This window comes from Cygnus atratus, chromosome 4 (assembly GCF_013377495.2).
Source record: "Cygnus atratus isolate AKBS03 ecotype Queensland, Australia chromosome 4, CAtr_DNAZoo_HiC_assembly, whole genome shotgun sequence".
Lineage (NCBI taxonomy): Eukaryota > Metazoa > Chordata > Aves > Anseriformes > Anatidae > Cygnus > Cygnus atratus.
The window spans coordinates 4,261,861-4,838,576 of record NC_066365.1 but is presented as its reverse complement, the minus strand read 5'-3'; the positions used below and the strand labels follow the sequence as shown (position 1 = coordinate 4,838,576).

General features: G+C 40.2%; 5 protein-coding genes across 11 annotated transcripts in view; 2 read left to right on the top strand and 3 right to left on the bottom strand.

Moving 5' to 3' along the window:
• LEF1 (lymphoid enhancer binding factor 1) overlaps positions 1–6,346 on the bottom strand; it is a 63,926-nt gene extending 57,580 nt beyond the window's left edge. For all 4 annotated transcript variants that reach the window (XM_035543121.2, XM_035543112.1, XM_035543137.1 and 1 more), the window contains exons 1-3: positions 6,137–6,346; positions 5,217–5,280; positions 3,588–3,721 (exon numbers count right to left, since the gene is read on the bottom strand). In XM_035543121.2, the coding sequence (XP_035399014.1) occupies positions 3,588–3,721; positions 5,217–5,280; positions 6,137–6,346 (408 nt within the window). The remainder of the gene's footprint in view (positions 1–3,587; positions 3,722–5,216; positions 5,281–6,136) is intronic.
• A 165,602-nt stretch (positions 6,347–171,948) lies between these two features.
• RPL34 (ribosomal protein L34) lies at positions 171,949–175,307 on the top strand. Of its 4 annotated transcripts, none has more exons than XM_035543354.2 (5): positions 171,949–172,031; positions 172,452–172,525; positions 172,624–172,723; positions 173,477–173,580; positions 175,181–175,307. In XM_035543354.2, the coding sequence occupies exons 2-5, from the start codon at positions 172,461–172,463 to the stop codon at positions 175,263–175,265; spliced, it is 354 nt and encodes a 117-aa protein (XP_035399247.1). In that variant the 5' UTR covers positions 171,949–172,031; positions 172,452–172,460; the 3' UTR covers positions 175,266–175,307. The 4 variants fall into 4 exon arrangements, with proteins under 4 accessions (XP_035399247.1, XP_050566517.1, XP_035399258.1 ...); XM_050710560.1 differs by lacking the exon at positions 171,949–172,031 and adding an exon at positions 172,032–172,089; XM_035543365.2 differs by lacking the exon at positions 171,949–172,031 and adding an exon at positions 172,170–172,314.
• Positions 175,308–176,380: 1,073 nt separating this feature from the next.
• OSTC (oligosaccharyltransferase complex non-catalytic subunit) lies at positions 176,381–181,018 on the top strand. The gene is made up of 4 exons (XM_035539668.2): positions 176,381–176,845; positions 177,079–177,172; positions 178,827–179,024; positions 180,376–181,018. Exons 1-4 carry the CDS (start codon positions 176,560–176,562, stop codon positions 180,392–180,394), a joined length of 597 nt encoding a protein of 198 aa, XP_035395561.1. The 5' UTR covers positions 176,381–176,559; the 3' UTR covers positions 180,395–181,018.
• Positions 181,019–211,630: 30,612 nt separating this feature from the next.
• Positions 211,631–225,860, bottom strand: ETNPPL (ethanolamine-phosphate phospho-lyase). Its single transcript, XM_035539659.2, has 13 exons — positions 225,784–225,860; positions 224,469–224,587; positions 224,157–224,316; positions 223,407–223,481; positions 221,485–221,578; positions 220,371–220,487; positions 218,561–218,643; positions 217,360–217,585; positions 216,314–216,468; positions 215,519–215,608; positions 215,175–215,305; positions 214,081–214,148; positions 211,631–213,209 (listed from the first exon to the last, which is right to left on the bottom strand). The coding sequence occupies exons 1-13, from the start codon at positions 225,849–225,851 to the stop codon at positions 213,078–213,080; spliced, it is 1,518 nt and encodes a 505-aa protein (XP_035395552.2). The 5' UTR covers positions 225,852–225,860; the 3' UTR covers positions 211,631–213,077.
• Positions 225,861–237,141: 11,281 nt separating this feature from the next.
• Positions 237,142–538,405, bottom strand: COL25A1 (collagen type XXV alpha 1 chain). The gene is made up of 35 exons (XM_035543627.1): positions 538,106–538,405; positions 537,449–537,518; positions 385,119–385,163; positions 382,992–382,999; positions 355,671–355,688; positions 334,056–334,082; positions 333,864–333,890; positions 323,356–323,415; positions 321,403–321,510; positions 317,983–318,018; positions 306,952–306,978; positions 304,115–304,159; positions 294,145–294,198; positions 291,271–291,315; positions 286,328–286,360; positions 286,127–286,162; positions 271,880–271,942; positions 271,013–271,081; positions 270,067–270,111; positions 267,999–268,043; positions 267,376–267,453; positions 264,881–264,904; positions 263,396–263,440; positions 261,656–261,700; positions 261,307–261,387; positions 260,466–260,528; positions 258,560–258,610; positions 258,170–258,196; positions 254,178–254,213; positions 253,250–253,303; positions 248,126–248,179; positions 246,121–246,174; positions 240,895–240,972; positions 238,542–238,580; positions 237,142–237,177 (listed from the first exon to the last, which is right to left on the bottom strand). The coding sequence occupies exons 1-35, from the start codon at positions 538,403–538,405 to the stop codon at positions 237,142–237,144; spliced, it is 1,926 nt and encodes a 641-aa protein (XP_035399520.1).
• Positions 538,406–576,716: the final 38,311 nt, after the last annotated feature.

Sequence of the window (576,716 nt, the reverse complement as noted above, 5' to 3'; positions counted from 1 at the left end):
ACCTGCACATTTCTCCTGGGATGCTAGCTCTTCAGGACAGGGGCCACCTCCGTGCTCATCACCTTGCAGATGCACACCAGGAATACCCAAAATTTGGGCAGGGAGGGGGGCCCTGTATATAAGTGTTGCTCTTTGCATTCAAACTCTTCTAGCAGAATTCCTCTTCACTGTCAAACGGATGTGCTATGTTTTGCAAGTCACTGTAAGGTGTTTATAGATTGTATCCTCCAACCTATTTAACACCTCCAGCTGCTAACATAGACACAGTTTAGCCACAAAGTAATAAACCCGGAGCCCAATAACAGATGAGAAGGGACAAAAGGGAGGCTGCAGAAATCCTGCAGCTTCCAGAACAAAGTTTAATTCACTAGGAAAGGGGGGGGGAACAAAGACAAAACAATTTTCTGTGTGATTTTAAGAAACAGCAATGGCTCTTTTGCAGCCTCCTCCTTTGTCTCCACATTCCCATCACACAGATGAGAAAGGTTTGCTGCCCCAAAACTAACGAAAAAGTAAGAGAAACCCACACATGCTAGAAAACAAACAGCTGTCTCCGTCTCCCATCTTCAGCACGCCCGTGATGTTGAGAAACCACCGAAAGATATCTCAAGCAGACAGGATGCACATTCACCAGGTGTTACTGCGGTTTTAGCGTCATCACGTGCCCCCTCTCCTGCAGCTACCTAAACGGACTGCTTTGCCTTTCCACTTACCCAGCTATAAGTGATTTTAGCTGATAAGAGTATGTACTGCTACAGCCGGCTTGTGCGTGAACTTGCAGCTAACTCTCCTGCAAATCCCACTTGAAAAGGGCAAAGCAGTTGCAAGTAAGATGGAAATAAAAATACATACAAATACAGAAACGAGGTGGAGAAGGGAAAGTGAGACCACTCTGACCACAGTGGATTTATCAAAATTTGAAATCCTCCTCATACACCCTCTTCCCTCCAAAAGCTGCCCTGAAATTAGACCTCAGTTTTCTTCTTTTAAGGTTTATTAGACATAGTATGTCTGACTATTGTACTAAGTACAATTAAAATTGTACTGTTAATTTTACAGAGCAAGGGTGTAAAGCCTTTCCCTGTTCTTTATGAAAAAGGACATTTTTTTTCTCTGCATACATTGTTCAAAGTAACTTTTTCCCATTCCAGCAAAGCTGACCCACCACCTTGATTACAGGTCTGGCTCAAGCAGGGCAGCATGAAGCCTGATGAGCAAACAACAACTTACTCCTCCTGGCTCACGCTCCCAACAAACCAGCACAGATTTACCCACACAGTCACCATTTACCGGGGGATGCATTTTTTTTCACACCCCTGCGCCAACCCTCGGAAGGACACGAGGTGTCCCAGAGGGGTGGGAAAAAAATAAATAAAATTCAGGGCCCTGGGGCTGCTTTTTCATCCTGCCCCACACCTCCAGGCCACAGATGCAGCAAGCAAGCGGCGGCTTTGTCATGCAAATGGTAGGGCGCAGGTACACAGGGCAGGGGGGACCCCTGCCCCAGCCCCAGCAAAGGATGCCCCGCTGAGGTGGGACTGGGGGTGCTGGGGTGAAAGGCAGAGCGTGGAGACCCCAGTTTGGACGTAATGCCCGTCAAGAGCCAGCTGTCAGCTCCGGGACCGGCGGAGATTAGAGTTCAATTAAACAAAAAATATTATTTAATAACTCAAGCGTGTAGGCTTGCGGTTAGACTGAAGGCGCTCCAGACTTATGTCAACATTGCAGCGTTCCCCGAGCGCAGTTTTACAGAACTAGTGGTGCTGCTCCAACATGTACGAGCAGTGCTGAGCAGAATTAGCCCCTTAGATGCCAGGCAGGAGTCTTTACAACCAGGGAGCAGATGCGTGCCCCCCTTCCCTCCAATGTAGCCCTTTATGTGGGCTCCCCCAGTACCTGAGCTACCTGAGCAGGCTACATCTGCAAGAAGCTCTTCTGAAAATCAATGCCAGAGCAGTAAGAAGCAGCAGCCCTCCTACATGCATACATGCAGAAAATCCTAAGTGAATAATTAAACGAGATTTTGTGACTCCAAGCCTCGCACCAGCACCGGGTTCTTTCTTGGGAGCATAGCAGGGGAAAGAGGCCTTCAGCTTCCCCGTCTCTGCAGGGACAGGTTTGGGGCTCGGTGCCCACTCACGACGCTGCATCCTTTCCCCCTCGATGCATCGGAGCTAAAGTTTTCCACGGAGCAGTGCTTACAACAGTGAATATCAACAATCATGGTCACTGCACAGGGGGACTGCCAGTGCTACAGCTTGTGTGTGCCCCGTCCTAAACAAATGCAGGCCCCTGAGCAGCAACTCCTGCGCAAGCACCGTCTCTTTTAAATGCAGAGCTATGGAAAGCAAGACGTGGTGCATGTTTCTGCATCTTTCAGACGTGAGCAGCGACATGTCATGACAGCAGAATTGGGAATTTTGGTCTGCCAGACTGCTCGGTCCTTCCCAAGTCAAACACCCAGTATTTTACCACCCTTTGCTACCATTAAATCGCCGACACTAATTGGGCCCTGTCCTTTTGCTTTTGAAGTCAAAAGCCACAGCCCTGAAGAAAAAATCAAGAACATAGGGGACCAAAATAATGCCAGTCATTTGACAAAGGCTGCCGAATAAAAATCTAAGAGCTGGTAAGAGGGAAAACCGCTTTATCATGAGGAAATAGCAGCATCCAGCTACTCGTACTGCAGCACATATGACTGCAGCGACATTCCTTCAGTAGGATGCCTACGAGCAAATTTTTTTCTCACTCTGCTCTCATTCTACTAATATAGTTTCCACAGCTCGTTTTAATATTGTCTCCCCATCATCTCTCTCTCTGCATACCCAGTGGCCAGAGGAATTTACTGTGCCAAATTAAAAATACATTAAAATCCGTCCGTCCAGGTACATCTTCAGCAACGAAATCAGAGGGACTGACCTGGAGGAATCAGTGCCCACCACAATGTAATGGGAAGCCGTACCTCCGGCTCTGCACTAGGGCTGACATGAATTCCTACAGCACCATTTCACTTCACAGTGTGTGGAGGAAGTTACACCGCGTGTTTCAGAGCACAACTCCCAGAGATGCATAAAGCCTTTGCATGGAGCAACCGATGGCAGGAATAAATGTCAATCAGCAAAGAGCAATGCCATATCTGACGGCAAAAGAAAAAAGAACCAAGCCTTTTCATCTCACTGACAAGCAACTCGAGCAGTTCTGCTTCCAGTCCTCGCTACTCCTCACCAAACAAAGAGTTAAAGCCAGAAAATTCACATCTGTCCTAGTGACTACAAAGACAGCATTTACATCATTCCGCCATACATTATCCTACAGTCGTAAACCAGGGCTCCCCCCCTGGCCCCCGGCCCTGTTCAAAGGACGTCAGACGCTGGCTGCGCTTAATCGCCGATTTCAGCTTTTTCCAGCAGGCTCACGACCGACACCTCCATGAGCTCTGAAACCCCGCTGGCTGCAGGCTCCGTGCACCAGAAGTGCAGCCTTCACCTTAGCTGAAGCTACCCGAAACCACAGCGTGCTCACGCGCTGCAGGACGAGCAGGAGGAAACCCTGCTCGCCAAAACCCGTCTTTGGAAGAGATAACTCACTGTTCTGGGGATGGGTGGCGACAGAGATCCATTAGGCATGTACGGGTCGTTATTCATATTTGGCATCATGATATACCCAGAATAACCAGAGTAGGATGGTCCCTTGCTGTATAAGCCACTGTCTGGATGTTTTCCTATGGAAGAGGAAACAATGATTACATTATTCCCCACACATGCATTTCTTTAAGTTAGAGCACTTAAACAGGTACAGTGCATTCACAGAAATGTTCTGCATGCAAACATTTCCTTGCTTACGGCAATTACTTTGAGCAGAAAGTAGTCTGCAGCAATTCACAATAACATTTTTTTTGAAGAAGAGTTAATTCATAAAGGACTACGTGCATTCAGCGAGGAGTTTACACTTAGTATATGACAAACCCTCAGAGTAACCCATTTATTTTGCCAAGCCCCCATTCAAATAGGCAGAAACATCAGCAGGGACATGACATTTCTCAAGTAGCAGTTTTCCCCCATTTTACACATCCCTCTAGGATTTGTGGATTCAGAAGTATTGTCAGTATGGGTTTTCAACATCATTGTTAGGAAAGGGAGGAACAGGGCAGTGATAACTAGATATAATTGTTTCCTTCTCTTGCTGAGACACTGTGTGCAGCGAACAATTCATGCTGGCCATGCTAACCGGGAACAATTCGAGAGCAGGGGTTGGCTTCTAAGGAGACCCTAGTGAATTATTGTTTGGGGGAGAGTGGGGGAGAAGCTGTGTAACGGGCATGACACTATAGTTGAGGGGAAAGCCAAGTGAGAAAGGTGATTTTGTATGTAAATAAAGAACTTGGCCCTGGACCCTGCAAAGGGATGGGCACTGGAGGGGGCAAACAGGTCTCCCACCTGACAGTCGTTGGCATTGGCACCACTTGCAGCTGAGCTTTTAGGAGGACGCAAGGCGGAAGGGAAAACTGTGCAGAGCTGATCTCCTCCCCCTAACTGCCAAAATGCCAGCAGCATGGGCATTATTGCTTGTAGGCTGTTTAACGACCAGTTTTGTGACAGATCACCGCAGAGTCCCGGGAAGCACCAGGACTGAACGGTGCCTGTCTCTACATGGCATTTATGATCTGGCTTAGCTCACGATCATAAGCATTTCATTTTAAACACAGCCTTCCGTCATTCACAGCACTCATTCTTTGTACACATGTCCAGCTTCCTAAGCGATATTTGACAAACTTTGTTATTTCCTCTGTCCTCCTCAACCCAAATTAACCGGCTGGTACATTAGAAAAGGCAAGAGGTCTGTTCATGTTTAGATTTGAAGAGAGGCTTTAAGGTACAGACTTTAGCTAAGGGGAAAAAAGCACACAGTTTCTGAATACAACTCAGCTGCACTGTCTGAGTGGGGAGATAGATGTGTTTAAGCTGATATCCTAAAAATAGTTATTTCTTCAGCGAGGATCCATTTGGCCTACTTATCAGTTTCTAGACAACTGCAATACCATTTGGTCACTCGAGATAAATGTGCTGTACATCCATCTCCTTTCCAAACGTGCTTTGAAAGCGCCCTGGCGTCCCCCTTCCCCAAAAGGTACTAAATTTACACCTCCCCAGAGAAACCAAATTCCAGTCTGCGGGGGCTCGGGACAATATTGCAAGATGGGACCGTGCGGTTCTCACCTTCCTCGGGGTGCTCTCTGCCTTTGTCATGGTAGGAATCCTGCGCCTGAGTTTGCCTGGAAACCTGACCACGGGGAATCCACCGCCGGCGAGGAAGAAGGAAAAGAAGAAAAGTCATTGTGTGGATGCTCACGTACTGGCCACGGGGCTTACATCTTCTTGGGGACAGAAGAAAGTTACGGCAAGAGATAAGCATCTTTGCTTTTCCTCCTAAGCCCTTTGGAAGGCAACTGCACCAGGATCGTTTGTGTAAGTGATTGTTTTACGACAACTGTGTGGCTTTGCGAAGCCACAGAGCCAAAGCGCCCTGCGTTTAACGAAAGGGGCTTATTTCTGGAAAACACACCGAGCTTCGGCGGGCGAAACCCCCTCGCTACACAGAGTTACCAAAAATAATAGTGAGAATCGGGTTGCCAGGTCTTTAGGAAAAAAAAAGAGAAGGAAGAAAAGAAATTAAAAAAGAAATTAAAAAGAAGAAAAAAGAAATTAATAGAAGAAATTAATAGAAGAAATGAAGAAGAAATGAAAAAGAAGGAATACAAAAGAAGGAAAAAGAAGGAAAAAGAAGGAATGAAAGAAGAAGGAATGAAGAAAGAAGGAATGAAAAAAAAAAGAAATAGAAAAATAAAAAAACAACAACCACAAACGGGTCCCCGGCTCGCCCCACGTTGTTTTAGCGTCGGGAATTTCTTCCCAAGCAGTTTTTGGGCAAATCCCTCGGAGAGTTTGCGGCTGCCCCCGCCGGTGCTGCCGGGCTCGTTTCGGGGTGCCCCAGGTGCCGTCGGGGGTTTGGGGGGACCTCCTCGCCCCGGGCGGGAACGGGAGCGGCGGTGAGGGGCCGGGGCTGTTTTTTTTTGGGGGGGGAAAGAGGGGAAAAAAGGGGGCAGCTCCGTCCCTCCCTGCCTCCCTCTTCCCCGCACCTCGTGCCCGTTGGCGCCGGGGGCGATCTCGGACTCGTTGACCAGCGAGGACTTGATGTCGGCCAGGTCGCCCTCCTCCTCGGGGTGGCTGATCTCGGCGAAGATCTTCTCCTTCTGGGGGTCCCCCTCGTCCTTGAAGGGGATCATCTCGTCGGTGGCGCACAGCTCCGGGTCCCCCCCGCCGCCCCCGGCCCCCGGCAGCTGCGGCATCCTCCCGGCAGCGCGGCGTCTGCTGCGGCCGCCGGCCCGCCGCGGGAAGGGGAGCGGGAGGAGCAGCGGGGGGAGGAGGCGAAGGAGGAGGAGGAGGAGGAGGAAAGAAGGAAAAAAAAAAAAAAGCCCCGTCAAGCCCTCGGGGTGGTGGCTCTCGCCAGCCGGAGCCCCCCCGCCCGCCCCCTCGGGGCCGAGCGAGCCCCGCTCCCTCCCGGTCCTGACCCCGGGGGGGGGGGGGCTCGCCCCGGTTTTGCTGGCTTTAATAAGGCCAAAAACCCCGAGGGACCCCTTTGGGGTCCCCCCCACAACCTCCCCCCCCGAGTCCCCGGCTCCCTCTGAGGGGTCGCGGAGGGGAGCGGAGCTGCCCGAGCCGTTCCCCCGCCCGAAGTTTGCAGCCACCCGGGCGGGCCCGGGTTAAAATGGCTGGGGGGGGGGGACGGGACAAAAAGGGGGGGTGACAAAAGGCGAGGCGGGGGCACAACGCTGCACCCCCCCAGGTCTTTGTCCGCCGCCTCGCCAGCGGCTCCCGGCTCGGCACGGCTCGGCTCGGCCCGGGAGGGGGGGAGAAACAGCCCCGGGGGGGGGGGAGAAAGGGAGGGGAAAAAGAGGGGGAAAGGGAAAAAAGCGGCCACCCCCCCCCCGCCGCCCTCCCTCGCTGCCTCCGCCGTCGGGGCGGGGATGAAAGGAGCCGCCGGGGGGAGCCGCACCGGGACCGGGGGGGCGAGGGGGGGCCGGCGTTTTGGGGAGCCGTGGGTGGGTGTCCCCGTGTGTCCCCCCCTCTCTCCGCCCCGTCCCGTCCCTTCGGAAGCTGCGCTGCCCCGTTAGCTCCCCGGTGGCGCAGGGTACGGACGCGTTACAAAAAAAATACTAATAATTAACAATATATGTATCTATCAAAATTTAAGAAAATATAAGCAAGCAAATCCGTGCATTTCGCTGCAAACCACTTCCCGTGATTTCGGCGTCGGGGCGGTCCGGTTCGCCTCCCGCACGCCTCCCACCAAATTGTCCCAGCAGGGGCGCGGGGACCCTGGGGGTGGCTGTCCCCTTTGGCCCCCCCCGTGGGGACACTCCGAAATGTCCCGGCCCGCGGCTTTTTGGTGCAAAACCCGCGTTTCCCACGAGCGAGTAGTTAAAAACCGGCTGCGGAATAGGGAGCCGCAACCCCCGGGACGGGGAGCAGGTAGTGGGAAACCTTGGGGGGGGGGGGAAACGGGGGGGCCACGACTTGTCCAGCCGGACAAACCAAAAATAAATAATGGAGAAAGGGAAAAGGGGGAAACGGAAACCCCAAAAAGGGCCGAGGAGAGGCGACAAGCGGGGAGCAAGCGGCACCTCGGGGATGCTGCGTTTCGTACCGGAGCCGGGCAGCACCCCCGGACCCCCCCCGGCACCCCCGTCCCGGGCTCTGGGGCCGGTCCCGGAGCAGGTTTCGGTGGCCGGGCTTCGCAGGAGGAGAAGGGGGCGGCGGGGGTGGAGACCGGCAAGATTTATGTCGAGAGGATAAACTCAGGAAACCTCAGCTCCGACGCCAGATTTCACTGGAGACGACGCAGAGCTGGCGGCTGCCGGGGGGGGGGCTGGCCGCCTGCTCTCGGTGCACTTTGGGCATCTTTTGGGGCGGGGGGTGGCTTTGGGGTTTTTATTTTTTAAATCATTATTTTTTTCCCCGTTTTGGGCGTTTTAACGTTTCAGCTCGTTTTGGTTATTTTCGCCGGTTTAGTGATGTTGGGTGATTTTTTTTTTGTTCTTTTTTTATTTTATTTTTTTAATTTTTTTATTTCAGCCCCGACCCCTCTGGTCTGGGATGGGAAGGAGGGGGGGATTAGGGGGGGACACGACCGACGGGGACGGGACCCCCGATGCCAACCCCGGTTACGACCCCCGGAGCGGGGTCAGGGCCCGCCTAGCGGGGTGGGGGTGGCGCACAGGCTCCCCAAATCCCAAATCCCCCCCCCCCCGGGTGCCCCAAGCCCGGCCAGGAGAGGAGAGGGGGGGGGGGACACCCTTTGCGTGCGAAGCCGCCGGCGCCCGGTATATAGGGGAGGGCGGGAGCGGGGCGGGGCGGCGGAGCCTTTGATGTCCCGCCGGCGGCCCCTTTCATCCCCCCCCCGAACCCCCCCCGGGCCCTTTGTGCGACTAAATTTGGCAGGAGCATGGAGGCGCGCCAGGGCGCCCACGTGTGCGCCGAGCTCCCAGCTGAGCCGGGCGAGGGTTTTCTTCCGGGTAAGGAGACAGCAAGGGGAGATCAAAGAGTTTGGGGAGCTGGAGCCGAAACGTGCGTGGAAATAAGGGGAGGGGGGGGGGGGAAGAAAAAAAAAAAAGTAATAATAATAATTAAAGGAATGATAATAAAAAAGAAAATCCAGCCCGGAGACGCGGGGGAGAAAAGGAGGGGGAGCGCTGCGCACATGGTGGGGAGGGAGCGGAGGGATGGAACTCGTTTTCTCCGGGAAAAAAGCAAAACAAAACATATATTTCTGCAAATGTACGTTTGGAGTTCTTCTCTTGAAGGGAAAAAAAAAAAAAAAAAAAAAAAAGCCTTTTGTTTCAAAGCGCCGGGCTGTGGAGCCGAGCGGCTCCGCCTGCAGCTGCCGCCCGACGGCGCGTCCCTGCGGCCCGCCCGGCCGGGGCTGAGCCCCCCGGGGGGGCTGCGCCCCCTCCGTGCCCTCCCCGGCAGGGCAAGGAGAGGCAGGAAAGCCCCCCCGTGTTCCTCAGGGCGGTGGGGGAGTTTGGAGGGAGGTTTTCCAGGGAAACACCACCCCCCGTCATGTCCGTGGCCCCCCCCCCCGGGTTTATTTCCCCACCAGATGTGGGTGCTACTGGGCTGACCCCAAAACTGGCAGCTCCGCCTTTGGGTCTGGGTTTGGGGAGGTGAAGCAGAGGGATGCTGCTGAGCGGGGGGAACTGTGCTGTACTTGCCACAGATCTGTGCTTTGGGGAGAGGAAGAGACAACACGGGCTTAATCTGTGCCAAAACTCGGTGATCCCGACTCTTTCAGAAATGCGGATGCGATTTCAAAATTGTAACAAAGGGCATCCCGGCTGTGTTTCTAGCAGCTATAGCAAAGAATAACCGTGCTTCTCACTGAAAGCTACTTTGAAAGAGATCGCGTGTAATAGGTATTAGGATATTAAGAGTGTGTATGTGATTTTTTGCTTTTTAATTTACACATCCAGCTTTCCAGTTCTGGGATGCCATTAATGTTCTTAGCCCAGAATTACCTCGTTTAAAAAGCCAGGTTTTCTTAGCCCGCGCAGCAACACAGGCTTTATGAGATTTGAATGGGCAAATCCCAGCGGCATGCTTTTTGCTGTAAGAACTTTTGTTTAGACGAAGGCACTGGTGGCTCAGCTCTCGTGAATACCTCAGGTTATCTTATTTTGAGATTAAACGGTTAGCAGTTCAGGGGCTGCTTTCCTCCACGGTGCATCGTGAAAGAGAGGGGGAAACGGCATGGTTTCTTCCCAGAAATGGTGACACAAAACAGCTTGCTAAGTAACCCTTGCATTGCGCCGTGCCACCGCAGGATTGTTTCTGATGATTCATCAGATGGGATAATCCGCAGCGTGCGGATAAAAGGGAAGGCAGGGCTGGGAGGCACAGCGTCGAGCACCCAACGCACGCCGAGTGGTGGAGGGAAGGTGAGACCTGGGAAGAGCACAGCAACTCGCTGCCCCCCAAGCTGGGATTTTGAGGCGAGGGTTTTTAAAAGGACTGAGCGGATGTTCAAAGGGAGCGCAGTACCGCATCCCTGAGGGGGCCTTCGAAAACCCAAACTTTAGGAGTTGTGTTGGACGCAGCATCTCTCTTAGGAGAGATCCCAGCCGAAGGAAAGCCTTTTAATTGCAGAGTAGCACTTTTGCCCACTAACGTCAACATGTCCTCCTTCCTCAGAGGCGGAAATTCTGCTCCCAAATAAATAAATGCTATACGTGGCCCATATGTGGCAATTTTCCCTATCCTGGAGAGGCAGGATACCATAGCCGGGGGGTGACATCTAGAGACCCCTCCAGTGAGGTCGGCACCTCCAGCTCCTGGGGCCCTGACCAGAAACGTCAGTGAACACCTCACGCTGTGGCTTCTTGCATGCAGCAGGGAAAAGGCACGGAAGGGCTTTTGCTGGTGGTTTTGTGCACACATTCTTGGGAGCCTGGGGCTGAAAAGGTTTCTTCCTACCGGTGCTTGCTGATATGGCGCATAATTAGTATTTATAGTCCCAGAAGTATGCAAGGCGCTTTGTAGAGAAGTCATCCTTCTGCAAAAGCCCTCGGCCTGGCTGTAGCTAGGCCTACTTTGGAACTCAACCTAACCCATTTTATGTATCCTGCCAAACACAGAATTAAGACACAGAGCTGACCGCACCAGCGCTTTTTTTTCTTTTTTTTTCCTGGCATTGGAAACACTGACCTGCACTCCCAAGGCACTCGGAGCACCTTGTGGACCCTGCCTCACTTTTAGGCAACAGGATTCCTGCGTGCCCAGCCACCCGTGGCCAGCAGAAGCCTTGTGGTTCCAGAGAAGGTCCCTTGAGAGAGGTGGGAGGGCGGCGGATCTGCGGGCAGCTCTCCAGCAGCAGCTGTGCACCGGCGGCACGGGCATGTGGGAGGCTGCTCCCGGGCTGGTGAGACAGTTCAGCAATGCGGTGAATGTGCTCCCTGCGTGCGTGACTCCTGTTTGATTTTTTTTTTCTTTTTCCAACGCCCTGACCTCTGCCTGACCATGTCCTCCGTGCACACGCAGCTGGATGGAGAAGGAGAGGACCAGGGAAACGCTCCCACGTGGGAAGTGTCGGGAGCTGGCAGTGAGGCGGCGAGTTTCCCTGAGTGCTGGGGAAGCTGCTTGGAGCTGGGATTTGTTGTCGAGCGTTGGCTCTCGCCGCCCAGAGAAGCAGCAGAGGTCGGTTTGCCTGGCTGAGGTGCTGAACGGCAGTGAGTGAAGGGCAGTCGGCCCTTCAGTGTTTGCTAGGCGAGTGACAGAAAAACGCAGCGAGGAGTTTGCAGGAGCCTGTGGTGCTATCAAGAGCCTTCTTATCTCAGCACCATAGCCCCATGGTTCAGGCTCTGGTAGCAGTCCGAGGATGTGCACCTTCAGGGGGATGGGAGCGCAGAGGGCTACATCCAGCTCCTGCAGGCTGCTGCCTCCGTGGCCTGGGCAGTTTCAGTCAAATATTTCGGAAACTGTACCAAAGGCTCGGGGGAATATAGGGATGGATGTGGGCAAAAGCCACTTGCAGTATCTCTTGAGTCCAGCCAGAGCTGCAGGTGCTGGCCCTGCTAGGGATAAGCCCTGTGTGAGGGGTGAGGCCCTGCTGAGGCAGGCCAGGCGGCCTACGGAGGTGGGAAGCCAGGCAGGCCAGGGTCTGTGGTTGATCAGTCGTCTGTCCCCGGCTGCTCATATCCCAGCAGAAAGCCCTGCTTTCTCTCATGCCTTTGCTTTACCTCCTCTCCTCCATGCTCCCGGCCGAAAGCAAGAGTAACTTGCATGCCTGGGTAAACCACCAGCAGCAGGAGCAGCCTTTCCTTCCCACCCAGCAAGGCTTTTCAACAAAACAAGGGGCTCCAGCTAATAATGCTCTTCTTGGCTAAGAGACCGTAATAACTTTTACTAATTTCACTACCTTTTCATGCAATGTGTAATTAAATTATGAAGCTCCTTGCCATAGGATGTTATGGAGGCCTGAATTATAAATGGATTCTGAAAAGGATTAGGCAAATTCATTTTGGCTATGAAACACGACCGTTTGGATACAACCTCCGGCTTAAAAAGTCCCTAAACCTCCAACCGCAGGAAGCCCGTCCCGGCACAAGGAATGTAATGCAGCAGAAGAAAGTGGCCTGGAAAAACCAAAACAGCGGAAACCAACCCAAACACTTGCTGTGACGTGAAAGTCAGATGTCTGCAATCTGATCCAACTTAAAATGAGTTTTAATATATTAATCAGGAGGATCACCTTTTTTTTTTTTTTTTTTCCTTGCAAATTTGAATTTACAGCATGCCGTCAGTCACTAGCCTCAAGCTATAACCAAGATTAATACCAGCTGATGTGTGCATGCCACTACCACATTGATAATGAAATAAAACTTTCCCTGGTTTATTTGCTTCTCCCTCGAGGAATTCAGTCTTTCAGACCTCTCTCAGTCAAGACTACTTTTAATAACATTTATTTATGTTTGCTGGCCATGAAGCATCTAAATAGTGTTTCATAAAAAAATGATCTTTATATAAGAAAGATCAGAAGTGTTGCACGGTATTTATATTTCTTTAAAGAGGGTAACACTGGCATGCAGACAAGTTGTGGCTCACTATTATATGTTAACAAAAGATTATCCATGAAACGTTGACCACAACAAAAACAATATTCAATAACCATAAAAATTAGCTTTTAGTGGCATTTAATTTCATTTTCAATGCATTATTTTGACTTGCAGTAAACCTTTCTGTTTTCCCTCGAACTCAAGCAAACACCTTGTTGTGCTGAGCTGTCTTCTTTTTGTCTAACAAACCCTGCATTTAGCCCTGATACGGGCATAGGATTCACCAGATTATTTTGCGTTAGAGGAGCAGTATCTTTAGCGAGAGCAATTAAAACAAAGGGGCTGCAGGCCAAAGTGCTAGAGCTGTGTAAGGATAGCAGAACTCATAGATTAAGCTGTATGTTAATTACCGGATTCCCTACCAGGAGCTGTGAACAGTTAATTCTTTAATTTTATGTTGCGTTTTTAAGGTAGTTCATGGTCCTCTAAAACCTGACACGTCAGGAGGTTTTGTACGTAGATGTTGAAATGATGCTTTAGGAGCTATTACGGATGCATTGGAAAACATCCTCTAGCAGACCACAGAGGCGGATCCACAGAAAAGGTGCGAAGCAGCTTTTAGGGGCCGTTAGCTCAGTTGCTTTGCACAGAGCCCTTGCACAGAGTTGTGATGAGCTCTTCTTATGTCATCTGCACCCCTGACCTGTGCTTGAAGTTGTGGGTCCGAAGGAAAGTCTCCCCACCTTCCCTGCTTACAGAGATGCCTGCACAGCCTGTGTTGTCCACAGGACCTTCTCTGAATGCTTGCTTGGGGCTTAATCCTAGGTCTGACCACAAGAGTGACACTGCTTTTGCAATTGCCCTCTGGGGTGCCTTTCCCTCTGTGCTGGATGCAGTGGGGGCACGGCCCTTCTGCCTGCGAGGTTATGTGCAACAGCAGGATGGGCTGAAAATTGCCCCAAGGTCCCTTACTGTCCCTTGGTCTTATTTTTATGGGACTTGGACATGACACCAGCAAAGAAGACAACAATATTGATGAAGACCTGCAAGTGTTTAATGCCAATTGTTCCGTGGTAAAGCAGAGAAAACACTGCCAAAGGAGGCCGGTTGCTAATTACTAATCTCAAGGCCTCCAACACAAGGGACAATGAAAGGATTTTCAGGCACATACTTCCAGCAGTCTTGGCAGCAGTTGCTTAAAATTAATCCTTGCTTGTGGTTTCAGAGACTTGGGTCTTGGAACTGGCCCATGGTGTCCTCTGTGTTTGCACAGCGAGGAACACAATGGAACTCCGATCCCGGTGTCTGAATACATGTATGTGCACGTGTGTGTACGTGTATGTGGACGTGTAGCACACTTAACCATCCTGAGAGGTATCAGTGTGAACATCTCTGTGGCCAAGGCAGTGGCTTAGGCAAGCAGACCTCACTGTGGTCAGGTCCAGCCCTCCTCTTACTGACCCAGGAGCACAGCTCCCCTGCATTTCCGCAGCATAAACCTATCTCACCTCCTCTCTTTGCTCAGGTAAAGTGTTCTTGGCACGTCTTTCTCTTCCTATTGTCGTCAGAACCAGATGTGCCAGGGCTCCAGTACCAGCTAGTGAGTGTGCCTCCCACCTGAAAATAGCATGAATTCAGTAAGGGGAAAGAAAATGTCACCTCCCCATACTTTATTGTGGTGTTGCTGCCAGCTCAGGGAAAATGCGAGGTTGGTTCTTTGTGCAATGTGCATGACTTGCTCTCTGCTCTCGCCAGCATGAAGCCACCGCTGTCCTCCCTCACCCTGCTCCGTGCTGTGAGAGGGCAGGCACAAGCTGGCTGGGTGGGGAGTTTTCCCATATGACCCAAAGGCCAGATTCTGCCACCTCTCCTGAAGATGGAGAGCTGTCACTCGTGCCTGTGTCGGTGCAGGGGTGCAGAGCACTTGTCTGAAGGGCTCTTGAGGTGAGGTGCACAACTGGTGTTGAAGTATGCACCGATTTCGGTATCTCTTAGTCATTATTCAGGTTCTGAGCCCTCAAATACTGAAGTTTTCTGCCTTCTCCTTGGGAACGGAGGGAAGCTGCTGACCCAAGGCATTTTACTTGTTTTTATCTCCTTGTCCTGTAGGAGTTTAGTTCACGCAGCTGTGGGGCGATGCAGTTTAGCTGGACTTCTTGGCTATACTTTTCCCTTCAATTTAAGAGTTTTCTTCTGCACAAGTTGCTGTTTGGGTAAATAACCTGTTGTGTTGCATGCTGGGGCTATACAATTAATCATCCTTACTTAACTTAGGAGGGTTTCTGTAAGTGGTCCATCATTGGTTTAATAACAGTGAGTAAATCTGGCCATTCAGACACGTTGATATAACGGGAAAGTTTAATTGGCAGGAATTTTGCAGGAATACTAATTTATTTCACTTATACACACACAAAAACTATAAGGACAACTCCCTAAGTTTGTAGGGCTCCTTGACGTAAGTGCCTAAACCAAATGAAACCATTAGAAGAACACAAAGCTGCTCACTCAGCTTCGAGCACCTGTCTCAGAAACCCACCTCTGCAGACTGCTGTCTGTATATATATTCTCTGCAGTACGTCAGGAGGGACAGGAGGCTTTGCTGATATTCCCATGGGAAGACCGGGATGATGTCTCCAAAAAGGTGAAGGAGCCTCACTACAAATGCTGTACCCTGAAGCCCTTCATCCTTCAAACAGCGCAAGATCTGGCTCCAGCACCTCCACCGGCCATGATGGTTATGGAGTAGCACAAGCAGGAAAGCTGCAAGTCATTTGGAGATCAAAATAAGACAACTGGCAGTAAGGTGTTATGTAGAGGTGTGTGAAACACTCCATGCACCACTGTGTTATTGACCAGCCTCACTTTTGGGGTGGTGGTGGGCATTTCCCCAATGCATGGGAAGATCTACCCCACTTCTATACTGCTAGCAAGTTTGGAAATCTTTTAATAGGGGAGCTGGCCGAATGTACCATCTCATCATGTTCATGTGCTTTCTTGTGTGTTGTAACCTAAAAATATTGTTTCAGCCAGATTTTGGAGCAAGATTTATTTTTAGTTTCTTTTAAGGCAATTTGGAGCCAGAAATGAACAAAAAAAGCCTCCAAACCCCAAATGAAATGGCACCACTGAACAAAGGGGCTCTTGATTGTAAACTTCCATTTTAAGGGCTTGTTGCACATTCTACTGGAACAGTTTTTCATCTTTCACTTACGCAGTCCAATTTTTTAAACACAAACCTATTCAAGAATCAAGTACTTTCTACTGCCTTTTTGAGCGTCTTTTCAGTGCCATGTCTTGGTTTCCCAGAAAGCTGAACATGCTTCTCTCGCATGTATTGATCCTCTTAGATAATGTCTCCAAAGAGAAAAATAAAACAGTGTTTCAGTTCGCAGGGGAGCAAAGTTAAAGAGGCTGAGCCAAATCTGTCCTGTAATCTGTCAGCTTCAGAGCCTTCATCGCTTAATGATCCTCACCTCATGTTTCTGCCACTTGCAGCACAAGAACAGGACTCTGTTTCAGAAAAAAAAACAACAACCCAGAAACAACAACAACAAAGTCCCTCTCCCCCCTCAATTTCCCTTTGAATCTAGTCATGGTCTAGCCAGGAGAAATTTTTTCTATGCACTTCTACCTTAATATTTGTGTCTACATCGCTTTGCTGTTCTCTGCCGCCAAAGCTAAGTGTTTGCTGAATTAAATAAACCATGCAGCGTTGACAGAGCTTGTGAATGCTGCCATTGTCATGAGAATCCTTTCGCCGAACCGACCCCAAATCCTATTGCCAACTTTGTTCTTACTGGTGCGGTAGCAAGCAAACATGAATCGATCATGCTTGCGAGGGTAAGGCATTCTCCAAAAAGGACAGGCTGATTACAGGCTGATTTTGTCACCAAGCAGCAAAGCTTCAGGTACATTACGTTTGGTCTGGTTTGGAAGCAGTCCTGTCTGTCTGGAAAGGTTTTGAAATTAGTAAATGCTCAGTGAATTAGCCACACGTTAGAGAAAAGCTTTTCATCCTATAGCTGACAAAAAAAAAAAAAAACACAAAACAAAACAACAACAAAAAAACTAGTTGGTTTCAGTTGCAAATTAGTTAAAAATCTTGGATTTAATGGATTTCCAGTGTTTGCATAATGCAACAGGGGATGGTGCAAGGAAATTGATTGTTCTTATCTGTGCTATCTGGAGGAACTGTAGGGGTGATACAGTGTAAAGTCACTAAATGAAAAATGAGAGCTATTTCTGACAAGATCGTTTTTTAAGGACCTTAAGAGGAGAGGTCTGAATCCTCATCACAAAACCATAATAGATGTCCCCTGTAATTTTCCGTGCCTTAAATGCCCACGCCTTGTTATATAGTCCAGAACCAGATGATCTTTGTGCCCTGCTGAGTTCACATAACAAAATCAGGGCTACTGGTCTTATATGAGGTCTACAAAGAGATGTGCCCACCTTAGACTCCAGTTGCTGTTTGTAAAACTACCCAAGAACATCCTGTCTCACAGACCACGCTGTTATTTCCTCTAACACCTTGTCTTTCCTCCCTTTTCGAGCCTGCTGAACAGTAGCAGCAGCTGCAGAGACCTTTTGAGGGGCTGTGACTTGGAGCTGATGGCTCAGACCAGTATTTGAGATCCACGAGTGTCACTGGCTTCAGGTTTTTGGTTTTTCAGTGAACGTAATTGTGTGCGACAGTACAACCCTTTTTGGCAATGTTTTCCTTCTTGCTTTGCTCTCCTTTCTGACAATGCAGTGCACAAAAACTGAACAGGGTCGCTCAGAGAGCTGCTGCACGGATGACTCACGTTGTCTCCAGACCTGGTGTTTCACTCAAGCGTGTCTCACGCGAGAACCACGCTCTCACCCGGTGGTTTAGGTGAGTCACGCTCGGCTCAGCTCATAGCAAGAGGTGAAAAGCTCCTTTCGTTGACTTCTTCCAGTGACACAACGTCAGGGCATACTTACTGCTTGGTTCCCTGTGATCTCTTGCGAGCGCTCAGCCTGCTGCATTGACCTCTGGGGCAAGGTGTCCTGGCTTTATTGGTGCTTTGGTATCCATGAAGGGTGTATGGTGCCTGGTTTCTCCAAAAATGGGCCTTTTCTATGAGCTTTCTTGGAAATAAGGGAAACTGTGTTCTTCCTCCTTAAGGTACAAGGAGAAAGGTGTCTTGCTTTATGCTTTCAGATTCGTAAGTGGGAGCTCCAGGCAATGCAGGCTTGCTCGACAGTGGGCTCCCAGCCTCACCACGGCAGTGGCCGGCAGAGGCCTGGCTGCTGTCTGGTTCTTGCTGCACAAACAGAGGCTGGTGCAAGCCAACAGGATAATTCATGTCCACCGGAATTCAGACTGTAGCTCAGAAGTGACTCTTCAAAAGCCCCAGAATAATTATTTCACCTGGAGTTGGAATTTTTTCTTCAGGCTTGACTTACAGTTTATAAATATGTGAGATAGGAGATTGGTAATTCAGTTTATAGTTTGTATGAACCCTGAAGCTTATGTCAATGCTGTTATCTATTATAGAAATGCAAACATGCTCTTTGATGTGTTATTCTCAGTGACTTGGGAGGATAAAGACGGAATACTCTATGGGCATTTGTAAAAGAAATTCAGAAATTGCAAGTCTACTAGGACCTAATAACATATTTTCATATATTTTTTTTCCTCTTTTGCAATATGCTTGATTACAATAACTTAAAAACAAGAAAAATATTGCATCTGTCTAGGCTCCTGCTGTAGGATAGCTCAAACCAGTTTCCCTGCCATACTGAACCCCCCTTTTTGAGTATGCCAAAGGCTTCCTATATTGTAATAGCAAGGAAATTTGGTGCCACATAGCTATGATTTAGTCTGTTGGGCAGATTTTCTTGCTATAGGAGCACCTCCTGCTGGCTCAGCACAGCACTGCTCTAGGACTGTGCATGTTTCTCAGATTTGGGAATAACAAGGAAGCCAAGGGAGGTTTCTTGACATAAAGAGAAATAATCCGAGTGGGACCAGCTCTGGTGCTGTGCGTTGTGATAGAGATGGCTCTGGTGATGGACGCTACCCAATCTGCTACGGACACATACGTACATAAGCCATAATGGCATATTGTTACTCCTCTAGCTCCGTTCAAGAGGGTCTTAAGAGTTTCCATTTGTGCTTTTCCACAGTGAACTGGCCTGACGCAGATGAAGACCACAGAATGGGTGGCAGCAAAATTGCAAAATCAGGAGTGAGAAACAGCAAGAAGACGTTGTGCTAGTCCCTGGTAGCTTCCACTAGTCAATGAAAAATCAGTCTGAATGTTCTTTCCACCAAAAATGCCATTTTTATTAAGAATGTGAATGTTTAGTGGGTTTGTAAACTTTTCAGTGAGTTTCATTTGAAAATAAGAAAGCAAAATATGAATATGTCCTGTTTGACTCCTGCTACAACAAGAAGCTTCAGTGTTTCATTTCCAAACAATTTTTTCTTGAAGGTTTGTTTTTATTTTTTTTGGAAGCAGTTAAAAAGTAGTTTCAAAAAATAAAAGAAGAAAAAGTATAAATGATATTTTAAACTTAATCTAAATAAGTTATCCTGACCGGAGTGCTTTTTTTTTTTTTTTTTCTTCTTCTTGGAGGACTAAAACAATTGCAAACGCTTGCTGTCATTCAGCCACACAACAAAAATAACTTGGAAATATCAATGTTTCCCCTCAAATGAGAACACTGCCAGCACTGGCATGTTCCCTTTGGTGATCAAAGCTCTTGGGATGGATGGAGATGACATAAAGAAAACCTGGTTTGTTAGTTTAAATGTAGTGGGTGGGGAGAATGAGAGAGCAGAGCATCTTAGGGAGTAGGACTCAAACAGAAAAGGAGCAGTAAAGATCTGCTCATTGACGCCTATTACTAGTAGTAAATATTAGCACTGTGGAAACACTTAAAGGCTCCTGTTATTTATTGCTATTCCAATACAGTATATAAGGAGGCCAACGAGATAGACACAAGACAACACACCTAATAAAACACAGTCCTTGCCCCCTACAGCAATTAAACTTTTCCCTTAAAAAAGGACAACCCAGGGTTTATTACAAAAATATTTTCCTTCTTTATTGTCCCATTTTAAAATTTTGACACATCCTAATGAAAACACAGCATGCCACCACAATGCCACGCTTTACTATGCTGTCATTTCTTTTACGGCTGTGCTTCGGCATATGGCCACAGGCTCCTCTGCTGGCTAATCGTCCACTTTGTCTGGCTTGCTGCTCTTGGTGAGGGTGCCCCTAGGGTTATTGCTGTGCTCCCAAACAGTCGAGCTTCAGCCCAGGCAAATGCTCAGCCGGGACTCCTCGCTCAGTCCTACCTGCCTGCCTGTGTTGCACTCAATGTGCAGAAAGAAAAACTAGAAAATTATTTGGAAGTGTTTTAGAAGGTGGTTTCAAACTTCTCTGAGGCTACTTTGGTAAATCTTGCTGCTTGTAAAGACAGGCTCCTTTTATCTCATAGGGACTGAAAGGCTGGAGAAAGTTATAACTAAGACATTTTTAAGATTTAGAAAAAAAATTACCTAACCTCACATAGTCAGGATATCAGAATATTACCTTTTAAGGCTGTGCTTTTCAAAAGAGCTTATGGGAGTGTGGCACCCGGACCTAGTCCTACCCCCACTGAAATGCATATTAATTTCCTGTCAACTTTCATGTGGGGGATCAAAACTCTCAGCTCTCACCGAATTTCCCTGGGAGTTTGGTGACTGTTGCAAAAATCCCAGCTCAAACCTCCTAACTGTCACTCTCATTTCAGGGAGAATTGGGTGCCTATTGCGAAAATCCCAGGCTGAGCAGCCTGATAACTCCTGGCTTTCTGGGCCGGGCAGCAAGCACTGTGCATCCTACCAGAAAGCCGGCAGGAATTTCTGCTTTCCTGTGTGGAGGGTTTGGACGTTTGGGCCATGGCTATATCCCTCAAGCTGGACTCAGGATTACCTGTCGGAGGTTTGGGGTGAGTTTACTTTATTTAGGTATCAAGGAGAATCTACATCTGGGCAAGAGAAAGCAACATCTGATCTGGCCACAGCAATCCGCTTCTATTAAATTGGTGCTGGATGAAAGTTGCCCCCAAATTTGCGATGACAACAAGTAGCTCTCGTGAGATGGATGAATGGGTGGAGGTGACTGGGTCAGTCACAAACATACATTCCCACTCCCTTCTGTGCCAGTGTCACACGGTGCCTTCCTCTTTCTGAGACGAAAAGTAATGTGTGCGTTGTTTCATCCTAAATTGCTGCAACCGGATCTGTGCGGTGGCTTTGCAAGTCGGTGCAGAGCACAACCAACTGCAGCCAGTGGGATGCTGCAGGGGCAGAAGTAGTCACCAGTACAAATCTAATTACAAGATTAAGGCTACCGTGTGGGTGTGTGCTCGCACGTGTGTCGGGGGGGTGCGCGCCCTGCCGCGTGGGCGCGTGCAGATGGATAGCAATAAGGAGAGTGACAGCAGTAATGAGTTATTCGCCGAATAAACAAATCTGCCTCAGAGCAACAGCTCCGGATCTATGATCTCTAGCTGGTTTTTATTTAGAAGAAATAATATTTGTGTATCGAACAAATAAAACAGCCCTGCTTGCCACTGCTCTCAGAGCATTGGTAATTACATGGATTTCTGGTCAGTCCTGTCATAGTTACTCCACTAAGTTGATTAACCTATATAATGAGAACAGGACTGTGACCAATACTGACCCCACATCAAAGGATGGTATTGCTGCTGTGTGCTGACCTGAATTTTAATTGTTCGCTGAGTTTTGTAATTAAACCACAGATGTGCTAAAGAAGAGATTAGGCATTTTAGCTGGCAGTGCATGCATTTTCACAGATGTGTCAATTGTGTATACTATAAAACGTCAGATGCCCGCCTCAATACGCAAATGTCTAACGACATGCCACTTCACAGATACCTAAAGCCTCTTCTTTTTTTGTAACTTGATGTCTTAAAATTTCATTTATATGCTAAAACTTTTCTATATACATTGCTGTGTACCACCAAGGCTCTTGCATAAAGGTATATAAATAAATCAACAATGAATAAATTGAGACTTCAAGTGCCTGTGAAGTTCCCATAGGCTTATACACTCGGTCCTCAGAGTCCAAAAAAGCTACCGCAGACAGATGTTCTTCCCTTCTTCAGGATCATCAGAGTGGTACATCTGTTGCTTCAGCCAGTGGCTATGCCAGACTCAAGAGAAAACGCATTGCTCCTTAAATGAATACAACTATTAGAAATAAATTAGAATATCCAGAAAGCTTTCTGTGCCTCCCTTTGGCTGCAACACGCTCCTCTGGAAGCCCTCGTCACATGAAAGAGTGGAACTGCACTGCCCCGTTCCTTGCATTCCCTCCCTCTGCCTTTTTGCTGGAGAAGAGCACGTGTCGACTTCTGAGCCTTCCAGCACATCCTGCTGTCTACCTCATGTGCCCGTCCCCTTAGCGAGGAGGAGCGCAGCGTCTTTGCTGGCACGGCTCCCTGGCCTGCCTCGACCAAGCAGACGAGACGGAGCTAGAACCAAGCGGGTTGATCCAGAGTTGGATGGGTTGCGCTAGAAGGGAACAAAGTGGGACGGGTAGCTATGCTTCATTCATAACGTTTTGTCTGAGGCATATGGAAAGAATTAGGAGCTGCATTTTCATCTCGATGAGCTGGAACTTGGGAGTGTGTATTGGGATTTATGCAAGAGTGTAAATTTGGTCTGAAACTATTTTGCTTTACTTTTACTTTGCTTGTACTTCTTCCTGTAATTTAGTCTTCCCATGATCTACCAGCAATGGGTGTCATGAGAACTCACAAAAAGTAATTGACTCTGTGGGTTTCATTTTGAACAGAGAAATGACTAAAGAGTGAGCAAAACCCGGTTTTCTTTCATATGGGAAGACTATTGTGTATGCAGAATAATGAGGGAAAGGTGACAAAATGTGGCAGGTTTAGTGTGGAGCAATCTCTGAGGTACTGACTGCCTCACACCTTAGATAGCCAGAGTTCTTTGAACATGGACAATTTGCAGTTGTCTACCGATAATTGGAAAAAAAATACTTTTGTATGTGGCTCTGTAACATAGGGATGTTGAGATAGTCCCAGTATTTATTTAGTTTTGAAAACTGCAGGCTATGGGGGTATCTATTTGGCACTGAACAGCGTCCTGTATACATTGTGCTTAACGTTACGTTCACAACCTACTATACAGAGACAGTCTCTGCTTTGTTTTTCTTTCCCATGGGCTGCCCAGGAATCCCAAAAGCATATCTGAGAAGATTTTCCTTTTAATGGGGGAATTGTTTGTTCAGCCAAGTAGTTGAGTTCACCAACTGGGTGCATTTTGTTTCTTTGCCATGTGCTCCAGTTCTGCTTGACTCTTGGAGCCCAAGAGGCAAACTCAACATCACTTGGGCATGAACTTCTCTGCCTCTGTCCCACCTCAGGTCCTTGTCAGGTGCAGGTCATTGCCACCTATTTTGGTTGGTCCTGCCATGAGGGTAATTGCCATGTGCTAGAGTTTGAAGAGCATTGCTATATATAATACTAAAATTGGCATGCTGGCTTTTTTCTACCATTTTGCAGTAGTTACTCGCTCATTTAAGCATGTGACCAGCCTTGAAAAAACAGTGAGTACTCCTAAATGCTGGCTGTTGAACACTATTAAGAACGATGCCTTTATTACCAGACAGGAACTTTGCTTTCTTTAATACACACAGGAACTTTGCTTTCTTTATCCAGAAGCACCCTCACCTTTAGAGACTCACCTTTACAGAAAAGAGTGCATCTGCAGTAGATGCCGTGTCTACCCTTCTTGAATGCATTTGCAAGGATAGAGCGTTAAGTAATATATCTGCTAGCTAAAGAAAATAATATAGCCCCACCAGAAATACTGATATGCATATTCTTTACAAGTGCTGTACACACCTGCAAAAGCCGCTTTTAGATGGTAAATATGACTTCAAATTTTCCTCCTGTGTCTTAAGCTTGTGATGACAGAAGCCCATGCAGTGCATAGAGATGCCTCCAAACTAAAGTATATAACTATGCTAACAAAACAAAATACCTGTTTTCTAGAAATCTCAAGCTCTGTGAAATAGATTTAGGCTCTTAAATTGAGACAGCAGTATTCAAATAAAATTAAATGGGGTATCCCAAGGTTGAAATCCTAATATAAGAATTAATAGGGAAGAAAAGTCATAAACAAATTACTAAAATATAATTTTAAGGTAAATATGTTAATTTAAAATAACTTTCCATACTCATTTGAAATATGTAATTTTGAGAGAGAATAACCAGTTTAAAATTAATATAATTTATTAACAATTAAAAATTATAACACAAGCAGAGGGAGGTTGGAGGTGAAATATTGAGTTTCCTTTGATAGGTAGAGTAATTATGAAGTACGCTTTTGAAGTTCAAGAAGAGAGCCTTAGGACACAACATTTTTTAAAGTAAAAATTGGCTTGCACTCTGTTCAAGTGATTTATTTTGCACTAAGAAATGGGTGTGAGACATGATGTGATTTAAAATGTCATCCCTTGATGGAACTGCTTGAGGGTGACATCATTTTTTTTTTCTCTCTCTTTTTATTTATATATTTGGCTGCTTGATTTCTAAACTTTTCTATCTTAGGGAATCTACTGAAATTCAGTACCATTACAAAAATACTACACAACAACAAGAACAACAACAACAACCCATCAACACCCCTGTGCTCCTCCAAGTAAAACTTTCCCCTAAAGTTTAGGAAGCTAAAATCTAGACTCTGGAGGGAGCCACTGGGAAGGCAGAAATTTTTCTGCTGCATCTTTGTCATCTGTGTCATTTACCTGATGGAATAGCACTTTTTCATACCCCCAAACAAATATACATAACACATTGCAGGAGCATTGTTTCTCCTAAAAGCAGGCTGTCCCACATATCTCTGGATAGGAAGGACCGCTCCCCTTCTGTTCTCTGCATGTGTCTTTTGGCAGGAGCATTTTTAGAATTTGGGACTGGACCTACAGATTTTCTTACAAATGACAAGCTTAGACCTCCCTTGCTCGAGTAAGTGGACTTGTGCTTGTCCAGCCTCATCTTCTATGATCGTGTGACCAGACTGGTAGATGAGGGAAGGACTATTGATGTAGTCTACTTAGACTTCAGCAAAGCCTTTGACATGGTCTCCCACAGTATTCTCCTGGGGAAACTGGCTGCCCATGGCCTGGACAGATACACTCTTCTCTGGGTAAAGAACTGGCTGGAGGGTCATGCCCAGTGGGTTGTGGTTAATGGAGTTAAGTCCAGCTGGTGTCCCGTTACAAGTGGCATCCCCCAGAGGTCGGTACTAGGGCCTGTCTTGTTTAATATCTTTATTGATGACCTGGATGAGGGGACTGAGTGTACCCTGAGTCAGTAAGTTTGCAGACGACACCAAGTTGGGAGGTAGTGTCGATCTGCCTGAGGGTAGGGTGGCCCTTCAGAGGGATCTGGATAGCCTGGACTGCTGGGCTGAGGTGAATGGGATGAGGTTTAATAAGGCCAAGTGCTGGGTCCTGCACTTTGGCCACAGTAACCCCGTGCAGTGCTATAGGCCTGGGGCAGGGTGGCTAGAAGACTGTGAAGAGGAAAGGGACCTGGGAGTGTTGATCGATGCTCAGCTGAACATGAGCTGGCAGTATGCTCAGGTGGCCAAGAAGGCCAATGGCATCCTGGCCTGTATTAGAAATAGAGTAGCCAGCAGGAGCAGGGAGGTGATCATACCCCTGTACTCAGCTTTGGTGAGGCTGCACCTTGAGTACTGTGTTCAGTTTTGGGCCCCTCACTACAAGAAGGACATCGAGGCCCTGGAGCGTGTCCAGAGAAGGGCTACAAAGCTGGTGAAAGGCCTGGAACACAAGTCCTGTGAGGAGCGGCTGAGGGAGCTGGGGTTGTTTAGTCTGGAGAAGAGGAGGCTCAGGGGAGACCTTATTGCACTCTACAACTTCCTGAAGGGAGGTTGTGATGAGGAGGCGGTTGGCCTCTTCTCTCAGATAACTAATGATAGGACTCGAGGAAATGGCCACAAGTTGTGCCTGGGGAGATTTAGATTATATATCAGGAAAAACTTTTTCTCTCAAAGAGTGGTCAGGGGCTGGAATGGCCTGCCCAGGGAGGTAATGGAGTCACCATCCCTCGCAGTGTTCAAGAAGCTGCTGGACAAGGTGCTACGAGATAGAATTTAGTAGCTTAGTGGGTAGTATTGGTGATAGGAGGATGGTTGGACTATATGATCTTGTAGGTCCTTTTCAACCTTGTGTTTCTATGATTCTATGACTTTCTCCCGTGACGTAACAGATGGAGGAACTGACCTATACTGTGTGAAATGAGGGAGGCCTAAGCATTACACGATATACATGGTAACTGGTTGAAATTGTGACTTCCATGACAGGTTTGCTTGCACTGGGCTTTCCAAGCAGGAAGAGGCAGAGCTGACTGTTGTGGCAAAGGGCTGAATGGCAGAGGTGGTTCTATGGCCAAAATGTAGCCTTGCTTACTTTGCAGACCTACGTCTTGTAAAGCTTTTGCTTAACCTCAACAGCATTTTTATATGCCTTGCTGACAGCCCTGGTGCTTTTTGTCATAAATCTCACAACTTTTGTTCAAAGCCCTTGCTTTTGGAGACAAGAGATTTATGTCAGAATCTCATAGATTTTTCTTCATGGCGAATCTCATAGTGCGTTACATACTGCTAGTTGAATAGGTCTTCCTTAAAAGTAAATTTCTAGCCTCCAGGTTTGCATACAGAAGAGGCTTGGCAAGATAACTGGCATACATCCTAAGGGTCAGAAATGAGAACACCTCCAATGCATTACTATTATTTTCAAAATCACCTGGTAGAAACCAGGTCTTGCGGCTTTCAGGGTGAAAAGTCTGAGCCACGAATTTTTCACCACTTTGTACTACAAGCAATTCTGCTGTTACTTGAGGAAATCAGACCAAAGAACATCAAAGCTTCCATGTTTTTTTTTTCTTTCTTTTTTTTTTTAATGTGATTTCCTGGATAGCACTACACACGCATGCAGCCTACAGAGCCTGTGCAGTGGGGCCACCCTTCTGAGGGACACCAGACTGATGACAGCCACATCACTGTGCCTTGACGGTGGTGCACAATGCTCTGCCAAGTTGATATGTACCCACTCAGCTGCTCTGCCTGGTACCTCCCAGGAACTAGGGGGCTCGGGGATTTGTGTGGAGCCTGTCACAGTCCTGGGATGTGCCACACCTGCAGGACTTGATGGCACAAACATCTGGATGCACATTACCTCTGTTGGGTTGATGTAGGGGACATCCACCTGTACTTTCTACCTACAGAAATCACAACCAAATTAGAAACAAACGAACAAATAAATAAATAAAAAACATTCAAGTTTCACACAGATATGTTCTGGGAAGCCCTTAAACGCGGTTGCTCTTCTCTCTCTGAGTTCCACCAGCTCTGCAGGGTTGAGTGACTAAAAACCAGGGGAATGTATTTCATCACCAGCATGAATAAATTATAACTGAATACGCACAGGGCACAGATCTGCCAAGCTAGAGAAGCCACTTTTTTCTTTGTCACTTTTCAAATAAAATTGCCATCTAATCTAAAATACAGCAGTCTTGCTGAAAGTCTATGAATTCTCTTTGTATGAGGAACTGTAGCAAAGTTCATAGCCAGACTTGTTATAAAAACACAGAAGTTAAAAATAACTGTGCAATCAAGGAGCAGAATCCATCTCTAAATGGGTGGCCCAGTTTGCTCTCATATTCAAGTATTGTAAACAAAAATCAACCCCTGTCTTTTTAGGCTGATGATGATAGCTTTTTTTCCTTGCCATGGGGAAATGTTTGCTCTTCCCTATCATCTGACAACTCTTGACTGTTTTCATGATCTTTGTTTGTTCACGAAAAATCTGTGTCATCAAAGTACCAACATCATTTTGACTGCAAGCAGCACTTAATTGGGAAGGTGTTTCCAATGGAGGAGAGGGAGCTGCTTTTTTTTTTTTTTTTTTGCGGAAGATTGGAAGGGTTTCTACAGGTGCCTTGCAACGAGCTTGCTACAGTTCTCTTTTAGGCCTTCTGCAAAACTTTACTGCTCTATTTAGCAGGCAAAACTGCTGCTGCATTGGAAGATTGATTGCCTCTTTGGTCCCACCCTGACAGTCATTAGGCCTACATCAATTATTCAGCCTAGTTTTTTTGGGTGGAGCAATTCTGGAAGGTTCATCCCAGCTGTCTCTCACATCAGGTGGCAAAAGAAACTTTAAAAGAGTGGCTGGGAAACTGGATATCTTCCCTGCTGTGCTGTGTATGGTTGCTGCCTCCTTGCTAAGGGAGAAGATATTGCACCATGGAGGAAAGTTGGGGCTATGATGGAAGAGAGGTTAGGAAACGACTGAGCTGTTTAAGTATCTTTTGAATAGAAATAGTATTTTTTAATTAAATGCTTAGTTGAAAAACTGAGGCAAACTCTCCATATTTTTTTTTTTACTCTAATCCCCAGTCTTGCTAGAGCTTTTACTTTTTAACTTTGCAGGCCTTGTCTATGCCTGTTTAAAAAGGCACAGAGAAGTCTATCTGTCTATGAAGTGAGAGCATAATATTTACTGATCCTGCAAGATTTCTTTGAGAAATATATATATATATATATATATTTATTTTTAAATGCAAGGCTTTTAAGATATGGTTCTTGACTCTTATGACTGTTTGGTGCCAAGTAGAGGTGCTGTTAGAGACAGGCTGTCATGTTGAATGGATGTTATTATTTTAACTTAATCAAAATATCGGTGGTCTACAACAAGCTTGTGTTTTTCATAGCCATCTCATATTTCAATGTGTGGTTTTGTGAGAGTAATAATATATGTCACTTTGCTGAAGCTGATATTCCTACCAGCTTATACACCTTAGATGCAGTGTGGGGGAATAAAGCCAAAATATATCTGCATATATTAATATTATTAATATATTGCAAAATGCTATTCAAATACTTACACCAACTTAATAGCCTAGAAACAGTTCCACCAACCCAGCAGCCTTCAGAAGTATCTGATCTTTTGGAAGAGTGGGAGCAAGGAGTGTCTCTCACCCTGTGGCTGCTGCCTTTTTGGTAAAACTTTTGGTGAAAAGGTCTGGGAAGAGACAAAGGGATGCAGTGTGTGTTTTCAAGTTTGGGGGTGATGATTTTGGGGGGCAATGGTCAGGTTTTGGTGTGTAGCAGAGTTCTCATGCTGCTGACTGAACCAGCTGTGACCGGCCTAGAGCAGATAATGACTGCCTGGTGTTGGCCTGAGGTGTGCTGCTGAGGGAGTGAGGGAGCTGCGTGGGCACAGCAAAAAACAGCAGAAAATGTCTGAAATCCTCCTTGCCCCCCCCAGCTTTGCTGTCCTGGGGTGGGATGTTATTCCTTCCTTGTGGCAGACTCTGGAGGAGGGTGGTTGGTAGGTGTCTGGTGAGGGCAGGTAAAACATGGCTGCTGTGAATCTCCTCATGAGAGGTGGGGACTGAATTGAGGTGCTGGTGCGCAGGCATTTGAGGAAAACACGTTCATAGTTGCACTGTTAGCAAACAAAAATACTCTCTGGGCTTTCAGATGTCTTTGAGATAAACTTCTGAAGGTCCTCAGACTGCCTTTTTTTTTTTCTTCTCCTGCAGACACTTGTTTTTCTTGGGCTGTTGCTAATCAGTAACTACATTTCCCTGACTTTAGGGTCATTACACTGTTTCTTCTGCTGTGAGGATTTAAAAGGGCTTTCCTATCATTGATAAATATCAAAGCAGGTGAGACTGCTGCTTGTGGGTGAGTGTTTGCAACAGGAGAGCCTTAAACACTGATACCATGCCTGACAGTGTAACAATTTGAGCTATTTTAGCAAAAAATATCCAGGAAAGATCTCTAGTGCTTTCCAGTGGGGAGGAGGCCTATTAAAATTAATATGATCCTGCCATGTTGCAGTAATGTATAAGCCATCTGCATGTTTAAGCAGTGAAAATCTACTTGTTTTAATTTCAGTGAAGAATTTCCTGCTGTTCTGCTACCCCACAAGCTGTGTGTCTCCCTTCACAGTTTAGGGACTGCGGGCACCAAAGTACAGGGGAACTCCTTCCCTGTGTCCAAGGAAAATGGTTGCTCTGGAAATCAGGGTTGTGACCTATGGTGTTGCAGGTGTAAGTTTGCCTCTTTGCTCCCTCACTGACTGACTTTGTAGCATTAGGTTCAAAGCATCTCATCCCCCTGCTGAAATGCAGGCATATAGTGAGGACATGGTGGTATTGCGAGGCTGCTAAAAGTTGCCTTTTGATAGTACAGCAGTGATACGTTCTAAGGTGTACATGCAGGTGAATATAATCTAATTTCTATATATTAATATTTGGAAAGTGTTGCACAAAAGCTGATCCTATCAATCTGAAGGAAAATGTAATGAGAATGTCACACTTCTTTATGTTAAGGACTTCTAGGTGCTGCAATTGCAACTAAATTAACTGAATTCTTCTTATGGTGGGTCTCTTTCAGTGAGTATCAGGAGGTCACCTGCTGAGCTTTATGCTGCCTTGTCTGGGCTGCTTCTGGTATGGGTGGGAATTTTTTCACTAAAAGCTTCACTACATTGCAGGGTGCAGTAAAGACATACCTTCAGTGTATGCTTTCTGAAGCACTGCTCTTTCAAAGACAGTGGGTATGGGTATTCTTTACTGACTATTCTTGCTTCATGCTGGTTGTTTACATCAGAAGTGGTTTCTCACTTCCTTATTTTTCAGCTGCAGAATGGATCAGTATTGAAATTGTCTGAGAAGTAAATTTAAAGAATGCACAGCTCATGTTGGTGAGTACAACGTAGTTGTTTGGCTGCCTGTTCCAGATTATATGCAGAAGACCTTTCTGTAGTAAAGAGAACAAAACTCTTTAGAATGAGATTTCAATTTTGGTGTATTTAATTATGTACAAACTGTTGTTCAGGTTACATGCATGTAATCTATACATCTCGTGTCCAGTTCTGTACAAGACTTGTATAGTGTCTTTGGAATTTCATGCTTATAAGCACTGTGAAAAAGGCTATGAGGGCTGTACAGATTCAGAAGAAAATTGTATGTTCCTTATGCATTTGTTCCATTAGTGTAGCCAATGCTCAGCATCTCTAAGGACCAGGCCTGTCTTTCTGAAATAATAGCTAAGTTGAAAACTTTTTAGGCTGAAAAAGTGATTAACTATTTGACCTTGTTATTTGCTGGAGAAGACTGTCAAATCCTAAAAAGAAAATAACCCATATTATGCCTGTTACAAGTGGAAGAACTCCATAATGTATATAACCTGGCTGCTGAGCTATTGGCTCTGCTTCTCTCAAGGAAAGCTCCTAAGCCACATGGTGTCTCAGGGTACTGGATTTTGTACTTGGACCTCTGTATTAAAACTCATGCAGAGTGATAGCTCCCTATTGGATATACATCTGAAGAGCCGCAAGAGTGCAAGTCATTCCAGCACGGGTCTGGTATAAATTACATTCAGTAAATTGGCTCCAGATAAGTCTATTTTGGACTGTGGAACATGAAGAACTTGTGTGGTGTACGAAATCCTCCTACTTCTTGCACAAACCATGTCCCCTTATGGGGAGCTGCCTTCACAGTCATAGAAATACAGATCTAGAGGCTGGCAGATTTTGGATGGCAAAATCCCATGGGATCAGACCTTGCACAGACTGCTATTAGTCTACTGGGCATATTGTTTAGCAACTGAGAAATGCAGTGGGATCTAAAAGCTGTATCAGATGCTTCATTTAGCTATAGTGAGATGTCTTTGCCAGTGTGCATCTTGATTCTGATATATGCAGTCTGAGACTACGGAAGAGGTAATCATGGTGTAGTTGTTTAAACCTCAAAATATGTTTTAAATCATTGATTTCCATGCATCTGAAGTAAAGATCAGTTATTCAAAACATACTTATATTTGGGGGGGGGGGAAAAAGTGTGACTAAATACTTAACAATAATTTAGAACATTTGGAGGCTTTTAATGTTGCAAAAAATGTGTATTTGTAATGGTGGTAAAAACGCAGTATGATTTAATAATTCTTTGTATATTTAACACATAAATGTGCTATTGAGTTGAAAAATCAGATTTAATTAAGAGTTCAGCAATGAAGGAATGAGTTCACAAAGCCAGCTTGTAAGTTTACACCTGTTTTGTGAAAGGCTTGCATGATTATGCAACTATGAGAAGAAACTGGTGTTTATGTTAAGAATCCTTAATTATTGATCTAGTGCAGATGTAAGCCAGTGCTTCATAATCTGGTTCTCTTTTGTTATATCAAGCAAGAAATGTTTGGTGAAGTTCTCTAACTGCCAAGATGTGCAAAGAACATTTTAAAATGGATGGAGGTAGCTAAAGGAGAATTTCTCTAGACTGGTAGAGTTTTGACTGGTGATGCTATATCTGCCAATGTTCTGCATGTTTTCTGAAAGCTAAGGGAAATGTTTTTAGGGGTATGTCAGGGTGTAAGTTGTGAAAAGAAATATTGCTCAGTTCAATTGTCCATTAGAGTAAGGACTAGATCACCTCATAGGAGCAGAAATTAGGGCAGGACTTCTTTAGTTCTACGCTTCTCAGAAGCTGGGCCCAGTGCCTCTGGCTCCTGCTGCTCTGTGCTCCTGAAAGCAACACCCACTCCTGACAGGGAGTTTTAATTCCATGTGCATCCTAGCTACTGATACATACAAAAGGTGAGGTATAAATCTTGCTTTACTATGAAAGAGGCAAGCTGGATGCTTGTTTGGAATAAGGACAGCAGAACTCACAGCAGAAGAGCATTTAGACTTTACACATTTGGTGTCACTTGTAGTCTCACTCGTAATGTAATTAAGTTGCCTGTATGTAAAATGTTCTTTTCCTGCAGTAAAATGGCTGTCATTCAAACTGCACTTCAGATATTGAAGTTCCTGTCCTACAGTGAGATCAATCCTGGCAAAAGTAAATAGAGATGGATGTAATTGTTTTGCAGTTTGTAGTCTATAGGCCTGATTTTGACTGTATGCCTGTTATATACTGTCATAATGCCATTGGTTTCCTTGGAAATAATTGCTGATTACAGTAATTTGAAGGCTTGTCTACATGAAGTACATTTAAGAACTGAATTGGGGTGTGACTGTAAATCATATTAGCTCTTCAAGCCTCTGTGGATCCTCTTGCTCTGAGTGCCTTCATGGAGTTTGGGCTAATCCACTTCCAAAGTTAATTAGTATCCTAATTTGTTCTGTGCTAAGTTTTTAATGGCCAGCAGGCTAAATTGATATTGCTCCCAATACCTGTGAGCTCCCAAATCACCTCTCTCCTTTCTGTTTCATTCATATGGTCCTATTACATAGCAGTGTGATTATAAACTCAATGTTTCTGAAATATTCTCAGCCCCAGAGTTCCCCAGTCAGAAGCTAAATGTGTCATGTTGTGCTTTCTCTCCCTCTCTGTGGTGATGAGGGAACTTACATATGTGTGAAACTCCTGGGTCCCTATGGTGAAGAAGTTTAGGTGAGCACCTATCTTCCATACTATCAAATGCTATTTTGCGTGCTTTTATGCAGAGGGTAATGCAACACAGAATGCTGTACATGGGTTCTTCCAGCTCTGAATTAGTCTCTTTTATCTGTCTCTGACCACAACAGATGTTGGCAGCCTTTCTATTCCATATCCTTAAGTCAGACTAAGAATATCAGTTCCGCTTAGAGAAGCTGTAGGGAAAAAGTTTAACCCTTTCAGGCAGCTTTCCCTAATTTTTCTTTAAAGCTCTTGACTTTTTATTTTAAAGGAAAAGAGTCAGCAAATGTCAAAAGTGACAAATATATCTTGGGGGGGGGGGGGGGGTGGTCCTCAGTTTAAATTTCATAGATGTGCTCATTGGTCTCTTTACGTTTTTCAGTCAGCTTCCCTCTCATTGGGGACACAGAGGTTAAAAAGATCACTGCAAATGCTTCTGATATAAAATTAGCAAAGGAATTTGCATGGAATGGCAGCAGTGCTCTAAAAGGCTTGAGTGTAATCTTCAGCATTTAGAAGGTACCCTATTGCACCACAGACAGCACTAGCAATCTCTGGAAAATTAGCCCCTCTTGCACTTCCCAAACAATCAGTTCATTATATTGCATTGGTAGTAGTATGAAACCTTATTTTGAAGGTTTGGAAAAAAGTAGGCTATTTTTCCTATAGGTAAAATTAACAAAAGTTTCATATACCTAGATTCTCCTCAGAATAACCCCAGGCTGTTTGCTTTCATCTTAAAACTCAAAAGCAAGCAAGAAAAACAAAGCCATGGATATATACTTAAAAATAATTACAAATGCAGGTATTTTGTTGCTATGTTTTATTTAAAGCTCACCAGAGGTCATAAAAAGAAAATACTATATATTAGAATTAATAATTTGAGAAGTGCCTATTATATCTCCACACAATCCTTGTACTCTGTTCACTGCTGCTGGTTGAGATTACCAGCTATCAGAAAGATCCTGGCAATGCCAGAAACCAGTCCAGCTTTCTTATTGTTCTGCTGCTGTACTCATGCCTCAAATACAGCCCTGCACTGCCTGATGTTTAGCTAGCTACATGTCTTCAAGCGAGAGGGCTGTAAGGATCTAATTTTACTGACTGACAAGGGCTGCAGAAGCATACACAGTTTGCTCATATCCTTTGTGGAGTTGGAAGCGGAGCCACCTTTTTTCTTTTTTTTTTTCCACCACACAGAGACGCCATCACATATGTTCAGAGGCTGATGAACTGAAAAGATCTGGGAGCCACATGTGACCAGTAGAATGAGCATCAGCCTAGCGTAGAGTTTCAGTGGGAGATGACTTTTGGGAAAGTTCCCACAGAAATGCCATTGTAGCATTTCTGTCCTTACCGGGCCTGATTTCATTTATTCTGAGGCTTCCTCACATGTTCCTGGCACTGCAACGGGACCTTAAAGTGGGTATAAAGCACATTTGTGATCACATCGGGGCCCTCTGGCATTGCCAGAAGGGTGTGAAAGGGCTGCTCTTGTCAAGAAGAATCTGGTCCACTATGTTTATCCGTACAGTAGCTTCTGCTGAGTCAGAGTCTGCCTCACAGCCAGGAAAAAGGAAGGGCTTGTTTTCATTAGGGGACATCAATGCTATCTGGTGGTTGCAGATCACCGGAGCTTAGAGCATACTGAGGGAGGATCACAGAAGACTTTCTGGAACTCCAAAGCAGGAATACTTCGGTGTGATGAGTGACACAGTTGGAAAGATATTTTTAATAATACAGCAGCCTATCCTTAGGGCTTAATCTCCCAAAAGTGGAGAGCAGGAACTGATCCCTCTCCTATGAGAACAGAAGGAAAAGACCTCAGGAGGCTTTGACAACCATGCAAGTAGGCAAGTCTTCAGCCAGCTTGCTCATGGAAGTGTGGGCAGCACCTTTTCTGAGGGCAGATGTGTGGTGTTGATCCTGTGGGAGGAGTTAGCCTATGAATTGCTTGTCTCCTCACAGAAGGGACCAACAGGAGTAGGCTGAGAAAATGTAGAGAAGAGTATTTTCCTCAAGTTATGTTTTTTTCCATGTATTAGGTTAAGTTATAGGGCTTGTAATAAGCTTTTTGGGTAGATGGGTTGGGGGTGGAGGGAGGGGAGGGTAGTGAGGGTAGGTGGAAAGTGGAGGCCTGCTCTCAGAAAGTCGTGGTCTTGGTGCCTGTTCAGACAAAATAGCTGATCCTACTATTGCTTTCTCAACTGTTATCTAAGCACTTGATAGGAGAGACTAGTAATTTGGTGAAAGCCAAGCATTTCAGAGGCAGTCACCACCCCTGCTGAACCCTGCAAGCCTGTTTATAGGACACAGCGGGGTTATTCTGGCTTCTGCCTCTGAGTGGTTCCTCGTTGGTATCAGACCATGTGGTGCCCACCAGCACCATCTTCCTGGGTCCCTGTCTCCTGTAGCACCAGGTACCATTATGCCAGCTTGCTCTTGTGAGAGGTATGTAGTAAGGATTCATTGTCCCTCAGACAGAGAAGAGGTTTGAGACAGGTGAGTGCTCTGTCCACTTCTAAGTGGGATACGGCTGCAGCTGCTGCCGGCCTTCTGCGGTTTTGTGGGTTTGTCCCTTTGCTTCATTTGCTTTCCCTCTGAGCACTCACAAATTTTCATACAAAAAAAGTTAAGTGCCCAGCAAAATGTTTTTTTTTCCCGCTACTGTGAGAAAATTAAGTCTTTCGAATGGATGCAGTCAGAATCCTATCCTGTCCTTCCCTTTTTGTTGCCAACCTGAAAAATCACTCATTGCCGTAGTCCAACTTCAGGCATAATGTCAATGTGTAAGGGACAGATTGTGAAACTTCTTGCTGTGGTGAGTGAGGGTTTTAGAGTACATACCCAAGAGATTTTCCTTACTGGGAACTGATCTATCATGTTCAGTGTGTGATTTAAACAGTAGCATGTCCTGCAATTACCATAAGATAATGCTAACTCATTTTTTAGAGTTTGCCAGGCCTGTTGGTTAATGTTGTCTACTAATTGATAGTCAGAGGGTTTCTTAGTCACTTGTGGTAATGTGGTCTTCCTCTTTGCTGGATTATCAGTCTTTTAAGTGGGATCCAGCAACTTTCCTCAAAAGAGCGGAATACTAGATTCAGCCAAGAAACACTTTGAAATGATATTTGACCTAAGGCTTCCAGTGTACAGAACATGAAGGGATAATATTCTCTCTCCTCCAAACTCATATGCACATGATTAATTGCATTATTTATCCCCAGCAAAATACTGTATAAAGGTCTATCTTTATTCATCTCCATTGCAACTCAGCAGTGAGATATTTTAGATTCTATGTACTGTACCTGCTTAGTGTTAGCTTCTCTTTCATTCATCTGTAGTTTTGCATATATATTATCCTAATAATTATACCAGAATTCTAATGATTCTCCATTTTATCATTGATAAACATCTAGTAGCTTATTGAAAAGTATTAAGAAAAATAAAATTGAAGGTGGGCCAAATGGCATAACAGAGCAACAGTCATGATTTCCTGTAGTTGAACAAGAGCATTTGTGGAATGGTTTTCCTGAACAGATTCCGAAGTGCATCCGAAGTTGCTTTTGCATTCCTGAGAATGTGAAAGCCCCATTGTCCCCAGGTTTTTCATACTGAAGCATGGTATAGATGTGCTAGAGACAACTCTGTTAGATTAATTTCCAGAAGTGCTGGAGACATAACCTAGGATATTTAATACTGGTATAGAAATAACACCCAAAGAATAAGAAATGCGTGAAGGAATAAATCAGATACTCAGAAGGTTTTCTTTTGTCTGTTTCATGAGCGATGCTCTCCTCCCAGTTGCCCAGTTCATTGTAAGACTGGAGCTGACCTAACTCCTTCAAGTTTTTGTTGTTTTTTGACTAGGGACATTCTATTTTTGCAAAGTAGGCTACTGTCAGGTAAACAGGCCGCCACATGTGCTCTGCTCCACCAGCTGAGAATGCATGTGGATATTCAGAGGTCTGTGACTCTGATGAAAGACTGACCTGCTCTACCAACAGGTAGAGATCCAAATCATGTTAAGCTTCTTGAGTACTTGGCATAGTGTTTGAAGAATACAAGGCTCAAGCTGCTGGACACTTGGTTATCTTCTTGCCAGTTCATTTTGGGGCTGAAGAGTTCTGTTAATACTGATATGTGTTCAATGACTCTGGTCACACCCCAATCACAAATCATATTGCTTCCACTCAGGCTGTGGATTAAATACACAGTCTTGGAGTTTTTTAACTTTTTTTCTGTTCTCTGGGTCTTTTGGAAGAAGTTTGTTTGAAATAGTCCCAAGCTTAAACTCTGTTATTAACCCTGTAAGGTAATTGCCCAATTTCATGAATGGGCTACAGAGATCCTTAAGAAAAACATCTGCATTTGTTGGGCTAGATTTTTGAGCAGATGAGCAGATTTTTGTTTTTAATGTTTGTTCATCGTGATCATCAATGATATAGGATTTGGAAATGGTGTTTCAGTTTGGGCTACTAGTTTCATTCTTTTCTGTGTAATGTTGTTTTCTTGCCTGCAGACTTTTTTATTCTGGGATTTGGCTAGTATGAAAGGTATTTTGCATCAACCAGTGACTTCTGTCATAGACAAACATAACTTCATCTAATGCTTGGTTCTCAAGGTGTGTTTAAGAACAGGCTCTAGCTGGAACCCTGCTAGGGACAGGCCATCTATGAGCTATTGGATGCGTTTGGCCACCTGACTCTGTAGACTGAAGTTTCACTCTAACCCAGTTATCTTTTCTTTCACTTCATGTCTCAAAAGTCACCTCAGTCTTGTTGAAAAAATAGGGTTGGAAGAGATTAGCAACTCCCCTCTCCTATTTTTTTGCCATCTGATGTTTTAGCTACAGATGGTGGCTGACTGTAATGATGAACAGCCTGTTCCCTTCTGCTGCAGGAAGTCCGCATAAGGAACAAGAGCATGGATTCACCAGAAGCCTGCTGGCCTCCCCACCAGTGCAGTGCAGAGTTCAGGGGCTGCCTGCCTCCCCACCTCTGAGGGGCTGTAAGTGGTGGCACTGCTGAGCTCCAGAAACTGGGAATGGCACAAGAGGCTGCTAGGAAACTACTGATGCCTCTCAGGTACTTGCAATGGTGATACATCTGACTGTTCTCAGCTAAGCCTTGTTGTTGTCTGAGGTTGGCCATTTTAATCTATGGTTAAAGCTTTTCTGTGTTTTTTTTTTTCTGAGTGGAGATATCTATCCCTTTTGGCCATATCTCTGCTCAAATGTGCTACTTCTAATGAGCAAGTGTTAGTAAAAATGGAATAGATCTTCAGAGCAACAAAACTGTTCAGCTCTGAGAAGCAATCCTTGCAGATTTTAACTCCCAGTACTCGTGTCCTGCCTGAAGAGTGAGTAAAGAAATAAGGAAGATCTGAATTGTTAAGGTCAGTTGCAGCAAATTCACCAGCTTTTGCCAGACAAGATATTACTACTTGAGCCATTCAGTCCCCCTTTGAGACAGAAAAACTCTGAACTATCCGAACAGATCCAAAACTTAATCCAGTCACATATTTTTTGAAAGGATCCTGAGCAGAACATGAAGTTGCCTTGATCAGATAGGCTGAATTATTCTCTATTTCTACTTCTGGCAATCCAGAAACATGCCTGTCTAGTTCCAGGAATACTGATCCTCAGAAGTGAGAGTACTTTAATGCATAGATCACTTCAGAAAAAGCATACAAAGATTATGTTCATCCCAGCATGAGGGAGTTGCTAGTTAATATTATTCAGTGATAACAGTAAATTTGTAGGCTAGGGGTTTCTGTTTTAATAGTCCATTCCAGTGTTTGGCATGGTAAGTTTCATGTGACAAATTACAATATTTTTTCCCCACCTTATTAATAAATTCACCAGAATTTACTTGAAAAATCTTCAGAAAATAACTTAGGCTACAGTTTAGCTGGCCACCTATTTCCTTCTTTCTTCCCTACTTGCCTTCAAAAATTATAAATGCCTGATGTGCAGAAAATGTTTAGGGATAAACTAAAACTAGATCTAAAGTATCTCAAGTATGTAGATCTAAAATAGGATATTTCTGCTATTAGTGACAGATATTCCAAGTTTCTCAAAGGATTACACAAGAAGTCCTTAGGGCTAGGCAGGAGTACGATGATGGATGTTAAAGTAGTGTCATTTTTAGGCATTTTTCAAAAAAGTGGTTATTTTCCTCCCCATTTGGGAGCTGCACAGCAGGATTAATGGTAACTAATGCAGTGTAGGTTTAGACACACAAAAAAAATAGTCACAGCAAGCAATTCAAAGTCTCTCAAACATCTAATATTGTGAATAAATAGGAATACATAAACACATGACCCGATTTGTTGGCATGAGTATGGGATACTATCTTTACCTTAAAGTAGCATACCACTCAAAATAATGTCAGGAAAGAAAAGTTTTCCTGTGCATGTTCTCAAGCATTCCATATGTACTGCATTTCACAGTATGCTGCTGTGTTTTGTGCTTCTTACATGTGCTGTCTCTGGCAAAGTTTACCAACATTTTACAAGTGTCTGGCTGCACACGCATTACTGTTGGTGATCCATGCGTTATATTCATTTTACTTGAGGTCATGGGGAAAGCACTGTTTCTGTCTTGGGAAAAAGTTGTAAACCTCATAGAGTTGCTTTATAAAGCAGCTGCAAATACTTTTTCTCCAGCTGCCTTTCTTCTGCTTTTTGACACTTTCTGGAAAAGATTAGTAACTTTTGAAAATGAGAACATCATAATCCTATAATATACCTAAGCTCCGAAGTTAAGTTTGACTTTAAGTTTGATTTTAATCAAGTAATTGAGCATCTTTCCTTCCCCAACAGAAACATGAAAATAGGGGAGAAGTGATTGAAAAAAGTGTCCTAGGCAGGCGAAAATTTGCCAATAATTAAGAGAGTTGAGAACAGTAGATTTAGTTTAGAAAATACAGTGATTAAAACAAGCAAGGAATGGACTAATTATAGTTGCAGGACACCTATTCTACATGAGTTGCAAAAATGAGGATAATGGTCCACACTCAGGGGAGAGAAGGGGAGTGGAGACCGAGGACGCTCTGCTGTGAATCAGGCAGATAATACTTCAGCATGTCTAATTGTCTAATGCTGCAGTGTGTATAAATTAGGGCAAGCTGTATATTATACAAATTAAAAGCAACCGAAGCCTGTCTTGTATGAGCTCTGGTCTGCTGCAGAAGAGTTGGCTTTGGTGTTTCCTGCATTGCTCACCATGTGGCTCTAGTGATATGAAAGTGGAGGCATCACTCAGTTTTGGAAGACGTGGTTGCATCAGCACCATGTTACCGTGAAAGACTTCTCCTATAATTTTGTCTTTGAATGATCTCCAGCAGTCTCTCTGCCTTGCCTTCAGAGATTGAAGTTGGCAAGTGCTCAATGTTGCTTTAAATCATGTCCTTGGATGTGAACTGAAGGTCTTCCCCGTGACCTCCAAATCAGAGCACTGCATGCAGGATGCTCTAAGGGGAACAAGAGTGGTATCACAGCAGGAAGGCTTTGCATCAGCTGGCTTCAGGCATTGAAAGTGCTGTGAATTAGGGGCTTAATCTCCCTATAGTGAATGCAGAGATGGGCTATTCGGAGGAGATCTTTCGAGTACCTAGACTGTAAGCCTACCTCTTCTGAAAAAAACTTCTGAGTTATGGGCATTGCAGCATCTGTAACATCCATTCTAAAGATATTAAGACAAAACTTGTTTGTGAAACTGCTGGAAGAGAGGGCCTTGCACTTTGAGGAGAAGAGAGAAATAATGGAACTAAAAAAGCATAAGTTGTGAATAGTAAGAAAAGGTTTGGGATTTTCTAGTTTTCCTATGCCACAACATGCTTCCTCCCAAGTTATTTAACAAAAATGTAAGGTGGCTAGCTCTGCTCCTCAGTTGCATCTGTGGATATTTGTCTACTAAGCATCATTGTCTGCCTCTTCCTCCCCACATCCCTTGAATCTGTCTTTTAATCTTAATTCAGTTCCAGGGCTTTGGTAATGTTTAACTATCTTGTTAAGGATCTTAATTTAATCAATATATTGCCTTTGAGTGGTAGTAAAAGCTGGCTAATAGAGAAGTTAAACTGTGAACTAATTTTTCTGCAGCAGGAAGGGCTTGAGGCTCATGTCTGATCACATTTTCCTGTATTGGGTCATTGTGAGTCCAGCTCTTGTCCTGGGAGCGATCTGCTCCAAGCTTTTCTTAGCACAGGGTGATGTCAGCTGCTCAGGTAGGATGCTAACAAGTCTTCTGTGTCTCAGAGGCTGAAATCACTTTGTCTCCAGCCTTAGCAAACACTATTTTGTTTCCTTCTGTAGTAAGTACAAAAATTAATGAAAGTAGCCACTGTCCATGTGTCACTGCAAAACTACTCCACCTTGAAAAGATGGGAACATAGGCCCTGTAGAGAGATTTGCAAAATCCTTGTGCTTGGACAAGGTTAAAGCCTTCCCTCTGCTTCCCCTGAAACAGAGCTGAGCTTATCCATAGTTTTGATCTTTAGAGTGTCAGGCTCTTTTTGGTTGTGTTTGAGACCAGGGGCAGGAATGGGAAAATGCTGAGAGGGCCTGGACCTGGGGGTTTTCCTGGTTCAGGCTGAAGGCTTACCAGACAGGTTATTAAGCAATCAAAGTGGAGTGTTTAGCAGAAGTAACCAGGCTTCAGAGCTGCTTGAAGTTATCCTGTTCTGAGTTGAAGGTCACAGGTCAGATGCTCTGTCAGGTTTCCCTGCAACAAGTTTTCAAAGGCAAGAGCCAGCACTTTGCAAACTCCCAGTGTTAACATCTTTCATATCAAGCTGGCAAATGTCTGCATATTCAGATATATGCATACGTATCTAATTATCAAGCTCCTAGGGTCAGAGTAAAAAAAAAAAAAGCCACAAAACCAAATGTTTAAACAGCCTGATATAAAGCCATAGATCTCTGCACACCCAAACTTTGGGGAGTTTAAAAACCTTATTCCGATTTGGATTTTGTCTGTAACACACATCTCTTCTATAGCCACAAGTTAAGTACACTTGTGCCTTTTAGTAGTTATGCTAGAAAAATACCCAGAGACAGATCTGTGTAATTAAAATCCTGATTACTGAAGGGATCAGCATGTGATGAGGCAAGAAATGGTGGCTAATATCTGATGATATCTCACAAAAGAAGAGCCCTAAAGCTTGAATTTGTTTAATGCTCATTTGGTTTCCCATACATGAATGATACTGATCATCTTTTGACAAGCGCTGCTGATAATGGGTGCGAGTAGGAGCGTTACTTGTTTTGGTTTGCATTGCTGAGCATGACATTTAAAAGAAAAGAGAGGCATCTGTGTCTAACCTTTCAAGGAGTGTTTCCAGAGTCAAGCTTCTCAAGCTTCAGCTGCTTGCTTTTGTAGGACTAGGTGTTTACAGAAGCTGACCCTGTGACCCACCACCTACCAGCACATGTCTCCTCCAGTACTGCTGGAGGACACCACTGCAGCCAGCACTGGATTGGGTATGTGTTTATAAAAAAGGTTATATGATGTGTCTCCTTTGTGGAACAAGGGACTGGATTTGATGACCTAAAAATCCCTCTGAGAACTAGATATGCTTGTATATTATCTTTTCTCATGAGTTGGTAACTTAGCAAAGAAAAAGACCAAAATTACTTTTTTCCCTCTGGAATTACAGCGTTTCTGAAAATCACATCCATTAAGAGCTCTAGTTAGACACTGACAAAGAATCCTTGCCTTTAATTAAATTGTAAGTATATCTTGGTAGTGATTACAGTTATCATTTTAATTATTTTCATGAAGTACAATACCACTGGCTCACACTGGAGCTTTTCAAAACGCATCTCTTTACTTAGAAGGACAAATAGCATGCTCTGATCAGTGAACTCACGTGATTTGCAGATACTGTAGTTAACAGAGATTAGTGTTTCTATGATTTTAAAGATTTAGCTGTCATCTTTCATTTATGTTTAAACCTCACTTTTCTTCTTTTTTCTCCTGAGGGCATTACGGAAGGAGTTCCTTGTTAAATTTGTCTTGGAGTTATCCAAACTGAGAAAAGAAAATGCCTACTCTGAAGGAAAAAAAAAAAGGAAAATTAAAAAATATCCACAGTTTCCACGAGTAGTGTGGAAAGCATGGATATTATTCAAGCTTTATGGGGGGGCAGAAGGGCAAGAAAAGAATGAAGATGATAAACAGTTCTGCCATGTAGGTCACAAGGGCATCCCACCTTGCACAGGATATTGTGCAGACTGAAGATAGTGTCCCAGTGCTTGTGATGTGGGTATGACTTGCTAGAATTCCCTGTCCAGCAGTCCCCTGGTCCTGCTAATCTACTTCCTGTTACTCCAGCCTTAAAAATCATGCAAATCCTCTCCCATCCCAGGACGCAAGCAAGGGAACCCAGTCCTGCTGTGTGACCCAAATGGCAGCATCGCTGTGTGAGGAGCACTTGTGGTGCCATTTGATGGAGGGTGTGCATCCATGTAGGTTGCCTGATGGGAGTTGCATGACGTTCCTTCCAGTCTCTGGCTAGGGAATGATTTAGGTGGGACCCACTGACTATCTTTAATTGAGAGTAGTACACATCTGGGCAGGTGATGAGTCCCCTGAAGGGCTAGTTCAGCCAGAAACTAGAGGTTACTTGTATTGGCCAGGGCTCACTGGATTAAGCACAGTAACTGGACAGCTTCTGCTCCAAACCACTACCAAACGAAAAGGAGAACAATATTTTAATATCCATTTGGTAGTTTAAATGATATGAGCTCTCTGAAACTGGTTGCAGGTAAAAGATACAAAAGATGCTGTGAAACTAAGTAGATTGAACAAAATTTCCCAGATAGGGAAGGGGAAGTTTCTTCAGTGAAGAGATTAGTTCTTGTGTAAGTATCCTATTTCAGTCTGTTAGCCTCTGTAGTGTCCTCCTCTGAAGTACTGATTCAGAGGGTATGATGCAGCCTCTGACAGCTGGCCCCAGACTGAATGCCACAAGTATACACAGAAGTCTTTCAAATAACAGATTTCACCTTTAACACGAGGGACTCAGTACTAATTCCTCTGATTTCCTTGGTGTCTGAAATTACCAAGTAATTTTTAAGTGGTCTGCCGGGTGACAATTGCTGCAATCACTCACTCTTTGCTTGAGACTCAGTGTATCTGTTTTTTCTCCTTGTATTTTCTCACTTCCCAACCACCTTTAAAGTCTTTCTGAGAAGTTGTTCAATTGTCTATGTGTCATAATTCCCCACACCCATTAAGATACCATCCCAGCCTGTAGCATTCCCATATATAACCTTACCTGTAAAAGAAAGGAGCAGAAATCAAATACCACATCCTACTTTTTGAAAGTTTCTGCTTATTAGGCAATTTCAAAAATACATCTATTATATTTTCGTATCAACTCTCCTTGCTCTCAAAATTTGTGCTCTACCCTTCAAATGTTTGTATAAACCTTTAATTCTTCCAACCCTCCTCCAGCTCTGATCATCTTATTTTTCCTTTTTCTCCTTTTGATTATTTTATAGCCTTTTATAATTTCTTTCTTGCAAATCTTAACTGGCTCTGCCTTCTCATTTAGTTTCTTCCTCCTTCTCCATTTCCAGTAGAGATAATTCTTTGTCCTTAGAGCTTTGAGTGGTCCCGTGTGAACACTCATCAGTTGCTGGTGCTGTTTTGCTGACAGAGGTGTTGTAGTGTGCAGAACGGGAGAGTCAGCAATGCTTGAACCTTGATTATGAGAAGACCCTCCCCTTGCTGCTTCAACCTCCCTTCCAAACACTGGAGGAGAGGGGAAACGCCTGGTGGAGCTGATATATTAATACACATGCAATAGTACCAATTGCCTGCAGGAGTAAAAATAAAACCTGAACACCTAACAAAATTAATTTTTAAAATGTAGGTCATACGTTAATACAGCTCCAGAAGTAACCTGTATAGCACCACCAAGCACATCGTAGGAGTGTATTGTGCTTTTTTTTCTGTCTTTACCACTGTTTGTGCATATACAACTAACTGAGCCATCGGACTCGATGGCCATGTTGATGAGATGATTCCTTCATTTGAAATTTGGTAACGAGACGGTTTGTGTGCTCTTGTGATGGGGGAGTGTCGAGAGCTCAGGCCTACTGGTGGAAACAGGCTGTGCTCTGTGGCCCTGTTCTGGATGGTGTGAGCAGACTCTATCCATGTTCATGGTACGATTTGGTTTGGATATGTGTAATGAGAACTTTGTTAGTGGCCTGGTAGTGACAACCTGTTGTCGTCTTCTGTTTTTCTTGCAAAGCATACAGGCAGGCAGCAGTTTGGCATGTGCAGGGCAGGATGTGCCCTGTGAGCCAAATGTGCTGCGAAGCCAACTGGGGAAAAACGTGCCAGCACCTTTGTCTGCATCAAAAAAATTCTTCTGGTGGTCCATAATGCCTTCCTCCTGCTGGTTTGGGAGTAAGGATGTCCTAGGGGCAGGCTTTGGGACAGGTGCATTGGCCCAGCAGCAACGTTCATATTGTCTGCTGTGCTCTGAGCGCTCCTGTTTGAAAGCACCAGGATCGACCACTGTGAAGGCCAGGCCAGTGATTTTTGGACCTTTGTTTCGCTCTGGGAGGGTGGTTTTTCTGCTGCGGTTGAAGTCGTATCTTTGCTGCACAGCCCAGGGTACTTAACGGGGGCTGTGACAGATTTAGAGCTGCACAGTAACAGCTTATGAATACCATATGCTGACTTGGGTTATTGTTTACTGCATAATGATATTGTTTAATTTAATACAGAGGGATGGAGAGAAATAAGCAAATAAGAGAAATAAGCAAGAAAGAAAGATGCAAGATAAGCTACTTCTCAAAGTTTGTGTAATAAGGGGCAATGCCAAAACAAGAAAGAGGGGAGAGCTCATCAAGAAGAAATAAGTAGTGGCATTCTAAAAAAAAAAAAAAAAAAACACACAATGTCTTAAGACAGGTTAGGTGTTTGAGACCCTAGAGCACACCTATCTGGTAAAAGGCTGAATGCGTGTGAAGAGAGTGAGTTTGATTATATTTGGAGAAAGCAAGAACAGAGACATGTAGCAAGCATATGGGTTTCCACCTGCAGAGGTAGATGAAGTGTGCACGTCTTAAAAAGAGAATTCAGTGATGCCAGTGTCTTAGGAGTTTATTTTTGTATCAGCTGTTTCACAAAGTTTAAGGATTTGTATTTTCCTCTGAGATAGACCATTTTAAATATTGTCCTTCAGTTCTTGTATCAAAAAGCTTAAGAAATTTCAAGTCAGAAAAGATATTGGCTCTGGACAGTAAATTGTTTTTCCTGCCTCAGCTTTTACTTCCTTAAGGAAAATAAGGGGATTTATGCAAAGCAAGGTCTCAGCAAACCCTAAGAAAGTCAGTCCATGCAGCTCTGTTTATAGGTGGTTCAGTACTTTCAAACCTCCCTCCTTCCCCCAGATTTTAAGACAACTCTCTGAAACTGGACCTGGTAAACAAGAGCAAAGGCTGCTTGGAGTACTTCCAGTACAGCAAGTGCATCAGAAGAACATGTTGCTTGCAGGCAGCACTAGCTGGTGAGCTGCCTGGGTACCTTATATGTCACAACTAGCAAAGGGAGCACAGCTGAGCTGGCATGGGTGGAAGCACCAGAATCAAGAAATGCTGCCTTAAGAAGGTATAAGCAGGTCCCTTGGAGAAAGAGCAGAAAACAGATGAAGGTGCAGCTTCCCAGAGCTGCAACAGGTTGTCATTAGAGGAAGGACTCACTAAATTTCATGATTCTAGTGCCAAGAACAGACAGCCATTTTGTTGGGCTGCTTCTAGTAGCTTGGCATGTGGCTCCTGGCATGAAGCAAGTGAGGATGACATAACACCAGCATTTCCTTTGCTACTGCAAAAAGCAGTTCCTGTGGTCATTAACATTTGGTGAAAGCTGGCTGGATAAGGTGGTAGCAGGAGGTGTTGAGAAATGACCTACACACCTTGTATTCAAATGGTCATGCTACTGAACAAGCAACTGCCCATTTAAATATCTACTTAATTACAGAGGCGCCAGCTTGTCCAATGTTCATAACAGTTGTGCCAGCACTTTTACAATGAACCTTCATTATCTAAGTTTTATATCTGTCCATAAAATGTTGCTCTAGGCAGGTATGTGGTATATACGATAGGGAGGAAAAACTTGAACACCCATTACAACTTAACCTATAGGTGGGCATCGTGCTTTTGATGAAAATATCTAGTAGACTCGTGGTGAAGGTATGCCTGCTGTGGAGGAGAACTGGGACCCTCATTCTGCTGAGTGGCAAGCTGAGAGCCTCTCACCTTGCTGATGACTGACTGCCTGGTGGGATCGTGTGATGCTCCCGTTAGCAGCCCTGGACAACATGAAGCTAGCTGTGGCACTGCATTCATCGGTCTGACAGCCCTCAGTTGAACTGGTGGTTGCCACATCTGCCATGCTACAACCCTCTGACCAACCATTTCATGTCTCTGCTAATCCATATCCTCAACTCTTGCATGAAAAGACATGATACATTTTCCATCCCCCTTAGCCTCTTTTGTCTTTCTCTTTGGCTTATCTTTGGGGTTTTTCTTTCAGAGTAGGAGCAGCAATGATTTCTTTTATGTTGTTTTCTTTTATGTTGTTTCCCATCAGAAGAACCCACAAACAAAAAAAATTAGCAAACCAATGTTACTGATTCCCACACAACTACGCATTTTTCTGTGGCTCTATGCTCCTTTTCTTAGAGGCCTAGATTTCAATGCTACCTCTCAGGATAGATAAGTTATGAAGAACAAGTTATTTTCTGCTTGTCTTTTCTAATCTGTTTGCATCTCTTGCTTCTAGTTCAGTTGTCCAGCTGTCCAGGCACTTCTGTAGTTAAATCATCACAGCTCTGCTGACTGGCTCAAAACTGTTCAAGGGCCTACTCCTTTACAGCACTCTGGTGACATAGGGAAGTGCTGTTTACCCCCATTTAGTTGAGAAAATATAGCCCAAATGAGGTTTAATGACTTCTCCAGAGGAGAGCAGCACAGACAACAAATGACTGAGTCCGATATGTCATAAGTAAAAGGCATCTTTCCTCCTTTTCTAGGTAACTCTGTTTTTAAAGAAAAAATCAGGCAAGGTATTTTTAAAAAGCTCTAAATAAAGTGTTTAGTGAGACTATGTCATACCTTAGTTTATAATCCCCCAAGTTGTATTTTCAGAGTTGCAGTTTAAATGTGCATTGTCAGTTTTGCTCATCCATTTTTTATGTCTGCAGGTGTTCACTTTTGATATGTTTGTGCAAATCAGGTATTTAAATGTCAACCCCCTGATACGATCATGTCTTTGGTTTATGTTCCCTGTGTCGAGGTAACTGCAGGGGCCTCTGATTATTAGGTAAAGGGAATTAACAAGACAAATGTAAACATTTGTTCAAAAGGATTGTACTTGGAAAACTTAATTAGAGGGCATGAAGCCATTAAAGAATAAAAGTCTGTCGGCCTGGGGCTGACAGGGAGTGCTGGCCTTCACAGCTACAAGCCTGGCCAGTTTCTCTACTCTCTGCAGCTTTTTGTTTTTACACAAACAGCTGGAATAGTCCTCTTTTTCTTTTCTTCACAGTTAGGACACGTCCTTTCCCCACACTCAACTGGAATACTTTATACAGTGTCTATTTTTGACAGTGTCTTAAATATATCCATGTACTCCTTTCTGATGCCTAGTCTGGTTGGTGTTGAGCTTTATAGAAATGCTCATTTAGTGTAAAAAAAGGAAAAAATCTTGATTTTTCTTTGCTAAAGCACATGTAAATATAAACAAAGCTTAATCTGCAAAAGATATAGAAGTTGCTAACTGCATAGGAAGAGCACCAAACCTCAGTGTGTGGCGATTTCTCTATTCTAAAACACATTCGGCTTCCCAGTTGCTGGCAAGTATCTTGCAGGCCTTTTTGTGGCTTTCAAAGAGCATGTCACCCAAGGGAGGAGGAAAAAATAATTTTGCATTTTTCTAGGTCTGAAAAATAATAAAAGGAAAAAAAACTAATGGAATAAAGAGAAGTGGTGTGTTTGCTGTTGGTGTAATGCCAAACCTAGCATTAGTTATACCACTAAAAGGGCAGAAGCGTGTCAAATGAAGAGTAGGTGTTGGGTACTTGGGCTGGCTGTCTGACTAATGTGAAGTTTGTCAGTGGGGGGGCTCTGAAGTCAAATTTCACACCTCACCTAGATTTTGGGAGGCTGCTTCTTTAGGATAGCTGGAGGATGTGCAGAAGGTGAGCTAGGAATGTAAGGGAAGGAAGGAAGCTGAGGATGAGAGACTGCTGAGTACAGTTGTAGGGGAATTGTCCCTGGAGCCAAAGGAACTCATCTTTGAGTCCTTAGGGTATTCTTCAAAGAGGTTCAGCAGGAATGTCCTGACAGTCCTCCCCTTGCCAAAGCAAAGAAAAATTCAAGGCATTGCGAATGGGTGGCCTTCCCTTGTGTATTGTCAGTAATCCACAGGGATTTTGGAAGTCATCCTTGTTCTTTGAGAGCTGAGTGTTAATGTGTGTGATCAGCTGGTGAGCTCTTGGTGGTCTTATCAATTCCTTACACCTTGTGTCTTCCTGTGCTGCCCTGTTCCAAGAATTACATGCGACATATCCAAGGGCTCTGCCATTGCTCTGGTAATTTCATTTAAGTAACTCCTGAGGATCACAAGTTGCTCCTCTTGAAGGTTGCTTTGGGGTTAAGATTGGGCACTTCATACTTCATTAGGGCTTGACCAATGAAGCTATTAGCCTGGTCCAAGAAATGTAGTGGCTGTTACACAGGTGCTGCATAAGGAGGGCTGCGGGGTTAGTGTTGTTACTAACGCTGAGGGAATGCAGTCCCACGGTGACACTTTCTAAAATGCATGGCGGAATGAATTACAGCCCATGATTGAAAGGAATGAATTGGGTAAACCTACTTTGGCAGAATGGCTTTAGACAGGTGCCTTTTTCCTGCTCCAGAAGGCTTCACTGCAGTCTGGTGTCTGGGCCATGGTCTGCACTCGTACCCCTTAGGGTCACTTTGCTGCATGGTGCCTTGTGGCTTGCTGAGCTATCCCCCCTAGAGTCACCACCAAGGTGCCCTCATGCTACTGGGCATTAGAGTTTTATGGAGAAAAATCCAGCAAGTGCTGCCTGAGGTTTTCAAATGACAGGCAGATACCTATTAGCATTAATCCTCTTTCTGTATTCTCCGAAGAGCCCTTTGACAAGGGTGTGTGCAGGACAGGAAGCGCTTGACAGGATTCAGCTCCTGCTCAAATCCCTCCGTTACAAATGAAGGAAACAGAGACCCTTCATTTCCAACCCAAGCTGTGCCACGGATGATCCCTCCACTGGGGTATGTGGTGGGGAACAGCCTCCAGTGTCTGTCAAAAAGGCCACCCAGGAGCTATGTAGGTTCGGTGAGGGGTATGTACTGAAATTTATGGTCAAAGCATGAACCTGCAGCCAAGAGCCTCTGAAACAGAACTGAGATGTGTGCTGCATGGGATTGCATGGGCTTTGTGATCCCCAGCGAGGCCATCCATCTTTCCTTTCCTGTGTGCAATGGATGGATGGCCACGAGATAGCTGCTGCTGCTAAAAGAAGGATAATCCTCTCGGTCAGCTGGTTGCCTTATAGTCCTGTTGGGCATATCTAGAGCTGGAGGAAAAGGGCAAGGGGGGCTGCAGGGGAAAGGGCATCTTTGCTGCAGAGGCTCCACACCTTTGACTTGAAGGCCGTATGGGTCAATAGTTAGAGGACTCAGAACGGGTTATCCAGCTGAGGTTGTGTAAATGGGACTGACAGTGGCATCAGGCCTAGGAAAAAAGGGATGTTAAGCTTTCCTGTCTGGAGAGACTGGCGTGTCCATGTCTGGCCATCAAAACGCGTCACTTCCAAAGCTCCTGTGACTTGTGCTGCTCCTCACGGCTGCAGTGAGGATTCCCTTATTGCTTAAATGTGGCTCCTCAAAGTTGATGTGTTGAGTGAGAATTTGCCCTGTTCTGATTTTTGTGTATAATGAACTTCACAACACTTCTTAAAGATTTAAAAAATCGAAATTGTAACTTATAGGTTATTTGATGTATATGGCTTATGATCAGTACATTTAATGGACACGAAAGGGAGCAATTTGGCCAAGCGGATTGGCTGTGGTGAAAAGAAAGTTTCTGTGAGGGATATGTATAACTTGGCGTACTGTGGGCCTGAGAATTTGAAGAAGTTGGAGCTAAATTTCACTAACTTGGAGTAGTTCAGCTGATGTCAATGAAGTTACAGATTATGAACAAAGTCAGGATTTGTCTCACTATGGTCTTCTTTGAATCCGCACTTCCTTGATCCGTGGTTGTAGCTGATTTACAGTTAGTCAGTGACTCTATAATTCCAGACTTTTCTGCCAAAACCCATCAGCCTTCCCCATGAAGATCTAAGCTTTTCTTTGGGAAGGAAATAATTTAGTTAATTTGCTGAATAAGTATGTGGTAGAGTTTTGTGGGTAAGCCTAAGGGAGAAGATTGAAATCACAAAACACATTTGAACATCAGCTGGCTGTATGAAATTCAACACAATGAAAGTCAAGACAATGACAACAGCAATTTAAGAGTTTATTTAAAAATCTGTAGCATTTTTCTACAGAACCGTGTAGTGAACTAGGCTTTGAGAAGCTTGTTGAGTAAGATGGGATACTATAGCTTGCGTTATGTGAAGATTTGGAACTAATCAGATAGTAACTGGAAGATCATTACTTCGTAGAAAGTCTGAGGACACTCGTCCCTTGTTTGCTATCCAACAATCGGTCTAGCTATCTCTGCATGTAAACTTGTAATCCTACAAATATCCTCAAGGAAATCTGCAGCCAACATTTGCATTAAAGGATCAGTTTTAAATGAATGCTGGCAATGACTGTGATAAATCCGGGCTCTCCAAGAAGTTGAGTACTGTGTGATCAACTCCTGAGCGCCCTGCTGGCCTCGTATCTATTTCATGATACTTAAAGCTTTGACCATAGCTTGATTGTTTCAGACATGAAAATTTGTCTGCGGAAGTTCATCAGACCAAGTAGCTGATTTGAGCAACCAGCGGGTTTCACCGTTCCTTGCAGGAAATCCCAATCTGAGAAGCAAGGCAGGCAGAGGCAAGAGGATTTAGTGTCTTCACAGGGTATGAGTGTTATAGGACCATCCTGTTCTCCACACTGGGACAGTTATTAAAAGAAATAAAGGAAAAAAAAAAGATTTGTGTCCGTCCTGACTTGGACAGGTGGCTCTGTACCAAACTGGAGGCATTCTTGAATTATCCTGGTAGCTTAAGATTTGGGTTAGCAACTCTTTAGGCCTGTTAAAAGATGAATTGAGGTCAGGACCGAGACATTTATTGAAATCACTAGTGATGATAGTGCCTCCATTTCTGTGGAGTCTGCTTAAACGACTATGATGAAAGGAAAAAAAAAACCCAAACAACAAAAAACCACTCAGCAGCTGCCCCTCATGGCAGTTTGGGATATGGAGAGTTCAACACAAAGAAATCACAAACAGACAAAAAAAAATCTGAAAGACCTGGTTCTGTAGCGTTTCATTTAGGTATCTCAAAACTACTTTTCCTGTATGGGGTATTGCAATCTTCATGTTCAAAGCAAGGCAAGCTCTTAAATAAGATTAAGTTATTGATAACGCGGCTACCTCTCTGTCGCCTTCCTGAAAACTCAAGGCTTGTGGCATCACACTTCATAATGAAGAAAGGCTGAAACCTATTTTAAGCAAAGGAAGACTTTTACAGAATCCTGTAACTCCAGAGAAGGCAATAAGAAACTTTAAGGACTTGAGGTAAACTAAGATTGCAGTATTATGTTTTAAATCCTGCCCCATCTCTGACCACAGGGTAGGTTAAGTTTCATCTCCTTGTGATGGGGAAGCTGGGACGAGGCGCAGGGACGTTATTCACCCAAGGATCCCAGAGTGGGGACAAACGCCAATATTCTTCACACTGACCCCACTGCATCGGCCACTGAACTAAAGGGCTCTGTTGTCCTTAGCTTAATGATGCTAACATTTAACTGCTATGAATTTCTCTGGGGTTTCATCTTGGTTCTTACGGTGCTTATTGTGGCTTAAGCTATCAGGATTCAGAGTGCATGCGAGTGGCATTTTGTAACTGAAAGGTGTTTTCCATTCCCATTTTGTTCATAGCCCTTGAATTAAGTCACCATGGAAAAATGCCAAATAATACACCCTTTTTTTTGGCAAATAAATGCTAAAAACTTGATGCCTCAAGCATATTACATGCTTTGCAGGAAATTCCCAGACTCTTACAACAAAGACAGCCAGGCACCATATCAGCTCTTCAGAGCAGATCAAAATTGCAGTTTCTTGCAGGAGCTGTGGAGCTAAAGGAGGTGTGGTGCTCGCCTCTGTGAGCACCATTCGCGTGCATCTCTTACTGAGTATGTCCTGGTACCTGAGACTTGTCCTGTGTCCACTGTCATTAAGGGGGCATTGTTATACAAACCAGATATCCATGGCAACTTCAAAGTGCTAAGAAAAATAACATTCACATCTATGTTTCCCAGTTATCTAATACTGGGAGAGCCTGTACAACATGCTACTGATGTACTATGACTTATTTCCTTTAGAAGGAATGCTTTTTATATGGGAATACTTGAATGTGTTTGGGGTGAGTAGGTAATTTAACCTCACAGCCTGGAGTTTAGGAGTTGTTCTAATAGACGGGAGCTGGGCACCCTGTTATGCAAAGACCAAGTGTTTGATGTGTATCTGTGCAGCAAGTGCTGATAACCCTAACTGCATTTTAATGAAGTGTTTTATGTGGGATAAGACTGGATAAAGCAGAGCTGCGCTAGACAAAGTGCTGAACCTGGAAGACACGTTATTAATAAGTTGCTTGCTCCCTAACAGAAGGGCGTAAATTACCTGTTCCCTATTCCCATTCTGTTGCATCAGCTTTCAGTGTCTAGCATGTCAGTAAAAAGTCACATGAAAACAGACTTCTGTGCTGAAGTGGTACAGCACACAGTGCAGACTGAACGGTTTGCACGTGTGCAACCCCCTAAGGCAAAATGAGGGGGATTTGGCCATGCATGTCTCCATTCTCTTCCCCTTGTTTCCTGTGCACTGCAATTTGAAGGGTGGGATTCTCCTCTGCGGAGGGCAGGAGGCCTTTGTGGTGTACCAGGACCAACCTCTCTTACATAAGCATCAAACCAAACTAAGCTCTGCATCTGAAAAGCTCTGATCTGGGGGGGAGGGGGGAAATCCAGAGCCAAATCTGGACTTTGCAATCCACATCCCTAGGACAGTTTGAAACAATGGCTGTTTGCTGCTAGTACATGTATGTGACTCATGCTTTGGGTGTGTGTTGCTGACTCTCTTACTCTATGACTGGAGAGAGGGGAAAAAAACAACACACACACACAAAAAGCAAAAGAACTAGGAGCAAGACTCCTAACCTCATCCTTACATTTCGTTCATGGATAGCAAAAATTGGATGTGAAGCTGACAGAACAGGATCAGGAGGCTTTGGTTCACACCGCAGCTGCAGGCAACCACTGCATCCTGACATGGACCAGTGAGACATCCCTGAATGCCTTCTTTATTTCATGCCAGGGAGTTTCTTTGGATAAAGCTGATCAAAGGGAAGCGTTATTCCACACACTGCAGCATGAGTCTGCCTGAAAACTAACTTCTGTAGTTTCTTTCATGGCTCTTATGCCCTCAGGAGTTCCTACAGCGAGTTTTCCTTGCCTTTTGGTTAAGAGAGGTGCCTGTGCGACCCAGAAAGTTTTTTCCCAGACATGTTTTGCTCAAGATGGAATGAGCTTTTATTCTTCCTCTTTACCTGTACCTTTTCTTGTGATTGGGCACTGGGATATCACATGGTGAAGTGGGGGTTTAAGTAATTTCCTTTCTCCTTAAGATCTCAACACTTTTATTGTATGCTTGAATTACACATTCCTTGCTTCAGGCTGCTTTTCCTTGCCACAGCTTTTTGAAGACACTGGCAAAATTCAGACTTTCGGCACTTCTTGCAATGTAATATAAATTTTATCAGATAAGTGTGGACCTCCTGCAGACCCTAATACTGTAAAGGAAGGCGACTGCCCAAAGGATGCCAAGTTCATTGTGTGAGCACTGTTAATTTTGATGGCAAAGTCCCCAATGGTAAACATTTGTGAGAGTACCACGTGTCTTAGATGCAAAGCCTGCCTGATAATACTAAAGTATCTTAGACTTAAACAGAACCAGGATTTAAAGTTTTGGTTTCAAAAAAAAGTTAGGAATTGAGTTACTGATACAAACCTGTGTGATCAGGAACCTGAATTTGTAGCTTGAAGACTCATGCAATGGAGTGAAAATGCTCAGGAAGGCTCTGGAAAAATTTCCCTTTTCCCTCACCTTCTCTTCTCACTTATTTGATTGACTGTGGAGTAGTGTGTTTGTCACCCACCTTGGAATGCCTGGAAGTCTGAGATGACTTCTAGGATTTCGAGTCTGGAAAGCATTTTATGGCTCCAAAGTCAGGCTCTGCTGTTAATATTTGTGTGGAGCCACAGGTGATTTACGTGGCCTCTGGCCCAAAGACATCGCAATCTAAATTGAACTCTACAAGACAAGATGCTGAGAAAGATAACAGCAAAGCAAGGAAATGAAGGAGGAATCCTCTGGACAGGTTTATGGGCTGTTTGGGAAGTACCATTATGCAGCATGTCAAAAATATTTTGCATTTTTAAAAGTAGGGCAGTGATTAGCCTGTTATTATGTGGAACAGAGTTGTGGATTATGGAGCTATAGGAAATAGTCTTAAGGAAGGGGTTGCATGAAGCCTGTGGGAGCAGATTCATAATAATCAGACTGTTGCAGAAATAAATAGCCTATCTGACTAGAAAGCCTGGGATTTTTTTGCTGCACTGAAATGGAACAGCGTACTGCTCGGGAGCATTTCAGTCTAAGATGAACATGTGAAACACCCAACACACTTGGGCTTTCTCTTGCAGTTGCTTTTGAATTCAACCATAAGCTAAATAAAAGAAGGATCCTGCCTCTTCTTGCTCCATAAACATCAAAATAAGTCTTTCTATATGTTAAAAAAAAAAAAAGAAAAAAAATGGTCTTTTTATGGTTTACTATTATTTGTTTCCTTTCTGCTTTGGGTTTCTGAAACTCTTCTGACTTTTGAAGTACTTAATTTTCTTTTCCTGGACCCTCTGCTTCTTTTTATCATATTCCCAAAACCAACAGAGACTTTCTGTAGCTATTGCAGGCTTTTGTTTTCCCAAGCTCTTGGACCGATGTCCTTAAGAACTCCAAGCCCTCTAAGTGGCATTTCTTGAGCAAAGTGCTAGTTTTATGTCCCTTACTCAGTAGGAATACAAAGTTATCTGCACTGTGCTGATGCTCTTAGCTACAAGGCAAGACCAGTCTTTTAAACACACAGAGTTATGTTTTAATGTTGTTTTGTGACTATCTGGAATTCTTTTCATCTCCATCTTTCTGTTTTCTCAAGTGTGTATCATGATTTGTAATCCTGCATGCTTGCATAGTATCAGTCTTTATCCAGAGAAATAAATTGGATATAATTAAATAAAAAGGTGACCTTTTAAATCCAAAAAAGATGATGCATGTAGACAAAACCCAAAATAATTAACATTAAAAGATGTCTCCTCAGCCTGCGATCAACAACAATGTACTGGCCAAATTACACCTATAAGCAGAGCCAAAGAGGTTTCCTAAAGCACTCAGCATTTTCTTTCTTTAACATGACTGGGTTAACTCTTTCTCTGCTAGAACCCTTGTTAGTTCTGACGTCTTATAACACGTCTCTTACTTCAGAGCTCTTGCACTCTGCGTGGCTTGTGATTTTCCCAATGGTCCTACCTCACAGCAAATGCATAATGCTCCAGAAGTCAAATGGGAAGCTAGGGTAGTTTATCTACCTCGTTCTTACAGCTAACCAAGGCTTTGATTTTAACAGGAAATTCCACTGGAGAGGAATATCTTATCAAACAGGCAATTTTAAAATTCAAAATGTGAGAATCTTCCTAATTCTAGGAGTTTGTGGTGAAATGCCCAGGTCTGTTGAGCTGCAAAGGATGCCTGGGTGCTGCAGGCAGCGAGGTTGGTGAGCTCTGCAGTGGGCTGCAGGCCAGAGCACGGGCACGGCATGACTCCATCACTGCCCTGATGCCTAAGTTTTCATCCAAAGGAAATCAGGGGGTATCAGAACGACTGTGTGCACCCAAGGCCCATCAGCATCCAAGAGAAAATGTGTGGCTGTAGCTGGGAAGTGTTCTCAGCATCCCCAGTTCAGACAGACCCACCCAGACCAGAGTTTGACTGATTTTATTATACCATCCTTGGCAGAGCCTTCTGGATGTAGGAAGGAACCACTCACTGATCCTGGAGCATGAAATACGAGCACAGTTGGGGGTTTTTCTCTTCCTACTGCTTCTGCTTGGAGCCAAAGCAGCATTGTCCTAACTCATAATTTATGGCTGTTCTTTTTAAGCAATAAATAAAAAAAGAAAAACATGGTAAGAAGCTTTCTGGCATCATTTCCTCAAGTTTTCTTTCTCTTAATGCAGTCAAATGATTCATAATTAGAAAGAGTGGCATACTTTGCTCACTCTGTTCTGGTTATACAGAAACTCATTAAGCACCATGCATCCAAGTGCACTGTTTTATGTAAACAAGACCTCTGAGAGAGAGATAGATGTCTGATAAAGATGAAAAGAAAAACAGACTAATACCAGGCCACATTAATAATGACCATGTCATGCTCTTAAAAAAAAAGTCAAAAAAAAAGAAAGTAATCTGCTGTGCAATTATTGCACGTTTCACAGCAGGATGGAGGCAAGGTAAAGAGCAGAGATGTAGACAGAAGGGCCAGCCACAGATTTTAGATCCAAATGATTTAATTGCAGCTGGATTTGAAACCTTGCATGATTTTTCTTCTGTGGTGAAACAGGATGGTCTCTGTTGTGCTCCCAAATGCTTAGGACTGGTATCTAATAAATGTTCTTTACTGATACCTTCAGGATGTGGTTGTGTTTAACACTGAACACTTCTAAGCTTCAGCTAATGAAATTGACAGAATTTGTCTTGCTACATGTAGGTAGGATTTAGATTATCAATGTATTTAGCTGTAGGTTCTGATATTATAATGTAATTAAACCAAATGGATAGTTCAAGTTTAAAACTCTTCTTCTGGTTGTATCTCCTGGCTACTTAAAGTAGCCAGGACTCACGACCTTAAACACCTCTACATTTTATAGTTATGCATAGATAGTTTTATAGTATATACAATTAAATATTATAAATATGTACTTGCATATATACATATGCATATACATATAGATTTAGTATGTGTATACCTTTTTCCCAGTGCAAAGCAGAGTTTTGGGCTTGACCAGTTTGAGATTTGAGATAGGGGAAATAATATGTGACTTCCACGATACGACTTCCAAAGTCAGCAAATTTAACCTAAATGTCACTAACAGCAGTTTGTATTACCCACATAAAGCAATGCAAAGGTCAGGCACTTCCACTGTGACGAGATAAACATGCCAGCAGTATGTTAGCTTGAATTTTAACTGGGATGATTTACAAGTGCAGTTTCCATAAATATTTTAACTAATGTACGTATATGAACTGTGCCATCTTAACTTTTTCCATAGATAATCTTACAGACTTAGTGAAGTATAGGCTGTAGGCACTTATGCCATGACTTTCACTGACAGCAGCTCTTCTGCATAACGTAATAGGCCTGATTACCACCAGCACTGCAGCAAATGGCTCAGCCTCTTTACAACCAAACACTTCAAGATGTTTTCTGAATAAACTGTTAGTTTCTTCTCTGCTGCATTTCCTACGGAGTTAGTGCCTGTTGCTGATGCTGTGTGTTCATAATTAAGACTTGCTAGAGCTCAGTCTTTAAATATGTATCTCGTACTCCTCAAAATGATAGTTTTGAGAGCAAATGGGCTGTTAAAATAAAGGCATGCTGAGTATGACCATAATTGAACATATGATAGATTTTGGCCATTCCCTTTCAGTGCCAAGTGGCTCTGTGAATTTGGTTGAGCTTTCTCTCTTCAGGTTGTAGTTAGGCTCTTTTCTATTCATTAAGTTTTTGACAGTACCTGTAGAAGTGGCTACAATGCTCTTGTCTATTGAAATATTTTCAGCTGGAACTCTATCCACTCTTTCTGCATTTCTGTGGTCAGAGATGAATTGGTTACAGCAGTGACAAATTTTTTTCACGGAAAAAGTGTCTGCTTAACCCCTGGAGACAGAAGGGTCCAAACCCCCAAAAGATTCAGTTTCAAGGGTCCTCTGCCCTTTCAGGGCTCCACTGTTTTCAGTTTGGTTCTTGGAACAGGTATTTAAAAACTGCCCTGTAATCCAATTGTGGATGGGAATCATAGCAGCAGAAGGCTTACCTGTAGCCCATGCATTTTCTGCTATTGAAGATGCATAAGCAATAGATTCAGCTGCTATGGAAATGTACCAATAAAACAAACAAACAAATACAGAAGCTCTCCACTGCTGCCTCTGAAGGACACTCAAGCAGAGCATGAGCTATTGCTGGAGTGTTACCTTGAATGGGTTGAGCAGAGATAAGATAAAATTTGCTTAGTAGAAAAGTATTGTGCTGGTGGTAAATGGCTAGTGGACAGTTCTGCTTTGCAGATAAAGAGTTTCTTGGTTTGCACTTGCTAAGCTTATACATAAAACTATGTATTTTCTAGCAGCTGGCCTGCAAAATCAGATGTCAAACAAGGTTCTTCCTGTCACTTCCAAGAAGTCTGACTCAACTGAGATATGCACCAGGTGAGCACACTGAGTGACGGTAAGCCACTTCCCTCTCCCAGTGAGCCATATGCCAAATTCCTCAAGTGGCTGGAAGCCATGAGAGTTGTATCTTGGAGAGCCAAGGATGGGGAAGCAGTGGGTGCAGTTCACCAAAGGATGATTGTCGTCTCTCATTGCAAAAGCAGGGATGGAGATCATAAAACCGCACACCAGAGAAACTTAGCAATAGTGGCCTCTGTGCTCCCTGCTAACTCACCTCCTTCTACAGCCACAGATTTGGATTTGGATTGGCACGGAAGTTACAGGACTACTTAGCTTTGTTCCTGGCCATATGACTGATTGTCAGCCTGAGAGTGCTCTTGAGCTGCTTGCAAACTACATGTACCTCAAAAGGCAGAGCTTGACTATCCCTGCACTAATCTACGTCTGCACTTATGAGACTCATAATGGAGGAGTCACCTCAAAGGAGACAGATTAAGCCAATGCTCAGTGTGTTTGAAAATCCACCTTAGTCCCTGGTGTATTCACTTCTCACTGCTCTAAAATATAACTGACCTCAGAGATTTTTCCATGCCTTCCTTTTTTTTTTTTTCCTTTCTATTTTTGTTCTTCTCTTGTCCCATGTTTCTACCTTTATGCTGATTTTTGTATCAATGATGTACAGCTTTTGGCCTAAGCTTTATATGTTGGATCATGAGGAATCTTATTATTTTTTAATTGACTATCCATGACCTAGATGTTTTGGAGGGAAATCTGCTGACAAATTAGACATAACAAAGGTATTATACAGAGATGATGGGTGGTTGTTATCTCACTGCAATGCTATTATGGAACATAATAGTGAGATCATAAATTTCTCCTGCAGATATAGTCAAGTGGGTTGCTAGAAAGGTAGTGAATTAAGTATCCAACTCCTGGTTGAAACTGAAAAGACATCAAGTTTTTTATTACTATTATTTTATTTTTATTATTATTGTTATTTGTAAAGATTGAAACAACTTGAAGTAAGCAAAGTGCTAGTGCTCTTTAATGGAAGAATTTTAGTGGACCGTGTGTCTTTCTTAAGCCTCACAGAGGGTTTACTTCAATGAGAAGTAAACTAAAAGTAAGAAATGCTGCATGCCCACAAGATCCAACCACTATGGAGTTAACAATGAATTGATTTTATGTTAAACTGTGTTACATCCCAAACCAGCAGCAGAATTCAAAACCACTTCTACAATGGGAAGCATTAATGCAGCTGCTGAATAGGATTTTTCCTCTCTCCATGGTTGGAGTGTGGTGTACGTTTCAAAAGACAGGGGCTCTACTTTCACCAAACAAATTGTCATTTTGTTTGCAAGTTTGAAGGCCAGAAAAATCAATTAAGAAAGAAAGGCAAACAGGTCATGCCGAGGCAGCAGAATGGCTCTCCATATGTACTGGAAAGCACTTGCACAAATTGCGTGGCAGCAGAAATGCACTAGTGACAGCTTTTATAGCAGCCTTCTTCCCTTATCCCAGCCCCTCTCCGCTCCCCACTCTGCTGAGCGCTGTATTGTGAAACAACTGACTTCTTCCATCCAGCACGCTAAAATCCAAAGACCGGTGTACGCCTACCAGGTCTGTTGCCGATAATCTTAGATTTTAAACTCAAAATGGGAGAGCGGAGGATAATTGGTCAATTTGTAGCCAGGAGGTGGTACTTGTTTGAGATACATGCAGATTGCGCTTCTCTCTACCAGTGCAAAAATCCCAACAAATGATCTGAAAGAGCAACCGGCACTGGGGCGAGTGTGCGTGCGTGCTTGTGTGCATGTGGTGTGCCTGGTAGGGTTTTCTACCCCCTCTTGCAAAGCACAGGCCTTAATGAGTTCCAGGGGGACAGTGGCTTGTCAATCACAATATACTTTTCAAGTAATAGTCATCTCTGCCCCATCACAGAACCACAAGGCATGAAATAATTAGAAAGCCTGCTCTGTTTTACAAGAGTAAAATCCTTGTGTGGATCATTTACATAAACTTGTCACTTCCCATTACAGTTCTAATGCAAGCTGGGTAATAATCATGGGACCAGAGGAGGGGAGGTCAAGGTATGATGCTCCTCCATGTTTGAAGCACAAGGTGCGCATGTGCCCAGCTTTCCATCCCCCACTGAATTAATGTAAAGTATCTTTTATTTCCCATTAAATAAGAACTATTCATGCTGCTATGGTAGCAGACCATGTGCAGCCTCCTCTTCTTAAGAGAGAAAAAAGGCTTTTGCGTCAAGCCATTGTTAGGGGAGAATTCACTTTGAGGAGCATTTCAAAGCTGATCGGATTGGGGAAGGAATAATGTTAAATATTTGGTATGAAATATTTATAAGACGCACACACGAACATCTGACAAAGTAGCTTGGAAAATTTCACATTCTCGTCTTTAACAATATTAGCTCTTTCTCTCCGAATGAGGGGGTGAAGAGAAGGTGTGCGCACAGTGAGCACTGTGGATGTGGATAAATGCACCCAAACACATGCACACGTACACGCAGAGGCAGACACACTTGCGTACAAACGCTTGAATGGGTTGATGGGATTTAAGGCAATCTGCATCTGAATGCTGCTCTCCAAACATGGCAGCAATAAGGGCTTGCTGAAGTCTGTTTTAATAATTGTGAACGAGAAAGCTCTGCACTAATGCCTATGGCAAGGGGCATCCATGGAGTAACAGAGGTGATTGCTGCTATTTTCCAGCAACCATTTTGTTGGCGTTCTTCACAACTGTCAGAGGGCATCATCTGCATTTCTGCCACAAGAAAACAAGCCTTTGCCTTTTGCACGGATTGACTTTCCGCGCATGCATCCCTTCTTTCATTTGCTTTTATTTGAAAAAATGAAATCAATTAGAAATAAGCAAAGAGCGGATATGCTTATAGGCAACCAGAACTGCATTTTTTTAACCTTTTCATCTCTTTCAGATGAAACAAGGCAAAATCTTTTTTTTTTTTCTTTTTTTTTTTTTTTTTCCCTCCAAGGGTCTGAGAGAGGTTTCAGAAAAATGGGTTATCACCTCATTCTCAGTCTTTGTGACAAGAGATAAAGAGAGAATGTAATGGCTCAATCCTTATGGCAGTCACACTGAAATGCACAGGATGGCATATATTAAATAACCAGAATAAAGGAAACCATGTGATTTTCTTTCCTTGTAAGGGGATCTAATAGCTCTCTCTCTTAGAAATCTGATTTCCTTCGCCTTTGTTTTTTGCCATGTCTCTTCTTTGTCCGCCCCACTTCTACCTCTGCCTACCCCACACAAGAGCTGTAGGCTGTCGTTATTCTCTGGTGTAATGTCTTTCTGGTTTAGACTGTAAACAAGTTGGAGCAAGACCTTTCTGTCTGTCTCTAAAGATTCTTTTTACACATGCAGTGCTATATATCCACAGCACCACATAATTAATAGCAATGTTCTTGGTGAACTAAAAGGCCTTATATTTCTCTTCCTATGGGCTGGGGATTCACTCTCACTTTAAAAATTGCTAGATCAAATACCCCAGGCAGGCTCCATGCATTGTACAACATGTTTTTAAGTGAGCAGGCTGCTCAATAGCAAGACAGCATCCTTTACCCTCATCTGCCAGCTTTTGTCTTTGAGTGGAAGTGTGGGGCCTGGTGAGAGGTAGGATATGAACTGTGTCCAGACTCTGTTCCTTATCTCTGAGATCACCAAGAGGGAGAGCATTGTTGATGGATTTAAATCAGCTTTTTCCCCCCTTGCGCACAACAAAAGTCTAAATCCCTTTTCAGGCCAGATTGCTCCATTTCGCTGCATGGGCTAGGCAGATTGGAAACATGTTTGTCACTCAGCTTTTCTCCCAACCTAATCAGTAGACACTGGGGTGGTGGTGCTCAGTGTATCACCCTTTAATCTATGGAGTCGGCCTTTAAAAGCTGCTGATGCTGTTGCTGCTATGTGTGAGCTGCTTCTGTCTTTCATTTCTGAAGACAGATATAAAAATAATGTTAACCACGAGCGTAAGCAGAGGGTTTAGCAGGGATTTGAATCTAAAATGTGGTACTTAACACAGGCCAACTTGATTTGGTCCAACAGAGCTGAACCCCTTATTCTCCTATAATAAAGTGTGTCATATATGGAGGAGCTTTCAGCGGGATTTACTGCCTCTGTGTTTTAGTCCTGCTGCTGAATAGGCCTAAATGGTGAATAACCACAGGCCACAGCAAGCTGTGGTTAGAAAAAAAGTGGCTCAGCAGACCTGCCTGCAGGTTTCAAAGGTCTCTCTGGTAACACCACAAGCTCACCGATGCCTTTGGATTTGCCGAAGCTTAGTCCGTAGCATGCAAACTTCATCTGTGCCTGATACGGCAGCCCTAAAGGGACGAATGGCTACAGCAAGTAGGTGTAAAGAAGCGGGTTAGTGCTTGTGAGTTTGCAGAGGTCAGCAGGATGCTAAGAGGGTGAGTTATGTGATAGATGTGTTGAAAGATTGTAAAAGCTTTAAAAGAGTATAGACTCTTCAGGGCAGCGTTGCCGCTCTGTTTACCCACAAGTAGGTCTGTATCTGCATGCATGCATACACACAGATACCTACCCTCTGTGCTAGGCATAGTGTGAACCAGGTATTGACTGGGTGCCTGAATGAATAAAAAGTAATTCCTTCCAGGAAAGATGTATTCCACTGACTAGACGTGTCATAAGATTTCTATCTACCACCAAAATGTACTGTGACAAACGATCTGACATCCTTCAAAGGGATCTGAACTGTTTCGTGCTATTAAAAGGTACTAGTAACACGTAGAACTGCATCTACCAGTCCCAGTTACTTTATGTTGTGTATGGCCCATGCAAAATGGTAGTACAAAAGGAATGCAGAAAAAGGGTACTTGGGAAGCAAGGGTTGTTCAAAAATTCAGCCCAAATGTTCAAACTCAACACTTTGCTGTGGGGAAGGGCTGGCTGGGTGAAATCAAATTATTTTCCAGGAACCCATTGAGTTCATTGACACATGGGATGGCAGGCATGCTGGCTGTCCTGCTGGTCTGCCTTCCCAGTGTCCCACCAACCTGCCTCTGGGGATGTCAGCTCCTGCCTGGAGCTCCGACTTTCCTGAAAGGACAGAGCACTTTCATTTTTCTCCTCTTTTCATCATTTAAAATACAAAAGAATTTTGACTGAAAAGTTCAATTTTCAGCAAGCTCAATTTCAGTCTTTATAGTCTTTGTAAACTACGCCCAGTTGTTTTATTCACATGCCAAGAAACTCCTTTTGGTTTTAGCTAAAAAGGACAGTGAGGATAATACCAGTCATCTTTCAGAAACCTTCCTTTGTTTTCAGGAAAGGACACATACTTCAAGACTCTCCATATTCTCTCCCCTTCTAGAGAGATGGAGGACTATAAAACAGAGCATAAAAAGGCAATTTTTCCTATGGATGTCCTGGTAGGGATTGTACCAACCCTATTCCTGTCAGGATTAATAAGTGAGCGTGTTTTCAGCACCTTTCATTATCCAAGTATAAAACTTCTAATTAAATGAGATGGACATTGTCAGTATCTATGGCAAGAACCTTTTGTCCAGTTATGAATAAGGAATGCTTTTTAATTTTTTTTGAAGATGCCATTCAGGTGGGTGAATCTAGATGTGGGGGATGAGGATTTCGCTGTCTTGCCAAATTGGTCAACAGCAGAGAATCACCGAGACAGATCCTAGGTAGGGACTCTGAAAAGCAGGAGCAGATGTGAGAGGGCATGATGAAGATGTCAAAAATAAGAGACAAAACATGAAGAGGTAGTCCATAGCTCCTGAAAAAATTAAGAACATTCCTTTTTTTCCCAACATTACAGGTGAAATCCTGGACACAGTGTACCAGCCTGTCTGTCTGAGGGACAGAGGCTTAACCCAGTGCCCTGGTGAACCACTTGCAGGCAATACATATGAGGACTGCATAACTCTGAGAACCTGGTGGCAGTAGTGGGAAACAGGTGATTTCCTAGCTGATCTCTCTCTTTCAAAGCAAAATACAAACATACACACACACATATACGCACATATCTTTATATATTTGTAGCCAATTTAATTAAATGAAATTCCTTACAAGTTGAGACTGAACAAGACAAGATTGAATCAATAACTGCTTTTTTTTTTTTTTCGATTCCCATGTTCAAACATAAGTCCCTAAGAAAGAAGGGCTGGATATTCCAACACAGGAAAGTGTTGGCTTTTCAAACAGATTGTTTACAAAAGGTTCTAGTTAAATCACCTCATTGATTAACAAAGACTTGGGCTATGCCTGTGTGAACCACTGTTATTACATGTTGGTTGGTAGCTAAATGGGAAAAATTAGAGAAGAGATTCAGTTGAGTTTAACTAAAAGTTAATTTCAGTGGTGTAGTATTTTTTTTTCCACTGGATTTTTCTCATTCAGCACGGAATAGCATCAAATGTATGTTTTGTTTTATGTCACTTTCAAGGAGAGGAAATGACAAAATAGATGTAAATGCTTTCATGCAAGAACCCAGTGATTATGGCATTTATTTTGTATGTGGGAGGCCACAGTTGAATTCCTTCCTCAGCTTGAGGACATTTAAATCATTACCACTCAGATATTAGGGCTTTTATTTAGGTGAAGGAGAGAGAAGTTCTTAATTCCTCTTGTTCTGCTTTTATTGGGATAATACTTGAAATATTTTGGAGGCCATGGGGGGAATCATTTTGTGTCTTAGTGCACTCACCTAGGACAAATGAGATCTGTGTTACACTGACTACTTAATTTGAGCGTAAGCTTCTCCTGAAGCAGGGACCGCAATCCTTGCCTGCATCCCCCATGACTCGTCTAACCATTTAGTGATGAAGTTGTTTTGCGCACTGTCTGAGCCCTAATGAATGATTTATTCTATGTAAAATAGAGCAGCTTCAGCAGGAGAGACTGAGACAGCCTGACCCTAGGCCCCAGGCTGACAGCCTGGCAGATAGGTTAATACCCCAGTGTGCACTGGCTCATACGCTGCTCAGGCAAAGGAGGAGATGGGTCCCAGATCTGCCACAGCCCAGCTGAGTGCCTGAGTGACATCTCTCCAGTTACTCTGGAAGACTTTTAAATCTAGCAACAAATTTCTTTCTTTTTTTTTTTTTTTTCCTTCTCCAGACAAAGCTAAAAACATTGGCCTGATGTTTAAAATAGCTGTGGGAAGATAAGAAACCACATTTAGCTGAAAACCCTTTTGCCCAGTTCTTTTCTTGACATCCTAGTTGCAGCTACAACTTGAAAAAAGTGATACATAACTGATGGTTACCTTGATTACTCTGTTGGTTTCGTGCTTTAGAAAAGGAAACGGAACTTTAGTAAGACCTTAAGACTGCTTGCCAGATCAAACAGTATTTTAAAAAACACTGGAACCATAAAATGAGTATAGAAGACAAAAGGTAAATGAGCTTTCCAACTACAGGAGCACTTTTTTTCTTTATTTCCTTTGTTGCTTGTTCCTTGGGCTGAATCCTGGGGTAGAGCTACAAGAGGCAGTGCTAGTAGCCTGAAATTATTGATGGAAACATTTTTATTCAAAGAAAGACATCTCAAAACCAATACCAATAGATTGGTATAGTTTCCTTCGGTCTGGAGACTGAAGTGGATGCTGGACAAAGCACCTAAACTGTGATAAGTGCAATCCTGTGTAGTCAGAAGGATTACCTCGATGATAAGAAGGACTTTCTCACTTTTTTGTCTCATTTTTTTTGACTGGAACTTTGAACTGTGTTTTACTCCTTTTCTTTCCTTCTTATTGTCCTTGAATGAAAAGCAGTGGAAGTCAGATGAATTTTATCACTTTTTCTCTGCTTTTGCAGTATAAGACTTCCCTCTGCTCTTCCATTAATGCTTACCCCACTTTATTCTCAAAGCATCGGTCCATTCCAGAGTCACTGTTATCAAAAGATTCCCTAGCTGAGAACGATGCCAAAATAAACTGCTTCAGGTCCCACCTCCCAAGACTCTCAGGAATCCCAGCAGAGACTGATGAGTTAGATTTGGCACCCATTGTGTATTTTAAATATATTCTTTTTTCCCTCCGGGTCATGGATATTTAGACAGATGTGTTTAGAGACTTGTTAAAATTAAGGGAACGACAAGGTTAGCTCACTTTGTGTTATCTAAGTGACCAAAAAAGTGTCCTTGCCACAGCAAGCAAGCAAGACATCAGGGCCCAGCTGTTCTAGAGTGTGATGGAGTTTGTTTTGTTCTTTCTGTTATTAACAGGAACCATTCAGTGAAGGCATTAGGACTCCTATTGCCTCAATTTTTGTATCATCATTCCCTTCTGACAATACTTTGTACCTTTATATTGCCTGAAATACAAAAGCCTGAGACTGAATTGGGCACCTGATACCATCAAACACCTGTGAAAATCCCACCCTTAATGACTACACCTTCATCTTTAGTGCTTCTGCTGGAAGCAAAGCTTTTTTCCTAAGCAGAGGTGTGACTCTCACTGCTGTGACTGCCAGAGAAGGAAAGCCTTTTAATTGAAGCGTTACACCTGAATGACTGTTATCCCTGCAGGAAAAAAAGGAAAAATTAAAAACCCCCACAACTTATGGGACCAACAAAAAACTAATGAGTCTGTCTACTAAGGAGCAGCAAGAAAAGCATGTCACCTTGTCTTGTTTGGTTTGGCAGAGCTGGAACGCTCTTAAGAGATGAAGCTGCTACAACTTGCCTCACCTTCTTCCAGAGCCATGCAGCCTCTGCTGCCAAAAGCACTCTTCCATCGCAGCACATGCGGCAGGTGTCTGCCAAATGACAAAATGCAAACCTCCTAACAAGCAGCTGAGGGTAGGGTGGAGATTCCAGATAGAGACAAATCTATGTCCCTCAGGAGATCTGGAGCAAACTGATCAGTATAAGAAGTATTTCACTGCTAATTAAGTCTTGATCCTTTGGCTTCACTTAAAACAGTTTGAGAGTATATCAAGTTTGAGAGCAGGTGCTGACTAGTTTGAAAGCACTGGTCCATCAAATCAGGTAAGGGTTTTATATACAGAGATTCCCTTAAAAGGGAGACTGTAACTTGCTAAGTGATAGATATACCCAGGCCCTTTCAAGTATAATGCATTATTGACAGAGTTATAATGCTTCTGACTTACTTTTATTCCCCTAAACACTTGCAAAATTCCCCTCTGCTCTGAAAGAGCCTCCTCTGTCTCAAATTCTGTCCTCTTTGCTTGTGTGTATGGAATGAATGCCAAAGGAGGCATAGCCAGGTGCAGCTCAGAACTTCCTGCCTTGGTTTGGAATCCAAATCTGAACATGGAAATCTGATTTTAGAGGAGATGACACCTCCATTCTGTCTTCAGACCTTTCAAAGGTTAGGAGCAGAAGAATGCTTCACAGGTTGAACATGTAGTACACCCTCTCCCCAGGTGCCAGAATCTTTAGAGGACTGGTCACTTTTTGTTAGTAGCTCTTAGTTTCCATGGCTGATCAGAATGAAGAAAGGCCTAGGAAATGTGCAAGTGAAAAATAATTAGCTGCATATGCAGTGGGAAACTGAACTAGAGAGGTCATTAAAAATTTGGGTTATGTTTTTCTGTATCTGAAAAACTTCTTTCTTAATGATCTCTGTGCTGCAGAAAACAACAAAGCAGGTTAGAATAAATAAAAAGCTGTAACATGCCTCCTAACTGATATGGCTGCCTGAGGACAGAATGCAGAATGGTACAGACTTACAACAGCTTGCAGTGTGACCAACTCCAATTGTTTCCAGTCATAAGTTGCCTGAAAAAATCATAGTTGAAAGATATATCTTTCTCATAATTTGCCTTCTGAAATTTGGGTCTCTAAGGTTCACTTTTGAAAAGACTCTTTCTAGTGTCATAACACTGCATTCACGTGGCCAAAAGGATTCTGCACCTAACTCATCAGCTGAAGATAGAAAAATATTTGCAAGTATACCAGTTATTCTTTTATTATTCCTTGTTGCATTGTTAGTGTTCTGGAAGTTAGTAGGCACTCTTTAAAATTTCTAGTATGCCTTCAAATTTCTGCTGCTCGTACTGATATTAGAACCTGTTAATGTACTGGAGACCAATACTGGTAGATGGATTTTCATTGTAGCAAGGTTTTAAGTCAGATCTTCCTTCAACTGCAGTCGTGGTGGTATGATTTCCAGCTTGCTTCCAGCCTCCTGGAACTTGGCAGACAGCTGACAGGTGGAATGTTCCTTGCTCTGGAAAGACAAAAGAAGCGCAGGGATGTTTTCTCCCATTATTATGCCTTGACACGAGAAATCTTTGCATGGATTTCTCTGTCCCTTGTACTGCTGTGGAGACACCCTTCTGTGGCTCTAGGTATGTGGTACTCTCAACACTTCACGAGTTTTTTTTACACTACAGACTCCTGAACAGTTAACATGAGGCTAGTGGGCCAAGTTTGTGTCTAAAATAATAGTGCTGTATGGATCTAACTGGAGGCAAAATTTCACCCTGCAAGAGATAAACAAACTTAGTCCAATATGCCTTGTACCGGTCAGCATATCTGTGTTCTTCAAGCTCCACTAGTAATGTGTCATTCACCCTAACCGCTTGTGTTGATTTTGGAATGAGATCTCTTGGTGCCTGTGCTTGTAGTCATAGTTCCTTACTACCTGAATAAAGAAGAATCTTCCTAATTGGGCAGAAATAGTAAAAGGAGTTCATTTTCTATCGGCAAATCTGCTATAAGCTATCCATTAATGAGTTATGACAACTATACCTGCTGACAAGCATTCTACTGAGCTTAAGCATCAGAATTAAACAGAATTGCCCAGTATGTTGTGGGAACAAGAAGTGGTTCAAGTGTACTGTGCCAGAAATTACAATGTATCTCCAGAACATCCCTGTTTAGATCACAGAAAAACATGGCATCCATAGAGGTCCATTGTTGGACAGTATCTCTGATACAAAACCGTATGGATTCCTGAAGGAATTGGTCCAAAATAGTTTACCGGGTGAAGAACCTGTGGAAGACTCCTGAGAACCAATTTCATCTGGACCACAACTCTGCAGGCCTTATGTGACTGAGTGAATTAACACACTGTTTTCAGCAGGGAAAAAGAAAAGGGGGTAGGGGGGCTAGTAAATTATGCAAAACATCCAACAACACTAGGCCACCAGTTGTGGTTGTTATACCTTTCATTTGCTCTTAATTTGGAACATTGACAGATTGTTAATGACATGATCCCAGAAGCAGAACTTGGGAAGGAAATAAGAACATAGGGCTGTTGTTGTGGCTCTGCAGTTAAATAACGTGTTTGTGATGTTTGTTTTTAATCCTGCTGTAGTTCCTTCATTCTCCAGCAGTGAGAAGGGAAGCTGCTCAACTTTTTTGTCTGTGGGTTTGGTTTTGGGATGGAAGTAAATGAGGTGAGGCTGCAGCCAGGGAAAGTGCACCTTCCAACCCAGCTGCTTTGAGGGAGGGCCCAACTAAATAGACTATTTCTAGCTGTAGAGCAGCCTTGCGTCTTTCCCCGAAGCCCCTTTTTGCCAAGGGAAACTAGTATGAGAGGTCACAGAGCAAGAGAGAGGCTTGATGCCAACCTGTAGAAACATAAAATGTATGTGGGTGAGGAGGTCTGAATCTCATATGTAATGACGGAAATGTGGAAAGCGATTTGGCAAGCCCCATGAAGGCATTTTCTAAGCATGGTAAGTAAGGTACCATTTCAGCACTATTACCATACACCCAGTAATCTGTGTTGCCTGTGTTGCCCTGTAGAGTCTAGAATCTCCATGTGTATGAAAATAAATTATACATCCAAATTAGTGTTAGAGGTCAATATGCCTTTCTCAGCCAATAGTGCCTGAGGTTTTTGATGTTGATCAGGACGTGGATAATTTTCCTGTGAAGGCAGAATAATTGTGAGCTACTCTTCAGGTGCCAAGAAATAATATTTAAACTGTGGTTATTCTTATTCCTCAAAAGTTTCAACATATCTTTTGAAGCTGATGTGTTGGAGGAAGCAAGCAAAAATCAGGTCAGTTCTTCTGCAGTTCCTTTCTCAAAAGAGAAGAATCCCCACGTTGGTGTACATCAGGTTTTGGAGGAACCAAACAAGGCCAATAGAAAAGTTAAAGCAGTCAGCACTGTACCCACCTCTGCCTTCCGGCCTCTCTCTGGGATAGATATATGGCACCTCCAAGACGTGGCAAATGTCCAATTGCTTGTGAGGCCACGGCCCCACATCTGAGCTTGGAGCTACCAACTGGCAGTGGCAGCAGCCCTGTGCTGTCCGGGTGGTTACAACCAGCGTCTTTGAAGTTCTGCCCTTCAGCTATCTCTTATTGCACGCAGCTTGTGATACATGAGTCTGTGTCCTGCAGCTGTCACCATTTAAGTCAGCAGGCATTTGAAGCAATGCTGACCACCCCAGGGAAAAGGACAAGAGTTGAACAAAGTGTTCGTCTTCAATTAAACCATTGGGATGCCAGTGCAGAGTGTGATTCCCTGCAACTTTCTCCTCTGAGCCTTGTAATAGGAAAGAACAGAGGCAGCTGTCAAGGTCTGCTAGTTAGTACAGGTTTGAACCAAAGGGGAATATTAGTAATTGTGTCAACTGGTTTGTACGTGGGGCAAGCTGACTTTTTAGGCAGTGGTTTCAGGAAGCTCCAACTCCCCTTTACACTGGTGTCTGCAGTTTGAAACTGTGCTGCTGACTATGTTAGAGCAAGCCAGCAAGATAATGCCCAGGCAGAAAAACCAGCAAAGGGGTCTTAAAAAGTTTCCTTGCGGTGAGTCTAATTCAGCTCTAGTTTAAGGACAGTTCTTACTGAAGCCAGATCTGAAACTGCTGCTGAAGTTGGGTTGAAACCAGTGGTCCAGATCTTCATCTTGCATGACAGTATCTGGGTTGCTTTCAGCAGGAAAGACTTAATCACACAAAGAATAAGCAAGAGGAAAATATGACCCACCTGGCTGCTGAACCCATTAATCCGGGGCTGACTTAGACCAAGCATCTACTTTTTTTTTTTTTTGTCTTTCTTGCATATCAAAATGCCTGCCTGTTTAGAGCCACAACAAAAGCAGTAACAACAGACTTTGACACCTGTGTTTCCTCCAGCTGTGAGTCTCATCTTTTTTCTGCAAACCACTTTATCTGCTTCAGAATGAGGGGAGAGTTCTCAGAATTACAAATGCCGCTCTGCAACAAATGGTCTCATCGTTTGCTTTATCTGTATAAGTGTGTGCTTCTGGCTCTTATTTGTCTGTTTCCATGAACTTTACATGCTGCAGGGTATACCCCTGACTTACAGAGTGAGTTTGATACAAATTGCATAACAAAATAATTTACGGTGCAGGCTCACATGTTTTAATCCATGGTTATGTTCTTAAGGATCTGACTTTTTCTCTCCCTTGCCAGCTGTCCTCCCTTAGTGACTAGTGCTGATAACAGCCCTGCTGAGAAACCAAATGGCAGAAAGCAAATTGCTTTTTTTTTTTTTTAAAAAAAAAAAAAAAGGGAGGAGAGGGGGGTTGTTGAGCAAAGAAACAAAAAGGAAAAGAGGGTCAGAAAAAGTTATTCTAAAATTCAAACTACTTTAAGCATGAGTAACTAAACTGGCAATCTGTGATAAGACTGGAATTGTTGCCATTGAAATGAGTGGAAAATATTGTTGTCATTCACAGCAGAAGAGCAGCAAAGGAATTTATGGTATGAAACTTGTCTGTCTTCTAGTGCATCTGCATACACCATGTGCTGGGCCACTTGGCAGGCCAGGAGATTACATAAAAAAATCTTGGAAAGTCTGCTGTCTTTGTTTAATATATCAGAAACTCTGTTCTTCCATAACCCGAACAGCAGCTCTGTATTACAATTTTTAATACAGGGTAGGGACTAAACCCAGCAGAAACAAAAGCTGTCTTGCTTCCATTTCATGAACTTTCAAAAGGACACTGAGCACAGAATCAAAAAAATATGGTAGGCAGTAGCATAAGAGTAACTTCTGACCCGCACCTTACTTGATATAATGTCGTTAACAAGTGGACAACCCAAATAAAATCATAGCATATGGACTTCACGTGCTGTACCACAGCAGGAAAAATAGTATAGGTAGAAGAAAAGTCATTACAAGGCTCCAGGGATCATAGCCAGGGAGTCAGAACATGGGATATAGTTGAAATCTCTTGGACAGCGTTGAAAATCTTACCCTTAGTTTCAGTGAACCAAATTTAGGTCAGCCTGATCCACCTCCTTTCCCTCAGTGGGTCTAAGAGAGGAATTCTGTCTGGGTAGATGCGTCTCCCAACCTAGATAATTAATTATATTCATTTATTTTAATTTAATTAAAACAGGAATAATTTTACATCACAAATTAGTTGTCACTGTTTTATTTTTTTTTAGTGTTCACATTTAAGTCAGCTGGAAAGATCAGATAGACTTGTTCATTTCCCTTTTTGCTTGTAATTGTTTTTCAGTCCACTTCCTGTTCGAGTTCTTATGCAACGCTATGTTTTGCTTTATATTTAAACTTTACTGTACGTTTTCAACAAGGTTATTTAAACTGCCTGATCCTGCAAGTTTCTCTTCTGTAGTTTGTGGTCTCCTGGACTTTCCCTATTTTTTTGTTTTCGTAATTTTTCAGTAACTTCAAATGTGGAAAAGGGTTCATGGTTCTGGTTAGCATTTTTCATTTGGGAGATGTCTGACCTACAGTACACCATTTTATAGCCCCAACCACCCCCAAAAATAAATATGAACAGAGAGCAGGTGATTAAATATGGAGAACTGCTATATCATCGTTTTGGGGATTAATAGGCAGCTTGTTACTCATTTAAGCCAGTCCTTAACAGCCTTTGTTCAAGTGTACAAAAAGGGTAACCCTCTATTCTGTAGTTTGACCAAAAAAAAACCCAGACTTCACAAATATACTTAGTTTACCCTGGCATGTTTGTGCATAAGTAATAAAAATCTCATTCCTGACCTGGCTTTATCTTCTAGTCCCTTTATACTTTGCTATATAGAGTACAGAATAAATACCAGGCTCAAAAATATGTTTGTAGAGGCTTCATCATCTTTACATGACTGTTTATTAGATGGTTCTTCTCACAACTAACAGTAAGAATTAACTCATCAAAAGATATCAAGAGAAAGTTATTTGCATAAAGGATACTGGATGCATTAGAGCATCAGATAAGCTAATATTTTTAGAAAAAACATTAGCTCATGTATATTGAAAAACATGGTAAAATTTTTTGTCATCCCCTTACTACACCCAGTCCCAGAGAACCTACCTGATTTCATGTACTCTGTGATGGAATTGCATATACATTTATAAGCTATACAGAGTGAGTTTAATTCCTCTTTAATCACATTTTTTTCACAATCTGAAAAATACTACTGTCTTCATATAGAATCCTCTGGAACAGGATCTGGAAAATATTTCCTATTCTGTATATTTATTTTTTTTTACCATTTGAATCAAAACGTTATTGTCTTTTTATAGACCTCTGCATCGACATAATAAAAACACATACAAAAATCTTTGCTTTATAGGTGATGAAAGCGACTTTTTACAGAAGCATATGAGCTTTCATCTCATTTGAATTTTGTAGCACTTTTCTATAGGGATAGAGTCTTTGTGAAATATGTTACGAAAAAAGGGGATTTTCTGCCTGAGCTGTTTTCTGTCGGAGCTAGCTCAGATATATTGGTCTGTGAAGATATTTATTGCAAAATACTGGTTTAGCATATATTTCTGGCTTCTCAGCTGGTCTGGCCATCTCTAATGGGCAGTTGGATTGAGAGTTGTGCCTCTGGGTCTGCCATGAGGCTTGGCTGGTGCTGGACGTTCTGAGAATTGGCACAACGTACTTTCACACGCTGCAAAAATAATATCTTGTGCTAATCCCTTATGGCATTTACATATTACACAAGACTCTCTTTACAGAAGAAAAACCCAACACTTTCCCATGACCATAGCTAATATACTGTAAATCTGTGAACTGTTGGATCTGTGAGCCACATCTCAGGATACTTTGTCCACCAGAAAAAGACTTGATGCACCAGGATGCTTTGTATCAGAGAGAAAAGCTCTGGTCTGGTTAAAACATTAGTTCTAGGTTTGAGAAGTCTGAGTTAAAATCTATGCTCATCTATTGACTGATGTGTTTTTAATTGTTAGGGCTCTACATAAATACAAACCTCAGACAGATCCTCTTGTGATAGACAGACAGTTCCTGAATTTTAGAACATCTGTCCTGTCTCAGTCTAGGGGTTCATTGAGTCCGCTATCCATGTGTCTATAAGCAGATGCACAGGGAAGACTAAAGACAAAGAAACAAGGAAAGGAACATAATTCCTGCAAGTACTCCCCAACATTTTTGGCTCAGGAGATTTCACAAATGTGATTTTTTTTTTTTTCCCTTTTCTGTTTCGTAACCCTAAATGCCTCTCTCTTCAAGGTCTTGTACAGGTTCTTTGTCAGCCCATGTAAACTTTTGCCACTCAGTATCCTTTCTCAAGAGTTCTGTAGCACACACAGCATTTATTTCTCTTTTATTTTTCTTGAGCCTCGCTCTTGCAAATTTCATTTGGTGCCCCTCAGCTCTCATACGGGAAGAAAATGGCAGTCAATTTTTATCTACTTTTTTGAAGACACTCTTTAATTTACTGCCCTCTGCCATGTGTCGCCTGCCCAGACTGTCTCTTTTCTAGGCTGACAAGTCCCTGCCTGCTCAGCTGTCCCTTTAGTGGAAACTCTTGCATAAGATGGTGGCTCTAATGCTTTTTCACTAGTGGGGATCTTGACAGAAGATTTTCCAGTAGACTTGTGTCTCTGTGTGTGCATGTGCACATATTTATATTTACAAGTAAAATATATATATATTTACATTTATATATATATAATACACCGAAGGTTTAAGAGAACAGTATGCAAAACAAGAATAATATAGGATATTTATTCTAGGATAAATATAAATAGGATATTTATTCTTTAACTTGTAATTCAAGCAGGAGAACAGGAAAAATAGCCATTACCTTGTAAAGGATCTTGTATCGTTCTCCCTTGTGCCCTCTTTTTGCAGCTCAGCCTGACTGGCCACATGCCCATTTCTGTGGGAGTGTGAGAGCCATCAAAATGCCCTCCGAGGGCAACTGCGCAGCCAAGCGAACACTCAAGAACCCTGTCATGCATTTGTTGAACTTGTCTTTCAACATAGTCTACTTTGTTCAATCCTTTTGAAGAGAAGGAAGGCTGAATCTCACAGTAAAGGAATAACTTCTTACCATGCACCTCACAAATGAAATCACAGGTCAGGCACGGTGTCAGGGTCTTCTAGCTTTCTCCTGCATGCTGATTGTGCACTCACACTGAGTGCATCGTATCAGTCTCTGTGACTTTGGGGACAACTGGAGAAATCCCCGCTGAAGGCTAGGGTGCAAGACACAATATACTTGTGATGCTGGTCTTAGTGCTAGTACATGCATGTCCATGCTTCATGTCCAAGGAAAATAAAACTCAGGAAGAATTTACAGGAGCTCTGGAGTTGTACAGTGGTAATGCTGTCCTCATGGTGGAAGCCACCATAATTCCTCACTTGGGCTCATCCTTGTTACCCTTGTCTGAGCATTGAACCTATCATTTTTGCAATGAAGTGGTAACAATGCACAGGGTATAAGAAGCGTGAGCAAACCATGGATTTATCCAGTGGCATAATGGTGTTCTTTGCTATGAACTGTGGCAGTTCCTAATATATGATTTATTTATTTTTCTGACTGCTCCTGAGTGTTGAATTGATGTTTAGAAAACTAGGCAATCCACAGTATTTGCAACCCAAGCAGAAGAAGCTAGACCCAGCGTGGGCAATAGTATAGAACATAACTTAGTGCACTTCAATGGAGCAAATGGATACCTGTTCTTTAATATGTAAATTATATTTTGACAGATAATTTTGCTTGGATCTCTGTTGAATTCACGTAAATTAATAAAGCATTTATGTAGCTGGATTTTGCTAGGAAGAGGTTATGTACATGGAAAGATCTATTAAGAGAAGAAGTAACAGCATGGTGATGAAGCACATAGAAATGGGGCTGATGTAGAATTATGGGAAGAATAAAGCTCATGTGGGGATTAGAGTAAGTCCTTGGTCAGCAGCTAATAGAGAAAGTCCTGTCACAGCTTGAGAAAGTCTTCTGAATATCCAGTGCCTCAGCTGCTTATGCCATTGCTACCACAGGCTCAAAGAATTTCTTTTTGGGCTTGCTTCTCCAACTTATGTTGCACCAACACTGAGGAGGGGCTGAGAGCTGGAGTTCAACAGCTCACTGCAGGACTGGGGGATAGCAGGGAACAGAGTTCTGTTTTTGCCTCCTTCCACATGTATTTATACAGCCATCTCTGCATGGCTGGCTCTGAAGCTGAAATTGCAAAAGGTATCCTGTCTTTGTTGCATCAGCGTTGCTTGTTTACAACGTGCCAAGTTTTCCTCTGCTAAAAAAAAAGATGGAAATAAGAAGAAAAGGGTTGCTGTGGTCTGTAACTGCCCCTGTCCAAGGACTTCTCTCATTTTCTTTTTTTTTATTCTTTCTCAAAACCAAATTACCAATATCGTAGTTTCTGATTCAGGAGTGCAGCCATGCTGAGATGCTGTCCCTTTTCCACTTTTTCACAGACAGAATGAATAACAGTGTGTACTTCCTTCAAAGAACGATAAATACATAAATTACTGGGTGCTTAAATATTTTGGTAACAGGGCACTAGATGAACGTAAGTGCTAGTGAGATTATTTGATTATTTTGTCTCTTTTCTTCTTAAGTTCTCATTTTTATCTTAGTTCTCACTCCTGCACCAAGACTGGTATGTCTGTGGGCTGCCTAAACCTGATGTGGCCATCAGTGGAAATGAGGCCCTATCCTTCAAGAGTATGAAGTTCCTTAAGCTCAGGTTAAACTCAAGAAAGATCTAAGGAAAATTGTCGGTCTGAAATTGTACACCGTTCCCCCAACAGTACAGTGATTTCCCAACCTATAACCTGAACCTTCGAGATAAAGAATCACAAGCTGACTTTATAATCCTTCTGAAGCACCGTGTTGACCAGATTTAGGTTACAGGCAGAGTAGAAATAACCGTCGCAGATGCAACTGCTCCACAGCTCTTTGCACTCCTTCATAGCAGAACAGATTGGGGGAGCAGATCACATGAATTCTTCTCATCTACTTTGGTGAAAAGTTTCTGAGCTTAGCTCAAACCAACTGCTTTGCTTTAGACAGAGACGGGGAACATTCGTACGGTCCGCTCTTACGGCTCTGATGGAAAGGCAATAAATCTCCCACCGAGGAGCACTAGCAAATTAGAGGGCTAACTAATGATACGTGTGTTTGCCCGTGGCCTTGGTCAGCGTGTATGGTTCATCTACACACAGAGTTGCTGTGGAAGTAACCCAGGCTTTCACAGCAATGTTTCTGTGCTCTCTGGTCATGGCAGTCCTCTTCTTAAGAGCCTTGAGCAGAAAAGCATCAAGACAGTGAGATACTGACTTTGACTGATGCTTCTGAGCTGTTTTTTTGTCAAACACAACCTTAAGCCCAAAGCCAGGAGAGTTTTTCAAACCACAGAGATCTCTCTGAGAAGTAAAGTTCCTCTATACTAAACTAGAGATCTATTTTCTAGTAAAAAATACATTCTGGAAATGCAGAATGGCAATTTTACCTCTCCCTTGAAATCTTGTCCTTAGTCAGGGTAGGAATGATTTCAGCTAAGGAACACGTCCTCTCGCAATGCTCAACTAAAAGTATGTAAAAATACACGTCTGTATGTTTTTTATCTCCTTCTGGTTTAGTTTAACAATAACCCAGCATACGACTCCCTTAGTTGGCAGACTGCTTACATGAAGTCTGCCATTTCTATTGCTAACACATCTCTTACTTTTTACTCCTCCAGACTGGAGCATATTTAATTAAACTTTGCAACTTCAGTATGAAGTTTAGGAAAAAATAAAGATAGTGTTCATGGGGGGAAAAAGGAATTCTTTTAAAGTCAGATTCATTAACTACTAGGCTATTAGAGTGAGGGTCACTTTGCCCAGACTGAAATAACTGGATCTCCCTAATTGCATTTTTTGGAATTATTTCTTTATTTCAAACATGTTATGCTTGTTAGTGATTTAATATGGCTGGAAGCACAAATTAATTATACCTGGCAGCTAATTGTAGGAAAGTTAAGGTGATCGATGTTTATGCTGTTTTTTTAATGTCTACCTTTAGTTTACGTACTTGGATCGGTTCCCTACCAATCATGAATAAATATTTACTGCTTACATGTTCCCATGCAAATTGGATTAATTTTAGCATATTCATGGAAAAAGAAGATCACTGCCTATCCTCAATATTAAGTCAGCTGAACAAGCAAAGTTATTTTATTTTTTCCCCCTGCTTAAGTAGTGAATGAACTGGAAAAAAAATTCAGCCCATGTTTGCTGATCTCAAATGGTTTGGGGGCATCCAGCATATTTGGATGGATGGAGGTAAAGGTAATCAAAGAACTGCCCAGGAAAGCGACTCTTCCTGGGGCCCTAACCTTGAAGAATTTCAGTTAAGTACTGCTCAGCTAAATGGGATGGTAATTGGATAAACAGGGTGGTAAATGTTTGATTTTGGATATGGACAGAACTCAGCACATTCCTATAGGTTTTTCTCTTTATAGCATGTCATGCAGCCTTCAGATCCTCTCTGTCACCACTGAACTTTGCATCCTGTGGTGTAAATGTGCCACAACTTTCATGCCACAGACTCTCCTTTCTCCCCATTTCACTAGCTGCCATTTCAGATGTGATGCAAGGAAACGGTCCTGAGGACCTCTAATAGGAGAGGGGAAGTAACTTTTCATATATTCCCAGCATTTTGTGTCATGTTCCACTCCCTACGTGCTGACTCTAGGCATATGGACAACTGATCCCATGTGATATTGATTATTTTCTCCTAGCCAGGAGGGAAATCATTCGCAGTGCTGCATCCTGATGCCCTCTGAATGCGAAGTTGTATCGCTTTCAGGGGATTGCTTCTCTTTTTCCAGTTCTCCTAACAATATGGGTGGGTCATCCCTTACTGAAAACTGCATAGTTGAGAAATCCTCATCTGTGCATTTGTCAGCTGAACTGAATTGTGGAATAAGCCTTGAAGTGAAAGGCCTTTTTAGTCAGAGATGTGACCCTTTCAGCTTTTTTGGCAGATTAATCGGTTGTAGGAATGCTATTCCTTTTGAGACAGCAAGTTGCTGAGGGCTTGTGCATTGTTCTTGTGCCATAATACAGTATCAGGAACAAGCTGAAAACAAAGGCACAGGATTCAGGCAATGCTATAGCGTGAGAGCCATCAACCAGTGCTGTAAGCTCTGCAGTGTAGAGGCTCTAGAAGTTTTTTATACAGAAGTCTGTTCAGACTGGGAAAGACGCCATCTTGTAACAACTTTTGGATGTTAAGCACTTTGAGACACTATGCACAGGAGCTTTATGGGCCTAATTCTGGGCATCAGGACTTGAAAATCTTAGCCAGAATGCTGAAACCACCTCAGAAAATAGCAGGATTTTATATCATCAGTCAGACTTACCTTTTCAATGACTACAACAGTTGGATATAAACTGTATTTAGTTCCTTCCTGACGTCTTAGAGGATAGATCTCTGGGCCAGTGGGAGAAAGAAAAGAAACAGATTGAGGTTTTTGTTTTGAGCTCCTTAGACTTGATCTTGGACACCACCAGATTAATAGCAACACACAGCAAAAGTTCAGCTCTCTTCCTCCAACTGGGGGACATACTGTCGCAGTCTTAGAGATTAGGAAGATAAGATATAGCCTGAATGATGTTGTGCAACTCAGCAATGAAATGGTCACTGTATCATCACTTCCAGCCTCCTCAAGCCCCAGAATAGTAAATCTGGCCACTCTCTGAGTGCACATGAGTAACCTGTGCATACGTACGTGATCAACACCTGTTCAGCTACTCCAGTGTGTCCTGGACACGCCAGATTCACCATGCATGCACTCCAGGAGGCTCAAATACCTCCTGTGATGTCTATGCCTCTGAACTCCTGGGATGCATCAGACACTTCTGTGATATGGAGTCGATTTTTGCATGGTTGGTGGCCGTTTGTCTGGGATTTCCAGATGTTCCAGCTGCTAATTGTCTGGAAATCTGGTGGAATACTGCCCAAAGCAGTTGAGTTGGCAGGCATGAGATGTCTTTTACATGTCTAATTAATGTAGTGTGCATGTAAAATGTCTTCCTGTGCAAAGATGACCAGGAAAGAAAAGTATGAGTTATTAACAAAGGCAACTAAAGTAGAACCTCGGTTCTTTGTGAGTCTCGCAGGCCTTTATTGGCCTTTATTTTCACATTTCTTATACAAATTCTATTATTCTACCAATATGCAATGACAAATATCCAGCAAGTGTGTGTACTTGTGTTTACATGATATGCTTCATGTTTTTAATTTTTATTGTGTGCATTTCAAATGCGGTTGCTGCCTTGGCACCATCACGATCCTTGTCCTTTTGGAGACATGTAAACTTTGTCTTGTGAGGCCTTGTGGCCACTCATTACCTCAGGCTGAACAGACTGAGAAAATCTATCACAAACATGCCAGAGAAGAGTCTACACATTTTTTCTGAGGCTGCTTCTCCTAGGAGAAGTTTTTAGATCACATGCTAAGGATACAGCATTATGTCTGTGTGCTGTTTACAAAGGGTGATTGGAAGCTGCTGCTCAGTAGTTTTTTGCAGTTTTCTGCCTTTTTTTTTTTTTTTTTTCAACTTTGAATTTTGAGGCCTATGGTGACTAGAGTAGTTACTCTGTCTGTTTCTCTTCTGCTGTATACTAGGTGACAGCTTAGTGATAACCTGAAAGAACACAGAAGATCCTCACTGATTACCTTTGCAAGTGACACAAGACTGGAAGAACTAAAGATTATGAAGAGGCAGGCGATAGAGAGCTTTCTGCCTGAATTGATAAGGTAGGGGAAATTTAATGATTTGAATGTATATACAATCAGGACAGGAAGAAGCATGAGGGGACAAGTATTAAGACTATGATGACAGAATAGGAGACTATTCTGGGAAACTGTAAGTACAGAACTTGGTTGAAATTTTCTAGATAGACAGTAGAAAACAACTTCCTTGTGTAACACCATCCATTTAACTTAATGTCCTTTTAAGATGTTAACCATTGTTGGAGTTATGAACAAGGAAACGTGAAGTACAAACAGGGAATGTCATAGCAAATATAATTGGGAATTCTCTGCAGCAAGGACTGGGATGGTTATTGCTGATGTCTTTTGTTTGTAGGCCATTATGAGATTCTGACGTTTAGAAAAGAAAAAAGGTGAATCAACCCTACATACCAAAACTCTCAAAGTGGCACTGCAAGGTGGTGATTAGTCTGCCATTACAGATCTATTTTTTCCATTATTTGTAGTAGCAAAGAATTTAATTTAGGATTTCAAGTTTAAAAAAAGTAAATGGAGTGAAATTCCTCTAAATGCCAATCTTATCACAATTTTCAGGATGTTTGCCAATTTTATTATATTACCACATGCTCAGCATGTCTTATTTTGGAGTCTAGAATAAAAGTCTCTTTTGAAAAATCTAGAATTTCAGACAATTTCCATAGCTGCAAGAATGCAGGCCCAGAACAGGACAGAAACTCTGCAGTAAAACATGACCAATACATGCTCAGTACAGAGAAAGCTTGGTGTAGAATTTTTCTTTAAAAAGTATTTCTGAATTATTCCAAATGCCGGAATGTTGGTTCTTTGAAAAAAAATGCAGGGCAAGTAATACTGGGATCATGATCTTTCTGAAAATTCTAGTTGAAATGTATTGCAATTAAAAAGAGAAAACAGAAGACTGCATTTTCATGGCAAGCTCTGTTTTTTTCATGGCTCCCATTAAAGTCAACAGTGCCTTATCACTGACTGAAAACAAAAGAAGTGGGCTATATGAAAGTGCAACTGAAAGTCCTATCCTACATTATTCTGGAAGTGCTTCTTTGTGTTCCAAAGCTGCTGTATTCATGGGGTGTGTTTCGTAAGGGCACATTCATAATTTTGTTGTGGGAGGTCAAGAAGGGGTAATCTAATACATGAGCAGCAAAATTTTGAAGAAATGGGATCTTTCTCAAGTGCAGTTAAAATGGTTTGCATGACAGAGATGCTAAACTAAAGAAATAGAGAATTTAGAATCTTCTGGTACAAGGTAAAAATTTCATTTTATGAATAAACTTTGCAAAAATCTCTGTCTTTAAAGTTACCATCTGTAAATTGAGCTGAAATGTGCATTTTCAACCACAGCTTTTCCTAGTGCACAGTCATGAACTACTTCTTCAGCAGTCTACAGAAATGAACAAAAATTGCACACTGTCTTCTAGGTGACTATATAAATGCATTGGAAAGGAGCTGTGAACATTAGCACATACTTTCTGTGCTTTAATCTATTGCACTTTGAGAGTTTGTAAGCAAACAAATGCTTTTTCTAGTATGCTGGCTTTGAAAATTCATTCTGTATCTGTAGGTGAAGCCGTCTTTTTTTCTTACTTTATTCTCTTGTTGCTCTTTTGTCCACATGGGGAAAGAAGAGGTAAAAACATTTGATTTCGTTAATTTATTTTAAAGTAATTAAAAGCTATTCTCCATAAAAGCAGTTGTAATAGAGAAAAGTCAGCCAGGTTTTTCTGTACTTTTGCAATGGAAAGGTTGGGCTGAATTTAGACCCTGTAGTCCCTGGCACAGATCACCCGGAGCTCGCTGGCGATGATGGCTGGTATTAGATGCTGGCATCCCCTGCTGGTGCAGCTGGCAGTTATCAGCATTCCCTGCCTGGTGAACTCTTGCTGTGGGCAGTCTGCTTTCATCTAAGCCTGCTCTAGTCTTGGGTCTGGAGGGCTGCGGGGTGAGCACCCACAGCGGGAAGCTTATTGTCCCCCTGGGAGCTGTTCTTGAGGTCGCTTTTGCAGCCACGAGGGTTAGAAAGGTGTCACAGCTCTTCTGGAGCAGAGAAGAGAGGGTCTTGTAATGAAGGGACTCTAAGGAGTGGGGGCTGAAAGAAGACATCAGGTATCACAACATTCATAACGAAATCAGGCAGGTTGGCAGTGCTGTTTGCTCTCATCGCAGTGGTTGGCTGAAGCTGGGAAAGCCTGTGGTTTCTGTTACATGAAAAAAAGAGGCTGCTCAGCCTTACTCAGGCTGAGGTAAAAATGGTATCTTTTTCCACTTGCTGTCTTTTGTCTTTGTGTATGGGTGATGGCTTTCCTTGTAGGAATTCTTGTTCCACCCCCATTTTGGCACGCTGCTGAGCGTGATTTACTCCCCACTAACGATGCGTGTGCTCCTGGAGCTGGCTGTGCATTAGCCCTCATCAAGGAGGAGGGAATTGGTTTAATTCCACCAGCAAGGGAGGTATAGTGCGCATCTGACTGCAGTTTGGTATTTTTCTTAAAATGAGTGCCTGCTTTCCTATTGCTTTACCTGCCCATCAGATAGGATCTGCCAGGCCTGGACTTGATGCATTGTTCTCCTGACAATATAGTCAATTCAGTAGCTAATGCACGCGTAAGATGAAAGCTGAACATAAACACCTCTGCCAGATACAGTATACATTTTAGTGCTCTGCCAGCTACCAAGGGACCATACTTTAGAGTATTCAAGTCAGGAGTTGTAGGAGTTGCCACAATATTTCTCTGTGCCAAGGGTCAGGTCTTTTAATCTTCCACAATAATAAAACTACATTTGCCCTCATGAAAACAAAGGGACGTAGTTTTGCTCCAGTAAACATGCTTTTAAACAGTGGAGTTCAACTCATTGTTGGCACCTGAATGCGCAGCAAGAGAAGAAATTAAATTTTTAATATATATTGTTAAATCAACATGAATGAAGAAGAAAACAAAAGCAGGCAAAAATGAAGTAACTATCAAATGGGAAGTACTTAAGGCTAGACTTATGTTTCAAAGCATGAAATGTAATATGTGTTTAAAATAGGACTGTTCCTTTATTCTCAGCATGTGGGTTACACTTTGAATATGGAACAAGAATTTAGCCTTTTTCAGAAGCTGCATTCTTAACAAATTATTCTTAAAATGAAGCTGTTTAATGAAACTGCTTTTTAAGTGCCATGTAAAACCATGCATTATTAACAGGACACCATACATAATACAATATAACCCTCTGCAAGGTAACAATAGTTCCTCTAACTCATTCATACTCAGTTTTGAACTTTACCACTTTTACTTTGGAATATAACGGGCTGGGCATTGTCTTTGCTGGAGATCAGTGACAAGTATAAAGTACAATTATACTGGCACAGCCTCAGCTCTGGGAAGTTCATGGCGTTTTGCAGAAAGCAGGTGGGCGAGCAAGGCGTACACTGCAGGGCAGATTGCACAGCTGTAAGATCCGGAATTCCCCTCAAAAGGATCGGCATGTCTTTGAAAATGAATTCATCACTGAAATAAAAGAGATTTCTGATGCAGAGGGTGAAAATGGGGTTTGATCAGTTTCAAATGAACTTTTTTTGTGTTTGTTTTGCCTTCATCTCCCTCTTTTTTCCCCCTTTCTCATTCTCTTTTCCCCCAAAATTCATTTTCAAGATCTAATACAGGGGATGTTTTCACCTTTAAAAGGTTGTATGAGACTGTTGCAAGAAATTCTTCTGTGCAACCTGCTTTTCTATAAAAAACACTGGGAGCTGAATGCATCTGGAACATTAGATTCAGGAAACACCATTTTTTCTCAGTATCTATGAAGTGCATTCATTGATTATTTTTTCATTAGAATGCTTGCAATAGATTTCTGTGACTATTTTTCACTATATATTTTTGTGGATGGTGACAACATGCTGCACAAATTAGGAAGAATGGCTGCATGGCATTTAATGCTCAAGCAGTTTGTAAGGGACTTGCAGGTTTGCAATCCCTATCAGGATTTGTCACTATGTAAGTGCTATGTAGTATTCTGAACTGCTAATTCACTAGCTACATGAATGAATATACTGAGATTTTAATGCCAGATTTCTCCCCTTATATTCTTGAACTTATCAACAGTTAGAACCTGAGTAGATTCCCTTTCCAACAGAAGTGCTATAGCTTTCTGCACTCAGAAGCTACTGTAAATGGTACGTAGTGATGTTAGGCTATGTGCAAACCAATGAGCTGCCAAATGCTTCCAGAAGTTCTTGTTTTATTTTGTGATATCAGTGCCTTCTCTGCTCTTGCTGATCAATGTGAATAGTTTCTAGCAGTGAAAGTCAGCCAGAAAAAAATATTTCACTTTTGCATCTGATAAAAATTTTATTGCCATATCTAGCTCCAAATAAAACTCCTACTCTTTCAGCAATTCCTGGAAAACACAAATTAATTTGGGTTTGAATAATACCCCTAAACTATTAAAGCTGCCAACTGAACAGGGAACAGATAATTAGGAGATGACAACAGACAGCACAAAGGCAAGAGAGGAAAAACTGGAACACAGCTAGAGAGCAACACTGGCCATCTAATCCATTAACGGCCTCCTATAATTATGTTTTGCTTTTGCATTAAACTGGTATAAACACAGAAGGACGTTACTGATGTTTTAATCTCCAGGAAAAGAAATCTCCTCTTGCCTAACAGCACGCAGCACACACAGAAATATGACTTCAATTAGCACTACCGTAAATTTTAATTTAGCACTTGGTAGGAGCATTCAGCAATGTATATCTGAAATAGGGGCTGATGCTCCACTAAGGATGTTCCACACTGTTATCCCATTGATCCCTCAATTCATATTTGTGGGGTGAGCAGGAGGGGGAGGATGTACGAATTTAGAGCTTGTGAAAAATGCCAGAGGATTTGTTTCCCCAGGTCTTCTGCACCCATTTCTTGAGCTGTTTTTTGACCATTACCAAGGTGTCACTGTCAGCCAAGGTGTCCTGTGTGGCTGCTGTGTAGGCTGGGTGATGCTGCTGGCAGCGGTGCAGGCTCCCTCCTGCTGCCCACCCAGGCACATTGTCCCTGGCAAGTGGAAAGCGCCTACGAGCAACCCAGCGTCCGATTTCCAGTGGCTGCCATATACTGCCCTTGAAGTTAGATTTTGTCCTGTGGACACCCATCTGCTCCAAGCATGCCGGCTGTCCACTGTGATTGGTGCTGTTCAACGGTGATTTGCAAGTTCTCCAGCTAAGCTTTGGTATTCAGCTCCACCATGGTGCACTGGGTCCTTTTTTTCGTATGGGAATGTCTCATGAGTGGCACACAGGTTTAGTTCTACTAGTCAGCTACAACACTGGAGCTTGGGTTAGCACATTAGAGCACCAAGAATTTATGTTTGTTGCTGTTTAAAGTTATTCCCTGGTGGCAGTGCTTATTTGTGTTTAAACTGCAGATGCCCGTGTTTATACAGTTTACATTGTTTAAAATGTATTTAAAATAATAATTTGTTTTTAAAAAAATTCTGCTAGGTTTGGCATAGTGTATCCTGTAATTTATCGTATAGCCCTGTGCTATGCCATTTTAGTGAGAATCTTGAAACAGGGCCCTATGTGTTTTTTCCTCTTTTGCTGTTTGTTCTGCTCTTTAATTACATTCATATCAGCTACTTTGAAGTTAATGAGACTGTTGGGATATGCAAAAGAGAATCCTGTATTGATTTCAGTCCTAATATCTTATCTTTGCATCTTTCCCTTCCTGCATGTAATGTGTTCTGACTGAGTCACATTTGCTCACATGTTGTGATGGGTTTAATAGCTTTGGCCTGACATAGGGCTTTATCATACAATCCAAAAGTAAAAGGAAATAAATAAACACAAAATGCAGTTCCGCCTTCTCATTTTCTCATTAAGCCTGTTACATAAGGATTATAATTTATTAAAGTTGATGGGTTCCATACACATTCTAGGTTATCAAAAATATTTTTTATTATTTCTGTGTAAACAACCCTTATCCTGACTTCTTGTCTTCCTCCCCTACTCAGAAAAATGTGAAGAGAGTAGTATAGGATATGGCAAGCAACAGGCATGAGGTTGGGATGTACATCAGTCTATGCTAAGATTCAAGGCCAAGTTAGAACTTGAGTTTAGGTACAATACAAATGAAATATTTAATTGTTTTTGAACCCATTGGCTAGAACCAAGTTCTTAGATACTGTCAGAAGATAACAGAAGATGATTTGCTAATTTTAAGGGTATAAGTCTTCTAACGCCAACTGTTCACATAAATGTTTTGGTATCTGGAAAGGAATTTTGTAAGTGTAGCTAAGCCATCAAATTTCATATGTATATATTTCTTTTCCTTTTTCTTCTTTTCCTTTTTCTTCTTTTCCTTTTTCTTCTTTTCCTTTTTCTTCTTTTCCTTTTTCTTCTTTTCCTTTTTCTTCTTTTCCTTTTTCTTCTTTTCCTTTTTCTTCTTTTCCTTTTTCTTTCTTTTCCTTTTTCTTTCTTTTCCTTTTTCTTTCTTTTCCTTTTTCTTTCTTTTCCTTTTTCTTTCTTTTCCTTTTTCTTTCTTTTCCTTTTTCTTTCTTTTCCTTTTTCTTTCTTTTCCTTTTTCCAGCCCAACTCAGTAAATAATTGCTTTGTGGTTTTGGAGCAGTTTCTGAACTTGAACCCTCTGTGTAAGCTCAAGTTCCAGTGTTCAACTGCCAGGTGGAAATCCCAGTAGAAACGTTACCGAGTAACTAAGTTTTTGCTCTGTTCCAAGTGCTTTTTCTTGGTTTTGTTTGGCAGCCCAGAACTGCCAGGGACCAGGAGCTCAGCAGACATCTGTTCTGCTCCACAATTTGATTGACCAACTGGAGTCAGTAAGAACTAGTCGCATATTTTTAAATGGAAGTCTTAGTATGTTGTCCTTCAGTTTTACAAGGTTATTACCTCCACACACACCTTCAAAAAAACTATCCACTTACATTCTAATTTTGTCCCATTTATAATAAAAACTGTGATACCAGACTGTTTGGACCTATGTAAGAAATCTGTTCTGGCAGCAAAGCACCATGGTGTTCAGCTTGGTTTGAGTTTGCATGGCATTGCCAAATTCATCCAAAATTCTGATTAGAACATAACTCAGGCAACAAAATTTCATACTGTTTCCTACCAGAAGGTTGAATTTGTCTTGGATATGATATCAGGTCATTTGCTTTTTTTATTAGTGCTGAGCATGAAGTGTGTAATGATACTGGAGGCCACATTTTCCTTCTAATATTTTGTACAAAGTTGACCACAAGGCTTACTGTGCCTTCATAAATGATTTACTTACATTATCTGTGTTAGATAACTCTTGATCTCCTGTAATTTTGGTTTTTTTTGCACAAATAGGTAGAAGTTCTTTGCAATATTGACATCTAAAAAAGCTAAACCACAACAGATATGTTATACCCAAAGTTTGAAAGAACTAAGTGTTAAGTTCCTTTCTTTAATCTTCCAGTGGCATCTTCAGCTTAACTTTTGTCTCTGCTGCCTTGAAAATCTTTGTTGTAGTTCAGAAAAGTACCTCAAAATGTCCTCAGTGAAAGAGGACAACCTGCTTAAAAGTGAATGAGAGAGGCAATAGTTCACAACTGGATTTAAAATTATGTGCAAGTCTCACCTGATCTTAATATGAATGTGCAGTTGGACTTCTGATTACATCTGGGAGAAGCTACCGAGGAAGAACTATTGCAGTAGTTAGACCACTGCCTTGCAACTGTGGAGACGTGTGATGTGTTCCCTGTTTGTAGCCTAGCCAGCTCCAGAAGTGATTCTAACAGTAAATCATATCCAAACTTCTTCATCTCACGTCAGGTTGCTGCACCTACCAGCCTCGGATGTCTGAATTTCTGGGCTGCAGCTGGAAGGAGGAACCTGCTGTCTTGCAGCTGAGTGTGGTATTGGGTGAAAATTTCCATTGCTGCTGATCGACCATGCACAGTGTGGCTTCTGCCTTTGTTTCATAGAAACATGCCTTTGGATTAGTTAGGATATGACACAGGTGCATCTTCTAGTGAGAAAGGGAAGGAAATAAGAGTGGGATGGCAAAAAGGGAAAGGGAGAAGCAGGAAAAGAGAAACATCCTGTTTCTTGACCACACATAAGGGATTTGGAAGAAGGCTACAGATTTCAAAGTGAAGGATGTTTTGGGTGTATAAAGGTAACCCTCAGGTGTCTGCAGGTTCTTTACCATGTGATCCCTTCAAAGCTGCCATTCAGAAGAAAGTCAAAGGCTTCCTTTCTAAATCCCCCCCAACATGTTTCCATGCATTGTCCATCTGCATTGAGGTCTGTCCACAAAAACAGCACTTTCAGGTCTTGATTCTAACACTTCAACCCCAAGCAATGCCAACCTTGCTGTGATCCTGTAACATTTTGAGAAATATTGTCAGAAGGGCTGTCCAGAGGTTGGCTAAAGCAAACTCATTCATTGTCCATTCATCACCATTCATTAGTCACTTCCTTTTCCCCGTGAACATGACGCCTTCCTCCAGCAAAATGAGGAAGTTTCAAATCCCAGAATAAAACCAATATCCATTGGAAACCAGGGTAAGGGGCACTATATTGCTATCTACTAGTGTTTTGAGCCAAAAAATTCCACACAGTATTTCTACAGAACCATACTGTGTCTTCAGTGGAAGCTATGTGGTAAGTCCGGTGTATAAAACCAGACTGGAAGAGAGGAGAACTCTTTTCGACTCTTTGTTCTTTGACCAAGCAGATCCCTTGAAAAGTGACTTTGCTGCTCTATGCCTCCCTTGCTCCCTTGTGAAATGGTATTTTCCACGTTAGGAAAGCTCTTTGAGATGTCTGGCTAAAAATTTCTACAGCAAGACTTAAATGTTATTTTATTATACATACACACACTCACTGAACATGTATTTGGCTGATACAATGTTTTAATGCCTTCCCTTACTGCAGATTTCTGTGAATTCATTGTAATTGCTAAAACTCGTTATTCTCCTATTCACCAAAAATCTGCTCTTCATATTCCTGTGGAAAAATAAACTCTATTCATTCATTTATTTATTTTTATTTAAAATAAGATTATGCCTACTACAATTCCATCTGTAAAAAGTGCCTTGGCATATCCTTTTAAGAAAGCGCTTATCTAATCTATTAATCTTCTCCTAAATTCAGGCCTTTCCTACACCATTTTATAGTAAAAATATTTTTTAACACAGAAATGAAATTCCCTAAGTACAAAGCCTTGTTTTATTCTGTAGAATTATGTTGTCAAGCAATGACAGAATAAAATTTCCCCAGATAAATAGAAATACTGCAATGGCCCAATTTATTTCTATCCTAAAATATGGATTTTACGTACCATTAATCATATTTTTGTTATGAAGTGGCAGGAAGCTGGCCTAAGAGTCTAACATAAAATATACTTCATCGTCACAGGGAAATTACTCACCACCTGAACTGCTTAGAATTTTGATTCCTATATAACGAATACAAGGCACTTCAGGCAATAAAAATTATGACATAATTGGCAAAAGTCCCATCTCCAGATGGAGGATCTTCTAAGACCGACAAATAGCCTCACATAATTTATGTTATGGGAGAAATAAAATAACCGAACCCCCTCTGATTACTCCATCCAGAAGCAAGGTTTAAGCAGGCTTGTTCTCTGAATTAAAACCAAATTCTTCCCCGAAGTCTTCAATGAATTCAGAAAACCATGTTATGAAAGGTACACAAAGGGCAACTGCTGCAGTTAAGTCTAAACTGTAGGACCCAAGAGCACTTTGCAGAGTCATTTCAGATTTGCTTTTGCTACTCCAGCTGCATCGTAGAGATTTACATGTCTCCTGTTCTTCTAATAGGAGTGCCAACAAGACTTTATTTACACTTGCAACTCTTTATGTAGTAGAAGTGGATTATTTTTCAGATAGAGAATAGCAGGACAGAGTAATGAAGGAGTTTATTATGTAGAGGGAATTGAACCTGTACCTCAAATACTAGACACTACTCTCCTTGTTAGGGAACTGCTGCTCCGGCTTATGCAGAGCTTTGGATGTCTAAGACCTGCCTGTGAATGCGCAGTCATGCAGAGCACTTGTGAGCTGAGCCAGCTGGATGTGTATGTGCAAAGTGATCTGCTTACCAACGCTGGATGTGACATGAGGGAGATATACTTGAACTGACTAGGAGTTGTAACAACTGTATAATGGAAATGTTCCATTCTCATACACCGTTTTGGGGGGATCATTTGAAAAATGTCAATGCTCACTTTACTTCCCATCTTTGATTCTCCTTGGTTACAGATGCTACAAACTAAAGAGGAAGAAATGAGAGTATGATGCCATTGAGGGTTGGGAAACAAGTTCCAATAAGTGAGTTTAATCCTATGTCCTCAGTAAAGGCAGCTCTCGTTTTTTGTTCAAGACACAGTCAGTGGAGAAGACTGTTAAACATTTCCCACCTGCCCTCCATATCCCCAAATAAAGATTCTGATGTCCCGCATGCTTAGGTAATAGGACACATTCCTATGGTGATCATGGAATAAGGGCTTAGCTAATTTGTTAGCTAATTTAAAATAGCATTAATCTAATAGCTTGCTTTGAGAGCAACACGTGCACACCCATGCAGATATAAAAAGAGATCATTCTTTCAAAATGAGCTTACAGCAGGCACTAATACTGGGGGGGAAGTCACAAAAGGTCCCCCAAAACCTACTATATTCCTACTGCCAACATTGCAGTCTTGTTGTTGGTTGTAGTCATTGGAGTTTAATAAGAAATCACCTTGTTCCTGCTCGCTGGCCTCTGAAGTATCAACAGTTTTAATCTATTTATGAACTTCCAAACTAAAGGTGTGACATGCTTTGTCTGCAAAGTGGCAGGAAGCTGGCACTCTGCCCAACTTTCTCTCTATTCCCAGCTTTTATGTGGTAAAGAGATTTATGGGTTTTTGTGTTGCTGTTATTTTTCCTTTAATTTGTGCTCTTACCTGAAGTGTGACGCTTTGGATTGGAGGGTAGGAGGAGTTAATGAGATGGCTTTGGTGTGCCCCACTCTGGTAACCTTCACACCAGCCGTAAATTAGCCGCCTGTCTGCAGCCATCCTAGCATGATCGTGTCCCTGCAGCACGGGAGCTGCAGCGCTCAGCCACCCCTCATCCCTGTATCCTCTCGCTGACATTGACCATGACATGAAATTCAGATGTTTCAGATTCTGGGGGTGTTCTGCCACACCATCGGCTAGTCCCAGTACTGGGATGAGTAGTGTAGGATGAAGGTAGAGCCAAGGTCTTCCTGGTCTGAGCCTGGTGGGAGGATGAGGAAAGGAGGAGAAGAATGGACGCAACTAGAAGGGCACTCTTCTACTAATGGGGGTTTTAACAACTGCGTTGGGAAACATATGGGATTTTAACAGCCAGTTCCACTCAACTGTACTGAACTGCCTCCAGTAATCTTCGGCAAACATCTTTAAAGTGACATTTGTAAGATAAATCAATGGCAGATTTTTTTTTCCTAATCCCACAATTTAGAATATTTCTTATGCCCTAAAAATTGGAAGTTTTGCACTCCCTCCAAGTCTGTTTTTTTTATAATATATTTTAAATAATAATGATAGTTAATTTTTAACTCTTGCTATAGTAGCTATTGTTAGCCATACAGCTCTCCAGTCTATTTAGAAATGGCATTTAGTTCTTGATGTATAGGATAATAATGTTGGAAGATAGGAAATTATGTTCTTTTAGGGATCCTGTTGATGCAGAAGTTTCTAAAAATATGTTTTTTTGTTTGTTTGTTTTTTTCACTTTAGCTATTGACTGGCCAATGTAAGCATTGCTTACATCTTCTCTCATCTCCTTTCACCTCTTATCAGTAATTTTATTTTCATAGCATAATGCAGAAAGAAGGGCTGTGAAAAGTATGAGGTAATGACCTGGCTGCTCAGGTCTTCTGAACATTGGATCGGTGTTGTCATATAATGCTGGCCTGGATAACATAGTAACACCTAGGGGTACTACCATCCAATCCAGTCCAGTCCATATTCCAATAAAGACTAACTGAAAGGTTCTACACTGTTGGAGAAGGACTAATTCAATGTGGATTCTATGAATATACTCCCTGTTTGTAGAATTAAACTGTGGTGTGAAAGAGGGATTATCGTTATTTAATTCTGAAGCTCAAATATCTATAAATCCTGCCTTCAAATTATAAAGTACATTTTTACCTGGGAATAATGATGAGAAATGTGAGCGTGATAGAAATCTAAAGAGCACACATGTTTATATTGCATGACAGAGACTGGAGATCCAGCAGTTATCCACGTGCAATGTGAATCAGCTCACTGCTGACCTGAATGAGATGTAAGCAGAGTAGGCTTTTCTCCATGGTGTGAACAGAAGGGCAGGAGAACTTTCCAAGATCATATATACCTCATTCTGGTGCTGAGCAAAGAGTAATAAAATATAACAAGGCCAGGTGATACACATGAAGATCTTAGTTGGAGCCTGGAGAGGTAGCCCTCATTTGGTGTATTTGATACCAAGGCAAATTTGTCTTTGAAAGGTGTGCCAGGCATGGTCAGAGAGTGCATGTGCGCTCTGGTGGTGGCTTTCTGCAGCATCTGTAACATGGAGAATGTTATTGCATGTTGCTCTTTTATTCTCAATGCTAATCAGGTCAGCTCTGTGCAATCCCCAAAAGATACTGTGACTCATGCGTTTGTGTTTTCACTGTAGCTCAATTTAAGACGGGTTGGAGTCTAATTCTTCTAATTGTTAGCCTCTTTGGAGACATTAAAGCCCGGATGGGATTAGCACCCAGTGCAAGTATCACCGCTGCCTACAGGAACCTTCATACTGACTCCTTGAATGGAAGCTCCTTGAGGTTTTACTATCTGTCTTCCTGCAGTGCCTTTTTCTTCCTCTTTTTTCTGCTTATAATGTTAAGCTGGTAATGCATACACTGAAAACTACCAAGGGACCTCTTGTGAGCCTCATTAAGACAAGACGTAAAACTTCTTTGAGATTAGTTGAAAGTCTGATCAACTGAATTGTAAACATCCCCCACGCCCCCAGAAAACAGCAGGAATTTTTAAGAAATCATTTTGCACTCAGGCAATTGGCCTGTTCTTTATTCTTGTTACCGTCTACCATTTGCTTTTCTTTTAAAGAGTGAACTATTTTACTTTGCCTAAAATTGATAAAAGCAGTTTTAGGTATGGTAAAAGTATAGAATTTTTATGTACAGTAACCAGTAGACGTATGCACAGCAGAGAAATAGAGAGACTCAGAGGGCAAGAAGTGCAGAAAGTCAGCTCCTTATGTGAACTTGTTTGTCGGGTTTTGGAGGACAAAGCTGCAACCTGCTCCTTCAGAAAAAGGGTCAAACCTATTTCACTCAAAAGTTCAAAATGAGTCATACTTCTCTACTCATATGTCTGTGCTTCCCTGCATGCAAAAGGCCTGGGAGGAGGCAAATCTACATATAGTGTTCTTGGTGCTTCTACAACATGTTATTTCTTCAGAAGCTTTGTGCAAACATTAATTCATTAGGATGATTGCTTTGCCAAAGTCACTTGACTCTTTGCTTTCAGTAGTAGATCTGATGCAGTTATTGAATTCAACTGCCAGATTCTCAGATTAAAAAACAAACAAAACACGAAATTAACACTCAGTCAACCATCAACCTGTTGGAGGAAAATGGAGATTGGGTAAGATTTATGGGGTCACTAGAACCACTGGAAATTGTGCACAGATACTCTAACAACAAGTGAGAGGAATTAAGAAGAGAGAATGCAAAATGATTTTCTGTTTGCTCTCTGGGATGATGCTAATAACCTCTTTTATATTCATGAGTCCAGTTTTGTTAGGGATTCTGTTCAAAGGACACAGCTGGCAACAGCTGTCGTTAGTATGAAGTGTCTATTTTAGTGTGTTTAATGCTTCAGTGTCTTAAGTTAAACACATTACACATTGAATGTGTATTTTTTGTAAGCAGGCTATGAAGAGTAGTTAGCATCTCAAGGAAGGACTGTTTTTATGTTATGTTATTGTTGTCATCCTCTTCCATGCTGGACAGAATGTGTTGCACTAGATGTGTCCAACATGAGAGCAAAACCATCGTTTGTGCACAATAAGCACTCATATTATAAACACAGAGCAAAACACCAGTAGGCAGAGAAAAGGCATAGCTGGGAGTACAAGTGAACAATAAAGCTGATGGGCAGAGATCTCAGTGCGGGAGCAGCCAAGCTGTTACCGCTTTGCTTAGTGTGCCATGATAACCTCGTGGCAGTTGTATCAGCTCTTTCCACAAAGACTTGCATTGTTACTTGTCAAATCACTGCAGGTTTCTGTAAGAGTTTTAAACGTGAGTGCTCATACCCTAAAAGCACACGCTGTGCCGAAGATCTTTGTCTCTGCACTAACTCCAAAGTCCTTGCAGTGCAGGAAGCAATAGGGGCTCCTTCATGCGTTGGCTGGGCTTACAAATAAGAACAGGACCCTAGTGCTGGCCTGTGTGGTCGGGCTGATTTGCTGATTAGTGACTTTTTAACAGCCTTGCCAGTGCTCTGGGCTGGGCTCTCCCTCTTCCTGGGGTCGGGAGGAGAAACGCTCTGATCTCGCAGCAACCCTCAGGAAACGGCTCAGCGAAGGCACAGAGGCCTCCATGAATTTCCATGTTAGAGAAGATGCTGAAATCAATACCTCAGTCCAGATGAATGGAGCTATTCATTGCAGGCAGGGTGTGGGTGGGGAGAGGCTGGGATCTGAAGACCTGCCAGATTTCATGAAGGCCCTGCGGTATTCCTGCAGTGTGTCTGACAGCCCTGAGCAGCCTCTGCTGAGGTAGGGAGGTGCGCGCAGCGCATCCTTGTTTCCTGCCTCGCTCACTCACAGCTACTCTCTCTGTGCCCTCTTTTTATAAGGATACCTGCTTTTCTTCGTCATCTCATCCCAGCTGACTTTGCCTTCACCACCGACACCCTACCTGACCTTTTAGCCTCTTGTCTCCTTTCCCTTGCCCCCTCACTTGACTTACAAGCCCAGAGCAGCACTCCCACTCACTGAAAGAGCCTTGCTCCTGTTTTCCCAAAACACTGGTCCTTCTCTGATCCATTTGAGCACCGCTTTCTCTCTTGCCTCTCCATTTCTTTCAACAAAGCATATTTACCCTCTGCCCCTTGCCTCACCCTGCCCTCTTGAGACCTCCAATCCATTAATGTCTATCACTTTTTTGTCACTCTCAGCATCTTCTCTCTGCTGTCTGCTCTCTTAAGTGACCTTAGCTATTGCTTCCCTTTCCTTCACTCCTTCCTTGATCTTCAGCTCTTTCTTCACTGACTCCTCAGAAAACCAGCACCGTGAACCCATTCAACTCAGCTTCATGACAATGGCTATCACCATATTGCACTTGTCACCTTTCCTATTTGTTTTGCTTCGTCCTCTCTGTATGTACCCTGGCCAACACTTACATTCAAGGAACACTTTCCTTGAATTGCCCTGTTGCCTATCTCTCCTTCAGATTCTTTTCTGAAATCTTCTTTGTTTGATACAAGAGACACTTAGGATAGAAAATGTACACTATTCTTCCAAATGTTTTTCTATGTTTTATTCTTCCTTGTCGTTTATCTGTCAATTATTTTGGAGTGTTTTCTTTGTATTTGAGTAACAGATTCTTGTTGGTGATACAAAAAAAAAAAAAAGTAGCAGTGCATGGATGCACCCAGGCAAGACAGCTGAACTCTTTTCAGCTTTTCTTACTGTCAGACCAGGAGGAAGAAGCTGTATTTCACTCTCCTTTTGGGAAAAGCAGTTTCCCCCATTTGTGGGTTTGTCTGTCAGCCTGACCCTGTACATATGCTGTTGGTGGGGACTGCACATTGCCGGTCTTCCTATAAACTCACCCCAAACTGTAATTTCCATAAACACTTTCTGTGCTCTTCATAGTTGTGATCAAAAATCAGTTTAAAAGACTCAATGCACTTTGTCTTTTCCACATTGTCTTAACAGTAGAAAATCTTCTGCTTAAGTTTGGATGAGTTTAGAGGTATCTCATTTACTTCTACCAGGCACTCACAGTGTCTACATCTTGCTCCCTTGTCTGGGGTTTGTACCAATTCAATTTTATTTACCCTAAAGCGAATGTATGTAGAATTTATATACCTTTTAGATTTGTTTGGAACCTTGAGGTTTTTTGACTGCTAGTTCCCAAAGGGAGCTGTCATTAAATTTCAACCTGGAGCTAGTTCAGGATTTATTTTTTTTTCCCTTAAAAAAACAACAACAACAACAACAACAACAACAAAAAAACACAAAAAACAAAACTGCCCACAAATCTTTACAACAGAGAGACTAGAATTGCATTCCTCACAGAAAGAGTCTTCCTAGCTGAACAGTTGTTACAGTATTTGGCAGGATCATTTATGTGAGCTGGCATGAAAAAAAATAAATAATGTGAAAATAAATAAATGTGAAATTAAATGATACTTTTGACACAATCATGAATTTGAAAATAATTCTTGATTTGCTACTACTGAGTCTGGAAAAATGAACGGCTAGAAATAATGCTGATTACAAGGACTGTAGAATAAGCTGTAGAGCTCCAGGAGGAAGTCTTGATTAAAGACAGCATTAAGCTCCAAGGAAAATGGAGACTTGGAAAAATCTTTCAAAACTTGTAACTTGAGAATGTTTGCCTTTATGGAAGGGAAGGAAGATGGATGATGCTTGAACTGTGCCTGAAATTAAAATGCCTTTACCCTTTCCTTCTGACCAAAGCTTTTACAATTTTCCTGAAATACTGTGATTGTGCTTAAACATATATTTTCTTTTGAACCCTGACTAGTTTCAGGAGAATCCCTGCCTTAATTATAGAAGATTTGTGCTCGTTTTCCCATATCACACACCTGTATTATAAAAAAAAAAAAAAAAGAAAGAAAACTGGAGCAAATGTTGCTAAACTGTCAATCCAGGAATTGAGGAATCTCTCAAACTAGCAAAATCTTTCAAACTAACCAAGTAAAACTAGTTTCAAAGCAATATATTTTCCCTTTCATAATCACTCCTGGTGATTATGCTGATGCTGGTCTAGCTCTTCCCTGTATGAGGCTCTCTTCTTGTTGTGGCTCTGGCTGTCACTTTGTTGTACCTGCCCAATTTTTTGATGTGGAATAATTTGAAGTAACTATGAGAGTACAGAACAGCCTGGAAAGGTAGAGTCCCTGTACCCACTTGATGTTTTTTATAAAGAAATCTTTCTGAACAACCTGGCCTTCTTGCACCTGATTATGTGGTCCAGTTGTTTCTCCAAGTCCTGCTGTGGACTCTACGTAGGCTTGAGCCTCATGTCTCGTACTTAAACTGCGCCCATCTGTACATTAGCATCATTTTGTTCCTGTCTCTGTTCTATACTTCATGTTGTTTGCCTGTGTGTTCACTTCACTAAAGAAAAATAGCTGCAGCCAGTAAATGTGTGATATCGCCTTCCTGGTAGCCCTTGCTCCTTCTTGTTTGAGTAATCGAAGGGTTTGCCCTCCCTCTCCTACTTGTAGACCTCTCTGCTATCACTGCTGCCAACCAGAAAGGCCAGTGGCAGTCTCCTGTAGGATATGTCCGGACCCAAAATGTGGTGTTTTTTCTTTGAGTGAGCCAAGACTCCACACTGCCCTGAAGGCAGAGCACCTCCCACTCCCTCCAGCCTGCCAAACAAGAGCACGGACCTAAGACTGCATGGCAGTGAAGAATAAGCCACTCTGCATTAACTGTAAAATATATGCAGTGTAGCTCTCCACTTTCTGAATTAGTATTTTTACAAAAAGTAAACCAAAAGCCCCTGTGGCCTAGTACAAGTTCTGCTTTTAGCATATTGTATAAAGCAGACACGTTTGGAGAGAGAAACAAAAGGAGGTATATTTAGGTGCCAGTGAGTGGCAGCTTAAATGAAATAATCGTAGTGGTCCAGACAATGACGATATTACTACCACTTTGATCAGCACCTCTTAATCTCTCCCATGATAAATTGAAAAGATTTATCATCTTCATTTCCAGCTACTGGAGTTGGATCCAGTCTGGTGCCCAGATGACTGCTAAGTCTGGTGTCCTGTCAACTTTAAGGAAGTTTGGCTCCAAGACTACTTTGCTGTAACAGTCTAGGGTGTAGAAAAACAGCACAGACTTTGGATGCATTTCATTTTGATCTCTGGAGATCCAACAGACTAGTCATGACTGCGAATGTGGCCAGTTTGTAGGGAAATTGTCCCACATGCTGATTGTATATCTGATGTCCAAATCTACTCACTGGCATCAAAGGGATATCTGCAAGGAAACAAGAAAGGAAGTAAATCTGAAAACAGCTCTGAAACTTGTATGCAACATCTGAAGGGGTTTGGACCCCTTATGAACTGCTGACAGTTTTGTCACTGCAGTCTGTGTGAGAGCCATCAGAAAAAGTGGAGGAAAGCAAAAAACCCTAAGACCAAAGCAGAAAATGGTTTGCTTAGGTCTAATGAACCGAAAATAGAAAGATTTCATTTCCACAAGTGCATCTGCACTATGTGCATCGAGCATACCAGAGACTGACCAGAACGGGACATACTTAAGGAATATATAGAAGCTTAGTGGGCAGATTATCAGCGTTCCCTCACAGTAATTTCAGTGACATTGGTGCATCTACACTTGAGTGACTTTTTTTTTTTTTTTTCCCCAAATACTAAAATGACAGTAGTTACACAGGATCTCTTTCATGAGGTTATTGTAAATACTGAATGGAGAATAGCAAAGTCTTAGCAATCCTGAAAGGCAGGTATTAGCTGGATTGTAGGGTATAAAGGAATTAAGGCCTGGGAAAAATAAATTATTTGTCTGTGGCTGAACTAAAAGAGAAATTGTATTTATTTGGTCATTGCTCAACAAGTGACAGGAGAAAGCAGCAACATGAATATTCTTCAGGAACTTTTTTTTTTATTATTTCTAGGAGGGGACGGGCTAGTTGGACTCGTTAGACATTGACTCACATTCTTATTATTTTATACTTGCTGTATTACCTTTTTCTGGTCCTCACACTCTCAAAATCATGTCAAATCTATCTGATTTCCTTTTAGGGCAGCCTTGTAAGAGGAGCAACCATTTGACTTTAAGTCGACTTTAGCAAGGTGTTCAACATTCTCAGGGGCATACATTTCATTGCCTTAAGATGACATTGTGAAGGAATAGGGCAAAAGCATTCTCAGAGAATGATGATCAGTTCCCTGTCAAATGGAAGAATATGTAAAGCATAGCTGAGATTTGAGATGAGTCGTGTTCTGCTTGATGGTTTTCATTACTAACAGCAGGCAGTTAGGCAACGGAATAGAGCACAATGACAGCAAGGCAGAGAGGGAGAGCAGTACTTTGGGGGTGAGCTTTGGAGTCCAAATGATCTTGATGAAGGTCTGAAGGAAGCAAGATGCTCTTCAGCAGCAGCAAGGAAGAAAAGCAGCACAGCATCAGGAGTAATCAGCTGCAGGAATATGAGGTGCAGAACTGGGTAGGGAGCAGTTAGGTTAGGGACCTGAATTACATGCTCGGCACTGCATCTGGGTGGCTGGGCTCAGAGGGTGCTAGGCCTCTGACCTCATGGTTACTCATGCATGCTGTAGCTGCTTTGGTCTGTATTCTCAAAACACATAGGAACCCAACTTCAGCTGAAATCAGTGAGAGTTTGACTCCTAAAGGCTTTTTAAGAATCTGAATCCCTGTTCCCCATTCGTAGAATGCAGAAAATAATACTTCCCTCTTTGCAAGTGTGCTGTTAGCATAAATATGTTAGAGATTGTAAAGAATTAAGATGCTCCAGTAACGGGGATCATATAAATGCTTCAGATAAAGCTGTTCCTCTTTCCTTCTTGCATCTCTCTACATTTCAAATTAGACTAAAATTAATCCAATATAGCTTTCTCATCCTTATAGTATTTTTATTAAGGCATTTAAATGCTTTACAGTGCTGTTTTTGGCACTTTTCTCCTTTAGGGCATGGCACGGAGTAGCACTGTCTGAGAAATGTGGATAAAATGCGACAGAAATGCTGAACATGTGGATACCAAGAAGGTTTCCTAGCAACAACAATCATTTGAAAATTCCCAGAACTTTCTCTTCTTACATTCGACAGTCTGCTTTTCTTAGTTCTTAGGACTTGTGGTACATAATCCAAATGTGGGATTCCCCTTTCCCAATTATTTCCAATTAAGTCTTTAATAGCCACCATTTGGGAGTATGTGTATAAGCTTTTAAACATTGTTGGTTAAATCCTTGCCAGTTGCAAGTCTCATCTTGGGCTGCAAGAAATACAGGTGCATTACAGAAATATACAGGTGTAAATTTCTCCTTGCATTATACAGCAAAAGGTTCAAGTAGCTCCATGTGTGGCTCTTCAGGAGAGTTTGAACCATCAGAGGCCACTCTGTTTTCTGGTGAGATCTACTGAAGAGACAAAATGGATGGAAATACCACAAGCATTTCCAGAACAGGACACTGTATGAAAGAATGTGTGCAAAGAAAAGAGAAAATAGTAGAAGAGAAGCCCAAATGCATCTCCTTATCTTTCGATCTCAGAAATATTGTGAGCTGGATGTGAGCATTTTGAAGTATATTTTGGATAATGGTAAAGTTCAAGTTCCAATCCCATTCTCATTTCCTCAGCTGCTGTGGAGGGATGTAGGATTGTGATAGAGCTTGCTATAGAGCAGCGGGATCAATTTTTGGTAAGGACTGGGACAGTAATAAGACAAAATGATTTTACTACTTTTGTGTCTTCACAGTGGTTAAAGTCAGAAGTGAGGTGACCAGTGGTGACTGATAGTAGCGCTACTAAAGCCCTGGCCTCAGTGGCCCTTTGGAACTTGCTATCCCCTTCAGGACAAGCAGACCAGTCTGAGCAAGAGAGGAATCTTATGTACAGTTTTTGGCATCGGGAGAACAAGTGGATATGCTTGAATCTGGAGCCAGAGGGACCAAGGGAAGAGCAAGAGGGAGGGAGCAAAAAGGAAGTCGTGTCTGTTTGCTGCATGACTGAAGTGGTGTTGCCTGCAATACTCAAGCAGGAAACGAGGTGTGTGTTGGACAGAAAAGTAAATATTTGTGGTGTTTTGGTTTTCAGGAGGGATAAGAATTGAGACTTTATAAATCTGGTGAAAGAATTGGGTTGCTTTGATGTGGAAGTGGTTCTGGTCTGTAGTGGGACTGCCATGTTTTATTGTTTCCAAAATCAACTTTAATAAATATATGTTTTGGGGTGGCCTACGGAGAAAAATATCTTCAAGATTTTAGTATTCAAGTAGAGGCATGCCTGTAAGGACTCTTCAAATGGACTTGAGCTGCTCGGGCAGTATTGTGCCTGTGACTCACTGTAATACAGCAACAGGCAGAAATCCAAACAGAGCATTTGTGGGCTTTGTGTTGTTGCTGTACCACACTCCTGATCCTGTTCATCTGAAATCTCTTCGAGTTTGGTAGTGGCTGATTGAGCCACAAGTGAGCAAGCAGCAGACTGACGGACAGAAGAAGCTACTCTCAGATACTAGGTCTTGTTCAGGCTGGTGGGATAAATGGGGAGCAAATCTTTGCTTATGCACTGCTCTAAGTTGTTTGTGACCAGATGTGCTCCAGTGCTGTTTGGCTGCATAGGGCAGATCAGGCTGCAGACTTCTGGGAAAGTATTCAAATCTGTTGTTATTTTAAGTCCAAGCCCATTTACCCTGACCTGAGGCTGTATTCTGCTCACTGCCCTGAATATACAAGAAATATAAGCAGGATTTTGCAAGAAGCACCTGTATGGCTTTCCGAAGTGAATGTTGGTGTTTTAGCAGAATATGCAAGGGTCATCAGCAGATCAGGCAGATAGGGGTTGGGATGGATTTTGACTTCTTTGTAACTTTAAATAGGTTTTAAAAGCAAAAATATGTTCTTTCAACATGTGGGCCCACTGATCGTTAGTGTCAGGAGTGGTCAGAGTACTGCAAAGCAATGTATTAGTTTGCATTTTCTTTACAAAGTATGTACAAGGAACAGAAGATAAGAGAGCTAGAAAAAAATGGAAACATCTCAGGAGCTCACGTGTTTTCTGAAGGAAGCTGAGGGAACTTCCCTCACAGAAGTTTCCACATAACTCCTCATTTCATAAATGTTTCTTCCTTAAGAGCAATTTTTGTGTCATCTCTGATTTTGAGGTTTGGACACGTCTGATGGCTGTGCCTGGGTGTTTGTGAATGCTCTTTATGCTTTCTTACTATACAATTGTGAAATGTCTGAATGTGCTTTGATTTGCATTATTTCTTTTCTGTCTTTCTTCCCATCCCAATTTTCAGCTCCCTTTTGTCCTGAGAAATTAAGTAATTTTCTTTTTTTGGCAGCAGAGCAACTGCCTTGTTGGAGTAAGACATCTTTTTTCAGCTGTGCCTTCTTGCTGCGTCCCCGAGGCCAGACTCCCTGACAGGTCACCCAGCGATGGCACCGAGGCCAGCTGGGGAGCAGCAGGAGTGCTGTTATTAATTGCAGTGCCAGGGAGGGGATGCTGGGGCCCAGCCAGCCCCCCTCAGCGCCCCCAAGGCGGTCTGGGCCACGCCACACGCAGAGCGCCTGCGTCAGGAGACACAAGCCAGCCAGCAAAGAGCCCGCAAAGCAAAGGAGCAGGCTCCTGCTGCCAAATACCATGTCCTTATGCTCTGCGTGCCTCTTCGCAAACCCTGCAGCACAGGCTCGGCATTCAGCCTTTTCATTCAAGGCTGCGCTACCACATCAGCAGGAGGTTTTCTGCCAGGAAAGGTAGCATTCTGTGCCACAGTGGGATGCGATACCCAGCCCCAGATGAGGTGAGGGCTTGCTCTGCCCCTCTGTAGTGAGCAGGGAGCTACCTGGCTGTACCGCCTGGCTGCGTGCCCCTGTATGTTTTGGGATGAGGTAGCAGCCTTTGGTGGGAGCAGAGCAGCAAGAAGGGGGCCAGGAGGCAGCTCAGCAGAGCAAACCTGGGCCCTGCCTGAGTTACGCGGGTCATCCCCAGTCCAACAGACTCACTGTCGTGTTGGTTGGTTGGTTGTAGCCTTGTGTTAAGCTGTGCATCTTACAGATGAGTCAGGGCTAGAAGTTCCTGTGCTGTCTTGCCCCCCAAAATGGTCTGGTGAGCAGCAACAAAGCACCTGGAGCGGTCTGAAAAGTGCCCTGCAGGCCTGAAGCATGGATGCAGATCAGGGCATTCCAGCATGAGACTCATTTATTGAGACTGTGCTTGGGGAGAGCCTAATGGACAGTAATAGAGGAAACATGGCTCATATTTTTCATAGCGTGTGGGAGCTGGACTGAAACAAAGTCAGTGCAAGGCAGAGGCCAGACAGTGTTCGTCCCTGAGCACTGCCAGACTCCTCAAACCCACTGTGTGCAGCCTGTTAGCTGCCCCGGTGGCTAGCAGTCCTCTACAGGTGAGAATAAATCGTGGTTTTTGAAGGATGTAGCAGATTTCCCCAGTTCTTGTATTGAAACCTAACCCTCGTGTTAATTCCCAGTAAGGACTCTCCCACTACTGAGGCAGTTGCCTGGTTTAAGGATAATGTCTTATTGCCATGGTAAAAGCCACATTCCAGAGCACCTGAATCACTGCACTAATAACACACCTGTCAACGTGACTCACGGCATGTGCTCACCCCTCATTCAAGACAAACTCACAGCAGGATGATTGTTGGATCCATCTGTCCTTATGCTTATAACACCGTGCCAGAAGAAGCTGCCACGTTCATGCGCACCGCATGCAATCCGTGCTTCATCAGCAACGTCTTTTCAAGGAAAGGGCATGACTCACGGAATGCCATTTGCCAGATCAGGCATTAGGTAGTGCCTTATTGATCGTTCAGCCCGCAGGGCAAAAAGCAGAGGGTGAATCAGTAGTCCCGGGAGCAGCAGATATTTGTAAAACTCCATGAAATATTCACATGAACTGTCTACTGATAGCCCAAGCTGGGGGGGCAGATTCTTAGCTCATTCAAAATGATTCAGTGGAATTACATCAGAGCATCAGCAGGGCAGAGCTGGGCCCTAACTGTTGTTTTAAGACAAGAGGAGCCTGCAAAGAGTAAATGTATAGAAAATATTAATCTATATCACTTTTCTATGTAAGCAGCTCTGCTGTGCCCCTATATCAAAGGTGCATGGGAGCAGCAACAAACATTTAGCTGGATGGGGCTGAGGACCTATCCCATCGGCTATGGGAGGTTGGGACCATCCAATCCCATGGTGAACAGGTAGGACAGAAATTCACAAAAATCTTGCTTTTAAAATAAGTCCCAGTGCACAGACGGCAGAAGAACATGTCATATGCAGTGCAGTTTCTCTCTGTTAGTTATCCCAAGACTACTGCTTCTTGATTCTTCCAGTCCCTGCCAGTCCACATGCAGAACAAACGTGGTGTGGGGATGGGATGCCACTGCTGAGATTGGATTGCTGTCACCATATAGTCAGGCTGCATCTGTGAAAAGGGAGCCCTGCCTGCTCCTTACACTGTAAGACCAAAGAATATATTTCCCCGTTGATGCAAATCCTGACTCTGACAAGCTGGGTGGTCTGAGTGGAGACTTTTAACCTCTCTGCGCTTCTGCTTCCCCCGTGTATGAAATGGGGATAGTAATAATTAACTGTTTCACAGAGGTACCATGTTTTCATGTCCATAGAGTGCTTTGAAGGGGTAATGTAGTTAGTGCTATTGAAGCTCTTCAAATGCAGCTGTATTTCATTGCGTACATAACAGAGTGATATATTAGCTTAAAAAACATATTTGAAACTCTTGATAATTAGGAAGTCGGGCAATGGCAATTAATGCTTTCAGACATGGTGTTACTGCTCTTCTCCAAACTATAGCTCATTTAAAATGCTAGCCCTATAATTTATTAGCAATATTTAATACCTCAGTGACCATAAAACTTAGTGTTTTATTACCACTGATTAACATACGTTTGATGTGCTGCCCAGTGTTACACAATCCAAAACAAATTACTTTCAGGAAGCTGGATATTATATAAATACAGAAAAGCAATAAATAATGCATTGGAGAAACATTTTTCTGTGGGTTCTAACATGTCACAATCTCTTCAAATGACTTAGACTTCTTAGGCAATTTCTCAGTCCTCCAAGGGTGTTTGCACCAAATAACACACTTCACACCACGCTGGCTGCCCCTGTTGCTGCCAATTTGCTGGTGATTCCTGGCATCCTGTCAGCCTCAGATACCATGGGCTACTCATGCTGTACCAGAGGAAACCTGAAGTTGTTTGGTCAGAGTGTCTTCAGTTATGACAGTCTCCTTAATAAGCTACAGATGTGTAAGAAACAGAAAGGCTCTTTCATTTTTCAGGATGCCTTTTTTCCCTCCTCTTAATCTGGCATGAAGAAAAAGAGAAAAAACTTTACAAATGCATTTATTATTGGTTCTCTTGAGCACAGCTTTAAGGCACAGCTGGTACAAGAGTGAGGGCTTCAGGAGAAAGAGGGAAAGCTGATTGACTTACGAATTACCAACTGCTCACAATCAGATTTTTCTGTTAGATTTGATGGTGCAGCTGTGTTATGTACCTTTTGAAAATTGTAGCCTCTCTGGGTAGATTTCATTGACCATGTCCAAAATGTCTCTGCAAATATTAATTGTTTCAGAGAATTCAGCTAAGACTAAGAAATCCAAATGAGATGGGTCCAATTGTATAGCTAATTTATACCTTGTCAACTCTAAAGTTTATTTTTAAGATGACCTGTGGTCGGCTTTGAATTTTCCTTCAGAGAGGCTTTCATGGAACGGTTATGACCCAGGGAGTATGACTATGCAACTTGAATCTGTGTATTAAGAAAGAAGGCAAAAACTGAACCCTGCAGCACGTGCGATGGAACCTCAATTCGTGATAGAGCTGACAAGCAGTAGGCACCCTGTTGTGAAACTCCCCCAGCCTGCTCAGCCTAGGAGGCCACTTTCTTGCTGGGGCCTTTGTTCCCCCTCTTCTAAGACCAGAATCCACATCAAAACCCAGAAGGTGCGTCCAGCACTGGCCCAGGCTCTGGTTAATAGCATCTGTCTTCAGAAGTGCAGGCTGGGGCTTCCTCTCCCGTTTTAGAGGGCTAAAATCTTCAACTGGTAGAAAATGAGGATTTTGTTTCTGTTTAAAGTTGTATTTCCACTGGGGGCAGGGCGATAAAATTGTTTCAACCAGCTTTATTATCAAAGAGAAAGAGGTGAGCGTTTTGGGAAAACAAGAAAACAAGCCTTGCATTTGAGAAGAGAGTTAAAACGATTGTTGCTGCTGTAGTGGTACTGATTAGTACCAACGAGCCTTTTCTATGCACTGGAGAGATACTGCCCATACAGAAAATAAAATGTTGTTAGCCATCCTGGGGAATTTACTGTTTGACTCTGTGATGTAGAAGTGGGAAACAGGGAAAAAGAAACAGTGAGATGATGAGCTGAGTTTCTAGCTGCCATAATCCAGCCCTGGCTCAAGCCAGGTGAACTGCTTAATGGCTCCTTTCACACTTCTGCTCAAGCTATACAGTGTTTGGAAAAACCATTGACCTCAAAAATGTACTAACTGAACACCATCTTTTTTCTTTTTTTTTTCACTTGTACCCAACATATTCTTGTAACAGGAGGTTTAGTCATTAGCAGAGTTAGGTCAATAATGGATGCTTTGTTTCAGTGGCTGACTTAAAACTGGGTTTAGTCAATCAAAACCATATATTTTCTTTCTATTGGTTAAACAGCAAAATGAGAAAATTCCTGTTGAGTCAACCTGGACAATTTCATTCAGCTGCAGAAAAAAGGTTTTATTTCAATTTTGCCCCATTTGGCTTTCTTTCCTAGGCTTACATAGATCCACCGCTAAATGAAAATGGCATTGCACAGTGACAGTGGAAAATGTAGTTTTAAAAACGTTGAAAAAAACACTTTTAGCATTTCTGCCATGAAAGTACACAACCTGTCAAGTTTTGTTCCTTGGCTTTTGAACAAAACCCATCTTTGGAAGGATTTACTAACAGAAGTGTTGCCTATCTATTCATAAGCCATCTGATTAACCATTTCCAAGAGCAGACCTAACTACCTCCCCCTTCAAGGAGCTTTCTGACAGATCAGTATGCTAGATCAGAAAATGTAGTTTTTGGAACCACGTTACGGACTATTTACTACACATCTTAAAGTTTTCACTTCTTCCTTCATACTGTAGCAATATAAAACAGAGTTTTGTGTTGGCACCAGGGAAAAGGGTTGAACTTCTGTCTTGCTGTGACCTTGTTGTGTGCTAACTGGAGACCAGATGCTGCTAACCCAGTCTTGCAGGCTTGGTATGTAAAACCTAATGCTCACACAAATATAGGCAATTGCAGCCTACATTTTCCAGTCATGGAGACTATATTCTGAAGCTGACGACAGCTAGGAGGTTTTGTAGCAGCCAGTGCTAGTGTAGTGGACATTCAGCTCTTTTTCAGACTCATTCCCTGCCTATCTGAGACGTTTCTCTCCGTAAAACTCTTCTTGTGAACATCTGGTAATGCCTCTTTAATAAGAATAAGGTTGTGAAAACACCAATTAAAAATTCACAAAGAGTTGCTAGTGACTTGTTTAGCATTCACTAAGGCAGATGAGAGATTTGGGCGCCAAAAGATAAAAGGATTTTGACACTGTGATTTATATGTTAAAAAGCCTCTCCCCCTCCCCCATTCTCCTTTTTATTTTTTAAACTCCCCTTAGTCCTACTGCCCTGCAGCAGTGCTTTCTGAGAGAGGCTAAAGCACCTTTGTGTTTTCTCATGAGTACATGTCAGTGCCTGTTCCTTAATTCTACATCTGGCTTAAGTGAATTCAGGTGACTCATAACTTTGTCTCTGTGCTTAGTTTTTTCTATTTCTTCATTTATCAACAAAAACAATATTATGTGGGAAGCTTTTTTCTTTTTTCTTTTTTTTCCCCCTAGTGTATTAACCTGGTAGGCCACATGAATAGCCCTGAATGGGCAAATAAAGAAAAATTAGAAAAGATGGTTAGAGGAAATGGTATTGCCCTTTCACAACAGTTTGGTGATGAGTTAAGACCCCTGCTGCTGTTATCTGGATTTATATTCATCCATATAGACTAAGGATACTGCCAGTTTATACTGAAATGGTTTATTGTTCTTCCATGTCTCTACCACGGCACGTATCTTTTTGTTCTTCTCATTCCTGGTGCCTCAGACGAGGGCGCCCAAATTACAGTCCTTGGGCCATAAGAAATTGACCGTGAAAATTCATTCAACCGCAGCTGTAAACTGGGACTCTTGTGAAACAGAGTGTCAGGAGCAAACTGCAGGAACTGTGCTAGTCCTGGCAGCCCACTCTGGCCTCTCTTTCCTGCAGGAGTTACTGCAACTTATCTGTGACAACTGTGGGTGCAACAACTTAGGAGAAGCATGTGCGGGGGAGATCCCATGGTATGTGCTCTTTCCCTGTCCCTAGAGTAAGCACAACTAGAGAGGCTGGATCTTACCAAGATGTTTGTGGCAGGTAGGAATTGTCATTTATTCTTTCTCTCCATGGTATTTAGCTCAAAGGGTCCATCTGGGGCCAGAATACACTACCATAGCATGAGAAGTCTATAATGCAAAACCATAATCATCTGCTAAGACAGTGCTCCCTGGTTTTGTGGCACTTGAAAGAAGTCACCTTTGCAAGGAAAAATACGTGTCTAAATTCACAAGAAACATTGTTCTCACTGTTACAGGAGGGGTCCATTATCACAAATGTGTTCAAACAACAAAGCCAAACTGAGCCTTTGTCAAAATTTGAACAGAACATTTCTTGACAATTCAGAAAACAACGTTTTTTTTCCTTGGCTCTCTTTCATATCTCTACCTTTGTTTGCTTACATAAACACAGCTGTCCCAGAGCTCAGTAGCAGACATTTACCAGGGGCATCTAAGCTACTGAAATAAATTTCTATTCAACCTATGGGGAAATAAACGCTTAATAAATATCTATGCTTGTTTCAGCCAGTTACACTTAATGTAGGATGTTTGTGTTTGTGTTTGGAAAGGAAATGGAAAATTGTGAGCTTTATCCTGTATCTTCTTTTCCCTTTCTAATCTCAAAGCTACTTTGTGCCCAGCTGCACTAACCTTGAAGGTACCTTTTGCTTGTACTCCCTGTTATCCTGGTCGCTTCAACTTTCTGGTATTCTGTGTAACGTGTCCTAGGCTGTAGGAGCAAATAAGAAATGTGTCAAATAAAATGTGATAGGCCCTGAAGTAACAGTCAGTAATGGGGGTTATCCCAGAGGCTAGAGGTTAGAAACCTCTCCAGAAAATTGTCAGTCCATGTTGGGTGGCTGTATTGTTAAATTTTTAGGTATCCGATGTTGGCTACTGCCAAGGTCAGGCCACTAGTCAGTTGTGGTATGGCTGTTCTTATGCATATATATATGAGTACGTAGCAGATAGAGGTAAGGTGACTTGTTATAGGCTCTTTCTAAAAGTCCACCCAGAACTAGGCATGGAGTCTGGCTTCTGATCCAGAGCTGCCTGCTCCACACACTCCAGGGCCCTCTCCCAGACGTGTTTTTTACTCTGTGACCCAATGTTTAGATTTGCCCAGGTACTCTACTTGCTTAGGATGCTACTGCCTCCATGAGATCTCAAGAGGGCCCCAGTCCTGTCCTTAGCTGGGAGGCAAATCCTCTTTGCCTGTGACAGGATAAACAAAGTCAGATGTCTTCCTGTTTCAGTTATTCAAGGTAAATGTTTTATGTGGGTCGCCTTTTATGCACAAGAGCAAAAAGGCTGCTGTTTGTTTTTGTACCTACCTATAAGAATTTTACCGATGGTTTGCTTGCCATCCTCCACCCAAACGAATTATGTGGGAAGTCACTTGGGATGAGTCAGGAGCAAACCAGGTGCTGACATTATCTGTTCTTGATATCTCTTATGTACAAATATAAACAGAAGGAGGTTCTCCTCGAGTGATGCTGGCGAGCAAATTAACTTTGAACTGTCTGCCCATTTGGGAGAAAACATGACTGTTCATTCCAAATATGTCTTGGCAGTATTGTTAAGGATGCATTTTATGTGTGAACCTTATGCCATATTCTATACATAACACAGACAAGGCTTTCTAGAAGTCTATTCTTATAGGCAATGGGCTTCAGGCTATGTCATCTCCCAGGTGCATTGCTTAATGCTAATCTTATGAAATGCAATGTTCACACATGCTTGACACATCCCAGTGTGAAAAAAAATCACCCCCTAAATCCAAACAAATACCTGTAAACAGTGGCAAAAATGCTAATTTGTCATCTGCAGCCCCAGTGCAATTACAGTGTACGAGTCAGAATGAAAATAACCCCAAAGTCCCAACCACCAGAGAATTTAGAGCTCAGGCCAAGTCTCCTTCCTGTGCCCGCCTTCATTGTGTGTGTTCGAGTATAAGACTGAGCATTGTTAAAAGACCTTCTGAGAGACAAACATGTTTTTTTCAAAACCCAGCCATGCTCTTGCAAAATGTCATACTTCAGGGAGCTTGAACCACTAGTCCGAATTGCCATCCTTCATGGGATTTTTTAAGGAAAGCGTTTTGATCCCATTTTGTAGAGCAGATAAGCAGCTATTCCATCTCATCTGGCTTACAGCGCCATACAGACCACTATTTTGCAGCCATTCTAGGCAGCACATTTTAAACTAGGTCTCGGAGTATGAAATACAGGAAGACAGAGCATTGTAGTCCCATTTTTGCAGTAACTGCCAATATTTTTAATAAGAGGCATCCACAAAAGAGTCTGGGATAAACCTTGTGGGCAGAGTGTATGTATTCCCAGGGAGAGGGAGGGGTTTGGGCAATGTACTAATTTGTTTTCTCATTCAAATCAAAATGCTGTCTCATAACACAAGCAAAGAAAGAAACAGCACCACCCAGCAAATAACCTTTGCTGAAAATGTTTCAGCTCTTCTTTTAGAGGTAGATTGAATACATTGGTGCTAGAGTGCTCAGCTGTAAGTAAAGCTTTAAATAAATATGGTGGCCAGAAAGACACCAGGAAAGAAGAGGTGGCTTCTTTTATTGAAAGCCAACTGGTCTATTGCAAAAGGAGATACTTTAGTAGCACTTCTGTCATTCCCTGGGCTAAATCTTCTCTGACACTTGCGACTAAGCAACTTCAGGATGGGGGTGAGCATCAGAATTGGAGAGGAAGTTCCCCACTGATTTTTGGGTAAATTATACCAGTATATTTCATTTATCATGTAGTAATTCAGATGGAGCTGAGTTCTTCCTCACAGTAGTATGTTTCCAACACAAGGAACCATTTTTGGTCCATTTGATCACTCTTTTCTTTTCCTGAGCACACATATCCATAAGTGCCTACTTCCCTTGTAAGAGCACAAAATGGATCTGAGTGGGGATTTTGCCCACCAAGTCAAAATGGTCATATTATCCCTACTCATTAGCAAGGTAAGCCATTGTTAATGTCTGCGGAAGCTTTCCAAGCTCAATTAAGTTGCACCACTGTAAAACAAATGTTTGCAGTAGGGCAAACTTCTTCAGCTCACATCCGGACAAAACCGACAGTGAGTAGTCGGCAAGCTGCCCATATTTAATTACATTATCCTCTGCCTGCAGTGTACCACAGGCCTCTGGAGGCAATCCAGGGCCATATTTATCTTGTTTATATTTGCTTGTAATTTTTCATGATTGATTGAAGTTTGGGGAAATCATTATGTTTAAAATGCCATAGCCTTGGAAATAGATGCTTTAGACTCTTTGTCTTGGATTTAAGGAGTTTCACTTTGGTAAAGTTGCCATGGAGGAAGAGGTAGACTATGTTCCTGTCATTTACACCAACACAGATGCAATAGATTTTGCCCCCTTAGTCTTCAAGTCCTGTTTTTATGTGGCCTCAATGGATCTTGTTCAAAGTTAGCTGATGTGAGAATAGGATCACGCTAGATGGGCATAGGCTTGAGGGAAGGATGGCTTAAGGATCCAAGTGGAATGATGGGGAAAATTCAGATGGGGAAGCATGTGTTGCTACTGGCCTCAGCTCTCTGCCTTTCTCAGGCCTGGGCTGCTCCTGAATCAGCCCAAGAACTGTTAAAATCCAGAACACTGATCAGGGATTTCCAGTGACCGCTATGTTCAGATCACTACGCTTCCCTCATGGTGACAACTGCAGGAGTTTGGAAAGTGACTGTGAGCTGAGTTACCTGTGTGGACAGGATGGGACCAGCAACTGGGGGAGGAAACCTAGAAGGGCACTTCAGGCTAACTTGTCAGGGAGACCTCTAATGAAGGTGGAAAGAGAAGAAAGAATGATTGCTTTGCATTGTAACTCAGCCACAAAGGTCGGGAGTCTGCTTCCCAATTGTCATCTATTGGTCCTTCATGGTTGACTCAGCAGAAAGATTCAAGACTAGACTTGCATACATGATGAAGAGTCTTTTTTTGCTGCCCCCAAAGGCAAAGCAACATTGGCTCTGAGTAAGTGGCCATTGTACATCTAGTTAGCAATACAGCCTTCTGCTGGACAGCAATCACGTGCAGTTAAGCATTGTGGAGGAGGTAGCTTCCATGTCTGAGCTGCATTATCATTGATTATTCTGATGATACAATTTTAAAAACAAAAGTTGGAAAAATGTTAGTTTTTATTTTCCTCTCTAGCCATTTCAAGGCTAAACTTTCTGGTATGGGCTCAGTGGATTTACCTACAAAAACGTCTTCCTTCTGTGTATGTAAGCCCGTGACAGAGTGCAGGTACTCAGATGCAGAATTACCCAAATTGCATGCACTGATGAGCTGTTCTGTGGTCATAGCCACCTGTCTGCATGAACTGCAAACTCCCTTAAAGATGTGTCCTTCTTCTGCTACTTAGGATAGTCTTACTCTATTTCTGTCCTCTCATAGGTTAAATTGCCAAAAGCCAGGTAAAGGATCAAGAGGCAGTTCCTGGCAGATTGCTGTATATCTGGATAGGTTAAGCCGTGGTCGAAAGAAGAGCTTCTGAAACAAAGTTTGCCAAAAAGAAGGCTTCTAAATTTTCAGCTGGAATTTGCCTCTGAACAGCTCTTAAAAATTCAGGTCTATAATGACTCTAAAATAAAGTTTCCAAAGTTGTACATCATTTTGTTTATGAGTAGCCTGAGGGAGAGAAATTCAAGAATCCCTTTCTGGGTTTCTCAGATTACCTGAATTTCATCATACGTAATAAGAAAATTATTTTGCATTAAATATAAAAGGGAGTTTTCAACAGTTAGGACTTGCTATAACTTTACTATGCTATAACTTTAAAATTTTATTGCGTGCTTATGAGTAAGAATTCCATACTTGTTTTTTCTTAGACAAAGGATTTTGATGTTGTTAGTAATATGTATTATAGTGCTGTAGCACCATGTGGTCCTTGCCAGGATCAGGGCATTGTATTTTGTTGCAAAAGAAACAGAAAAACCCATTGCCAGCCCCAGAGACCTTAGTTGATATCTGCCTTCCAGTTTGTTTTTATCTGTCTTTGTTACGGGTAGTGCTGTTGATACACTCTCTTGTGCAGGGCATCAGCTTAGGCTGAATTTCCATGACAGCCTTCTGGGTAGGCTTCCAGAGGAATCTGAATGACACTCGGGCCGTGCACTGATCCATTGCACTGAGATGGGTTTTACTTCCTGAGCATTAGCAAGTGTTCGGTTGTAAGCAGTGCCAATGCATCGTCGACTCCTGAGATCCTGAGGTCAATGAGACCTAAGTTTATTTAGAGTTAACTGTGATGACATGTCCCAGTAATGGTTACACAGAATATTTGTTTAAGTCCTGCTATTTATTTATGTATTTATGTATTTGTGTATTTTAATTCATCCGACTGCTCTGAGCAAAAGGAAAACCCCAGGACAGGCTGCTGGGACGTGCATGTCCTTGCTGTAGAAGGCTTGCAAACTTTATAAAGGCTATCGGGCTTCTGGAGTTTTCAGTCACTGCTGGGTACTACTGCAATACTACACGCAGAGAGACAGGTGGGTGGGTGTGCTGGCCAAACATGGAGATAGCAGGCAAACAAAAAAATGAGGGTAAACTCACCTTCTTGTGTACATGAAAAGTGCATACAGGCTGCATCACACAAATTACTCTAAACCTCCTTTACATCATTGGCTCTTGCTTCTGAGTGGAGTTTTTCTGGCTGTCCTACTACTTCAGTACATTTGTGTATCGTTTGTGATCTTACACTGTTCATGCTCATCAGCTGATAAAACTTTCCAGATTTCAAAACAAATCTCTTAACGTTTCTGCAGAGGAAGCCAACTGTCTAGAAAGGACTTGGGATATTATTTTGGTTATCCAAAGGTCAGCAGTCAGCGGAGAGAAATTTCTACAGCTTTGAAGTAACTCTTGCAAATGTGACTTTGTCCTCAGGCAGACACGTGCATCTTAGGTGTAGAATACTCCAGCTGACTGGATACGAGCTAAGTGGAAGCAGGACAGTGCATAGCACAGTGAGACCACATCTGGCTCTGGAGGTCATATTTTACCATAGCTATGTCTACTGAGTCTGAGCTAATAAGCCTCAAGTTCTCACGACTGAAGAGTCTCTGGCTGTGGCTCACATACGTCACAGCTGAAGTACATGGAGGAGTGCACACATGATAAACCAGATGTAGCCAAATTTGCTAAGCAAGGCATGGGTCCCCCTTGTTCACAGTAAACCCAGTTAGATCCAGAAACAGCTTTGGCAGTGGCTCTGTGGGAACGGTACCTGTATGCAAAAGGTACCAGAGGAGGTCTGTTGCCCTGAGGGGGCTGTTGGAAATCTAGACGAATCTCCAAAAGTTCTCAAATTCCACCTTGGTCAAATTTCCAGGATCAAAAAAGTGGATATATCTGGCAAAGCTGGACATTTAACCCTAGCTTCTCAGGCTCTGGTGCACCTGGACCTGCATTAACAAGGTTGGGATTCGGGTTTGAATGCAGCATAAGCCAGGAAGCTAGGGTGGAATATCCAGTACCTCCGCGTGTCATTGCCTTGTGTATGTTGGTCTGGTATCTGCAGTAACCCTGTGGCTTGAGAAACTGCATCCTAAGTCAGAGAGACATTTTTAAAACTCTACCTGCATCCCACAGCTGTTATGCTGATGAAAATGTTGTGGGATGCATTTTGTTCTTCCTCTTAGTGCGCTCTGTTTTCCCTCCTTTAATCTGCTATAGATTTGCGGCAAGGGTCTGTTTTTATGCCCAGTTCTCCAGCTGGGATGAATAAAACAAACAGAGGTCAAGTGACTAATTCAAACCCAAACAGCGCACCAGCCCTTCAGCTAGGGTTTTAGAATGAGCTTAATGATTTTTAACTCCTTGCTGTAGCTGCTGCTCTAAACTGCTCTCCGTAGGCTGTCTGTCAGATCCACAAGGCTGCTGGGGAGAACAACTCTTCTGCTTCTTGGCTTTGAAGCCGTCGTGCTACAAATTACCACAAGCCCAGGGAAAAGTGTTTGCATCGGTGTATGGACAAGTATCGTGCACAGTTCTGTGTGTGTTTCCAGTTTAAGGTACATAAATTATATGTTAGTAAGTGTTTAGGGGGCACACGGCCTGCGATTAGTCATCGGAAAAGCAAAGTCTGTGTACATGGTGAATGCATGATTGATCCTTGAAACTGAGGTGGTTAATTTAAGGAGATTATGACACATTCAGAAAGAAAATAGATGCTGCCTGATAAGCTGTCTTTGAAACTGCAAAAGCCAGTAATAGGAGAAAAGAGGCAGAACTAAAGCCAAAAGTGTTAGAATGCTAGACAGCTGGCTGAAGCTCGTGTTTTCTGACTTAGCGCTGGGAAAACAAGTGCTCTGCACATCACCCAGCCTCCGTGCCTTCTGCAGGAGCACAGGACGGACTTTTTTTTTTTTTTTAATAGGGCTCACTTCTCCCTCTCTTATACATGGTTATCTGGAAAGGATAGGAATGAACCAGAAACATCTTCCCCTTGCAGAGCTCCTTGGTCCTTCTGTGTGGAGCTATTCCCTGCCTGCTCCACACAATAAGCACCGTGCTCCAAGAGGGGTGAGAAGCAGCAAGAAGACTGTCTTCCTCCAACTGCACAAGGGGACAAGGACAATGCGTTTATCATTTTAAGGGGTGGATTAGTAAATGTGACGTCTTGGAAGGGAAAATGCCTCTAGCAGGAGGGACTTCTACATGATTCCCACCAGAGGGTTGTGTCTAAATGGCGTGGTCTTGTCCGTAGCAACTTGTCTGTTCTAGTTTTATGTGATTCAACAATAGAGTTTCCACTGTTTCCCTTGCAAGACTCAAATGAAAGCAGGTCTTACAGACCAGATAACCCTTCCTTATTCATGTGGAATAATCCCACTAAGAAGTCATTCATGGGTAAAGCAAAGAGAAGCTGTCCCTAAAACAGCTTTCTGCATGTGTACGAGCCAGTGGATTCCTTCATGCACTCTGTTGTGTTTGAGGGGCAGAACACACAAACTAGGAGCAGCCTGGGGTATGTGAATGTAGCTGCTCAGCAATATGAGCAAAACAGTATCACAAACAACACCCCCACCCCTTGGATCTTTCTGGTTGAATGGAGAAGTAGTGGAACAGGTCAGGGCATGAATTCTCTTTGCACAAACAAGGAACAGCATCCCCCACATATAACACTACCTCTAGTAGGTGGGTGTTTGGACTGCATGAAACCCTCTTGTGCGTGTTTTAAATGATATAATTATCCATCTAAAGGAAACAAGTTTAACTCCTCTGTGGTCCCCTCTCTTTCCTCTTAGGAGTGGTGAGGTCTGGGCAAGAAAGGAATATCACACCCTTGGGTAAAGACTTTGCTAAGCTTGGGCTGTCAGGTTGTGAATGCAGTAGTAGTCCTGTGCTCTGGGGAGAGGCCTCTGAAGAGCTGAAAGACAAGTGTCTTCTTGTCTGGTTGACACAGCAGTTCCAGCTTGTCCTTTGGCAATCTGGACTTCCAACAAGTCAAGTGTGGTGGCCCTGATAACAAAGGGGGCTGCCTTTGGCACAGCTCCGTAGCTTTGAGCAAATACTCTCTCAGAGCGCAAAGGAATGCCAGGTAGATGATGTCAGAGATGAAGCCAAAACCTGTTCCTGCTTGTATTGCAATCCTTCGGATAGATTGGGGTTGCAACGAGTAAGGCATGGTTTGATAACTTGTCCCATGGGACAGCTTCAGGGGGCTGTCTTCAGTAGTCAGATGAGGAGTGACATGCAGAACAATGAGGAACCCCGCAAGCCTCATCAGCCAGTCTCCCTTAATAACAGCTTGAAAGGATTAAATCTTTGGCTGGTTGCACCTTACATTCAACCAGACCAAGTGCTTGGAGACAGCACAGCATGATAGTGACAGCTCAAATTAGTGTGCTTTTGGTGAAGCTCTTAAAATCACCAGAGTTAAAAGGAGATCCTAGGGTCAGATGTGACAGTATCCAAAAATCTGTTAAGTTTCAGAGTTGAGAAAGAGCAGAAGCAGTTACACTAGCTGTTAGTGAGGAGAGCAAAATCACCTCAAGCCTTGCCTAGATAAATCTTTAAAGCAATTTCCATAAATGAATCAGTGAAGTCGGAATAGGATTTAGATCAGGGTTTCCTGGACACTTTATTAAAAAAAAATATAAATATATATATATATAGGAGCTTTTGGTTATGTCAAGGAGCTTGGCAAGCTGTAAGCTCCTTTAGAACTTTCTCATCTGATGTTAGTTCTGGGCCATCAGATATAATATCATACCTGCACTTCCATGCATGTTTCTTGGACAAGATATATTAGGATAGCAAAAGTGTCAACAAGTTCTTTTGAGAATAACAGGATGGTGTCCTCATGCCATATGAGTAGGCAGCTCATTTTGTCATGTTAAACATGGATTGAACTTCTTGGACGATTTCTTGGCTGGTTATCCTCCTCTATCTTCGTTTGGAAGCTCAGGGCAGCGTTGACTTGTCAGTCTGCCTTGCTACCCAGTCCATGTGAATGGACAAACGTAGGAAATATTCCAGCAGCAAAGGTTGCAATGAGGATGAAGTAGCACAGTCTGGACTCACATCTACAGTGGCAATTTGCTCAGTACTGGATGTTTTTACTGGCTTGCAAAAATTATAAGATTTAGTAAAATATTTCACTTCTGCATTCATATGGATGTAACAAGGCACATTATAAGATAATCACAGAAGTGACTTGTGACCTATGCAAATCTCACGTGGACAACACCAGAGTTTATTAATGACATAAAATTACTGTGGGATTTGAGGAAAGGTTCATTTACAAACCTAAAGTTGATTAAGGGTTAGCAAAAAAAGAGTCACTTATTGGCTACTTTTTTTGATGGAAAAAAGTTGTCAGTAGCCTCTGTTTTGGTTCAGTACTTGGACCAGTTTGATTCCTAATCTTCATCAGTGACAGAGCAGAGACTGAAATCTCTTAATTTTGGAATAAGAAGTTCTGGGAAATCAGATGCTACACCAATAGCAAGCAGCATCCAAAGAACCTGGTAAAACTGAATGAACAAAAAGGTGGCAGATGAGCTTCAGCTTAGGTAAATGTGAGGTAATGTATCTAGGAGAATGTGGTCTTAACCAGCGCTACTGTGTGCTGAACTCTGAAATGGAAGTTATCACTCAAAAAGGAAATCCTGAATTCATCACCAGTGATTCCTTGAAATTCTTGGTTCATGTGCTGAAGAAGACAAAAAGCCAGCAAAATGGTGGACATCAGCTCACCATCAGCCCACCATGACTGGAGATGTTGTGTTGCCCATATGTAAAACTGGTGCATCCTCAACCTGAGAGCTAGGCACAGCTCTGGTCTCTGCATCTGAAGAAACATACAGCAGAGTTAGAGAATGCCCAGAAAAGGATAAATAAAAGGATCAAGGCAAGAGAGCTGTTGTAATACAAGGAGAGATTAAAAATGCTGAGACTCTTCAGTTTGGAAACAAAAAGACTAAAAGGAGACATAAATGCAGTATGTATCACATGAAGGTGATAAATAAACTGAATAATGAACTGGTATTCAGCAAAAGCTGTAATTCTAGAACTAGGAGGCACTTTGTATAACTAGTAGGAGGTCATTTAAAACACATAAAATAATCCTTGATAAGGCAAGTAATTACCTTTTGGCCTTTCTGACCCAGAATGTTTTGGAGGCAGACAGTGTCAGCAGGTTCAAAAAGTGATTAGACAAATTCACAGACAAGAGGTTTGTAAACAGATATTAAAAGGAACAGGCAAGGATACATCCTCTAGCACTGAGACAACTGCAGTTCCTGGAGGGGTAAGAAGGGACCACAGAAAGTGGTTAGCATTACCTGTTCTCCCTAAATAACATCACCTGATGTCCTTATCAATGATCAGCTATTTATATGATTGGGTAATGTCTAATTTCATGAAAGGTTTTCCTTCAGCAGTAACACTGCACTGCATGGTTGATTCTCAGCAAGTATTGATATGAGGTATGCTCAGGATTGGTACCAGTGCACTTATGATCACCACATGTTGCATGACACCATTTGGCTTTTATCCTGGTACAACTGGTGGAACATGTTCTTTGTGAGGCCTGCCCTGGGGCTTCTTTGCCAGTGAGATGCTCGAGTTCTTTGTCAATGTTTGGCTGAAGGGGAAGAGATGTTATTTATTGACTAGCTCAGACAAGATATCCCAGTGGAACAATGCTAGTCCTCCTTGCTAAAGTCCCCGTTTTCAAAAAGTGCTTCAGGGAATTAATGTTCTTTCTCAGGGGCTCTTGACTGTGAGGAGGCTCTTGCTGGAGGAATTTGCCTTTGAACAGAGCCATAGTGAAAGCTTTTTCATTGTATGTCACTGCTGTGGACATCTCTCCTCATCTTCTTGTTGAAGAAAATAAGAATGATTGCTGCCCTTGGCTCAGCAGACTTCTGTGTTTCCCTAGGTTCTTTTTCTTTCCAGAAGAGATTCTGACTGTCCTGGAATGAGTGTCTAGCTAAATAAAGACTATCACAGATGTCCTTCCCAGCCTGAGCAGAGAGTTGGGTGATCGGTCTTGGCTGATGATATGGATGTGGCTGTGTTCCCAAAGTTCCAGCAAGATTCTCAGTGACAACTATCATGACAAAGTGTGCTCATAGAGGTTTCCAAAATATGAATTTCCTTTATATGTGTTTGCCCTCATTCAGTGCAAAAGGCCTTTTCTTGGGTGACTCCAAAGTAAGTTCTCCTCAGGAAGGAGATGCACAAAAGGTTCACCTTTCCATCTCCAGAAGAGGCAAATTCTCAGCACGCTGCTGAAGTTGCATTGTTCAGATATGTGGTGCAGTCCAACAGTCAACACAGGTGACAACCACCTTGTTAGCTTGCTGAATTTGCTTGTAAAATTGAATTTTGTGGACAATGACTAATGGTGTAGTAAAGAAATGTGCCTTCAGCAAGCCTACAATTTCACAATTTCTGAATGTGAGGCAAAGCAGGAAATATGAGCAATGCTATGATGACAAATTTCTTAGTCCCACAGAACTACAAAGGGCATAGTTTGTTTCTGATTGGGACAGTCTATCTAGTTGGCTTCAAGATAATATAAAAGTCATGCATAAGAATCCCACAATAAGGCTTGAATTCCTCAGTCAGTCCCAGAGTTGTCATCTCATCGTGCAGGAGACTATGTTCATTTGTATCCTGCAGCAGCAGAGGTTTTATTGCAAGTGCTTGCTGGTTGAACACTCTCTTCACCTCTCAGTGGCTCGAGAAGTCTTGCTGCTTTTCTGTATTCGCCAGCAGGATCCAGTGCTGATTAGCAGAAACTTGATGGCACATTGTGAAAAAGATTGCACAGACTTGAAGCAGCAAGCAAATATAAGTTCTTTGTTGTCATTACAATGAATTACCACAGTGGTCAAATGGCTCTCCTGCATTCCACTGGCTAGTTGAAGAAAGAGGGGAAGGAACAGGAAACAATATGATTTTTTTTTCCCTTTGGAATAAACAAGAAAAATGGCATCTCAGACAGATAGGGATTAATGCCACACAAAGCTTAGGTGCTCTTATGATGCATACAAAGCATATATCTTCACCTGAGGGGACTGTGCACCAAAGAATTGATTATTGCTTCTTTGAAACTAGAGCAATTCAAGTGTGAGCCTGTTGGAAACCTCTTTCTGAGTAGAAACATTTAGAGATAATTTGTCACATCAATCTTTGCCAACAAGAGCCAAAGGCTAGGAGGATAGATTTTAACCTCTCACCTTCCAAAGGGAGACCCAAAGGAGAGGAGAGACCTCCCATGTTCAGCATTTCCATGAATTAATAATGGACCTAATGTGGACTTCTCTCACTTCCTTTCAGTCACAAAACTGGGATGGAGTAAAAGCAGGAAAACCTCTGTATGGAAGTGTGAGATGAAGTGGATTGGTCCTTGCCTGGCACAGGACAACTCTCCAGCAAACTTGTGACCACCAATCTAGTTAACAGTGAAAGAAGATCCATTAACAGAAGAAAAAGCTAGTGTGAAAACACAGCTGGAGTGCAGCACCTCCCAGGTATATATTTCTTTGGGAAAAACACAGGACTGACTACTTACTGTCTAGACTGTCTAACCATCTCTCCATATTGATAAGTAGGAAAAAAAAAAAAAGTGTGGGCAATGACAGAGGAAATAGGAGCAAAAAAATCACACATTATTTATGCAGAAAGAGTAGGCCCTCAAAGCTACAAAACAGGCTAATTGTTTAATGTAATGGAAAATTGTGGGAGAAAATGCTTATTGAGGTAAATTACCACTGGGAGAAAAAAATTAGAAGTTTCTTTACTTAAGTGCCTTGCAAATCTGGCTGATGCTGAAATACTGCTTCGGAGTCGAATTTGAAGATATCAATTTATCTTGACCTGAAAGGGGAGTCACCAGACAATACCTAAAGCACCTGAAGAAAAGTCTTGGGGAAGCTTGCCTGCAGTAGTTTTGGGTAGTGTGGTTTTACTTCTTTTTACAACAGGATGTGAAAGCCCGTTCCAGCCTGCAACTGACGGCTGTCAGGTGCTCTCCTCCCAAATACCCACAAAGCCATTTCTTAAGTTTTTGTCCCTGATGCATTTCCCAAGCGGTAGGATGAAGCTGTGATTAGGTGGGGTAAAAGTTTCTGTTTCCCACACTCCTTTGAGATTTTTTTTTTTAAAGGAAAACATGTCATGAAAGTTCTCAGCAGCTCACTATAATGATTTTTAGCCAGCGTCTATTGGCGTTTGTTTATTCTAAGTGGTATTATTTTCATCGGCTTAAAGGATGTAATAAAACCCCTTGAAATTATTAGGGGATCTCAGCATCTACCTTGGTTAGCTCTTGGCAGGTAGGACTACCCATTGTCACCCCCCTCAACCATACTCCTCATAAGCAATACAATATTTAATCATTAAAGCCACAAGAAAAATCTCACATTACTCAAATACGACGGTACTTTCCATTTTAGTTTACCTCAGGCAAATTAAACAGGCCCCCTTGAAACAGTGACAAGAAGAGTTATAGGAGCTTAGCACCAGACACCAATTACAATTTGAGAACTAAATGCCATAATTAACAAGACATATACTTTAATCTAAAGCAACTCAAATATGTGGCTGGATAAAGAAAAAAGGTAAGGGTAAACTCTGTAATTATAATAAATCGGTGTGCTGAGGAAGCATGTACCTTTGAGGGATATTCTTTTATTTTGCAATTAACTTTCAAGTGTTTTGCTAAATACCACCCCACTCCACACACAAACATGCAAAATCTTCCTTGCACTTTCATTTTTCCCCAGCCCTCTGAATAAACATTTCCGTGGACACTTTCCATTCCATGTGTGGAAGGTAGGTGTGCCAGTAGATGTGCATAGCCGTTATCTCACCAGCTACAGACTTTTCACAAATACTCCAAAATGGCCCAATTCTGCCTTCAGGAAAGGCAACGGTGACAGTATTCACTCTGAGCAGAGCCAGAGCAGCAGTGCTGTACTTTTGAAAATGTCATCGCAAACTTCTATAGCATAAAGGAAGCTTCGAAGAAATAGCATTTCTCACAAATATATAAGTAATGTGTTTGCATACTTGGCTTTACATTGCAATTTAACAATAAAACCACACTTCTGTTTTTGCATGAATATATTTAAAGGACAACCTAATGCATTATTTCAAGAGCCTTATTTATACAAACCTCTCTTTTTACCATATTTTTTGCCATCTGCAATAGACTTCTAGGATGCATTAATAATAAACCATCTTGATTTTCTCCATGTTCTGGCTAACAAAGATAAGTCAGAATTCCTTTTCTTTTTAAGAGAGAACACTACCCTCTTCTAATTTAGAAAATTATGTGCCAGAACCAGACAAATGAAAAAGAAAGGAGAAGGGACGGTTAAAAGTGGATCTTTGTGAGTGTAAGTACATAATGTGTCAGGGTTAAAGTATTCCTCTAATCCCAGAGTCAGGAAGGAAAGCTGCAGCTAATAAAGTCCATCCATGCAGTTTTATTCACTTGCATGCACTTTACTAGAGGAAGAGGTACAGTCTGGAGACCAATTACAAATCACTTGTCTGATTCTTTTAATCCCTTTAGTTCCATATCTGATCAAAAATAAAGATTTATTTATGCCTATGTCTAAGGAAAAAAAAAATCCTAAATTTATGTGCAATGCATTGCTTTCTGTTATTGATAGGCAACCTTGTATTTTATTTTGGAGCTTTTCAGTTCCTCTGGCTACCAGTTTGTTGTGGATACGCATGGGTCTAGACTGGTGTTTGGTTCCCAGAACTGCAGGCAGGCTGCAAATGTTATCTCAGGAGTGCATTATCTTATCTTAAGTTTAGCTTTGTTTTTCAGTGGTTTGTCACGCTTTTGAAAAATCAGGGCCACAAAGCTCAGTTCTATTAGAGAGCCCTTGGTTTAGGTTGCCCCTTGGCAATCCCCTCTGCAACCAGTGCCTGGAAACTGAAAGAGAAGCATATGTATAGCAGCAGGTAGGCCTGGTCCCTTAGTGTTGTCTGCTTATGCAAAATGTTTCTGTTTTTAAACTACTGTAGTATTTCTAAAAATGTGTTTCTAAAAATGTTTTCTAAAAATGTGTGAGGTGTTGTACAACTGCACCCACAGTTTCAGTTACAGCCAATCAGAGACAGCACAAAGGATTTGCATTAGGGTATTACTTTGTTTTTTATTAGTTTTATTACTCTAAAATAATAATACTTTAGAGTAGTAGTGGGAAGGAATGTGGGATTTCTAAGGATCCACCTTAGATGGGCCACGTGCCTGGAGATAGTATGTGGCAATGGTGTGGGGCAAGACGAGGGGGCTCCCTCTGTTCACCTAGGGGCAGTTCAGCTATTGCTGGCCATCAGTGAGCACAGTGAATGATTCAGAAGCCCAGAGTAGTCCCTATTCATTTTCTCAACACCGTGACAAAGGACAAAGAACTTTATAACAACCACAACCAAAGAGAGTTTGAGTGCCAAAGGCTGTGAAAGCCTCAGTGTACACGTTCATGTTTGGACATAGATACAGACTTGGTCAAGAAGCTCCTGTCTCAATTTTAAAAAGATGGAGCTTTTAACTGATCCTCTCACAGTATCAATAAGGATATATAATAACACTCTCCATTTCATAAATTTGCTCTCTGCCTTTCATTGATGCTTTGCGTGATCTCTGCAAACACGTTTTGTCCTTCCCAAGCCTAATTAATAGCCCGTATTATCTTCTCAGTAGTGTAGCGTGAGTGAACATGACAGTTACTCCTGGCATTCAGTGTGGTAGAACATGCACTTTATGCTCTTAATCATTACACTCCAGATGCAAGAAATGCTCCACATCAATGAAGTGAGCTTCGGCGTAAGTCTGCTGTGCAGGTGCTAACTCGGCAAGCTCTTTCTACTCCTTATCGCTCGTTCCCTCCCTGTTGTTCTTTCACTTGAAGGCTGTGTGTCTAATGCTGCTACCCAGCCATGAGAATAAAGTGGGTACCTGCGAGACAAGTGCTGAAGTCTGACTGTTGCGCTACTGGTGATAAGATAGAAGCTAAGATTGCATAACTCTGCCAGCAAAGAAGTCTAGCTGTGAGTGAGATACTCTGAGCAAAGCTCACAGGGTTTGATCCTGTCCTCAGATAGGCAGAGCCCCAGCGATGGGGAGTACCTTATCAGATCAACCACCTGATTTTACAAGATGTGCAGAATGCTGTGCCCTTAAGCTAAGGCAGATGCTGAGCACTGGATATGCATTGCACTTTCATTCAATTATAGAGTAATTTCTCAATACCCTGCGCTGTCACTTAGATACACGGCCTCGTGTTACAGTGACTCACTGTAGTGCTACACCAGTCTCCCTCACCGGCTGGGCTCTGCTGAGAATCCTCCCCTGAGAATTACCCAAATATTGTGAATTACTACCAAAAAGGCAGAGTGGTCCTCTTTGGATGGCCAAGAAGATATCCAGAGTGCAAGGAGGTTCCTACCCACCTTGCAGTCCTGCCTAGTGGCCAGCTTTCTGCTCCGGCCTCATGTATTTAGCATGACATGCTTTACGTGGCCAGGAACAGAATAAATGAGTATTTAATTGATTTATGTATGGAAATAATGAGAAGCACTGAATGCCTCTTAAAGCTCTTGCACCATGGTTTGCCCAGATGTCTAGAGAATCACCTTCTGCTGATATTTATCTGCTTTTTTTTTTTTTTTTCCCCCATTTCTCTCTGCATTATCATATTAACCCAAATGTACCATGGTCCAATGGCTGAAACAGGCTTGCAGGAATTGTCAGAATTACTGAGCTCACCTGGTTATGTGTGAATATTGAATATCTTCCTTAAGTTCTGACAGGATTTTCACTCTTTACTGTTCCCTGAATTTTCACACTTCTGTGACAAATACAAACTGTTCCCTGATTTGGCATCACTAGGCTAGAATGATGTTACTGAAACCTGTGGAATGGTGCCCTTCGTGCCCTTCAATTTCTAATGTGTGTTTTGGATTTAGAGAGGGAAGTAAAATTTACAAGGAAAAAAAAAAAGAAAAAAGCAAACATGCATGGCGGGTTATGTTTGAATTTCTAGCCTGCCCCGTTACTTACCGGAATAAGTCCTGTATGATGGTGGATGAGAGTTTCAAAGCCACGTGGTGGATCTGTTACTTTTGGAAGGTACATACCTAAATCTGCATGACTGGCTTGGCATTCTCGGTCCACATCTTGAAGCATTTACAGAAGGTGGCAGAGTAGGACCTCCTGGTCACTCCTTCAGCTCTAGGCCATCTGTTGACAAAGGTTTCTAGGAACCTAAGTCACTTTTGAAAGTGGGGTGAGGATCTAAAGCTATTTAGATGTCTTTACTCCCTGTCAAGTAACCAGGCATCCAGGTCTGAGCTGTCCAGACCAGTTTGAACCTGGGGCAATGATTCTCTGCAAATTTTTATGTGTAACTGCATTCTCTCTCTTTCTGCCTTTGCTCTTAAGCATCTGGGTTGCTTCTCTGTGCTGGACCATGTCAAGATCCTTTCCTAGCACCTCAGACACTTACGGGAGACCTTGGGAAAGGGCATTAGGTGTGCTCATGTGATTTTTGTCTGCATTGCAGAGGTTGGGATTTTAGAGCAGTGAAGCTAAAAGTGTCTCCAAGTTGCAGTTTTTGGAACATGGTTTAGCTGTATAAATCATTATATACACTTAAATTTTTTTTGGTCTTGTCAGAATTTCCAGCATGTTTTTGAGTTTGGCATCATTTCTTTCCTTTGCATGCATGAAATACTTGCCCATATCTCTTCATGTATCTGTATTTATACACATGCTACAAATAAAGGCAGATTTGAGGGCAAACACTGTAAAATATTGCCCGAGGATTTAAGCTGAGCTTGTAATATGTTGCTTGAAGGCTCTGGACAATATTGCTTGAACAAAGGAGCCCTTTTAATCCCCAAAGGTTTGTTTACTGTAATGACTCTCAAACCCAATCAATATTTGTTTTATTAACCTGTTGGGTGGATTCAGTTTAAAGTCTTGCTGTAGTTTGTTTGAAGTGGTTTGTACTTGGAAGCTCTGTGAGAGGTAAACAATGCTGAGAGTCACAGCAACAGTGGCCTATTGTATTGAGCTATTCCCTTTTGTGCAGAGACTGTTGACCACTTGTGTTGTTTTTGAGGATATCAGCATATACTTCTTTCCTGACACAACCTCAAGCGTTCAAAAATCCCAAAGGTTAGTAAATATTTATCAAGAGACGCTTTAAAAATATTTTTCTCGCAAGTGTTTGCTGGCTCTGCTGCGCAGTTTTCTTCCCTTTTAATACTACGGTACAGATGCACAAGGAGGTGAACAATATCATTGTTAAAGAACTTCAAGAGCAATGCAGCTGCAACTAATTATATTAAATCATATGATGACGTACCATTTTTGACATACGCAGCTTCTCTTTATTGTAAATTAATCACCCTAAGAATCTATTTTCATTAGTTAGAACATTAGTGTTTTGTCTCTTTATGTTTTGCATTATTTAGAATCATCATGGGTTGAGTTGTTTATTTATGTAATTAGCTCCATATGCCTTAACTGCATTCAACATATGTTTGCAAGTACGAGGGACTTGTGTCCCTTTAAGGAGCTGTGCCAGCCCTGAAGGCAAGCCTGGGAGATCTTCTGTTGGCATTTGCATGAGCCTACAGTATTCACCACCTTCACAGGCGATGTGGCAGCCACTTTGGACTTAAAATACATCCTTCCTCTTTAATCAGGAGGAAAAGAGAAAATATCTGGGCCAGAGATGGCCAGGGATAGCAATGCTCCCCAGTGGAAGGGTACATGGGGAGCACCCGACTGTTCTGCATAACCCTGGTATTGTCTCAGTTGAAAGAGAGCAGCCTTCTCAAAAGCTGAATGTGGCCTCAATTCGTTATGATTTTGAGGCATCTGTAGTCCTGCCAGACTTTCATCCTCAAAAATTTTGAGCTACCCTCCAACATAATGTGAGTTTGATGGCAAGATCATGAGATTTAAAAAAATAAAAAATAAATCAGTTCTGGATTCTTTTATTTGCCCTTTGATGTTCAAGCCCTTGGTAGTTCCCATTTCCAAGCTTTTGTCTGAGAATAAGAACACTAGAAACTTCACTTTAGACGAGAGCGGAGAGTAATCCAGAATTACAAGATCCCCAGGACCTATGGCTTTGACCTTCCCCTGTATCCCAGCTTTGAATATTGCAGCATTTGAAATCCCAGTTTGCGGCCACCCTTTGGTCGGCTCCATCAGTGCTGCTGTGGGTATGGCTCGTAAAGCAGCCGTCTCACTCCTCTGATCCTCCATCTGCTCCTCAGCTGATCGGCAAGGGGATGGAGCCGACGTGCTCCAAGCCGGGGCAGGGACGCGCAGAGCGGGGGAATAAAGCAGCAGCGGGTTTGCAGCTCAGCAGGAAGGAAAACTGCAGACCTGCACGCAGAAAACGTGTGAAAGGGACATATTGGAAAGGAGGCAGACAAAGCTTACAGAGAAGGAACAGGCAACCCACATGCAGTTAGGTGAAAAAAGGACCCTCTGTCTGTATTAACTTTCTTTCTGGAAGTGCCGCTAAAGCAGCTTTGCTCTGGTATTGGCATTTTCTACATCTTTATCAGAGTTTCCACGTGTGCTTGCGGAGTGAATGATAGTACCCGAGCGCTAGCAGCGCCTGAGCTATCAGAGTGAGTTTAGACATTAAATGTAATTTGGGAGCACAGTTCCCCAGTGAATGCTTCACAACAGTGAGTGATGCTTAAAGGTGTGTTAGTCGGGGGGCATAAAATTCCCCTGTAGATGCTGCTTCCCTCTGATTTTATATTCTGTTTTATGAAAATACTGACTGTGAATGCCCCAGATCTGCATGATTTATGCCTGGTTGTTAGACAAGGAGCTCGGTGCAGCCAGGAGAGTGTGCTGGCGATATTGCTGGGCATCCCAACAGAGCGCTGCCCTGTTATTTACCAGTTTTATTCCCCAAACCCTTAGGGATTAGGGCAGAACTACCACCCTTTTCCAAAGGATACCAAGGCTCAAGCAGATTAAAGACCTCGCTTAAGGTTGCATGCGGAGCCTGTACTTAACCTGACAAATGAGCGTAAACCTCCTGGGTCCTAATCCAGAGCCCTTTCCCCTAGGGCAAAGAAAACTCATCTGAGCTCCTGAACTGTGCGTGGCTTGCAAGCACTTTGGGCAGGGCTGGCATGCACAGGCTGCAGCACGTGGCCCTTGATGGCACGATGCTGGCCTGTGCTGCCACAGCAGCTTGCCAGCTGCAGGCTGAGCTGAGCTTGCTGAGCAGCTGCCTTCTCATCTCACCTCACAGCGAGAGTTGAGCGTAATGCCTGCAGATGGGAGACCCAGCAGTGGGGGCCAGAAAGGAGCCGGGGGTGAGTTTAGGTGCAGTCTCTGTGCCTCGTAGCTCTGCCCTACAAAGAGTTCAACATGCAGTAAACACAGGGCATTTTGCCACATGGCTTTAAAGAAGTTTTTCCACCCTGAACTTAGCTAACACAGGCACACTGGGCAGATTTACCCCATCTGTGGCTACCGCTGAAGTTAGATAGGTGTACATATCTTCTACTCCACCTCCTACAACTTGTGCTTCATCCTTGAGCTCCCTTACCCGGTTTCCCTCTGCTCCCCAGGATTTACCCGCTCCCCAGCTGCAGTGGCTTTACAGGCTTGACTGATACCCTGCTCCAACACTGGCAGAGAAGCGCACTGAGTATGAGATACGATTCACATTGCGCAAGAAGGCCCACTCTAACAGCTTTAAGCAATTTCTAATTGCCCTCAGCCTCTGCCCATCCCAATATTTGCCACCCCAATGGCTGCAATCAGGCATACCAAGCATGATCTATGGTACACACTGGCCAGAAGATGTTGTCCTGGGCTGAGTATTGCTGTCGGTTGTGGGCCGTCCCACATCCACTCAGAGAGAGAACACCACGGTGGACTGTGGCATTAAATCCTCTCTGCAATTACACTGAATGCCATTCATTTTGGACAATGCGCAAGAGCAGTTTTTGTTATTCATTACCAAGTCCTCTGAGGGTTTGCCTTTTTTTTTCCTCTTTCTTCTGGTGATTGTTCTAAAACCCTTGAATCTTTAATTAGAATGAAAATTTGCTTTATTGCTCAAGAGTCTCAACAATATAGCAGTTTGGAAGAAATGCTCAGAGCCCAGACACAGCTCAGCGTGCTCCCTTCTGCACTCTCCTCATCCCACCACTCTCCCATGTGTTATGCATACGTGTCCACTTTTCTTGCCCCCTGTAAATGAATTCGGTCCCAAGATTTCCACACAGAGAAATGCCATATAAAGCCCATTGAATGTCCATCTACTTTCCTCATCTCTAGCTTGCTCCTTTTTCTAGTTGCTCCATGTAGTCTCCCTGTCTCTCTTCTTACCCCTCCTCTCTCCGATGTCTCCCACAGTGATGTCTTGACACTAAGGTCCTGACACTGTGGCTACCACTGAGGAAAAATCGCATAGCGCTTATTTCGCAACATCTGGGTTGTTGGTTTGTTGGTTAATTTTTATTTATTTATTTATTTTTCTTGCTGGAGCAGTAAGAAAAGCATCTTTTGAATGCTGACTTCTTTGGACTTTCAGAAGGAAAGACACTTTCAATGGCTTTGAGCTTTGTATCCTGAACCTCTGTGAAGCTCTACATAAATTAGTGATTTAACAAAATAATGATATTTACTGAAAGCATATAAAATCTTCTCCTTTTTCACAAACTTAATTCAGTAGTATCACTTCATCATCCAGACTTTAGAAGAGCTCTAAATCAGTCAGTGGCCCCCGAGCCTGTAGATCACTTAGCTGTTCTCCTGTGACACATAAGGATTGCTCATTCATTAGATACTTTTTTTCCCCTCTAGTAAAAAGGGACAGGAAAAGTTGAAACAAAGATGACTTTATTCCTGTTTTCTGCTTTCTCAATATTTTTTTTTGTCCAGAGCTGAAATGGGAATAGCATTCCAAAAAAAAAAAAAAAAAGTGTGATTGAGTACAAGCTCCTGTTTAAACAGGATACATTTCAGGCTGCCAAGAGGATTTTTACAGAACTAAATATAAGAACCTTAATTGAAAAGGAAAATTGATTAAATACCTTGATGTAGCCTTTTTTAGGATTTATTTTTACAAGGGACTCTTCATGTGTGTGCATCATTTCCCAGTGTTACATAAATGACACGCTTTTTTGCACCTATAAATATTCGGGTTAGCTCACGCAGGGCATTGATTATGTGGGTAGTGCCTAGTCGATCATTTGTTGTAAAAGGGCAAGTCAGATGCCTGGTTCATATATATATGTATATATTAATGTGTAATCCATGTGTTTCAAAAGCTGCTTTATTGTTGAAGAGCTGGACAGAAAAAGCTCAGCAGCCTGTATTTCATGCAACCGGGCATTTACCATCTCGGCATCCAGCGAAAAGATGGGCTGGCTTACGTGTTTACCCACCTTGGCTCGTGTTTGCCTAATATATGAAAGGGATGCTGTTATCATCAGGCAGACATTCCTGAGGAAACACTTTCAGAGGCACAGCCGGAGGAGGGGAATAGCGAGGGGAGAGGGAAAGGCAGTCGATGCTCTCCCCGTCTCCGGGATGTCTCCATTTGCTCAGCCCCATCTAGCGGGGGATGCGGCCAGGACCTCGGCACGGGGCTGGGGCACAGGGCTAAGGGAACCTGGAGTTTTCTCACCAAAAACACACGCATGATCCTCGTCGATCACATTGCTTCCAGTGTGTGTAGGGATCTGCCCTGCTGATCAAAGAAAGCTAGGTAGCAGGGCTCGTGGACACTTCGTCTCTACTTTTACTGCTGTCCCGCATGAGCTGGGAAAACCACTCACCTTACTTTTGCTTTGGCTTTCCCATCTGTGTAACATGTGCCATGGTTTAGCAAGACTAATATAAGGCATAAATAATCTCTAAATAAGGGCAAATGACCAAGAAATCCTGAACTCAGATTTTCTGATAAAGTTTTGCTACTTAACATCTGAATTGCTCGCAGCTTTCAGTACGGCTCTGCCGGGATGCCCCAGCACAGCAAGCTGGAGGCGTGTGCGCATCCCAAGGCTGCTGGGCTGCCTGCTCCCTGGCCAGAGACTTCGTTTGGAGTTAAAAAATAACATTTGGCGGCTGGGAAGGGGCGATGAGGGAAGCAGATTGGGGCAGGATGCTGCTGTAGCAGAGCAGGCAGGTCGTTTAAAGACGTGAGGGAGCGGCTCGGCTGGTTTGTGACAAGACAGGACAGAGGTGCTAGGAATATGCCCAGGGCAATGACTCCAGAAGTAGAGGTGCTTCAAAGCAGCAACTATCTCAAAGCTGAAGTAGGATTTCCCCCTACAGTAACTGAAGGGCAGTAATACCTGAAATTCTTCGTAGAATAAAACCTAGCTGACAGATTTACACTGGAGCTGCTTTAGCGTTTCTCGTACTGGGCAGGAGCCCAGACTGCCCTGTAGACTCCACGGGGTGTTTGAGATGGGCTGTGTGCCCAGCATCCCCCAGCAGGAGTGCATGAAATTGTCACACCAATGTGAAGGTGCTGCTTTCAGAGAAAAATCATAGTCACACATAGTGTGTTTATGTAAGTGAGAGCTCAGAGACCTTCTGGTGAGCAAAAGTAGAAAAGTCTTCTAAATGCAAGCAATGCTTGCTAATCAACTAGTGTGCTGAATTTCTAGTTGTAGCAGAAAAACCTTACCAGCGAACCATGTCAGTCAGTTAATAACATGATGTCTTCTAATAGCCAGGTAATCACTGGGTCCTGGGTTAAGTATAGGCCCTCAGGATACGACTATAGTCTTGTAAAAATGCACCGCCTTAAGCTGCAATTCTGGTTTTCCAGTCCTCCATCTCCTAAGAAAGAAACAATTCAGAATTTTTTTCCAAGTCTCATAAAACTTCATTTTTTTCAGCTTCTATGATTATTCACAAAAAAAAAAAAAAAAAAAAAAAAAAAAAAAGCAGGCTTGTGCTAGCACCAGGTAGTACCCTGTGAGATGCACACCTGAGCTGATATTTTGGAGGGCACCAGGCAGACATGAGAAATTAATACTGTTTGATCTTATTTCCATCTCTGGATTGGATTTGAAATAGTTCTCAAATTTGTGCGCTGGTTTAACAGGGCACCCCAGCAGGCAATACCTTCTTGAGCAGACTCTTGTGTTTGTTACAGAGTCAGGTAAATAACACTAATATTTCAATAGATTATGGAGGCAACAATCCCTCTGATTTCATTAAGGTTTCTCATATGTTTAGGGACCTTGCCCAATTCAGGCCCACAGCCGTTATCAGTTATAACATGATCTGTTATTTCTTTGTAAATTCATTAGTAGTTTTGGGAGTTGTAACTTGTCATCCAGAATTTCTACCAAATCACATCTATCGTGGATTACTGATCTGTGTTTTTGCAGATCTGGCTGAGGGTGAAATTTGAATCTGAGCAGCTGCCAAACAGGGCATCTGTCAAGAAATTTACATACTGTTATATTTCTGTAGTTCTGCACTCTATGTAAATAATATTTGCCTCCTGGCATCTTCCGCACAGAACTGATTTCCTCCCTGTGGTTTCTTGCCAGAATCTTGGCCATTTCAATAATTGAGACTCACACTGAGACCTCAGAAATGTTAATATCCACAAGCGCTAAAATCACAGAATACAGCATGATTTTGACTATTCTAAAAATGTATGAAGAATCAAACATGCCATATCTAGAGAAACATCATGCTTCCTTGCCCCACTGCTGCACCCCTTTGTAGGGCAACAGATGGAAACTGGAATCTGTCCACGTCGTGTGGTTGGTATCTGTGCTCTGGAGGCAGGTGGAGCTCCTTAGCCAGTACAACTGTTCCAGCTCCCTTTCACCCAGCACCAAGACAAGGGGATCAGGGGATGCCTCACAGTGGTGAGAAGGTAGGCTCATCACCAGCTTCACCAACCTACACACAATGCTAAATATCCTATAACCCACAGCCAGCTAGTATAATGCTCCTCCAGCTTAGTTCAGGAAATAGCAGCAACCTGAGAGTCAGGAATTTATAACCAGCTCCCTAAGGGTCTCTTTAATCTCGATCCAGGAGAGAATGCGTCTCCAGCCTTTATCAGCAGAATCTTCCCAGGCAGAGTCTGATCCTTGTCTCTGTGAATGCTGTATCAACGAAATCATATGTACATCTAGCCTGCTAAGTAAAACAGGGCCAGGGAGCAAGCTGGACCACAGATTGTCTTTACAGCCTAATTATTAGCACACTCCTGACACGAGCCAAGGAAAAGTGTACACGAGGACTGTTCCCAGCTGTAAGTATGGGGAACACTGCACCATTTGGCTCCTTCCAGCTTCTGTGGTTTGCTTACCTCCATCCACACGACTGTCCTTCCAGGCTTTGCACCCTCAGGGGGCCCCCTCATGCCTACCCCAGGGCATGCAACACATAACCTCAGCATCTTGCTGTGAAATCTGGTAAGCTGCAACACATTACTGCACACACTTTGAACTGAAATAAACACATGAAAAATAGTAATTATATATTAGACTGCAGGGCATCTGTGGAGCCTACGAAAGACCCAGGCAAGTGCTACGCAGAGTGGTTAGGCTGTAAAAGGTTCCTGGCCCTGTTTTATTAGCTTTATAGGCAAAGATGCTGGCATTAAAAATGGTGTTACTATGTTTAGCATGCTACAGACAAAGTCAAAATTCAATGAACTGTGTAATCCATAAAAAAAATAAACCCATCACCATGCCCCAAACCAAGCAGGGTTTGTGCAATATCTGTTGCTCTCTTTAGCACGCTACTTCATATTCTTTCCCATGTTAGCTACACTGGTTAGGGCACATTCTGTTTTAAAAGGAGGAAATTTTATGGCTTAAATGCATATATTAAACACATATTATCTCTCTATCTTGATGAACTATGTTTTCTAATGAACACATGGCATGTCCGCATTAGTTGACACTCATTGAAGGGGAATCCAGTCCTCATATTTCTGAAGCTGAACAGAAAGGCATTCATAATTCATTCTCATTATCAATTTAGCTTTGCAGGGAAAAAAAAAAGTATAAGAGATAGGAACTTCTTTGCTTTTTTTTCATGCCTTTTGGGGAAAGTCACTGTTTATATGTGATATGCAACGAGATACAGTGAGTAAGTGTTTAGACAGTGAAAATATACTGAATACCTAGACGGACTTGAACTGGATTGAATTGTAGCTCTACAAAACTAAACCTATCCCCCTGGCTCTTAGTGAGGCTGCTTTAGTTTTACAGGGATGCTGTTTTTTTTTTTCCTTTTTTTTTTTTCAGGGCTGTTAAAGCACAGACCGTAGGGTGATGAAACCCACCCTCCCTATGTCCTGTCATATCTTAGCAATGTCTGTCTGAAAGGGAGGATTTACTCACTTAAAATACTCTTCTAAAAATGAAGTCATGGGCAGCCTTTTTGAGGGAGGGGCTGAAGTAACAGACACTTTGAGGTTTGTGATTTTCAAGGCACAGTTTGCAGCCAGCAGAGTGAAGGGCCCTGTGCCCAGGTCCTGCCACAAGTGAGCGGGATGGGGAGGCCCCACCGGAGCAGGAACATCGCGGGCCGCGGTTCCTTTCCATGTGTTGAGCTGCCACAGGGTCAGTCAGCAGCCGACCTGCGCAGGATCTGCGTCATTTGCAAAGCGTCTACAGGGGACTGACAGTAGAAAGACTTTTATGGAGGCCTCCTTCCCTCCCACTTTGAAATCATCCGGAGCTGCTGAGCTCTGGGGGGTGGCAGATGCTGTGGCTCTTTGCGTGACTTCCAAGAGAGCGTGAGTCTCGCTGGGGTTCCCTGGATGAGGGCTGAGAAGCGTGCTCTCCTGCTAGTTACACGGCTATATATATTTTTTTTTCCAGCAGTTGTTTGTGGTAGATTCACATAAAGCAGCGAACAACTGGCCCTCGTTATTTTTGTACAAAATCTCTGCTTGATCAGATCACGCCAGCAGAATTGCTACAGTTTTCTCTTCCTGTTAATTGGTCTATTGCTTCATAAGGGAGTTTATTTTCCTCCGCAGTTCCACTGTATTTTCTTCATATCTTTTAGAGCAAAAAGAAATCAATTCTTTGAACAAGTTGCTTCTTTCAAGAGCTCTTTCCTTGTTGAAGTGGGCTCCAGTGTATTAAGAACTGAGCTGGATGCAGCTAAGTTAACAACATTTCCAAACATATTCCTTGGGTATTTCTCCACATTAGCTAGGTTTAAGGAGTTGCCATGGAGGTGTATTTGCCTCCAGATGAGTCAGAATTATTTAAAGATGTCTGTCTGGATCAGAAGGTTTTATTCCAAATTATAAAAGGTGTGCAAGCCTTCATCTTTAAGCAGCCCCTTCCCCTGCAGCTCCCTTCCCGTGGACCTGCTGCCGCTTTGTTCTCAGAGCACTTTTCCCTTTCAGGTCTTCTGCTCTGCTGTCTTTATAGGGGTGTCTTCTCTATTTCCTGCTACCACAATCGAAGGCAAGGAGACTTTTAACAAAAGACCTAACGCAAACCTTTGAAATCAAGGCAAATCTTCCATTCTCTTGGCTCTGCTAGGTATTTTATCACCCACTCCCCGCCTGCTGCCCTCCAAAGGAGTCAAAAGTACCCTTCCAGGTTTCTCCCTTCCAACTCCTCAGAAAATACGAATGACTGGGACTTCCCCTCTCTGCGCTTTTGGCCTGGCCAATATATGGCCTAATTCTCCAAAGCTAGGTCTCCTTATCCAAAGAAACACAACAAAGGTAAACAACAGAAGCAGTGACTGAGGGTAAGATTCCCTTCGGTGGGCATTGCATCCATGGTTATCCTAAAAATATCTCCAGTAAATCCCAGGCCTGGATGGAATAAAGAAATATTAAGGGAAGAGCGAGGGAAAGGGATGTGCTGAGAGGCCTCTTTCGTCTCTCTGCTTCCTGAGGGCTGTGAACTGGAACGCCCTGGAAATTCTTCAGTAGCTTGTCGACAGCAGAAGTCAGTGCTCAGGCCTGACGCCGATGGAGCCCCACGCTGCTGTGGGCCTGCAGCTGCAGCAGCCCTCGTTTGTCTGAGGTGGGCCTCCCTCAGTCTACATGAATGTTACATCTCCCTGAGCATCAAGCTTTTAAGTACACAATCGTTACCTAATTTCTTTAGACTTTTTTCCCCCCAGCCTCTGCACTCATGCTATCAGAAAAGATCCTCTCGGTTACCCCTTTAAACACACCCACATTTGTTCATCTCTGGGCCGTGTAGCATAATTGCTAATGTCTGCAGAGATGCACATACAGATATGAAGACCAAAATAGTAAACAGATGTCAAGCATAATTATGATATACATGTCTTCATCTGTACAGAAAAAAGAACTTCAAAAATATTTTGGTTGTGGTCTTAATCCAAATTCACTTCACCACCCTCGGGTTTTTGCACAGCCACTTATCTCTAATTCTGCATTACCTCAAAACAGGGATTTCCCATGTTACTTTTAGAATGCCAGGAGCACTCGTCAAATGGAAATAGGTCTGATACAGCCATATGGAGCAGCATGACCTGGAATTGCTTGCTTTTGGCTGTGGGCAACCTTGCTTTGCCTTTGTGAGAAAGTCTAAAGGAAGGCAAAATTGCTGAGAGTGTTAGTCTGTAGGTACAGCAAGGTGAATCCTGTGGTACTGAAGGCACAGGAGGGCAGACTCTCAGCCGATGTAACTATTCCTGAAGTTTTTCAACCAGGTTTTGTTAAATGACTCTCATTTCCCAAATGTACAGTGTTTCAGATTGCAGACAACACAGTATGCACAGAAGTGTTACCTGACCAGATCAGACAGATACTCAGTTCTATTTCATGAGCATAGATTTTGACATAGTATTTCTACTGGTTAATTACTTCACAATAAAAGGCTAAACACAATTTTTAGTTTTCATTCTCAGCAAACTGATGGGGTGAGGTTTGGTAGGAACATGAAGGAGGAAAGCTGCCAAGCTTTCCTCAGAGATTTTCCTAGGCATGTGCATCTTGTACACCTTCTACACTATCTGTTGTCAGTGATGCATGTTTCTTTTCTGACATAATCATGATGTCAAAATCAGTACTAACCAGGTTCTTACCTCTTTTTTTGGTCTCACTGATCTGTACTGTGGGGGACTCTCACTGTTCATGCAGAGTCAGGCATACTAGTGCACAGCAGATCAGAAAATTAGTGACAAATGGATGTATCATCAATGTGCAGAGCTGGAACTGAAATATTTCTAGATGTGTGCTACTTTTTGACCATGCAAAAATATTGTAAAATTGAAAGGAATTGAGTGACAAAAATGTCACTCAGGAAATCTAGGAAGAAAACACATCAACATGATAGTCCTGTAATTATTTCAATTTGCAGGAAAGTAAACTAAATAGTTAATCGTCTACCAAATAGGTAATGGTCCACCAAATGTCTTCCTTCCTTGGGAGCAAAGCACTCACTGTGCCACGCCACCATTTGCAGTTTCCTCAAACGTGATCTCATGCCAGTGTACGAGTTCAAAGTGGTAATAAGGAGAGAGGCAGATGAGGCATTCATCTTTCACCGTATCCCATGAGGTTTGCAGCATTTGGTCCTGTAACACTTGCAGCCTATATGGTCTTGGGGGCTGGGATCCTCTGCTTGTTTGGGAACGTGGCTGCCCCATTTGGCCTTCCCCAGCAGCATGCGACGGCTGTGCAGCTTGTACAGATCCTGCCGATTATCACGCAGCACAGGTCTCCTCTAGCAGAGCTGTCCATGAAGATCCGGAGTGCCAGAACCTGAGGTGTTTTCCACCATGATGCTCCTTCTGTTGGTGTCCTCCAGAAATTGCTTCCTGCACATGCAAAGTATTGTCCAGATTCTCCTGGAAACTGTAAGCTTGGAGAAAACTAAACAGGGAAAATTTAGTAACTGCCTCCACAGATAAACACAGATTTACCACTTTCCTAGATTTGCAATCAAAAATCATCCTTAAATGATACCTGTACTGCTTTCAATTTATGATTTTCACTCTGCTTGGTGCTGCGGCTAACTATATTAGTATATCGCCTTTTCTATTGCTATTTGTTGGGTATATAGGAAAAGTACACAAACTTCTGAGCTGAAAATGTTCAGAAGAGAAACAGACTAGCTGAAGACCTCGCTTCCACCCAGAAAGGCTATGTCACCAAAATCATTGTGAAATTGAAGGGAATTAGGTTTTCAGTTTGCTTATGCTCTTCACATTAGATATTGTAGAAGGATTTAAGCTGCAAAAGTTCAGGAACTTACCTGAGTTCTCCAATTTAGGAAACTTGGCTCCCTCTGTAGTCAGTGAAGAGAAAGAGAGAATAATCTCCAGATAGGAGTCCCAGCCCTATAGAAAGAGATGAAAACTGGCATAAAATTTTTTCCATAAACAGTTAGAGGTCTCATGGCATAAATAAACATTAGAGGTTTTCCAGTTTGCTAATGCTTTCATTTATCTTTTTCACTTACTTAGTTTCTCACTCATTGAAAAAAAACCTTTACAAAACTACTCAGGAACCAGAGAAACTTGCATGCAGGATTTTTCATGTGTTCTAATTTGAGGTTATATATAAAGTTTCCTCTTCTAAGCATTTGGATTAATTATTCTTACTTTTAGAGGAGTCTACACTGATCTCTGAAACAGCCTTATATCTAGTGTTACAGCCAATTAATGCAAAAACCTCACAAAGTCAGATCATCCATTCTATTTTATCTATATAAACGGGATTTCTCATAATGGTTTCACACATAGTTCTTTAGCTTTTTCCACCTCTTCTGCTTATTTGGCATATAAATATCAGCCTGTTTACAGTACATACAGACAAAATTTTGAATATTGATGAGGTTTTCCTCAGATTTAAATGTAAAGGGCTTTGTGCTACATGAAAGCCTGCTTTTCCTCTCTTTTTCTAGCATGTTTCTTTACACTGATGTTAAATGACTTTTTTTTTAAGTGATGAATGTGACCAAAAGGTTTGAGACCCTATAAATCAAGCAAGCATGCTTTTAAGTTGTTGTCTACCTTTTGCAATACGAGTTAGGAAAAAGTATCATATTATCCTCCATGACAATGTAGATACAGCTGGTAGGACTGGAAATATGTAATGAAAATGTGTAACACCTTGTCTGCCTCGCTTTGGGGCCAAGCACAAGTCTTCTCAGTTTGCACTTATGTTAGTGGGGCATGGGAATTACTCGCCCCCTGAGTAATTGTCATGGCTCTTAGGTGGTTCTTCCTTCCTTTTCTGAGGTACATGCTCATGCACACACATAAGCAAACTGTTTTTTTTTTTTTTTTTTAAACTATTAGGATTTCTTTTGAGATTAGAAGATATTTTCACTTTAGCACTTAGCAAGAAATGGAAACAAAAATTCTCAGAATTTCTTTGGAAAATGTCAAGATTTTAAAAAAATAGTAAAAGTAAGTTTGGCACTCTTGAATTTTCATATTTACAATGAAAATGAAAAATACATATATAAAGCTGTATTTTTTATAAAAAGTATCTGTCACTATCCATAGATCTTTTTTGTTTGTTTGTTTGTTTCTTTGATTATTGTCTTTACTTTCAAGTTTGACTTTATTTCAGGATGTTCATTGTAGAATAGACTACAAAACTAAATGGAACCAGTTCTGCCATTCTTGTCATATTTTTCTCTGTAATATTATTGACTTCAGCACAGCTATTTGACAGTATGGTTAAAAAGAGTGGAGATGGCATATCCTTCTTTCACCAGATGTATTGTCAAAGTCACATCTAAAAACTATTGCTTTTTGCTGAATTAAATTAACATTGTTGATTTATAAATTTTTGGCCAAGTCCAAACAAATGTCCCTTTGATCTTATCAGAAATTTTACCCTGCTTTAGGATTTTAAGATAATTATTCATGAGAAGGAACACAACATTAGTAAAATAGTTTTACTGACTAGTGCTTTTGGAAGGTTTGTTTTAATGGAGTTAATAATTTACAAACTAAATGTGTGCATCTTCTAATGTATCTTAAACTTTGCTTTATAAATTTCTACAAACTCACTGAGAATAAAGAAGGAGCATCAGGAGCTAATATCAGTGTTGACAAGGACAAAACCAGAAACCCAGCAGCAAATACTCTGTCAGCCTGTTTGAGACAGAGATTTGAAACTTTCTCCAGCGTATGGGTAATATCACATTCCCCCCTCCTCTGTCCCCACCCTCCTGCTGAGATCAAAAGACAATATTCCTGCCTCTTTGTAAGCACTGTGCCATCTGTACAGCTCCATTTGTAGAAGCAAAGTCCAACTCGTCCTCTGTTTCCTCACTTAGATGTATGATCCAGACTGTGCTGGAGATCTGATGTGGTACGAGAAGTTTTCTTACGTATGAGGCTAAAAAAATTGAAACTGGCCCTTTGTGTTCAGTCTTAGTGGAAACAACTTCACACAAAGTCGAGAATCAAGATCACAGTTAGTGTTTTGAGGCAAAATATGAGCAATGCATATATATTTTTTTTTTAATGCCACAATTAGCCAACAAAAATGCTGTTTAATTGATATTGATGTCCTGATACAGTTGTCCACTTTTACTACACTGAGGAAAGGTAAGGTGTTTGGAAAGCCACAAGCAATGTTCTTCAGATGGTCTGAAGACTCCACCACCATCCAAACACACAGTTGAAACTCCAGCTGACTAGAGGCCCAGTTGACGCTGGTGGCTGGGACACCACGGCTTATTTTTGTGTGGCATGAAAATGCCAAGCTTCCCTTGGGAAGTTCCAGGCCCATCAGTAGTGCTGGCAGAGGGTCGAGGATGCCTCTCTTGAGTCCTATGGGACAAATCAGCTGGAGGAAGAGTTTTGAAAAGGAAGTACACATTGTAATCGAGAACTGGGTTAGAAACATTTTCAGAGATGGCCAAAAGCCAGACTTGCACATTTGTATTCTATTGGTTTTAGAGAAAATACCTGCAAGTAAAAATAATGATTATTCAAACGACATAAAGAACCTAAAAGCAGTTATAAGAGATGGGAAACAAACAAACAAACAAAAAACTAGGAAGTTCATAGCAATTGGCTTAAGTTAAAAGATAGAAGTTTAAGAAACAGAGAGCAAAGGGGATTATTTCTAGAAGAAAAAATATGTCTTGAAGGAATAATCCAGGAATTATGTAGTCTCTTTGGTATCAAATGAATGTGAGTATATTGAAGGTATTGCTAATAATGTAGTAAAGATGAGAATGCTCAGAAAACATTTCACTTTCACATTGGGAGTATCTAGACAATATTTCACTTTGGTGGTGGAAAGATCCAGGTGATGTCAACAGCTGAGGGTGAAACACTTCTCATTCCAACAGCAGCTCAGGACAATTTAGCATTAAGCATGGAGCCTGATGCGGACATTTTCAATCTGCTGGTCCTGTCGTCCTGCTCTGCTGTTGAGTCCAGGGCATCCCCCCACGCTTTCAAATGCCATGGGTCGGCATTTGTTTATCCACGATCCCTTCCTGGTGTTGTCGTTTGGGCTCTCAGAGCACTTGCCATGGCTCTGCATGTTCTCAGATCAGCCATTCTCTTTACCTCAGTGGTTTCTTGTCTTTTAGTTGTCTTGATAAATCGATGCTGTTTCAGACTTCAAGTTCTGTTTTGCCCTTTGCTGCTTCTCATATGAAAGCTCAAAACCTTGAAAACTCCCTATGCTGCATTTCTTCTTGTGAACTCAATATCATGCCACAGGTCTTGTATCTGCTTGAATTACTGGGAAAAATATTTCCAACCCTCAGAAAGTATCCCAAAAGCATGGATGTCAATAAAGCCAAGGCATCCAGACCACAGCAGTGTGATCCTGTCTGAGAGCTCACAGTGCAGCCCCCAGGCTGGCTATGGCAGAACGAGTTGCATTCACTATCACTGCATATCAGAAATGCGTGGCCTTTCAAACACTGGAGAGCCAGACCACAAATTGTCAGGAAATGCCTCTAGCCAGCAACAGCACCAGCTCCTGGGGGGTCAGGAGATGGGCTGTAGGGAAGTGCCATCCACCCACAGAGCCCCGAAGAGCTCCGAAGAGCCAGGCTGTCTGCCCCAAGTCAGCCATCCGGAGTCAGATCCCAAGCTCTGCCAGCCCAAGGGCGCTTCCCAGCTGCAGAGGTGTGAATGGGGAGAGAATAAGTGCATGCCTGCACTTCAGATGAGCTGTCCATATGTCCTAATCCTAGACAATTGTGTGTGCAGGTGGCCATGTAGTAGATGCACTTTCCATGCGCACAAGAAAACTGCCCTGAGGTCTCCACAACAGACGTGAGAAAAAATAATCCAAGCTGTGGAGTATTGTTTTACTTCTCTGCTTCACACACCTGTCTGAAGCCAGAGATACTGGAGCCACTGTGGAGTAACTGATTTCTTGGTCAGAAGCTGTTGCTGTACAACAATGCTTCATATAAAGCTTGGATGGCCTCTTGCTGAGTAGCTGAGGATGCCTGCAATGAAAATCTCAAAGAGGCCTCACCTTTACGGCCTGCTGTTGGACGCACAGAATAATAACTGGTTAAGGGAATGAGATGAGCAAGCAGTCACCTAAAATATGCCGCTCTGGCACATGAAACATATCCTTGTTTACCTATGTAGAGCGAGAGGTGTTCACGTAGCAGTGCGGTAAGATGATTTATTAAAGAGTACAGACCCTGCTCACTGTGCAGTGGCAAGAGGCAGTGTGCCGTGCTGCAGCGCTCTCCCAGGGGCATGTAGAGGTCCACATCATGCAGGACCCAGAGTCCTGCCCTATCCTGGCCCATATTTTTAGCTCATGGTCCCCTCTGTGACCAACTCTTTCTTGATTTTCCATGTTTTACCCTGGTTTAACTCCACTGACATCACCAGGGTCCTCTGTGTTTGCCCAGAGGAAGGCTGAACGGGATCCAGCCTATCCTTCCCAAAAAGCAGGGCAGGGAGACAGCAAGTGTACTAAGGCTCTGGCTATTTCTCTGCCTCTGTATGTTTCCTAAGAGAGCTGGAAACAAAATCATACGTGTGTGGAGGTGAATTATGAAGCTGAAAGAAAAAAGAAAAGGAAAGAAAACAAAAAGTTGTGGAGGGAAGGAAAGAAGATAGCAGGTGGTGGCTTTATTAACAGCAGCCCATGAAATCCTACTATCTTTTAGGATACCTCTAGATGTATATTACAATCAGAAAACAAGTTGCTCTGCTCTAGGCTTATCTAGTTGCTGTGAAAGAGTGTTTGGTAGCTTTGCCTCAGTGAACGGCATCACCTGGCACTGGGCAGGGCTCAGCAGAGCAGTTGTAGTACTGTCCCAATACACCATGCAAGCTGTTCTGATACAGCCGCAGAGGGGCATTTGTGGGAGTGCAAGCCATGCACCTCTGTGCTGCTAGTCCTACCAATTGCTCTGTGTGCATGTGAATCCTTCAGACGAGTTACAGCTGAAAGGGCTCAGTTCTCTTCCCATTAAAAATAAATGGCAAAAATTGTATTGATTTCAGTACAGAGGGATTGGACTCTTAGCCTCCAAGAGGATATTTAATTTATTCTGTTACTAGCTTCTTAATGGGATACAGCTATACTATGCTACACACGGAGCTGCATATGATCCAGCTCCCTCGGGCTGCTTGGACAATATGCTCTCCACTTCAGAGACTAGTACATAAATACAATTCATATGCTCTGTCTTTAGTCATGCCACAGTTTTGTCAACCACATCACATTTTTCTGTCTCAGGCTGCGGTGTGCGCTGTTAACACACGTCTCCGGACTCAGGTCAGTGAGCGCAGGGACAGCTTAGCATTGCTTCTGTTTTCCTGAGACTTTCCTGTCTTTTCTTGTCATGCAATTAACTTGCCTCATTCCTCTTGTAGCTTTTTTTTTTTTTTTTTTTTTTTTTGGCTACTATACCACGTATATAGTCACTCCACCTTTTATCTCAAGTATGTACCAAAAAGAGAAATAGTGCACTCTGTCAAGGCCTCATCTACAGTGCTGAATTCTGCTAAGCAATCTGCTGAAGATTTAACCCATGATAATTAGTCTCCTTGGCTTGGTATTATTACCCTGAATTGAAGTGTAAGAGGAAAATCAAGAAGGGCAAAATCCTTTTCTCATAGAAGGTCCTATAGTTAAATTTAATGTAAATATGATGTAATTTGTACAATTAATCCCATTTTTTTTTCAAGTAGAGCTAACAAATGTTTAAATTTAGGAAAATAAATACCTCCTTAGTGTATGACTGTTCTGAATATCTGAGATTACTCACTCTCTCAAATTGCCACCAAATCTACTCATCTTTCTTAAATTACCATATTCTTTCAGAAGATTTTAAACCATTGCTTCCTTAGAATAGTTAGAAATTCATCATTTGTTGAAGGTTTGACTAAAATTTGAACCCTTGAAAATTAAATTTTGTAAAAATGGGGGGAGGCCGGGACACCCCATCAATATGTCCTTGGTGTTTACCGAACACCCAACACGCTGCAGCTGGAGGGGCTGGGTGGTGAGTCGGGGCAGTGGGGGCTTTGCTGTTCCCTATCTTCATGGCAAGGTTGCTCCCAGGATGCCAGCATTATTCTGAGATTTCCTTCCCTCTCTCTTTGGACTGATCTCACCATAGCCTAATGTATACAGCAGTGAAATAGATGAAAGCTGACCAAGGGCACGCAGAAGGCAGTACATCTGTAACTGAAAATCCCTTTTCCTCCGTTCTTGTTGACTGACCCCACCCCTTAGAAAGGCTTTTGTCTAAGAAAAGCAAAATCAACATAAAACTATGTAGATTCATGACTTGCTTTGTCTCCAGCAGTAGTATTAGCTGAATGAACAAAGGGACTGCTCAGCTTCCTGTACTTTCTGGATTCAAAATGGAGAGTGCTTTGCAATAACAGTGACTTCTTTCATCTTAGAAACACTCCTTCATAGAGAAAGCATAGCTAAATACAAATCACAACAATGGATGTCTCTTTCTCATTTCTTTTGTAAGAATTTAGTGGCATCACTTGTTCCTAATGCATGAGTGTTCATTGCCATCATTGTAAATCTTTTAAATCAAAAGTAAATGAGAAATGTTAATGGGAGAAGGAAGAAAGGGCTTATCGCTGAAAAGTTTGTCTCTTCACTACACATCACATCAAAATCTAAGCGACAAATCTGCCTTCAAAACACGGTTGCAGCTAAAAGGAGCTGCAGGCATACACTCACAGCCACATTCTGGCTTCCAAATGCAGCTTGTGCTGTACCTTACTGATCAAGATGCCCACCTATATCCCTCTCTGTTATTCCATAGTGTTTCTGCCTGGGACAGGGGAGTCAGACTGGCTCCATTTGTGAGGCTCATAAAGGATGATGAGACTACTGCTGGGACTTCGTGCTGAGCCTCTAGGAACGTGTTCTTGGTAGGGAGGGAACGGGTGGCTGACACCGCGGCAAGCAGCTACTCCTAATCCCATCCCAGGCTTTTCTGCAGTTCCCAGCCTAGTCTGGAAGGTTGGCTGGGGAGATCTCTGTCCCGTTTTCTTTCTGCACAGATAGCTCAGCATAAAGCATAAGCCCCTCTTTCTCCTCTAGGCACTATGTGGTCTGGTTGTAGCCATGCAATACCACCTCCCACTCCCAGGGGACAGCTGATGGTACTAGAGCTGTTACTTCATACTCTGAAAGCTTCAGCGTTGGACATGGCACACACAGACTTGCAAGAAACAAAGGGAGAAAATGCCACAAAATATTGTGGAATAAACAAGGTCTGGTTTGCAGAGGCTGACTAGAGACAGCTCGGCACAGGCACTTCCTAAAGTCACAAATTTACTTCGCTGCCTCCGTGCATGCTTCCTGGAGGACCAAAGTGTTTTCATGGAGTCCAGATGTAAAAAGACAATAGGTCACTCTAATTAAAAACCCAAAGCAAAAGCATATCACAGCTGCTAAATAGTGTAAACACCAAAAGTTAGGTTTCCAACGTCAAAAGTGTCACATTTAGGTGTCTTAATTATTGAGGTCCTCATGTAAAGTAGACATCATGTGTGAGAAAGATAAAAGGGGTTATTTTGCTCTTGGTAGAGTATGTTTGCATTGGCATATTTTTATTGACGAGATATCCCTGGTGGGAACACTGCATTCTTGGTTTGGTCTCAGTAATACAATAGTCATAAAACACAGCAAAAAAGAGTACCCTAATATACTGTAAACATTACATAGGATGTGGCGTTTGGGGTAAAGCAGCCGAATGGGGTAGAAGTCTCAGTGCTACTCCTGAAAGGAGAGCACTCGCTCACTTGAGATGCCCTGCTGAATCAGTGGAGTTTTTTTGCATCAACAGCTGCTCACTGACATGTGCAAAGTTTGCAGAATTTGGCTAGTTGGTACCAACCAAGCATCGATAAAAGAAAGGCCCAGGTATAATTTTTAATATATCCTATGTGCACCCTTTCTCATATCTTTATTTATGCATAATTGAAAGGAAACTCATCGAGAAAGAGAGAGACTGACGTGTCACATCATGACATTACTGCGGTGTTGCATTTTGTGGGCCATGTTCAATGCAACCCTCGAGTGATCTGTTCCAATAATACAGATAACAGCTAGCAGGATGATTCACCCATCAAGCAATAATGAGCAGCCATTGCATCACCTGTTGTTTATTGTACCCCGAGGCTTTTCAGAATACAGTTGCCTTGATAAAAAGATAAAAGAGGAGAACATAAAACTTGGGTGAAAGAAAAGTCTTATTAAACTGAATCTACTTCTTGTCTCCTCTTTCTCTGTTCCCTTTAAAGTTATTATTAATAGGGCCAGACTGTTTGATAGTGAGCACGCATTTGTGTGAGAACCTTTATTGGTGGAGCAACACCTCTGAATGACTGTTCAGTTCAATGAATAAATGAGGCATGAAGAATGTAGGATGGTTTAGAGTGAAATCCAGCCCAGGAGTGAGAGACAGCTACATTATGGGCCAAATTCTGAAGACTTTCTTCCATCTACTTGGATTTTCCAGAGGTCAGTAAGAACTCTGCCAGCATAAGAGGGCTGAGTAAAACTTGAGTGATCCCCTAGGCTTTGAAGCTATAATAATGTTTATGTCTCAAGCTCCTCTTAGAGTTCATAATGAGCATTAATTAAATATACCTCAGGGCTCCCTATGCAAGAGCAAAGTACTCTTACTCCCATTAAAGAGATAGAGGAAACTAGTCGTTGTACGGGAGCAGTTCCTCAAACAGGATTTGGAGCTTTCCCCGGCTCTCGGTACTATTTCAAAGGACCTTGAGTTGCCAGCTGGCCACCCAGGGAAATGTTGATGAGATTTAGCAGTGACATTGAAGATACTGATGCTGTGGCTTGTTTTTCAGGGGTCCTAACCTCCTCCAGCTCCCTGTGCCCTCAGACAGAGATGTTGCTGCTTGGAGGTCCATGTGCCTATATTCTGTTTAGCTTTAAGAATACCAGGTAGAGCATTTAGGGTATTTGGTAGCTAGTCAGTGCAAGGAGATGTTGAAGGCAGGTTAATCTATGTGAAGTAGCATTAAGTGCTAACTTCCTAACAAATATACCTGAATCATTAACCTCAGAGATCACAAATAGCATGTCCCCTCTAGTCAACAAAGAAATACGTTTAAGTAATTCAACAAATACATTGTTCTGAGTGCAAAACGAGGCGCCAGATTTTACTCCGGGGTGCAGTGTCAAACCTTCACAACTCAGGCTTCACAGTGGAAGTGCTGACAAGCGCACTGTTGCAGAGTGCGCCACTTGATGTGTCATCGTGACCCAGAGCATGCAAAGAGATGATGCAGTTTATTATCCATGAGCTTGCACTGAAATCCTGACAGAGGCAAAACTCACCAGTTGCCATCATAGTGCCATTTGCCTAGATAAGTTATTCTGATCCAACGACATTTTGTTTGCTTATCCACTGTTTCAGAACCAGCATCCACAGGAACAGTGATGTTGATGAAAACTTGGGGGGTGGGAGGTTGGGGGACAGACTTATTGTACAATAACAAGTGATCATGATTGATACTTTCTTTTGCTGCTGCTGAGCAGACTCTGCATGTGACCAGAAGCTGCTCATAAGCAGAACTTCTGCTACTGTGTGTGATGTGATGGCACTAGCAGTGCTCTCTATAAGCTCACTGTTTGAGTTTCGGGCGACCACCAGCACTGATCTCAGTGAGGGGTGAAGGAAGGAGGCAGTAATGGCAGGTTCTTTAAAAGAACAAGACAGAAAAAGCACGACGTTATTTTCCGGAACAGGCTCACCATGGGCTGTCAGTCCTGGAATACCAGGCAAGTGTTTACACACAGACAGGTCCCCCAGCGTCATGTGCCTTTGAGACTATCCTACCAAAGGAAGGAGGAAATTTCAAGCAAATCATCAGCACTTCGTGTGCACGTTCCCTGCATCCTACCACGTAGCTCTTAAGAGTGTACACTCATAAGAATTTCATGCTAATATTCTCATTCCTTTATTTGTATTCCTTCCAAAAGCTTGCAGAGAGAAATTGCTCTCCCATTTTCCCCAGATTCAATCCAATTTTTGGCATTCCTGCTTTGCTGAAATACCTACAGAGTCTCCAAGTTTTCTGTGGTACACTTGAAAGCAGAGTTTGGTTCATAATTCATGAGATGCTCACTTTAGTTTTTATATCCACATTATGCCATAAAATCTCACATTTTCACTTTGTCAGCTGCCTAAAGTAAGGGAAAAGTTATAGACTTTTGCCCCACGTCTAATACAGGACTTTCCTTGCAGCAAAGTGACCGGCAGGAGGAAACTAGCCAGACAGTCTGAGTGACGACCTGGGGGGGTGATAGAAGCCCCTCTGGGACAATGCTTTTTCCTGCTTCTGGAAGTCCCTCCTATTTCCACATTGGCTTCTGCATCCGGTACTTTACCAGGATTCTCTTTCACATCAAAGCATCTCTCCCCGGGCTACACATGTAGGGGCACAGCCTTAGTTTCTATGGGAAATAGTTTTATCCCAAAGGAAAGGGAAAGAAATGTTTGGTTTAAATATGCTTAACACTCCCCCTTCTGTATAAGGCGCTCTGTTGTTGCACTTTCTCTATTCCCTTCGGACATCAACATGCTCTTTACCATACTCAAGATTATTTTCTTAGCTGAGGTGTTTAAAAGGAGCTTTGGGGGAATTTTACTCTCATCCACATTGGTTAAACAAACATTAGGCTGACAGCCTGCTAAATTAATTGGACCCAATTATTTTTTTTTTGCTGGTCTCACCCTTAGGATGAGTTGGTCCCAGTTCTACCATTTAAGAGAACTCCATCACGCAGACAATGCAGAGTTTCTGCTTCTCTCCTAAAGTTATTAGAAACACAGACAGAGCCAATGTATGGGCGATGGAAGTGTTGCTTAGCTTACTGAACAGCTGGGGAATCCATGAATTCGTGTGGAAGTTGAAGCCAAGGAGGCTGGGTATTCAATAAGAGCTCTAGCCAGATGTGAGGATGAGTAGCAGACTCTATATTTTGCTGAGTATTTTGTGCAACCTCATGATAGCATTATCATGGCTTAAGGGCATTGATGTGTTGAGGTTTGTAGGGACCAGCTGACACTGGTGTATAAAACAGATGAAAATTTCAGTGTACAAACCCATTTTCAAGATTAATGAGAAGATGAGAGAGTGTTCCTGGTTTGACTGTGAATGTGGGGCCATTCCAAACTACACTGATACTTGCTGGCAGCCATGACTGATACCGAGAAGGAAACTCCCACTGACTTCCTTGATGGGGAATTAAACCAAGCCTGGGCACCCCAACCACATAGACTTCTTCTTAGCCCAAACGCTTATAGAACATATATAATTTGGTAGCCCAATTATTCACTTTTTGAAGTCTCCTGAATTTGTTTGTTATTCCACTGTTGATGCCATTAGTTCCTCCCCCATTTCGCTCAGTTGGCATTTAATCTCTTTGGGTTGGTTGCTCATGCCTTCAGGGTCACTGAGTTTCTTTCTGCACCAGACTCTTTGATTCTGCCTATATTTGGGGGCTGGCTAGTCTGTTGATTATTTGAAATGCTTTGAATGCTGACTTTAATTACACTAACTTGTAATAGGCTCTTCTACAAGGGTTGCTAGCTGCAACACCCCGATTGCCTCAACAGTCATGCTGCTACACAGAGACAGTGTGAAGGAACGTACGTAAACATTTTACAAAGACAACAGCCACTGAAGTGCAATATTGACATGTCACCTTCAAGAATGCTAGATTTTGTTGTGTTTTGCTTGATTTATTTCATATATTTATTGGTATTAACAAAAGCTAAAATGCTTATTTATAAGTAAAATGCTTACCATGGAAAAATGTTGAATCTGGAAACAGATCTCTAACATCTCAGCCAGAAGTGTGACATTTTTCTTGGGGACAGATTGTCAGCCATGACCAAGAATGGCCCAGCAGAATTGAGGGTGTATACAAATTGGAGACTGTCCAGAAGAAAGCAACAGGAATGATAAAAGGTTTATAAAACATGAGTGATGAGGAAATGTTGAAGGAACCAAGTTTGTTTAGTCTAGAGAAAAAGGACTATGGGGGAAAAGTATGAGTTTTTCAATATGTAAACAGCTGCTTTAAAGAGGACTGTCATCATTTGTACTCCATGGCCACTGCAAGGAGGACAAAAATAAATCAATGTAATCTGTGGCAAAGACATTTTAAGTTACACTTTGAGCTATGAAGGTTAGTTTTTTTTTCTCCTATTTTTTTTCTTTTTTTCTTTTCTCTGGATGTTTTGCTGATGTTGGAATTGTTTCTTGGTCTCCCTCTTGCAGTACTTGGAGGAGCCCCACTCAGCTTTTGTGAGTAGTTTGGTAGAAATCCCCAACCCTTAATCACACCTAATTCTGGTCTTTCCAGCACTGAAAACAGCTCGTGGTGTCATGATGGGATAACAGTCGCACATTTTAAAAGCCATCACGTTAGGCCATTTGTTCTGGGCCCTCACTGCCACCTTGAGGAAGTTTTCAATGCACGTTCATCTCGCGCCATGGTATCAGGCTCCTCAGTGCGTGCCAAGAGCCGTTGCATGGTCTGATTTGCAGTTCCGTTGGCAGCAGCAGAAAGAGGAAGGTATTGGCTGTGCCTGTATAACAGCAGTTGTGTTCGAGCTGGGGAAAGGTGCCTTCTGGCACAGGGAGGTGGTGGGTCAAAGACAAAGTGGGAAAAAACCTGAATCTTTGAGTAAGGTTTTTAAAAGCACTAGAAAATTGCAAGGCTAAAACGTTTAGGCAATAAGGGAGGTAGAGAGCAAGCCTTCAGAAAATGTCCTTCCATTATGTTTTTACCTTACAAGCACTTTCCAGGGAATTCAGATTTATTTATATTTAATTGCTGATGTATTTATTATCATCAATATTGATTTCAGTCGAGAAGGTCAGACACAAAGATAACAAGTATGAGACATTGTGTTCAAAACCTGAAGTACTCCCAGGTTCGTTGCCGTGCCAAGCTGGTAAGAGCCAATGTCACATGTGGCATCAGGGGACACTTTAGTGCCAGTCTGCCCAGGAGGACAAGAGTCCTGGAGGCAGAAGTGCCTTCAGAAGAGGAAGCATACCCAGGCAGCCCCGAGCAGGCCATGGGGGAGGTAGTAGACTTCTGAGATTAAATCCTATCTGTGTCTTAATAGAGACAACTCCTCTCTACAGTATCTTTCAGCATCCTGTTAATTAAAAAGAAGACTGGGATAAATTTACAAAAATAAATAAATAAAAGAGAAAGCAACTTCTGCCAAAAAATGAACTTTCATGTTCAGTTTCTGCTTGAAACTAACTTCCCAGGAGCCAACTTTCTTGGGGAATAGCCTGTTATCAGATAAAGGAAGGACTGAACAAAAAAGATATTACTTTGTTATGAAAGCCACCCCCTTTTATCAAGACTTTCTTCCCCAGCTTTTAATGCTCGCTGACTTACTTCTGATCTCTTGGCATCTTTGTATTTTCCCACCTGTCTGTCAACCTCCTCTGAGGGTATTTTCCTTCTTGAAGCTAAACTTCGCAACACAACTAAAAGAAAGCAAACAGAAATGGCTTCAATCATTCTCATTGCTTAAAAATTCATAATCGTTTCTATAGCCAAAGGCAGAAAAGCTAATTATTTACTGTCCCAACCAGTCTTATTACCTCCCGGGAAAATGTGCTATTGAGCTGGCTGCGCTGATACATCTGCAGAAGGCGGCTCTCATCGCTGGGACCCAAGTGTGCTAGCATCACCAGTGGGAGTTTTTTAGCTTTGAACAGGGCTGCTGCAGTAGGTTAGCCATAAGGCAGAGGAGCTCAGCCACCGGGGAGTGGGAAGACAGCAATGTCTTGCTTCTCTCCCTAGTGAACCTTCTGGCCATCTTGACTCTGCCATTTACAGAAGAGTGAGCTATTTAGGGGAGGATTGTGATTATTATATTTTTAAGTGCAGCCCTTGTAAGCTTGACACATAGGATTTTATGCAAGAGAAGGACCAGAAGGATTCTGGCTGATGCAGGCAGATACCTGTCCAGGAATCTTTACTAAGTGGTGGTTTGTTTGCTTGTTTGCTTTTTACGGAAAAATGCCCATCTGCGGTGACTGCTGTGAGTTTGGGGATTAGGACTCATTCTCATCCTACCCCATCTTATGTTGCTGGCAGATCCCACTGGAAACTCTTCTGTATGGACATCCTGTTCCTTATCCCTGTGAACCAACTTTTTCCTTCGCCTTCTTATCTATCTTCCAAGGGCCTTTTGTTATCTGCCTCTAAACTGAGTTGAGACCCAGCATTTGTGACTTCTGCAAAATATGTTCTGGACCAAAAAGACCTTCCCCTTGAAACCTCAAATTATTTGAACTTCCCCATCCAAATTCACAACAGACTTTTCCTCCTGGTCCTTTTCTTTGAGCAGATTTTGCTTTTGTTGTCAACTTGAGTAGACTTGCTGCATTTCGCAGCCAATATTAGCGAGATAAGCTTGAATACACAGCCTATACTGAGGTAGCAATGTGGGCTAGTAGAGGAGCTGTTTGCTATTCTGTATGAGAATAAGAAGAAGCAGAAAACTAAAATATGTACCTCATTCCTATAGCTGCCATCTCCTAAGCCAGCAGGAGCATTTTAGTAGTTGTATTCAAATTCTCATACATTTTGCTCATAGGAGTGTTGTACTGTGCATAGTACATAACAATTCTGAGAAATAAGGCTTCACCATTACCAAAACTCAGGGATGAATCAAAATTGAACAGAAATTAGGTTTAAGCAAGATAAAGAGCAGAAAGTTTTACTTTGTATGGATAAATGAAGTATTGGTGGTTTCTAGCAGGGTTTAATTGCTACAGATGATTAAAAAACCTAAAGACCTAGTTCTGTCATGGTGGCTGACTGTGAGAGGTGGGGATCTAACTGAAGATGGTGTGGGCGGCTTCATGGCAGAACTGAGAGGAGCAGCAGATCAGGGACAGTGGCACCTGCAATGGGGAAATGAAGCTGTGGGAGCAAGCTGGGAGGCAAAGGAGAGGACACCGAGATGCCAAACATATCCATGCTTGGCAGGTAGAAAAATGTAGACTTGTGTCATATGTTACAAGTGTGTTTACAGCCTGTCATTGCTTCCCCTGTGAAATGCTATTTCTGTAATACTTGAATTGTGCTTTTGTTATATGCATCATAAAGCAGCCAAGCGTGTACACAGGCCTGGCCTCATACCCAAGAGCATAACTTGTGTCAATGGCCCTCCTGCAGTTTCAAGCAACAAGTAGGGTCTCCAGCATGGTATTTAGGTCTGGATCTAGGCTTCAGTACATTCAGATGGCTGCTCACAGTTTTGCTCTGCCTTGTCCTTTCCCATCCTGGCTGTGTCCCAACCCCTTGACGCCCCGGCTCTTCCCTCAGCCAGCTTTGGCTTCCTTTCCCAGCCTTGTCTCAACTCCTTGCTCCCTCTCCCTGCCCGTAGTACAGCAGTCATCCTGCCTCGCCAAAGGCTAGCCCTGCCAAAACTCCCATGTGCTTGCGAGGGGCAGCACGGCCTCTTCCCAGTGCCCAGCTGGAGTACTTGGCTTTTACTCTGTGTTAGTGCCAGCAGAGCGTACGAGCTTTACGTGAAACCTCTAGATAGCTGAAGTTTGCTGTGGTTTTTGGTAGAAGGCTTACACTGGCACACGCATGGCGAAGTTTCTACCTGTTCTTCTGTTTTCACTGAGAGAATTTAGTGCTTTTTCCCAGAGCTGCTACAAGATAATAAACAATGAAAACTCTACAGTGATATTAAGGTAGGCTCCACTGCAAGTAGCAGCAGTGAAGAAGCAATGCCAAGACCTTTCCCTTGTGAAGGCAGGGGACTAGTGGCTTTCACCTTCCAGAAAAAACATCATGTCCCCTCTTCCCAAGCTTTCACTCTCCAACCCAGCACAATTTGACGTTGTGTTGATTGAGTGAGTGGTACAGAAGGATGCTGACATGTGGGTGTTGGCAGTGTGTCTCCCAGATGGCCAATGCTCTTTCTTCCTCCTTTCTCAAGATAAAAGGGTACGTTTTAAAGCCTGTTAAAATAATATTAAAGAATTGGTCTGAGCACAACAAAGTGAATAGATCAACAGTTACATTATCATCCTCTACTGCCCTCTATTGAGGATGGATCCATCTGCAGAAGAAAATCTAAACTGCAGTTATTCCCAACACAATACAATTCATCTGATTTTGAGGTTTACCCCATGGATATCATAACCTTTTTAGCCCATATGTGCAGTTCAGAAAGCGTTTTCATTTGCGGAGCTTGACAGTGTGCTTTTTGACGTATTTACTTTATCCATTATTTGCAGGTTGTGCAGATGAAGGCAAAATTGCCACGGGTTAAATATCCAATCCCCTGAAAATACTTAGGGAGAACCTGTTATATTAATAACCCAATTAATAACCAACCTTTTACAACAGCCCAGAATACTTCTGGGACAGGGTAATGTCATGTGGAACCTGCACAGTACATATAACATGGCAAAGGCCCTTTACATTCAGCCCTCACCTAATCATCTCAAATTTCAGTGGATGAAAGAGCAATTAGTCGTACTAGTCATGCCTGGGAACTGGAATGACAATGCACTTATCTCATAAAAAAGAACTCAGAGGAAAATCTGCCTCTTGACTTCAAAAACATTCTCTGGCGATGTGATTCCTTGGCAATGTCATTCCTCCTTTGGCGATATCTGTGGAAAAACATAGAGGAATGCCACAAGTTATAGTGATACTAAGAGAAAAAAAGATAGAAGAGATGACCATATCCTGTATTTTTTCTACCATTTATCATCTGAAGATCTCTAAAGGCTTTCCAAGTAATTATTTGCAAAGTAATTTTTTGCAAAGTAATTATTTGCAGGCAATTATCTCAAAAATCACAATGGACAAGCAAAGTTTGTTTTTATTTTATAGGCAGGAAAATTTGAGAAAAAAAAATGACGTCTAAAATGTTTAAATCCAAGGTGTATAAAACTAGGATTGTCCAGGCTCCCCTTGTCCTTTCAGAATAAAATTTTTGATATTCAAAGGTGTGTAGCACTTTAATCTCGACAGGAACAGCAGGGGATTCACACCGGTAAACTGCATGACCACACATTTTTTTAAATGAAAGTTTCCCACTGTAACATCATCTTCATCATGGAGTTTAAGGATGAAAAACTGATGCGTTCTGGTTAAAGCCGTGAGGATTTGAAAGTGAATTTGCAAGAAAACTCCGCCTATTCTGGGTGCTGATTCAAAATGAGAGAGAAGGAGCAATTTTCTGGTCCTTCCTCATATCCCTATTACTTTGCTGGATGCCCACTGCTGTTTCTAAGTTCTCTCCTCCCTGTGACAGCTGAACTGTGACAGGCTCCCTCTGCAAAAGTTAATTTTCAATCCCTTGGATATAAAATTAGGTAATTTTTACAAAAGTAGGATCTTCGTGAGTATCTTCTGCATCATGATCTCCATGAAACGTCAGGTTTACATTCCAGCAACATTCACCCGTCAGTTCAAATCAGAGCTCCCAGAATGGGGAGTTGGGATTTTAAAAAAGACACACTGCGATTAGAGCTCTTATGGCATTTCATGAAAGCAATAACCTACCCTTTGCCAAGAAAGGATTCTCTCCCACAGACCGTCTACGTGGTTTCCATCTGCACATTAACTGGGAACTGCTTGGGGTAAAAAAAAAGGTATTCTGTGTTTCAAATTACAGCTGCTCCAGTACCCTGGAAAGGTGCAGGGAGCTCTCTTCCCACAGTCCAGCCCTGCAAGGAGAAACCACAAGCTGGCTGCAGCCCCTGAGCAATGAAAATCTGGGGCATTTGGGTGGTATCACCTGTACCGAGGTGGAGCCTCACTACAAGGAGCAGTGTGCATAGTTCGTTCTGAGTGGCAAAGGGCTCCTGGTGGGTGCACTCATGCTTTGGTCTTCGGCAGAGAAATGAGAGCAATCAACTGACTTTCTCTCCATGACAAATAAGTAATACACAAGGAGAAAGAGCCATACAGAATGTTGTCACTGTGAGTAAAATAGTTGGCAGGTTAATTTTAATTCCTTGAAAATGCAAATTTTACAGAAGGGAGAGTACAGCCAAGTGCTATGTAGCAGTTTTCCATTGCTACAGGGACTTCACTGCAATACAGTTAAAGCCCCATCCTCTGTTTCAGCAGGGCTGAAAGCCTGTTAGTGCTCTGAAATGATGAAAGCAAGTGAAATTGAATAGCAAACAAAAAAAGTTCTGACTTGATCAGTGATGATGAGAGAACTCCAACTGGGTTCTCTTGGGAGCAATGATCAAGAATTAAAGTCTTGATTTTTTTTTAAGCTAACAAATGAAGCTTCTTTATTCTACTTAAATGGGATAAGAAAAGCCCTATTAAAGGGAGCTAAAAGCAGTACTAATCTGCAAGCCACATCCCTGTTGGCCCCAGAAGAAAAAAAAAAAGAAAAAAAAAGAAAGAAAAAAAAAAGAAAGGATTCTAAAAGTGTTTAACAAAACCCACACAAAATGAGAGAGAACTGAAAGCCGTGCAACTTTGAGAAGTACGAGGAGTCTGTTTTCATACATGAGGAGAGGCAGGAGCACGGGGAGTAGCTCACATCCCTCGTGCTCCAGCCCCCGGAGTGTGGAGTCTGCAGGTTAACAGCTGAGGGGCTCTTGCCAGGTGGTTTTGGGTGTTTGTTTTTTTTTTTGTTTTGACTAAGGACTTGATCCCCCCCATCACCCTGCCTTCCTGGGATTACTTGCATTTCTGGCGTGAATGATCTTAGCAGGTGGCAATGTGGGGCAGTGTGCCCGTCCTTGGGCAAGCCTCAATATTGGCCCACTTTACTGCCACATTGGCAGCCTGCAATATATGCTCATCTCCATATAAATATTGCTCAGGCTCCGGGTTTGGCCAGTGCTGAGATTATTGCACCATCTGTAATCTGTGTGCTCTGAACCACCGGCTGGCTTGCTGGCCGAGGGATATTTCTGCAGTCCTGCTCCATCTCCTCCTCCCGTGCCCACGTGCGCCTGGTGGCACCATGCACCCTCGCGGACTCAACTGTAGCTGGCAGGGAGAGCGATAGCTGTGAAGATGTGTCAACACCTCCGGGTGCCAACATCAGGAGGAAACCTGAATGCATGCCCGGGGCTCCTTAGGAATTAAGCAGTGGTTGCTAAACCTTGTGGCTGTTTCTGCACAACCATCGTGATCTGTGCTGGCTGGATTAGAGACTGAGTAGTGCCATGAGGACACCTTCATAGTGTCTTGTGGACTAATCCCACAGCGAGGGAGGAGGGAGAGAGAGACAGCACAAGGGAGATGAGGCAAAAGATCTCTTGGCGTGTGTAGCACTAAGTTAGGAAGGAACCACTGATAAGAGAACTCAGGACAAAATACCCTCGCTAGTCTAAGGCATAGAAAAGACAGTGGTGGAAAAATAAAACGTGCCCCAGCAATAGTTGTACCAGAATCTTATATTACTCCTTTTTCACATGGACCAAGCCTACCTGTGAATCACAACCAAAATGCAGTTTCCTCCTCATCTCAGATCAATGTTTAAATGCTAGTGAACAGGAAGAGCTTGAAGAAGTATGAAGATTAGGACTCTGAGCTTCTTTAGCCTCAAGAGGAGAAGGCTCAAAGGGAATCTTATCAATCTGTATAAATCTGGGTGAGGGGGAGTAAAGAACACGGAGCCAGATATACAGGAAATACTGAAATACAGGAAATTCAATTAAAACATACTATAAAATTTATTGTGAGGGTGGTCAAACACTGGAACGGGTTGCTCAGAGAGGCTGTGCAGTCTCCATCCTTGGAGATACTCAAAACCCAACTGGACGTGGTTCTGGGAAGCCTGCTCCAGCTGACCCTGCGTGGAAAAGGGGAGTTGGACTGGATGATTTCCAGAAGTCCCTTCCAGCCATTTTTCCCTTCTCACCCAAATTCATCATGGACTCAAACTGCCACCTCTTGAGGAGATCAGTACATTTCTCAAAACAATTCTCTCAAAAGACTGAAAAGTGCTGAAGATACATGCTCTTAGAGAAAACTCGCAAATTCTCCAAGACTTCACACTTTTAGGTAAAAATTTGCCCCTAAAAAAAATCAGGCTATAAAGTTCTCCCTGATTTGCTGTTAATGATTGCATCAAACGGAGCAGTGATGAATTCAAAGCCAAGATCAGACCCTTTGGGTAACTCTCAGAACTTCTAGCTGCTACAAGCAAAAATTATTTTGACAGAAGCATGCCACAGAATAATCATGTCATTTATCCAAGCTGTAAAGGGTCAGGGGTTTGACAGTGAGGCTGTCAAATGATTTCAGTGAGAGCACAACGAGGTCCTCTGGGTTGGGCTGTATTTTGCAAAGAACCAAACCTGACTCCTAGTACTAGGAAGTATGCTCAAAGTACAGGGCTATATATTTTAAATAGAAGCTCCTTTTAATAACCTGGATTTAATGCATTTTACAATGTATTTATTATCTCACACTGTGATATTTTGTAACTTAGATTTTCAGCTAACGAGTAGCTCATCTAATGAAAATAATGATTTTTTCATGCTGTACTACATGGAAATGTAAAGTATTTCAATTAAACAAACCACCTCATTAGTGTGCCTTGATAATATAGTTGAGTTTTCTTTGATATGGTCAGAAATATCTAGCATGCTTTTGGGATGCAATCAAACTCTCCAATAAACTTGTTGCTGAAGACAGCTGCCTAGCACCATGTATTTCTTGAGCAGTCAAATGACCTAGTTTAGAAGTGTTTGAAGCCATTTTACACTCTGGAAGAAGAACAAATTAACCATGTTTAACAAGTAGTTTTCAATTTGTGTTCCAGCGCTCTTCTGCACTCCATCATCTCCGGTGCAGTAGCACGGCTTTATTTCATTCTTCCTGTTACATATAATACATACTTAACACTACAGCTCTGACAAGCACCTCTCACCTGCTGCACAGACCCTGGGAGGGGGTGTCGGCATCACACCCAAATGTACTTGAAGCTGCAGGGCTGGCTATCTGAGGTCTGCTTTGCTCCTCTGTGCTCTGGGAACAACAAAAAGAAAATCAAGGCTCTTGTTGCTTTTCACTTTGATTTCTTCGCCCTGTTCCCTTGAAAGACTAGTTCGAATGAATACTGCAGAGGTAGTAGAGAAACCTGCTGCAGAAACCCAGTTTTTGGCATAGCCAAGACATAACTGAGCTACAGTTTTGTAGCAGAAGATTTCTGGGGCTGCAGTTTGTGTTTGTTTGGATGTGGGGTCAGACCTTTGGCTATTATAAATCAGCATAGCTCTGTTCAGGGAGCTGGTCTTTATCAGTAAGATCTGGGTTCACATTCCCATCATTTCTCTGAGAATGAACTTCTCTGTGTAATACCTTCTGTGTAGGACTAGTGTACATTAAAATTACAGTGAGGTGCTGTAGTTCAGGCCCTCCCCTCGGAAAATTTGGTTTTGATCTGGCTCCTGTCATGGGCAAAATGAGTTGCAGGAAATCTCCATGAGCATTGAAAGCAATTAGTGACTCCCCAGTCAGCTGCTGTGGACCATATGTCAAATGCAAGATAGCTTGGTGTATTCCTGTAAAGGAAAAGCGGATGCAAAGGCATTTCCTAGGTGTAGCTTACTCCTTTGGCAACCTTTCACTCTAGTACCTAGCCAGTTTTCTGAAACAGGACTTTGGTATGGCTCTATATCATTTCTAAAGACGCATTCACAAGCAAACAAACACACAAAAGAATTTCTCACGCACCAGACTTAGCTGATGAGCTGTAATAAATTTGGGAAATGATATGGTATCTCCCGTCTGCATTTCTTTCTCCTTTAGCAGGAAAACTAGACTGGACCATGTTACTTTTGTTTGTAATCAAGTTAATTTTTGATGGCTTCTCTTCCCAGCTCAAAGCTTTTCCCCATTGCAAAGCAGTATTTACACCCAAAATACAAGCTCCCTGCCACCTACACCTGCCTGTTACAAAACCCTAAGTTCTAAGCTTAATATAAGTTGGCAGTGTCCCTTTAATCAAAATTTAATGCTTGTCTTCAATCTCCTCAAAGCACATAAAGTCTAGAGGCTTTAAAAGGGAAGGGATCATTAGTCCTGCAGTCTGCTGCCGCTTTCCAGTGAGTGGCAAGTTGACCATGAGGTGTTACACAAATGCAGGTATTGTGCTGCTCTGCTCAAAGCCCTATTTCAGGATCAACCTGTGAGACCTTTGCTCATTTTGTTGCTTACAGGGAAGAGGGTGCAGAATGATCTAAAATCTCCTTGAGAGCAAGATGCAGCCAACACATTTTTTCGCAAGTGGCAGTGCTGTACAGACAGGTACTAAAATTCACATCCGAGTATGTCAGAAACGCTGCACTCGGTTGTCTGAACTTCTGTCACAGGCATAGCAGCTGAGAGGGAAATCAGCCAGTTAGTCTGGGATGTTTAGAAGAGCTCAGCTCCCGTTCAGTCATTCTGCTTTCTGGACCTGTGGAAAGCCTGGCTTGGAGCTTGGAAGCTGAGCACTTGGAAATCTGCCTGGGAGCTGCTCTGGAAATTTGGCCTTGAATCTGTGAACATGCTGCTCAGAAGCCCATGTAAGAAGCAGCCCGTCTGATTCCAGGCATAAGCCAAGTTCACCACAGCTTCATGAAAAAATAACACCTTCTGGGCTTTTGCCATGCACAGCAAAGTACAATGTTGCAGAAATATTTTGTAGGGTGCTTTCTGTACGCTAGATAACCTGCTGCTCTGCAGGCACAGCTACCAAGCATCGATCCAGGCATTTCTTTTAGCACAGCGTCACATTTTGTGTTGCTATCAAGCAGTGTAACATGCTTTATGTTTTAATATGCTCTGCTGTTTTCTCCTCAAATCACTTCCTTCCAAATTCCTTTCAACCATGAAGATCTTGTGCTGTATGGCATTATTTCCTCGTTGCAAAACTTCATAAATACAGATCTATAAGGTACCAATAGACCTTAGTTGTTTCTGGTAACTGCCAGTAAAAGGGCATCCAGACATAGCTAGATATTTTAACGTGCCCCTAATTTCTAAGGTACAATTTCGGTTGTACCCAACTAAGAATATCTGCAGCCTCAGGCACACATATGGTCTATTTCTTTCTCCCCGTCACTCCTTTTTGCATTTGCAGTGTGCAGCAACGTGCTCGGCTTTTACCTTTAGAGTGTTTAGTTCAAATCTGACTCAAATTGGACGCAAAATTGAGTTGCAGAAGATCATTCTAATCATTGAAAGAATTTGCCTAATTTTTAGCGTTACAGCATGGTCATTGCCATTTACAGTACGTTAGATTTATAGCCTTTATGACATGTTCATTGCCACAGCAGGGCGCAACCTTGGAAGGTCCTGTAGTGAAAACCAGCATGATGGGACCGCACGCTGTATGCAACACAGCATTACAGCTTAAAGGACGGTAACCTTGGTCCAGTGGATTAGCAGTAGATCGTTGTCACAGGGAGAAGAATTCACCATTCTAAGGTGTACTCATCTATACAGAAAACACGTCCAGAGGGATTCTGTTACCTTCCATCTTCTGGAAGGAAGTATTTATGGAGAAGTAGGGTACGGAGCAATGGGGTGAAGGCAGTAGATGGCTTCTTTCGCAGGCTTAGTGCCATAACATTTATATGCCTAACGGAAGGGGGAAGGGAGGATGCTTTCTTCTTTCTTCATATGATGAAAATAAAAAGTGATCAGGAGAGATTTTTGTTATCCTCTGGGCATTAGAAGCTTAAATGCAAAATGCATGACTTATTATATCTAGCCAACTCTTAGGGGTAAATATGCAGTATGGGGAATTAGTTGTTGTTAATTGGACTTATGAGCTGAATTCCCAGGGTGCTGCACTGAAAGCATACCCCTTTTGTTTTAATATTGAAACAGGGAGAAGCCAGCTCTGTGATGGATTCATTCCAATATACAACAGCAGAGCATGTTAAATCATCTTCATCCAAATACTTAGTTATGTTTGTTGAATGTAAATATTTTTGAGCTAATTTCTACACGTTCTATAGAAGGTATTAGAGTTTTGATGGACTGTTTTAAAACTGTGGCAGTTTTTCAAGTAGCATGAAATGTCTAATTGTCCTGTACCATCTGAAGATATGACTCACTGTTTCTTAATTCAACACTTAAATAAATAAAACTTTTTTTTTAATTAAATTTGGGAGGCTCAGTTCTACCATCAGTGAATTGGAGTCTTCAGGATTGCATAGCAGTGAGAGTAGTTTCAGTGATACAATTTTATTACAAACAGAAAAGGCTGTTTCAAAAGGTATATTTTGGGCTGTTTTATCAATAACCAAATATTTTGGTTTTAACAATAACCAAAAATACAAACATTTCTCAGATTCAGGAGAGCCAGAGAAAAGCAGTTTTTGATTCAGGCTTTTGTTCTAGGAGCTAGTCCAGACTGCACACACTAAAAAAAAAAAAAAAAGATCAAGTAGCAATCCCTGGAGCAGAGGCCACAGGTCATACACCTCCCTTAACACCCTGGTTTAGATGATCCTCCTTTCCTCCTTGCATGGTTAATTGCCACTGGTATAATCCAAAAGGTTACAGAAAAACCCAGGCTAGCCTTGCACGGTCCTGTCAGTGAAACATCTCAAAGAAATGTTCCCAGTGTCTGAAGTGCTCAGAAAAATAACCTAGGGAGATGTTCAAATGAATTATAAACCCCTTAGAAAACCTAAGCAGCAAAATCTTCCTGTACATCTTCATCTATCTTTAAATTACAAACACAGATATGTATTTCAAAGATACACTGATGCATGATTGACTTGTTATTCTTTACCTCTCCCCTCACCCCAGTACGGTCAACATTTGCAATGATAGCGAGTCCTTCCAATTTTAAGAAACAGAGACACAGCAAAATGTCCAAAATGCCATATCCTTTTGATGCTTAACCTCTCACTCAATAGTTTGGTCCCAGTGAATTCGGAGGAGTTTTATTGTTCATTGGACTAGAAGTGGGGTCTAGCACACTTCTTCCTCACACATTCATGGGGTCCATTTCAATTTATGGCAGACAGTTTTGAGTTGTTTCTTGGGGTAAACGGCGCCATGAAACATAGCAACTACTCCTTGTATTTGGTGTTTACGACTTTCCCAATACTTCTGCAAATAAAACATGAGGTATTAATTCTCTCCACAAAAGTCTTGGGATTTTCTTAGGTAGTAACATAAATTACTCTCACTTTAAAGTGGGGAAAATTAGTCTTAGGCCATTTAGAGCTAACACTTAGGTAAATAGTTTTATGTGTTTGGGAGGTTTTGAAGAGCCACAAAATGACACTTCATTCTGGACACCCAAAATTAAGGTAACCAGAATCAGCGTGCACATGGCTGATTACGCTGCCAATTAAGTGGTTTACCCAAGTCCACCAATGTCTATTAGGAAGCTGTGTCAGGGAGGGCACTTTGCCACTCTGACCCCCCATTTCAGACCCCAGAAAGCCTGCTGTTTCCACAGGAGACAAGCGGTTGTACGCCTCACTTCGAGCAGCTGCCGTCTGCGGGAAGGAGCACAGATGTGCTCATCTTGAGCAACTCAGGAGACATTTCCAGCAGGAATCTTTCTGGAGATGTGAGCTGCCTGTAGCACTGTACGCATCGCTGGGAAAAGACTGCCTCTGTGCCCTGGATGCCTGGATGGCCAGAAGGCTTTGACGTGAGCAGCAGACAGGATTTAGCTTGTGTTTGACACCGGGGATGAAGTGCAGCCTGGAAGAGCTACACAGAGCTCCTTTATTTTACCACTGCTCCGTACAATGGACAGGTGGACCAGCATAAAACTGCTGCACCAGAAGGACCTACAGGGGAAATGTCGTAGGCCAGGGACCGCTACCTCGTCTCAGGGACTAGATGAAGTGCACCTACGAAAAGCCACTGCGGAGAACCCACGTCTCAGCCATGCGCTCTGCTCACAGGCTCAGTGCTGTGATACCTCTACCTCTTAAACAGCTTCTGCAGGGGGAGGGGGAGCGTGCACAAAGCCTATTTAATTAGGCTTTGTGTGGGAAGGACGAGCTCCATCCCAAGTGAAATGGAGGATTACACGTCTCCTCCAGATGGCAAAGAGAAAGTAAGCAGGTGTGAGCATGGGGCCTACCTGTATTGGTTTTAATCAGCAACTTTAAGCAAACTCAGTGTTCTCATCAGAAAAGGGGAAAAATAAACAGCTGAGCACTGTGATTCATTTACACTTCAAATATACTTTGAGTTGGTTATTCCTCAATTAATCAAATAGCTGGTGTATCCCTAAAGTAGTGTAAAGTGACACGCTGTGTGAAATCAATTTTCCCTTCCAAAATCATTAAATTCAGTAGCCTGTGACTACATCCCTGCTAATTCTAGTACCGGTCCTTTCATCCTCCATTAACTTTGGCACGCCTAACAGGCTGTCAAAAATAATTTCCCAGAACGTAAATAATTCAGAAATTAAAAATTAATAAATAATAACAGAGAGCTACTGGGAGATAGACTGGGTCAATTAGTCAGCTCTGCATTCTGTTTCTTCGCAGCAGGGGGGCAGCCACATTCGTTACTGGAATCTTTCCTCCGATTCCTAGGTCTGATTTACGGCTCTTCATTACTGGATCCAGTCAGACACAATTACCTCCATCACTATCTCAGTTCCTAACTTCAAAGAAACACACATTTTCTTGTCTGCTTTTTTTCTCCTTGCAGCAGCCTCAGCTTGACGTCCCTGGAATTTCTTCCACGCGGACTAATTAATAAGACTTTGACTTATCATATTCACTTCTCTTCTTTGATGTCCTACCTTAGTCAATCATCCTATTTAATTAGAATTTCAATGATAACTTTACTTATCTCGTGGCTAGATGTAAATTAAAATAACGGGATTTTAATTCTCTTTCTTACGGGGTTATGACATTTCTGACAGAAAAAGTTTCAACCCAAATACGATGTTATGTACTTCCTATGCGAGGAGTGCATTCCACTAAATTGTTTTTCCCTTTGCTACAAAATAATTTTGCTTGTTTAACAAGCTCCACTGAAATGGAAATGAACTACAGTCTCTTGTAATGTAATTTGCATGGGTCCGTGTTGTGAAAGGTTACATTGATGTAAATGAATATAATCAGATTGCGACACGTGCCACATAGTTAACAAGGAAAAGGAACGTGATTTTTAGGGAAAGAAAAAGGCTCCAGAGAGACAATGGACCATGGGACATCTTCCTCTTTGTGCCCTTTCAGTCAGTTCCTAGTACGTTTGCAAGGTTTCTTGCTCTCTTTTCTCATTTAAGGACCTAATCCTGCTGTTTGTATTTGAGAGCACATGAGGTTGGATTTTGATTTAAATGAGGCATTTCTGAAAGACATACCTACTGCTGTTCATAGAAATGTATTGTGGCTGAGGCTTAACAGGAGCAGTACCTCCCTCAGCCACCACTTTTTTTCTCTCTCTTTGGTACCCAGTATGTGCTTGCACACCGGCTTGCTTTCCTTCCCGTATCTTTTAGAACTTGCTGGTCTAGGTCAGTACGACATAGACTGGACACAGACAGGACAGAAGTGAATAAAAGTGAAAACAATCACTCATTTTTTAATTGAAGCTTATGTGGCTGCACACCCTAGGACTGCAGAGGCTACTGCAGTGTAGGGATCAACGGGGAGAGGCTGGTGGAGCAGCCGAGTCCTAGTGGGGCTTGGGAGATCCCTGGAAGTGAGGCAGGAGGGCTGGGAAAGTGAAGGACGAGGCTTTCCAGGGGTCCAGCCAGGCTCATCAAGCCTTACCCATTTTGGCACTAGTGCTTTTACTGAAATGGATTTTTCCATGACTGTAAGAGAATTGTTGTGTACATAGGTAGGGATTTTCAGAAGAAAGAAAGGTAAGGAGAGGACTGTGTGAAAAAGAAAGTAAGAATGGTCAACATACCAAGAAATGGTCTTAAACTATGAACAAAGCAATCTTCTGGTACTAGAAACAGAACACGGTGACAACTGGCTGGCCCATGCAAAATGCCACACATCGCTCATCTGCCACCAGAGATAGTTATCTTTCTAGTCATCTATGGCTAGAAAAAAAGAGGTTTACAGTTTTATGCTGACTATAAGCAAATACACCCTGGAAACCAACCTCAAGTCTTCTTAAGGAAAAAGACCACATCCTCAGGCCCTATGCTTCCACTGATATCCTAGCAGGGAAAAAATGCTTTTTATCGGCTGCCACTGATGCTTTTCCAAGTTGGCAGGTTGTGCATTTGCTACTCCATCCCCTTTGTTGTATTCATAGAAAGAAGGAAGTACAGGAAGAGTTAGTGAGATGTGTTGGACATGGAAAAAACCTACTCCCCAAAGAAATGGTTCAGTCCTATGGAGAGCTAGGAATAGCAGAGAATATGAGACTCACTTGCCTACCGCTAATCCATTCAAAACGGGCTTAGCAAGCTCTTGCTTCAAATATTATCCCTACATTAGACCACACTAAACCATTTGTCATAAAGCTAGCATTTCTAGATGCTCTCGCAAGCCATTTGCCTGACAGCTCTGTTCTTACAAAATAAACTGAGAATGTTTGAAAAACTAGGCCAGAGCATCAGCAGCAGCGAGCCACTGAATTTAACTGGCAGCTCCTACAATTCATACCAGTTGAGTTTAGGGCCCAAACTGGGTAAGCTCAAAAAATATCGATACTGTTGTTCAGTAATAAAATAGTAACCTGTTGCGCTTGCAACAGCTAAACTAAACTGTTTCATCATAACTTAATAGTGTTGTTCTTTTAACAATTGGATTCCGTTACACTTTTATATTTAGGCACAATTATTTAATCTAGTTTAATTGGCTTTCTTATTCCCCTCAGGGTCTGGGGCCTAGAAAGTTCATATTAAATACTCTAATTGCTCTGAAATTTTCTTGTTGTCTGAAATATGCTCCTATTTTAAGTATACCCTAAAATCTAGTTCATAGACATTTTCTCCTCTTTCACAAATTAGAAAAAGTCTGATGTCCATAATTTGCACTTTAAAAGAGTCAATAATTAACCAAAATAATAATTATAGATGGAAAACAAGGAGGACGCTGCACAATGAACTGCAAGTCACAAATGCGTAAATAAGGCCAGGAGCGCACATCAAAGGTTTCTAAGTGCACGCTGCTCTCCGAAAGCAAAGCTGAGGCAGCTAACGAGGGTGTCCATAGCCTACATATTTTACATGTGGGTCCCTGACGTGGTACAGCCCTGCAGGGTACACCTGGTGGAGACCCCGACAGCTGCCCGGTTTGCTTGGCTGGCACAGCGGTGGTGCTGGTGGTCCCCGAACAGGAAAGTGACTGCATGTGAGGGCTGGGTGTGGGTACTGCTGTGCTTCAGACACCACTCTGGGGCAAAAAGAGGCAAGGTGCGAGTCCTGTCCTGTGCTGCCTGGGGCCGGTGGGCGAGCGGGTATGGTTTGTACTGGGAGCAGGGCCTTGCACGTGCGAGCTTTGTGTGAGAGCACCGCTCCCAAAGCCACGTTACGGAGACTACATGCTGATGTTTTAGAAAAACAACATTTAATAAATGAATTGATAGATGGATGCGTAGACAGATAGATGGATTAGATGGATAGACAGTCGTGCCGACTCCCCCTGCTCGCCCTACAACATGGCCGCACCTCCGCCGTACAACATGGCGGCGCCCAGCCACCTCCACCTCCGTACAACATGGCGGCCTAGAGGCGGGCGCTTCCGTGTCCCTCAGCGCCACTATTTCAACCCCGCCGAGCGCGCTTCCGCTTCCTCTTCCGGCTCGGGCGGTGTCAGGTATGGCGGCAGGGGCTCCGCGGCCTCCATCCGCCGCCTTCATCCGCCGCCATCCGCGGTGCGGCGACACCTGGGGGGTGCGGGGGGGCCGGGGCCCGGGCCCGGGGCCGGGGCCGGGGTGTCGGTGCCGCAGCGGTCGCCAGGCCCTCAGGGAGGGGAGGCCTCGGGCCGCGGCAGCGCAGGGTGAGGCCTTGCCTCATCTTGAGTCTTCGTCACAAGCCTCGTTCTGCTCTCAGCCCCGTCCCGTTGTTTATTATTTAGCGGTGTTGGCTGTCGCGAGGAGGTATTTCGGTTCTCTCCATCCTGACACAGAATCGGTAGCTGCTGGGTCTGTTTTAGCTCGGTGCTTCCGTGCAGGTGATGCTGTCAGCCTCTGGGTGGAAGCTGAACTCTTAAACCAATCTGCTTTCCTTAATTAAGGTGTGAAAAATGGTTCAGCGCCTGACCTACCGCCGTAGGTTGTCCTACAACACAGCTTCCAACAAGACCAGGCTGTAAGTAAGATGTAGCTTCTAAGGAAATCCTAATTTAAGAAAAACAACGTTTAAGTTTTGATCGTTTCCTTAACAGAATGTTTTTCTGCTGTGTTTAGGTCCCGAACACCTGGGAACAGGATTGTTTACCTTTACACCAAGAAAGTAGGGAAGGCACCAAAGTCAGCATGTGGTGTATGCCCAGGGAGACTTCGTGGTGTAAGTCTTGGGATTACCAGCACAAAACTTTGACAGCTTTTATTATTTTAAATGCAAACAACTTTATCAAGTAAGGTGTCTGTTTCTTGATGGATTCAAGAATATCCTTCTTTAAAATATGGTCATCTGAATGTTGTAAAGTGTAGCTGGTAAAACAAGCTTTGAAAGCTTAAGGAACAAGTGCTTTTCTTTTTAATGCTTGTGATTCTCACTGGTATTATCTAAACTTGTTTTACAAGTTAACTCGTAATTGACTGAAATTTTTCAAGCTAGACCTAGATGAATCTGTAACAGGTTTAAAAGTTAGAATTGGACCTATTAGATAGGCTTTCAAAAACATAGGTCAAGTTGACTATAATTTTTAGAAAAAATGAGTGACTTTTTCCTAACAGGCTGTTATCTTCCAAAATATATTCCTGATTTAATGTTGCTTTTAACAGTGATCAGAGTGCTCAAGTCTTGTTGTCAGTCAGTTTCTACACTTGGGAAGATGATCCTTTTTAATAAGCGGATTTTAATTATAAGTATATTGGGAAACCTGTTTGGTGGAATGAAAAAGTTCAGTTCTGGAATGCTGAGGATGGCATGTCAAACACCCTGTGGCTTCAGTCACTTTTTGCATGTTGAATAGTTAACTGTAGGTGTTGCTGCTTTTTAAAGACAAACTACACAAGTGAATTTTCTCAATGCAACTGTTAATCAAAATTGGGGCCTGCTATCTTATGATATGCTTCTAATTTTTGCTTTCTGTAGGTTCGTGCTGTGCGTCCTAAAGTTCTTATGAGGCTGTCGAAAACAAAGAAGCATGTCAGCAGAGCCTATGGTGGTTCAATGTGTGCTAAGTGTGTCCGCGACAGGTGAGCTCACAATGGGATAACTTTGTTCTTGAGGTGACTTCATACGAGTTCTGCATCTTACCGTGTCTTCCTAGTGTAAGTCAAAATGCTAGAGACTCTTTTCTGATGTCAGTGTAGAAAAATGGAGAGGGTAAGCACGGGACACATTAGCAGTGAGGTGTGCAATTTTCCCCCAGGATTTGAGCTGGTTAATTAATGTGTTTGGAACTCCTCTGTGGATGGTTTGTTCTTTGTGGTTTCAAACTGTACTGGTGTGTAGGTGCTAAACATTCTGTTCCTTCTGCATTTTTGTATTCCCTCAAGAGTAAGGGTTTTTTTTCTTTTGCTTCCTGTTTTGTCTTGTGCAAAGATAGTAGTGAAAAATCAACTTTGGACTTCTGTGGTGTTTTGGGATTTAGTGGTACTAATTGTTAGCATATTAAGCATCTTCTATGTGATTAAGCTTAAAGATGACCTTTGGTAGGTCTCCTTGAACTGAGTTTTATTCTGTAACAACTGCATATCTGCATAATTTCTTGACAAGTATGAGCATTAATGTGTATTGCAAAGAATGTGTCATCTTTGTGAATGGTAATCAAACCAGATCTCCAGAGTCAGCAGTCTAGTGCCAGTTTTTCATCTGTAGTGCACATCTTTCCAGCATCTTGGTTTTTTTTTTTTTTTTGGCTTCTGTGATCTAAACTAAACCACATCAGGTGGCACTGAAGACTGATTGTTACAGCTGCAGATCTTGGGCAAAACTTTTTTCTGTTAAAAGATATTTTTACCTTAGTGTTTTCACAAACACTGAGCTTGGTAGGTCATTTTTTGTACATGAGTGTATCTTTTATGCCTAAACACAAATGAAAGTGCAGTCACCTCCTTCCCCGTAATTGGCAGGTCTTTCTCCTGCGTCTAAGCATTGTTGGTAGGCTTTGTGTGCTGTAGAAATAGCCATAGGTATCATACATACGGAGTAGCGTTTTCCCGTTTTGAGATAGGACGGTCTATATGGTATACGTGTGTGGTATAACTCACTCATCAAACAGGCTGTTGACGTGTGAGTACTGTCATGTGTATCTATCTGCGTAGTGGCCCCATATCTGTTCAAGAAGTAATTGTATTTAGATATGATTTGACCTGCCAGAGTTTTTTTTGTTGATGTACAAAGAAGCAATAATCCTGAGAGGGCAGCTCTCGTTTTGATAACTGAACTCACATAAATTTTTCTGTAGTTATAAGAAAGAGCTGGTGTGAACAGCTGGTCAGTTCCCTTACTTTAAGAACTGTAAAATTAGTTTGCCGGTGAGGAGTTTTGCTTTTTACCTTAAGTTAGTCAAGTCACTTACTTTCCTACTGTTTAGCCATTGGGTTGATACCCTTATCTGCCTACAAGCCGCTAACCCTAAATTTGTGAGCACTTGAAGCCTTCTTCCCAAACCTCTACATTTATTGGTGCCACTGCCCCTGTCTTTTGATGCTGGCAAGAACACAGACAGCTCCTTTATGTGAAGTGGAGTACCACAGAGTGCTGCAGTCTGCAAAACAACTGCAACTTTCTTATTTTTGTGTTCTCGCTTAACTGTATACATGTCCTCATGGTGTTGATTTTCCTTTCCAGGATCAAGCGAGCTTTTCTTATTGAGGAGCAGAAGATCGTCGTGAAAGTGTTGAAGGCACAAGCACAGAGCCAAAAGTCCAAGTGAATCTATTTGTATTTTCTGCCCAATAAATGAAAGTTCCACTTTCCTGGTGTCCTGTCAGTCCACGTGCTCGTGAGGGCTTGTAGGAGCTTCTCACAGCTTGTTAAATGCAGAACTGGGGTGTGATGTGGCACACTGTCAGTGAGGGTGCTGCCTACAGATGGGAGTGAAGCATGTGGGATGAAGTCCACTTAAACAGGACTCCCAGCTCTGTCTCACGGTCCTGGAAACAGACTGGAGTAACTGTGAGCAATGCAGGTTATTTTACGGCACCAGCTGTGTGTGAGGTGATCAGAGGATGTCTGAGATAGAAAAGTGAACAAAGATGGGCTAAAGACTGGAAGGCAGTGTCAGATGAAGAGGAAGAGAGCTAGAACAAGCCTAAGGTAGATTTTTTTTTTTTTGATAGCGTGTGCCTGTGGTTTACTGCTGCTTGAATCTGAGGGGCAGGGGAAGGGAATTGGCTTCTCAGAGCAAGTGCTTCAGCAGCCATACCACACACAGCTCCCTCTGGATTTGGGAGGAAGTTCCAGCAGCTGTTTCGTTGTCCTGTGAGGTGCTTCCTGGGTCAGCAGCTGCTGGCACAGTACAAGCAGAGCTCCGGATGTGACAAACTAGCTCCAGGACCTGGATTTTGGAGTGGCAATTCAGGCTCAGGCATTGCAAGTTGCACAGAGTTATTTTGGATCTGTTGCGCTATCGCTGATGATGTCGTGTCAGGAGCAATTGTGGAAGGTGGAAATGGTTTTTTCTCTGCTTCGTGCTGTTTAAACGTGGCCGTAGCTACCCGGGAACGCTTCGGCACCCCCAGGGGTAACCCTGACCTGTAGGCGCGGTGTCCTTGACCCCAGTCCTGGGAGTTTTCCCTGCGAAAAACAACCCTCAGGTTTCTTAATGGCTGTATTCCCACACTGCCCCTGGTGGGAGGAGGAGGGGAGCGGCAGGGAGCACGCGGCGTTCCCTGCCAGGTAACGAACACCTGCTTCAGGTTCATTCATCCGCCCCTGCGCCGGCCCCGCCCACCGCTCCGGGGGCGTGGCCTCCCATTCACCCGCCCCCGCCAGGGGGCGTGGCCTCATGTAGCCCCGCCTCCCCAAGCGCCCCCTCCGTTACCCAGCACCGACACGTCGACGCTGGTAGGCCCTGGCAGGCGTGTAAAACGCGCGGCTACACCCTGAGGAGACACCCTGAGGAGACACCCTGAGGAGCATTGTGCTTCCGACTAGAGGAAAAAAATCCCATTATTATTTTTAATTATTTTGCGTAAACTCTGTGGTGACTTCGCTTTAAGGTTTAGATGCGATTTTTTTTTTTTTTTTTTCCAATTCCCCTCTCTTTTTTGTTGCCCTGCCAGGACGCAGCCGCGCGCCCGGTTCCGCCCGGCCGCCAGCCCCGCTCCGCTCCGCTCCGCTCCGCTCCGCGCCGCCATTTGGTGCCCGCCGGCATGGAGGCGCTGTTCCGGCTGCCCTTCGCCGTGCTCGAGTGCCCCAACATCAAGCTGAAGCGGCCGGGCTGGGTGCACATGCCCTCGGCCATGACGGTGTACGCGCTGGTGGTGGTCTCCTACTTCCTCATCACCGGAGGTGGGAAAATGCCCCGTTGGCCCCGCTGCCAGCCCCCTAAACCCCCATAAAATCCCCCCTTCCTGGCAGGTACAGGCGGGTCGCCCTGCGTGTAGCCGCTCCTCAGGCTTTTCCCCGAGTTATATCCGTTCCTGGGGTGCTTCGCCCCGGCTATAAGCGTTCTTGTGGTGTTTCGCCAATTCTCCCCCGTTTTGTACGATTTGGACCCAATTCCGTGCCTTGTTTCCTCGCAGGGATCATCTATGATGTGATCGTGGAGCCTCCCAGCGTGGGGTCGATGACGGACGAGCACGGGCACCAGAGGCCAATGGCCTTCCTGGCCTACAGGTAGGAGAAGGGCAGGGCTCCGCACCCCTCCTGGGGAGCAGACGGGGCGCACACATTTGGGTCAGCCCGCTCCGAGCCCCCAGGAACCACCTGGGGATTGCAGGATCCACCCCGTAACTGCCCTCAGTCTCCAAATTAAAAAATAAAAGTACCTGGAATTAATGGAAGTAAATAACTAAGTCCTTCCAAAGCCTTTGAGAGTGAACGCTTTGGTAAGAAACAGGCTTTGATCTGGCAGTGCTTTTCTTTATTTGAATCCCTTTGCTGTTAAAGTTGAGGTTTGTAATGGGTGCAGATGTATTTGGGCGCATTTCATAGGATATTTCATAGCAACATAAGTAATGTTTGGGAAAATTTAAGGTCTGGCCTTTCAACTTCTAGTGTAATCGGGACTCCTGTAGCTGAGGGTGGGGAAAATAGTTACAAATACACAATGGTGTCTTCTCTGGGTCTATTTGCATCTGCTACTGAAAATAAGCTGGAGACTGCGTAGTCAAGAATTGCTCTGACAAGCATTAAATCTATAGTTGTAACTTTTGTTTGATTTGTTTTTGTGTCTGTATGTGGAAGCAATGGCATGTGGATTTTTTTCTTACAGAACGTTTTTGGTATTTTATAAGTCCTCAGAACGTAGATACCACATGTATAAATTTATAAATGCCTCACGTATAAACTTTGACTTCGACTGGATGCGATATGTGACTCAGGCAGGGTGGGGCTGCTGCAGGGTGCGTGGATCACTCTGCTGCGGGGAGCTGGATAGCACTTCAGTGCAATTCTGTGAAAGCAGCATGAAAAAAGATGGAATTGGTTGTTTTCAGGATTTGAGACAATAATGATTATCTTCATTTCCGTTTTAGCATACATTGCAGTTTCAGTCGTACCAGTGTTAAAAAGCTGACAGTATTGCTGATGACAGTGATAGAAAAAGGCTCAGTGACTGTTGCACGCAGAAGACTCCTCATCCAGGTGCAATATTTTTTCAGCTGCTCGGCTTCCCCTCTCTGCCTGAGCTCTGTAAGAAGGGAACCTAGCTGTGAGGACTGACAGAGAGCCGAGGCGCTTTCAGGCCAGTCCCCACAATCTGTGTGCAGGCCCAGTGAGCGAGGAGCGAAACGTGCTGCAGGCAAGAACCACTTCTGCTGTGTGCTAGAACCTGCTGAGGTGCTTCATGAGGTGACACAGTGCTTGGAGTGGGATTTGAGAATTTGGGTGCTGCTGCCTCAATGTCAGGGTAGAAATAAGACTTGGAAAACCCAGTGGCCCCAGGGTCACGGTTCCATGCTTTGAATCATCTGTGAAAACTGGTGCTACTTTTAGGGTAGGTCTTTCTGAAAACTGATGAGTTTGTGTTGTATCCATTAATATACCCTGTTGCATATAAAACCACTAGTATGCTTGTCTGGTCACCTTGCAGACTGTCAGTCCAGGAGATAAATTACAATTTAAAGCTTTAATGTAATTGCATAACATAAGTTCCTAACATAAAATAAATTTGGAAGGTCAGCCATCAAAGTTAATCATTTTGTGCATTTGTACAGTAAAGAAGGTTGAGTAGCTGAATTTTGAAACGTAAATAGTTTTCTTTGAATAACCTCTAACTCTTTCTTCCCCCCCTTTCCTCCCCCATCCCCCTTGTTTGTTGGTCTTGTAGAGTAAATGGACAATATATTATGGAAGGGCTTGCATCTAGCTTCCTCTTCACAATGGGTGGCTTAGGATTCATAATTCTGGATCGATCCAATGCACCAAATATCCCCAAGCTGAACAGGTTTCTCCTGCTCTTCATTGGATTTGTCAGTGTGCTTTTGAGCTTCTTCATGGCTAGAGTTTTCATGAGGATGAAATTACCGTAAGTGACTTAAAACTCTTTCTGCTTTTCTTCCTTTTTATGGTTTACGTGTGCCTATATTAAATTTAAGCGTAGCAGAAAATAAAACCAGGTATGCTGAACATCTCTAGCTTGGCTATAAGTTACTTTTCTTCAGTGCTTTTGTGGAACAAGCTATCTTGAATGAGGTGGGGAAACTTTTGGAGCTGACTGCTCTGAGATTGTGCTGTGGTTCAGAAAGATGACAGATTTATTAAGTCAGACAGTAACGATTAGTGAGTCTGAGTCGTAATAAATTTTAAGGTAGGCTGAATACGTGCTGGATAGGTAAAAGTAATTACAAGGCAGGGCTTTGGAGAAAAAGGATTTATCAAGGAACTTCAAGGAAGACAAATGAATCATTTATACCGGCAATATATGGCAAAGGTCATAACTAGAAGAACCGATGGCAGGAGTAATGGGTGTTTAGAAACATCCAAAACTGTCCTAAAGTAAAGATGATGTGTCTTTTATTTTGTCGTTGCTGGAAGACTCAACATAACATTGAAGCATACAATGTGTGTGACGTTTCAATACACCTAACTCACAGACAAAAAGTAGGAAAAATAACACAGCTTTGAGGCTGTGTTATAACAAAACATGGGATTTTCAATTTTTGTTTTTTCTTTCTTTCTCCATCTGTTTCATTTAGAATAGCTGAAGCCAGCAGTTTGGAGGTACCGACAGTTAATTTTTGGAGTAGCTCTTTGGGGTGTTGACTTAGTTATGTCAGTCATTGCTCCTTTCTCAAATGTTTGTTTAACTTTTGCAGTGCAGTAGAAATGTTGTTTCATAATGCACCGGGGATTCCCTGGCAGTAGGCAGCTGGATAGGGACTTGCTATATGTTTTCTCATTTCATTGTGCATGTATGTCTTAACAGTTTTCTTTCTTAAATTCTTTAAAGAAACAAGGCTTCAGGTAAGTCGAAAAGAAAAAGAGACCAGAGTTGTGTTCAGAGACAGAGAATGTCAGATTATACTGAATATCTTGACGCTGGTAGTTTGCGTAAAGGGTACAAAGAAGGAAGCTTTCATAAGGTGCAAGCTGGGCTTCAAAAATTCTAAATAAGTGCTGAAGTTGGATTGAGAGTAAGTTAGTCCATTTTCAGTGTTCATTAAAGAAAATCAGCTGAGGAAGGAGAGTGTAGTTAAGCAGGTCTGTTTGTACCTGAATGGGATTTAAATATGGGATTTAAATGGGTTTTAAATAGCCTTGATGTGAAGAGTGTTTTGGCACTGAGGTTTTTGTTTTAAGACTGTAAGTCTCTTGCTTTTTGAGGAGGTTCTGCCTGTGTTTGCTAACTTTTTTCCTAATTTAATTTTATTCTGCAGGGGCTACTTGATGGGTTAGTACCTCTTGCAACGTGTGAAAGCCCAAGCTGAATTTAATCCTCTTTATGAAGTGTTTAAGAAGCAGCAAGAAACAAATTCCATTGTCACTATCAAGAGGAAAGAGACCTAAACGTGAGAAGCAAGTGAGGAAAGTGTGCTCTGTCTGCAAACAAACTTTTACTACCAATGGCTGATTTATAGTTTTAAAACAGCGTTTTATCATTGCTGTTCTAGAGCTTTTGAAAAGAGAAAGTGACCTATATATTTTTTTTTAATCTGACTTGGCATGAAATAGAGAACCTGTCTTTAGCTGTACCCTGAAATGAGAATTAGCCATTGGTTTGACAGTTCGTTATTGCAAGGTGTGTCCCCTCTTCCCTGTGCAGGAGGATTATGTGTGAATTGGAGAAGAAACACCTGAAACATTTCTTTCCAAGTTATAAGTAGAAAGTAAATAAGTTTGGATACTTTACAGTCCGAATTAATGTGTCTGAAATGATTTCAGAGACACCTTTTGCCTTGTTATTAATGGCTCTATATGAGCAAATCCATATGTGCACCAGGAGAGGCAAACTGTATGAATGTGCATTTGTTTTTGAAAAAATGTATGAAAAGAGCCAAATAAAACTTATTTTCTACAAAATTGTTTGAATTTCATGCATTTTCTGAAGCTTTTTCTTGAGTATGCATGGCCTATTCTGCATCCATGTTTTGAGGTACCATACTATACAATGAGCACATCATTTTCTGCTTAGTTTTTCACTGTTGGGTAATGATTTTTTTTTTTTTTAGTATCAGGGACAAGAGACCTCATTTTCTGTGAACTTGTACTGTATCTACATGATATGCTGTTATCAGTAATCAAGTGAGCTGTTGCTTTTTTGTTTGAGAGACAAGGCTCCAACTTTTTTTTGGTCTTCATTTAAAAGATGGAATGTTACCATCGTACTTCATTAAAATGTATTGTGTGCTGAAGGTGGAAAAGATCCTTCTAAATCTCCATAAATGTCTTGTCTGCAAGCCACGTGTTTGAAGCACTATTTTTGTCTGTATAATAATTGTCAGTGAGATTTTTTTTATTCCCTTAATTGTGTGTAAGTATTACTGTTCATATACTAATCAATCTACTAAAAGAGCTAGTTGTTAATCATCTGTCTTCAGGATATGTCACTTCCAGTCCCTCATTCTTACATTGTGTGACTTCTGCGTTTGTTCATTTTACATCTTTTTCTTTAAAATTTAAGGTATATTAAGCTGTTCTGTTAGGCTCATAACTGCAATATTTCCTGTCTTTTCAAAGTGGTTATCCTGTGGTCATTCTGGTTTTGGTGAGACATATGCTTACTTTCAAGGGTGAGTACTGATATTATGTGAGTAAATAATAGGGTACCTACGTCAATTTCAATGTATCTAAGGAAAGTCAAAACAGAAAGGCATGTCGCAGTATAACTGTACTGAGCACCTTCCGGCTCAGTACATGTCCCATTGCTGTTCAACGTCAGCCTCCAGGCTTGCAGCTGATTCTAAACGAGCATACTCTTAAGCAGTAGTTTTATAGACCACAGACATTCATCTGTGTCATTGAAATGCGAGGGTGCCCTGCCCTTGCAAACTGCTGCGCCATGCCCTGACTGAGGCGCCAGGCCCTGGCTGCCTGGCCTGGTCGCTCGCGCTCCCCAGGGGCTGCCTTTGTACGGCCGGGGAGGGGGCAGTGCTGGCTCTGTCCACATCTCGTCAGCCTCCCTCACGAGGGCTGCCAGGCCCTGGCGGCTCCCTCAGCTGCCTCGAGTAGCCTTGATGCTGGAGAAAAAGCCCTGCCTGCCTTGATTCCACTGCTCCACTGCACCATGTGTCTGCCCCGGAGCCGATCGCACAGAGATCTGCTATGATCCTCTGCCAAAGCAGAGGTACAGAGGAAACCAGGAAGCAGAATGCAGAGCAGAAGAAAGATACACCAACACCACACAGAAGTTAGGAACACGCTAGGCAGGAAAACTTTAAAAATTCTTGACTGAAGTTTGGTTCGTTTTTGATGTTGGTTGGGAGCTTAATGGTCACCCATGGAAAAATTTCTACCTGTCACTGTCACATCAACTGAACAGAGAGGTATGGCTGTGCCATACCATGTATGATGGGAGTCCCAGTAACAGATGAAAGAAAGGCTGGTATTTTCTGTGAGTGTCTGCTGTTCTCTACAGGCAACAGCAGGTGGCATCTCTTGCGTCAAAGACAGAAAGAAAAGTTTAGTGATATCCGTCTGTGTTTCGTGCTCTCATCCAGAGTGAACTGAACTTGTCTGGGGGGTGGGAAGTTAAAGTTGAAGCACTGTGATAAAGGTAAAGCAGAGCTTATAGGAACGTCTCTCTCCATGATTAAAAACAGAAGTTTGGCTTATGTCCAAATGTAACAGAAAAGTCAGACAGGTCTTGATTTTCTGGCTCTCTTGTTGGAGAAAATACCGAATCCACGGCTCTTCCAGAAGGTTCAGTGTAATCTTGGAGTGCTGCTGCCTGGTCAATACAGTTAAGAAGAATATATATAACCTGTGTAGCTTTTGAAAGTTAACATGTGAACTCTAAATAATTTAAGTGATCTTATACTTAATTGAGTTAAGCCAAAAAATTCATCTAAATAAAAAAGGCCAGACGTTCTGGCTTCCTTTTTTTCCCCCAGTACATTTTCCAGACTCCTGCAGATCGTGTAACAGTAGCATGTTTTGAAGACCTGTGCCACTGAAACAATTTTTGTCAGCAGGGTGACATTTCATCTGTTTTGAGGAGATGCTGATAAATACCTCTGCTGGTAAAGCTGTGTGGCATTTAGATAAGTCCAGATACGAATTTTAAAAAAATGTATAATTGTTAATTAAAACCTAAAATACTTTTATAGGTCAAGTTTAGTTACCAGTATGAAATAGTACACAGTGATGTCTGAAATAAAACTGACATCTTTATTAGACTAATGTGGAATATTTTAATTTCCAGCATTCTAATTCTGAATCTGTTGTGTTTAATGGAATCTGGCTTAGGCAGCTGAAGGTGCCTCAGTTAACTTCTTATAAAGCTGGACACTTGTTTAGAAAATAGTGCTTAATAAGGTTACTATAATACACCCATGTCTAGTTCCAGTTGCATATTTTATATGCATATTTTCTTAATATACTAATTAGGAAGCACTAGGTATTAGGTTACTTAAAAGTTACAGTCTTAGCAACTGAGACGATTGTAAATTTCTGCTGCTGCTCCCAGTAAAGGCAGTAAATGTGGGTATAAGGAAGACAGCAAATCTCAATTTTCTGACATGCTTGGAAATGCTGTATACAATAGAAACTTTTTTTCCTGCAGCATTGCAGTGGCTGTGAAAACATGACTTGATATCACCCATTTGTGAATATGATTGTATTTTGCCTTTGGTGTGACAGTTCCTTCATAAAAAGAGTTGCAGCAATATGTCTGGCCTCCTATTACAATTTCTAGTTGCTGCTTCTCAATTTTACAGTTGCTTTAGTATGTTTTTCTTCCAGAACATGCTTAAAGAGGGTTGAAACCATTACAAGAACTGAAGTGGAACAATTGTAAGAATCTCAGAAGAGGGCCATTTTATAACCCTTTACAGTCACACTGAGGCATTTCAGCTATACTGACTGGAGAGTCAAAATCTGGATTTCGCTGACAGGAAAATGCACAAATAATGCATCAAACTCTTCTTCAAGGGTGGCGTTTCGTGAGAAGTGGCTACTAGAATCATTAGAGTTTCTACATGATTTGGTTTCTCCAGTGACAACTGATTGTGCTGTGTTTTGTTGTGGTTTGACATGGATACCCATCTGCTAAGAGCTGTGCTGAGACCATAAGCTCATTTTAGAGCAACAGCTGTGGCACTGTAATGGGAGGCAAGCACGCCTGACTTGCACCGTGTTTTAAGTGGTGGTATGGATGCGAGGCGCTGCATCCTGATATCTGGTATCTTGAATCTATAAAGCAGCTTGCCGAGCTCCAGTTTAACGGTATCAGCTTAATTCCTGATGTTCTTTGGGTGTAAGATGAAGTTTCACTTCATCACATAACTATCCCATGTGGGTTCTGTAAATGTCAAAGCTCTTAGACTGTTACACCTGCAGGCTGCAAGAGAGAGTATTTAGCTGTAAGGAAATCAGGTTAATTTGGTATTGTCTGCTGACTTATGCATGCAAAAAGACCAACATTTGTAATTTCCTCCTCTTTTTGTATCAGTTTTCATTACAAAGCTCAATGTTGAGGTGGGGACTAGGATCCCTTTGTTGGGGATGGTAATTGTATGTGCTCAGCTGCAAATTGGGAAAGAAAAATTTCGAAAGGATTCAGGCTGGCTGGCATATTCTAGGGTAAAACTTGAATGTTAAACTTATTTCTATGTCATTTAGTAAACGGATTGAAACAATTTCATAACTTTTAACTATTCGTGACTGCTCCTGGATGATAGCTAATATGTTCTCTATAGTCATCGCATGTGGATGGAGGGTGTGAGGGATGCAACATAATAAACCTAACTTCAGTCTGAAGAAAAAGCTTTGGGGGGTGAGGGGTGTATCTTAAGCACCTGGAAGAAAATGGCAAAAAGATTAGTAGCCAGCTTGGATTTTTAGAGAATAAGTAATATGAAGAATAAGCCATACATGAGAGTTATGGGCACTGTGGATAGAAGAAAAGCAGATGTTTTTGAGGCTGTAGCTTTTGATGCTTTCTTGCATGTTATGGAAACTTGGCCTAGCTGAAACAACTGTAAGCTGGATGCAAAAAATGTTTTCAGAGAGTGTTCACTGATTAGTTGGTATCCTTTTGTCAGAGTGGAAAGAGATTTTTTTTTTTTTTTTTGAGGTCTGTCCTTTGGCTAGTTGCATTCAACACCCAGTGACCTGGACAGAATAGGGAGTACTTACTAAATCAGCACAAATCGTAAAACTTAGAGACTGCCGAAGGGAGGAGTAAGGATTTGCAGTGATCCTGACAAATCAGAAAGAGCTCCCTAAAAAAAAAGTAGGCTGGTTTATTCTTTCTGGGAACAAGTGCCAGGTAGTAAAGCTGCACCAGCAGAATAACTGACAAAATGCAGGATTCCTCAGAGTGGGTCCTTGGGTTCTCCTGGACCATGAGCTGAACAGGAGCATCTGCTTTTGGGGAGCCATACCACATCCTGCTGAGAAACACACAGAAGTTTTAACTACAAAGTATACAAGGCATGCAAGTTAGTGTGGAACGGAAAGGAGTCATTTGTTCTGCTTGTCAGTAGTAGTTGAGGCTTAAATAACAGCAAGGAGGAGTTGGGTTACTATTAGGAAAATATTTTGAGGATAAAATAGTTGACTCCTTGACTAGATTGGCTAGGGCGGTGTTGGTATTTCTGCTGTGTGACGCTTTGAGAACAGGCTAGACAAGTGCCTGCCAAAATTTGCAGATAAGGCTGACCATGCCTTGGGGTGAATGATTTTTTTGAGGTGTCTTCCAGCAGCTGCCCATTTTTATTATTCCCTAGGTGAGAACAAAACCTCTGACCTTCCAAACGCTGACACTGTCTTTAAAAACAATTATGGAAAGGTCTTTGTAAATGACTAAATCTGTCCTTTGAATACATCCCTGCAGGGCATTCATAAGGCAGAATCCCGCTGGCCTCTCAGTCTGAAAAAAAGTGAGTAGCTTTGTGACCTAGACATGGCAGCAGAAAGCAGTTTCATTAACTGCCTACTGCCAGGCCAGAATTAAATGAATTAGTTGTTGGTGTAAGGAAAATAAAAATGTACGGACAATTGTTTAACGCCTTTTCCTTTCCTGGTTGATGCCCATGTTTGTCTGCCACCAAAATTATGCTGCTCTTACACTAAATGGCTGTCAGGGTAGCTACCCTACTAGAACAGGACCATTAGTTGGTGGGGGGCGTCTGTGATATTTCTAGGAGGTGTTTTGCGGCTTCTCAGCGCATCTGTCTGCTCTGAGCTGGAGCCAATGAACTTTTCAATTGCACTGTTTTCTCCAGATCCCTCCTTTCAGGAGCCTTGCTTCATTGATGGGTGGAATTTATCCTATTTCACGTTTTACCCCAGTGTATCTGTCCGTCCCTGCTACCGTTAGCCATTACACCAGCCCAGAACCACTGTGTTTCAGCCCCTTTTGCTGGTCTACTCCTGGCCTGAGCTTTTATTTCTGGGGATTTATGCTATTGTCTTTCAGTAGCTGCTGTCTTCTTTTTTTTTTTTTCCTTTTTTTTTCTTTTTTTTTTTCTTTTCTTTTTTCCTGTCATTCTAGTCTTCCAAGTTTCAGGACACCACTGCTGGTTTTGATTGCTCTCTTTCTAACTGCTGCGGTATTTCTGCCTTTAAGGGATATTATTTATCAGTCTCTTCCATTTCCTCATTCCTCCTCATCTAGTACTTTCTCTTTTATCACACTGAAATCCATCACTTACTTCCACCAACCACTTGGCTATCCATCGGCTGTGCTACTCTGGGCTTTCCTTCTTCTGTTCCTTCTACTCTGACTGCAAGTCCTCTAATTTTCCCTGCTGACCACTGTCTGAGCTACTTCACCCTGCAGTGACTCCACACTTCATTAGCCCCTGCTCTCCGTGGCAAAGCTCAACCTCCTGGCTTCTCTCATCCTTTCAGCCTCTCTCATCCTCTGGTTGTTCCTTTGGCTGTTCCAGTTTTCTTTTAGCTGTCTCATGTCTTTGTCTTTATTGTTCTACACTCCACACCATCTGTTGTGCTGCTGCGAGCATGACTCACCCTGAAAACAATAAAAATCCTACTACATCCCCAAGCACTACACTGGGGAGCCGACGAAGGCACTCCTGTATCCAAAATCTACATCAACAGCAGACAAGCCAAGATCCTCATGGAATTCAGGTACATAATTTTTGTTTAAATCAATAGAATTCAAGTGCCAAATACATCTGAGAACCCTGCCAAAGTTTCGTCACAACTCTGAAAAAAGGAGGAGATTGTTTCCTGTGGCTGGATTTAAAAACACCTCTGTAGGGATAACCTGAAAGTTCTTGGGTTTCTTAGCAAATAGCCTTTTTTTTTTTTTTTTTTTTTTTTATATACATTTGCCATTACTGAGTGTTTTATGAGTGTAGACAACATATGGTCTGTACACAGTGGAACGCGGACCAAGGAAAACCTGTCACAAGGACCAAGATTCATACACACGGTAGACAAGGCAATAAATATGAGAGCTCATAAAAACAGGGAAAGGGAATGTTCCATCAGACCTTTTTTTTTGTGGGTACAGAAGATGCACAATGCTTAAAACCACTGCCACTTAACAAAATGATTAACAAATTTAATTAAACAATTTTAAATTAAACAAAATTAAAAATAAATCACCATTTGGTTTCCTAACCTAAGCAGGAATAGTTTTAGCTATATCAAGAAGTTCTTTTCCTCTGATATTCTAACAGGCAGCAAAAACACACGGTGACTTTAATTATTTTCTTGTTTCATCTAAGAGCTGGTTAAACCAAAGGTATACATCACTGAAGTCAATGGAGGCAGACAAGTGCAAAAAGGGAAATTTTACTTACAATATTACAAAACTTATAATATTTCAGCTGTATTCACAAGTAGCATTTAACTGCAGCTTCTGTATTAGGCTGTGACTGAACAAGCCTCGTTTTACTAATTTGGATGGTCAATACAAAGTATTTCCTTTGTGCAACTACCTTTGAAAAACAAATGTCTTTTACTTAAACATTGTAAATAATTTCTGAAGCTGACTACAAAGTTCTTTCTACCGTTAGTAGCTCCAGCATCGTTATTAGCTACTACTCTTAAGTTTTTTCAGTCTTGACACATTTTACGTATCTGGTTTCAATTATCTGTTCAGGCTTTGGTTCACCACTGGATGGCAGTCACTGCAATGCTATTCACTCTGGGAAGGAAAGTCTCGTTTTAAAAGTACAGTACTGAAAGTACATGCTGCTTTGTACGTGAATATGAAATATTACAGAGGTGAGTACATTTAGAACCATTTTTTTCTTATTGCTAAAGTATATGTGGAAGCCTTTTCTGTAGATTTCTTTCACTTAAATTCATTTTTACAATCCAAACTTTGTGATTGAATACGATAAAAATTTGCACTTCTGTTGCACCGTACAGCCAAAGATTTCAAACCAATTTATACTGACTAGGTCAATAAAGAAGTCAGCATGTGTGCATATATATATATATATATATGTATGTATACACACATATATGCATATATCTATATACATATATGCTGACTTTATACATAGCTCATAAAGGGAAAAATGTGCAGTATTATAATGTAGAATGGATTACTCAAAATTACAGCCTTTAGGTAGATAAAGAATAAAGCCTCAGTCTTCTGATCCCAAATCCACTGTATGTCTGATGGTGGGGAATGAAATAAATGGCTATAAGGAACTGACTATTTAAATGGTTAAAATACAGTAACTGTAAAGATAAAAACAAATTAATATTGAAATTGTGACTGATATCCATACATTAAAATCAGAAGTCAGAACACGGGTAGATAGCAGAGGTAGAGAAAGCTGTGTGGACTTGACCAAGATTTCTGTGTGTATGGTTGTAAGTATGGTGAGTTTACTACCACAAGGTTTTGGAAAAGCTTGTGATGAACCCTGGAGTGTAACGTGAAAAAATGTTGATACAGTCCCCATAAAATACTGCAATCTATAGGTGCCTTTGCTTAAACTAACAGGGATTTCACCTGACTATATTTTAAGGCAATCAGATTCTCGTTTCATTTGAATAGAAATTTAAATGACAGCTTTATTACAAATAAATCCTGTAGATGTCTCCTTAGTAGGGAAAGGGAGATAAAATGGAAATAGGAGGAAGAAAGTGTGGTGCAGCACTTGTAGAAAAGACCCCTTTCAAAACCCTTTACAGATGCCTGCATCTGAGCATATCGAAGCATTAATGTCAGCCACACCGATGGCTGTTTTTAGGTGGGTGGGATGTTGAAACAGTAAAGCGAGTGGCTTAAAGCTATGTAGCAGCTCAATAGCAGAGAGAGAAATAAAATTTAGATCTAATTGCCAGTTTTGCATCCTACTGACCATGTCGGACACTCAATTCAGCATCAAGCATTCACTAGAGTTTTTACAATGTATATATTTTTTATTCTAGATATTTTCATATTTTCAGGACAAACAAAACAAAACAAACAAAAAAGACTTCTAAACTGCTTTTGTTAAAAGGCAGGATAAAATCAGGATAAAAACATTTTTGCAGCAACATTTTTTTGAAACTTGAAGCGTATTACTTTCCCTCTTGCTTACTGGTTTGTTGGCAAATTCTGTTTCTTCTGTTCTTGAGATGATGTGTTTCACTGTGAGATCAATCCTGGTGTCTCCTTCGCCCTCCTTTACATCTCATTTGTTATTGAAATGGCTACTTACTCCTAGCTCCCTCCAATTAGTCCATAGTGCTAAAAACTTCCTCTCTTGATCAATTTTCAAACAAGCCCAAAAAATTCCTTTTTTGTATTTCTACTCGTTAGCCCTTTGCTTGTGCTCAATAACCATCTGCTGAAATATATCATTATTCTTTTCAAAGCACACCCTCCTGAAGGTCATCTCTGTAGTGCCTCCAAAACTAGAGGACCAAAGTCCAGCTCTCACTCTCAGATCGGGCCGACGGTGCCTCCATCTCCTTGTGTTACCCATCTGTAGCTCTGTGTTGTGTCTTGCCCAGGTATAATTTGTGTGCTCCTTTGGGTCAAGAAGCCTTTGTTTCTGCTGCACGGTGTCCATGTAAAGGACTCCTCAGCACTTCAGCAACATGCATAATAGATTCCACATTAATTAAATTTTACCAAGGGAAACCCTACCACCAGATTCCCGATCAACTGTGCTGTTTATCTCAGTCAGCTTGAGGTTTCAGATTACTTTCTAAAGCCGTCTTTGAAAAATCTTCCAGAGTTTTCTGTGTTTGGCTTTCCTTTCACCCTCCTCCCATCCTTCTGCCTGCTGGGAAGTGCCGGTGCCGTCATTACAGCAGCCCAGTTCTCTGCGTTTCCAAGGCCTCCATCCAAACCCCCGGCCGCTGACTTTCTCCATGTTTATTCTGAGCTTTTCTCTGCCTGGGAACATGCCACAACACACCCTCCGCTCCTGCCCAATCCCTTCCCGTGCTGACGCAACGTGTTTTTCGGTCTGCCACGTGTCCCAGGATAACCTCTCCCTGTGTCTGTGTGCCCTCACGTTCGGCTACTCAGTGAGTGAGGGAGTTGTCGCTGCCGCTGCGCGCTGCGGGTCGGGCAGGCCGCTGTGGTAACACCCAAACACGGGGCGAGAGTCTGTGGGACAAAGCGTTTTGTTTCCCATTGTGCTTTCGGCTAACACCACATGCAGAGGCAAATTCTGCCCAGAGGAAGGCAGACAGCAGCCCAATGAGGCAGCAGCCCAACGAGACAGCAGGCCAAGATCCTGTCCCAACAGAAGCACCGAGGGCAAGGGGAAACTACAAGGATTTAATGATTTAGCACCTAACTGCAAGGGAAGCAGGGTGTTCAATTATTGTCAATGATTCACTGGCTGAGGAAAAAAGACCCCTAAAGAAGAAATATACCACAGACTGACAAAGAGCAGGCACTTACTAAGGATTAATTTCAGATACACGTGTTCAAGCTGCAAAGCTTTGTTCCTTACTGAGGTACAAGTGTATTTATGATGTGAATGTACCTGAGTCTAGGGCTTTGTTTTGGCCCACTGTACGTGGCCCAGCTGTGCCCGGCACACAGAAATAGGGCAGATTTGCCCAAAGTTTGGAGATTCGGGTTGCAGTTTCTCCTCTTGTGTGGTGGGTGTTTATAGACCTCTCTGGTGCACACAGTAGTGTATAGTAGAGTATTTGTGCTCTGCAATGCAGGTGATGATCTGTAAGTTGCTGAGTTGCCCTAATAAGTTCAGAACAAATGATATCCTCCCGGAAAGTCGCCTCTTGGTTGGTTTCAGGAGTGGAATGCACTTTGAATAACTCAGTGGAGGTTGCTGCAACTCATACCTACTCGTCCATGATGTGATGTGGCTGGAAAACATTTTATGAAATTATTTTCGTAACTGAGACTTTCTTACCCTATGCATGTTTATCTGCCTTGTAGCAGAGGCTTGGAAGGGACTGGTGATAGTCAGCTTTGTGCTATGTCTGCCCTGAAGGAGCCATCCTTCGGTCCTAAGGAGCACACAGTGGGTTTGTGTAACACATCTGCTCTAGCACAAGTAGGGAACAAGCTTTAAGGGAGCTCCATGCTCATTGCCCTCCACATAACCTCTGACACTAGTGGCCTTTGATGATTCCCATTTCAGACTTGTATTTCCTTGTTAATTACAGAGTGTGCTTTTAGTAGCTGCTATTATTAAAAATACGTGGTCATTGCTTGTTCAGTGTTAATGCTTGGTGGAGCACTCCCACACTGTTTTTCACTGTGTTGGTTGTGCAAAAACACATGTGGCACTGCCAGGCTGGAAGAGCTCACAGTGTGTTGGGAAAGAAGGGAAGGGGAGACTGGTGAGAGAGCTCTTCTGCCAGAGAGTGCTTCCCCTCCAACCCTCCAGCCTCAAGTTTCAGGCGCACTTGCCTACCTGGTGGAACCGAAGCTTTTTGGTCAGTGCCAGAAAGATCTGTTTCTGATACATTTTAGGGAGCTGCTGGCATTGTAGTCACTTTGAGAAATATCTGCCCAATTTAATTCTTAACTCTTCTTGCAGTCTGAGGGGAGGGTCTCTCCTTTGCTGATTTCCTGTTGGAGCCTCATTGCCCTGCGTTTTCGTAGATAGTTTGCCCTCTAGGGACCCATGGAAAGGTTCCCTGGTGGGAATTGCTGCTGGGTGGACTTGGTATTTAAGCCTGTGCGTTGTTTTGGATCCTGAGAACTGACTTCTTTTAAAGTCAGACACTCTATGAAGTATAATTGTCCTACATTTATTTGATGACTATGATGATATATGGTTTTGACTTTTCTTATTAATAATGCACTACTTCTTTGCTGACGAAAGTAAAGATGTGGGAAGTGTACTATCTTGGCCCAAGATCTTTCATGTGATTTCAGTTCACCCTAAGTAAAACTCAGGAGTGACCACTGGGATAGCAGAGACTGGGGGTTATTTTGAATAGCATCTGTATATACCATTGGTCTGTGTGCCTGTTGATACTGTAGGTAAAAAGGGTTAATTTGGTCCTAAAAGGATTACAAATCTGCAGGAAGACAGATGCACTTAGCCTAATTAGTGAAACAAGTAGTCAGCCATTTCAGACCCTAGACCACATTTTTCCCCTAACTCCAATAGAGATATCACCACTTCCAGTATAGGACAAAAGCAGAACTGTAGCTTCATGAGCAAAACATTTTGCTGAGTGGCTGAATCAGTCTTATCTGCTGTAACTAACACAGAAGACCAGAGAATGATAAAACCCCAGGGGAAGGGCAGGAGGAGGCAGAGATATTTACCTTCTGCTCCTTAAAAAGAAAGTTCTTTTCAGCAAGGAGAGTCAATAACTAGAGGTGATGCTTGAAGAGAAGTGCATCCTGTACTGTTGCGGAAGATACAAAAGACTCTCGGGAGGGGGTTAGGCAGCTGAGATGGAGCCCCTCACTTGTGTTTCAGACCCCTGGAGCAGCAATGATAGGTATGTCTCGCATGGTGCAGCTAGGCAGCTGAGATGGAGCCCTGCACTTGTGTTTCAGACCCGTGGAGCAGCAATGATAAGTATGTTTCACATGGTGCAGAGCTGCCAGCTGCGGGCTGACCTGAATTTGGTTCTGCATGTGGCACAGGGCAGGGCCATGCAGGGGTACTGCTGGGGTTCTGCTCTCGGCTGCATTTGCTTCGTGCTGTACAGGAGAAGACGTTTTCTTGGTGTTAGCTCAGGTGCTGACGTTCATCATGGTGTGCTGCTTCAAGGTCTGAATATAAGGCATTTGGTAACACCTCAGTCTTTATTGCACTGTGCAGACCTGGCCTTCGTATTTCACTCGTGAAATAAAGCAGGTGAGATTGAGAATGTCCTTTTGGAAATCTGGGTGGAAGGAAGGAGGAAGGTGGAGCTCTGGCCAGCGCATGTATGAATTGTGTAGGAAGCTTGGGAAATTGTGACTTTAGGCCTTGAGGGCCCTGACAGGGAAAGGACACTATTGCTGGAGTCTGGAGAATCTTTGCAGGCCAGATGAAATGTCCCTGTACAAAAAGTTCACCCAGACAGAAGATCCAAAATTTAGGTCCAATACCAAAAAAATGGTGACCATTCACAGAATGACCTTTGTCAGTGTTATATAAAATTTCTTCTTCTTTTTTATTTTTTATTTATTTATGAGCTTCCCTTTGTTCTTGTTGTTACCTCCCTACCCTGTTTTGAGCTTGGCAAGAGAATTTAGATCCTTACGCAGATTCCCTCTGATGCCAATAAAAATCAGCAACGTGAGTGAAATCCTAACCAAATGTGAGTTTTCCCAGCAACATCATTCATCTTGGGATTTACCTGAGAAATTCCTTCTTTCCTTCTTTTATATTATAACAAGATGAGGCATGTTCAATTCCTTGTAGTTAGTGGCATGACAGCAATGAGCCTTTAAAATGAGGACAGGGACTTTGCAGCTGAGCTCAGGAAACATTTAGTGCTCGTAAGGGACTCTGAGGCAGTGCTTGCGAGGGAAGCTGACAAGCAGGCAGATGAGCTGGGAGCTCTGGCAGAGCAGGTGGGGTGAGGAAATGTGGAGTTAGACATGGAGGGATAAATGGGAGGGAGGGAGGAAAGAAAGACAGTCATAACCTGGGATTTGTAGGTGGTGACAAGAAAACTATATTTGCTGTGGCAGTAGATAGTGAGCTGGTGGGACATCTGTCATCCCTACTTTTCAGCTCTATGGAAAATACTGCTAGGGCTTCAAAGTCATCTTCCCTTTTCAAAACGAAATTATCAAATAGCATGTTTTAGGGAGGATTGTTGTCTATGTTAATCCCCTGTGTGATCTTTGCCTTTTGCCCTTGGTTTCTTAATTCACTCAGCTGTTTTGTGCACACTTATCGGACATGTAAGAGCCAGGCCAGCATTTCTAGTCCTTATCAAGGGTGATACTTTGAGCTCTATGCATGGGTAAAAGGCTTGAGATTTGTACAATATATTAGCTACTGTTTTCTAAAGCATGAAAATCAGTGGAGCTTTATAACCCTGTTGTGAATAGGGAAAGATAGCCTTTTAACTGACGGAGACAGTACCTGCAGTGAAATATGCATTATGAAACCACGAGCACGTTCCTTTATCACAGGACACTGTTGGGAAATGCATTAACTGTTAACCACTAGTTAACTGGCAGGTCAGGCAGACAAACCAAGATTCAATGTAAAGGTCTGTTACTTCTTACAGCAATCCTGGCTGCTCAGCTGGAAGGCTAGCATAAATCAGCAAGGTCTTGTCAATGTGCTTCCTCTGCTGCAATTTGGGAAAGACAGCATATTTTGGTCCCTGGAGGTACAAGAATAGTCAGCAGTTATTCTCATGAATCTCTCAAAGCAAACAAATCTTCTCAGCGAATGAGTACAAACTCCCTGTCTGTGCATCCACATTAAAATAACTAAGCAATGTGCTGTGAAATATGACTATGGCATGTAGAGAAAGTAGCAGCTGGTTGTACTTTAAGTGTCCATGGAATGGATGGAGATTTATGATAATTCTTCAAAGAAGGGCTGAATAAAAAAAAAAGTCTAATGGTTAAAAGTATATGGTGTTACTTGGGAAAAGTATTAGCAACTCATTAAAATACCTGAAAGAAAATAAGTCTGTTTTGCTTCTTAGCAGATCATGTCTTCTGAGGTTTCTGTTGCATTGAATAATTGAATGTGTTTTGGAGGTGGAGGGAAAGCAAAGTGTGGAGATTTGAAATAAATTAAAAAGCCCAGCACCTTAGTAATAAATGGCAACAAAAGTCCAGCTGGCACCAAGTCCTTTTATTCCATGAACCAGGCCACTAAGCACTGGCAGTCAGTGCTTTGATTCCCGTTTGATCTCGGGGTTGGCACTCAGGTAAAGCTCCTATGGAGACCATCCATATGGGAACAACAAAGCCATTCAGATTCTTCCCATTTGCCATGTGGTTCCTTCTCTGGAAATCTTTTTGGGGCGGGTGGACGATGTATGGGTAAGGGATACATATTTGGGTAAGGATTTGCTTTTTCTCATTAAGTATACGTAATGGGTTCAACAAGTGGCTTGATCCTTTTGTCTTTATTTGGCAAAGTATCTTACAAGTTCACTAAGTATTTTGCCTGAATAAAGACTGGAGAAAGGGCCTGTAATGAGAATTATACTCTTCAGGTGCAAATTCAGTCTCTGGGTCCCTTGTAGGTCAGTCACCTGAAGGCTTAAATGGCAAGTCCCTTTATGGCCCAATGTGCATCCTCGATGATTTCAGAAAGATCCAGCACCATCTCAGCCCAACGGGGACCTGACTTCGAATTGTTCCTGTTCAAATTGAGGTAAGCCATGATCCTTTCCTGTTTTGGCTGGGAAGTTCACAAGGCATGTCATGAAAGCTTATCAGTGTAACTGAATCGGGAGCCATCGCAGGATAAAACCAGCCAATTTCAAGTGGAGGGACAAAAGGTCAGAGAACCGCAAACCCAATACTGTCACCAGCAGCTTGGGTTACAAGGTTACTGTACAGGGAAAAGAGGGGGATGAAGCGTAGCCTAGTAAACACTCAGTCAGCTCTCAAAAATAGAAAGTGACATGGATCCTAATGGCAGAAATATGAAGCTACTGTATAGTATATGTTCACCTGCCATTACCACTTACATATGCTGAGAGGGAGGTCAGCTGGCTCCAAACTCTTCTCTGAGGCTGGGAGATACTTTTAAATTAAGATAATGCATTGAATTTAAATTAAATTGGCAGCAGGACAGACTCTGGAACCTGCAGGAGCATTTTGAGAGAGCTTCACTTTGGATAACAGCATTTTGTGGTCTCTGAGGTTCTATCAGTGTTGCTCTGGCAGTTTACATTCAGGTAAAACTGAGTATGGAAATGATAAAGCTTTCTGCCTGACACAGTCTGATCCCATTTGAGCATCCTTTTTGGTAAACTACTGCACTTTTTCTTTTCATTTGCAGTATGCCAGAAACCAACTCTTTGAGGGACTGTTCTCAGTCCCTCTTCTTTGCTTTTAAGAAAAGCTCTAAGTAGAACGTAGTTCATTCCAAGTGAAATCCCCTTGGTACCAATTGTGATTCACGTGTATCTCCTCTAGTACTGCATCAATGACAGAGTGCTGGATGCTATTGTCTGGTACAACCAAAGAAGAAAGATTGTGGGTGCGAGATTTATGCCTCTTTAAGAAATTTAAGAAATTGTATTGAAAATAAATAATGTAGGCATAAAGAGTAACAGCACTTAAGAAGGTTAGATAGAAAGTCTCAGTTTACTTTTGACAAGAAAAGAGAAGAAGCCAAAGTAAGGAGGTTGGTCAAAAGACACCATCAACTGTTAGTCTGTGTGAGCCAGAGTCCAATTAGTCTCAGCCACTCAGCTTCTGAGTCAGCGTGGTGTGCTGGATGAGTTGGGGTGCCAGGTCCTGTTCTGCCTCTCGGTGCATGTCAACATTGGAACAAGCCGTAAAAAAAAACAGGTTGTTTTACAAATACCTGCAAGGCTTTCAAAACTTTTGAAACCTTCTGAAATCTCTGGTCAGACACAACTTTTTGAAACCTCTGCTTGCAGAGTGAAAAGGTCACTCTCTGTATTTAAGTTTTCCTCTCTTACGTACACAGGACTTGCAAAACCCAGTCAAAAACGTTGAAACTGACAGTTCAAACAAATGTGTTTGGTTTGACAGAACCATTTCTGAAACAAAATGTAATTGCCAAACATCCCCAGTGTAATTGCAGCCTAGTAATTCAGAATAAAGCAGACAGAGGGGTGGGGATCGCAGTCAAAGACTCCCACAAAAAACAGGAGTTTTGTACCTGCCCTGTCTGACCGTGTCTCGACCTTTATGTGCCTCCATCAATCTAAAACCAGTTGCATGTTTTTGGAACTCTTGTGATCAGAAACAGAAATCAGAAACTGTTTTTTCCTTTTATTTATTTATTATTAGTATTTTTTCTTCCCTGTATAAGGGCCATGATGTACTTGTGCCTGATACTGTGTGGAGCTATTCATTTGATTTTTTTCAGACAAGTCATGGACTTTTACTCCCTGATAAGTACATTCCTAGTACGTGGAAATAGTGCAGTGTCCTGCTGCTATTAATGTGTTTATATGTATGGAGGAAAATTCCTGGATATTATTGCAGGAGACCTGTTAGGATTCTGAATGAAGAGTGAATGAACCTTCCCTGCCTTAAAACCAGGCTATTTTAGATAACACTAACCAAATTATAGTAACTCTCCTTTAAAGTTCTTTAAAGTTTGATTATCTCCATGTACTGAACTTCCAAACTAATCCCATGCAAACAGTACTGAACTGGGCTTCCAGTAGACATGCTGTGCAAGCGATATAATGTAATAAGCCATGATATTTGTGTGAGTATGCCATGCCAACCTCTAAAAGTGTAATTTTCCCTTACTTGTATTTAGTTACCTGTGACCAAAACACTGATCATGCTCATCAGTTAGTATTACCTGGTTTTAGGAATAAATTCAGGACAACAACATGCTTACAACCTCTAGCTAAACAATAATATTTATTTTTAAAAGCTGTACAGTAAAGGGAGTTAGGCTGGAGACACAACTGAGAAAGGAATTACAGTTAACATTGGTTGCAGTAAATACAGCATTGAGCAGCTAGACAAATGTTGGTGTTTGGAAGCTGGAAATGGAAAGATGAGTTCGATATCAGCAGAGGGAAATTCTCTACCTCAGGACCCACCGTAACAAAGTCTGCATTGAGACATTTATTTAGAAAGAGGAGGGGAAGGGGAAGAGATCAGAATGAAAAATTGTGGCCGGGCAGTCCCGGAGTCTGACAAAAATAGGGAAGATCTAGCAGCTAGCCGAGCAGTCAACACAAAACATGCCCTGATAGAAACTCAACTATGATTCTTTATTTATGTATTTATATCTCTGCTCCACAGTAATGCCAAGCTTTTCCACACATCTTATTAATTTTCTCAGTAAACACAGACACAAAAAGGAGACCCTTTAAGTGCAATTAGAGTATTTATTGAGTACCTTTGCCTTTTTTTTTATTTTTTTTTTATCATTATTAAATAGCTATCTGGCAGTGTTAATAGTAACTAACAACAAAGAAATGATTGCTTATGGCTGATGTCATATGTCCTACCAGGTCTCTCAAGGTTCAGTAAGAAATTAAACTTCAAACAAACCAAAAAAAGACTACAAGAGCTAAATGCAACAAACCAACTAAATGATAATTTATGGGGATTCTGTTGTTCTTAAAGACTAAGTCATGCTCTCACCTCTAAAGGTTGTTTCTGTTAACCACTGTTCCCTCTGCCCTATGATTAGCCCAAATTATACATAATCTGGGAAAAGAGCCAGCTTTTGTGATTACAGATTCCATGAAATTCATGCAAATGGATGCGCAGGGTCAAAAGCTTGTTTCTCCTGAAGGGCACAGGCATGTCCCAGATACCTTGCAGTCCCAACGAAGGTCAAGAAAATCTGAATCAGGGAGGCAAGAAACAGAGCAAAGTCACTTGTTATAGACCATTTGTTTCAGATGTTGCTAGCTGTATAATATATGCTTGGAAAAAAAAAAAAAAAAAAAAAAAAAAGAGGGGTGTGTGTTTGTCCTGTAGGGAATGTAGGGAATCCAAATGATGTATAGCATTTCTTCTGCATCCTTGTATGTTTGATTTCCATATGCCTCATGCCTTTGCAGTATAAAAATATAGAAGTATACTTACCCAGAGCTTAGAAAATATCCCATTTGCCTTCCAGTCATGCATCCTACCTGGTTGCTCTGTCAATACACAGTCATTAATTCCATAAGCCTACTAAGATGTTATATCACTTCCTATGAAAGCCTTTGATGAAGGTGGCTCAGGTAACGCAGTAAGCAGGTTATCCCATTGCGTAATTTGCTTGCTGGTAAAATTAGACTTGGACTAAACCAACAAAGTTTGTGTTGAGATCCACATTTTTCTGACTCTCAGATACACTTCAGTCATTTCAAAATATTGTTACCGAACTAATTTGCAAATTGCCATCTAAAGTTAGAGTAATGATTGCAGAAGGACTTTAGGCTTGTATTTTTGATCTTAAAAGTAGAAATAAAAGCAGTAAAAGATGTAAGGGTGTGGAGACCCTAGTGCTTTTATGCTAAATTATAAAAATCCTAAGCATTTGTCACCCACACCTGTGACCCATCATTGTTCCCATCTGTGTTACCCTCCAGAGAGGGGTGCCTGCATCCAAGCTGCCCATTAGGAATGGCCTTTCACCTCAACTCCCTAGCTGTGTGCAGAAATGTTTGGAAAAAAGCTAGAGGCCAACATCACACAACAAAGAGAGAACACTTTAATAGCATACACAACTGCTGGCCATGGAGAGAACTGTTGATTGTGTCAGGCAATTTCTGGCTTTTGTAGAGGATTCCCATAGGTGGTGGTAAGGCCTTGTAATGCAAAAGACACCTAACTCTATAATAGCCTCTGCATGGATTAGGCAAGAGGTGCATGGGGTTTAGCCCCATCAAATGTTTTTCGGGAGTTTCTTTCCTCTACCAAGTTGATAGCAGATCTGTGCAATATCAGTTCTAAGTTTAACAGATGAAGCAATGCATTTTAGAAAAGTGTTTTTTTTTTTTTTCACCTAGAAGTTTGTTTTAAACACTGCAGTTTTAGATATATTCCTTGAAAGTGTGTTTTAACAGAAATTGTTACTTTGACCACATCCATGAAGCAAAATAATATCTTCTGAATGATATTTTCTGAAGTGGCTTCACTGAAAAACACTGAATATATCCTGAAAGAGAAGACCAAGTAAATATTCCAACGATATTCATTTTTTAGAACAGCTGCTGAGTATTGAAGGTCTTAACTCCTAATTTTTGATCACTTAAGATTGGCAAAGAATTGGATTCTAAAGAATGGTCATACATAATACAAGTAATACTTACAAACCAGCTGACTTTATAGTAAAGCCTTCCCCAGCAAAAGAACAGCTGGTATTTGTTTTTCTTGTTCTTATTTGTTGAAATATATATATTTAAAATTATTATTAAATTGACAAACAAAACAAATATTTCCTTCAGTGCCATTGTGAATTCTGCTCTGACTTCTCACAGTTGGAAATGTGACCAGCTACAATGGAGGCAATGAGACTCTGTTGTGGGCAGGCCAAAGACTTTGGGGATCACTTGCTGGAGCTTCATTGCTCAAAAACTTCCTGGATGGCTTCCCTGCAGGTCAGAAACGCACCTGCATTGCTGCTTACCAGTCCGTGCCACCTCTTCCACTCTTGAGTGTACCAAGACAATGTTGAAGCATGCAGTGTAGAAAACTGTATTCCTCCGTCCTTGTGAGTGCTGGAACTAGTGGTGAGGAACAGAGGATGATGAGAAGGAGAGAGCCCATGCAGAAGGCAGAGGTAGAAAATAAGAGGTAGGGGCTGAGAAGGCATGGAGGGACAGCAGGGAGGGAGAAGAGGCAGCAGCAGTGAGGCTTTCTCTCTCTCCCTCTCTGTCCCTCTCTGTTTAAGAAAGCCACACTTGATTTATCTGGTGAACAAGCTACCACACATCTCTCTTAATCACTGCTGCTGCCAAGAGAGAGGGAGCTGTGATGGACTGGCAGCAGTGATGGATGAGTAGGGCATTTTGACTGCAGAAGAGGTCTCTGATAGGATGTGGGATGAAAGGGGGATTCCTTTTTCCAGACAAATGGTAAACATAATTTCTCAGATACACTTGCAATTGCTTATATTAGCTAGAAATTAGTGCCAGGAATGAAGTGGGACAGCACGATGCTTGTTTACAAGCCAACCTGACAACTCTTTGGGCCAGCTTGTTTAATTTGTGTTGATTCTTCCTTTTTGTGGTATATTAGTGCAAGATAGCGTAACTTGAGAGTACGCGTGCTGGTGGAAACTAATGGAGTATAGGTTTGTACTTCAGGCTATCGATGTGCTTTGTGGGTAAAAACACTCTGAAACTTTGCGTTTCATGGAGTAGTTTAAAGGCATTAGATTGAGGATACAGACACATGAGGAAAGATGCTGATCCAGGGCTGCTGTTACTTGGCATAACTTCATTGAAGCCAGTAGTGCCACACTAATTTACACCAGCTGGGGATATGGTCTGTCCTAGCAAATTTGAGAGCTGTCTTGTTTGTTAGAGCTGATGAGTGCACAGAAGCCTGATTTATTCTTTCATGCAGAAAGCTGTGTGCAGTTCAAATATTTTCATGCGTGTTTAATGATGGACACACACACTCTTCTCTCTGTCTCCTTCACTCTGCTGGATTGTTCCAAGCCATTGAAATGTTAATATGTGTAAGGAAATGTGCTTCCAAGGCATTTTTAAAAAGTACAGTGCTTGGAAGCAAGGATTCCATGCAGGACACGTATCAAGATATTTTCCCTGCAGCAGTCCTAAACAAGGTGGATAGTCAGTCTCTACTAACCTGAAACACCTCCTTTCCTTCCTACTGATCCTCATACATGTTATGAATTTGTGGAAGGCCATTCTTGCCTCTTGCTCTTATTTAGTGTCCTGAGCTCAGGCTGTACCGTGCTCTGGCTAGATGCCAGTACCTTCATGTGAAATAACAGATAGGACATATAGGCTTCTTGAATTTTATTCCAGTGGCTCTCTACCCCCATTTTGTTTTCTTTTGAAAATTTTGTTTTCTTTTTCTTATTTTTTTTTCTTAATCTGAAAATCATAATCATTGAAGTGTTCAGTGGCATTTTTGGGTATTGTCTCTTCACAATAGCCCACTTCATCAGCTGAATCCCAGGGTTGTGCCTGAGTCCTGGTATGGTGATCTGTAGTTACACAGTTTTGCTAGAGCAATGAGTACCTCTGATGGGCATCTTCATGAGGCTGGTATCTAACTCCCCAACTTCAGGGTGGACCATCCAATACCAGATGCTGGGTCTGTCCACTTGTGGAGCACCCTGGAGCCACAGTTTGACACAGATGAGCTGAATACATTTGACCGAATTTCTATCAAATTTGCCAGAGCATATAGAGTTTATAGACTCTATGCTATCTGCAGCAAGACAGTTTATGCTTAATCTGGCACAGCATCTGTCAAAATAAACTTCCCCTTTCTCTCCTCTCCACTCCAGGCTTGAACCTGGAGGGTGAATCTGTACTGAATCAGCTCTCTGTAGCTTGTGGCCACGGTGGTTTGATCTGGTAGTAGCCAGCCTAAAAATGTCACATCAAATCCTGGCCTCAGGTATATGCTTTTTGGTCAAGAGCACGGTGCTGAAAACTGGGCTTCCTGCCTAGCTAGCTGAAGGCTAGGATGCAAATACCAGTGTTGTGTAGAGCACCAGCTTTTAGGACAGGCAGAACCACAGCCAACAAAAAGAAATACAGGGTGCCTTGAATGACTTTGGAGTAATCTGTTGCCACTGCTTGCATTTCATTATTTTAATATATTTTAAAATATATTTTTGTGTAGTAGTTGTGCCAGGCATTCTAAATAGAGAGATTTGCTACAAGTGCAGATGAACAGGTATTTTCTTTTTGCCTTTACAAGCCCTTGGAAGAGGTCGATGATGCCTTTCTCTGAGGGTTAGAAGTCATGAGGTAAGCAGCTCAGACTGGCCTAGCACGTGGCACTGGGAACAAGGATGCAGGTTGTCCCTCTTGCAGGCAAAAGGCTTAACGAGCTGTCTGAAGAGCCACTGACTGTTAGCAGCATCATTGCATTAGCGACTGCTGTGGTGATTCATTATGCAGCTATAATGCCCAAACTGATCCTCTCTGTACACCTTGCAGGGTTACTGAGAGGCAGTTGTGCAAGCTGTGAGTGGATCTGGAGTGCTGGGGTCCCAAGGTTATGAACCCAAAGGCCTTCAGTGTCCAGAGGTCATTAGTTACAACATTTGCTATATAACTGAAGGATGTTGGCAGGAATTAATTAATAAAAGGGTTCTCCAGAAAACTCCCTTCTTTTTACTACTCCCTTTGTTCTTAGCGAAGACCTGAATTAAACGAATGCCAAAAAGTCTACTGAAAAGGAAAGGAGAGAACAGTGAAATACAAATTAAATCAAAGTACTTCTAAAAAAAGAACTCAGCTCTGCTCTGTGTCAGATCTCAAATTCTGTCTTTCGGAGTGGATTAATCTAAAGTGGAACAAGGCAGACTGATTCCAGAGCAGGTTTTCACACACAAGTTATTCAGCAGTATCTATTGCAATGTTCATGTACTCTGTCTTGGTCAGAATTAACTTTCAAGTACAGGCAAGCCCTTTCATTAGACTTGAGTCAATTGCAAAAACATTTAATAAAGGTAATTAATTAAAAATATGCAATGGCATTCTTAGTTCATTTTGCTTTTGCACGGACATTTGTGGTCTGGGAGTAAAAAACTATGTTCCAAGCAATAGGGGACCTTGTCAATCTCCTATGACAGTGTTTGGCCACGTATTTATACCAGAACTATTGATATGCCTGATCTGAAAATGATTAAGGAATCAACAGTTCAGGGAGCACTTGAAACTTAAATAATGTCTTCTCTGTGAACTGTACACATAGCATTACAGATGTAAATTATTCCTGGGCAGCCCACTAGTCAAACAAATGTTTAAAACTTCTGTAAGGGGAGCACAGAGAGAATTGTTGAAGACATAATCCCATACATCCCCATTTGCCTGGGCTGTGGTCATCCCTGACTTCATTGCCACAGATTCTTCCTTCAGTGTGCATTAGATCTGTTGTCTCAAGCAACAGGAAAATGAAGTTGCTTGTGCACTTTGCATTGGCTTTCAAATCAATGTTGAGTTTGTCATTGACATTTCAGTGGGAATTGCACCTCTCCGTTCAAAGAATGAATTTTGGCAGCTTCTCCTTTAGTTAATCCTTTTAAAAGTGCTTAAACATCACTGATAATATTGGGATCTGCATGCATGATTTCTGGGCAACTACTCAAAACTTACTAAGCAATGATCTTTTTTGTTTAATCATTCACAATAAATGTTACATAAATTAACTGATAGCAGAGTCATGGGACATTTTTTCCCCCACTGGTATTGTACAAATGATGAGACTTGAAAAAGTTTTTGAAAGCTAGACAGTATATAATGATTTTTTCTGCTGCTGCAAGAAACAAGAACTTGTTTGAAACTGGTGGAGTCAGATCTCCTTAAGTCACTACTGCATATCCTACCTTGTAAAAAGATCATGTTTTGGGAAATCTAGGTACTGAAAGAATGATGTATGTTGTTCGGTTCGATAACAGGAAGGGTGAGGCAGATGCGATGCACCATTAGAAATTGCACAGACTTTTATGAAGCCTAACCAAGGGAAAATGCTTGTGTATTACCAAAATCTTCAAATAATTCTAGAAATCCGTCATTGCATACCCACTGGGAGAAACTCTTGGTTCTGAGATGAGGCAATGCTGCTGCTCTAAGGCTCTCGGCAAGAACATACCAATGGCTGGCTTATAAACAACGTCCATGCTGGCAGAGATTGCTACTGTCTATCCTTGTGTTGTGCGCTTAGAAAGTGCTTAAAGTTTGTGTGATTCTTCCTGTTCCTTGTTCTAATTTCCTGTTTGCCTCTTGCCTAAGACAATCTGGCACCCATAGGCCAGAATGTTTCACCACTTCTCCCCAAGCAATCTGCTCTTCATACCTATGGTTCAGTTGCCACAAAACTTCCTGCTTGTGCAGCCTGCTGCAAACCCCATTCAGCAGGAGCCAAAAGCAGCGTTTGTTTTGTAAGGAGACATTGCTCATGAAGCAGCATTCATTTACAAAAGGCAAGAAATGCAGCCACAGAAAATGCAGGTGCAAGTGGTGGGCCACGCTATAAACATGAATGCTCTATTTGGGCAAGGTGTTGGGTTGTTTACTGCGTAAGTATAAAGCACCTCTAATTCATAGAAACTGGTCTGGGAACACAGGAAAGAAAAAATAGCCTTTCTTGAGGTAATTCGCCATTCACAAACACAAGGGGATTGTTACCCCACATGCCAGCAGTGCCACCTTTGACTTCCAGTCGCCTAGCAATTGGCTGAGGGATCTGGTTGAAACAAGGCAAGAGGGCAGTCTGTGAATGGCCCAAGAGAAGCGGGGTGGGGGGAACTAGTCACACCCATTTCTTTCCAGGTGCTTTTTGGGGGAGTGTAAGAGGGAAAGTAAGCAGAGTGAGAATTTTGAAGATACTAGGCCTGTTGGTCAGTATTCCCATAGGCAGGGTAGTTTTGCTTCTGAGTGACTGAAGAGAGGTTTTACTTTCAGAAAGCTCAGCAATCCATGCATACCACTGGTCTCAGGCTTCTGAAGAGCAGAATTGCTGCATACTGTGCCACCCATAGCATCAGAGCCTGGGGAGAGACCTACAGCCCCATGCTCAGCCCAAGAGCAGAGGAGCTCCACCTCAGGAGAGCTGAAGGGCATGAAGGTGGGCACCGAAGGTACTGCACTGTAAGATTTCTGCAGGGTAGCTAGCCCTGTAGTCAGATTAGCTATTTCTGATTACAAACATTTTGTAGTCATTTAATGTTTCAAGGGTCTCTAAGGCATTTTTGGTTGCGAGATTTTCATGGGAGCTCATTTCTGACAGCATTAAATCTATAGTTAATCCAGGTTAATCCACATAACATGTTTTGCTGCAAAGATATACTGAATGTAAAGAATAGTATGCAATGAAGACGTGGACTCATAAGTGAGGGGCTTTTTTGTTATTGTAGTCTAATTTGTCAACTGTATTTTGAAAGCTCTACATTATTAGGCATTTGTATTTGGATGGTGTTTTCTTTCTTTTTCAGCAGTGGCCTGCAGACATCTTACTGCATTTTCCTTCTCCTTCTCCTTCTCCTTCTCCTTCTCCTTCTCCTTCTCCTTTTCCTTGGTACCTGTGGAAATACCTTTTCCATGACACTGGTATGCTAAGGTATTCTTAAAGGCTTCACCTGCAATTACTAGTCTCTGCCTCAGCCCAACGCCTGCTTGATGTCTTCTGTTCTTTATCTCAGAAATATGTAAAATGGTGATTCCCTGTTTCACATTACACTTATTGAACATAAAGAGATTGCCTCACAGATAAATTGCTTTGCAACATGTATGCATATATGTTTCTATATGTTTGTGCCTAGATAAAAAGATATGTATAACTATACATGCCCCCACATGTATAATGTATATATACATGCATATATTTACATATCTATGTCAAAAGAAACTTTCATATGTCAAACTTAGCTGATGTTGGAACTCATTTTTTTTTTTTTTCCCCCACTGGAGTTTCACCACCTGTAACAGTGTCCTCGTTTGGCTGTGAATTAAGAGAGAAGCATTAAATGCCGTGATTATTTTTGCATAGAGACCCAAGATGGGAGTCTGGTCCTGTCTCATAGACACTCAGAGGTCTCATCTGTACTATAATGTTTTTCTTCAAAGGTGATTGTGCAAACTATGGCCCATTCTTATTGCCTATTTATGATTTGTATGATCTGTGTCTTGGCTAACAGAGAGCAGAGTAAAGCTAATGTGACTGAGAGCTGATCAGTACTTTGTGAACAGAAACTTTGCTCTCAAGAGCAAGCCACTGGAGCGTGTTAGAAGCAGATTTTCCAGATGAACTCCTTTCCTGTCTTATTTTGTGAGTAGAATGAAAAAATGAAGGACTTGGGACCAGAAGCCTTCTTTTCACTTAAGAGAAGTGCTCTGAGCAAGCTGAAAAAGATATTTACAGATTTTTAAGTTTCCTGGGAGTTGCAAGCCAGACTGCTTGCTTCCCTGTTGTTCAGTAGTTGTGTCTCTTCACTGCTTCATGATATTTAGTGTAATCAGTCCATAACTTTGTACTGCACATAGTAGGGCTTTATTCCTTGACAAAACCATGTTCAAGTGGGGAATAAACTGAAGTAACTGCAAATAAGTAAATCGAACTAACTGTACTTTGTGACTTGCCGTCCTATGTAATTAGGGATTGTGCCCGATAAGGTGATTAGCCTTTACAAACCATAACAAAGATTATTAGAGCTGCTTTCATAGGTGAGAGCAAACAGAGACATAAAGACGCTAAGTCACTTGCTGAGCTGTGTAATGAGTCAACAGCTAATCTGAAGCCAGGAGTCTTCTTTCTGCCTTGTTGATTATAAAAGACTCTTAGCAACCTTTCGTGAGCCATATGGAAAAACTTTTCTTCATGTTCTTCCCCTTTCCCTTCCAATTCCTTTTCTTTCTTTCATTTTTTCTTTATTCCTTATTGTTGTTGACTTATGTTACTGTGATACTGGAGCAGTATTTACCCTGATGTACCTGAATGGATGCTGTTTTGCTTAGTACAGATTGGTCTTGAGCTGTCAAGCTCAGTGAAGGCTTTAAACTTTTGAAGCTTTCTATCTAGGATAGAAGCCCAAAAATATTTCCATATGAAATATCAACATGAGGAGTCCCTCTGTGTAGACTTTTCTCTAACGACCTTTGTAAGATATGCTGTGTCTCCGGAGACTGAAGCCTTCAGAGGCAACGTGATAAAATCCAGTCACATCGCAAGTCAGTGGCAAATGCAAAAATGCAGTTTGTCTTTTCTCATTCTGGATCTGAAGCCTTTTCAGCTGAACCGTAGGAACCAGGCACCAACATCAAGTGTTTCAGGGTGGCAGAAAGAGGGAAATCCTTTCACTGTCATTTGGCCTTGTTTTCCCTTGCATAAGCCTTCTGCCAGAGCTTGGTTGGCAGCAGCACAAGCCAGATTCAGACTGGAAAGGTCATCACTGAGAAAGCTGGAAGAGTAAATGAACCTTTCTGCTGCTATAAGAAATGTGCTCTACTTGCAAGTGTTAGTCAGTTGTTTTTCTATATTATTATATTAAACAGAGGGAAAAAAAACCACAACAAGGCAGATCAAACATGCTTATATACAATATGCTTGTATGCATATATACAGTACTTAACCACGCAATATAATGAATAGTGTTTCATGGAAATCCCAGTCCCCGATCTTGTCTCCTCTAGCACATTACCAAGTGCAGCTTCCTTAACAGGCTCTGTTTTTCAGCTTGTAGCTTAGAGTACCTGCAACACTTACTATTTAGGGGATGCCTATACAAATTCTTGTGCCCCATTTTGCAAGAGACATTTAAACAGCTTTCTCCACTGATAGAAATATTTTTATGAAAGGTGTTTTTGACTTCTGCTTCTAGGCTCTAGTTTTTACACGTTGTTGCTGAAAAAATGTGGTTTTAGATGAGGGTGTCCCATTTTGCTGCCTTAAAATTGAAATTTTGTCTCCATTCATAATATTCTTCTTCTTTTTTCTGTTTTCTGTTTTCTGTTTTTTTTCTTTTTTCTTTTTTTCTTTTTTCTTTTTTTTTTTCTTTTCTCTTTCTTTTACTTTTTCTTTTTTTTTTTCTTTTTTTCTTTTTAAACAGAAATACACTGCATGTTGTAACCATACGCATGTAAAATAAATGTTTGAGGTTTGTCCATTGGTCCCCTTCATTCATCTCTCTCTCTCTCTCTCTCTCTCAATCTTTTTTTTTTTTTTTTTTTTTTTGAAACCAGATAACATCAGAGGTTGCTTTTTCTGGGGATGTGGGTATGTGGGGGGCTTTTCCCCTCTGGAATATGGTGCGTTGGGGCTGTCTGCTAGTTAGCATCCACCAAGTTTACAACTCTGAAGATTGTAAATGTATTTTATCTATGTCTGAAAAAAAACATACATCTAGAAAGCATCAGAAAAATGTAACACTCCTGCATGTACATGTGTGATGTGGAGAAATAGGCATGAAGAGATTCTGAATGAAACTAGCCATTTGCATCTATCGTGGCCTTTGGGTCTCCCACATCGTCCTCTCCTTCAGATTGTAACCACAGAACTGATCAGATTGCTGTGATCCAGATTTCTTGTTGGTACACTTGGCATTTTTTTTCCCTTCTCTGTAAACAAGACAAACCTGATTTTTCTCAATAATTCTTCTAGTCCATGTATTTCTACTGCAGTGTTTAATGGAGCTAGGGCTGAGGCATACTCCCCAGATGTGGACATGCTCCAATTCCCTGGCAGGTCAGGGATGTTATGTTGACATAGCAACTTTTGATCCTGTTTCTCCTCCCCAGAACAGTGCCTTCTAAGGCACAACTTTCCAACTCTGCAAAGGTTCAATCCTGCTTGCTTTTATGTAGGTGAGTTAACAGGTGGTTGGTTCAGACTCTCACAGTGCTCTTTCATCAGTAGCTGCAGCAAGCATTGTCCTTTCTTTTCCCTTGTTCTGAACAGCCTTTTTTCTTTAAAAGCCCTAAAAGTGCAATGTAAAAGTGATTGAAATAGTTGTAAACTATGGTTATGAGCTGCAATAAGGATAAAAGTAGCTCCAGTGTGTTCCCCACTTGGGAAGGAGTCCTGCCTTTCCCTCACCCCACTGCCTCTTCTTCCTGCTGCTTGTCTTGCGCAGGCTCAGACCCCCTCCAAGAATGTTCATTGGCCTCACAGAAAACTGATGGCAAAAGGAAAAAAAAAAGGGGAGGTGTATATTTTTTTCTGCAAGGTCAGTGAATTGAACTGGCTTACCAGGGGTATCTGATGAACTCGAGGGCTGGGGAGGAGGTTGAACCACTTGGCCAGAACCAGGAATTGCACAGCCAGGACAGGAGAGGAAAAAGGGGAACAAGGAAGTTGGGTAGGGGAAGAACTTTACCTCTTCAGTGAACAGAACATATTTGATCAGTTCAACTGACCAGAACAACTGTTCGTGGTTGCCCTTAATTAATTCTGCTTACGCTCTTTCATCCTTTAGTCAGTCTCTTCTAATTAGTAAACCCTTCACAGCAGGGGTTGTGCATAATCTTCTTGAGGGACTCTGAGATACTGCAAAAACATTAACAAAAATACAGTAATAGTAATTTTTGTAAGACCAGCTCAACTCCTGTTAACTGGTGGATTGGATCCTCCATATAAATTCATATAAAAGTGTGTATCAGAGAAGTGCTTGCCTCTCTTGTTTAAAGAAAATAGAAGATTTATCTGTTCTCGGTAACTTGTACCTTGCACGATTAGCTACCATTAGCAGAAAAGATAGGTAGAAAACCTCCTGCTTTATGAAGCAGAAACTGTATGTAAAACACTATCCAACTGGAGCAATTGTTTCTCCATGTAATTTTAGCATGTGGAGAAACAAGACACAGGTAGAGGCCCAGGCCCCTTGTGCTTATGAAGTTGCAACCTTTATTTCCCTCCAAATTTAGATTAATTGGATATTTTTCTAGTTCTTCATCATGTTTTTGGAAATTAAATATTAATGACCTGCCACAAGGCTCTTGGGCTGTGTTCTTTTGAGCGTAACCCTCCCAGTTGCTGGGAACAGCATGCTGCTTGTTCTGCACACTGTGGGTGAGGTACAATGTAAGGAGCCGTCACTTGATATTGGGAATGACCTAAGCTGTGCCTTTAGACACATACCTTGGTAGGAAAAGTGGGTGGGAGGGGAAAGAAATGGGTAAGGTTTTTTTGTTGTTTTGTTTTTAATTGAAGGGAGACAGGTGCAACATGTTCAGGTAGTTTAATTTGCTGACAATGAGCGAAAGGTGTTGGCCTCTCAGTAGCATGTAAGGGAGGTGCTTTCACCAGCTTCAAAGGGTAGGTTAATTTTGAGTCCACCATGGAGCTGCTAATGCCAATGTGTGGCTACAGGGGTACATTAAGGCATCGGTAGAAAGCACTGTGGCAGCCTTGATTTTGAGCAAAGTGCCATGGAAATGCGCCTTTGGTATGTTGGTACTTGTACTACGTTAGTCCGTCAGTGGTTTATCTAGTTGGAAGAAATTCCTCTACCACCCTTCCAAAGGAGGTTAACTTGGACCTTTGTGCAGATGGAGAGGCCTGTGCCATGGGTCCTGGCGCAGAGCTGGCAGGGCCCGACCCCGTTTGCAGCACAGCCCCGCAAGCAGTGGAGCTGTGGCAGCTGGGATAACCTCCAGCACAGAGGGTGAGAGCTGTGTACAGCAGAGGACCACACAGAGCCTCGGGGAAACACAGCCAAGCCAGCTCTGCTTTGGCATGGAGAGAAGCCCAGGCGAAAACTGAAGTGGTTTTCCTCATCAAGTGGGTGTTACTGAAGAACGAAATTGATTAAAAAAAAACACCGTTGTGGATGATTTCATAATTACAAATAAGAGATTTATTTTTATGGAATTATTCAAGAATCGTGAAATAGAAAATAAGCCAGCTTGAGGATGTTGGATGAAGTTACACTGGAAATATCAATATTAATATAGCAAATTGTGGAAAACATGAAATTAAATAAGGTGCTCAATTTTCAGTCATATTGGTGGTGGTGTTAGCAGCAATTATGAAACAGCAGAACTCAGGGTATGAAAATTGAATACATTTTTTTTTTGTGAAGTACATACTACTTGTAAAGCCCTCAGCCTTTTCCATAACATAGAGTTGTGCATATATTAAAAGAGAAAAGCAGGGCTTGTGCGCTTTCACTGAAATCTAACACCGACAAGGAGGCACAAGTCAGGCTAGAATATCTCCAGCAAAGACAGGCAGTGCCTGCAAAGTGGCTCCATGCATGTTTTATGCAGAGGTCCTCTCATTTTAGTAATCTATCAAATGTTAGCATAGCCATTTATGTGTCAGGATCCAGTGCAACTGGCGTGCAACTCTTCATCACCTCTGACAAAAAGTAACAGAATCGCTACAGAAGGATCAGGCAGTACTTCCTACAGCTTTCAAAACATCTAAAATCCATGGGAATGCAAGCTGGGCTATCCCTGGGAGCCTCGTTTCGGTGCATCTGAAATTATCTATACTGTACTTGCATATTTTGTGGACTTAGAGGGTTCAATATATAAACTTTTGAAAAAAAGAAAAGCTAAAATCTTACTCTATATAAATAGTTCTCTATAAAAGTTGCTTTACCAATAGAAAATTATGATCCATATTCATTTCTTTGAACACAAAGTGAGAATGGCTTGCATGAACATTGTGCCTCTACACACACAGAGGTAGACTCTTGGTAGAGCATCACTTACATTAACAAAGTTACACCAATTTGTATCAGCTGGGAATATGGTCCATAGGACCTAAGATACACAGGAAGATAACAATGATTTCTCTCTCAAGTATTGTTTTGTGAATTCAGCCATTAAAACATGGAAAGTAATTAACATCTCAATATTATATATTGAAATTTAAAATATTGTAAAAATAGCATGTTAAGTTCATCATGTTAAACTTTATAGGATTGGTGATTTGCTTGTATGGTGGTGAAGCAATTCAGACTCTGTGCAATATGAGTAAATCCACAGATTTCACAGAGTTTGTTTACCTATGCCAAGCCTGCAATCAGCACCAAGATATTCACGAATCACTTGCCCATTCTGTCACATGTAGCTTTCAGGCCACATGGTATAGTTCTCATATATCTGAAAATGTATTTTAAAATCCTAATGAAGCTAATAGGTATTTAGTCAATTTAGGGAAGGTAGCACTAGGCTTCTGACAAATCCTAGGAGTCAGACTATTGCACTCTTCATCTCAAAAGCAAATAGAAAACAAATTCAAACTGAAAAAGAAAACTTTCCATCTTCAAGTTATTATTCTTTTACTTGGCACTGAGCATTTTTCAGGGTAAAAACCATTTTCTTGTCTGCAGACAGCTCCATTCATATGGCTGGTGCTTTCATTTGCAGGCTCTGCTTGAGAACTCCCTTCATTAGTCTGAAACACAAATGAAATATCAATGAAGGTGCATGCTTGTCTTTCAACAGGCAGGCATTGAATTTGGTTCCCATTAAGAAGCTCTGCCCGATTCTCCTCTTTCAGAAGCACAACTTCTCACCTTTGAAATAAATTGAACCGAATGTGTACAAATGTATGAAAGAGTTTGTACCCCAAATCTAGATTTATCTGTTATCCAGATAGCCAGTAATCCATACGATCTCTGCTTTGATTATTGTCTCCCTAGACAGCTGAGCTCTTGCCTCTCTGCCATTTGCACCATCACTGGAAAATTTGTGAAGGGTTGCCTCAGTGAGCTTCCCTATAGCACAGTGGATGACATGTATTTTTAAGGGTGTGAGAAATCATATATGATTTGTCCAAAGCCAGTGCTGCAACCTAAGGAGTCCTAATTTGGATGTCAGCCATTCATACTCAAAGATTCCACTACAGTGGAAACTAAATCCTCGGAATGCTCTAAAAATTGGAAATCTTCCAGGCTGAAGGCTTGCTTAGAAAGCCAAATATCCATTGGTAGCACTCAATACCTAGAACTGGTGAAATTCTTGACTGCTTAAGAGCTCACAGTTGTGTGCAGCCCAAGGTCAGGTTGCTTGTATTTGCATATATATAAGGCAGACAAGGCAATGGGCTTGTCTATGAAACGTTCCTTGTTGTAGGTCTGTGTAGGTCAGCTCTTTTTAGATTTGCCCCAGTAACATAATCCTCTCAGGCTCCTTTCAACAGACTAGTTCTGAACTCAGTATCAAGGCACAGAGCCTCTCATGCCACCAAAAATGAGGGTGTCATTTGCTTCACCAAACACCTATATGAATAAGATTGGAAAAAAAAAAAACAAAAAAAAACATACTTTTCTTTTACATTGTGCATTTGCAGATATGTCATTTCCCGTCTTCATTCCAGTTGCCTCTTCAATTTCTAAGAAAAAAATAACAAAAATAACCAGGCGTAAGTAAGCATACAGTCAGTTTAACTGCTAGCTGAAAGAAACAATACCCAATCAACTATTCCTCTGAGCATTTATCCCATGGGAGAGTAACTGAAAAGTAAAGAATACTTCCTAAAACATTTTTCTAAGGAAACATGATTAATGTATCAGGACTGTGGGTGTTTAAATAGCATGAACTTAGCAACTTAGCCAGAGCACAGGTATATAGACCTTATATACCCTATAGATAGACCTTTCAAAGCTGAATCCTGCAGGTTTGTGCTAGGCTAGCTCCAGTTGTTCTAACCTCAGGAGATGGGAGCGTTCAATGTAGAATGAGCTTGGAGAGTCCTTATGTTAATAATATGTTATTAATGATAAATATCCTGATGTTATTTTCCGCTGGACTGGTCCCCAGGTAGAAGATAAATAAAGCCTGAAAACCTTCAGGCTGAATTTGAGTGAGACAGTCATATTCAATGAAGCCAGTTAAGAAAAGAAAGAGAAAAAAAGAAGAAAAGAAAGAGAAAAAAAGAAGAAAAGAAAGAGAAAAAAAGAAGAAAAGAAAGAGAAAAAAAGAAGAAAGAAAGAGAAAAAAAGAAGAAAGAAAGAGAAAAAAAGAAGAAAGAAAGAGAAAAAAAGAAGAAAGAAAGAGAAAAAAAGAAGAAACAGAGCATTATGGAAAGTTTCACCAGTGTCTTTCAGAACTCTGGTGAATTAATTTATTTGCTCCTTAACACATAGCATATGTGACCAGAGATAAATAAGAACACTGAGCCTATGAGAGAAAGAATCAAGAGCAGGACTTTGCCTAAGAAGTTTGGTTGAAGTATATTTGAGGCTTTTAAATTTATTTTGAGTAGGTGGCATTGAGAACAACAATTTGGACAAGGAGAAGGAAACGTAATTGCTTTCTTTTCCTTGCGTGTAATAGCCTGCATTATGGTACTGTGGCTGGTGTTTCTAAAGTGTCATTACAACAAAGACTATTCTTGTGATCATTAAACCATACATACCTGTGAGAAGTACATCAATTTTCTCCACTACATGTTTTGCATTTTCCATAGTGAAACACATTGGTGGTTTAAATTTTAGTACATTTCTGTGTGGTCCATCTGCACTAAGGAGGATTTTCTGCTCTTTCAGCCTGTGGAAAGAGGAAGCAGTTGTGTTAAACACAGATATACAACTATATTGTGCCCTGTCAGACCCTTCGTGCCAAGTTCAACTTTGAAATTTTTCTTTTTTTCTAATACCATGTCATCAGAAGCTACAGAAATTTGAATTGAAATTAATGAGTAACTGCTAGGGAATATTAGGAAGGTTTGATCACTGCATGTAGTCATTAGAAAACATTTACTTGTAAATAAGGTGAAGAGCTTCAGCTGTGGCTGGTGTTCTCTTTTGTTGGTCCTTCACCAGATCTACTCCAACAAACAATCCGACACCCCTGGACAAAGGATAAAACAGAAAAATGAAATCCAGTGTCAGGAACCCAAGCCTTCTGCTCAAATGTAGACCTAACAACTGCACTTCCCTTTCTTGGGGTGCAAGAGGGGAAAGAACAAGAAAGTGATGAGACTTTCTGTTTAGCTATCTTTTGGCACTTGCTACTTCAGATGATCAAGTGAGATAACAGCTAATTCTGAATAAATTTAGCTGGCTCATTAAGGCTACATGGCCAGCTAAGAATATTCTTGCTCTCTTATCCTGTAAGCCTCAAAACAAGGTAATGTGGAAGACAGATAACTGAAAACAAGAATTAAAAATAACAACAATACTAAAAACAAAAAAACTAAGAGAGGTTATCATGGTTCTAACATGAGATGAGGGATACCTACACTAACATCTCCAAATGAAACAGTCCAGAGATTTGAGTGTCTCCATCATCCCAAGAGTGTGCTGGCAACTAGGCTATTGCATGGGGGTGTGCCTTAGCCTTTCTAAGCTACATTTATTCCCCAGCTAAACAGCTGAATAGAAACATTTATTGACAAACATGTTGTTTACAGTATTAGTTTTGGGTAGTCCAGTTTCAAAGAGGTGGAACATAATAATGGCATCCTGTTTCTGGGTTCTCCTCACCCCAGACTTTCTTTTTTTTCCCCTCATCATTTCTTCTCTCTGAAACACTGAAATGCCATAGGGCACCTACCTGATATCTCCCACTAAGGGATGCTTCTCCTTTTGTTCATCCAGCAATTCTAGGAGATAATTTCCTACACGTGTAGCATTTCCTTGGAGATCTTCTTTTTCTATTACCTCCAGTACAGCCAAACCAATTGCACAAGACACTGGGTTGCCTCCAAACTGATAGTAAAGACAATAGGAAAACAACATCCATCAGAAACATTCATCCATGTCTACCCGGGTAGGTTTTGCTTGTCTTCTCCTACTTGGCATGTAGTCAGGAAAGCTTAAAGAGGCAGAGATTTTGTGCTGTGCAGGCTGTGGAGCACAGCTCCCCATGGTTTGGGCAGTGTACTAAAGCCCAAGGGAGGGAGCTCCCTGTTCCTCAGCTTCGGGTTTCAGTAATTCGAAGATTTCACAGCTCAAGTGTTCAAGCTGCTCTCATGGTTCTTAGACTATATATGCAGGCAAAATGCTCCTGTGAAGAGCAGTGGGTGACAAATCTGGTATTTCTTCAACTGCAGGGAGTAGACTCCATTGAAAGAAAAGAGAATTCATGGTAGCTGGGAAGAAGTCTCAGTCACAGGAGCAGAAAAGAGGATTTAACAAGAAAGCTGCTCCTCTGTGGCATGCATGTCACTCAAATGTTTCCTTGGTAAAGGGTCACTGTTTTGTTAGGTGACGACTGCACAGCAAGGTCTGCCAGGGCATGAACCCCACCTGCATAGCACCCGTTGCTGAGCCTATCCTAGAAAATGAAGTGTTACATGGTCAGCATTTCAGAGGGGAGCTAGGGAGAGGGAGGAGTAAGGAAGCGTTTATCTATATGGCTATGAGATGAGGTGCATGACTTGCCAGAGTCCTGCTGGTCCATTTTAAGATATACCACCTGGTAGAGAGCATATTTCAAAGCCTCTCCACTTGTTTGTAGATATTAGCTTGTGACTGACTTGAGCTCTTAGCAATATGATGCAGTGATGGATGCAGATGTTATGTGAATCGCCTGAACAACTGGTAACTGCCAAATGTAAACAAACAAAAAAAAGGACAAACCTGCATGTACAAACTTACAGTATTGAAATACTCCAAACCAGAGGCACCAAAACTTTCAGCAATTTCCCTTGTTGTGACCACACAAGACATAGGATGGCCATTGCCAATGGGTTTTCCCATGGTGACAATGTCAGGCACAAAGTCTTCACCTTGCAGTTGAAAAGCCCAGAAATGCTTCCCAACTCTGCCAAAGCCAACCTGGACCTCATCAGCTATGAATATACCTCCTGCTGCACGCACATACCTGGAAACAAATAGAATAGCTTGAGTGACTAACTTCGCCGACTGGTCTTGAGTCTAGGACAAGGATGTTGGTAGTACAGAAAATCTCCAGTGTGAAACCAGTTTAGACAATAAAAAAAAGAAAGAACGTGGCTGTTGAAACACAACTTGGTATGGAACTTCAGTGCTGCTGCTCTAACAACCATGCTCAGAGACTGCATAAGTGGCTAAACCCCCTGGCATACATCCCAGCAGTCTGCTTAAGAAGAGGTTGGTTCTTCCTCTCTTATTCCAAAGACTGCTGCCAGGACTCTGTTTTCAGGAATAGTCAGACCTGTGAATCCTGAGTGACTCAGCTTGAGTTTATCCTTTGTCATGGTACTTGAGCACTACAAGTACTGCAAGTACTACTTGAGTCCTTCATTGACCGGGCTCTTACTCAGGCCCTAATAAACCTATAGTTCATTTATCAAATTTCTGACAGATATCAACAGCTACTTTTTCTAGCTGTATTTAAATGACTCCATTCAAGCCAATTGTTTTGCTTTTAGTGCGACAAAACAGAGCTGGGTTGTGTAACAGAGATTGGAAACTTATCAAGCAGAGCTGTAGCTATTTCAGTTGAAAAAATATTAATTGACTAAATGTTAACAAAAAATGTCTAGTATTTTGATGCAAAATAGAAGTACTGTAATTTTACTGCAGGGCTACCTCTCTGATGGTTCAACTTCATCTTCCATCATATTTATGGCCTGAAGATTAAAGATAGAAAAGGAAAGACAATTATCCAGCTAAAAATAATTAGTCAGCTGATGTTCCATAAAAAATAGAAGTGAAATCATACTTTTCAAAAAGTAGGAAGAAATCACAGATAACCAAGAGCAAGAGAGGAAGATAGTTGATTTGATTGGATCAGCCTATAGTGAAAAATGTTTTTTTTTTTTTCTTTTTTCTCCAGTTAATTTTCAGCTATGCCCGTTCAAAGTGATGTACGTACTCTGCCACTTTCTGGAAATAGCCCACAGGTGGAATTACTTGGCCTCCACAACTCTGCATGGATTCAGCTATGAAAGCAGCAATCTACAAAAAACAAACTGAGGTAAGAGCTATGTTCATCTGCCTGGCCTTTGCACAAACATCTAACAGTCTAGAAATAAATGTTTAAATGTGTGCCCAAATTTAATCACACAATGCTTTTGACATCTGAGGGTTCTTGAGGAGCTATGGCTAGAGAATTTTTTCATTTTTTTAAATTGGGGATGCCCAAATTTGCAGTAGCCAGGGCCACCTTTGTAACCTGATGGGAATACAAGGACCTCCATTAACCCCCAGTCCTACAGCCATTAAAGTTGAAGACACTGGTGTCAGCGGACAGGCTCCTGGGAGCTCTGTAAATTTATTAACAGATTTCCATTTACAGGAGACGTACCACTGTTTGCCATTTTCTCCAAGAGACAAATAAAACTTGCTTAATGTCAGGACTCTCCAGTAAGAGGTATATATGGTGATCAGCTTAATTGTTCAATCTTTTAACACCAGGTAGAGTTGGGTAGAAGCTGAACTATAAGATGACCTGAGGCTATGCTTTGGGCACCCCTGCCTAATGAAAATAACTAAAGAAGTGAAATATCAGCATGAGGCACTTGACATAAGAGGAGAAAAATTCTATAGGTGAAATAATTCCAGTTGCTAGGAATGAAAAAGAAAGTTATTTCAAGTCAGGAAGGGCAAAAGCAGCGGATCAGACACACTGGAACATCAAAATTCATTTCTTGTCAACATGTCTATGCAGCAGAGATACAATATTACCCCAAAGTCTCAGCATAAGTCTGTTATTTAAGGGATTGCATCCCCACACCACTTGTGAACCCCTCCCCGAGCATCAAGAAGTCTCTCTGGGCTGGTGCAGTCTTCCTGGAAACAAGGCCGAGCAGTAACGTGTAAAGAACCATACACTATATTTGAAGAGGCATGCTACGGCCAAAGAGTACGAAGCTTCCCATAGCATGTGAGGCTTAGCCTTTAGCACAACTTGTCCTGCCACAGGTCTATGTCACCAAAACCTAAGAAATATGCAAAAGAAAGGAAACAAGGGAAGAAAAAAAACACAAAACAAAACTATCCGTTAGTAGAGGATAAAAAAAAAGTTGATGAAGAAATTAAAAGAAGAGTGATACAAGTCCATTGGACTAGAAGGGAACATGTTGTTTCAATCTCCACAGAATGTGGGGCTTTGAATCAAGCCCTACGTATCTCTAAATGCTTGTGCCATCATACAAAATATTAACACACATTGTAAGTAAACCTGTTTAGAAAGGATCTGTTTTTATCAAGGTCATGTTGTATATTATTGAAAGGTTCATCTTTTCAGATGACTCCAAAGTTATCTTAAGCTACCGGAATCAGAAATGTAGTATCAAGATTTTATCTATCTTTTTCTCCATATTTTCTCCATTCATAGAGACTTTTATATATTGCTAAAACTTGTGTTGTGTTCTCAGCTGACCTCAAAGCTTGCCTGTGCCCTAAGATATTTAGAGTCTACTGGTGCAATGCATAAAATAGAGAATTAAACTGTTTTGGTTGTATCTGCTCATTTACAAATGTATAATTGATCCTTTCACTGATACCTAGAAAAATTATGATAAGGTTGAAAAATGGCACATTTTGAAGACAGAACACATCACAGGAAAATGAAAGGCAAGCAAGGGAAACTAAGTAGAGAAACATGTCCTTAGTTTCCTGTTTCATGCTTCCATTTTACTCTTAAATGAAGCTTCAGCATTTCTAGAGCATGAGACACATACCTTGCGTCCATTCTTCTGTGTTTCTTCAATAATCTTTTTCACCTCTTCAGCATAAGCACTTGCTGGATCTGGGTGGTCTTCCCTATATTTCCCTCTGTAGATATCTGGAGAAGGAGCCTGAGAAGACCAATTAAAAAATATATTATTATTATTTTTTAAAGGCAATCCTTCTGTGAAACATTTACTCTGTTTCTTTTCATTGCTCCAAGTTTTTCTAACAGGGTACAGTTCTGTCTTTCCACATAGATACATAACAGCAGTTAGCACAATCTCAATTTCTGCATGGAATTGCACAAAAATATGTACAGCAGCCTAAACTCAAAGCCAGCCCTGTGATGTGTTCAGCATTACTGGACGAAAATGTTGAAAGAGCCATCTACCTCATCCACCTCTTCAAGCCCATTCCTCCTCTCCCCTAAGAGATAATACTGAGTCCTCATCTGTCAACTTATTTCAGTTTCTTGCAGGAATTTCCCTTCCTGCAACTGGAAAACTGGGTTTTCCAGTCTGGCACTTGATTTCCAGCATCCTAATCACAGTAAGAATCTGTATGACCTTCAAGCCTCCACAAACAATGTTGGAAGAAGTTCAGTAAATAAAGGAATGGGAGCATTATAAAGAGTTCGGAAAGACCTGTGAGCAGTTTGGTGTGCTCCTCTGAGCTGAGAGTGATTTTTGTCATTGTAAGATATACAAGATCAGGCTGGAAATCAAACGGTAGCTTGTTCAGGTGAATATCCATGAGCTCTATACCCAGAACTGTGTGCACATGGGCTCTGCCTTTCCAGTTTTTTGAAGTAGACTTAAAAGTCCTGCATATCTTTAGCCAAATTAACACAACAGACATTGGCTACCTTCCTCAAACTGCGTATCTGTACAGTGCAATGACTCTGAAAACTTGTAGTGTACTACTAAATGAATTCAGCCTTGTAAATGAGGACTCTCGTTGAAATCCAAAAGCAAACAATTTTGCTGTATTAAGTCCACTGACACTCAAGTGGATGTACGCTGGCATCAGCAAAGCAGAATGAAAGTATATTTACACCAGAAGTAGCTAATTGAATATACCGCATAATAGGCATAACTATGACAAAAAAAAAAAAAGCTCACTTACCACATGCACAAACTCCTTCTTGCTGTCCTTTCCCAGCTGATTAAATTTATAGGGACTGATGTCAATCAGAGATGTAACATGGCCATGGTAAGCACTGCATGAGTGTTAAATATTGAAGTCACCAAATTTATAGAAGAGCTAAATTTACCATTTTGCTTATAAATAAACCAGAATACGAGGCTGTATCTATAACACAGTAGCACTGTTTGTGACGGGATCGTAGTTTAATTCTCTCAGTCTTTCTCTCAAAGGCAATGTGAAATGTGCTGTTGGCTTTAATTCACTAGCAAGACTGGAACCAGGGGTGACCTTTTGTTCTTGCATAAACTCAGATGCCAGCGTGAGGACAGAGCAGGTGATGTCCCCTGGATGGCACCACCTCTGAAGTGGCTGCTCTGGCCAGTTACAAACAGCAGTGCAGGGTGGGTCCAGCTGCCTCATGGCCACCCTGCAAGCCCTGCTCTGGCCAGCCCAAGCTTTGTAAGCTAGGCCCTAACACCACTGCAAAGACTCTCAAGAGTCTGCATTACAACAGAGGTTGCGGCCCTTATACAGCAGCAGCACACCCCTACGTGCCCTGAAGGCTCGACTGTTTGGCCAAAGCCAGTCATGGGATAAGGGTGAACAGTGTTTGAATATAAACGCTTTGTAAGTATGCTGAAGACGGTTACTATTGAGGCCAATTTGATCTAGAAATGAGGAAGCACAGCCTTTTGAACCTAAAGCAGCTTAATTCAGGGAATAAACACTTTCATTCAGCCATAAACTTAAAGCAGAGGGAACTGCAACCAAAAACAAAGACAAGTCACAATCAAACAGCAGCAGACATGTTGGGTAAAGAGAATACTTTTGCCTTCCTTTCTCTTCTTAACTCCTTTCTGTCAGTCCGACAGACTGCCAATGGGGGCAAAGAAAAGACAGAAAACCCACCCTGACCAGGGCCACAGCTATAACAAAACCCCACCGAGCCTTGGAAACTGGGGGCCTGAGGTGTTCGGGCAGGCAAGACTTTGCAGTCAAGCAGAGTGACTGAGCCAGCTCCATCATCAGCTTCTCCTGACTGAAACTACTTTAAGGGCTCCAAATTGTGTCCCTGTGGGTCAAGGAGGGCTAACAGGGATCTGGCTACAGCTGAGTCAAACAAGCTCTGTGCCTTTCAGTCACAGATGTGCTCCTACGGTTGCTCTGGCTGGATTTTCTGATTGTGACCTGAGGAAAAGATCCAGCCCAACAGCAGTGTAACCAATGCTACAGTTGCACCCAGGCAAGGGAGACCCAGAGACTTGGTCAAGAACATTCCTCAGGAGTGACAGCCCTTTCAGTTCCTCCTGATTTTGGAGCTGCTCAGTTTTGTGTGTGTGCTCCTGTGCTCAATGGAGGAGAGCTGAGCATTGGTGCAGCCGGGAATCAACACCATTCGCAGAGCTCCAAGGTCATCCTTCTTGAACACTGAATGCTTATTTATTTAGAACCATGGAATCATAGCACCAAAGACTCATTTAGGTTGGAAAAGACCTTCAAGATCCTCAAGTCCAAAATGAAGCATTTCCAGAAGAGTATCACAAACAGAAAGCCCTTTTCCAGAACAGCCCAGTGGCTAGACCACTCAGTGATGTTTCAAACTAATGTTCCTGTCTCTGGCATGAATTGCTTTGTCATTCTCAGTGGGAAACACCCTGTAACAGGTGACTGACCTTCTGGGGTGACCGACAATCTCTGTTTTTCACAAATCTTCAGAACTCGTGTTTATCCAAATGTGAAAAAGGGAAACTTATTTCCTGACCTCTTCTACCATGAAAGCAACAAAGCCTTTCTTTCAGCAGGCAGTACAGTACAAACAGCAGGGGGTTGCTGCACAGCCACTTCTGAAGTAATTGCAGGAGTTGCTGGCTGCATTTACACAAGCTGCTTTATGTACTTACTTTTCAAGGGTGATCACATCTTGGTGTCCGTGGTACTGCCGGGCCAGTCGTAAAGCCAGATCATTTGCTTCAGAGCTGCACCACAGCAGATATATCCACAAAAACAGTGAGGAAGGGCTTCCAATTAAAATCTATGCTAACAGAAGAGGAGGCAGGGGACACAGCAGGCTCTTTTTCTATACAGATTACAATGCTAAGGTTGTGACTGTAAATGTCACATAAGAGGACGAGGAAAAAAACAGCCCTTTGTACAAACAGCAAACAAAGAGATGCTTTATTTCCCTCTCCCAGTTTGTTTGTGGACATTTACCTTCTGTAGGCACAAATGAGACCACATCGCAGAGCAGCGATCAGCTGAAAGCACAACACAGCCACAAAACCCCCCAAAAGTGTCAGAGAGTGCTGGCCCTGTCTCCCCCCTCCATGATAGCTCCATCCTCCCCAGCCATCAGGCAGCAGAGGACACAAGTCTGCTCCTGCTACGGAGACCCAAACTTCCAGCCTGGCCCTCAGCCCCTCTGCTCCCATTGCCTGATATTCTGCAGAGCAGTCTCATGCCTTGGCTCTCTTGCACCGAGCCATCATATCAAATATGACAGCTGCAGAGACAAAGTATCCTGCAATCAATCAGTACTGGAAATATTTCTGTTGCTTATTACTAAGTCCTACTTTAACAAATTCTTAGTTCTGAGTGTCCGTCTTGAACAGGGAGAAAATAGTCTTAATGAAAAAATAACTAAGCAGACATACCCAGAGTTAACAAAATAGCACACTGAGAGTTTCTCTGGCAGGGTAGCCGTAAGACGCTGAGCGTACTGAACGAGGTTGTCATGCAGGAACCGGGAGTTTGTATTGAGCAGTTCCATCTGTTTTGTTGCAGCCTTTATCACATATGGATGGCTGTGGCCAACTAAAGAAGAAAATGGTATTACTCGCAAACAGTCTGCTATTGAACCACACAAGGAAGCCATGTGACCCTGTCATCATCACTTGAAAGACGTGCATTACAATTCCTATTAGAAATGAAGCAGCAGAAGCAGTCTTACAAGATAAACTGCTTACCATGTGCAACATTGTTGATACAGTCTAAGTATTTTTCTCCAGTCTCATCAAACATATATTGGCCCTGAGCACGCACTATCTTCAGAGGGTCCTTGGCAAAGAAAACTTTGCAGGAAGGCCTAAAAATGTATAAAATAACACCGTTTTAGTTTTCTGAGTCGTTCCCCCTCCTTTGAGCTCTTTTGGTGACAGCTGCCTCCATCTGCAGAGGGGTGGTGAGATGGGGCTGACGAATGCCCCCCCCGGCACAGCAGGACAGCAGTAGTCCTGGGTAAGGGCACCCTCAATCCTTGACCCTGTCTGGAAGGGGCTCCGTGCGAGCATGGGGACTGCAAGTCCTTCCAGGTCCTTACACGTCCCACTGCATTTGTAGGCTGTAGCTCTGGTTGTTTACATCTCTCATGGACATGTATAGCCAGTTAGCTCTCTGGGAATAAAGCTAGGTGGTTAAGAGCTGTTTTATGCTATAGCCAAAAAGTCATTACGCAAGGGCTGACTGTACTGCACAGAGGTCATGTTCAAGAACAAAATGCTAATGCCTCGTAGGCTTTATTTTCAGAGGTGCTGAGCATGCACCTAAAATCTCGGTGTTTCTTCCTGACTGCTTTGAATAACATCTTTAAAAGCAGCTTTTTGTAAGCACTTAATTCATGCTGGCTTCCAGCAAAACTCAGGTTCCATGTGACATTATCCAAAGCCCTCTTTAAACTCTCTCTCCCTCCCCTTTTTTTCTCTCTTGGAGAACACGCCAGCTGTGTAATTATGTTGAATGATATTGCTGAGCAGAGGGAAAGCATTCTAAACTTTCAGAAAGGGTTATGTGGTCTCAGATAAACACGGCTGTTTCCAGGTAACTCAGTGCTACGAAATGCATCCCCTCAGTTGGGTGCACTGTGATCACCAACTTGTAAAGCCCAGAGGCAACTCCTGGAAAGTGAAGTCATCCACTCTCTTTCCTTCTCAAAGCTTATAGTCCTGCTGCACACATCTTTTTCTGATGCCTCTGGCTACTCCTCTGCTCCACTTTAAAGAAGCACACCTCGTCATCATCACTTGGGGCTGTTTCTTGACTACACTTCGCTCTTCTGCTAGGTCAGCTCTTTCTGCAGGTCTTTTTCTCTTTGCCCTACACAGCCCAGTGTAACGCGGGCAAGATTCCCTTAGCATCGAACTGGCCCCTATAGAGAAGCCAGTGTGACACGAGCTTCGTGAACGCATCTGGGCTCTGGCTGAGCCTGCAGTGGGTGGCTCAGCTCCTGCAGGATGAGGTCCCACCACCCTCACCGTGCTCCCCACCCACCCCTGCCGCCCCTACCCGATGTGCTTCCTCCGCAGGGCGAGGGTCTCTGCCTTGCTGTAGCGCTCCTCCATCCCGCCCGGCATGGCACAGAACAGCACGGCTCAGCTGGGATCCCCGCCTCTTATCCCAGCGCTGGTGCTACCAAACCCCTCCTCCTCCCTCCCTCTCTCCTCCCTCCATCCCTCACTCGCTGTCCCTCGTTCCAGCTCCTAAATCACAGATGCCGTGGTGGGGGACCCCAGGGGCTTGGTTCAAGTAAGGCTAGGGCTGTAACAGTGTCTTCACAGCTCGGCTCCCTGTCTCCCAGGATCTGTTCGTGAGTGTGTACCTCTATACAGTATCCACATATCTATTCCCAAAAAGCAGGGTGAATTAGTGAGAGCTACATTTTTTGCTATGTTTTTCTGTCCGTGGGTATAACAGGGCTGTAGCCCCAGCGCTGTGATGCACTGGCATGTCCTATTTCAGTGCAGGCAGGAGCTACCTGCAATTAGTCCCATGACCTCCTGTGAACTGTAGTGCTGTGGTTAAATCACAGACATGAGTCGGCTCAAGGAGGCATTTCTTCATGGATACCCTTGGTGACCCTTTCATGGGATGTCAAACACCCCAGGAAAAGCAGGCACTGACGTTAAGAGGCATTGCCTTTGCAGACAGCAAGGCATGCTGCCAGCCCAGCACCTCGGCTTCTCCTCCCCTCTGCCACAGGTGCACCCACTCCTCCCTGAGCTGCATGGGCAAAATGTGTACCCACGTCCCACTGTACCCCAGCTGCAGCTCATCTGTGCCACCTGCAGCACTGAGCCTGCATGATTTCTCAGGGCACATATGCAAATCCAAACAAGTTCATGAGCTGAGGACACTTGTCTTTTCTAGTACCCAGTTAGTCATTCCAATTTTTTTCAGGTGAAGAAGCACACCTCCTTATTTTTGTGCCAAATAAGCCACCTTTCTTTCAGCTTCTCTAGTCGAGCACCAGCATTCCTTTTCCTACAGGCATTTTTTCTGAGCCCTGTGTTCTTCAGACCACGTCGGTTTTGAAGCTCCACAGCTTTCACATCCTTGCTTCATCAGAATCCTGGTATCACCAGCCGGCAGCACAGAGGTGCAGCAGAGACTAACTGAGGGGGCTTCTCAAGAAGAGAACAGGCACTTAGAGCTGATGGTGCCCAAGTCGAGCCTGGACTAGAGCCCGTCAGGAGGGCTGTAACACTTTTCTGTTTTGCCTACACCTCTGGAAGCTGGGAAATGAGAAGTAGCACAGGGTAGTTGCAGTTCAAGTTATATACATTATACACTGTACTTAACTGCAATCCCTTTGTACAGATAATGCACAGAAGAGCAAGAGCCCAGGCATCATTTCCCTGTTTTCCCCTGTTTCCCTGTTGACTGTTGACAGCATGCAGTCTGTGAGTCAGAAGGCATTTAAGGACAGACGAGCCTCCTGCACCCGGTGTGTCCCTGCCCTCTGTTGGTGCTGCGAACAGGCTTGTCCCTCTTCCAGGGCTGCTGGAAATGCTAACGCTGAAAAACTTCTGCTGTTTACACCATCCTGCCCAGTCCTGCTCTCTCAGAAACCCTGGACCACAGAGAGATATAAGGGATATACAAGCTACTGTGCTTCTGCTCCTTTATAAAGAGACATCAGCAGCCAGTCCGGCTTATACCAGGACTTTTTGTTCCAGATTTAGCAAAACAAAGCTTGTTCATAATACTGAACTTCACTGGGAAAGTTCAGAGTGGTATGTGAAATAACTTGTTAGGAGGCAGGCTGCTCCTCTGTTCCTTGAGTCATGGGATGGGACTTAAATCAGGAAAAATGTCCTTCCCTTTTGACTCATGGGTTTTGAACATTCTTTTGATATTATCAGCAGGAACAAGCCTGCCAAGGCTCACGTGTAGAGCAGAGGAGGAGGTCTTTTCCCCCCAGTTAGCAGAGAGAGACCCAGCCTGAGACACAGGACTTTCCGGCACCTTGTCACTTGTTTTTTTTGTTCCTCTTCCACTCCTTCTGCCTTCCATCATGATGCTGTGAAGTAAATAATAGCAGCTATTTCTCCATGATATAGAGAATTACTGCTCTCTGAAAATCTTAATTCATTTTTTTCCTGTCTCCCTATATGGTGGATGAACACAAGTAAATGTTACTACGATCAATTACAAGGCAGTAAGTGCCTTCCACCCATCTGTGTTGAAGGAGTTAGCGTACCTCTGAAAATCAACATGCCGCTGTTGCGTCCTGAGAAGCAAACTCATTACAGCTGTTCACCTTACCGAGCTTCACAGCAGCATAGCTTTTCAGAGCCATGTCCACACTTGCTGGCTCCTGAATAATTTTTGTAGAGAATTGTTTCAGTGCTGAATGTGCCAGTAGTGTTTGCAGTTCCAGATTTTTTAAGGCAAATTTATTGACACAAGCTAATGGACCGACCAATGTACCTATCTGGACTTCCGTAAGGCCTCTGACATGAGCCCACACAACAGCCTTATTTCTAAATTGGAGAGCTATTGATTTGAAGGGTGGACCATTTGGTGCAGTCAATACAACAGAAGGAAGGGATGCCATCCAAAGGAACCTGGACAGGCTTGAGAAGTGGGCCCAATGTGAACCTAATGAGGTTCAACAAGTCTAAACGCAAGGTACTGCACCTGGGTCAGGGCAATCCCAGACATGAGCACAGACTGGGAGAAGAACCCATTGAAAGCAGCCCTGCAGAGAAGGACTTGGGGGATCTAGTGAACAAAAAGCTCGACATGAGCCAGCAGTGCATGCTTGCAGCCCAGAAGGCCAGTTGCGTCCTGGGCTGCACTAACAGAGGGGTGGGCAACAGGTGGAGAGAGGTGATTGTCCCCCTCTGCTCTGCCCTTGTGAGGCCCCACCTGGAATGCTGTGTCCAGGGCTGGGGAGAGCTGGGGATGTTCAGCATGGAGAAGGCTCCGGGGAGGGGCTTTAAACTAAAAGAGCGGGGATTTAGATTACAGGTTATGAGGAAATTCTTGACTATGAGGGTGGTGAGGCACTGGAACAGGTTGCCCAGAGAAGCTGTGGATGCCTCATCCCTGGAAATGTTCAAGGGCAGGCTGGATGGGGCTTTGGGCAACGTGATCTAGTGGGTGGCATCTCTGTCCATGGCAGGGGGGTTGGAACGAGATGGTCTTTGAGGTCCCTTCCAACCCAAACCATTCTATGATATGATATGATAATAGTGAGAGGGTTTTTGTTGTTGTTTTTTTTTTTTTGTTTTCCTCATATCTATGTATTTTATCTTAACCAGATAAGATTACTTCACAACAATTACTTTGCCACAAAGAGGAGAGTTCCTACAAGTGCACAAAAAGATGCTGGGTACTTGTTATTCCAGCCAGACAAAAGGTAATGCCAGAAAGAGCTCATGACTGCTTTGTTTAGGTGTGGGTACTTGGAAAACTCATTCAAGGTGTAATTTGTACATACAAAAATAGTAGGAATATTTATTGGTTATTGAACATTACATCTTGACGTATATACGTCAAAACCTGAGTCTTAGTTGATGTGACAGGAGCTCTGACCACCTTTGACCTCAGACACAAATTAAAGCACATTGAGTCCAACCATACTGGCAGAACATGATCTCTCGGAGCAGGTTTTGTACGGTATTTTCCTAAAAATACAGTCCATATATTTATTTGTATGCTTAGATAAATGCATATATATGTACACACATAAACAGAGAATCCAAGTTCTGAGTTTTGAGCAAACATTTAGAAGCACTGCAGCCAGGAAAAGGGAGAGAGAGGAGAACATTCTGTGAGTGCTCAGACTGGGAACCAGCAGAACTCGACAAAAAAGTAGATGAGTTAGTAACCCTGGGAAGACAGACTGACTGTGGGAACATGAATGTTTTGACATTCCCTTGTTTTATTTTTCACATGTGTTTGGGTGTGGCTGTTACTACTTGCTGGAACACGAACGTTTTGTCAGCTCCTTGGTTTGTTTTGTTCTTTTATTCTGCTAACAATTATTTTTGGGTGGTTATTAGAATTGGACCACTAGGTGAAGTTGCATGGGGTGAGTATATAAAAGGCTGCTTTTGTTGCATTCTCTCAATTTCCACAGACTCCTTGTTAAATGGGTAAAGATTAGCAGGTTTAGTAGGTCCACAAAGCAGGGATGGATGTAAGTGATGGCCTTTAAGTATTTAATTAAGAGCTCCATTAAATAAATGAGAGGAAAGCAGCTGGTATTTCATTTGCAGCCCTATGAATACCTCAGGATGTCACAAAATTATGAAGAAGGTACCTGGATAGGACTGACCTCCAGAGGAAAGTCAAGTCAATGTCCCATTAGTGCAGTAGGGTGAGAGGTCTATGGTAGACTGCTTAACTAAAGTGTCACTTTAGAGGGAACCTGATATTGAAAGATAACTAGGAGGCAGTAAAATCACAGAATGGGAAAACCACTGAGTGCTAGCAGCAGCCAGAGCCCACTGTTTGTTACTACATTAGTAATGAAGCTGTGTGTTTAGGAGGAAATAATAATAATAATAATAAAAAAAAAAGCTGGAAATGTCCCAAACGGTTGACCCCATGCTAACAAAATGATGCTAGGCAAAAGTGGCGTTGCTGAAGGCAGGACAATTTTGGGCTCAGTTCTGAAAGAACAGGCCCCTGACAGAGGACACCCACCCAACACATCTGCCCAGCAGGTGCAGGCCTGGGGCTGAGGGGCAGCATCCAGATCCAGGGGGAGGTGCCCAGGAACCCCAAAAAGCTGGTTCCCCTTCATCAAAGGAGAATGGCCTCTGGGCCGCAGTCTTGCAGACACTGCCAGTTCCTTCCCTCATTGGAGGATTCATGAGTTTAATGGTCCCCAAGACGACGTGTAGTCTCAGGAAAGGCAGCCAGCATAGCTCTGGTTTAGCATGCCTTAGCTAGCTGCAGCTAAAGGGGAAAAACAGTGACAGACAAAACAAAACGAAACCACGTAAAACATACTTTTTGCTTGTTTCTTGACAGCACAGCTGCAGCAGTATCAAGAACCACTCTTTGTCCTCTACAACAGGAGAAGAAACAAGGAAGGTAGCAGAAAGAAGAGGCCAAGGGTCACCGCAGGAGAAGCGAGGACTGCGCGATGGTCGCAGCCAGTGCCTGTAGCCCTTGGGAGCAGCACCTGCTCTTGGCTTTGCAGGGCGCTTCTTTGGTGATGCTGGGCAAGTTAAGCTGTGTGCTGTAAATTCCTCCTCTGGGAAATGGAGCAAAGCTATTTTTAGTACTCCTAGGAGTCTAAAACAGAGCTAGATACGATTAACGTACACTTATGGAGATTACCAAGAGTTAAGAGTAGAGGTCAAAACCCCATGGTGCTCACGCTCTCTTTTAGCCTAGAGTGAATACATTTTTGAGGTGAAGGATGGGGGAAAAATGGGGAGTGTTTTGTTTGTCTGAAATATTTTGGGACTTAAAAAACACAAACATTTAAACAATGCTTTGAAGAGATTACAGCCACTGCCCAAAGTTTTGTTCTTCCAAAAAAGTCCTTTGTTCAAGGAGACTCCTGCAAAAATGTGTCTTCTGAGAACAGGGCACTTTTGAAAATATACTATTTTGTAATAATTCTTATGCTTCATCTTTTTTTGAACAAAGCAGATTTACAGTAAAAAACAGACCTCTAGTTTGTACCGTTGCTCATGACACTGTCCTTTTGTGGGACAAGAAACAGTCCAGGTTTATTTTTTAACATCACTATTATAGAAAGGGTGATTTTCAGCTTTATTTCTTTGGATCCTAGGATGCCTGCGGACTTGCCTAAGCAATAGTTTCAATTTCAGATACGTAGACCCCTGCAGCTTTTCCAGAGTGAGGAGGTGCTCTAAGGTTTGCAACAAAGCTTCTACTTTTCCTTATTTAGCTTGCAGATATCTGTAATCTTTTCTGCCTCTTCAAAAAAGGTGACCAAATGGACTTGACTTTGAAGGGAAAAGGTGTATTAAGAATAGGAAGAGCAAGGTGTTTTTTTTTGTTTTGTTTTGTTTTTAATTGTGCACTGTAGGAAAATGCAGCGTGTTGCAAAGGCCCTGATTTTTGTGGCAATGTGAATGCTGACTGACATGACCCACACTAGATTTTAAACTGCAAATGAGCACCACGCAGCACGAGCTTTTTCCAATCCAGACAGACCAGAGCAATTTCTTTGCACCAACACTAAGAACTTTATAACTATGCAAATCAGCACCAACAGTTGGATTGATATTTTAATAATTACACACTTTTTACATTATGAAAATAAATCATAAATAGTGTAAACATAATTCTGAAGATCAACTTCTCACAAGCAAGAAACAAAAACCGAAGTACAAAACTGAAAGAAAACAAAACAGTATTCAACTGAAAAACAAGGAGAAATTTTAATAAGAACAAACAAACAAAAAAGCATGCTGTTCGATCAGGTTCAATTAAGTCAGGACCAGAGGCCACAAAAAAAGTGGTAATTAATAACAAATTAAAACAGGTGATTAAAACCTCGCAATTCTTTACACTATTCATGAAAAGAGGTCTCGTGACATATTTACAGTGCTAAGACACTCAGAATATTTCTAGGATTGATAATATGATACTGACCCATGTGTTTTTTTCCCCAAAAGCAGTGTAATCCTTGCCAAATTACTTTTCTTTGTACTTTTATCTCCTCTACTGCAATTATGAGACCACTTGCAATACAAAAATAACTGCACATATAAATGAACTTAAAAAAGTAAAAAATAAAAATATATAATATTTTCCAAAGGAAAAAGTCAGATACATACATCTTAGTAACATTTTTAAAGTTGTGTGATATTTTCCCAAACATGTACAATAATATAAGAATATCCACATGTATGTTAACAATATGTAAAACATTCTTTCACCAACCCAACTCTTCATAATACTTCAGAGAAGTGTGCAAGTACCAATGGTATCTGGGAAATTCATACAATTTCTTTTTTAAATAGAAACAAGTAAAACACTAACGGTCCCAGGTTAAGTTAAGGCCCCCTGTTTTCCAAATAAAATTAGATTTCCAAGCAGCATTGATAATTGGATGCATTTTTAAAATATAATGAAACAAAAACAAAACTCCAATCCCCCCCCCTTTTTTTTTCTTTTTGTTTTCTTTTTCTTTGTTTTTAAATACAAACTCCACTTTTTTTGTGGAGTATCTTTTAAAAAATCTATCAGAAATGATGGTGGCAGGCACTTGTTTCTAACATCATTTAATGAATCCAACCACCATGTAAAATACTTCAATAACAGAGGGTGCAAGAAAATTTTCATTTGTACATTACAGCAACATTCAGATCCACAAAAGCAAGTTGCAGAAAGGAGAAAAAAACAACAACAACAGCAAAAAACAACAAAACCCAAAACCCACAGGTGTTAGTCTTCATTCTGGTCACTGAAATTGAATATTATTTTGCAATGACTAAAAATCAGACTCTCTTCTGACCACTGCTGTTGCAGATACTGGTATTGTGTGTGACTTTAGTGTGAAAATTTGGGTCTCTCTTTAGGTAAAATACAGAGAATTAAAAATTAAATTTCAGGTGGTCAAGTAGCAGCGATCAGGAAATTTGAAAGGGAAGGCCAAGTTCTGCATGTTTTCTAACATCTTTATCACATTCGAGAGACTGGGAGCATCTCTGCAGCTTTTACTCACTGTAATGAGTAACATGTTTTTGCCTGATTTAGGCAGCCAGTGGTGTTTAGAAACACCACTGCTGAAGCCGATAATATTCCCCTTGTTACTAAACAATACCCAGGTCCTTCTCACATGGACCCAAGGACTGCTTGCCTCATTTGGGGTTGTGTCGTCTCTTCCAATGGCGTAACTGAGTAACTAATACCCACATGCATCCATCCACAACTGTAACTCTTAATGGATCCAATGCTAACTACATGAATAATCCCTTTTTAAACTGTATACTTTACACACGCGCAGGTATACTGATTGGATTATTTTGAAACTTGTTCATAATACTTGAACGGTAGACAAAAAGTATATATAAACAGCTGGATGAAGAGCATCATTCTGCCTTGATACACTACCAGAACATGACATCAAAATCAGCAATAAATAAAAATATAAATCAAAAAATACATTGTATAATTGTTCCATGAATTAACATTTCATGCTTTACCTCAGGGGAAAAAAAAGGTGTCCAAAACATCCTGAAAAAGATTCCCCACGCTAACCTATGAATATGAAGACAAGGACCACGTATGTCAGACATATTCCATACATTGCTTAAAACACTTTCTGCTTCTGTAGCAGGACTTCTGCGCAATGTGGGTATAACACACTTGAGTAACAGATGCTTACAAAAGTTTGTATGAAACAAATACTGAAAACTCTCAAAGAAAAAAGAATTAATCATACCTGAAAAGGTCAGGGATATAGAAACGGTGTAGACGAACACCAGTACACATCTCTACAACTGAAAAGACTGGTAGAGGAACTACTGTTCCCATCAGAAACTAAGCAAATCATTATCTGTTTGGAGGAATGCTACTAAACGATATAACAACACACAGGTGGTTCAAACTTTAGCTTTGCCGTCAAAAGAAAAAATGATATAATAGCACCAAAAGCAGTTGCTTTTTAAACAAAATAAACATGATGCAAGTCTTCATAGGGTGCTTTTTCTTGAGGAAATATTAAACACAACATATTTTTTTTCTTGTACTGAATATACAACTTTTCTAGATACTGTTAGGTTTCATTTCAAGTAAATCTTTGAGATGCAAATACTTTATGCAAATATTAGTGTCAAATCTATGTAGTTTAACCTTTCAAATTAAATTATCTGCTGTTCACCATGGTCTTTTAAATGGAATGAGTCTTCCGTGAAAGTGAACAATGAAAGGTTTAAAAAAAGTTAAATTAGATTATTATGAAAAAAAATAAAAAAGAAAAAAACTCCAAAAAAACCCAACAGTATTCCTACCTGGCAGGAGTTAAAGAAAGAAATTATTTTGCAAGACAGAAAAGAAAGTGAATAAAGGTGCTAAAGTGTTTCTTCAGTGGGGCCTCACTGTCAGGGATTTCAATGAGAATTGATTTTTGAGTAATGCTTAACAGTAGTGTCTATGAAACTTATTTCCTGAATGAAGAAATGATGAACCAAGGTTCTGCTAGCTTTATTGAGGCATATAGAAATGGATGCTGTCAGGACAGTTTAAAAATATAGATAAAAAAATAAAAAAATGTCAAAGTGCTAATGAGAGCATGCCTTTAATAGCTCTTTATGTTGTCGCTGTTCGCTAAAATGAGTAGTGTTTGTGGACACACTCAATATGGCATTGCCAAATGATGTCTAGTCAAATAACAAACATCCCAGTGCATTTTGCATTTGAGCACTCTGAAGGACATTAAAAAAAATAAATCTCACCTTACTGTATAATTGCCAGTATCTGATATTTTATAAAAACGAGCAACCGCTAGTCTTCACATCTCCAACATACCCAGCTAAACTGTGCCAAGTCAGGGCGTAGGCATGCGGAACTGCTTTCTATCAGGAGGGCAGCTTGCTCCTCAGCGTGTTGGTTTTTTGAGATGGAGCTTCTTAAACAAGCAGAAGCAAACTGGCAAGTCAGAGGGCTTATGTGATGCTCCTTTTGTCCCCTTTCTGGAAAGTCCTTCAGTCACATTAGTGCTGTAGCACTCTAACTATTAATACAAGTCTATGCCATGCAAAGGCCTTTATTATTGTAAGTGTAATTATTCAAGTAGGTTGATAGTTGCATTTCTGAAAATTCAAGCAAAGAAAAGTATTTTTCTTCATGCTTGTGAACATTTCTCTATATCTTATTGTTGGAAGGATGGAAAAGAGCAATAAATATGTATATCATGTATATTTACACACATAGGGTTGGGATTTTGTTTTTGTTAGTACGGTACTATTAGATGGAGTCCACTAAAACAAATTTTAGTTTTGAAAATCTGTGGAAGATTCCCCCCCATGAAAAGCTGTTTCTGTCTCTGATACACCAAAATGGCACTAAAGATTTAGCAAAATGAAAGACAGTATTATAGTGGTATATATTTATCTGATATCACAAAGCAATATGAAAATAGCAACCACAACAGGTCCCCATCTTCACATGAAATCACTGAACAAGGAAAAATGTGCATTCCAAGAAGGGCACAATACCCACACATGGATGGAGACAGGCTGCCTTCGTCAACTTTAGTTTTGGTCTACATATGAAAGACAACTCTCAGAAAAGTAACTAAAAAAGCTTATGATCATCCTGCCACATACTAGGAACCGAAGCGATATAAAAAGAATTTCCATCTGCCAAACATGGCACCATCTCTGAAACTAGTCTCTCCAACTAACAACAGTGCACCATATGAAGACTCTAAATTGGAAAAAAATACCTTGTGGCAAAAACTACAAATGTGCATGTATTAAGTATTTCTAGTAATAAAAAGATGGAGAAGAAAAACTTTGCCAATGTTTCTCTAGAAACCTAGTCAACAGAAATGGAGAAATAACCACACCTGTAACAGTGTAGTGTGATGACAAGTGGGCAGTGGTAATCACACAGACTTACTTCTCTCCAATCTTTGATGGGTAATAATGTACACTAAGGTCACAGCAACAGCAGAAAAAGAACAATGTAAGTCAGCCTGTGAAACATAAAAATAAACTCTTCTTTCTTAGATTTAAAGGCTTCAAAGACTGTAAAAGAAAAACTGTTAATACTGAAAAAAGATGAAAATGTGACTTGAAGCATTTTCTTCAATGCCATGACCATAAATGTTGAATAGATTATCAAAATGTATCCTTTATGTCAACTGTTACAGGAAAGTGAACCAAAACTAACCATAGCTTCCAAAATTCTGCAGGGAAGTTCAGCTAGCTTTGTGTAATTTAAATTGAATCACCTGCAAACCACACCATGGTACATACAGATCTGGTCAGTTCCATTATCCTCCAGAGGAGGATGTTCTGATTCATCCATGTCTCAAGGATGCTTTTTCCTTCAGCAGTCCCAAAATACAATACGCAGAGCACATACTGCGCCAATCCTTGAGTAAAGTTGAGAAGCTTCTGGTCTCAGGCGGTGTCTGCCATCAAATGATCCCTGCAGCATCTCTGTACCCTTTTCAAACAACCCACAGAGAAGTCTGGTTTCTTCTCCAAACTTCTTTCCTTCTTGATTAAGCACCCGTCAGGGCCTTTTGCCAATGTCTTCATGACCGTGAGCAGTGCAAGGCAAACCGATGCTGATTAGCAGGCGGGACCCTCTTTGATCAAACGGGCCAGGTGACCCGCAAGACTGGAAGCCATCCACCTGCAGCTGGAACTGTGTTCCCCAAAAATTCAAGGCCTCTTTCTATCCTCCTCTGCTTTATCTCTTTTTAGCAATAAGCCATGGTGTGACTCCCTTGAGATGACAAAAAGAAACAATTCAGAAGCTGGAATCAAAGGTCACCGTGAGCAGCCATTTAGCATGTGATGTGATCACACAACAAGCAGGTTTGACACACAAACTCATGCTTTTAGTCTGTACAAGCAGATGCGGTGGCATGGTTCAGTGAAGTGTGTAAGATGGACATGGAAGCCAAGTCAGTAAACTCCAATGGCAGCTGGTACAGTACATTTCATAACATTTAGCTCTTATTTGGTCACAATTTCATGTAAACTAGTTCATGGCACTCATTGTCCATGCAGGTCCACAAGCCAAAACGTAAGAATTTACAGAAATAATCAGATTTCTATTATTGATCACTGTATAGGTATCTCTAGAGAGAGAATCTTTGCAGGTTCATCCTGCAGTTTTATACCATCTAACTGCAGATGTAAGTGAAAAAAGATGTACACATGGACTATTGCAAACAAGTAGAAGCAGCTACATGTAAACATCTCTCAGACTTGTAAAATCAAATTTTCAGTTTTCAACTATAAATACAAAAAGTGGAGCACTATATACACAACTTCATGCTTGTAAGGTTAGATTCATCACTGCAGAGACAAAAAGAGATACAGATTGATCAGGTTAGTAAATCGGTATTTCGGACTTCTATTCCAAATACATAGATATGGCACAATTGCAAATACACATCATTTATTACCTCAGCACCAGCTACTCTTCAGAGATAAACAATTTCACTTACGCTTTATTTTTTTTCTCGTGTATTATATACCAGTATCACTCCACCTACAGCTTTACTCTGAATACTATGCTTTTAAATCTAGCACTGCCCAGGTTAAATCTTCATTAAAATAACGATGCCACTGACATTAACGTTAGTATAAAAGTAATGTTATTAATTATATAATTAATATTAGTATAAAACACAACAATCAGGAGAATGTGGTGAATAGAAAGGTAAGGCAGAAATGGGCAGGATGCACCATTCTTTGATATATCCCAGGAAAATAGCACCATAATAGATCAGTATCAGTACTTGGTAAAAATATCATTTCCACAAGATTTTAAGAGTGGGAAGCAGTGACCATGTGCAGACACTGAAGGATGTGTGGCTCTTCATATAGAAGAGTCAAGTTTTGGACTTCCTAGAAATCTAATGCCAGCTGTTTCTAAAATACTGCCTCAATGAGTTATTACTTCTACATACTTTACAATCTCATGACATCAACTACTGTCATGGAGAGATCTTATTTTGCATTGCTGCATACATCAAGATGTCTAAGAGGCTCTAATGTGTTGTTCAGTATGACTGTGACAGGGTTTTCTGTGTGCCAAGGGCGTACTTCCCCTGGGAAGAAAAACTCTGCCCATCCTACCTTTTGCCAACAGCCAGGCATGGGTAAGCCATCAGGACCCTGTTTCAAAGGGAGGAGAAAAATAAAAAGAGCATAGTTAGATCTGATAGCATAGCCTTCCATCTGTATTTGTTTAGAACAGCCTTTTTATCTCATAGGTAGCTACCAGTTCCTAACTTAATCTCTCTTGTTCTCAAGGTGAACTGTAAGTACCTACACACCTCTGTGCTATAAAGATGTATTTTCCTAAAGCATTACAAGTGTATATCTAATCACATCTTAATCACTTTCCCATTGCTGTTAGAGCTTAGGCTACTTGTTTTTTTAAAATATAATCTGTCATTCACAACAATCTGTAGCTGAATGTACAAGATTGATAAGCAAAAAAATATCACTTTTATCTGGAGGGTATTGCATTTTATGGGCCCCTAGTACAAAGTTAATCCAGTGATAAGATAGCAAGACTCAAATTCAGTGATGATCTTTTCTGTTCCCTTTCATTCTTAGCTTTTGAATGAAGCAGCAAAGTCTTAACACCCTGAACACAGTTCTGAGTGACAGAGCAGAAGAAAGCAATGCTGGGAACAGGGCAGTCCAGCAACGTTATGCCATCGCTTGGACAGTATGCCCATCTAATTCATTCTTATGCTAGTGTCATGCCATTTCTTTTCTGTCACCACCCTACATTCACACATTACTATACACGCAGAGAGATCAGATCCAACTTTTGACCTTGGTTAAGCAGGTTTTCATGGAACTAATTCCAAGTTACATAGCTATAAAGGGCCTACCCATCAAAGAGTTACATACTCAGCACATACCATGTTACTAGACTACACATGATCAGCAAAAAAGTTCAGGTCTTGACTTTTTTTTTTTCCTTTTTAAGACTAAAGAATAGTAATGCTTCTTACATGGATTTACCTGTGAAGATAGTGATTAATGAGCATTTTTGTATGTGCTTGCATGTAATCTGATGGGAATGGCCTACTGCCTAAAGCAAGAACCCATGCTTGTTTGCTTAGTAGCTTATTCTGGTAATTACGTATGAATGAAATAACTTTCATTCATTAACAATTGCTAGCGAACCTCCAGATATAAATGATAATAAAGAGACAGAAACATTTTTAAATTACAAAAGCATGCTTGATTATCCCCAACAAAATATATGAGATATGGTTACCATTAAGTGGAAGCAAACGAAATGGGCTATGGACTAATCTTAATGGACTATATATTTAAGATTAAAATCCACTGACTTTAAATTAGAAGTGCTATAGTTGAAATAAATTCTACTTAATTTAACATTCATCTTAGAGAACCGTGCTTAACCAACAAACAGTATCAGAACATGCAGATTTTACTGTGAACAATTAAAAAAATCATCCTTACTTCTTTAGAAAATGTGTATGTAGTACTGTTTTTTTGTCGGTGGTGGTTGTTGGTTTTATTATTAAATGGAAAAAAATTTAAACTTACTTTGCCACTAAATCAGTGTTGCCAGATTGGTACAAGGGAGAGGGTCAACGAGTAGAATTTTAGTATAGGTGGGAACTTGAATTCATGCTAACATAGAGTGGGGAGTGTTCTGTGTATTCCAGGAAGGTAAGTTCCAAGGGTGAGACCATTAAATTGAAGACGTTAAATAACAAAGACAGTGAGGGTTTGGGCTGCAGACTGTTATCTTCTTACAAACTTCAGGTAAGCTTTTCATTTCCAAATCCTTTTGAATACTGTTTGATGAACAGACCAGACACCAAAGTTTTTGCTTGTGTAGGGTCTGTGAGAGCAGGCTCCAGCTTTGCTTACTGGAAACATATGAGTTGATTTTCAGAAATAACATTTATCTCATTCTTTACATGAATCTCATGTACATGATTTTGGCCAAATCCTGAAAACACGCACCCATGACTACATCGATTTGAAAGGAAGTCCAGGGTGCAGAGTAGCTCTGGGATGGGCTAGGGTGAAAAACTGAGCCAGTGCAGACAGAAGTCATCAGACTTGATTAGAAGTGGTGATTGTGCTGGGGTTCTACGAAGACTTGGGTTCAGGGTAAGTAAGGCAATAGGCATTTTGGGAGGAAAATAACAAACAAACGGTTCTCAGGGAAAATGTAGGAAGGACACGAACTTATAAATTGCCATGTAATGTGGGAGCAAACTGCTGAGAGTTAGGTTTGAAGTGTCAACAAAAATGTGTGTTTTTTCATTACAGTTATGATCACTGAAGCAGCTGGTTTATTCATGCACATGCATGTGTTATGTGAATAACGTAAAGTCAGCCCAGAAAAAAACATTACTTTACATTGAGAACGGCTGACTACAAACAAAGGAACCACATGCAGGGTTGGTAGGAAAGAGAAATACTGTACCAATTGGCAAGGGGCATCCAGCCCATCCAGGCCAGGCTGGCCTGGCTCCCCTTTTTCCCCCTTAATTCCACGGAATCCCTGTTTGTAAAGATTAACTTGCAATGTTACTGTCAAGGAAATGCCTTCAGTATTGACTTAGATGGAGTGAACAAATAACAATAGAGAGGCAAGAGGAGCAAGCTTACAGCAGTGGTGTGGTTTCAATCTGTGCGAGCACTGACCCTGGCCCACACTGAATTCGGTTCTTTTTCAACGTTTGGCAGAAAATAATGAAAGAAACAACCAAATCTTGTTCTCAAGTCTTGAGTCTTTAAGTGCTTTAAACTAAATTAGGAGGCTGAAATACCAACTCTGCTCCATAATTTCCAGATCTTGAGATAAGGCTGCATTAACAAAGGGCAACAGGTGACACACTAGCTGGTGCTTGTTCCTCTCCCCTCATTTCTTATTCCATCGGTCTACAGCAGGACAATCGACCGTCCAATACACAAGTGAAACGTACCAATGGGCAAGGTGCATCTAATCCAGGAGCACCCTGTTCTCCTTTCTCCCCTTTAGGCCCCTTTTTGCCTTTCTTTCCCTTTTCCCCCTGTGGATACAATGGTTTGGATAAAACACGTTTTATGCTTTTGGAAAAAAATTCAAGAAAGATTGGTTTAAAAGTTTGGGTTTTCCTTTTTTTAAGCCAATGGAGAGCTGAAAGGACACTTACCACTGTGTTCTGGTTTGGATGGTGCATTATGTGGAAAAATAAATTGTATGATCACAAACAAGAACTGCAATCAGTTGGTATTAGTTTGTGTTGGTATCTTATATCAGTATCATGAATGTTTTGAATCCTACAACAGGGCTTGAAATCACTGATTTCTTGAGATAGAGGCAAATCTGCAAATCCCTCCAATCCATAGTCCAAAATTAGAGGTCTCCTATTTGTTGTAAGTGACAGCTCTGAAGTACACATGCATGCCAAGCTGGGTTTGGCAGCTTCCTCAGAAGATCTGTCACTAGTCAGAAGCAACTTTGCAAGAGCAGAGTACATCAGCATCGTTTCTCTGAAAAAGACTTGGGGGATGGATGCTTTGCAGGGGTGGACAGTTTCTGGCAAAATTCCGTCAGGCTTTATGGTGTTGCGTCAAGGGTGCACTTGGCCCAGCACATACTTTGCTGAATTGACCTTCTGCACTCTGGTAAGAGGTTGGGACAAAAAATCCACAGAAACCTTGCTGACATCACTGAGGGTGCAATTGTATCACTCCAAATACAATGGGACCCTTCATTTCAAACCCTGTTACAGGGATCAAAACATCCAAACTGCTTGATGGAGAGGTGCTATGACACTTTCAATGAGTTCATAATGTCTTGATACCATAAACTAGTCAAAAGCGATAATTAGCTTTTGTTTATTTAAATATCCTAATATTTAAACAATATTTATTTAATGGTTCCATTTAAATGTTCTCTCTACAGCAGACATTTCATCTACTTACTTTACTGTACTCAGTCTCTTGAGTTTGAACTGAGTTTTCTTTTTAAATGTAAAACTTCTGTTGCTTTAATTACTAATGGAAATGAGTCAAATCCCCTCAACGAAGGCACCTGCAAAGATAACCCCACCTTCAAGCAGTATAAAATGTTTGGAGAGTTCATTTTCTAATTGATTTCACACCAGTTGATCACAATGGTAAATGAGTTTCAGGCTTGCTCTCAATTTCACAAAAATCAAAAAAGGTTCCATTAAAAAAATAAACAAATTGGGCTAGGTTTGTAAAAAATAGGATAGGAAGGATGAGTAAATCAGGAATATCACAAAGAAATGGGGAAAAATAGTCATAGGAAAATTAGTATGACATTGGAGAACCAGCAAGCGAGGTTGTGGCTACTGGGAGGATTTAATTTGTGAGGAAAAGGGTAAAAAAGACAGAGGAATTGTGAGGGATGAAGGTAAAAGGAGAAGGAAGGAATGCTCCTTTGGAGAGGCAGACAGGTTTCGGTGAAGTATAGCAAACAGATGTTTAACTAGTTCCACACCAGCACAGAAAGACTGAATTCATTAACAGAGAAAAAAACTTTTTACACAAATAATAATAATAAAAAAGCTATATTATATTTAAATAGGACATAATAAAAACACATTATTCATTCTACATCGTAGCATTCTACATACGTAGCACAATCAAATGAAAAAAAGTATATTCCATGAACAAAGCATACTGCGCTCTTGATGCGATAGGAACAAAGTTCCTAGTCTATCTTTTCTGTGTGCCAAAAAGTTGCAGGATAGTGTTTAGGAAAAAAAGCAACCCAAACATTACCCTTCTGTACCAAATTATAAGACTGATGTAAAAAAAAAAAAAATCACAAGTCAGGAAGTGTAAGTTGGATAAGCTTTCATCTTAAACCTACAAGCATGGCAGTATAGCACAGAAGCCCAACAGTTTCAGGGTCAAATCTCATGTTATTTGTGCTCGATGTAACACAAACATGTTTACCAAGAGTAGAGCTAAGCACATAGCATGGACATAGTCCAAAAATGATTGTAAGAACAGACAGTACAGTTTGATTTCTGAGTCTCTTTTACGTCTTTAGGACCTGTATTTCTTTAATTTGCTGTGTTACAAGTCAGCAGGTAACTAGTTAAACTTCCAGTTTTGCAGGGCAAATCTATGGTCCTATTTGAACCAAAGCAGCAATCATCTGTGTAGAGAGTGGTCTGAGATTGCTGAAGACTTTGCTAGTTTTTCCATGGTCTGAGCTCTTCTCCAGTAATCTTCACCTCCTTACCCTGGACTATAGAGCTCCACAGGAGATAGGAAGCATGAAGAATTGTGCTGATGAAGAATCAAAAAAAAATAAAATAGTTTCCTTCCTGTCCTTCCTCACTGCTTAGAGAAATACCAATATATGGCACTTTTTTAAGACAGGTGTACCTGGAACAATCTCCAGTCCTCACGTGCAGAGCTTTATCACTGCTGAGGGTAGAAGGAAAAGGATGATGCCCTCCCAGCCACTCTGGTGATACCTCAGTACTCCTCTGACACCCTTTATATCAAGAGACAGCTGCACATTTGGGATCAGGGCTTGCTTCCCTCCCTCCCCACACAACACAGTCTCCATCCTTTTTTAAAGGTTATTCCTTTTTGAGTGTAGGAAAGTTGAAAAAAGTGGAATTTGAACCACTAACCTCTTTTAGTGATTTTCTAAATCTTCTTTACTAAAGAAGAATGTAGTATTTAAGAAATTATTTTTAAGAAATTAACTTATATTCATACAACTTGAAAATACAAAACCAGTTGTATAAATCCTTTTGTGCTGAGTGCTCCTGGACTATAATTTTCTATGAGTAATTGCAGCTGGAACTTTTTTTTTTTTTTTTTTACAGCCAAGTTAAGCAGACATTATGATGTAAACACTGACTTGGTTTCACTGTAGAACTACCAACAGGCTAAAATAAAAATCAGTTTATGATTCAATCTCAAAACCAAAGTAACTATTTACTTGCTGCCCATCAAGGCATATCTGTGAAAAAACAAACGTTGCTGTCTCTCAACAGCTTGCTAGTAAAGACATGAATTTTTGTGATGCAACTTGAATTAAGTTACCTAACTAGAAATTTGCTAATCTCAACTTGTTTGAAGTCAGTATAACAGCCAATATTGTAAACAGTATTTAAAAACCAAGAAATCATGAGCTAGATCTTCAGCATGTAAACTGAACCAGGTTTTGTTACACCAATATGGTCATAGATAATTAGTAATTTATATAAGGAAAACCTGAAGAACTGAGAAAATATATCACAATGAAAGTTTTTATTACTTGCATTACTTTGGGTCTTTTGAGAGTCAGCCTTCCAGTTGGAAAAGGAACTACTGATGCTAAGCTAAGGAGTTTCTACTGAAATGTTTACTTGCCAGACAAAGTATTCCCTCATTTCTGCCAAAAATGTGTCAAAAGTGTGCAACGGAAGCTCTCTTCAAGAGGCTGCAGCTAAATCTTCCCTGTCTTTTCACTGAGAAAGACTTTTCTTTGCCTTCTAATTTTTTGAATGTTCTGACAATTTATAAGGCAGAGATTCACTTGTGACAGATAGACCCAAAGTCTTTGACAGCAAGCAACAGCTCACCATTCACTGTGGTTCCTCTGCCAGGTCAGCCACTGCCTTTACAAAATTCATAGAGCACAAGAAACAGTTGTTCTCCAAGACTGGTACCTTACAGTGATCTCTGAGCTCCAAAGAAGCAGTGTAATGGGGGCAGAAGGGACGGACACATTTCATAGTATTCTCACTGATGCCTTTTTTAGGAACTGTTTTGCCTGATGGTATTAAGTGAGGGAGAAGAACAGCCACAAGGACTTCTTTCCTCTGCTTCCTGTCTAAGATTCCTGGAGGGAATGTAGACTGAGTATAACTTGGTGTGTGTCATCTAGGCCAAAATAGTTGTCTGACTAGGAAAATCACCTGCTGTGTATATGGAATTTTAGATTAAGGGGCTTGGTGTGAGTAAAAATTCCAAGTTTTAGCAACTGGAAGGAAGCTTAAGAAGGAGGCTCTGTGTTGATTAGAAATACTGGAGATTTGCTCACGAGCTTGCTCTGCATGTATTTAGTCCTAAATTGCACTATACTGAACACATTTCCATGCCACTGTGTCTGGACGGCCAAAATGTTATTAGGCTGTTTCTGTTAATTTCACTGTCTGGTTGGTTTACCAGAAGAGTAGTGTAAGATTTAATTTCAATCCACAAGTATCACTGAGAACTTCTCTTAAATATAAGCAAGCCACTGCCACAAATTAAACTTTCAGACATTCCCTGTCCCTAGCCATTTGGTATTGGACATGTGTGTACAGACATAGTACGCTGGGGTCAGAAGTTACTGGAATACTGCCAAGGCTCAGACCTAGTGTCTTCCATACTACTGAAATGACTCCTTTCAGTGAGGGCAGCATTAAAAATTTCAGGCTGACAAGGATTTTCAACAAGCATAGGAGGAATGGAAGAAAGTAAGCCTAAAAACAAACTGTGCTTTGGCACATGGCAATAGTACTAGTTCTGTGCATAAATTTTCATGGTCTTTCTAAGACAGGATTTTGTTTAGCATGTATCTGTGAGCTGCCTTTTGGCACACAATAAAAACAAAGAGCAGGTTTAATGGGACAATTCATTGAATAAGGACAGCAGAACTGACTAGGCTAAGGAATCAAACAACAGTTAATAACATTGTGGTCACCTTTTCTCCCTTTTCTCCTATATCACCCTTTTCTCCTCGAGGACCAGGGAAACCCTATAAAAAAAAAAAAGGGACAAAGATAGGTTGACTTCTACTCACATGCAGGCTAAGCTTTCAAATACTCTTGGAAAATGTACAAAAAGGTGACTTCACTACATGCGTTGTTTGTACATGTGATGTATGCATACGCATGCATGCATGAGAGCATGTGAAGCAAGTCATGGTGTTTGGCAGTCATTTTGCCAGTGACGGAAAGAAATTATATCACTCGAAATGGCAATAGTCCATGCTATGTAGCAAATGTAGCTTTTGGAAAAGACTCCTCCAAATTAGGAATTTTGGTGGAGGACAGGAGAGAAAGGCTTTCAGCAAGTCTTGAACCCAAAGAAAGGGCCTATACTTTGAAATGCATCACTTGGCAGTTATGGAATTGTTCTCTTTAATTAGTGCTAAATTTACGTAAATGTTAGTGACTCATTGCTCTGCTCCAAGTGAGCCACAGGTCTGACTGTGGAAGTGTTCTCTTACCAAGTGCAGTTTTTCAGCCTATCGACTTCCAAAGGAGCAACTACTTGTATTACTAAGAACTATGTCTGGTGGGACGGGTAGACAAGGGATGTACATTGCACATTCTTTGCTCTCTTTGTCATAGGGAGAGAGCAAATGCAGCATTTAGTACACTCTCTGTAGATACTGCATGCACACTAAATGGAAACAAATGTGTTACACACTGTAAGCTGTTTCCTGAGAGAAGCTTACCTACCATCATGAGTGTACTGGTCATACATATTACTTACATCAAGGCCAGGCTCGCCATCTTTGCCCTGCCAAAGAACCATATAAACTACATTAGTGTCCCTAAGCTTTGATACCAAAAGGCCAACTTAATGCCCCACTTCTGCGTCCACTCTGTGCAGTGGTATCACACATTGCTAAGACTGTACACATAGCATTGCAATTAGTGAAGGACACATCCATCAGTGTTTAACATTTCCGGGAACTGATAACTTGACTGTAAAATTTTGCTGTTGATTGTATGCGGGTTCCAGGAGTGGGCTAAAAATAGTTCCCAAAGAGGAAACATATATATATATATATATATTTTTAATATCGAATTTAACTTACAAAAATGACCCTCAAATAAATATGCACTGCAAGTTAGTCCAGCATTCCACAGAGCCTGAATCTGTCTCTTAGTCATTGACTCTTGATCCAATTAAATGCATCCAATGAAATCACAAGCCTGTATTCAACTTAATTTTGGCTCAAACAAATTAGACTGGAGAGGGTATGGAAGCATTGCAAGTTTCTCACAGAGGCTGGTTCTGTTGGCACAGCACGTTGATGCAGCTTTGCTTCTGTCAGCATACAGAATACATACATATACACAGCTGGCCCAGTCATCCGCAAAGTAAGTTGACTGATCTTAGTGAGGCTATCCTCATTCAGCCAAAGGAAGTTCTTACTCATACTTCAGGACTGAAATGGTTTAAAGTATACCATCTCCACACATGAATGATCCACCAATGAACTTCTCAAAGTGCTTCTGAGCACAACACACAGAAATGAAAACAAACCTGTTGTCTCTGAAGTGTCAAAAAAAATATAAAAATACAATGGCAAAGGAGCCTTGCAGAAAGGAAATCCAAACAAGAGACTAAGACAATCACATTTTTTCACATTTCATCCCAAATTCCTGCCACTCTTGCACAGTCCCCTGACAGCCAAGACCACAAGCTGCAGATAGAGGAGCACTTAGAATTCTTTTTCCTTTCCCTTGCTGCTTTGTGGCTGGTCTGTTTCATTACTTTTGCATAATCACATGCATGCCTGAGTAGGAAACGAAGTCTGCGATACAGGCCAGTGATCTTGCATTGTCAGGAATTATTATCTATGTTTGTTTTTTCAAACTAGTTGTATTGCTAGGTCAAAAGCAGTCATAAAATACACAGTTTAATCAAGGAGTGTTGAAAAGAGCAATGTGTAAAAACTACATGCAACTTACAGGCAAGCCATACGGTCCTCTGGGTCCAGGGTCACCTACTGTTCCCTTTTCACCCTAAGAAAAGATTACAGAACAACTAAACAAAAACACTGTCTAGCTTATACAGAAGTGACTCTACAAAGTGCTTTCTTTGTCTTAAAGTTTATGCATTCCCAAATCTTCTGAGTAAAAAATATCCAACAAATGATTCAGGGGGCGGGGAGGAGGCATGTATTACTTCCTAAGCAAAATGACTTTCTGGGCATAAGATATTTGTTTTCAAATGAGTTAGTGACTGAAAATATTTTTCCAAATGACTTGCACTGATTTCAATATTAAGCTTGTAACAGCTGCAACATTGCACTCAGTAAAAATCCAATGAAAACTGAGGATAATACTGCATCAAGCTCCAGCACAACACTGAGATGTGACACAGTGATGAGAAAAAACGTGTCAATCAAAGCTTGTATTTAATCAGGCAATGCTATTACCGGTGACATTGTGGAGATTATCCCACTCAGCATGATGTGTTATTAACTGCTCTATTGGATTCTAGATTAGAGATGTAAATACAGTGTTTTATTACATCAAAACTGCATTGATATTCAGGGAAAACAAGTAGACTACTCCAGAAGTTTGATCTAATTCAGCACTAAAATCCATGGAAGATTTTCCAGCTTCTAGAGGGATGTTATGAAAATCATTTTGGGATATAACATAGACCAAACTTTTCCAAATGAAATGAAATTTCAAGATGACAGATTTCAAGTTGCCAGCATTAATCATCTGTGCTCTCCGACAGATCATTCTGATTGGCAATGGAGCAAAGTTTCCTGAGCTGGCTGACATTAGCCCATGTAAGTGTGAGCACTGGGCGTGCCTCCCTTCCTTAACATAACCTACCACAAGCTTTTGTGCAAGGCTTCTGTCACACCAAAGTGTTGTGCTCCGTCCTAGCAATTGCCTCACTTTAGCTCTTGAGATAATCACGTATACAAGACCTTTAAAAATCAAAGTTATTTACTACTCATTATTAATTCATTACTCTATTCTTTACTATTAAAAGCACAAGGCAGTGATGTAGATGTGCCTAATTAATAGTGCTGACCATCTGCACAGCCAAGTCCCTCACATCTCTAAAAACTGGCTGCTAAATCTAGATTGTATTGACTGGATAATACAAAAATGTAGGCACCAGAATAAACCGAGCATCTGAACCAGTTGTTAAATAATCACTACAATAAGGAGCTGGTCAGAGAAACCGACATTTGATTGTTTTTAGATACTTTATATTTTTATGGAGATTGATGCTGTCTATACTCACTTTAGAGGAGGAGATCAGATGTGTAATGCCTGATTTTTTTTTATGCTTTTAACCTCCAGCCGATTCTGAGCAGCACTGAGGCTGGATGTCCTTGCAGAGCAATAGGAGGCGTGGGGAAGTAACAGCTGATTTACAAAACAATAAATTCCTTTGCAGCTGTAAAACTTTCTGCTGAGAAGAAACTAATGTGCTGACCTATGTATATAACAGCTACAAAATCCTTTGATTGATACTTGAAATACGTCAAGACTAGTTAAGTATCTTTTTTTTTTTTTTCAGTCTTAAACAGCAAAGATGACTGTACAAAGTCCTCACAAGGCAGGCCTATAACACTGCTAAACATATGGTAGACATAAAAATACTGAATGCTTAGCATATCGGTCTAGGGAAATAATGTCATCTGTTACGTAAGAGTACATTCAGAGAACTGTATCTCACAGTTTTTGCCTCCAATCCAAAGCACATGCTGAGACGTGTCTGGAATATCAAATGAGGTCCTGAATGTTTATGGATTATAGAAGATCGATGAATTGTCATAGGCATACTGCCCTTAGCACTCAGAAGAAAGTATTTCCTTCAGGGAAATAGATATTTGCAAAGTTCAGAAAAAGTTTTAAGATCTTTTCATGAGAGAATTCATCAATGCCCAAAGAACAGAAACCATAGGCTTGTGTTTTGCCTCCTATTTCAATTCAGTCTCTTGACTTGATGGGTAAATACGGTTTACAGGAATAAAACTGCATAACTGGTGTCTCCATTACGATTGATGGAGATTTCATGCCATTATCATGGTGACAAACATTTTAACCAAATTTAAAAGAATGCATTCTTCCTCCCAGTGCAGAACTTGTGCAGTGATGACAGCCTTGCATAGGCTATATGTCTGAGAGCTAAATGCAAACTCAAAAACAAGTCTTTGCCATCCAGGCAGGTGTTTCCCAAAATTAGAATTACATTAATTTTGTTTCTTTCAGCTTCTTATAGACTGACAGGAAGTTGAATACACATTCTGCCTGTCAGTACACTTCAGTTTTACACATCCCCTTTCACTGGTTGCAGTTCAAGAGGTTTGTCTGTTTACCAATGTTCTTTATTTACTCCCAGGGCAATATACAAATGAGATGAACAGGTGCAAAGCCAGACCCTGAGACCTATTACAATCAACTCCTTCATCTAATGAAGACGGCCTCAGTAAAAGCTGACTAAGCACCTAGCAAAATGATATTTTTCAATTTTTCAATAGCTGAAAAATTTCTTAAGGGCTGAAAGACACTGGTCTAAAATACATGATAACAATTCAAATTGTTAACCACCATTTTTCTTTCTACCAGGAGAAATACACAAACACACAGAGTATTGAAATGTTCACCAGTATCAGCCTTAATGAAATGTTAAATCCTGCGTTTGCTTTTAATAATCAATGAACAGTTCAAGGCTGAGAGAGAAAATTGCATGGCTAGGCTCGTACAGTGAGTAATAGGACATTTGTTCTAAAATCCATGGTTTCCTATCTTATAGCGACATTCACTATTTCCATAGTCCAGTTTTTCACCATTTAAATAAGTTTTGCATAAAGGACTGACTGATGTTTTCTATCTTAATTAAAAAGCTAAATTTGAAAGAAACCAAGAATCCCTACTTTGTACAGGTCTGTTCTACCTAAGATGAGTAATTCATAATTGCACAAATGTTGCCTATGCAACAATGAAACCACGGTTTCTACTGAAGAAATCATTAGGTTTTAGTTTAATTACACTTTCTTTTCCTCAACTTTTAAAGAGACATAAATGTACAGTTACAAGTATTCTCTTAAAGTGAGATTGTCTTTCCAAATTTTAAATAATGTGGCCTTAAGAATGTGGTTATATTTTGGATATAATGAGGTTATGTTTCAGCTTTACATTCATTAGTGCCCTTCTAGGTTAATATTGGTCCAAAGTTTTTCTTATCAGCATGGACAAAATGTGATCCAGTCCAGCGACAGAGTGGTGGCATTGTGCACAACTTTTAATTAAAAGGTAAAGTCTGAAATCTACAGGCAAAAACATTCTCCCCCTGCTTTCACATAAACAAGCTCAACAGTTACAAATGCAATTGTAAGACTCTATTAAAAATGTTATGATTTGTTATTTAGATAACAAGACATATACCAACACCAGCCAACTGTTAGATAACTATTCTGTGAAAAACTCCTCTTCCCAAACAGTATTAAATTATTAAATAAACAATTACAGCAATAATCTTGGTAGTTGACTGCTTGGAAAAAAATTCTTCCATCTTTCTTGTGAATTTCCTCCCATTCATTCAGCTGCACAGAAAATGGTGGATGCTCAGGAATTTCTTCCACACCTTAGTTTCTGTATTTTTGTAAATCTGTCCCTCGGTGTATATGGAATTACTGAACTGATTTACATTTCAGCAGCTCTGAGCTCCTTTCTAAATACAACTTTTCAGCAGCTATGATAAGGCTGATTCTAGATCCAGCAGTATGAATTATTATGACCTTGGATACTTCATGAGGAAGAACAATTATAGTTATTCTCAATACATTAGAAGAATAGCACATATCATAGTGCATTGTTTTTGAAAGGAATTTCAACCAGAAACAGGAACATCCTTCACAATAAAAGCTCATAATGCAAGAACAAAATGCACAGTATTTCTATATACTTCTATATATATATTTCATCTCAAGCATTTTCTGAAATGCTGAATATGGTTTTCAGCCATCTTTACACAGAGTTGATAGAAAAAAGTTATGTCCTAGCTGAAAAAAAGAAAAACTTGAATCTGTAATCCCCTAGGAAAAAAAAAAGAAAAAAAGAAAAATAAATAAATAAATAAATAAAGCCCTAGTCCTTCAGACTAACCATGAACTAGCCTGAGTGTTAACTACAGGCTACTGTTCCTATTTTGGACTGCATTGCATGTCTTGTATTTATTTTTCAACAAACAGCTCTATAGAAATGAATGCTCACATCACATACATCTTTATTTTACTGCTGCTAATGTTAACTGGACCTGAGCCATATGGCTGTGTCCCCAGTGCATCAAGTCTGAAGTTGTTTTAGCACAGCTGTTTTGTTAAACTGAGAAATTCAAAGAGACATGAGTCTGGGCTGGGAAATCCTTGGAAGTTTTAGTTAGTATAAGGTATCATCTTTTTTTGTTGTACAAGTTCATGGCAGTATTGTTAAAGATGACAGCCTCATGGTTGAAGATTAGGGACTCTATCCTATCTCAATTGGAGAAAATTTACTGTGAATATTTCAAATTAAATAGAGGAGGGTTCCTAACTTCCATGCTTAAAAAACAAACAAACAAACAAACAAAAACTTTATAGAGGCTAAAAATTGTTTTCAAGATAGAAAACTTAAGTGCAAATACCTCAGGAATACTCAGTGGTTTTTTTGATTTTTTTTTTTTTGGTGTTGGTTTTAACCATTTCATATATATATATATATATATCACAGATCACACTAACTTCCAGTTTGTTCTCTCAAATTATTTATACTAATTGATGAAATTAAAAAAAAAATATATATGTTCTGCATAGCACTGTAAACTTAAAAGTCCTGTAAGCTTCTTACCAATTAGTAATCACAAAATGCCAGTTCTTCTAAAGTTAATGAGTTATAAAATCAATGCTTACATGGATAAATGTGCATGTAACTTGAATGCATATATAGTTCTGGGTTGATCTTTCTATTATGAAATAGTGTTCTGTTTAGTAACATCTAGGCACACTATAAGTAGCCGTATGATATTTTACTATTGTGGCACATTCTTCATAAAGAAAAGCCCACAGAGATTATACTTACTCTATCTCCTTTAGGACCTGCAGGGCCATGGGGACCAACTGGGCCATCTACACCCTGTGAAAGGAAACCAAGAGGTAAGAGAGAGGTCCTGTTCTCACAAGTCTTTAGTTTTAATAGCTGTCTTCTAGCCAAGAACTAACATGGAACCAGCCTTCACCAGTCGAAAATGCAGACTGAATTGTGCTGGGACCTGGGCAAACAAATCCATTTGGCTTTCAAAACGCTACGTTGTAAGCTCTTATGTTAGATAGTAACCCATCTATTTTCTAGTTGGATTTGACTTTATTCATGGAAGTCATACAAAGAGTTTAAATTTATTGAAAGAAATTTGGCCAGTAGAATTTGAAAGTTCAAACAATATTCATTATTAAGCACTGATTTTGTAAATTGAAATGTCCACCTACAAGGTGGATATACCCGTTGCAGTGATCAACGGCAGATTTACAGAAACCTTCAGATACATAACTCTATCCTTCTTTCACTTTATCCACTTCTTTATCATGATAAGAAACAAATAATTTAACATTTATTTTAAATATAAGAATGCCTGTGGTGCGACCCCAGCACATCTGCATCCATTTTGCTGATTCCATATTAGCACAAAACAAATATGTTTTCCTGTGTAAAACAAATCCCTGACCCTTCTCAGGAAAATAAGTGCCCCAACCAGCACAGGCTTTGCAGCAGTTCTCCAACCAAAAATGAAAACCAAACTGTCTTTGTAAGATTCAGAGCTCTTTCTGCACATACTTGCATTCTCCTTCCCCCACACATTGCCCCAAGAGTCTGCAGGCAGCCCCCTGTGATCCGGCACGGAAAATGCCTGCGACATTTGGCCTTCATTCCTCCATGCCTTGAGAGAGTGTGGCCAGCTGGAAAGCACATGGACTCGGTAACGAAGAGTGACACAGAAAGACGAGGGACTCACCCGGGGTCCTGGCTTTCCGTCTAAGCCAGATGCTCCCTGTGTGGTTAGGTGGAAGCATGGATGATGGGTATAACACGGATGACAAGAACGTGAGATTAGTAAGTGGTGCTGATGAATAAACATAATTCAAACGTACAGTACAAGTTGTGACAGGGTTCTGGAATGGGTGTCACGTTACTACAGCATGTTAGTTAAAAATTCACATAAAACATCAAGAGCCTGAATCTGTTCTGATATCAGTGCAACATCACTGACCTGCCCTTGCCTTCCCATCGTGGTACAATTGACCAGAATAAGTGTGAGGCTACACAAATGCTACAAACACCAGATGTTAGGGTGTTTTTGAGACTTAACACACAAATATTTACTTTGTAATTTACTTGCTTACTTTCCAATTTGTAAATTATGACAATACTGCATACTCTACTACACAAAGAAAAATGTATGTTAATAGTGAGAGGAAGTATTTAAGTGCAAGAATAGTGCATTATGCAGCTAACAGAGTCTGGATCCTGACTACAGTGGCATCATTCATTTCCAGGAGCCCGGGAGACAAGCAGGTTTCCTGTTTTCCCAATGCTCTTCCAGCTCAGAGCTCAGCCTCGGGCTGGTGAGTGGGTAGCAGCCGGCTCTGAGGGCTACCGACTTCAGCATCCTTGGGGACGGGAGGACCTCTGGTGGATTTTATGCGAATAACAGCTGTGAAGGATCTGCTCGGCTGTCCCAGCATCCCAACAGTGCTGGGACTAAGAGGGCCAAAACTACTTGGATAGCTGAGGCATAGGGAATAAAGCTGGGCCCCAAAAAATTAAAAAAAAAATAAAATAAAAAAAAGAAAAAGAGAAAGACATAATTCACTAATGGTGAAGATGAGCCACTTTTAGAAAAATCAAACATTTTGACTTTGCTCTATAAAATGACATTTAGGAAAAGTAAGGAGGAGGAGTATGATAAGGTCTGTATAAGTTGAAAAAGTAAAGGAGCATTTTGCTCCGGGTTAAAACAAACACTTCTGGAAGAGCCCAAACACTTGTCTTAGCAATTTTCAAGGGATCAGACCTTTCAAATTTTCTTTGGATCAGATCTCCAAAGTTCCCTCTTTCCACAGCTGGAACTGACAACTTGAAAAATAGTCAGTTTTGTCAAAATCAGTGAGAATTTTCACCTTGTCCAGAGGCCCTGTACATAATTCTTGAAAATATTCATCGGAGGGGTTTTGGTCTCTTTGGGTCAACTAAATCTCTTTCCGTTTTACGACTAGCAATGTGATCACATGGAGCAATCCTCATGCTTAAAAAATTAGAAATGAGCACTTTCCATGTGGAAAAAATGAAGTTTTTTTTTTTTTTTTTTTTTTTTTTTTTAGCGTGCTTTCAAATACACAAAGTAAGCGCAAAAGTATTTTCTCTTTTTGTCAACCTATATTTTAAGAACCATAACATTTCCATGAAAAAATATGTTGTTTTTTAGGACCTTCACTTCCAAGAACAAGGCAAAAGGAAGAATCCAGCACTCCTAATGAATTAGGGGAAAAAAAAAAATAACTCCCTAAGCCAATTTTTAACTTTGCTTAGTTAGACCTCTCCATTTTTTTCCTGCAGAAGTGCAGAGAAATAATAACTGAAGATGTGGGGAAGACAGGAAGATTCCCTATTCAACGCAAACACCATACAACACTTAAATAACAAAATGATTAATGTAATGGGGTTGATGGCATCCTTATGACACTGAACACTTTCAACTGACACATAAAATAAACCTGACAGCACTGGGTGTTACAGGACATTACTTCAGACAATTGCACAGATTCTGAGTAGAACAAAACAAGACTGATACTCTGCTCTATCATGGTATGTGTGCTTTTGAGTAAACCAGAGTTGTTCATCGAAAATAGAAAGAGAAGTTTGTGACTTGTACTGAGATTGAATAGGTTTGGGGTTTTTTACTTACTGGAAGACCAAGGGGCCCTCTGTCACCCTTTTGACCTGGTTCACCCTTCAATCCTTTAAGACCATTTAACCCTGGTTCACCCTAAACGTAAAAGTATAAATGCCAATTTTTTGGTGCTATAACGGGTGTTTAAGCGGGATAGAAGAAGCCAGTCTCAGAAACAGCCGCAAATTCCAGTTTAAAACAAGGACAAAAATTCAACCTTCTTGGCCTGCTGGCAATCTACATGCAGCTACAGTCTTGTGCCAAGATACCTGGGAGGTATCTGCTGGAGATTTCAAGTCTCTGTGAAAAAATCTACCAGAAACTTATGAGTAACAGAATCTTTTGATTCTTTTCCTAATAATTATCACTATCTTTAGGTAATTTGAATTAAGTGTGAGTTTCAGGGTTTTGTGGAATTTCCTCAAATCCCACAATCCACCCCATACAGGTAATTCAAACTGAAAGAAAACTTTCTGAAAAACAAGCCTCAAAACTTAAGGCTTTACAGTGGGATCTCCTGAAAAGTATGTTTTGTAAGGAAGCTGTATTATTCCAAACTGGAATTTGCAGCAAAATCTCGTATAAAGATATTTTAAACCTTTAAGCATATATAATTAAACAGAAACAAATTAAAAGCAGCAGTATACATTATACAACATGATGCTGTTTTCGAGGTTTATAGTTTCTGTTCTCATATAGAGAGGTTTAACCAACATAAGAAATGTCACTTGTCTTGTTGTGATTGTTAAATTATGCATAGGCTATTACATTAAACATTAGTAAGAGGATAATGGTGGGCATGTGATTACTAATAAATCATTCTCACATCACAAAAAACTATGCCAGCATGAGGGCTGCCCAGTCAAAAAGGGTATTGACCGTGCCTGCCTCTTTTGGGAAACAGAAATATGTGCATTTTTCATACGGGCTGCTCCCCATGGACTTGTTCCTTGGCTTCCCTTTGATGTATTATGTTACATTATATCATATACATTTAAAATAAAATTCAGAATAGAATCTAGTCTGCTGCCTTAAGTAACTCCAGACATCTACTGACTTTGCGCCCTAAGTAGCCGTTTCTTCATTCCTCTTCCATTTGACTCAATGTGACTTTCAGAGCAGTAGCACCGAAAATGCTGAAAGTTTGGAAACAGACCTGAGAAATCTCAGAAAAGCCTGGGTGTCAGGCCAAAAGCCTGAGGTAAGGCAGGTCTGGTGGAACAGATCTGACTTCAAAAAATGATTTATGACTCTAGCTTCTTGTGCCAAGGTAATACAAACAGTCTCATAACGAGTCAAGCCTGTGAAGATTTTCTGTCTCACACCTTAAAAAAGAACACACTAAAAACTAAATGAAAAAACCCTCCTCTTCTTATTTTTTGGGGGGAAGTTGTATGTGATTAGGGAGCCATAATGATTAAAATGATCATGCTCGATAGCAACACTAGCTCTAATGAATGCTTATAGAGTCCTTACAATGTATCTTCATGTACTATGCTGTATAAAACATTCAAATATTATTGAAAACCTGCCCAATCAGGGATTCTAGGTTGGAAAACAAGAAGATACACATATAAGATTGTGGCAGGGAACTTGTGTAATGTGTGAAGGAACTGGTCAGAAAAGTACATGGCATGAAAGAAAGTTTTCATACTGGAAGAAGAAGGACAGGCAAGAGATCATAAAGGAAGAAGCGTTTATCTGACTTCATTTGCTGAGTGAATATCACACTTCTACATTCAAAAGTAACTCCAATTGCAATTGGAATGGTAACTTGCCCACAAATGGGAAACTACTTTAGTGCCGCACCACAGTTACCCTTAAGAGAATCAGATTTCAGCCAATGTTCAGAAGAAATACTAACAAGAAGAAATCACAGAAAATTTAAAATCTTTTAAGCTATCTGTCAATATTAAACTCTGCTTTAAGGTTTAAGAATATCAGAAACATTTATTAAATGAGAGATCAGACAAAACATTGCTGCATTCATTAAAGAACAAAGCACGGCACTTCACAGACATCAAGAGCACGTCTATTCAAGACAGCCATTAATTTACCTTTGGGCCAGGCAGACCATGAGGTCCCTGAAAATAAAGATACCGTGTTCAATTACAAAAACACGCCACAAGTTTTTAAAAGAGTTTGCTTCTCTATATGGGTGCAAATTGCATCTGTATTTTTGTCCTTGCAAATGAAATGCAGCTGCCAATAAAGCAACTGTAAACACCTGATTTAGAGAATAAACCAGACCACTAGCATGTTTACACCAGCATAGGCAGGTGCAATTTGTTTCTTCACTTCATAAGAACTTTAAGACATGTAGAAAAGGTCCTAAATTAGGTCCCTCTCTGATGGTCGTATACTCTCAAAGCACTTCAGTTAAGTAGGCATTAAAATGAGAAGAGGGTTTAAAACCTTCCCAGCCCCTCTCTTCCTCCCAGACTTACCATGGGGCCTGGAGGACCATGTGGCCCTGGTGGTCCAGGTGGTCCTATGATCTACAGATAAACAACAACATTAAATCATGCACAGTAAAGAACTCCCCCACAAATACCAAAACTCAGACTGATCCTTCTTCTGTTGGCGAGCACTTAGAAACACAGCAATGCAACAGTGCACGATAGCATATCTAGAAAGGGTTTTAGGAATGGGAATTATTTTGATTTGAAAGACAGGGTACCTGAAGTGTAGAACTGCCTGTGCCATATGGCAAGACGCCTGTCTCCTGATTCTTGCTCCTAGGCTTTAAGATATACTTCAGAACACCATGGGGAAAAACCATCTCTAAAGTGGTACCGAGCTTGAACTTTTTATATTTTATGATACGTACTCCTTAGCTATCTCTATACTACATAATCTACGGGAGCGGAAGAAGCTGATGCGTGAGTTTATTCCTCTCAGATAATGATGAATGGAAAAAAGTTACTAAACAATTCAAGCTAGGGTTTGGCACATTTTCAAGACTGCCCTTTGTCTCTCCTTTTATTCTACTTAGCCCACTTGTTCCAAGAATTCCCTGAAGTCATTAAAAGAGGTAATCAAGTTGCTCAGCATTTAGTGCATGCATATTTTGTGCTGTTTTTCTGTATTCCTAACAAATCCATGGCAGAGAATTTCACGATGACGTTTACAGTTCAGTATCACCTCTCTCCCTGGATTTAACCCCAAAGGGCTGTTATTGTAACCTGCAAGGTGGGAGCAGGGATGCTAAAACAGGTCTCCAGTCTGATGCTAAGCCCCTCTGCTCCACAGACTGCTTGCGATAACAGTTACGACAAAAGAAGCTTTCAAATGCAAGACAGAGAGATTCTACTGTCTGTGGAGTCTCCTGAAAATGGAAGGCCTTCTTTTGAGAGAAATCAAGCAGAACAAGGTGAATGAGTTAGCAAATTAATTTGTAACAGATTATTTTCATTTCAGAGAAGGAGACTCAGACACTGAAGAGATACAGGGTTCCCAGTGTCCTGTGATGACAGAGGGTAACCTCTTTCATTCCTCAGAGCTATGTTTCCAAATACTCAGTGCATGTCACCATAGACAAGGTAGTTAACTTACTGTGCTCTGATAATGTTACTCATTCATATCACAAGGGTATTGTTTTAATTTGTTTGTTGTTTGTTTGTTTGTTTTAAATGCCTTTACAATGATTTGAAAATCAAGAAGATAGCTGGTCCTGGAAAACTTACATATGTGAATAATGTTACTCACAAGTGGACAAGCACAGAATAACAACACATTTTCACAGGTGTATTAATTCCATTAAAATTATACAGAAAATTATGCAGGAAGTATGCATAAAATTAGGAACAGATATCTGCAAGATCAGAACTTCCCCCTCTAACAATTTGATACTGTGGCCAGTGATATCAAGAAAGCTTTTATCTTTGGTTGCATGTCACATTCCTCCTGACATCACTGAAGCCAGTCTAGTCTAGTTCTCACTGGACTTTCTTAGGTCTGCGGAATACAAGGTGTTGAGATAGATTTGGTTTTTGTTTTTATTAGATTTATCGTTTTTTCTTATCTTGCAAAGCATTTATCTTTGATTACAGAACCAGAAGGCTTTCACTGAACTGAGCAGGACTGTTGTTTATGAGGGAATAGAACTGAAAAGAACTAAATCTGTGGCATTTCTTAAACCCTATTTAGCTCTATGACCAGAAGGCCTTTTATTTTGAAAAGAGCAGGGACTCTAATTACATAACGAACAAAAATATTACGAAATTTCCAGCACAGGAACCATCAAGAATATCAGGAAAGATCAGCCTTGAATATGAAATGTTCTTCAGATTTAAAGGCTAGAGAACCATTTCTGGACTACTATGTCCACTGCAACAATACACTGAGACTTACTGAAGGGCCTTGGGCACCAGGCAAACCAGCATCTCCTTTTTCACCTTTCATACCATTGGCTCCCTACAAAACCATTCAATAAAACAGCATTTATAAACAGTTTTAATCTTATTAGTAACCAATATAGAAACAATAATTTGTTTAATAAAATCTTAATTTTATGGAAATAATAATACAACACACATATAGTTGTGTTTTTGTTCTTGTTGTTGTTTTCAATTTTGATGTCTCCAGTAATAACTGTTAACAAATGTAAAGGTATGCTTTTATGTTGGCAGCTATCAGTTGCGGCAAGGTATTTTTGAGAAGTCCTTCAGTTGCACTCAATTCATGATATATTGTACTATGGATATGTTTTTGGAACTGTTTTTATTTTTAATGAGAAATTTCATTTGTATACATATACATAGAGGAATAATACAGCTTATGAATATTTATGTATTTTCTCTCTCTCCTCAATTTAAAATTCTTCACAATTCATCTGAAATTCATCCTGACAACTGTTCAAAACATTTCCTTTCTCCTGAACTTTACCAAATCTACGTTTGCCCAAGTTGTCTTATATATTACAACTATTAAAAGAGAGATGCAAATCTGATCAGCATGCCAACTAATTTCTGTCTTTCCAGAGCAGTATTTTGTTTGACCATAAATAGAATGAGAATTTCTGAAAATGTTACACCTCCTCCTAGGATAGATGCAGAACAATCTCAGAATTTTTCTTCCCTGTGCCTTCTCTCCTAATCTGCAATTTATCAGCACTGTTTTAAGTTCATGATAGTGGAAGAGATTCAAAATACAAGTATTTTAGCTAAAATTAATTTTTTTTTTTCATACTCACTGGCAAGCCAGGAAGTCCAATTCCTCCCTTTTCTCCAGGCATTCCGGGTTCACCCATATCTCCTTTTGATCCTTTAGGACCCTAAAATGCATATTTATTCAGCAAGTTATTTGTAAAAACAGATAAATTGACAGAATACTAGTTTTGATCCTAACAAACAGAATAAATCATTTTGTGAGTTGGACTTTGTTATTAATGTGTAGCAACACAACCGTTAGGCGACCACAGGTTGTGCAGCAACATGATAATGATCATAAGATTATGTAATCTAAGATACAATTTGGGATCAAAGAAATAATCCCCTGAAATATGCCATGGTTGTTCACATGAACCAGTCTATGTGGTTTACCTGCTCCCCATCAACTCCTGGAACTCCTGGGGATCCTGGTTCACCCTGCAAAAGGTAAAGTGGAATTGAAATATTATTCCCTGATTGTCCCAGACATTAATGGAAACAACAGTGCTAAATTAACTAAATTAATCAATAATGTCTGAGATCAATAAATAGTCATAATTAACAACAACAAAACCAGAGAACACCATATATACAATACCTGCATGTGACATTGAATAAATAGCCCTGCTGATTAGGCCAGTACGTAAACTTTGGGTTGTATAAAGATCAGAAAAATATGCAAGAAAGAAAGAAAAAAGAAGAAACCTCAAGAGGCTGCTGAAGAAAACTCAGTACATTGGGAACTTTGTCAGTTACTGAAATAAATATGGAATCATGGTCCTTGATATATGTAGGGCTGGAAGATAGTTAATGTGGTCTTTCCCTGGCTAATATAAATCACCCAGGGAAGGAGTTCACATTCACAACATTGCCCTTTGCACTGGTCCCTGAATAGCGTCCTCCATGGGAGCAACTTATATTGATGGGGATAGATTATAATATTGAAAACAAACTCCCGTAAGTTTGAATTCTGCTTTATGTCATTAATTTTGAATGGGAATGATCATCCAGATGAAGGAAGACAGCATATGCCCCAGTTCAACTCCTCTGTGTTTTACAGCACACTCTAGGCTGCAGAAATGCTTTGTGCTGAGTACAGCCTAATGTAGAAATCCATTCCTGCACGCTTAACTGTGTATTCCATTACCGGTTTTTACGTAGAAGATAGGATCTGGTTTCTTATGATTTCTCAGAACAATTAACATTTATAATGTGATGTATTTATACATGATACCATGGATAAAGCATAAAATTCAAATGAATAGTATTGTTGCTGAAGAAACATGTATCTGCTATTGGAAGAGCTTAGAGCCACTGACAGAAGAAATGACAAATTCAGAATTTAAGAAATAGGAGAATTATCCCAACTAATGTAAAAACAATATAAGGGTTGCACTGCTTACAGCACTTGTGTGGTGTTGTTTTTCTTTTTTTTTCTTCTTTTTTTTTTTTAAGTGTAGGCAAATTTATTAAATTTTATAGAACAGTGCAGCATATGGTATTCATTGTCTCTGTGTGGGCTGCTCACTAACAGTTCTGGTACTAAGCACAGCCTCAGCCAGGTGGGGTTAGCAGGCTTGGATTTGCAGCCAGACTCCTGCCCACATGTGCATGTTTTAATTTTTACAGAGACTAGAAAATATTGTGTTTATTTGGGTGGGCATCCCTGTAATATAAAAGCTGCATTTACATGCACTTGTAGTGTGGCCAAGCAGCTCCTTGCACACACCATTTTGCCTGCCTCACTCCCACCCAGGCAGAAGCAATGTACAGGAGAGACTGGCTGGTTGTGTGGCTACGTTTTGCAAATACACAGGATACTCTGCAGCAGAAGTCCTGAGGATCAGCCCTAGTGCAGATCCAGAGGAAAGATGCTTCTGCCCTGTTTCAGTACCAATTAATTTTGCTGATTCTCAACTGAGCATCTGTGTGTGGCAACAAATCAAAGCACCTGCTCTGAAAGGCTACATTTCAAATTGCCAGGGTGCAAAGCTTGAAGCCTGCCATATTCTAAAAAATTACAGGTAAGTATACTATACCGGAAAGCTCCAGGTACATGTGTGCACACATCAGTGAGAGAAATAGAAAATACCTCCACTCTTAAAGTACAGTGGGTAAAATAAGGAAGATCACCTTTGGACCTTGCAGCCCTTGGGGTCCCGGTGGTCCTGGTGGGCCCTAAGAAGAAACATGTAAGCCTGTTAACTTTTAAATAAATTGCTGAAAGGCTTGGCACGTAAACACAGGCTGAATGTTAATATAGGTACCTTAACAACGTGGGTTAGATCACACAAGGGGAACCAAGACTTGTTATGAACAAGTTGTTAATCTATGGCAACTCTCAACAGGGGGGTACTACTTAAAACTATTAAAATAACAGTGCACTTGATACTTTATAATAAAGTCCTGCTGCCCGCACTGATGAAATGGCAAAGCTCCTCTTAGTGGCAGGGAGATCAAAATTCACCTCGGCCGCATTTAACAACATTCATGCCCTAATACAATACAATCCAAAGTCAGGAGAAATCTTCTACTGATTGCAAAGAGGGTTCTGCTAAAAGATGCTAAGTGTTTTAGTGGATTCTCAGTGCTTCAGGAAATTGCTATAGAGTAAGTTGCAACCATTTCTTTCATTTCTGTCTAAGGCCGTGGATGCAATATCAGGGTGATCTGGATGGTGCACAGTGGGTGGTGCTTTTTTTGGGGGGAGGGGGTTGTTTTTCTTAAGAAATAAAAATAAAAAAATCCCCTCCATTAACACAGTGAGAGTATTTGTACAGAAGGGAAAGTAGGACTAACAGATATCTTACAAAGAAGAACTTGAAACAAAAAGAAGGAAATTATTTGCTTATACCAAGTTTGGAGCTTTAAGGGAAGGCTGACCCTGAAATATCATAAGCATCTCTTGGTGTCAGTATTTTCAGAAGTTGCTTCTGGCCTAGTATGGCTAAACCTCCCATAGAAAACTGTCTGGGGTAAGAGCACTGGAACTGGAATCCTCTGCAGATTCAGGGTACAGGTACTGAAAAAATTATATTTATTACTGAGTTCCAATAACATGGGACAAGAGAATTCCCCATACTTGGGCTTTGTACTTAGCTTGACTTACAGTTTCCTGAGATGGGTATTTTTCATAAAATAATTTGCATCTGATCTGAAAGCTCCCACATAAAGTTTGTTCCCAATCCAATCTAAAAGATCTTTATTTCTACCCTAAAAATAGGGTGGATAAGAGAAAATCATTTGGCACTCAAATCCTGCTTCTTGTTTTTGCTGGACCCCTATGTAGACACACAGAGATGAGAACATACACCAAGAAGTCCAAAGCAGTTAATCTGCCTAGATGTATATCTACAGAAATACTGTGCTCTTTATTTTCCTGGTCTCTCACATTGACTGAAGTTTTGCCATTATTTCATCAGGAGCAGAACTGGGTCCATTGTTGAAGGGCTTTCAACAATGTACTGTCTGACAGGGGAACACTGAGAAAATAAATTCATGTCATGATGAGCTGGGTCAACATCCAATGAAGACGTGTCCTGAACTGGCAGAATTATGAACATGCTATGACATAAAGGAGACATTCTACAACACATTAAGTCATGCAATAGGAATTACCGTGACAGTGAGGGTGGCAATCCTCTGTTGGTAAAATGTATTAACAAGAGACACCGTTACCAGAGTTGAACAAGTATATAAATTGTTCTGCCTATTACAATTATTATCTCTACAAAACCTATGCTGCATCTCAGGAGACATCATGTCTCCAGAAAATAAGAGTAAAGCCATGTTATTTTTAACTCTCAGTGTTGTACTGACTGTTTGGACTCTATGGGAATCAGGATTTTAGATACATGAAGATTGTAGATTTCTGTAAAATTCAGGAGATCAAATAAGTGATGACTAAACAGTAAAATCATACAAAGAGTCTTCCAAAAGATTTTTAAACACTAAGAAAAAAATCTCTTAACAGATAGCCTTAATAAAATATCTTTTGCATTTCAATATGTTTATGGAAACATATGAAGAAATTTAAAAACAGTGAAAAATTCAGTTTATGTACATATGGAAACCTAAAATAAACATTGCAAATTAATGTTAGCATGTTCACACAGACAAGCTCATTTTCATCAGCACACTCGGATTTTAATATCGAAAGTATCTGATCCTGTAGTTCCTACAAAGGCTAAACTCTTGCAGATACTGCCTTTTGCCTTAGGAAATTCTGAAGAATACTCCCGAAGAGCAATTTCAATTGAGACACGTTTTGTAACTGGTCCTCCAAGTGAAGGCCACATGCGCTCAGCAGGGGTCTTGTTCAAACTATGAAGATAATTTTAAGATCATGATTTTCAGTGCTGATGGACTCAGATGTCTTATTCTGCACTGACACAGGAAATTGAGCAGGAGGCACAAGGCAGAGTAACTAAATTGTTCTGAAGCTTTTAGGCTGCTTGATGATTTATTGCTAAACTCTAAAAAAATGCAGACAGTTCAGATCTTGCAATCTCTTGTGAACTTCTTAAATCAGCAGGACAAATTCTGTGCAAGGTCACAGTTCACTGCTGAGCACTGTAAGTGCTCATTACTTTCTATAGGAGAAGCTGCAAATCTCGGAGCCCTTAAGAATTTGGCACCAGGAGACTTAGGAATGGGTGCTTGCCATCTGAAAGGACTGAGGTGGATTTGGCAAGTACATTGTCAACTGATCCTCTATAATCTTACTTACACCATCCTTGCACAGACATTGCCATCAATATCAATTATTTGTTGCCCTGGATCAGAAGGTGATGACATTTGAAATGATTTACAACAGGATAAGGGCCTCCTAATCAGTTTCAACCACTGCAATAGGCTTTAGTCCCTTATTCAGACTTCTTTATGTGCTGCAGCTTTTCTGAGATGCTCTTACACAGCACTTGAGAGTAACATTGATTCCAGTGTGAAGATATAAAGACAGAACACAGGAGATACGGGGGCTAACGTCTCTGGTAAATCTGCCTGATAATATGCAACATTAATTTCAAACTACTTCAGGGATCTAACTCGGAGAATGATTTAAAGGACTGAGAGTTGTGTGTTTGAATTCCCTGAAGAGTAAACCAAATGAGATGGGTATAATGCAGAGCCTCAGAACATGCCTGTGTTGACTTCCCCATAGACTCCACTCACAATGAAAGCGTGGGTTTAGCCTCAACAACATACAGGTTTTTAGATTTTACTGAAGGCAGTGAGATTTTTTTATTTTCAAAAGAGTCTTGAAAACCAAATGACTGGCCAGACATCTATTCACTCCCACCAAGTAAATGCAAGAAAAAGAGTTCAGAGGATTTAGTGAGAAAATGATCAGATGCACAATGAGCCAAATTCTGTCTTCAATTGCACATAAGCAAACCCGTTCATTTTGGTGGAGTTATACTGCAAAGAATTTGCATCTGACTATACTGCAATGCAAATCACCTTGACTGCAATGACATATGTCACCTTGATACTTTGCTTTTATGCAAACACTCATTCACTCTCTTTGTAATCCCACTTTAATCCTCCACACTTTTGTGCACACCAGTCAAAACAGGTTTTCTAGAAATGCACAAATGGGAAGACTGGTGCTTAGTCTATTTAACATACTCAAGTTGCTGATTGAATCCACAGCTTGCTAATGGAGCCATGTGACATGCTTTCCAAATCTCAAATATTCTGCTGTTTGCATTTTATAGGAAGAAGAGAAGGAAAAAGAGAAGAAATGTCAATATTACACTACTTGAACTGAAAAGCAGATGCTTCTGTTGAACCTACGTGGTTTATTGCATGAATCCAGCACTAAGCACCACATCCAGCAATGAATCAGCTTTATCCTCATTAGATGATGTCAATACACTCTATAGGAAATGCAACTAATTCACTCAGCTAAATTGTATCAAGGAAACAGTTTGTCTTACACCAAACAGCAACTCCAGTTTCCAAATACAGAAAGAGATCCCTAATTAATAAACTCAGCAAATCTTTGGGGAAGAAATTGTTCTCATTGCTTACACAGAAAAGAAATACAATGATGTCAAACTGCTTTTTGCCAGATCAGTCTAAGCCATTCCGGCATTGTTGGGTTTACATACCTGAAGAGCTTCATGAATATTGCCATTATAATCAATTATCTCTGTTGCACCTTGATCACCCTTCTGTCCAGGTGGCCCCTGTAATATATTTTTCATAATATTTTTTGAAACACCTGCCAAAGACTACTCTAGATACTACTCTAGAAACTACTGATGCATGCTTTAGCTTGATTATTCTGCACTGAAATTTTGCTGTATTTACAACATATTACTACAAACCACAACAGTTAGCATTAAAAAAAAGATTATTTTTAAAGGAAAACAATTTAAAAAATAAATATAAACATACAGGTCACTAAGTGAATTGTGCTGCAGTGGGAAAGTAAATGAATGAAACCCCTACGCTTAAACACTGAAGCAGTTCCAACACACTAGTTTTGTATTGGCTGTGAACTATGTCAGAACATCTGGCATGTAACTTCCTGCCCATGAACTGTGAACAGCGCACTGCTTCAAACAGTAGTAAGGACTGTAACTCATATTAAAGGCCAGTTAACAACACACGTTCCACCAGAGTCAAGTGGCTGATTTCACCAGATTAACTGGAGTTGCTGCTACAATTTCAGTTCATGATATAGACTGAATTTAAGAGCATAAAGAGCTGAAATGAGAAGTAGACTTACCCTTGGACCTGGAGATCCTGTGTCACCTCTGTCACCTGTATCACCCTATGTAAAAGGGATATTTGAGAACAGATATGATGTCTGACAGTATATTAGGTAGTTATTCCCTTTTAAATATGTTTCTCCTAAATTAACTTTTCAAGTTTAAATGCCTCTAATTATTAATAGAATGCGAATCTTAATTACAACAGAAATTCCTTAAAAATCTGTGTAAGTGACAAGCTGGACAACAATGTACTTGGTTCTATGTAAGTTGTTACTGTGTGCTGTAGTGGTATGGAATAAGAAATACCAAAGACTCAATAGAAGACAGATACCAATTACATAATTAATGTAACTTCTCTATCTTTATTGCACTATTATCAAAAGCTTTAAGAAATAAAGCTAGAGAAATAAAATCACTATCTGATGTCTGAAAGTACCCAGCAACTTCTTCAAAGGTGTGTTTCAAAGTGCACTAACTTTTCTTTCTGTGATCATGACTCCACTAAGTCTCTGAACTGCCCCGGTCCAAGTCCTTGCCTCCCCTACAAACACGTTACTGTCGGCATTAGAGTCCCTTTACTCCCTCACTGTGACAGGTGTAAGATCTTTACCATCTTGCATGCAGCTTTTTCCTCCTGGCCGTTAGTAATATGTTTCAAGTGATGTAGAGAATTTAAAATATGCTTGCATTCATAACCCAACATCCATTGACTATGATTCATTTCACTTCACAGACACTTTTATAAGCAGGTTCTTAAATTTGTATATTACTCAAAATGAATTTGGCTAAATACTGCGTTCTTGCTCCTGTTAAAATCTATAGAACACTGGTACGAAGTTAGGGAAGAATGATTAATTCACCAGTGTTAATAAACAAAATCAGAAAACAAAACTTTCAAGGGGTAATGAAAGAATAAGGAGAGGAGGCTGGTGGCAGGACATAAACGAGTTTGTGCCATCTGCCTTTCCTTTCATTGTTGCCTTGGCAATATCTAGTAAATGTGTCATTGGTGTTGCTCAAAAATGAAGTTCTCAACTACTAGGTTGACTTCTCTGGTCCAAATTTTCAAGACAGTTAGGCCTTTCTTATAAAATGAAAATTAGAAGAGATATCTATTTCTGGAGCATTTGGGAAGTGCCCAGGAACTGAAGGCCAGTGAGAGCCTGATTTACTCTTCTGTTTTCACTCTGAAGTGTTAATCCCCTCATCAGCTCCCTCAATTTACGAAGATTTCTTTTTGGTGGGACACTTACTTAATCATATCCTTAAGCACTGTGAATGGGCTGTTATTCAAGGACCTTTCAAGTACTGCAACCAGTATCCTACCAGCCTACAATATTGTCTTGTCATCTTTATTCTGACAGTAGACTCAAGAACCACTTAAACAAATCTGTTTTCATTTTGCTTTGCCTTCACAATATAACACAGAAGATTCTCCAGTGAGCACAGAATTTGAATAGCGTATGAAATATTACAGAGACATATTTTGTCTCTCTACATACATGTGAATCCACTGTATATAGAGATAAATGGTTGGATGGATAAGTAGATAGACATAAAATAGAAATAATAATAATAGTAATAAAAACAGCTTTGGTTAAATAGTTAAAACAGTAATGTAACCTACAAAACTTGCCTTTGTAGCACTTACTGGCCAGCCTATTTCAGCCTGAAGTCCTTGGAATATTGCTCATTCCTAACCCACCAAAGTTTGGATCCACAAAATTATTGCAAAAACCAATTGAGTCTCCACAGACATAGTCAGAAGTTGGTTCCTGGCATGTGGATGAACTAACCCACATGAGTTATACAGAGAGAAACCAAGTGGCATTGGGAAAAGCAGAGCAGAGTGAAATAGATGTTACAGTAAAAGGAAAAACTAGAATCATAGTGTTTGAAATACAAAAGATTCAATTCTACTAGCTAAAATTGAAAGTCAGAAGGTTTTATTTATAAAGAACACTGCAGAATCTACTACAGTTTCTTTTAAAGAGATAAATGAAGTTCCTGTGAAACATTATAAACTATCATAAATATCATTGTGTTAACCACTCCAGGTAAGACAGTTTTGTTACTACTGACCTTTGACCCTTTTGGGCCTCTAGATCCAGATTCACCTGTTTTCCCCTGTTCGAGGGAAGATGGGAGATGGACAGGAGAAAAATGATAGAGGAATGGGAGTGCAGAGAAAAAGAAATTAGTAATGACTTAGTATGGAACAGCAAAACCACCCCATTTCATATGATCAGGATCACGAGCCTCTAAAGGCACCGAATTTCACAGCACCCAGAGTAAAATATTCTTTAACACCAGCATGCAAAGGCCACAGATTCCATCCTTCCAAACGAAAAGTAGTATTGGCATTAGTAGATATCATTAACACCGGTTTGCAGGAATGACCTATGTCATTCCATAGCTTCTGAAAAATGATATCCGAATAGTAGAGAAGGTACTTAATTATCCTGAAATAAGGACATTAAAATAAAGTATTATCACAATTTCTTTTCCCAGCAGCTTAGATGAATACAAACTGGCTGGCCAAGAAGCACCGAATCTGCCTTAGTGTGTTCAAGATATATTAGGACAGGAAAACTGATGGTATTGGCTCAGTGGAAAATCGTAAGACAACCCTAAAAAGTAGTTAGAAAGATCTCTTTCTTACAGAATTAGAAAACAGCATGCAAAATGGATTTTCTCTGCAATTAATAGCTATAATGGTCAAAGAGCTCAAACTTTGATGCTGAAAGTTAGGGACGTGAAGGGCGGGGTTTTGCTGATAATAACTTGGCCAACTCCATGACAATGTACATAGATAGTGTCATTACTTTGTAGACCAAACAAGAGTCTATTTAAGCTGCACTTCCACAGCTGTGAACACAAAACTGCCGTTGTATTCTGGACTAGTGCATTTGACATTATTTTTATTTAAAAGCTCATTCACCAATTTTTCATTCTGCTTTTTGGTACAAAAAAATGAGTTTGTAGGTGTAAACCTAACAAAACATTTCCAACATAAAATCAGACTGACCTTTAGTCCAGGAAGTCCAGGTTCACCCCGCTCACCCTTCCCAGGTGGGCCTGCCTCTCCTCTGTCACCCTGTGGAAACAGTGGAAACAGATACACATACATCAGAAAATAATGAGCAGTTTTCACACAGAACTAAGTCAGCATGGTCAAAGAAACCAAACCATCAGAAGAAAACATTTTTGAGCTCATCTACAACTTTCAGTGAGTTGGGGAACTCTCCACTGGGTAAACACAGTAATCTCAAATGTAAAAGAACAGCGCTTTTCTGAATTCCCAAACTATCATACCTAACACAGGTTATTTGTAGGACTCAGAATGTTCTAACTTTGCCACACAGTGGTTTAAAAAACCTGCAAGAAGTATTAAAAAATATCCCTTTTTAATGTATCAGTATGTTCAAGCCCAGCTTGTGCTATCAAAGTTCTAATATCTGCATGCACATTTAAGCCTTTTTCCTAAAAACAGTTATGAAAATATAGTTTCTTCATATAGGCATATTCTGCCTCTTGAACAAATGAATTCTGGGATGCTAACATTAAAAAAAGGCAACTGATGAACTTAAATTATGAATGGTTGTAGAACACGCCTTTGCATTGTTTGAGGGCATCACTACAAAGATGTGTATTTCATAGCACAGGTCCATGAACTATGACTTTCCACATTTCCAGGCACTGTAGATAGCATATTTTAAACTGAACTTTAGATTTCCTGTCCATTTACAAAAATGGATTCTAAGTACTTTATTCATTTTTGGATAAAAATTTTCACACCATTAGCACAATCTCAGCCTCTAATACATGCTAACAAAGTTGAATTTGACTCTGGCTCTAAGGGCTTTGTACCAGAGCATTGACCAACTACCCTTACCTTTGTTCCTGGCAGCCCTGGCAATCCAGGTTCTCCTTGTGGACCAATGAAACCTGGTTCACCCTTTAAAAGCACAGCATGAGAGGAATGTTAGATTATTTATTTAGCAGTACACAATTACGGTAACACAAGTTTCTTTTGGATAGTATTTTCCCTGTATTGTTTACAGCTCTCCTGCTGTGATGCAACAGTTATATAGACATACTTTTCAATATGGGCAACTTTCATCAGCATAAATTCTTATAGCAAGCCATCACACGGCATATGAAACAAATGAAGCAGAAGTGTCACACATTGCTTTTTTATGAGGTTAAGGACAGTTCATTTCAGTCATGTTTTATGAGGAAGAGAATGGTTGGGCAGACAGGGTGATGGGATGACAAAGTAATGACAAACAGAGAGGCCAGATGGTACTGTTGCAATGCGTTTTCAAAGGAGGTTGTTAGCTGCATTATCCCAAAAAAAGCAGATCAGAAGTATGATGCATCACCATGGCACTCTCCCTCCTCATTCTGACAGCAAAGTACTTCACAGTTCTCCGCATCCAAACAAATTCTCTGGCTGAGAACAGGTGGGAAAGAGCCACATCTCCTTATTCCCTCTCTGTCCTGCCCCCTTCCTGGCCATTAATTTGTACGTACATAACAGACAAATAGCAGGAGTCAAGCTGAGTTGCAGCACATGCAGCAGTAAGCAGGGGAGTCAATTATTTTTTTTGTTTTGTTTTGTTTTAAGCTATCTCCATGGCTGAAAAGGGACAGTGGAAGATTAATAAGCCATATGTTTTCCTTCACAAACTCTCCTGTACAAGGTTTCCTGTGATCTAATTTTGTCACATAAATTTAAATCAAGGAAAAGATTTACCCACGAGCTACTGTAAATAAAAACAACAACAACAACAAAAAAACAGTAGTATAACCAAATTAATAAAGATTTATTTATTATCATTTTAACAATATCCCTGGATTTAATGACTACAAAATACCCATCAAATGCCTCTTTAAATAGCTAAAAAGTCGGATGTGTCATAATCCTGTATTGATATAATTACTGACAACATATGGAGACAGTAAATATAAGCAGTTGGGTAACGTTTGTCTTCACCTCTTCGCCTGCACAGAAATACAGATACTCTGCAGTGAGTGAGCAGGCTAGCAAGTGTTCTTGCACGTTCCTATGCGCTCTAATCAGCAATCCATCATTAACAGCTCACGCAAAGAAAGTCCCTAGCAAACCAGAGAATTTTTTCCTGTGGCTATATTGAGGACCATAACAAGCACTCAGTGACCTTAATTTAGAAAAATCAAAAATATAACTAAATAACATTTTCTAACATGAAGTTCCAGCTGGACATGGTTCAGCACTGCTATATAATAACAAAGGAATAAACTGAGACAAACATGTCAAAGAGAAGCACATTTTTGATGGCATTAGAAAAAAAACCTACAGTTTATATAAACATTTGTATCAGTGCACACCAGCAAGAGCAACAAAAGGTTGCCATTGCAGATGGAAGTGCTTTAACATCAGTAAATAGTGAAGAATGTAGCTGCAACCATTTATTTTAGAATGAGAAGGTGCTCAGCAGCTCCAGGTTGCTTTAATACTGATTTTACCAGGGCTCATTTTTTGGCCAACTATTTATGACTTCAGGCAGAAGAAACATGCAGTGACTACACAGTTCAGTCTTTTCAGTGATAAGGCTTAAAGTGTCATTCAGAGGTTGATGCACAGATGTAAGAAAAAGGTGCTTTGCAATAGCAAGCGAATTGATAACGAAAGAAGCTGGCAGCTTAATTAGCATAACTAGAGTACAGATCTTACATGACACAACTTTAAAACATTATCAAATGTGGAATGGAATAACTAGTGTGTCAGTAAAGAGTAGGAACTGACTGGCAGAGTAGCAGCTCTTTTGAGAAAGACTTGGGGGTTACAATGGATGCTAAGTTGAACACAATGCCACTGTGTGTTCTTATCACACATAAACCAAACTGCCATAGGTAGGACTTGGTCACATTAAGAAAAACACGCATCTCTCCTTCTGTTAAGATTAGCACTGCCATTGATGTGTGAAATGTAAGGAAAAAAGTTTCCTCTCGGTAAGGCATGCTTATGTCACTGTAACGGAACGGCAGCTGAGAGACTGTCCTGATGAGTCCAGCACACAGACATGATGTTTGAGCCACAGAGGAAATCTAGGTTAGGAAATCTAGGACTAAGTTTTTTTTTTTTTTTTCGTTTTAAATACATGACATTTGCAATTTAGCTGGCCCACAGCTGCAAGAAAGTGTGAATAAAAGCCTACTTGGGACTGCGCTTGGATTTGACATCATTCTAGCTCTGGCATCTCCTGATCTCAAGTCTCTTGCTTAAGTGAACTCAGAATTAGCTCTAAACAACTGTGAAGCACTGAAAGGAATGCAGGAAACCAGAGTAACCAAGTTTTACAACACTTTACTAAACATCTCACTACAGATTCTTCCAACAAAAATAAAATTTTATCTGGTAGGAATCTACTACAAGCTTCTTTGCCCGCTAAAACAGGGACAGGGAACACAAAAACTGGAAGAGAAAAGTTAAACAGGTAGGTTGTGAAAGGAGATTAAGGAATCTCCCCATTTGAAATACAGTTTGACAGCTGTATAAAAAGCCATCAGCAAGTGATGACTCCTCATGCATTTTGGTTTAACGCTTTGGCACAGTTATGAAATAACAGCTTAGAAACCACCACATTGCACAGGAAGTCAACAAGACGAATCCCAGCATTTAAACTTCACCTACTGTGAGATCTTGGAGCAATTTGCAATCATACAGCACAGGCAACTTGGTATTCAATAAAATAAATCAACAAGCTTGTGAATTGCTTCCGTTTTACAGGAGTGATTTGTTATCATTTAGGAAGGAACAAATCTTAATGGCTTGAGATGTTAATATTTTAACAGACTAAGAGCCTATCTCTGAGCTCATTTTCACTCTCAAATATTTGTCAAATGTAGAAATACATTTTGGACAACAAATTATATGCTGCTTTTCGCAAACCTTCTTAAAGTTAATTTCATTTCTAATCATAAAATGTCTAACGTAGAAAAGGGCCCTATAATGGCATGCTGTGCACCTAGCTTGTTGTGAGCTCCATCAGAATTAATAGCAAAAAAATACCTTGTAATTTACTTCAGAGGATAGTCAATTTTTTTATGGGGATTATTATCTAGATATATTCATAACTGGTTGTTTCATGATGATCAAAGCTTTTAGGGGCTGAGGCAAAGGCTAGCTTTTATATCAGAGGTTGACCATCTCACGACACGTGGCTCACTGTTGCTGTCTTAATTTTTACAGAACCTGTAATTGGCTAAAACTTGAACTTTTGTTCAAAAAGGTGCAACAATTAAAATTCTACTTGCCATGCTGATTGCTTTTTCAGACACCACTTACTTGACAAATGCTTATAAGCAACATAGATCTAATACTGTACTCAGCCTCCACTGCACAGCTGAGACACAAGCAATGAAATTATTTGAAACTGTACTCACAGACAGGCCCTGTCCACTTCCAGTCCTTGAAATACAAGGTTCTACACTGACAAGTACTGATGTGGATGGAAGGGTCCTCACTTTACTCACTTCAAGAGACCAAGGTGCACTTGTCATAAATGTCATCGTGACTCACTGATAGTCATATTTGAAAATACCAGTATAATGCACATTCCTTGTCTAATGCTACTGAAAGAATCCTACAAAGTTGAAGATATACAGGACAAGAGCTATCAAAAAAAACACCCCAAAACCCAAATCCAAGGCAATTTAAAGAACCAGATCAAAGTTGGAATAGATTGGATTTGGTTCACTATTGCCTTTGTTGATTTTCCAGAAATTGCCCTCTGTTGCCCTCAGACTTGGTTTCTGAGGTTGCCATCCAATCAAAATACTGCAACTTTCCCACTCAGGAGAAGAGTGAGGGCTAAATTCTCAGAAGTCTTTCAAACAGAGGTGCAAGCCCACAGCAGTCAATGGAGCTGTACTTGCTCATGCCCTGCCTGCATCGGCTTAGGGAGTCGGGGACACTCAGTTCCAGTGAAGCAATGCCTCAGAACCTCAGCCTGCTTTAGACTATACAAGTCAGAGAACAGCACCTTATACTTGCTCACTGCATAGGGCATTAGAGGGACTTATATATAGCCTCAAGTCCATGGGAACTTCACTCTCAGGAGGACTACAGTATTCTGTTCATAAGAAGGAAATGAGCAAGGTAAAAGGAAATCTGATAAAAAAAACAACTCCAGTTTGTAATGTCTTTGTCAGGGCTTTTCATACCAACTCAGAATTGGCTCAAGAAATGGCCGGTTAAACAGGTTGTCTGCCTCACTCGTCACATTTGAAACAATATCTTTACACACTAATCAATCTCTAAACTTAGAGAAACAGTTCTGGTTTTGAATTTCCAAATGCATGTTTAGCCTTTATGATTCATTTAAAGAAGCACAATGTACTACCTTAAAACCTGTCTAAAACCTTGAAGCTTCACAACTAGACCTACTTTGTATGACATTTATTGCTTTTTAGTGAGCCTAATTTTCTCATCGTTTTTAAGTTCTGCCTGCTTGGAACATATGCTGCTTTGGAAGGGCACTAAGGGAATAATTCTACAGCAATAAGTCTGATTAATTCTGCATGCATTAGTCATATCAAGGACTTCCTACTTAAAGGCTAATTATAATTCAAGCCAGCATGGTACCTACTTTTGAGGATTAGAATAAAAACACTTGTAATGAGCACCTCATTTTTAGTTCTTTGCGATGACTGCTTTACTAAATTATTAGAGTCTGGCCCCAAACTGTTTTCTTTAGAAAAAAGTTGGATTACAAGTCTAAGGAATTATTTGTTGCTGCTATTAAAAGTAAAGAACTTTATTGCGTGCAATCATTTCTGACCACCTAAAATTGTATATTTGGAGTGCAGAAATAATTTTATGCCTGATAAAATACTTTATTTCCAAATGCAACAGAATATAGGGCTTTCAGATTATTCAGTTGCATTCAAAATTTGGATTTGGATTGATTTTTTGTAAACACAAAGAAAAACTGAACTATATAATAAAACAGATCCCGTGAAATAGATCTTTACAAGCTTAATCTTCCAACTAGTAATAGCTTTAGGGCAAATAACATCCTGTATTTCAGTTACTTATGCTTTAGACTTTTCCAAGAAAGAAAATGAGAGCTTTCGTGATTTGGAGGATATAGTTTCTGATGGATTAATAAGAACTGCATGTATCCCAAAGAATGCCCAAGTAAACACTCCTGACACATGCATACCATCCAATGTTAATGACGATTTCATTTTCTGGCCTTGATTCTCAAAATTAAGTCTGGAAAATTACATGTTTACCCTATGCAAGCAATTACTGCCACATCATACGGAAACCAGAGTGAACAATGCTAGATGTGTAACCACTTACATACAAATACATGTTCATATATACAGTTCCACTCTGGAAAATGAATACTCAAAGTTAGTGGCACAACTGTCTCTTTTTTTTTTTTTTTTTTTTCAAATAAATCTACCCATGCAGTGGGTTACTTTTGAAAACCAGCCTTCCAAATGCAGGTACTAAATCCTATTTTTAGGCTATTTCCCATTTTTACCCAAAACATGCATCATTACATTCCACTTTCCAGTATTTAACCAACAGTATACTACACATTTTTTTTCTACTTATACAACCCACTCTTGAGAACACTTTATATGAGTGATGGAAGGCTGGAAATTAGTTGACATTTGAATATTTCAATATATGTATCAGCTAAGGAAAGTACATATCAGAGTATTTTCAATAAAGCTGAGTTTGAAGTAGAATTCCCACAATTTTCAACTGCTGTAATTAACATGTTCAGTACATCTCCACTCCTAGAATTCAGAAATGGCTATCACAAAGTCATCTGGCCCCTTCCAGGTCCCACATTCAGGCTAGAAGGTTCTGATTATGGCAATCTATAAGATAAAATGAATTGAAGACTAAACAAGAATGCCCAAGCCCAAGAAATAATGGAAAGAGAGGCATAAGCAGCGCAGGTTTCCTGGTAACATTCATTGACAAGGAAGAAAAACAGGAAGAAGAATGGAAATACAGATCCTCTACAAAAAGAAAATGAAATAAACCCCAAAACATTAGGGAAGCCTAGACTTCCTAAAAACTCTTGGGGTAAAAGGGAAGTTTGAAGAACTTTTATCTGTGTGGTGAATGGCATTGACTCCAAAATTAAACATCTGAAACAGACATTTAGTTTAGATTTCATTTTGCTACCAGATGCTGAAAGGAAAAGCAAGAACACTTGAGCTTCAACAACACAGTCACTTTCTTTTCTTAAGAGTTTAAATGGCTTAAGGAGACAAACTTCTATGCACCCAGCTTCAAAATTCTGTCTTTCTTTTTCTCTGGAAGTCTTCTTTTGTATCAGAAGCCACTGGACGAAAGGAGTATCAACTCTACTAGAGCTTAAAAAAAAGTTCTGTGGAGTAGCAAGTTCTGCAGTCTTTCCATAGAATTAGGAAAGTCACAGGATGAGCTCTTTGCATATGAAGTGATTAAAAAAAAAAGAAATTCAAGTACAAAACAAATCAAAATAAGAACTGCTTTTGTTTCCTTAAAAAAAATAATAAAAGAAAAAAAAAAGATTAAAATTCGATATTCTTATCCAAGAATACTCCCACATTCTTATCCAAGGTTCTACTGAAACCAGCCACAGTCCCAGTTAAGTCAGTCTGAAGTACAAAAAGATAAAAGTGGCTGCATACTGGCAAGTCTGTTGAATCAGCAATTTCCACTAGATTTGAAAGCACAGAAAACTTTCCCCACATCCCAAAAGCAGAAGGACTAGGAAGGTTTTCTTTTCTTGTGCCAAATCATTCAACAGTTTTCTTGAACACTACAGAATAAAAGCTCAGTTGCAGTCATGAGCCTTGCGTTGGTATTGTTTTAAAAATGGAGGGGAGAGAAATCCCAGAAATGCTGATGAAAACCCAGAAATGCTGCACAAAATGCTGTTACTGAGAAAAGTTTGTGTCCCGTTGAAGTTGAGGATTGCACTGACAAATTCTAGAAAATGCAACACAATGGATTTGAGAGATGTCTGATGGTACAAGGAATAAGGGTATGCATGATTTCCATTACAGTAAGGCATTACTGCAATGTACATATCATCCCACAAAATTATGAGATAAAACAGGTATATGAAGTTTGTGTTTCATAGAAAGTATTCTGCATCTACGTGGCGTCAGTTGGGGGATATCAGAGCCATGAGTTAATATTCTGTTTGGGTGCCTTACTCACTTCCCAAATGACATGGTGGAACACATTCAGAGGCTCATTAAGTTTCCAGCCATTCCTAAACGGCGACAGGTGCTTGAGAAACACTTCTCCAGCATGTCACAGACAGCTTCATCACTGTCTTGGAAATAACTGACTGCACTTGTGTTTCCTCCACGGCACCAACTGACAATGTTGAGAGAAAGAAAAAGAACAGGAAGAACTCCCAAAACATCCGCATGGGCACAGTGAATGAGTCTAGAAAAATAATTAACAACAACCCCGCTGCATACTCTGAATTCAGGTATGATACTTGCATGTCCATCCAGTATTGCAGTCCATTCAGGCCCCGATATCATGTTAAACCAAGCTCTAACGGGTTTCTGGGAACATATACTGATTAATTAATAGAAATGGCATTACATGAAGTTGAAACTTTCCAGTGATTAATATTTATTAATCCTTTAAGTAGCCTGGCTATGCCTTCAGGAATACTGGAATGGATGCCTTGGGAATTTTCTTCAGCCATGAAAAGAAAGATGAGATTTAGCTGGAAAGATATGGTTCTCTGACTGCCGTAGTATTAATGTTTTTACAGGCTTGTTTAGCATTTGTAAGGAGTGCTATGTATGTGTATAGTTACCTAAAGCATTTCATATTGCAGCCTGCCGCTGTAGAGAGATTCATTCACAAGAACGCAAATTTGTAGTTTAACTCATAGATTTAAAGAAAAGAAGACTTCCATTCCTTTCAAGATAGTTATAGGATAAATACCTAACACCAGAAGAACTACATCCAAGAGTCCCCTGTGCATAGAATACCCCTGTGTCTTGCTCATCTTTTCTCTACATAGAACTATAAGATACTAAAGGAAATTCTTTGAAAATTAAGCAACTTGGAGTCTTCTCTTGGCTCTTTCTTTTCCTATGTCTTGAAGGATTCTGTATGCATCGGTCTGTTAGCATCCAACAATTCCATAGCTGTTTAGAACATGAAAACTCTCTAAACATGATCCTCAGACAGCTAGTTTGTTCATTCAAAATTACTTGATACTGTATAACAAATGGAAAAAAAAAACAAAAACAAAAACGAAGTTCGCTATTTATTTACTTAATTTCCAGGCAAATAAATAAATAAATAAATTGTCCCCATTCCTTGGCTCCTTGGCTGCGGAGCAGAGGTTTAGGCTAAACCCATTCACCTACAGGAACTAATGCACTTCAGAAGCACTTGCCACCTAGAGCTAACTGTTCAAAACTGCTTGAGCAGAAAACAAACAGAAAGTGCTAATTTCTAGAACATCATAGGAACACACAGACTTTGAGAACATCCTGTAGTAACTCCAATTATAGAGGACTGAAGAAAGACAAAAAAGTGCAGTGACATCCCTAATGTATTTTAGCTACAAGGGACCTCAACAGACAATTTTGTAGAAGACTTTTCACTTCATGTTTTGCCTTTTAGGTGAATCTGAAAGCCACTCTTCTGAGCCATTCTTACCATCAACAAAAAAGAGCCTAACAGCAATGATATTCCCAGATCAGAAATTTAAATTTTTATAATTTCCTTGCTGATAATATTTGTGGACATGCATGGTCTGTACGAACATGGAATCCACACAGACCTGCCATAATATAACCCCAGCTGGTTTTGGCAAGTGCTCCCAAGGATGCTGGCATTGACCTCCAGCTGAGCTACCTCTTTGCTCACTATTAAATCAAACAGACCATGGATTTCTGTCAAAGCTGTTTATGAAAATAGAATTTCATTACATAAAGGACTCAGCTCCTACATGATCTTCACTAGTCAATGTAGGTTTCTTTCCTGCAGAAAATGAATGACCTCCCTGGGAACTACGTTTTCAGGTATGATAACATACAAACTTTAATAAGCACTTTCAATTTTTCCCATAATTCACTAGCAACAGAGAAAGGACATTATGCTTGAATAGTGTGGTGATTCACAAGTCCCTTGAGAAAACCACTGCAAATGTTACATTCCATGAGATAATCCTGAATCCTACCGAAATGGACAAGAGCTTGGCCTTTGGTTTATCCCCCTTTTCATTGGAGAAGTGTTATAAACTACCTACTGAGGTATGCACAGGCCCACACTGGAATGCAAAGAGAAAATTTCAAAGAGATTTTCTTCTCTGAAAGAAGAATCTTTACCACAAAGGAAAAACAATCAATCTAACAAGCACTCACTCAGGATGTAAATCCAGTCACTTTGTGCAGCATTATATGTTTACAGCTCAACTGCAAGTGTCTGCAACTCCCAATGCAACCACTTATGCTAGAGCTAAATCAACCATGTCTTTTGGATCAACTTACCCAAAGATCCCAGACAAACTGGAAGCCAGGAGCTAAACCAGGTATTACATCACAGTCTGTAGCTAATACTGAATAGAATCTTATTAAAACATTTTGACATGTCAGTGGAGATCACTACTGTGTAATGGAGCACAGAGTATTCTTGTTGACAGAGCCAGTTCTCTACAGCCTGTGTGTAATGAATGCAGTTTTCTGGCTGGAGGCTTAGTAAATTCAGTAAGACTATTGCTATGGGAAAGTACCCATCAAAATGGAAACCGAGTAAAACTTTGTGACAATGACAATGTCACAAATGACAAGTCTCTTCCATTATACGGAAATATAAAAGCTTATATATATATATATATATATATATATATATATCTGAGCAGTAGAATCTTTATTTCCTAGATGAGGCAATGGTCTACTTCACATTTTAATATAAGATACTGTTTGATTACTTAAACCAATATTCAGTGCAAAACCTGCCTGTGACAATCCTCAGTTCAATACCAGAGACTCAGAAGGTGCTAACAGCACAAGCAAAGTAAGTTTACTTTAGCCACATCCTTGCAGTCCCGCCCCTCTTTGTGATGACCCCTAAATACAACAGAGACTACAGTTTATTTACCTTTATCCCAGGGAGTCCAGGAAGCCCAGGAAGACCTGGTTCACCCTACACAGGAAAATTGCATAATATTACAGACATTATTTAGTTATGGTCACCATCCAGCAAACACCTCTGTAAATTCTGCAGCAAGATAAAAGAGCATAGATGACTGCTAGTCATTTCAGGTAGGACTAATATTCTGGTATTTTCAAAATGAGTGATTTAATGTGACTATCCTAATGTACATTTAGGAACACAAATATCTTCTGGGAACCGCTGATGCTATGATGACACCCACATCAAAAATCCATGTCAGAAAAAAAATATCAAAAAATCAAAAAAAAAAAACCAAACACACAAAATGAATTCTCGTTAGTCTTCACCAAAGGAGAGGAAAACAAGCAGCACTGGTTTATTTTACACACTGCCATTTAAGTTCCATAGTTACAACAGATGTTTAATTCTGTTCCATTTTCAACTCTGAGATAGATATTATGCTGCATAACTGTCTGATTTAGCTAGAAAGTAATTCAGGTTTAAATTGTGCAATTCAAGCAGGACTGCCTAATTACAACTGCACCATCATTTTTATAGACCTATCTGTTGCATCATTTCTGTGCTTGGTATTTATCTCTGAATATATATGGTGTCATGAAGGATAGCGGGAATATAACCTTCTATAGCTTTACCCAGAAATGCCTTACTTATTTAAAATTGCAATAAAATGACCTATAACACGGCATTTGCAAGGGTAAATTGTTAACAAGAATAGAAAGCTGAATGTATTTATTTTGAAGTGAAGTTGATATTAGTCTAAGACAAGAAAGCCTACTACAACATTCTCACACATGGGGATTTTGAGGTATCAGCTAAATAGAAAGATGTTGTCTAGGGAAATAAAAACGATGAACAACAAAAAAAAATAGCAATAACACGTGAAGAAAACATTATTTTAAAGGCTGTAGACTTTATTTTATTACACATGTAGATTCAAACCAGCACATTGGATCTGAATACTCCCTGAACTTTCTAGAAGCTCAGGTCTGAACTCTGAAGCCAACTTTTACCTTTATAATGAGTTGAACTATATTCCAGATTTTGTACACTCTTGAACTTTACAGAAATCCAGATTTCTGCTCTGTGGTTTGGGCTGATTCATACAGATTTTGCTATTAAAACATTGTGTATGTGTGTATACACATACATATACACTTACATGTATTCACTCATCTATACAGATATGTATGCGTGAATATACTCAAAAAATCCACATACATACATACAGCTGTTCCTCAGACTACAGTACCCAAAAACACTTTGAGGCAATAATATTAACCAGACTTGAAGCACTAATAACAAAATTATATTCTGCCACAAAAACACTGCTGAAAAACACAATAGAGGGTCTGCAAATTGCTTTACCAAATGGAGTAATTTTTACATGTTATAGCCGGATCTGATAACAGCTTCTTTGTCCATTTCAGTCACTCCAACATTTTAACTATTCATACTGCCTAAAAGCACAGGGAAGAATCCAGTCTGAAAATATTAACTATAAAATCAGATGAAAGAGTGGACTCTAGCTCTTGGTTTATTGCCTAACACTTTCTAAAGCAGGAAATGGGTTGTCACTTTTGCAAAAGAATAATCCATTAAACAGTCTCCATTACACTCAATCTTGACAAAATGCTAGCTACAAAACCTCTCTTCATCTGTCACTTTCTTAGCTGAGTAGCCATACATGTCATACAGCTAACATGACCTATCCTCATCCAACTGTGAAGCACTAAGTTTCACTTCTAAGCTCAGCATTTGAATAATTAGAACTGATAAATCTATTAATATTGCTGCAGTAGGTCACTGTTTAGTCTTGGGACAGAGCTAACCCCTAGGGAACCACACGTAACAAGCAGAGAGGATCCGGCAAATCCACTTCAGATTCACAGTAATCTAAAACAAGATGCCCCTCAAAGACGGAAAGAATGTAGAACAACACTAACGTTTCATTAAAATTAGTATCGTAGATGATGGATAACATTTTTTTTCTGGACCTTTCATAATACAAAATATGTGAGTATGATTAAAGAGAACAATGATATTTGAAGAAGCAGAGGCTGTATACTAACTCCACCTCATAATGCTAGGGTTGGCAGGGCAGGTTGTTCTATCACTTCTGCAATACAACATATGGCACACAACAGCCTTGTCAGGCCATTCAAACACCATCACACCTCATCTCATGTAAATAATGTTCAGGTGGGCAGCTCAATATTTGTCTGTTCTTAGAAGATGGATAAGAAGTAACTGGAAGAAGAGGAAGAAGTAATATATAAGGAAGGAAGATACAGGAAGGAAATAGGAATGGGGCACAGTGGGGGGAAAAGAAGAGAGGCGATGTAGGGGGCATAGACATACATCAATTTGAGAAAGGGTTACCCCCAGCCTCTGGTGGGGTGAGCAAGTTCCTGCTGAACAGGGGCAGGATGGCAGATGTGGGATACCTGGCTGGACGAGGCACTCTGAGTGAGTGTATTATGGGAGCTGCTGGCCCTGGCTGGGCACAGGGAGGTGGCATATTGGGAGTTTGTGAGGTGATGTGGAAAGAATGCATTAAGCCCCCTTTGGTGCGAACAACAAGCTGAGACTATACAAAGTCTGAACTGCATGCCTCTCACTTATCTATATTACATAAATGAGATCAAACCTGAGTGCCTGGGGACTGAGATGCGGGAGCCTGTTGATAAATCACTGCTGCTTTTGCCTCCATGGCAGCCAGCTAATGAGAGGATGAATCTCAACAGGCTCTTAAGTGCATTTTCTAGTTTATTACCCAAGCAGAGCACACAGTGCAGAATGCACACGTTTAATGATTCCACAGATTAGATAGCTTTAAACTAGTATGATTACTTTCTCTAATTAAAACTGCATTTTACTAAAGAACTGCATTTGCAACCATAATAGTCTTTGTTTAGCCTGTTATAATTGATGACAATTAATATTTCTCAAACAAAAATACTCAAATTCTTATTTTACATGAATGTATGTTCGGGGGTTTTGCTTAGTCACGTAAAGGCCCTGAGTATTAGAAACAGCTGTACTGTCATTCACTATACAGAATTTTAGCTCTTGGCTGGCTGGCTGGAATACCTGCTCACTCAACCTTCAGCTGGGCTTTGCTCCACTCTGGCAGCAGTGGGTGATTTTCAGTTATAAGATCCAAGAACGGTGCTGAAGGCTCCAGCGGGAAACAAGTACTGCAAACCAAAAATCTGGTTCCCTCATTGTCTCTTCTCTTTGCCCTTTCACCATTTCTCCCAGCAGGACATGCCTCCTACTCTCCTGAAAGGCAGCCGAAGGCACAGCATTCACTATGTTTGATGGACTGTGGATTCAAAGGGGAAATTCCCCAGCTTCATAGGGCCTCATGCAGCACAGAGTCAATACAGCTCCTGCTGGATCTTTACTTGCAAAAAAAAAAAAAATAACCGGCCTTGGCTACATGGCACCTAGGGGAATTTCTTCCTCAGGAAGGAAGAATGAAGCAGCATTACCCATTGCATGTCTCTGATAGCTTGATTCCTCTTAAAAGTACATAGAAATGGGATTCTAGTCAGCATTTATTTTCTTCCTAATGAGATGTAATAATGTCCCATAATCTGAAGGTTAATATTCAGTCAAACATGCAAGGTTAACTTGTGATCATTCAAGTAGCAGAGACATTCTTTGTTAGTCTCACCAGCTGCAGTTGGGTAAGCTTTCAACACAAGAAGTGCTCTGTCACTAGAAGAGGAAGTGGGTTATTCTAATATTGCCTTTCATGCTAATTAGTATCATTCCTGTGCTTTTTAAAATACAAAATGACCATACAAAAAAAATTGTACAAGTCTTGGGCTGTTAAATTGTAAAGCCTTGGGATTATCCTAGTAGAGGTAAATGTCACTGGTAACATCTGCATAACAAGTTTTATCACAAATCTGACAGTGAAGAAAAAAAGACACAAGAATTTCCAACTAATACCTTTTGTCCAGGTCGCCCAGATTCACCAGGTTCTCCCTAAAAGAAAAGAGATGAAAGGCATGAAATCTGACAAAATGAATTAAAAATAAGGTTGGGGAAAATCATAACATTAATGGTACCTGAAACAGCTGTGACACTACAAAGTAACACAGACCAGCCACCCCTCTTCTTCGCTTGCAACTGCTTTAAACATTAAATTACCTTAATTCCTGCAGCAGATGAACCAGGGTCACCCTGATAAAAAATCCACAAGAAACAATCATACTTATTACGTATACATTTTTAAAGGAAAGAAATACAGCAAAATATGCAAGGTTATAGCAAGATTATGTAGCAAAATAACTATATAGCAAGAGTACCAATTCTCTGTGATGCTACATAGAAATTTATCCATTGAAATTAAATCAAAATGATTCAGAAAAGAAGCAGTATTATTTTAAAGAACATTTGGACAGAGTTAGTTTCAAACAGCACAATAATTAACCTCAAATTTCACAACCAATAATGTAGATGCAATAATTGCAGATTTTGTATAGATGTGCTTCATAAAGCCAGAAGATGGAACATAGTTTGGCATCTCTAAATTGCTGATATACATTCAAAATCATTTACTGCCATTTACAAAGCGTATAAGTGATCTTTTTGACCTGGTTCTGCAGATGGCAAGTGTCAGGTCTCGACTGACAAAGCTTTTTGTGCTAATGAAGGTAAGCCTTGAAAAAAACAGTGACCTATGTGTTTATCACCATCAGGACAGGTCATAGCTTAATTTCCACAGCCCTTCAGCCTATCTAAACTGATAGTTCAATGCAGTTAAGTGTTGTACGTTACAGGATGAGATGACTACAGTAATTTACATATTCAGGAAAACTTTGTTCTGAAGAAACATCTTGCATTCAAAAACAGTTCTCCTGTGTTACTGGACTTGATAGGCAGTGATATGCACACGGTCAGAGAATTGGCGAGTGACCCAGTAGGGAAGCTTTTAGCTCCCAGTTCATTTTGTGTAATTGCCACAGGATCCTTAAAATTCTTGTATACTCACTTTGCTGCATTTTTTTTTCTTAAATGTCATGCCAAAAATATGGAAAAAGCTAAACTAAGAAAAAAATTTGCTAGTCAAAATACAGGCTGTTGAAGATGTCTAGAGTGCTTTTATTTGAAGAACTGCCTCATTATTTGTTACTCAAAATAAATTTGGATTGCTCATTGAAAATAACAGGTTGCTACACAGCAGCAACTGCAAGCTCCCAACAGCCTGTTAGTGATTTACATAGGTGGTACAGGAGCCAGTAGTGTAATCCACTTTGAAGATGTTTAAGTAGAGTATCCATTCCTGGTGGTTCATTGAAGCTGGAGGAAGCATTTTGGGAATGTCACAGATTAAAATTTGTTTTAGGTATATATATATATATATATTTAACGGTGTAATAAAATTAAATGGTACCATGTAACATGTTCACTACTTTTTGAAGAAGAGAAATAGATTTCCTCTACAATTACCGCAGTGCTCTCATGTGTGAAGAAAAAAAATAAAAAGTCAGTTTTATGAAGGGTTGATTCATGTCTGGAAACCTGAGCTGCCTCAGCTTGACAGACATGCATGAGTGATACAGTTGATATCCCTTACAAGCATGTACAACTGCAAAACTTCAAGGACTTTTTATAGCTATAAACTGGCAAAGCAACTGGTAAGAGACATTCACAAGTTAAACATTTTAAAGGATAATGATGGATATGGGGGAGATAAGAGTATTTATAAAGTATTTATAATCCACCTTCACATAAGAATGAAATTAATATGGAATTAAAGAAAAATATACGGTACAGCATGTTCTCAGTTCTCTGATGAGTCAGACAGCTTAGAAATGAAGAAACCTAAGCAGGGGAACACGCACACACAAGAAAGATACTTGGTAATTTCCAGCAGCCAAGGCTACAGTAGAAAAGCAGGAATAAGAACTCAAGTCTGGCATTGGCACTGTCTTCAAAGTAGGACAACTCAGCGAAGACAGTTTCCTTTTTAAATCACAGGTCAAGAAGTATGTACCCAAGCCTGTGTTTCTGAGATCTACTGGGTAGAAAGAAAACTTACACTAATTGCACAAATAGGAGCCAATTCCTAAAACCAAGTCTGAAACTGTTGCCACCTGACCTCTCTCACCGTGCTAATAAATATTTAGTATTTATCTCACAGAAACATCATTTAATATTTTAAAGAAATGCTTTTAAGTTTCTGTGAATGAAATCTCTTAAACATGTGGCATGATAATTTAATGTAATAGACTCTGCATTTACTTATAGAAAATGTCTTGTTTACTGACCAAGGAGGGGACATACATGTAAGTGGTTGCACAGCTGAGAACTGAACCAGTACTAGCCTTATCTCATCTCTGAACAATACCTCCAGTAGTTATCTTAAAAAGTTTATTTATGAATAGACACTTAGTAAGCCTTGAACTCCTCTCCGCAGATGTTCAGTTGGCAAAAACTGTCAATTCTCATCTGGTAGTGAAGTTCCATAATGTAAAAAATGCTCTAGACATTTCAGAGCTACCCAAATACAAGGCATAGGTTGTGTAGTAGGGAAAAAACATAGCAGAAGACATGTGTAAGCCATAATGCGTTAATAAGGCTGGGCTGTGAAATTTGCTGGGACTTGATTCCATCTGCTTCTTTTAAGACAACAAAAAAGGGACAGTTTTCGATGTTAAACTCTTGCCCCAATAGAAAATACCCAGAGGAAAAACACAAAGGGAATGCCACTGTGCTACTCTTATACTCTGCATTATAGCAGAACAGTCCAGTAAATTTAACTCTTTGAGATGATCATGGCAAGTGAAAAAAGTGCAAACAAGAAAGAAAAAAATATGCAGAAAAAAAAATCAAGGCTTTGTGAACATATTAATTAAATGTGGCTGTAATAGACATTCTTAGTTCCTCTATCGCTAGCATGATTAATAATTGCAAGGCAAATTCATGCCTGAATTACATTCAATGATCATGTAGCAAAATCTTTCCCCTTTGATGAACAGCAGGAAAGAACACAATCCTTGCTAAGCAGTGCAAATGTAATGTAATGGCACCATGTTTAATTCTTGTTCCTATATTATCTGTCAAAATACATCCTTCTAAGCTCCCTAGCAAAGTGCTGTTTGCAGAGATATCTTTTGGAAACATTAAGCTGCAGCTCTTCTACAAGATCTGGATATTTTTGGAGTGGCACATTGCCTTGCAGGCAAGGAAAATGGAAAACAAAACAAAACAAAACAACACAACAAAAAAAAAACAAAGGTTAACTAAGCCACAGCTTTGCTTATTCTGTCCTAAGAATTAATGCAGTGGATGCCAGCCAATCACTATTAGAGCAATGCACTCCATGCAAACAGCATGTATTTCCGTGTCACCACACCACCTCTGAAACTTATAAAAAACCTTGAGGAGATGGGAGACTTCTGTATTGTGAAGTCCAACAAATTTATTGAAATTTCTTTAGATACAGAGATATAAGAAATCTCCTGATGACTGACACTTTCCACAAGTTGATCCCAAACTGGTTAAATACAGAAATGTTAAAAAAACTACATTCATGAAGAAAGGATCTCCCGCTAGAAGAGGGAGACATTTTTTTTTCTTTTCATTAAACAAGATCCCAAGCAAGGAGATGCATGCACTGCAGACCACAGTGCATCACGGGCATACTAATGGACACAGGCTTACTCTCACAGCTGATAAAATAGCAAAGCAACAAGGAAAGCTACACTCGACTTCCCAGGATGATTATAAACTTCCTGTTTACTTGCTGCAGGACTATGTCTGAATAAAAATCTCATATTTGCCTAGAGATTATGCTCTTAAATCTCATAAAAGTAGATTAAGAAGACTTTATTGGAATACCCTGTGTATGTAACTAAATAAGGTTTTTGAGATTTTAATCTGGGCTAATAAGCAGGACTGCAAATGAAGTATTATTTAAATGAACTCTTGAATCAAAGAGTTGACTTGACTATTCTTAAACCTAATGACTATTTGTAAGATCTGATTTTAGAATATGCCGTATAGTATCTTTGTGTTCTTGAATACTGTTTCCAAATTATAGGGCCTGAGAGATTTGCATGCATTCCTTACCAGCATTTTGATAAATCTGTCATAAACATCTCCTTGCAGTACACTCTGATCTGAGTTGGTTATGCAATTAAACATGGGGGGCGGGGGGGGGGGGGTAGAATGAGAATGACACAAATTTTTGTGCTTCTGCCCAAATGTAGGGTGAATTCAATGTCTTTAGAAGCATATGAGTTCCAAACTGGTGGTAATAAGCCATATACAACATCTACTCAAAAGGATACATCATAAATAGGTAAGATTATGTGGCTAGAGGAGACCATTATGACTGACCCTTCTTTCTGTGCTCCACAGGCTTTGTTCTGACTGCTAAAATACTCTTGACTTGTATATATAAAACACATTTAAAAATTCAAGTTCTATTTTGATCTTTTGTGTAGAGATACAGAATGAGCCTCACATAAAATAAAGCAAAAGAAAAAAATAAATAAAATAGAATTTTAACAACTTCTACTCTACAGTGACTACTACCTGTTGGTACTTTGCAACAGTGAACTAACAAGGCATTAAGTGACATTATTGCTGATATCACCCGTTAAAAAATATAAAATGTAGTTTTTATTTTCAACTCTCATTTGTCCAGCTGGCTGCTTGGAAGGAAGTTAGCTACCATGATACCCTATTGGTTTAGTCCCTTTCTTTGCAGGTAACAGAGATTGGGAAGTGTGAACAGCTAGGATGTATCTGAAATGGATGTAACTTACCAGACACAATATCAACAGTCTTGCAGGTTGTGTCCAAAGTTTCTGTACATTGCACATATCAGCTAAGAGGAGTACTGATGCTGATATATTCTGTACTAAAGCTGCTGCTGCATAAAGTCAGGAGTTTTGTACTTAATTGGACAGAACACTGACTTTTTTTCTGCTGTTCATAAGAATGAACCCAGTCAGATGTTCAACATAACTACGAGAAAGTTTAAAACGCATTTTCCTTTTGATCAAATTATTATTTACATTAGTTGTTTAGACTGAAGCATGCCAACACCACATTTTCTTCTCTATCAATACAAAGTGTACCTTTTCTCCTGTGTCACCCTTTGGTCCATTTTCTCCAGCATCACCCTATAATTAAAATACATGTATTTTATTAATGATTTTATGTAAGCACACAGCACGCAGAGAGGAGTCAGCATTCAACCATGATTAGAAAGCTAATTCTGTTAATCAGGTAGTCAATCTCTCTATGACATGGTCAGGAATTGTGGGTTTTATAGCTGCTACATCTGTTGCTTGAATATAGTCTTCCCTATAAACCTTTTCACAGACCCTCAGAAACACATAAATTATCAAATAACCATCTTCCTGTTGGTATAGCCTACAGACTTGCCCAATTCATCATGGTTTAGCAACAAGGGAATGATTTCATGATGGTTCAGCATTTTGAATTACCAGTACATATTTTTTCCCAACAGAGACACCTAAACACACCTTATCAAATTCAGTTCACAGTTACCCAGTCCTATTACTTAGTATTAGGATTCTCAAGTGATGTATGGTATAAACTCTTTGAGTTTGAAGTACTTCCATGAATGATTCACGAACCAGAAAAACTTCTAATTCCACTCCTTCAAATAGCCACCAAAATGGTGGTTATCTCTACATAAATTCTATATATTGTTTATTATTAACAAAAAAAACCAATATTCAGACAAATTCTTTATGGCTGGGTAGACATTCCCTATTTTAAAAACAACTTTTTAAAGGAACACTGCAAAATTTTTATCTATAAAAATACCCTTTATTTTTAATTCAGCCATATAGTAAGACCAGAGTACTCGAAAAGGTCTGCAATATGTGACGATCTAGGCCAAAAATGTCTGTGGGACAGACAACTACCTACCAGCAACTTTACCTGAAAGGGGAGAATTGCACCCACGTTTTGCAGCATGGAGTTTGTCTCCTCTCTGCATGACCATATATCTTGTGGAGTCTGTGTAATTATCACTCTGTTACCTAATTGTTTTACTCCCCACAGGTAACAGAGCATCAAAACCAAGTTACCAGGTTACCAAGAAATGTTTGACATTTGCATTTATTCTAACAGACTCATCTTTTTCTGATGCTAACAGTAATGGTTAGGTGCAGCGTTGCTCAACTGTACAGCCTTTAACACATGACCACTACTCTCCATGAGTAATCCCACCACAGTAATCCCAGAAGGAGTAACTTGTATTAGTATTATTTGACACTAGCAAAAGCTGCACAATGAGTCTCAAGTTGTAGGCTGTAGCTGCATTCATTTTTTGTAAACTCAGAATCAGTGCAGTGACAGTTCTCAAAAAACAGAACAACAAAGGAAGCAAAATATGTCTCACCTTTTCTCCTCTCTCTCCAGGGTCACCCTGATTGAAGTAAGTGGAGCAAAGAAGTCATAAGTTATTAACATGAGCAAAATTTGAAATGTTAATATTATTGTTATGTCACTATTGATGACACTGTTTCAAATAACAAAATCCAAATAAGTCTTCTATAAATAAGTCGATTTCATAAAACTCAACAGACAATACATTTTCGACATAATTTTTAAAAATTATTTTTTGCATGAAAAGTTTTTTTGTATTTGTTTGTTTTGTTTAAGTTTTCTTCCTCCTTTGTTCTAGATTAAACCCTGACAAACAGGCACATATGTTTGTGGAATGGCCTATTGTGACAGAAATGACTTCTACATTTAGTTCTCCTTATTTTGGGAATAAATGAAGGAAAAATCCAAAGGTTGAATGTGAAGGGAAAGTCTTATGATTCTACTAATGGCTTAGAAGGCTCCATGTGAGAAACAGAAAGCCTTAAGTGTCTCGATATAATTCATAATCGATTCAAAGCAATGAATGTTTATTGCTCCTGACATTCTGTGTAACAAAAAGATGGTTTATAGCCTTTATTTGTAATTATAACTTGCTTGAGAAACTGGCTCAATGACAAACGCGCTTTTGCACACTGAGCGTGACCCTGACAGCTCATCTCTGTGATTTTGGCTCAGAAATGCACTCTGCCTCATCTTTGCCCCTTCTGATAGCTGGTTGTCGCTAGGCAACTCAAAGATTACAGCTGTGAATATGAATTAAGCATCCACTGCCACAATTTGTCTTCTTCTGTATACAAAGTAAGAAAAGGTCATGCTCCCAAATGGTTTGTTTTCATCCCTGATGGACAAGCAGCCAGTCAGTAAATGTAAAGAGCCTGCCCTGAGTGTCCATCAGCAGCAGTGTGATGCACAGAATCAGCTGAGGAGCACATGTGCACCAAAGATGCATGCTCGCAGCTGATGGGATTAGAATTTAGCATTACCCGTTCCAGGAGGCCCACAGATCACATCGTCTTGGACATGTTGAGCTTTCTTTTAAACAAAGTTATCACAAGCTTTATGTTCTATTTCACTAGTTCAATATTAAAAGAGCAGGGAAAAAAATTATTTAACAATAACATAAATGCAAAGAGACATTTTGATGCTGCAAATACAGGCCCAGACATGTTCCTAATGCGGTTTGTTGCTAACTTCCATAATAGCAGGATCAGGGCTCAAGACTTAACTCTGACATTCATCAAAGAATTGACCACAGTAGCTCTTGAAAATAAGCCTGACACACATTGTAAGGAGCATAAACAAAGCCTTTCTGAAAAGGTCCCCAAATTCCCAAACACTTGCAGGCATATTACATTCACTTGGCAGTGGATGCATATGCGTCAGTGCCACTGACTGGAATTATACATGCACAGCAGAAGATAATGCTTCTTTATGGTGAAATGTGTAAAGCCTCTTACAGCACAGATCACTGGAGTGAGCAGATCATTAAAAGCCAGTCAGAATATAAACACAAGTTGGAAAGCATGACCGTAGTCTATATGCACTCACGTACCACGTGCTTTTGTTTTTAATCCATTTTCAATACTAACCTTAAGTCCTGCTGCTCCCTTCTCTCCTGCTACACCAGGCAAACCAGGTTCACCCTAAAGGCAGAGAAAATAAAAGATGCAGTTAAGAAAGACATAATGAAGTATATTAACATCGTTTCATGAACTGTCTCATATTAGGTAAGGCATGATAAATAAAATTTAAGATCGCTCAGCCTGAATATGTACTCCACAAACAGGTACTAATATGCGCTATTTCCTCAGTTAGAGTGCACTAACTCTAATTCAAATTCCTGTATAGATAAGAAATAATTCTACTGGAAGTGGTGGAAATACACAGGTGTAAAACTAAACAGAAAAAAAGAACCGAAACTTTTGATTCTGAAAAGCTGTCCAATTAACCTCAAAAGCACATTCTTTCCAGGACTATCAACGTTTCTCTCTTCCCTACAATTTAGAAATACTGCAAGAAAGGCTTATCTTAAATGACTTTGACATTTGTGCTTCTGGTCTCATAAGAAAGGCAGATAGTGATGAAAAATGAGAAGGGTTAATTCTAGAAATGGAAGAATTTGGAAGAATAGATAGCGCTTTTTTTTTTTTTAATATACCTTGCTTGTCCATTTTACATACTCTAGTACCATTGGCTGAAAATTAAATTTAAAAGACTGTTAAAAAATTCAGCATAACATCAATGATCCAAATTTTGGGGACATTTAACAGATAGCATATAAATTCTTCCACAATTCAAGGAGTCACAAGTCACTTTCAAAAGTCAATTAACAAATGACAACTACTTGCAAATTTCTTTTTCCCCCAAAGTTAAAAAACAAGAAACAAATACAAAAAAAAACAAACAACACACCACAAAAACACCACCACCAATAAAAAAAAAAAAACACAAAACTTTAAGACATTTTCTGGTGTTCATTTCCCAGATTTATGAAAAAAAACATGAGTATTATTTATTTTAAGTGACTTGATAAAGCAATGGTTGGACTTTATTGTTAAGCAACTAGGGGTGATGGCTGAGTGAAACCTTTTGCAGAAGTATTCCTCAGTTTCTCAAGAACCGTGCCTATTCTTTTGTAACCCTCACCTACACAAACGCATTGCACTTCTAGGGTGGCAAAGAATGTTAAAGTAGCATCCAAAAGAATGTCAGAAAAAGCCTTCAGTTAGGTTTTTCTGTAAGTATTTTGCTATGTAAATGTATAAAATGCTTAGAAGTTAAATACACTAGTCAGCATGGTAATCAAATTAGAAAGAATAATTCTTATCAGAAACTCAGCTGAAATTTTCATACAGGACTTGAACTCAGTACACATGATGAACCAACTCTCTGCTCACAAGTTACAAAAGAGTTAAGATAAGGGCTTGTTCCAAGTGCAACAACAAATATTTTCCAATCCTCCACAAGAGCCTTCCTTGGTTCTCCAAGGAAGAAGGTTCCATTCTATTTCTAAATTAGGCAAAGGAACATAAAATACAATAATATCACTAAGTGTTGGACTATTTTGAAACATAAAACAAAAATGTTGAGGTTCTTGCAAAAATCCAGTGAGATATTTTCCTCACCAGAGAAAAAAGTGCTAGGTGCTATTAAACCCACAGGGAATTACATAGCTATTTGAGTCAGCCCTTTTTTCAAGGCTCCTTTGTACTACAGTAGCTTTTAGGCTGATATAGTAGCACAGGCATTTGGTATATAAGTGGTAAGGATTTGAAGCTGTTGGAGATTAGGCATAAGTGTTCCAAGGGATTGACCTAAAAAGCAGTTGAAGAAAACTGCCAGTTGACAAAATGAAGCAGAAGGGACCAATGGATATGCACTTGTTTCTCCTCATCCCACACCCCAACAAGTTTGTTTCTGTCTCCTTCATTTCAAAACAGCTGCAGCTGGCTGACACTTTAAGGGGCTTAAGTCACTAATCAAAGGGTTGATATCCCAGGCTTGCACTTTCCTCCCAAGTTTACAAATCTCAGTTATAAATGCAGACAGCTACTGGTATGACAGCAACAACAAAAAAAAAAGACGCTAAAAAGTGGACAAAAGAGTTATCTTACTTTCTTTGGAAAAACAAGTGAAAACCTCCAGCTGTTACCCAGTCCTGGTAAATCCCTATTAACTCCAACAGTTTTGTCTCTGGCCCACATGTGACTTTCCTATGGCCAACACACTGCATGTTTCTAACTCTGGAAGTACCAGCCAGAGGCATAATCACACCAGACATTAGGTCTGGGAAGGGCAAAGATTGAAGACAAACCTACAAGGTCAGCCCAGATATGACCTTGTGCCTTTATGCTTTTGAAGTGATTATCCTTCAGTTCCTAAAGGCCAGAAGCACAGAGGGCTAGTATAAAATCATTTTCTGTCATACCCATAATACCCCTTTCACTGGTTTAGAACCTGATTTTCTTGTCAATACAAGGAAGCAGGGAGCAGTAAGATGAAATAAAAAATTATAGCACATAAGCTATATCTATATCCCTGGTAAACATTCCCAATGCACAGCAAAACAAGCTTTGTGCCAGGGGGCTTCCATTTTTCGTACTTCAGGTCTTTTAGGCATGTCTGGCTTCATATTTTAACTATTCTAATAAAGCTTAAAATAAAATAAAATAAAATAAAATAAAATAAAATAAAATAAAATAAAATAAAAATGAAATACAACCCCCTGACAGACCTCCTGTTGAAATTCTCAAAAAGTATCTACAAAGCAAAAGAACAGCAAACATTTTGGAGGAAAGTAGCTTGACTTCTTCAAGACTTACTTTCTACTTAGTAGTAGAAAGTAGTTCTTCCACAGCTATACACTAAAACACAATGTTATCTTAGGAATATTTGTCCCATAAGGATGATTTTAGTATTTGGCATGAAAATAATTTACAATACTTCTGTTAAGAAGTATGGTTAACTACTTTCCTTCCATTTATTTACTTTTTTTTTTTTTAATCAAAACATATATTAAAACTAAAAAAAAAAAAAATATATACATGTGTCTCATCCCCACAGGTTAGTGCTTGGGAAATTAACAAAAGAACTACTTTTTAAAAGGCCAAGGACAGTTACACTGCTGTTCAAGGAATGGTGCATGCATGGGGAAACCATACATTCAGAAACACCATCTCATGTAGTAATTGCAATTAGACTGCTTTTCAACTTGGCAAGATGACAGAAGCTATAAAACTAGATCCTTAATCTCATATATTTTTATATTTACCAGGCCATGGCTAATGTGTTTCCTGATTCATATTGCAGTCTCTCTTTAATAGCTCTGACAATGAAGGCGTTAGGCTGCAGAAACAATTGTCTTCTGCACATCATTTAGCTTTCAAATCAACTTTTTTTTTTTTTTTTTCCCTATTTAAAGAGTGACTTTGTCTATAGCACACCTGAGTTTTGGTCACAGCTTACCTTTCTGCAGTCATGACTTCCTGAAAACCCACCACTAAGGGACAGGGACTGGAATAACTAAAACAAAATATATTCTAAAACCTTGTAGTGCCTATGTAAAAATGTAACCTACGATCCCAATTAAAATGGTACTGAGTGCCACAGTGCTCCCTCAAACAAGAGTTGCAAGGAACAAAGAAATTGCATGAAGACATCCTCAGAGGGGCCCCTCAAAACTCTTCCTTTACACGGATGGACTGTGAGGAAGATGCTGTGGGCAGGTTGGACATGTCTCAGTATGCAATTTTAAGGAATTGTCCAGTCCACGTGGACTGCTAGCTCTTTCTGCCCTGCCGTGTTCTGATTCTGAGTTAGACCATCCCACAGAAACTGTGTGCTGGACATCACATGGGACAACAATGATACACCATAACAAAAATAAATTCTCCCTTATTGCAAGAATAAACCCTGTTAATAGTGGCATTAAGATGGTTATATTTCCACATGCTGCTTCAGCAATTTGGGGCTACTGTGACTGGTAGAGAGTCTAATGGGACGCTGTGGTACCAGCACCACCTTATTTGAATATACTATCTACTTAGGTTTTCAAGTACTTGTAAAAGTAGTAAAGAAAGCTACCAAATGTACAAAAATATCATGTGCCAAACTGGTAAACCTGCAAATGTTGCATCAGAAGTGCTCTTAGCCTTTAAATTTTGTTTCACATAAAGTTGTTTTCTCTTGCCTTTGATTACTGGACAAAGAGCGAAAGAAAGGTCTTGTTTTCGTGACATGACTCACTATACAAATAGACTATAAAATACTAGAAAATGTTAGAAAAGGTGCCTTTTCCCAAATTTAATGTAAAATAATGTTAATAGTAGAAGGCAATGCTCTAGATATTTGTCTACCACAGAAAAGGACACCACCACCGCTAGAAGCTTTGTAAGCACTTAAGTCCCCATTTATTCACTACCACCATCTGAAGTTATTTAGATCCATCTTGCTAAATTCACAAATAGTCTTAGAATGGTGGAAATAAAAATTTCCAGCAAATGTGCTATTGTTCTTACACTCACTCAAAATCAAGCAGCTAAAGCAGGAGTGTAAATGCTCCAGTAATTTAGTTGATGACTACTTACAGGGAAGAAAAATGCATCAGACATGGTGTGTTTTTGTTGTTATTGTTCTGTTTTGCTTTGGTTTTGTTTGTTAGTTTTTTGGGGGGTGTCTGTTGTTTATATGCTATAGAGAAATTGCAGGGTCCCCATCAATAGAATAATGATGATGCATTTTCAAACAGATACATTGCATGACATTGTGTTTGCTGTCACTAACAGGAAAGGCTTTAACATGTTACACAAACCAGCCTGTGGATGTGAAGCTGCTATTAACACTAATTCAGTTCCACCAGTTAACCCCAAATGCCCTGATAGGCACTTTGGTTTCTCAAAAGCAGCAGCACTCTAACAAACTAAGTAACTGTCACTATTAAAATGAATTCGAAAGAAAATGTTTGTTGCACCAACAAACTGTGATGTTAAGGCATGACTGAAACAAATTATGTAGGAGAACATCATTAATTATTCAAAACATTCTGATAATTTCCAGAATGATCTTCAGCAAAATGCTTTGAGGCTCAGAAATATTTGGATTTATCTTCCAATTCATATCAATTACTAGGGCAAACAAAATGCTAATATGCCAAGAAGAACACAACCAACCTAGATGTTTGATTCGGGAGTTTCAGATAACTCAAAGAATAACAAGAAGGCTGTTCCTTTGGACAGCAGATTAGAGCACCTTGGTTCAAGTCCTGGTGCTCTTGTGCCTGTATTAACTATGTAACTGTATTAACATTGAAAAACTGGCTCTGGCTTTCCTGTATTAGTTTGGGTACTAATACCCTGCACCCTGCCCAATAAATAGGTGTAATAATTTCCTGAGAAAGTCTGGTGATGCAGGCAGTCTGAAGGCTTCCACTGACCTGAATCTGAATTTGATCAAGACTCAACTGTATAGAGCACTGCTGAGGCTCAGCTGTCAATATGAACTCATAAATCCTACTTCAGACCTGTTTTGAAAATGTATCACCCACTAGAGTCCATATTAAGGGAGTCAAGGCTGTTGAAAGCGTACCTCTTCTTACTAGAGCAGTCTGTGCCCTGGAGATATATACCTTTATATGCAGAATTAAACAGCTAAAAATAACGTGGCTGGAGGCCCTAGCTTTTCTTGTTTGTAACAGAAAAACAGCCTGGAGGCCACTGTTCTGAAATAGGTTTGGTTTCGGTGGGACACATAACTCCGTCCACACCAGCTGGCTGATATCCATCTCACACTGAGAAGAAAGGCTGTCAGTATTGCTATATTTTTCAGTCACTAGAATGTAATCTGTTGTAAGGATAAGGAAATACAAGAGGCCCCCAAATCTAATCCAGTCTAATTTTACTCTAAAATACATAAACAAGGATAGAAGGGAAAAAACTAGTTTCTCAGACACATTACTGCGATTTCCATTTCAAATCAGGTTTGAATTATTTCCTTTCAATTTGCTTTTCACCCCCCTCAAAAGTAACTTAAAATTGTTTTTTTAAGAACTGGAAATCTCTCCTGGCCCACTCACCAGCTGAAATTAGGTGGAAAGAGTCTTCAACAGGACTCAGCTGGCCTGCAAACCTGTCTGAGAATTTGTGAACTGCATTCAATGATATTTCCTTCTTTTATATTTCTTAATTTGAAAAATAAAATGTTAGTACATGCATACCCTTCATTTCTCTAAAGAAATGTGGTAATACCACTTTTCAAATGCACGTCCTACATAGTATAGTACATATCATTGGGAAAATACATGTGAATTAGAGTAATAACAAGCACGAAGAAAGCAGTAAGAAATGTGTACAACCAGACTCGAAGTCTACTAACAAGAAGGGAAATTGTTTTGAGGTTTATGAAACTGCTATTATCAAACTACTGAAACCATATGAAATTAAATGGCTTGTCCTGACCATCGCTCTGTTTTGAATACATCCTTACAAAATAATAAAAATACCAAGTACTATGTAAGAAAAACAGTCCAAAGAAGACACAGAGTGAGGGTTTATGCTCTCCAGACGAATTCCTATTTCAAGCTGACAGTGCGGGTTACACAGCCTCTAGAGACTCGGTTCCTTCAGACCAAATGCAATCCTCACTCAGCCAACTTCACCTTTCTTCCTTGTGATGCTGCTGCAGTCACTGGGAGTCCTTATCAAACCAGTACCACTGAGCAAATACCCGACCATGTATCCTATACTTGCACAGTTGAACTTTCCAAGAACCCCTTTTTGGCCATTTTGACATGACTACTGTAGGGGTCTGATATCCCTAGATCACTGCTACCTCATGTCTGCAAGCAGTTACAATCCTCTTTCATTCCGCTTTTAGTGCCTGAGGACCTCTCACTGGGGATCAAGAAAAAGAGGGTTATCCCCCTATAAGCATCTTGCTAGGAAGCAACCTTCTCCATTTGAATTGCACAATGGTCTGCAAAGGAAAGGGAGTGCTTACAAGGACTTTTCTTGCTATCTCAGAAGGCTTCTGTCCACCCAGTGACAACATCTCTCAAACTGCAGGAATTACTAGGCAGCTTCTTTCTAGTTACTGTTCTCAACAAGATAAGAAGAATGTTGCCACAGTTTCCCAAATGTAGAAACAAACAAGGAATATAAATGCCCTTGCAAGACTAACTGTATATTTTGTGGGATTTGGCCTAAAAGTATGTGTGTGTATGTGTGTGTGAAGCTATGGTAACAATTTTGCTACTACTTTTATTACAACAAGATCTGTTAACAGTCCTGCAAAAACAGGTGGGTTATGTAAAATTACACTTACTCTAACATTTAGAGATTGTCTAAGAAAAGTGGTTCATGTGTTAAGGGATTAGAAAATTGTTCCAAGTGTACTCAGAATTTATGATCTAATTTCCAGACCTATTGGTCAGACTTGTCAATCGTCTCTTATTTTCCACTATTTCAATTAAAGAAGAGGTGAAGGGAAAGTGAAAGAAAAATTGCAGGCACATACATGATGGAGATGACCTAGTTGTATTATTCAAGTGCTCAAGGAGAGAGGAAAGTTAATTCACTGCTGACACTCACCAACTGAAAGATATTTCAGTGCTTGGATGAGGAAAGCATTCACACACGCAATTTTAAGCATGTGCTTAGCACTCTTTGCCTTTTCAAATAACAAAAAAATATTAACTTGGAACCTCGTGCACAGCACATGCACAGACAGAATGAGTTCACTGATTAAAAGGCTACCAAGACAGTAAGACTTTTGTAAAGCCTTTTAACCACATAGATTCTCAAAAGGGGATGACTTGCATCACACATTTCAGTTGAGTTCAACTGTTCTGCAAATCAGCATGAATCTCTCTGAGCAAAGCCAGGAGTGCCAGCCATCAGCCCACAGTACAGGCCAACTTGAAATGTATGTGGACTCCTCTGAAGGCTGCACATAAATGTGGAAAACACAGAAGTCTGACACTAAAATTATTACCCTTGTTGCTGTTCAACAGTATCTTGTGTGTAACACCGCACTGAGAATCTGTTTTTTCATCCACTTAGGATAATTTGACATTTTGGTAGCAAAACATTAGCCTGGGAGTCCTAGGCTGCACTATACTTAATAATACTAGATTTAGATAAATACTGCTCCAGTTTAACTTTATTTCTACCATTATTACCAAGCTAACAAAAGTTATTTATTTATTAAAAGAGATATTGACATTGATCTTTAGTCTGCTTTGTATTATATGAGAACAATACATTTTCTGCACAAAATGAAATGCTTGCTAGTCAAAATCAGCTACCAATTGTGCAACACAAGAATTTGACCACTATGTATCTGTATGGTTTTTGTGCTGGTATCTAGATTTAGTCTAGCAATTGATTTATTTTTTCTTAAAAAGGTCAAAAATATAATAGTCCACTTACACTAAATAAGTACATCTTTATTAAAGTGGTGATAATTTAGGGATGTTTTAGATACCGTAAATATGGAAATAAATAAAATGAACATAAAACTATATACTGAAAATGTTAGGATCTGTTTTTCAAGCACAATTTAAAATTGTTAAACAGCACTTAAAGATATGTTAGCTTTTTTCTTTATGAAGGCAGTTGCATATTTATTTCCTTCCCCATGAAACATGATTGCAATTAAGTCTATGTGGTCTCCTAAAAACAGATGTACAACAACCTAATACATCCTTCAAATAAGTAAATAAATAAATAAATCCAAGTCTTCCAAAATGACACTCAAATAACCAGATAAATTTTGGACATCTGGCACACGTGAGTAAAGATTTCTCGACAGACTTTATGTGATGATACTAATAAAAGTTAAACACTTTGATAAAAAGTTAATCATCAGTTCTGTTCTATTTAATGTGTTTGGAACTATTCTGTCCAGTCTATGTCCAAATATTTTTTTCTTTCGTCATTCCACAGTAGTCATAATTTTCTGAATATAATAATTTAAAAATAATAGGTTCATAGCATTATCCTTATCACTAAAGTGAAATAACTCATTATTACATAATTTCCTATAACCACTGTCAAAATGCAAGTCTAATGCGGGTTATATATTATGTTAACAGAAGCAATATATCTTTATTGTTGGGAAAGACCAATTTAAATTCAATTATTTACAATATCTTAGTGCCTTTTTCCCCTAGGGCTCTTGGGGAGGGAGGCAGGAGAAGGGATTGTATAATATGGTCTTTATACACTCTCATCTATTGCTTTTTAAACACAGTGAACAAGCTATATTATACATTTTTCTTTTGGTATTCCCTGCAAGTGCTTTTCAAGTTCAGTGTGAATGTTAGTGCTTATGAGAACAACAGATGGATGATACAGTCAGGGAGGGATATTATTTAAACTTCACCGCCCAGCTTTGCCAACAAACCTCAGCAATGCTGCGAAACAGCCCTGTTGCTTTATTGCGACCCCTCCTTCTGGAGCGCCGTTCTGAACTATGAGTCAACTTGGTGTTGGCTCTGAAAGATGGCACTGACTTGCCTGACTTTGCATCTCCTCCCAGTTGCATTCAAGATTTCTTTTCAATTAATTTCTCTGCATTTTCTTCCCTGACAATAATTTTATGTTATTCTCCACCTGCTTTTCCACTCTCATTATTCTCTGTAGTTTGTATTAAAAATGTATTAGCACTGTATAAATATCCAATATCGTATAAGTGTTTGCATCATGGGACTGAATTAATAGAAAATAAAACAAAACAAAGCCCAAACCTGAAAAAAAAAAGAGTTTGTAACAATACTGTCTAATGTTACACACCATATATATGGATGTCTATCAGTCATCATCAAATCCGAACATCAGACTTTCAGCTTCAATGTTCAATGTTCAATGACTGTTTCACTTAGGCTAGAAAAGATTACTTCAAAGCACAAATCAGATTATACTTCCTTTTCCAATAAACTAATTTGAAATCAGAGCTCTGGATGTACTGCTGCATATTGTTCATGTGAAGGAGCCCTGCGACCCCTGAGTAGCTTTAATCAATGACATAAATAACCACAGTGCTGACAAAGTCAAGCGAACTCACCACTTGTCCGTCTCTCCCTGGAACACCAGGCACTCCAACAGAACCCTGGTGGGAAACAGACGCCAGTGTTTAGCAAATTAAACAGGTCATGAAACCTTTCATCTCTTAATACAGTACTTAAAAATGATGGTGAATGCTTGCATATTGCAAGTGCAACAAATTTTTCTGAAACTAGTTTTTAGTCAAGCTGAGCTCTCTTTTCAGATGACATTTTATACTTATACATGTTCTCCTGCTGTACATTTTAATGACTGCCCTGCTGTATGGCCTCTTTCAGAAGCAAGCCTCAAGTTCATGTCTACTTTGTGATGTTGCGGATGCTTCACAAGAAATATAACAATTAAACTGGAATTCCATTTAATGCACTTAATAAATTTTGAGATTGTTCTGACACAATCTAACATAGCACCTGAACAAAACCTTTAATGCTTCAAATGCTTAAAGCGTCTGAAGTGGGGGGATGGATGCTTCAATCTCAATTACTGGTAGGGTCAATCTATTTAAAATCTTTTATGGGATAATCTCCAACAATTCAGCCTGAAAGTGCTAATTGCTGATATCCTTTCAAATTGCATCAACATTACTGCAATAATATAAAACAAAACAAAACACAAAACAAAACAAAATAAAATAAAATAAAAATAAACAGGACAAACATGTGGAGTAGACAAAAGGGGAAATCAAATGTTATCGCTGACTTGTAACATGAGAGATCTTTTTACGTAGCTTTCATACTACTTCTGTATCATGGACAATGTTTTTTTGAAGGAACTTTTCTGACTGTTGCTACAGATGTTTAGTAAAAACCTAAGGCATGAGGAAAGCAGGAAAATTATGAAATTACACAGGTTTTTTCCCTTCTTTCTATAAAAATGATGTTGCTCAGCTAGGAAACTGTAAGCATAATTTTTATTTTCCACTACTAAGCACCTTAACCCGTTACAAAAGTGTGATAGATACTTGAAAGGCTGGTACTCTAAAAAAGTGGCCAGGGAACTGGGAAAGGCAGAGACCTTGTCAGTGGTGAGATATGCAGTTGCCCAGCACCCATAAAACAAATGAGCATCCTGTGAGGCCTGTCAGGCCCTGAGGCCCAAGAATCAGCGTACAGCATTTTCCCCTCTATTCACATCGGTTAGAGGTTAGAAATGGTTTAGTGAAAGGACACCAACACCCAAAGGGAATGCAGCCAAAATGGATGCACGTTTGCCAAAAAAATAGAGTTGAGGAAATAATGGATGGAATAATCCTGTGAAACAAGAAACGGAAACAACTCATGAGGGCCTCCAAAAAACTCCAACATTTGAACACCCTGGAGGCTTCAGCTCACAGCAGAGCTGCAAATCAGTAATAAATAATATACTGGCATCTCAGTCTGTCTCCATGACCCTGAATGCTTTCCCCTTATTCCCAAAGCTTTCACTTTGGCATTCCTTTTGCCTCTATTTGCTGGATGCATGGCCATGACTGCTAGCTACTGCAAAGGGGCCTTTAGTGAGCATTTTCACATCTTTGTATAATTTTTCCAGAAAATGATAAGACAAAGGGCATTAAACCATCAGCCTGAATAAACTATCCTTCTTGTAACAATTCCTCCTCTCAGTGGCAGTCTCATATAGCCACTGACTTTTCTTATGAAACACAAGATGTTAGAAAGCATAAATAAAATTGATTCTATCATTCCCTTAAGCAATAAAGGTTTATCATATATTCGAAAGCTCATCAGCATGTGGGTTTTGCTGATGCTGTACATCCAAAAAATCCCACTCCCCCATCTCCTCGGGAATAATTGTATAATGGCAACTTCAAAATCATTACAGTTTTACAATGTCACATTCCTGCATTGCTAAACATGAAGAGTAGTCTCCTCCCTCAGCTTGCAAACTCTGTATAGTTTACAGCAATATCCATGGCAAAATCCCATGGATTTGTGCGCTCTGTTATTACATTTTTACATATTATCATGCTTTCCTTTCTTTTGTTCATAGAGTTCCATTTTAACCCATGCAAGCAAACCTTCACTTTAAAGATTATCTCAGATGAAAAAGAGGTGACAATTTTGCCACATAAGTTAATACTACTAATTCCTTTTTTTTTTTTCCTTACTACAAATTAAGCCTGCCCAAATTAAATATCTTCCATAACCCTTCTTATCTCTTGAAATCAGTGTGAAAATGACCTGCTTTGGTGGTGTGTGGGTGAGGATGCTGGAATGGTGCCACTTACTAGCTGCTATTGCTGATACATCTAGGACTGTTTTAATGATGTAATTCCATAAATCCAAAGCACACTCCATCAAACTGAGGCAGTCAGCTTTAATGAGTGTAAATAATGCTAAAGACATTCATAGGAAGTCAGGTCTCGGGTTACAAAAGGAACAGGAAGACACTGGCAGACCACCTGAACACAGTCAGCCAAGCACCATTTATCAGCAACACCTATGTGCTTTGTTTCTGCTGGTCATATGGCACTGATCTACTTGAGTAAGGACGTGCATTTAATCAGAAACTCTATCTCCCCACCTTTCACAACCTTTTACCTTTGGTTTCATAGTTGTACCAGGGCACGAATAAGAAAGTTATAGTGACCTCTTCACCTGAATGTTAAACAGACAGATTGAAAAGAGTCTGTTTTACATTGCTTGAACTTCCAAGGATGGTGGAAATGAGAAATCTTACATCTCACGATATATGGTTGCATTTTGCAAAAACAAAATTCAGAGCTTAAACTAATGGATTCAATGTGGTGTACAGTAGCTAATTCCATTCACCTTTTCTGCTTACAATTTGGCACCAGGAGGAATAATCACTTTCACAGTTTTGTTGTTTATACTATACCTTTTGTCCTGGAGGCCCCTGAGGTCCCTGCAAAGGGAAAACAATTCAATTAACATAATAACTCAAGCCAATTTAAACATAAATGACCAATTAAAACTGTCCTATTGTGTAAGCATACAGATACTGGACTGAAACCAGCTGATGTTTTATACATCAAGGAAAAGCAAAACTTTCTCCTGAAAATGCACAATGGATCTTTTCTCTTCTTTTGGAACAGATTTAACTACTAAGTGGAAGACTCAAATTTTCCCCCTTTCTAATCTTTTCTCTTCTATCCCATCTGTTTTTTTCTAATACTGACAAATTTGTCAGCATTAAGATGACTGTTTATTTTCTGTTTCTGATACCAACTAACAGCCAATTGTGTGTCCACGGTAATATTTCTGCTCGGCAGTATAAAAGCAATGTTTATGCAACCAAGCTTTTTTTATTATTATTTTTATTTTTATTTTTTTATTTGACAGAGAGAAGCATAAGACTCTACATCTCCTCACCTAGTTCATTGAAGGTATTGACATTCGTGACTATGTTTTACCCAACACGTGATTTGTGCCATCAACTGCAAGTAACAGAAAATACTTCAGAAATCATTGAGAATGCTCTTGGGAAGTAGAGAACCACCACTTTGCCCCTGTGACCTGAGAAGGCAGGAAGAGATACCTCAATGCGGGAAAGCTTAACTGCTTAATGTCACAGAGGAGTCCAAGCCTCGCTGATATTAATTGGGCCCATTTCTCGTCTGGCATCTCTGAAGTACCCAGGTGGTTTGTGGCCACAGCAGAGAGGGGAAGCAGCAGGGAAATAGATCAGCCAACCATGTCTTTGACATTATGTCAGTTTGTTTTGGTAAGAGTCAGACCATGTCAAGCACAGTCCTTGGGTAATCTTTTCCCCATGTTCCTATTGGAGATGCTGGTCCTATATCAAGCAAGATAATTCTGAGTCCAGGAAGGTGCAAAACAAAAAGCCCAAAACTGGAGAATCCAACTCCTTCTGAAGTTTGAAAGGATAAAAGAGGAATTGATGTCAGAACTGGAATTATTCAGAAATCTTGAACAATATTATTGATGCTTCAAAATGTTGGGCCAAATTTGTTTTTAGGGTAGTGTCAAGTTAGGCTGAACTATCCCTTTTTGGTAGATGCAGGGCCTGTTGGAACATTGCTCTGATGAAACATTAACTGCTAACACGGAAAAGCTTCACTGGTTGTAATTCTTGGTACTGGATCCCCTGAACTGGATGAAAACCTTGCAGTTTTAAACATGGATTCACATGTCTAGGCCAGGCATTAGAACTTGCAAAAGCACAAATTAGTGTTTCTTCTTGAAATTTTTGTTTGGTTATCTCAGCAGAATGAGGGTCTTGCAAGCATCTCCCTTTGACTGTAGGGACAGATTTTGTAAAAGGAAAGACACCTGTGTGATGCAGGATCACAAATTTCCTCCTTTTTCTTCAAAAGGACATGAAAGTACCCAAGCACTCAGCTCTGATGATGATTAGAGCAGTGAATAGAGTGATCATATGGTTTTTCAGGCTGAAGAAAAATCCCACCAATCTACCACATTTCAACAAACTCCTATTTAAACATGTTTTTTTTTTTCTTTTTTTTTTTTTTTCAGTAAGTGCCTGAATTCTAAGCATAAGATTTACTTGAGGCCAAGGGCACCATTGGTACATAATGTGGTAAATGAACAGGCTATTGCTTGCAAGCAATGCTCAAGAAGTCTCCACGAAAACTGAAGAAAGGGAAGAAAAAAAAAAGAAAAAAGTCAGGAGGATGTTGCTAGGTGAGAGTGGCGTACTGGGTAAGGAACCACGGGTATAACAACATACTCCATAAACAGTATTTTTCCCTTTCTTCCAGAAAAGGAAGGAATTTTCTTCCAGTGCTTGACATCATGGCAGGTGATACGCCAGGAATCGTCCCCTTCTTCTCTAAGAAAGATAGAGGTTTGGCTAACATTTAAAAGCTTCAAGAAATTCATGCTTAAATTAGAGTTTTATTATACCACTGTTACCAAAATAAGCTCCAAATATCTATGTCCTGAGCAGTTATCTGTTCTGTCTGCAGTTATCTGTTGACTTCTAACATATAACCAGTTTTACCATATTAATTTCCATCAATAGAACAAAATGAATACAAACCAACTGAAGCCTACCTTTAAATTTCATACCTGTTACTTTTATGTCCATGGAATAGATACTGTTTCTTCAGTTTCTAACTACTTAAGAAGCTAGTCAAAACCTTTTAAAGACATCTAGCTCTATGAAAACATCACTTGGGAGCCTTCAAAACAAAGTTACTCTCTGAAGGTAAAATTATCACTCACTTATTAATAGTATTCCCCAAAGTGAACTGTGAAATGTGCCGCTCTTTTGAGCATTTCTGTGCCTGGTGCTTGTAGCTGTCAACTTGTGGGATGGATAAAATTCAAAACACTGCAGATGTCTCCAGAAAAATATCTTTCCCTAGAATTTTCCCCTCACTGCTGCCATCATTCTAGCTCTTCCAGAGGAGTTACTGAATAAGAAAGTATTTACACAGTAGCAAAATCTGGCTCTCATTGTGCTTTTAAAATGAATAATTTAGAGAAAACCTGTAGATACTTATTATTAGATATTTTATACAATTAGCAGTTTTATATTTCTGGTACTTAAACTTTTATTCAGACTGGAAATTACTCGTGTCTTGTGCCCATTGAGCTATTACACCAGGTGATGACAAGAACAGTCCTCAAAAATACGGCTACCTTCAGCAAGCCAATTGCAATTAAAAGCTTAAAGTTAAAAGGTTACATTTTACAATTTACATGTAACAAGTGCTTCTTATTCTGTGGGTGCTCAGGCTGTAAACTACAGCTGAATATGAGAATTTTCCTACAAAGGGCTGCTCCCTAGCACTGGGAAAGAAGTTCACAGCTATGTGGAAACACAGCAGCTCATCAGCTGACACCTCCCATCCATCCCTCACATATGCGTGTCAGCAGCCACATAAACAGAAAATCTGAAATTTAGTTACTAACAAAGAATGACTTTGACAAACAGTAAAACACTCTTGAATTGCCGTGAAGTGCCTGTTTTCTATGAGTTACTTACATTATCTAAGCAAGGTACGGAATTGGATAAACAGAAATAAAAGCAAATAAATACAATTTGTGAGAGGGAGGAACATGAAGGGATTAAAAAAAAAAAAAAAAAGATGACTTCAGTGCATTCCCAGAGATATAATTCATAGCTTCCAGAAGAACCTGTATAGGAAATGGGAACTTCAATAGGACTATCTGGATTTTTTTTTCTAAGTATTCTACTTATCTGGGGAGAAGACTGCGTTGCCCACTTGATGAACAGACAGTAACACCAGCAATTAAAATCTCTATGTAGGTCTTGAGACAGGACCAGAAGGCAAGAAATACCTGAAGGGTTCCAACCAACTCCCCACGTGTTTTTCTTTTCTTTTCTTTTCTTTTTTTTTTTGGTATGTGGTATTTTTTTCCTTAATAATAGGTAACATATTATTCAGCTGCTGTGACTATCATCACTGGGAATATGAAGAAGGTAAAACTAAAGCCGACAGTACAAGAGCTGCAGCCTTCTTTCACCTCCTGACCCCACCTCCCTCTCTGATATCTATATCAACAAATCTATAACTGTTATCAACTTCATCTACACAGATTATCCACCTCTTGCATGTATTACTGGAAATTGTCAGAATTTCCATGTAAGGGTGCTTGGATCAACTTGGAAACCACTGGTGACTGATGTTAGAGCACTCATTTTTTAAAGAGCATCTTGGTTTCAAAAACTCCAGTTCATGAGAACTATTGACGCCATTCATTTGTTTGGATAAAGTGACTGCTTAGCATCTTTGAAAATCAACCTGCTTTTCTTTAAATCGCTAAATATTCACTGGGAAACTTCAGCTGAGATAGCTGAAAAATTTGATTGATATGGTTGCCCAAAATAAGAGGATAACTAAAAATTACAGAAATTAAAAATAGTTCTCCCTATTTCAGATACGCTGAACACTTCTAAAGAACCATTTTCAATCTTGTGCAACTGAGTAAACTAGTTATGCATATGTGACAAGCCGCTGCAGGGCTTCATTGAGGTAGATTCTCATTCAATTCACTCCTCAACAGGAGGCCGGAAAAAGAAATTGTGTTGGTACCAAGAAATTCAACTGCTATTAGTATGTTTCTGGAGATGAAGAATTATCTGATATGTACTTATGCACTTGAAAAACTGGGCATCCAAGGGTAAACAAATGTTTTTAATTGCTCTAAGCAATTGTGGTTTTAAAAGCTAAGAGATTTCCACGATGAATGCCATTCTTCAGCCTCTGTTTCCTGAAATCAAGAGACCTCCAGGGCTTTATCCATATCAAATCTTGGCATCACAGAAATGATCGAAGGAAGTTACAGCCTGACACATTTGAGTGTCTTGACTAACAACTACCTGAAATAATAATAATAATAAAAACTGAAAATGTTGACCCAAATGTAGTCAAAAAAACCTCTGAGTCCAGAATTCTTCCTACATCTTGCTTCCCATGTTACAATTACGTTCTTTTTTTAGGCTTACTTTGCTGCTTGTGCTTCAGCAAGCTGAAAAATAATGCTGCCCTGTGAAGGTTAAAGCTGTAATTCAAAGACACAGAAATTCAGGGTGTGGTACTTTAAGAACAGACTCCTGTGGTATTTTTATATTTAATTTCCCATGTCTCAGTTGCTTAACATTTAAAGAAATGTATCAAATAGGAAGTTTGGAGTATTTTCTATTTGCATGTCTGGGATAGGTGTAATGATTTGTTTTACAAGGTATCAGATTTCACAGATAGTGAGCACAAACACCAAATGAAAATGCCTAACAAAAATATAATGAAAAAATGAACATTTTGATATACTGAAAAAGTTATAAAACAAAGCATGTCATGATGGTTCAATACATACATACAAAAACTCTCTTATTCCAAAGCTCTGAAATTAAAAAAAAAAATCCTTTTAAAAATGTTTTTGTTTTTTAAAAACACTTCCATACTGCCTGTCTAAAGTAAAAATTACTTATAACTAGAAGGCCTTTAGTAGGTACTGTATCTATTTTCTATGGGACAAAGGAAGTACCAAGAATGTATCTGAGAATGCATATTTTCCCTTGTGCCTATAAGAATCATGAAACACTTTATTTTTTCCACAAACCTAAAGACAGAGAATTTAGGATGGAAACCCAGAAGATGTACATGAAGAGGAAAAGCACAGGTTTCACACAAAGTATTCACCTGCATTTCAGAGAAACCTGTGTTCTGCTCGCTGATCCCATTTGCTGTGTGTAGCAGGCATACAATGTAATTCTGAAAATGTGTTCCTGTGTGGTTGAGGAGTGTTTCATAAAGACTGCAATATCTGGAGTACTAGTATTGAAATGTGCAATGCTTTAGTACTGATGAACCACCTAGATAAAAGAAAGACCAGCTAAGAAAACAGATCAGCTATGATGGGAAACCTCACATAACTTCTGAATAAACAGCAGTCCCATATGCTACCTTCATTGATGAAAGGAGCAGCAATAACTATTAATTAGTGCTCAGGCAGAGCTTCTCATCATCATTCTCTTAGTCATTGTTCTGACATCCCAGGAAACCTTTATTGAAGTACAGAGGTTACAAAATGCCAAAGACTAATTTTCCTAAGACTAGCACTTATAGGTTAAGGCAAATGCATTTATACTGTGAAGAAAAATAAAAAGTAGTTACTACAGTAAATGTGGCTGAAATTTTCCACTTCAGCTGCTAGTTCTCCATAAACTTTTGCAGCTAAACAGCTTGAGAACAACACCACCTAAAATTTACTGTGAACATGCTTCCAGAATGAAATAAAGAAAGCAGCTGCAGAACCCTGGCCATTGAAAGCAAAATCACAATTAGTAATTTCCTGGAGGAGCTATGAAGATTCACACCAGGTGAGGATCTGTCCTTGGCCATTGGCCTGAAAGACTGAACTGAAGCTAGCAGCACTTTTCAGTCAGTTCTGCCAACTCCGAGTTGTTGTTGGTGGTGTTTTTTTGTTGGTGGTTTTTTTTTGCTTGTTTAGTTTTTTAAACCTCAGATGAAAAAAAAGTATATTAATACATTTTAAAGATCTGACATTTTGCAGATTTAACTACGAAGTTACACTCTTCTACTCTTCACATATATGGCAATATCCTTTGGGAAAAGGTCCTTCTTATTCTGAATAACCAGTAAAAACAGTAAGTCTTGTTTTCTTGAACAGATGCCCAGCAAGACTGTACAAGCACAAGGAAAACAATACATCTTAAGTAGAGTGATTTTGCATTTGGGTTAATCATTATAGTATAGATTCCTTTTGCAAAGAGACACCTTTACCTGCATTCCTTGGTTGTTCTGGACTTTTCTGTTCATGAAAAACATCTGTAAAATTACTTATATGTCTTTAAAGCCAATATCTGGCTTTAAAAGCCAAAAAATATATTTTTCTCAATGACAAGAAGCTGTTGACTCTTACACTGAACACATTTAAAATGACTTATTTACCAAGGAGTCAAAATTATTGCAAATTTTGATTTTCCAATTTTTATCACTATGCACTGGTTGAGAATAGTTCTGAATATAAAAGTACCAAGAATGTTTGAAAAAGTCCTCCCATATGGAAATTAGAAATAAAAACAACCTATGCATTGCCTACTGCAATTTTTGAATCTGAAAACTTCAATCTATCAGTGTCAGCATTCGAGGTTTCTTGTCACTGACTACATTAAGTACCTCATTAGCAACCAGAAATAGTAGCTTGTAGGTACAGAAAAATGACAAATTCATTTATGATCCATTCTGAAAATGAGAAGATAAGCAGGAGAAAAAAAAAAAAAAAAAAAGTCTGGCATTTAAGAATCCTTATCGCCAGAAAGAGAAGGTAAATGTCATGGGAAGAGGGATGAGTTATGAAAGGCGAGCCACGACTTTAAATGAAAAGGTTGAAAAGCTAAGGAAACTGCCAGTCTTCCCTCTTGCATAGCAGACATTTTGCTAGTTCCACATTACATTACAAAACTTAATCCCTTTGGCATCACCCCACTGATTGGCCTCCCTCTGAATTCTCTGAATCCTTTCTGCACAGAGGAACGATACCTTCAACTCCTGCAGAAAGTACACCCGAAGGGCTTTCAAGTGCCCTGGAAACCAGACACAAATCGAAACTAACTAGCCATTCTTACACTCTCTTGTAACATTAAAGATGCATACACTCACTCCTTTGTAACTTAGAACTAAGCCTCCACCTTACTGAAAATAAACTGAGCTCCCTTGTTCCCTATGTGGCTTAAAAATAAAGCAGGTTCTTCCTGACATACCAACAAATAGTGACAGAAGACCTTGCAAACCAGCCCTCCACAACATCTCAACCACAAGAGCAACAGAAGCATGCTGGCACTCTGACAATCTGGGAACATTTTCAACAGGGAATGAGATGCCCCTATAAGCAACAACTGGCTTTCCAAGCCCTCTCCTCCCACCACACTGAAGCAACCCACACATGCTTATATTGGAAATGGAGAAAAAGAAAAGTTATTCCCTGTCTTCAGGTTAAATTTCCCTTGTGAACCTAGGACTGGTTGAGCACTCTCATGACAAAGTAGAACTCATGCAAGAGAGCTCAGACATTGTCATCAGATACATTGTCATCTGTATCTGGTCCAAACAAGCCTCCCCCACCTGAGACAGAGAAAGGTCCCGAATTATTACTGCACTCTCTTACATCACCTCAGACACAATTTTCTTTATTGACACAGAACTTCACTAAAAATTGAGAAGAACGTGGCAGCAGATTCTCAGGTGGAATAAATTGCCCTGTCTTCGCTAGAGCCACTGGATTTCCTGTTTCTTATTTCAATGAGAACATGAACACTTCTAAAACTCCAACTGCATTAAAATGATTTCAACTTCTTGTGAATCATTGTTTGAGCAGGTCACAAGTTACTCAAATGCGTAATAGGCTTGTGGTACATTCTGACACAAGCTGGAAAACATGCTATTATCTCATTATCTACCATCTTGCACTCTTCAGGAGTTTTATTCTACATCTTGTAAGAAAAGAAAATAGAAAACTGCGTAATTTCAAGCTATGCCATTGTTGGTTCAGAGGTTAAAACTGAGTTCATCAGCTCTAACAATATTCTGTATATTCACCAAGAAATACTGAAGCATGTTACTGAACACAAGTGTAAACCACTTTTGAAAAAGAAAAGCTTCTATCCCCACTATTATAATCTAGAGGTCAGGCCTGCAGCTCTTCTTGAATTAAACAGCACCACGTGATTTAAAGCTGCTGAGAGTGCGTTCCTTTAGTATACAAATAGCCTTCAGCTTCCACCAACATCAGCAAGTACATCCAAAACTTAGGGATTGTTTCTGAGCATCTGGTGCTCTCCTTGGCTGTATCCTGCCTCCATTCTGGAAGAAGAACCAGAGTACATGCCACACTACTTGGCTTCTTACTGGAAAGGGTCTTGGACATGAGGGTAAGTCAGAATCCACAGTATATCCCCACAGGTGGACTTCTGGGAGACCAGGACTGGTAGTACTTTATGTGCATCTACTTCCCAGATTCTACTTCACAGGAAGAAAAACCAGAAGCTAACTTGGACTTCACACTCAGTGTGAAACAAAGGTTAGTCTTTACAAAATAGTTCCTGCAATATTAACCTAGAAGTCCCTCAGGGCAGAGGTCTGTGCTATAATTTACTTCGAAAAGATGGATGGATAATATGGAAAAAGAATTATAGGTAGGCCTGTGTTCTCCACAGCAAACTATACCTATTTTCTCTGGCAGCACAATTTACAGTGTACCTTTCGGGAAATCAGCAACTTCTGTAGCAGCACCTCAAATTTCAATATGGAAGTAAAGAGATATTTGAGTGAAGAAATACATGATGGAAGAAGATGTTAGAAGAAGCAAGACAGTATCTGAACAGTTGTAGCACTTTCCACAGGGAAGACAGTCTGGAAACCTGTACTGGCATAAAGGGTATGTCAAAAGCACCAAGAAAAATAAAAAGAAATTAATTACCTCCCTGATACCCTGATGCTCTTTGCTTGATCTATACACAACTTAATGCTTAAGCCATGAGACTGGCTTTTAGACCAAGCATTTGGAGCTGGGAGTTCATATAGTCTGGGATCTTTCTCTAATTCAAGCTTGCTAATTTGATATTTATAATACTTTTTCTCCCTATTTAAACACAGCTGCATTTAGAGAAACAACTCAGTAGCAGTTGTTTAGCTCTTACACACAGATGGCTAGTTTAGAGCAGTGGGAATCTTCTGAACATGGTGATGGAATCTCTTTGACTTTAAAGACCCTCACAGAATCTGTGACCCTGAAGACCTGTTCTTGAACAGAAGGAAGACACTGTTGAAGTATCTGAGCGAGTTTGGTCCAGAGGATAAAAGGGAGATTACACATGAAACAAAACAGAACAAAAAAAGAAAACACCCTTAGAATCATAGAATCATAAAATATCCTGAGTTGGAAGGGACCCGTAAGGATCATCAAGTGCAACTCCTGGCACTGCACAGGTCTACCCAAAATTTTAGACCATGTGACTAAGTGCACAGTCCAATCTCTTCTTAAATTCAGACAGGCTTGGTGCAGTGACTACTTCACTGGGGAGCCTGTTCCAGTGTGCAATCACCCTCTCAGTGAAGAACCTCTTCCTAATGTCCACCCTAAACTTCCCCTGCCTCAGCTTAACACCATTCCCATGGGTCCTATCACTGGTATTTACAGAGAATAGGTGATCTGCCTCTCCACTCCCCCTCGCGAGGAAGTTGTAGACTGTCTACTTCTATCTATCTCTTCTTCCTATCTATTATACATATTATTAACAATAGGCCCCCATAAATCAAAAGGGAAAGAAGAAAAAATAACCCACAAATGTGCTAAAACACCAGGTAGTACCTTTAAGAGGCTTTGATTTTGGTTCTGTTGAAACTTTATTTTGAAAAGAAAAGCTACAGGAGTAACTTCCTGATCACAGCAGATATTTCAGAGTCTCAGAATTTTATTTTATTCTTCCAAAAGACTTTGGATTTTGTCAATCCAAAATGCATTGCAATTTGTCAAGATAAAGTATCATCACACCTGTTTAAAACTTCATAAATTCAAATAGGTAGTAATCATATCTGCAGTGATTGCTAAGCATATAATCTTCCTTCTCAGAAGCATTCAGGAATCAAGAACACATGGCATGGGCTACAATTCTGTCATCTCTCATAAAAAATAAAATGACCATGAATGTTTAGGGAGATCTTAATGAAAAAAATCACTGCATGTTTCACAGTTCTGGGACAGGCAGAAACTTCTGATGCTTTACCCTGTGGCTGAAGCTGATTTACAACCAGTGAAGCTTCAATTTGCTTCCAAATGAATAGGGTTAATTAGTTCCTGATGCGACAGAAAACATCTTCTCACATATCTGAATATTTGGAAAAAGTGCACTCATTTGGCTTTTATATTCTCCCACACATAACAAAAAAAAAAAATCAAGAGAGGATAATATTCTGACTGTTTCCGTATGCTGTACTGCACCTTCGCTGTTCCATCAAGCAAAGGGACAGAAAATTGCCACAGAGACAGCCGGGATTTTGGCCCTTAAAATAAGTAGATGGCTGTTGTGCTGCTCCATGGTCTCAAGGTGGAAACGACTCAACTTCAGTGACAGTGGTAAGTGGGGGCCACAAACCAGGCACACCTTGCCTGGTTCTTTTGCTTTGCTATGCTCCTGGCTGTTTTATTTCCCTCTGTTTCTGCAACCTGAAAGAACTGGCTGGCCTTATATTACAGGCAACTGTATGTAAAAAGAGGAAATTTGTCTTTCTCGTGTATTCTTTACAAATGAGATATCAAATGCACTGTGACAAAGGAAGGTTAGGAAATACAGTTATAAAGCTTTCTGGAATTCCTCATTTTAAAAAAGGTGTTAAAAATCTGTTACAGTTTCTTAGCAAACTGGAAGAGTACTTACTGTCAGTCCTTGTTCACCTGTTTTTCCAGGCTCACCCTTAAAAAAAAGTGAATAATTTCAGTAGCATGTCTTGAATTCATTGCTTTACCTCATAACATTGACTTTAAAAATTCCCTTCTTTAACAGGTATGGCAACTTACTACACATTATATATATATATATATATATATATATATACACACACACACACACATATACATATTGCTTTTTAAAGTAATAGGCCAAATCACACGTTTTAAGAGGCAAAGTACTATTTCACCATCTTTTAATGGTGTAGTTCTCCAGGCAACAGTCAAACACTGGTGTTCTGACTCCCTGCCCCTTGGTTCCAATCATAATATTCCACTCCAGTGAATTGTTCTAAAGAACACAGAGAAATGTTATTTTCACATGTGTGCTGAATCCCACCGTTTACATATTACAAAATTACTTAGTGTTCTGTGTCATCACCACAGTCAGCATGCATAACTTACCGTTGCAGATTATCATATTGCGTAAACCCATGGATATTGAGATTTTGAAGGCATGTGATAATTACTCATCTGTTAAATACCTGGATTGCATTTCAAAATGGTAACCCATCATTTTTCCAATTTAGTCTTTCTGCAGGCACAGCTCTACATAAAGTCAGAACCTATCTTCTCCCTTTTCCTCTCATATGAACACATACAACTGTCTGTCAAGACAGTAAACTGGATCAGTCATACAATATGGGCTAAAAATATCTATCCAAAAAAACCACGGTTCCTATCATTTTTATTTATCTAGTTTACAGATCACTCCCTTGTAAACCCAAATGTGCACAGGGCAATCCATGGCGCTTTTTTATCAGCGCAGCTGCATGAACATCTTTACCAGCTTTGTCATAAAAGAAAACCTGTCAAAACCAGATGGGAACTGTTTTGATGCTGCTGTTCTTGGCAACTGAACAGAATCAGAGCTGCTACTCTGGGTAGGTGTGCATTCAGAAGCACAAATGTAGCATCTGCAAACACACTGAGAAACCAGTGAGAGAGAAGCAACACAAGCACAGGTTTCAGACAGCAAATTATCCAAGCTGGTTGGACTTTTTGCTCCCTCTGAAGCCTTGCTAGCTGACTTACACAGCAATCTCACAATGGCTGCTGGAGTTGCTCATCTGGGCCCTTCGGGACATGAGTGCAGGACTTTCTCATGACACGCAGCAAGTGTATGGGTATGGGGGAAGGCAGGGGCCAAAACATTTTCTTGCAGCCTTGGTGATTATAAGCTCCTCGCTAACAAGGAAATACTTGCTTACAGGAATGACTGCCTTATAATGGAGGCTGGCCAAGGTAAGGACTTTCTCCTCTAGCTTTGTAATGCTGCAATGTCCCTACTTGTAACACAGTACAGCTACTGTTTTGTTGTTCACCTCTTCAGCTAAAAGGTCCGCACAAGCCTTTTAAAAATACAAAGCTGTCACTGCCTCTGGGACAAGTATTTCCTTTACTGCTCTCCTGCTCGACTGTGTATCAATCATGCAGCCATGGAAGAACAAGCCTTTCAAGGATCAGCAATTTAACCTGTGGATACAGGACACTGGGAAGGAGGAGGATGGTAACAACAGTCAGCAATCTGGTTGGTTTCTATCTGAGTCCTTGTTGTATCTGATTCTAAAGCTGTACTATAAACTGATTTTCCATAGGGCTTAAGATAGCCACAGCTGGGGAAAAAAAAAAAAGAAAAAAAAGAGAAAAAAAAAAGAAAAAAAAACTATAAAAAGAAACCCTCTCGCCATTTAAAGTCAAAATCACTACAGAACTATTATAACATGGCATGACCTCATTGCATAAAATACATTACTTCCCTGTTATGAGAAACACTAATGTTCCCTTTGCTAAGCAGCAAAAAAACCCAAGCAATCCACAGTCAGATTGTGACCAGCTACACCAGCTGATTCTCCTATTCTCTTGTATGTGAATTATAAAAGTGGTATCCCTGCAGTCAGAAATTTGGTTGTGGCTTCAGCCTGAGCCCCCACTATTTTAAACCAGAAGAAACTCTGCTGAATGCAGTCATTTTTACTGCATTAAAAGACTAACAAGAAATAACTAGATGGCCAAAGTAAAGCATTGTAGTGAAAGCAACAGACTTCTAATGTCATTTCGTAACCTTGTGCTAGAACTTGGCAGAGCAATAAAAACCTAGTGTTTTTTTTTGTTTGTTTGTTTTTGTTTTTTTTGGATAAAAACCTAGTGCACTACAGGCCTCAAGTGCCAAGCCTTGCTGGATTTTCAGAGAAAATTTTAGTAGTCTTCCTATTATCAAGATGTTACACTGTATTTGTACAGTCCATACAATTTCAAATAAGACAACCTGAACAGGGCTAGAACAGAAGCTTAGCCATTTTCTTTCTTGGTTTTACCTAGAAAAGCTTTACATGGACATTTTATGCCTTCCTGTCCTTGCCCCACATAATGAGCTATGCTTTTTCTTTGAAAAAACTGTTTCTTTTTTCCACTGGTGGTCCTCACTTTAGCAGTTCCCTATGTATCCTCTTGGCTACGATCTTTACTTATGATGGGTGTGGGGTTGCGTGTACATCTGTACTTGTGACATTTCAGACTTGTGACGTGTCTCATGCCTATCACTCAGTTTCCGCACTGATAATACAATGGCATTTGTGATGAACAGAGAGGTATTTCTTTCAAACAAATAATAAAAAAGCGGTCACAAACTACAAAACCAATATACTCATATTCCCACAAAAAGAAAAAGAAAAAAAAAAGAAAAAAAAAAAGTCCTGCATTTATATATCTATTTACAAAGTGTTTTGTAACACTTCAACGATTAAGTGATCATCATGAAGTGCTATGGACTGTGGGTCTGATCCTGTGCCTAAAACAAACAATAAGCAATATACTATATTCTGCTGGTAGTTCTAATGAAATACAGGGGATGAGACAAATAAAATGGTACTGTTATAGTTGTGTAAAGATGGCAAAATCTCACTCCAACATTTATTGTACTTTAGGCGGCATTTAGCAGTTTATTACTATAATTATATAATTTGAGGCTAAATCATTAGGAAGCAAGAATCCAAGCCAGCCCATGTAAAGTCTCAAATTCAGCTTTATCTTGAAGTCTGAGCAGCAACATTTGCTGCTTGTAGAGTGGGGCAGACCCTCCTCACACAGCTATTAAAACATCAATGAGCAACTCAGAAACCTTAGAATGTGTGGGGAAAACTGTCAAGAGTGGGAGAGAAGAAACCTAGGTGTTACTCTTGGCCCTGCTATGAATTTGCTGTGTGTGGTGGGGGGACTTCAGGTACACTATGAAATTTGTCTGTGGTTCAGCTTCCACGTGTCTTATTTGCCAATCTTACTTCACAAACCATCTTTGAAACGGAGCTGGCGCATACTTGAGAGGAATTTGGACACCAACAGACTAACTCACCGGAATACCAGGCATCCCTCGAGGACCATCTTTGCCAGTATCTCCTGGGGGACCTCTGGGTCCTGGCGGTCCTGGAGGCCCAGGGGGTCCAGCTTGTCCTTGGTCCCCCTAAACCAGCAAAAAAAACCCACATCATCAGAAGTTTGCTTTCGAGGCACCAACCACACAAAAAGACATTGCTTCCCAGAAAGAACGCAAGACAAGCTGGAAGAAGCTGCCATAAGCTAGACACTGGCATCCTTCACTCCTTATGGCAAAGACAGCACTTTGCCTTGAAGACCAGTGGGCTGTACCTGTCCCATCCAATCAGCCACAGAGCAGAAGGCTCACATGCTATACGGCTTGTCCTACCACAGGACATGCACTAAAATTTGGGGTAGCTTTGCAATATTTTACTCATCCGCTTTTCCAGAGTGAGTAACTGTTTTCAATAAGCAGCTCTTCACTTCATGATTGGCACAATCGTGACAAAGCTGAAGTTAAAGCAAAAACAAAAACAAAAAAGTCACGTGCAAGAATTAGACGGCTCACTTGGCAGCTTTCCAAAGCCCATCAATGATATGTGGACAAACTTCAAACATTACCATGGAAAATAACCGCTTACCCCCAAAGTTGTACAGAATTTTTTGTCTGTTTTGGGGAGCTGTTTTATAGTTATAATCAGCCAAAACCCTTAATGATTTGGACCTAATAATTTGTAAAAGACAATTTCTAAGAAAGTTTCAAAACTTATTACCATTCCCTTTTATAAAACACCCAAAATGGTGCTCAGCTAATTTAATTTCCAGCATACCACCACAAACCACTGAAAGAGCTGACTGCATCTTAAATGTGGACCACTCAGCAAAGCTACCCATTGTATTTTAAGCATTAATTTCATTTACACTTCCTTAAATTCCAGAACATTTTCAAATGAACAACCTGCTATAAGAAGGCATCTGACAAAAAGGTACAGCAGAAAGTAAACTGAATGTAAAGAAGAACCAGACTCGAGTGAGATGAAGCACTACCTTAATGAGGCGGCGTTTAATGAGCTGCTGATCAGCAGACAGAAACCCATGATTGATTTTAGGAAACACCATCTGATCAGGCAGGTGAGGTCAAAGGTTGAAGATCAGAGATGAGAAAATTGAAGAATAGACATCAGAAGGCCCGAGAAAGAAATAAAGATATATTCATTAGACTTGTAATAGTTAAAATTATATAAACCGGTGCTTCTGTCTGATAGAAGCTGTGCTTTTTCCTTCAAAGAATTTTCCCTCTAAAGTACAGGACATACTGCTTTATGACTTAATCATATGCAGTTAACTGTGTAACTTTTTTCTCCACAGATTTCTCGGGAGAATTCTTCACTTTTATTATTCTTTTTTTCATTATCCAGGCTCTGAAAATCAGTATCTTTATATGTTGTTCTTTCAGCAAAGCTTCTAGAGACAAAACACCAGTTTAACTTTCAGTCAGATTTTCTAACCAGCATATTGTGCCATGAAGAATGGTGTCATTTGAATAAGGACTGGAGCTCCAGCTTGACCAGATTGCTTCAGTCCTTCCTGCTTAATTTGCAAATGCACTTGGAAAAATCAGCACATACAAATTAAACTTTGGATATCTAACACAGATAACTCACTCTCTATATAACCAGTTCACTGATGTTTTCCACACTCTTGTATGCCTCAGGGAAGCAGAACTACAGAAAAAAAATTCATCTGAAAATAAAATACTGATCAAGAGCACATGGAAAGTGTGTGCTACCGGTGGTAGCACTGTACACAGCTATGGATTTGATCCCACATTTTGCATCGGGAATGCTTACACCAAGGCAAAGGCAGTGAGGTTTGACTTAGGTCCACCACAAGGATTCATGGCTATCTCATGGTAAAAACGATTATTTCATGTGCACTTTTATGCTGATACAGAGAGACCTGACTGAACACGTACGTGTCAGCCACAAACCTTGACGGTGAGGATCTGATTACTGTGCAGAGCAGCAACTGTGGGGAAGCCTGGCAGACCCTAGGGACACAGCATAACATGGTACCAAAACAGCACAACACAAACAGCACAGAGACAATTTACTAACAGACAAACAGAACAAACACCATGTTTAGTATACCCCACATTGCCTACTGACAGGGAACAGCCTCTCTGTCATACGGGAAACAGAATTAGGTTTGCACTACGCTGCACATGTAGGTTGTTACTTCACAACATTATAAACAGATTTTAGAAGGAGCAGTTGCTCAGAGGTGACTTTTCTTGAAATTACAATAAATTATTATGATCATTTGACAGTTGTTAGGCTATCGGCCAGCTGATGACTGAGTTATTTTCAACCAAAATGTGCTACAACACTTCAAGAGAGCTATGCAAAAAGCTTGGATTCCGGATTGCCACAAAACTTGACAGCTGTGACAGTGGATTTTGAGGCATTTTGTGGAATTACCATCTTGCTCCTCATGTTCTGTTTAACATATGACATTCAGCACATAAACTGGTAATACAAACACAATTATAAACACTGAACAACAATTTACTGCTAGATCTGGGGGAGTCCACAATGGCCACGGTCAACATTTTCAACACATACATAACCAGGGCAAAATTTTTCCCATCAAGTGCTGTATGCTGCATGTGGTCTCTCACATTCTACTCTACCAAGATGTGCAGAACTTATACTGTACTGATACAAAAACAAACAAACAAACAAAAAAAAACCACATGGTAATCATGGCCTGCTGTGGCAATACAGGGGGTGAATTTTACTCTCAGTTCAACACCCTTCTTGTGCTGCCTTCTAGGGTGCAAATCAGACCTCCTGACCTCCTGATAAAGCTGAAGTTTTGTGAGGTTGAGAAGTATATTCCTAAAATAAGAAATCCTCCAGTCCTCCAGGCACAGCACACTATCTGAAGCAGAGGTTCTCAAAGGTTTGCTCATGGAGAGCCAGGAAATGGCTGAGACACATCAGGCTGAGGCATACAGAATACAATATGGTCTTGTACCTCTAAGCTCCCTATGTGCATGCATGCATACGTGCCACCTCTGTGAGAAGGAGCTGGTGGCACAGCCCCCTGCAAGACCTGCAGGGTGGCAGTTTGGCACCTATGAAAGGAAAGGCTGCACCTGGCTCTGGCCACCAGACAAGGTGGCTTCCAAGAAGTCCTGCATGAAAGCCCTGATGGTGCAGCCCACAGAACCATGGGGCAGCCATGGTGCACAAGCCCCCTGCAGCCCAGCTGGCCTCGTGGAAAGCACCAACAGGCAAGAGCAGCCTGATAGCTGCAGCAGAGTCATCATTACAAGTATTTGCTCTGTGCATCTCCACCTGCAATGACAACAAAGATCCTCTGGTTCACAAAGACCATACTGGTCTTTCCAAAGGAAAAAAAAAAAAAAAAAAAGGCAGAGTTATATTCTGATGCATACAACATGTCCTTCACTAGTGCCTTGAGATGCATTGAGCAACTTTGCTCTTGATACGCTGTGAGATAAGAGGAAGCTGAGACCCTGCAAGTGGATCCCATCAAGTCAGAGGCAGTTTTACCAGCCTTCCCACTTTGGAACGGGGTGTGGCAAACTGCATTGGTTGGTGACCTGAAATCTCCTCTTTAGAAACAAATAAAAAGAAAACAAAACCAAAAAAGGCTAAGCCACCAAACATTTTAAGAGACTCATTCCCGAAACACTGCTAAGACTGGAATGATACATCATTTAGAAAACAGATGTATCAAATATTCATTTATCTTATTATGGAATATAAATTTAAGACATTATTAGATGGTAATGTGCCAGAATCTTTACATCTGTGACTCATTAGTCCTGCTGTGCACATGGTTCGTTCCTCTTCTAGATAAAACTACTATACTCATGTAATGGAAATGACTACAAACAAGAAATCTACAAAAGATCTAAAAATTAAGCAGCATGCAATAAATTTTAAATCTCATTTATTAAAAAGGGGATTACCAGAAAGTCTTTTAACCAGTTCATTTTTATTCATTAGCCTTTAGGATTACTACACGGTTATTTTCATAGTTACCGCTATATGTAGCATAATTTCAGTTTGACATTTTGGAGAAAAAAAGGGGAAACTCAATCTCATTATTACATTTGATTTATTTCATGTTGAATACAAAGGAGAGAGAAAATAATTAAGAAAGGAGATACTCTGAAAATACTGTTTTGATTTTAAAAATCTTGCTGAGAATAAAAGAAAGAGCTTTGAAAGTTTTGCGTAGCTCCACACAGGAACACTTCCACAGAGCACTTCACAGTCCATTCTCAATGCTTCCCAATACCACATAGGCAAGTTCAAGAGTAGTTATCAGCACTTAAGGTTTCTGCTTTCTTTATGAGAAAGAGAGCCCCCCCCCCCCCTTCAGCAACAACCTTTTCCAACATGTTCTCAAGTGGGAAAAAGCCATCTTTCTTTTGCCCAAAGCAGACAATTTCATAGAATTATAGAATGGTTTGGGTTGGAAGGGACCTTAAAAATCATCCAGTTCCAACCCTGTGCCATGGGCAGGGACACCACACACCAGACCATGTTACCCAAAGTCCCATCCAGCCTGGCCTTGAACACCTCCATGGATGGGGCACCCACAACTTCTCTGGGCAACCTGTTCCAGTGTCTCACTGCCCTCACAGTGAAGAATTTCCTCCTTATATCTCATCTAAAACTACCCTCCTGTAGTTTAAAGCCATTATCCTGTCACTCCACTCCCTGACAAGAGTCCCTCCCCAGCTTTCCAGTAGGCCGCCTTTAGGTACTGGAAGGCTGCTGTAAGGTCTGCCCAGGGCCTTCTCTTCTCCAGGCTGAACAACCCCAACTCCCTCAGCCTGTCTTCATAGGAGAGGTGCTCCAGCCCCTTGATCATCATCCTTGCCCTACTCTGGACTCATCCTAATACTTCCATGTCCTTTTTGTGCTGGGGGGCCCAGAGCTGAATGCATTAGGTCTGATCTCTCTCTAATGGTCAGAAAAATGCAGTGCTGCCTTGGACCTAGATTGTCTCCCCATATGCAACATGCACTTCAGGAGAAGGCCAGAAATACAGGAGTATTAAGTGGAACCCAGCAAAGAAATTATAACAAGTGCATAGTTTTTTGCATGCATGGGAGGCTTTAGAAGGCACTGCATCTTCTGGCATCCGTGAAGGATAATGTTGGCAAACAATGAGCTTCAAAAAAGGCATAAAAAGATCTATCCTTTCCACAACATGAGTTCTCTTCCTTTCCTGTCACTCTGCTATAAATATAGCCTCAAATATCCCCTAGATCTGTTTTATTTTTCCTCTGTCTAAAGTTGTTCTCAACGATGGATTCAAAGTTACTCAATTTTCTCTTTATTTGGTTTGATTCTTCAACTGCACATAGGAAGGGCTCTTGTTCTACACCCTGGGAGGCCCTCACAGAGTACAAAACACTACAATGATCAACAGAGACCACTGGCCCACTAAATTCTACTGCTGACAGCAACTCAGGCTTACCCTGAAACACTAGCTGGTTACAATTTCTACATTAACACATTTGTTGCACATCCCGCTGTAATTTTTGCCCAAACTCCAAGCAAAAAATGATGCTAGGTGGAAGCTAACAGGCCTGTGACCATATTATACAGTGTTCTGCTTACCTGCCTGGAAACACAGTTAAAGCCTACTCATTCCCATACAACGGTCACAGAGAAAACTGAAGGATGGCAGAACCTCACATCATTGCCTCTGACTTCCTACTCAGATGAAATAATTCTCCTCTGACATCCATCACAGTCTCCAAAGATGCCATTCCCACTAGCAGTCCTAGATATTTCATAGTACACTCAGTTTTACGCATTGGTCTACTCAAGGCCAAGACTACAAGGTTATCATAACCTTGTTGAATGGCAGGTATAACAACATTACATTAGTGGTTTTATACTGCACTCATACACACCCTTTTGACTACTGCATTTGCTTAGTGCAGTAATGTCACAGTCCTCCTTAGGATTTTCCTTCTGACCTGCCAATAAACCCAAACTGCACAAGCTTACATGTTCCTGTGAAGACATGGTAAATGAGACAGGAATTACCACCTGCTGTTCACTTGCACTTCCTAAGGTTACAGCCAGCTGCTGCTATTTCACATCAAATCACACAGGCTTCAGGCCAGAGTGATCCTGACACTCTTTATGGCTGCTTTCCCTCCCCCAACACCACCTCCAGTTCTAATTAATCCCTCAGACTGAGTGCCAGTCCTGCAGCTAATTATTGTACCTGCCCTGGGGAACACAGTGTTTGGTATCACTCTGTACAGTGCCATGGACTCTCAGCAGGAGCTGTTTTATATAATCCCTTTTATCATAACTGCTGCTTTCTCCATCAGTAATGCTGCTAACTAAAGCAGCACACCACAACAAGACAAGGATCCAGGAATTTTTTTCACTTAGGCAATCGCTCAGCAACGAGTTATAATTTGAATATATTGTGTAACAATTCAGATTTTGTATTAAAATAATAAAAATGTAATGTTTAAGAACCAGCACAAGCTGTCTCTGACTAGAACTGGATCATTATAAAAAAAAGTGTTATTTTCCATAGTGACTTCTGTACTTTCACTGTGAACTCTGCCCGACACTGCACTCCAAATGAACAAAACTGGGAAAAGCCAGCACTTATCTATTTTAGTTCTAGTATTAGATGAATTTTCAGTGAGGCAAATAACTTCTCCACACAATTCAGTTACAAGTTCTGATGAGTGACCACAATCTGACCTACAGAAAATATCCTTCCTGAAGTCATACCTGCTCTCACTGAAACTGGTGGGAAACATCCTGTTCAATCTAAGATGGGTTGGTCTGCCCCAAAACCAAGTTGGTCCTCACAGCAATAAACTTCTGTCATGTCTTATCATGTTTCTTTTTAAATTCGATACCCACTGCAGTTAAGTGAAGCAGGTAAGTGGTTCGAACCACTTCTCTGATATTTGTTAGGACTGGATGAAGTAAATTTGAAGAGCTGTTTTTGATCAAATTGCTCTAACTCAAGTGTTCAGTACTGCAGTATTTTACAGGACAGCTGCTGTCTGAGATGAAACGCCTACATAATGTTTTCTCAGTCACGGGACAGGGCTGTAGAAAAAGGAACAGGATGTACAGAGACTTCCTTCCTCACCATTCCTCTGGCATTACTAAAAAGGGGAAAGATGCAAACTGACGGGTGGTGAGTGAAGACATGCACTGCCTAGCTCTTAAGATGGGAATGACAACATCCTCATCTTGGGAGCAGGTATGTGGCACTCTCTAGTGTCACAGCTGTTCTACATTCCCCAGTGGTACCTCATGAGCAGGACATCAAAGGCATAGCTGGGCCCTGGAGCGTCATCCACTGCCAAGAGAATTCTCCTGTGAATGGCATCTCAAGTCTGAGTGTCCCAGTGCTCCAGGCAATGTGGGCAGCCAGTGCAATCTCAGCTCTTTCCTAACTTCACTCCAATTTGTTACCCTGCCCTTCAGCTTAATGGAAAATAGTGGAGCCACGACCACCTAAAACTGGTGAATTAGAACAGATAATTGCTCCCAAGAATGGACCAGGTAAATACCCCTATTGCCTTTTAACACATAAGTAAACAAAGCCTCAGAATTAACTGCTTACAGGCAAATTTCCTCAATGAGGCTGCTTCAGTGAAACTTATGTTAACAGAAGAAATCATGTAAGTTTTTTCAGCGTTCTTATTGTGGCACATTAGGAGTATAGTTCAAAACAGTGGTTAGATATAGTTTAGAACTAGGAATATAATTTGCTTCTACACATCAGGCAATAAAAAAATAACTACATGGGTAGTCATATTAGTAAAGCATGATTTGAAAGCAGTACTGTGTGAATTATGTTTTAAATAACACATAGCAAATCAGAAAACGTTATTTTATACACACGTAGGAATATTGCTTAGGGAGCACCATCACTATATCATCACATTTGCTGCGGCTTTTGACAGCATATTCATATAAAGGAACCAAAGAATATTTAATCAGGAAAGAAAAACAGCTGGGGACAACACTAATTTATGCTAAAGAAAGCTGAGTAGTCCTTCTATTAAGGCAGATAAAATTAATGAGCAGAATTTATAGAAAAAACTATGAGGAACATTCGGTAGGATATAATCAAACATCATCAAGACACTGACAGAATAGGCTTAAGTTATGCAAAATTATATTAAATTAAAATAAAACTCTGACTATAATATTATACATTTGCTTTGACAAGACGAGGATACAAAATCAGCTGCGTGTATTGTTTGATTTGAGCAAAGCTTCCTATTTATAACACTGATTTACCTGCATTTGCTACAGTTAGCAATGCCTCAAAAATTGCCCTCATCAAAAGCAAGACTCCCAGCAAGTCAGATTAATTTACGTTCTACTGTTTTGTGAAGCAGACCTGTTCCCTTCTAAAAAGAGATGTGCCAACTCTCAAATGAAAAATAGGACAAAATAAGATAGCTTTAAAAGAAAGTGAAGAATAAATGAACATGGTTTATTTATGACTCTGTAACTAGTATTTTCTGATTTATGAATGAAGAACTAATTTTAATGACGTCAAAAAAGGTTTTCCCCATTTTGTCAGTAGGAGCAGAAAAAGGTCCAAAATATTGTCTATATATTCTTAGAAACATATTAACTAAGGATAATCTACACGCACATTAAAAACAAGCCTAATTAATTTTTTTTTAAAGAAAAGATCAGGTCAAAATGCATTTCTTATATATCTTCAATTTCCCTTTAATATGGGACAGCTTATAAACGTGGTGTCCATAATGCAACAAGTGAAGCAATACTTAAATTTAAAAATGTGGCCTGTACTTATATTATATATACACATATACTTGTATTTATTTCAGTAAATAGTCTGCTTTCAGGCCTATGTCTGTCTATATTAGACAAATTTAAGTTTTCCAACACAGAAGAGTAGAACCTGCAAAATTTATGTTGCAAAGCAGTGATTTCTCTTTAGTGGGCAGCAAATAAAGAGTAAATATATTAAAAATAAACAGGGAAGAGGAAAAGGTTAAATAGAAAAGAACATTATATCACTACCTGAGCCAACTGGTTTAACAGTAGATAAAGAACCTGTTTCATCTTCAAGTCAATAAAAGTTAACACAATAAAATAAATTTCTGAATTCTTTTCTTTTCTAGGACTTAATCTCTTCTGCTGAAGAAGCTTGAGAGATGTTATCAATTTTGTGCAAAGCCAGCAGCTAGGAAAATTTACTTAAACATACCAAAAGGAGAAAGTAATTTCATGAAAATACTTCAATATGGCTTCTGTGGAGCTTCTCACTGTACCTAGACCAAAACCAATTTAAAGCCAGCTGCTAGCCCATGATTTCTAGACCCGATCTCTCATGCACGTGAAGTAAAGGACAGAAGATATTTATTATATCATTTACTGAAGGACAATAACAGACCACTTAAGACACAGTACAAGTTGCTTTACTCCCAAATATTCACCTCTGAACATCTATTTCCATTAATCAGGGTACAATCTCTACTCGGAACACATATACTCTGCAGTCCTTCCATTATGAAACCTTCAAAGCTTTTTAAAGCTGGGATAGAGCAGCTGAGCAACTAGAACGAAGCAATGGATTGACATCAGCATTTATTCTAACAGCCCAAAGGCTAAGAACCATCATTTTTTATTTTACCATGGCACAGTACAGTAATGCAAATCTGCATGGACGTGTCACAAAGCCATGTCCTCTGCAAAAAGAAAAAGCATTTAAAAGACTTACTAACATTTGTGTATCTTAACTGGTATTGAGGAAAGCTAGTTCTGCATTTGACCTAAATGTTCAGTCTACCAGTACGCTGCAGTAGTGAGAAGATATCTGATATAAAAATATCTAAAGATAAAAAATAAAAAAGGCATTTCTTCAAATAAGATTAGGACTGCTGAATGCACTCACCACCACTACTTTATTTGTGGTCTCATGAGATCAAAGCACAAATTAATCTGCTGTTCAAGCTTACTCTCAGAACATGAACTTCTACAACATCATCCACACAACTGGAATGTTGCTTTTGCTTACATATGGACATAAGTGGATTAGGCCACATGGCATTATGAACCAGAGTCCTTACTCCAACCCTGTAAAATGAAGGAGACTGGTCAACAAATTACTTCTGAATACCTAAGAAAACATTGCAGATTCTTCTTCAGAAAAAAAGACATAGTATTCAGACCTGTTATTCTACAAATATAAGTTTCTGGGCAGTGTTTGGAGAGTCAATTTTCTACTACTTTAATTTATTGAAGATATTTTCAAGTAAACCTGAATCTCAGATAAGTTCAGTATATACTCATCATCTCCAGGGATCACAAAATAAGAAGTTTTGAGATTTCAGAAAGAAGAATCTCTCAACATATAAAGACCCAGAAAGAAAATCTGAAATGGTATATGCAGAGACAGAAATAAATTATTTTTTGTTTCTTAAATGTTTTTTCTTTTAATTTCAGCAGGATTTTAAGAGCTTAAGGTCCCACCTTGACCTGGAGAGTCTCCACATTTTATGTGGATTTCTTTTACTAAATGGTTTTCTTTTACTCCCTGAAAATACCAGGAGGAAAGAAAGCAGCTTTAAAAAGAATAAAGGATCATTTAAAAACTTCCAAATCATAAAAATAACTTGGAACAATAAAATCTTTATTAAACTAAGTGCTAGTCTCAAATAATATGTAAAAATATCACAAATAAACTTCAAGTTCTATATCTCTAAAAGTTGAATTAGCTTTAAAATGTCCATCACTTTCAGACATTTTATCCAATCTGTTTGTAAACTTGTCGCATCTAAATGCTGACTTAATTCCAGAGTCACCTACAGGTACCACACTTCAGGGTATGGTACCACCTCCAAAAACAATTATTTGACATAGGTGGAAAACTATATGTAAAGGTAACCAACCAGGTTTAAATGGGTTTGGTTTCATTTGGTGCATGACTGGCTGACACATATAATTTCCACTAATTACATTCTAAATCCCCTGGCACATCAAGGTGAGCAGATTTACCCTGAAAACAGTCATCAGAAGAGAGAACTGCTGTACTATGAAACACAAAGTGGTCAGAGGCATCGTAGTACTTACTGCTCATGAAATACACGGGGTGGGGGGTGGGGGGGAAATAAAAAAGAAGAATAAAAGAAAAGAAGCTTCTGTAGAACACACTCAAGCCCACTTCAGAAAAAGAGGGAAAACCAGCAAGACAGGGAAAAATACCTAAGCATGTATTTCAAAAAGGTGCTGTTCACCAGTTCTTCCTCTCTTCTGCTGACCTCATTCAATTCCTCTCCTGTATTTAGATAGCCTCAACTGGCAGCCCCTACTGCACAAATAACTTCATAATGTCCTTAAATGTAAATTCCTTAGGTTGGGTATCTTTTGGTTCTTAGCAGCACTTGATTTAACAGCACCTCAAAGTAACCATAACCATGATCTGTACAGTCCAGAGAGGACTCTACTGCCCTCCAATACACGGCATGTGTCTTGGTAAAGCAGGACACAACAGTAATTGAACCCTGGAGGTAATACGATGCTGATAGCACCAACACTGAATTCCAATAGATAACTATGTGGTGACTTTAGATAATTTTACTGACTAGGGAAAAAAAAAAAGTAAAGTAAGAAGAAATAATAAAATAAATAACATCACAAATTCAAAATATTCTGCTTATTTGACAGAAAAAAAAATCAATGGAAATATGCACCAAATATGCAACTAAAGAAGAAAGTCACCGTATCATTAAAACGATGTAACCAAACTTCTTTTAATGAAGCACAGATGTAAAGAACAATGAACTGGCACAGCCATATTCACCCCTGTATTCCTCTTTATTTCTCTATTAAAATGAACATGATATTTAAAAATTAAAACAACCTTTATGTTTCCACATCTAAATCATGTTCTGTCTGTCTGGACATGTTTAAGAAGTCATAATATTGTTATTAAAAAAATTAAATACATATAAGTCACGAAAAAAAGCTAGTACATGCATAAGTATTTGTTTACACTTTACTAAATAATAGGTATATTTTACGTGAAATCTAGAACTACATTTATTATAAATCCACTGGCCCTCTGCATTGTGGGAGCCCATGCAAGGCGTGAAAACATTGCTGGGAAACTGAAAGGTTTGGTTAGGAAAGCCAACTTTTATATAGCAGAGCAAAATCACTGAAACCTGCTTCCACCCACAAGGGAAATTTTATATTTTAAAGCATTACTTACTATTGTTACTTAAGTCTTCTCAGACACTATCTGGTCATGTTCAGTATTACTGTCCTGCAGACACTGACTTCAACATGCAGGGTAAATGCAGCTAATAAGCATAATTAGCTCAGACAATGTATTTAATTTAGTTTTGCACTAAGGACTAATTGCCTACTCAGCGAAGGGGAAGTGTAACATTTTTTTTAAGATGCTTACCCGAGGGCCCTGATCACCTTGATCTCCCTGCAAAGTGGAAAGATGAGATGATAGGTTTAACACAGCATCTGTGTGCTACCCAGCTCTCGTACATAATCTAACATTACACTGCGTCAATACAAACTGTGTCTTTAGTTCATGCTGCGATGGCTTTCCATTCACCTTGGAAGTGTCACCCGTATATCAACTCACCTTCTCGCCTTTTGGACCAGGAGGGCCCTGAAAGAAAAAGAAGCAAAGATTTAAACCAATGAATTGCTCGTACTGGTGAAGTCTGCGACACTGCAGAAAGAGGTCTGAGCAAACCTGGAATTTCTTCATAACAAAGTATTCCCTTACAATTTTTCACACCAAATACCAGCAATATTCCAGAGACAGCTTCTTCACAGTAATAATAATAGTCACTGTACAGCTATTCCTTGAATAGTTTGCTCACTCCATGTGCTAAATCAGACTGCTCTGACGAGCAAAACTATGCCCGATATGGCAAAATTTCTATTGATTTCAGCTAGGAGCAACAGCTTATCTCCTATCAGATAACAAATGTTTTCTAATCCTGCAAAACTTCTTTGCAAGTGCAGTTAATAAATTCACAGGCTTATAAATCTGCCATTTATTTTGGCACCCTTCTTAGCTTAGATTGCCAAAGAAAAATGGATTAGGGAATCTAAAAGTAGTGCTTTCATTCCTATCTTTGGAAACACCGAAACTGATGTTTAGTCTCAAGCACACTCTTTAGGTAAAATAAGCTCTTTGATGAGAAATTTGTGTAACATGATTTTGCAGAAGTAATATTGATTGTTACTTACCACCAGACAAACCGTAAGGTGACAGTATCACAAACCAGCAGGGTCCTTTACAATTATTTTTTTTGAGCACCTTCCAGAAAGCTACTAGCAGGTTTTCTAAAACACTGGTTTTCAGATTAGTGGCTAGTGAATAAAAATGCTTGAGGTCTGCAGAGAACTGGCTGCTTACACAGTGCAGACTCTACCTCCAGCTTTCTGAAAGCTACGCAGGTGTTCCATTACAAAGAAGGACCTGAGGTACGTATGAAAGCAGCTGGAAACAGAGGAGGATCCATCCAAGCTGGCAGGGTCCACTATTATAACAGAAAGAGCACTGTGTGTGCATGTATATGTGCTGCATGTAGAACAAATTGTGTTGCTACCAGCAACACTATTAGAAATAACCGAGGTTACTGAGCTGAGCATGTTTGGGCCATTTCACAATTTCATTTGTAAAAATTCATGTGGCCCATGTAAATGCAAATGCAGGGAAGGTCAGTCTGCTGTGTATTAAAGATGTGATCAACCACATGCAAGTCTGAGAATTCCTATTGTAGATAATTTTCTGTTTATTTTTAAGGGTTTCTGATGCATGTCAGAGAAGAGCCCCTGCTGCTGAATCTTTCAAGGAATTAAAGCATATGCCTCCCCTTCCACAGTCTGCCACTTCTTCCACCTGCTGCAGAGGACATGAGAGCAAGTCTGCTACCTGGCCTCCTGCATCCCCTGTAGGAAGGGCAGCGCTCACTGCAGGCTGAGTGGAAACCACCTGCACCACTCACTATGATCCTTGCCCGCTTCCTGTTCTCCTGCATGAACTTGGCCTCTTCAGAAATGGATGAAGCAAAACAACTGGATACAAGCTTGCTGTATCTTTATGGTCTCTACATTATTACTATTTTTTTCATACGTGATCCCATATTGCCCCTCTCCAATGCACAGGTTTATACATATATATACAAATATATATATACACATACTGGAAAACACGTACAACACAGTCCACAGCTAGCTAGCTGCTCCATGTGTTTACTTGGACATGACATTACAGCAGAGATCATTTTCAACAAGCCCATTTTAAAACACACATACGTGCCACCAAGCTACCAAATTTGCACACTCACACCATTATTAACACTAAGTGTGGAATAGGAAGAACTAAAAATCACTCAGAGCTGGCTGTTACTGCTTTTTTTATGGTGAACACTGAGCACAAGCAGAGTGCTGTGGCTGTTCTATCTCCTTCAATTATCAAACCATTACAGGCTCTGAATATCTTACTGGCTGCAAACTACAAATACCATGACCCCCATCTGCTACAGTCAGAATCCTATTTCTTGGATCTCAGGCATGAAATTATAGATAACATGACATGACTGAGACTGCAGACAGATGTTGGCTTTTGGATCTTGCTGCGATTGTGGCAGATGTTACTGCTTTCATCCAGATGCTCAGTGCTGTTCTTATGCCCAAGGGTACTCCTGCATGCTGAGGGTTTGGGCTCACAGCTGTCCTGGGGCATGCCTGCCACTGCCTTGCCAGCCAGTACAAAATAAGATGCCAAAGACTGCCCCAGCTGGCTCAATGGGACAGAAACAAGGCTGAACCACACCAGTAGATCGGTGAACTGCTAGACCATCTCCCTGGTACTACTGTTGGCAATATGCTCAGCCGTCTCCACCCGCAAAGGTGGCCCTTGTGTGTCCATCCCCTGCAGATTTTCCTGCTAAGAGATCTCTGAAAGTATAATCCACACCCAGACATTTTGTTTGATCCTTGAAGTTATTGAAGCGCACCTGGGGGGCAATGCAGTCGTTGGTCCCAGCCAACATGGGTTCATGAGGGGTACGTCCTGCCTAACAAATTTGATTTCCTTTTATGATAAGATCACCCATCTAGTCGATCAAGGGAAACCAGCTGATGTGATCTTTTTGGACTTCAGCAAAGCTTTTGACATGGTTTCCCATAGGATCCTACTGGACAAAATGTCCAGCATACAGCTAAACAAAAACATCATCCGATGGGTGAGCAATTGGCTGACGGGCAGGGCTCAAAGGGTTGTGGTAAATGGGGCCACATCTGGCTGGCGGATGGTCACTAGTGGGGTCCCTCAAGGCTCCATTTTCGGGCCAGTCCTCTTCAATGTTTTTATAAATGATTTGGATATAGGACTAGAAGGTGTTCTGAGCAAATTTGCTGATGACACTAAACTTGGAGGAGCTGTAGACTCGGCTGAGGGTGGAAAGGCCTTGCAGAGAGATCTGGACAGATTGGAGAGCTGGGCGATCACCAACCACATGAAGTTTAACAAAAGCAAGTGCCGGGTCCTGCACCTGGGACAGGGCAACCCTGGCTATGCTTACAGACTGGGCAATGAGACGCTGGAGAGCAGCCCTGCAGAGAGGGATCTGGGGTTTGTGGTTGACAGCGAGTTGAATATGAGCCAGCAGCGTGCCCTGGCAGCCAGGAGGGCCAACCGTATCCTGGGGTGCATCAAGCACAGCATTGATGGTCGGTTGAGGGAAGTGATTGTCCCGCTCTGCGCTGGTGCGGCCTCACCTCAAGTACTGTGTGCAGTTCTGGGCACCACAGTACAAAAAGGATGTAAAACTGTTGGAGAGTGTCCAGAGGAGGGCGATGAAGATGGTGAAGGGCCTAGAGGGGAAGACATATGAGGAGCGGCTGAGGTCACTTGGCCTGTTCAGGCTAGAGAAGAGGAGGCTGAGGGGAGACCTCATTGCAGTCTACAACTTCCTCGCGAGGGGGAGTGGAGGGGCATGCACTGACCTATTCTCCGTTATCACCAGTGATAGTACCCGCGGGAACGGTGTTAAGCTGAGGCAGGGGACGTTTAGGCTGGACATCAGGAAGAGGTTTTTCACTGAGAGGGTGGTTGCACACTGGAACAGGCTCCCCAGTGAAGTAGTCGCTGCATCAAGCCTGTCTGAATTTAAGAAGAGATCGAACTGTGCACTTAGTCACATGGTCTAAACTTTTGGGCAGACTTGTGCAGTGCCAGGAGTTGCACTTGATGATCCTTATGGGTCCCTTCCAACTTGGGATATTCTATGGTTCTATGAAAATATAATCCACACCCAGACATTTTGTTGTTGTTGTTGAGATAATCACATATTTCAATGAAATGTTGTCCTCATTTCTCCAGGCAGGGCTTTCTGAAGTTTACCTGTCCTCATCATATTTGGAAGTCTGTTCTCCATTCATTGCTCTCTGCTGGGTGAAGCCAGGGATTAGGACCGTTTGATGTTTGCTCTCCCCAAGTGCTACATGCCATTGTTTCTGTCAAGTCACCCTTTCAGCATACAAACTTTTCATACAAAGCCTTCATCAATATATGACAACTGTATTGTATGAGAAGTTAGAAACAGCTTTTCAAAGGGCCACGAGAGTGTTTTTGGTGTGAACATTCTCACGAGTCTCTGCACTTGTATTGGCAATGTTTTTCCTTTCCAGCAAGAGGTTAGAAAAACAAACAAACAATTCCAAGCAAAAATAGCTTATTGGATGTTATCAAAGAGAAACAGTGGGGTTTCATTGAAAGAAAATTAATGCAATTCCTGTATGGCTTGTTTGCCCATCTCTGGCTCTTCTCCCATTGTTTCAATTGTTCTCTATTGTTTTTGCTAGTTTAAAAGACAAATTCCTATCCTTGGTCTTTGACATCTTCTTTCCATTTGTGCTGAGAAATTCTCCCAAGGTTTTTACTGCAGAATTTATTAGTGTGTGTACATTGAGTGGAGGAAGGGAGGAAGAAAAATCTGAGGGAAAGTTAGGTTTGTGGAGGAGGAGTGTGATTAGGAGACAGATTTGTTTAAAGGAGGGCAAGGTTTCTTCTGTTTAAGGGCACAGACACAAAGAACAGAGTGAGTAAAATAACACTAGCTTTGTAGGCCACAGCATAGACATCCTGCTTTTTTCCCAAGGAGACTTCTGCACTTTCATTTATGAGATGGCAGAGATCAAGCCACTAGCTGCTGCACAAATGTGAAAGCATTTTGTGTAAGTTATATGAAACGTCTGAGGTCAGAACATTTCTGAAATAACTTTACAGTGTTTTCACTGGAAACAGAGGCTCTTTTCTCAAAGTGTAATTATCTGCTCCAGACTACTATACATTTCCAAAGAGAGTTTATAGCCTGCTTCACATAAAGAAGGCCTTGTAAATCACAAACACATGCAAAATCTGCATTCATAATTAGGTGACAAATACTACTGTTTTTAAAACAAGACCTTCTAAAGCAGACTGAAAGCCCTCCAGGCACCTGCCAGCCAAGAACAAAACTGAAATTGAGGTCAAATCCATAATCTATTCAACAGCCATGTACAAGATTGTTGGCAGGTTACTTTTTTTTTTTTCTTGGGGGGGCGGGGCTGGCAACGACCATCAAAATCCCATTTCAATTTTTTCATTTCCAATGAAACCACCCTTACATTATTATAAATACATGTACAATGAATGGAAGGGCAAGAGGACACAGTATTGGAAAACAAGAGACTAACATTTACGGTCTTCACTCAGATAACATTCGGAGGACCTCTTCAAAAGCCAGTATTTGATTTATGTTGATTTTACAAGCATTCAGAATGATCTGAATTCTTACACATATCTTTCCTCCATTTTCTATTGCTACAGATCTGCCCTTTGCCATAAGTCAGCAACTTCTACCATGACTTCACAAATAACTGTAATACAGAAAGTTCTACCATGACTTCAGAAAAAAGGCTTCAAGCATTGAGGAGAAAATAGAAGTGGAAATAGTAAGGGGTACACACTCAGGAAGGGGTTCAAAGAAACAGCAATACTTCTGGGCTATATGGAAAGCTCCCAAGCCGGGGCAGAGGAATCCAGATTTTTGGTGATGTTTAAATAACCCAAGTGATGCCACCACTGCAGAAAAGACCTGTTGCAGCAGAAGCTGGCAACAACCAGCCCAATAAAGTCAGTTGGGCTGTGAGAGTCCCAGGTCACAATGGGATTGTCTCCTTCAGGCTTCCTAAGGAACCAGAGATGTCAAACTCAACAACTCCAACCAGATGGAGCTACCACAGCAGACACTGGTAGTAACAACCTTTTAGATACTGTCACCACTTTCCTACATTTCCAACAGAACAGCTATAGCCATGGGCTAAGGCATTCTGGCAGGTAGAGGACTGAATGAAGCTTGCAAGATCCCACCTCTGTTTTGATTTTGGGTAAAAAAACACACCATGCCTTCATCCCTACAGGCAGCTATGGCATCCACAGTAAGGCTGTAACTGGCAGCATAAGGAAAGAGTGGCCTTACGGAGAGGAGAAGAAAAGTGAACCAGTCAGTCCAACAGTAACTAGGCAAATTCAAAACACAAATACATGCGCCAACTTAGTTAATCATATTTTCACAACTACATGACAAGCCATACATTGTCTAAACTAGCTCAACTCCTGCAACATGTTTTGAAGATAAAATTTGATTACAGCATGTAACAACAAGCTACCAGAGATAAGTTTGACTTTTGTTTTCTTTGAAATTTGGTTCATGACTTTCACCTTTACCAAATTACAAGATGCTGACTGGACCAAAATTCCCCAGTCTAACCTATAGCTGCCGCAAAATATTAGGATCAGGTATGCTGAATCCTAAGATAAGAAGTTACAAGGAGTATTAAGAAATACAATACCATTTCAAAGTTCCTACACTCATTTTAGTTGTGTCCACTGTGCAAGCCCTGAACTACTGAGCAATGTGGTTTTGGCATTTGTTAAACTTGGCCATGTTTGCAGCCAATGTTTACATATGCTAGTTTACAATGCCAACATCTCACTTCGCATCAATTTTACAAGTGTTCACAAGAATTTCCAGTGAATCTGACAGTTTCTACCTCTGAAATTATATTCCCTTCTCTTTTTTATATTTCATTCTTCCCATGGGATATAGCTGACTTATGGTGAAACCTTTAAAACACAAACAACTGCCCAACAGCTACCAACAAAAGACTCGTACCGATCTTTCTTTGACTCCCCTTATATTCTCCAATTTTTGTTACAATATTCCAAGGCAGAGGAAATGAAACTTGAATACTTGACACAATAACTGCCCGACTTAATAAATGCTGTGTAAATGGATGTAACTTGAGAAACATAAAATTCATGTATATAACAATCTAGATAAACAGCTCAGTTAACATTCATATCAACAAGTAAATTGTAAGTGAACCCTGCCATAAATTCATACATTTGTACTCAGGACTCAGTGATTTGTGCCAATACATAAACCAGACATGTCCATAAACTGCAGGCAGGAGAGCACAGTCTACCCAAAATGTGTCAAGAAAGTGGAGGTGTATAGTGCAATAACTGTAATTTAGACATACATCTTCATTTCTCATGCAATGCTCCTGCTGAGATCAGGATGGGGGTGCTTTTTTGAACTTTACAATGTTGCTCATAAAAATCATCAGATAATTACACAAGCTGCAAATGGGTCTGTGCTAACTAATTCATTACCCAGAAAGAAACATAGGGCTCAGTGTCCCATTCAAGACAAGGTCTCCTTATCCTTTATCTGACATCCTTGCATTCATTGTTTAATTAATAAGACTGTCCTCTTCCTTCCTCTTTTTCTTTTCTCCTTCTACAGACAAATGCCATTTTTTTCTTTGCAAAACCACAAATTTAGATACAAAAGATTCCATGGTACAAAGTGTGTGACTGTGTACCCATTGCTTGAGCATGACAAATCAAGGATCAGCCATGATATAACTTAAGCAAATATAATCTGAATCAACTACTGTTTAATTCCTACGAATTGAGTAGCTGTAATACATTCAACAAGGCCAAGTGCCGGGTCCTGCACCTGGGGCACGACAACCCCAAGCAGCGCTACAGGCTGGGAGATGAGTGGTTAGAAAGCTGCCTGGCAGAGAAGGACCTGGCAGTATTGGTTGATAGTCGGCTGAATATGAGCCAGCAGTGTGCTCAGGTGGCCAGGAAGGCCAACAGCATCCTGGCTTGCATAAGAAACAGTGTGGCCAGCAGGTCTAGGGAAGTGATTGTCCCCCTGTACTCAGCTCTGGTGAGGCTCCACCTCGAGTACTGTGTTCAGTTTTGGGCCCCTCGCTACAAGGACATGGAGGTGCTCAAGCAAGTCCAGAGAAGGGCGACCAAGCTGGTGAGGGGTCTGGAGAACAAGTCTTATGAGGAGCAGCTGAGGGAGCTGGGGATGTTCAGCCTGAAGAAGAGGATGCTCAGGGGTGACCTTATCGCACTCTACAGGTACCTTAAAGGAGGCTGTAGCGAGGTGGGGTTGGTCTATTCTCCCACGTGCCTGGTGACAGGATGAGGGGGAATGGGCTAAAGTTGCGCCAGGGGAGGTTTAGGTTGGATATTAGGGAGAACCTCTTTACTGAAAGGGTTGTTAGGCATTGGAATAGGCTGCCCAGGGAAGTGGTTCAGTCACCATCCCTGAAGGTCTTTAAAAGACGTTTAGATTTAGAGCTTAGTGATATGGTTTAGTGGAGGACTTATTAATGTTAGGTCAGAGGTTGGACTAGATGATCTTGGTGGTCTCTTCCAACCTAGATGATGCTGTGTGATTCTGTGATTCCAGAAAGACCAAGGATATGGTGACAGAAAAACTTGTCATGTTACTGTAGATAAAAAAAATGGCTTCTGGTAAAGTAAAAAGCCTCCTAGATACCATTTATTGTTTATAGCATCATAATATAAGTATTTCCTGAACATAAGCCCTCATTGACTTCCTTGTCTAGGGTACACTTTCTTATTCTCCTACTTGCTAATTAAGCATCTATTTACTGATATTAGTTTTGATGCAATACTGTAAAAAAAAAACAAACAAAAATCAACATAATGGAAGTTCCACTAAATGGAACTTGTAAAACAGCACATAAAAACACAGACAAGAAAATCTAACAGTGCCAAGGCTCTCATTTTATAAGAAAACACAGAGAATTTGTTCTCCATAACACCAGAGGTGCAAGGAAGATGTGGACATATAACCTGGGCTTACATCAAAGACAGAAACATGCAAATTTTAGCTAGCCCTCATAATTGCAGGAAGGCATTTGAAAATACAACTGATGTGTGCCCTGCAGAATCAAAATTCCTCAAACTGAACACTTAGCTTTTGTTAGTATTACTGGTACATTTGCTATTTACAAAATGATTTCAGGATTTTTTGGAGTTCAACCTATGGTAGAAAAGCTTTTAAAAAATAAAAAATAAATTAAAAAAATACCAGTTTCAGTGTTCAATCCTTGGTTTATGAAACAACCCCAAAATGAGACCTGTGTTTGATATGGATTGGTTTGAGCCTCCTTCTTGATACTCCACAAGATCCCTGTTTCATTACACACCCACGTTAGACTGGAAAAAGCATCATATGCCATCTTATAGTATGACTAAGATTAACTCATTCTCCAGTATCTCAGGTAGGCTGCTCTGCATTCCTTGACCTTCACAGTGCCTCCCAACTTCTTTTTCCTCTTCCATTCGCTGTTTCATTAAGAACAGACACTTGGGGTCTTGATCCATCCTACATGAGACTACTAAAAAGTAGATTAATTCTGTATCTCTGCTATATCCTCTCCAACAGCAATGTGTACTTGTGTGCACATGTCCGCACAAGTGAGCATGCTCGTGGTGGAATTTAGATACAAGACTGCTTTTTTATCTGAGCAAACACTTGGTAGTTGAGTGTTTATGTCAGACATGACAGAAAAACAACATATATCATGGTAGCTATGAAATAAGCAAAAAGGAGTCTGCTATCAATAGATTAAAATATTTACGAGAAATCATGGGCTTCTTGATAGAAGTTCAATAGCTGATAACATTCAATAACAAGACAAAGTGCAGTTGACTAGGGTCTTTTACTTTCAGCAGTAAATATTCACTGAAGTCAACAGAAATGACCCCACAGGAATTCAAGGAGCAATGGATTAAGCAACTATAAACCAGCATGCTTGGGAGACAGGAAGACAAAGAAGAATGAAAGGCTGCCTCTTTTTTTTTTTTTTTTTTTTTGCAAATTTTACAATAAAAATAACTAGAGTGCAAACAGTTTTCAAAGTAGATTGCTTCACCTTTTCCTCAGAAGAATTGCATTTATTGTTGTGTCAAACTACTGAAGTGGGAAAGAAGTTATAGCTATAAACAGTTTTTATTGCCACAGACTTCACACCTTTTATTTTGCATTGAACATTAAAAGGGATATGAAACAAAGGAGAATAAATAATTAGACCTGCTTAACCCCCCAATTATTCCCTTTTATTAGAAAAGCAATAGCATTGTACAACTTCAGAAGAGTTTTCTGCACTCGCCTGTGAGGACTTTATCAGTAAGCAGCCCATAAGTAGACTGTACCAATACAGAGCTATTTTGCTCAAAAGGTAGGGTATCCATCTGGCCCCCAGCCTAAGCAGACATGTTACCTACTGATGCCTTGAAGCCGATCAAAACATTCTGCTTTATGGAAGCAATTAACATGCTCAAAAAAACCCCCACAAACAAACAAAAAACTTGGAAAAACAATAAAAAACAATAATTAAAACAAAAAGAAAAAAGAAAAAGACTTGTAAGGAAGACCAATACAGTTGAGTGGAATTTAGGGCTTATAAAACTACAGGGATTGTGGAAGTATATTCTGGCTTTCTTTCGCAACACAATAGAAATTAAAGAGAAAAATATATACTTCCTGCCAATCAAAGTCATGAAATCTTTTTTCCAGATTTTTTAGATAAAAAAATAGACCATTAAATATTTTTATACTTCTATAAGCCAGCTCTATCATTTATTCCTAGAAGTGTAGAAAGAAAGCAGCTCCTTTCAGGGAGTTAACAACTTCCTGTTATTTTCAGGAACAGTAGTTCACATTCTAACATTTCTATCTTTTTTTTTTTTTTCTCTTTTTTTTTTTCCACCTAAAACATGAACAGTGGCTTCTATAATTCAATGACCTCTGGTGCTTCCTTGGTTACTTAGTGGACTGATAGATAATTCAGCTGAAATGACAGTGTCTTTTGGCCATTTGGTCTTTTTTGTGCAACTTAAAAGAACCTTTTTGATGAGGATAACAGGCTGAGCTTCAAGTATTTTGAAGAAACCAGACAAAAGAAGAAAATAAGGGAAGGGGAGAATTTCAAAGCAATAGAGATTCACCACTGCCAGTCACTACCTACAAGAGAAGGACTTGTGGTCATTGAAGTCACTGTGTGTCTTAGAAGCTCCCTAACCTTGTGGATCTATCATCTTTACTCTTTCCATTACTACTTTGAAGATACATAGCATGAAAATATATAGCAGGCAGATCATCCTTTGAACAGCAACAGGGTCAAGGAGATTTATGTATTTTATTAACAGATGCTACGTATTGTAGGGAGTCTACAAAAAAAGTCATAAACAAGCAGACAGTGAAGTAAAAGCAAAACAATTCAAGGAAAGAAATAACTTGATGTGACCCATACACATTTCATTCTGTTTCCATAAATTCCCCTACTCTGCCATTTTTCTCTACCTGGAAGGAATTAAAAACAACCCTAAATTCATTATTAAAAGACTAAGAATATATTCAAAGAATTTATTACTAAAAGTCTGGTATTGTTTTTGAAGAATTTCAGCTCACACTTGCTACCATATCAAAGCATATTTACATTAAAGTAAGCAAAGGCTGAACTTGCATAATTGAGCAAAAACTGGGTAGCTCACAAGTAAGGTTTTGTAGCCAACATACATTTGCTGTATTTCAACATTAAATTTCAGCATAAAGATTTTTAATACAGATTAAAAATAAAAATAAAAATGTAAAAAACAAGTGAGGTCATTTCCATTCTTCCGTTCACTGCAGTGAACCCAAAGTACCTGCATTTATTTCAGTAGTGATTGTCCTGAGTTTCAATGAATTTTTCAAAGGCACTTCATCCTGTGTATAGACTTTTTTCTTTTCCAAACTTTGCTACTCAACACAAGATACATTTGTTCTTTCAAGGTAATAGAATGCCAAAGAAAGATTTATATGTATATATAAATATATATATATATATATTTGGTGTTGTCTACAAACTCTACTATAAAATATTATTGTTAAAAAAATAGTGTGTTAGATTACTTAAATCATGAATGGTTAGAAGGACAATGGCAATAAAATATTAGTATAAAGACACTGCTGTGTAAAATATTGCCCAAGGGATACTGAAAGGCTTCTGAGAATGCAACATAACCTTAACAGCTTAAGAGCAATGAAATTATTTCACAACCTTGGTAACTTTTTAACCAGAGGGTATGCTAAAGCTTGGAAAAAAAAAAAAGGTATTTAAGTGAAATACCAACATACATTTCCCTGAGGATCTCATCCTTTCCTACTCCACCTCACACATCCTGTAGTCCCTCAAATTGTTCCTGTGTTACCAGCCACATCACAGGCTCCCTGGGTACCCAAACAAACCTTTTTGCAAGAACTATCTGACAAATATAATGATAAAATCTACACTGCACAAATCCATCTGAGGCAACTTGTAAGTACTAGGTCACTGCAGACGTCTCCAAACTATCCAAGCTACAACTCAATGCTGAAAGAGGCAAGGACTTTGACATTAAGTCATAGCTCAAACCTTGATGGGGATGTGTCCACCCTTAATCACAGATTAATTTAGTTGAACTGAATGAGTATATAAAGGCACATAAAATTAGTATATAAAATAACGTACATACTAAAATAAGACAAATGCTAGTGCAAGAACTAAGCTTTTCATTTCTCATTCTCAATTTCCTCATATAAACCAGGGGAAAACTACAATGACTTCCTTCATAGAGCCATTTTGAGAACAGTTCAGATTTGTAAAGTTTGAGCTGAAACTGAGTAAATGCAAAGGAATTTTTATATCAACTACAAACATACACATATATTTATACATAGCTGTATATAAAAGTGAGATGACCAAAGATATTTTTGTAACCTTTAAGGCTGGCATCGTCTTTCTTTATACAGGAAGCAATTTAAGACAACATAAAGTTTATGAAAAACAAAACATTTTTTTCCTCAAGACTAATAGTTCGGTCTGCAAAATTCAGAACATCTTCAGGGGAAATTACACACATATGTATATATATATATAAATGGATATTTATTCTTTTTGGCAAATGATCACTAACAGACATACTGTGCATATAACTGGATTGTATTTCTGAAAATACATGATTCTCTTACATGTTTCTCAGCAGCTCACAACTCTTGGATGTTACTGATTGATCTCAGCAAAAAAGATTATTGGGAACTTCAGTGCTATAGCAGGGACAGCTTAAGCATTTTTCACATGTAGAATTCTGGATTAAAGCTCACAAAGAGAATGGCAACTTCCATGCTATGATTAATAACATTACTAAAGTTACAGAAGACACTTCAACGGAAGTAATTGCTGCTTTTTCTATTTTTTCTTCTCTATCCTCCAAAACTGGCTCATACTTATATAAAAGAACAGCACATCGTCACAGCTCTTCATGCCAGCACCATCAATAAGAACCTGAAACATTTCTGCTAACATCTAAGGCTGCTTATAGTTAAATTTCAATTGACAAGTGTATCAGTTTGTAATGGAGAAAAACAATCAAATTTTTAAGCTTCTGACAGAATAAACTGTTTAAAAAAAAAAAAAAAACAAAAAACACACACACAACCACAGTACTGTCAGAGTAATAGAAATATTAAATTCCAAAATCTGAAAACAGAATTTCAGCTAGAAGTCTGAAGTCCAAAACTCTCAAGTCTGCTCCAGTTCACAGAACTTCCAACTTCCACCAAAGAAAGTCACCAGGGCTCTGTACTGATAGTTAATCAAGGAAACTCTGATAGACTTTCACGGGGTTTTCAAAATAAGGTCTTCGATATCATAGGAGTATCTTTAAGTCATGATAAGGTTGATGAAATACATATTTTCTATAATTCTTCATTTCATTTCTTAACACTATCAAGTCTACTGGGATCTGCAAAAAATTGAACTGGAATTCAAAGCTGAATACAGCATGATGATCAGTAAAAACAATAAACCAGTAGGAGGTTAATATTGAATTAAAAACACGTGCAGCAGGATAGTAAAATACTATATAATATCCCTGAACACAGTGCAATATTTTGCTTTGACATAATTCCTAATAAAACACAGAACACTCCTATATTTCTGCCATCTGTAGAATAGCATGAAGAAAATACAAAGGTCATTTGATAAAGAAATGATTTAGGAATAGAGGAAATATTTCAGAGTTCTTAATTATATTTTGACAACTCTTTGTACATCTTATATTGGAACCACAATACTAGGCTTGCAATTGCGTTTTTGTACTCGTATGTACTCTGCTAAGCTAAGCAATGCTACACCAAATTAAGGATTACATGTCATTTTTGCTTCACAGTTCTTCACTTACTATCAGAAGATCTAGTATGCCTTGGTAACAGCTGCAGCTTCTAGATGAGTAAGTGGAATACTGAAGTGTGATTCCTCACAGCATTTATGCTAACATATGCAACAAGTGAAGTAGACCTTCACATTTACTTTAGTAAAGCAAATAAAACCAATTCTTTTCAGAAATTAATGACGCCACCATAAGGAAATGTTGGTAACACCCTACAAATGAAAAGGTCTCTCTTATGTTTCCTTTTAGAGGTTTTATGTTTTCTTTTGTTTATTTAATCTATGATTTGGATTTTCAAAGTAACAGTACCACGAATGGTCATTATGTGAACTACGAGACGAGGGAATCAATTTAAAATTTTGAGACCATCTTGACTGTTCCAAGAATTCATCCTCCTCACTTTCTTCGTATAGCTCATAAAGCTACTCTGGAAGGAGTTCTTCAAATTTTGAAAAAGAAGAAACCTTAATAACAACAGAACCTATTTAATGAGGACATCCAGAGCTGACATTAGCTCGCATGAAGAGCCCTCTCTACAGAATACATATTCATATTTTTTGCTTATGGATAATCAAAACCTAATTTAACTGCATAATTGCTAAATTGAAAGATTTCAAATCTGCCTTCCCCCCCACCCCCCACCCCCCGAATCAGGAAAAACAAACAAACAAAAACACCTGAAATAAATTACCAGTTCCAGGAAATGCCATGGAACATTTGAACCTCTTGCTATTTCAGCACAACATTTCCAGACATAGTTACTGAAATTGTAACTTTAAAGTATGCTTATCAGAGTAGGTAAAAGAACACCGTAGCACAGTTGGGATGGGAGCCTGGCCTCCACTTTCGCCATCTGACATTCAATGAACACAGCTCTAACAAGTCTGTATTTTCCCAAGCTAAATTCACTTAGCAGGGTACTATAGGGAAGTCATTAATCTGCCATTAGAGGCTCCTTTGCAAATCCTGGCAAAAGGGTGGAAAAAGAAAGTAAAAAAACATGTTGGAAGCTGAGCACAATATCCAGTACTCAAAGAATTTGGCTTGTTAATGTCTGGAACTTACTCACCTCAGCCTTTTTAAAGTATGTGGGGTGCTTCCTTGGTGCAACTGATAGCCCAGCATCACTTGCCTCTGAGTTGCCAATTTTGTGCTTTCTTCTCCACAAAGCAAAGAATCCGCTTATTTGCAGTAATGACATCTGCTTAGCTGCAAAAGCATTTAACATTCATAGCTATCTTGGTTTACACACACACATAAGTCTAGAGGGGAAATGGAAGAGATTTTTGTATTTTAAAAGTGCTTACTGTTGTTGTCAATTCATTTCAACAAAATTAACTTCAGCTTTATCAAAACTGAGAAAGCAACATACTTTAAAAAGCAATTAAATACATTAATTCCATATGGGAAGATAATTTCTTCTTTTGGGTCATAAACATTTACGTACACGTCAGACACAGTAAACAAGAAATTTTGAGCATGATTTCTCCTCCTACGTTCTCTGATGTGGTTCAAAATGACTGAGCCATACAGTTATAAAACTAATGAGAGATGAGAACTAAATCCTTGCTTTTTATTTGGAAACTAACATAAACGAAAGGCCATGATGATGACACTTGTATCCTCAGGTTCACAAGTCAATATTGGCTGTTCCCTGAGAAGATCACGCAATTTCACTACTCTTCAGGAGTTCTATTACAGCTTTAGAAAGGAAGGAAAGCTGTAAACAAATGGTAAAGTTCTGACTGCTAAATACATATGAGACTTAATACAAGCTTGTTAATTTATGTGATGCTCATAGTTAAGATTAATTTTTGATCTCAAAAACGATAGCAAAATTTTAATAGCTGCAATGGGATCGAGTATTTGACCTTTTTATTGGTATAGATTCAAGTAAGAAACAAACTTTTGAATATTGTGTTTGTCTGTATTCCTGCGTCTACCTGGCCATTAGATGAAAATAATCATTTTTCTACATTAATTTCTACTGTTGTATATGAGCCCAAACTCTCAGGTTAAGCTTAATCTTATTTTCACTTACACAAGTAAAAAAAGGCCAACCTAATTAGTTTGGCCTTGAGAACAGCAGTTGAGAGGAAAAATATGACTTGAATATTTGCAGGTTTGAAGTTTTCACATTTTAAACTCACCTAGGAAGAATTTTTTTTAAAAAGACAAGTAAACCTGTTATTTACTCCCTTTCAGTATTTATTCTTCTTTATGAAAGTCAAACAAACCATTCATTCCCTTTGAAAATACATTTCCTTCTTAACTTAAAGTACCTGCCTCTACATGATGTAGAGACTCTATTTTGCTATATTCAACACCCACTGACATCAGTAATACCTAATGCAGGACCTGGGCAACACAGTAGCTCTTTGCACTATTTACATGCTAGAAATCACTTCGGAAGAAGTAAAAACTGATTCCAAGTCTTTAGACGAAGGATGATACTTGGCTCCCTTTAAATGATGGATCACAAAAACACGGTACATCCTGTGATTTTACACAAACTTCCAACTCATAGTCTGACTTCTGTATAAGTAATTACAGTTTTACAGAAGAAATCAAGATGCACAAAATTTATTGGAGCAATTTCAAAACGAAAACAAAACTTTGAGTGACTGTACCTGTACTTTGTTAACAAACTGTTAGAGTTTGATGACAAAATTCGACCTGCAACATGTAACTCAAAAGCAGATGGCATTTTCATATTTAAACTGAGTCATTTCATCCTTCAGCAGGATCAAAGGCTTACAAAAGAGCTTAGGCTATCAGCTGCTACAAGACAAAACACCCTACAAGATCATTCTCCAGAACGCGAACAGCTGATGGCCTGGATAAAACCACTGTGCTTCTCTCAGGAGCAGTAACTTTACAACACTGTGTATCTCAAGGTGATGCACTATTTCTCCAGGCCCCTGCTGATTCTGTCCTTCATAAGTGCCTCCTTCCCCCTCTCTCCACACAAGAAAGAGAGGCTCTAGGCATCCCTAAAGGCAAACTGCTGGGAACAAGGAACATGCTTAAACCTCAGTTTATGGTGATCAGGACAAAAGAAACAAGACCCCAAGTCCAAGGGTCTAAACAGGCAGAAAACATTTTGCAGCATTAGTCAACAGACCATATTGTGTACCTTGCTCCCAGTTTAAAAAGCTATTGAAACACATACAAGATCACTTTACCTTATCAAACGTCACAGTATTGAATGACGTTTACTTACTAGAGGAATACTCCACAAGTCTTGGAGTGCAGATGGCTATCCAAACTACCAAAACTCAAGAAGAAACTCAGCAGGACTTAAAATACGTTTTCTCTGCAAAAAAATGTCCATTTCCCTTTCCAGTCTTTCCTGCTGTCAGATACTCACCTCCTCTCTAAGGTCTAGGACTCTCCCTACCATCCCAGTTTTCTCCAGAAAGTGATGAACCTTTACATACACTGCTGCCATCCAAAACAGCTCAAAACTATGGCCTACGTCCTGCTGGCTATTTTACTCAGGCCTTGACAAAAAACAGAAATGAAGTTAAAATGGTTCCCACCAACTCTTTTGACAGTACAAGCCAATAAAAGTTCATCTAACCATGAATCACAGTTTCTGCCATGAAAGTTTAGAAATTAAAATTACTCCAGTCACATACCTTGAAGCTCAATGTTGGAAAAGACACACACATACACTTACTGTGGTAGCCCTTTATCATGTATGCAACACTGGACAATTTCAGACTGAAATAACATCACTTCCACAAACATTACACACACAGGAAAACAAGAATCTCATGAAAACAAGTATCAATCATTAATACTTTATCCACTTCTAACATAGATTTGAATGGCTGCCAAAGACAAGGGAGAAGCATCTGTGAGGCTGCTGTATGTCGAAGTCCCACATAGAAAGATCATGTATGCTGACATGAGAGAGTATGTTGCACCAGAGATGGGTTAAGGAGAGGACACTATAGTGAGGAAGAAAACACTTGGCTGAGCGAGTCACACTGAAACATCCCCCTGCCCCACACTGGTACAGGGATCATTTTTACTTCAGCATAACTTCATAGAGGGTCATGTTGTCTTCTTTCATCACAATACCAAATACACTGTTTTCTAATATTTTATGAACTTCTAAATTACAAAGATGTTAAGAACAACAAGTCTTCTCTCTTTGCCTTGATAGTACACTCCTCGCGTAATTAGCTTTAGATGAGATGCTGAAATCTGTTCTTTGGAACATGCATACCATTACACTAAAAAGGAGATTTATTGTAAGAATTACGTTGTACAGATTACTAGTACATTATTAGTGGGGAAAAAAAAAAAACTTTCTGTACAAGTTGAATATATATTTATATTCTAAATTAGAAAAAAAACATGTATTTCTTGGAGGTGACTTAAAAGTCAGAATTAAGATTTCAGCAAAACACTAAAATTTGTATTATTTGCTTTTCTACAAACATAGTTTATATGTAATCTGAAACAGTTTTTCTTTTTTAAACAGAAAACCAGAATCATAAGAATGTACTTTATTTTTAAAGGTTATGCTAAAAAGTTTTTAGTTCATGATCATGGTCTCTACCTTTCAGAGATGCAACAAAACAACAAGGCTTTTCTGAAAAAAATGCTTCTGGTTTGTAGTATAGCTTATTTTTACTTAAAACAGGAAAACAAAATTAAATTATATTTTTGTTGTATTTTGAAGAAAAAAAAATCTAAAAACTCAAAGATAAAGATAGGTGTTACTCATCTGTTATGAATATATATTTGTACCCAGTAATTACATATGTATTGAGTGAGTTTACTATGTCCTTTTTGAAAAACACAACAAAAAAATAGGTGTTAATAAAATGTTCAGTGTAAGAAGGATTGGAATTTAGCTTTGATCTTATCATGGACTTACATGGCTATGACATCAAAAACTTTCGAAGTGCTTCTTTCATCAGCACAGAAACTGAGATCTTTGAAGCCAGGAAGCACTTACTTTAACCAAGGCCACCAATACTTTCCATTTTAAATTTGTCATGGGCACAGAGAAGAATGGGGAAATTACTGCAGACAGTTTTTTAATGGGAAACAGTTGGGCTTATTTTATCAGTATGTAAAGCGATTCTAATAATACTTTAAAATCATTTTATAAAAATCTCAAGATTTTCAACTAAAGCTTGCAAAAAACATTTTAAAAATCAGTCTTATGGAAGTTATCTGGATCTAAGTTTCAGTTTAAGAGGAAGACATCTAAATGTACAGCCTACGTGTAGCTGTTTAAAATGCAAAAATTGTCAACATAGTCCAGAGAGCAATTCAGCAGAATGGTTATTAGGTTCAGTAGCTGCCTATAATCCTGATTACAGAGTAATTAAGAGGCATGAGTGTATGCAACTAGTGTCATTTGCGAGGTTCCCTAGGTATCCAGGACAGCTGCACATGACTGACAGATACAACAATGGTCCAACAGGAGACTCCAGCTCTGTATGGCAGCCAGAGACTACACTGAAGACCCTGAATTTTCTCATGCAGCCACAGATGCCTGTCGGCAGGCAATGTACTTGAGCCCCAGGAGGCTGCAATGAGCAGAAGAGCTCTCTAGGTGCACTGAGCGTTGACTTAGCCTTCACCAACTAGAAGGAGTGCTTAGACACCTCGCATGTCAACGCCACCACACAAGCTTCTAGCTTTAGGCATCTTGTTCTAGAGTTGAATCTTACTCTGAGTGTTTCATGCCATTATCACTCCTCACCTGCACATTTCAAGAATTATTTCTGCACTCATCCAGCCAGTCAAAACATCTGAGTACATATCCTCCTCCAATAAGAGGGGCATCTTGAGTTGAAAGGAAGGAAAGGCGGTATTTGGAGTAATGGTAAGTGTTGCTCAGAATGAACAATGAAATGATGACAATGGCAAAGAGGTGAGCTTTTCCACTGGGAGGAAGTAGTGAAGTTAGGTTGTAGGAATTTTCCTCCTAAATTTTGTGGGTCCTGGTACCTCACATGTTTTCTGTATAAACATACAGGGCACAGACGTTAATAAAATTTCCTTTGGGATTTTTAGAGTTTTTTTCCTGTGGTTTGCACCCCACTTCTTTTACAATAGTGACAAGACTTCTCTGCTTTTTGCTCTTGAAACAGCACTGAATACTGCCATCTCAGTTGTGGTACTTAGCCTACAGCTACCTCAGGGCATTTCATGTAGATAGATGAGCTTGAAAGACTGAGAAGCTGTTTACAGGAGCTGAGCAAGAGACACTCTCCAAGGGACTGAAACATGGGAGGTGGGAACCAAGTCCCAGAGGAAAAGCACACGGGTGGCTACACAAAGTCAACATCCACCACAGGGCAGCCTGCGGGCTCACATAACACCCTCAGGTCCTCAACAGAGCCTGTTCAGAGCAAGAGTGCCACACAGAATTACAGTGTCTCTCTCCTTTGACCGCCAACAGCACAGAGGTTGCAGATACCTCTCTGTGTAGGCCACATATCAAGAGCCTACTGTGAAACATGAGCACTATGGGGGGATGGTCATTTCAAATATCATACGGACTATATACAAAACATTAAATGGAGTCTGGCACTTTGCAAGGAAGGGTGTCAGAAAACCTTACAGCAGGGATACCAGGCATTCAGACTGAGCGTGAAGGGGGTTTGTAACACTAAAATTGTCTTTCAGCAGAAAGGGGTGCTAAGAAACAAACAATCTGAGGAAAATGCTTGCATTCCTTAAAGAAAAAATTAACTTTCAAAACAACAACAAAAGTCAGCCAGATTGGCTGTAAAGATTTAATTTGCAATTCTGATTCTGAAATTTCAGCAATTGCCCTCAGAAATTCTGGTTCAGACACCTCACTTTGCTAAGATGGCCCCCGAAACCAGAGTTTACTTTCCACATTGCATCTTGGGCATACAAAAATTAGAGTTTTTCAATTGATTTCACTAAACTTGGATTTGGTGTTGGCTTTTTCCCTCCTCTGTTTCTTTGCTCTTCCACGTTTCTACACCACTCAACTGAAATAATTTACATGTAGTTTTTGCTGTACCAAATGCTACCTCTTTGCTGATCTATTTCTACATTGAAACTGAAGTTAGGTCCCTGGATTTCCACATCTTCAATTACAACTCACAAGACAAAGTTCTACTATTCTTAAATAAAGCAGAACTAATTCAAGGAGCGTGTATAATTAATCAAAATAGCTAGCAGCGCAATATTTAAAATAACTGAGGCCTGCCTGGATTATAGCAACATTATTAGTATGTGATTAATAAGCAGTTGAAGTATTGCATTTGCTACACATTTGCTAAGTTATTTTATCTTGCTTTAAAGTTAGGTGGCAAAGTTTCAAGCCATAGTTAGGAGATTTGCTTTATTCAGTACTACTTTGTCAACCCCACCATCTGGTCAAACAGCTGAGGGAACTCAGACAGCCATATGGGGGGCCCCATGTTTCTCTCTTAGAAAATATTTGTCTTACTGAATTATGCAATGGTTACCAGTTTATAGCTAAAAAATAATAATAATAATAACAACAAAAAATTAAAATACTTTGTAGATAACCTGAGTTTGGTGGGCCTTCCAATTAGGCTTAACTTATGTAGGAAATAAGATGGCACTTACTTGAGGACCAGGCTGACCCTGAAAAACAAGAAAAAGATAAGGTTACGGAAAGTTATAACAAGGATTAACTCCTTAAACAGTAGCAAATAGTTACAGTACTTTATACTAAAGAGAGAACAAACAAACCAGCAACAATAATGAAAACAGATTCTGGACTTTTAATTCTAATATTCATTTTGAAGGTTGCAATTAACTGATTCCAGAAATAAATGACAGTAACACATCATTGAACCTGCATTTGAGAAAATTCATACTTTATACAGTCAGAACAATACAATTTAGAAATTACAGAAAGACCTAATTTAACTGTTTTCAAGCGAGAAAGAATCCACAGATACAAAACTGATCTAGGAGTAGGTATTTGGGTACTTTTTCTCCATTATGGCCCACACCCAGGATTCAGGGAAGTGCTAATTACTGCCTAGTGAATGAACAAAGTCTAGAAACTGGAGGAACACATTGCTGCGGAAACAAGACTTTTTGCAAGGAGCACAATTTCCAACAAGTATAAACTAATATTTAAACTAGAAAATCAGCAACAGATGAACCCTTGGGCGCCAGCCTAAGAGGTAGCTTGGGAATGTACTGATCCATTTCCTCTCCCTTACTCACCAGCATCACATCTGGGACTACCTCTGCCCAAATGGAGAGACACCTACTGCAAACTGAGAAGCTGCAAGCCCTTCCAGAGTAGACTTCCCACCACTAATACCCCTATTCCAGGAAAGTCAGTTAAAGTCATCAACAATTCTGGCCTACCAATTGCAAATCATTTGCATGAAGCAGAAATATATTACAAAACAGTATAGTAGCTGTGACTATGAACTACAACTACATAGACAACCAGCTCATACTGTAAAACACAGACAAATATTTGTAAGTATTTGTATGTCTCCTTAAAAAGGGACAAAGTCTTAAACTCCTAGGGCTAGTTTAGCTTATGGTGTTTTATGGTATATCAATGAGATTTCAGCTGATTAAAACTACATTTCCTTTCGTTAAAAGTAATCGAGCATGGAGACTTCCTGTAAGTCATATAAAACCTCTCCACTTTAGCTAGAGGGCGATTTTACAGAGTTGAAAATTTTATACAGATTCCAACCAACCTGACTTGCTATGAACTAGTCATTTTCTATCATCATTTTTTCTACAACTTTCCACCTGGAAAGCAGCTTTGCAGGGAACGATGTGGGGGCCCTGGTGGACTCCAGATTGAACAGAACATGGGACAGCAACATGTTCTTGCCACAAAGAAGGCTACCAGTATCCTGGGCTGCAATAAGCAAAGTATTGCCAGCAGGTTGAGGGAGATGATCCTTCTCCTCTGCTCAGCACTGGTGAGGCCAGACTTGGAGTGCTGGGACCAGTTCTGGGCTCCCCAGTACAAGAGGGACATATTGAACATCAGTCTGAACATGCTTTTTTTTTTTTTTTTTTTTTTTTTTTGCTTTTTTCTTTTTTTTCCTTCCCCTGTGCAGGTGACAAAGCACTGGCACAGGTTGCCCAAGAGGCTTGGAGGTCTTCAAAAGCCACCCGGACATGGTACTGGACAACCTGCTCTGGGTGGCCCTGCTTGAGCAGGAGGGTTGGACTAGAATAATGTTACAGAAAAATCATTGTAAAATATAGAATTACGGTGGCTATCTAATCCTTATAATGAAGGAAGCCTAAAGCATTCCTTGTCATAGATGCTGCAGTCTTGTTTAGCTCCTTATAATACTGCTCTATATGGGTTTCTAGAAAACAAACAAACAAACAAACAAAAAAAACACATATATACTGACTGAGGTTTGACGGTTCTAATATAAAGTATTCTGAATTGGTCAGTTCTATCAATATAGAGTATAATGAAAATGACTGGGATTCCTCTGCACCTACCCTTTACCCCAATCTTTCCATTACAGCAAGCTTTAAGCCATTATATGCTAAAACCACTGGAAATTGCTTACTGATGTACAATAAATGTATAAATAGACTACACTGAGACCTGTGCATGCAAACTTTCATATAAAAATCACAACATGTTTATCTCACAAGTGTATCTAAAGACAATACATTTTGATTAAGTCATGAAAGTGTCTCCAAGATACACAAAAAGCTTGAAGTCTGAAATGTTTCAACAAAACGTTGATTTAAATCTGTAGAAAGGAAATGAACAGGAAAAGAAATATTGAAACGAAAAGATTTTGAAAACTGACACTTCGTTCTTCACACTAACTTAGACAAGGAGGCTACTCTGTGTTCGTGTGGTACATGCTATGTATAAAGGACATACACACTTAATACAAACATACCGTGATATAAAGGTCAAGGATAACAGCATGCTCTCATGCAAGTGTTTTCTACTCTCAGTCTCAACAGCACAGCCAGTCTGCCTTTTGGTTATTGCGCATTTTTAATTCTTATTTTATCAAGTCTGCAATATGGAGAGAGGAAAGCTAGAAATTGGATTTTTATAGGACAGTTTTTTTTCATGGTGACACAGAACTCTGAGGTAATGAGGAATATAATAGTTAAGTTACTCTTCATTTATATAGGCTGTCAATCTTGCAATTTTCCAGCATTTAACTGTAAATACAGATGCCTAATACAGAAGTATCCAAAGCAAGATCTTTTGATGATGTTAGCTATGAGCTCCTTGCATCTGGAAGGAACTTTGCATTAATGAAGGGAATTCTTTTCTGTTTTTCAGTTGTTCTCAATCCTTCAACGTTTTTATATACCCTTAGACACTCCTTGCAAAGCTAACTAGCAAATTCCATGACACTATAATTTTCTTTTCTCACTTATGATGAGTAAGTGACATTAGCCAGAGGATGCAGCAAGGACTATATTATGCAACTCATCAGCTTTGCTGTCAAAGGGGGAGGTAGAAAGAGGCATCACAATACTGATGTTTTTGCTTTTAAAGGTTTGTTGCCACATAGCAACAATTCAAATTGTTGAGATGAAGCTCAACAACTGGGAGATGAATAAGGTGCAATTCATTTTGCCTTCTCTCATTTTTGTATGTTGTGAAAGGGTCAGGAATAAAGCTCTGAGTTACTAGCATGCTCATTAAAAAAAAAAAAATCCTTGAACACAATCTAACATGATTCATCTTTGGAGCAAGCTCAATCTCAATTAATATGCTTGTGCTCCCAAGAGGGCTCCAGAATTGCTGAAATCACTCTGGACCACTGCTATATAAATTAGTCCTAATGCACATTGTTTGTAGATTAAAAGGTTTTAGTTATTACTATTTCTCTTAATTTTAAATTAAAAAAACAGGCTGAACATACTCTTCAAGACTGAAAAGTCAGCATTACTCTAACTTTAAAATAATAATGAATATCCTTAATTCAAGTGTGTTATGTAATGTAAAACTGAGCATTGATTGCCTCCTGAAAGTGGATGATATTAACACGTGGATGGCAATTCTGTTTTAGGTCTCAGTAAAGCTATGCAGGATTTGTGTTAATACAGCTCATAGTACAGTTTGGACTTTTTTTTTTTTTTTAAGAGTGAGTTAATTTATGTAATTTTAATTTCTCTGATGATTAAAGCATAATCTTCCTCAGCAAAAGACCTTGTAAACCTTTACATTAATGGGATCTCAAGGATTGCCGTATCAACCTTACTCAGATGTGTACTCTGAAGGTAGTTTTGGTCTATTCTCTAGAATCAGACCAGGTTTTAAAAATCTATCTGAGTTCCTACTGCTTTTCAATACTACCATTTTAAATGATTGTTCTGAGTAGAAGGCAGAATAAGAATGAACTCTCTTGTTCTTCCATAGATACATCTCCATGGTGCTAACAGGAAGAGAAATTTATCATAGTAAGAATGAAGAAGTAGAAACAGAAGTCAGGAATGCACAAAGAAAAGATGACCTGTTCTGAAAGAACCTAAGCTTCTGAAATGAAAAAAAAATGGTGCTTTATTTTGTTTTTGTAATAGGAATTATCAGGAAGAAATGGGTAGCAGACCCCAAGAAGACACCTGAAAACAATCCACAGTCCTCAGCTGTAGTCCCAGAACAGAGGTGAACATCTCCCTGACAGCACATAGATCATATTCTTCATCTTGGATTGGAAGACAGAGTTTTGTTTGTGTTTCTTAGTTTCATTTACTGTGTGGAAGCTCCCAGCAAACTGCTCTTCTCCACATGCACTTGCAAAGCGGTCCCTACACCAGCAACTGGTCAGTTGTATTCAGTTTACCTTCATTAAAACAGTAGGTACAGCTGCATAATCTCCCATGGTTTCAGAAAAATCTGCATAACACTTTTCTCTTTTATATTCCTATTTACCAATTAAGATGTTATTTGGCAGGAAAGAAAGGGGTTAAATTTGTCATCCTATTCTGATTACCTTAACTGAAGGTCTTGTACAGCTGATTGTTAATAATTTCCTTGCAATTTAACCTAATATTAGCTGCTGATATGTAAATGATACTGAAAGAAGAAGAAAGATATATGATGTAGGCAAGTCAAGCTCAAGTCAAGAGGTAAACTATTAATCTGCTAGGAGAGCAGGTTAAGGAACAAGCCTATTGACTGGAGACTACAAACATTGCAGAAATGTTACTTTGCAGTAGACAGAAACTTCAAGAGAATAGGAAAAATTCTTAATGAAAGAAAATGGAAGCTGACACTGCAAGTTAATAGTTGAGCTTGCAAAGGAAATGGGCTTGTAGCAAATGAAAGGACAGAAAAGATATATTCAAGGCACCAAAGAAAAAGGTTGTCCTGGAAAAGGAGAAAGAGAAAAGGAGCAAGAAGAATAGCACAAGGAAGTACAGAAACTGTACTTTCACACCTTTTGCATAATTTAAATCTTTAAAGAGCTAGGAACATAAAAATTCCAGGCTCATACATCCAAATCACTTTTACCCACACAAATATATACATATATATATATATATATGTAGTGTTTTATATATATATAGTGTTTCACTTCATTATATATATAAATTCATATATATATGTATAGTGTCTCACTTGCGGAAACTCATACATGAGAAACTGTTAGCAGCTGAGCAGAATCCATTGTATAAAATTAAAGGTCATTTCTAACTTAATTCAAGTAGCATCTCCCTAAACAATATCTAGGATAGCATATAAATGCATTTAAAATGGGCTATTCAGATATCATCAGCCAGCAAAATCCAGGCAGAGAAACAAAAACACAAGAAGGAAGGACCTGCAGAAAAAGGAATCAATCAAGAGCCACAGATATGTTGTCAGAAGTAATATCCTACCATGCGAGAAGCACCACCAAACTACCCTTGTGGGATGTTCTCTGGACCTGTCCTCCAACCTAACCCAGACAGAAAATGATAAGGGAATAGGAGTAGCATGCCTGGTCTCTGTTTGCTGGGAGAGAGGCAACAGACGCAAGTGGCTTTTCGCCACTCCTGAAGACTGTGTTACAAAGGTTGAAATAAGTCATGCCGAAGCAAGCCAATATGTGATCAACATACATTTCTTCATGAGCAATTCAAAAGCAAAGAAGGAATATGTGCAAGACCTAAATTACACTGGTTTTGAACAAATCACCTACCAGCTTTCCATCCATACCAATCGGACCCTAGGATAATCAAAAGCCAAAACAAAATGGAACAGTTAAAATCAGCGGAACACTGAAATTGAGGAATATATACAGACTCAGGGAATACTGCAGGATTTAGAAGATGATTAACTATGTCAGCAGTTAAGTGCAATACCTTAAAAATACTTTAAGAATGAAGGCACAGAGAAGAAACAACAAAAGGAGCAGACCTAAGACAGTAGAAATAAAAACAGTATGATGCAAAGTAGCCAGGCAATAGCTGGTGTTCAACGTGCAGTGAAGGATTTGTTAGTTTGGCAAGCCACAGCAGTACAACATAACCAAACATATGAAATAATGCATCTGGCTTGAGTATTTTTCTTTAAATGAGAAAATAAAATAGGTAGCCTATTTACTGAATGATCTTCTCACAATCACATGGCTGCAAGATGAAAAGAGCAAACACTTAAAATCTCATAACTAATCTGTATTTAAATACATATTGTAATAGTGATGTTTAATAAGAAACATCAGTTCACACAACTGACTGACTCACTAAAGAATTCTCCCTATACTTTGGCCAAGAATTCCCGCACACCTTATCCTGCTTTTCTTCCTGCCCCTTCCAACAGAAAACATGGAACTTCCTCACTGATACTTTAAAAGTTATTTGTTTCCTTTACCCAAAGGTGGCTTCCAGTTATTTGGATGCAAATTCTAGAAATGATTTTATGTGGATGCACCCTGTTGCAACTCAGTAGCTGATGCTGTATTAACTGCATATTTAGGTGATCAGATGGGGGCTTGAGAAAGTTGGAGTAATTTTACACTGGGTGTTTAATGTCTATACCTTCTGACAATGAACAGTCAAGCTATCTTTCACTGGCAATGGGACAAGAACAGGCAAAGTTGTTTCTGCTATTGAAGTCATCGTTAGACAGAAGCTCTGAGCTTTCAGTTGTTTGCCCCATGCAAAAGGGACAGTTTTCTCCTAGATGCTGGCACTGCAGCCAGACTTTCCGTCCAGAGCTTGACAGTCACTCACTCAAACCACATTCCCTAAGTACACAGCCACTTGGGACGGATTGCTCACACGGCTTGATTTGGATCACTGTTGCTTGGAAGACAGCACATAACTTGATCCATTTTACCCTTGCTGCTTTTTATACCCTTTGTCAGCACTAGGCTTGCCTTGTAAGCAAAACTCAAAGTGTAATAGCTTAGCCTAAATCAGGTCTGCAGTGCTTCTACTCACCCCTTCACCAGGAGTGTGTATTCTTACTTTCTACACTAATACCAACAGTCACATCCAACAGTCAGTCCAGCAGCTATCAAGAAAGTAATAAATGCTAAAGACAAAGTGATGTGGTGTCAATCTAGTGAGTTCCCAAGTTATTCACTCTCTCCCAGTCTAGACCATAGGCTTTGCTGGATAGTCCAGGCATCTATAATAAAAGAGGACATCAGCTGGATGTACACTCTGTGAAATTCATGATTTTGGTACCTTACTGGCTTTCTAAGAAGCCTTTGCACTAACCTACTTGTCTGTTCCAATAACAAGTTGCTGTGTCTGGGCAGCCCTACAGGAATAAAAACATTTACCTCTCCTTCCCTTCAGTTCTTACTGTGGTTTCCTGTCACATCGCAGAGTAGATGACATGCTGAGAACATAAAGCAGGTCACCAGTACTTTGGTTGTCTTCATGACCACTATATTTGTCAGGGGCTGATATCCTGGGAAAGTTTGTGAGCACTCAGATGGCCTACAAAATCTTTCTAATGTTCTGTCTAAACCAGTTCTACCCTGATACCCAAAAAGAATGCAACATTTTCCAACATATTAACAAGATAGCTTTTATTAGTATGCTTCCTCGGAGGCTATTTATCACGTACTTGTAGCTCACAAACACATATATGGCACTTATCAATTTTCTCACAGTTATTTAGCAAACCTCTAAATGTTACTGTACACCCCAAAAATTGAGGCAAATATCCAAATTATTAGCTTTCTCAGATTCTTCTAGCACTGTATTACATTATATTTATCTAGTATTATTTACACAGCCCGCTGCAGGTGCAAAACCAAAGGCTGAGCTGAGCCCAGGCTATGAATACGTTTACTTCTAAAAAGCAAACTACAGATATTACCAATGAAAACTCAACAGTAAGGCCACCATATGTAAATAAAGTTCCCCAGAGGGCTGTGTAGGCCAGCAGCAAAATTTAACAATTTAGTCTCCTGCAAGCTTAGCCCAAAGATTTAATTATTTTTATGATGAATGAATACAGAAAATACTTATACAAGTATTTGTAGAAGGAAAATTCATTATGGGGTCAAACTGCTGGCTTAGAGGAAACAGCCAAAAGCTCTTGTAGCTGTAACAGTGTATTGTGTTTTGCAAATAATCACTGTTTTCAGGGAAAGTTTATCATAGGAAACAAACAAACAAAAAAAACTATTTGCTATTTTTGTGCTCCCTTAGTGATAGGCATTTTTGGTACTGTTAATTTTTATTTTTATTTTGTTGTCTCTTTATCCATGCTACGTAGCTCGTGCGCTTGAATTAAAGGCCTATATGTAGCATCTTGAAGAGTCTCAGACACTTGCTTGAGACATACTGCCCTACAGGAGAACAAAGTCCCTTAAGATAAGGGGTCATTACTGTGAAATTAAATAATATTCTTTCACTATTTAAAAACAACAACAACAACAAAACCAAGTATTTAACTGCAAAACAAAGTAAAATGAATTTGACCATCTCTCAAGCTGCACACCACATAGTTCAAACAGCTTCCTGCTTTATTCGCTAAATTGCTGCTACTATAGGTTAGCATGCCATTTCTGAGAAAAAAAAAAAGAGAGGAGAGGGGAATGGAGGGGAGGGGAGAAGAGGGGAGCACGGTCTTCTATAACACAACTCTGGTAAAACATTTCAAAAAACTAGACAATACAACAAAAGACAAGGAGATGAGTAGCTTTATACAACAGACACATCCACCAACCTCACATAGGTAACAGAGGTGGCATTGAAAATATTTCTTCTGGACTATGCTTTTCTTCTCTAGGTTTCCACTCCCATTTTTTAAAATATATGCTATTACTGAATATTCACTTATGGTATTAGACGTTTTCCAGGATCTTCAAAAGCAAAGATGCTTACACAGTAATTTTGTTTCCCCCAAAAAGAATAAACCACTATTTTCTCAGCTTTAACTACTTATCTAATAATCCTTAAATGGACAGGGACAACACATGGGAGGAAGGAGAATATGATTGCCATTTAGCTTTTTTTTGTGAGAAGTAGCTTCCACTCCTCAAGAATGATGTAAAATGTAATGCATCTCACAGGTATTTTTAGTCAGATTTTGAACACTACACAAAACCAGTTGTTTACTGTTTAAACTGGGTTATTCTAGAGGTAAACATTTTAAGGATTTTAGGGAGTTATCGTTAGAAATTGAAAATGTCAGCAGATGTACCAGAAACCTTTAGATCTTTCCTATCAAAAAGATGGCCAGTAATATTACTTGAAGCAGCTTTACTACAGCATTTGTTTCTTTAGAAAATTCTGACTGAAAAGTAAAGATAAGAAAAAGATATCACATGTTGAAATCTATTAAGCAATAAAAGAATCGTTCAAAGGAGTACAGAAAAAAGAGGAAGATTTGGATTATCTTCTTCCTTCTGACTTCTCTATTTGTCCTTCAGTGATCCTTTTCATCTAAGGAATACCCATCAGAAGACTGCATTCTGAAACAGAAGATATATACTAAACAGAAAACAGATATCGCCTCTTCTTTAGGAGCTGCAGATCATCCTTTATCTAAATAAATTTGGGGGTGGGTGGGGTTGATTTTATTAATAAATTGGATCAGCATATTTTAGCAGTGATTACTTTTGCTAGGTTTATATTCATTTGAAGCATGCAGAAAAATGTATTTGTTGTACTTCTGTGTGAAGAATGAGGAAAAATTTTGACACTGCAAATTAGTCCAATTCTGTATTTTTATATATATGTATAAGCTAAAAACAGGCCAATCATCTCCAAATGCATAACCATTTCTCAGACTTTGATAGCTCACTGTTTTTCCTGACTATTTTATGGGAAATCAAGTATTTTTGAAAAAAAAAAATCTCTCTTGCAATGTAGAAAATAGGTAATTTAAAATATTTTTTAAAAAATCCTCTAGATTTATATTTTTAGATATCTGACAGCTTTAAAATATATTTTTTGACTATCACTGTAGCATTTCAGAATTCAGAAACTCTTGTCCTGATTAAGTTGCATGACTAAGTTATTACATATTTCTAAACAATCTGCTGCAAGCTTGATTGTTAAATTGTTACTTGCAGCTGCCTGAAATCTCTTATGCAAAGACATACAATAAGAAGTATCAAGGATTCAGAAGAAAGCTAAAATTTAGCTTTACAGCACCTGTATCAGCTGCATCTCAGTTATTGTGACTGAGTCTAAAAACACCTGTGTGGAAAAAAAAAAAAATCAATCAGTATCTAAGCAGGTTTATAAATGATGCCCAGGTTCAGGTAAGGTGAAACATAACACATTGCCTTTTCAAATCACCTATTTTACTTCAAGATTGATAGAATGTAAGAAAAATCAGAATTGTCAGATTTTCTCATCATGATACCATTAAAAGTGATGGATAGCCACTATTTCTGCCCCATGCCCTTCTACTCTTTCGTTAGTTACAGGTTTAGCAAGGCTGGCTTTAACTAGATGCTGTAATATAATTCCCTAGCAAGTCTGATGAGATTTCTCTTCAATGAAACTTTGTTTTAGAGCTTCTGTGGGCAAAAAGTAGGATGAGCTGTTCAACTTGCTAAATTTCTTTGACTAATGAAACATTATTGTTTCTTTTTCGATGACTGGAAGTGATTGCTCTCAAGAGCAGTGAGAGTGAAAAGTTCAGGTAAAGAAATAACTTGTCCCAACCCTGGGAGAAAAAAGTGCATTAAATCAACCTGCAACAAGTCTGGCCAGCAATCAGAACATTACTGATAAAAGCAAATAATCCAGATCACTTGTGCTGGAAGAAACTTTACTGTGAGAAGAGAACAATGAACAATGAGAGTACAAAAGAGTTGAACCTTCTGTCTAAAACCCCCTTATCCCCAAAAGCAAAAACTACTGACAAGAGCACTACAAGGCTATTTCAAGTCCATTACAGAATTTCCTGAATCCTTCCCTCAAGCAGTTTCTATTAGCTACTACTTGAGACAAAAGTCAGCAAGGTGGATCAGCACCTGGAGATTGCAAAGTAAGTAAATGTATTTCAAGGCAGGAGTTTGTTTATAGTTTTAAAAGATTTAAAAGAAAAAGTTCACAGCAGTTAGGCTGCTTGATCTTATTATCCAGAACCTTACAGGTTCCGTGTCAACTGCCAGAGCCTCTACCTCTTTCAGCCTTGAGAAACAACATCCTGCTTCTCCTAGACCCATTCGAAACACCAATACAAAATTATTTGAGATTTGAATTGAACACCCCCAGACAGCATACTTTATTTTTATTTCAATGGAAAAACTACGTTGTTAAAGAAAAGTGCATTGTTTAATCCTGAATAGCCTAATCTTGTATTTCCAGAAATTTTGCATGTTGGTGTAAACCACATTAATTCTCTCCTACAAAATTGCCTTTATCAAGCCAACAAGGAACTAAAAGTATACCCTGCAAGCACAGAAGAGACTCAGAAGCAAGGAGCTGATAAAACCTGGAGAATGAAGAACAGCAGCACCACGAATAAGGCTCCAGACTACACTTCCACCAGCCAGAAAAGCCACACTGTGCACAAACTAGGCTCTCAACACTAAGATTTCAGTCCATGAACATAAAGGTAATCAGAATTTATTCCAATTTCCATTTTAAAACACCTGCCTAGTGCTGTGCCTTCAATATAGAGAAATATGCAGCATACATATGTAAAGCAATAATCTAACGCTAATAGGAAACTGCCATGCAGAACTGGCAGGGATCTTACACTTACTTGGCTATTCTTCTTACTGGAAAGAAAATATTTTTCACATTTGTCTTTGAATTTCAAGAAACATAAGGACATGTGACCTAAAGAAATGGATTTCATGAAGTGGCTCTAAAGTCCAGATTAACCCAAATTAGACAATGGAAATAATCAGTAACTGAAGATGATGGATGATGAAGGACAGTTTTAAAGAATCCAAAATTAACCAGAATTGCTAGATACAGTCTCCAAAACCTTTTCTCGGAGAGACATCACTCTAGATTACAAGACTCCTAGCCTAGAGACCTGCACGCAGTCTGAACGCTCTAATGACTCCTTTGCAATTATAAGAAGGGCTGATTATATCTAAAAGTCAGCAATCTGGAGAAAGAAAAATTGTTCAGAGTTTGGCTATTCACTGAGTGGCTTAACTACAAAAAAAAGCACCACATATGGTAACAATACAGGAGTACGAAAAATTCTATGCAAGAAAAATTATAGTCACAGCTTTTCAAAAGCACATTTCACAGCTGAAAAATAATTGCCGAGATGCTGTTCATTTTTTTAGTTTCTGCAGGAAATCTGATAGGCAGTTTCTTGTGGTGCAGATGCATTTTTGAGTATATGACTGCCCTTCCTGCTGAAATATATATGCAAAAATACATGAAAAAACTGAGCAGACCTAAGTTGGAACAAACTCTTCTAAAAGACTGTAGGCAGACAGCGTTCGATTTATCGTGGCATATTGTAACTGCCTGCTGTTTAAAAAACAAATAAATAAAAAGGAACAGAATTAAAAAATGTGGCCTTAAAGTGTTTAAAAACAGTCTTGTGAAGGGTTCCAGAACTACATACATCCACAAAAATACTTCATTATGCTACTGAATTCCAGCATAGCTTAACAGGTAATTGAACAATGAGAACTTATATACAGAACAGAGAGATATATCCTACCTTTTACCCAACAGTTCTTGTTTCTCCCAAAGAAATTGAAACTCCTGTATCCGTAAATAGAAAGCATATGGCTAATTCATCAATGCCAATGACATTGTGTGAAAATATTTGATGTGGTTGGTGCCATGTTGATGAGAAAACAATAAACTGTGAAAAATATCACTTCTCAAAAATTAGTTGGCTGGCATTCAGCAGGAGATAGATTGTTGTAACAGCTGTGGCATGATGACTTTGATAAATTAGATTTTCATTCTCCTGGAATAATTCTGAAGAATCCCTGTCTCCCCACACCACCATGGAAGTAAATCCATTTACTCATTGGAACCCTCCTAAAGAACAATCTTTTTTGATGCCTGTTTTGATGGCTTTACAGAATAACAGAAAAAAAATCAGTTCACTTCTTTCAGTCAATCTCTTTCTTCGGTTTCTAAAAATCTTTTATTTTAGGGAGAATGGGGACCATAAAGTAAAATTAAAAACACAGTCTTCTGGCAAGTAATGCAACACCACAGAGACATAACGTTTATAGGCTGATTTTTGACCCTCTCTTAGTGAAACCATCACCTTTGGAACATCAACAAAACTCAAGAGCAGGTACCCTAGTTAATTTGTGCTCCATTGGGATACAAGGAATCTAAGTGTCATGCTCCTTTTATCCACGTAAAGAGGTACATATTTTAGATGCGGCTTCCAGAGAATTCAGAAAAAGATATAGATGCCATAGAGATTCTTCCTTTCTGACTTACAAGAAAGGAGATCAATCAGAGCAGATATATCTCCATAACAGAACAGTTACAATGGTTTTAAAAGAAGAAAACAAAAAGCCAAGGGTTATAAATAGACCTTTAGATTAAAAATAAAAATAAAATAAAAATCCTACAATCTCTTTCCTGTGGCTATCGTGTTCTGAAGAAAGCTGTTTGAACAGTTTGAGGATAACCAAAACACCAACATTCAGACCGGTGCACTAGATGCAGCATTTCCATCTGGATACAACATACGAAAAACCTGCACAGATGCACTGTGTATAAACTTTAACTCAGAAGCAGGTGTTTTCAGCTGTGCACTGCCACATGTGCTCAGACACCAGAAAATAAAATTCTGCACATGCAAGACCATTCAGATACTTGTGTCATGTACCTATCAGACTTAAAAGGCACAAATATATGGGCGGCTAGTTTAAACCCACTACTGTTGTTTTAAGCATACTATAGCCTAAATTATTCCTTAAAAGTTGGTAATGCTGCATTCAATTCTGTCCCCCACAAAATGCTTTGGAACCCATACATCCTCAGAAAGCACAAAACATTATGGAAAAACTATCTAAAACATACTTAAGGGGATTATTTCATTCCAGGAAATAAAGCAGAATGCAGTGCTGTGCTACAACCTTTTTCATTCTTTCTTCCTGAAGTGTTTCCCCATACAGTTTTTAATGATGTACCACCTCTTCTATTTCCCCAGTTTAACAAGAAAAGTGGGATGTAGCAATGAAAGGATCTGCACCTTAAGAATTATTTCTAGTCCTTGAAGAAAAAAAAAATCCCATAGATCTTACCACGATCAGTACCAAAACTGGTTTCCAGAAGGAACATTTATTATGGTGCCCATGAAAACAAAATAATTAACCACAACAAAGCATATAAAGTGCTCAGACAAGCACACAACATCTTTATTTGTAAATCTGTGCATTTACTGCTTATTATTGTCACTGGGAAGCTAAGGGCTACCTCACTTATTGCCTTACTGTTCTGTCCCACTGACCTCAGATAGTCCTAATGGCCTTTCATGCAAGACTCTGGGCATTTCACTTTAAACAAAGTCCAACATTTGAAAGATCATGAGATAATGAAGGAGATTATATTTGAGATGGAATAACCTTTCTATTGGTGCCAGAATTTTTACAAGACTAAACTCAAGAAAACATGGGAAAAGTCAAGAACTTTTTCTTTCCAATACTTCACTCAAAGGGGTTAAAGAGGGGGAAAATGATGGATTTTCCAGTCCTAAAAGGATTTTGGGGTTGCTTGTAGCTGGCTTGATAAGAGGCTAGTGAGCAGATGCTGGAAGAATCCTGTCATATTAATTCGGAGACTCAGAAGTAATACTGCTTCAAACTTCTTCTGCAGTTCTTTTCTCTTTTTTAGGTGAAAAGCTATACAGGTCCAAATTCCAAACTTCTCCTGCAGTTCTTTTCTCTTTTTTAGGTGAAAAGCTATACAGGTTCAACTTCCAAACTTCTCCTGCAGTTCTTTTCTCTTTTTTAGGTGAAAAGCTATACAGGTTCAACTTCCAAACTTCTCCTGCCAATTCCTTTTCTTTTATGGCAAATTCAGTTTGTGTTTTTTGAAATTTATATGAAAAGCAGCTGATTTTTTAATTATTATTAATATTTTTTTGGACACGGGAGAACAAAAGCATATCTCCACAAAATCTTCCAAAACCAAGTTGGTGCCTGTCTTCACCCTTAAGATATTTAGGGGAAGATACTGAATTTCTCCATAATTATACTTCCGCTTCTTGCAGCTACCCCATCTAGAAACAAATAGAAATTTCTCTACTTTTATCCTGAAATCACCCTTCAACTCAAAGTGGTACCAGTGTCCCAACCATGCAGTTAGAAAGAAGTTTTTTCTTCTTCCTTGACAACTGCTACGCAAACAGAAATGAGCAAAATCAGCCAACAAAACATTTAGCCAAGAAAAGAAAGGTGCTGAAATCAGATCAATGCATGACATAGAACATGGGCTACTCATCCCAAACCAAGAAAAACTTCCAAATCCAAGTATTTCACACCTATGCTTTTTTGAGCCATTTTCCAGCAAATCAGTCTTCTTACCTGTTTCCTAATTTCAGTCCAACTACACAACTGAAATTGAAGTTTAGTAGAGCTCAACTAGTGAATTCAAAGACAGAATACAGTTCAGTGAAACAGCTCCTAAAATCCTAAAACATTTATCAATTTCGTTATTTCATTTGTTCTTACAATCTCTAGACTATGCTTTTAAGTTTTGTGGATGACACACATGAACACATCCAAATAAAATATTTTCATTACTTTCTTTTGACATAACTGGATTTCAAGCTTATAAAAGGATTCTTGCAGAAGCTGGTGACAGCATGAAGAACAAAAATGAGTTTCTTTGCATTCCCATTTAGGGAGAAACAATTTGTATGTGATGGCAATACCAGATTATACTTTAGATACCTTAAGGGCAGAGAGCTAAAATGAGAGATCTCCTATCGTTTGCAGAATGGATAAAAAGTCAGGATAATTGATCCACACAGCTGGAAGTGGAAATGTTGAGATCATTTCCTCTTTTGAGGTATACTGAAGGACAGCTAATCAGTCAGGCTACCTGAATGAAAAACACAAACCTCACTCAAGTTTTCCTATTAAAAAGGCAAAAAAGGGAGGGGGGGGAGAGGAAGGGGGAATCTGCACTTGGACTTTCACATTGACTTGGAATGCAAATCCTATATTATGCACAACAAAAGTTAATAAAGTGCTGTAAGTTAGTTACTCTTGGTGCTTTTGGAGCATTCTGTAATCCATGCTTTCAACCTTCACACTCAAAAACTGCACCATTGCTAACAAAGCTTTCTGAAACAAATTATGAGTAGCAAACTCAAATCACTCCAGTTGCTGTAGGCCAAAAACTCAGTATACATATCAAATACCACTGAAAAAATATATATATTTATATATATATATAAACCTTTAAGCTCCAGTATAGTGACAAAACTTGTTTCAAAAAAATCTGTGTGCTGATAAATAAAGCACTTCCTTCACACCTGCAATTTGTCTTCTGTGTTTTTCTCTGCAAGGTCCCAAATCCACTTTGCCCTCACATTTATTTCTGTGATTGCTTGTTGGGTAAGTGCTGTTCAACATGAACAAAAGTAGAATAATCTATCCTTACCATTGCTTATCTTAGTTGCAATCTGGTAAAGAGAGAAACCGTTACAGAAAGAATAGCATGGCTTTTTATCAATTTCCAATTTTTTCCTGGTTTTACTTCATTTGCTAAGAATTCCAGCCTCATCAACCATAAGTAAACAGCAGTTTATTGTAGTACAAATACCACATAAAAGGAGCAGATTTCTACATTAAAAACTTAATATTACTTTCAGCTGATGAGTGCTCATGTACATATGGTTGTTTTTCAGTATGCTCCTTTTGTGAGGCAAAGGGTTAAATTCCTCTCAGTTATCATGGGAATAACTGCTATGAATTTGTACCAAATAAACCTAAAGTGCTCTTAACTCAATGATTTTCTTCTAGATTCAGTACTTTGTAGATCTTAGTATTAGCAAAAATAATGTTAATTGCTTTACCTTAAGCCAAAGAAGAAGAAAAAAAAAAAAAAAAGAAGAAGAAAAGAAAAATCCACCACCATTTTGTGAGGGTGATTTATTATCTGTATCCTACAGTCATGGAAAAAACTTCCAATAGACATTCCATACTGCTTGTATAAATCTTTCCTAACAGACAAGCATGTTTGCTTTCAAAAATGTAACTGCTTTAACTAATCTTGAGTTTGGTATGCACGCACATAGCTGAGAACTCATCTTTTCAAACAGGAAAACAAAGGCAGTCCAAATAACACCCTAGTATTTCTCTTGTGGTGCAAGAGGCAAAGTGTGCATTAAACACGCCCATACTAACAGATCCCCGGGAGCAGAGAAGTACTTTAAGGCTTTGTTCTACCACCTAACTTCTAACATTAAAAAAGAAGCATGAAAACACGGGGCTGAGATCCTATTATCATGATAAATGCTAGCCCAAACTATTTTTGGTGAAATCACTGGATGATGCTAAGCAGTGTGTGGCCCACTGCAGGTATGTGAAAAAACCTTTTGGTTCCTAATGGGGAGAAAGTTCCTCACTCGGCTTTTTGAGGACAAACAGCTCAGGTGCCTGTCTGCTCCAGATGTTCCCTGCTTGTGGGGCCTCTGTCATAAACAGGACCTGAAACCTGGCTGCAGAGGGAAGCAGGTGTGCAACCAGGCTTTGAGAGAGCACTTCCACCACGCATTTTCTGGAAATCTGGGAATAAAACCATCTAGGCTAGTGACTTAGGAACAAGTTTCTTCAAAGGAATATTACAGCCCTTGGCCTCAATTTGGATTGAAAATGCACAAACTCCCCCATAAGCATATTCATCTGGGAGCTATATGGGTAGTAAAGTGACAGATATCTTTCAGCTATATTAGAGGGCCAAATGAAAGATCCAGTGTTAAGGAAAGTCATGTGTCATATTTGCAACTCTGCTTCAAGATGAATGAATTGTTGACTTAAGAATCTTATGACAGTTTGGGATTTCTCTTTCCATTTGTGATAGAAATAAACAGTAATTAAATACAGGATTTCTACTGCGATTTTACATTTCCTTTGAATCTCAAAACTTGTGAGAAACTGGACAGTTCAGGCAAATTGCAAGAGGCACCTTTAACTATTACTGGTTATTCACTGTCTATCTGCATGCGATTGTCACAAATACTATTTGAGAAATGAGGCCCAGAGCTACAATATCTATCCATGCATATGCTGGGAAAACATTTGGAATGCATAATTTTGCTCAAAGGTAATTTGTTTCATAAGTAAAGCTATTTCCATTACACTGGAGATTTGCAACGTGTGTTGCAAGGAAATGACTGGGAAATTTCAAGCAGGATTCCCAAAGAAAGGCAAGAATGAATGATCTTAGGTACAGTTCAAGCATTATGTCTGCCAAAGCATGGACATGAAAAATCCGAACTACAGCCTTCTACATGCCACCTGCTTAGCTGCTAAACTGAAGCCAGTGGCGTAGACTAGAGAGACCAGAAATATATCTTTACTGTCAAATAACTGACAAACCAGTTTAATTCCTTTCCCTATTTATACAAACTTAATTACAAAAGTGAGGCTAAATTTAAAGCTATGAAAGAAAATACTGAAAAAGGCATTTAGTTGTTAAATTACACCTATCTATCTGCCATCAGCTATAAACCTGAGTTTACCTGATAGATATATGGGGTTTTATCATTTAGAATTGACATTAGCTGTGAACCTAAACTCTATAATGATTCACAGAAACCTACTTTATACTAGTGTTATCATGCTCAATTCATGTTGACATCTACAAAATGCCATGAAGAGATGTGGATTTTTCAAGATTTTAGTTCTCTGTCCATGCATCTGAGACAGATTCTTGGAGAATCCAGCATGTAGTAACAATTGTCCATATTAGTAATGATGCATCAAGAAACCTATTATCATGTTATTTTATTCTATTAATTTTTACAACCTTATTTATAATGTTATGTAGAAAATATTTTAGAAATTAATTTAAATCAGAACATACTATGTGGGCAGGCATTTATTGCAGCCCAAATCATTTTCTAAAGTCATCACGTGAAGTTTCTACTTTGACTCATCTATGTCACCTCTCTTTTTGGAACTACAAATGAGGGAAAGCATAGAAACCTCCTCTTTTTTTTTTGTTTTTTGTTTTTCACTGTTGTTTTTTCCACGAGTCAGTAGTTACTCAGTGATCACAGTAACCAGTATAGAATAACTTGGGGCACTCTGCATCCTCCAGTGAGCTGCTGGAATAAACACTGCATTTTCTTATTTATGCACTAAGCATTACATGGATGTTACAGATCAAAGGATTCAGCCCATGGTTCATTCAAAATGGCAATCAGGCTGCAACAAGCTAATAAACGTGTGCTGATGTGTAGCTTCAATCATCTGTGACACAATTAATAGAAACTGTGACTTTAAAATATCTCAGACCTTTCTGTTCAAAGAAATTGTAATGATTATCTCACATTGGTGCAAAAAAATCAGCATATAAATAAACTGATGAACTGTATTATATATGATTCATAGATTCAAAGCTCATAAAAAACATTATTGGTATTAATGTGACCTCATTAGAAAGGCTACAGTTACTGTGCAAGCAGCCATGTGAATTTAGAGACAGTCCAAAAATTTGTAAGCAAAACTGGGCGTTTATTTACTACATCCTCGCTGCAGTACTTTTCAAAAAAAAAAAAAAAAAGAAAGAAAAACCTAACAAATTCTTATAGCATTCCACATAGCACAGAATACTCATCATTAACCTGCTTCACAGCAAATGTCTATTGTGCCTGTTTAAACTGAAGAGTATTTGGGGGAACATTATAACTGTTGCTAGGGTATTGCATTGTTGAGAAATTCTGATTCACTGTGTTATGACTGTTATGAAGATTTTTGAGGTGTCACAGAAGTTTTTTAGGAACAGACAGGTTGACACAACTTGCCATTGTAGGTCTATTAACAGATACTACAGGATGGCAACAACTGCAAGCAGGAAAGGTCTAACCCACTTTTTTCCCCAGGGTTAACTTTATCCCACACATATCTGAATATTAACAGTGCCAGAATGTAATTTTTGAGACTACAGCTTAAAAACTGCAATTATGACCATACCTATGATTCAATATCAAGGTAAAGTTTGTACTCAGATAACCTTTGCTCAGGGCTCACATCATATAACACAGGTATGGCTTGAAAAAGGCCACACTGGTATGCTGCAATAGCTACCATTGAGTGTTGAACTTGACAGATGTATCCATGGAAAAGGCTGAAAGCCTCCTTCACCTACAGCCATAGAAAACTGGCTTATCTCCATCCATTGGAGTGGAACTGAATGTCGAATCTCCCCAGCCCCAACTCTTGGGGTTCGTGGCCTGATTGGAATAGAGAAACCTAGCTCCTCTTCCAAGCTTCTGTGGCAGGGTTGTGGCAGTTGTGTAAGTCCTACAAAGAAAACTAGGGACTGGCTGTGATGTTGGTATTACACTTAAGATGGACCAAAGCATGTTTTTGGATGTTCAAAGTTTGGTCACTCTACTGAATGGCTCATATGCAGAGTTTTGATGAGCACAGCAAGAAAATTTAGAGTTCTGATCTGCTGTAATGAATGTATTAATGGAAAGTGGTTATGAGAAAGAAGAAAAAGAGCTCTAAGGAATTAGTTTATACTTAGTAATTTATACTGAGTAGTCACTCATTTTCTGCTGAATCTAAAGCACTGGCATCAGCTGGCAACTTTTGGGAACAACTCATTTTTGGGCAAGGAGTGAGTACATGGCTCTTTATTAGAAATTGGCAAACCCAGCAACCTTCAGAGATGGACAGCTGACCATCTGTACCTTTCTGAAGGAAGCAGAGCATTCCCTGAACTCAGAACAAGCAGGCAGATGGGTCAACTGAAAATTTCATGATTTCCAAGCCAATCACTACTGTCAGGACTAAAAAAGAAGGATAAATTACACAGAACTGAGAACACATACTGAAATCACTGAGTACAAAGAAACTCCTCAGATTCCAGATGTTTTGAATTTTCTATGTATTTAAAAAATAAAGAAGTCTTCTGAAACCCAAAATAGTTATAAATATTTATCTACCAAACCTGAAATTTATTGCAAAATTTTGCTGGTATATGCTTTTAAGACCTTATTTTGGTCAAATGCCAAAAATAAAAGGTGGTCTACAAAGACACCTGTTGAGAAGAAGAAATGTTGTAAAAGAGAGACAGAAGCTTCTGTGGGATCACCGGGTCAAATCCTCAGGGGAAGGTCAGGAACTGACAAAGCAAATACTTGAGCTTAGACATTTATATTGCACTGCAACTGAAAAAGAAGAGCCCTGACCAGCTACTGGAAATACCACAGCTGTTGTAGAGATGCTTAAGACTTCCATAGGCTGAGCTTAATCACAGTTGAAAAATTCTCAGATTTCTTCTCTTTTGATTCTTTCAGTTATGTTCATTTTACTGCAATGCCAGAGCTGTAGAGCTGCCAGAGTACTGAAGTTTTAAAAACTTGCTTTTGGGTGGAATTAACTTTATATACCATATGTTTTATTTACACTAAAAAATAACAGAATAAAGGCTATTAGATAAACCTGAACTGACACAAAAAGCCCAGCCGACTCCTACCACTTTCTTTTTGATAGACTTGCACATTAAATCTGTTAAATGAGAGAAAATAAGTCTTGCCATATAAGTCTTTTTTGTTTGTTTCTTTAGCAATGCTAATAAGGAAGAAAGAAACTGGAAAAGCAGGCATCTGACAGAACACCCTGATTAGAAAACTTCATGCATCAATTGTACGCTACTTCTTATGCTAGGAAAAAAAATACCATCAGCGTATCTATTTGGTTTGGCTTTATGCTTCTTAAAAATAAACAGGTGGAAGACCAGAGCCAGATCTTATAGTTATTTGATGCAGGCAAATACAAAAGAGCCCTCAAACATAGCCTTGCCTGGTCACTGCACAGAATAGAAAGAATGAAAGCTCAATGCTTTGCCCTTCACAACGGTGCTCTTCCCAAGCTGTCCAGGAAATTTATTATGTATAATTACATTAGAGTTTCATAATATAACAGCAAGAATGGAGGAAGGAAGAAGAAAGGGCTCATGCTACACTACTACTTACTGCACACTTGCCTACACAGCCTCAGTCTCTCTCTACCTGGAGAAGCAGCAGAAACAATGAAATAAGAAGTACTGACAAAGACAAAGGAATACAGCAAAACAATAAAACACATTTTTCCAATTTCACACAACAGCAGTTTTCACATTCTTCCATACAAAGCTTATTTCTTCATACTCAAAACCATTTACAGCCCTTCTCTTTTTTTCCTGGAGCGTTCTTTGTCAGAACAGGAGTCAGAGACTTCTAACAGCAATCTGAAGTTCTCTACAGATCTTGATACTGCTTGTCTTATGGTATATTGAGACACTATCTTGACAGGTACAAAACTCAGATGCATGATGTTTAAGGCATTTTCCGCTACTAAAGTCAACAAAGATTGAGAAAAATGGGAATTAATGCAAAGCACACAGTCACCTGGAGCAGACAAAACTCTCCACAGGTCCTAAAGTCTTGTAAGTGTATCAGCTGCTCTACAGCCTGTTATCATGGAAAGATGTAGGAGAAATTTCACTGACCCCTTCTTTTATGAAGCAATTCTATAAGCACTGTCATATTCTGACACTTCATTCTGAAATCTGAAGATAGTGCATCTGTACCAAAATGCAGCAATTTTGAGGATGATTTACCTGGATATTTAACTTGATCTGAAATTCAACTTGGGAGAAGAGGTAGGGAAAATTTTCTCAGTCCACTTCAATTTTTCAGTGGAAAAACAGTAACTTCTACTCATCCAACCAGCTCGCAAGATTCTTCTTCCCACACCACAGGGTTTGTGTATTTTGTCTCTTCACTCCAGTCCCAGGCAGCTGTATTATTTTATTATTATTATCACAAGTTCCAGCATTACTATTTCTCAAGTGAGACTGTCTGCAACAACACTGCAAAAAATGCCCATGTTCTTATTCTTATATTTACACATTTTTCTAGTTCTCTTTTACTTAAGAAGTTATGATAGTTTATTTCAACTTCAAACAGAAGTAGAAAGAGTTATAACTGAATTTGATCACTCTATTTGTTATACAAAGCTCTTAACAAGGATAAAAGGAGCCATAGCACTATACAGCTTTTATAGTTTTGGTGGAGCCTTACAAAATAACTAATTAATCATAGTCTTATAAACCCCTTGATAAGTGTGTTACACATCAGCAGTAAGTCCAGCTTATGTTCTTGACTTATGATATCATATCTTCCCAGGAACTTGGATTTCTCACTGGAATTCCTTTCACTGTTATTGTTACTATGTCTTAAGGTACCTTCAGAATTAAAATGAATGAAGACACTGAAAACTTAAGTCTTGGAGAAAACAGCTGCTAGGTTTTGTGACATTGCAACGACATATTTTTACCTACTGAGCAGAGAGCTTTCCCAGTTTACATGTGGCAGATATACCTTACTATCCTCACAGAATACCCTAGAAAATCTAATAAAGATTAAAGCAATAAGGTTTCTATGGGACTTAAATAGGAGTCTAGAGAAATAACTTTAAACTCTAATAGCCTTTTCATAGAGGTCTAAAGACTGTACAAGTACCTTTAAAAAGCATCACACTTGCTGTTACGTATTTCCCATTCAAAGCAGGACGACATGGCTGCAACTGAAAGTGTCTGAACAGCCAGCCAAGGACAATGAACAAGAAGCTAAGCCAAATTCTATTCCCAGTCATTTTCAAGCAGGAAGAAGTAGCATTTGATGAGTGCTAAGCACTACCAAAGGCACACATTTGCATGTGCACGCATAGATGGCTGCATGCATGCAGAGAAACGCATTCGCACTGAAGTTTGCCCATAACAATGCCACTTTTAGAACCAGTAATTTCAGTAACACTGCTTTCAAGTGCCTTTATTGTCTTCAGATCCCACAGCAAACCTCTCCAAGAAAACAGCTGGACCATGGACAAAGCACTGGGCCTTCAGGCTTTGAAGAAAATAATATTTTCAGGCTGTCCGCGTGGAGCCTTCAAAACATGCATGAGTCCATCACTGATGCATTCACTCATTTTCTAAACTTGCCAAGATGTCTATGAGGCTTTCATGCATTGCACAACATAACCTTCACCCTGTGCTTTAAGGTCATTAGCTGGAACACAGAACTCCAAAAATATTTAATTTCCATAGAAGCCGCAAAATAAGGGCTGGTTTGTTGTCACCGTGGGTCTTTCTTCCTATAAATCCAAATCTCTGTATACAAAGTTCACAGCTAGATGATGAGAAAATAAGTTTTTTTTTGTAAAGCTTTTAACTCCATCTTCTCCCAAACACACACACACTCATATTAAGCACTATAAGTGAAATTGGAATAAGCATTCTGAAACCTAATAATGGTTTCATTGCATTCAAGCAGGTTTCTTACTACTAGTGATTAATTCCTCACCAGCTGATTTGCAACTACTCATAATAGTAAAGATATGCATTGGATGATATTTCATTGGTAACATTTCTCAGTAAACTCTGCAATTACAGAAGATGCCCTGAAAAAAACATTCGAATTGTCCTCCACCTCCAGCTGTTCAAGGTAAGCAGTGTACATCTACCAACAGAAACATTTTTAAAACTCACTAAAAAAATAATCTTTTGTCTGAAATATACAGGCAAATCATTTTGGAAGGGCCCTCCATAATATATTATCAAGTGCTTAAAGTAAGATCATTATCTTGCCTTACCAGTCACTATGTTCCGCATATGTATTGTCTCTGAAATGAATCTGCTACCACATTTTGTCACTTGGTTTCTAATACACACATGACACCAGGCACATAATTCTTTTCTTGAGTGGGACACAACAGTCAGCTCTCCTGACTACTTGAATGAAACATATTGTTAACAGAATTTAGAAAGATGCATTATTTCATATATTACAATTTTCAGGCAACAAATCCCAAAGATATGAACGAAACTGACAGAAAAATGAAGTGCATATATTATCATAAAATTACTCTGAGAGACTATGCAGCCAACTGCTAAGACCTCTGTAATAGCATTTTATTTTGATCAAAGTGCATCGAAGGAAGCAATCAAGAGAAACAGGACAATCGAAAGAAAGGACTTAGAGATTGCATATGCCAGCTGAACAGCTTTCTAGTATGGCAAATTGAGATGCAGTATCCTGCTAAAGGATTATTATTATTTTTTTTAATTCTAGTGAAAAATTAATTTTGTATGCAAGAATGCAGACAGTCAACACAAAATACGTACAATGTCAAACAAGAAGTGCATTGCATTTATGCACTGTAAACACTGAGGTTCTTTTTAAAAATTTCTCAAAGATTTTGTTTTATTTTAAGGAAAGTCTTACGTTTTGTAGGCATCTGAGAAACAGGAAAAAGGTCCTTTTGACAATAATAAAGCAAAACCAAAAAACAGAAACATAATTTTGGAGTAATATAAGCTATCATAAATATATGATGAGTTACCGGATAGCCATTTCGCCCTGGTAGACCCTGGTTGAATGAGATGAAATGGTATGACACACATTAAGAACACAGTCATGACATATGACATAACAAGCATGCAGAGTACATTACTGGCAAATTAAAAAGTGCAAATCCATTAATTTCTTGATAAGTGATGATATTTCAAGCCAACAGATATGAAATCGGTACTACATGTTGAAAAAGGGGGCTTTGACAATGGAAATCATATGTTTTAAATGAAACATTCTAGTTAAGAAGTTACTGACTACTTCTGATGCTCAACGACATTGCCTTTGCTATGAAAAGAATCACCCCTATAGACTAAAGGGCAATATGTGGTTAAAGAAAAAAAGATTTAGTGCTTAGGCAGTAAGGTCATAAATACATAGGCTACTGCTAGATCATAGGTGCCAAAGAAGAAATTCGAGAATGCTATAGCAGAGCATAAAAAAACTGAAAGCCCCAGCCTTTGACTGGTCCCACACGTGATGCTCAGTAGTCATGTACAAGGAAAATAAACAGAGCACTGCAGTACCCTTTGAAAATACAGCATGCACCTAAACTCCACGGAATGCTGTGTGGAATATACAAATATTTGCGACTTTAAATGAAAAGGATTACCACAGTATCCCAGGTGAAAACAAGAATTGAGTTTGCAACAGTTGCTCCTAGCCAGACTGTGTCTATGAGATTCAAAAAATGAATTAGCAACAGAAACTACGTTTTAAAATGCCTTGTAGCAACTTAAAACCTTACTGACTTTCGGCAAGATGAAGTACTGTAAGGCAGTTTTGTATATAAGACTCAGAATTTTAAGTCAGACACTTTTTAAGAATAATTCAGCCTTCTGAGCTATTTCAGGTTTGTATTAATATTGTCATGAACTAGACTTTTTTTTTTTTTTTTAAGGGGACCTACAGAGTCAAAGACATTCATAATGAGCCACATAGTGAACTCCTGCTATGTTGTCTTGCTACAGGAAAACCACTTGCATCATGATTTATGGTTATTCTTTGTGTTTCACAGGAAGACTGCAAAAAAAGTTGAGGAAGGCAATGTTTCTTTCAAATAGACTGCACTATTATGCATTAAGCCTGGCTTTTCGTTGATGGCTTGTTAAATGAACTTACCACTATGAACTCCTGAGAATACGGTCAAAATCTTTCAAGGCTAAGTATTATCACTGCTCAGTACATACAGCTTGCACTAAAATCAACAGGTCACAGCAGAAGTTCAGCATATTAATTCACTATTTTCAAGCTGACACTTTCATACCGTATGGTGAACATGGATGGCATGACAAATACAAATGTTTGAGATTCATGTGTTTACTCCTGTTCTTCAAGTCTGACTTTTGACCTACCCTGGGAATATGCTACAAAACAAACAAACAAAACAAAAAGCTGAGAAACTGTTTTCTTACCAACAAGAGCAGCATGAAAGTCAACTATGTTACTAAATGGAGCAGTCTTATTCAATATTCATTTTACACAAGGACTTACTGGCCTCAGTAACAATTTCACTACAATGAGCCTGTCAGCCTATGTACCTCTGAAGAGCAAGGAGTCTTTACCCCAAGAGTTTGTGACAACTGCAGAGGAAGTTGCTACCCAGTACAAGGCAGAGTAACTGAGTCTGGACTTCAGACAACACACTCGCACATTTTTATCCTGTAGCAAAATATTTGTTCCCAAGTTATAAGCAAAATGAGAATAATGTACTTACATGGAATTGTGGTCCAAACTGCTATCTGGAGCGCTGAATGTAAAGCTTTATAGTTTTAGAGACATTTTTCTTATGGAACTTTCTGACTAAATTATTTGGTTCCAAAATAATGAGTGTTTACGCTGTGTAAGTATAAATATCAAAATTCCCTCTTGATGATACATGATCAGTTTATTGTGGTGATAACAAAACAGGATCTAACATAGATTTCTCCCTGATTCTGGAAGAACCAACAATGTATCACTGTACTTACAGGAGGTCCTGTGGAGGGGGAAAAGGGGAAAGAGAAGGAGGAAAAAAAAAAAAAGACAAAAAAAAAAAAAAACAACGTAAGCTTATGAAGTTTTTAAAGAAAGACACATATATACAAATCCAAACACAAGGCCTCAGGATCGTAAGCGAACAATGTTGCTAATACACTATGCATTTTCCCATTCAAGTCCCTCTTGGTTTGGTTGGGCTTTGCAACTTGTAAATACAGCTACTGCTCAAATGCATGCTCTTACCTTACTTACCAAGGAAGCAAATTCTTCAGCTACAGTCATGCAATCTTATGCAAGCTGCTTCTCCATCCATTTCCATGCAATTTCATGCCAGGCCAAAAATACCAGCCATGGACCATGACTCCTTTTGTCAGACTCCACACAAAGCATATGTAACCACATCACTAGTTTCAGTTAGCCACACAGTTGGGCATTTCGTCACAGCTTGGCTGCAAAGTTGCACCAAATACCCTTGGCATTTAACCTTGGCGTCTAGTGAAGACATATGTGCACTAGCATCTTCCAGCCTTCCAACTTTGCCTACGAGAGCAGGTTTCAGTGGCCACCTGACAGTGCTGAACTTTCTTTTCATCACCTTCCTTTCTCAAGGCACACATATAAAATAATCCCTGTTAAAATGTCACACTTCATGAAGTGATATTTGCACATTTTTTCAATTATTTAGACTCAAAGACTTTTGTATACCAGTTCTTGGAAACATCATCAAAGGGCCACAAATCAAATCTACTATTTCAGTCTTATTAAGTTGAGCAGCTGCAGCTCCCAAATCAATGGCATTTCATTAGCTTTTATGCCTCTCTCTAATTTCTGAATAAAGTGAAGTGCAAAAGGAGTATAAAGCTGCAGCAGCTGTACTTGGAGATTGCTTTTAATATTGATAGCCTTTTGTTTTTAACAATGCAGTTTTATTGCCCTGTAACTAAGGCAATTTCTTTATACTGGTAAATAATCTTAAATGGCATTTTAAATTGCAGGTCTGTTTTTAAACAAGAAAGATCAATTTCCTTTGTTAATAGTTTAATGTGTGTTTATTTGAGACATAAAATGAATCAACAAGCATACTGCAAAGTAATTGCCAGGATCATCTGTAAGACAATCTTTAACCACAAAATTCCCTTCTGTAGCACAGCACTTTTCTCTGAAGTAAATACTACTCCAACCTCGAATGGAAACATCAAGGTGATTTATATTAACCTTTGGCAGGGTTTGGTTTCAGTTTCGTGATGCAGGAAAATATGGAAATAGTTTTTAAGAGCCAGATAAATAATCATTTACAAGATTAAGGAGGGCTACATAACAAATTTACAGAGACCAAGCCGATTGAAAGAATTCCCTAACTGGCAAAACAGACAATACAGCCAAGGAGATTAGAAATGCTCATTTTCTCCTGCATCAATTATAGAAAATTCACCTTCGCTGAAGACTCAGTCCTGCAACATAATCAACAGTTCCAATTCCCAGGAAGAGGCACTCAGCATCTCACAACGCTGTCTCAAATGAAATTTCAAGCTCTACGCCAACACTCGGATTTTATTTCTCAACAGCCAGCTCCCTGGTACAGGATAACAAACCACCAAATGTTTTTCTTATTTACATAACAACTAACTTGCTACTTGTTTCTAGTAAACAGCAATTTTTCTCACACTGAATACTCTATTTGTCACGTTATTTCCCTGAACACTGACACTCTTAACATACTTCTCTCCTTCTCAAACTGTTCGTCTCAAACCAAGGAGGCCTGATGCAATGCTGACTTACAGTATCCCCCCAGCTGCTGACTAACATGGAGTTACTCTGATTTGTGCAAGACTTAGAAGACACAGAAATGGTTTGACAATTACCGGTAATGTTGCCAACGGCACCACGTCAAACATTATGAAGTGTGACTACAAAGTAATGACACTCAAGACCAGATAACTATCTGGAAGGCCACCAGGTATATGCCAAGGGTCACAAATTTCTACAAGAGAAGCTTCAGAACTCTCTTTCAGAGCACACAAGCAATAAAAATAAAGATGAAGGCATGCTGGGTATGCATCCTCCCAAAACCACACAGACATCAAACAGCAATGGATCATACGAAAGTGAAAACTTACCAGTCTCTCCTCTTCTGCCCCGCTTACCTCTTTTCCCTGGAGGACCTAAAAAGAAGATGGTGCGTTGTAACTTTCTTGAAATTACAACATGTAGAATATTGTTTGTGCTTGGATGTAAGGCATTAAACAGATGCATTACACATGTGATGCTCATGAATGTGTGTACAAGGCAGTCAGAGAAAGGTCCAGAGACTTGGCTGAGCAAGGGCAACAGATCACCAGAGTAAGATTCAGGAAGTTAAAGATAAAATGGAGAACTACATCACCCACTACAGACTCTCAGAAAAAATGTGTGGGAGAAGCTGTAGAGGTCATCCAGTTCATTCTTCTTTCTCAAGGCAAAAGTCAACTACATCAAAAATATTACTGCAACTTCCACAGGCATTTTCCCCCTAGTATTTCACTGTTCTGACGACAAGAACATTTTTCTTTATGTCCAACTTGCTGCATAGAAGTACATCAATTCTTCTGCTGTCCACCAGGGACCCCAGAGCAGAAGTGATTCCTTTCCTTTCCACAAAAACAAAGCAACAAAAACCAACACCAAAGTCTTTGTATTCATTTGAATTGCTACACCATTCCATCAATCTTCTTAAACCTATCTTATCACAGAGCATTAAATTTCATTTAGTTATTACTGTATTAAGCAAAATTGGCATGTATTTATTTATAAGAGCACTTCCTCTGGAAAAAGCATCCAGCCTTTACTTGAAAACACCAAAGAATGATGAAGAAACCATCACCTGGCTCCCCACCCCTCAAACACTAACACTGTATTTGTTGTTAGACACGCTTGTCTAAGATGCTGTGCTTCCAGTCTATATCTGTTTGCCTTAACCCACCAGCTTGGCCCTTGTTTGCTTTTTGCTAAGCAATCCTTTATTAATCGTAGTCCTTTTTCCACAAATATTTACATACTACAGTCAGTCTTCTTCAGCCTCTAAAGAAAAATAAAATATTTTTTGTCCCTCATTTCTGCACTTGTCTTCAGACTGCAGCATCCTCCCTAAACTGCAGGCACGAGTAGCACATTCTTCCTTTCTTCTTGGTGTCCCTGACACGCTGCTCCTGAAAGTGCAAGGAAAGCACACTTTCACTTCTCCTCGTACAACTAGGAAGAAAGGCAACAGCTGTGGGGTTGAAACAGAACTGAAATGCTGCTGATAGCATTTCACAGCCACAGGTGAGAACCTCAAACCTACAAGAGAGGCAAGCACATAGGCAACTTTCCAAGAGCAACAAAGCATGCGGGAACACAGGTACCGCTGCTGTGGCTGTGTCACACAGGTTGCAATAGAAATAAGGTGCATACGTGGGCTTGTGCAAATAATTAAGCTATAGTCACAGTAGTTTGAACCATCATCCCTTATATTTTAAATGCACATGAATTCTAAACCTCCCCCATTAATATATATTGCAAAGTAATCTGGTTTAAAAGACAAAGATGCTGAAAATATACTTGAGTGATTAGTTCGCCAGGGAAATAAAAGGATATTTATTAAAACAAACAAAGAAAACAACGACAAAAACACAAAGGAGAGGAGCAGCTCTTACATTGAAGGTAGAGAGGTTTGCTCCTATCAGAACATTATGTCTCACTAAAATACTTTTTTCTTGTTCTAACAACTACAGTGCTTGCATAATGCAATAAAAGCTTACGGCAACAACATTATAGAAAGCAGGAACAGCATGGGTTATTCATTATCATCAGCATACCAACCAGATGAGAATATTTTGCTATTACACGATGGAAAAACAAGAAAAAAATATCACTTCATTGTAGAGAACCTGCACCTTGCTCCTGAAAGTCTCTGGTCTCTGCAAGATATCTGTATGGAAATGTCTTGCACAGATAACAACTTGTTTCATGTAGTAAGTTTCCATACACACTTTTTTTCAACACTTTTTCCAATTCTTAACACTGAAACACGTCCCTGCGCAGCAGAAGATTTCCCCGGCTGCCCCCAAGCTGATGAACACAGGCTGATCACACAAATGGACATGCAGGAGAAAGCAACAAGGTTCTTGCCCTGGTAACCTTTTTATCTTTATGTCTTTCAGCGTATAACAACAAGTATTCTCAACTTGTTTTGCAGAATACTATTTTAGCAAAGTTTGGCCGTGTTCTAGGTGTGCACTTACACACACATGCACGTCTACTACCGAGTTCTCCCTTGAGAAAACAACAGAACTTGAAAACTACAAAACTTCAGCTGCAGACCAGCACAAGACACTGGAGCCACAAACAGAAAACCACGTGGGTAACCTCTAGCTTTGGATTTCAGGAAGAAAGGAGGAAGCTTCATCCCGAAAACTAGATTTCTGTAGAGCATTCAAGTGCCAGTTCAGTAGCTGAGTACATTGACGGCTAAGGGGCTCTACCTCTGACACCAAGCGTCGATCATTTCTAAGCCATTATGTCAAGATGACTAGACTCAGATGTGTGCAAACGTTAATCACCAGAAAAACACTTCTTTCTGTATTCCCAAAGTAACCACAGCACTGAAGCTAGGAAAATCACTCTGGATTTACAGGCGTATCCATGAGCTCACTGCACGGCCCCTGACCTCCAGCTCTTCAGGCCAGCCGTACTTGGCAGCTCCTGAGCAACACGAGGCGCTTCCCCCTCTCCTGAAAAGCTTTTTTTTTTTTTTTTTTTTTTTTGACTCCTGCACTGCGCAGGGCTCTGTCAAGGCAGCAGCCTTTGTAAACCTTTCAGAAATTGTGAAATGAGAGGTGGATCTTGCCAAATTTTACTGGGTTTGGGGGGCCATTTGAGGAAATAATTTCTCTATATTTATTTTTACAAGTACAGAACAACGTTTTTTAAGCATTTCATCACAGATGGTTTCAGTTCACAGAAACAGTAACGCTGACATTTAAGGCCATCACTAGATGACCTATTACTTCAGAAAGTACACGAGCTTTCATCTTTTCCTGAACAGGCTGCTTTCTAAATCTTAACTGCAAACATCATCTGTTGCTCCAAGAGTTTCCACTTATCAAAACCCAGGGTATTTTGCTATAAATATTAATTTTCCATCTGTCTAGAGTTTTATAACTTTGCAGTAATTGAAGGCTTTGGTGGAGACTCACTGGGGCAGCAGACGCAGTGAATAAAGTTGTACCAAGCACAATCTCATTTTACAAGTCCACACATTTTTACAGCTTGCACAAGATATACAACCTATGATGTAAATGTTCTGAACCTTCTCACCCAGGATAAAAACCTCTCTAGAATATTACCAGAAGTGTCTGTGCTGAACTAAATTTAATCCAGAGTATTTAAGTAGTAGTTTGTGCAAACATATTTTCATATTAAGGAAAAAAAATGCTTTCAAAAGAAAAACAAAGGTCGAATCTCAGCGGAGTGAGCTGACTTAATAAAGATTAATAATCCTGAGCAATAGGCAAAAGCTAGTTTATAGTAGCAAAGTTTGCCAATACACTGTTTTCTTAAACTCACTAGATTTACCTATAGGGAGTAAAAGAAAAATGCCCAAGAATCAGCTAGTTTTGAATTTTAAATTAGTTAAGCTTCACAATACTAGAAGGTTTTTATTCTTCCAAAAATATTTATGAATTTAATTTTTATGAACAGAAAGTTTAGAAATTATTTTTTCCTTCAAAATCAAAAATCAATGCAATTTCTATAAAAAGAATTTTGAAAATTCTTCAATTCTTCAAATGAAATTTGAAAGAAATGAGGGGATTTTTGTTTAAAAAAGCACCAAATCTATCTTCTAAAGCGCTACAAGTTAGCTACTCAAAGTTTTGTCTATCTTACCTTATCTACCCACAATGAACTGGTTAAAAACAAAACAAAACAACAACAAAAACTAGACTTTGGCTCTTGATATTTTAACTGAAACATAAGCAATAAAAAGTACCAAGTCAATATTAAGGCTGTAGCAAACACTTCTTCCTCACCTCCTTGAACTCATCCAATTAAACAAAAATTTCTTCTCAATGGTCAGTAGAAGTAGCTATCAGAAAACTACCAATGTAGTACTTTTGAAGAGACCATAAGACAGGAAGAAGAATGTAATTGTTCTCGGGTTTACCGAGACACTTTCAAAAATATTAAGCACAACTATGGTGACATTCATGTCCTGGTAACAGGTTTTCTCATCTTTGTAGTCAGAATTCCCAGATTACAGTGATCCAAGTGATTGGCACAGACAGATGATTGTCAAATTATTGCTTTGGTCCTGGAGAGGCCACCACAACGGGACTTTTCCCTTTCTAATGGTTTGTGTTCTATGTGCACAGGAGTGCCAGAGGTCTACTGCAGTTCTACTATTTTTATGTTGCTGTATGAGTGATTGTTTTTACTGGAGGAAAGCACAGTATAACTGCACTTACTCCATGACATACCTTGCCATATATCGAGGTCACATAAATCAACCACACCAGCTAAGAAATTTTGGAAACAGAGGAACAGATAACATGCAGTTTGCCTACATCAAGCTTTGTCTCTATAATTCTCTTGATCTGAAAAAGAATAATTCTGTGTTGTGGAGACATCTTCAATAACAGAAGAAATTATGCTATATCAGTCAGATCCTTCAAAGAAAATCTATATATTCATCTATAGAACTATGGGTAGTACAAAAACACTGTTGCACTGACACCGCCTTCATTCTCTCACTTATTGATCTATTTACAGCAAACAAGTCCATCATAAAAAAAGCAGCAGAGACTAAAGAGAAAAAAGATTCAGTGGACAAGACCTGCATTTCCTTGATAAGCACCTGCCAGGCATGACAAAACGTCTTGCCATTCAGTCATCAGCTGATCTGGAAGTCAAGCTTATTCTAATAATGTAGGGAAGTACACTGACATTATCAAAGGAAAAGGATTTGGCCATCTCAGGTGATACCAAACTAACAGGTACTCACCGACAGTGCAAGTATGAGCTCCTTCACCAAATCAGTGCACCAGCCTACAGATAAAGGAGTTCAAAATCCTGTTCCCTGTGTTACCGATGCTCTGGACATTGCTCACACATCTCCTGACATACACATAGTTAAAGATAATGAGTATTCCATGTGCACAGGAAAATAATATGTTCCTGGCTATTTCAAAGGACATCTATTTTGCATGTATTTTACAGCAACATAAGAAATTGGCTGTCAAGTCAAGTCAGGAAAAAAAAAAAAAAAACACGCTCAATTACATTTTCAGTATAAATCCTGAGCAACTTTGCTGACATTAGTAAAATTACTTCAGAATCATTAATCCTGAGACTACCAACCTTGCTGCAATCATGTGGTTAAAATATTTAGAAGCCAACCAATCCACTCCTTGTAGTTCAACTGCAGCACTGGCAAAATGACAGCTGGTGGTTGCATTTCTACCTCCCTTACCCCTGTTGCTCACATCCTGCCACTGGAAGGGGTTCTGGCTACAGCAAACAGGACTGTGGCATCCTCACCGGCTGAGCTCTCCTCCAACAAATGCCTGGCCAACACAAGTTTTGACAGAGACATTCGCAGCCCTTCCTCACAGCACTGCCATCAATTCCAGCCTAACTACGGAAGAATGGGGAGGATTTCGATCTCATGAGCATGGTCTTACTCACAAACACCGCATGGATCTGTTCCAGCCTACTTCATTGACCTTTTTGCTCTTCCCTTTTTTCTCAGCTTTTTAAGCTCATGTAACATTTGGACTCTTCTTTCCTGCCACTCTGCATAACCATCCCACCTGCCATGTCCATCTTCTGCTTTGTACCTCAGCCTGTCTGGGACAGCGTGCCCAAATTTCCTACCTCATAAAATCATCTGTTCCCTTTGAGCCTCAGCTGGATAAATAGCATTCATTGTTTCACACACAGTACATCTTCTTTTTGGCTCACCATGAAACATCAGTGCATTGCAGGGCTTGGATAGGTGTCAGACGCTATTACACAACTTGGATGAGGAGATGCCAAAATCAGTCTATCTGATCCACAGCAGAGAAACCTGACCTCTCTAGGTCAGATTATTATTATTTTTTTAACCACTTAGAGGTGTCTAGCCTAGCATTGTTTTGCTAGTATCAGACACTACTGAGGGAGCCAAAAGGATCCCATGACCACCACCTGCAAGATAGCCAGAACCACACATACACGTATACATTTCCTCTCTCTTTCTCTGGTAGTTAAACATGTTTGAAGCATGAAAAGTAACGTTCCTTCCAAAAACTCTGTCATCATTCAGTATTATCATTCTGAACCAATTTTATAACCATAGCAATGTCTACTGCTTTTTTTTCCCTTAACCTTTTAAAATTGTTGGCCCAAGAAAACATGTGTGACACTAAATCACTGTGTATAACCTACTTCAAGTATTCATTTCTCATTACCAATATTGTTTACTTTCTTCTAAAATCACAGACATCTCCTTCAACATTATGAGACCAAGAAACGTACTACCCAGCTTCTTGATGTCATCTTGCTATTTAACAAATTCTTATATTCTCTTATTTGTTTTACTCTTTGTAAGGTGGACAGACCGTATATTTTCAACACTTGCATCTGAAATGTCTCAATATCATAGACTATTCTTATTATTACCTTTTTCTAAGCTTCCTCTGATCCTGTAGCCAGTGTGTTAGCACAAGGCTGAAAGACTTCATGCTTCAGCCCAAGCCCTGAGCTGTGACTCGAACACAGCTCCCGCAGGAGGAATGCTACTCCATAAGAGCTCCTCTACACGAGAAGCTAGCAGCTGGAGATGAAAGGAGCCTGATGCTGCCTTTCCTGCAGAGACTGGCAAGGAGCACCTCCCAGTCCTCCTGTTCTCAAGCACTTCCCCAAGAGCAGGTCCTCTTTCTATAGAGCTGCCTGTGTGCAAAACTTGTTTTCAAAATTTCTCTAAAGACAGCTCAATTTAAATCTGCAAATCTCATTCCGTTTCATTTCACCACCTAATAATACACAGGCGAAAAAGGAAATCAAAGGAAAAAAAAAAAAAACCTTAAGCAAGAATTAATTTCTTCAATTATAAAGTAAAAGATAAGCATTTACAAGCAAAATGTACATAAAATTCAGTTCTTGGCTACGAATAACCCCTGGACACCCTTTCTAGTTTTCTATCTACTGTAGAAGTCCAAAGATGCTTTCCTTCCCTAGGAGCTGTGGAGAGGGCTCCCAAGAAGCCCTGCTTTTTGAGCACTCCCAAATCACCACCTAACTTCCATTTCGATCTCCCTCCACCCACTCCTTACAGGTTTATGTTTCTGACACAAGCACTCTTTCCCCACTTATTCCTACCCAGACCCAGGCAGGCAGTGTGCCTGGAGTCAGCCGTTCTCTCCCCAGCCCACTGGCTGTGTGGTAGGGGGAAGCTGCCTGTAGCTTTGCTAATGCTGCTGGTGTTGCTCCCTGGGACAAGAGGCTTGAGTGCTTAAGGGATATTTCCTCTTTTAGTTGCTCTGCTGGCCACCAGCTCCCAGCCCAATCTGCAGATTGAACTCATTAATCACTACATAAAACCTCAGTTAACCTTAGCTTCTCTGAATGCCATGACCTAAGGTGGGTTACCTACTTTCTGCAGACATCACACATGATCTTAATAACACAGGCAACAGATGCGAGAACACGTTGCTCTGCCTAAAAGCTTTCCTCACAACTAGTTTGCATTTTTATTCCTCCTCCCTCCCCCCCCCTTTTTTTTTTTTAATTATCCTTGTTTTAATGCTCTACACAAGCGACTGGCATTCCAGCAAAAGTGGCACCACTGTCCTACCTAACAGACCTCCACTGTCCTACTGAACAGACCTACAGACTGTTTTGCATTACTCTGCATCCCCTTGTACTCTAACATGTTGCCCCATCCTTTGCCACAGCTGTAGTTCTAGGAGTGCCATCAGTGACCTATTCACAAATATAACATAAACCTTTACTGAATTACAGGAGTCCTGTGCATGCATTACAGTCCCAAAGTTTAATCATACTGACATTTTCTCTTTTCCATTCAGTAGGAGGAAGACTGAGGTAGGAGACATTGCTGTTTACAGGACCTCTTTTTAGGAAGATTTATCAATGCAGAACTTGTCCCCAAACTCTGCACCTTTCACAGGTTACTACACCACCACCAAAGTGCTGTGGCAGAATATGTTTAGCTGATGGTACTTAAAATGCTGTCAAAGGTCACCATGTACACTTATATGATAACCAACAAAATGATTCACCTCAGATCATAGCTTGTGTGTCCAGCTACAAGCTGGAATGATGATCTATCTTGCCAGAGAGTTTGAAATAGTTCCCAGTGGCCTGGGCTGGAACCGTTTGCTGATTCTTGCAGACTAAACTTCAGTAGTGAGACCACTAAACTATTTTAATGAACATATAACACTTCATGCACACATGGTCATCTTTGCAAACACAGAAATAGCTGCTATCACCTGGCTGACAAATATTGCTGAGGGACAGCTGAAGTATGTAGGGATAGCTATTCTATACCAGCAAGGCATGAAAGTCTTCTCATCATTTCAACTTGCCATTCCATTGTATTATTATCATGCCATATCAATAGTTGGCCCTATGATGCAAAAAACATTTGTTGGAGAGAGAAAAACTCTAAAGCTAAATTTCATTTAACTTTTTCAAGTATTAATGTAGATGAAATAAAGTATCAGAATTAAATTCTTTCCCCTCAGAATTTGAATTGCCTTTAGGAACAGACTTAGATACTTTCTGAGGACAGTATGGTTGTTTAACTATGCAGTACAAATGTAGTTGTATAAAAGCAAAAGCTTCAGAATTAAGAGCTCTCAGAAACTAATCCTGCCTCCACCTTCAGGAAGTCACTTCATATCTCAGCAACAGGAGTTCTACCATAGGAAAATGGCAAGCAATTATAGCATAATAACATTGGAAAGTACAACTTTTCTCAAACTCAATGCTAAAACTTTGGCTATGTGGCACTCTCAATGCAATGGCAAGTCAGTGAACTAGATGGACCACAGCTGGAGGAAAATCCCACTCAAGCACCCGCACGCCCATTAGACGGCCTCTCCATACTTGTGGGAGATGCACCATGGGCTTGGCTTTGCTTTGGAGCAGTTGTGGTGAGCCACGTGGCTCACCTCAATGCACACATTGGCTGCGCTCAGCATTTGAAAATGATGGTTCTTCAGAGGCTTATTATTTTGTGAAATTGGAGCATCTTTTTCTCCCCACATGGCAATAGCAGAAGCAAATAAGAAGATAAAAAAAGCAGCCAGGGTATCTCAATCTTTCACTTCAAATTATGGCTACACAGGCAAAGCTAGAATTTATTTTAATTTTTGTTCTTAAACAGCTGGCTCTGTTTAAAAAAAGAAACACCAATAGACTGTGGTTCATTTCTGGCAAAAACACACGCCTCTGAAAACTGAGTCTCACAATGGCAAGGGAGATGCAGTGCCAACAATGGTATGTCACCTGCTCACAAACCCTTATCGCCGTCAATTGTGTTATTTTCACTGGCAGTAGTGAAAGTAAAAGTACCTAAGGATCAATAATGGTATGGGGGCAGATTACTCTAAATGCTCATCATGGCTTGGGAGTTTTGCTACATCTTCAGTGAGTACCAGTTTAGATCAATATAAACATTTTTGAAAATCTCACATAAAGTGGTGTTTAAAAGTTATCACTTGAAATATCAAACAGTGATCTGAAACCAAAGTATGACATTCCACTATCAATTTTTCACAGTACTGCTACAGTACATACAGAAACTACAATTTCTGGAATACAGAACCACATTTTTAAATAGATCTAACCCAAATTTTTAATCTGAAAGTACTAATAACACTGTCTTTAGCTTCATTAACAGGAGATAAAAAAAATATCATTTTATGTACTATGTATACGACATTGAAGTTGTTACTGTATTACCATATATTTTCTATATATTTAATCTGCATTTGAAACAAAAAGTGTAAATGTAAATTGCTTACCAAGAATATTTGTTCACAAGTCATATCTGAGCCAAATACACCTTTAAGTGACTACAATCACTTTCAGGTTTAAAGTCTCTTGTAAACCTCTAGTGGTCTACCTTAACTTATTTGCAAGCTACTAATTTTTTCCAGATTTTCTGGTCTTCCTTGTCAGCTTAAGAGCAAGCCTAAAATCCAAAGTATTGCCACAAACAAGTAATATTTCCACCAAAGAATTTGTCATATCAATTTAATTTGATTCTTAAAATTTTCTCCTGCAAAGTCACTAAACAGGTTTTCTAGATTTTTAAAGATGTGGAAAAACAAAAACATAATCAGTTCAAACCCTAAAACATAAACAAAACAAATATTTAATATCTTAAACTATCTCCACTTACATTGTGGAGTCCAGGTGCCTCCTCTTTCTACAGATTTGATCTGCATGCTTAAATTTTAAACCATGATTGACAAGACTTTCGTGATTATGATGACAGATTAAAGTGTTCATTGAATTTAGAGGGTTTTTATTTCAGTTGTGACAGTAGTGCACTGTGAGACAATGAAATACAATACCAGAGGATTAAAGGCAGCACATAACTAGTCAGGCACTGGTACTGCAATCATCTTGGTCTAACCCACACATGCTGATCACCCATTTAAACATAAAACCCTACCCTGAGCACAGCATATTCCTTTCAGTCTTACTCACGTGCCTCCTCTCATTTCTAATATAATAAATATATCATCTGACGAGGAGCTTAGTGACAGCTGCAGAAGTTAGTTCTAATTACAAAAAATAATAAGTGGCTTTAAAAGGTTCAGTAAGTCTCTATTGCGTAACAGCACCAAAGCAGCACAATTCTTGCTTACGAACAATAGTAAATAAATAAATAGAGTGCCACGACTGCCTTACTCCACAAATCCAAGTATCACAGTTTCCTCTGGAGAATCTATAAGAGCACCTCCTCTACTGATGTGCCATTCATTTACAAAAAGGGAAAACAACAAACTAAACTCACTCACTTCCAAAATAGCTTGTTTGGATTAGCCCAGTAGGGACACAACTGCAAAAGACCAAGAAGTAATAAAAGGAAGTAACTCACTCACTTTGGTTTACATCTTACAGCTGCCTGTGCACTTTTGCTGTGATACTGGCTCCGGTTCCTAAGGAGACACATATCAAACCTGACAGACAGCAGTAAAATATTTTTATTATCCTGGGCTACATTCTGCTCCTTAGCCTCAACTATTTCAACAACATACTTGCCTGAAAAAAAAAAAAAAAAAAAAAAAAGTACTGCAAAATCAAGTCTTCAAAGAAAGTACAATCTGTATTCATCGTATCTCCTGTTTTAAACACTCTCACGAGACCATGCTCAGTGTGCCTTGGATCCACTGGACATTACTCCAGGTTGGGATGTGAGTGCACTGTGTAATCACAACAAAACAGACTTCAACAGATGCCAAAACAATCAGGAGTTGTATTTTTCTTACTATAGATGTCTCTTTCAAAATGCAACAGAACAACCAAAGAAAGTTGTAGTAGGTCAGATTAAAGATTAAAGAATTGATGGATGAGCGTTTATTATAATCATATAGTGGCTTGCTTCATTATATGTTTCCAATTATTTTAAGTGTCTTTTTTTTTTTTTTTTTTAAATAAAAATGTAAAGCTTAGTACATGGCCCAAATTTTGAGAGCTCACAGAAAGCTGCACGAAAGAATGGATGCTCTCAGCTGCTTCTCTGTGACCAGCTGTACCTTCAGTAGCTTGGAAACCATCCAATGCCGTAACTTTGTCAGCCAACTGTAACCCCATGTTGAACTTAAAGAACTTAATCCACTCTATTATTGCCTTTTCACAGGTGGAACCTGTGCCCTTTTCTTTTATCAAGGTCTGTCTCGTGACATAATAGAGACTCCAAAAATCTAATGACTGTTCACATTATTTTATGTAGATCATTCTTTACCCATACAAAGAAAATGGACTAGCAGAACAAATAAGAAACAAAAATCCATCTCTAGCAAAGCACATGGAGTTGATCTATCGTTTTAGACTGCCAGACACACAAATATATATTCAGAGCTGAGTACGTGCACGAAAGATCTTTCTACCTAAAGACAATTCCAGAGGGCCTTATCAGCTTTGACTGAGGCAAATCCTCCCCTGGAGCTATAGGACTTTGACTTGGGCAAATGCTGAATAAAAACCAAGCATCCTGAGATTTGTCTCAGTCTCAAAGTGAAAACAGTAACGGATATTCTTCATAACATAATACAAAGCTAACTGTCATCTAACACACAGTAATTTACACATGCAACTGTGTAAATATGAGTTAAAAGATCCTTACTCACTAGAATTACCCACCCTCCTATCATTTATACTTGAAGATTTAGCTGCAAAACTTTACTTACCGTATTTTTCAGAGAATGAAATGAAGAGATTAGCAGATTTTTTACATATCTACCACAAGCAGAGTCATAGCTAATTAGATTGGTATATAAATCAATCAAGTTAACTTGTGTCCATGCAGGAGTTATGGAAGAAATGCACCTGACTCAACAGGGCAAGCTCCTGTGGCTTTTCGTCTGCAAAATGCAACTGTAGCTTTCCACAACCAGTACGTGGCAATAACATCTGGAATGAAATTACAGTACTGGGGAACAAACCTGGAAACAGAGAAATGTTAACTTTTTGCTTTTTCTCTACAATCCAAGTTGCAAGGAGCCTGGCACATTCAGTGTGAAGAGTTACTGAAAATCTGCCTCTGAGCATCACAGTACAACCTTCAGGGAGCTGACTGTAACGGAAGACCATTCTTTGGACAAATATTTGAGCAAGAGTTACATCACCAACCTGCCCAGATGTGACATATTCAAGGTGTCACAGACTGAATAAACCACTTTATACAAACATCTTTTTTAGTGAAACAGGACGGATGACTTAACACTGCCTCAACAGAATGCGATGTTGAAAAGCATTAAGCTCTGTATTACACCTAAAGTGCTGTCCAGAGTTAATAAATTTACATGGTGCTGTGCTTAAATATCCTGAAAGCAAAATTTACGGGAAGTTAAACATTAGCACTTTGCTATGACTAAGTGTTGCATTTTTCCAGAGGCAGGGAAAAGTTATATTCATAACATAATGGAAAGATATAGTCATAACCCCCATCAAGGTTAAACATTAATAAAAAGCATCTTTTAAAGTTTAATCTAGACCTCAGGGACCGTGTCTCTGAGTCGGGAAGTGAGAGGGTTAAATAGGGCTAAGAAGTCTGGTCATGCTCCTGCTGGTGTCACTGTGCCGTCCTAGTAAGGGCCACAGACCTGTGGAAAGTGTTCATTAAAAGAGCCACACGTCTGCAGAGCACTCAGGCAGAGATTTAAAAAGAAAAAAAAAAAAAAAAAAGTTTACAGCTCTACTTAGATACCAAAAGCAGTGATATGAACTCATATGTTCCTGAACAAAACACTAACTTGGCAACCATGTTTGGAACAAGTTACAGTTTGCATACAAACCTACTTGGCAAGCCAGACAACGCGGTGTTGGAATAATCTCTTCTGGATAAAGGCAGAGACGAGCCCTGTGGTGTCAGTCATGGGAAAGCATGCTGGGGTCTGGCAGGATTTCTGAGATGATAATACAAGGTCATAATCATCTGCTGAACACCGAAGCCCAAACATCACTTTGGAATTAAGGCCACGATATCAAGCCCTAACTAAAGGAACACTAATGCAATCAGCAAAAGCCTATCCAGGCTGAGAAGAGACTGCAAAGCCACCTGTTTGCTGTGGCCTTTCAGATACAGCCTTAAACCAGGCAGTGCTAGAGTGCACATGCATACCCGTAGAGAAACACACACAGACTCGCACCAAACAGTGAGCTTTAGCAGATCCGGAAGAGGTGACCCCTTCCTGTGGGCCACACAACCCAAGTCTGGAAGTCTACTCAGTCTTCAGATGTGTTGCAAATATAACAGACCAAGTAGAGCAAATATAGCCATATAATTACAAAGTTTAGCCATTCAGTACAACACAGAAAGAATTTCAAAGAGGAGTTTTATTGTTGTCATTTGCAACTCCTTACTTGTGCATTTACATGACTTGTTGGTGAGAGCAAACAATTCAAGTTACCCAAGGTAACATTTTAACATAACTCAGAAAACACAAATTTCATTAATACTGAATGTGTCTCAAGTCTCTGCTAGAGACAAGAGGCCCGAACATGTTTAATTGAATTAGACAACAAATACAAATCAAACTGAAGTCAAGAACTGTCTAAACAACTTGACATTAGAGCATCGTATGCATACGAGATAAAGGCAGATCTTTAGCCATCTATTTTATATACACATCTTTTTGAAAGATAGTATTAATTTCTACACAGAAGATCATCCACTTAGGTACTGCTGTGATGCCAAATTGCTTTATAACAGAAGCAGACACAAAGGAAGAACACCTCCAAATGCCAGAATCTATGGTGTTGAAGGCTGTATTACGTTCAAGCATTTCTGGATGAGGATAGACAGGAAGACAAAAATCTGCAGCAGAGTCAATAGAGGCAGTCCATTCACCTTTTCACTCTTAAAAAGCTTGCTGAGTTTACCATAGAAAGAGAACTTTGACAGCCTGATGCTGAATAATGTAGCTATTACCTATTAAAACAACCATTTGGCAAGGAACAGGAGGGGGAAGATAAGCTTTCTACCTTTTGGGTCTTGATTGCTTGCAGAAACGTCATCAATGACAGAAAAAGTCCAGATTTCAGCTCTTTCCTCTTCGTGGTCTTTAATGTCATTGCTGTTAGCTTGTTCAGCAGGTCTCCCTCTTCTCATGGCCACGACAAAGAAAATGATTGTCCCTCCACTTACGGAACAATCAGTAAATGCACCTAGCATATGAAGATCCAACTTTTTATCATTCACGCATTCAAAGATGCTACTATTTTCCCTCTTCCACAAGATAACCACATATAAACAAACTTTTCTCTAAAAACAAACCAAAAACTCCTACTAAGACAAAAGCCCAAGGGGGGGAAAAAAAAAAAAAAGCATTGCTGTTTGGTTCAGAAGGTCTCCGAGCCAAGTTTCTTTCAGGATTATAAACTTGGTACTCTTCTTGGCCTTGCCTGAAGCCTGTCTGGAATGACCACAGACAGGGCATGGCCCCTGCTGAGCCTCAGCTGCCCCAGTTCTGAAATAAAGATAAGGTAAGGAATAGATAGGGTTGGTTAGGGCCAGCTATGCAACATCTAATTCCCTCCAGTCTACTCAACAAAAGCTTTTTACATCGAGATTAGCAGAATATAAACCCTTCTCTCCTCCTCCCAAGCCACAAACTTTAACACCAGATACCAAATATTATACATTTAGTATATGGGCTGTTATTGTTTCCTCTGCAAAGCACTTGAGATCTCTGGGTGAAAACAGCTAAGAGCCAGTTACCACTGCAACACTATTACTATTGGTACCATTAGTACACTGCCCACCTTAAATAATACTGAATTAACATTCCAGGGTAAAACAAAGCAACTTTCACCAATCAATACCAATCAAAATTCACCAATTCACCAATCAAAAAAAGTCATGTAATCTAAAAATGCTTATCTTGGATATACACAAGAAAATATTGCCACAATAAGCTCGTAATAAGTAGTTGCCTCATTTGTCAGACCACATCACGAACAGCAAAAACTTCTAAGCTCCTCTGAAGAGTTTGGCTATAGATGTTATGGCCAGAGAGTCACTGAAGTCTTCATCACAAGCCTTATCAGAAAGCATGCATCCTGACATTTTTATGACAGAGCATGCAATGCACATCAATAATTGAGGAAGAACAGCTCACAGTGGTGAAGCTTTTTGAAAACAGATTATTACTTCTGCTTGTAGAAGGCAGATTGAATATGCAAAACAGTTTCCTAGCACTAGTGAAATAGCAGGCGCTTTGCTACCATGGAGCTTTTGGAAATCTTCTTGTCCTTATCATCTTGTGTTAATAAAGATTTTCACAGCAGGACCAGCAGGTGATTAATGAAATTACCTTCCAAAGTCTTCTAAGTTGTATAAACAATTCTAAGATTTTGTTCAGTGATGTCTTTCAGTTCTCCCAAACAGTGAATCTATCACATGGAAAGTAGAGAGAAGTACTTAGTTATCAATGACACCCAAGTTATTTGCTCACTATGCAATGTAAAATCTTCTTCACTGAGTTCTTCATTCATTGCAGAGAGCTGAAAATGTCAGTAGTGACTCTAAAAGAATCCTTGCCCCTTTTTGTTCTGAAGTAAGAAGTTCAGCACCAGAGAGACAGAACAGGGTTAAAAAAATGGAGTACTCCAAAGTACTCATTCATTACACTGACGGTGCTGGAGTTTGTCTATTCCTCCCTCTTCCTGCAATCTAAATACCCCTCACAGCCTCCTGCATCCTGCACAAACTCCTGATACTTGAAATCAGTCTCAGTTTTCAACTGAGGCTTCAAGCTAACTAAACTCTAGGCTTCAAAACCTAAACAGAACATGCATCAAAAATGGTACTTAGTTCAGAATCCTCCTGCAGGTATGACCATTTTAAAATCTTTTCAGTATCTCTAATATCTTTGCCCTAATCTGCTATTTTCATCCTCTCAGGAGTTGCACATTCCTTTGGTTTCTCTTGAGAACTTAGGTGCTCAGGACCGCATCACCAGTGAAAAAATACAAATACAGATGAGCCCTTAACATTACACCTATTCATTTTTCTCTTGAAGTAACATATACTAACAATATAAAAAAAGACCTTGAGCCACTAAGTACTTACAATTAGTATACTTTGTACATGAAGATAGATACTTTATTTACCATCAGTTCTTACAGTAGCCATCTACCTTAAAATTTTCACCAAGTAACACTAAAAAGGATTGAGTCCACCTTTTATTTTCTAATGCAGATTGACTTTACTTCCTCTAATGTCCTAAATATTACATTAGGGAAGAGAAGAAATGTTCTGTATTCACAAATCATAACAAGCTGTCTCTGAAACATGCATTTAATAGGATTATTATGCATGAGAATAATATTTACTTTGTTATGTTTATTACTGTTTCTGGCAGTGCAAGGTCAACACATATACATCTACAGCATTCATAATATTCACATACTACACTATGTTTCAATCCTGCAAATCCTTTTCTCATCCCAGTACTATACATCTGCACATTAAGATGCATAATTTCTATTCTATCGCAGCAGCCAACACAGCATCCTGAAGTGTTTTAAGTCCAATCTCATGACAACAGGATTAAGAAATATACTCAAAAACTGGTATTCAATGGATCTAAACAAAAACCTTGGAGACAACAAACCAGAGAAGCGGTCTGTACAGGACCATCAGTCTTCAGTCTTCAAAATGATAATATTTTTAAGACATTTTTCAATTACTTGAAGGTCAAGACTTCTCAAAACTCACCACTGCTAATAATAGGAACCATTTACCAAACACTGCAAGATTCTTAAAGCATCATGTATAAACATCATGTATGCCAGAACAATAGCTTGTATCGACCCAGATAGCGATGGTATGTTTTCACATCAGTGACTTTAACGTTATCGCTACAGGAGGCCTGAATGTTTTCTTAATAGTAAGCTATCTTCTTCAGGAGCCCATGCCAATTTGACAATAGTCATGTGCAAACTTGCAGACTGGGATTTTGTTTCTGTCTAAAGCAATGAACTCTAAAGACATCTGCAGCTGGGCATAGTGCCCAAGCTGGTACAATTACAATGCTGTGCCAGCTTCTCATTGTTTAGAGTGATGGATTTCATATCTGTCCATGTTATCTTGCTGGAGTCAACAGTACTTTTTTCTTGGAAGCAAGTTGGAATGGCAGAAGCCTTTGCCAATTTCCAAGTGCAGCAGTGTGTTTCTATAGCCTTTTTCATAGGTAACATTATATAGCAATTTATATTATGTACCCTGCCAGCACTTTATCCTGAACAGGTGCTCAGCAAGCTTTCAGACTATTACAGTGCAACCAATGTGAGAAAATCAAGGCATGAGCAAGCCAGCCTTCTCCACAGGACAGCAGCAGTAGCATGCCAGCAGACTGGCACGTGAAGTTGAAGAGCCCTTCTGTAGGATCCCGCCCCATTTATTCCATCAAGGATCATATGTTTTATGGACAAGGGCAAACACCTTTTAAGCTCTGAAACAACAGACCAAATCCTAGCTCGGCACTAGTTTTCAGTTGTATTCACGACTAAGAGAAGCTTTTTGGCTTCTTCCGAATATCTTGCTGATATTCAGCCAGCACAGAATGCAGTATGATCCAAGGTGTTTTCCCAAGGCTTATTCTAGTAACTCTAATAAAACACATACCTTTGGTACCATGAATAAAATAGAACTGCTCATTTACATATTTGAACTTACAGGCTTTGTAAAAAGGTTTGTAATACTTCATACAGTGGGGAAAAATACTAAATATTAAGTGTATGGTTGAAATGTATAGTGTCTTGTCTGGCTGGCAAAGCAGCAATAACAACCAATGCAGAATTCTCCAGAAATCATTGCTGGATAAAAAGCAAAAAAACAATCCCCTCTCTGCTTCCCATCCTCATGCAAAAGCTTCTGCTTAGAACATAATTCACCATAGGACACTTCATAAATACTGAGACTGTACCAAATGTACTTAATACTTTATCTACTGTATTTGTAAATTCACTCTGAAGAAGATAGAAGCCAAAATGATTGTGCAGAAAGTAGGTGCAACCATAAAAAAAAGCAACTGAGATAACCTTACACAAATTATTTATTAGAAATAAATATATACAGGCAACTACAAACAGCTTTGAAATGTTATTCCAAATGTAAGCGAGTGAGAAGCTGCCTGTATGCGGAAAAGCCATAAAAGGGAACTGCCCACTACAGAGCCTGCTCACAGGGACACACTGAAATTGCCTTAAAGAGGTTCCCAGAGAGACCACAGGCTGCGTCCTCTGCCTTTGCAAAGGCCTGCAGAGAGCAGCACCAACGAGTCCTGAAAACTGCTAAGCACATGTATGTAGGCTGCCTTCAAGCAACCTTCACTGCAGACTTACTGTGAAATGTACTGGTAGTATAAACTGAGCCCAGGATATCCTGAACACAAGACATTTCCAGATTCATCATCCATCTGTGCTACGTGATTCTGGGCTGCAAAACCTCCCCAGGCCTCAGTGTCTCAGCATTAAATAGGTACCACAATCCCAAACTCTGGGTGATGCTGATAAATGTGATGTGTGTAAGGAAGCTAGAGATGGTTGACCAACATGCTGTAAAAGAGCAAACTATTACACTTCCATCATCATCTGCTACTCCATACTTGGGAATCCAGTTTTAGCAAAGCAAATTGTACAGAAAGTCACAATATCTTCATGGACTTTTTAAGGAGCCAGTTAAAAGTCTCACCAAAACTTCTCAGGCGTCTACAGGGCATTATCTGTGTGCCACAAATAGAATCAATAACAGGTCCAGCGGCACAGTACGTTGCATTGTATTGGGCAGCAGGGGTTCAGGCAAGAAAAGGGTTATCAGACAGTGAGTAATGGGACACCTGCTGTCACCTATAGTCTGTTTTGAATCCAGGCTATACAGTTTCATCACTGACAGCACCAGAGTGTGAGTAATGCTGCAGGCCAAACAGGGACCTGTCTGTCAGCCTCCCGGTGTTCGGACAAAATGTCCCGAGAAGCTGATGTAGTAGCAACATTCAAGAAATGCAAGAATCATGGTTGGATCCCAGCCACTCTGCAATGGCATTAGTGATTCACGCTGTGGGCATTATTCTTAAATTCTATGAAACCTTTCACTGTATGAGAGTCACATACATGGAGTCAATATGGCCTCTTGGGACTACACAAAACATTCCTCCCTTTTAAAACCTTTCAGCACCGAAAAGAATTTGAACTGATATATCTAAATTGGAGCCTGAGGGCAGACAAGAGCACTGCAAAGCATCCAGGCACACTGTCTCACCCACGTTGGCCTGATCCGCTGCCACACTGACCCAGTACGCTGCTCTGGATCCACCTCCCAAGCAGAGGTGCAGGATGGGGCTCCAGGCTCAATGGAAATAATGTAAGCTCTGCTTATTTGTCATGAGCAGGATGTGGGGCTAAGATCTAGAGGCCCTCTTTGTATTTTAACTCCTCAGCATCTCAAAGAAGGTAAAGAGAAACATTTACAGGTGCCAAGGACTGCAGGAGCTGGGTCTTCAGCCCCACTAAAATCACTAAGGTTGTTTTCTCTCTCCTCTCAACGCATCACTGTACGAGTGAGAAACTTTCTAGTTATCACACTTATGCTGCAGGACTCTATGTCAGCTGCCCTCTCAATCTGAATCAGCAGTTCTTGCTCTTCCTTTTTTTCTAGTCATCTTTTTTTCCCTAGCAGTTTCCACTAAATTTGAAGATGTTTTCTTGCATGTGATCTGCAGGATTTCTGCTACCTACTGCAGCAGGACACACTGCAAAAAGCTCAAATGACTCTACACCTATTTCTTAAGTCATCACGGGTCTCAAAAACCTGAGTATCAGCAGAAATATGTGCAAATGTTTTTTGGGTTAGCTAAAGCATATGCATAACACGGTATTCAGATCATTATTACGCACTTTGAGCTAACGAAACCTATGAGCAAGAAGCTCCCTGAGAAACTGGCTTAATAAGCTGGCAGTACAGTGGCATCCAACTCTGAAAAGACATTTTGCTTTCTAGAAAGGATTTCAGAGAAGTGGCACTAAATCAATAGCTACTTTTCTCATCTGATGTTCTGTAGGTTCGTTGGCCAATTTAGAATTGCCGCCTACCTAAAAAGAATAAACTTAAAATCATTTCATAACCGTCCAAATTTATCCTAGTCACTTGAAAATACAAACCTGGCTTCCAATGTCAACCTCAAAGTAAAAGAAAATCTGTTTAGGCACCCTTTCACCTTGCCAGAACTCAATTGCACGGGGGAGTGCTACATTTCAAGCAAAGACATTTGCAAAGAAAAAAGCTTCTACAAAGTGCCTCTGATATTTCAATTTTCATTACTCAATTACTTGAGCTCTGTGGCACCCTTCCGTGTGAGTACAGAGAGGTTTGCGTGGAGGGGATGGGGAGACCAGAACCACAGACAGGGAGCACAAGAGCACTCCATTTATTACCACAGTCATAAACACAGGGCTCTTATATCACCAAATAGGTGACCACAAACAAGACCTTATGGCGGGGCTGCCCTTAGCCTTTCCGGTCAATATGCCACCAGAACTCTCATTTCCATTTGCACGTCCCCACGAGTAACCAACCCAAGGCACTGACTTGAAAAATGAGACTTGACTAAATCCACCCAGCTCAAACTTACTAGATTAATCCAGCATGTGGCGGATAACAAAGGTAACATTTCTTATAATCCATATGGGCGGGATGCCAGAGCAACTACAGTGGCAGCAGCCACTAATTAGCTTCAGGGAAGGATGAAGTAAAAGAGATTGGTCTGGGGCTGTAGGACTATGCCAAAGACCTACTGTGGAAAGCAATAAATAGCTAAGAGAGGAGTCCCAGGGCAGGCAGAGGGAGAAACATGATCCATGGATGTCTGATACCTCATGGAAGCTGCAGCCTGAGGAGAACAACTGGTAGATGAAGTAGCTGAGCTCTCATCAACACACCTTGTATACTGTCGGGTTGGAATGTGGATCCCATTCCCCTGGTACTGGACAGGTCTGGTCTGAACTGTGGGGCTGAAGCTCTGGTTTGTGCACGACATGCACGTGCTCATAGAACAGGAATCACTAATGAGCCACTGTATCTGCCTCACCAAAGATATCTGCCTCACACAATCTCCCACGACTAATTCTAGGTGTTAGCATGTGCTGTCAACTGTCTAGTAATATGAAGAATCCTAACTGCTTCAGAAAAGTTCTTAGGAAAATTAGTATACTGGATGAAAAAAAAAAAAAAAAAGAAAGAAAAAATATTTCAATGGCCTCAAAAAAAAAAAACACAATAACAAACAAAGTAGATAAATTTTTCAATGCAATGCACAAATGTCGTATTTTTTTTGGAAAGGCTGATAACAAAAAAATGTTAGAAGAAAATATAGAACATCATGCCTCACAGCTGAAAACATGCCAGGGCGTCTGCTCCTACAGAAGAAAATCACCTTTAAATGACAGAAATCACTTCTGGAGAAAGAATGTTTTTAAACTACATGATTTCTCTTAAACAAGGAAGTCATTTTGCATTTATGTAAAGCATGCATTCTAGACAGACAAGGAAAGAGACATAGGACGGCTGTCAATCTTTCTCCAAGCTTTAGCCATTTGATAAAGCCTTTGATAATTTATTCATGAATGTTTAATCTGAGGCTTTAATCTTCAAGCAGCTTCCTAACAAACAGATTTGCTTTATTTCCCTTCCATAGTCTGCCTTCATATAATTATAGTTTTGCAAGTGATTTTCTATATTGATTAGCCCAGCAAGGAACATGTCCATCATCTAAAACCTAAAAATGCTTATCAAAAATTAGAGAAAACTAGCGGCAAAAAAACAACAACTCATGTTTACTTAAACTAAATAAAAAGGTACATTTCTGGCATATGAGGCAAGCACTAAAATGTAGGCCTTTCAAGTACTGAAATGTAAATGAACACTTTTCTTCATCTCTAGTTTGCTGTAAGTGTTACTGCAATGGTAATTTATTGCGAAGTGTTGAGAAGAAATGCTTTCCTCGCCACTTTCATTTCAAACACTAACACTTCAGTTTGAATGTCCAGAAGAATATACTAGATTGAAATTACACATGAAAGTTTATTTTCTCTACCAACATCATCTGAGCTTAGAAAAATAACAGCACTTTCCAACGAGTGAAATAATTATTTTCAGTCAGGTATGGGGTGATGAAGGACAGAAGGACAGCCAGAGAACAGGACTTCTAAGCTCATGAAAGACAATGCCTATGACACATTTCTTGAAGAATTGTTTACAAGGATAAACAAAATCATTAGCCAAAAAAAAAAAAATGATACTTATGTTCTATAACTGCACTAACTAGTGTGCAGACTGATTTCCAAAGATCTTAATAAAAGAAGGAAAAAAAAAATCAGCCAGCTGCAGTGTATGCTTGTAAGAGGCTTTGAAAAACATGAAGAGTTTTCTAGGGCAGCTACTGTCGCTTCAGAGTTCAACAAATTATTTCAGGGTTTAGATGTCGACCTCTCACACCATAGCAGAGTACACCATTCACTATTTGTAACAAATGACAATTCTTCAGTTAAAAGAGTCATTTAAGCAATTTCTTTAAAACTTGATGGAACTTGATGTCATTGTTAGTTGCAATTTGAAGCAGGCCTATGTATTTTAACACTTTTCTTAGCAGTTCACTGCTAGGCTCAAATGTACAAGCGAAGTAAAAGATTTCCCAAGGACAATGCACTGCCTTTGAATGTCTTAGAACAGAACCGAGTCCCAGACGTGAACATTGGCTGAGAGAGTCACTGAGAGCTAAGGAACTACCCCCTCCCACAGTGGTACTGAAAGTCATAGTATGTAAGGTGCCTGAATATAGGCTAAAGTACCTAATATCTCAATTTGTTGCTGAAATGGAGCCTTCCTCTGAACATCAACAGCCTACAAGGAGGGAATTTGGATACCACAGTTACAGTCCTGTACTTCAAAACACGTATCATTTGTCAATCTCTATGAAAACCATAAAGTCAAATGTGAGGAAAAGATATGGCACACATCTGGAGTGGGAGAGTTGTAAGTATTTGGGGCAAACTACTTGATAAGAACATACTGTATTCTAGGGAAAAAAAAAAAAAAAAAAAAAAAAAAGCCTGCCATGCTTAGAGATTTTTAAAGAGAACAGGACAAGTTAGTAGATGTAATGAAATCAAATTTTCTTATTTGTTGGTGCAAATATATTCCTACATATTACTATATCCTGAGTTCTAAGGGTTTTCTTTGTTTGTTTGCTTGTTTTTAAGTGATAAGACTATCCAGATTTTTATTTATCCAAATTGCTGTTGGAGTTTTCATGCTACAAATAGCAATACACTAGGAAATTTTCAGTGCAGAGTGCTGTAGCCTAGATCTCAGTTTTTCCCATTCCAAATAAAACGCAGATCCTGTGACCAGCAGTATCTATACATTCTGATTTTCCCTGAGGGTAGGGGGTTCACAGAATTTGCTGAAATGAAGTGATTTAATAATGATTCCATGGATAAGTTGAATTATACATCATTACTGTTCAACACAAATACCTATGGAGAGGTCAACTTGATTATCTAGCAGAACTAGCTAAAAATTTAAAACCAGGACTGGACCTTCCCAATTTAGGAGGCAAACCGTCCATGTGTTCCTTTCATTATATCATTGCAGCTTACAGTTTCTTTCACTACTTCAAAAAGCTGTTTTGATGTCATCCAGTCACCTGACTAATTTTTTCTTCCACTATATCATTATAGGATTTTATTTATTTATTTATTTATTTTACAGACAGCTGGCACATCACTTAGAAATAAATCATATGAAATATGCAAAGCAGCAGCCTGTTCAATGAACAAAAGCAAACCCACAAAATACTGAAGTGCTAGTGCAAAACTTAGTCTTCACATCAAGCACAGGAAAATGGCAGGTGGTGAATTTATGGTAAAAAAAACAACAACTCCTCATTCACATGGGAGCTATATCCCGGACAAGTCCTGCCACATTATTCACTGCCTGTGTCACAGCTAAAGTGGAGTCTATGAGCCCCAGATAGACCTTTTTAGAATTTTGACAGCAATAATTATCTTTCTATAAATATCTTTCTATACCTGCACCCAAGACCAGTCACAATCATACATACAGCATGGACAGAGGCCACTGCACTGTCTCCTTATTTGTTGCGGGGCAATTAAACAGCACTTGTTCCACCACCTTTTTGGTCTTTCTTACTTTGAGAGAGTTCCCTTTCAGAGCTTTGCTGCAGGCCACAGTAAATTCCCTGAAGGATGGAAGGTTTTAGAAACCCTTCCACAGTCAGGAAGGGATCCACCAAATAGTGATTGCCTGGTGATACAACCTATGCCCTGCTGAGAAACAAATTCCACATTCTTTATAGATTTTTCTATTTATTCTAAACATTTTGTTAGTATTAACAGGATTTTCCCATCTGATTAAAAAACAAAAGCAAGCAACCAACCAACCAAAAAAAACAAAAAAACAAAAACAACAACAAAAAAAAACGGACAAAGTGCATCTCTACCACAACATGCAACTATTAATTCAGGCAAAAGATGCTTACAATAGGCATTTTGCTCTTTCCCAAGTGCACTGCAATCATTACTGAGAAAATTTGTATTTAAAAAGGGTTAAGCTCTAAATACATATAAGAGATGAATAGCACTGAAAATGCCAAGTAATTGAAATCAGCAGTATATTACAGTCAAATTCAAAAACTGCCTAATACACAGCTTTCCGTTTGTTACCCAAAAAGTATCCCTTCAAAACTATGACCAAGGCCAGATTAGTCTTTGGGTTTTTTAATGTAAAACCTAACTCCCACCCAGCTCTTTGCTGGTGAGTGCCATCCATCCTTGCTGATGATGCTCAGATGGTCCCAAAGTTTACTGCCAACCAACCCCTTGCTGTTATTGTTTTAAACACAACTCGAAGGTAACTCGAGCAGGCTACCTACAGCCTCCCAGCTGAAGAGCTGGACCAAAGCTTTGGTGAGGTGCAGCTGAGCGTCTGCACTGCAGAGCCTTAACAATTCTCCCCAGCATGGAGGGGGCAGAACTTCCGACATGTTAGTGAGAAAAAGATGGCAATCCAAGCCGTGGAAAGTAACGGCTCAGTCCGTATTTGGATAGGCTTCTGCTTTATGAAGAATGCACGATCATTTCTTTTAGTGAGAAGAAAATTATTTCCACTAAAATTCTGCAAACAAGTCACTGTCAATCAAAAGAGCTTTTAATGAACGTGAAGAGAACAGATTGCATTCTTAAGCAGAATGTCCTGGGAGGGCTACGAAAGCCTGTGAAGTTATTCTTCAAATGTGTTTCCATGTGGAAATAACCTGGCACCTAGCCCACAAAACAAACAGATACCTTGCAGTCTCACAGTAGAGCTATTTTGGGAACCACGATGAATTCTCAAAGCTTCACAATAACATAAGAAGTTTTCTCCAGAGACACTATTTTATACTGCATTTAACTGGAACTAGTTCTGGCCACTATCCACATCCTTTGTCTCTGTTCTTCCTCTCTAAGAAATGATTTACTTACAGTGACAGAACAGCACAGGCTAAATAAAATAAAATAAAAACAACAACAACACACGAAACAAAACTATGAGAAGAAGATGATGCATGTTAAACAACAAAATACAGTCTATATTTCAGGTCACTTTTTGGTCTGAAGACGAGAGACCTTCCTAGCTGCCCTGTGACAGCTTCCACTTGCAGCCATGGATATATTCTTAACTTGGAGACTTACAAAGGTATCAGACTCATTCCTCTATGAAACTCAATTTAATCTTTGTGAAATATACAAATACATCAGATTCTCCAAGGTGCTGATTATGATTCTGGAAGTGGATTCTCCATTTCACAGAAGCAACATTACAGAGAAACACTGAACAATTCAAAATAAAAAAATACATTCAATATTTGCATTTTAATACTCAATTCTTAGAGCTGTAACATGCTTCTTAACTCCCTTCCATACCCACTAGCAAAAGGAGGAGTTTCAATAAAAAGGCTAAGGAGCATATACATATTTTATGCTTTGACATACCTGTATCTAACAAAGAACACAACTGCATGGTCAAAAAGTTTGGTAGAACCCATGTTTTACTCTCTTTCATCCCCCAGTCTGGAAATATATTACAGATGAATTGATAATCTTTTTATTATTATTACTATTATTTGTTCATCTGTTTATCCTTTAAATGCTTTTAAATGTGAGATACAAGTATCCTTCAGTCAAGAACAATAGAGGAAAAGATGGGCAATTTCTTATCTTAAAGAAAAATTCATACAGCTTTAGATAGCCTAACTTATCTGAGTGATTTTCGCAAGTTCCTTTTTGAATCTGCATTTTATTCTTATATTTTTATTTTATACTATTTATTATTTGCAACTTAATTTCCTCTATAATGGCAACTTAGGCATTCATTAAAAAAAAACTCACAAACATGGCTGGAAACAAGTACTCATCTCTCCAAATAGTTTTAAGAGTAAAACCTCTCAGGGTAGCTCTGCCTAATGGATACCCGACTGTTTTCTAATCCTCTTACTATTACTCAACTTCATTTTCTAGAAAATTGTGGCGCCCTTCATTTATTTTGTGTTAACACTCTGATTGCTATTACTTTTCCTCCTCTTTTATCAACTGCGGGCTTCTAGTTATCTCCTAGCATAGCTGAAGTTAGGTATTGAGCTGAAAACATTATTAAGTTGCATTGCTGGAAGAAAAGAAGGCATGACAACATGTCTAGAGTCAAAGCACTGTAGCTATAGAAAGAAAAAAAAATCAGAACAGATTACAGCTCCATGTAAAGGCAGACTGCAGCATTCAATACCATGCTCCAATAAAGGAAAGATGTTTGCAACATTAGACTTCACTTAGTAATGTGAATTAAAAGCTTTCCTGGTTTGCAAGCAATTATCCAAAGGTTATAAAAAGTCCAGCTCCAATTATCGTTTTTATTTATACTCCATAGCACGATTCATGTACCAAGTTCTCAGATTTTATTACCCTACCTGTCAAGAAGTAAAGAAACAGTTATTTCAATCAAACTGTTCAGCTAACAAGCTCTAGTCTATATGTTCAGTAACTGTTCACTCAATGCATGAAAACTATAGCTTACCATACACAGAGGGTAGCACCCCCTATAACTTATCTTCACAGGTTTTTCTGAATAGTTCATTGTAGTTACTGCATTTTCAGTTATGTAATGAGCTAACATAGCTATCCCCCTGCTCCAGGAACATGTTCTTATTGTATTGATAACTGTTTAATACATAAATAGAAAACGATTGGATTACATAGGTGACGGACAATACCATGCTTCATTTAAAGATCTTTAGGAAAAAAGAGATCCCTACTGAGATCACACCAGCTTGTCCAAGGCTGAACTCACATTTGGCATACCACATTTCCATGACCTTTATGTGGTACACTAGTAACAATTGATTACCTGCTCCTTAAACTATTTTAACGGTATATTTTCACAGTTTTCCTTCTACATGTATGGGAATCCTCTTTCACTTCTTACTACTGACAGGAGAATTTACCTTAATCCATATATGTACATAGAGCTTGATGCAAGGTTCACCATTTGGTTATAGCACACCATCACAGTTCAATTACATAATTTACATCACATAGCATTAATGCCCTGTGCTTTGCAATACATCTTATGCCATCTGTTTGAAAAGTTTTGAGAGCTCGGAGATTAGTCAGACAAACATTCATCCTTAATCAGTCTGCATATTGTGACAGTTAACTTGACATTATGCCACAAAGGAAAGCAAGCTTTGAAGTAAAATTTATTTATATAATAAAGAAAACACACCTTGTGGATTATCTATAGGGACAGGTGAACAAACTAGACAAAACCAAAAGCTAATTTATAATTCTCAAGAGACCTTTCACAGTTCAAGCCTTTTGAAGGAAGGGATACAAAGAATTGCATAAATGCTACTCAGCCTGGCTTAAACTGCTCATATGTAGAGAACTAGGTAAAATGGTAAAACATCCAATAATATTTTAATTCTAGCTCTGCAGCTTTTGTTTATTCATAACTTGGAGAGAATTCTGAAGCAATGTTGTTTCAGGTAAAGGCTCTCAAGAAAACCCAGGTTTCATCAAGTAACGCAAAAATAACTAAGCTACTCCTATAAAATAATCTCTAGAAAAAAAAAAAAATCTTGCATTACTTTCTGAAATGTTAATAATGCCTGAATCCTTCAAACTGGTTAAGAACAGAGCCTGGACTCAAGATGAACACCACATGAAACAGAGGTTTTTTGAGCATGGCCAAGAGGCGAGCAGACCAAGCTGTAAATATGGGACGTGGCACCATTCACACAGCTCAAGCCTGAGAAAAGGCATCCCGCACCCTCACAGTGGATGGCCCCCTGCTGAAAGAACTTCAAATATTTTTATTCTTACTTAAAACAGCAGCCGCCCTGTGCCGCACACAGCTTGGTCCGGCTGGTGCCAGCAGCCTGCCTCAGGGGACGGCTGGGCCCAGCTGCCAAGATGGTGGCGCCTCTTAAATGTTCATCACCTTAGTTACCAGTTTGGGTATCGGGAGACAATTTCTTATGTGAACTGGCAATACGTTAAATACCCTAAGCTGAGTGTTTTGCCCACAACAGTACCTGATGAGTGATTTTTCTACCTTTATGTCAGCCCACTATTTCTCTCACTCTTGTTCTTCCCACTGTCCTCCATCCCACAGGGGCTGTGAGGGGAGTGAGGAGCTGGCTGGTTGGGCCGGTGGCAACCCACCATAGACCACCACCCAGCTGCAACCAAGGCCTAGCAAAATTCAAAGCATTTCTCTGCACAAGTCCACCCAACCCTCAGGGTGGTTGCTTCCAGAACACAAGCACTTGTTCACAAAGTCTGACGACTTTAATCAGAAATTCTCTCTCATTTCACATTACACAACATGTAGGAAAAATAACTTATTTTTGAGTTTCAGTGTCACCTCCTTTCTAGGTTGTTGTGGTTTAGCCCGGCTGGCAGCCAAACACCACACAGCCGTTCGCTCACCCTCCACCCTCCCTCTCTGGGATGGGGGAGAGAAACGGGAAAGTGAAGTCTGTGAGTTGAGATAAAGACAGTTTATTAAGACAGGAAAAATAATAACAATAATAATAATAATACTATTAATAGTAATAATGAAATAAGTGATGCACAATGCAATTGCTCACCACCCGCTGACCGATGCCCAGCCTATCCCCGAGCAGCCGGCCCCCCCTCCACCCCGGCTAGCCACCCCTATATATTGTTCAGCATGACGTCAGATGGTATGGAATACCCCTTTGGCCAGTTTGGGTCAGCCGTCCTGGGTCTGTCCCCTCCCAGCTCCTGCTGCATCCCTAGCCTGCTCGCTAGCAGGACAGAGCGAGAAGCTGAAAAGTCCTTGGCTTGGTGTAAGCACTGCTCTACAACAATTAAAACATCAGCATGTTATCAGCGCTCTTCTCATTCTAATCCAAAACATAGCACCCTGCCAGCTACTAGGAGGAAAATTAACTCTGTCCTACCTGAAACCAGGACACAGGTGTTCTTACACTTTACATAAGACATTCCTTGCTATTCCCATTATTGACAATTCTGTACAGGAGTTCACCGTAACAGCAGTAATACCTCACAGCACAGACCTATTTCTGGACACAGGGTTGCTGTTGACATGTGAACTTCCTAAATCGATATTACGTTGTTCTAAGTAAATAAGAAGTGCCATTCTTAAAGCAATAAATGAAATTTATTTGAAACAATGAGCAAACAACATCCGCAGAGGGACAGATGGTCTATCGATTTTCCAAAGATCTCCTCAATGCAGTTCTACAACATCAGTCTACAGCAGAGCGTAATGCAAGGGCCTCTGTTGCCTCAGACAGTGATATATAGTCCTTCATCAAAATCACGTGCTTCCTAAAAAACTTCCTGGATTTACAGGGTGCTGCTTTTGTTTAAGCAGACACCCTGTCGCTACACTGCTTAGAGCTGATGCTTACTTTGCAAGATACAAGTAACCGAGTATGTCTGTCTGTTCACAGAGAGAAAAGGGTATTTGGTAGCTACAGTGAAATGTGGTGGCTTAACGCAGGGGAAGACCATGGGAAATAAAAGGGGCATTTTGATGCCCACAATTTTAAGAGATCTAGCTGCTGAAATGTATTGGCTTTTGCCATCACTGTTCTCCCAAAATACACTGTCAAAGCCTACGTACCCAAAGGTAGTAGTTTAAAAAACATGTGTAACTACCTGCTGTGCTCTAATCTAGTGAAATGTTTTCTAATGTGCAAGAAAGTAGGCTTGAATCTAATTAAATTACCTTTGGCATGCCAGAAGAGGTATCCTTTTCCATTTCTCTTTCTTTGAGAATAATAATTAAGCATTTTTTAGCATGAGAGTAGCTTTGATCCCAAATTTACACCAGCCATCAACATTGCCACTTGAAAGCACTCCTGTCATTTCCACTTCTTTGTTTAACAAACTTGGAATACATACTAATCTCACTCAGATCACTTCACCTGTTTGTAAGAAATTTAATACATACAAGAGGAGAGAGAGATAAAGTGACATGATGCATCAAGCTCTTCATGCCAACGCTGTTTTTCATAGAAATCACTATCTGGCAAATGAACAAGTCAGATTACTGAACAAAGTGCGGCCACCAGTATTTTGTCTACAGGGTATTATGTAACAGCTGCTTTACTGACAATAGTTTCCCTTTCTGGGGGAAGGTAGGCAGCCAGTTGAAAGCAGTTTCAGTTTTAACTCAAAGAATCCTTCTCCCTGAAGACCTTCAAAAGCTGCCGGGACATGGTCTTGGGCAGCCTGCTCTGGGTGGCCCTGCTTGAGCACAGGGTTGGATCAGATGATCTCCAGAAGTCCGTTCCAACCTCAACCCGCCTGTGATTCTGTGCATCTTGTTTCCTGGCTGGGAAAGGTAAACCAACTTACTGGATAGACAACATTGAGCTCATTCTATAACCTCAGTGTTAGCACAAGGTGTCCAAATGAAATATTTTCATGTCTAGACAGAGGGATGCACTATTTTGGTGCTGTATATATACCCATTAACTAATAGAACAAATTCTATAATGCAAAGCTAGTGCATTACAATCATCTCATGAAGTCAATCTTGCTAGTCTTTGGTAAACATACTACTCCAGCCACATTTCAATATCACGCTTTTATATTACATCATGTGTATAGTGTGTGAGAAATTCAACAAGTTGCACATGAAACTGGCAAAAGTACTAAGTACAGCAGGAGTTGTTTTGGAAGCAAAACCAGCGCCCAACCAATTCAATTCATCTCAGTGTAGGAGAAATATTTTCTCCTCAATTCCAAATAAGCTGTATTTGATTTCACAGCCTACCAGGGACTTTAAGAAAACACACAGATCCATTGATCCACTTGGCTTGCCTATCACAGGGCACTCAAACTTATATTTCAGAATAGGCATATTGTTCAGTATTCAAAGCCAAGGCACTGGGAGCCAAGCCACCTGGCTACTTTCACAGAAAAAAAAAAAAAAAAATATATATATATATATGTATATATATCTATATAAAATGGATTAATTGATTACGGATAGGTTGGGACTGTTCCTTGCTTGGGTGCTTACCAGAATAGGGCTTTTGCACTTCTGCAGTGCAAAAGTAGTACAAACAGTAGTAACTAGGCACAATCACAATTTCGATATTCCTCCAAGGCCAAGCCTGTAATGGCTAATGCCTAGTACTTAAACCATTACAAAGGTGAGAGGACTAGGAAAGAAATCCCTCTGGAGAATGGCTGACTTGCCTTTACCTTTGAGGGAAACTGAAATGCTAACAGAGTCCTACACCTTTCTTCACTATGGCACTTGCCTGCTTCCTATTAGGTGTTACACTCTCCTGAAGTGCCACACCACAGCACCTCCTCCTCCTGTGGGCCTGTATATTACATTTTCAGCTTTTGCAAAATGCTTTAAGAACCATGGATATGCACATTAGTGTTATAACTAGGAATAATAAGCATATGGTGTAGGTTTAGATGGAGATACAGGTGCCAATCCTCCAAAAACTGTACCACTATTCAGGTGACAGGCTTCTACAGTAGAGACAAGAGTCAGAGACTTTTAAGACTTGCTGTGGTAAAATCTGGCACATTCCATGGATCCTGATCTATCAAAATGGAAAATAAAGCAACCTAAATAAAACAGCTTGGTTTAAACCGCCACTGAACAAATCAGATACTGAAAAAATCATCAGGAAAAAATCCTGCTGGGTCCAGAGAACATGGAGCAGGCCTTGTAGTGATGGGCTGCTCCTGCCCTCCACCCACTCATTCCTACAAACATCTCACCACAGGCTCCTTAGGCTTATGTTGAACATGGGTTGAGAAGAGAAGGAACTGGACCTGAGACTTAACCCCAGCTGCCACCTCCTCTGAGAAAAGAGAGGGAATCTGGCTTGTGACTGCCCATTATTATGTCAGTCAGGCAGATGTGGGCCTTTCACCATCTCCAGAGATGATGCCACCACGGGCTGGATAAATTATGTCAGAAAGAGAGAAGCAGCCTATGAGAACCTGCTGTGAGTTATTTCATCAGGAGGCTGAGAGTTGTATTGATGCTGGAAAGGTAAGAATGGCCTAAATTGCTGACACATCCAGATCTGTAGTGGAACAGTATCTGAAGGATGAATGAGACTTTTCCAAACTCCTTTTCCAAGTCACCATGCAATTAGTGTCTTCTCCTAAGGACATTTTCTGGCCCAAATCTTCTTTACTTTTGTCTGGAACACCTAAGACTAACTCTGACTCTCCTATCATCATGTGAGAATACACCTTTTGTTGCTGCCTTCACACCAACAAGAGAAATATTATACTCATTGTGATCCCTAGCTTACTTTCTCCTCCAATTACCATTAGATGCTTCAGCTGACAAAGCAGTGAGATGCCGGCTTTTTTTCTGCTACCACCAAGCTCTATTTTCAGATCTCACACAATCAGCCTCAAATTGTAAGAAGTTATTTCTATCTCTCATTCTTGATCTAAAACAGATGGAAGTGGAATTCCAGATTTTGACTTGTGGAAGTGAAGAATAATTTATAATCATAAAGCTCGAGGGCCAGATTACATGCAAGAAACCAACTGTAGGAAGTCCTCTGAGGGCAGGAGATAGAGGGAAGGCACAGGCAGTAGAAGAAGCCAGATACAGTAGTCCATGGGATTATGAAGTTTTCTTCACTCTGTTTCAAAGCAATTACAGTGACATCTTTTAATACACGTTTAAACTTAAATGCTAAGATAAGTTTCCTGTTTTTGTAGTGTCCATGTCTTTATACTGAATTATGATTTATATCAAAGAATCACATGGAAATATATAAATGGGTAACCTAAGAAATGGACCTAAATAGCAGAGTCCAAAGTACGGTCTTCTTAAAATATTCTCCTACTGTCTCCTTGAGCAATAAAATAACTACCATATTTAGCACTCTTGTTAGGCAACCATACAGCAGAATCTTACCCATATCACTCAAAGTCTAACATTGAAAGGTAATCTTCAGTTGTAAAGGGCAATTCTTTTCAGTTGTCTAAGGACAATGACCTTATCCTCAATTAACTTGCTAGTTAAACTCCTATTTCAACTGGAAACTAGACTAATATAACAGTTTACGACATCGCAACAGACCAAAAAATGCCAACCAACAGTAAAACATTCTCTACATTGCCCATAGCAATAGAATTGTTACCAACCCAACACCACAACAATACCTATATTTCAACCCTTAGCACCAGGCTGGGTGGTGGATATTTCCGAATACAACTATTCCAGAAAAAAAAAAAAGCAAGAAAGAGAAAAATTAGGAATAAAAGACCACCTGACCCATAGTATCTCTTTACTTTAGAATGGAGCCAATCCAGCCATCCTGTTTTCTCACAATACCCCTCAAAATCACCTTTCTCCATAAAGGAAACTAGGTGTCTCTTGAATTCATTTATGCTTTTAGCTTTAAAATAGCTTCCCCATAACTTATTCCATATGTTTACTAACCTTCATGAAACACTCCATAACCTGCACAGAAATGGACAAAAGTTTCCCATCAAGCTGACATCCAGTTGTCTCCGGAAGGCTCCTCCTGGGCCTTCTCTGCAAGCACACTGAACTACTGATGGAGATTTTTTTTCTCTCCCAAGTGAGGAATTCATAACCAGCAGCTCTTTGTGTCTCACCTTATAAAAACGTGGTGTCCCAGCTACACTGAAGTGGTAAGAAAAATTTTCAATAAGTGATATGAAACATCTCTTTTTACCTTTAAAATATCTATCATTTTCTTCAACAATTAAATTCTTTAGAAATACTATTATCCAAGCCTAAAAGTCCAACAATACAATTTCAGGAGCTCAAGTCTCACATTGAAGAACAGCATAAACAGGACACATACTAGCTCTTGAAACAAAGTTTGTCAGATCTACTTTTGCATGACTATTATACACCAGTACAAGGAAATTCATTAAAAATAAGCCATTTAAGGTAGTAGCATTAAACTCTGCCACAAGAAAAACAAGTACAGGTCCTGAACTTATCCCGATACCTTGGCATTCTGAAGAACCATGGAAGATGAAAACTGATCTCTTGCCTAACCTACCTGCAAGGTGTCCTGTGAAGGACAATGTACCTTTCCAGTCAAAGAAATGCTAGTTTTGGATCCACAGAGAAAATCTGCAGCACCTCAAAGGGCCATTCTTTCATTATTTATTTCCTGGTATAGGTTAAGTTGATTATCTTATTTTCACTGAGAAGATGTCTAGCCAATACACGTCGTGCTAACAGCAAGAAACAGTAGATGCCTCTGTTTGAATGTGACTGCCAATTTTGTGACACTCCAGAGTGCTCTTCCATGTTAGAGCCATGGTATATAGTCATGAAGAGTGATGGCTCTGCTATCATCAACTATTACACCAACAGCATATATGACAAGCCTGTACAAAGACTCCAGCCACTCTGAGTATAGGTAGTATAAATTTGGTATCTTTACAGCTCATCCATCCATACAGGGACCCTTATAACCACAAAGAAATAGAAAACCTAGGTTAAACCAAAAGTTGTTTTCTTTGTTTTCCACACATACTTCAAAGCAGAAATAGAGGGAACCCACAGTATTATTTAATCACTATTACACTCTCTTGTAGATAACTATGATAGAAGTTAGCTAATTTTCCACTTAAGTGTCACAGAATAAATTCCATTGGACAAAGGAGGAAAACTGGACCTAAGAAAGTATTTAATCTTATGCCTTTGAGAAAAGAAAGTGAATACACACACACACACCAATCAGGTGCATGAAACATTCCTGTAGATGATGACTGAGAAACAGTTTCCCTTCTGTTCTGCCACAATACAAGATATTTTCCTTAAACACATCCCGTTAAATACTGTGCTGAAAAATCCTTCAGTAACCGAAAGGGTTTCTAAGGATCTCAGAGCACTGGAATTTCAAACCCCACAGGAGAATTTGGTTAGAAAGACAGATGTGGTCATATTCATGAAAGCTTGTTTTCCATATTCTTAATCACCTCCAGACATTGTAGAAGTTATATTGTGCAAGAGAGGTACAGTAACATATGCTTTGTTTGCTGTCTACAGTATGTGTTACATTCCAAGTAAGGATTAAGTATCTGTTTAGATACACAAACCTCATACTTTATCAATAGCTGGAGTGTCCCAGGGCTGATAACATGATTGAATGTACTTGAGAATTAATAATTCTTTTGCAGAGAGAAAAAAATAATTTAGAAACCACAAATTCTATTTTACAGCCTTTTGAGTATGTTCCAGTAAAGATATCTGATTCCAGGATCAACATCAACAGAAGTTCTCCTCAAAGGTAATAATCATAAGGAATTAACTCCTGCTACACTCTTCATGTGAAACACAAAACCAGGCTTCTCTTTTCTGATGTTCAGTTTCTGCTAGTGAAGAGATTAAAAAGGAAAAAAACATGCAAAGCCTCCTACCAAAATGTTTTCCTAAAAAAAACTATGCTAGCACGTAACATAAATAATACTGAATTATTTCCTTTCTCTCATATTTTGAGGCAATTGTTGCCAACTGAATGAACACATGGATAAAACTTACTGTCAAAAAATAAATGAAGTCTAGTATTTATGAATGTTTTTATGGGTAAAGAAATGATTAGCAGGTGAAGATAAGTAGAAACTGCCTCATTAAGCTGTCACATTACATTTCATAATTGTCTTTCAGCTTCTAATGAGATGAGAACACTAAATGTTTACTAAATTGCCATGAAAAACAGAAAGTGTTCAAAGCGTTTCCATTAGCAAATGAAAATTCAATCCTCCAACACAGGGAAAAAAAAAAAGCAAAACCCATCTGTATGTCTTTCCTCACTTTTTAAAATTTATTTTTAAAAACGTAAATAAGGAATAATCAGAAATACCACGCCACACTCACATGGTATAGCTGTTGACAGCTTAATTCAACAAAAAGAAATAGCAAATGTTGATTATATCAAGAAGTTGCTTCTCTGCAAAATAAAGATAACCAAAGAAAAACTGATATATTTGAAAAAAAAGAACTGCCAATTGGAAATGTGTTGTTGGTGATCTTCCCTAGTTTACAAAACTAGCCACTACTCAGCCTTTATATTATTTTACATCACAAGCCTGTTTCTGCAAAATTTTAAGTCAATACCTTTCACCATGCAAATAATATTTCTAAGGAGAAAGCATGAGAAAGACTATAATTGTTTCACAATGCAATATCTTTAATGAAAACAGATTTTCAGCTTGCATTCATAAACCTCTTTGTTTCTTACGTCATTTCATTAACCAAGAAATCATAGGTCAGACACTGAAACTGCAAGCAAAAGAAGGCTGAAGCAAACACAGGCTTTTGCAGCTTTAAAGTACTTCTCTCTGTTGACTTGTTTTCCCACATTATTTTTCCATAAACCCTTTCTTTCATTTTAATACCTGATTAGGAATTCAGACAGCTTTTCTGTTATAGCTTGTTTCACTTTATTTTCATGGAAAATTCAGTATAGCTTTGATTTATACTCCATTCTGCATACAAATTTGAAGGGACAGGACATTCTAGATGCAGTACATGACAGTTTTTGTGCTGTTTTTCCAGATGGGTGTTAACTTCATTTTTAAAATTTCATGCTTCCAGTTAAAGGTTAATTAGATCATGAAATTATAATTCAATAGTGATTCAATTTAAAGTACGATTTTAAAGAGACTAAACTGACATAGATTAAGCAGATGCAATGAATATGCTATGAATTCAATTTCAGAAGATGGATGAAGTATTCCTCTGGCAAGGAGAGATCTCTCAAACCAAGGATATTTATTCCAGTCCTTACATATATTTTTACTTGATCATTGAGGACTGTCATTCAACAACAGTCTTTAAATACAGGATTCACAGATTTATTGGATGTGTTGCTTCAGTATCTGAACACGTCACAGCACTGGGTTATGAGTGTTATATCTTCAAAACTAAGATAAGGAACAAATTGCCAGTTCCCAATTCTTTCCAACCAGCTTTATCACAGGGTACATTACAGAAAAGTGCCTCTAAGCTCGTCATGTCTGACCCACCCCCCCAAAAACAAACAAACAAACAAAAAAAAACATAACAAAAACTGTAAAGCATGCATTAGCAGAACTTTGTTCCACATTTCTTGGTCTTAATCTCCCATTGCCCTTTACTTCCTTGTGCTTTTCCCAAACATAATTCCACTAACCCATCTCTTCAGATGGAAAAGGTGGTTTAGTGATTACTGCAATTTCTTTTTATACTGTTTATCCACTGCAAAGTGAATGTAGTGAAAAAGTCTATGGCCCATACCAAACGAGATCATCTTTCATCTGGGTTCTGGAAATAATCAACCTGCTGCTGCCTAAAAAGCCAGAAGTTACATTACACAAATTATTGGACACTGCACAATTCAATGATTGTAGCAAAGCACAGAGCTTCGGACATGACTGCCATCAAGTAGCAATGTGCTATTTATTTTTTCCTTTTTAAACAAGGTGTTAATTTCTCAGAAATTTTCCATGGTCATGATGAAGAGAACCAAGTCAGCCGGCAAATCGATTTCTACCAGGCTCCAATACAGTTTGGCCTCAACAGTTATCTGTTGACACTTGCTGATCTAAGGACTTTGTCAGAGGAGATTGCTCCCCAGGTAAACATTTCAAAGGGCTAGGTAAAAGGAAAAATGCAGATGATGAAGCTCCTTCTTATTACAGCTCATTAAATTCTGGATTGGGTCTAGACAGCTTGGCAAGCAGTAGGATGAAGACAGAACAAAGAAAATATAAGACTCATCTTCTGCAAAACATGGATAATACTGCCTCTTCTCCCTTTTGTGGACCAGCACAGGATAGGGGCTGCAAAGACAAACCCTCCTACCTAGCCACCCTGTTCATCACTATCCTCTCTCTTCACAAGGAAAGACTAAGCATGATGGCGAAGGCTATCTTTCTTTTTTTTCTTTTTTTTTTCTTTTTTGGGGGGCAGGGATTGTTTTTTATATTTTTGTTTGGTTTTGTTTTTTATGGGTGGGGGGAAGGTATGACACTTATCTTGCACCAACAAAACCATGTTCAAGCTATCATCAAAACAAGAGAAGTTACACTGAATCCATATATCAGGCCAATTTAGTCAGTGCTAGAAACAAAATGAAGAATGAAGAGTTATGTATTCTCTCAAATAGGTCTTCACCTCAAGCTTTTAATTCAGTTCTTTTCCTGGTTGCTAAGTAGCTGCATGTTTAATATTTCTAACTAAAAATAAAAGGGCAGTAAAATCCACTGTTACCTATTAAAATCCACAAAGTAAGTTTATCAGAATAAAACATACTTAAGGTCACTTTAGGTTTTACCAGAAGAAAGAAAGGGATACAAATTCTTAGAACAGAGAACCTTTTTAATAAGAATTGTATACGATGACTATGAAATCTCTCCTAAGGTATGAGTGCTTGTTTTCTCAATTCTTTCAAAGGCTATGCATATGCAAAGCTGTTCAGCCCTCATGGTAACAGCTGAGCAAGAAATAGTTTACATAAAATAAAATATTGGAGGCAAAAAAAAATCTTTTGTAGTTCTATTTGATGGCATCCAGTTGTTGATTGCCTCATTCAGTTCACAGTATCCACTCTTACTCCCTTCCCAAATCACTTGCCTCAGCTGATTTTAGCATCAAATAAGAGTAGTTTTGTTGTTGTTTTAAATACTTGAAACTATCCAGCTCAGTTACCAGTAACTATGTTTTCATCAAGTTAGTAGGTGGATGTAATTGGGTGACTGTAGTACAGTCAGACTTGGCCTTTGTCCATGGATACCTTAAAACTTTCAGTTAATCAACCCCAAATCTTATCTTCCTGTAAGAAATGACTCCTCCTTCCTGCGAGAAATTGTTCCTTAAAGTCTGGAGCCCTATAACTGAAAAAAAGTTTTTGTTTTTATTTATTTATTTATTTTTATTAATGGAAATGGTAACCAACACAGTAAAGACAGAAATGTAAAAAATTTCCTTCTCCTTAAGTCCTGCAATGATTTCTACCTTTGCACACTGTTGTGGAGAATAGTCTTTTCTACAGTAAATCTTTGTATCGCAATGACTGGGGCAGAAGGCATATACAAAATGCTAGACAGCACTCCCCACAAATATCCTTTAGTCAGGCACTGCATTAGGGTAACCCAGCTAAAATGAATCAAAATTCTGGAGGTTACCACATGTAGTCAAGACATACACGACAGGAACTTCATCTCTAGACTGATGATTATATTACTCTACAAAATGCCCCCATTTCTTTCAGTAAAAGGATTTTACAAGTTTACCTACAAACAAAGAACTACTCAGCAAGACAGGAGAAATGAATGAGTAGACAAGATGACATTTGAGGTTCCATATTTTCTTAGCACTGGATGAACAGAGTAAAGAGACAAATTAAAGACAAAAAACAAATGTAATTGCAGTATTGGACAACTGAATAATCTCTTTTGTATGATGTACTTCCCTGAAGAGCTAAAGGTGGATAAAAGTTCTGCTAGCAGAACAGGAAGACAACTGCTTCTTTAACCCCCTGACGACAGAAGGAAATTGTTTTGTCACTATGGGGGGAGACTTGCCATGAATGTGAAAAACAGATCTCTCCACCTTGATACTATGCAGAGCTACAGTGCTGGGGTTTCAGTTATCACTATTTTTATTCTCCCTGGTGATACAGAGTTTTTTTTGTTTGTTTGTTTTATTACTTTATAAAAAAGAATCTACTTATTGAATTTTTTGAATTGTCCTTTACTGCCGGGGGAAAAAATGACAAAAAAACACTAAACATTATTTATCTGTTTTGTAATTTAACTGTTTAGACTTACACACACACACAAAATACAATTGCCAGTCTTTATTATTATTATTGCTTTATTTTATTTGTTTTGATGTTAAACATCTTTGGAAACCATTAATATTGCACAATGAAGATAATTATTTACTTTTGTGTCTGTTAGTTTTTTCTCAAGTGCATTTCCAAACCTCTACTTCTCAATAGCACATTCAGTGAAATCGGTCAACTGAGTGATTTCCAACTCAACAGTATGAATAAAGAGCCTATAATCTGTTTTTAAATAATTCAAGTCTAAAAAGCATTTCCAGTTCTAGCTGTTACAGCAATATTTACATTTTTACTGTTATACGTGCATAAGCTTTATGATAAAAAACCCCACCAAATTACATCTTGCATTTACTTACATTAGGTATTTATTACTTCTGTATTCTATATGCATCTGTATAGGCTTTTTTGGTTTGGGTTTTTATTTCCCCTCCACTAAGCCTGTTTCAAGATGAAGTAAGAGGGAGAATTAGAACAACTTCAGTGTTCACAAGAATGCCAATTACAGATGAATGCCCTGAAAGCTGTACTTATCCCAGAGGCCAGCAAAACACAGAAAGTGAAAAGATAACGAGTCCCTCAAGTTTCTTGCCCAGGCTGTGGCCTTTCTCTTGACATAAAAAAAAAAAAAAAAAAAAAAAAAAAAAAAAAGACTGTTTATGACAGCAAACACTATCACAGATCTCTGTTCCCTGGACTTTGGTCTTAAACCAACTGATTGATCCACACAAAACATGAAAGTATCAATGCATCATTCACATTGTCTTGTAATTTGATATGTCAGCTTTCTAAGTGGAAATACAGAATAAAAATATGGAAACAAAGTCTATTCCTTCATGCAAAGTTTGTAGTGTAAATTAGGGCAGGAAGGCTCTGCAGGAGGATCTGGATAGGCTGGAGCGATGGGCTGAGGCCAACTGTATGAAGTTCAACAAGGCCAAGTGCCGGGTCCTGCACCTGGGGCACAACAACCCCAAGCAGAGCTACAGGCTGGGAGATGAGTGGTTGGAAAGCTGCCTGGCAGAGAAGGACCTGGGAGTATTGGTTGATAGTCGGCTGAATATGAGCCAGCAGTGTGCTCAGGTGGCCAAGAAGGCCAACAGCATCCTGGCCTGTATAAGAAGCAGTGTGGCCAGCAGGTCTAGGGAAGTGATTGTCCCCCTGTACTCGGCTCTGGTGAGGCCGCACCTCGAGTACTGTGTTCAGTTTTGGGCCCCTCGCTACAGGAAGGACATGGACGTGCTCGAGCGAGTCCAGAGAAGGGCGACCAAGCTGGTGAGGGGTCTGGAGAACAAGTCTTACGAGGAGCGGCTGAGGGAGCTGGGCTTGTTCAGCCTGGAGAAGAGGAGGCTCAGGGGCGACCTTATCGCTCTCTACAGTTACCTTAAAGGAGGCTGTAGCGAGGTGGGGGTTGGTCTGTTCTCCCACGTGCCTGGTGACAGGACGAGGGGAAATGGGCGAAAGTTGTGACAGGGGAGTTTTAGGTTGGATGTTAGGAAGTACTTCTTTACCGAAAGGGTTATTAAGCATTGGAACGGGCTGCCCAGGGAGGTGGTGGAGTCACCATCCCTGGAGGTCTTTAAAAGACGTTTAGATGTAGAGCTTAGCGATATGGTTTAGTGGAGTACTTAGTGTTAGGTCGGAGGTTGGACTCGATGATCTTGAGGTCTCTTCCAACCTAGAAATCTGTGTCTGTGTCTGTGTGTCTGTGTCTGTCTGTTCTTGAGTATGTAAGCTCATCTGGATAGATGATACTGCCCATGTATTCCTATTTGGGGTACCTCAGGTTATACTTTCCTCAGAAGAAAAGTAAGATGTACTTCTTCCTATAGCAATGATGATTTCACATTTACATAAAGAGCTAAGGATAAAATCTTAAATAGCCTCTGATGGATGTGTCTATCTTGAGATGCATTATAAAACATTTTTCATTACCATACAAAGCAGTATTTTTGACTGGGTGTGTTTTGTCAGAAGTTGTGCATCAAGGGTAGTGAGTTTGAGCTGAGCCACAGTGGTCTTCAAGGTCTTATCTCCTGCATATGGTTTTCTATACATACTGCAATTCATCTGGATGCACAGAGCTGTAAGGAGGACCCACTTTAGTGCTAAAAGGAGTAATATAACTTTTTGCAGGAATAGTCTTTGGTTTTTGTTCTTGCATATATTCATTGGACACCAAGATTTTCATTATGTCATGTAGTAACACTTCTCAATGGATTCTGACATACAAATGATAACTGTCTCTTCTTAAAAGGTCCAAAACTGAAGAAATGTGGAATAAAATTATTACAGACAAGTGAATGTAAGAAAAGAAATGGTCAAGTAGAATAAGAATACTCATTGGGGGATAGTGGAAATGGGTAGAGAACGTGCTCATCAGTGGTGAAGAAGGAAGAGCCCGTAAGTTAGGAGTACAACTATTAATACATATTTGTATATGTGCCTAAAACGTACCTTGATGCCTACAAGAGGATCACCTGTGATATAAAAGTCTGCTTAGACTAATCAAGCAGTTTAGAAGCCTGAAGTTCAGAGAGCTTTTCTTGCTAGGCAAAATTAGAGTCCCAACAAGTGTGACTGGATATGTTACAGAATGTGGAATAAAACTTCCTGTGTTGTACAAGCATAGTAAGAGAATAACATTCTTTAGAAGCCACCGCTTAACTGCTCCATAATTAATTTAATTTCTCCATGCTGCCTCTGATAACCTGATAAAAATTTCACACCGCAGCAAGTACAGGAAGAAGCTATATGCTAAGGTATCTCCCTTCTAAAGAGCACTCAATATTAAATATTAGTATGCTTTCCTTGGTATTGTACAGGGTATATAGAAAGAAAGGAAACTATGACTCACATTTTCCACTCAGTTTATACAAAGGCTTCCATTAACATACCAAGAACTAAATGCCTGCAGCAAGGAGAGCATAACCTCTTCAACAGTAAATGTAAACTATATGTCCACGTACAGACACATCAAGAGGGTCTGATTACACCCAATGTAATTAGAAACTCAAATAGTTTGTGATATCTAAACCCAAGATGCCTATGGACTTAGGACCAAATTCTAACCTTGGAAGGATACTCAGAGCTCACATGGATTTCCATGTTTCACGGAAGCACTTCAGTATGGCAGATTTGATAGTGGTTTTAATACTTCAGTAGCATTTGACTCTAGCACATCATAATGAAAATGTAATACCTATTAAACCATACTGCAGAGCCCCAGACTTTCACAAATTCAAATCTATGCCAGCTAATACAAGGTTCATCTAACAGCTGATCCTCCGATTAATGAATAAATGGGTGGTTATCCATTGCTGTCCATTTATGAAGAAATACTTCCCGTCTTTCATAAAGCAATGATTTCTCAATGTTTCTCAATTACCATCACGTCTTAAAAGCACCTCTCACAAACACTACTGTGTACCACATGATTCTGTAAATGTTGTTTGTCACCCTCCCTACTAGTACTTCTGCAGATAGTGGAGAATATTGAAACGTAACCCTCTATTCAAATGAAGACGTGCTGGCATAATGCTAATTAAGATTAGTGGTCCTTCACTTTCCAGCTTCAGTGTTAGACTTATCAAAGAATAATCAAAACTACCTCAGAAACAAAGATAGTAACAACCACAGTTGTTACTCAAAGCTCTGCATAATCTTTCTGACTTGGCCAGTTGCAGGATGAAAGGGCAATCAGGCAGCCATGATGCGGCCCTGCCTACCTTGCATGCAGTAGTGCAACTTGTCAGAGCATGGTAGCACTGCGGCTCCATTTATCTAAAGAAACATGCAATACCATTAAGTGTAACATTCAAGGGTAGTGAGGCATTACTGAGAGATCTTGATGAATTAGAGGGCTGGGCAATCATGAACAATCTGAAGTTTAACAGGAACAAGTGCCGGATTCTGCACCTGGGATGTGGCAACCCTGGCCATACATACAGACTGGTGGACAGGAGGCTGGAGAGCAGCCCCACAGAAAAGGGATCTGGGATTCTGGTTGACAGCAAGCTGAACATGAGCCAGCAGTGTGCCCTGGCAGCCAAGAGAGCCAGCTGTACCCTGGGGTGCTTCAGGCCCAGCGCTGCCAGCCAGGTGAGGGGTGGGATTGTCCCACTCTGCTCTGAACTGTGCGGCCTCACCTCAAGCACTGTGTGAGGTTTTGGGTGCCACAGTAACAGAAGGGCATAAATCTATTAGAGAGTGTCAAAGGAGGGCAACTAAGGTGGTTGAAGAATCTGGAAAGGAAGATGTGTGAGGAACAGCGGAAGTTACTTGGTTTGTTCAGCCCAGAGCAGAGCAAGCTCAGGGGAGGCCTCATGGCGGCCTGCAGCGCCCTCACGAGGGGAGCGGAGGGGCAGGCGCTGAGCTCTGCTCCCTGGGGACAGCGACAGGACCCGAGGGAACGGCATGAAGCTGGGACAGGGGAGGGTCAGGGTCCCCTGAAAAGGGTCTTCACTGAGAAGGTGGTCAGGCACTGTAAGAGGCTCCCCAGGGCAGTGGTCAGGGCACTGAGCCCAACAGAGTTCAAGAAGTGTTTGGACAATGCTCTTAGAATTCTTGGTGGTCCTGTGTGGAGCCAGGAGTTGGACTTGATGATCCTTGTGGGTCCCTTCCAGCTTGGGATATTCTTCGATTCTATGATTCTAAGTGGACGCAACAGGAAACCTCAACTACAGCTGCCTAGAACAGGTTCAGTGCATTTGCCCCCTTTGGATAGGAGCAGAACAGCATCTGTGATCTAGGTAGGGGATTAATCCCATGGCATTACACCATTTAACTCCCTGATTTCTTGGGAGTGACGTGAAAAAGTCCTAAGTAATTCCACAGAGACTAAAATTCTCGAGTATGACCCATATGTGCATACACTATGTGCTCCAATGTCCCTTGAGTGAAGCAAAGTATTTTACATTCATTAAGAATACATGAACAGAACTTTCACACTGAAGCATGCAGACTTTGGCTTGTGCCAACTGCCAATTATATCTGAGTAAATTTTTCCAAATATTCTTACTCAATGTTACGATATTTCTTTGACTCTACAGACTTTACTATCTAAAAATAATAGTAAAAACAACACTCAGGAGCAGCGTGTTAAAAGTTGGCAGTAACATATCAGAGCACAAAGGAAAAGAGAGCAATATCATACTCCTGGTTCACTTATTTGTATTGAAAACTTAGAATAATTTTAAAAAAATCATTTAAACTACTCCTATTATTTTGACATACAGTAGTCCAAAGACATCAGCCTTTGGTTCCACATTAAAAAAGTCCCATGCATTTTGTCTGTGGAGTAAAAAGCTATCCATATTACAGGCATGACTGCCATAAAGAAAAGGTCCTCATCAGCCAAGCCACCCATACCAAAAGCTAGCATAGTTAGGCAACAATTCTTATTCTTTCCATATTTTCCATTTCATAATGTCCCTTTCCTACTAGAAAATAAAAGACATGCATGTAAGAGATTATTGTTTACCATTTGCACTTGCACAATAGGGTATTTTTCAAGTGTTTCATATATACTTGTTTACTGTGGAGCAGAAGGAGATAATTTTCTTCAGAACAGCAGTAGTTTTCAAGATTTACTGCAAATTCTGAGGTTGAGATGGTTCATAAAGGACCCCTATACTTGCTTACATTCCTGATGCAGTTCATGTAATAAACTGTTAAAACTATAGCAAAACGTTAAGCAATGCTTATGCAAATCTGTCATATTAGTCTCTCCACTACTACTACTCAGAACAAATAGTTCAATGATTACAGTTCAGACTATATTTAGGATAAAGTAAGCAAAAGGCATCCTGTTGAGAACAAGATAGAATGGAAAAAAAAGATGACCATATTTTCCAAGAAGAACTTAAATGCAGTTGTTGATAGAAATAGCTTTTTTTTTTTTTCCATAAGGTATATCCATGGGTTTGTAAATTTAAATTTCCCTTGCTTACTCCTAGGCAGTGAGAAGGAAGAGAAACTAGACAACTATCCATTAGGGGGAAAGACTTTGATGTGACTACATGACTAATGAACACAGCAATGAAAATCTATTTCTGTAAACTTTGTAATCTATCTAGCATGCACCTTATCCTCAATGGACGGGAGCACAATGCTCTCAGGATGTAAAACTATAATGAAAACCTCTGTCAGGAGAAAAATGGTACAGAGCTGAGGATTAGAAGAGTTGTTCTTACCCAGTGTATGTCTTACTGGCCGTGTCTATGCTTTCACATAAAACTCCATACTGCTAGGGAAAAGGTGATTTGCAGGACTTTTAAAATTATTTTTAAAGCATGTTTTATTCAGACACATTACTTAGAAGTTGTACACTAGCTAGACACAGTTTCATTACAACACTGAGCTTAGTTTCCCAAATAGAGGCATTTTATTTATTTTGCTTTCCTGTTTCTTCAAACTTAGCTGTGTTTGAAAGATAAGATAATCTCTTTCACTCTCTACGTCATAACTTGGGGCAGGTCGGTGCTTGGGTGCTGCGGATGGGCCGTCTTTGGCCATCTTAGTATTTTACTTCAAACAGACTAAGTCAGCACACCCCAGAAGCGTAAGACACCACATCATCTCGAGGAAAGACAGCACATCTCCGAAAACAGTAATTTACGTGAAAATAAAGCTATCCCAACTGCTTCAGCCACTATTTACATCTCTGAACACACATTCTCTCCTCACTGTTATCACTTCAAGGGAACAAGCCTCAAATGATAGAAGCTGGCATCTTAATAAAGGAAAACAGTCATGCCCTCCCACTGCGAGAGATTAACTCCTCCAGACGTAAGCTGCACATATTTAAATCCAAATCCTCCTGGTCTAGCAAAATTAAACCTGAAGTTACTATAGCTCCAAACCCACATATAACTAATATACATTCTTTCGACAGACTAAGAAATAATATCTCCAGATTCACCTAGCCCTTCTCCAGCCACATGCAGTTTGGTCTAGTCCAAAACATGCTTCTAAAGGCAACTGTCCCTCAACTTCTAAAGCCAGGAGGGAAGTGGTAGCCTGGTCCCAGGTACAGGAACCCCAGCTCCTCACCATACTGCTTACAGGTGGTCCTGTGACACCCCCAGCAGCACTGGGGCATCTCAGCCACTTCATAATAGGCCATTCACAGCACCTATGTATATGGTATACTTCGAGCTAGTCAACACCAAAAACAGTTCTGTTTCATCAAAATGACATAGTTTTACTTGTTACAACATCTCACTGTATTCCCTGAGAAAGGATTAAAGGTATCAGTAAAGAGTCACTTGAAAAGGCAGTCACCTTATAGTTAAGAAACTCACTTTTACGTGCAAAAGATTTAGTCCACTGACAAATAACAACACAAAAAAGAGAATAATGGCTTTCACCCGAATTAACATGATGCATTAGATCACTGCTTTTGTCCAAAATTTGTCAATACTCAGTGCTGATATTTCTCTGCCACCAGCTAGCTATGTAACCAAAAACCTATCATTCATTCCAGTTGTTCAGTGAAAACTAGGGAAATACCATTCCAACACAAATGAAATCCTTTAATAAAGATAAGAGAATGAACCAGGTGGAAAAGAAGGTGAACTCTGCTGGCCCTAGAGAGTCCCATACCTCAACCCTGCATAGTGATCAAACTTACACAAATCAATAAATGTAGCTCTACCTTTCTCAATTTCACATTCTAACAGATTCATACTGGACAATGATGTGGCCTAATAATGTGAATCTACTGTAATTGTTAAACTTTCTCCTCCAACAAATTAAAAGCACGCAATTTTCACATACATACTCAACCATTGCTTTATGCATATGCTTTGCTAATATCTATCTCCTTTTAAGCCCAGGCCACTGTAGGTTAGTATAAACAGGAATGTAAATCTTCAAATGATAAGTTATGCTGATACATGACATTCAATACACAGCTGACTAACCACTGTGTTTGCATCAATGTCACTGCCACCTCTGTCCACACAGAGAATATCAAATACTATATAATGACAGTTCTATGACAATAATAGTTCAACAAAAGTCTGCCTGTGGGATGTACCAGGTTTCACAGAGCTATTATAATATCAGAACGCTACTGGCTATAAAAAGTAGTATTTTTTGCAGGAGCGTGCTCTGAGTGTGTGTTTGTGCATGCGCACACGTAAATGGTTGAATGTGTACGTGTGTAGAGATGTTTATCTTCTCACTCCACATCAATATTAAGCCTTCAGTGAGATCAATTTTAAATAATCATTGAATATTCACTGAACATTTTAAAATAGATTTTAAAGTACATTATATTGAATAAATGCCAGGAGAAACTTCTTGTTCTTGAATTACAGCACAGGTTGGATCTTTAAAAGAGCCTAAGGGTCTGAAGTACATACAGGAGCTAGCTCTAAGTAAACTGATAGCAGGTGTAGGGCTCAATATAGCCCTGTTGGCATGGAGCTCTGCACTTCCCAGCAGAGTAAATTAGAACGTGTGGAGCTCCATACTGAAGTGGCTGAACTGCCTTTGCCATCGACTATAATGAGCTTGGATAAAAAGCTGAACACAAACTTTGTGCAAACTGAATCACAATGCTAATGCTTCAGAATATCCAGCAGCAAGCATCTGGAAACTTCTGCTGCTATTGTTGAACTTCATGCAGAATTGCTCCCTCAGTGACTACAAAGATCTTTCAACTAGAAATGAGAATTTTTCACTGTGTGGATAGGCCTATATTCAGTTTACCTTAAATATTACAAAGTGCTTCAGCTATCTCCCAAGCCTGATCAGGAGAAAGGTTCCTCTTGGACCCTATTTCCATAGATGACAAACAGGACTTCACCTTCTTTCCAGCACTCTGGGGTTAACCTCATCACTTCGTTGGTATTTACTCAGCAGGGAGTACCTCAGCAGCTACAACATGGTTTTAGCACCCAATAACCAAGTAAAATAAAAATGCATCAAATCAACAACTGTGCACAGCCAAATTCGTCCTCAGAAAGATCTGGACCACTGTCAAATGCTAAGTCACATCTTCAGGCACTAAGCAGGAGGGCCAGAGTTACAACAGGGGAACCAAGTCATAGTTACAATTTTGAAGAGGCCTCCAAGGCTGTGGTTGCTAACCAAGCAAAGAGGAACATCTGCAGATGCTGCAGTTGAGGCAACTCTGCCTCATATATAGTGAGGTAATGCTTATACTTCATAGAACATTAGTTAGATCATTACCGGAGTTAAGTGGTCAGTACTAGTATCAATTTTAAAATATGAACGCGACAAGTTGGAAATGGTTCAGAGAACAGCTAAATAGTATTATTCTGGGCTTGGAAACCTGCCTTAGAGAGAAAAGCTTAAGCGCTTAATCTATTTATTTTATCAAAGAGAAGGTTAAGATGTGACCTGATTATGGTTCATAAGTAGCTACACATGAACAGACTCCTTAGATTTGACAGTCATTTACTCTAGCAGAGAAACGCATGGCTAGATCCAAGAGCTGGGAACAGAGTGAAGGCATGAATTTTTAAATGAGAAGAATAACCATTAAGATGATCTATAAATGGGTAAGACATGCAATTTTTTTGTATGATCTCAATATATATATTTACTAGATGAAATTACATGGCCTGTTATTAGAAGAAAAGAACTGTCCTTACCCCCTCAAGACATACAGAGCCTTCACATTACGGTGACATTTTTACTTCAGGCTGCAAATCAATCAAAACAAGTGCTTGGCAATTAGACACCAGTAAGGAGCTGTCAAAGAAAGAAGGCAGCTACATTATCTCATCTATATTCTAAAATCAATTTCACTTTGAAGCACAAACACAGAGATGGGGATATGCATATACACATGTCCTGGTTTTGGCTGGGATAGAGTTAAGTTTCATCATAGTAGCTGGTATGGTGCTGTGGTTCAGATTTAGGATGAGAATAACGCTGATAACACACTGATATTTAGTTGTTGTTGAGCAGTGCTAACAGGGCCAAGAGCTTTTCTGTTTCTCATGCTGCCCTGCCAGTGAGCATGCAGGAGATGCACAAGCAGCTGGGAGGGGACACAGCCAGGGCACCTGGCCCAGGCTGACCAAAGGGATGTCCCGTACCACTCAGCTTGTGCTGAACAATAAAACTGGGGGAAGTTGGCTGGGGGGGCTGCCACGGCTCGAGGACTGGCTGGGTATCGGTCAAGAGGTGGTGAGCAACTGTGTTGTGCATCACTTGCTTTTTTTTTTCCCCCCTTCTTTCCTTCTTATTAAACTGTCTTTACCTCAAACAATGAGTTCTCGCACTTTTCCCTTTTTTGTTCTTCTCCCTCAGTCCACTGGGAGGGAGTGAGCAAATGGGTATGCAGTGCTTCACTGCCTGTGGGTTAAACCACAACCACCTGTACACATACACATACATACACAAACTTCAACTGCATTTGCTTCCAGTCTCTATATACTTTTACAATAAATTTGCTCACTATGAAACTCCCTGGACTAAAGAGCAACATAACGGAATTATATGAAAGATATGAATAATAAGATACCTAAACATTTAAAGCCCTGACACCTTTTCATTCATTTCACTTATCAATATCAATTTAACACAATGATCACATAGATACATACAATACCAAACTGAGTTGGGCCCTTCAAAAACAACCAAAGAACCATCAATATTGTTTGGTATTTACTCCTTAGCTAATTAATGGTTGATAAGAACAATACAATGAGCAGAAGGAATTTGGTGTTCAACAAGCATTGAATAATGTCAGTGACACACAGGTCAGAAGAAGCTGATAAGAATTTACACGTTGAAAACACAGGGAGGCATTCTACACCTGTGACATCTTTTTGTCTATACAGGTGAGCATGCCTTTTATTAAATCCTTTCTTGGGTTATATCATGCCTACTTCTGGAAGAAAGTCCCACTTTCTTTGCTCCTGCATCTCCTGGAAGCATAGCCCTGTTTTTATCTATGTGTTATGGCTGTCCTTGTTGCCAGACACCTCTTGAAAACATGGATGAGCCAGTGACAGTATGCTCCCAATACAACTTACTGCTCTTGCAGAAGTTCTCTCTGCTGGTCTCCTGTTTTCTATTGGCATATAATAATTGTCCCCACTCATCCCCCCAAAGTTATAGGGGAAGTAGTTTAATGCAATTTTCCTGTTACATGATGAAAATATTCTTTTTTCCTCCTCCCATCTACCAAACTAGATGGCCAAGCCAAACGACCTTTTTAGGGCTTATGATCTTCTCATTTTATTTTTTTAAACTTTACCACCAGTAGTGAAGCATTGATTTGTTAGAATTTTGTTAGTATATCTTCCCATACAATATGTATACTTAGTCTGTTACAACTATAAGAGAAAGATGGACTAAACTTTGGACAACTGATTTTTCCAAAATGTATGGTTGTATTCAACTGTTCTTACTAGATATGCAACCTCAATGAAGAGGGATGACAAGAAGAAAAGTTTATTCTCAGTAACACAACAAACTAGAAAAAAAAAGACAATAAAATGCAATATCAAATAAAATGTAAAATTAATAAAAAGAAATAATACAATGATATACGTAAAACAAAATAAAAATAAATGCCAAAGTTACATTAAAAAAATCAATAAGAAATAATAACATGGACGCAATCTTTGCACAAGCATATCTTCGTCAGCAGTTAAGGCAGACACTTGAGTAGCAGAGACAGGCTCCTATTTTCCCTTCCTGCTGATCCTATGGGGGGAATGGTAACTCCAAGGAAAGGGAGAAATTGGGGAGCCCAAAATGGTAATTTTAATTAATGTTTCCATATATGCCACAGACATCCCTTGTTATCATCCAGGGAGACATCATCTCTATGAAACCACAAGTGAGATGGAAGTTTCCTCGTGATGGAAGATTTAGCATTGACTTCACAACAATATAATTTCAAGTTGGTCTAAAATCCCTTAAATGCCTGTTCTTTTACTTTCAGCTGTGCAGGGCAGTAAGAGAGATACAGAAGGGAGTGAGAAGTGGACAGTAAGGACTGAAGCTGTCTGAAGCACAATCCGTGCTGAAGCAATGTGGTTCATAGCCATTGCTCGTCCCTCTGGCCTCGTTCACCCTAAAGAAGGAATTGTTTCATTGTGCTCCCTCTTTTATATGATTGCAGCTCCCCTGCTGTTCTCATCTAGCTGTTTACCAGCTTGTGACTACATGAGCACTAGTTAGAAGAGAAGCCACAAAGCGTGTACAGCTCTGTTGTGCTTTCCTTTGCGCCTTCTCTGCCTGCCAGAAGGTGATGCAGCACATTGCAGTTCAGACACCTATAGTTTGTAAAGGGTGATACAGCATCATTAAAGGTGTATTAAAACCAGCCTCCCAGCTCCGAAGTTGTGGTGTGCCTCGCTCAATAAATTAGAAGTGACAGGTCTTTCACTTCAACAGGCCCATCTTCTGAGACAGCGTGCCATTGCTTCATTGCCTCTGTAAAATTCAGTTTAACTTTATGTTTGTGCTATAGCAGCTTTTGGAGTTGTGCTAGGATTACTTACAGTATGATTAACCACCTTCATTTTATAATCATCACAGAATAAAGATAAATAAATGAAGTGTACTGACTTATGCTATGAACCTCTCAGACAGCATCACAGTAACAGGTGACAATTTGCATACTGCATTTTGCATTCAGGTCTCAGGTTAATGTGAAAGAAGCATGAAATCATCTCTGGGGATAATAATAATCCTACTGCCTCACCTTTGTTTCAGTTCAGAGACATTAAATATTCCATCTTTCTCATACATTAGTTCTGGGCAGAAACTGAGAACTGAAGTTATATGCGATATAAGTGACTATTAAATACAGAGTTTAAAATGTCATTTTTCTGTCATTACTTTCTGTTTTAACACAAAGACATTATGATTGTGTTTTGGGTTGAAAGGAAATTACGATGGGAAACAAACATCACAATCAAGTCTAAAACTAATTATACTGTATTTTTGGAGTGCCAAAGCTAGAGAGTTATTTTGTATTACTCTTCAGATAATACCAGTAGCATGATCTTCCCCTGCATTTGGCACCATGGCTTATGTTCTACTACAATGTTTTATTACTGACAGACATCCAGTCCTAAAAAGATGGTACCTGAAATGGAGATGCAACATTTCTCTTAAGCTCCAATGCTTAATCTCATTTCGAAGACACAGGATTACTAAGAAATTTATCATCTTTTTGATAAGCTAAATATTTTTCCTTAACAATAGCCGAAGATATCTGAGAAGAAGAAAAGATGTTTCAATGTGTTTGATTGTATGGTGCTTCACACAGCATCCAACTAAAATGCCTAAAACAGTTACACTTAGAAAGCATCATTCAACAAATAAACAGAAAAACATGCTATATGGTGGCTAATATAACAATTAAAAAAAAATAAAATCTAGAAATACCATATCACCAAGAAGATGATGCAATAGCATCTCAAATGGAAGAATTTAGTAATGTTTTCATTCTCTGACCTTTAATAGTGTCATTCAGGTTAGCCATGACTGCCCTCCACTAGCAGAACACATTTATACTCAACGTTGCAGTAAGATTTGGCAGAGAAAACTGCCAAGATCAATTAACTGTCAGCTACCCACAGACTGTTTATCTAGGTCTCTTCTGAATGTTGAAGCAAGGTCTACTTAAACTGGCCTTTACTTTTTTCAATATTCATCTTAAACTTTGTAAGATTGTACCAGGAGTCTTCTAAGAAAGATACAATATCTACGTTATTTGTATCCTCTACATTCTGGAAGCTAAAAAAAAAAAAAAAAAAAAAAGAAAACCACAGCACTACAATGGTCTGTTTGTGAAGGGCCACACTGCCGGGACACTGCTGTCGTTTTTAGCTTTAGTGCTCAATGATCTATGACACACCCTGCTTATCTGCATCTATCAAGGGCCAAAAGGGGAAAATAAGATAGCCTGTACTGACCTCCAAATGCTCATAACGCTTTGCAGCTTTACACTGTGACTGAATCTCATGCTCCAGGGCTTCAGCCAGATGTTGGAAAGGTCAGGAACAAATGCTCTTCTGCGGTTCACTGTATTCAGGCAGGCCTTCCCATGGAGCATCAGAGACTGCCACAGGTTCAAAGCCGATATGAGATGAAGCAACCCTGTGTTCAAAAACTGGAATCCGCCATTGGGATACCTGACTGGTGTGTGGCCAGTTCACACGCTGAAGACATAAGCAATGACCAGACCATTCAAATATAAAAAGACTTCCCCTGTGTTAGGAAACAAACCAAAGACCCTTGCTTATCTTATTTCCACCCTCCAGTACAGAATATAGGCTTCCCCTGGGGTTACTAGGGTATATTTCATATAACCCAGTCTATTACTGACAGTCTTTCTTGCTCGCTGCTTATGGCATACAGTCTCTCGAGGAATAAAATTATTTCATTGTTGTCTCTGGGTAAATCGTGTTGCTTGTGATATGCAGGAGTTCAGCACACGTTATCTAGAGGTCCCTCCTTGGTTTACTATGCAACTTTGACATGAGCTACCGTACTTTTATGGGGTCAATTCCAAAGACTATTTTTCGTTACCATTGTAGAAAGTCAAGTACTTTACTGCTACAATCTGTTGATGTTTCCTTTACTAGCTCCATGTATGTGTACACATGGATCCGTATCTGTATACACACTTATATACAATTGTATGCTCACACACATTAGCATACAATTATAACAAAACAGCATGCACAACAGCAATTTGTTTTTATTTTATATTTTTTTAATTTTTAATGAATTGATTTTTTTGTTCCTGGACCAGCTTAACCCCAAGGAAAAACATGAACTAAATTGCCAGTGGGTTTGCTCTCAAACAGCTCTCTGTGCTGGACAGGAGGCTAAGACTATGACTCATCCACTGGTCATCCACTCGTACCGAAGCAATAATAGACAGTCTGAGAACAGCATCCAGCAGCATTGCTAGAGTTCAGGAACTGTGTTCCTACTGCATGCCTCTGTTTAAAGAGGTTTAAAAAAATGGCATTAAGCGCACTTGCTTTAGGCCAAATTTTGGGTTGAATGGAACTAATTCAGAAGGAAACATGCTGAACAAATTAACTCTCTTCCACTATTTTGCTTAACCATTTTAATTAATGTGAACATCGAAAAGTGAAAAGTCAACTAGTGAGGGTTGCTTATTCTGAGCCTGCAGCTTAAAGGGAAAGGTCAATTACAGAAACATAAGGAAGTTAAGAAACAAGCAAAATACATGCACGCGTGAAACAGCTCTTACTAGCTTAAAAATATTAATTTTAATTTGTCCATTCAAAGCATTGCAATGTATTTTTTTGCTTTTATATTTTGAATGAAACCCAGTAACTGATTTTTCTACACTGTTTTTTTGCTCAGGACTAAATCCAGAAGTTTTTATTCTGTGTGCAGTCTGCTCTACAGAATAAAAAAATAGACAAGATTGCTAAGACAGATCTTTCAAAGACAAAGAAAAGGAATGAGTCATTTGCACAAAGAAAGTACAAAAGAGGGAGAACAACAGGTCACAGAACACAATCCCAGATCATTGTCTGTAAAAGCATAAATTGTTTTTTCCCTGTTTGCACTCTAATTATCCAAAAAAACTATTATTAGTAGCATGCTTAAAAAAAAAAAATCACATTGTATTCCTCTGAGAATGCTGAGTTTCTATGTCTTTGTTATATTCACACTTCTTTATTGTATTTATGAATATCTCTATATAACACCAAACAGTTAAAGTTTCAGGCTGTGAACTACAAGATAAAATTAATGAGTTAACAGCACTTTAAATATACAAATATCCAGGATCAGATCCTTCTCAATTATATCACTTTTAGTTGACAATAAGACTTTTCATTAAGAAATTGTGAAGGCAATACACAATTAATGAAAACTACATTCGATGTATATATTTACCTTCAGAGTTATTCTGAGATTAACGCTAACATGAAGTCCTCATATTATCACATACAACACTGTCCATTCTTTATTACATCTTGAGAAATAAATTTAAAGTCACTTTGCTAAATATTACATAACAAGAAAATCCTTTTAGCCCTTGTTTGCAATCTACACTTAGACATCTTAAAATCACAAAAGCCATCCAGAGAGAGATTTAAAAATCATTACCTTAGAATACTTGTTTAATAGAAAGTGATGGCTTAAATGCTACAATATGTTCCTTGAATATCTTCACATTAAATGGTAATTAAACAAAAAGCTGCCTGGCCCTCTTCAAGGGCAAGTCCCACAAAGCTCCTCATTATCGTAATTTCCAATTTGGAAGCCAAACTAAATAACAAGAAGTAATTTGCCAATTAGAACTTCCTGGTCTTTTTCCCTTTATTCCTTAAACACCATTCAGGGGCTGAACCAGTCAAACACTTTTAGCTTCAAAACTGCAAGTGAAAGAATTTAATTTGTTTCTCTCAATGGTGAACCTGTCAAGAGGCAGCAGTGATGCATACCATGTCCCAACACAACAGTTGCCCTTAAATACAAACTTTTCCATGTAATACCTACAATTTCTTTTTCTAATTTCCTTCGTTTTGCTCCCCATAAAATACACACATACACACACGCTTTTCCAAACTTTGAGACTTCTCATCAATGATTTCTGACATGTGGAAACGTCCAGGGACAAAACTTGTCTTTTGTGCTTGAGAAGCTTTTAGAAAGCAAGAGGCACGTAACGATAAAGCCAACACAAAAGAGTGCTCAGAAGAAACAAGGTCCCATTCAGCCAGTGAAAAACACTGAGCCCAGATCATTCCAGATGGATTTTCAGCTTCAAAAACAAGACCACTTTTGAATTCTGTTATGTGCCTTCTTGAGAATTCAAATCCTGACCAAAAAGAATGAAATTAGTTTACTTTTCAAAAGCTAATTTGAAATGCACACATGCAAGGTGGAGCAGAGGTGTACAGATGAATGGCACAGTAAGCAGTGATGCTCAGGTGCAGGACTAGGAGCTAGAGTACACTATTATTCTGTCACATTGGTTTTCAGCACTTTGCAAGCCTTTCAAATTAGAATTTGTTTGTTTCTTGGGTGTTTTTTTGTTTTGTTTTGTTTTTCCTAACCAAAATGGTCAGTGAGCTCATGTGTCTTAATCTTGAAAGAGGCAGAAGAATGAGTGGAAATGGGAAATACTTTAAAAAAATCTTAGGCTAGAAAATCAATCACATAATGCTAGCTCAAGTCATGACGGCAGGTATGGAGAGGAACTAATTAAGATCAAGCACCATGCTAACAAGAACACAGTCCTTGCGGTAGGTAAGCAAGCTTTTCCATAGTACACTGCCATGCCTTTCTGTTACGCTGCACAGCACCACCCAGAAAAACACCTGACTTTGGGAAACATTTAACAGATACTATTAATCTTCAGGGCACTTTGTATCTCAGGATGTAGATGCTGCACAACTGAAAGTTAGGAAACCCATTTTAATCCCCATCTATCACCATTTCAACTTGCAGTCAGTAGCGGGAAATCAAAAGCTGGGCAAAATTCAGAGGTAGTAAGAAGCAGTATATAACATGACACAAACTACTCAATTTTCCCAGGGCGGCAATAGACACCATATGACTGCCAATTTTAATATATAATTCAGTGTTTTCCTAAAGGAAGAATTAGTCTGGGAATTCCAGATGTCTGTTTATACATCAGTTCATGCTAGTAGACCATAATGAACCATACGATCATGACAAATTAAACCTATGCTTTTTAAATGCACTGAAAGTACACTTCAGAATAAAATGAGCCTAAATTCATGGACTGTTTGTAAAGCAATTAGAGACAATCAAAGAGAGGCATTTTGTTAGGTAACTGAAAATACTGTATTGCTATGAAAGGCTGGCATACTTGCAAATAGATTTGTATGAAGATAACAGAAATATTAAAAAATAATAGGCAATCTAGAGCAAGTTTGTCTTTGCACATCTTTCATAAGCCTATGGTAAAAAATTCTAACCACGAAAAAATAGTAATAGTATTGTCTCTATACTTGTGCCCTCTTAATAAAAATCAGTGGGATTATTTGCTTAAGAAAGTTATTTGGCCTTTTCCTTTTATTTGTTTACAGAAGGCTTTATGTTCACTTTTCAGATCAGTAGCTTGATCTAAAGAGAGTTTGATGTTTCCCACAACAATCTTCTGTATGAGAAGAATGAAAAGAAGGATATAATAGCCAGCAAATTAAACAGTCTTCTGAGGACTCAGGGCTCAGAGGTCAGAACATCACTTTGCTACGATATATCCAAGAAGAAAAGGTGTGTTATTTTGAACACAATCAAAAATTTAGAACTTCATAAAGCTGTGACTTTTAACATAATCCTGATCCCTTAATGCTCTTCTGCAATTGTCATGTCTATTACATTGACTATTTAAACTCATTTTCTCTTAACTGTTTCTAGCTAAAGTCTCCCACTAAAGGGAAAAAGTTCATAAACAAAAAACACAGCGATATGCTTACCTCATAATATTGTGTGAATAACATGGGATAGACTGTTCAGATCAAGTCTCTTTTTCAACTTTCTGATGCTGTCTCTGCAGCTATTTTGTGGCACAGGTGGAAGGCAAGATTCGAGAAGGGCTGCAACCCAGAGGGATCAAACGTAATCCAGTTTATACCATGCAGCCTGAGTAGCTGAACTGGGTTTAATGTAGATAGTAACAGATAGCATTTCTTGTTAAAAATGATGTTGAAAAAATATAGTAGGACATATGTAGATGACATGCTTTCTGCTTAAAATGGTGAATGTTGAAGCTTAAAATGTGAACATAAGGGACCCATACAACCTGAATACACAGCAGTGATTGTGACTTACATGGATTTATCCAAGGTAGATTTAACTCAGAGAGCATGGCAGTACTGATTGCTCAGACTGGGCAGAACAGAACACCTCCACAGGAAGAAATAATGTTTGGGCAATGAACCTTCACCTGTCTCACTGTCTTTGAGTCAATGACTAAATTTGATTCAGCTAATGCACCTGAACAAAGTACATCCTTCCTGTGCTGAAGTAAGAGCAGACTGCTGTTTTGAGAAGCTTTCCCAGTCCACCCAAATTGCAAAAGACAAGGGAAAGAAGTGAGAGAGAATGAACATATTTATATATTGTTAAAACATAACATCAGCAAGCTATGGCACCTTCTTTGACTTTGTAAGTCTACCTTAATAGTCCTAGGTAGGCCTTGATCATTTCAACATTAGTCTTCTCCAGCATGGGGACCTGCTGTTTCCTAGCCACATGTGGCTTGTCCAACTGAACAGGCTTTCTATTTTTTAAACACTGAGCTTAAAGTTCAGCATTTTCACTGCACACTCCAGTCAAAACATTCTTTCCCCCCACTAACTCTTGCAGTGTATAGCATATGGATATCAAACTACTGCTTAGTGACCATACCTACACATAACTTTTAGCTATTATAAATCTGAAATAGAGGTATAGTGAGCCACTAGATAAAGGTTTGTAATAAAAGCATTGCCACTCCATTTAGTTATAACTATATCTCTCTATATAGATATATACCTATACATAATTTGCAATCTCCTGAGTTCTGGTGGGAAAGATGAAATATAGTCTCTGGTCATCTTGAAATAGAGCTTAATATGAAGGTGTGAAACACAAAGGTTCATTCATAGACCATCAAGATAATAACTAAATATTTCAAGATCAATCTTACTGTGATTAGTCTGAAAATTGGCTTACCCCAGTGTGGTTCTTAAAATTAAAAATTATTAGGCTTCTTGAGTTTCAAAAGTCTTTGGCAGCTCTCCTCAACTCAGTTAATCAAGTAATACCTCCTAAGGGGTTTCCTGAAATGCCTAAAAATCCCATTTTCATAGTACTCAAAGAATTATGACCCAATCTTTATACGTGGGATAATAGCCACAAGTGATAAAAACTATGAAACTGTACTTTGTTTGGGGAAAAGATAAATATACGTACTTGAAAAAACATCTTTGCAACTTTCTAGTTTATTTTAAACAGTATGCATGAGAAATAATTTAGCTCAAAAAAAAAAAAAGAGAATGAGCAGGGGAAATGGAATAAAACTAAAAAAAAAATACTTTTGTAAATCTATGCTAAACTTCCCCACTAGTGAACTTGGCAGTATGCTGAAGTCATGAAAAAATACATAAATGATTATATTAATATTCACTAGAAACAATATACCATTATACAGTATATATTACTTCCATGGATCTCAAAGCAATAATATATGATTAATTTTATATATATATATATATATATATATATAATAATAATAAATAATATAATAATAAATGATGGTGATATCCCAGTTCCATGCAACAGGCATTACTACATTGACTTTCAGGGTAGGTAAAATCAAGCCGATGCTGTTTCCTTCCTAGAAGGATGGGACTGATTTTCCAAAACCAAGTGTTTTTTGAGTGGCATACAGAGGGCAGTGGGCAAAGCCCCTTGAACCAGATTACTAGAGTTGGAAATGCCAAAGCAGGAGCTTGGTACCAGCTGTTTTCTAAGCCATGCACTGTTCCACTACTTCTACCAGGCATTATTAGGCTTACTTCTAAATGACTTCACAGTCACATAAACCAGCATCATTCAACATACTTTGTCATTTTCCTATCAGACAGCTGTGGATTAATGAGGTAGCACCCAAAACTGTTAGTAGCAACTTAGTTATTAACTAATTCAGTTTTTGAATGGAACTTGGCCACACAGTGAAATCTCACTAAACTGCAGAAACACAGGGGACATTTTAGCTTCCATTCCTACTATACCATTTCATACGATCAACCATGCCAGGCAGGAGATTTGCAGGTACCTGAGGCCCAAGTGAAGACTCCTCTACAGCTGCAGAAGTGTGATGAGGCACACTCATGGCACGTTTTTTCCTACTCATGCCTACAGTTCATTTGGCTGAATCTCTTTGGGTTGCCTGTATATGCTTATGTTCATTTCTGGGGACAGTACGTACCAAGGAAACTCATGAGTGGAACTAGGAGAAACAAGGCTGTGACAAACTAGCCTTTCATGATTATTTGGCATTCCTGGTAAGTGTTACTTCTGCCATGAGTGTCATGGGAAGAACTGCTTACAAACAGGACTTCTCTGTCACACTAGTTCAGCCTTATAGTTTTTACCCAGAAATATATAGCCAACTGTAACATTTCATTGTATCAATTAAAAACATTCTCCAGAGAGCTTGGATTATGGTGGATAAACACTAAAAATATATAGCGATTACGCCCAGTGATGGTCACCCTTTGCTGTCCCTGAGACTCTGCCAGATGATTTGGTGGTCCTCAAGAACACCTGCTAGCCTCACAAAAACCACCACCCTAATTGGCAGCCTGAGCAGGGAGGCCGGTGACCAGCTGGCCTGAGGGACGAACTTCCCTCAGAGTCCTGGCCAGAGGAATCCTGCAACGCGGCTGGGGCGGACTGGCAGGAGCTGCCTGCGTTCTACCTGTTCTGCTAATCAGCATTCTTATTCAGTAAAAGCAATTAACCAAAGATGTAAACCCAGCTCTGTTCAAGGAATTGCACAAGCACAAAGTAGATGGCTATTGACTTCCGTACGCTTCAGCATACATGCTCAAGTCCTATTATAGCTCTTTTTTTCCTCCATTTTCAGTAAAGCCAAAGATATGCTGTAGGAACAGATGGAGGGAGATGTTCTCAGTTGGCACTCACCTTAGTTACATTCACACCTGCCCAGATAAACCAGAGCTTGTTAAATCCCACTGCCTGTGCCCTTCTGCAAAAGCTTTAGCTAGAACTGTTAGCTAGAAGTTTCTAATGCTGCAGGCAGCTCCTATCTCTTCATCAATTCACTTGTTGCTATTGCAGTTCAGCTCCCTCTTCTTTAACACAAAGGCAATTATGTATTCAATGAGATGGGATCTTTGGGAGGTTTGTTTTAGGAGCTATGAAAAGCAAAAGACAAATTTCTGTCACTACTACAGGCATTCTAATGCCAGGTATTGCCAGGTACAACAGTGGAGCACCTACAAACTCTGGACCAAATTCTGCTGGTAGTTAATACTATGTTTGCAGAGCAGAGTGAACTTAGTAGTAAGTCATATTCAGCCCACATTTTTAAAGCAATTATGTTATTCAGCATTTAATTACAAAATATTTTATAAGGTATTTTCTTCCACACACGATGCTTCCTCCCACTTAGCATTGAGAGATAACAGTCCATGCTTTGAAGCATGTTTGTTAACATATAAAATATTCACTATGAAGCATAGTTACCATGTATGTAAATGTGGTTGCATAATTACTTAATTTAAAGAAGTAATTTTAATAATGAACTTAAGGGAAAATTCATAAGTCTCACTGTTTGTTTTGGTAATATCGTAGACATCATGTTCCACTGGGATAAAAGTTAAATTAATAGAGACTCCTTGAACTTCAGACTTCACATTATACAATTAAAAGCTGAACAAAGAATCCCACTAGCCCTAGTAATACATGAATTAATAATTGTAGCAAATATATGACAGCAGATCAAACACCATTTTGAAATAACTGATATCCCACCAATCTTACTATTAAAATATTGAAGCAACTAATTTTGAACTCCATAATATAATAAATCATTTAACTTTCAAATTAAATATTTCCACGTCTTGCTTTACTTCTGTTACTGATACTAGGAAGTAACACAGTCATTAGAGTCAGAAACATTTAATCACAATAAAGAAACTAAGGTAAATGACTGCTTCAAAACTGAACACTAAAAAGAGTCGTTTGCAATTTCTATTCTGCCTGACATTTTGTAATGCCTTTACCGCGTACAAATTCACTCATCTAGATATTTATCAAGTATTTTTCTCTGCAAAATCTGTATGTACTTATAATGATGGTGCCTTAGCATTTATGCTCTATGAAAAAATGAAAGGTCACCCTGAAAAACACAGTTTCCATCAAGAAAATGTTGGAAGCAGAAGTGTTTCCATTTGAAGCAATATTCAGCATGCTTCATTAGAGTCTGAAAACCGACTCCTGCCACTACTGGAGAGCAGGCTGAGAATAGGCTTGAAATAACCCTTCAGAAGCTAGGTGACGGTACCACTGGATGTGACACTCTGCAGGATCCAGACCTTTGCTTCTACGAGCATGCAGCCCACCTCAGTGACCCAATGGATGGCAGCAATGTGGGAGGGCAGGATGCTAAGCTGGCTGCTCACCCTCCTGGCACCATCCTTTGGTGCAAACATTCAGCCCAAGCAGCCAGAGTCTCCAACACCCCAAGCAACTGTCCATAAGAGGAGCTCCTGTGGCTGCCGGTCTCACCCATGAGTCTTATCTAGCTCCTAATGTTAAAGATTGAATGCACAAAGACTACTGGATGCAGAATGTATTTCTATTACCCACAAAAATGGAAAAATTCAAGCACTAGAATGATTTAGAAAAGATCTGGAAACAAACAAACAAAAAAAAGTTCTGGCAATAAATAGTTGGTGAACCATCCAGTCTGAGAAAGACAGCACACAGGACAAGCTTCTGAGGCTTTTCTAATCTTTCACCCCTACATCCCCAAACAGAAACTAATAGGCTACAGTGACAACTGACAAGAACATAAAACCAAAGTTTGCAGTTTTGCTGATGCTATCTGAGGCAACAGGTTGGGTAATCTACAGTAAAGGGCAGTAATACCTGTAAAATTAAAACTTCTCCTGAAAAGTTCACTGGCACCAACTTATAGTCGGGGGGGGGGAACACTATAAAAACATGACTCAAAATTTACACTACCGAAAGATACTGGCTCCTCTGGGTTATTGCTTTGTTTTAAACTAGAAGCACCAAGGCATCCTAAAGAAACAGAAAGGTTTCCTGTACAGCATGTCTGACCTCCACGCATAACCCTTAACCTACTGGGAAAAAGCTGCACATTCCAGCCCTCCATTTATCACTTATTTTAACTGTCATAAATTACTTTCACTGCTATAAAGCAACAGATTCTAATCCAGTAAAATATTAGAACTCCAGAAAGTTTATTCAGGCTTACATATCAATTTTAAACAGTACAACCAAATTTACTTATGATAAAAGTTGGTTTCAACAGCTGTGATTCATAAGAGGTGCTCTTGCTGCAGAGAAAAGCAAAGCAGCATTTGGTAGCAAAGTTTGGTCCGACATGAGCAATATCGTAAGGACTAACAGAATATATCAAAACAAAGTGTTTAATTGACCCCTCCCCTGCTCTTCTGGCCCCAGCTATTTTATGCTGTTATTCTAGTTTTATTAACATATTTTCAAGTATGTATGGAAGTACAAAAAGGCTACATATATAAAATCCAGATTTGGATTAGCTCTTAGCTCTCCCTTTCCCTATTCTGGGGAACTCCGCTGGGTTTCCACTAAACAATCCTGGAGCTGCCTAATAACTAGAGCCTTAATTCTGAATCGATTCATTTGAGACATTATTTCAGTGCTTTATAAGCTCACAACATGCCTTTGTACCCTGAAGCAGCTTCACTTAGAATGGTAGTATACCAGTAATATAGGAAAAAAGGTGGTGCAAGTATTCTTGGTTGTGAGTCTTGCTGAAAGCATTCACAACATTCAGGGAACTATCCGCTTGCCACCCCTTCCATTCTACATTTCCCTGTTTTTTTTTTCCCTCTTTGTCTCTGTCTCTCACATATACTCACCTCCACCCAGCAAATTCCATTAAAAAAAAAAGTTATACAGTCTCACCAAATGGACCAAGGCTATCTTCTATTTCAGGTAAGAAAACAGCCTACAGGAAAGTAAACACAAATGTCTAGCAGATGCACTTTCAGAGTAAAAAAATATTTCAGGGGTTATGTTTAAAAAGATGCTTTTCCAACTGTTGGCCAAAACAGGCAGAAGTGAGCTGCTCCTGTCAGGTGTCACTGCCATGGCTCAGTGTGCAAGCTCTAGTTTGACCCTTCTGAAAAAAAAAATGCAATTAGGGACGCATAAAAGGAAGTATTTAGACACTGCTATTTAGCACGCTGGCCAGCCTAGTATGTAGGAGTCAAGTGAAACAAAAAGATAAAGGAACTTTTTAAAGGGCTTTGTGTGTTCCAGATAAAAGCAAAGACCTTTGAAGATCCAGCTTTTGAAGTAGGTTTCGTAGGACAAAATGTGGACAGACTAAAACATATCTTTATTTCCACTGACTCTTCACCTTTCCCCCCGACTCTTTGCTCTCCCCATTCCTCCAAGGGAGCACAAAAAAAAAAAAAAAGTCTAGGAAATGAACCATGCCTTGCAAGTATTTAAACAGCAATCAGTTGAGGAACAATGCACCTGGGGATGTTCAAACATCTGTGACCTACCCTGAAGCACCTCGAAACTGTACCTTTATCTTATTTATATTCTAATGTGAAGTATCACAGCTTTGCAGAAAGCTTAGACATGTTTCAGAAAATTGAGCTGAACATATGCATCTATGCCTGCAATACCACGCTGATGCCCAGATCACAGATACATGAACCTGGCCTTCAAAGGACATGACAGAATCTTGCACAGTATCCATATAACTACAGACTCCATACTGTTTAAAAAAAAATAATTAAAAAAAAGTTTACAAAAACTACAGTTATACATTCTTTTACATTAATCTTGACAGAAAAGGAAAAAATGCTGCAATGAGAGAAGCCTGATATGACCTGACCAGACTGTAGAAGCAAAAGTTAATACACACTACACTACAGACACACAGTGAGAAACATGTTGAAGAAATTAGGATTATAATCATTGTATCCATAACCATATTCTTTCAAATTACTTTCTATTAACCTTTTTGAATTATTTTCAATGACATTTTTAGTACTACAAATATTACTACTAGATAAAATCACTGGAGATACGACATCTTTCAAAAACTTACATGGATTACCTGCTGTAATTCAGCAGTCAAAAAATATCTTCACGGCCTTCCAGTCAAATCCCTACTTCAAACATTCATTCATGTTTTCCACAGGGATTTAAGCATAGTTTTAGTTCATGAAACCTGTTTGTGTTTCTGTTTGTTTGTTTGTTTGTTTTTAAATAAAAAAAAAAAAAAACAAAGAAAAAGAGAAAAAAAGAAAAGAAAAAGCCAGCACTGACCAGTCTAATATTAGAACTTCCTAGCTTTCCAGATATGAGCGAGACCAAGAACCTGACTATATCTGAGAATGGTATAGTCATGCACCCTGAAAATTTCAGTGGCTAGCCCACCAATACCACAAAATTAATTACCTAATGACTAAGTTTTCAAGAACCTCCAGAGGTCTGTGGATGAAGTAGAAGATAACATCCCATCCAGGTTCTGCCCATTCTCAATTAATTCTTAAATATGTTAGCCTCTAGACTGTGCATTTAAAACCATCCATCAGATGCTAGGAGTTGTGATGACATGATCATCCTCTGTCCTCCCTCTCCACACTGTAATTTTTCATCCACGTAATGTTCAATATAGGGTAGTGTATATCAACCGATTGCATAAAAAATTGCAAATCATCATCTTCACTCAGGTAAGGAAAAAGCTATCATTTGCTTAGTATTTGCTATACCTTTAAAATACCATGAAATTATATAATTCAAGAAGGAATCTTCTAAGAATATGAAACAGCTTCTACCCAATTAGCACACTAATCTTTAAAAGGACAAAAATAAAATCCACATTTTAAAGAGTATTTTGGAAATATATATGTATATAAGTTCTAAGAACATCATTATCTGCTAAATTAATTGTGACAATTAACGAAGATAGTATCAAGTTAAAGGCATGTTTTTTTCTTAAAGAGTTGGATAGGATGTACTTACTTCCAGTGATCATATATTAAGCATTTTTTACGGTAGTTCTATGGCAATGTAATCGACTGTAAATCTCAGCTGAGGTTAGTCTGTGTGACTGACAGATTGTGAGCAATGGTACTAAGCAGGACAGTCTACAGGAAATGCCAAATATGTAACTGTCACAGAAAAGGTGAAGATATGCTCAATACTATTTGTGGTTTTTGTTGTCTGTTTGTTTTAGTTTACATTTTTTCAGACATGGACACTGAACCCAACACACAAAATAAAAGTAAACTCCCTTTCCTACATTCACTAAGGAAGATATGTAAGGTTAAAGAACTGTTGCAGGTGGGGGGAGTTGAATGGCATGCATGCATATTAGATATTACCTTTTTAACCATCATTAAAGTTTTACACAGGTCCTTCGTGATATCAAGGAAATGCACATCCTTAATCAGATATCAAGGAAATATAGGGTTACTTTTCTGGTTGCTGTTTATTACTCTGTGGTAGAGTAAGAATTTGTGATAATCTTCAGTACGTTAGATTTGATGCACAAAGGAAGACAGTTTTGATTGAATAAAAGGCATTGCTAACTGCTGTAAGCACAACGAGTCATTATTTCTGAAGGTAGCCTTAGAAATATATCATAAGACACAAACAGCTCCTACAGATTATTCTAATGAGTCTGAGCGGATCAGGCAGGCAATTATCTGCATCATTAGCCATGATTTTAGGAACACTAGGCAAAGTCCTGTCTGTATCTTTTCTTGTCTTCAAAACAAAAGCATATAAACTGTCAATAAAACATAAAATGTCTCCTTGAAGGCATGTGGGCCTTGTCAGGGGAACAAGTTATTTAAGTGTTCTCTAACACAGTGCAGTGAGAAGGCTAGGCCTGAAAACAAACCTCCTATTACAGCACAGTCTTAGGCAACCACTGAAATCCTGATGTACTCTGATAAATCTCACAGATAACTATTTTTCCTTTTTCAATCTTTCCTGACTACTCTAGTATCAGTAAATTATTTCCTACAGTAGTTGCACACGCTGTAGTAATAGTCAATGAATAAAACCTTCTATCAACTCCTAGATAAATGGTGAATGCATAATCCTCAATCTATTCTTAGATTGTGACTGGAGTCTTTTTCTCTAGAAACTGCTATACCACAATGTCAGCAATTTTATTTATTTATTTATTTTTGTTACAGAGTTCACAGCTTTTCACCACAGCAGATTTCTGCTTTCAGTAAAACTGAAGCAACCTTCAAGTATTACACCTCTGGCTAGCAGATGATGAATATCCAAACACAATTTTCCCTTTTGTGAGGGAAAACATCAATTCGACCAGTCAGTGAACGTAAACTACAACAGATCATACATTCCCCATATTTGCCTGAAATGCCAGCATTTCTCTTGCTTCTTTCTTATTTGAGTAGCATCAGAAATTCCAGATCTGACCATTTATTACAATCGTGTCTATCCCATTTAAAGACCTATGCATTTCATATCATACGCACTTCATTTCCTAGGCATAGGAAATGACAACTCTGCTCCTGTATGACCAAATTAGTCAACTGACGTTTTTTAACTTCTTATATTAACATAGATCTCTGATTGCTGACTTAAAAGTACAGAATCTTGTGGCTCTGGTGGGAGAGAGCACTGCTCTGCCACGCAGGCTTAAAGTGCTCACCTATCTTCCCTTTTTGTGTGTCTGCTCTTTAATAGGTTGCTTTAAACAGATAGGAAGGAAAATCATGATGTCCCTGGTGTCTTGAGTCAGTGGGGAAGATCATCTTTTCTGACTACATTCACATACCCTCACCCTGCTCTACTTCCTACATTACCTGTCCTTCTTTTAGTTTATCCACATAAAGCCCCATCTTTTCCTCCTCTCAAACTCGACTTGACAACTAGTAGGTGTTTGGGTTTTATTCCCTTTCCAAGACAGTGGTGTTTCTCATGCCACCCCCTGCTCTTGGTGCTACAACCATCACCAGAGAAGATGTGAGCAGTCACTCCTCTCTTTTTCTTACAGCTACCAACGCATCAAAAAAGAGAGGCTGCAAGGAAAAAGGGAAGAAACAACTATTGAGTACACAGCAGACCATCAGCAACCCAGAAAAAAAAAAAAAGTTTAAGTGCAAGTGAAATAAAGACTGGGCATTAGGGACTGTTAATTTAGAGTCACTGAAATGAAAAAGAAAAAACAGTAGTCAATCTGGTGTTAGTACAGCTAAAAGTTACCATATAAGATTCTCTCCTCTGCAATGCAATTTTAATGGTTCAAGAACGATATGACATCTCAGAGTACATCCCAAAATTTTAAGGGAATTAATGTCATTAAGGGAACTTCAACCAAACAAGGCATTTCACACTTCAAATTTAAATGAAGAAAAATTTATCAGCCTAAAACACACAAGTAAATATGTTTTGCCAAATATTGGTGAAGTAATGATGAGTAGTTCTCCAAGTTTGTTTCTCTTTCATTTTCACCTACTGCAAGAAGTCATAAATGAACACAAAGATTTTATTTTAGGCTGATGGAGAGATTGAAATTCATTCAAGCCTCAGTTTCTTCTTTGCAAAAAAAAGGTACAGAAGCACAACCCGTATCAAGTGCCTCTGACATCACCAGCAAAAAGAAAAAAAACAAGAATTCTTTTCAACTTAAAGGAAGGAACATCAGGCTCATGGCTAATTAACTCCTTTTACAGAGATGTAAGTGGACTTTAAACATGTCAAGGATCCCTGATGCATTCATGGAAGTGAAAACGTAGCAGAAGCAAAAATACATGTCCGTAACTGTTCCTCTTCCTTCACATATACAATTCGAGAAAATTAGTACAGCTACTCAGTCTAAATAAGACAAAACACTTGTTAGAATGCAAAAAGTATATTCTTTTTAAACAAGTCTTAATGATTTCAAGTTAGTTGGTTTTAATCTATAGGGGCCTAAAAATACTCCTTCGGCCACTTTTCAAAGCAAAAGGTAGCAGCGAATGTATTGTAGCTGTTCTTGAGACAGCAAAAATAGAACAGGCATGCATGTAATCCGCATGGACCAGAACCATTAGCAAACTCGATGCTTTAAACCACGCACAATTATCTGCCTTATTAAGCTCATTTGTTCAACCTACGGAACGTTATGCATTAGTAAGGAGACATTTTTCTTTCTTGAACTGCGATGTTTGTAACACGGTGCTTATCCATATTAACAACAAACCTGCGAAACCCAAGCTTTACTACTCCAGCTGCCTTTTACATGCACAGCGTGAACAGTCATTGACACAAGCAAGTATCAAGCTGGCACCAGGCGCACAACCATGGGGCCAACGCTGACATACACCGAGTTTAAATAGTGCCATACCATTCCCAGCACTCTAGCACCAGTATCAAAGGCATGGACATAACTGAAATGCCACAGTCTATGTCTCTAAAGCTTTTGAATACCTCTATATAAAATTACAGTTATGTTGACAAGCCACCTGTTAGGCTGAAGAAAAACTGTGTAACATTGTGCCCTTGTGAGGCCACCTTCTACTGCATGTCCTGATGACATTCTTCATTTCCCCGAGTGCACCAACCCTGCCGTGGAAGGCACCACGGCCACGTACTCGGGACAGGCAAAGGCATGCGGTGCCTGCTGGAAGCCTGCAGTGGCCCAGCCTCGAAAGGTTGGAAAGGCCTTGCTATGCCTGAGTGTGCTCCTCTCCAGCCCCCTGCTCTCCAACAGGGACCAGAACTCAGTTGTTGCTATGAGGCAATACAATGGGAGCAGAACGAAGTTCTTCACAGGTACGGGAGCTCCATGGGAAGAGCAGCTTCCCAAAAAACTCACAGGCCATATATCACATTAGGGAGTCAGGGAGGCATTAAAGCAAAAAGTCTTAAACTATCCATCTCTACAACTACTACAACTAAGGACTTTCATTTCTAATTTTTCACCTTCTCATCTGCTGAAGACTCCCTCGCTTACAGGCAGGGTGCTTATCTGCTGAAAAACATCAGTTTTAATGTTCTGTACCTGCTCTTCAGCATGCTCAAATACCATCATAGGGCCAGCATTCCCTCTTCTAGGGAAGACTGGAACCATGAAAAGTGATGAGGGAGACAATATAAGATGAGAGTTACAGAACAAGAGACTTGTTTTTTAATTTATTAGCTTATTTATTTATTTACAGTTTTGATAGCAAAGTTGTACAATATAAAAAATCCAAATGCTGACAATAGGTGCTTTCTGATTTTTAGATTCTTAGGCTGTCATCTTACCATCTCCTTTTTACAATGACATTTGATTGTTTCTTGCCCAATGCTCTTGGCTACCATATTAAGTGTTCCAGCTCCCTATATTTCCAGTCTAATTTCACCAATTTGAAGAAATCCTTTCAAGTGGGGCACTTTCATTCTACAGCGACCCAGATTTTTGCTTCCACAAAAAGATTGCCAGCTAAGCTAACAATTCTAGTAGTAGCTTTTTTGCAGTGTGGACACCTGTTCACTACAAACTGAAGTAAGACAGGCTACTCGTTTCACATAAACCACCAGCTGTTGGATGCTACCAGGATTCAGTGACTACTGACCTGGGATAGATTTGAACTGGTGACCCAGGAATGGAAGGCTGTATATCCAGTTACGAATAGATATTTAAAAAATACTTACACTTTTTAATTGCACTCTGATCTCAAAGGTCTGTTTTAATAAATGGCATTCATTTCAAGATACTTATCTAGGAATTCTGTTCTTTTTAAACCGTGGATTTACTCGTGCACACACTTAGCTGCATGCTAGTATAAGAATGTTTTGGTAAAAAGGCGTTATCTAGACTTCCTAGCTGTCTCTCACAATATGTAATGAGAATGTACAAGTCTTCCAAAATCTGTATGCAAAAGAGAACAGGGTTTGCAATTTGTTTGCAGCATGATTTTCCCTACAGAAGAAGGCATTTAAGCACAATTGAGGTGTTTGGCAATTCGAAGCAGCTGGAGGACATAGGATCTGTTAGTGAGTATTAGCAGAGAGTTACCACTATACATGGAGAAGCAAAAAAGACTACTGCTCTTAGGAGATAGGAACAAGTCGACCTGGAGAGCAGAGAAACAGTTTGAGAGGGACAACAGTATGGAAGAGATGGTAACATTTAACAAGTCCTGGAGTGGTACCATTCTCATCTCTTCTGAAGAAAAAGAAACATGGCAGGCACAGCATGTAGGATGGCCCTGTTTACTGAAGAAGCCTGGAGAAGGAGATAGAGAAGAGACTAAAGGGAGAAGGGGGAGAAGGAGGAAACAAGAGACAACGCACTAGTATTGAAGAGCTAGGTATCAAGGGTACTTATCCACTTATTTATGACTGAAGTTACGCAAAAGACCAGCATGGATCGCTGTACTCATCACATGTACTGGTTGGTAGATTTCAAGCAATCTTAGTCATCTTTTGTGTGGCTTAGGTATAACCTAAGCCTTATATAAAATATTTTGATTGCACTCTAACTTAGGTAGTCCCACTGCCGGGGGGGGATGGGAGGGGTGGGACGGAATATGTGATTTGAAGTCTGATTATGAGTCCTTAAGAACACAGAAGTAAAAACAGCTTTGTAAACACATAACCCATTCATGAGTAAGAAAACAACAGGCAAAACCCTTAGGCTGTAGAGTTACAGAATTACTGAACTCAGGGTCTTTGCAAATAAAATGCTTCTGAATAGATGGAAGCGTTTCAAATGGGAAACTTTGAACTGAAGGGGCATTAAAATACTACAGAATTCCCTGTACTGATGGACAGGGAATGTGGTCAGGAACAATTTGCAGGAAAAACAGCAGCAGAAGGAAAAGAGAAGCTATAAGTAGCAGACTGGTAAGGAGGGAGAGCTACAAAATTAAAGATCACAAAACAAAGCCCAAAGTCAAAGCACAGCACAGAGTAACCCATGCACCTCAGTTTGAGGAATAAACCAAGCTCACTTGATATATCATGGACTATGAAGTATATTTTATTAGTAGTATTATTTCATACAAAGAGAAATTGTAGTTGATGAGTCTGGATATTTTGGGCGTGGTAAGTACAACAGTACTGCTTCATGACTTCTCTTAAAGAAGACATCAAAATAGCAACAACTCAGTTCTAAACAGATTTGGAATTTTGATTGAGATGCACATCTGTAAAAGGATGTTATGGGATTACTCAGAGGGAAAGTTTACTGAAAACCATTAACCACAAGGCAACTAATTAGCCTGCAAGAAAACTGAAGGCTCACCCTCCTAATTCTTTAAACACACTTTGCATCTACAGCATCCCGTCAATGCTAATGATAGTCCTAAACCACAAAGTTTATACTTGGATTGAAAAAATTCCCAATATGTTCTGTCACATTTAAGTATTAAGACCAACGACTACCTTATATCTTAAGTCAGGTTAATACCTACTTGCTTCCTTCAGAAAATACCCAACCTTTCAAAAATTTATTTCTTCTGCAGTGGAAGAAACTTGTATTCAATGTGCAGAATCATTAACTTTTCTGTAAAGCGCAGATGAAAAATTGCCATTTATTGGCTAGAAGTCTGGGTCTAATGTATCTGCATAAAACTTACATCACAAGATTAAGTACAAATCACTTTCACGTATTCATTGTTCTTCTGACTTGTGCTGGCTTCACTAGATTACAAAGAGTACTAATTACTTCTCAGAACTACAAACATGTCAAGTGAAAAACAGTCAGGCCAGTTAGTATAACTGCATTATGCAAGCATCTTTAAACAGTTGCATCAGAAAGGAGGTAAAATATAATTCATAAGTTTGCATGTTTATTAAAAGATGGAAATATACCAATTCTAAAACACATGCACATATATACACACACAAATATACATTAGCATAGATACATCATGGCAAATCTATTTTATGCTTCAAAACACCCAATATCTCACATCCCTCTGCAGTCCATTTTCCTGCAAAATGTGTTTCTGCCTTGCAGAGGCTGGCAAGGTAGAGTGCAGGAAAAAAGGCTTTATAAGTTTCTCAAGGCAATAAAAGAAAGCTTAATCCATGCAGGTCCTCTCTGTCAGAAAAAAAAATCTCATTTGAAATGACAACTTGCATCATGCTGAGGCAATTTACAAGCGACAAGATACTGTGTGAGTTCCCCAACGAGTATAACAAACTGCAATTCAGTATTAACTTGCAGCCAACTGCTGTAAAGGGAATAAAATGAAAAGCCAAGTAAATGAAACTGCACGCAACAGTGGAGCTGCAGGATGAGAGCCAGCAGCGTACGGTGCCCTGGCACTGTAAGCAGGTAGCCAGCTCCTGCTTCAGACCCTAGGCAGGTTGTGTTTGGGACCAGCCACGTGGACAGGAGGACTGGCAATAGGTGGCGGAATTAGTGCTGTCCACCTACACATTGACAGCACTTCAGATGTCACATCAAGATGCCCTTCTGTACATGAACAGCACAGCACACTTAACACAAGGCAGTCAGATACAGTTTTATGGTGTTTAACGTTTCCAACATTTACACAAAGTTTTTAACACTTGAGTTTCAAGCTCCCATGTTACTTGGCTCAGGATTTGACCATAAAAGTTATGAATGTTTGTTAGAAAGCTAAGTTCCTAGAAATTGATGGTAGGCATGCATATGGTACAGGGAATTAAAGACCATCTAATCATCCCTGCAAAGATGACTCAAACTGTTGAGTTTTTTTACTCCCACCATGCTCTTCTATCAGTCAGAAGCTTAAACAAAACCAATATGAAGTCATGAATCCCATATACATGTTCATAAACAAACTATATTTAGATTTTTCTTTAAAATTATGCCTATGATAAATTACTTTTTGTATATTCATCGATACTGCATGACTAATATCCCCTTTTAATGTCTATTACTGAAATCAAACAGATTTGTTTTAAAGATATTAATATGAATACACCACATTTGATTATATGCATATATGTGTAAAAAACAGAAGCATTTTCAATGGCATGTTTTAGCAAAGTATTTAAATAATATATTTAAATCTTCAAGGGATCAAAGTCTCAAAACAAACTACAAAAACAAAAATATTTGCAATACGAATTGCAATGAGAAGTTTCTCCCTGTACTGTATTATCACCAAAGATGAAGCAACTACTTCAAATAATACGTTGTTTAGAAAACTCCCTTGCAAAACCCTCCCTTGCAAAACCACTTGAAATGGGTTCATTCTGGTGAGAGTGAAACTGATTTGGCTTACATTGTTGTTTCAGCTTTTAACCACTGGCCCAACCACCACCTGTATGTTCCTTCAAGTCTGAACCTTGTCCATGGGTACAAGCTTGCCGTGCTTCCTATAATTAGGAGAAGAGGGGCTGTTTGTTAACCCCATGTCATCTCACACACTGGGCCAGTAGTCAAGCACGAGGAGACGTGTGACCTTTCTCTTGACCGGAATGACTAGATGATGACCTCTGTGGTCCAGCCCATGAAGGAAAGGGAGCACTTTAAAACGGTCATTATGATTAATGGTTTTCCCAGGCTAGGCCAAATGAATAATTGCTCAAACAAAAAACCCTCAGGCCCCAAATAGTTAGCTTTATTACCTGCAGATATCAGATATCTTTTCAACTTATAATCCTCTTTGCTATAACTTGGAGTTATGTGGAATGTTTTTTGTACTGTAGGAATTCAAACCAAGTTTTCTTGTAATAAAAGTGTACATGATTAAAATATATTCCACGTGCAAAGCAAAGATGTCTCTCATAGCTTCCTGTTACACTGAACTTTGGGTCCCAGCTAGTGAGCTGTGCTTGTAGCATCTCTGTAAATCTTGTGGAAACTTGATTCCCAAGGAAGATGCTTCAAAGAAGATAATTAACATGATGAAATTGTTAGAAAACTAAGAAAGCTTTTTTGAGTTCATCTCAAGTGAGGCAATTCTCTTATTGTGTTGAGCACATTAGCAGTCTGTTCTGTCAGCCCCAAAATATTTGTCATGCCAAAAAATGAACAATTCATCATTATGAATTACCAGCCTTTATTCTAACACGGAACAAAGCTTATGTATTGTTGCTCACAAGTTTGCAACGCAAGACCCATCATAGCCCCTCTCATCTGTGAAGGGATAGAAAACTTAGGAGATATAGACCTGGATATCCTAAAAAAGTACTGGCCTTTCATAGCCAGGAAGAGTTGACGTGTAACAGGCAGGTACCTGCAATTATCTTTAGAATTCACATCCTGTGATGGTGAACAGGAGGTTACTTGCTTCTAAGATCTCAAATCAAGGAGCACTAAACTTACTTCAGGGACTGTACTTCACATCTTCTGTATTTCAGTGTAGCAGACTTCAGGATCAGGCTTACTAAGTTTTTGTAGACAATTACTTCTTCAGCATCTTTTTCATTATGGAGGCTGAGCACAGCACCTGTTACTCTCAAGGGAGCTCTAGGTCACAGAATGATCACCCAGTAAGAAGTTTCATGGCCTAGAACAAGCTCAGGGTCCTCCTGCAAAACATTGTAACTGTTGTCAGAATGCATACCCCCTAAAAAGGGTCACAAAGCCAACCTTATAATAATATGCAAACGTCTTCAAAAGGTCTTTCCATTGTAAGTAATTAATAATATATGCCAGGAGAATGAAAAGAAAGTCAAATAAATATGCAGGACTTCTGGAAGTACTGGGCAGAAAAATCTCCAGACCTGCTAGGGATACTACTATGACTAGGCAACCCCTATTTGCCTACTTAATACTTTTTATTTAAGTCAGAGGGACCACCAGGAATATCCTTTTGTCTGTATCTATGAAGGCAACAGTTCTGAACTTACAATTCTGCAACTTATGATCATTTAAAAAAAAACAAACAGTTTAATGGAGAATCCATACACTACAAAAATGACATGTGATTGTGAAATACTGCCTTCAGTCCAAGCGTTCGGTATTTCATTTCCTGTGAGGTCAGTAACAGCAACAGAAAAATACTAACCAATCTGCAAAAGTGAAGGTGAACTGACCACTCAGACATGTCTGGGACAAAGGTTCGTAATAATGTATACCATATAAATGAGATTAATTAGATTAAATAAAAACTAGAAAAGAATGGATAATCTCAGGTGGCACTTACAGGTAATATAACGAGATACATCTTGCATTCCAACTAAAAGCAGTAAATAACAAGAAATCCTTGCGTGCACTTCCTTACTCTAGAAAAGAAAATGGCATTTAGAAACCTGAACCCTTGAAGGCTAACATAATTGTAATGCCTTTATGTATAAATCACTCAAAGTGAGCATGAAAATATTCAAGTGCAAATGTTTACCGGCTCTTACATGTAGGAAAAAATAGCCTTTTTGTTCCTTTAAGACAGATTTATTCATTATATGATTTTTTTTTTTATTTTTATAAAATTCAACTCTGTATCACTGAACTAAGTTTAGGGAAATCTTTGCTTTAAAAGGTTCCCTTTCAATATTGTTGCCCTTATCAACTGCATTTTCCTTTCTGTCTTGTCAACCTTTATGAAAGTTTAAGCTTCTGACATTTTGTGCTTCTTTTCTGCATCTGTAGTTCCAAACCTGTCTATATGAATTGGCTCACACACTGGATTAAAAGTGTTCTGAAAAAAAAAAAAAAGAAACCCTACACCACAAAAACACAAAAACCCAACAGCAACAAAAAACAGAAATGCACGCCCTGGCTTCAGAGTCAAAAAGAATGCCAGAATTGGTTTCAACCTTTTTATCAGTCATAAGTCTATAATATTCTCTCATTACTTAGCTTGTTATTTGGTGGCAAAGTTCCTATTCTCTATTCCAAAGCACTCCAAGCCTCTAAAATCTCTCCTCTGAAGACGACCAAAGCACAAGGGCTAGGAGGTAATATAATACTTCTTACTCTGCTCACTAGTGTTCTAGACTAGTCTTTGTTTTTGTTATAAACACTGAATTATATGATGTTTTATTCCTCTTTCCCTTCTAACTCTTCCAGGTGAAACAGCTATTTTTTTATATTCCAGTTGTGAACCAGCTGTGATATTAATACAGCAGATCAATTTAAGTATTACCACGAAGGATGAACGCTGGCAGAATATGACTATAAATTTGGACTTTCCCCATGCCACATACTTGGTTCCACTGAGCTTTAGATAGAGTGGTCAGGGAACTGCTGACATGCAGACACTCTTGAGAGCTTGCAATGATCTAAGCTGCATGTGGCTGAGGGCACCCACCCACCCCTCACGTTTTTACTTGAAGAGTAACAAAAACCTCTAATGGAACTTCTCTAAATTTAGATACTTCCATGCTACCAATATTTTTCTGTCATATCCATCCAATTTCTTTAGCTCTGTAAGTTCATATATGCCTTGAGAAGAAACATTTGTTTAACCACACTAGAGACATCATTCTCTGCATCTTCTCCAATGTCAGAGATCCCATTTTTAATTTATGTAATTGTTCCAAATTGACTTCCATTAAACAGCTCAGATAATGGTGAATGAGTTAGGCCTGCAGTGTTCCCATGATCTTGAGCCAACACAATATCCAGTTCTACATTCACACAGTCATTTGACATGATCCTTTTGTTTAAAAAGGGATATTACCTTTGATTTTCTTGCTAAGTAAATTCTAGAGTGGGGAAAAAAAAGAGGTGATATTTATTATTATAGCAGTGTCCTTTCATAAATGTAAATGAGCAATCCAAAGGCCTAATCAGAAAATAACCCTGTTCAAAGAAAAAATAAAGTTTAAGTAATATAAAATTTTATCGTAGACTAAGCTAAGGCATACCTCTTGAAAGCTTTCTACCCACCTATTAGCAATTTGTTTGAAGTTTCTGCTGGGCATAAGACCCATTCATGTTGCTAAGGCATTTCTTTGAGAAATTCCACTGGTACCATTTTAACAGCCTTCGACAGACAGGTATTGTTGACAGCATTCCCCATGAAGTTTTACTCGCTGGATGAGAGAGGTGTGCAGTATTGTGAGCTTTTATCTATCCATTTAAATTCAACATATGTTGATCAACAGATAGAGGTCATGGCTGCTGGGCACACAGAAATCAGTCATGGAGTAAGATTTATAAAGCTTCTGAAATGGCCACAGTCATTTTTATTGTTTTGCTTATGATTTTTACACTTACACTAGAAATATCAGACAAACTAGAGGTCTCCTAGTACTTCACAAATACAATCTGTTATTAAACAACTAGAGTCAGATTTAAGTTACTTTACTACTTTCATTTGGTTTATTTTGTCTGTGAGAAGTACAGAAAAGTAGCACAGGAATAAAGGCTCTCTCTTCCTTCCTGTCTCCTATGTCTCTCTCTCCAAAGCCCTGGAGATTGAGCATGTTTCTTAATTGGTTTCAGCCTCGTATATTCATCTTCTCAAATCACAGAGCGCTAACCAGGAGTTAAATTCAAATTGAGGTGAAACATTGATGAAATACACGATCTGACAGCACTAGATTTAGTCTCATTTGATCCTGTTCTCACTGGGAGGTAGGAGGGAGAAGACTACTACAAAATAGCAGAAAAGATGTCCCTTTATTTAAAAAAAAAAAAGGCAAAGTTTACTAAAAAAGGGCACCACAGGATTGAAGCTTATATCGTGAGCTCTCTAGGACAACTACAATCTTGTACCACATTTACCCATGCCTGACAGCGCTGCTGGGCTATGACTGGAGTTTTTCTAGGTGCTTCTACACTGAAAGATTATTAGGACTGTTACTGATAATCCACAGTAAATGAGATAGTGACATTTTAAACACTTTAAGACAGTTTGATCATCTGAATGCTCAATGAAAAATGAAGGCATACCCCTGAATATAGTGCCTCCTCAGCCAGGATGTAAGAGGTTATTAAGTTTGACTGTAATTCGTTATCCAAACATAATACAGAAACATGTATTTATGCACAAATTGATGCAGAAGGGGAAAAAAAATCAAAGAGAATGAAATTGTTTCTTGGGAATGACTGATGGCATAATTTAAAAATAGACTTTATTTATATTAAGCTCCAAGCTGTGCTAAAGCATTTCAGTAGCATATATTTTATTCCCGGTTGGTAACAAATGTGTTTCGCTTGGCACCACTGCTATATCAATTGTCACAGCCTCCATCCATCCATCACTAGCTAATTTTCAAAACCTGAGAGTTTTTTTTTTTTGTTTAAATACAGCTGTAACTCATTAGCTTCTTTTTGCCATTCTAGTTGCAATGCATTTCTTCAGTTCCCCACCCCACACCCCCAGTCCCCATCCCCCACCTTCCTTGCTGAAGGATAGCACCATTTTCATGCCTTGAGTTTGTCTCTGAATTCAGAAAAAAATTGCGTTTCATAAACATAAGTTTAACTCTTATCCTCTCTGTTTCTGGCTCTCACTTAAATTAAGCTCTACTTTATACATTTTTTCTATCAAATTTATTTGGATTACGTGCACCACAGCAAGAAGTGGCTATCTATTCAGAGAAGAGATTGGAGGGGAAACTGTTGCATCCATCTTTCCCATCCAGTAATCCTTTCTCAAAGTCCATTTGACAACCGACCATGCAGATTTATTATCAGGTGACCACATGGCCCTTGGAGCTGCCAGCCCTACTCTAAGAAGTACAAATCATACCATCAACTAGAAAGTCCATCTAAGTAGAGACAGACATCAAAGAGACAGACATCAAAGATGTAATTTATGAAACCTGTTCCACCTCTATAGCCAAAACCTCTAGCCCTACATGAATCCTGAAAACAGAGCGGATGAAGCCCCAGCCATGTAGATACTCTCCTTGTGGAACACTGACCTCAGTTGCATCCCCACTTCATACATATAGAGGCCACAGTAGTATCTGCGGGGTTAAGTAGAAACAATGATTTCTCTCTCTGACACCATGGCAGAAAAACGGGAAGGTTACTAACCTAGCTTCTTGAGATGTGCTCAAAAGACCATAAACTGTTCAGAATTTAAAACTGCATAGAATGACCAGGACTCAGACCTGAGGAATCTTTAGTCCAGAAAAGCTAGTCTAAATTTCTTTACCCTTCTCTTGAATTCACTTAGAAATTACAGCCAGAGACAATAATCCTAGTGTGATGTTTACAGTCTCCACAGAACATCCATGAAGCACTGGGAGCTTTTGTAACACCTATGATATACATACGATGTCATGATATCCTGTGCTAACGGGAACTCCTTGAGAACTACAAGCATAACTCACTCATTGTGAATTAAATCACAAATTCTACACAACTGAATAATCTCTGAAGATCTTGTTATTAAAGCTTTCCATACCTCTACTGTCATAATTCCCAAACCACACAAAGGGCTACAGCATGATGTGGTTGGATCATACTATGCTGTAGCCTCCTAGCACATTGACACAAAGAAGCAAGAAAAGGCAGCAGAAAGTTCTCCACCCTACCCAAGGATGTTTCTATGCAGCATTACCCTGGTCTACAAAGGTTGTTTACCCTGCTGCAGTAAAAGAAGACCAGGACAAAAATAGGAATTTCCTATATCTTCCAAAACCAGACCAACTAAACATTGCCTCTTGCTCAGTATCTTACTCCATTAAAAAAGATTTCTCAGAAATATCACCATCTAAACAATCTTCCTGCACAGAATGACCCATCTACAACGCGCAGCTTATACAGAACACGAGTGATCCTCAAAAAGACATCAATAAAATTCTTAAAGTTTTGTGCAGAAAATCTGGAGTATTAGAAACAGTCTAGATGAAATGCCACAAAATAAACAAGAGAAATTAAAATGATTGGTGCCTGTGAGTCAGTGTTTTCACTCTTGTTAGTTCACGTATGAGGATCTACCAGACCACATAACTCAAAGTGAGACATTTCTCTTGAGTTATGAATCCTTCTGTCATTTGTAAAACAAAGTTGAGTAATACAATGATAAAACCATTTGTTATATATTGTGTCCACAATAACAGGGCACAGCTGAGCCCATCAGCCAAACTGCTTCTGCCTCTGAAAGTCTACTTAAGAAAGGGCAGAAGGTGCCACACTGGTACAGGAGGAGGGGAAAATGAGTAGAAAAACAGCAGGGAGGACACCAAGGGTACAGTTAAGAGGAGGAGGAGCTCCAGACACCAGAGCAGATACCCAAACTGTGGCCCATGGAGGACCTGCACTGGAGCAGGTGGACATTTCCTGAAGGAACATCCCACGGAGAGCCCATTACCCACAGGAGGCAAGGAGCAGCAGAAATGGCTCCATGCCACCCTGGGCAGGATGAGGAGTCTGGAATGAAGGAAAGAAGTTGAATGGGGGAGGCAGTCTGGGGGAAGAAAGGTGTTATTTTCATTTATTTATCAAAGTTTATTTGTTTCTTACTACCCAAATCTAATTTAATTGCCAGTAAATCATTTTTTTCCAAGTCACATCGTTTTGCCCACAATAGTCATTCATAAGCAATTTCCCTGTTTTTATCTTGACCCACAAGCTTTCTTGTTCCTCTTTTTTTTTTTTCCCAATTTTTTCCCCATCCCACCAAGGAGCAAGCAAGTGGTTGGGTAGGTTAGCCAAGGCAAGCTAGCTAGCCAAGGTTAACCCATCACAATTAGTAACACAACTTTGTGATTTTCCTTAAGATTTTTCAATCACTTGATGGAATGGACATTAATTGTTCACCCTACCTTTTCCATTTCCTTGTCATTCTTAGTCATGTACTCTGTTGGATATCTTACATTTGTCCAGTAAGCAGCTATTGGTCTTCTCTATATCATACGCTTGCCAACTAATACTAAAACACCAGTAGTTATTTACAACAGCTATACACCACTAGTTATTAACAACTAGTTATTCAGAAGTCTAGATGGATAAGCCCATATTCTCTCAGATTTCTCTGATTCTCTCAGATAATATTCCTACACAGAAATAGCAACTTTGTACTAGAGCATGGGTCATGACTAAATTTACTATTACTAATTATTAGTCTCTTGTTCATATTAATACACATTAAAGATAAAAATTCAAATATACATACATGTTTATCTAAGTCTACTGCTTAATCTTGTAAATTCAGTGTTTATAGTTTAAATCCACTCACTGAATAGTGAAAGATACAAATTTGATTACCTCAATTACCAAACATCATTTGTTTTATTCTGAAGTAAAAATAAATGTGTTCATATTTTAAAGTCAAGACCAAGAAAAGTATGTTTCATAGAACTGAGACAACAGTTCATAATTTTCCCAAGAAAGAATGCAGGGAGAAGGAAATTAAACAAGCATTCTTGCATATATTTCCTGATGTTATTTTCATTACAGAGAAGCGAAATTACATTTACTCCCGTGATAGCAAAGGTCAAACAATCTGATAAAACATAGTTAATGCATTGAGAATGATTGATGCTTAAATGAAAAAGCCATGTTTTTTTTATGTACCAAAAAGTGTTCTCTTCGTTATTCTCTCCATCTCTAACATACACACACACGCTTAATATAACAAAAGGGTTTACAACCAAACGAAAGGTCAGAGGAGCCTTTTGAATTATGTACTCACACACCCAATAAAGATTTAGCCATCCATGATGTTTTCATAACGGTAACATACCTCCTTTATTGAGTATTTGTAGTTCAACCACAATATTCATATTTAGCTTAATCCTTATCCTGTATGAGTACTCACACACCTATTTTATAAACTTCACGCTTCTCAAAAAGAAGCGGCACTGGATATTATCTGTAACCATATGTACAATAAAACAAAAGCACCCATTGAACTTGTAGCATCTTACAGGATCTGACTTAAATCCCACCAGAATTAAACACAAATGGGCTTTTTAATACTTGTAAACCAAAGAACCCATGACTCATCATTACATATACATGCGTGCTATCACATTTCTTCAAAATGCCATATGTATAATACAACAAGGTTTTCCAAAGAGCATACAATTCATATAGTGTTCAATAGTTATACTCTTCTGTAATGGAAGTATTGTACAGAGCTGCAGAACAGCTATCAGTGTTTACTGCACATGAATGAGATGTAGAAAAAATGTTACTAAAATGCTACCCTCTACAGCACTATTTAGACTGACTGCTAGCTAAGCAGTTGTTTACTGCTTTGATGTAGTGAATCTCCTACTAGTCCTAGTATGTAGGACTGAAAGAGGAATCAAAAAAAATAAAAAAAAGGCCATCGGAGAATTATTCTAAAGTTTACTTGTTCATCTGGCAGCATTGATTTCATTTCATGGCAATGAAGCTGTAATGGGTGATCAGTTGCTCAGGGGTCCTGTATAAAAATCACTGAGACTGACCACAGAAGTCAGACATTTCACAGTGACACGTAACAAATTTATGACTTCAAATATGTGCACCACTATATTAACGTAGACAGACTGAACCGATATTGGGGCTATCTCGTTTATGATTATCATCTTTCAGGATACCAATAGCTTACATCTTTCAAATCCAGTCATCAGCAATTCCACTTTTTCTGGTGTGAACAGCTGGTACAAGCTTTCTGCTTATTTTTGCTTTGAATTTTTCCTCTTCCTATAAAAACCCCATTTTGGCTTGGCAGATCAGATCTGAGGTTACTTCAAACTGCCAAATCACCCCTATGGAGTTTTATCCTTGTTTTTCATGTCAGGAATATTGCTATTTGAAATATTGTGCAGCAATTACTTGCAGTATCTGAGAACTCGTGTGTATTCTCTATTCAGTGAAAGAAGCATCTGAGGTAGTACTCATCAGCAAAATAATCTCAATAGTAGTTTTTGTTTTTAATATATAGTAATACTGTTGCTTATGAGCCCAAAAAACTAGCTAAAGGCTGGGATCTTCTTGAGCTATATCCAATGTTAAGAGAAGTATGTGAATACTACTTTGGCTGTATTTATTATTTTGTATATATACACTACTATTTGGTACTGTTTTATTTGCTATATTATAACCAGTAAAATAGAATCAGCAGAAGTTTCATCTGTGATAATTCAAGCCTACTTTCAATCCTTTGCAATTTGCAGAGCCAATCCCTTTAATCGATGCACAGTCAAGCTGCTGCCTTACTTTAATTCTTTTAATTTTGCTTTCTGTGGACTCTCTACTACCTTTAAGCCAGTGACCTAGCTCCTACTTATTTACTCCACCCCTAAAAAACTCCACAACTTATTTGAGTGAGTGTCTCTACTGTCTTCTGTGATCCTCATCTGGGACTTGAGAAATATTTCTACAGTTTCAGATACTGCTCTAGGAAAAAAAAGAAAACACTTAATTGCTCCCTATGTAACCTGAAAGAAAGCTTAAGCAAAGTCTAGATGATAGACCAAAGATACATTTGTGGGCAGCCACCACAACTCTGCAACACAGAAATATTATTTGCTGAAGGAAAACAAAGATTAAATTTCATACTTGAATTTGCTGATAAAACAGCAAGTTCCATCAGAGTCAGCCATCAAAATAGTATCAAGTATCTGGGAGCTACTTGCAGGTGTAGTTATTGTGAAACCTGAAGCAAAAAGAGGATGGAATATTAAAAAAAAAAAAAAAACACTTTTCTCCACAACTTCCTTCAAAGCAGACCAACGTGTCACAGAAAGGCACAACTCTATCCCATAACACTACACATCTTACATATATACCAGCCTCTAGTAATTCTTACAACTCATCTTCGTTGAAAATTCCAGAGGTCTTGGAGACAACGGAGACAGTCTCTGGGATGAAATCCTGTGAGGCTTTTTTCTCCCCCCTTAAATCATTGTTTAAACTCTCTTGACTTCAAGAAAACTAAAAATTGATCCTGTGTACCAAATGTACCAATGTGCCTATGGATCATGAAAACTAGCATCAAAGCCAAGCAGAAGAGCCTTGATGTTTGTTTCCAACTTGTGATGCCTCTCATTTTCATGCAAATGAAATTTAGACTTGGCTACTGAGCTCATTTCCTTGCCAAAAACAACAACAAAGTGCTTGCTTTAGATAAAAGTGGCAGGAATAAAACTGTTTTCAAATTTAGAGTAATAAAAGCTCTAAGCAATCTCCTCCTAAAAAAAAGGCTAAATATTCTCTTCAACTCCAGAAAATGATTTTGAGGACTGGACACATGGAGTGCAGCTACACTCATGACTTTTCTCCACTGTAACTCTATATTCAGTCAGCTACAGGTGTTGCATCACTAAAGCTTGGACCATTTTTCTTCAGCAATGCAAAGCAGCAAGTTCTCCTTTTTATATCTTCTTATTTGAAGAACTAATCGAATTTTATTCAAATCACATCCTTACTCCTCAACATTCTCCATCAATGTGTAGCTGAGTACCTTCAGGGCTAACAGGTTGGGTACCATCTGGTATCAGTACTGTCCCCACACTCCCCAGTCAAGACTTCTTTAAGGCCAGGTTTCTCTTTCAAGTTAACAGAAGATGACAAGCCTGGCAGTCTGCAATTTTTCCAGGCTGACTGAGTCAGCCTGGTTGACCAGATCCATGCTAATGAGAATGTGGCATCTCATAACAAAAACATTTTTGAATAATGTAAAGCTTCAGAGCTTGGTGTGCCAGATAATACAATTCATTGTTTAATTATGGCACTAGCAGAATCCACTTTTGCATTCATCTACAACAAACATTGTGGCTGCAAAATTGTCATCAGAATTAACTTTATAAATAATGCAAAAGTAAAAAAGAAGCAAGATTCTACAAAAGCAATTTAAACAATCAGCAGTCCTTTCTATATTTGAAAGAAAGCTAGGCATTCAGAAATGCATAAAGCCTCAAAATCAAGAAGAATATATGAAATTCAGTAAAGCACTATAACTAGTGTCACCAGTCTTGCTGATGTAGCTGAGAACAAAGTCTTATGTCCTGAAACTTTCTGAAGACAATACTTATTCTTAATCTTTTTTAGTTTGCTAGTAGAAGGGCATCACCAACAACATCCACCCAAGCAGCCTCACTTGAATTAAAAAGCTGCTTCAAAACAACCAAAAAAACCCTAGGACACTGGCTTTTGTGATGGATCACACCATGTCATTAATCTAAGTCCTTCACAATAGTTACACTATGCTGACTTGGAAAATCCTGCCGTTAACTACCTCTCTACACAGGCCTAATTTGGACAAAGCGGCCCTGAAGACCGGGCCGCAGCCCTGAAGACCAGGCCACTCTTTCTTGGATGCTTTGGCATTTATAAATTCTTGATTCAACATTAAGCTGAGGATGCAGGCACACCGAACACTTCAATGCCACTTGTTGGAATAGAACATCTGATATATTGCTATGAATTACCTTAACTCAAGCATAGTAAGCTTTGCAATTTTATTAGGTACTTTAATAGACATGGACAGGCAACTCTTGGGAATTTTTTTTAACTGCTCCATCTTTCCACATCATGTAGAAAATTGGCACACTGCTAGAACAGGTAGTGTGATAACAGTCCAGCTGGAGTAGCCTAAACATTTGCTGAATTAATATTCTATTAAAAACGAACAACCACCATATGGGATTTGGGGTTTTGTTTCTTTCCTTCTTTCAATGTATGTTATGTTTTAGAACTGGCTGTGTATTCAGAGCTCCAAAAACGATTATGAACTGACCTTTGTTCCATCGATCTTCATCTTAATTTTGATGAGCCTCGGCATTTTTTATTTTATAACATTACATCATCTGACTTATTGCTTCTTCTAAAGATCTACTTCATTTACAAGAGAAAATACCATATTTGACAACCCACAAATGTGTTCTGCCACCCTTACGCAGGCTTGTTAGTTGTCATTTCATAGCTTGTTAGCGCTTTCCGTCCGCTGCAAGTTAGTATTTGAAACATTATGACCACCAAAGGCGACAGTCACCATCTGTACCTTAACAGCTTCATGGGCTGGGCAGATGATTTTGGAATTCCTCCAAACTGGCAAAAACACATCCTGCACCACGTCATAGCCTGCCTTCCACGCAACCTGCCGTGGCTGGCCTCAGCTGCACCTGACACAACAACTGTTTGGAGAGCTCCAGCCAGTGCTGCTGATTTCAAAGCCCTGTACGGTTAAACTATGCATGCTGGTCTCGTCCTGGTTATACCATGGTCATCCGAGACCTCCGATATGTTGTCACGATCCCAAACATTTGCTCCAGCTCCTTTGGACTTCAGAAGCTAAATTCTGATTCCAACTCGCATATACACTTTCACACTAGAAAGTTTCTTTCCTTTTAATATCACTGTGCATCTGGTACTCTATTATGTAAGACTAGAGCTGCAATACATTTAGGTGTCATACCTAGTGAAAAGCTAAAAATTACTTTAAAATTCTATCCTACAAACCAGATTATTTTCCCTCATCTACTTCCATCTCTTACATCTCTTTACCTAAGGAGTCAATCTAGCTGAGAGGGCTCTTCGATGGCATGTTGTATTGTCACTGGTACTTCAAAAATTCAGAACATTATCTTGCATGTTAGGAAGCAACACTCTACACTGAATCCTTAGAAATAAATGGGTATGGAGGGGAACCCGATAAGGGATTTTTTTTTTTTTTAGTCTGAAAATATTAAGTAGTATTAGGAGAAACCTTTTAGTGAATCTTAGCATTATCAGATGGTATTTAGTACCAGTAACAGTTGAGTGAGATATGACATCTTTAGGAAAAAAAGCTTTCCAGGCATTGCCATTTACTGCATAAGTAGAACTACATGGGAAGATATACATGTTCTCTTATAACTACTGTCAAGTAGGCCGTGTTGCAAAATTAAACATTTTTTAAAGCTTAAGAGGACAAAGCCAGAGCACCTTCAGATTAAAATAATAAGAAGAGCTCTTGCATGCCATTTAAGACAATTAATTTGTGCAGTTTTAGAAAAAAATAGCAACCTACACATCCTTTGCAAACAAAACAGTTATAGATGAAAGCATCTGCTTGCTCTTTCCCCCAGTTCTGGGTAGCCTACCAGCAGTTCTGAGCTCATTACAAAGGCTGTACACATCATTGCCTTTTCTCTACCTACATGGGGTTGGCCATATTCTATGTTAAAAGCACATCCTTTTTATGAAAGAAAGGCAAAAGTGGGCTCTACATTTTTCAACTCAATTTGTGTGTCTGGCTATCTCAATGTGACAATTCTATTTCAGAGATTAAGAAATGCATGAGCTATTTAAAAGCAAATAATAAAAGCTGTCGGACTGTTTAATTAGTGAGTGCTCATAAATTAAGCATCTTAGGCTAAGTTCTGAGCCTGCCTTTGTTGTTGTTGTTGTAGTACTTGGGATAACAAATGAGGTGAAAACTACAGATAACAAGAATGCCAGAGTTCCTGGGCTTTCTTGCCTTCTTACATTCCAATAGAACACTGGGCAAGGAATTTACAGGCCTTTCCCCTGAGGTCTCTCATTTTCCAATTTAGCAGTGAAGTCATGGTTTCTTATCTCATTATTTGCTTCCTTGCATCCTTTCCCCACTTTGGAGTTCACCTGCCCAGTGAACTAATCTGTAAGAGGGGGAAGCCCTATACAGGACCTCTATTTTCTCAGCTGTTAGCCCTGCTGTGCCCTCAACATTACATCATCAAAAGGGACAAGAAAGAGAAATGAAGTGTCTGACCCTAACAAATTTTGCATCAACATTGCATACCGTGCAGAGTTTGCTACCTGGATTTAAAGGAAGGTGGTATCGTTGGTAAAAAAAAAAAAAAAAAAAAAATGATGCAGGGCACAGATTATGTATGAGGCAGTTGTTCCATGCACTTTTTTAGACAAGCAAAGACATCACTGAAAATGGTTATTCAGGTTTTTATGGGTATAGAAAATGAGCTTTCAAAAAAAAAAAGAGGTGGCAAAAGAAGCAAATTCTTATAAACATGACCTGCAATGACCTCTTCCAGAGACCTTCTAGACAGACCATAATTAAACCATGGAAAAAATGGAAGGGTTAATAATGTCACCTGTACAGCAAGCAGAATTCAATGTCTTTACTGTCCCACCCTTTTCAAACACACCATAGAAAGGGCAGCTATAGTTTTCTTGGCTTTTGGGGTCCTGTGTCCAAGCAAATGGCTCAGTTCCAGATGAAAAACTTCAAGGAATATTTTCTTTTCGGTTCATAGTGAACAAAATATTACTATAGGAAAAGCATTTTATTAGCTTTGGACTGTTTGGGTTTGTTTGGAAATTGCATGAGCAGGTCCAAAATGCCTGCTGGCGCACTTCATCTGTGCAAGTCAGATAGTGCTTCCAGAAGTTTCTCAATAAGGCAGCATAGCTTATTTGCCTTCTTTTTTGTGGGGCACTAGAATATAATCGGTGTACTGGCAAGTAGTCTGAAGACCCCATCCCCATCCTAATGAGGTGTTACAGGGCTGAGCAGAAAATAATTTTCCTGCACAGATCCTGGGTGTCTAGTATACAGTGCAATACTGGCATTTTTATACCTAGAGCCAGTCACAACTATTTAAGGCATAGACTGAATAGGCTTCAACGTCATAGCTTTGGGGGGAAAAAAACCTACAGTTCCTTGTAAAGCTCAACAACAGATAACAGCTTCAGGGCCATACATCACTACTCCAAATGCAAATTCCTCATTTGGTAATAGATAACTTCCTAAAGCAATAGTAAAGAACAGGGGTATTTCTTGCTTTCTGAGTAGAGACCTTTCTCCACAGACTCCAACTAGCCACCTTGCAAAAGGACCAGATAATGCAGAAATAATTTTTTGATCCTTTCAGATAACATTGAAAGCAAGCGTCTGTTAAAGACACTGAGCTACATGAATAATAACTGAATCACACAGTCTGGACATGGGCTTTCTACAAGAATTTGATGTTATTCACCCTTGGCCCCCAAGACAAACGGCAAATTTCTTCCCTCCTGTAATACTGAAATCTCTGTACTCTTGGGAGCAAGTTCTTTGAGAGTTTAAGGCAGATTACCTTAGCTAGATAGGAATATGGGAAATGTAATATCTATTTAGGGCTCTGAACTGTCAGAACGGCTGCGTTCCCTCAGCTCACCCATCATACTAAAGCCACAGTTAGGCTGTAAAACTACGCTGCTACAAACCTTAAAACAGATGCAATACCCACTACCACTGCAGTGGCTTGCCCTCCTGTCTGCTATTTCAACATTGAAGCAATCTGTGAGCACACACCAGGGCTCCCCCAGGGATTCAGTGGTTGTAGCTACCCCTGCTTGGGCAAAGGTTGGGTCCCGCTGCAGCTGCAAAAGCAGCCCAGAGGTGCCAATGCCAACTCACAAACCAAAGTGTGACAGGTGCCCCTGTGAGTGTGCCAAGAAGTCATAACATATTTTATTTGCTTAGCATCCAGGTAAGCAGATTCTTTACATGAAATATTAGAGTACTATGAGGAAAAAAGTCTTCCTCTCTCAGAATACTCATCTTGTCCTCATTATCTTGTACCATTGCAAAGTCTTCCATACCTAAACAGTAATGTTTCAGTCTGAAGAGGCAGCACCTGATCTCTGAAAAACAAATCCAGAAGTACAAGAATTTCATAAAGCTCAAATTAATCCAAGGTAATTCTCAGCTTTATATGCAAGTGGTAAAAATCCCAAGTGAGATTTACTACAGGCTGAAGGTTAGAAGCATGATGAAGCATGAAGCACCCAACCAATTGGGGCAGGCTGCTGAGTCTGCTGTTAATGCAGATAACTATGGAAGTTTGATAACACAGCTTTTAATCATCTAAGAAGCCCCCATCACTTTAAGAGAGGTCCCTTTTAGAACAGAAATTCGAATAAAATTTGAAAAATTCTCATGAGTCTAGGAAATAAGGCACACTTAATTCTTAAATTTTGAAGTGACTGTATCAAACCTTTCTATCGACTACTACACCATAATTTTTTCATATCTTCTCCAAAACCCAAGTTTATGAAAGATAACTCATTTTAGCTGAACAAACTCAAATTTATTGCTTGAAAGAAGAAACTTATTGAAACACAAGCCTAACTTTTTTTTTCCCCATAGTTTAAGTGCCTGTAAAAACAGTGCCATTACACAGGAAAACCACAAGGGCCCATTACTCAAGCTCTGCTCCGATGTTTGCAGACTTTTTGAACCTACCCTCTCCACATAAATTTTCAACTACTGCAAACAAGTCTCTACCCACTGGTAGCTTTAGACCTGCTAGGCTTAATGATATGGAGAAATGCCACACTCTGCAATCAGGAAAGAACTTGTTTCATAAAGCTTCCAGCCAAGAGCCAAAATGAGCAAATCCACACCTGGCACAAGTTGGTGTCATTCCTCTTCACCACTGATTATTTTTGCAAGTAATGCCAGCTGAGAAGACATTAAAGTACAGTGGTACATTTGTACCAGAAGCTGTAAGTGGTAACTACAGATAAGCCATTACAGCAGTACAGAACTGTAAATCTAGAAGGCACTGAAGGACTGCAGACTGTAGGCCTTAGGAAGACTGTGTAGCCCGTCTTCAGTATGCTTTAGTAAAAGCTGTGGAGCTATGCAAGGAGAATACAGGTTGTGCCCATACAGGTGTGTAGGGGAAGACGACAATGTTGAGAGCAGGTGGATGCCTTGTGGCACACCAGGCCAGAACCAGTCATTTGTACCAAAGGACAGTAAGGACCTGTGTCACTGCCCTGCCATCTACCACCACAATCAGCCTGACAGACCCTACTGCTGATGATTTACAGCTGCAAGTTGGGCTTATTTAACTATACACAGAGACAGCGACCATTACACAGGAAACCCAGTTCTCAGCTACCTTATATGGCTTTTTCAGTGGTGCTACAACTCCTTGCAATGAAAACTGGAGAAGTGTTGAAGAGCTCAGCCCCACTGTAGGTTGACAGAATTATCAGGCTGAACAGCAGTCACCTTCAGATTACTATTCCCATGACCAAAGCAGATTTAGACCAAAGTTTACTGCAATACCCAATCACACGTATGACTTTGCAGGCTGGCAGGAAGAACGCCCTGTGGGAAATTCAGAAGAGAATCCTAGTTATCTGGCTTGGGTGATCAGCTTCAACAGCTGAGGCTCTGAACCTCGATGTCTCTTCATTCTCTGTCAGCCCCTGTCCCCCAGGGAGATTTTACTCATCACCCTACAAGAAACAGAGAAATGAAGCTGAGCAGCTGCTCTGAAGAGGCCAAGTACTCATCACACAGCAAGCAGACTCCAAGGTTGTGCCAATGCCCAAAGTTCGAATCTGTTTTTTCCTTTATAACCAACACAAAACCACCAACCAATCTACCATGATGAGCTAGATAAAATATTTTAGCAATTAATTACCACAGGTGGAGGCTAGGAGTTGATCAACTGAAAGCTACTGACAGTGGAATTCCTCTGAAAACACCACTACCTTTCCATGTAGTATCAAACTCCTACTTACCTAAGATGTTGGGAAATCCTATATTTCCCTGTTCTGGAGTATATATTTCCACAGAAGTAAATAATGACTTGCAACCATCAGTTAAGGCCATGGACTTGCAAACTGGCTTTCACTTGTGATCTCGGTCAGCTTTCCACTGAGGTCCACATATGCAGATTGGAAAATCTCTCTATTAATCTGCCCTGGTGACTAGATCCTAATCAAACAGGAATATTTTGTAATCAAATGTGTCACATGGGAACCTGATGAATCAACATTTTCACTTTACTTAAAAGTGCTCTTTTGCTAAATAAAACATCACTAAATTGAAAAGTGCCACAGAATTCCCCTCTGAACCGCTCCTTGACCAAACCAAGTTTGTGGGAAGTCAATATACATTTCAGTAACTAGAAAGGCAGAGCTCCTGTCTTTCCAGCTATATTTTTGCCATCTGTGGCCTTAGCCTGCTACCTATCTTTTCAAGGCCTTGCCCTACAAAGAATTCCCTACAGGTGCCTTGCCTTGTACAATCAAGGCCCTGAGAGCAGCAGTCTGCTGGGCAGGGAGTAACTTTTGTTCCACGATAACTAGTGCAACAGGATAACAGTCCCTTACAACTACAGCTGTTCTTAAAATACACATATTAAACAATATGTGTATTTGAATCCTTCCTATATAGTTTACAAAGGAAAGTCAAAATATTTCAGTTGTTTTTACATTCCACATGAAAAGTTCACTTTCCAATCTCAAAAGTTAACTTTTTTTTTTTCCCCTCTTCCAAACAATGCATCTTAACTGGATAAGGTAGGGAAACCCTACCTTCACTTTCCCCAGCCTTACTTTTTCAAAAACAGGGCTGAAGGGGAGAGAAAAAAATAAATAAATAAATAAAGAAGTCATATGGCTCATTTCAGCTCACAGTTCCTTAAATGGTTACAAAACAATGACAGCACAGATGCCCAACCACTTATCTCCATCTTTCCAACCTGCTTGGCAAACCCTTTGGATAATACAGAAATATACCAGAATCCCGGCCTCTGTGGTGTTACTGGAGCAGGATTTGCTGCTGCAGTATATAATCCTGTGAAGAACTGCAGGCAGGCAGAGTGAAAGGACAGCAGGACACAGCTGCAAACCCAAACAAAACTATTAAGTCCAATATTAGAGCCAGCAGCTTTGTCAGCATACCTTTAATGTAAACAAAACATATAGTACACCCTCAGGAACACAGCTGAACACCAGCCTACCTCCTACTACTAGACTTCCTCTGCAGCATGAAGACAAGTCTCAAGTATGAATCCTGAGCCTTAACGAAAATTTACAGTTTTCCAGACCCTACCATCTTGAACACATCACGACACACAGAAGCCAAGGAAAACAAATGAAATTCATGTTTTACTGTGTCCCACGTGCTGTGATATCTCCAAGTCTGCTAGCATCCACCAAGAAACATGCAGAATGCTCAGTTCTGAAAACAAATCCATTACCAGGACAGAGCACAGAACAAAATCAGCTCAACGAGCTACTCCATGTGTTTTTCATTTGACTGTATTCTGCAGAGGAAGTGAATTTGGTGTATAATATACTTGGCTTCTGTCCATATTCTTTTTATTAAGCTTGGGGGGCAGGGGGCTAGAGCCCACCTTTGCAGCCCTGATTCCTCCTGCTTCAGGGTGTGCACTCACTCACGCTCCAAGGGGATGGCACAGAAGAAAGTCACCTATTCAGAGCCAGGTAAGGGTGCTACCCAGGCAGTACAGCCTGCACAAGGAGATACATTTGTGTGTACTCTGAACTGAACACGTTGTATATATACCGTATAAATATTAAGCTGGATCAACAAGACAGGAAGCTGGACCTAGAGACCTCGGTATGCATACACAGTAGTGGAGGGAAAAAGACAGCAAGCAGAGCCAGGCAGCATTCCCTTTCCCTGTAAATGAGGTTAAAATGAAAACATAAAGATGACTGTACAGCTTGGCTGTCACCCAAAGGTTTGCTCTGAAGAAAGAGATTTGATTTACCTCAAATTATGTGCTGGATAGGTACCATATGTACAGTAAAGTATGTATTTTCTGGAAGAACACACATACCCACATTCACATACTATATGCAGCTGACTCAAGTGCCATCTAGGAAGATGCCTGCCTACACCTTGTTTTGTAATGTGTCTGATAGAACAGAACTATTACACCAGTCCCGTATGAAGCACTGAAACAGATTAAAGAAGAGAATGTGAAAAACTTACAGGTGAAGCGATCCATTTAGCGCAGTACATTTCTTCCACTGAACCATATATTGAAGTGTACTCATAATAGTATAAACCCTATATAAATCTGTGGGTTTTGACTTTCAGAGACACCAAAACCAAAAGACAGTATAGGCTCAAATCTGATTAATCTAAATCACCTTTCAAAAGTCTTCACTTTATTGCTGAAGTCTGAAGACAAATTTTGATAGTGTTGGATTACTTTTTTTGGTCCAATATGAGTTACTGCGCAAGTTATCAACTAGTTACTAACATAAGAGTTACCACAGACTGTTTCTGCATTGATAGAACAATAAGTCATTTATTTAACTCTGCTTGATTCATACCTATGTAGCAGGTATTGATGTTTCATGCTACCAATCTAGTAATTGACAATCACTGACATGCAATTATTGCATAGCACATTCATATTTATTGTTCACATACAAATTAATCTTTATGTGTATTTACTATGAAGTTGTTACTAGTCTAAAAGTAAACTAAATGAGTATGCCAATGCATCCGCACATAAGTTACTTGCAGAAACTGTTTATATTGCAGCTGAATGTCCTATTTATGCAGGGACAGATCCACACTGGAAAATAGATAGCTACAGTAGATGCACACAACTTGATACCTACTGAAAACGTGTTTCTGACTAATACTCCAAGACATAATCTCAAGACAGCTAAATCAGCTATGGAAACCCAACCAGTCCTATGATGAAACTTTGAGAATTCAGTAGTTCTACCCCATTAGAGGAAAAAAAGTGCCCAAAGACCCACTTTATCTCCAGGGAGCCAGCAAGCTTGGATGACCACAATGCAGATATACAAGCAATCCTTGGCAAAGGGAGCTTCGAATGTTTCCCATCTCTCGATCAGAGAAACTGTAGAGCACTATCATCAGACTTCCTCCTTGAATATTAAAACTCCTCCAGGGAACAGCACATTTATTACTGCTACATACATAGCTATATTCAGAAACATTTAGTTATATTATCTTCAATAACATTTTGTTCCCATATGAAATTAATGCAAGAGCATTCTGCTACTTGGAAATACTCAGGCTTCTCGAAAAGGATACACCATGTTTTTATATGTTAAGTTGTACCGCCTTTCTAAGTTTGCTTGCAGTTATTTTAACCCAGCTGTGAAGGTACACAGTCTTCTTGTCACTTATAAACCGCTCAGCAGGGGTCTAAAGTAAACAAGCCGGTATAATTCCCTTCACCTCAGAAGCACAATTAGATTTTGAAAAGAGAATTATTCCATCCTTTCCAGTTAACAGTATACTTGAACAACCAGGTCAAGTTGTGCTTTCAGCTGCAACAGAATGCATTTAGGAACACAGGAATATGCCAGTCCTCCTAGGTCCTCAAGTTCAGTGCTGTGCTGTTATCATACAGTAACTAACAAACTCCATTTCAAAAAAAAAAAATCAGGATTTTTTTACCCAATCATCAATTAGCAAGCTGATCCAGAACTTTTATTTAATGATGAGGAGGTTTTTGTTTTGTTTGGTTTGGTTTTTTTGTTTGTTTGTTTTCCTAATTTGCAGCCAGAAGTTATTCACATGCAGTTTAAGCTGTTCTGGAAGCAAATCAAGATACTTCAAGTATCTAGAGCCCTAAAGGAAAGCAGAATTCAACATGAAAACTTGGATTGCAAATAAAAAAAAGTTCAATCTAGAAAACAAACTAGAAATAAGACTTAATTATTTTAACTTCTCTTCAAGTGAATTGCAATTATGAAGAGACCTTTAGTTCTGCACGAAAATAGATATATTAAAAAATACCAAAAAAGAAAAAACCCTATCTGATCATGTGTCCATCTACTTAAAAGCATGGTCCAAGACAAGAGGTACCTGTGAGATTCTACAAGAATTCTACAAGATATTCTACAAGATTTGAACAAACCTACAGAGTCAAAATATTTTGACAGCTGTAGACAAGGAGTTACTTACCCATGTCACTGTAATGCTACATAAACACTACCACAAAAGGGTGAAAAAAGCAGATAAGGAAGACTTGGATATCTTTTCTACAGTTCTGAAGACACTTTTGTCCTAAAAGCTTTTTTTTTTCTCCTGTCAGTACTCTTAAAATATGCTCTGAAGTTTTTAAATCTGCCCTTACATACATAAACAGGTTAAACAAATGCAAAATTTACACAGACAAATGTTAACATAAATCCTTTATTCTGACAGAGGGAGAGTTGCTAAAGGTCAGAGTTTTCAGTGAAGTCTATAAAAGCTATCAGTCACAGGAGAGCTCCAATACAAAATCTCCATATACAAGTCAATGACTACAAGAATACAGGCTGAACTCCACTGTCCTCACATCATAGTAAAAGGAACACCAAGGAGAAACTTTCACTGCCACAGCAAAATATGTACCCACTTTACCCCAACCAAGCACATATTTTGTATTGCCTTAATCACACAATGAATTATATCAATAGTGAGAGTGCTCAGATAGAAACTTTTCTGAAAATAAAGTCAAAGCAGGGAGGAGAAAAGACTGAAGACAGAATCTTGATCTCTGAGCTCAACCACCTAATCCTCACTGTATTTACATGCTACATAACTGTATTTACTTGGAAGTAACAAAACGCATTGATGACACTGAGATGAAAAATAGTGATAATATAACTGATTAGATGAAACAAAGCCAATAAGAACACTAAGGTTTAGGAAACAAGGTCTCACAATGACAGACATTTTTCATGGCACAATCCTCCAGAAGTATATTTAGTTAGCTGTACGTGCTGACGCAGTTCTATTTCAAATCACATATTCTTCCTGCTCTCCTCTTAGAGTGGATATAAGTGCGAACTTCTAAACAAGCTGAATTCTGCTTTTGAAAGTTTACAGAGTAATAGAAATATTATTACAACAGCAGCTGTCATCAGTAGAGCATCTTCTCTTTCACAGAGCACAGCTCAGTTCATGCTGCGGCCTTTATAAGAACTGCTTGGCAACACACAAACACCAAACAGCAGTGCAGAAAAGAAAATAATGTCTGATCATTCGGGGGAAGCATGGTTATTTCATCAACACCACCTCCTTATATTAGTTATCATATCCCTCAGAGCTGAAGAAATAATACACTTGAGGAGATCCTATACCATTGACTCTAACCAGAGGAACACATTAGAGAAAGAGTAGAAATAGTTCACCTCGTTGACTGGGCTATACTGACAATGGGCCAAAAAGGCTAGGTGTCCCTACATTAAAATCTTATTACATGATATTGACAGGCAGGATTAGAAAGTCATCAAAACATAAAAGATGACAGTTAAGATATTGATTTTTTTTTTTTTATAGGCAAAGAGTCAAAAGCAGCAGCTTCTTAAACAATACCACCACCACCCCCTTTGTTTTTTTTAAATGAAGCGAAAGCATTTTTAAATAGAAGATCAACTACACAGATGGCCAATGAGTAAGACAGGTAAGTGACACTATTTGGTAAGGGACAATCAAGCCACTGAATCAGAAACTTCCTTTCAGACCAAACCCAATGAAATACTCTATCAGAGTAAAAAAAAAAAAAAAAAAAGAGGTAAATATCAGTTTTCTTTTTCTTTTGGTAGAATAAAGTTTCTGCAAATTTGAACAGAAATCTGTTGTATTTCTGTTTGTTGGTTTTGTGGTGTGTGTTTTGTTTTGTTTTTCTCTTTTTTTTTTCCCCTCCTGAAAATCATAATCTGCAGTTACTCCAGGTTGCTGAAGAGATGAACTGAAGAAACAGGGTCCAGAACATTAGAGTTTTGGAAAGTGATACAGTTGAGCCAGCGTGTCTAGAGAGCTTAAAGACAGCTTAACCACAAGCCCTCCTTCTTGTGTAGTTACATTAGGCCAAGAACCCTCATCCAATGTCAGCTAAACAAGGCTGGACCCCTTACAAACCACCAAAATGAAGATTTAGGTGTACCATAAGTTGAATTCAATACTGTGGCACCAACCACAGCAGCCTGGCCAGCACTATATGTATTATTATTATCCAGGAGTAACAGTGACTATGGTTCAAACTGCCTGCAACTCTACCTAAATCCATCTGGAACTCTACCTAAATCCATATGGAACAATTCAAGAGAAACCATTCTACCTAACATTTAGGGAAGAGATAGTAGATTATGTCCTACCAGGTTCTTTTCTGACCCAACTCTAGTCTTGCAGCCACCTTATCCCAGATGAAAACTAGATTTTAGAACAAGACCTAGGGTGAAGAGTGTCACCTGCCGAAGTGCCAATACCTAGTATTTTCCTGGAAACCTCCCAGGTGCAGAGTCACCAAATTGACCACAAGATTGTGAAATCACAGATGAGGGGCACCTGGCTACAGGCCACATAAAAGTAGATACTGTAGAAAGGCCAGAGCCAAAGAAAGCACGTGACATTGGAAACATAGGAAAACCTAAGAGATCTTTGCTTGCTTGCTTTGTTTATCACAGATTGTCCTACTAATAGGGAACAAAGGACTATTATTTAGACTAGGCGTTTAGATTCATCACAAAAAAACAAGCTATGCTTGCTCACACAGACTTGAATTTTCACAATAAAAATACAGGACTCAAATGAAATTCATCTGGCTCAGTATGTCTTTTTGGAACAACATAAACCCAACAAAATTCCTGTGGCTCCAAGGAACCTTGTCATAAACTGGCCTAACTACCTTGTTCAGCTAGTCTATTTTCTCATTCCTATTTCTGCTGAAGGAACACATAGAGCCTCGTACCTTCAATGGATAGATTGCTTGTTTCCTGCTTAATTTCATCTGTAAGCAGTTTACACCTATTTGTTCCTGTGCCAACATTATCCATGAGCTTAAATATAGTTTTTCTTCCCTTATGATTAAGCTGGTTCCATTCATTTATAGGCAGGAAGCATTTTTCTTCATCTTTCCTTGGCAAGGTGAAAGAAGCCAGTTTCTTTAAACTCTCATGAGACAAGCTCTCTTCACTGCAGTAATTTGTCTGCCCCTGTTCCAGCATGAATTCACCTTTCTGAACGCAGTGATGCAGTACTCCAGATAAGGCTTTTCCAATACCCTGCACAGTGGCATGTGTTCTTCTTAGTGTCTATTACTATTTCACTTTTATGTTTGTTTTCAAATGCAGACACTTGGAAGACTCCATTCCTCAGTGATTGAATAAAATTCAAGTCTCTCCCCTCCTCCATGAATCCTACCTGCTGGTACCCATCTTACAACAGAAATTATGATGATATGATAAGAAGTTATTCATTTAGGGAGTCTTAGTCACTTTGAACTATACTGTTTTATCCCTATTTTGTTATTCTTGTCTCCAAGGTCATTCAATTCTTCTACATGCTGCTTTCTGTTTTTCTTTGTATCGATGACTATTCCTTTATAGGCATAATTATGCATTTTTCTGTGCTAAGTTTACTTATGAAAATGCCAAATAAAACTGGTTTCAAAGACAAAGAACTGTATAATCCTGTTTATACTACACATCCTTGTAAAATACTGTTGTCTCTCTAGGCACTTTGTTACTTACTACATCCTTACCAAATGCTTATAAGTCCACATTAGGCCAATTATACCTTCCTTCTTCAACAGCATGATTAAATTATCAAAGCCATTTTCAGTATCATCTCTCCCAGTGCTTCATTGTACTGGTAAATACTGCATGAGTTGATAAACACATATTTTGTTCTATGCCATTATGTGTATCCATGTGTTTTGGACTTAAACACACAGAGATAATAGTTGGCAACTTAATTATGAAGACAACACATAAGTAGGTTAATGTAAACAAAACTAGAAGAGTAAAAAAAAACTTTTCATTCAATTCATAAATTACTGTGTGCTTTATCCTTAATCTGATATCTGACACCAAAGCAACTCTGGCTAACATCCTGTTTTACCCTCACACTGGGTTAAGTGAAAGACTGCATTACTTTTGGGTGAAGTGCCAAGTATTTCAGCATGCGCCATGCTGATTTCGGAAGCTGCCAAACATTGAAATTAGAAATGAGCATGCCAGCTGCCCCTGTACCTCATTTTGTGTATATGCGATACTGCCAAGTCAAAGCAGCCCACATCAGATAATCAATTAGCTGAAGGGGTGGAGGAGGGCCTTAAAAATCTTGGCACAACCTTAAAGTATCGTTATAGAGATGTAAATAATATCAGTGACTGCATGAATAGCAGAAGGGACATTCAAGGTCTTACTATTAAACAGACCACTCCCTTTCTTACATATGCTCATGTTCAAGATCTACTACAGTACCTGTAAAAAGCTTTTAAGGCTTTATCAGCCAAAAGAAGCATCTCCATTTCCCATTTAGATTGTATATCCTTCCATTCCTGCCCATTTTAACATAAAACTGCCATATGTAACTCACTTTGAGATACTACTGATTGATATAACTTTTAAAAATGCATTTCTGATTTCTGATTCTGTCTGCCTTCATAAGGAAAGAAAACGCAAAAGAAACGAGCTCACATAAAAATATCCAGATTGACATCCTTCCCTTACGGAAAAAGGCAGCCTTTTACAGGGAGGGCACCACTAGAAATACAAGCCAGAACTTCAATTTAGGGGTATTCTAATTGGAGCTGTAGCACTGTTATTCTTGTGTCCTTTTCCATGGTTAGTCACCATTACTGTTATTGCTTCTGACTGCTGAATAGTTAGGAAAATATCAGGAAAAAATTCCAAAGGCAGGGGGAAAAAAAGGTGGAAAAGCAACATGCCAGCACAACTCTGCCCAAGGTATACACAGAACCATTTATTCAAGAAATCACTTAAGTTCACTTCTACACATGCAGGCAGTACAATAGTCTCGTGTTTCTGCCTGTCATGCTTAGGACATGCTAGAGTTTTCTACCTACTGAAATCCTTACAAAGGGTATCATATCATGAGCTAAGTTCCTGTGTTCAACGTGTTCTCCTCAGGAGGGGGCCTGCAGGTTTGATGTCAATGTTTTCCATACAAGGCCGTTGCAGAAAACGAGCACCTGATCACCAAATACCATCTGTGCATTTCCCTAATCTCAGAGCTGACCTGGCGTCATGCAGCTTTCAGCACTATTATGGGAAGTATTCAAGGGCCTTTCAAGCAACCAGAATCCTACCTACCCTTCTCATTTCACAGCTGCTATAGTATGAAAATAGTTAATGAAGGGAGAGCAGGCATTTACATACAGCTTCTCTTGCGATACTCTGCAGCCATATAGGGAAACATGCAAAAGCTGGGCTTCACTAGGCTTGAGATCCTCACTATTGCGCTCCAACCTAAATTTGGAATTGCCCATGCTGTGCTGCTTAATTAAGCAGAACCCTACTAATAACTATTAAAAACTAAACCCATGAGCACTTTCTTCCAACCAATTTCAATACATCAACACATTCAGGGGGTGAGAACTCTCCATACATACGCTCATGTCTGCACACCATCACATCTACTAGCAAGTCTAAGCTGTACTTGCCAAAATTTCCATTTTAAGTATTATATATGCATCCTAAATGACTGAGCTCCACAATACCTGTCTTACTGGAGTAATGTTGCTATACTGCCTCCACACCAGCATTTTATCTGAGCTAGTAATCCCTGTGGATGTAAGCTAATCTTGAGAAGACAGCTTCTACACGCTTCTCTATCATGTACTTTGTATCTTCACCCACACATGAAGAGAGACTTGACAGCCTCTGTAATGATTACAAGGTAAGAAACAGACCTAGTTTAGCGCCTTGGGCATGGCCAGCAAGCCAAACAAAAAGCAGCAATGTACAGCGTGTATACTCACAGCAAGAGAGAAGTTTCCAAAAGGGGTAAGCTTCTCCCTCGCTGGACAGCAGGACTTCGTGCTTACGACAGCATTTCAATCCTTAGCGATGCATTTAAAAGCAGAAACACGCATTTTCTGCATTGACCAAAGCTGGAGCTGGTTCTTGAAATTTATATATTATTACTTTGGGAGGATAAAAAGACTGAATGTATGACTTTTTTTTTTAATTAAAAATAATCCTAAACAAGTTACTTCAATTGATTAGAAAAAACTATACCCCTCTGCTTCTGCCCCCACTCCCCATACAGTGTGATAAGTACAACTAGCTGGAAGACATACCTAACCATGAGAGGGCTACAAGAGTAAAATATTGCTGAATTACTTTAATCACCCTTTGGGCTTTGAAAGCCCAAAGCTTTGTGAGCTCTGAAGTTGTGTTGGCAACTTGAGCTTTCCCTTCAGATTTGCTACAGGAATACTGAATGGTTAGGTCATCTGTTTTGTGTTTTTTTTTTTTTTTTTTTTTTCCACGGCATTTAGATTTACTATGAGAAATGCTGAAAACAACATTTTTCCCATTTCTCATATGCAAAGTCCTTTGCAATAAAGGTCACAGTTGCTTAGATGCACTTTCTATTCAACACTAAGCACAATTTCAAACCAGCACTGAAATCCTCACTTCCAGAGAAACAAGACAGTTCTGAAGACAGGCTCCCACTGAATGTCTCTTCCTGTCTCCTTAAGACTTTGTACTTTCAGCCAGGGGATCTATTAAACCAGGGAATCTTACATGTTAATAAATCTTACAGTTATTAATTACTGAAGTAAAGAAAAAAAGTTCATAGAGCTCTGAAAATGCATTAACCATACAAAATTTGGGCCATGTCATACAGAGATTGTAACAAAAAGGATTGCTAAACAATAGTTCTCAGTATCAACTCAGTTCCAAATATACCAATGCCTTTACAAGATTTAGGGTAGAAAGTAAAACTGTTTTCCAGATTTGGAATACACTGTGCAGTATAACTCATTATTGCTCTAAGATCTTATTTTGCACTCCCCAGACATGGAGTTAATTATTACCGTCACAATGATAATATGTAGCATTAGCCCAAATAACCAGCATTTAAAAAGTCACATTCCACACACAACAATGGTGAAAGTTAAATGACAGGTGATGGCATGAGAAGTCACAATCGAGCTAGTGTAAAAACTAATTGGAGTTTTGACTACCTCGAGTGCTATAGATGACAGGATTCCTGCATTACAGAAGTTAAGGCAATCGATGTCCACATGAGAACTCTTCAGGCCCACAGACTGGATTCAAATGCAGAAAAGAAGGGAAATAGATGTTTAAAGGGCAGAAATCTCATCATGCCCCAGGCTACACTAACTGTTCCCAAGCCATGGGTTTCTCCCAGGCTTGCAAGAAGCTGCCTGAAAACCAGGTAATGCAAGTGGAAGCACTAACACTCACCTTGGGAAACACAGGGGAAACAACTGAACAAGTGGATTTTATGCCTTAACACATGTTGCGCTTTTTTTTTTTTTCTGGTAGTGTTCAAGGTACAGAAGCCCTCCCATTTTTATTTTTCCTCACTTCTTACAGCCTTTCAGGAACATATTCTCTTCAAAGGGTAGCAGGGAACAGAATAGCACTGACAGAAACAGGTAGCACTGACAGAAAATTACCTTGCTACCATTTGAAGCAATAGTGTATTCCTGTGAAAATGGCAGCCAGTTATCATTTCTGCCTCCCAAGCAAGTGGCTGGTAAAAAGCCTCTTAAGTGATTCTGGTATCTGAGAGGAAGCTGCACTAGAAGGGAAGATCTAAGACCTCTCTCTATAAGCTGTCTGTCAATATAAACACTAAGAATGTCAGAGATCAATTATTCAGTCATGTTTTAAACGTCAGACAGTCACATTTCATCACCCCACACATCATACCACCATGAACAAGCACCAGACATGTCAAATGCATCGCTCACTGTGGAAAACAAGCTCAGTAACATCAACTCTTCAGCTTCCATTCTTCTTTTCTCACCTCTTTCCACACTGATGTTTTGTGTAGCAAACGAAAGGGTGGCTGAGAGACCTCACAGAAAATCAAAGACCTTGTCTATTGGACTTCTATTAAGTATTTCAGTATTTATCTATCTAAAACCACAAACAGAAAATAAGTATGTAGGGATTATTTTTTCATCCCAAGAAGTTCAATGTGTACCTCTAAGTACCCAAATACCTTTGAGAATTTGGCCTCTGGAGCACTCAAGTCAATTGAAATCTTTGTGTCTACAGACGAAAAAACGCATCAAACACATTATAAAGCACAGTGTTGTCTGGGAGATATTATAGGATGATGTCAGCTATGTGAACTGTGGTTTCTTTATTTGGCTCATTACATTTTGTCTTAACCATTAACTGATTTGCTCTTCAGTAGACCCTTGTTTGAACCTTAAGGCTCCTTGAGATTGAACAGACCTCCAGATCACTCTAGGTACTTGTATTAGTGGTTTAACTCACACTGAAGAGACATTCAGAAATGACCATACAGAAAAGATCTATTAAAAACAAAAGCAGTTCAGTAGAGACAAACAGATTGTCTACAAAGGCCATTCACAGAGTACGCATGGGCTTTTTTGGCCACGGAATGCAGGAAAAAAAGTTGACCACAGAATTTTAATTATGTTAAACAAGACTCAGCTAACTCTGCCAGTGCATCAAATTTGAGTTTAATAGCCCTCAATCAGGTATACAAAGTGCTGAACATGGCAAAAAGAGGCTGTATTGTATATGCTTATGCTGAAATACATTGTTCAACTGAATGAAACCTTTTCCCAAGGAAGGAAGACAAGACAGGCCTGAAGTTCTCTCTTATTTATAAATCCATATAATAAACCCAAAAGTATTTACCATGTTTTTGAAAGAACTTCTTGGTTTACATTTCAGAAAATGAGGTCTAAATCAACATTTAATTTGAGCAGATGGAACCAATTTTCCCTTTTGTAGGGCAAACATACAGCATTCTTTAACTGATTTTTTTTCAATACTTTATTGGCTCAATTGCATCACGTTTCAGTATGTCCAATTATAACAAGGCATCATCATGATCTGCAAAACAGTCGAGTCCAGCAAGCTACACCTGATGAAATAATGGTACCTTCAAAGGTAAAATTACATGTCTACACTCCTTGTGGACTGAGCTTCCACAGCTAATGTAGCAGGTTACTATGCATTTCCAAAAAATTTCTTTCAGCTGTAGGTCAGCTGAAATGTCAAACTGTTTATGCAGTCCACTACCACTAGACAAGATGTGCATCTACCTGTCGATACAGAGTTGATACACTCCCATTCAGATGCCCTATCATACTCCGGTTCAATTCACTGATTCATTCCTAAATCCAGGCACCATTCTAAAGACACTAGACCTAAACTCGCTGTCTACATAAGGGCAGACCTGTGCCTCACAGAACTGCACACAGGTCAGCTGTAATAGATATGACTATCAACTAAAAAGTCTACCTGAGATAGCTCTACTTCTGTCACGTGTCATATAACTGTCCTGCAAGATCCATTTAGCTTTACACTAGATTGGTATGTGAAGAAACACCAGTACAAGTTCTAACCACACCAGCTTCGCAGGTGGTGGTGAGGAAGAAGCAGGTTCACCAAACTCCCCCATACCTAACAGCTCCTGTTCACCTATAAGCAAGTATATTCAGTTTTCAAGATCTCTCCCCACTTGAATTCTGAACACAGGACAGGAAGCCTGACGTTTTAGTTTGTTATCAAACCAAAGTTGAACAATTCTGAACGAATGACCCAAATAAGTATTGAAAAATATTCAAGAGATACAGATCATTTAAAGAATTTCACTTGTTGGAATTACTTCTCAGTGCTCCTTTAAAAAAAAAAAAGTTAGAATAGGTTTGTAGTTACTACAAGAGCAAGCAGCAATGAATGGCTTACTGGGATTAATAATTCCATTGATCCCTTTGTGCACAGTTAACCGAAATTAATTCTTTTATTTCACACTCATATTTATGTGAATGGCACTCATCCTTTGACCTCCTGCCTAACCCCACACTGGAAATGCATTTATGCAACACAATTCACACTTTGTTAGGTCTTATTCCAGAAAGCAAATCCTTATTCAGCCTGTAATCGAGGCATCAGTGGGAGTTCTGTCCCAGGACTATGTTTCTGTGGCTGTTATGATGGCTTATTGTCTATTCTGTGAACTTTTTCAAGAAATCTGACTGAACTGGCTCAGAAACAGCCCAGTAATTTTGACAAATTCAGATATTTAAAGATGGAAGAAAGCATTATGATTATCCATCTCATTTGACCCCTTGAATTTCACCAACTGTTGGTTTCAACAGCCCCATAATTTCGACTGGAGATACAGCATGTCTTTTAGAAAATCATTTGATCTTGACTGAATGCTTCAAGTGCTGGAAAATTCACTGAATCAAAAGATAAGTTCCAACGTTAATTACTACTATTTTCTTTTAAATATTTCATTCATTAGGAGAAAACCAATGATTTAGAAACATTCATAAATGAAGATAAGCAAAAATTGTCATTGCGTGGTGTCATTTCTAAGGAAGAAAAGAATCATACAAGGCAATAGAACAGCTCAGACTGATTTTCCTCCTTAAAACAACCACCCCTAATCAAGGCTTGAAAATCCCTTAAGAGGGCAGGAAGAAAACTAAATTTTATTCAGTAACATTCCAGTAGGAATACCCAACAGAAACAGTTATGCATCATGTAATTTTAAAATTTAGAAAGCTTAACGGCTCTCAAAGTTAAAAATTGGCAATTCGCAAACCATGAAATACCTCAACACTACACATTGTTATGCAGGAAATGGAGAGACATTCTTGGATTTACTGCTTTGCGGGTTTTGATCAATAGCTCTTATTTAATTAACAAACTCAATTTCACTTTTCATTGTTAAAAGACTTCAATGATCAAGATTTTTCAAAATATTTATTTACAAACCTAAGGACAGATTTAGAGTCATAGAATGGTTTGGATCAGGAGGGATCTTAAAGATATCTGATTCCAAACCCCCTGCCATGTGCAGGGACACCTCCCACTAGACCAAGCAGCCCTAAGCCCCACCCAGCCTGGCCTCAAGCACTTCCACAGATGGGGCATCCACAGCTTCTTCAGGCAGGCTGTGCCAGGGCCTCACCACCGAGTGGTGAATTTCCTTATATCTCATCTAAGGCTACCCTATTTTAGTTTAAAGCCATTACCTCTTGTCCTGTCACTCCACTCCCTGACAAAGAGTCCCTCCCCAGCTTTCCTGTAGGCCCTGGAAGGCCTACATTTAGGCCTACATTCCAGTACCTACATTTAGGTACTGGAAAGGCCTCTCTCAGGTCTCCCTAGAGCCTTCTCTTCTCCAGGCTGAACAGCTCTCTCAGCCTTTCTTCATAGGAGAGGTGCTCCAGCCCCCTGATCATCATGGCCCTCCTCTGGACTCAGTCCAACAGGTCCATGTCCTTCATTGTATTGGTCAGGCTGCTTTTGATGTGGCCTAAAATATGGCTGGCTTTCTGGGCACATTGACAATTCATATGCAATTTTTCATCCACCAATACCACCTAAAGTCCTTCTCCACAGGGCTGCTTTCTATCCACTCACAGCTCAGACTGTATTCATGTTTGGGATTGCCCCGACCCTTGTGCAGGATCTTGCACTTGCATTTGAACTTCATGAGATTTACACATGGGCTCACCTCTTGAGGCTGTCCAGATCCCTCTGGCTGGCATCCTTTCCCTCCAGCATGTCAGCCGCACCACACAGCTTGGTGTCATCAGCAAACTTGCTGAGGGTGCACTTGATCCCACTGTCCATGTTGCTGACAAAGATACTAAACAGGACCGGTACCAGTACTGACCCCCGAGGAACACCACTTGTCACTGGTCTCCACTTGGACATTGGGCCAATGACCACAACTCTTGGTGCGACCATCCAGGCCGTTCCTTACCTACTGAAGGGATCGTCTGTCAAATGCATGTCTCTCCAGTTTAGAGACCAGGACATTGTGTGGGACAGTGTCAAATGCTTTGCACAAGTCCAGGTAGATGATGTCAGTTGCTCTGGTCATTTGTGTAGAGGCATTTTTATTTGGGCCTTCAACTGTCTAGCCTTTTTGACAGAACCTTTTTGGAGGGTTGGAGGGTATTCCTCACTGCTCTGGTAGGTGCATTCATTCTCCCTGTGCTTGTGAGTATATGAGTGTCATGGTTTAGGGCGCCATCCCCAAGTTTATTAGTTTTAAGCACGTTATACTAAGTCAGCCAACCTGCCAGCGATGATTCTCCTTCCTTTCCTAGGCAGTGGATCCCATCTCTCTTCAGTAATCTGTATTTGTCAAAGTACCTTCCTTGTTCATAAAAGCCAAAACCCTTAGGCTTACAAAAAATATTACAAGTATTTAAATTAAATGGAGAACAACTAGCTGGTAGTATCACTAGCAAAAGCCTAGAAGTATGACAGGTTCTTGTTCATTTGTTTTTTTCCCTGATGTACACAAAGACATCAGAAAAAAAACAACCACGTTTTATGTTGCAACATAAGAGCAGTATCCCTGAGGAAAAATATTAGAGAAAATCTTTTTTATTATTATTATTTAAACCTGTTAAGGCATCTGCTTTAGATATTTCTATAAACAACCACAATTTTTATCCTTTAGTTTTGTAAGATGTTTCTGAAAGCAGAATTTGAGTCTGAGTTTGCTCACAAGAGAGCAAATGCTGAATTTTAGTGTGCACTCTCCAATCCTCTAGTCTATAAAACTTACCCAGTGCTTTGTATCAATTAACATAGATTTGCCCAAGCTCCAGAGCATCAGTCGGCCTTTAACCTCCTTCTATGACTTTTCCGGTTCTACCATGTCCTTTCTGAGATGGGGACCAGCACTATGTATGTGTTAAGGAACAATACAATCATATTTTCCTCTGTTCTTTTCCACTTAATTCTTCAGTGTTTTGGCATCAGTATGGAAGTTTATAAATGCACACATTTCTTTTCAACGTGGCGAATAATGGCCTGCTAATGAAAACTTCTTATGGACACAGAACCAGTGGGCAAAGCACTGTGTTCCCCTACGAGGATAATACAAAAAAGCCAGAATGACAGGCTGGGTCTGAAGAATTAAGATTTGGTATCTTTTCTGGAGCATCCTGGAACGTGACTACATTTTTGTGTTATGTCGTATGACAGACCTTTCTCTCTTTTTAAGAAGTGTTAGAATTAGGAAAAGCTAGCAACAATATAAGCCACCCTGTACTACACAGAACAAATATAGCAAAGGATATATTAATGATATTTACCTTGCTTAACAGCTACTCTTAATGAGCTTTAAAAGCAGAAGAATTAGACTGATTCTTTATCAACACAGACTTCCACAAAGAAAAAAAGGGGGGGAGGGGGGAGGGCAAGAAAAAACCCTGTTGTCTTCAAACAAGGCATTTATTTATTTGTTATTTTTTGTTATTATTACTATTTACCCAACAGGCAGTTTTCAAATAATGAAACTGAATCTGCTACTCGGATATTTATTTATGCCAAGACCAGTAAGTTAGAAAGTAAAATGTTTTAATTTTGCAAAGAAGATTGGGCCATATTTTGTTTGTTTTTTCCATGAACTTAATAATTGACCTCATCAATACTGAACTATGAAGATCTACAGTCTTGGTAGCTTGTAATCCTCGTTCTTCAACCATTACACAACCACACGTTGCTATAAGAACAGTCATCAGATTTCATTGGTATCAAAGCTCAGTAATGTTTGTAGCAGCTCCTTTTTCTACACATTAAGTAGCCTACTGTCAATCTAAGCTTTACTACTCTACAGGAGTATTTCCATACACTTAATGGGAATTGAAGAAATGCATTTTTCTGCAACTCTGACTTACTTCAACAGGTAAGTAGAATGAACCTCTCTCAACATTTACATGTTCATGCATTATATTACAATGTCATTGCACTTGACACAATGTAGTATTAGCATTAGGGAGTGTTAGCACACCCCACAAAGCTTACTTTCAAACCTCACGTGTCAAATGACACATTTGACATGTGACATGTGATAATTCTCACATTGTAATCCGTTTTAAAACCATTTGTTTGATGGAATAGTATAAGAATTAGACATGACATCCACAATGAAATCAACAAGATATATAATATTCAGCTATTTTTAATGTACAATAAATTATTAATCAGAAGTCTTTTCAAATGTCTTTCATTACCAGCATCCAGAACAAACCACTGAAGACACAGATAGTACTCTCATTGCCCCCCTTGCTCTGAGCCTTTGTAATGTCTCTCTGCCTTGCTTCTCATGAGAAAAACTTTTATATTCTTTGTCAGCTTCTCATTATCTACATTTTTCATTGAACATCAAAAGCACCACAGTACACGTGCCCACCGCACAACTTTCAACTCATCTAAAAAACTAAGTAACGATGATCTAAAAAACTAGGTATTGACGACCTACCCATTGCCAGTATCTTCAGATAGTTTTACTTCTATATGCAAACCCAGTTTTAAAACCCAAATTAATTTTTAAAAATCTCTTACAGAAAGGTCAGTTATATTTAATATATTGTAATGAAACTGGCAGTTTTAACTGGGAGAATAATATAAAATTAGTAAGCCCGATGCTTGTATTAGAACATGTATAGAAGCTGTATTGTGAACCAAGGCAGCAGGCATTCAATTAAAGAGATAATCAAGAAATGTTAGGTTGACGAAGCCAAAGCTGGGGAAAAATCACATCCCTTACAAAAATATTGTATGGGAGATCTTCTTAATTACCTAATGAATTTAATGCAAGAATTAATACAATATGTTGTAACATTTCATATTTTGTGGCTATTTGGTAGGGTATTTAGTTATCCTGTTGGGTAGGGACTACAGGAAGGCAAGCCTTAAAACTTCTGTCCCTTACCAAGGAACAAAGTACTAATTCAGTCACTCATTCTACTGTTGGTTACACTTAAAAATAGCCTTGATGTCTTGGTTTCAGTGTGCATACATTTTGAAAACCATCAAGAGAAAAAGCATTAGCCAGACAGAGCCACAGAAGCAGCTGGTACCACCACTATGTGAAAAGAATGTTCCCCAAAAAGTTCAAGCATCTACATTACTATCATAATGCTTCCCCCTTCTAATATTTCAAAGTAATAAAAAAGTGCTAATTACTGCCTTAAGTGAGAAAGAGGAAGTAACAGCATGATGGAATGAGAGAGGATGTGGAGCCATCCAAACGTAGACAGACGTGCCTTCTGCTTCCCGGACACTGCCAATGTCACGGCCTTGCTTACAGCTAGCATTGGTCCACAGAGGGAGACAACTTGAAGGCTCACAGAGCTCTTTACAAAGCTTTACGAGATCCTCCAGATGCACAACTTGAGTTCAGTCCTACAGCCTCTCAAGAGGATTCCCTACCCGTAACTATAATAGGTATTCTCCAAAAAGGCATTTTAGATTTAAGAACTCAGTACAAAGATAAGAGGGGTGGGAGGAAGTGGTATGAACAGAGACATTCAATTCCTCAGTTTCAAGCTTCCAGTTTCAGGTAATTAAGATCACGTACTGAAGCACAGATCAGTTGTTTCAGTCTCTCCAAAATGGGGATTTTTTTCCTCTCTCAAAACACTTACTCATTTTTAGCTCTTCCCAAATCTACAGAAGCATTGGGAACTGGTTCAGGGTTTAACATATTGCTTGCCCCACAGGAGAACGTAAATGTAGCTAACATGCCCTATGCCCAGAATCACATCAAGTCTGAACAGAACACGTGCATTCACCAGATGGTATACTGTATGGTAGACTGTTCAGCATCAATACAAGGTTTGGCCACAGTCATTAAAAAATAGAAATTTATGACTTCTCAGTGCACGTTATCCATCAGCTATCCTACTCAGAACATGATCTAGGGTAATAAATGCCTCTCAAGTAGAACCTTGCTTTCTTCATAGCTCTGGATACTATTCAACCCTGCAGTCAGTTATACGATACTAAAGACTCTAGAGTAAATCCACTCTCACAATACAGCTATGGCACATGTAGATACACCTGAGCTATTTTCTAACTGGCTAGACAGATCATAAAAGAAACCATAGCCATCAGCAGCAAAATTTTCTCAACGTTTGCAGAACTCACCTTGCATTTTTCCCCACTTTATTGTTATCTCCCAGATAACCAGGGTATTTCATATGAACCCAATTGCTCTTTCACAGTATATTGTAAATATATTGTAAATCCACCCTTCAGTACACCAGTGTGAGAGCACAAGATCAAATTTATGTATTAAATGAGCACAAACTGAAACACTGGGCTCAATCAAGAGATGCAGGATCTCATACACAATATATACCAGAATCTAAACAATATATATCAGGACCTGAATTAGCCTTATGTTTAGTAACCTTTTAGAAAGCATGTCATATTCCTGCTATAAAACCGACCTGGTCTTTTGGTTGCTCTGTCAAAGCAGAGTATTGCTTCACCCCTTTCTCTTCTGCGTCTTGTCAACCTTGTGCACTCACCTGAACACCCGGATTTGGTAGCAGGACCTCCCTCCATATATTGCTGCTGCAAAATGGTGCTCGTGTTTCTACAGTGAGAAAGGCTTCACTACTTTGCATAACCGCAACACATCACCTGCTTCTTGGGCTGTTGCGCACCCGTGTCAGGCTTATAGAAGTGCTCCGCACATTTTTAAGATGTTATTCAGAGCAGTAGTGGCACCAAAGACAAATTGTGTCTCCAGAGCTTCCTCTGCACTCTGCTCAGACACACAGGGCATTCTAGCCCACAGCCAGACTTAAAAGCCTAACTAAAACAGCCAAAGTATTTGATACAAATTAATAAAACTAATCTAAAAATCTATTACTGCACTCTGCATTTAAGTTCTTGAACGGTTTACGTTTCAAAAGAAAGGGTGTCATTGTAGAATAATGTGTTAAAAATTGCCTGTGACTGCTTTGAATGCACACTCGAAATGGGATTAGTCTTTTCAAAGAACCTGAACTTTTGGCATGGCACCCACTTTTCATTTTTGTCAGAGTGCTGTTTAATGCCTACATAGTCAGCTGCATTTGTTGTTGTAGACAAAAAGCCGTTTAGTTCAATGCCTGAGTAAACTACATAACAGACATCTAAAACTGATTTTCTTTCAGAAAAATCTGTAGTCTCCTGACTGCTGAGAAAACTGAGGCTGGCAGGGCACTTGCAACTGGGATTTAAACTCCCAGTACAGTTGTAACTTCCCAGATGTTTTTAAAAGCCTCTGCCAACATCCATCCTGCCCACTGGACCTGTACATTTCATAAATTGAGCAAGTTCACAAATTGTACGCATACTATGAAACTCTTCATCCAGTGAACCAATTCACAGCAAAACTTGAATACGGAAAACATCCATTTTTACCCAAAGATTATTCTCTAGTCTGGACTATACAGCCAGTTGTTGTCAGTCCTAAACTATCACTGTTTTCTTGACAATGAAAAGACTGTTCAAAATAAGTGGTTGCTCATGACAATTACTTTATTGTCAAGTATAAATTCCCCTTGCTGACATCTGCAAATCAAAATTTAATTATAAGAACTGGAAGCAATGCACTGGGGGAGCTGTTGTCCTTACGCACACTACTTGGGTTATGGAAACAAATTCAGCAGGTGTAAGTCACTGCTTTGACTTCAGTGACATTACTCCAATTTGTACTAAGTGATAATCTGACTCCTGACACTTAATATGCTTCCTGTTTAATATCCTCTGCCCCAGGAAAGAATTAAAAACACTTAGTTTCCTTCTGTCATGCCAATTTAACAATCAGGCAACAATCAAATGAGCGAATGCTAAGACTGTTGCATGCCACTAACGTTATACATTTTCACTAGAAAGAAAAGTAACTTGACATTGTTTCAGATCCTTATGAATTACGGTCCAGATGAACAAAACTATGTAAAGCACTACCATATGATCTACCCTTGTCACTCTGGAAAACACATCTGCCTTAAGCCTGAATCAGTATGATCTGAACCAGTCATGAAAAGGGAACAACTTACACTGTGTTCTGTTTTACTTACAATTCTTATCACAGACCTGAGCACTATAACAATACCTCTGTTTCTTGAATGGGTAACCAGATAGTTGCACACAAAAATCTTTTAAATGTAATCTATTTCTTACAGAGAATAAGAACTCTGGTTTGCTGGAAGTGGTTATTCAGATGAACATCGCTACAGCATAAAAGCTGGAGGGATGCTGTCAAAAATCGTTTCTGAATTAAGGATGAACAGCAGATAAAATCAATTCTGATGGTACATTATGAAAACAAGATGTTGAAGAAATTTCTTAGGTTCTTGATTCCAAGGTTTCCAGTAATCCCCTGATTATTATAGCCTATTCAAAAAGCAAATGCATCTTTTTAATAGCATAACAGTGAAATAATCTTTCATTAGGTGGAAGAGATAGGAGATCATCTCAGGCTACAGCCTAAGACCTCACAAAGAGCTCCTCTGAGTTATTCCCACTTCAGAGCAAGCAGAGCACTACAAGTGCTCACACACTGGATGACTCACAGCTCATAGCACTGAGGCCATTCTGCAGCATGGCCTGCAGACAAACTGTGCAGATGGCAACACTGGCATTTGTCAGGTAGGAATTTAGGTGCAATTTAAACTCCGTACAGTTATACGTTTGAGAACATTGTTGTAAAGCTCCAAAGTTGTTTTCTGTCATTAGTTGTGTTTTATCCCCATAACAAATATCAGAGCGAGCTTAAGGCACAGGCACTGCAAGACAGCCCAAAGAGGCAGCATTTTGCCCCGTCTGCCTGTGCTTGTGGGGACAGAGCTTGGCTGTCAGTCCACCTGCTGACAGCCTGCTAGGGAGAAGGCAAAGTGTGTGGGGCAAAAACTGCTGCAAGAGTAAGTCTTCCTTACTCTCTTCCCAGCAAGTGCAGGAACAGAATCCCCCTTCTCTGGCCACAGCACTGGCTGGCTCCCTGCCTCCTGATGCCCTCTTGCTCCCGTGAAAGGACAGCTTGGCCACTGCCTCAGTCCCTCCTCTCAGCCGTTTTCTTCCCCAGCAGTCTAACAGGCAGGTGATGAAGGTGGCGCTTTCCTGTGAGATGGATGGGGACTGCATGCCAGTCCCTACAGGCAGGGCAGGGAGCCTGGGGTTCTCCAGTCAGAAAGAGGCAAAGGAGGCCCCATACCCCAGGGAACGTAAGAGGAGAGGTGGATGCATGACAAGGCACACCAATAGCTCCATAAAGCCTGGTGGACGACTCCAGGGCCTGCTCCCGTACTCTCCTGCTCAAATTTTCAGTTGTGCTTTTGGTCTATGCCTTGTAAATTAGTGCAAATTAGAACAGGTTCACTAAAAAAGATTATAAAACTTTCCTAGCAAACAATACAGAGTTTATCTGACTGGACAGATTTTCAGTAAGTATTTCTCTGCATGGATCAAAAATATTTTGACACAAACAGTTTCCCAAACATGGGGTTATATCAAAGTCAAAATATTTAGGGACATATTCAAACGTCTAATCTCGTTATTTATTGTGAATGAATTAAACTATTTTCTCACTTCGTATCAGAAAGAAATAAAAGTACACAAGCACATATGTATGCAATGTATCAGAATACTTTTCCAAAGCAATTTCAGTTCATTCAAAATTGCAAAGTGGAGTAATCATGAATTACTAGGAGTACTGAAAGCTTTAACCGCAATTAAACACTACAAACAGGTCAATAAGATTACAACAACAGAGTTCAACAGTATCATCATGAAATACATCATTCCACCAATGTCAGTTTTTATGGAACTTGCACTTTGTAGTAGTGCATTCTATTCTATGCTACAATTGCACTTCTTGAAAAATACTGACGTTCCCTATACAATGATAATTCAGTCTTCTGGGCAGACATGAGATATTAGATAAAATATACTCAGTATAACATGGGAAAAGCTGCAGTAACATTGTACTGACACATCTAAAGGGACTGTAAAACAGAAGGATCTGTCAGCTATCATTCTCCATACATGTCTCAGTTTCTACATACCTTAGCTACAGCAAAGGAACTGATTTATTAAATTTAATCAGGCTACCTTCTGGAGCATGTATCATACAAGTGCTTGCATCACTGGGCCAAACAGAATTCACTGCAACAGAATTTATTGCACAAGTTTTATATAGTCAAAGGAAATAAAACAAAGGGAGGGGAGGAAAAAATAAAAGATTGCCTTTAAGTCACATCCAATGACAAACAAAACAAAACATAAGAAAGTTTAAGTGTTTGTGAGAAAAAAAAAAGCAGCCCCTGCATCTTTTTTTTCCCTCCCCAATTGCGTCTTTTAAGGAAGTTCAACCAAACTGCATTGAACTTGTCAGCACTGCATTCCTTTATGTATTGATGGACTGTTCCTGAAAAAGGTCAGCATGTAAGGCACAAGCAGGCTTCCAACACCAAGAACACATGCCTCTTTTCTGACTCCTCCCCTGAAAAAAGATCCTTCTGAAAAATTCATGTCCCTGTTGAAGATTACACTGCTGATAAAAGTACCTGGAGCTCAGATACTTTCTTCTGCCATGAAACTATTTAGGCAGGTCCCAGAAGGGACCTTTGATCCGACACACATGCTATAGACGTCAATGGCAGTATAGTTCTTTAAACTTTAGATGCCAAATGTTAGGCATTTAAGCGTACATCAAAAGACATTTTCAAAGTGTTATTATTGATTTCAAAGGGAAATCAACTGCTTACGTAAGTGTCATGGAGCTGGCGTGCCTCACGTTAAGTACTCAAGGTAAAAAGTTTATCCACATCCTTACTACTAAAACACAACCTGCACACACCACAACTGGCAGAAGCACTCTGCCACAAGGTGTAAACAGTACACAATTTTCTGTCTAGAAATACAGCCAGACACTGCCACAAAGGCAAAGCCATTCTGCTCCTACTGAAAGGCAGTGGAAATTCTGTCTTGTGACTAGTGATGGCGTACCTGCCCACAGCCTGTGGAAAGGCGATGGCATGCTTCACTTCCAGAGCAAAACAGTTAGTAACCATTTGTCCTCTCCTCCTAGTTGTGTCAGATTTCAGCAGGGTTCACTTTGACTCTCATTGATCTAGCAGAGGAAAATATGCACTAGACTTTGCATAAAAGGTTCTGAAAACCCATGAATTAATTTCAGATGAAAGGAGAAGAGCAAAAATACATACGATTTTCACAGTGCTAGGAGGATCGAGGCATTACATCATGAACATACCTGGATGCGTCCATACCTTGAACAAAATATTGACGTGATGTAATGAGGAGGTCAGCCTCCTCTGCTTTTCTTCCCTTCCCAATCACAGAATGACAACTCATTTTCTATGTAGCTCCATGGACGTGCACATACATGCTTGTATGCATTCAAAAAAACACACATCTGCACATCAGTTCTTATAACCTTGTACCCACCCACTGAAGTAAAACATGCAAACACCCAAGTGCACCTGCACATTTTGTGGCAGCATTAATCAAAAGGTAAGTTTAAACTACATGTTAGGGAAATGTGAGCTAAATAACCAGTGATTGAAGAGGCAAAAGTTCAGATGATTTAAAATCAGCATAGCACCTAAAGCTGATCCTAGCATACAATCTGAAAAATGAAAATGAAAATGGAATTTAAGTCACACCTATGTGCACATGCACAGACAGACAACCCTGTGGAATACAACAGCAAAGGCAGCATATTATTAGTATCTACTTTAAAGTAAATTCTTCAGCATCAAGCTAACATGAAACAGCAACACTATCATCCTTCATATCCACAAGATTTAAAACACTTCCTGTTCTACTTATCTGGGCTCAAGTTTCTGTGTGAAGTTATCAGCCGTAGGAGGATAAGAAAACTACTGAACCTAAATAAAGAAAATCTCTCAAGAGTACAGTGCTTTCAGCTGTAGATACACAACATGCTACACTAGAGAATGTGCATGAGAAATTTGGACAAATTGCTCTTCCAATTCTCACTCCTAACTGCATGACAGTAGTGCTGGACCTGATCTTGTGAAGCAGTGACTACTCCATAGCACTATTCTTTTTTCTCCATTTACGTCCAAGACAAGGGCATTCAGCTCACGCAGACAGGGTTTTCTTCAGTAAACATGTGGTTTCAGTCATCTTGAAAGGATTAATGAATCCAGGTCAAATTCACTGACTAATTTCATCTGGGGGAAAACAAACAAAGAGCTAGTGTCATAAAACCTCCCTCAAAGCTTGGAATTGTTCTCTCTTTACCCCATAGCTCAGAGCACTGTGGATATGTGGGAAAACTGGGGTCCATCTAACACATCCAGGGCAGCTACTACAAAACCCAAGCTATCAGATGAAAGGAGACACCTTCTCAGCAGTGTAAGTCTCCCTTTTTATTCACTTCTCTACAGAGTATCCAAAACGAAGTATTCTGTGTCTAGTCAGACAAACCCTTCATGTCAAATGAAGCATCACTTTTACCTTGCCAACTTTAAACACTAAAATAACACTATCATTGGTTCAATCTGAAGCAACTTTAAAGTCTTATGTTTTTTGGAGTGCAGGTGTTGGAAATATCTACAGCCTTTTGCACTGTCCTCTATGCACCATTCAACACTACTTAGGATGAAATCTAAATTTTAACTACTCACCACCTAAAGGGAATACGCGCATATATACATCATCCCCAAAAACACTCAAGTCAAAATGCCTGTTCATCTTCTCTAAAATGGTAAAACAAAAAACAGCGCCTACAAAATATTTAATGATTCTATTCAATTCAGCATGCTCTTGGTAGAGAAAGGTTCTTTCCTTGAAAAGGAGAAGCTACAAGTCTTGCTTGCACCTTAGCATTCTCCTCAACCTTCAGTCCCCTTTTTGCTCCAAGACAGCCTTTATTAAAACAGAGTAGTTTCTAATTTACAACACGAGACATTTTAAACTTGTCGTTGAAGTACTGTTAGTGAAACCCCGATAATTATAATCTCACCCTCAAGGTATGTCAATATCTTCAAGTTCCTGCTGCCCTTTAAGTCATCTTTTACTGCACCAACTGCATTGTGCTTCCACAGTACCTCAAACCCTCAAGATAAACATGAGCTTTCACTTAAAATGTGCCATCATGTAAAGAAATTTCTTTAATAAGTACATGTTATAATATATATATTTATATCTTTTTGAGTTGTTTCAGCTCTACAAATAGAGTCTAACAAGATAGACAACACACTTCATCTTGAGTATTACTAGCAGCCTTGCTTTTCCTCTCACGCACATCTCATTTTGTAAAAGCAGCGTCACTGCTCCAAAGCACGTAAGTGGGATACCACCTACCTTAGCAACTCACTTCTCATGCATCCCATCATACTGCTTTTCTTGAAAACAAACACCTACAGAAGACAGTCATGTATATGGTTCAGTAGCTCAAAGCATAAGCAACTAAAATCCCCTCTAAGACTGAATAGAAATTTTCAGTCTCATTCCTAGCTATGTTTTTCCAACATGCAGTGCTTTACTTTTACACAAATGCAAGTTTATGAAGAGCTTACTACTAAAACTAAAAGCAGCAGGAAATGTTTCATAAGATTATGCATGAATTTGAAATGGAATATCAAGCTAGTCCCACTAGATTTCATTTATGGCATGTGCAATATCTCACCCTTACACCAAAAATCTACATACCTAACTAGAACACCAGAACATCTATATTGTTAACATGTTATGTAAACATACGCAAGTATGCTGTACAAGAAGAAATTGCTTGTTTACCATACCAAAGCATTTGGACAAGTTCTGTCTATATTTTCTGAAATGCAGAATTTTCTCCATTTTCTCCTTACAGAATTAATTCCCAGTCCTTGGCAATGAACATGTATTTCCCCTACTTTCTTTTTAACCTTCATGAAATAAAATTTTTAGTTTTTATGTTTGTGCTAGTCAACATCTCTGCTGCACCTCAACCTCCAGGCCAGTACTGCTTTTTGAAAGAATCACACCAAGCAAAAGCGCATTTCAGGATGGTGAAGTCCCTCAGCTGTGCTAACTTTCAGTGTTAGAAGTATAAACACAAGTGCCCAGTGGCACACATCCTCTTTTCAAGATTACAGCAAGAACGGGAATAGAATTCAAGAAGAAAAAGGTATTCCCCCACACACACTTTTTATCTCCATTAAAAACGAAAATGCCTTTCAGTAAGAAAAGTCTTAATTCCTTCCTGCTACAGAGGTCAAGAAAAGTCTACCCATAACACTCCACATAGAGTAAATTTATGGCACTTCTGGAGCATGGAAATTAACACATTGTTCATTGCATAGAGCTTGTAAACATTCCTAATACCCTGGGAGTTCTTCACTCTCTTCATGCCAACAACAATCTTGAAGGGCTTAGGAGCAAACTGCTTTCCCACATGCATTTACATGAAAATCATTGATTTTTTTCTGACCATCTTTTCCTAAATCAGTCTCAAACACTGCTTTTCTGACATTCTGGTAAGCAATTACCCCCACTAAAAATTTCCAAATAAACAACCAAGGTGAACTGTTTCTCCTCAGTTTCTCTAGCCAATTACTGTTTCTTTGGGCACTTTGATTTACTGAAAGTGAAGACATGACCTCAAATATCAAGCCTGATAATTCAGCATTATTTAACAGATGACAGCTTGGAGAATGATTGTCCTATTTCATTATTTTTTCCTTACTCCTCCTTTTCATGGGGAAAAAAAAAAAAAAATCAGTTAAGTGTTATTAGCTGATGTCAGAATAAATGTGATTTACTTGGTAGTGCCTGGATTTCTCTAATCACTGCACTTTTCTGTTGTTACAAATATGCATCAGATATTTGAGTTTCCGCAATAACCAAATACATACAGCTCATAGTAGCTACTAATAGTTTCCCAAATTCTAAACTTTGCTGTTTTTCGTGGAGAGAGCATGATGTCTAGCAAAGGAATTCAGTGCAAGCCTTGATGCCTAAATACAGCCTACACACAAAAAGCAGGCAACTTTCCCACTTGAGATCCCAAACAGTGGCACCTGAAATTCAGACTCCCACAACCCTGAAAATCCAAAGAATGACTTCGTTTTGCTGGTGATTCAGAGACTGTCTTTAAGTACCCTTTGATGACTTGAACACTTTCTTTCCTTCATGTTTCAGACTGCCCTTTCCCTTTCAAGAGCTGAATCCTCTATTTCCCTCTCCAGTAGCTTTTTCTATAAGGGCAAGAAACTTGCTGGGAAAATTCTTTTTTCATGAAAAGGTTACACAACAAGCTACAGAAGTAACCCTTCTCTCCAAACTCCCACAACACATATAGAAAGAAAACCAGGGACAGTAAAGAAACCAAACTTAATGTTAAAAACTAAGCACAACACATTTGATAAATATTGTGTAAATATTTGTAGATGTGTATTCCTGTCAGTATTAGGACTTAAATTTTATATTTACAAAGTCACAGTGAAGGACTTGATCATGCAAACATAACTCAGCAGCCTTTAACATAACTAAACAAACTTCCTACCAAAACTTACACAACAGACCTCCGGTGATTTCCTAAGAGCATTCTCACTGGCACTTGATAGGTAGGTCACAAACTGCTCACAGCTTGATGAACAGTTACTCTGCCTCCCACCTGGGCCGAACACCAGAACAATAATTCATCCCTGCCAGTTTGGAACTGCAGGGGTGGACAAGAGGTACATGCTTACTCCACTGGCTCCTTTGCAAACATGAACATAAGCCACAGCCTCTGCCTGAGCTGTGAGTGATGCATTTCAAACGCTCTCCTCTCACACAAGAGATAACTTTGCCCAAACATTCAGAGAGAATGTCTATGCATCTCCAAGTCTGTTATTACACAACCTAGTGAAAGAGAGATGACAGCAACATCTTGGCAGTACCCAAAGCATTCAAATATTACGTCCACCCCATACCAACAACAGATTTTATTTGGTTTTGGTGTCTTTCGTCCTCTGCAACCCACACCACCTCTTACAGCAAGACAGCTCTATCTCCCCTCACCAGGGAGAATGCTGACAGTTGATTTTCTGTCCAGAGTAGCTTTAGGACTCCAATTGCTTTTGAGAAAAAAATAAAAATAAGGAAATTCACTAGTGACATGTTAGTCAATACTGTGAAACTCACTCAATACAAAGAATTCTAATGATGACAATGATTATTTTACCATATGTTACATCATTCAAACAGTATTAAAATTATGTTTTATTCCCAGAGATTGACTTTTAAGAGCAGACAACCAAGACACCTAGAGTAATAAATAACATGCATTTGAAATAACGAAAGCATGGCCTCCTATAGGCTTCGCTTTTTGTCAAATTAAAGGTAGGGAACATCCCACATGAAACCCAAATTGATCTGAAAGGTACTCTATATCCAGATCCTCCATTTCCTAGTATATAACACTTTAACATTTATTTTAACATTTCAAAAGTCTGATCGATCATTGGAACATGTCAGGCACACAGATATTTCAAGAAAAACAAAGTCCCATTAACAGGAAAATCATCTTTTAAAGTAAGACATGTTAACAGTTTTGTACCTTTGACTACTTCCCCCCCCCCCAGCATCACCTTTTTTTTTTTATGCTATTGCCTTCAAAACCAATTCAAGGACTTGTGCAACCTACTCAGCCAGCTGCATTTGCCTAAATACTGATAAAGAGTACTGTAGTCTGTCACTTGGATAGTGACTTCTTCAAAAAAAATAAACTTGAAAGCTGTCCCAGTTGAATTCAAAGACCAACTTTTGCCCTTTTTCTGAAATGCATTTAAAAAGTACATCATTTAACCATTAAGAACACTTTCAAGTTCTATTTTAGTACTTCATTTAGTATTATGTATTAGTATTTTGTAAAACTGCATTGCAGTTTTACAAAGAAAAAAATGTCTCCCCTTCCTCCAGTCAGTAACATGAAATGTTAATCCATGATGTAAAACACACTCAGTGGCTAAGTGGGCTATGCCATTATGGTTTTACATGAATAAACATGCTGAGGAGTTCACACTAAGTACTTCATGAACCTACACCTATCATTAAACTTAACCCAAAACCTAAATAGGTCTATCTTTTATGATAACATCAAAAGACTACATAAAGTATGTTATTCTCATAGATCATTAAGACCTGAGAGAAAAAAAAAGAGTCAAGGAAAAACTGTTTTACCCCAGCTGTTCACATGTTTGATGGATGCTCCTTCTACAACTCAGAAGAGCTTTTGTTTAGTGAAATGTACATTTGAGTTTGCTTAATCCCGACCCTGACTGGTGTGGAAAAAAGATGGCTTCGTCCTATTTTTACAAGCAGGCACACACTAATTTAAATATTTAAGCTACTGATCAGTGTTCTTGAAGTCTGTAGATGTGGCTCAGTTCTAGTCACTGGTAAATTAACAGAGTAATGTTGTCAGCATACAGGGCAACTTTCCAAAATCACAGATGTAGAAGTGACAGCAGAAACGTACTTATACTTCTTTATGGCAGGGACAATTATCACTTACCTGCATAGATCAGAGGAAAGCTGATCTCTGTATTAGTACAGCTAGAATGCTGACTTCAAGAGGTTACTCTCAATTTGTACTAGTACAAAGCAATTATATCTGTCCTTCAAAAATAAGCATAAAAAGAAAAACTGCATGCTATGTATCAAACGTGCCCTCCATACATTAGCCTAAGCAGTTTGCTCTGTCAGTACGACCAACATGCTTAGAGACTGCTGCCCTTCTGATAACCTCCATTTGATGACCCCGCCTCTAATTTTGATCCTGCTCAAGTATGAGGGCTGATAAGTTTTCTTGGCGATTGACTGTTGGGGCTTTTCTGTTGTTGGGGTTTCTTTTGGGGGTGAGGAGGGTACAGGGCACAGTTGGTTTGTTTTTAGCTTGAGGACCAAGCTTTCGCTGTCTTTGAACACAATGTAATAGGCTTGAAACACCATGTTCTCAAAAAAGAACATATGCATTTAACCTTAAACAGGTTAGGTGGATGCACGCAAGTCTAGCATCAAATGCAAGGACATTAAGACATCTTTCCAGTTACTTGGGAGTATAAATTCATTAGTGACAGGCCAAAAGAGTTTGCTCATTCTACTAACCTCTATTAAACTTAAATACCTCCAACAAAAATCTAAGATCAAAGCCATTTCACAAAGGAAACTGGGGGTGGAGAAAAGGCGGCTTTCATCAGCCATTTTCATTGTTCAGGAATCCTTGCAGGACACGTATTTCCAGCTACAATAATTTCTGATCTACAGTCTATTTCATCCTTTTTATGTAGTGTGCAAGTTGCTTTTAAAGGCAAACTGTCTAGCAGTACTCATACGGTCCTTATGGAGAGTCCAGAATTTGCCTATTTCATTGTATGCTCCTTGAAGACACCTAATCAAATGACTGCATTTCCATTAAATATCATATGCAGTCCCATAAGCTGTCTTTGCAAAATTACAGCAGTTGTCTATGGAAATCCAGAAGTTTGTCTTCTTCACCACCACCATCCCATATGTATTTTACACAGGAATAATCTCTACTGAACAGATGCATACTAACCTGCTCTTTATTATCTCTGAGGAATATGATCCTGAGACTTGAAAAAGAAAAAGCTAAATATATGCTTTTGAATTCCATACACCTGAGTAAATGTTTGTACCTCGCAGAATGTCAGATGTACTTTTTGCAATTAATGGAGATGACACTGGATTTAGCCTGTAGAACACCTGTATGTTCATGGTTTACAGCCTGTGAGATTTACGTAGAACTGCAACCAGTAACAAGTTTTCCTTTTTATCCTCACAAGTAGCACTTTTATCGCTGAACTCCCAAATTTAGCAATCATATCAGACAAACAAGCAAGCAGACATGGGGGCTTGATTTTAACACATCCAAATTCTGAAAAGATAGTATGGTTCTAGAACAGGCATCAGTGAAATAGTCCTACACAGAAAATGTCTGGTTCACTGCAGCACTGCTCCAAGTGCTGCCACCTTTTTTTCGGATAACTGTATTAAAAAAGTGAAGAAAGTTAAGATTGAAACTTGGTTTGTTTGCAACCAGGTACTTTTACAGTACCTTTAATGAGTTTCTTGAAAGTGAAATGAAGAGGCAAATCTGCAATATATTTAGTTCCTTTCAAGCAAGCCCACAAGCTCAAGGAACTCAAACAGATTTGGTTATACTAGGACATTTCAAAAGGTATGAGGAAATCTGGGGTGCCCCTAACACTGGAATGGCCTTTACCTCTAGGGAAAACAGTAAAAAGTCAGGTCAAACAGCATCTTAAAATCACAACATTAAGAAAGTTTAAGTGTCTTTCACTAAGAAGTAGAATGAAGTTGAACATTCAGAGATCAAAAGACAAGAAGTCTCTGCCACGATCTTCCCTCTTTAATTTCTTTATTTGCTACTGTTTTCACAACATTCTCACCTACTATCCTTACTGTTAACATCAACTTCTTGCCTCATAAAATGAGAAAACTCTCAGAGACATTTTGCATAGGCAAAAAAAAAAAAGCAACTTCAGAAAAATTCACCTGATATAGTATCAGCAGTTATGACACGCTAGATGTAATGAAGTATTAGTAGCACTTCCTAGTTTTTTGTTTTGTATTAAATATAACCATGTCAACTGTTTAAAGTTATGACAACTTGTTTCAGGTTCGGAGGAAGGGTGCAATGGGAGGTGAAGGTTAATTCACCAGGGTCCTATCCCGGAGTTTGGATTCAAATATCAGCTTCAAAAACCATCTCAGATGCAACTACCACGTTTTGGTGAATATACACATTTGCCCAGGTTCTCATAAAACTCACCTTGGAAATCAAATCACATTCTTTATCAAAAAGGGTTTCTTAAACACAGATTTAGGCTTAAACTGGAGAATTTAAGTTGTCAAACTGCTTCCAAGCCAGAAAGAGAAAAATATATGTATTGAAGTATATCTTCACAAGAAGTCTTATAGCAGCTTCAATTTCCTACAAAAAGCTTTTCAGATGCACTGAAAAAGAGTGCTTTTAATCCTGCATTTATTGCAGACATTATCACAAGTCTGCAGGGGGTGGTAACTTGTTATAATTTTCTCAAATCCTCTTACTCCACCCACTCTGATTGCTCTACAGCCCAAAGTTTAATGAGTAAGTGTACCAAATACAGCCTGGATGCAGTTCCACTGCAAACCTCAGCCACATATAAACCAAAAAATCCCTATTCCTCTGCAGCTGTTCTAAACATTTACACCTTGAAATACTACCTTGAGGTCAAGTGCCTATGCATCTCTGCATCTCAGCCTCTGAAGTGCATTGCATCTTCAAATAATAAATATCTTTTATAGTTTCAGGACAAATCATGTTATCTGTTGCGTGAAGGACGTGGGAATATTCAGCAAACAAACTGATGATTCATCATGGTCTTGAACAGCAACATGGCTTCATCATAATTCCAAGCAAATTGATCATTTGTAAAATCATTTTTAAGAAATATAATTAAAGCTTTGTGTTCATGCATCATGCTCGGACCTTGACATTTGACATTTCCAATTTGAGCAATGTCACTAAGATGGAGATGTCTGAGATTTGCTCATTTCAGCAGGGCCCTGTTACATGCCAGTACCAACTTCAGTAACCAGAATTTTTAAGGCTCCAGACCCTTCACCTTCTTCATAGCCCTCCTTTGACGTTCTCTGATATCCTTCTGATACTGTGGCACCCAAAACCTCACACAGTGCTCAAGGTGAGGCCGCACAGCGCAGAGCAGAGCGGGACAATCCCTCCCCTCACCCGGCTGGCCATGCTGGGCCTGAAGCACTACAGGGTACGGCTGGGCCTCCTGGCTGTCACGTTCAGTTTGCTGTCAACCAGAACCCCAGATCCCTTTCTGTGGGGCTGCTTTCCAGCCTCACGTCCCCTAGTCTGTAGATACAGACAGGGTTGCCCTGTCCCAGGTGCAGAATCTGGCACTTGTTCTTCTTAAAGTTCAGATTCTTGGTAATTGCCCAGGCCTCTAATTCATTGAGAGCTTTCTGCAAGGCCTCCCTACACTTGAGGCAGACATCTCCTAATTTAGCATCACCCACTAACTTACTTAGTGTTTGAGTCCTGCATCCAAATAATTTATACAATGTTGAAGAGAAGTGGCCCTAAAATGTAGGAACCCCACTAGGGTTCCCTGGGGAACCCCACTAGGGACTGGCCGCCAATTCCAATATTTTGGAAATGAACAAGTCCAAAATACTCAGAGTCCAAACTAAGTGGCTTGATGCTTCTATCTGCTTTCCAGTATATCCTCAGTCACCACCACTCTTCCTGTCCTTCAACATATACACACGGATATAATTTCTTTAGTCTGTGGGCCATCCTTTTGGAGTGTCCATTTAGTCATGATGTGGGACTCCATCTGCCATATTGGTCCTTCAGACCAGGCTGGATGTAACTTGGGGCAACCTGATCTACATGGTATTACTGTAACATTTTTCAGGGTTCTTCTAACAATGTAGAATTATCAAGGTCTTTGGAAATGTTAAAGATATTAAAGTAACCAAGATTTCTTAACCCAAAATGTTAGAGATGACATGTGGAAGTTTCCTTGGCAGTGCACAGACATAATGTACAGACTGTTTCATGTTTAACTAATCAAGCAGCTGCAGCATTCTTTAAAGTTACATAAATATCATCAACATTCTACTCTGTACAGGTTAAAAAAGCTGCTGACAGTTACAAAACCTCACACTAGTTTAATTACAATTTACCTTTTCAATACTGTTACAACATAATTAAGGCATTTGTTATTCCAGACTCATTTCTAAGATCATATAAAATAAGAGTAAGTGCTATTCTAAGATATGCCTTTATATCATTCATATTTAAAATAGTTAAATTGCTTAAATACTAAGGATAGGTTATAACCCACTGGTTACAAGAAACAGCCCCCTAACTGACACTCACACTATTTTATGCACCTTTGCCCTTTCATAAAAGAAAAAGCCATCATCCCCATTTGAATGAATCTAGATAAAGAAACTTCTTTTCTCCCTTCATGTTAACAAATCCCCCAAAGACTGCAGACAAGTTTCCCATCACCACAGGGGAGCAAAGACCAAAAAGCAAGCTTAATGAGGCCAAATTGAGGCCGTCTGCCCCTTGTGGCAATGTTAATCATACTCTTAAAACAAGCAGAGGTAAAGAGAAATGCACAGTCTGAGTACACAAAACTACTTATAAGAAAAAGGTTTACAGCATTTCTTGTGTCCCAGGTTTTCATGAAGGGCTTTAATTCAGATGAACTACTAGGAATACAGTTCCTCTTATTAAAATATATTTAGTGTAACGTATACAGTTGTCTCTTTTGAAAGGCAAACCAAACCCGTGAGACACGCAGCAGGGTCCTGCAAGGACCCGCCTACCATCCTGGATTTACTCCTCTGAGGATGGAGTCCCAGGAGCTGCCTCTGAAGCTTTATTCCTTTTCATGTTGAAAACCTTAATTTACAGGCATAAAAAAAAAAAAGCATAATCATTAGCCCAAACCCCAGATTTCACCAAGAACTTGCTGCCATTCTGATAAGGACTATAGAAAGAAAAAAAAAAATCTACAAATGGGCACCTAGATTTCAAATTGGAGATGGTCAATCAAATCCCTAAACATATTGCCCAGCTCAGAAACATGAATGTTGTCAGGACACTGGTCTTAGTGCTTTGTTTTATATGCACACCTAACTATGATTATTTAGTTTACATGTATATCCTGATCCCTAGAGACTGCAAGAGCAATACAAGTACAATTTCTCAAAAATCAATACTAATCTATGTGCTGGCTGACAGATAAATAGCAAGATTTAGCAGTCAGCAACTGCCTCTGAAGAGAATGGTTTCATATCAACGTAATTTTAAAGTAAAACAGAATGCAAGTTTAGATGGTAAGCTGCAAGTCCTCACCAAAGACATCTCTACCTGAACATACTCCAAGAAGAAAATTTTGGGAGGCTGGAAGTCAATTCCAGTGAAATTACTGACTATTCACAGCTGATAGTGATATCTTCAGTTTTATGTTTCTGATTTACACATAGATATACTTGTGTCTGATGTATGTTTTTCTACAGATCTGCTACAAACCAAAAGATATAGCAGTAAACTGACAGATGTTGCTAAGGATAAAAAAATACCAAACAAGTTCATTCTTATTTTTATGCACGCTATTGCCATAAAGCTTATGTAAATCAGAACATATCAGTCATTTCACTGGCAGAGACTTCTGCAACGTGAGCTTGAGTGTTAGCATGAGTGAGAATGATTAGCCTCATAACTCATGCAACCATTCTGATGATGCCTAAGGAGAAATAGTACCCAGCTTACCCTGCTGTTGGCAGGACTAGGAAGAATCATATTTTCTGTCACTTAAGTCAATTATACTTATGCCTGCAAGCAGACAGTCAATGAAGGTGTTAATTTTACAAGTCAGTTTTTAGAATTCAGCCAAGCTTTCAAGTCATGTTCATAAATTCACACTGCTAATACCTCATGTACGGAAGTGACGCCAACACTACCATGCCGTTGACTATAACCTTCTTTCACAAAAGGCAAAGAAAGCACCAAGCTTGATCAAAATGTGACTCGAGCCATGTGGAGGCTTCCATTGATGTGAAACACTTGATTTTTTTGAACCTAAGAAACATTCATCCACCACTCTGACAGTAGGTAGCCACACCCATTCATAGAATCATAAAATCAAAGAATTCTTGAGGTTGGAAAAGACCTCCAAGATCATTTGGTCCAACCCCAAGATCATTTGGTCCAGCCACTGCCCTACCACCAAGATCACCCTCTAATCCTCTAATTCCTATGTCCCTAAGCACGAGGTCCAACCTTTCCGTAAACACTCCCAGGGACAGTGACTCCACCACCGCCCTAGGAACCTGTTCCAATGCCTGACTGCTCTTTCTGAGAAGAAATGTACCTAATTTCCAACCTGAACCTCCCCTGGTGCAACTTGAGGCCATTCCCTCTAGTCTTATCTCTAGTTATCTGTGAGAATAAAAGCTTAAGGTTTCCATACAGGCTTAAAGGAGTCGTGGAGAGGAATGATGAAAGACAGTCTTAATTCTGTTATATCTTCCAGGAGGCTCTCCACCAAAGTAAACTCATTTTTGAAGAGGAAAACAGGTGAAGAAGGTTTTGAGGAAAGAAGAATAAAGCAGTACTAGGTTCTACACACACGTACAAAGAGCTTTTTTTTTTTTTAGTATACACCATGCAATAAAGGTAATAATAAACTAGTTTCACAGAGTTGCTCCAAACACAACTATAATCTACTAAGTTAACAACAGCACACAAGAAAAAAACACTATGAAACAACTCACTTATATCTGCTGTGGCATGTTTGCTTTTTTTTTTTTTTACTTGTCAGTTTATCAACTAGGAACTTAATAAAGTCATATTTACATGTTAAAATACCTTCAAAGATACATATGGTTTTACTGAAACCAAAGTAAAAATTCTTACCAAACAAATAAAAAAAATACACCAGATAGAAAGAAACCAAACATCAGCAAGCAAGCATACAAGAAGTGTAGTTACTCTACAACTAAAATAAACATACATCCAAAAAGCACACTTGTCTCCCTGAAACCATATTAGAAGCAGAGCTTATTTTCTAACTTTTATTTTGGCAGTTTAGAAAGTTATTGCCCAACTTTAAAAACTACAAATTTGATGAAATAAAATCAGCTAGCTGCAGTATTTCAGTACTACCATTTCGTGAAACAACAGATGACTCAAAAAGGGAACACTGTCATCTCTTTTCCTCCTCAGCACCTCTCCCCCCCTCTCTCATTCTCTCATAGAGAACCAGTACTACTTAGGCCCTGACTTCCTGAACTATGGTCTTCCTTTATGATCTTGGGAAAAAAAGTAAATAAATTTCTGATATCATATACCCGTAGGTGTAATACTTTCTGTAGGTATAATACTCTGCCTTTTGAACTGAATTCAAAGTGTAAAGATGACAAAAAGATCCTGGGGTCTAAAAAGTAATGCCTCTGTAAGGAATCAATGAGACAGTGACATCTACCACAAGCAATGAATCAGTATTTAACTTACAGGACATTTAACGCTTGAGCAACCAAGAAGCAATATCAGAAGAATTTTCCAAAGATCATCTAGACTACTTCCATACAATAAGGGAAAAAAAATTACTCCTGACATATTTATAAGTCTGTTCTTAAAAAAGATCTTGTGATGGACATGTTATAACAATCAAAGTCTATTGCACTGCTTACATTATCTCCCGTGATAAGAAATATAGTAGACTGCGCAGTTTTCATTTCATAGTTGACTTTCACATATTTGAAAACCTGCTGCTCCCTTCAGTTGTATCTGCTGTAATCTAAACCACTCCAGTTCTCAAACTCCCTTGTAACTAGACTTTCTTCTGATGGTTCTTGTGGCTGTGCTCTGGACTCTGCATTTGATCCACATTTGTACCTAAATGACTCCCAGAGCTGGGCAAAATTCTGCAAGTGATACCTTACCAATCCTGAGTGCAAGAGCTATTTCATGTTTCATATGGGCTGTCTGGCATTTCTCATAAAAGCAGGACACTTAACTGATGCTCAGTTTGTGACTCACTACAAGCTACAGATATCTTCAGAATAGCTACTTCTCAATGTCTTCACAACAAAATTGTTTACAAGCAAAGTATTTTGTACCCATCCTTCTTGAACTGCACTCTGTTTTTTTCAGATTTGTCCACTTCATAACTCTTGTAAGCCTTTCAGTTCTCAAATCTGAATTCCAGTTCTGTCCTCCACCACTTGCAGACCCTCCCATGTTTTTATTGTGGGAACTACGACACAAAAAGGAACAGAGGAAGGATGCATGAAAGACAAAATGCCTTTCAGCATCAGTCCATGAATATGTAATTAAAACTCTTCTCATCAGTTTACCTTCAATAATCAAAGCAGTGCTAGACAACTAAAAAGATTGCGTAGACGAGTTAAACTATGTAAATTGTGGCTAAAATTATCCTATTATATGGTATGTAAGGGGGGGGATAAAAACAACTTGATATAAGAACAGTGTACACTATTCTATTTTTGGCACTATACCATAGGCAGACAAGAATTCATGAAAACAAGCAACTTGTGAGGAAAATGTAGTCTAAAGAGTACTATTGGCTTGAAGGGAACACACTTTATCCTAAAGCCAATTCTTTAATTAAGTAACTGCAAATATCTAAAATATTACTATAAAAAATTAAAATCACACAATTTTCAGTTTATGAAAACTCACCAGATCTCCACACAAAGTGCATTAATTCAATATAATGTTAAAAGCCTAGGTGTTTGGAAGATGTTAAGAAGCTCACAGGGACAACGGAGGGTCATGCAAGTCTGACCTGCCAAATTATCATTTACTTAAGGGGAAAAAGGAAAAAGGCAACTTCGATAGACATCAGAAATGACAAATGGTCCAGGCTGCATTTTTACATGAAAAAGACCCCAAAAGTGCTTCAAGTCTAATAGAAGGTAGAGGAAATCTAGAAGTTTGTGACAACTCATTTAAATGCAAATGTAAATTCTTAAAACCCAATTTTCAGAACAATGGGCAATAAACATAAAAGTATGGGCATGAATGCGCCAATATACCTGTATAGCTACAGGTGCAATTAAGCAGCTAAGGACCTAAAACCTAATACCTATCCTATTTAACCCATCCAGCCAATACCAGAATGCATCCATTTGGGGAACTTGCACCTTCTTTCTGGAAAAGATGGTTCAATCATTATTTTCACAGGCAAAAAGAAAGTTACTTTGAAGTGTCACACCCTATTAACCCATTCTTTTTCCTGCCTATGTTTTCTTACACCTCAACAGCTACCTCTACATGCAAAGAAGAATCTCCCTAGAAATCAGATAAACAACTGCTCATGGCATGTTCTGCCTCCTGACTCATCGTAAGGACTACCTCAAAGGCTTTATTACTGACAACGATTTCTTATGGGAGGCAGGGAGAAGGGGACCTTGCACTGAATACAGCTTTGTTTTTCACTTATTTGCATTAGCTTCAGTGCTGTCTTCTGCTAACTCTCGCATCCACAAAAAAAACATGCACGGAAGACACAGAAGTCACTTTTTCATTGGTTTCACATATGTTAGCCTTAAGTAAACAGTTTCTAATTCAAAATCAAGGTCAATATAAGAAGTGTAGGATAGTGGTGGAGTTTGAAGGCTATCACAATGGTGGAGTTTTACCACTGGTCCATCAGGAAGAACACACTGAGCTATTTTGAGCTTTTTTGTGTACTAGTACAAGTGTTTTAGAGTAAGTGCAACCCACTGGAAATCTAGCCCAGATCTTGTACACCATGGAAATAAATAAATGTAATCTCTGAAAAAAGTATTTCAGCATGAGAAACACTCCATCGACCACCATTAAAAGTGTAAAAACTTAAGGCTGAATTCATCAGCTAGATGCTTCTCACACATCTAGTTCATGTCTATCCAACAAGAAAAAAAAACAAGTGACACCAAGAATAAAGGCTATCATTTTTCAGTAACTGTGGTGTACTACAAGAACCCCATAAATGTTCACTATATGAGGTAGTGAAAATTTATCTAGTTCCTTTTCAAGCAAAGTGGACATATTTCTACCAAATCAAGCAATACATAATAAGTCTCCAGTGAAAAATCACTTTTGAATCTATATTAATGGAAATAAAATAGAAAGATTTCATGACCTCATCTGCAAGGAGAAAATTTTCTTCTCACCTTAGGGGGACATGCTTTAGATATAATGGATGATGACTTCTATAAAGACTAGAAGAAAACACCAAGCATTCTATTTGCCACCCCCCGGACATCCTATAAGGCCAGACATCTAGAAATGCCATGTAGCACTGATGGACATTTTTTCAAGTAAAACTTATTTTTTCCCTCTTGCCTCATCATTTTTCAGACTGGATCTTTTAATGAATAGCACTCATTAAAAAGTGAGTTTTTTGTTTATTTTTCAAAAAAGATTCACATCAGAAAAAAATCAAAACCATACATACATCTGCAGACAAGTTTTCTGCATTTTTCCATCACTTCTTAGCAAATAAGGCTCCAAGATCTTTCAAGTTCCAAGTTTTTATAACAATGCTGAAACTTCCAAGGGCAGACGATTCTTACCAGTACTCCGTTTGTCTAAGGAAATTTCTCATCTTGGTGTTTTTTTTGTTTGTTTTTTAAAGCAAAAAATTAACTTATCTGTAATACACAGCTATGTATCCTAACTCAAATTCCAAGTGTTCAAACAGTAATTACAGAAATGAACAGGAAAATACACTAAATGTCACTACAGGTTGGAAAAAAAAAAAAAAAACCAACTTTTAACAACATTACTAACAACACTGATCCTACAGCTCATCTTTTGGGGCAATATTTTTGAACTGTTGCTTCCATTAAATTTATTCAGCTGTTAGCAACCAAATAAATCAGCAAGATATTTATTTACTCATACTCCCAATACATATAGTGAATGGACAAATAAAACTGATCTCAACATATTACCTCTAAAAGATATAGTCACTGACAACAAAAAAAAGTTGCATTGTTGGAGGGTGGGGAAGAATACTAGCTCTATGTATGTCATATAGGGATAAAACGTTTTATTCATCTTTACAATTTCTGTCCCATTATAACACTTCTTCACTGACAGCAGAATAAGAAATCAATCCTTTTTCCCCACAGTTGAACCAAGAGGTGTTTTTAGACTCAAAAAAGATCAATGTCATAAGATCATTTTTTGTACACAACTGAAAAAGAAAATGAATTGACTGGTAAAATGCAGCATATTTAATGAATACAAATGAACATGAGCTGCCTGGTGATGATCAATAGTAGTTATATCAAATTAGTATCTATATCGTTTGCAGTATGTTTAGGAAAATTAGTTTATGAACCTTCTTTGTTAATCAGGGAGCACATAATTAATTTACTCTATAAAAAATGTCTTTTTATTCAATTCAATCCTTTGACAGCATAATTACAAAGACTAATTATATTTTACCAAAACACAAACAACAGGGATTTAGAATTAACGGTTCTAGACTTCCTTATGATTGCATTTCAGAAATAAAGTGGGGGCCAATTATATAGAAGTTATGTATGTATACAATGACATCCTTTATGAAGCTGTTGTTTTACTAAGAAACCTATTTCAGTTCACAAAAGGGCAGTCTTATTCTCTCCCCAAAGCAGCTGAGAGAACAGTAGCAACAAGTAAATGTCCCCCTGCTGTGCCTATGAAAAGTGCATGCTCCCCTCACGAAGCAGCCAAGCAATCTCACTTGGTGCAGATGCAAGCACTAGTGCTCTTGTGTATTCTGCATGATCTCAAGTGAAGAAAGCCATCTGTCCACTCGCCATGAAAAGACATCCCACTAAGAACCTCTCCTCATAGACCACTAGCTTCCTCCCACATTATAAAATGGTGGCTGTCCATCACAAAAAGTCCTTCTCCAGCCACTTTTACTCAGCAGCTTCATATGGTTTACACTGAGGTGACCAAAGATGGCCAAACAAAGAGATGCATGTCTCAACACAATACAATACAGAGATGTGAGTAACTCTGCCATGTCCAGCAACACAGTTTAAGGAACACTGAATGCAGTCAAAGAGTATGCCTAGGCATCTGAAAGATGATTTGAGGAGGTATCTGTCTTCATTTGGAAACAACTGTTCTTTGGAACCAGCATGAATTTTCCCAGTCAGAATAATTTTAGCTGCAGTAATCCCTGCCCAAGTGCTATTATTAGTAATTAAGTTAAATGACTGCAGTTCAACTCAAAGTATTATTTACAGCAACATAATATTGTGTCCCACCATTCTTTTCCTGTAAAGTTCTATTCTTTACAAGACACAAAAAAAACACACGTGATGGGGAATACATTTTCCAAGGCTGATCACTAGGTACCAAGCCAAACATTTAATCAAAATGCCTCAGGGGAAAAAAAAGAAATCTGAGACCATAACTTTGGCTCAGTGCTAGCAAAATACCAGCCCACAGAAGGGATCAGAGTTCAGACCTTAGCTGCTATCCTTCCTGCTCTGCCCAAAGAAGAAAATCAGAGATAAAGGACTGACAGCACCATGGTCAAGAAAGGACAGATGGTAATGTTTTTTATAATAAAGTCCATCCCTGTGCATTAAGGAATTAAACATCAACTTCTACCACAGAATACTGGCTTTGACACTTGCAAATGATGATTCAGTGTGTTTCAATAGAGTTAAAATGCAGTCCGATAGCTCCTAGGAGCTTTGAGGAACACTGCTAGAGCACAGGGGAAGACAGCATGCATATTATTTTTGCACTTCTACTTGTGTAGTGTTACTATCAGACCATAACAGAGTGTTGTAGAATTGGAAAGAGTTATGGTCACTTTCTTGCTTAGGGAATAACTTAGTGCTAGTCCACATTAGCCTTCAACTTTGTACAAACACCTTCCTTGTCAGACCACCACAGCAAGATAGCCTGAATGCTGCCCTCTTGACAGTGTGGGTTATGTCTTCTCCCTGCTCACCATTTTATGGGACAAACCCAGAGTCTGCAATGAGCACTTCCATATACTCACCACCTACAAAACAGCTCAGAAATATCAGGAGCACTTATCCCACCTTGTGCCATTGTTCAATTCCTCAGCCAATCTGCCCCTTAAGACATGAAATCTGGACATCTTGGATGAGTACACAATGTCCACAAATTGCACTTCAGTAGAAGACATCCCACAGGCACATCACCTTTTCCTCTTGACATCATCATGTTTGCTAAGCTTTTTTTCAGTAGTTTACACTTCAACGTACCCTGCTGTCAGCCACTGCTCAGACTGAGCAAGCAATCAGAGCCTACCAGCAGAATACCAAAATCCCCAAATCCACCCTGACCTAGCCTTTCCCAGATGCGGGTAAAAAGCTTCAGAAAAATGTTAAAAGCCTGTTTTACTATTTTTCCTCTGAAGATTGTGTCAATCCTTAATTCTTCATTAGGCTATCTTGGAAGACTCCTCTTTGAAAAAAGTCAGACCACTTGTCTCTGACTATGGTGCATTCCTCCTCACATCTCAGTCACAGACAATCCTAGAATATCCCGAGTTGGAAAGGACCCATAAGAATCATCAAGTCCAACTCCTGACACCGCACAGGTCTACCTGACAAGTGGATTATCTTCCCAGAATGGATGTGTCTTAACAGAGTGAGGTGTTCTCCCCTCTGCTAACACACTTACTCCAGATTTTGACAGCCCAAACAGGGACCTACATGTGAAACATTTTTATACCACTGCAGGCAAAGAAATTTGTGAAGCACAACTTGTTAAATAATGAAGGGAACATTTGGGTTCAGCAAATAGTGACTTTTCAAGCATAGCATCAGGAAAGCAGGGAATGAGAGCTAGCTACCAGCATTAAAACAGAAGTCTGAGCTAAACAGAAGGAACACCTCTTGTGTAAGCATGAGAAGTCTATTTACTTAAAAAACACATGCATATGCAAGATTCAGTCACATTGGTAAGAAAATGAAGAAGGTCCATCCATGCATACTGGTCTATCTATTTCTATACCTCAAAACTGGTATTTTGAACACTTCTGTTCAATTTCTCATAATTGGATCTAATCACTTCTAATCAACAGTCTCCAGTACAATACTCATAGGGTCTTGGAACTACAAACTGAAATGTGAGACTATGTAACTCACATAAAAATAAATACCTTTTTTTTTTTTTTTTTTAATATTGTGCAGGCTATCCCCAAAGGGACCAGAACTCTTACAAAATTACAAAACTAATTTAGTATTCTTATAAGTATGAACATAAATAACGTTCTTACTCAAAGAATAGAAAGAATAAATGGTAAATGAATAAAAATAGCATTTATACGATGGGAAAGAACTATAAATCAAAGCTAAAGTCAATGTTAATGGCTGCACATATAAACAAGTATGCACAAGGATCTAAAGTGGTGGGTGGGCATGCTCAGATCTGACTCCAAAGTAGCTACTGATTTCAGTTAAAATCTGTGGGACTATTCATATGAGGTAATGTATCTGCATATATTGGGTCTGACTATTGTCAGTCAGAACTACAGTTAAAGACTACTTTTTAACTGGTGGTATGTGAAAACAAAGTCACATTTGGGCATTAGAAACTCTGGTAACACAAGAAGCTGCTTCTGTCCCTGAGCAAGTTATCTGAGCTGGCATTGGCCACCTCTTCTAACATGAAGGTTCTTCTGGTTTAGGTTGTTTTTAAAAAAAAAAAAACTAACTAAAGTCCTCCAAAAAAAAAAAACACCTCCCAGAAGGTTACATCATTTCAAAATGATGCATTTGCATCAAGCTGGAGTGGAGTTTGCATCAAGGTGGAGTTCAGATGGCCATCAGTGTGAAACCACCACGGAACACTACACGGGATCTCACTCAAGTATCCTCAGAAAACGAACATCAGATTCTATTGATTATGTTCTGTCTCAGTAATCAAAAAGAAGCATGGTCGTTACCAAGATCAAGAAGAGAGAAATGCATTTTGAGAACAAAACTTCTGCTCCTCAAGACAGTAACTTCATTCGTAATAATGAATACTTTGTATATGCAAGTCTTCAGGATGCTTTGATTAATGTATACAACATTTACATCAATGCTATCTTGCACACAGAAAAATTCAAGTATGAACACATTCTACCCTGCCTTTACAGCCCTATAATAGTCACAACACAGGACTGTTGCTTAGTTGTCTTCGCTGTAATCCATTAAGCATGGTTTCCTCTAAAGGTGCATTCAATTTTTTCCAGAGTGTTGCAGTTATATTATAATATACATAGTGAACACTAATTTCGTACTATCCTAGAATGGACTGGAACTGTTCAGAATACAATAACAGACCACCTTGTAGCAGCAAAACAGTTTCAAGGAAAAAAAGGTGAGGATTTCAGCCATCTTATATTTTTCACTCATTGCTGGTGGTTCACTTTTCAAAGTTGGTGCTTCTTTTTAGCTGGCCACAATAACAGATTATGCACTGCCTCTTAATTGAATGTGACAAAAAGTCTTCCTCCTGCACATCAGGATATGGCTCAGCCTGGAATTTAAACTAAGGAATTATGCAAAGCTGTCCTACAGTGAAATAAATCCACAACTGTCAGACTTCACTACTAATCTCTCTTCACTAAGATTAGTCTCCCAACACTAAAGAAATACAGTGCACTTACATGCTTGCTGCATTGGAAAAACACTTCATCTTCACATGCAAAAACATTGCCAGCCTTCTACAAACATGGCTGTCATCATGACAAAGATGCCAACTCTAAGTAAGTATTGACAATGGCTGTCTAAGCACTAGTTCATTTTAAACTGATGCCACACCACTGTGTCTTTCAGCCTCTCTGGTTCATCAGTATTCTGTGCACATACTATTTGGGAAACGTACACAAGATGTTCCTTACTTAACTATGACTTCTCCATAAACACATGTATATAGCTACAGCAAATACCATGATCCATTGCTGTGTGTCCTGGTTTCAGTTAGGACAGAGTTAATTTTCCTCCTAGTAGCTGGTAGGGTGCTATGTTTTGGATTAGGATGAGAAGAGTGCTGATAACATGCTGATGTTTTAATTGTTGCAGAGCAGTGCTTACACCAAGCCAAGGACTTTTCAGCTTCTCGCTCTGTCCTGCTAGCGAGCAGGCTAGGGATGCAGCAGGAGCTGGGAGGGGACAGACCCAGGACAGCTGACCCAAACTGGCCAAAGGGGTATTCCATACCATCTGTCATCATGCTAAACAATATATAGGGGTGGCTAGCTGGGGGGGCGGGGCAGCTGCTCGGGGATAGGCTGGGCATCGGTCCATCGGTCAGCAGGTGGTGAGCAATTGCATTGTGCACCACTTGTTTCATACACATTATTATTAGTAGTACTACTATCATTATTATTATTATTGTTATTATTGTTTTCCTGTCTTAATAAACTGTCTTTATCTCAACTCACAGGCTTCACTTTCCCATTTCTCTCCCCCATCCCAGAGAGGGAGGGGGGAGGGTGAGCGAACGGCTGTGTGGTGTTTAGCTGCCAGCTGGGTTAAACCACAACACTAGTGCTTTCATCTATAGGTGCCACAAAGCCGATCCCCAGCTCCACGTTAATGTACACAAATGATTGCCAAGGACCCCACCAGGACAGAGAGCAAAGACAAGCACAGAGTTCAAGCTCAGCATTGCCAAAAGGACCACCTTAGCAGTGACCACATGTTGGTCTATGCTTGAGTACCTCTGCACAGAGCACATCGCTTGGTGTAAGGATCAAATTAGGATTCAAAGTATTTTTACTAAAGTTTGAGACGGCTATCATGTCTTGGAGCTGAAGGGCATGAAATCAATATTATATTAATCACCTCAATGTCAAGCTGAAGCAACAGTTCCCAGCATTTGTCATCCTTTCAGCTGGCAGCACCCAGTAGTACAGCAGTAGAGATGCACACATTAAAGGAACGTTTGATAAACAGCAGCAGAAGAGTTGACAGCACAGAGACAGTCAACACATTAAAATATTTTTATAGTGATGCCATTCGGCATTATCTAGACATGAATTCGAGATGAGAATATTAACCCACAGACCTATGGAGCTTATCCTTTTAATCCTCAGTGGCCGTATCCCTATGCTCAGGTATCAAGGCTTTGCTTTAATAACACCAAGGACATCAGAACAAGAGCTTACTCGGAGGGAATGGGCATGGGACGGGGAGGAGGAAGAGAGGTGCCTTCAAGCAACTGGCTCTCATATTCTTAAAAGAGATTATTAGAGCTGCCAGCTAAAGGAAATACCTCCTCAACTTAAGATGCATAAGCTTTGACTTTTAGCACTGCAGTCCTCCATTAAAATCCTACCATCATCTGATATATAAGAAACTTACGTCTGGTATATAAGAAACCTAGCAACACAACTAGTACTACTAGCACAAGCTAGGTAGTCTGAAGACAACTATGTTCTTGTTTGCAGACAGTACATGATCTTAATCACAGAAATATCTTTCTAGAGTTAACAGCTTGGTGTCCTTCAAATTACAGGGTGCCATTCTGCCTTTAGATATGCATACATAAATCCACTGCAATTGCTGCCACACCTCCGATGGAAAGATTTTGGTCTCTGATTTTCAGCACATTTTTTCTGGTTTCAAAACTCCTCCCTCCAACCCACTCCCTGTTGTTTTAGGAGAGATATCTTTCTAAATAGCAGTTTTCCACCATAATCTTGAAGACAACAGGCTACAAATGTGCTTATACAAATGGAAGGAACCCCATTCATAATCTAAACTTTTAACATACATGTGGTATGATACTTTCTCCTCTGTGCTGCTAGGGTCATTGTCTTCCCACTGAGTATTTTTAAAGTAAATGGATTTATGTTAAGACAGGGTAAGTAGCAAATGTCAGAGCAGAAAAGGCCTTGACACTACTTTTTTTTTTTTTTTTTACAGTCTTCCTCCCATGATATTTACAGCTCTTACTCTACAGCCACTTACTCCTAAGAATGCTAAAACTCTTCTGAAGAGTAAAAAAGGCAAGCTCATAAGCTAACTGATTCTGTTTGTTGTGGAAAGAGAAAGAAAATAAAATACTTTCCTCCCACAGACCTGATGCTCAGAGGAAGCACCTTCCAGATACCAGTAGACTGAAGTAGTATGAGGAAATGGCATGAGCCAGCTATTTCAGTCAGCGGAAACCAGTGGATCAGACACCTGGTTTCACGTAGGTTTTCCCTGCAAGGTCAAGACGTCCAGTTCTTCCTCCAGTTACATTAAGTGAGCTATATTCTGTGCTATGTCACCATGACTCGGCGTGCAGTCTACCTTGTGTCCAACATACAGCAGTGCGTGTAAGTACCAAAATGTCACACTGCTGCATTATACAGTATGGCATGCTTCACTGAGGATCAAAGATCAGAGAGAAATATTGTTTGATCCTCTTCTTCCTCTCCTCTATACTCCTTCAGCTGGGCTTGTAAAGAACCAGGAAAGGGTAGTGGAAGCTATTTAGATGGACTCAAGTCCATCATTATTCCCTTTATGGCCTCCTTTTCAGCCTCTCCAAGAATGTGTGAATACATGATCCACTCTTCATTGTGAGCCCAAACAAGACATATTAGCAAAGGTAAACGTAAGAAAAAAAATCCTTAATCGTATTTCTAAAAATAAATAAATAAAATCCTAAATACTTAACAAGTCATTAGAGAATTTTTCTAAGGCACTTGCCCAACACACAATAATTGCAAGATAAGTTTCACAAACATCCAAAACTAAGATAATGAATGGCTAACAGACTATTTAAAATTAAATGCAATGATTTTAATAGACCTTCATCTATTCCTCATGTACACACTTCAAAGAAAACTAAACCTCATTCATCCTTGACAACTTCCTGCTCAGTTTTTAAGACAGGGAAGGAGAAACTATAGTTGCTTAAAAGGTACATTGCATTCTTGTTGAGCATATCTTTGCAGAAGTCTCTGAAATCATTTTATTATTTTTCAGAGCATTCTAGAAGTAAAAGCAAGAACTATAGTTCTATCATCTCTATGATTACATGTTCATTCCATTTGTTGTTTCTTTGCCCTACAGAAGACTATCATCATTTCTTTGATAATCATAACATCATCTCTAGGAAAAGGATTTACAAAGGTGTATAATAATTTTGTATTTCTTCAAAAAGCTTACGAGGCATCATCATCTGTTTCAAAGCTTTCAAAGCACAAGAAACGACTCTTGCCAAACATGCATACAATATTTACAACTGCAAGTAAATGTCTGTTCCTATAAACCTTTGGCTGCGCACGTAAATGAGAATTGCTTTTAAATATATAAGGAAAGACATAAGAGCAGGGGAGGAGCAGGAAGGATCAGTTTTATAGCGAGCATCACAGACAAGACTGTCTTCCAACATACATAAAAGGCTGTTGTAAGGAGCACACAAGGATCAGTTTTTTTCCATGAACACAAAGGATAGGACAACTGGTTTACTTCACAAACAAGGAAACTGTAGCCTGCCCACTAAGAAAGCACTTCCTAACTTAAGTATTAAGCACTAGAACTATGCAACCTATGGAAGTATTTAAACAGTATGTTTTTTCAGCTCAGGCACATCTATGCAGCAGCAACTTATTGTACCACACATTTACTAATTTACTGAGCAGCACATTTTTAAACTGATGAGAGTGTTTACATGAGGCTGCTGCATTTAATCATGAAACTGAGGCAGATCCAAAAACTTGGATCCAGCCACGACTGACTGGAAACAGCAGTTGTGAACCATGTGGAAGGAAATACCTGACAATGATTGCCTAGATACATTTGTAGGGTATAGAATGACATTTTGGTACTTCCATGTTATAGAGTAGAAAAGCACGAATAAAACGTAATATCCAAACCAGTATTTCTAAAGATTTTGCAGTCTACAGAGAGGAAAAAATAGCTGCTATTTACATAAAAATAAATAGCAACCTTGCACATGCATGTTTGGCACTCAGTTTTGAAAATTTGTTCTGACATTCTATTTTTATTGAGCTCTCACAAACAGCTTCTTTCTACTTAATCTCATGAAGAGATGAGCACATGAACTTCAGCTGGCACTGCTTTCAGGCTTTGCTCTACTATAAGTCTAAGCCATAAAAGCATGACAGACCACAAGCCTTGAAAAAGCAAGCCTGCAGCATTGTGTTCACTATTGTGTGTATTATCAAACTGCAAGCTTCCACTTCAGTCATACAGGGGAATAAGTGCTTCTTCCAAACTGTATTACTCTATACCCTCTTACATCTTCTTAATAATTCTAAGAAGCCGACAGATTTCCTTTCTGTGGATAAATTTTAGGAAATCTGGCAGTGTAATCAAGTGAAACAATGAAAGGGAAAACTGTTCTGTGTACAGTAGCCTTCCTGAAGAGGCAACGTGACTCAAGTTCTGCATGTGTTAAAATGTACCTTGAATAGATTAATTATATGATTCTGGTGACCTAAAAGGCCCTGTAAAGACAGATTCTGCCAGTTTGATAGCTAGCTGATTTTTACAGTGCTAAGTACACAAAAAAAAATAGACAGGTAGGCTGCAGCCAGTAAATTCAGAAGGTAGTGAGAAGGAGGATGAGCACTGTAATGCAGGTGCAGTGATCCATCCTTGTAGCAACACATTCTAACAGCCTGTTAACCTTAACAGAAAGGGCTGAGGGTGAGCGTGAAGAAACAGCATAAGTACTGTTGAATTGAACTCAGTTATCCAAGCTCTAAAGACTCTTAATTTATAGATACAAGCATTGACAATTTAAGAAAAAAAACACGCACCAAAAAAAAAAATACTGCTCCTAAAGTGGTTTTAACAGTCACTTCTCACACTGCAAGATCCACTGTAGTTGAACTGCTTTGACACTTGAGCAGTTCTTCAAGATGGACAGCTGCCATGTGGAAGGAAATATAAGCAAAAGGCTCGCAAAAAGTCAAATACAAGCATTAAAGAATAATTAATGCAGACAAATAATTCTATTTTTTTCTTTAAATACACCTCATTTGACAATGTGTGCTAGCTCAATAAATATTAACTCAAGACAAAAATAATTTGTTAATAACACTTCTGTGATCAAATCAGCTTTTGGTAAATGCCATTGACATCAGTAACGTTACAGAAAAGAAATCTGGTGCAGTTTGCTGTTGATCAGTTCTGCTTTGAGCTGCATCACGTTTCATTCATCATGCTGCACACCCTACCTCCTCACCCAGAGGCAACAGAATTAGAAGGTCATATCTTGGCCAATAAAATATATTTTATCTGTTCTGAAGGGAAAAAACAGTATCTCTAATCAGTCATTCAAACAAGACAGACTATCCAGAAGGTTGCATGCTGCTGCACATCAATAGACATCTTTATCTAGGAACTGAAATGAAAAATATCAAACCAGTGAAGGTATGAAAGAAGAGCTCAAAGCCCTGTCAGAAAAATTACAAAATTAAAGCTGAGCACTGCATTCAGCAAATAGATGATACAGACATGGCAGAAATAAGTAGTGCTGGCAGCTAGGTATGGGTAGCGCACACAGGAATTTTAAGTAATAGGGAAAAACGCTTTGGATACTTTCTATATCTATCTGTATTTTCTTTTGGGTCTCTCTGCCAGTAAACATTTAAGTCGGCTCCCTTTTTCTTTACCTGTTTGGTCTTACAAAAATACTTCCCAGTAATTGTAACAAACAAAAGTTTGTTACAATTGTTGAATAACTGCTGATAATAATTTCTGGATTCTTTTAATCCCCCAAATTGATTTCTCCTCCATTCTCTCAGCCTCACTAATCAAAATGCTCCAGGAAACAGTCTTTCTGGAACGCAGGGAAATAACAAAGAGCGCCTAAATTTTATAGTCTGTTCATCTATCTCCACCAGGTCAGAACAAATCTTAGGTGCTTAGAAGGACAAAAACAAATTGGGACGCTAAGAAAATGAATTCATTTTTGCCATCCATACTGCTACCAAAATACATACAGCATACACATCATCTTGGAGAACTATCACTGTAGAACACAGTTTTCCCACTAGATTTACTGTAACCAAAGGGAGACCAACTGGTATTCTCCATCCATCAAAAAACTTGGCTCATGATGTTTCATCTGATGATGATCTGATATAAACTAAGTATATATACACTCAACTAGACTGAAACAAGCTTTATAACCAAATCATAACAAATTGCACAGTGAAGGAGAAGGTACATCAAATGCCAAAACACAGGGCTCTTTAAGACTGAGATGGAGAATCAGAATGGCATGATTGCCATAACAGCACAAAATAGCTAGCTAGGAAACAAGAACAATGACAGTGTCCATGTCTGGAAAAGGTTTGAAGCTACAGGTATTTGAACACAAAGGGAAAATAAATGCAGATTTCTTGATGGGGAAAATACCAGAGAAACAGCAAAGGAATGTAAACATTGTCTGTGGCAAAGAAGAAAAACAAAAATAAATTACAAGTAAAAAAGAAAAGTAGTCAACTTCACCAAGTACCCCTCAGTGAAGTTCAGCTTATGCTCTGTGGAAGAAATGAAGAAAAAACTGCAGTCGTTTTACCTGCAAGCTATACCGTGTACATAGTGTGTCACAGCAGTTAGAGATAAAGACTATCTGTCATGTTACGCAACCTGTCCTTCACCAATGGACAATTAAAGAGATGTATGGCATATAGGCATTCCTATTTATATAATAGCTTACTTTTTTTTTTTTTTTTGAAAAAAGGACTATTATAACATTTTCCCCAGAAGTAGCAAAAAATTTAATCCTTTGCTAAAAAAAAAAAAAAAGACAGGAAAGGAAAAGAGAAATTAGTTTAACACTTCTGAAAACGTTAATGAAATATTTATGGATAAAAGTCTTTCTCAAAATGTTATAGGCCAAATCATGTTTTTTCTCAAGCAATGGTCACCCAGTCCTAAAGCTCACTTCACTGAAATTAACAGAAGCTTACCTACTGAACCACACATAATTAACTGCTCGCCTTACCACTTACCAAGTCTGAGCCTTCTGCACCAACAGACTTCACTCTACACCTGCCAACCTCACCATACCACACAAGTGAGCTCACTGAAGGCTGCTTACGGAGTGAGACATTGTGGCACATGAGCACAAGTTCAAAGGACTTGACCCCTATGGCACAGAAAGGCTCAATCCACCAAGACATGTGAGCATGTGCTTCAGACCCATAGGCTTCAACAGAAGCTATGTGTGCACTTGAGTACTGTTTGGAAGAAAAGAGTCTAAATCTACTAAGAGTTAAGAATATCCTGTAATTCCACTGCATCAGGAGTAGCCCTGTGTCATCTGCAAGTGTTACTCCTTCCACAACAGTATAAATCCTGTCACTTAGCAGTAAGTATCCAGCACAGTGCCTGGTAAAAGCTGATTGTGCCACTGGAACCATTTAAAGAAAGATATATGAAATAGTTACCTACACACCTACATTTCTGTTCATCTATTGTGGTTGGGAAACATTAATTTAAAATAATAAACCTGGGAAACAAAGGAAAATGAATATATTAAGTTTAAAGTTATTTTAGCCACTCAGTTTGCCCCTAGTCCTATGTGCGGAGGAATAGCTGCCAGCAGTGACTGCAGCACTCTTGTTAGAACTGAGGTAATTTAAGAGGAATGTCAGCATGCATTTACATTTCAAACTTTATTACTCTGCTTTAAGAGAAAGAATGCCTGCTATTGTCATTTAAAAATATTTACAAAATCTTTGGTATCTGGTTTTAGTCCTACAGAATTAAAATCAAAACTCAATATCTCCTTACATTGTGTGGCTTGTAAAAGAAAATAAACAATAATTAGAAAACGCATTTGGTGAAAACCAAGTTTTTAAAATCTGAGAAATGTAACTCCTCTGCAGTCTAGACAACATTGAAGACTACTGTTGAGTTACAGGGAGCTACACTTGGATAGCTTTGCAAGTTATAAGCAGCTGTAAATCTGGCTGCCTTCAGCATCCAAGCCACTCAAACCCAGTTTCCTTCAAACGTGCAGTTCCTACCATGGAGAGCCATGAGGGGTTGAGCATCTCAAGCTAATGAGATCTACATCAGTTGCGTAATTTTAGCCCTTAATCAGAGACCACATTCTCACCCTTCCACCTACAAACCGAACTTCCCTCTCTGCTTTTGGTAGAGGGCAAAGGAACTTATTTTTAAATAATCTTTATTTCTCTTTAGAGAACTGGATGATGGAAACTTCTTTGGTGGCCATGTGGCAGCAGCCCTTTTCTTACAGCATAGGGGTCATTCAAGAATCCCCTGTGGACCATGAAGGCTTTCCAAAGCCATCTCTGACAGACATATATTGTATTATTATGTAAACCCAGGCAAGAAATGCAGTATCTGAGCAGAATAAAGCACCAAAAATGGAGCTATGTGGTGAAGCAGAGAGGTAATTTACTCTTTGGCATTGCAAATAGAAGACAACAGAAAAAAAAAAAAAAAGAGTTTCCATGATTCTTTTCCTATTAAACCAAATGCCTTTCTGAACATAGCCATCCAGATTTGTAACAGCAGCATTAGGGATAAAAATAAAAGCACCTCAGGTCCAGCCTAAAAGCAAGCCCAACAAACTGAACCAAATGAAGGAATAACAATTTATTTGCTCTACCCTCTCCTGCTCTGCCTAATACCTGCCATCAGGAAAGCCCAGTACTCAGGTGGTGGGGCCGCTCTGCTCTTCTTCTCTCAGACACGGCTCCCAGGATGATGCCATTTTGACGTAGACACCTGTCCACTGGCAACAAGCACGAGAGCATCAATGCATTTTAAGCCGTCCAAAATGAGGCTATCGCATGGCGATACCTTCCAGTCACTATAAAACTTGCTTCCAAACTGAAATAGCTACCCAGGGGTGAAAAGCTCTGTATCACATTTCTAATCCCCATAACAGCCAGTCTCCTCTGTGGGGAGAGGAAAAAAAAAAAAAAAAACACTATTCATAGAAGTTTTCTTATCTTATGAATCTTACTCCCTTGAAGATACTTCCCAGATCACTTTATTCTGACTTCCACCTAAGTAAGTATTTTTACAACGCACTTGAAAGATATTCTGCTGATGATCATCTATTTGATAAAATATACTTCTTAATAATAAAGGTCAGGTAAAAATTGGTATAATGTGGAGCTCTAGTGGTTGTGGGGAAGTAAAGCACCATACAACACAACTGTGAAACAGTAGGTACTGACCTTTAGTCTGAAAGCAGTAAATGAAAACATAACAAATGGATCTAAACGAGGAGAACAAAGCGAGACTGCTTGGAATCAGATTCAGCAGCATTTTGGTCTCACAGAGTACATCTTTGCATACAACGTGATGAGCAATCTCCATTTTTAATGCACAAGCTTCAACCCTGTAATTATTGCAGTTAAGCAACAGAAAAATAAAATCAACACTGTACACTCACGTCAGTCTTAAAGGAAGTAAGTATACATATATAGCACAGCAGTAAACCAAAGTTTCTTATCAAAACTAGCCAAGAGCTGAGCAATTCTATGCATTCCTTTACAACAGTCAGTCATGTACATTATTCTATTCACACTAGCCACAGTAACTCCTATACCAGCCAGTAAAATACTGTGTTCTCAGTCGTAATATCAGCATAACACTGTGATACTGCACATTGTGCATAAAATACTGTACAATAAAGTTCAGTAGCTCCTTTAGACCAATGAGCTTGGCAGGGCTTACACCCTTAACTAAAAGAGGACCTTACTCAAGTGCATAGTTCTACTGGCAAACATTACCATCAGCTCAGCTCTCGCTGATCGTCAATATTCTACCTGTAAAGGTAATGTGCTCTTTTCTCCATACGGGGTGTGAGGGTATGTAAAACACACTGTGTGTGTATCGTGCTTCATCACACAGAGGATGCTGGAATTCCTACATCACCCCGTGAAACATTAGCATCATTTTCTTTGCTTTTAAGATGCCATTTGAACTTGGTACATGTCATCAGATGTTTATACAGCTAGCAAGATATTGACAGTCATCAGACTGTCAAAGAGCACCACCAAAAACACAGACAATATCACTGTGTGCACACAAACAACTGATCCCAATATTGGGAATCCCCATTTCCAAAGTCGAGCAACCAGTTGCATAAACAAATGCGGTTCTGAATCCCTGGTGTGAAACCTGCCATCCCTTCCGAGGGGAACTGCTTTCATCCGCTGCTCCAGGAAAACAAGGCACCACTGAAAAAGCTCTCGAATGTACTCGCTGCTGACTTGCAATGCATTCTCTGCTTATTTTAATCCTTGTTATAAATTTTCACTAGGAATTTTTGTTTGACTTCCTAAACTGAGCACACAATGCCTTGATTCAGTACTATCCCATTTAAGATTGAGTGTATTTCTTCTTGCTATGGTAGATTGTTAATTTCTTCATAAGTGTTATTGTTTGGCATCGTCCAACCTAGCGCTGGATTTTTAACTCACGTTTATCTTATCCAGTGCCACAGTGGAAATGCAATACAGTTCTGGGCTTTACACCTTTCCCACCCAATGCATAGGTGCTGACTGAAGAAACATCCCCTTGACCTGACTTAGGTGTATCTGAAACACGCAGGACACAAACGCCCAGGATTACAAGCCTGCGAGAGGAGAGGTTTGCAGGCTGTGCCTGTTACCTGGTGGGCAGCTGCATTCTGGAGGCACTTCTCTCGCGACTCGTATTTTTGCCAAGTGCTCGTAGGACTTCTGTGGGAGAGAGAAGCAGTGTGATGGGACTCGGCGGGCTTGGCCAAGTGTCGCAGATCCGCGTGCCTGCAAACCACTAGCCTGCAAACCACAACTTACAACTCGCTCACAGGCTGCACAACCAGCCAGCCAACAACCAGCTCCTTCACTTGGACTCGACCCAGCCTCCATCCCTGACCCCTCCACCCCTACAACTGTTGAAAGAAACCCACCAGCTCTCTCCCACCTCCACCACCCCTCGCAAGCACCCCCGTACTTTTTTATTGCATTTTTATTACAAACACAGAGGATAAGGACAGGGGCTCACAGGAAAAAACCCTCAGGGCTTCCAGTGTGATGGCCACCCTGTCAGCACCCAGTCACCACCCAAATCTCCCAACCTCAACGGTCACCCCCAACACCTCAGTGGTTGCCTCCCCAAGCCCCCCATCACTGCTCTCCCCCATCCTCATCCCATCCCTTTCTCTCTCCCACTCCCCTGGCCGTCCGCGGAGCTGCCCCCTCGCCCCCCACCGGCTTCCCCTGACCCCACAGAGGTTCTCAGTACCCACTCCCGGAGCATCCTCCCCTTGTCCCGTCCCGCACACCTGGGCGAGGAGCCGCTCCACTTTCTCCTGCATCATCGCGTTCAGCTGCTCCAGGGAAAAGCCGGGCAGCGGCGGGAGCGGAGCGGCGGCGGCCGGGGACCCCCCTCGGGCTCCCTCGATGGCCGCCAGCCTGGCCTGGAGGTCGCTGGTCCGCACCCCCAGGTAGAGGCAGGATGCGGCCGCCAGCGCCGAGAGGAGGGCGGCCAGCCCCGAGCCGCACGGCCGCGGGCAGCGCTTCCCGGAGCAGCCCGGTCGCTCGCTGCCATCCCGTCCTGCGGCTCCCCGGCTCTTCCCCCGCATGCTTTCGCACCCTTCAGCTGCGGCAGCTTTTATTTCCTTTCCTCCGCCCCCCATGGAGGCGAGTAGTTTGCAAACAGCGGCAACAAAACAAAAATAATAATAATAATGATGATAATAATAATAATAATAATAAACGGCGGGGAAACGAAATAACGGGAAGGCAGGACGGCAAGGATCAAGGCAAAAAAAATACAAAAAAAAAAACGGACGGACAGCCGGCTGTCGCACTCGGAGGGGGCTCCCCCCGCAGCCCCCCGAGCAGCGGCGGGGGTCGGAGGCTCCGGAGCGGGTCGAGCCCCCGCGGCTGCCGCCCGCCCGGTGCTGGGAGCGCTCTGCGGCCGCCGGGCCACTTGTCAGAGGGGTTTGGGGCGGGAGGGAAGCCCCCCCCCCGCTGCTCCTCTTCCTCCCTCTCCCCCTCCTTCCTCCCTCCCAGGGCCGCCGAGACTTGTTGCTCCCCCCTCTCCCCACCTGCCTACGGGCTCCCCGGGGCGGGGAAGCCCCCTCCCCTCCTTTCCCCTCCCCTCCTTCATTAGCATAATTTATTCACCTGGGCGGGGGGCGTTTTGCATAATGTATGCACGGCGCGCCCCCGCGGTGGCAAGGCAGCGATGGCCGCGGGTGGCCTCCGCTGGGCTTCAAAGGCAAGCAGCCCGCTAGCCCCCCAGGGCCACCCGGATCAGCCCCGCGCTGAGCTCAGCCGCGGTGCCCGGCGGTGCTCGGGGGCTTGGTACCATCCAGTGGACGAGCAGCAGCTGTGCAGTGCGCTTACACCGCCTGAAGGCAGTAAACGGGAGGGGAAAAATAAATGAAAAATAAAATAAGGATGTCAAGGCTCAGCCTCGCCGCTTTTGCTGCCTCCTCGCAAGCTGGAGGCAGAGGGAATCCGGGACATGCGCGCGTTCGGTGCCAGTGAGCCTGCTTCTTATTTCGCGGCCATGATGGTGCCAAAGGCATCTATTTGGGATCGTGGCTGAGATTGAAAACAGACTTCTGTAGCGCTCTTGAGAATGCTACCCGGGCAATGAAAAAGCTGATATCCTTGTTTTCCCCCCTTTAAAAAAAAAAAAAAGAAAAAGTATTTTTTATGCTTTTTATCAATAAAGGTTTAGTGGTTTTGAATCTCAGAGAATAACTGGATATCAGGAGTCAAACCCCTACTCCAGGAGTAAAACAGATGGCTGTTCACCTCTAACTGCTGCTAGGCAGGAATTGTACCACTCGGACGCTCCTGGTCACAGTTAAGCTGATATGCCACCTAAATCCAGGTTCCAAAACTCTTGAAATGCTCAAAAGGCCGGGTTTGTGCCTGACAGCTGAGGTGGAGCAGTACCACAGATGCACCAAGCGGGCCGAGAGCACACACAGGCAGAGCACCAGAGCCCGCAGAGCTGCAGCGGCCTGCCTGGAAGAGCAGCAGAAGACAGGAGAGGATTTTAATCGCAGCCTCCTGAGATGTTGGTGCGGGCAGAATTGAGGCAGCCCCACTCCCCGATGCAGAGGAGCACTCCTGCTTGGAAGATCCCCATCTCCATGCGTTACCTTCCAGCAGATCCCCTGTGCGGCTGGGGCGGAGGCACTGACGCAAGGGCACGGCTCTGCGTTTGAAGACGTGCACGGTGCCTGCAGATAAGGATTTTCCGCCAGACAGGATGAGTGTCTGGAGTGCTTTCCATATTTCTATGTCTACAGCGGGCCACGTTCTGGCTGACCAACCCACGATCCGCGACTGGATTTCTTTACCAGATACAACATAAACTTGCCATTAGAATTAGGCCAAAAATAAGCCTTCCTCTGCTGAAATGACAGATCATGTTCTGCTTATAAAATGTTTTGTATAAATGGTCAAGAACAGCAGGAGGTACAGGGTAAGGACAAGCAGAAAGCAGAGTCTGGGACTCAGCATTCGAGCTGAGGTGACACAGATGAGGATAAAGGCTCCAACAGTCACCAGCCATCATGCACGCTCCAGGACAGACCTGAAACCTCTGTTCCAAATGTTCCTGCTTCCAAACTGAGCCTTTACATTATTCACTGCACGTGGACTTGAACTGTATCTTCAGTCGGACACATCCTCCATTCCTCGTGTTCCTGCCCAGTTCACCCTCTGTGTCTCTTGTGCCCTAAATGAGATTTTCTTCCACCTTTGTCTACCTGTGTAGGTAAAACGTGAGGTGGAAGTGAAATCCAGCACTTCTGTGACTTGCCTTGCTGCTCAGCTGCCTCACATGTTACACAGTACAGGATTTCCCAAAGAGCTGCTCGTCTTATCTGCCAAGATGGCACAGAATCACCAGAAAACCAGAGCATTTAACTGTTTTGGAAAAAAAAAAAATGGAAAAGCATTTCACTTTCAAATATCCAAATAGATTGCCTCCTGCCACTTTAAATTTAATATAAGCACATTAAAGTACAGCATACATGATGCAGTACATTAATATACTTAGCAGATGGATAACACTTACTCGTGATTTAATGCTTAGATATACTCATTTCACATCTACTGTACAAACACTCCATATATTTGAATGTTTAAGTCAGACTTATCTTCAGACTAGAGGCAATTGAGTCACATGAGCATAGGATTTAGTTTATTAGTTCCATAACCTTGCTGGTATTTTGGCAAACCTGATAAAAATAATAAAAATAATAATAACAAAAACCCCTTGCATCTGGATTTTAATATATTTCACAGGATTTCCTTTTTCAACATGATGAAAACAGTTTTGCTAGACCCACAAAGTGACTGATTCAAGACAAAATTCAGACACTGTATATCATTTTTTACTAAAATTCACGAGCATTTTTCATGTGAATGTATTACAAAACACTTCATAACAGATACACTGACTACCTTGCATTTTTCATAGCCTCAAATACTTGCTCTAAAATGCAGCCGACGCTTGGGACATTCTGGCAGGGCTTTCACTGAGCGGAGAGCCATAATCAGAAAGGGAACGAGGAGACCAGACTCGAGAAGCTCAGAATAAAACAAGGCTTCCTTGCCCTGACTCCAGGCCAATTCACGTCTCTTGGTTCCCTGCTCTGTTTATCTGTCTGTAAGCAAAGGCTGCTGGAATTGGAGGGTCTTTGTGGAGGACTGTGAGGATGAAGTTGGGATGAAGAGTTTCTGAGCCTGCAAAGCCCTGTATTAACACATAAGTTTACTCATACGTCTAGCCAGACCCAAATCAATGGGATCAGTCACGAAAGCAATCCTGCACATGTGCTGGAGTGTTTGGAGGACACAGAAATGCTAAGATGAGGGTCAAGATGTAGGATCCAGCATAAAAAGCAAAGGATACAGCAGGGGATTTTTCTACATCTTGTTAATTCGCAATTTCTTGGTTTTTTTTTTTTTTTTTTCTCCTATTATTTTATGTGAGGTCATTACTAAATAATTTCTGTATGCAGAAACAGTTATATTTAAGGAGAAATTTTATTTCCTAGAGAGATGACCACAATAAAGAGTAGAGGGATCACAGTGGAAACCACCGCTGAAAAAAGGCATCAGTAGCTCTGAGGATATTTTTATGCCCCAGCACACAGGCAAAAAATACTAGAAATGTGAAGGTGAAGAGCACAGGACATTGGCAATTATAGCTTTGTGGCAATCATGATAATGCAGATAACTAACATCTCTATAAGTATTGTCAATGATTTACATCCTTAAAACAGGTTAGTTGTAGCAGGAATTCTTCCCTTGGCTCAGTGGCCAGTGTCCTCCAAATGCTTTAAAACAGAAGAAGTCTGGTGTTGTTGGGTGTGGTTTTTTTTCAATTTTGAATAAGAAATAACTATCATTATTATTCCAAATAATACAAAATTATGATAGATAAGTACAAATGAAAATGAATAATACTAATTCCAGCTAGCTTATTGGAATAAAATAACTTCTTACAATCACTACATATGCAGGAATGTGCTTTATTCTAAACTGTCCTCCTCAACTCTGCTTGGGGCCATGTTCCTCTCTCTAACCAAATTACTATGGTGAAAACAAGTGGAAATCTTTGTCTTTTCCAAGCAGTGGTTCAGTCTCTCATTGTTAGGATATTTTGAACAGATCAAAGTTGGTTTCAACAGAAATCCAAATTTTAGTACTTGTTTGTTTGTTTGTTTTTCTCCACTAATCTCCAATTTGGCTACCTCTATCAATGTTGGTCCCCTCTTCACTGTTCAAATATAATTTCAAAATGCTATGTCATTAATAGTAGAAGATTTAACCCACTTTCAAAGAACATGAGCATTTTTTTGGAAAAAAAAATGAAATTCTTTGGGAAGGAGAATGGGCAAGCATACTCGTGATGTCTGGACAAAAATTAAGTCATTATCATGAAAATGATGGCACTAGCATGTCACTGGGCACAGCCTCTGAGAGCCATAGCCCCACAGTACACTGGCAGTCAGAAGTGTCTGAAACCCAATCAGGAAATTTAGGACATTTTTCCTTTCCACGAATAGAGAGACAAAGGAGGCCAGGAAGGAGATATTATCAGCTAAAGAATCCATAGATCTCCTGTAGATTTCACAAGTGTTTATGTGAATAAGCAAAATAAAGTAGCCCGGCTGCTTGGGATTACAGGTCCCGGCCTTGTGTCTGCATCATCTCAACCCCGCCAGGCCTCCAGCTGCCAGACACCTCACTGCGTCTTTCAGGGGCACAAATTCTTCAAATTGCTGTCACTGACTTCTTGTAGCTGTCATATGCTTAATACTACTTCTATTATTTTTATGTCAAAGGCAAATCCAAGCTGTTTTGCCCTCCAGTTTGCTGTGCCAGTAAGAAAATGTAAGTCCTTGATGACAGTGCTGGCTGTGGAGGCCCAACTTGGTGAGGACAGCCTTGAGGGAGCAAGGGGCCATGAGGTGACCTGTTAACTTACCATCCTCAGTGTCAATCATGCTCCTTAGCACCAGATCTCTTCTGTGGGGCTTCTATTGTCCATAGGCCTACTTTTCTCCTCCCTAACCCAGAGCCCTCCACACGTTCGCTCCCCAGCAACTCGCCGTGTTGCATTATAGATGTCTGCTTAGGAGTTAATGTGAGCTTTCCTGTTCCTTTATCTTTCCAAGATTGCACTGTCAAAACCAGTCAGCTGAAATGTACACGAGTTAAATGCCCGCTCTCATTCTCTCAGGGAGTTCAGAGAGATGCTGTCTTTAAAGGAGAGCAGGAATACATCAGCAGCTGGTCATATAGGACCTACAGTAAACATCAGTGAGGGTGAGGGCTGATAAAGGGGGAAGCTGGGACAGAAGGGTGACCCCGTGATAGTGCTGCAGAAAGCAATAACGTTTGGAGGGAAATAAGAGGAAGGGGAATTTGTTATGGACTACCTGGCAGGATGAAGCCAGCTTATCTGGGCTCAGCAGATGACAAGATCTGCCCTGTACCTGATGCTGGGGATGTCTCACAGCAAGAAAGTGTGCCAAGTACTTAAGGAAGAGTTTTCCAGCTGAGAGCTTTGTTCTGGGTTGGTTAAAGCCTCTAAAACTTGTCCTTCTGGCTGTTTCTGGTTAAGAACAGCAAGGGTCTAAAATTACAGCAGTCCCTGTTGCAGGGACAGAAGCAGATCCCAGCAGGCTTTGGGAGCGACATTCCCCTGGTGGGGCAGGAAAGGGAATGTTTTTGATCATTGCAGCTGAAGTATTTTCTGCTTGATGTGGAAGGCCAGGTGATGTGAGCAGAGACAAGGCATGCAGAAAAGCTCTCTGGAGAGGGGTCTGCTCTCCTGGATGAAACAGAGGAAGAAAGGTTTGGGGAGAAGACTTCTTCATGGGTACTTACTCATATATCTGCTTTCTGACAAACACATACCCCAAATCACTTTTCCAGTGGTGTTTGTTTGTTTGTTTTCCTGTCATCATATTTAGATAAACCCTCCTCCTAGAACAGCATGGTGCTTTGTGTATAATTCTTCATTAACACTGAGCATGGACTTGCATCCATTTAGGAAATCCCATGCTCTCCGTTTTCTGTTCCATCTTACCCTAGAGGATAGTTTGGTTCTACTGGATTTTCCTGTATGTTTCCATCATCTGTGATTGCAAGTGTTTAAGACTTATTAAATGTAAAAGCTCTTTGATATCAGCTGGAGCACAGCTGAGGATTAAGCCTGCCCCTCAACGCTGGCTCTGCTGCTGGTGTGTGTAAATCCTGCACAGGAATCGCTCCCTTCCACAGAAATCGGCTATAGCCTGTGTGAAACACAGCAGATGCTTTGCAAGACAGATTTGAAAGGAAGTGAAGATACCTTTTCCAATGAACTTTGTGACGAGTATAAAATCCTGCATCAGTGCTGTTCCCCTCAGGAAGCCAGCAAAGAGGTATCCATAACTCACAAAACATGTCCTACAGTCCTCAAGGGATGGGAGCAAGTGCCTGACAACTTTCTGCCGCACAGGAGAGGATGGGACAGACCTACGATGTGCCCAGACACCACGCTGCACACTGGCATATGGGCAGGGAGTCTGCATCCAGGAGTCAAACTAGGGCTGACCCCCTAGGCTAACCTGAGAAACCCCTCAGCATCGCAGTCCTAGATGCTATGACTGCAGGCAGTTGCACATCAATCTCCAGAACGTGAGAAATATGTAAAAGTTACCAAGACCAAAGTAAACTGGTAGTATCGGTCATCAAACGGGTAATAAAATTTGGCTGTAAGGTGGGAATCTACTTTTTTCTGGCAGTGCTCTAATATTTTGCTGCCAAGGTTTCATCAGCTGTACTATATGTTTTAGTTATTTGAGTCTCCATTAACATGTCTGTTCTGGAACTAATTTTTAGGTGGTTTACCCACAGGAATACCCAGCCCATGTGCTTAAAATAAAATGGGGGAGATATATATATATATACGTAGGGAGAGAGAGAGAGAGGGAATATAACCTTTTTTTTTGCAAGTGATAGCATGCCTGTATATGATTACAATGTGCAAAAAATACTCCAAAGCCTTTCCCTCAATCCGTGTTTATAGGAAAAGTCCCATACACTTCTAAAAGAGCAAAGAGTTCTGAAACCAGCGCCGTAAATCAGCTGTAAAACTCTATGCCCTACAAGCATGATGTAAAGCTTCCAGCACTGGCTCTTGTTTAGGTAGCCGTGCTGTGGGCTGCCAGGACTCGCGATAACTGCGCTCCTGCTCTGGCTTTAGGGGAGCTGCCTGTTGCCTTAGTGATTTCATCTGGAGGATGGTTCATTTTGTTGTGTTTTTTTTTTTTTAGATTCTGATTTGAAAAGATCTGTTGACAAAGCAGTGCCGATAAGCCAGGGGCAGGCTCCTGTTAGGGCCACTCTCACCCTTGCAAATCAGGCAGCGCTGCAGGACCCAGCTTCCCGGGGGAGCCTGTCAGAGCACTGCTCCTTCCGGACTTGAGACTAACATGTATTGGTTTTCTGCAGTCAGGAGACCCATCAGAAATAAGCACACTCTGGATTTACTTCCCACCTTTGCTGTCATTGCGGCAGAGTTTATCCCTTCTCCAGCTGCAGCCACCCTTCTGCACCATCCAGCTCTGCAGGCTGCTCGAGCTCTCCTGCTGAGAGGCACTGGCCCCTCACGTCTTCCTAAATGCCTCCAGCAAGCTCTTAGCTCAATACAAATATCTGTGGTGCTGTCTCTTGGGTTATTTTCCTTCTGGCTAAATAAAAAGATGTGCAAGGATGTGCCTCTTCCTTGCAGCATTTATCACATGGCATGGTGGGGAAGGAACATTCTTTATAGATATGTGCTGCCAAAAGTGTGTGTATCTTTGCAGTTATCTGCTGGCCAGAGTGAGCAGTAGCTGTTTGTTGTGGGCTACATATTTAATGCAAGTCAAGGAGATCTACTAGAGGCAAGGAAGCTACCTGGATTTAGGGTATGGCCCTTACATCAATTATCTCTTTATTTCCTCTGTTTTATTGGACTTATTTTATTTTCCCAGTGGCTCATGCTGTGCATCTGTATTCCACATTTCTTTACAGCTTAAGCAGCTACTTTCAGCTACCTCTTGTGCTGCTCCAAATAGCAGAGTCCTATTTAAGCACATAAGGGTCTCTGTTCTTTCCCCACGAGCTGTGTATTTAAGTCCCATTAATATTAAATAAGATTTGAGGGAATACGTTCAGGGAGAATAAACCTCTTAAACACCTTCTTTTACCATACCTATTTTATTTCTTTGGCATTTCTCACCTCTTGAAGTTATTTTCTTATTTCCCTGTCTATACAAGCACAGATCACATCTCACCCAACTAGCAAGACCCCTTGCCTTGCCCTGCCTTGCCTTCCCTTGCCTTCCCTTCCCTTTCCTCTGGTGAAGTCTCTCAAGCAAGCCAGGCATACAGTGTTTTCATTTGCACTTCCATTTAAGAGACACAGTTTGGTTCCTCACTAAACCCATTCCCATTTAGAGACCAAAACTACTTTTCCTCTGGCTTGTCCTGAAAAGGAACACGCACTTGCCTGAAACCATACGAAGATATAAAACTAGCATAAAGGCTCATTTCCTTATTAGCCTTCTTTGAGCTATTTACAAATATTAACATTATTTTACATTATCTTTCATCCTTACCTTTCCACAGCTAACCAACATGTGCCGCGGGATGTAGGGCTGAGCAGCCCTGCTGGGGTGGAGAGCTGACCGTAGGTCCTCTTGAAGAGGAAGCTCTTTGAAACGAATCCAGTCTCTGCCATAGGCAGTGCCACTGATTTGTGGCAACCATTACAGTGGGCAGAATTAGGAGTTAATACACAGCTTCATGTGCTGTTTTGTTCTTGGAATGACGGCCTGAGACAGAAAGTGACATTTCTGCACATAGCCAGCATAATGAACAACATTTCTGTACTCAGATGAACCGTTTAGCTTCAGTCTCTGATTCAATTGTTTTTCCATCATCCCAGAATGAACTGCTAAATGAGTTGAAAATCTGTTCTGAGCTAAAGATGTCTTTTCTGTGGTACTAATTGCTAACGAAGTGAAATGGAGTATCAGGACAGAGGAGGATAGAAGGTCACTTGCATACAATTTAATTAAAAAAAAAAATCTGGAGATATGTGATTTTGGGGACGTTGCAGTTTATCATGGATTAATTCTGTTTTAATCACCTGTAGATAGCTTCCAAAGATGCCTGTATAACTTCATACTTTACAGTTACCTGAGTAGTATTCTAGTCACAACTTTTAGCTTTGGGTGACAATTTCAAGGTGTCTCTAGCTTAGTCATTACTGCTGTTGCAATGCTTGTTAGTTAATTTCATCTATCTCGGGTGCCTGTGATATGAATCTGTAATTGTGCAGGGCCAATTAACCTTTATTTCCCAGGCAAGCAGGTAGTTGACTGTGTAATGAAGCAGTGCTAAAAGAAAGCATCATCCGAGCTGGAAAAGTTACAGCAGGAGGGCGAGAGAGACCAAGGAGCCCATCACGCCAGGTACCTCTTAGGGGGTGTGCATAGCAAAGGGGCTGTGTGAGCAATACACACCGACTCCAGTAATCGCCCGTTTGCTTTTGGCTCTTTTTTCCTTTTTCCTCCTGTGAGCCGTGGTTTTGTGAGCACCACAAAGCAAGCCTTTTGGTTTGTGCTCACGTTCAGACCACCACAGCTGTTTGCTGCAGGGCTGCCCCTGGCTGGATGCTCGCAGCAGAGCCTCAGCTGCTCGCAGGCACAGCACTGCAACCTGTGGAAAACTGGCAACCAAAAGAGCTTCCAGACCCATCACCAATGTGCAAACACGCTGGCCTGTCGCTGGCCTCCTGACATCAAAGATACCCCCAGCCATCATCCCCTTGGTGTTCCTCTTCAGGCTTTTTTAATGTCCTTATTTCCCTGTCATATTGTTGGTGTTTTCTTCAGCTGTTGAGCAGGGCTGTGCCGCCAGCAGTTTGCAGGTGTCTCTGAATGAGCTCTGATCCTCCTCTGCGAGGCAGATGCCGTGGATGCCGCTCCTGCTGTAGGTGCATGGGCTGGGCCACAGGGAAGGAAGGCTCCTCTGAAACCTAGTGCCCAGAGCCAGGATTGCACAAGAACCTCTTTATTTAAAAAGAGAAAAAGAAAGAGATAAGTTTGTGCCTTCCAGATTTTGGAAGGAGTTTAAAATGCAAGTGCTAAAGGCTGAGACCACAAGCGGATGTGAAAATAAATTTGTTTTGTGTACTTTGAAGATTCATAGACAGTTCCATGATATTTTTATGAAGACCTGCCTGATTCATGCTTTTTGAATACTTCTTGTTGGTGGAACAGCTGATTTACCTTCTGATTCACTCTCACAGACGTTAGTCCCTCAAACACATTTAGTAATACAGGGAGCACATAAGGAGGCAGAGGGTTTGGGTTATTCTGAAAATTACAAGGAGTCACACCGAGGAGAGGAGGGGAGAGGAGAGGAGAGGAGAGGAGAGGAGAGGAGAGGAGAGGAGAGGAGAGGAGAGGAGAGGAGAGGAGAGGAGAGGAGAGGAGAGGAGAGGAGAGGAGAGGAGACCCCCTCCTGCTCAGCAAGCCAAGGGCCCCTCACAAGAGCATTCCTTCTGCATGAGGGGAGCGCACTGGGCTGTTTCTTCTCTGCATCTGCACTCCCAAGGGAACAGTGCAGGGAGGAAACAAGATGACTCCTCCTCGCTTAATGGGCTGGAAAAGGGGATGATTATGCCCAGTATCCAGGAGAGCTGTTAGTCAGCACGCTATTAAATAAAATGCTGTAAATAAAATGGTCACAAGCAGCACGACGCGTTTCTGTGACGCCCACTGTGCTCCATAAGCAGATGGGGAGCTGCGCTAGCACGCGGTCAGTATGTAAGGCGGCACACGGAGCACTGCATGCAGAGACAGCACGTGAGCAAACCAAGCTTTTCTGCATCACCAGGTCACCAACAGAGAGGCTGAAGGGAGAGGGGCACCTTTCGGCAATGCCCCTGCCTGCAGCAACAGCAAGAGGTGCTGAGCAGCTGCAGCTGCACCAGCCTGGGCATACATTACTGCTTTATATCAGGCCATGAGCATGCTTTGGAAGTAAATATCCTGATTATACCCCATTACCAGGCAGCTGGGGTGCACGTGGGCCAGGGGCCTTGCTGGTGGAACCAAACCAGATGATGCAGCTGGGGGTGAAGCCCCCAAAGCCTGTGCAGTGTTGGGGCAGGGGGAGCACCAGTGGTTCTGCCCTATGACAGTGCTCTGCCTGTAGTGTGTGTGTAACGTAGTGAAGCTATTACGTTATTTTTAGGCCCGGTTTTCACACGTGAGGTGTGAACATGGGCTTCGTTTTGATTTCAGAGGTGTGACTCTTCCTCCACAAGCTGTTCTAAATACGTCCCTCAGTGTTTAATATGCCAAAATAAATGTTCTGCTACATTCTGATTCTGTTTCGGATTTTGCTTCTGAGTTTTAAGCCAGTAACATGCACAATGACAAATTTGATAGCAGTGTTCAATAGCATCAGATACATGATATTTCATGGCTATGTTGTTTTGGTTATCTTTCTTCTTCCACTTCATTAAGTTATTGGCTCACTCAGTGCTAAGAAAAATAAGGAAAGGGGAAAGTCTTAGAAAGAAAGAGGCATTTAAATCCCCAATATGAACCCAAACCCTTGGCTAAAAGCTTTATTAAGAAAAAGACTACTTTTCAGTTAGGTTTGAGAAAAGGCCTCATATTTTTAGTAAGACTTCTGACCATGCCAATAAAGGTCTAGCAATCATTACTGACTTTGTTTACTTAAAACCTCAACTGCTCAGGTAGCCACCAAAATAGCTGAGCTCTTACGAGAACATCTTCTAGTATTGTTTAAGTTGAACACAAACCCTAGTCTAGAGTTTCATACCACAACTAGTCTTAAGGCAAGTGAGAATCTGATCTGGAACCAAGCTCCACATCTGACCCAGCTCCAAATATGTCAGAATCCCAAAATACATTTTAAGTATCCCACATGACAGACTCCTGGAACATCGCAAAAAGTTGTGTGAGGAATATATCCAAATAGGGATGCTGCCACAAATTAAAGAGTTCCTGCACCGCCGAGGCCTTCTGCCATGGCAGGGCCAGCCACTTGTCCGCCACACAGCCCAGCATGGCTTGTGACCTGCTTGTGTCCCCGTGCCCCACGGCCACGTGTGACCAGCAGGCAGCTGGGTGTTGAGATGAGAAGAAGAAGCCAAAAGTTCCAAATGCCACACCCAGATGGCCCAGGGGGCCCATGCCACCCACCGCTGATCCTCGGGCCAACTGCCCGGCACCAGCGAGATGGGGCCCGGGCACCCGCACATCACCCTCCTGTGCTGTCCGGCAGGTGATTTCCAAGCAATGAGGCCGCTTCAGACCCAAATCGTCCTCTCTGCTGCTGCATGGAGGCACCAGACACAGCTGCTGCTATCACGAGGGAGAGAGAATGGGTCTGGGGGACGGTGGGAGGAAGGCAGCTGTAAAGGAAGGGGGCTTGTACCAACGCTCTCCCCACAGCCCCCTCGATTCCTGCACATCAGCTGGTGGGTACTTAGAGATACACTCTGAGGAAAATTCAGGGATCTGAATCCATTCATGTCACAGCAAATGAGATTACCATGAAAGGGGAAAGATCCCAGATGCTTGCTGTCCTTGCAAAAGAGCAAATGCTCTTGCCTTATTTTCTAGACGAGGTAATTGTAGCACCTGCCTCTGCTAAGTTGTGTAACAATGTAGCTCACCCTTACAGTGACCTTCAAAAAAAAAAAAAAAGAAAAAAAAAAAGAAGAAGAAGAAGAGGAAATAGCTTGTATGCAGAAATACCTATAACATCTCGCAAGAAAAGACTCGGAAGAGAGATTGCCTGCTGGCTATACCGCATATGAGGGAAGTGGGGGGCTGGGATTTCATCCCGGATTCTCACACCATTCCTCTTTTACAACCAAAGAAGGTGGCTGGTTTCTGCTTTTTCTTAGCTGCTTTTCCTGTGGCTGGACTTGTAGCCTGAATAGGAAAGTGGTGCAGCTCTTCATCCCACTCACTGCTACAAAGGCATCATGAATATGCACCGGAGAGGGAAAAGGGACTGCCCGGGTGAGAGCTGGTGGCAGTGCAGCAAAAGGAGGCCTTGCTGTGCCTGCTGACCCGTACCACACGCTTCTGCAGGAAGGCCTGTTTCTGGCCAGCAGTGCCAGCTGCCCCTCGAGCTCTGAAGAAACATTTCTGCAGCCCATGAAGGATGCAACATGAGGGGAAAGAGCAGTAACAAGCAGGACGTCCTCTCCTCCCTTCCACATCTATGTAATTTAGCCCCTTGCTTCCCATCTCATTGCCCTTAGCTGTAGTGCAGCCAGAAGAAGCCCAGTCTTTATTTGCTAATTGGCTTTCTCAGTCACATTGCATACCTATTCTTCAAAGGAGCTGCCTAAAACATGCATACACAGGTTGTCTGCATCTTGGGTGCTCAATGGACAGGACCACCTTGCTCATGGGGCTCAGAAGGAAGCTCAGGAGATCTGATCACTGTCTGAGAGTGCTCAACATCTCCTCAGCAAAGCCCCCAGGCTCACATTCAGTGTGGAGCTGGTGAGGGTGTCTGGGGGCCCTCACCTGGCGTGCTAGAGCGGCAGGGTGGCTGTGTGGCAGCCGTGCTGCTCACAGAAGGGGTGAAGCAGCCCATTCTTCTCGCTGCCACAGGCATTCCCGCAGAGGCAGAAGGCCTGGGGGCTGCCAGCTGCTCTGCCCTTTGCTGCTGGAAGAATGTGGCCAAATCTGAAAAGTTGTCACCAGGCTGGATCCACGACACACCTGTCTCCCCTGTCAGTCTCCCATGGCAAAGTCTCTCAGGGACTTAAAAACTCAAGCCGTAAAAATGGGATTTAACTAGACTTATCCTAGAATGCAGTATGTAACATACATGCTCCATATGTCCCGTGACGGGAATGTCCTTCTAAACCATGATATGTAAACAAGACAGCAGCTGTGGAATGGCATGAGCTGTCCCGCATTAATTCAGAGAAGAGTTAGACAAAACTTCAGAGGAACATTCCTTTTTATTAAATACCTTCATCCAGAGCAATGGGAAGAATGTGCGATGGGATCAGTGTCATCTCCTTTTTTATCAAGTGGCAGAGCAGTGGGAAACCCTTTAAAAGGATGAAAATGGCTCCTCCAGCAATGAGAATGGGAGAAAATGTTTACCTTTTTCATGTCGTTAACAGTCTTGCATCTAGTCTGGTAAGACAGCAACTCGGTAAGCTCCCAGAGCTCACCTTTTGTAGGTCAGCAGTGTGGGAGCCCTGGAGGAATGTACTCTGGTAAATGTACGGGAACGGCTGGCTGCAGCTGAATCATTTGTTGCCTCCCTGGAGATAAATGTTTGTCTGTCCTTTTTTTCCTCTTTCTTAAAGTCTAAATAAGACATTGCCATAATGCACAGAAATTTCCTGATACTTCTAGTAAAAGCTTGTGTAACAAATGTAGTAACAAGCTCTGCTCAAAGAATCACTTTTTCTATTAGTTAGCTGAACCAAGAGGAAAAGGATTGTAGTTTTGCATTTGTTCCTTTGGTGGGCTTTTTTTTTTTCCCCACATGAACACAAATATATTAACCTCTGGTTAAAGAAAAGGCTTTGTTTAACTATAAATCAAACATCTTTGCTGTTTTTTTCCCGTTTCCTTTATTAAACTTGGATAAATTGAAGCTAAGCATCTCCAAATTGCAGGTCAAGATGCTTGACCATTCTTTAAAAAAAAAAAAAAATCCCTAAAGCATCCCAGTGGTTTGATTAATTTGACTTTAACCTGAAAATAATTAGTTCTACCAAGCTTTCGTTATTGGTTAATAAAACTTCTAGCACTACAAATTTCTTCTCTTCTAGGTACTATATACTTACTGACTTTTGTAACAGCCACTAAAATTTATTATCCTCCTAGGCAAATATTGACCAAGACACGAGGTCAATATTAACCTGTCAAATCAATAAATCTAACCACTCACATTCACAGAAGTTAACCTGCTTATACTTATTTCAAAACAAAACAAAACTGAAAGCCACGATTATCAAACTTGAAAATGCTGAAGCTCAGAAATACATTTATTTATCACATCCTTTGTAAAACTAGCAGTGAGTGTTTGCTTGTGACATGGATGTTAAAAGTTAAGGTTGCCATAAATCTTACCTACTTAGAGCTGAGCAGAAACTAGGGATCATCATCACCCAGACAGTTTTCACTTGGGTATTTAAAAGAACACTTGACTGGCAATTTTAGTGCCCGTGTGAAGGCATACAGGGTCAAAAGTGAGAATTAAGCCCTCTCTCTCCAAATATGCCAGCTCTGCTAAATGCCCTGGCTAAACCCATTTGCACTGACACACTGGTAACTCTGGGGGAAGAAAGAAAACTCTTGCAGAGGGCAGGAGAGATTTTATCAGAGCAATTTCTTCAAAGCTCTGGGTAGGAAGCCAAAATCCGCATTTGTGAAGATTTTCAGTGAGGAAACAAGTACAACATGTCCCTCCTAAAGAGCTTTCCATATGCAATGATGGAGCAAGCAAGGTTTCGCAGCAGCGGTTCCAACTTCCTCTAAAATCTGCAATTTATGATGGCCTCATGATAAAAAGTTAGTGTGCTGTCTGAGTTGCCAGAAATGGGCATTCACCTAATCAAGCTTTCAGAGAGGATTTTGAAAATAATTTCCCACTTACTTCATTAATAACCCTGTGTTTGAAAGAGTCCAGAAGCTGAGAGCGGAGGTAGAACAGTATTCTTTCTCCTCTGCAAAGCACATCATTGAATAAAACATTTAAGGTCTCTGGACCCTTTATTTTAATATCTAGAACTCAAGCAACATCCTTGCTGTGGATTATCTGTGAGCTGGAAGTGCAAAGTACCATGCAAATGAGTACCGTTATTAACAGAACGGCAACAAAGTCTTTTCAAGGCAAGAGAGGGGTAGCAGGCAAGGAGAAAAGGTTCCCGTGGGTCAGCTATGGGGTTAGCAGAGGGAATTCACGACTTGGAGCCGAACCATTAACAATCTCTCTCCACTCTCACAATGGGGCATTGTTCAAGCATCTCGGTGATGTCCTCTGCTAATAATGGTGTATTCTCTTTGAGTAGCCTGCCCCAGAAACTGTATAGATTAGACATTGAGTCCCACACACTTTAGCAAAGGGGAAAAGAGAGAAAATGTAGAAAAGCTGGGCTTGCTCTTTCATTCCTTCACTGTTGAGGGCAAAGGAATAACACAAAGCATGCAAGAAAATATTCTTAATAAGGTGTCTAATCTCATCGTGAAAAGGGGAGGGGAACTACAGCTGTAACACTACAAGTTTGATCCTAGCTTTCAACACTGGGATCATGGTTTTATTCTCTGCCCTTTGTATTAATGCAGCTGAAGTGGAAAAGGTTTGTGGAGTGCCACTTATTTCAGGTGTCAGCTGTAATCATGACCACCATCACTTGTACTGTGGCTATGGCCCCACGTAACAGGATAGGGGTCTCCCATTCAGCTAGAACCTGGTGAAGTAGGAAGGACATCGATCCTATCCCAAAGAGCTTATCACCCAACCAACAGACAGCGAGCCTGAGACATAAAAAAAAAAAAGCAGTGAGGAGGAGGAGGTACTAAGAAGTTTATAGCATTTCTGGGTTACAATGGAGAGCTTTGTACCCAGCCCAAGGTGTCTGAACAATTTAGAGGTGTTGAGCTTATAGTAAAGTAAGTAATTAAATGATAAAAACTCTACTCAGCCAGGTTCAACAAGGTCCCTGCGCATGCCAATCTCTAAATACGTGGTAAGTCAGGGAGTTCAAGCTTAGGTTGCATCGAGGCTTTGCTTTTCTCACACAGCTCTAATCTAACTGCTACCAAGAGCTGCAGGGGAAGATAAAGCCAGTCATGGAGGATGGAGGAGGATGGCCACAGAGAGCACCAGCAGCAGCTAGAAATACAGCAGTGGATGTAGGGTGAGGAGCCACCATCTCCAGCAGTCTAACAGAGTGCTGAGAGCTCAGAGACCCGCACGTGAGAGCAGGTGCAGCAGCCAGCAGGTCCTCGGGACATCTCTTTGCCAAGTGGGCAAGATGTAACAAGTGACTCTCAAAGGCAAAATGGAAGATACATCTGCAAGCATACTCAAAAATTCGGCACTTAGGAAAAGCAGCATTACGGGAGGTGCAAACTAAGCGGGTGGATAGGCTGTGGGCTTGTCTACAGGGGAGATTTAGTACCGACTGAGCTAAGGTGTGAATTTATACAGCCCTAGCTGCTCTGCACGGGCTTCCTGTGTGGATAGCTTTAATCTGTACTAAGAAGGCTTTTGCGAGCACAATGAAACATTTACTACGGAGTTAACGGCGAGCAGCTAACATGCTGCGAACTCCCAGCCCCGCTAACTCCTTCCTTCGTGCCTTGCCCTGCCGATCCTACAGACGTGCTTCCTCAGCACGGGGCAGCCGGGAAGAGTTCTTCCAAATGCTGGTGCTACCTCGCAGACAGGGGCCCAGATTTAGAAACAGGTGAAATGATTTACTGCTTGAAAATGACCCCTAATCTCCTGACATCGAGTCCTGTTCTTAGGGAGTCTGACTGTGATAAACCATGGTTTTCTGGCTTTGTGAAAGGCCAGAAAAGCTGAGACTTTGGTCCAGTTATGGATCCGAATTTTGTAGCTGAGACACTGCGGTAAATGATGATGCTAGTGAAAAACAGCGCTTGCTGGAATGCATTTAAAACAACACTTTAAAGAAAGAGGCTCTTAACAAACCCCAGTCACTTCTGCAAAATGTTTGCTTTAATCCTACTGACGTTGCTGAGCCCCTTAATCCTGGAATTGTCTCACTTACTCAAGTCCACGCGGGCGGAGAACAATCTGGTCCTATAGAAACAAACATATCCTCTTCATAAGTGATAGGTTAAGCATGCAAAGTCTGTCATTACCATAATGACAAGAGTGATGCTGCATGGAGAATACTAATGCACCCACGCTCATCCCAACATGGAGGGCATGTCACTTTTAGTATTGAAAGCTGCTGATGTGGATAACATAAAAAGGATTCTCCACGTTTCCTGTTTTGCTGGAGAGTATGTCACACTGTCACATCACACTGTTACATGATCTGGTAATGAAACACTGTAATGCACTTGCACATGGAAGCAGACTCAAGGATACGGAGAGTACATTAGCCCCAAATTGTCTGGCCTTGGACAGCCTAAATCTCAACCTTCTGGATGCTTTAACGTCTTGCATAAATGTAAAAAGTAGTATTCAGAACCAACAGCTAGCACCGGCCACAGGAAGGTAACATCATCCTCTGCGAAGGCAGACAAAAAAGCGTGCCACTGAGCACAGACAAAGTGGGTGCTTCTCAGAGGCACTCCACCTGCTCCTCACTCTACCTGATTTTACCTGTCCTGGTTTACAAATAAACATCCTTCCACAAGCACTCCGCACAAGCATCCAGCGCTGCTGCGTTACGCTGCAGTTACATAAAGAAGCTGCAGTGTGCCTGTTTGCAGGGATGAAGCTTTTTTATAAGTGGATGCTCCAATAGGAAACATCTGTCCTTTATTTATGGGCATGCTTTAAGCCTTTAAAGCACCGATTCTCTGTTCCTTCCTCTCTCCTTTCTCATAGTGGCCTATTCTACGCTTTGCCAACAATTTACAGCATATTCTAGACGTTCTTCTCTAGTTTCCAGACCTGAAGTAAGCCACGATATTACTCAATACGTTGACATAGACGCTTTGCATCTAAGGAAATGTCTGCTGATTTCTTTTCAGCTCAGACAAGATTAGTATGAAGTGAGCGAATTCCTCAGGACTCCAAGGTAGCCAGGTCACTCAGGCAGGGAATGATTTGGTATTACCATATCCCATTTGCAATGCTATCGTTACACGGTTGAATTGCAGTTTTCATTATAAGCCTCATTTTCCGGGGTTTGTAGCTCATCCGTAACTGGCCATTAAGGTTGTCAGCCCTGCAACGAATATTATTCTAAGACCTTGTTAGAAAATTGGCTTAGCTTGCCTTTTTTTTTTTTCTTTTAAGAGATGAAGTATAAAAATAGACTTTAGATGTGGGTTGTGAAAATCTCAATAGATCGCAATGCCCTCACCAAAATATCACGGGTGCTTTGATGCACACTTTCGGCAAGCAGCGCCGCACAGACTGAAACATGGTTCTTGAATTCAGGTTAATTGAATATCGTGCTGCATCTTGTGTGCCACGCTGCTCCATTCCTGGCCTTCCAGCTCCTACTAGAGACACTCCCTATATTTAGCTTTCCCACACTAACCCCATTCGGTCTGCCTGTTGGACTCAGTCTCACAGTCTTTATTTGGTTTAGTTTTGCTCAATTTCAAAGGGAGAAATGAGCAGGGTTAAAAGCTCTCAGTACATCTCCAAGGAATGTAAAATAAATTCCATGCTCAGATGGTAGTTCAGAGCATTATCATTGTTTACAGTTGCGAGTTTCATCCTCCCTCTGCTACCAAACTATATTTGCTTGTACATCTATGCCTCCACTGAGCAAAAGGGATAGGAAGCAGGAGGTACTTTTTGTTCATGTTACCAAGGTTGAGGGAAGAACTGTGCTCATGCTCTTGTACAAGAAAGTCGTCAACTTCTAGGATCCCTAAAGCTTTGTGAAACCTGTATACAAGAAATGTGAGCCATATTTTTGGATGCCTTTCATCTTTCCTCAGGCTCTGGGGTCCTCTCTTTTTCCCGCAGCTCTCAGACAATGTGTCTTCTGATGGATTTCTCTAAATGCTTGATCCATTGCTGAATTTCTGTTGTGTGGAAGGGTCATCTCATTCCTTCCTGAGTTTGCCAGAGCTCCTCTGCAGCCACAGAAACTCTCCTTCAGATAGTGTGAATGTGGAAAGCTATCTACATGCTGTTGGAAAAGACTTGCATCCATTTCTTAAGTGAATTCCATGTCATGGTTTGACTGTTAGATTACGGACACTTCAGAGCTAGGACCTGCTTTTGATTTCTTTGCAAAATAGAGTGAACACTTGTAACAAAGTCAAGGAAATGGCAAAGATTTTGATACACTGATAGCCTTGGCAATTGCCTGTGGAAACCAAAAATTCAAAGGAATTCAAGTGGAATTCCCCTATAGCGGTACCATTCAAAAAAGGGGCAGGACAGCCAGCTGGGGCAGTCAGAATTTAGTTGCCACTGCTAAGTCTGACAGGGATCACACACCAGAGCCCTCAATTTCATCTACATTATTCACTCATGCTGTATTAACTCATTCCTATCATCTTTTACTGCTTTGGCTAATATATGTGGATATCATATTGCTTACTGCTTAGACGAGCTTGCTTCAGACTGCAATTGGAGGGAATTCAGAAAAAAGCAAGAAAATGAGTTTGTCACTAACTCTTCCTGCAATGGCATGTCCAGGACTCGGGCATAATTAGTCCAGGATGCCATAGAGGGAAGTATTGCTGTCTCCCTGCTCCACATGCACAAGTAAATCACATTTCCTTAAGTAAACTCAAATACACAGTAGAAAACCGAAGCTTTCCCCCAAGTCTCCCTTTTGCTTGTTCAGTTTCTGAACTCTGAAGTTTTATTTCTTTTTGGAATGCCACTGCTAATGTAAAGGAAATTAAATATCAACATTTCTTTCAGCACTTTTTAATCATATGCTTTGTGGTTAGAACTTATGCTGTTAGTAAATGCATGTTAAACCTTGAGAAGACTGCATTGCAGCCCTGGGATTCCAAGAAGCTAAAAGAAAATAACCAGTCATTGTCCCATTATTACTTTACAGCTACCTAGAGTGTTTGGAAACAGAAAATTAATCCTGATTAATGCGTTCCTCTGGTTTACTCTCAATGCAAGAATGAACTAACAAATTGAAAACTAAAGCAATTTTGACAGGAATTAAAGTTATTCCATCCAAATTTATACCTAAAGATGGTCAAAGCCATCTGTTAGAAGTGGAGCAAAACACAATATCTCTAAACCCATCACTTTCCTAGCTTCACAGAACAAAGGCAGACCTGCCCCAAGTGAGTCCAGCTTCCTGCAAATAAGAAATAGAAAATTCCTTCCAGCAGGTCTGCAACTTCGACACATTTTGCTCTTGTTTGAACTTAAAACTGTGTAGACAGTAACCCTCCTTTAAAAGAAAAGTGTGGTCCTAAAGGAAATATGAATAGGGATGTGTCAAAAAGAGCAGCAGCATATATCAGAAAATTAAGCAATATCCTACTAATAACTTGTCCTTTAGTCCGTCCCTGACCAGAGCTCTGAGCAGCTCTTCTTCTCTGGGTGCGTGTTAATCCAGGTCCTCACCAGCTAACATTTCAACAAAGTGGGACACTGCCACAGACTTACCACGTCAGCAAAAAGCCTTTAACACTGCTGTCTTGTTGATGTTCACACCCGAGTCATGTTGGAAGGAATGTTTTACAACGGGGCGTGCAGTCCTACAAAAATTACCGTCTCTTTTAGTTACCTACAAAAATTATGGAGCAGCAAGGCTGGTGGGAACCTTCAATGTGCAGCACAACATCTGAACTGAAAGAAACAGTGACAAAAAGGGTTTGCTAATTTAAGGCGTGAGTCAGTAGAAAAACAAAGATGCAAATAGTGAAGTAAACTTGGATTTGATAATTTCTGGATGCAAAAGACACCAGAACAGATTCTTAACGGGAGACCGGATAGAAGAAAGGTTAAAAAGCAACTAACAGAAGTTGTACGGGGGTCTGGAAGACTAATTTTTTTGAAGGTAATTTCTTCCAGGATTTTCTTGCTAAACTCACCTATTCTCACAGCACAAAGTTAACACTTTTTTCACATGTATTACTGTACAAAACATTTACTGCAAACAACACTGCTTTCCCACATACACCTAGTTATTAAGCAATTTGCACTTGAGGTGCAATTTCTATCTATACTGAAACAAATTCCTCACATCTTACTAGTGATTTATTTATTTTTTTCTGGCTTTAAGGGGTTATGACAGCACTAGAGTATAACGTATGAATATACACCATACCAGTGCTAAACTCCATTATCATGGGACTTATTACAGGTTGCTTTCCATACTTGCTTGTTCTCATTAGTTATGATTTCAGTGTCAGGACCAAACGCCAGTAGTCTGACTGTCAACCTTTCCATCGCACATCCCTTTAATACAGACTTCCCATCCGGCTTTAAAGGAAAGGCTGCACAATCCCCCCAACACTTAGTCTTAATGCCTCTGCACAACACTCATCAAAAGGCAAGCAGCCCACTTCTTTTTTGAACTTTGTGGAAGGCAGTTTACTTTTGCATTTCAGGATATAAACCACTAAACCCAGCACCGTTGAACAAAACAGTAAAACTCTTCAAGGTCCCTGGGAAACTAATATCAGTGCATTCCCAACACTGACCCACGAGAAGAGTCCCAAAACAGAGGAGTCCAAGGCCAGCTGGTTAATTTTACTGAGGTTTGGTTCCTGGAAAACTACTGCATGTCACCTCCACAGCTGGGAACTGAGGCAGTGAACTGCAGCTGCCCCCTGAGAGACCTATGGGCTCTGGCAGTATACACATATTTCCCACGTGTCAGTCTGAGACCTCGGTGAGGTCTGGGCAAGCTTTGCTTCAAATCCTCACCCACACCAGAGAGCCCCATTTGAGTGCTCCTGCTCTAAAGCTTCAGAAACATCTGCACTAAAAGCCACCCCGTAGACTCGCTAGGTGAATTCTGTTCCTCTGCTTTCCATCAAAGAAGGGGAGCAACTCCCAACAGTAACACAGAAGCCTACATATCCTCTAAAAGCATATTTTTCTTTCTGCTGCAACCGAGATACACTGCCTTCCCAGCTCTCTGTGCAAGGCCGAAATATATGTTATCAATTCATTACAAGATCAAACTGAAATAGCTTTGCTTAGCAGAGCTTTGCTATTCTGCAGGATAAAGAATCCAAGAAGTATGGCTCAAAGGTGATAGAAGATAATTACTTTTCAGAAAAAAGTTATAAACAAGCCGTATGCTATCTGTAACACCTTATTTCCTTATTCACAGCTGAATCCTTCCTCATGAGAAAACTTAGAGGGGACTTTGCTACCATATTTATGGTGAAACCACAGTAAATCCAACAGGATATTCCACTCAAGGGAGAGATCCAGGGGGGAATGGTATAAATTGCCAGCAAAAGCAGAACTATTTCAGGGTGGTCTACTTAAAACTAACTTCTCTGCTTGTTGATTATGTTGTTGACAGTTGGCCAAGAATTTTTTAAGAAGTACCTAAAGTTAGCTCAAAAGATCATGCTTAGGAACGCAAATAAATGGCCCAAATTGCATACATTCTGTGCTCCAACAGCTCAGCAACTGCTTCAGCTATGAAGGAAGCATGCTACTTATTCGTCTCCCAAAACATTTTGAAAATCTTGGCCTTTGATTTTCAACCCACTGCAATGCAGCCTCTGTGTAATCAACAGTTCTTAATTGATTCCGGCAAGAAAATGAGTAAAACTCTGCCTATGAGACTGTAAAAGGCATAAAAACAATCAGAGCAGTGAAGCTCGTTTCCCCAGAATGGCCAATCCAAGAGCAAGTTTCCAACATTCCCACTTTTTAGGTGTCTGCCAAGATCGGAGAACCTGTTTCAACCCTCGGTATAAAAAGTCTAGCGTGGAGGATGTTAGCCTTGCTTTGTGGTGTCGTGTTGTTGAGGGACCTTGCCAGGAAGCAAGTGCATGGAATTAGATAGCGAAGGAGAGACCGAAGGATCTGAAACACAAGTGGTGGGATCACAGTGGGGTAGCACTGAAGTAGCTGGCAGAGAACCAGAGAGCTGTTTGCAGTAACAGAGGAGAAAATTACTACAAACCCTCATCCTCATTCCACAAGAGCAGTTGGTAGCTGTTCACTCTAGTGAACTATAGTTCAGACTATAAAAGGAGAATGAGAACCGGCCACCTTCAGCCAGAAGAAGAATGAATAAAATGCATTAAGTCTCCTGAATATGAAGAATCAGAAACCTATACAAATAAACTATTTCTGCAACAGGCACAGTGCCAGCAGCAACAGTCTGAGCTGCTAGTCTGCTCTGACAGCAATGAGAAATGGCAGCTACTCAGAAGACATCACCTTAAAATAATAACAGCAAAAAGCACCCCAAATCTGCATATGGCACTCACTGTCTGGCTTTTTTCGGAACAGAAATACTTTGGCCATAGATAGATTAGTTTCTGGGTTTGGATTTTGAGTAATTGAAGGAATCAGGCAGTGATTTAAGAGGAGAGAGTGGATCACCCGAAGTCCATACACGGCTTGGCTGTGTTAGCGGAGCTTACAGCTCTTATCTCATCTCTCTTGATTTGAAAAAGACTAATCATCGACACAGCAGGGTGCATGCAGAAAACCAAAAGGTCCAATTCTGCAGTTCTGCTGTTTGTAAAAGCCTGCAGTAACTCACATGGGTGAGTGGTCAGTAGAAAACCCATATGAGACACGGATCTGACCCCTGTCTGGAGAGTTTTATGGCTATTAAAGGGTCAGAGAAGCAGGACTACTATTAATTTTAACTGCATTTATAAGTCCAGATTCCTCCTTTTCCTGTGAGAATGTGTTCAGATGCACCAGTGTATTAAAAATAATGAAGAGAGCCCCTATAAATTCGCACAAACTGAGCTGAACTTTGCAGTGGGGTGCAGTTAAGTAAAAGGTGGAGAATGGGAGAGCAGAATGACCAGAGCCTCCATTTAGCTGTTCTGATTCCTTTCTTCCTCTTACATTTATTTCATTCCTTCCTTCAATCAGTCTATGTATTTTCCTTCTCCAAATTAATCACTAGGGAAAGATATACTTTTTAGAAAGGTTAAAGTAGTGCTGGCAGTCTCTGACAAGACAAAATAAAAGTGTCCAAACGCAGCTCCAAGAAGTTCTCAACTGCTCCAGTGAGCACTGAAAACACCGGGATCTGTACATCAATGGGTTTTCCATTTTCCCAGTGCTAGCTTGAAATTAATTTCATACAAAATACTTTGTATAATAGCAGACCTGTTTGCAAGAAGAGCAATGTTGGCATCTATCTCTATCTTTAGTCTCTTTCTCACTCTCTGTGACTGTAGATTGGTTGATCCAGATTCTTGTCCTGCTGAGCATGTCACCCATTTTGATGTTCCTAGGAGCACTGTTAATCCTCCTTCCAAAGGAGGGCATACATTTAAGATTAACTTTTGTAAGAACTCACCGTGAAATGCTCGCGAGCAGCCAAGGGACTTTTCAGGCTTGACACTTGCAGATCAAATATCCTATGATTTGTTTGGTGAGACTGTTCTGAATGTTGTCCTGTCATTTATGGATCAAGCCAAAACATTTCATCATAACCTCTCACGTGCAAAGCTCCCGCCACTTCCTCCTTCAAATCCCTCCTTAAATGCATTTCCTTTAAAGGCTTCCAGTGTTCCCCTCCTCACCAATAACATCTGCACCCACTTTATGGTAAAGTAATAGCGGTGGCTTGTGCCTAAAGTAGACTTTGTGCTGCCTGTGGCAGGGCCCACTCCTCCATGTGTTCGAAAAGCACACACATACCTTAAGACCATTCCCTTCCTTCCCCCCAGAAGCCACCAGACACCGAAACAACCCAGGATCGGGTTCTGATGGCAGAAGAAAACAGACCCATAACCCAACCGGTTTCTGAGAGAAAGAAAAAAAAAAATACTTCTATTGCCCATAGGAATGTTTGGAAGCAGCATGAGTACACTTCTCACACAGGGGACATTTGCAAGTCTTATGAACAGAAATAGCAAAAAAGAAACTATTTCTTATTAAGCTCCCTGTTCTACACACATACTTTTCCTGGTTGCTTAGGGCTCATCAGCATAGATTTTCCCATCGAGAATAAGTTTTTCAGCTTACCCAAATAAGTGTAAATAGTTACTTTATCCTTTCGGTGCACATTTATCTCCCTGTCTCCTCCCTGCACAGCACCATGGAATTAGTTGGCTTATTGGCAAGGCTGACCTGGCGTTGTACTGTAACACCTGATTGCTGCTGACCAATGGAAAAATATCAAATGTCTCATGCTGGACACGTGTCCCCGTCACCACATCGATTTCCATCCTCCTTGGACCCTCAGCCCCCTGCTCCCCACACACGTGCCCACCTTCCACACTGCTGATTCTGCCACGGGCCGATGCCTTGTTTCCTATCGCTGCTGCCATGCCCACTTTCAGCAGCAGCTACCAGTGGGATCTGGCTGCAAAAATGGCAGCAGCAGCAACGGAAGCAGTGGCTGAGGAATACATTTTTTTTTTCTAAAATGGTACCTTAAAAAATATACACTTGCTTTAGGCTCACACTATAGTATATGCATTGGGAGGGGGAAGCATAAACACACAGGGAGCTGAGTCTGACTGGGAACTGAGCTACTTATTTATACACTATTCTAGACTTAATTCTGTGTATTTAGATAGCCAAATAAATGGCCTCTTTTTCTGCAAGGCTGAAAACTGCATTTACTAAATATGGAAATAGGGTAGCTAAAAATAAACATGCAAGTATGAAGATATTAGCCTTATTCTATAAAATGGGGGCAAGAGAACTGTAGCAACTTATACGTCCAAAATACCTCTAAAAAATATCCCTTCTCCCACCTGACCCTCAAGGAACCTAGAGCAAAACAAACCAAAAAAGTATTCACAAAAATTCCCAGAGTTGAATGAACGTGTCAAGAAAGGCACAGAGAAAAAATTGCTAGTGGTAAGTGGGTTCCCTGTAGATGAATAGCCATTCATGTTGCCAAAGGGCAATAAAAATTCTACATTGTTTTACTAATTTTCCCATTCTTCGTTTTATGGCCGAAATCATAATAAGAGAGCAGAAGACAATACTATCTAATGGCAAATGAACAATGCAAGCACTCATGGAATCCTGAGCCGCTGCGGCGGGTGATAAAGCTACACAGCATCTGGAGTTTGCTACAGCGACAAGCAAATATAAACACATAAATGAAGTTTACAGTTATTCTTCATATTTTTGGAAGTCCTTCAACATGGCTTCAGCAAAAGCTTTTTCAACACCTTAGATTCAAACTGGAATCACCATTAAACCTATCAGGTTTCTGCCCAGTTACAGGAAAAAAAAAAAAAAAAAAAAAAAAAAGGACTTGAATTCCCAGGAGTATTTCTAATTTCTCTGCTTAATTACATCCCTGAATTTTTATTTCATTTTATCCCGCAAGTTTTTTCAATACATGTTTAAGTCATATAATTGCGCAGGCTAAACCCTTCCACACAGAGAAACACAGCTCTTTTTGTTACCCAAATCCCAGCAGTCAATATTCTAGATCAGAGAAGAAAATTCCTGGTTTAGTAATTTATATAAGACTAAAAGGCAATGCCTTTTCTTAAGTGCTAAAGTGGTCCTCCCAAATTACTGAAAACTGTGAGTTACTGTTTCACTCAACACAACAGTCTTGTACATATTTCTGTCTCAAATTTCCCCTCTAAATGCTTACAAAAAAAATGTGCCGTGACTCAGTGTGTGTTGAAGTATTTCTTCCTTCCTTCCTCTCGTCCTTTATTCGTGGTCCTATTCCGTGTGCAGCAGCATCTCCTAGCGGTCACACTGCCCCTGCTCAGCGGGAAACGCCATCAGCAAGGGGATTCTTGTTTTCTGTCGCTTCATTCATTACATTCTCATTTGTTTGTGCAGTAAAGAAGGCATCAGATGGGGTCGGGCGTTGGAAATAATGACACACGGCAGTATTTACCTTTGTTGCACTGAGGGCTGATGCCTGAGTTACAACAGGCTCTGGAACTGTGCAGGTTGTAATCCTGCTAGCCAGCTGCAGAGGAAGGCAGGGTGAGCTTTGCCAAACGACCCTTTCCAAGGATCCTTTGTGGGAAGAGTTCCTCCAAGTCTCAAATCAGATATCGGGTCTAAATTTGCACTAATTTATAGCAGGGTAATGCTACTAACTTCCTGACTTTTATCAGCAGGAATGGAAATGTATCCACTGTCTTTGTAAGCAGTTTATAATGAAGAACTTACTCAGCTGAGAAAAGAAAAGTGCTTGTATGAAATTATAGAAGTACTGCAGAGAATTTCTGGATAGCCAGCAGTTTACAAAGAATTGGGGGAGTACTTCAGCACTTTCTGCAGAAAGGTGAGAGAGATGCAGAGGATTTCAGTACACTCAATGCAGCAGAGAGATTACAGGCGCTGCTAACACAGGCTCTAATCTTTAGCTAGCAGGCTGGAGCTAGGCTCATCAGTGTTAGCAGAACCACGCACGGTGTTTTCAACACTCCCAGAAGGGACATAATCCTCTGAGCTGCTGAATGCCCACTGAATTCCCTTTGGCCACTGCCAGTGCTGGGCACGGCACAAAAGGCCCGTGTTCAAGACACGATCGCTATTCAGGGCAGTATAAGCACCTGCTTAGTTCCTCTTGAAGTCAAGATTAAATGTCAGGCACATGCTTCAGCACTTCCCTGAGTCCAGACAAGTCCATTACTTTGAAAGGAACTTGCCTCCCAAATTCATGCCTAACTCTGGTCATTAAAGCCATGCTTGCACTACCCCAATCCGTGACTGAGCTTCAGTCTTGTCTTTTATTGAAGCCTGCTGAAGAACCTTAAAACACACCAAGTATTTTACCTGCAGTGGTAAAAAAAAAAAAAAGGCAGCAAAATACCATCTACCTTGTGCAGGAGTCTGCTCTCATGTGGTTTCCTGTCTTCTGCCCAGATAAACCAGAGAAGTATTTCCTTTTTTTTTTTTTTTTTATTTCATATGCATTTTGATCTCTGCTCCACTATAATTTTTCTGGCAAGGGAAAACATCATGCAGCAGTAACCAAACCAGTATTATTTATTTATTGAGCGCTCCCTGTGTGATTGACATTTACAATACACTCAGGGAGACGCAGGCCCTGTCTCAGTGGTCTTGCAGCCTGGAAAAACAATGCAGCTTAGAGTCATTGGCCAGATGATAAAAGCCAAATAAGTCAACCTCAAACAATCCACCACTTACATCTAAATGCTGCCTTTTTAGACAGATTAATATACAAATAAAAACAGTATTGGGGGGGGGGGGGGGGGGGATGGGGAGGGGAATGAAGATAGACTGCAAAGTAGAAAAGGCAAAGAAAATGTTATTTTCACTGCATCCGGAAAGGCAAAGTTCACTTGAAGAACTAGGGGATCAAATCCTCAAAAGAACTGAATGGTGATGCTCCTTAATAGGTAAAATTAAAAAAATGTATATGAAAATAACTGCACACATCTTCGGTCTGAAGTGAGAATTAGAAATGTGTTGAGCTCATGTGATCTTGAAGTCCAGGACCAGCAGCACTCTCTGTATTCCCCTCTCCATCTCTCTCCCCACAGGACTCCTCTGTTAACCTGTATTGTATTCTCCCAGGTAGGAGAATCCCACCTAAATCTAAACTCATTCTCCTCTTTTTCCACCAAAGCAGCCCAAAGACAGTGCAGCACACAGGGACCAGGATTGTCTCTGAGAGGATTATGAAGTAGGAAGAAGCTGCTGCAGAGATTGCAGAGCAATCAGTTTTCTCTGAACTATTGTGAAACCTAGCAAAGTAGGCAAGAAAAAGCTCTTATGTACTATTAGTAACTAGCATCACTGGCAATGCTGCTTCAGTAAATATTAATTTGAATGTGGCACATCCTACTGGTTTGCCAATCATTCCATGCCAGCAATGGAGCTATATTGTGCACTGCTTCTGACTTGCTATAAACTAATGGAAACATAAAAAATTCCAGCTTATTTTTTTAAATTCTGAAAATAAATTATTAATTTAAAAAAAAAAAAGTTTTTTTCTTTATAATGTTATTCCCTGACATTTGTTGATAATCAGTGACTTCTTCTAATTAAAATCCACACAACCTACAGACACATAAAATGTGAGTCTTGGGGATGGATTCATGTCCAAAGTCAGCAGAATGCTTCTTGGTTATAGCTCCTGTAGATGTGAAATGTGAATGCCTGCCACTCTTTTTGGGGATCCATTTATTTATGTTCCCCCTCTGCTTGGCCAGCTGTCTTCATGAATGTACTCAGGGAATAGTAAAATAAAATCTTTGAGCACAGGCTTCTTAGGTGCTCACAGGAAAAAGTTCCCTTGTATCTCTCCTTTCTCCACTTCGCATGAATGTAAGGTTTTGGTTCTGCGGCACAACCCTGGCATATAAAAAGCAAACAGGAACTATAGAAGTTGTCACAGCTATGGGAAGAAACAGCGTGAAACTTTGTACATGAAGGCTAAGTTTAACCCCAGTTGCCCTGCTCAAGTCTAGCCTAGAGGTGGAAAGAAAACAGAGGAGCGCTGTTGCATGGCGGTGTTTGCTTCTTCCTGAACAGCTCCAGACACTCAGGGGGGAATGAGCTCTCAGCTTCAGAGGCCTCGGATCATGTGGGGTTAATTTATCCCCTATAAATGCAACCCCCACTCTTACAAACAATTAAATTGTGGGAAAGGTGCCTGTCCAGTTTATTTTTTTCTCCGTATTTTGCCCTCAGAATCTACACTTAGACTTACGCATCCTCCATCTAGAAGGTACTTAAACACGCCATTAACTTTGGGCACACGTTTCTGAAGCAGAATGCTGGTTTAAATACGAAAATAAGTACAAGAAAATGGTTGTTTTGATCTCCTGGCCAAAAAGAAAATAATAATTTTGGGGGGGACAAATAAGTATGAAAATGTAAAAGGCTTTTTGACATCTAGGAGAAAAAGAAGGGTGACAGGGGATGAAGCCAGTATGTATCATTCAGTTACATTTCAGGTGATACCCATATTTTCATCACCCTTCCTTTATTTTTACATTCTACAAGCGTCCAAAGTGCTAAAGATAATATTTCTGAAACTGAAAACATTCAATTAACTTCCAAATGGTGTCAATAGAGAGCTGCCTTTTTTCAGGTAGAAAATAATTCGCCAGCAATTGTTCATCTACTTCTGTAAGTGCCCCTGAACTGGGATCTCACTTACAACTAAAGCAATTAAAGGGAGAGCTCCAAGGAGCTCCATATGTATAACTGAGGACTGAGTTTAGCTGTGAGGAACAGTCAAGCACGTGAGCTTGCAGCTGTGTTCTTAACATATTTTTTTTTAAATCTGTTTGCTTCAGGATAGATTGTGCTTGAACTTTAAGCACTATTAAAGCAAGCAAGAGTGGAAATAAAGAAACGCTGGTCCAGGTACAACCCTTGTAGGGGACGCAGCTCTAGCATCTCCTGAGGCAGAGGCAGTTCTGCAGATGATTTCAGCTGCAGCTTCTCTCAAGACATAAACCGGCTGCACAGGCAGAGAGAAAAACCAGGGACTCCTCTCACTACAGGCCAAGAAGTGGCAGTGTCTGCTTCTCCTAAGCCATAGCAAACATCTAAAGAAAAATAGTTCACCTCATAAATTGTGTTACAGATCATACTACTTGTTCTTTCGTAAACAAAATGCTTCCCCTTTGTCCCTGCAGGTGTGATCTGCTCCTGCACTATTTCCAGTGCAAAGTGAAACCACACCGTACAAGCTGCTCCTAAAAGATAAGATGGCAGAGACCTATTTTCAATTCTTTTTAAAGCAAAAGCATCACACCAGAAGTAAGTTGATCTTTGCGTATGAAAAATTGCACTCTACATCAGAAAAATATTTAGACACAGGCACTTTATTATTGAAATACAATCACTAAATTTTTGTGTCGCTGGGTATTAAATGCTGCAGTGTTTAGCAAAAGATGTGCTTAACAGAGGGGCTTACTCCCCTCCTTCCTGCTGAGGACAATTTGAAATTACAGTGCCACCACTTATTTCAACAAAAGTCAGTGGTGTAAAAATAAACAGTTAATTCCCAAACTACTAAATGAATAAATAGATCAGAAGGTAGCTGCTGGAAAGAAGTTACAGATGGGTGAAAAGAAACAGTTAAAACAGCTAAAGTAAGACTGAGACTGGTAGGGCTGTCAGAATAACAATAAACACAGAAGACTTTTTTTAGATGGGCAGTTTACATGTCTGAAAAGATTAATACAAACATGTCCTTCTGTGTTAATGCTACTAGTTATTTTTTGCTTGGAGATGAAACTATTACTGTTTAATTTCTTTTTTTTTTTCATGTATATAATGTTATATGACTCACCTTCTATTATTGCAATCTGTAAGCTTTCTATTACCTTTATTTATTCTTCCACACAGTGAAAGGTACTCTCCATGCTCCTCCCTTGGTTGAAAGCAGTGCAGTACTACTCATTAAAATATCTGACCTTAAAATAAGTAGTACTTGATGGAGTACTATAAATATACAACTGTAAAGGGAGAATGTGTTGCTTTCTTTTATGCCTTTGAGTAAAGTCTTTTCTTAGCAGCATGGAGTTTCAGGTGCCTCCTCATTGTTAGTCCCACAGAAGAGGACAAGGCAGTAAGAGCAGAATCTAGCCCTGGTCAACCAGAGTCCGTAACATTTAACTGCCATGACATACTTCCCAACTATTGCCAAAACATCTTGTGAGAGGAATTTTTCAATTAGTTTCAGAGGGCATCAGTCTCTTCAGATAAATATAGAGGCAATTGCAGCTTCTTATGTTGTTTCAAATGTACACAGAAAACCAAAGTTTCTAAAATGTTATTGCAAAGTCGTTCAGGTTTATGGCATTAAGCTGCTAATCCACAGCATGGTACTTTTAAGTTTTAATTCTGCTTGAATGGTTTAATTATCTTCTATTTTAGTTTGGACGGTTTGATCTACAGTTCACATGAGCCTATCTCACTGCTCTCCTTCACATGAGAAACCCTTTGAAGCCAAGGGTGTTGCCATATGACTGAGCTCCTCAGGACCCACGGCGTACATACACAGTGGTGCCTGTGCAGTCATGTAATGTAGGGGAGGAACTTTGTCTTCTGGTTTGGGCCAGTAGATTTCTTAGTGCCCGTGCAAAGATACAGAGGGGACCAGTGACTCAGACATCCAGACAAACAGAGAAACTATTTTTAGACATAGGTTCACCCGTTTGCACCACATTGCTCTTTTAGATGTAATGGCAAGGTTAGCTTTGGGGGCAAGCTGCACATCTGGAGCCACCAGAGGAGGAAGGGAGCTGCAATGGTTTAGATGAGTCATTGTTCCATCTTAATGGAAAACCTATAAAAAACTGCCAGAGGGTAATAGATCTTTCAGGGGTTTATTAGTTTTACAGGTCTTATAAAAATTACCAGAAAAATATAAAACTTTAATAGCTGAAAACTCCAAAGGTTTCATGAGCTTAAGCTCAATCTGTTTGAATCAAGGCATAGCTACACTTCTACAGCTGGGATGCGGCAAGCACACTAGCTGCAAAAAATTCCCCAGATTCTCTTGCTTTTGTTCAGCTGTCCTCTAAGGTCACACAAAATCTTCTATCCAGAGTTTCTCTTTGTACAAAATCTCATGAAAATATTTAGACCTCTGGTTATAGTTGACTTGTAGGCTCTTCCTTAGCCACAGCTTGCCTGGTGATTTCTAATTATTAATGCCGGAGACAGAAGTGTGCAGCTGATGAAACCACTCCAGAGTATTACAAGTATAGATACAGATATGTATGTTCACCTACACTGCATACTCAAGGGGCTTACCAGGCATAATTGCCAATTGGGAGTATGTATTCAGAATCCTAGAATCAGAGAATGGTTGGGGTTGGAAGAGACTTTAAAGATCATCTGATTCCAACCCCCCTGCCATGGGCAGGGACACCTCCCACTGGACCAGGTTGCCAAAGCCCCATCCTGCCCAACCTTGAACACTTCCAGGGATGGGGCATCCACAGTTTCTCTGGGCAACATCTACAACTTCTCTGGACAGAAGTAAGAATGTAAGTCATGTTAAATAAGAATATATGTCATATTTCCTGATTTGAAGAGGTATCACAGAAATTATAGACCAGCCTGTAAACACAAGAGACCCATCATTAGGTTACAAGATGGAACTACTCTGACTTTTAGTCTTGTGACTTCTCTGACACAAACACTATAATATATAGCTATATTCAGCAATTATCAAATCAGCTGTAGCAGTTTGCAGAGCTCATAGCCTTGGTCCAGAGGAGAGCTAAATCATCCTTTTATGTCACTTATAGCCACTCTAGGACGATGACAATCAGACTGTTGTTGATGCAAGGGTAGTCAATGGTGGCTGGAGCACTACCATCATGGTAATGGCAGTGACAGTTCCCTTTATCCTGTAGGTATATTCATAGGGACTAGTAAAGATGTTGTCTGTATAGAATGCACATGTAAGGTTTTCCTGAGAGCTGGTGAAACCACAGTGAGGGAGATCCTGTTGCTTTCTAAGCCTTTTCCATTAGAGGTATAAATACCCCACGAAAAAGAAAAATAATCTAAAATTAAGCACAGCTCAGTCTTGTGTACCCAAACTGAATATGTCAAGTGCTTGAGGAAGACAGACAGAAGCCCTGCTCATTGCTGAGATAAAAAAAAATCCTCTGATGTCCCTAGGTACCCTGAGAGGGGCAATGGCCAGGCAACCACACTCCTCCTGCGGCTGTAGACCATGCCCAACCACAAATCCAGGTGAAAGAAGATCTCTTCACAAAGAAGCACTGGAGATTAAAGAAACAGCTATGGATTACAAAACAGGATTCTTTTCCCTTGCATACCATCAGCCAAAGAGAGGGTGAGCAGCATTACTTGAATAATAAAGGAAATAAACCACACGGAAAGGAAATTTGCACGTGTAAGAAAGCTGAGTTGTGTCACAACTGATTTCTCTTTCTCTATTAGGTTTTAGATCTTCCAAAGATTTTTACTTAAAATGGAACATGATTACCCTGGGGCCTCTTATACTAATTAGCCAGCTACAAATAAAGTATAACACATAACTCATCCAGTAGATCCAGGGATTTATCCTTCAGTCAGATGCAGAGGTCACCCAAACAGAGACACACTTTATAGTGACATCAAGATTTTTGATTTGTCTTTTGCATTCTGGAAAGCAATTGTAGTATGGTGACTACAGGCGACTTACCAAGATAGAACAATGGGAATGCAGCTTGGGACTTCTGACTGTGAAAACATGAAGATTTTTCACTTTGCACTGAAGTAGCCTACTTCCTGTAAGAAAAGCAGGAAAATAATTAGAAATGTATTAGTGAACTAGGGTGACCCACAGCTACATATTGTTGATGGAGATAATAAAAGCACCTAATTTTGGCATTCTGCTTCTGAAATATATGGTAAACTGGAAGAGACTTGGCTTAGTTTTGTTAAAGGTCAAAATTATTTCTAACACAGCTTTAAATGATTTTTGTTCCCAGATTTTCCCCATTGCAAAAATAACTTTTGCTCTCTAGGCTTGGATATTTAAAACCCCCTTTATCAGATTACAGGTAATGAGATACACTGTCATGTTTTCCTTCCCCAAACCCAAGTGACAGAAGGACCTTTTTGTGTCATTTCAAGACTTCCTGCACCAAAGGTCAAGAGAAATCTGTTAGCAATTAAGCCTTACCACCTGGCTGAAGAAAACACAATCCTTTCTTAACTCTGACATAGAATTTCCTAACAAAAATAGAATTATTCCAAGTAATATGTAAAGTTGCTTATGTCTGCAGAATCAAGTCTTTAAAAATAGTAGTTTACAGATTGGTGCATAATGACTGATATATTTCTGCTGTTTTAAATGGAGGCTAAGAGTTGTATTCATACGCATATTTAAGGAACTTCAGAGTAATACAAAGGAAAATGAGCCATGTGCACCTTGGAATAAAATAATTGACTGGTAGGAGCTACACATTATTTTTTTTCTTGTTTTTGCACAAGTGGCCACATGCATTATGGCCATTTTCTCATTCCTCAGAACCATAAAGAATTTCTTACTGCTCTGAGCTCCTTACCAAACTAGCAACGGCCTAGTTGAGCCAGCTCATGTGTTATTCCTTTCATGATAGCATTAACTGCACACATTAATACTAAGTTCTTGCTAACGCATTCAGATTCATTATAAATGAGGAAAATAAAATTAATGGATTTGAGTTTATGGTGGATTTCCATTAGGGGCTTGTGTTCTAGCTGCCAACACATCTGGATTTCTTAGGAGTGAATGGGTTTAACCACCACGTAATTATTGTTTGTGGAAAATAATTAATTAACCATGCAAAAGGTTTTGTAAAAGCATTTAAAACAATGGGAAAATTTGCAGTTGCCTCTTCTTGCTTTTAGCACAATGATATTTTAGCCCAGTGATATATTTCCCTTTCTGTTTGAGCAGACATTGAAATATTAAAATAGGTACTGCAGTAATTTTCTCAGATTGTGATACAGGATATATTCACTGTCTCATGGTATGATTAGGGAGTTAGAGAAACAAGTCTTTGGAAGAGGAAAACCTTCGTTAAAATACAGTTTCACATGTGCTGCATGCTGTGGCAAAGGACAGTAGTAGTATCATGAAGCATTCCTGCACCTTTTAAGATGGTACCGAGAATGAAAAAAAAAAATAGTTGTCCTTATTTCTGAATAATTTTGCTGTTGTATACTTCACACAAATACGTTTTGGGGATGGAAGATGGGTTCTAAAGAACAAGCTCCAACAGTGGAAAATGTCAATCCTATCACAACGACACAGCCCTGGCAGGTGCTCCAACAGGTCACCTGCACCAAAGCTGGATGACAACAGGACCCTCACCATGTTTGTCTTACCTGTTCAGAGTCCTTTAGTTATGGCAACGTCACACCACTCCCATGTCACCTAATCCTTCAGTATCTTCAGGTAATGTTTTTTCTTAATAGATCACCTGAACTTCGCTGCATGTTGAGCCCATTATTTCTTGCCCTAGCTTATCAGGACATGGTAAAGAAACTGTTTATTTCACTAGCTTAAAGAAATTGTTTGTTCAGAGATGGATTTACAGTCTCTCAGATGACTAATGGAGGCCTGCACAAGTATCTGGCACCTCTGCATAGTATCAGGGGATGTGCAGGCCGAGACACTTTCAAATACAGTCAATTTCTCCAATACTTAGAGATGCACTCCATGCTTTGAATGAATAACTGTAACAGGGCTGGATCATATGGTTAGCATATGGGCAAAGCAATTAACCACATATTTAATGACAGACACGCATAACTAGTAGGAAAAACAGCATGCAGACAGGGAAAGAACTGGTAAAGTGTTTGTAACAAGTAAAGATGACTCAATGTTGTTGGTCTTTATGACGGCTGCTACGATCACCAGTATGTATTTTTGCGCTTTCAACTTCATTACAGAATGAAGTACTTGAGCAATGCACCTAATAGTGCCTGAGAGAATGACAGGTGACTGATTGTAGAGGCAGGCACACAGTCAAAATGAATATGGGCTGTAAGGAATGGTCCAGCAATTCGTGCCACTAAGGGATTTGAAGGGTTAACATTGAGGCCTGGGTTTAGGTGATAAGAGAACAAAGGGATTTTTAGAGAAAAACTGCTGACTCTGCACAGACGTGCAGTAGCTTCTGACATCCGGCCAAGAGACTACCAGATAAGGAGGAAGAATATGAGCCTTCTGCCCGAGAGACCACCAGAGACTGATACGCAGGCGCCCCTGGGAGGACTTCAGATTTGGGAAACCAATTATAATAACCCTGCCTCTTCTAGAAGTAGTAATGAATATGTATTAGCCTAGGAGTATAAAAAATCAGCTGTCTTACATAACGGGTGTGCGTCTTGGTGGAGCAGAGACTCCCGGCGCACCCAGCGCTGTTTGCTTGCCTCTATTCATTTAATAAATTGTAAACTTTGATTGCAATCCTATTTGGGACTCAGTCATTTATAACATGGGCTGTGTGTGACTGCCTGTGGAAAGCGCTGAACTGGAAGGAGGTCCTTTGCCAGCTGAACAGGGGCAGCTCAACAACACTTTTGATTCTGTTTAAAGAATATAGAGCATAAGGTCTATATGAAGAGTGAAAAGCCTTGCCTCACTATTCCTCATCAAGGCCTTGATGAGGGAAAGCGAGATGAGGCTTTTCAGCTTTCTTGATGAGGAATAGAGTGGTGACATTTTTCAATCTTGTTGATGAGGAAGGACATCAAAGTCATGGAGTGTGTCCAGAGAAGGGCTACAAAGCTGGTGAAGGGCCTGGAACACAAGTCCTGTGAGGAGCAGCTGAGGGAACTGGGGTCGTTTAGTCTGGATAAGAGGAGGCTCAGGGGAGACCTAATTGCTTTCTACAATTTCTGCCTGAAAGGAAGGTGTGGGGAGCTGGGGGTCAGCGTCTTCTCACAGAAAACTAGTGATAGGACTAGAGGGAATGGCCTCAAGTTGTGCCAGGGGAGGTTTAGGCTGGAAATGAGGAGACATTTCTTCTCAGATAGAGCAGTCAGGCATTGGAACGGGTTGCCTGGTCAGGTGGTGGAGTCACTGTCCCCGAGAGTGTT

What these genes read in the sequence shown, in the direction of transcription:
- RPL34 (XM_050710559.1), top strand. Translation starts at nt 173,094, where the DNA reads ATGAGTGACTTTTTCCTAACAGGCTGTTATCTTCCAAAATATATTCCT. An exon ending in GTTCTGGAATGCTGAGGATG is followed by an intron (nt 173,307 to 173,476) that starts GCATGTCAAACA and finishes TGCTTTCTGTAG; the next exon opens with GTTCGTGCTGTGCGTCCTAA. An exon ending in GCTAAGTGTGTCCGCGACAG is followed by an intron (nt 173,581 to 175,180) that starts GTGAGCTCACAA and finishes TTTCCTTTCCAG; the next exon opens with GATCAAGCGAGCTTTTCTTA.
- OSTC (XM_035539668.2), top strand. Translation starts at nt 176,560, where the DNA reads ATGCGATTTTTTTTTTTTTTTTTTCCAATTCCCCTCTCTTTTTTGTTG. An exon ending in CTACTTCCTCATCACCGGAG is followed by an intron (nt 176,846 to 177,078) that starts GTGGGAAAATGC and finishes GTTTCCTCGCAG; the next exon opens with GGATCATCTATGATGTGATC. An exon ending in ATGGCCTTCCTGGCCTACAG is followed by an intron (nt 177,173 to 178,826) that starts GTAGGAGAAGGG and finishes TTGGTCTTGTAG; the next exon opens with AGTAAATGGACAATATATTA.
- ETNPPL (XM_035539659.2), bottom strand. Translation starts at nt 225,851, where the DNA reads ATGCCGGGCGGGATGGAGGAGCGCTACAGCAAGGCAGAGACCCTCGCC. An exon ending in AGAAGGAGTTTGTGCATGTG is followed by an intron (nt 220,488 to 221,484) that starts GTAAGTGAGCTT and finishes TGGTCTTCTCAG; the next exon opens with GCTCCTTCTCCAGATATCTA. An exon ending in GTTTGGAGTATTTCAATACT is followed by an intron (nt 216,469 to 217,359) that starts GTAAGTTTGTAC and finishes CTTTACTATCAG; the next exon opens with TTTGGAGGCAACCCAGTGTC.
- COL25A1 (XM_035543627.1), bottom strand. Translation starts at nt 538,405, where the DNA reads ATGCGGGGGAAGAGCCGGGGAGCCGCAGGACGGGATGGCAGCGAGCGA. An exon ending in CAGGGCTGCCAGGAACAAAG is followed by an intron (nt 271,082 to 271,879) that starts GTAAGGGTAGTT and finishes CTGTTTCCACAG; the next exon opens with GGTGACAGAGGAGAGGCAGG. An exon ending in CAGGTCCTAAAGGAGATAGA is followed by an intron (nt 248,180 to 253,249) that starts GTAAGTATAATC and finishes ATCTTTTCTTAG; the next exon opens with GGTGAAAAGGGAACAGTAGG.